Here is a 489785-nt window from a genome sequence, read left to right on the forward strand (position 1 = left end):
TCTTCTGTAAAATAGGGCCCATTAAGGGAGTAGGGGGAGGTAACTGTAAAAATCATGGAGGAAACCACTAGTGAAATGTCTGTCCCAGGATAGACACTTTTTTTTTTTTTAAAAAAAGGGAGTTACTGTTATTGGCCAAAGTCACTGGATTTGAACCCAATTTGGCTGGCTCCTGATCCAACCATTTACAGTCTCGTGTGCAAGCCTTGCTCATACGTGTGGGGAGGGGGACCACCAGGCTGGTGGTACTCTGGCTGTTCCTTTTTTAGGGGAAGGGGTGTCTCAGAGCCTCCTAAGAACCACCTAGTCCCTGTTCATTCAGCTCAGGGGTAACACTGGGAGAGAGGCAGTGAAAACGAGATTCTCGAAAGAGGCCTCAGTGGTGAGGTTGGGGTGGATGACAAACAGAGGGGCAGTGTCCTAGGAGAGGGTAGGGCCTGACATGTAGGGGCTTTCTGGCACCGCCCTGACCCCTGGCCTTTGGTCTTCCTCTGCCTGGGGGGTAGAGTAGATTTGGGAGTCAGAAAGGCCTGATTTGACTCTGACACTTACTATCTGTGCCATATGGGCAAGCTGGGCCCTTCCTGGGCCTTGATCACCTCATTTGAGAAGTGGAGGCAATAACAGATACCGTATTTTTCAGACTATAAGGCGCACTCTTCCCCCCCATTTGGGAGGAAAAGGGGGTGTATCTTATAGTCTGAATGTAGCTTACCTGGTTTGCTGTGGGGGTGAGGAGGGGTGGCGGCCTATGTTATTTATGTTATTAAATATTTTACCACAATTTTGCTTCAAAAATTTGTTTTCCTGTTTTCCTCCTCTAAAACCAAGGTGTGTATTATGGTCCGGTGTGTCTTATAGTCCGAAAAGTTCGGTACCTGAAAGTGGTTTTGTGAAGATAGTTAAGGATTCAGAGCGGAAGCTTTGAGTCAAATCAAATCCATGGGGATTCAAATCCTAGCTTTTACATTCACTGCATATCACTGCAACTCCCTGACTTTTAGTTTCATTTATGAATGGGGGTACCAATTATGAACTTGTAAGATTGTTCTAAGAATGAAAATGAGGTAATTCACTAAGTGCTCACTTCAACATCTGGCATGCAGCAATGGCTCAGTAAATGGTAGCTGCTAGTATTCAAAGAACTGGCCCAGGAAGCCCATGGGTGGGTCCTCCCGAGCAGGCCAGCCACTGGAACACGTGTCCAGGAAGACCTCTTGTTGTTCCAAGTATGTTTAGGTATCTCCTTGATGTCCCTCGGCTTATGTCTCCTATGCTATCTTCTACTCCTTACCCTTAGATACATTTGCTGGCCTTCAGCTCTGTTTCTCTTGGATATAGACAGAGCTTTCAGACTCAATTAAGCCAGGGGCATTGGTGTTTCTTGGGAAAAAGTCAGTTATGTTTTTAGATTGGGAACTGATCACAAAACAGCTGTTTTTTTAATACCTTGGAATTAAACAAGATGAGAAGATAATTCTGATTAGTCAATTATCTGCTGGACTTCCTCTTGTGTGGGCCTTTGCCTCTTGGTAATTTGATTTGAGTTCCACAAATAAAATGATGCCTGGCCTTGTTTTCCAGCCATTAGGAAATACATCTGTATAAACAATATAATTTGATCTGACCCTTCCTACCCCACAGTTGAACTCTCCTGCTGCCTGCTTTGGGTGTTGGACACTGTGGAACATAGGTGGAGTCCAGCTCTGGTTGTGGGGGGTGCTCCATTAGAGAGATGTGCTGTGGGAGCACTAGGAGACCGGCACATGAATAAATGATTAGGAAGCAGTATGATCGGCATAGGAAATATTCACTCACTAGGTGCTGAATGAATGACTAATGAGATGTGAGTAGGAGCTCTTGTATCAGAAATACAAGTGTGTGTCAGGCAGTGCAGATTTTGGAGTTAGAGCTGGTTTGCTCTGACACTCTCTGTGTCACTTCTTTTCTGAAAAACGAATGTGGACTAGCAGCAAATCACCCTGTGCCGCCATGAGGTAAGAGGCTTGAGGAGAGACGCTGCAAACTGAGAATTGCGGAGGGAAGGACAGATGGAGAATCTGGGCATTAGTGACATCGTGGGGCCGCTGCACCAGCCTACCTCTGGACACGTTTGTTTATTTTTAACTTAAATTTTTCCTTTTGTTTATTTCTATAATTTTTTTTTGCAAGAGAAGATATAATTTCTGGTTAGGTCACTTTCATAAAGCTTGTAACAGAATGCAAATCCTAATTAATATTGATAAGGATCTGAAAAACAAATACCATATGATCTCACTTATATGCAGAATCCTGTGAACAAAACAGAAACAGAGGAATGGATACATGGAACAGATTGACAGCTGTCAGAGGGGCTGGGAGGTCAGGATGACAGAAGGTGAAGGGATCAGCTGAAGAACATGTAAGCAGGACCCATAACACAGACAGCGGTGTGGGGATGGCCTGAGGGAGGGGGGAGGGCTGAATGGAGGAGAGCAAGGAGGGGAAAACGGGGACATCTGTGATAGTGTCAACAATAAAAGTAAGGTTAATAAATAAATAAGCACCCTTTTTCTATTTAAAAAATACCAACAAGGATCTAATTTTTTTCATATAAATAGCCAGTTCTTTAAGCATGGTTGGATATTTATTTATTTATTTATTTATAGCTTTAAAAATTTTAATATTTTCACAACTGTGGTAGATGAGAATATTGGAAATAAGTTTGTAAAACATCATTTTTTTAACACCTTAACTGGCCCTTTGATATTCAAACACCTAAGAAAATAAAAAGGATGTGACGCAACAGGCTACTGTGGCTATTACAGACGGTTGGAGATATATCCCGCTATATAAAGATGTTGACAAGCTGAGGGTTTTTTTTACAGAAAGATTAGGGACAGCGGACACAGAGATGAAGTTTATCTGCCACAGTTTGCTGGAAATGGAACCAAGGCACGCCAGCTGTGGCGGCAGCCTTCTCTCTGGCAGTTCACATTCTACGGCTCAGCAAGTCCAGGGACAGTGGCTGGATTATTGCGAAGTCCTCTGGCTTGTCTCGGGGCTTCTGCCTTGCCCAACATCTGTGTACTCTCCACACATTCCCTGTGATACATTTGCAAAAAGTCACTGGGCAGTATGTCTGGAGTAGCATCCCATCAGGGGCATTAGGAGCCATTCTGGAGTTTGGGAAGTCCAAGAGAGGGGTCCCAGCAAGGTAGGTCCCATCCTGAGGTCGCCTCTCTTGACTTCTGGGTGGCCACCATCTTATCTTGCTTTGTACGTAAGCACGGTTATTTAAATAGTCTATCCTTTCCTCACTGATTGATAGTGCATCCTCTAGTATATAACAAGTTTTCATATGTATATGAATCTGTTTCTAAATTCTACGTTCTGTTTTATTGGTCTTTGTATTTACCTCTGAGCCTATCTTATGGGCTAAAACTATTGTAGGCCTTAATATCTGATATGGTAAAACTTTCCTCCTTCTCTTATTGTCCTTCATCTTCTAAGTTGTCATTCATTTGTTCACAAGTGTTTTTGAGCACCTACTAGGTGCCAGGTACTGTTCTAGACTCTGGGATGTGGAATTAAACAAAAGAGATGAATGTCTCTGCTCTCACGGTCCTTATACCGCATTGGAAGTCTTGCCCTCAATCCTTCTGTGTGAGTCTTAGAAGCAGCTTGTCAAATTCTTTGACAACTTTTTTGAAAACAAAAAGTTTTATAAAATGTTTTATGGAATTGCATTGAATTGATTGAGTATTTAAGAAGTATTTCCAGTTCATGATTTTGAGACTTCCTACTCAAAAAGACGGCAAAGTTCTCTGTTTATTCGGTTCTTTGTGTTCTTCTGTAATGGTTTTTGTTGTCGTTGGAAATGGCTTTTTCTTTTCATTTTTAAATAATTATAAATTTACAAGAGGCTGCAAAGATATTACAGAGATGCCTACTGTACCCCCCACCCAAGTTCTCCCCATGATAGCATCTAACATAACTACAGTGCATTACCAAAATGAGAAAACTGACATTAGTACCTGGCAGTTAGACTGGTAAGGTCTGTACCTTACTTGGATTTCACCAGTGTTTGCATGCACTCATTTTTTATAAGTCTTCGTGTATAGTTCTATGATGTTTTATCATAGATACAAGTTTATATAAACACCACCACAATCAAAATACAGGACTATTCTATTGTCATAAAGGATCTCTCATAGAGAGATCCTTCATAGTCACTCCCTTCCCTGATTTCCCTGGTTTCCTTAGCAACCCCTGATCTGTTCTCCATCTCTAGATTTTTGACATTTGAGAATGTTATATAAATGGAATCATACAGTGGGTAACCATTTGAGGTTGCCTTTTTCACTCAGTATAAGTTCCTTAGGATCCATTCAAGTTGTTATATGTATCAATAGTTTGTTCATTTTTATTGCGGAGTATTATTCCATCAGATGGACATATCTCATTTTGCTTAACCACACACCCATGGAAGGGTATTGGGTAGTTTCCAGTTTGGGGAGATTACAAATAACGCTGCTATGAACATACACGTGCAAGTTTTTCTGTGAACTTGTTTTCATTTTTCTAGAATAAGTGCTCAGGAGTGTGATTATAGGTTCTATAGTAAGTGTATGTCTAACTTTTTAAGAAACTGCCATCTGCCCTGGCTCAGTTGGTTGGAGCATCATCCTGTGCACCAAAAAGTTTGCGGGTTTGACCCCCGGTCAAGGCACATACCTAGGTTGTGGGTTTGGGGCTCACATGGGAGGCAACCAATTGATGTTTCTTTCTCACATAGATGTTTTTTCTCTTTCTCCCTTCCTCTGTCTCTAAAATCAATAAATATATCTTTGGGTGAGGATTTAAAAAAAAGAAGCTGTCATCTGTTTTCTGGAGTGGCTATCCCACCAGCAGTGGTTGAGAGATCCAATTCTCTACACCCTTGCCAGCATTTGGTACTGTCATTCTTTTTTATTGTAGCCATTCTGATAGGCATGTGGAGGTATCTCATCATAGCTTTCATTTGCTTTTCCCTAGTGGCTAGGGATGTCGAACATTTTTTCATGTGCTTCTTTAAATTACATCCTTTATTGCAATGATAGACAACAGGATTGCTGAATTTTTGCATGTACTGATCTCTATTCAGCAACCATATTAAACTCTCTAATCAGATTTAATAGTTTATAGATGACCTTGAATCTGTTCAAAAAGTGGCAGTTTCGCCTCTTCATTTTTCGTGTGTGTTTTAGGTGCTTTTTAAAATCACTGCCTCTTCATTTTTGTGTGTGCCTCTCATTCCCTCCCATATCCAGTGGCTCCGAATGGACCTCTAGAATTATTGTTCTCAATTTTAAGGGGAATGTTTCCAGTATCTCACCATTTAGTGTGACATTGTGTTGACATAAAATATTTTGAAACTATTCATCTACTCCAATTTTACTAGTGGTTTTTAAGAAAACATGGTGAATTTATCCAGTGTCTTCTCTGTCTCTTAGAGGTGAGTGTGACTTCTCCACTTTCAGCTCCCCTAACACAGGTGAGTAGTAAACCATGCTTGCCATTTTGGTCTAATGCCAATTTGGTTGTGGTTTGTTTTTCTTTTAATGTGTTTCAGAAACCTATTTACTAAAATGTTAGGGATGTTTTATATTGACACTTCTAAATAAGCTTGGTCTGTTTTCCTTTCGCTGCACATTTTCATCAGGATGGCCAACAGTGTTATGATGACTCCACAAATAGGAGCTGGACGATTTACTTTCTGTGCACTCTGACAGTGTAAGTGGAACTGGGGTGATTCCTTTCCTTTGGGGTGCTAAGGGACTTAAGATAACTCCCTTAGCAATCACCTGCACCTGGGCTCCTGGGGGAGCTCCTGGCCCACCAGCCAGACAGGTCATGGCATTATCCTGTTTACAACTCTTCAATTGCTTCCCACTGCTCTTAGAATAAAATCTGACTCCTCACCATGGCCTTCAGGACCCCACATGACCTGCATAGGTTATTAACAACCTGCTCTCAGACAGCATCCCACCGTCCACAACACTCCAGCTGCACTGGCCCCCTTTTATTCCTGGAACGTACCAGGCTCCTTCCAGCCCCGGAACCTTGGGACCCGCTATTCCTCTGCCCAGAATGTTCTTCTTTCAGCTCTTTTATTGAATGGTTTATTCTCATCCTTCAAGTATTTCTTTTTTAAAGACATTTCTTAATACCACATCTTCAAGCAAGCCTCCCTCACCATCTCACCTGGTGTGAACTCCCTTTGTTCTCTTTCATCACTCTGTTTATTTCCCTGATGTCTCACTCACTCTGCTCTGCAATTATCTTTACTTTTGACTTGCTTACTGTTTAATACACCACCTTCTACCCTGCTGTTGACTGGGATCTCCTTTGAGTTCTCTAGGGCCTTGCCTGTCCTATCTGCTCTGTTTCCATTCCCTAGAACTGTGGCACATAGCACATAGACAAGATAAAATAAAATAAAATAAAATTGTGGAGTGAATGAATGAATCAATCAGAGGACCAGTGAAGAGAACACTGGGAAAACAGTAGTATCATTGTCAGAAAAAGAGATAAGTTAAATGGTAATGGAAAAAATAAGATAATAAAAAATAAGTAAAAACAAAAAAGATATAAGGACTCAGCTAGGGTGGAGTTCATGTTTGTACAGGTTTAGTTTTAGATAACAACTACATGAAAAGTTCTGATTGGCATTTGGAGATATAAGAATGGAGTAAATTGGAGAAGTTTATAAATGTAGATTTGAGAGTTATCCTTAATCATCTATTGGTGCACTTAATCACCCACCCATTCATCCATTAATCCATCTGTCTCTTCATTCATCTGTCTTTGCATCCACATTCATTCATGGATTCAGACCACAAACTTTGAGTAAGTCATGAACCAAGTATTGGAGATAGATTGACAGATAGACAGTCTTTGACTTCTAGAAGTATAAGTCTGGAGAGGATGGCAGAGTAGTGAGCATAAAGTTAGAATAGCAAGCACTTCTATGAGAAGGCCAAAAGTGCATTATACAAAGCATAGTTGAAAACATAAGAGGCAAAAGGAAGAATTTAGTCTTGAGAATATGCCAAAAATTAGGGAGCATTGAAGAAGAGGATCTGACAAGAGTTGACAAGCAAAGGAAGAGGTGGGTCTTGCACATAAAAGGAGAAATAAAAGAGAAATTACATCACAGTAGAACAAACCTGGGCTTAAGAATCAGAGCAACCACATTTTGAATTCCAGCCCTACTTCTTACCTGCTGGGTAACTTTGGAGAACAGTTACTGATGACAGTGGTAATGGTGGTGGTGCTGGTGATGATGGTGATGGTGGGATGGTGGTCATGATAGTGGTAGTGATGGTGGGTGGCAGTAGCAATGGTGATGGTGATAACATAGGTAATGGTCGTGGTGGTGATGCTGCTGCTGCTGATGATGATGACGGTTAAATGGTGGTGATGATGGTGGCGGTGATGGTGGTGGTGGTAGCAACAATGATGAAGATGGTGGTGACGGTAACTGGAAGACAATTTAGAGAAGTTACTCCTTGTTTGTTGAGCAGCATTTGGCTCGGATTTTTTGAGGGATGGCCCAGATGTGAGGATGCCACATGAAGTTAGGGGGGAGAACAGAAGAACGGGCCAGGTTGTGCTGCCTTTTTTTGCAAGATGATCACAATTTTGATGAGAACTGGGCACCAGCCATGTACCTTCTGAAAGGAAGATGCATTAGCCACAATCCATCGTACTGTTTGCTGACTTGAAATCTTTTATGATGAGCATTGAAATTAAGTGATTACATTTTTTTTTCTATTTTAAAAGATATGCCTTCCTGCTGGGCTTAAATAGTAGGGTCAAGTGCAATGGTCAGGGGAAATAGTTTTTGGTTAGAATCAATTTTCTCTTGATGAATATGAGGGACTGTGGCTTGAAATTTGGCCAAGAGAATCCACATTTTGCTTTTTGCACCTCCACAGAGTGGCAGAGCACTGGGGACACTGAGGGTCAGGAAGAGTGGGCAGAGCCTGTTGAGCAAAGAGAAATATTTCTCTCGGGCAGGACTTGGTGATAATGTCACCTGCTTAAAGCACCCAGCACGGTGACTGGCACATGTCAGCTATGAGGCCAATAGACATCTCGTTCCCTTTCTCACATAGGATTGTCGTCTCAGTGACCTGGTGGCACAGACTACCTAAAAAGGGAAGGAAGCCAGGACATGGTGGACCAAACTCATTGAGATCGTGGGTTCAGAAATGCCTGGCGGAAAGGAAACTATCCCTTTTTTTAATTGTCGTCCAAGTACAGTTGTCTGCATTCTCCCCTTCCTCTCCCACCCCCCCGCACCCCAGCCATCCCCACCTCCCTCCCCTGATTCCCACCCCCTTGGTTTTGTCCATGTGTCCTTTATAGTTGTTCCTGAAATCCCTTTCCCCACTGTCCCCTCCCACGTCCCCTCTGGTAACTGTCAGGTTGTTCTTAATTTCAATGTCTCTGGTTATATTTTGCTTTCTTATTTCTTTTGTTGATTAGGTTCCAATTAAAGGTGAGATCATATGGTAGGAAACTATCTGAAGTGATTGCAGATGGCCAAACATTGTGCTAGTGACTTCATATTTGGTCCTGACAATAGTCCATGAGTTGGTATTATTCACCTCATTTTGCAGACAAGGAAATCAGGACTCAGAGAGGGCAAGTGATTTCCCCCAAATCATGGAACTAATTCCAGGTTGAGCCAGCATATGAGTCCAGGCCTTTTAGAACCCTAAGTCTCTCCACTTTCCATTGCACAGACCTGTGAGCTGGATGCTGGGGACATGGGATACTGAAAATCAGACTGAGATGTGCGAGAGCCAACAGCTCTGATCTCTCTTCACTAATTCAGCTCAGAACCTTAAGTTCTTTGAGGAGCTGCACTTCAAGAGAGCTACACTGGCCCTGGCTGGGTAGCTCCATTGGTCGGAGTGTTGTCCCATACACCAAAATGTTGTGGGTTTGATTCCCGGTCAGGGCACATACCTAGGTTGAGGGTTTGATACTCATTTGGGGCATGTACAGGAAGCAACGGATCAATGTTTTTCTGTCATATTGATGTTTCTCTCTCTCTCTAAAATCAATAAGTATCCCCTTGGGTGAGGATTAAAAAGAGAGAGATAGGGAGAGCTACATTTGAGCCAGCAACCCATGGGGTGGGGGCAGGGTGGGTGAGAGATCAGCAGGAGGGTACAGATGAGGAGAGGAGATGCTTGGAATTTCCTGGATTTTCTCCCCACTCAGAGCTTCTTCCCCCTCGCTCTCACCCCCAGGCCCTCTAGCACAGCAGAGGTGACCTTGGTGCCATGTGAGAAGCTGGGAACCCTCCCGCCCCAACTGCCCAGCTTGGGTGTGAGCTCAGCCCTAAGCTCTCTGGGGCCCAGGCCTCTTCGCAGAGACCCACCAGCTTTTTCATAGTCTCACGCCCTCATGACTTGGGGACCATGAGCTTTTCAAGCACTTACGCAAATATTTAAGCCCTGAGAAGAAAAATATATCAGCTCCAAAATGTAATCAGAAAAAAAGCAACATCAAAACTAATTCTATGTTTAATTAAAATTCTACAAATGCAATATTATGCCAATTAGTCATGGGCAACCCAAACCAACTCTCATTTAGTTATAATAGATACAGTTCAAGTTATAAAACAAAAGGAATAATTTACTCTTTACAAAACTTGAAATTATAGAAATCCTTTTTCAGAACTTTTCCTGCAATAAACGGCATCTGATGTGAGAACAGCTTCATGTGTCCGTCATGATGAAATGTGTCTCCGGTCCATGAAGACCTTTGAAGGATTCTGCCGGCCTTTCGGTGCTGGGTCCCTTGTGGTCACAGCAGTGGCCACAGAGGACGGAAGCTGCAGCTGGTTTTTGGGTGGGACTGAGCATCACAATTCAGCAAGCAGGGGCGTGGCTGGGGCCGTGTGCCCTCAGCAGGTGTGGTCTCTTAGGAAATATTGGAGAAGGGCAAGGAGCAAGGCAGCTACTGAAAACCAAAACATTCATCCTTCATCTGCTCTGCCTGAGCCAGGAGACAAACATGTTCAGATGTGGGTTTTTGCAACTCTTTCTGGCTGCTGTGGTGTGGAGAAGTGCCTGGCTGGGGGCAGCCTGGAGGCAGAAGGACTGGCAGGGGGTGTGCAGGGCGAGGCTATTGCAGGTCCAGAGAAGAGCTGACAGCGGTCTGGCCTGCAGTGAAGACAGTGGACACAGAGGAAGGAACTTGGGATTTGGGGGATGTGTCTAAGAAATGACAGGACTCTCTAAATAACTGACTGTGGAGAGTGACAGGGAAGAGTCTTGGATGACCGCAGAGAGCTGGATTGGAGGGGGGCTGGGGGGCGCGGTGCCAATGGCAGCCAGGGAATGCAGGAGGAGCAAGTGTGCGGTAATAGGCTGATGTCAGTTTGGGAGACTGTAGGTTTGAAGTGTTCGTGGGATGCCCAAAGGAAACTGCCCAGGGCATAAAGTGACAAACTGGCTTCATAAGGTGGGCCAAGGTGAAGGCACAGATGAGGGCACCCACCAAGGTCGGAGACAGTTTATTTCACCGGAGGACCACAGGGCAGAGCCCTCGTCCGCAGTGGGCTCTCACCTTATACACCATTCATTCGCCCCACCCACGAAACCTCTAGTGGTGTTCAGCTGGGTGGGGAATGAGGTATGAATGGCGGTGGCTGCGCTGTGAAGTGGGAAGGATTCCATGTTTGAGAGCTGAGGGTCTCCACTCTTGCCTGGCGGGATGAGGTGGGGTCAGAGCAAGCCTCCTGGAGCAGGTGGTAATTGAATTGGGTCTGGGAGGGTTGGGTGGGGCATGTATGGGAGAGAGCCATTGTAGGCAGAGAGAGGAACAGGCTAACTCACCAAGCACAGATTATTGGCTAGCATTCTGCCATGGCTTTTTGGGGAGAGTAGGAAAGAAGAAAAGTTTAGAATCAAGATTTACCGAACTCCTACCAGGTGCTGTATTAGTTTCCTTTTGCTGCTGTAACAAATTACCACAAACTTAGTGTCTTAAACACACACACACACACACACACACACACACACACACACACACTTATTCTCTTACAGTTCTGGAAGTCAGAAGTCTGAAATTAGTTTCACTAGGCTAAAGTCAGGGTATTGGCAAGGCTGTGTCCTTCTGGCGGGTCTGAGGGCAGAATCTGCTATTTTGATTTTTTCAACTTCTAGTGCTTTGTCCATGTTCCTTGGCGTGTGGCCCCTTCCTCGGTGTTCAAGTTCATCACTCCAGTCTCCGCTTCCATTTACTTCTCCTGCGACTATGACCACCCTGCATTCCTCATAAGGATGAATGTGGTTATAGAGAGCTCACCTGCATAAAACAGAATGATCCAGGATAATCTCACACCCCTGAATTTAATCGCATCTGCAAAGCCCCTTTGACCCTATAAGGTGGGATTCACAGGTTTTGGAGGTGAGGATGAGGTCATCTTTGAGGGGCCATTATTCAGCCTACCCAGGACATTCACCGTCAGCAGAGCATGGGGGGCCGCACTCAGCCCCGAGGAGCCTGTCGGTCCAAGACTCAGGCTCAAAATTCTCCATCCTGACCAGGCCGGAAAAGACTTAGCTCTTCTCTAGCCAAAGCCACTAGAAATAGATCCTTTGGCTATCTATGTAAGTCCCCCTCACAGTTTTGCCTGTCATCCAGGCTTCTCTGGAGCCCTTTGCCAACCCTTCTCTGGAAAGAAAAGTTCATCCACCCGCAGCTCCTCAGAATGACCACCAGAGAGAGCACCTCACCGCTGGTGCCTGCTGGCTCTCTCCTCCCCTCATTCTCTTGCCCCTCTCCCTCCCTGTCCCCTTTCTGTGTCTTTCATCAAAACTCTCCTCTCAGCTTCTCAGTGCTATGCTCTATATCTCATACTGAGAACACAGGATGCCTAAGGTTGAAGATTTTATGCACTGTTCAAGAAAGGAAACCATCAGGAGGTAGAGAGATTGAGCAAAATGGGAAAAGGACTCATGGACATGGACAACAGTGTGGTGATTGCAGGGGGAGGAGGTTTAATCAGGAAATGCAAGTCAAGACAACAACAAGATATCACTTTATACCCTAGCAAAAAACAAGTCAGACCATACCAAGGGTCAAGAGGATATGCATCTGTGAGTTCTCTCCGACATTGCTGGTGGGAGTGCAAATTGGTGCTACTCTCTCAGAACACAGCTGGGCACTGCTCCAACGCCAGAGCATCCACACACTCTGCCCTGTTGTGCTGAGACTGTGGAAGATAGATCGGGCACAGCGACAGACCAGTTAGATAGCTGGTGGCAGAGAGGCTGGTGGTAGGAGCGGAAACAGCTTTTCGATGCAAGAGATATTGAAATCAACAAAAGACTAGAATGAGAGCTTCACAGGAAATATCTAAGTGGCCAATAAACATATTAAAGTGTGCTCGCCTTCTTAGGAAAATAATTAGGAAAACAATGATATACTATAACTACAAAGAAGTACCTCTACACAGCCACTAAGATGGCTAACATGTGGAGGAGGGTGTGGGGCAACCAGAATTCTCACATAGGGCTTGTGTTCATGCAAATTTCTGTGACTGCTTTAGAAAACTATATAGCTTTATACCAGGGTACCCAACAATTGTATTCCCAGGCACACACTCAACAGAAATGCAGACACTGTGCACCAGAAGACACGTACAGACCACCCATGCTGCTGTGTGAGGTATACAGGAAAGTCGATAAGAGAGTAGATCATGCATTCTCAACACAAAGAAACTATTTTTCTTTTCTTTTTATGGTATATCCACGAGATGATGAATTTTTTCAGTATATTTATTGATTATGCTATTATAGTTTTCCCATTCTCCCCCCTTTATTCCCCCTTTGCCCTGCACCCCCGCCAACTCCCCGGCATTTCCCCCCCCCCCCACAACTTAGTTCATGTGCATGGGTCATACATACATGTTCTTTGAGTTCTCTGTTTCCCATACCATTTTTGACCTCATCCTATTTTATGTCTACCAATTATGCTTCATCTTCCCTGTACCTTTTCCCCCCATTCCTCCCCTCCCCATCCCCACTGAAAACCCTCCATATGATCTCCATTTCTCTGATTCTGTTCCTGTTCTAGTTGTTTGCTTAGTTTTTGTTCTTGTTGTTTTTCTTTCTTTTAGGTTCAGTTGTTGATAGCTGTGAGTTAGTTGACACTTTACTGTTCATAGTTTTGATGTTCTTCTTTTTCTTAAATAGGTCCCTTTAACATTTCATATAATAAGAGCTTGGTGATGAGGAACTCCTTTAACTTGACCTTATCTGGGAAGCACTTTATTTGCCCTTCCATTCTAAATGATAGCTTTGTGGGATAGAGTAATCTTGGATGTAGGTCCTTGACTTTCATGACTTGGAATACTTTCCAGACCCTTCTTGCCTGTAAGGTTTCTTTTGAGAAATCAGCTGACCATCTGATGGGAACTCCTTTGTAGATAACTGTCTCCTTATCTCTTGCTGCTTTTAGGATTTTCTCTTTGTCTTTAATCTTGGGTAACTTACTCATGATGTGCCTTGGTGTGTTCCTCTTTGGGTTGGCTATCTCCTCATCGCTTAGCTCTCTTTCTGAAGTTTTGCTCTGTTCTTTCATTTGGGCCCTATTTGTTTGTCTGGGTGCACCTGTTAAGTTGTAAGGGGGCGGGGCCTTAGGTATTCACCAGGGCAGAGCAACCCTCTTTGCTGTGGTTGGCGCTGCCTGTGGGGGAGGTGCCAGAGAGGGGACAGTGTGGCTCACCTGCTGGTCTCTAGCCCCACTTTCTAACAAACTCCTGTGTGAGGCTGGGAGTGTCTCCCACCGTGGCAACCGCCATAGCCCACAGTCAGCTCGGAGTCTATTTCCTGTTCAGCCAGCCCCGGCCTCACAGCCTGTCGCCTTGTCTTGGGTTCTCTCTGTCCACCTGTCTTACTGGTCTGGTTGTTGCGGTCCACTATTTCTTTAATTCCTTGATTGTCAGAATTCCATGCAGTTTGATTTTCTGGCACTTCTGGGTGTTTATGGATTTTAGAGTGGTTGTTGTCCTCCTTTTGGTTGTACGAAGAAGTGAAGGGTTTCTACCTACACCTCCATCTTGGCCAGAACTCAGCTCAATGTAATGAAACACGAGTATTAAATAAACTTGTTATGTAACCATTTCACAACATATACATATACAAAAGCAGAGATGAGGATGCCGTGCCAATTATTTCTTAATAAAACTAGGGGTGAGGAAAAGAGTACCCGCAGCAGCACAATTCACACTGACCAGAAACAGGCAACAAACCCAAACGCTTCTGAGCAGTAAAATGAATAAATTGTGGCATAGTTACACAATGAAATCAGGATATGAATGAGAACAAAGTTACTACAAATAAACAGAATTTGGATGATTCTCAAAAGTACAATTCTGAGCCACAGAAATCAGCCCCTAAAGAGTATATAGTGTAAGACTGACTTTTTCTAAACTTGAAAAGCAGAGATGAGGACGGCAGTGCCCTGTAGGGAGGAGAGGTGTGACTGCAAGGCACAGGGTGGCTGGGCACCTCCAGTTGGTCACTGAGCATGGCAATTAAGTGAGTGTGTTCACTTTGTGAAAATGCACCACTCTGTACACTTAGGATTTGTGCACTTCACTATATGTTTGATATACTTCAAAGTGTCCATCTACAAGGGGAGATTTAGGAGAACCAACTGATAGATGTGAGTGAAGAGGGACAGCCTGGCGTGATCTTTAGGTTTTGGCCGATGGAGTTGCGCTTGACTGAGATGGCTGACTGATCTGGTTGGTTCACGAGGTCCCCTGGTGCTAGGAAAGCTCGTTCCTGGGAAGTCTCAGTGCCGGCTGCCTTGCTGAGCAACGGACCCCTGGGGATGGGGCAAGACCATAATCTTGGATGGAAGTTCAAGGCCAAATTTTTCTTAAAAGTGAGAAGTAGATAAATGGGAGGCAGCCATGTCTTTGGGACTTTATTAAGAAAGCCACTCTGGGTCATTTCTAGCCTGTGAACTATCACAGGCTCCAGGCTTTGTTGCCTGTCTCATTGTGTAACGCTTTGCATCTAGTACAGCATTTACGGACAGTGTGAGGGCGCACCATGTGCCTTTTTGGTTTTCACAAGATGACTGTGAGGTGAGTTTCTGTTCACTATGGCTCATCTGCTTCTCACGGGAAGTGCTCAGGTGCTGTTTCTAATCTGATTCCCACTAGTTGTGCAATTGGAAGCTATGATCTTAAGTTTCAATCAGGGCCAAGGCTGTAAAAATATAATGCTGTAAGTTATAATTATCAAGTGCTGTTTCAGAGGCCAAGAGGACAGCCAGAGTCTCTTGAGTAAATGTCCTGTGTCTCAGCAGCATCTGTAGAGGGCCATGTTTTTATAGTCGTTTTGGCTTCTTTCTGAGTTAGTGTAGTTAGTTGTCTCTGCTGGGCTCGGGAGTAAGCATCTCCCCACAGCTGGGTCCTAGTGCTTATACATAGAACTCCTTCCTTCGTGTTTCTTTTCCACACCACCTTTCTACCACTTCCCCTGTTCTGTCTTTTTAAAGTTCATTTAGAAGTAACCCCCTTAATAGGATAAACTACTTTCCTTTAACTTTAAAATATATATATACACACACATCACTTTCTTTCCTTTTGTAATAGCATTTCTTCTAAATTTCAGAAGAGAAACCATAAAAAGAGTGTCATTGATAATACAAAAGTTATCTTGCACACCATCAGCAATTATTAACAGTTGGGCTATATAAGGTCTGAGAAAAGCCTGCAGAACAAGTAAAATTGTTATTATTAATGTTAGCAGACAGGTGGAGACAATCAGACAAATAACGTTCAACACCAGTTTGCAGGTAAAAGGCCTGGTCGATGCCCCGGGACAGTTTGTATCTCCGATGTCTCCTGTACCTTACCCTCAAGAAGCCGTTGGTTTCCACTGGAGTTAAGTGTCAGGGACAGGGGCAGATGTCTATTTGTGGTTAGACACCTAATAATGTCCCTTCCAACAATGTTCGGAAGAGAGTCTTCAATTACTGTCTTTTCCAGTGGACAAAAATCTCCTGGTTGTAAGCTGTGGTCTGTGAAGTCTTTGTCACCTGAGAGCACCCTGTGAAATGACTGTTACTAATTTATCGGTCTCTATAAGCTGGTTAATGTGCCCTTGAAAATAATGCAGAATGTCTCCTTTTATTTTTTTTAAGGTTTTATTTATTTATTTTTAGAGGGAGGGGAAGGAAGGGAGAAAGAGAGGGAAAGAAACATTAATGTGTGAGAGATACATTGATAGGTTGCCTCTCACACTCACCTGACTGGGGACCTGGCCTGCAACCCAGGCATACAGCCTGCCTGGTATTCGAACCGGCAACCCTTTGATCCGCAGGCTGACACTCAGTCCAATGAGGCACACCAGCCAGGGCCAGAATGTCTGCTTTTAGTAAAACTAATTCATGTGTCCCTTCATCGTAGGACAGCTACTGACTCTTTCACAGGGAGGAAGGCAATGTTTACCATAGAGTTCAAGTTGAGGAGTACTCTAAGGGGAGCTTTTGGCTGAGGGAGACTAAGAGTTTCTGAAAATTTACCTAGTTGAGTTTTAATTGTACAATTTGTATGTTCTGCCAGTCCAGCAACTGGGGGTGATGGGCACAATAAAAATACTATAGAATAGGCCAAATATTACAGATGGATGGTGCTATTTGTCTGGTGAAGCGAGTCACTGTAACTGAGAAGGAATTCCCCAACCGGGAATTTCTTTCCTAATAATTTACCTGCTGTCAAGGCTGTTGCTCTCCTGCAAGGGATGCCTCAACCCCAACAAAACTAGAGCTAACAGGTTTGCATCTTGAGAGGGCAGTGTTGGCTAAAATCCAATCACCACACCTCGAGTGGATCTAAAGAAAGTGGGAAATGTCCCTGGGACCCATGGAATGATTTTCCAGGGTTATATTTGGACCAATAAAACATCTGCCGTATACTATATGCGCTATAGTACTAGTAATATTGTTTACTTCGTGAAGTCATCTTTTAGGACTTCAATGTTTTAGCTTTTTAAAAAATATATTTTATTGATTATGCTATTACAGTTGTCCCATTTCCCCCCTTCATTCCCCTCCACCCTGCACATCCCCTCCCACCTGCATTCCCCACTACGCCCCATTAGTTCATGTCTGTGGGTCTTAAACATGAGTTATTTGGCTTCTCCATTTACTATACTGTGCTTAGCCTCCTCCTGTCTATTTTGTACTGACCATTTATGCCTCTTATTCCCTGTACCTGTCCCCCCATTCCTCCCTCCCCTTCCCCACTGATAACCTTCCATGTGATCTTAATGTCTTAGCTTCTGTACATGTTAAAGTATAGGTAATTGAGCCCCAATAGGTAAGATTGATTTCTGATTGGGTCTGAGCCATGTCCCTTTGCCTGGAACAAAGTTTCCCCCTTTCTTTGCCATATCCTCTTTTCCTATGCAGCCATCCATTGGAACTATGAAAGAGAGTCTTGTATACATGTAATAGGAAGCAAGGAGCATTCTCAGGTCTGGAAAATTTGGCTGTTTAACGCTGCCTGTCTAGCTGCAGCATCGGCAAAATAATTTCCTCTTGCTTCCATGGTGACCACTCTAGAAAGCCCTGGGATTTTGATCATTGCCCATTGTTTCCATTTCTGCAGGACATCTAATAATTTTGCAACCTACTTTCCTTTCTTTATAGGCGGCCCTGAGAAAATTAAGAGGCCTTGCTGCTTCAACAGAATTCTGAAGCTGTGAACTATACCAGAGGCAGAGCTTTATCAGTGTGCATGTTGGCTATTTGATCTTTGGCCAATTGACAAGTCCAAGTTAGAAAAGTAATTAGGCTGGTTCAGCAGATCTTATTCAGGTAAAGGAGGACTTTCGATCATGTCCACCATGGAAGTTGTTGCATATCCACCTCAGTAACATTCCTGTTTATCTTTCAAAGACCCATCTGTAAACCAAATTAAGTCAGCGTGAGCAAGGGGCTTTCTATAAACCACTCCTACCAACAAGAAGGCAGTCAGTAAATAAAATGCAGTCCTGGAGGTCTTCATCCTGCAAAGAAGGTAGCAAAGTTGCTGGGTTAAGCCTGTTATATTGAGTTCAAGTAAAATTAGGTGTAGAAGGCAAGAGCCAGTCGACTGACAGAGGTGTCAAATGTGATGAAAATTCAGTGGAGATTCAACAGAATGAGGGACATAAACAAAGGAGATCCTGTCGAGATCTTTTCTGTTTGCTTATACAACTTGTCTGCGGCAGAGAAGGCTGTCATGGAGAGAGGGGGCCTTTGGCCACTGAGTCTGGTTGCCGACTGTACTAGGTCTGTGGTGATCACCCTGAGTTAAAATTTCTAAAAGTAGTTTCTTTATTTTCATGCATAAAAAGCTAGAAAGTTTATAATTAAGGTATCCCCAAAGGAAAAAATAAAGTGGGAACCTAATTTTTTTTATTATTGTTCTTTTTAAAATATATTTTATTGATTATGCTATTACAGTTGTCCCAATTTTCCCCCTTAGCCCACTTCCACCTGGTACCCACCTTCCCTCCAGCAATTGCCCCCCCTTAGTTTATGACCATGGGTCATGCATACAGGTTCTTTGACATCTCCATTTCCTACTCCTAACACCCCTCTGTCTATTTTGTACCTACCAATGATGCTTCTTAATTCCTGCACCTTTTCTCCCATTCTCCCCTTCCCCCTTCCAGCTGATACCCCTCCAAATGATCTCCATATCTATGATTTGTTCCTGTTGTAGTTGCTTGCTTAGTTTGTTTTTTTAGATTCAGTTCTTGATAGCTGTGCATTTATTGCCATTTTAATGTTCAGCTGAAAAAATCAGCTGACAGACTTATGGGAACTCCTTTGTAGGTAACTCTCTGTTTTTCTCTTGCTGCTTTTAAGATTCTCTCTTTATCTGTAACCTTTGGCATTTTAATTATGATGTGTCTTGATGTGGTCCTCTTTGGGTGCAATTTGTTGGGGACTCTCTGGGCTCCCTGGACTTGTGTGTCTATTTCCTTCCCCAAGTTAGGGAAGTTTTTCATTATTTTTTTCAAATAAGTTTTCAATTTCTTGTTCTTCCTCTTCTTCTGACACCCCTATGATTCAGATGTTGGTACATTTGGAGATGTCCCAGAGACACCTTATATTGTCCTCATTTTTTTAAAAAATTTTTTCTTATTATTGTTCTTGTTGAATGCTTATCTCTTCCTTATGTTCCAAATTGTTGATTTGAATCCCTGATTCATCCCCTCTATGGTTGGATCCCTGTAGAATTTTCTTTATTTCACTTAATATAATCTTCATTTCTGCCTGAGTCTTTTTTATGCTGTTGCCTTACTCAATGAGTTCTCTGAGCATCCTGATCACCTGAACTCTGCATCTGATAGGTTGGTTATCTCCATTTTTTTTAGTTCTTTTTCTGGGGTTTTGTTCTGTTCTTTCATTTGGGCCATATTTCTTTGTCTCCTAATTTTGGCAGCCTCCCTATGTGTGTTTCTGTGTATCAGGTAGAGCTGCTTTGACTCCCTGTCCTGGTAGTGTGGCCTATTGTACAAAAGGCACCTGTAAATTGTGTGGGACGGAGCCTTAGGTAATCACCAAGGTTGGCCAACCTGCTGCACTTCTTTGTGACTCTGTGTGGGGGGAGGGCTTGGAGAAGGGACAGTGCCACTGTCTGGCTTCTGGAGGTTTGCCCAGCACTTGCCCTGTGAGACTGGCACTCTTTCAGCTGTTGCTCAGGGACTAAATCCCAGAGGGAATAGGTCTGAGTATGTTTTAGATCCATGTGTGACCTTTAAGCAGAGTCTCCCAAAAACCCAGCAGTTTCTTCTGACACCCCAACTCCCACTGGTTTTACAGGCAGAAGTTATGGGACTTACCTTCCTGGCACTGGAACCCTGGGCTGTGTGGTCTGGCCTGGGGTTGGGATTACTCGCTCCCAAGTTGTCCCTCCCAATTTTTACCCACCACACGTGAATGTGGGACCGCCCATTCTGCTGCTGCAGCCTCTCCACGCCACACGACAGCTCCACACCTCTCTGTCTGTCTCTGCACCTCCACCCCTCCTACCGGTCTGGATGAAGGTGGCTTCTTTAAATCCTCAGTTGTCAGAATTCCATATGGCTCTCTTTTCTGACAGTTCTGGGTGTTAATTGTTTTGAGATATAGTTGTAATTCTTTCTGTGGTTGTGCGAGGAGGTGAAGTGTGTTTACCTAGGCCTCCATCTTGACTAGAAGTCTGTTATTATTTCTTTTAAGTAATTCAAAAGCATACCTGTATCTCAAAACCAAAACTCCTTTATTGGCTTGGTGGTAATCTTTCCTCTTCTGTGCCTCCTTTGTGCCCCTATGATAATTTTTAGGACATTTTACCTTCCTTGGGAAACTGCTCTAAGTGTGGGGTGGGGGTGAGACTGGCATACAATGACTGAGTAGGGGAGCGGCAGGGGTGTTGGGGAGCAGCTTGCAGGCCCTCACCAAATCACAGGAGCCTGCCTGCTGCTTCAGGGGCCCCTTATGCACCAGGCAATGTTCTAGATCCTGAAGATACAGCAGGAAGCAAGACAGACAGAAATCTCCATCCTCATGAGACTTGCATAGAGATCATTGGTTTATTATAAAAGGATGTAGCTCAGGAAGAGCCAGATGGAAGAGATGCACAGGGTGAGATGTGGGAAAAGGGCTGGGAGCTTCCGTGCTCCCTGCCCTGCTCTCACCGACCCGGAAGCTCCCCAGAGGAGGGGCTTTAAATAATTCTTTAGAGATTTTACAGCTTGTTTCCCTTCTGGGTCTCACTGAATTGACTCAGTGATTTCAATTTGATTTTAATAAGACATATAGAGGCTGGGCCCTTAATAAAAAATTTGGAATCCAATTGCGACAATTTCCAGTCTAACAACAGGAATCCTTGAAGCTGTTTTTTGCTTTTGGGAGAGGAAAAGATAGGATTCCTCTGAGTTTTTCAGGGTTCACTAGTAGCCTACATTTGGATATTAGACAACCAAAGTGTTTTACCCAGGGTAGACAGAAGGAGAGCCTATCCCTTGGTGTCCTATGTCCCTTTATAGTGAGCTGTTGTAATAGGTAAGTTGTGTCCTTTGGGGAGTCTAGTAATTTCCTAGAGCATAAACTAAATTATCTACATATTGGATTAGAGTGGAATCTCTAGGGAATGTAATATCACTTAAACCAGCTTTTAATATCTAAGATAATAGGTGGGACTCTCCATAGATCCCTGAGGCATTACTGTTCACGTAAACTTGTAATCTTCCTGGGCAAAAGCAAAGACATATTTCTGTCTGATGCTACTGGAATACTGGGAAAGGCAGTGCATACATTCATTACTGAAAAACATCGGCAGCTCACAGGAAGAGCAGATAACAGCAGGTTATGTGGATGTGGAACCATGGGATATCTGGGAATAACTGTTCTGTTTGTGGTTGTGAGATTCTGCCCAAATGTCCATTCTTTTCCATTGGGTTTCTTTACTGGGAGGATAGGAGAATGACAGGGGCTCGTGTATGGAATTCTAATCCCCCTTTTATGTAGCCTTGCATAGTGGCCTCAGGTCCAGCCTGTGCACACAGGGCACTGCCCGGGACCGGGAAAAGGCCTGAAGTTGCATTGGAATCTTCTGTGACAAACATTCAGTCTCGAGATTATTTTCCTCTTGTGGAATTTGCTTTAGAATCATTATTTTCCTAATTGGTCCACTATCTAATTTATGTATTTCTAAATGCATTACACCCTCCTGGAAAAAGGATATGTGGGTGTCATTGGTTTCAATAAAATCTCACCCTGTCAGGTGATTTGATTAGCAAAAATATATATTGCTCCATAACATTCCCTAGTTGGGAGAGAGCAATTCTGCTTTCAAAGCAGACATGGGCTGATTAGATATCTTTACCATCTGCACAGAAGCTGTACTTTGAGCTAAGAGGCAACCTAGGTAATTAAGGACAGATAAAGAAGCCCCAGTATTTACAAGGGCCTTAGTAATTTTCCCTTTTTATGATCATTTTAATTTCTCCTAAACTACTAGTAAGGAGAAGGGGAAACGCCTTTTCATAGTCTTCAGAGCACCCTGTGCTCACTTCTGTTTCTTTTCTCTTTCTAAATCCCATTTCATGTTCCTATAATCCTTCTTAAAGTGAACTGAATCCTCCATAGGAGTTTTTCTGTGAACCCTGTTTAGTAATTCTGTCGCTTTAGCTCCCAGTAACCAGTCGGTATACTATTAAGTAGAAGAGGTCCAAATAGCCAGGATCACATATTCTAACAGTTAAGTTAAATTCCTTTGTGAACCCATCAACATCCCAGAGAAAATTGGGGAAATTTTTAGGTAGGTTGCTTAATTCTGTCCTGGTGCAAGAATCGTATACAATTGCTGGTTCTCCTCTGTCTGAGACCAGCTTTTCTCCAAAGGGAGCGCCTGGAATTCCTGAATTATCCTTGTTTGAATTCCTATTCTCATTTCCCCAGGCTGGTAGGGAGTGGTAGGGAGTGGTGGAGAAGATACAAGGGGAAGGAGGCAGGCCTGGGGAGGGCAAGTCTGGGTGAGGAAGCTCAGAGAGCAAATGTAGCGGAGGAGCTGTGGAAAGGGAAGGCACAAGGAGCTGGTATTTATAAGCTTCAGAAGCATCCTTTAGTTCAGAGAAAGTCTCTAAATTTTCACTTTTACCTTTTTATTAAAGAATTTATCTGTGCTCCTCCTAGAAGCTTTTAATTTCCAAATCAATATATGCTTCCCATTCAGTTTAGTTTTAGAACTGGCATTTTCTTATGCTGGGATCTGTAGAGACTGCACCCATTGCTAGAGATACTGTGTGGTGGGTCCGAGGGTGCTGCTTAGGGGTTGAGCTCCATGAGGCTCTCATTCATGGAGACCCCTCAGCCCTCTTATACTCCTTGGTTTCTCTCCCTGGCTGTCTTAACACAGCTGTGAGGGCTCAGAGCACTAGGTAAACAGCCTTTATATGCACACCCGGACTAGTCCATTGTTTAACCACAGTTGAGTTGCAGTACCCTGTGGGGCTCCTGCACATCATGCGGGATGCCCCCTGACACCTCCACAAAGATTCTTAGTCACCTAAGAATACCTGAGGTTTGAGTTGGATGGAGAAAGTGCCCCTTGTCTTCGGAAGGTTTTTGTTCAGACTCTCCGAAAGCAATTCCAATTGAAAAGCCCAAGTTAAAAACCAGCCATTCATTTCCCCCCCAGTCCTGCCTTAGCCTGGGTTCTCTCTCAACATTTAACTTCTAGTTCCACCTCGAAGATTTTAAAGAGACAGCTCAGCCCTGGCCAGGTGGTTCAGTTTATTGAAGCATTGCCCTGAACCACCAAAACATTGTGGGATCCATCCCTCCTCAGGGCACATACCTAGGAGGTGTGTTTCGTCCTGGGTCAGGGTGGGAACAGAAGGCAACCAATCAGTGTTTCTCTGTCACATCAATGTCTCTTTCTCGCTCTCTCCCCCTCTGCTTTCCTCTCTAAAATCAATAAAAATATCTTTGAATGAGGAGTTCAGAAAATTAAAAAAAAAAAAGACAGCTCAAATAAAATCAGAGCCTCTTAGTTTCAAACAGGGAGGCCCAGAATTCCAATGGAAACTCACCCAAGTTCACCCTTTGCACAACAAGGAGTCGGTGAAGCATGGGGGTGGGGGACTCTGTGGTACTGAAACCAGAAAAGACGGGCGTTCAGGCTGCCTGTCACTACCAGTAAGCAATGACAGCAATTGAATCTTTATGGGCACTTAATTCAGATGGCCGGGGATCTGAGAAGATGGTGGGTTCATACCCTAACAGACCATCTTGTCTCTTTCCAGGCCAGACCTTTTATAACGGGAGAATAAACAAGGTGCGGTGAGGGCTTTGAGATTCAGAAGCTGCAACATTCCTGTCCTGGGCAGTTAGCTGTTCCCAGGGGTAGTGGTCATCTCTTTCTCTCTCTGGAACACAAAGGCCTGGATGCCTCTACTTGTCCCCAGGTGGTGGTCTTTAGCAGTGCCCCAGGAGGTCGGCTGTTTTCCCAGGAGCCAGAATGGGCCTTATCTGTAGTTTCTGAAGCAAAAGCTTTAACATACACATTACTCGCTAGACATTACTTTAGACAAAAGCTTTAACATACACATTACTCGCTACACATTAATAACTTTTTACCTTAAACTGAAATTTTCCAAGTCTTGAGTCCTCTATCAGTACCGAGCATGGGTCTCGGGTCTGCAAGGTGGCCCTGGGTGGGCTTCCTGGGAACCCTGCCAATGGTAATGTCAGTGTAAGAAATGTCCAAACCTGTAAGAATTTTTATGAGTTTATTTGAGCAAAACATCAATGGATTGAGAAAATGTTCTGGAAAATGGCAGTTTTATACATTACAAGCAAAACAGAAGACATAAGTGGGTTATGTGAAATCTGCTGGTGAGAGATTAGGGCGATGGGAAAAAGTAAAGTGGGGGAACCTCTGGGATTGGATAAAAAGTAAAATGATAAAGACACATATTTCTTCCTTGTGGGTGGGTACGGGATAGTTAGTAGTCAACAATGAACATATAACAACAACAATGGACTTGTGGTCTCCCCCTGTGCTTGGCGCGGGTGGGGGAGGAAATCTGGCATTCTCCAAGCATGTTACGGTAGATGCAGAGACAAGAGACAGGCTCAATTAAGGTAAAGAACGACTTTTGTCAGGGAGGATTCTAGCCTCTGACAGGACTGCCTGCCAGGACCTGCTTTTAGTTCGAAAGTTTTAATTCAGACCATCCTCTGTGGTTACTCGAGGTCTCTGAGATTGTGAGGCTGGTCACGCAGGCCTCCCCTGAGCTTGTCAGGTTTCTGTGTGGCCCCTTTCCATCCACAGAGGCCACTGGTGAACTCGTTAAGGGCGGTTCTGTGGAATAGTGGTTTTTGAGGTACAGGGTAACCGAGGACAGAATCGAAGGTGAGGGCGTGGGATGCAAGCAGCACACCCAAGAGTTTTGTTGTGAAATGAGGCAGGAGGTAAACTAGCTGCCGGGGCGGGGGTTGGGCGGGGGGCGGATTTTTAGCTGGGAGCTATTACTCCGTATTTGGCATGGTAGGAGAGAGAGGAAACAATTATTGGGTGGGCAGGAAGAGGACAGGATTCAATTCTATTTGGAGCTTCAGCAGGTAAATAAAAAGAAAGATTCTGGGGATCAGAAAGTCGTGATCCTGTAGATAAGGTATTGCCTAAGGAGGCAACTAACCACTCTGGATAAAGGCTGTACACTTCCTGCTCTCCCTCCCCCTTTCAGCTGAGCCCAGGGCTGGAGGATTCAAAGGTTTCTCTTAGGAAGCTGGTCCCTGCGGGGTGGGGGCAGGGAGGCCTTGCGGTAGGGTTGGGTGGGGCAGCCTCCTCTCTCACAAATGCTTACACAACGTCTGCCAGCAACAAAAACCTTTGGGTGCCTCAGGTCGCAGCGGTGCTCAGTGCTCGGAGAAACCTCCAGAGCCCACAGAGGAGCCAGCATGGTGAAGTTCGCGCCCTTGTTCGTGCCGTGGGAGCGCAGGCTGCAGACCCTGGCGGTCCTGCAGTGGATCTTCAGCTTCTTGATCTTGAGTAAGGCTGGTTGCACTTGGGGACTGGGGAGGCCTGGGCACCGGCTACTTGAGGTGTACAGATGCACGGATGGTGGAAGGACATCAGTACTAAAGGGGGCTTTGCCGTGCTCAGAGTCCCTGAGAGAGCTTGGGGGGGCGTGGTCGGGTGTGAGGGTAGGGAGGGTAGGAGCTATGGCCTGTGCCTTTGGGCAGGTAACTTAGCTATGCTGGTATGTGGGCTCCACTTCAGTACTAGGACAGAGCATGGACCTCAGACTCAGGGGCCTCAGACTGCCTGTGGTGTGGGAAGAATCTAAGCAATTGTGGGGGGGTGGGAGAAGGGAGGAGGCTCCTAGGTGCTCAGACAGATGGATTTTCTTCCTTTCAGAGAGGAGGAAACTGAGGGGGTGGGGGTTGGGGAAAGAAAGGGGAGCTGGGAAAGAACAGAACGGGGAGAGAAAGTGCAGGCTGAATGTGGACTAGGGAGTGAGTGGGGCACCAGGCAAACCTGGGTCACACTCCAGCTGGGCAACTGACCAGTTGTGTGACCTGGTGGCCCCATGCCTGACCTCTCCAGGCCTCTATTTCATTCATCATCTGCATCATGGGAATGACAGCACTGACCTCGCAGGGCTGCTGTGGGGTGGAATGAAGAGATGTGCTCGCTCTGCCCAGCACAGACCTGGCCTGGCTCCTGGGCCAGAGCCACACCAGAGGGACCCTTACCTGCCCCACCCCCACAGTGCACACCTCTGTTGTGGCTGGGAGGCCATGCTTGCCCGAACTTCAGCTCTGCTGAAGGGAACGTGTTTTGAGGAGGGCCCAGGACTAAGGGCTGGGAAAAGAGAGAGACCAGGAGTCTGTGGACTCTTTGTTCACCTGCCGGCAACAGGCTGGGTGGAAACCACTACCCCAGGGCTGGTGCGCAGCATGTACACAGACACCACTCTCCTGATGCTGAAATACGGGCATACTCCGTGTGGCTTGGTCAACAGCAGTGGTACACACACACACACACTCGCTCAGATACTACCGCCACCCCCAGGTGCTTTCTGAGAACCTCCTCACAGTTCTGCAGCTAAAGGATTGACCCCTAGCAAAGCAGGCACTTCAGCCCCTCGCCCCCAGCATCCTTTATGTTGATCTGTGTCTTCCATCCTAATGGGTGTTGAACATTTTAAATATCCGTGGTTGCCCCCATTACACAGATGAGCAAAGAAGCTAAGTGCCTTGAATGCCCAAGGTTGCAGAGTCCTAAGTGCCTTATGTGTCAAAGGTTGCAGAGTCCCAGGCTCTTCCTACTGACACTGGGAGAGAGGGAAGAGGGCAGAGGGAGGGGAGAGGGCAGAGAGTGTGAGAAGGGGTATAGGCTGGGAGGCTGTGGGGGACGCCTGGCGGGGAAGGTCTGTGCCCAGGATAGACTCTAAGCGTTAGTTCCTGGACAAAGGGCACGGGCGTGGGGCAGAACCGGCCCGGCTGTGGCCTAGAGATCACAAGGGATAAGGGACCTCATACTGGGCTTGTCTCCGATGAGCTTTGTGAGCAGAACTGTGTCTTACTGGCCATGCCCATCCCCAGCCCTGCAGACTCGCAGCCTGGGAGCCTGGGAATGTCAGGCGCCACACAGAGGTCAAAGCCACCCTGGGCCTGGAGGACTAGAGGGGGGACAGCTGAGAAAAGGATCCGGGCCCACTGGTGCCAGGATTAGGAGGTTTTACCTTATCCCTTATCCTGGGGGCAAAGGGGAGCCCCAGGAGGGCTTCGGGTAGGGGAGTGACAAGGTCCAATGTGTGTGTGCAAGGGCCCTGTGGCTGCAGGGGAAGCATCTACTGTGTCTGGGTGTGGGGAACAGACCAATGGCAGGGACCAGGCACTGTCTAGATCGGGGGTTACCCAGTTATGGCCCATGGGCCAAATCCAGCCCACTGATTGTTTTCGTATGTGCACAGCCCATGAGATAAGAGTGGTTTTTACATGTTTAAATGATTGCATTTTAAATGGCTATGTGCCTGTGTAATATCCTCCAGGTTGCGTCTTGAGCTGCAAAGTCTAAAATATTTACAGTCTGGCCCTTTAAGAAAAAGATTGACAACCGTGGTCTAGGGAGACCAGCAGTGGGTGGAAGGAAGTGGCCCTTAAGTCAAGACCTATTTAGGAGATGGGGTCCAGAGGGCAGGATTTAAAGGCTGGCAGGAGAGTAAGGGCTTCCAGCTGGTTCACTCGGGAGTAACAGGAGGCATTTGGGGGAGTGGTGAAAAATAGCCAGGAGTCAGCGAGGACCTGTCAGCCAGGACTCAGGCCCTGGAGTCAAATACCTGCCCAGTGGGCTGCTCTTTTGCTGTCTGTTTCCCTTCCTCTCCTCTGTAGCTCACCCAAGACGCCCACAGTGTGTTGCGCTCTCCGCTGCCTCTCCAGCTCTTGGAATAGTTGCAGTCGGTAGATATTTGTTGAATGTGCAATAAATGGGAGCACGATGTAGCCAAAATAATAGAATTGAATCCCAGGTCCCATTTTACTGGCTTGCTGTGGGACCTTGGCCAATTTGCATACCTTCTCCCGGCCTTTGTAAAGTGACATTTAAAAATTTTCCCTTTCAGAGTTGTAAGGATTCAGTGAAAGAGTCCCCCTTCCTAAGGCACCGCAGCCTGGGTTTTGCTGCTCTCAGGAGGGTGAACCCAGGGTGAGGGGCTGGTCCAGCCAGGGAAGGCCTTTCTGGTTAAACTCTCATGACCTGTGTTTCTCCCTAACCTTTTTTTCCTGACTGCAAAACTGATACAGGCCACTGTAAAACCTACAAACAAAATGTGCACCCTGAAAGTGAAAGACTTCCCCAAACTCACCCTCCACGGAGCTACTTTTAACAGTTTGTCGTGCCCTGGCTGACGTAGCTCAGTGGATTGAGCGTGGGCTGCGAACCAAAGTGTCACAGATTCGATTCCCAGTCAGGGCACAGGCCTGGGTTGCAGGCCACAGCCCCCAGTAACCGCACATTGATGCTTCTGTCTCTCTCTTTCTCCCTCCCTTCCCTCTCTAAGAATGGATAAAATAAAATCTTTTTAAAAAACCAACAATTTGTCGTGTTCTCTAGAGCTGATTTCTTCCAAGTGGGAGTCACCCACACAGACTTTTCATTTTGCCCAAGGGGAGGGAGCCCTAACTGGGGTTCTTTATTATTTTTTCACATTAAATTTCTTAAATGTGAAAAATAGATGAAATTTAAACCGCTCTCCCTGCCATCCTCGTCCCTGGCATCCTGTCTCCTTCCTCTGGATCCGCAGGAGCCCTTCCACTCTGCACATGCACAACCACACTTGTGCAACCACGCATGTGCAATTGTTCTTTCCCAAGGTCCTGAGACCTTGCTGAATTCACGAAATCTCTGGCAGCTTCTGGAAGTTTTCAGGACGGTCTACGTACTGAACTGTGTGTCTGTGAACAGGCAGAGCGCTTCTTCCTTTCCCGTCTCCGTGCTCTGTCCATTCGTTTCCTTTCCCTGGGGCGATGGCCAGGACCTCCAGGACTCGTTGAAGGGAAGTGGGCAGGAAAGAGCAGTGTGGGCAGAGCACGCACACCACAAAGCCAAGAGATAGAAAGATCTCAGGGAGCCGCAGGAACACCTGGCAGTTCTGCATGGCCAGAGCACTGGCTGTGCCCGTGAGCAAGGAGAGGCTGCAGCAGGAGTGGGGGCTGGGCCAGCCACAGGGGCTTGAATGCCAGACCCAGCTGTGTGGGTCGTGCCTTGAAGCTATAGGAAAACCATGGGAAGCTTTCATTAGAAGGGGGACCTGGCTGGGCTGATCTTTGAAAAGATGGCATAGAGAATGAACAGACAGAGGGCTGGGCAGAAAGAGTGCCTCTCTTCTTTGAGGTCCCAAAATATGGAAACTAAAAGCAGGTCATGAAATCAGTTGTCCACCAGGTATTTACTGGGTGCGTGGTGACTATAGTTGGCCTTTGAATAACACAGGGGTTGGGGCGCATAGTTGAAAATCCACATGCAACTTTTGACTCCCCCAAACTTAATTACTAATAGCCTGCTGTTGGCCAGAAGCCTTATAAATAACGCCAACGGTCAATACGTATTCTGTATGTTGTGTGTATTATGTACTGTATTCTCATAATAAAGCAAGCTAGTGAAAATGTAATTAAGAAGACTGCAAGGAAGAGAAAGCACATGTAGAGTGCTGTACTGTACTTACTGAAAAAGATCCCCATATAAATGGGCTGATGACAGGGCATCAATTTCACTTCCACCATGGGCCACAGCAGCCTCAGGTTGCCTTCAAAGGGCCGAATGTAATTCTAGGACTATGCAAATGTAACTACTCCTTAACTAGGAGCAAGGAGCTCGGAGATGCCGCCGGGCAAAAATAAGGCTCTGGGTGGGATAAAACAAGGTGGAGGGCTGGCTTTGGTGCCCCCTGGGCCTGGCGTTTACCACCTGTGGCCTATCAAATTCGAACACTGTGACCCAGCTGTTCAAGGGTTGGCTGTACCCTATTGTAGGGAGGGAAGGGGGATGGGGAAGACCGAAGTGCAGGAGGGGGCCCGGTGCAGTGGGGAAGACATGAGCCTGGAGGGTTAGGCCCACCTCGGTTCAAATCACTGCTCCCAGTGTGACGCTGGGCGGGCTGTGTTCTCTCCTCGAAGGCGGGGGAAGCTGATCCCTCCTTCCTGGGCATGTGGGCTGGTCCTCTAGGGAGAGTCCGTCTGGGCATTCTCATCTCCGTCCCCTCACACCTCTCACCTGCTTTCCTCCCCAGGTCAGATCTGCATCGTCGTCTTCATAGGCCTCCTGTTCACAAGATTCTGGTTGGTCAGTGTCCTGTACGCAGCCTGGTGGTACCTGGATGGAGACAAGCCATGGACGGGTGGCCGGCGCTTCTCACCCATAAGAAAGTGGGTGGTGTGGAGTTACATGAAGGACTACTTCCCTGCCTCAGTGAGTATTGGGGCTGGCTGAGGTGCGGCCAGGGCCATGTTGTATCCCATGTCCCCATGGGGAAAGTGGGGCCCTGTGTGAAGTGAGATGAGGTGGACCGGGGCAGGAGCTGGGGCCGCCACCACCACCACGTGGCCTGGGGAAGAGTCCAGCTCCTCTCTAGTGAGGTTTCTCGGATGTGGGGACGTGGGGCCAGTATGAGGGCTGATGAGTGCATAGGGTCTGAAGGATGCGTGGGCATCCTGTGTGGCACACACGTGTGTCTTACAGGTGTGAACCTCTCAGCAGCCCAGATCCGTTTTTGGAGGGGGGGATAATAAACTCAAGGTCCTAAGAGACCATCTTGCTCCATGTTTCATCAGATGAGGACACTGGCACTCAGAGGGACAAAGCTATGACCAAGGTCACATAACAAGTTTTTGTTGTTGTTGTTTTTAACAGGTTTTAAAGTCCGTGCATGAACTATGGGTAAAGGGGAAGGGGAGAGAACTCTGAACTGGTTCTCAGGTTCTCTCCTACTCCTAACACTGGTATGCTATGTGTCCTTGGGTAAAGCCTTGCCCATTCTGAACCTCATTTTCTCCTTGTTATCCACTAAGCAGACTCACCTCTCCTACTCTGAGAGCCTTTGAATCTCTGAATCTCTGACTCTCTGACTCAGGGCAACTCATGGCCACTGCAAACAACTGACCCTGGACCTAAAGATCAGTTCTGAGTGAAGCAGATCCCTAGATTTGAGTGCAGAGTCCCTTCAGCTCCTTTCCTGAACCCCGAACAGACTATGCCCTGGATGTCAGCAGCTGGGCAGGGATGGCGTGTTGGCCGGATGGGATAGGATGGGGAAGGCAGAAGGACACAGAGAGGTGTCAGGCTGGACAGTTGGCTCTTCACTGGAAATGGAAAGATAGAAAGGTATAGAATGTGGCCTCTGGAACTAGAAAGACCAGGTTCTGATACCAGTTCTGCCATACACCCGCTGTGTGACCTTGGGTGAGTTACATAGTCTCTCTGAGCCTCATTTTCCACACCAGTGAAGTGGAGATGACGCCACATACATCATCATGGGCTGTGTGGATTCAATGAAATGGGGGCAAAGCACCTTGCAGGATCTCAGTAATCGATTAGCTAGGGTTATTGTACTGAGTCAGTGGGGATCCTGGGAGCCTTGGGTGCGGCTGTGGGGCTGGTAGGCCACAGTCCTGCTGCTCTGACCTCCACACCTGCAGGGCTCCTCCTATTCTGCCCAGAGCTCCACCTCTTCCTGTCCCTCCAGGAGTCACGTCCCCAGCTGGCAAAGGGGAAAGGAGTGGAGGAAACAGGCTCACAGAGGTTCAACAACTCACCCAAGTCATGGGCGCTCAGGGGCAGTCAGCACTCCTGCACTGCTCCCTCCTAAGAGTCCTGTGGCCCAGTGAGGACTAGCAAAGACTGGGCAACAACCGGGTGCAGGAGCCCCTGACACTCCAGTGAGCATGTCCTTCTGGGCAAAGGACAAGGGTGGGACTAGGCAGGGCAGGGCAGGCCGGCAGGGCAGGGGCTGGGCAGAGGGCAGGAAGTTGGCTGGTGGAGACTTCTGAGCTCATGTTGTAAGGCGCAGTGAGCGGGCAGTGCTGAGCTAACCTGAGGGGTCCAGGTGGGGGGTGGCCCTCCTCACCCCCTATATCTGCACTCTATATCTGCATCCTCTGCAGTGTGCCCTTCCAGGACATTGTCATAAAAGGCAAGCAGGGCTTGCTGGGTTCTAAAAGGACCCATGGGCATGTCATGGCCAGAGTCCCTTCTCCCCACCCAGGACTTCTGAGCTTGAGATTCTGAATTCCCTTCCCTCTTTCTTCTCTTCCCAGGCCAGGGCTTGCTCTCCTGTTCTAGGAAGGTGAGCATTTCCATGGGAACCTGGGAGTGTGTGTGGACATCACCTTCCAAGCCAGAGAAAGCTTAAGCTGGTTCTGGCCTCTAATAGAGCTTTGTGGATGCTCACTCTGTGGTCTGACCACCCACTGTGAGCTGAGTCCTGAGTTCCCGGGGAAAGAAAAGGACCAGCACAAGCACAGGCCCAGAAGCTTGCCACAGTGTGGCTTTGAGCCATAAGCCTAATACTGTTCAGTGTGACTGTAAAGTAGAAGGTCCAGGTGGGGATGAGGCTAAAGAGTTTTTCAGGGACAAAGTAACAGAAGCCACTGAAGGCCGTTTTATAGAACTGGGACTCGTCCACTGAAAGTTCTTTAGGGGGCTGTCATCCAGAGGCCTGTCATCCGGGGGCCTGCAAAGGGTGGCGTCTGGCTGTCGGCACCTGGAGCTGCTGCCCGTTGCAGGTCTAGCCGAAAAATGATGCTAAGGTGGCACTGTGCATATCCTCTCCGCTGCCTTTCTTGTCCTCCCCCAGCCAGGTAGCTCTCAAGGAGGATTTCTCTATCTTGGCACTATTGACACTGGTGGTATAGGAGACTTGCTTTGCAGAAATTGTAGTGTTTTAGGATTGGTGCGCTCTACAGGCCTGTTGCATGGCCACGGGCAGAGGGCATGCAGTACCACCAAGTGACCAGCAGAGGGCGAGATGACACACACTTTGACTTTGCCTGTCCTACGCTGGGAGCCTGCAGGTTTCCTTTCTCACAGGCTCCCAGGAGACCCTCCAACTCTCCCAGAAGGCCCTATAAAGACCTTGGGGTGGGCCGGAGGGAGGGAGTCCCAGCTGTGCTGGAGCTTCCCTGCATTCACAAGCCTCTGCATTCCCATCAAATACCGGTGGATTTCTGAGCGCTTATCAGTTCCTACTGTGATTTTGTGAACTAGTGTCTAGTGGTGGGATTTCAAGAAAAATTAAGAAACCATTCCTGGGCCCTGGAGTTTTCTAAATGGACCCTGTAGGCTTCCGAAAGAGCTAATGTTGGAGAGCCAGGTAATGTTTGGTGTAGGAGGGGCTGTCTCCACCCCATAATGAAGACCAGCCTGGGAGCTGGGTTTCCCTTGTGAGGAGTTCATCATCCGGGAGCAAACCCTGTCCACACAGGCCGAGGCCTGAGGGGGGTCAGATCTGCAGGAGTCCGGGAGACAGACCTCCGTGGCCAGGGCTGTGGCCCCGTGTGTCGGGAAATGCGTGTGTCGGGAAATGCGGCAGTGCTGGCCACCTTCCTGACCCCTCCAACCCCCACCTGGCCTGATCCCTTAATTCCTCTGAAGCCCTGAAGTCTTCTCTAGGGACTTCCTGCCCCACCTCCCCCCAGCCCCTCCCAGCACACAGGGAGATGGGACCCTCCCAGGAGTCTCACCAAACCAGCACAGAGCACAGCTGTCCCCTCAGCCCTTCGGAATGGGGCCTCCATTCTCCCTGACGAGGCTGCCTTTGCCGCCACTCCCTCTTCCAGCCAGTTAGCTCTCCAGGAGGCCATCTCAGCACCATTGACGTTTCGGGCCAAATGATTCTTTGTCATGTGTGCATGGGGAGGGGGGGAGGGCTTCTGACTTCATCCCTGGCCCCTACCCACTAGATGCCAGTCACGCTCCCCTCTACCAGTAGCGGCAGCCAAAAATGTCTGCAAACATTACCAAATGCCCTTTCTGTGGGGGTTTGTGGGGTAGGGGGGAGGGGTGACACACAGACCTTGTTGAGAGTTGCTGCTCTGCAGCCTGGGCCACGGTGTCCCCCAGCCACCTCCAGGTCTGACTCTTCTCTATTACCAACTAAGTCCTGACCATACTTCCTCTTTATCTGCACCCCACTTCTGCCAGTGCTCCCCATACTCCATGCTCCACTCACCAGCCAGAACAATCCTCATAAAATATTGAAACCCATTTTTCTCACAGTCTGCAGACTCCTGCACTCTGGACCCCTGCTCCCTCCTCACCTGCCTCTCCCTCTGCCTTTGCCACCCCAGTTCTCCAGGTGCAGGCTGTGGCAATGGTGCAGGTGTCCTTGCTTGCAGTGCACTCCTTCGCCCCATTAACCCCCTCCACATTTCCCTCGGGGGCCCCTACTGGGTGGCAGAGCCCACTGGTCACACACACGGAGCCGGTCTGCCTGTGTGAAAATCCTGCCTCTGCTGCTTCGTTAGCTATGTGACCAGAGCAGATGAACTAACCTGGTGCCTTGGCTTCCGCATCTGTAAAATGGGGGCATTGGTGCCGACACTCCCCTCATGGTGCTAACAGAGGAGGAAGCTTGGCGGTGTAGTGGGCGCCTGGCACACTTCTCCAACTCTAAGACATCCTCGGTGGTAAAACACACCAGCACTTTAGGTGCCACTAAGAAAAAATCTCCTAATCAGAATTGTTGGTGCATCTTTATAACAACATGTTAAGATGTGAAAAAAGGTGCATCTTAGAATTGAGGAAACAGGTTTGCAGTTGCTAGTGAGTGTCTGTTAACTGAGTGGGAACCTATGGCTGGGAGGGGGGTGTGAGGTGAGAGGACAGAGCCGAGAACTTATTGATGGAGCAGCCTGGGGAGGCCGAAGCCTGGCCTGAGCCGCACTTGGCCACTGCCAGGGACAGGGACAATACCCAAGCCTTCCCTTCCATCCGGCTGTGACCGGGGAGACAGGGAAGGATGCCAGTCCCTGCATGCACACACACACAGCCATCTGCCTGAACCCAGAAGGGGACTCCTGGGATTTAGAGTGGTGATTCATAGACATAGGAACCCCTGGGAAATGTGTCACAAGTCAGATGCCCAAAGCCAGAAACAGAACTTCTGAGTCAGACTCGCTTGCCCTGAGTTCATGCCCTGTTGAGTTATCAAGGTGCACTAACACCAGGAACAGGTGCTTCAGGGCCCAGTTGCTGCTGCAGGAGCTGCATCCTGGAGAGGACGCCTGCGTGCCCTGGACCTTCCAAGTGTGTGCATAAAGGAGAAGGCCCCCCGCTGGTGCCAGGTCTCAGGCTGGCTCCCTGGGTCTAGGGCAAAGGTTTCCTGGCTCTCCCCGATGCTCTCCACAGGAGACGGCAGAGCTCAGGCCCCTCTGTGTGGCTGTGGGCAGGCCGTTGAGCCCTGCGCATCGCAGTTTGCTTTACTGTTCCCTGATGGCTCCCACACTGCAGCCAGCCTCTGGGGGGCGTGGTTGAGCACACTGGTGGAGTGGGTGCTTTGTGACCCATGAAGGAGCCATCGGGACAGTGGGCTCTTGAAGCGTTTGGGTCGCCCCATGGGTGTGACAGGGCACTAGGACATTTGTCAAGAGACAGGAGGGGGCCGACATGATAGAGCTACGGCCCCTCACTGCCACCCACAGTCCGGTTGTCCTCGTCTGGGGGGCCTGAGCAGGGGGTACTAGGCAAAGGTCTTGGAACTCAAAGTGGGAACACCCCTGGGAGGACTAAAAACACATTTGTGCACTGTGTTCGTGGTCACTTTATCGGTGATGGCTGACGAGCGTGAAACGGACAAAGGAAATGCGGAGTAGTGTTCGGTCACAAACAGGAACAAAGTGCCAACACGGGCTTCGACATCGATGAACCTTGAAAACCCTTCTGCAAAGTAAAAGAACACAGACACGGAAGGCCACATGCTGCATAATTCCACTTATATGGGACGTCCAGAAGGGGCAAATCCACATGGACAAACACGGGCGGTGGCTGCCAGGGCTGGGGGTGGGGCAGAGGCGAGACTGCTCTGGGTTTCTTCCTGGGGCGTTGAAAATGCTCTAGAATCAGGTAGTGGTGATGGTCGCACACCTTTTAAACATATTAAATCACTGAATCGCACACTTTAAAAAGGTAAATATGATGGTATATGAACTATATAAATAAAAAAAGCAATACCCAGAGCCTAGCAACCTGGCCATCCCCTTCCCCGGCTGCCACTGCCTAGTGCTAAGCCCTGCCTGCGAGGACAGAAGACGAGCACCGAAGGGGTCTTCCCTGGTCATCCCCCTGTGCTTAGTCATGCTCCCCGCCCCAAAGAGAACTGCGGGAGCGAGGCAGAGGACACAGCACTGTGCAAGCCTCCCCCTCTGTGTTCACCGCACCTCAACCCAGTCACAGCATTGCCAGAAAGGCATTATCACTGTCCTCCTGGGACAGAGGGGAAACTGAGGCATGGAGAGAGCAGGGGCTGGGCAAAGGTCATGTGATGGGCCGGGGGCAGAACCTGGGTCTCGTGACTGCCAGCTCAGTGGAACCCAGGGGACACGTCAGGACAGGGACAAGCGTGGGCTGCATCAGCCTCATTTGTCCATGGACTCATTCCCTCCTTCCCTCGTTTCAGGCTCTCGGGGAGTACCTCCTCTGTTTTGGGCCTGCACTGGGGACCCGGAGGTGCCTCTGATGGGTGCTCTCTAGTCTCAGGACCCTCACTGTGATGGAGGGATACCATGTGGGCACAGGGGGCAGGCAGAAGAGGCTGGCCCAGAAAGTGAGCAGGAGAGGCGCAGGCCAGGCCTCAGTGGCACAGCAATGGCCGCATCAGCACACACACTTGGATGCACACATGGAGATGCGTGAGCAAATACAGGCACACTTGCCTAGACAAGGCCCTCCTGCTCGCCAGGATGGCCCTCCATACACACAAAGGCTTACTCATGAAGGGGATAATCCTTCCTTTATTTGTTCATTCATGTTATTCATTATTCACTTATTGTTCATTTAAAATGGGTACTACATTCTTGTTCAAACTTTGAAAGGGACAGAAGGGTATGTGGTGGAAAGGTCTGTCCCTCCTCACATTTCAACAGCCCAGTTCTTTACCCAGAGGCAGCCACAACAGCCTGTGCTCGGTGCATCCGCACACGAGCACCTGGGGTGGCAGTCCGCAAGCTCAGCTTGCCCCCTGCCGTTCCATCTGATGGGCAGGTGGGTGGGCGGGCGATGGTGGGAATCTCCCCCTGGCAGGACAGGGAGAGCTTTGCTGTGGCTGTGGAGTGATCCATCATGGGAATTGTTCCTGATTTGTCTAAACAGGCCGTTGATGGACATTTGGGTAGAGGCCAAGTTTTTGCTATTACCACACAAAAAATGATGCTTCAGTTAATAATCTTGTTCAGATGTCATTTGCACAAGTGTGAGAAATTCTCTAGCTAAATTCCTCAGCGTGGAGTTGCTGGGTTGAAAGGTCAGTTACATTTTTTGGTTGCAATAGATATGGCCAAATTGCCTTTAGGGGATTGTACAAAATTACCTTCCCTCTAGCTGAGAAAGAATATTTAGAAGCAAGTGCTTTAGTGCGAGGAGCCAGGTGTGTCTTTAAAGAAAGAGCACCAGATGTTCCTGAGGAGGCATGTTTCCCAATGGGGTGGTGGGAAATCTCTGGTTATATGTCTTTATTTTGATGTCCAGTAAATCCCCACTGCATGAGTGGAAGAGTTTTGTCCTTGTCTGGAAGGCAATGGCCTCTGCAGCCTTTTTGCAAAGGGTCAATGGTTAACCAAAGGGCCTGTGTGTGTGTGTGTGTGTGTGTGTGTGTGTGCGCGCGCGCGCACGCACGCGCTGAGACCAAGTCCAGGTCAAGGACAGGAGAAGCATGATGGAGCAGGGAGGCTCAGACCCCCATCGCTGTCCTCCAGATCCCTCCAGGCTGCTGTGAGGGTGGGCGGCCTGGCTTCTGGGGCCCCCAAGACAGCAACGGGAGTCCTCAGGGAGCCACCACTTGGGGCCTCGGGGCCTTCCAACTCTGATGGCTGTGACTCCCAGAGGGCAGGGACCTGTAAAGGGGGGCCCCACGGTTCCTGGCAGGGTGAGGAGAGGATCGGTCCCCCGCCACACACACATATGCAGTCACAGCCCACAGCGGACGTCTTTGCAGGCCCAGCCACGTTGCACCCTGTTTAGTAACTGGCCAGGAGCAACATTTGCTAATTCAGTTCTTGCCCCCTCCCCTCTCCCCACTTCACCTGGAAACTGCTAATGACAAACGGCTCTCCTTTCCCACTCAATCTATGGCATCTGGTGGTGCCTGCTACACCCTGCATGCTGCAGGCCTGACCTACCCTGGCAAGTTTCTGTGTCAGCAGAGCTGCCCATGTCTGGGGCAAGAGTGGGCAGAGGGGAACAGAGAGCCACGGGTGAGACAGGAGGGGTAAATCGGACTAGAGCTGGCCTCCTGGTCTGCAACCTATATCTCTCTGCATACATCTTGCAGATGCTTTCTGGTTTTAAAAGCCAATTTTTCTTATATTGAGTCGTAAAATAGGGCTTTTCCAGCATAGTGGCGCCCCCGTGTGGCCATTCTGTGCCTTCAAATTATATCCTGTAATGCAGCAGTCAGTAATTCCAGGGCACCCTCAGCCCCGAGCTCCTCAGCAGTCCTGGGAGGCAGGTGGGACAGGGCCAAATGCCCCTATTTTGCAAATGAAAAGCCTGAGAGGGAAGCAATCTGTCCAAAGCCAGCTGCGAGTCCGAGATGCAGCCAGCACTGGCGATATACCAGGTGCGTTCACACACCATTTCTCGACCTTCGTGAGAACCAGAGGTTCAGAGACCCGGAGCGAGCTGCCCGAGACCACTCTGGAGGGTGTCGGTATCAGAGTGGGGATGCAGGTCCAGCCCTAGCTCACTAGGTGATTGTCCCTGCAGCTGGTCAAGACTGCCGAGCTGGACCCCTCCCGGAACTACCTCGCCGGCATGCACCCCCACGGGGTCCTGGGCGCCGGACTCTTCCTCAGCCTGTGCACTGAGAGCACGGGCTTCTCTAAGATCTTCCCTGGCATCCAACCCCACCTAATGATGCTGAGCCTGTGGTTCCGGTACCCCTTCTTCAGGGATTACATCATGGCAGGGGGTGAGTCTTCCCCACCTGGGTAGCCTAGGTCAATGAGGCTGCAGGCATGGGAGGAGAGGATCTTAGGAAGGGCTACCAACAGTTATGTACCTCTTCTGAGAGCATATGCAGTGGAAGAAGGAGGGTAGACCCAAGGAAACACTTCCCACAGCACTGAGCAGGGCAGTGAGTTCAGCAAGGGGGTTAGGAATGAGGGAGAAGACTGGGTCCCGGTCCTCAGGGAACTCCCACCTGGAGTGGGTGGGGCAAGGGGACCCAGGCCTCTGTAGGCACTTCTGATGATCTCTTTCTTGGGCTATGGCCACCCCCACAGTCCCTGCCCCCTCATCCCACATCTGACCACCTTCTTCTCTCCCCAGGGCTGGTCACATCAGACAAGGAGAGTGCTGCTCACATTCTGAGCAGGAAGGGCGGCGGCAATCTGCTGGGCATCGTTGTCGGGGGTGCCCAGGAGGCACTGAACGCCAGGCCCGGGTCCTATAAATTGTTGCTGCGGAACCGCAAGGGCTTCGTCAGGATTGCCCTGATGCACGGGTATCTGGGAAGAGGGCCCTCGGTTGAGTTGAAGATTGGCAAGGATTTTATTTTGGCAGGAAGACGGCAGAGACTAATGGAGTTTCTATTTTGTCAGGGAGATCTCTCAGTCCATTTGCAATACAGATGATGTTTCCGTGAGACCTGCACTGTCTCATGCCCAAATACTTTCAGAAAAGCTTCCAGAGTGGAGACTTTGTGACCCAAGGGCCTCGGTGGGAAGGGACAAGTTGCCCAAAGCCAGCACTAGATCTGAGGCCTGTGGGATCTGGGAGGACGCATAACGCAGGGCTGTTCTCTTAGCACGAAGCATCTGTGAAGAGCCCAAGCTAGCTGGGACAGGGGAGTTTTCTACAAAGTTGGCAGGCATTTTCCATCTGGGAGGACTTGGAAGCATTCTGATCCGTCTGTCATGGTGCAGCGGGGAGGCCGTGGCTCTGAGAGGGGCCAGGGACTGCCCCGGGTCAGAAAGCAAGGCTCCAACGGGTCTGGGAGGTGATCTATACGCTCACTTCCAGCCCAGGGCTCTGTCCTCTGCTCCAGTTCCTGGTCGCTGGGTCCCTGCATCCCTGCGGGAAGCTAGGTGGCCAGCTGGGGTCTTCTTTGGAGCCTCCAGAATGCCTTCTCTCCCCTGTCTCCTTCCAGGGCAGCGCTGGTGCCAGTCTTCTCCTTTGGAGAGAATGACTTATTTGACCAAGTTGAGAACTCTCCTGGCTCCTGGCTGCGCTGGACCCAGAACCGGCTGCAGAAGATCATGGGTATTTCCCTCCCGCTCTTCCATGGCCGCGGCATCTTCCAGTACAGCTTTGGTTTCCTGCCCTACCGCCGGCCCATCACCACTGTGGGTAAGCCGAGCCCCAGGCTGGGCGGGGGTGGGCTACAGGAAAAGGGGCCTGGGCTGTGAGCTGCAAGGGGACCCGGGGACGGGCCACACACATCCCAGCCCTCACGGAGCCCACATTCCAGGCTGGGAAGAAGACACACATAACCCCAATGTGAGGCAGTCTGGGATGAGCACTGTAACAAAGACGCAAAAAACAACGGTCTATGCCCCTCACTGAAAACCTATTATGTGCCAGGCACTGCACCGGCTTCCTCACATGCCGTGGTCCTGTTTATCATGACAACCTGCCAGGCAGAGACTCTTATCCCCATTTCATTGAAGCTCAGAGAAGTAACTTCCAAAAAGTCACACTGCCTTTGGTAACAAAGGTGAGGTTTGAATCAGGACCTGTTTGACTTTGTATTATGCCACAGAAAGAAGGGTTACTTCTGACCCAGAGGATCAGTAAGGCTTATTGGAAAAGGTGGGTACAAGGGAAGAGAACCCCAAGTCTGTCAGAACTGTGTGTGAAGTAGCAATCAACAGGCCTGGAGTAGAGCTGGGGGATTTTCCTGTAAATAGTGGACATGAGCTTTAGTGCGTGGACTTAACAGCATGTTTCCCAGCTATTTGGACACCTTATTTGCTTGCTCCTTGGATGCCAACTAGGTTCCTCTGACAAAGCCTGCAGAGAGAGGTCCATTCATCCCCACCCACCCACTCGTTTGTTAGTTGAGCACAGACTCTGTGAACTCCCTGGACCGGGACGCGCCCCGGGTTGTGTGGCAATATTTTCATGAACATAGATACGGCTGCTGCCTCCAAAGGCTATCACCGAGAGGAGAAGTCAGGGGAGCTGCCTTCTCAGCCAGGCAGAACTGGAGGGAGGAGATTAGTCGGGGCCTTCCTGATTCCTCCCTACAATGAAGGGGGCACTGCCGCCAGCATGGAGGGAGGGGAAGGAGGAGCAGCCACCTGAGCTGCAGGTCCACCTCACCCCAGAAATGCAGGCCCTTCTCAGCACCGCACATGAGACCCCGGAACCATATGGCCTGGAGGTTAGGAGCAAATCCCCAGGGTTTAAAACCTGGCACTGGTTCTTCCTGGCTCTGTGGACCTGCACAAGTTACTTAACCTCTCTGAGCCTCATGGGCCCCCCATCAGTGGGAATAATAACAGATTCTATCCCCTTTAATGAGGATTAAAGGGATAATGCATGTGAAGCACCTAGCACATTTCTAGGCACTTGCAACACCAGCTGGCGGTGTTATTATATCTGAACCTCAGAGTGGCTCTAATGTCTTAGAATTCACCAGTCAAAATAGGGTTGGAGGGGATGGCAATAAGGGTGCTTTCCTGCAAGGATGACCACTGCAGTGGGCACCTGCCCCAAGGGCCCCTGTCCTGGGCCACTGCCCACCTCTGTGTTTTGCAGTGGGGAAGCCCATCGAGGTGCAGCAGGTAAAGCAGCCCTCTCAGGAGCAGGTGGATGAGCTGCACCAGCACTACATCGATGAGCTTTGCAACCTCTTTGAAGCCCACAAGCTCAAGTACAACGTCCCCGAGGACCAACACTTGGAGTTCTGCTGAGTGCCTCCCCAGAGGAGGGGCTGCCCCGAAGGGCAGGGCTGGCATTAGGGAGCCCCGTGGGAGGTGCGTGAACTGAGAAGGCTTCCTGGAAGCGTTTGGTGAACACTTCTCCAGAGTCTTCCAAGACTCCTGCAAATCCAACCCCAAGCTGGCAACGTGGGAGGGACGGCTGGACTCTGGCACTGGTGGCTTGCGCTCCTGCTGAGAAACCTCTACAAGCCCCCCTCTCCTCGGTCTGCTCATCTGTGGAATGGGAGAGGTGGCGGGAAGAGAACGAGGTTTTCTGTCCTCTGTGGTGACGTCACTCAGTGGGCAGAGAAAAGAGAGAGCACCTGATTATCAGGTTTTCTTCCTCCACCTTGAGTGACAGCACCAAAGAAGCCACCAGCTCCAGTCCCTTCTAATAGCTCCCTCATCCTGAACACTAGATGTCCCAGCTCCTTCCTCCCGGGCTGGGTAAGGAGAACTGCACTCTGTCACTGACTGTATGTCTGTGTGTTTGTCACTCTCCCTCTGAGCCTCAGTCTCCCTGACTGGCTAAGATGACGTCTGAGTCTCAGCTGTGACATCACACAGGCCAAGAGCTCCACGAGGCACTTCTTACTCATCCTTTGTAACTTCAGCCCCTTACCTTACAGCAAAAGGGGGCTCCATAAACTGTATTCCAATAAATGAAAGGATTCTATTTTAGCCTTCTTCTTTTCTTTCACACCCACAACTAAGAGAGATCGGCCTCTTCTCCCTGCACCGGCCAGACCCTGTGGCCCTGTCTCATTGTCCTGAGAGATGGGCCGGAGAAGGGCTGTTGACCCTTCCTTCCTGATGTGTCAGCCCCAGGCGTGCCCCCCAGCCCTGTTCTGTTGGGAGAGAGGGGGAAGGTGTGTTAAGATGCAGGGCAGACCAAGACAGAGGATGAAGGCAAGACGTGAGGAGTGGATGTTTGTATGTGTCTACAGGTGGGTGACACGGCGACAAGTGTCCTGACAAAAAGAGTTCTGGATCCCTGGGTTTGCAACAGGCTTAAAGGGACGGGACGGCTGGGTGAGACCAGTTCTGGTGAATCCCCCTCATCCTCCAGCAGGCGACCGGGGTCCTTTCCCTCCAGGAGGAGGCCGTGCCAACAACCACAACGTGGGGGCATTTTGAGAAGTGTAAACTTGGGTTCAAATCCTGCCCCCCGCAATTTTTGAGTAAGTCTGGGCCAATCACCTCCAAGCCTCGATTTTGTCTTTCAAAAAATAAGGATTATAATTCTACCTCCAGTGCTGTGAGCATAAGATACTGCGTTGGGATCATAAGCCACATCACGTCCTGTCTGGAATGACACAGAGTGGTGTAAGTTAGGAGTCAGGTGATGGGTCCACAGTGTCTCAGGGAGGTGCCTGTTACCCTGTAAGGCAGCGTGCTACGCGGGTCCATTGGAAGCACGTCCACAGGAAGCAGGAGTAGAGCAGTGAGGTGTGGGGGAGGGAGGGACCGTCTCCAGCCAGGGGAAGTCTCAGAGGAAGTGGCGGGTGGGCAGGGCCCAGAAAGAAGAACAAGACTTGAGAAAGAGAGACGCACATGCCCGTTGTAGCGATCTGTTGCCATGTGAGGAGTCACCCCAAAACCTAACAGCTGCATGTGGCAAGCACCTACTATTTCCCCCAAGTCTGTGGGCTGGCCATGGCTCTTCTGGGTCTTGCTGGGGCTTTCATGCGGCTGCATTCAGCGGTGGGTTGGCTGGTGCTGGGACAGCTGGGGGGCTAAACCCGCTGGGCCCCTCTGTGCAGGCAGGCCCTGGGCCCCTCTCTATACTGACCCGTCTTTAGGTACTCAGTGGTGGCTGGAGTTTGAAAGAATGAACGAGGTTGCAAGGTCTTTTAAATCCCAGGCTATGCAACTTGCAGAGCGTCACTTCCACTGCATTCTGTCAGCCAGAACAAGTCTCACGGCTGCTCTTACGGGAGGGGCAGCACTGTCATCACAAGAAAGGCTGGGGGCGCATGCTGGGTTCTTGTGGCCGTCCTTGCGAATAACCTACCAAAAAGTTATCAGTGAAAACTTGCATCAGAACCACCCCTCCCCACACACCCAGGAATGTTGTGTAACCATGGCAAAAGCCAGACTTTACCCAGAGGGCCCCAGCTCAGCCGCACATCGCCGCCCGTCCCGAGCCCATCCGCCAAGCACCGCCACAGTGAGCCGTCTGAAACTCGAATCCGACTGCGTCACCCCTGCTCGGAATCCTTCAGTGGTTCTCCGAGGCTCCCAGGGTCTGCACAGTATCAGCCTGGATCCCAGCAAGGACCAGATGCCATGCTGAAATGAGGGCAATTAAAAAAAAATACCCTCACCCAAGGATATGTTTTTATTGGTTTTAGAGAGAAAAAAGAGAAAGAGGGAGAGACATCGATGTGGGAGAGAAACATCAGTCAGTTGCCCCCCATATGCCGTCAGACTGGGGATCAAACCTGCAACCTGGGTATGTGCCCTGACTGGGAATTGAACCCACATCCTTTTGGTGTAGGAATGAGCCACCTAACTAACTAACTAATGAGCCTCCAACTAACTGAGCCACCCAGCCAGGGCTGAACTGAGGATACTTCGAGGAGAGCTGAATGGAAGAACAGGTTTTGGGGGTGTATCTGGGGTAGGGGAAAGCATGCAGGCTGGGGGGCTAAGCCAGGGCCGGGCTGGGCAGCGGGGGAGAGTCCTGCTTCTGCCCTGAGGCCCAGAAGGATAAGTGAAGGCAGCAGTTACCTGAGTCAGGAAAGTCATGGTCAGGAGTCATCACTGCAGGAAAGGAGTCAGGCAAGTGTCCCCACCTCACTCTCCTCCCTCCCCCTCCTGCCAAGACTCCCTATTGCCCCAACCCAAATGGAAGCCAGAGAGCCCGAGGGCCTGTGGCAGCTGTCCACGTAGGTAGGTCTCCCAGGAAGGAGCAGGGTGGACAGCACTAGAGAGTGGATCTGGAGGGGTCCACAGAAGACAGAAGATGTCCCCCTCAAAGCCAGGCTCCTCAGCCTGCCCTTCGCCACTCTCCACCACCTGGCCCGGTCCTCCCCTTCCTCATCTCTCCTCTTCCCGCAGCGTATGCTCCCTCTCGACAGATGGAACCGCCTGCATGTCCACGTATCAGCCACGCTCTCTCTCTCATCTCTGGGCTCTGCCTGGAATGTCATCTCCTCCATTCCAACTCCCCCCTTTTCTGGGTAATTCCTACTCATCCTTTGATGCCGGTTTCATCTTCTCAGGGAAGCTTTCTTTCCCTAATGCCTGTGGTTGAGCTAGGGGTCCCCCAGACTGCCCCTCCCTCTGCCACAGCACGCAGCACCCTGGGTGGGCACTGGGTGGACCTTGTGCAGGGCACTCCTGTCTCCACTGCTCTCCTCCAGCTGACCCACATGTGGCACCTTCGTCCTCTCTCCCCAGCAAAACCCAAGTCCCCAAACTGGCCTCCAATGCCTCCAGAGAGGTCTAGAGGCCTCCTCAGCCTGGAATTTGAGGCCCTTCTCATGCTCCCCCTTGATCTAAACTCACCAGCTTCACCTCCTAGACCTTCTGCCCTGCACCTCATCGCCCCCTGCGCCCTTCAATGCTCGCTGAGTGTGCTCTGTTCTCCGACCTGCTGTGCCAGGGGCATGCTAGTCCCTGGTCAACATCACTCCCCCCCAGGCCGGCTAGGAGGCCTAGGAGTTGTGCCATGAACCCCCTACCCCCACCTCTGTGAATTGGGCACAGAGCGCAGGCACAGAGAGTGTCCGTGGCAACCGGCAGCCTGCTCATGGCCTCTGTGCCCTACGCCCCGCACACCGGCCCTGACCTGACCTCAGTGCAGCGGAAGCTCAAGGAGAAACGTGAATGGGAGAAACGTGAACAGAAAACGGCATTGGAACGGTGGCGATCAGCAATTTTGCACAGGGAGTTTTGGGAGATGTTTATTGCAGTCTTCCTGGAATTGGGCAACATTGAACAAACAAGATGAGCTTGGTGCTTTGGCAAATGTGAAAGCCGCTGGTGAACCCTATTCCCTCTATCAGGAGCAGTAACTGAAAATAACGGAGCTCTTGCAGAAAATCTGGGACTTGTCCACAAGTCTTGTTGTGAGGGTGGGTGGCTGATAAGGATGCAGACCCTGCAGAACCAGGCCAGCTGACGAGTGAGGGAGCGGACGGGGAACGCAGCAAGTCCGCTGAGCAGTGGAAACAGAGCCCCCTCGCTGAGGGAGCACGGAAAAACTTGATCTAGAATAATTGTGTTAAGTGGTGGACGTAAGATTTAAAATAGCAACTTTTAGTAATATCAGTGGAAAAGGAAATGAAAACAATGCTATTGGAAGGAAATACCCCTTCACTTTTTAATGGCTGCTGATAAACGTAATATGGTACCCTATGATTTTTATCTAGGCTACAGTTACAATATTCAGAATTCCTGAAGTTATCTGTGGTAAAATATAATTATAAAAATTACGTAATTCAAAGATAACATTGTTATCTTAAGTCTTCTATGATCTTATTGTAACCTACTTACATTCATCTCTGGATTCGGGTCAAAATACTTAATGATCTTTCCATCGGAAAGAGCTAGCAGCGGAGCAAAGTTTTCGTTGGTCGTTAGTGTCAGGTGACAAAAATACTACCTTGATTTTGCAACACGCTGAGTTTGCTGATGCTATTTCTACACAGTGAGGCAAGCAGCCTGAGGGAAAACAAGAAAGTTTAATAATAAACCCTTCAACTTCATTTAAAAAAATATTCACTTGCCCCCGAAGGTCATCCATCGCCTTTGTCAAACTTTGGCACACCCCACCTACCCTCCAACCCTGCTCTCCCACAGCACTGTCCTAAATCAGAGTCAGGTACCCCTCTTTCAGGCTACCTGAGGGGTGAAAAGGGCACAGTCACTGGTGGGTCAGTGGACTCCTCCGCCTCCCAGGGGCCTGGGAGCCTTGAGGACCCAGACGGCACACTTGCAGCCCGCAGCCCCGCCCCGGCTCTCAGCACCAGACCCGCTGCAGCTCCACAGCACAGGGAGTGTGCACAGGCAGGGTGAATGAGCCCTCACACGGTGCCTCCTCTGGGGCATGCTGGGCCTGGGGCGGGACTGAGGGGAGGAGACCACCCTGCCTCTAGAAGTTAATGCTGCACAGCAGATACTCCAAACCTCATCTGCTTTAAACAACAAACCTTTATTGTCTCACAACTTCTGAGGGTCAGGGATTTGAAGGGTTCTGGCACAGGTCTCTCGTGAGGTTGCAGCTGAGCTGTGGGCCAGGGCCACAGTCTCTGAAGACTCGAATGGGGCTACAGGGTCCACTCCCAAGGTCCCCCATGTGGCTGTTAGCAGGAGGCTTCTGTCCCTTGATGGGTGGGCCTCTCCATGGAGCTGCCAGTGATGGAGCTTTTCCCACAGCAAGTAAGTCAAGAGAGCCCGCACTGCCATTTATGATCCGGCCTCTGTGTTGAACACCATCGATTCTGCCTTGTTCTCTTGGTTAGACGTGAGTCACCAAGGCCAGCCCACACTCCATACGAGGGTGCAGATCCCAGGAGGGGAGGTCATTGGGGGCCAGCTGGGAGGGCAGAAGCTGAGCTGGCTGAGTTGAGGGTCCTCAAATAGGTGGGGAAATGGTTTGAGCAAAGTCAGATGGAAAAGATGGCTGTGACCCCCTGACCTGGCTGGGATGGAGTCTGGAGAGACCATTTGACTTGAGGGTACCAGGATGGGAGATGGGCGATGGGGAGAGACTTGAGAGGCCAGAGGGAAGTGGAATCTTCCTCTTTCACAGCAATTTCAGGGACCCCATGCTGAAGACACCAGCGGCACTGATCTCGGGGGAGGGCTGCCAAGGCGGCTGCCAAGGCACCTGCCCAAATAGGAATATCTGTCTGGGACTGGGTATGAGCAGAACATGTCCTTTTCTGTATTAAGTCCCTGAAATTTGTATTTGTTATAGCAGGTGGCCTCCCCTGCTAACACAGTGGGCCAGGAGTTGCACATACAAGGATTCAGTTATTAAATCAATGCCTTCTAACTGATACCTCCTCAGAGCCCCCAGAGCCTGCCTGAGGGGCCTCACCATTGTGTGGGAAGATGAGTTCCCTCACCCCAGCACAGACACAGATTCAGACCACCAGAGTACGGCAGGATTCTTCAGGCGTGGTAGAGAGGCAGAGGTCCCCGGAGCCTGCTTGAGGCCTCAAGTGACGGAGAAAGCCGGAGTCTCCTCAAGAAATCAGGCTGCCCTTTGACCTGGGTAGAAGTTCTCAGACATCATTACCCACAGGGGACAAAGGGCCTGCTGGGGCCCAGCCTGTCTGACACTGCTTTATGGTGACAGGGATCAGCCAGTACAGCACTGCTAGCAGCCACGTGGCAGGTGCCACGGCTCAAACCACAGGGCACTATGCTTTGCTAAGGTTCAGAAGGCGGCAGAGGAGGGAGGAGGGAGGCTGCTGAGCCAGGAAAGGCAGACAGCAGGGAAAGTACAGGGCACACACTGATGGTTGCTGCCGGTGTGGTTCGGGATGTAAGAGCGAGGTTTAAGGTACGGGAGCCTAGAGGTTCAGCAAGTTTTTACTGAGAGAGAGTGGTGAACAAGGCTGACAAGCTCCCTGACTTTGACTTTGCCCTGCCTGCTGGCTGGTGAAACCCGAACGTCCAGGCAAGGAATCAGGAATTTATCTCCGAAGTAAGGAAGACCCCAGGGAGGGCTTTGCCCTGGACTGAGTCAGGGCCAGAGGGCCAGGTCGTGCCTTCGGCTCACCTGGGCATCTGTCTTAATAATCCCACGGAAAGGCAGAGTCAGCACGCCTAGCTACCTACTGAGAGCCTGCGTGCTGAGTTCCAGGTGGGGTGCTTTTCGTGCATTATCTCAATGACACACACACACAGTGACCTCTTTGTAATAAGTGAGGCTTGTTCGTCAGAGAAATCAAAGGACTTTCTAAAATCCTGCTCCCAGTGTGAGGCCTGCCTGCCCAGGCAGCAGGCCCATGCTGCTCCCCCCTCGCCCAGCTCCGGCCTCAAACAGGCCGAATGGCATGCTGGGAATGGCAGGGGCCTGACACACAGGTACCTGCTCTCCCACCTGCTTGGCTGGGTGACCCCAAGCAAGTCACATCCCCTTGTTGCACCTCAGTCTCCTCACTTGTAAATGGTTCATCCTTAAGGGAGTGTTTGATAAATGCTAGTTCTCCCTCACCTCTCCCCTTTGGGAGCGCCAGGCAATGGTCCTTGAAAGACCCATGGGGGTTTGTGCCTATCACCAACCAGGTTTGGGCTTTTCTTAGATTCTGTATCTTCCCCTCACTCCCTGCCAGAAAACTAGGTGTTTCTCTTTCTAACAGCTGAGTGGTGCCATGCGCATCCAGTTATGCGCTTAGTGAGAGAGCGAATCTACCGAGAGGAGCCAGCAGCCCCTTTCAAAGCAACACTTAAAAGAAAGACCCAGCGACAAACCCCAGCACTCTCAATAAGATGTCAATGATGAAGAATCAAGAGGGGTCTCCCTCCCCACCAAAAACGTAAAAATTGTCAGAAGCCTGTGTTTGGGGATGCCCTTGGTCAACGCTTCCCAAAACATCTGTGGTGAAAGACCAGATTCTTGTGAGGTTTTCCAAATCCATCAGGGACCTATCCATTTGTAAAGTACAATATAAATTACTAGAAAAGTGAAATAAGAAAAAGACTAACATACCATAAGCCAAACTTTTTATTATTTTTTAATAGACATGAAATCACTCTGCCACATTGTGCTAAGGCAGTGATTTTAACTGGTGTTCCTCAAGAATTTTAAAATGCACAATACCTGCCTATTTAGTCAGGGGCACTCACCTCTTTTCCCTTAGACTGTCAAATAAAAAAATGACAACAGCCAACACAATAGCCATCTGGTGTGTGAATGAATCAAAATAGTAGCTATTTTTTGGTCAGATCAGCAAAAAATATATTTTTTGGTGTGCCACACAGAATTTTAGTGATGAAAAGTTTGAAAATTGCTGCTCTAACATTCCTCAATAGTTACTCTCAAATTCCGTACTTCCTTTGTCTGAAGCCAGTAACAAGCAGCTCACGGGTGAGTTCCGGTCCTCGGCCCTCACTGGGACAGCACTGCCCTAGAACCCACTGGGTGACTGCCTCCTGGCATCTCAAGGTCGTTGAGCATTAAAGTTCACAGGACTACCTGGTGAACTGCAACGTGCTGGACACAGACTGGTTGGAGCCGTCATCTTCGTGACTTATACCTGGGTAAGCTCAGGGGGCTCTGGGAAGGGAAGGTCTTGCCTGAAGTAGCACAGCAGGGAAGTAGCCGAGGCAGGATGGTCTTCAGCTCTCAGCCGGTGCTCTCTCCACGCTGCCGTGTGTGGTGGGTACTGGGATGTGCCACCCACATGCACTTCTGAAGAAGGACACTTCGCTCCAGTCGCAGAGAGCTGCCTCTGCAGGGACAGCGGTTGCAGTGACTGGTCCCGATGGGATGTAAAGAGGTGGCCACTTCAGCCCAAATCAGGACAACTCCGCTGGCCGCTCAGCCCGACCGCTCCCTCTACCCAGTTCGGCTGCCTTCCCTTCCTGTGAAGGCATTAACCTCAAGGCCTCTTTCTCGTAAACATCCTGCAGGCTGAATACCATCCCAGAACCCGCTTCCCGGGCTCCCCAGCCTGTGACATCATGAATATATGAAGAGTTCATTCCCAATGTGAGGCTTGGAGAGGCTAACTAACTTGTCCAAAGTCACAGTTTTTAAGTGGTTTTTATGTTTTTGGACACAGGATTTGAACTCAGATCTGATGGCAAAGTGTGTGCGCTTCACCTTGTGAGTGTGACCTCCTGACTACGAGCTTGGGAAACGAAAGAAAAGAGCAGAAAAGTTGGATTTAAACTGAGAAATGTAAAGTAAGTAATTTATTCAAATGGTACACCATTTTGGAAAACCTTTTGGCAGTTTTTTATAAAGTTAAACATAGGCTTGCTATACAACACAACCATCATAATCCTAGGTGTTTAGCCAACTAATTTGAAAACTCACCCACACAAAAACCTGCACAGAGATATTTAAAGCAGCTTCGATCGTAATCACCAAAAACCGGAAACAACTCAGATGTCCTTCGGGAGGCAAATGGATAAACTGACTACGGCACATCCAGGCTATGAAATACTCCCCAGAAATAAAAGGAAGTGAGCTATTAATTCATAAAACAACGTGGATAGATCGTAATTCTGGCCAGAGCAAAACGGCTACGCCCTACTTGATTCTATTCAGGTGACATTCTGGAAAAGAATAAAATTTAGAAATGGAAAGCAGACCAGCATTGTGAGGGATTTGGGAGGGGGAGCCTTTGACTAGGAAAGCACAGGAACTTCTTCCGGGTGGTGGGTGAATCTGTGTGGTACTGCTGGCATATACGTGACACCAGGCACTTGTCACAGCCCACAAGGACTTAAAGTATAGAAATTCACCTTTAAAAGTCAGCCAAGAATTTGGGGAATCCCCAGATGGAGTGCAGACTGTGACGGAAGATTCTTAACTGTGTTACAAACGTACGGGGAAGCCTCACTGAAGGGAGTTGCAGGGAAGGCACTGTCTAAGTAATGTAGGAGAACAGGGTTCTGAACTTGGAACTGTAAGACCAATGTTAGAATAAAACAGGCATTAACACCACCCCATAGCTGGTAAAGTTGAGTTTCTCGGGGGTCCAGGTTGACAATTCAGAAACTGCGTGCTTGTGTACTGAGATTGCCACGGAAGTGGGTGCGTGCTGGGAGCCAGGGTTCTCACAGGTTCCAGGGAAGCAGGGAGGAAAGGCTAGAGTGATCCGTGCACTGAGAGATCAGAGTGGGAGACAGCAGTGTGGATTCATGTTAGTTTACTATAGATACAGATGGATAGACACAGAAATAATTATAAAATGTACATATGCAAGAGTTAGTACACAGACATATTTTTCTTGGCTTTGCCTTGCATTTAGAGCCTCTCCAGATTATTCAAGATTATCTTCCCATTTAAAAATCTTTAATTTAATCATATTGGCAAAGACTTTTTTTTTTCCCTTACAAGGTAACATTCACAGGTTCTAGGAACTATGATGTGAATATCTTTTGAGGAACTACGTTTTCAGCCTACTACATATGCCAAGCAAGTTACTCATTCTCTCTGAGCCTCAGTTTCTTCATCTGGAAGTTATATATGCAAATGAATGTAAATGGGAGGCCTGATCTGCCACCACTGGACTGCTAGGTGGGGACGCCAGGAGCCTAAAGAGTGTTTTGTCTGAGCAGTGAGTCCTGACACTGCTCCTTCTCCGTGTGCTGCCCGCCCCCCCCCCATACCAAATTAGCAGGAGTCTGTGGCAGGGACATGGTGGTAGGGAAAGGAACCCCAGCAGGGAACCCTGAGACATGGGTTCAAATCCCCGCTCTGTCAGCGACTTACAGTGTGATTGCAAGCAAGTCGCTTTCCATATCTGGGATATAGTACAATTCCAAGAAACACATGTATGTTCGTTACTCCTGTTCTGGGAGAGGACCAGAGACGGGATTATTGCCCTGAGATGTTATAATTACAGATGTTCCTATTTTGGTGTCTTCCTATTGGCTAGAGGGTCTCAGTGTCTCCTAGTGACGGGCGTGCATTTTGACTGGGGCCCCCTGGGAGCAGTGGCCTCTCTTGAAGGACTGGCAGCAATGGCAGAGGTGAAGCAGAGAGAGGACACCTCCTCTGTTTCTCTTGCTTCTCCTGGGCCCCCCTTGCCTAGGCCAGGGTTCAGCTTGTGTTTGAATAACCTGTGAACTAACAATGATTTTTATGGATGAACATTTGCAGTCCATGTGATAGCAGGGAACGGCAGCTTTGAGTCCCAGTTAGGTGAAATGTTATCCTCCAAAAAATCCCAGTCTTCTCCTTAGTCGACCTGTACTACCATTTGGCATTCAATGATTTATTTTGAATTTTGTCCATTAAAATTTTGTGGAAATTTGTGTTATCTCTTCTTATATAAACACCTACCTAATAGCCTCAGTTTGCCTCTTGGTCTGCAAAGCCCCCGCCAGCTGCTTCTTAATCAGGGGCCCTGTGTCCCACCTCAAATCTGTCTTAAGCCACCCCCAGTTCCCCACTGCACTTTGGAGCCAGAAGGATCTCCCCTGTGTAGATCTTACAAAATCATGCCTCTGACAAAAACCCAGGGGTTTCTCAGTGCTCTCTGGCTGCCTCTAGCCACCTGGCTGGCTCACAGCCCTTCGCAGGGTGACTCTGCCTTCCTTCTGTGCTACTCCTTCTCCCTCCAGCCTTCACAACTTCTTCGGGTTCCCTAGGACACCTTGCTTCCCCCAGAGCCAACATTTTATACAAGCTATTACTTCTGGCTAAAACGCCTTTTACTCCATTCCCTTCCACTCAAATCCAATTCCTTTTTACAAGCCATTTCAGATATCACCTTCTCCAGAAAGCTTTCCCTGACCCTACAACCCTGCTCCAGGCCCTTAGGGGCCTCCTCTGAGCTTCCATAGTCTTCTGCTTCCTGTAGCCCAGCACTGATCACACTTTTTATTTTAAAATTTTTATTTATTTATTCTAGAGGAAAGAAACATCCATTTGTTGTTCCACTTATTTCTGCACTCATTGGTGGCTTCTTCTTGTATGTGCCCTGCCTGGGGCTCAGACCCACACCCTGGGAGAACCCGGACGATGCTCTAACCAGCTGAGCTTCCAGGCCAGGGCTTGAGCACACATTTGAAATGTCTGTGACCACTGTCAGCCTGGGGGCCCCACAGGAGCTCCAGCCCCCCAAACTGAGGTCAGTTCGACTCTGCACTGATGTCCCTTGCTTCCCAATGACAACGCTTCCACTGGCCCCTGTCATTTGGAAAGGAAGCAGGCTGCCAGCCAGGGGTCAGGGCTGCCCGTCAGGAGCCCCAGTTCATTTCCTCCCCTGGACTGCAGATCCTCGCTTATACAGTGGAGCCAGGGAGCTCGTGGCCCGCTGATGATCTAAGCCTGGGTCAAAGGTGGGAGTGGAACCTTGGGTGACGTGGAGAGGGTAGAGGAGGTGGCAGCTGAGTTCCCAGACAGACACAAGCCCGGGCTCTGGGACTGCGTGATCTGGGCCATCCTGGCCAAAGGTCAGTCCTCAGTGAGCTGCAACTGGCCCAACCCTGGACCCTGCCTTCCCATCCCCCTATTTGCCCCTCCCCCGAGCAGGAATAAAAACAGCCTTAGCTGGCCATGCTTTTGGAATGAGCTTAGGAACATGCGTGTGCAAGTGAGCGTGCATGTCTGTGGATTTATTTCTTCAAGAGTATCCATGTGTGATTATGGACTTGTATAAAAGTGTGTACATGCCTGTGCATGAGCCTGTGTGTACACATCCATGTGCACACATATTCACAAAAGGAAGCTCCTGTGCCCCAGGTGTCCAAGTGTGCATGGCTGTGTGTGTGACTGTGCGAGTATAAAGGCAGGAGTTGAGAGGGTGGAGGAGAGTCAAGCCCCTCAGACCTGCCACACCTTTGGGTTTGGGGCTCCCCTCATGCTGTACCCCCCTTTCTTATTCCTGAGCTCCCCCAGGCTTCAGGATCCCAGCCTATCAGTATCCTCGCCCCTTCTGTCGTTGACCCAGTGCTGCTGGGAAAGACCTAGAATCCTGAAATATTAGTATGAATCCTCAGGGTGGTGCTGCGGACACCAGTACTCCACCAGATTCCCTTCAGTCACTGATGTGGACCCCATTCTGTACTTCTGTTGATTTTCTTTCAAACCGCCTGCCCTTGCAACTCTCCTGGGCTTGCCTGGGGCCACCGAAGACACTTTTCACCAAGTGCAGAGTACAGTACACACCTGGGGGTGTGTACTTCCCCTCCCACCCTGTCCCATCCCAGGGGACCTTAGCCAGGGCAAACTGGTGAGAGCCAGCTGCCTGCTCGAAGCTGGAACAAATTCCAGGCATTATTCTCGCTCCAGGGCTCACCTGAGGGATCTGGCTGAGGCTGTTCCTCATTCAGAATCACGCCCTGCTTGGTTCCTTCCCCTTCCTTTTCCGGCTGCCCCAGCTCCCCCTCCAGTTTCTCCCGCAGGCGTTTCCTCAATGAACCGGTCTCACAGGTCTCCTCAGCACGTGGTCTGCTTCTCAGAAACCTGACCCAGGACCCGGAGATGGGCTTAGAAACTACCTCCCCAGAACCCCGCTGAACAAAGAGGATGTTGACACCCAGACAGGGGGCATGAGTCTCCAGAGGCTTACCCCTTTGGCAAGCTGTACTCCTACCCTTGGTCTCTGTAGCCCCACTGGCCACCATACTCCGTACCTGCCCTGCAGGCCCAAGGCCATCTCTGCAACGCCCCCAACAGACCTGGGTTAGAAAGGTTTCTTAAACCTGCTTGGGTCCCCTTCTGGGGGTGTCTCCTTAAACCATCATCTCTCCTTGGAGAATGAAGCTATCGGGTCAGAAAGCAGGGAAAGAGGAATATTTCAAGAGGGGTCAGGGAGACAAGAACTGCTCTGCCAATACCCCTCACCACACTGCCTTCAAAGGTGCACGGCTAGGAGGCAGATGGTGCTCTGCTTGACAGTCTAGGCCTTCTCTTTCTCTGATGAGGCCTCTTATGGTAGAAAAGGTGCTATTCTGGACCTGGCCAGGTGGCTCAGTTGGTTGTCCCACACACCAAAAATGTCGCTGGTTTGATCCCTGGGCAGGGCACATACCTAGGTTGCAGGTTTGGTCCCTGGACGGGGCACCTATGGGAGGCAACCAATGGATGATTCTCGCATCGATGTTTCTGTCTCTCCCTCTCTCTCTCCCCCCTCCCTTCCCCTCGCTCTAAAAATCAATAAGCATGTCCTAAGCTGAGGATTAAAAAAAACGACACCATTCTGGGAACTGGGAGACCTGGATCCCCACAGCAACTCCACCATCGCCTGGCTGAGTAACGTTAAGGGAGTCCAGAGACACTCCGAGGGACTCAGTTTCCCCATCCGTGGAAGGCCCGCGATGGGGCTCTGCAAAGTCTGGTGTTTGGAGCACAAGATTCAATCCTCAAATGCACTTAAAAATTTTTTTTATTTGTATTTACAGGGAGGGGAAGGGAGAGAGAAAGAGGAGAGAAACACTGATCGGTTGCCTCTTGTGTGCACCCAATCAGGGACCTGACCCGCGCAACCCAGGCCTGTGTCCTGACTGGGAATCCAACTGACAACCTTTTGGTTCACAGGAGATGCACAACCCACTGAGCTACACCAGTCAGGGCTCAAATCCACTTTTCATGACGTAGCACTCACTGAATGAATGAACTGGCTGCTTTCCTGTCTGCGTCTTCTTTTCCTCATTTGTCAAAGCTGATGACCGAGGACTGACCTCAAGGCTTGTTGGGAGATTAAATGGAATAACGCACGCAGAGCACTTGGCAGGTCCCCGGCACACGGCGAACTCTGGGAAGCAGGTGATTATTTTTGCTCATGTTATGTACCATCCACGGTTATGTAACTGGCTGGGTCCTGTGGCCTTGCTGACGTGACACCACCCCCAGGCTTCGTAAAAGCCAGAGGACATGCATGAAGGAGACACTGTCTGACAGAGGGAGAGTTTAAAGGGCTTCCCTTCTCCCTATCCCACCTGCCCTGCCTCTAAGCCTTCTCTGGTTTCAGAAAGAAAAACAGCTTCCCCAGGAGCTTGAGGTCTGGGCGGGTGCCCAGAGGACAGGTGGGCCACCCCAGGAGGGAATGGGTGGGCACTCGTGTGTCCAACAACATCTGCTGGAGGGCACAGCCGGACGGCTCCCCTCACTTCTGGTGAAGTGGGTAGAAGTACTGCAGGTTTAACCCGGTTAGAAAATGCACTGATTGTGTCATATTTCTTTTCAAATTTTAAAAATTCTGGTAAAATATAAGTACCATAAAGTTTACCATCTTGACCATGGTGAAGTGCACGCTTCGGTGGCATTCACATTGTCATGACCGCCACCACTGTCTGTCCCCAGAACCCCGAATCCTGCAGGCTGAAACTCTGGACCCATCGAACAGCGAGAGCCCAGTCCCTCTACGCTCTTGTTTTTTCTTTTTTTAATCTGTGCAAAAATTGGGTTTGGTGGTGTGATCCCTTTAGTAAATGTTTACTAATGGTTTCCTAGGTGCCTGGCACCATGCTATGCTTAAAACACAGGAGGAGCTCAAGGCTCCGCTCTGGCTCTGAAGGTTTAGGATTCATAAGCCTGAACAACAGAAGAGAATTTGTTTTCATCTTGTTATTCAACAAAACTCTCCTGATCCTGTCAAGCCCATGGGGCCAGGAAGCAACCATGGAGTCACCCTCCTCAGTGCACACTGATCCCACCCCCCCCCCCCCCGCCCCCACTGCGGTGCTTGCTTTTGCTGCACTGCTCCAACCACCAGCCATCCAGGCTTCCCCCACCCAGGCCTCTGCCTTGCCAAATCCTACCCCCAATCTCCCTACACCCCCCCACCCCTCAGAGGAAGGCACGAGATGCTGCAAAAATGTAGGAGAGCAGTCCCTGCCCGGAGTTCTGGGGAAGAGCGTTGCATCCTGGGTTCCAGGTTAGCTCAACCCTGATCTCACTGGGTGACCCTGGCCTAATCTCCTCCCCTTTCAGGACCTTTTAGGATCTCACTCTGCTCACTGGACCAACATACGCCTGGCACACACACCCCAGGAGGCCCTCGTCACTGCCAAATGAGGCCACGAACAGGAGTGAACTTTGACTATTAAAGTGCTCTGTGAGAGTGGGGACCCCCAAAGCTTTAGAAGGGGGAACCACCACCCAACTTTAGCAGAGAACCACCACCTGGCTTTAGCAGAGATCCCGGCGACACAGCTGATGGTGCCTGGAAGCGAGGGAGGCCTCCTAGCCGAGACAGATTACTGGGAAGAACCAGGGGCTGCCTGAGCCACGGGCTTCTATTTCTTTTCCTGAGATACGGTACCCCAGACTGGGCAAAGCGGGGAAGGAAGGACTGTGTGTGTTTGTGGGTGTTTTAAGGGACTTTGGGAGTTTGATGAAGACATTAGGTCACTACTTTAAGTCTATATAGCATTAAATAAACATTTCCTTTCCTTTTCATGAGAAAACAAAAACAAACAAACAAACAAACAAATAAAGTGTTCTGTGAACACCTTAAAAGATAACTGACTGTCCAAAGCAGAAATAGTAGCAATATATCATAGAGTTTATAACAGCTGCAGATAAAAAAGGTGTCATATAGCCACAATGGCACAAAGGACAGGGGTAAGGAAATGGAAGAATACTTTTTATAAGGTTCTTATACTGTATGTGAAATGGTACATTATTCAAAGGTAGAATCTGATAACTTTAAAATGTATTGTAAACCACTAGATAAACCACTAAAAAGTTTTAATAGAGGTATAGTCAATAACCAAATAGTAGAATAAAATGAAATCATAATAAAACATTAAATTAATCCCAAAAGGCATGAAGAGAAGAAAAGAGGTATATAAGATCAGACAGTAAAAAGCAGAAAATAACTAGCAAGGTGGTAGATTTAAATTCTGCAATATCAATAATTAATAGTGAAAAAGATCTAAACACCTGATTAAAAGACAGAGAATGTTGAACTGGATTTTTTTTTAAAGACTCAATTATATGCTATCTAAAAGAACCTCATTTTAAATGTAAAAACATAGCCCTGGCTGGTGTGGCTCTGTTGGTTGGAGCATTGTCCTATACATCAAAAGGTTGTGGGTTCAATCCCCAGTTGGGGCACATGCGAGAAGGTAACCAACAATGTTTCACTCTCACATTGATGTTTCTCTCCCTCTTTCCTTCTCTTCTTCTCTCTCTAAAGGCAATTTAAAAAATGTCCTCCAGTGAAGATAAAATTTTTTAATAAATATAAAAACAAAGGTTAAAAGGGATGAAAAAAGTTACATCATGCAAACACTAATCAAACACTAATAGAGAGAAGTTTAGGGTGGCTGTACTAATATCAGACAGTGGATTTCAGAACAAGTATTACAGGAATATAGGACGGATTTATGCAATGGTAATGGGGCCACTTCACAAAGAAGACACAATAATCCTAAATACACAGAGCCAAAAGACAGATATTTCAAATACATAAAGCAAAACCCGATAGAACTGAAAGAAAAAAATAGACAAATCCAGAGTATGGTTGGGGACTTCCAGTTTCTCTCTTCAGAGGGTAATGGATAGAACGAAAGTAGACAAAATCACAAGGAGACAGAAGACCAAAACAGCAAAACCTCACACAACTCGACCTATCTGATATTTACAAAACACTCCACAGAACCTCAGCAGAATGAACACTCTTTTCAAATGCATCTTAAAGACTTGGGGAAAAAAGATTTTCCAAGACAGACCATATTATCATATTCTGACCGTGAAACAAATCTTAACCAATTTAAAAGAATTGAAATTACATAAAATATGTTTTCTAGTTTAAATGGAATCAAACTAGAACAAAATCAATAATAAAAAAGGTCCCCAAGTAGTTGGAAGCAATATACTTTTAAATAAATAAGGAATCAATGAAAAAATTTACAAAGGAAATTAAAATAGTTTGAACTGAATGAAATGAAACCATACTAAAACTTATGTGATGTGGCTAGACAAGTTTGTAGAGCTAAATTTATAGCATTAAATGCTTATGTTAGAAAATAAGAAAAACTTAGAACCAGTCATTCAAACTCAAGAAAATCAAATTATATCTGAATTAAGCCAAAGGAAGGAAATAATAAAGATAAGAACAGAACTAAATAAAATTTAAGACAGGAAATCATTGAAATCAAAGATTATTGAAAAAAATAAATCGATAGTCTGGCTGGTGGGAATCAGTTGGTGGGAGCGACATCCTGCCAACTTGCTACAGAACAGAACAAGGGGTGCCTGGGACAATATACTATTATTGAAAGAAGGCCCCGGGTCTGTTATGTCCGCCGCCAGAGGAAAGACGTCTCTCAATGCCAGAGATTCGTGAAAAGGAAAGGAAATGTTTATTTAATGCTATACAGACTTCAAGTAGTGACCTAATGTCTTTATCAAAAATCCTAAAGTCCCTTAAAACACCCGCAAACAGACACAGTCCTTCCTTCCCCCTTTTTCCAGTCCAGAGTACCGTATCTCAGGGAAGGAAATAGAAGTCCATGGCTCAGACAGTCCTCTGGTTCTTAGTTAGTCCTCCATCTCGACTGGGAGACCTCCCTGGGTTCCCGGCAGCCTCGGCTGAGTCGCCGGGATCTCTGCTAAAACCAGGTGGTGGTTCCCCTTCTAAAGCTGTGGGGGTCTCCACTCTGTCCAGGCCTCGTGGTTCTCCCTCTCAGGGCTGCGGGAAGGGGAGAGTCCCCACTTTGCCAAAGCCGCGTGGTTCTCTCTCCTAAAGCAGCACGGTTCTCTCTCTCTCAGGACTGTGCATGGCTCTCCTTCTCAGGGCTGCGCATGGCTCTCCTTCTCAAAGCAGCATGGTTCTCTCTGGGATGCAGGAGTCTCCACTCCGTCAAAGCCGCATGATTCTCTCCTCAATGGCCGCCACGTCTGGGTTTTAAATCCCTGAGGCCAATCTTCCTCTGCAGCCTCATTTCCAACTCCTCCCACACTCGGCTTCACATGCCAGAACTCATATCCTTCCAGCTTTACTGGGCTGCCATCTTGAGTCTGGGCAGGCATGGCCCCATGTCCTGGAGCCAGTCTTCTCCGAGCTCCCACGCAGGCGCTGTAGCTTGGGGGGATCTGCCCCAGTCACGTGTTGGTGGGGAAGTTATGAGGCAGGAGGTAGTCAGGAAGGAAGCTCCCGAGGGCCCCGCGAGGGCTGAGGGTAGAAAACACCTATACATGACAAAGACCCCCTAAGACGGGTTGTTCCTGTTTTCTGGGACAACTCTGAATCATAGAATGCGCCTGCGCACTACTCCCTGATTCATTATAATATCATTATAATGAAATAACATTGTGGGACTCCCTTCTCCAGTAGCCAATCAAGAAAGTCATGGGAAACCACGCATGCGCAGTAGCTTTGAAATCCAACTCCTTGTACCTGCGCAGGAAAAGCCCGCCAAAGACTAGCAGGGGGCTTCTGCCTCTATAAGAATAGAATCCCCCAGCCCACGTGCCCCTTTTTTTCCTCTGCTCAGAGCTGGCTCACTCCCGTGTCCTGTGGTGTGTACTATCACTTAATAAGCCTCTCCTCTTTCTTTATGCTATAAACTTTGTGTGTTCGGTTCAATTCTTTGTTCTCGATCACTGAGAACCTGGTTACCTGTGCACACCTGTGCACACCTGTGACAGTTACTTCCATTCTCCTGGCTCAGAGATGATCACAGCTATTTAACATATCTAAGCGACCAGCCAAAGGCTATAGATATGTTAAATGACCACACCAGAGGGTAGCTGCAAGGCTGTTGCTATGCTCCATTTGTCCCTTCCCCCAACCCACACTGTTGAGGGGGGGGGACATCTTAAAATCTCCTGGACACCTTGAGTTCTGGACCCCATTTCAAATGCCCACTTGGGGTCCCCCCTCTTGGTTGCACCCTGTAACAAACTGACATGTCACAGGTTCAATTCCAGTCAGGGCACACGCCCGGGTTGCATGTAACCAATCAATATTTCGCTCTCACATCAATGTTTCTCTCCCTCTCCCTCCCTCCCTTCCCTTCTCTCTAGAATCAATAAGCATGTCCTTGGGTAAGGATTAAAAATAAATAAATAAAAATAACTTGGTAAACCTCTAGTGAGACTGGTCAAGAGAAAAAGGATAAAGACACAAATTACCAATATCAGGACTAAAAAGAGACCTCACTACAGAGAGGAAAAGGACAATGAGTGAGTATTGTAACCCACTTCACGCTGATGTGTTTGATATCTTAGTTGGAATGTACTGAAGGGGGACTCTCCGGGCGACCAGGCCATCCCTTCGCTCTCTGTGCCTGCTATAATACTGGGGTTGGGGACAGACGAGAGGGGAACTGAGGGTGGCAGAGCATCCAACTCTAGGTCCGAGGGGGTTGGGCTGGCAGAGCCCACACTGGACTAGCCGCCAGGTTCAAATTCCCTCAAGCTTATCTCAGATCTAAGCCTCTACCTATCTCAACATTGGGTACACTAAGAGACAAGTATGACTTAATTCCGGGGATTGCCCAATGACGGAGTTGGAAAATTTCCAGATTTAGGCTATGCTTCCTGCCCAAGTCACCTCCACAGCACCATAACATGGACTGAGAAGGTGTTAAAAAGCTGGATTCAGGTTCTCTCCCCACCCCACCTCTTTCTCCCTCACTCCACCCAGGAGTGAGGCCCAGGCGAATTAGAACAAGCAAGGACTCTGGCATCTGACCAACCAAGTTTCTAGTCCCAGCTCTTTCTCCAACTAGCTATCACCTTTCTAAGCCCCAATTTTTTTAATATTTATTTTAATGTAGTTGTGAACTTACACCTCCAGGGTTGTAAAAGTTAAATAACAGGAGGTATCTACAATGCTATGTGCAAGGTCAGGGCTAAACCACATCAGTCTCTGGTCTTTTCCCTAAAGGACCCTTTCCCTGAAAACTCCAGTGAGGACTATATTCCATCTTCTCAATTTGATCTTGAACTTCAAAAGCTCCCGGAGGGCAAGGATTGGGTCTCTTTTCTCCTCTTGTGAGGACTGGGTAGGCTCACACAGGCCAGAGCCTAGCATGGAGCAGAATGCTTGGTAAACGTCTGTTTTTGCCTGTCACCCTGTGCCTCTCTTGGGGCAAGCGTCCTCCCTGCCTTGCAGGCTGGACACTTACCCTTATCTGTGCAACAGAGAGAGGAGGAGCTAAGGATGCAGTTACCCTAAGGAGTGTCAGAGGGGCAAGTATCCAACTCCTCATAAGCTCCAAAGTCATACCCCTAATTCCTAATGGCAGAACAACACTGCTGACTGAAGGGGCATAGTGGGAAGTGCCACCCATAGTGAGAAGCACCCCCCTCCTTCTCCAATCACGCTCTGCTTGGTAGCTTGACTTCTCTATCTATGGGTTGGCCAAAGCATCTGTGGGTGAGGTCGGGAGATGATGAAGGAAAGGTAACCCAGGTCCAGGAGAGGTCCCGTTCACACACTGGCAGAAAGCAGGGCAGGCAATTACAGACAGGAATGTAGGGATGGTGGACTATGTGGGGAGGGGCCAGGGCAAGTCAGTGCCTCGTGTCAGGGGCCCCCATGCTCACCTCACGCAGGGGAGAACAGTCCCAGAACCCGGAAAGCTTCCAAGAAATGTCCTCTCTGGGCTACTCAAATTCTAGAACTCATTTTCCATCCAAAGCCAATCTGGACCAACTGCTGAAGCAGTAGCCATGGGCTTAGCAGCTGCAGCCAACAGGAGGGAACTGTCACTCTGTGAAGTGGTCCAGAAGCAAGTGATGGCCCCCTCAGTCCTCGGACTGGCCTCTTGCACCTTTGGGGGATTCTCCCTCATGTGTGTACAGAGCCTAAACTGGGCAAGGTTCCCCCCGCCCCCGCCGCCCCCTCCCCCCCCCCCTGTTCCCTGTGCCCGCCCACACTCTAAACCGTCAAACCACCTGATCTTTCTAACCTCCCAGTCTAATCAAGGTACTCTTCTGTTCACACCCCTCCTTTGTTCGACCCCCACCGAATAAAGCCCCAGCTTCTTGGCTAGATTACAAGGCCCTTCAGGTCTGGTCCCTGCTGACCTCTCCAGCTGCATCTCCTGCCCCTCCCCTGCCTTATCCCTCTTCCAGCCCCACCAGGGTGCACATGGTTCCCACATCCAGGCCTCTGCCTGAACACCCTTCTCCTTCCTCTCTGCCAGGCACAGTCGTCTTCATCATCTCAGGTCCAGCAGCAATGTCACCTCCTCTTAAACTTCCTAACTTACCGGCCCTCCTCGGCGCTCCTGTGGCACTTTGTCCCTGACTCTGTCGTACTCCTTCATCAGTCAGTGCACCGCTGACTGAGCCACTCTGCTGAGCCAGGCCCACACAGGGGCACAGGACGATGAGGCTCCTGCCTCGGGAAAGCTCCGGCCCAAGGGAGAGGCAAACAGTACAGACAGACGATGTCAGCACAGGAGGGAAGGGCTGAACTCAGCACAGCCTCCCATGATCCCCTGCAGCACAGCCTCGCTGGCTGGCTGCAGGCACTGGCTTTGGGACACCATCTCTTGGTTGGGTCTCCTTGAAGGCAAAAACTATGTCTGGTTACCTTCTACGTCCCAAGGAAAGCCAGGCCCAGGAAGGTGCACATGGAAAACACACTGAAGTGGATGAACTTGGGATCTAAATGTTTCAGAGAGGACTTGAATACCCAAAATCTTGCCATTTAAGATAATATCTTACTTTCCATAGCACAGTGGTAACACCCTTGTACATGTTATGATTTCATTTGATCCTCAGATATTGAAATGAAGTCAGCAAGAGAGAAACTGTCACCTCCATTTCATGAGGCAGAAACTGACCCCTAGACTGGGGCAGAAACTTGCCCAAGGACACTTGGCAAGTGAGTGGCAAAGAACAGGCCAGAATCCAGGCCTCCTGCCTCCCAGCCCAGCTCTGCCCCTTAGATCACACTATCATGCGAGTGAGTGGGCTACGGGCTCCAGCCCACACCTCCTCTACAGGAGACCCTTCTGAAAGAGGTGCATCCACACACTGTGGTCCTTCCAGGCCTGCAGGAGTCTTTCCTCCATGAGGACCCCAAAACACCTTTGGGGAGAGGATGCAGGAACCCAGTGGCATCTTCGGCATCCACCAGACTGTACTCCTCTTTACCCAGGAATACACCACACCTGTTCCTACCTCCCTGTCTTTGCACATTCCAGCCCCATGACCTGCACATCTGCTATGCTGCTAGCCTTCCCTCAGTTTCCTTAAAGGCACCAAATGCTTTTCAGCCTCAGAGCCTTACCACATGTTGTACCCAGATGGTTTTTATTCTCCTCCTCGTCAACTTATGCCTCAGAGTTCAATAATGTTTTCTCAAAGTGGTTTACTCCTATGGCCCTGAGAGGGTTGTACAAATAGAAGTGTTTCTAGGTCCCATCAGTGGCATTTGCCACATGCTGCCTTGGCACTGTGGCTTTTGTCACACTCCTCCCCCTGAGGGGGTAAAGACCTCAACAGTGGAGACTCCCTCTCCTCGCAGGCGGTTACCCCACAACTGGCTTGCTCAAACTGTGCCCAAGAAATCTATCTTTTCACTGACATGCTTGTTGCCCCCACCCCTCCCCTCACCCCTAACATCCAATGTCATTTCACCACAGTCGCATCGAGCTCACGGCCTCCTGCGCTTGTCTCTAGACCAGGCCTTTCCCTCGGTTCCCTCCACCACTGCCCCAGCTCGGGCCTCAGCCCCTCTGACCTGGGGCTCTGCCACATGCAGCTCCCCACTGCCCTCTCAGCCTCCAGCCTCTCCCAGCCACTCCCACTACGGTTGCAGGGCTCTAAAACACTCATCTGACCACCTGTCATTTCCCTACTCAAAGCCATTCCCAAAACTCCACCCCCACCCCAACATCCCAAGAGTGGCACTTGAGAACTTTCATAAGATCAAGCCCAGCCTCCTGTCCCACTGCTGCCTGAGCTCCGGCCACTCCAGGTGCCCTAGCCCTGCCCCCAATACGCTGGCTGTTCTAACTGTATCGTGCTTGTCCTTCCTCCACCTTCCATCTACAAAACTACTCATCGGCGTACGATGAAAATAATTTTGGAACACTTTCTGTGTGCCTGGCATTATGTTAGGCCTTTTTCATACCTAACGTCATCTAGTTCTCAAAACACCTCACAAAAATAATTGTTATTATTCCCATTTGACAGATATGGAAACTGAGGTTTGAGAAAGGTAGGGTCAGAACTGGACTCCAGGTTTATCTGATTCCGAAGCTGCTGCGCACTAACCTCTCTGGGAAGTGCAACTAGGCCCAAGGCAGGGACTTCTCTCTTTCCCCAGAGCTTCCGCCAGCATGTTTGTGCAGCCAACACCGCCCCACCCACCACCGTCATCGCCAACGTGAGCATCCCAAGTGTAGGGCCTGGGCTGGCTGGGCTGGATCCACAGCACTCAGCAGCGCATAGGTAGATGCTCTGTGCAGTTCCTTAACAAACAGGTGGAAAGTTAGAGGCAGCTTGGGTAGTTTAGGAGCCTAACCCTAACCTACCTAATCCTTGACACCGTCAAGAGGCGGGGCCATGGCATCTGTAGCCAAGGAAAGGCTTTGTCCAAAGACTTAAAACACAACACCCGGGTCACACGCCCTTGGCTTGCCCCCTGCACGGGCTCGGTTCCCACCTGCCAGTTTACTTACGCCTAGCAGCCAGGCCGTACCAATCTCCTCCAGAGAGCGGCAGAGGAGCGGATACAGGGCGCAGCAGGAATAACCAGGTGCTCCTCTTGCAATGATTCGACCTCCACGCCTCGCCCGCCTGCCGGCTCATCTGCGCAAAGCTGGGGGTCCAGCGGAGCAGAGCCCCAGGCACGCTCCCCGGAGGAAGTGGCGCGTGCCGGGGTTGGAACGCTGGCCCCAGCCCCGCCCCCGCCCTCATCGGGCCCCGCCCCGTTGTGAGGTTATAAAATGCAGTGCTTCGAGTCGCGAGCGCAGGGGCTACGGCTAGGGCTTCGCGTTAGGCTGCTTCTCCCACTGCCAAGGGCCGCCCGCCCCCAGCTCCGGTGCCGTATCAGCGCCGGCGTCAGCGCCGTTCCCGGCTCCCGTGCTCGGCGCGAAGCCCTGGCCCCGGCGGCCGGGGCATGGGCCAGGGGCGCAGGGTAAGGCGGCTTCCCGCACGGCCGTTACCTACACCGGCTTCAGCATGAAGACCCTCATAGCCGCGTACTCCGGGGTCCTGCGAGGTGAGCACCCCGCCAGAGCTGCCCTAGTGAGAGCTGTAATGGAAGGGTCTGTGCTGTCACGTGAGGTGTCTGGGCGACGGGGTGAGAGTGTGGGGGATGTAAATTGTCACCACCAAGGGGTCTGCACGGCCTTCCGGGCTTTCTCGTCCGGGCTTATGAAGCTGCAAGGTTTTCAGGAAAAGCTGTAATGAAGGGCTGTAATGGCCAGCAGGAGTGTGTTCTTATAATGAGGGTATGCTGCTGAAGGACTGGCCACTGCGCAGGTTAAGGTCTCAACCCCTTTTCTTTTGGGAAAACTTGTCGTTCCCCTCCCTGTCCCTTCTCCGCAGTTCATCTGGGTCTCGGATGAAGGAAGAATAATGGTTACCTGGACTGATCCAGGCAGCTTGGCGTGGTAGTCACGTCTGGGTTCAATCTCCACTGTAGCACGCATCAATATTTGCATCTGCTGTTACATCACTTGCCCCAGCTTGTTTTTCTCATCTGTGAAATAGGGGTGATATCTGACAACTCTCCAGCCCCCAGCATTGTTGGTGGCTCCTAGCAGTTACCCCCCTCCCCTCTGTCCTCACCTGAGGGAGCAAAGGGGAGAGACTGGATGGGGCAGAGTCACAAGGCTTCTGCACTCCCCTGAAACAGCCACCAGACAGAGATGTGTCTGACGGGACAGGTGTGCCCACCACACTGTCCTCTATCCAAGGCCCATCCTCCAGCCCGGGCTCTGGAGCCCCGTCAGAAGCAACTGTGAGCCTGGCATACTTAGAAAGCGGGCAGAGGACCCTGGGTGCCCTCCAGCGTAGCCCCTGCCCCTGGAGCTGAGGCCCTCAGTGAATGGGACAGAGCTGAGATCAAACTCTAGAGCTTTACCCCCGGAGGAAGATCATCCCTTCCACCTCCCACACCCCACCCCCACATGTGCGGCTGGAGAAACTAAGGTTGGAGAAGTGCATGACTTGCCCAAGGTTTCCTTAGCAAATGCCTTAGGGAGGGGATTAAACACAAGTCCAGGAGACTCTGGGAAGTCAACATAGCTGTCCTGGTCTGAGTGTCTGTCTTGCTTGATCCCTCGCTCCTTGCTTCCCTCCCTCCTCCTAAGTCTTTATTCCGCTTGCTGAACCTGTCCTACTTAGGATTTTTCTTTAGTAACTAACAATTGCCTACCCCACGCAGCTTCATTATAAAAATAAAGCATGATAATTGTTGGGATTTTGAAAAGCATAGAAAAACAGGATGAAAATTAAAATTGCTGGTATCAACTATCCAAAGATAGCTTTCTATTGCCATTTTTAGTACATTCTTTATAATTTTATTTGTACATATTATATAGGTAAAGTTGAAGGCATGCTATAGATAGAGTTCTGAAACCTGTTTTCTCCCTCTTGATGTTATATCATGAGTATTTCCTTCTGTTACTCAAAACCACGTACAATATTCTGGTGGCTGCATGACTGTGGAGCAGTGTCACAGTTAAACCGTGTCTTGGGCGTTGTTGTTCCCTGTGTGACTGTTGCTATGATTGTTTGCCCTCTTGGTCTGGGTGCTGCTTGCTCTTGGAGAGGCACTGCACTGCTGTCGCTGTCTGGTGGGGCAAGCAGCTTGAGGTGCCCCGTGCACCCGGCCCAATAGCCTCTGACAGCCCGTTCTCTCACTTAAGAGTGCTGGTCTGTTCACTGCGCCCTTTGAGGGACAATAAGAAGGGAAGGGAGGGACTTACTCATATTCAGGCTTTAAAAAATGCGTTTGGCTTCAGGGAATGGGCCAGGGATGCTCTCTGTGCTAGTCCTTCCTGGTGGTTCCCTTCCCTCACCTCTGCTTCCCACAGGCTGGAAACTGTGTCTTCCAGGAGCCAGGGACCCTGACTCCCATGCTTTTGACCTAGAGTTTGTTATTTAGGAGGACTTTTAGGGCATGATTTTGACCAAGTGACTTAATATCATATCAGGAGCATTTTCCCCATGTTGTTATCAGATCTTGAAAACAGGGTTTTTTGGTTTTTTGTTTTTTAATTGTCTGTGAAGAATTCCATCATGGCATGTAGCAGGGCTGGTATGAAATACAAACCAATCAATTTAGCTCTCTGGGATCTGCTTTGATGAAAGACTGGGTGGAGTAGGGGAGGGTGCTGCATCAAATTCTGTGTTATCTAGACATCTCCATTAGACCTGCTTTCTACCTCCTTGGTCTTTGACAACACTCTCCGGTGTCCCGATTTGCCTCTGTAGATAAGGTGCCACAGTTGTGAGGTGGTGAACACCCTGTTAGTGGCGGTATTCAAGGAGAGACCATGGATTCTGTGAAGGGAAGTCCTGCATTGGGTGAGAGATTGAATAGACACCTTGGTGCCTGATTTCTTGACCACAAGAAAAGGCCAGCTCTGGGAGCATGGGTGGGTGGGTGGGTGGGTGTCTGTCCGGACGGAGGCGGAAGTCTGCGTTGATAATTTTTAATCTCTGAAGGACTATCCCATGTTGGGGTGGAGGCTGCAGAGTTAGGCACATTTGCATACCTGCCCTCGCCCCTGGACAGGAGGCTTTTCCCGTCAGAGCCCTCTGATGCCTGCCTCTGTCCCTAGGGTTCAACCCATGGCCCAGCGTGAGATGGTGGCAGCCCCAATGACGTTCTGAGCTGATTTGTTGTGTATGGCTTCAAACAGCAAGGCCTGGCACAGGGGTGGGTTTATGGGCACATAATGGTTTTGCTGTAATGGAGGAATTCTTTCTAACAGCTCATAAGGACTGCAGCAGGCTCAGCGTGGGTGCGGGTGAAACTCCCCATCACTGGGGGGTTGCAGGCAGGCACTTGGTGGGGAGGTGAAACTAAGAGGCTAGATTGTTGGGGGGTAGCTCTGGAACCTAACTCAGTCCTAAACTGTAGGATGAGAACATCATTCTGATGTTCTCTTCTTCCCTAATTTGCTGTAGCTTTCTCCTTCCCCTGTCCCACTTCCTTACTGCACAGAGGCCACTTTTGGGTTATCTGTGATGCCAGTGGCTCATCTGGGCTGGGAAAGAAGGGCCAAGAGTAATATTTACTAGCAGTCTGGGTGAGTCAGTAGCCAGTGTGGAAATCTTGCCCCACGCCCCTCCTCCCACCTCCAAATACAGCAGCAATACTTGAGTCATAAAAGCATAACTATCTGTTAACACGGATCTGGCCCAGACCTTAAGTTACAGACGGGACACTGAGTGCCCAGAGAGAAGGCTCTGGTCCGGAGTTATCAGAGTCAGGGTTAGAACCCAGGCCCATCTCCTGTCTGTGACTTGCCCCCTTAAACCAAGAGGGAAGTGTGGTGAGGCAGCAAAGGGCTGAGCACAGGGCTCTGGCCATTGTAGGTGCTCAGCTGCTTCTAGTTTTCATGATGTGGGTGATAGGCCAACCCTCCCAGGCTTTTTGGGGAAGCCCTCCGCTGCAGCTTGCCCTGATGGATGGAGCCTCCACGAGCCCTGAGAGCATGGACGCCAGGCAGACTGCCAGGTGTCCCTCATCCCACTTTAAACCTCCCAGACTCCTCCCTGTGGCCATGAAGCCTCATGCGAGCAGCTCCACTGCTTCATGGCCTCATCTCCTCCCACGTTGTGCTCGGAACAGCTGGCGGTCTTCCTGTCCTTGCAGCTTTCCCGCCCGTTCAGCCCTGCCTCGCTCAGGGGCTGTGTGTGTGCTGCCCTTCTGCCTGCATTGTTGCACGGCTGGCTTCTGACTGTTCAGTCCCCCTCATAGGCCTTTTCGGACCGTGCATCTAGAGAGCGGCCCCCTAGTCACTTTCCTTGTTTTATTTTTTTTGATAGTCCTTATCATTACGTAAATTATTATGTGGATTTATCTGTTTAGGTCATTGTCTCTCCATGAGAATGTCAGCCTCTTGGGAGCAGGGACCTTGTCTGTCTGTCTCAGTGCTGTATCCTTGGGCCTGCAGTACAGTGCCTGGAATGCAGTAGGTGACCAGCAAATATTTGTTGAATGAATGAAGCATTAATGGGTCCTCATCCCTCCTGAGAGCTGCCCTGTCCCTCTTGGCAGGAAGCTCTGTGTGATTCCTCTTTCTTCCTCAGGCCTCCTCTGGGTCTGCCTGTGCTGGGGCTGCAGCTGTCCCCTGCCCTGGAGACACCCACAGTCTCAGCTGAAGCTGGCTCTGGGGCTGAGTGCAAAGTGGGCAGAGCCTGGCTCTACAGGGTCCCTGTCATTGCTTCCAGGGCTTAGAAGCCAGAGAGCTAGAATTCCAGCCCCGGCTTCCCTCTGGGACCTGATGGGCAGCTCACTTCCCTTCTGGGGATCTCATTCCCCCTGTAATATAGGCTCAGAAATCTCAAACCTTCAAGAAAGTGAGCGTGAATGGAAAGTGCTTTGTAAACCAGCCTGTGGCACTCCAGGTAGTCCCTCTCGTCTATCCTGTGTGGTGCTGCACAACAGGCTCCCAGCACTGTGGAGAGTGGCGGGCCCTGCTCTGGGGCATCTGAGAAGCTTCAGCATGGCGGGGACCCTTTGGCTTGTTGACGGAGCACCTCCTGTGAGTTAGACCCTGGGCTTCGCACAGGGTGGTTGGCCCTGGGCCCTGCCTTTGAGGAAGTGGGCCTGGGGGTATACACAACACTGCCTTACGCAGTGACCCACACAGTGTCAGAGAACGAAGCAAGAGGAACTGTGGAGGCCTGGAGGTGAGGGTGGGACAGTTAATCATCTGGGGGTCAGGGAAGGCTTTCTGAAAGAGGTGACATTCAGCCTGGATACTGAAAGATGAATAGGCATTAGCAAGGCAGGAAGAAACTTTCAGGCACAGGGAATGGCATAAACCGAGGCATGAGATTGGATGGGAGGGGCAGGCTGACTGCAGGGCCTCCCAGTCACCAGTCTGGCCTGGAGTCCTGGTATGTGCGCTAAGGAGCAGAGACAGGCTGCCATATCTGGGCCCGGTGGCTCACCTACGCCCGCCCGGGGAGAAAAGGAACCTGGTGCACTTGGTTTCTTGGCCTCTACCACTTCTGGGGACTCCTGCTATGGAGCTGCTGCTAGTAGATTTGAGGTGCTGGGGCTAGGAGTCAGACCCGAGGTCTGTTCAGCCCCTACTCAGCCCCTGAACTGCTGTGAAGCCTCAGCAAGTCAGGACCCCTTCCTGATCCCTAGTCTCCTCATCTGTCAAATGGGCAAAAGTGTCGTAAGAGTATCTGCCCGGGTTATGCTGCAGACCCAAGGAAGCTGAACCTACAAACCATTCGGGCAAATCAGCAGAAGTAGAAAATGTGAATTCCTTTCACATTTTATACCCTTAAATTAGAGTATATTTAACAGCCCTGCGCAAAGGGCCGGGAGCCTCACTCTGCATCTGCTTCCTGTGTGAACTTGGGCAGACCCTGCCCCGTTAGCACCTTGACCTCCTCACCTGTGCAGTGAGGAGGGCTGGCTGGGATGGGCTTCCTCAGGCTCATTCCAGATCTGCTGCAGAAATTGTTCCAATCCTGCGCCTGACTGCTGCGGGGCCATGGGGGGTCAACCTCCTCCTCATTCTTGTTCTCAATTTGTCCTTGTGAAAAAGGGCTCATGTCCTGCTTGGGGCCCAAGAAGTGCCCCAGAAGAACTTAGCTCCCCGCACTTGCTCATACCTTGTGATAGGGACCTATTTTGAGAACTCCTTGGTGACGTAGGTACAGGCGGATGGTGTTGCCATGGCAACCCCTCCCACTTCAGTAGCTATTTTTTAATGTGTCAGAAGGTGGGGGTGGGGAAAGCGGGCCAGTGGGGTCCTCAGCAATCACCTTGATGGTCCTGGTTGCCGTTCCAAAGTGTTGGGAACACGGAACCCTGAGAGCCCACTTCCTTGACCTCTTCTCCCAGGACTTTCCCTACTTCGGGGAAAGCAAGCACTTGAAAATTCAGGTCTCTGGAGTAGCCCAAAGAGGGGCTTTTAGTCTCTTTAGGGGGATCTCTTGCTGATAAAAATTCGCTAGTACATTCTAGCAGAGCACAGAAGGCCCAGGTTGTCAGGACTTCAGATTCCACCTGATCTCACACAGTCTTCTAATTTAGTGCCAGTGGGGAGAGTGAGAGCTAGAAAAGCTGGAGGAGGCCCAGGGTCCCCGCGTGTCTGTGGTGCCCACCATGCCTGGCTGCCTGCCTGTGTCCTACACAGGAGACTCCGAGGATCCACAAGCAGGGAGCCACTGGGCCCAGGCAGGGTCCTGAGGCTGAGCCAGGCCTTCCAGCCAGCACGCCCCCACAGCTGCACGCTGGCTTCCTCTTGGGCCAGACATCCCAATGGGCTCTGCTGTAAGGACCCCTGATTTGCAAAACAGAACCCTTAAAGTGGGAATTCTTCGTCCTGCCAGAAAAGAACTCACCAATGTGTCTGCACCAGGTAAACAGCTGGCTTGTGGCCTTGGGGCCCTTAGGCACCAGCTGCAGTTGGTGTAAAGAACTGGGGTGGGGGGCGGGGGAGGGGGGCATTGTGGACGACAATCTTCCAGGCCTCCAGAATGGCAGAGCTCACAACTTCTGGCCTGGCATTCTTGGTCCTGACTGCATGGCTCCCTGTTCACATTCTCACCTCGACTCACACACGCTCACCGTCTCCTTGCTCCAGCCTGGCTGAGCTAAGCACAGTTAACTTCTCAAACTTGTGCTCTCTCCTTTCCAGGCCTTTGCAAATAACCTTTGCAGGACTCCGGTGCCTGGGGTCCTGACCGTGCACCGGCCTCCTGTCAGCCTGGCACACTCGTACCATCCTTGACATCTCGCCTGACCTGTTACCTCCTCGAGGAAGGCTCCCAGAGAACATTCTCCTGCTGGATCGGGGGCCTCCTCTAGATTCCCTGGCTCTGACCTAGCCCTTTGTGCCTAATTGTTCACAGCCCTGTCTCCTGGGGCTGTCATAGCTCAGGTAGGTGGCCCTGGGGCAGAACTCAGCCTCCAGTAGCGGCCCCAGAGCAGAGGCAGGGTCTGGCAGCACCCTGCTGCAGCCCCTGGCCTGGAAAGGGTACATAGAAAGCAGTAATAAATGCATGTTAGTGTTGGGACCTGGTCCTTTACTCCCTCCCTCTAGAGCCTTCTGCCTTTGCCTTTCACACACCCCCTCCAGCTGAAGGACACCTTTCCCTTCTGATTCCCCAGAAAGTTCCATTTGACCCTCTGTCATAGCCCAGGCCAGCCAGCTGCAGACAGGGCGTACCTCCGTTCTGGTCCAGGCCCTGTTTGCTGGTCTCTATCCCCTTGAGCATCCAGGCATTCAGCCAACATTGATTGAGCTCCTGCTGTGCACCTGGCCCTGTGCTGGGCCCAGGGGCCCAGGTGAAGAAGACATGGTCCCTGCAAACAGATGCACCCTTATTCTCACAGTGAGAACAGGCTGAGTAGAGGGAGGGCTGAGGTGGGGGCACGTGGGGTGAGCAGACAGACGAAGGCTTCCCCCAGGAAGGGTCAGCCCCGAATGGCAAGGAAGGTGTCCAAGGGGCCAGCCCTCAGTGCCAGGCTGGTGCTGAGCCAGTGGCCAGACTGGACTTGCAGGTGCAGAACTCTACCTGCGGGGAATGCAGGCAGGGCCATGAGTGAGGGAAGACTTCAGGGAGGGAAGGAATGTCTGCCTGAACATGTGGTAAGATGCAGAATGGGGACAGGCTCGTGGGCAGGTCTTGCGGGAGCCCAGCCCTGGACTCGGACTCTAGAATAACAGGCATGACCCTCCAGAGCCATGACCGACCCTCTCATCATCACCTGTGTGGAGTCCCACTGACAGCCACCTGAGGGCCTGGAAGAGAACTTGCCTCTCCCCTTGAAGATGTGGCACCTCTTTGGCACTTGGCCTAGCTTCCTGGGCCTCCCTGGGACTAGAAGGGCCAGTCAGGATGTCAGTATGTCCACCCTCTGCCTCCGTACAGACTTGCACCCAGTTCTTTAGAGTAGCTTGAGGCGACTTCCTCACTGCCTACTTAGCAGCTGGCGGCCCAGGGCAGGTGGGCCCATGGGCACGTCCCCTGAGGATGTGAGCATGTGAGCAGGTTGACGTCCCCACTCACAGAGGCCGTTCACATGTCTGTGACCTCACTGGCATCTTTCTGGGTCTGTAGCAGAAGCACCAGACACTGTTTGGGCCTTTTCCATAAGTCGTTCAGATTCTTCACAACAATCCTGGGTCGTAACTAAGGACAACACTGAGTCTCAGACAGGGGTAGGGATTTGTAGGGTCTCATGGCAGGAAAGAGGTCGGAGCCAGAGTGTGAATCCCTGGTCTGCTGATGCCTGCACTTCTACTCCGAGGCAGGACGAGGGTTGCTGTACCCATTAGACAGGAGGGGACACCAAGGCTCACTTGATAATTACCTGGCATCCACACAGGTCTTTCCTTTTTATGGCGCTCTTGCCTATGCATTATCATTTAGTCCTCACAGCAGCCTGCCGAGGTAGGTATTAGCCCCAGTGTACAGATGAGGAAACTGAGACTTACACCGGAAGTGACTCACTGAGGCTATGCTTCTTGCAAGTTAGGGGCCAGATCCTCCTGCCGCCTGGCTTCCGGTCCTTTGCATCGTCCCCAGGTTGGCAACCCCCCTCAGCCCCCCACCCAGATGTCAGCATCCACGGTGGAGGAAGCAGTGTGGGCCGTCCACAGACACGACCCTTGTGCTCCTGCTCCCCCCAGTGCTGGCCGTGCTCAGCGCCTCCTCTCCACCGGTCCCTGAGTATTCTTGCCCCTCTCTCTAGCCCACTACCCCAGAATGATTTTTCTTCAAAGCTCTCATCGCCGCCAGACACTACATCAGCGCTTTCTCACTCCCTTAGCAGAACCTAGGGCCCCGACGACTTCCTGTGCAGTGTTCGCTGCTCTTTCCCCAGGGACTAGAACAGTACTTCCCACCTCCTAAGGGCTCCCCACTTCAGTCGTATCTGTGGCCCCATCCGCCTTCTCGGGAAGCCATGCCTGACTACTGTAGCCCTTTCTGACTCCTCTGTTGTCCACCTCACTGGGGTTATCCGTGAACCCCGTTCCTGGGTCCTAGAACGTTCTCTTCAGGCCTGCCTCTTTGCAGCTCCCTCTGAGTCTCTCTGGCAGTCACTCCTCACCACAGTGCCCACTTTCCTCCTCTTTGCCTCCCAGACCTTGTCTGCCCGGCCCTGCCAAGGCCTCATGCCCCCCTTGGAGCCACCCCTGTCACCGCGCTCACTCTGTTCCCTCTTCTCGTAACACACAACCACCCTGTGTGTTATGCCCCTCACCATCAATGCCCCTCCCCGCTCTGGTCAGTGACAGAAGCAATGACGGTAGCTATCACGTAATGGCTGGACAGATGCCAGCTGTACCTTCCGTGCATTTCCTTCATTCAGTCTGCCCAGCAGTGCTGTGAGTTGGGATCATTGTCCTCATTTAGCCAATGACAAAACTGAAGCTGAGAGGGGCTCAGCGTCATGCCCAAGGTCACAGAGCCATGCAGGGGCTGAGCTGACCCAGCCCTCTTTTTCAGATTATGGGGATTACAGGTCAGACCCTGCCCCTCAGGCTTGTTGGAGAGGAAACCCTGTTTTTGTCAGCCCTGGGTGGCCTCCCTGGTCACTCTGCTATCAGATGTTGGGCAAGGAGGTGTTTGGACACACCCGTACCATCCCCAAGCCGAGCCAGGCTGAGGAGTGTGTGGCCTCACTGCAGTGAGCAGCTCTGGCTCAGCCCTTGCAGCAGGAGCTCGGTTCGTGGGCACACGTGGGTGGGGTGAGGTCCACATTCCTCGCACAGCCAGTCTACAGGAGAGTGTCCCCACCAGACTGGGGTGTGAAGTGGGGCACAGCAGGCAGCCCTCCCTCAGCTGGGGGTGTGTCCCCAGAGTCTGGGTGTGGACTGGCTTGGTTTGGGGACCAGCCCTCAACAGCGTGGCATCATGGAAATGAGGGACTCAGAGCTCAAATACCTGCCTTGAGTCCTGGTTCCCCTATATCCTGACCTCAAGCAAATGACCTAACCTCTTTTGGCTTCACCTTACCTCAGTTTCCTTCTCTGTGAAATGGGGTTGCATGTTACTGCCTTGTACACCTTCCTGGGGAGTGCTGTGGACTGTGAAGCCCCGTATAGACTTGAGGGGAGGGGATTCCTTTCTGCAAGAGAGCTGCGTGGGGGCCGCTGGCAGCTCCACCCCCTCCGCCCTCCCAAATCTAGGACTGAATGAGCTGTGTAAAGTAAGCGGGACCTGGGAGCAGCCATTAGAATTGGCTATTGGGAACTTTTCTCTAGAGCACTAGGCAGCCCACTCTATGGCCTGTCTTGTCTCCCTCCACGAAAAAAGACACTCTGTAGGTAGGGGTTCTGTTCCCCTCACAGGTGGGGAAACTCATGCTTGGGGAAGGTGAGGGCAGATCCCCCTGCCCCCTCCACCCCAGCTCCAGCGTCCTCAGCGATGGGGCGGGGGCCCTCCTGGCAGGCAGTACAGTCTAACGTGGGCATGCAAGCCTTCATCCGCCCCAGGGCCTGTGTGTTTGTTCACTCATGTAGTAAACCTCTGTGAGCTCCTCTATCACAGGCCCTGTACGGGGCTCTGGCTGCACAGATGAAGCAGGCCCAGCCCTGGCACCCAGGAGACACTGGCACAGAAGGAAGGCCGGGTGAACAGACACTGGCTGCGGTGGGACTGGTGCTGAGAGTGTGCGGAGAGGGAGGCGTACCGAGGGAGGCCGGGGATGGACGGCAAGGAGCAGATTGGAGCTGGAACTTAGCTGGATGCTGAGGCTCCCTGCTGGCCCTACCTGGGACTGGGTATGAAGGTGGCAGTGGTGGCATCTGACTGTAGCTTTGGCATTCAACGAGCTTCTGTTGGACCCCTCCCAGCCACAGCCAGGGCAGAGGGGTGCTGACTGCTGAGCCGTGAGGGCTGGCGGAGGCCGGGAGGTGCCCAGGAAACCCTTGCCTCCCACCTGCCAGGCAACCATACCAGGGCTGTTGTCACAAGGTGGCAAGCCTCTAGGTGGTGTCCTCAGGAGGGAGCACAGCAGAGTGCAAGCAGTCGAGAAGATTGTAGAGTCCATCCTCCCTACCCCCATTGTACAGATGGGGAAACCGAAGCCCAGAGAAGTGAGGTGACTCGGCCAACCTAACACCTCGATGCCCCAGGCCCTGCTGCCACTTAGCCTGCTGCACAAGGTGCCTGCTCCTGGACTGCCCCTGAAGGAAGACAGGTCATCTGTCCTGCACCCCCATCCCACCATCCCCTCCCAGTCTTCCCCCGCTTTGTTGTGGGGAGAAGGAACAGGGGACCTGCAGCGTAGCGACAAGATGCAGTCCTGGAAGTCGGAGCTGAATTGAGCCCAACCCTGACACCCTCTAACCTAGTGACCTTGGCCATGTCACTGCCTCGAGCCATTTTTATCACCATCAAAATGGGGCAGGCCAGCTCCTGGGACCCAGCTCTGTGGTCAGCCAGGCCAGAATCTTGCGGCCAGGAGCCAGCTGAGCGGTCCCAGGCCAGAAGAGCACAGTGGTTGCCCCCTCCTGGGCTCCCACAGGGGTGCCTGCCACTCCTCAGTGGACTGTGCATTTCCCACTTCGTGGCAGAGCTGGCTGTGGGCCGTGGTGGGGACCAGGCTGGGTGAGAACAGTCCGGGTGGTGTGGGAGAAGCCTGGCTCTGGCCGGCATGCTGTGGGGCTTGCGGGGGTCCCTCACGCCCTCTTCTTTCTGCCTGGGTGAGAGTTGGACAAGGGGGCCTGCAGTTCCTGCACTTGGCCCTTACCTCGTTGTGAGAGACCTCTGCTGAGCTTAGCAGACCCAGGTCTTTACAGTTGTTCGGGTGGAGGATATGATACCAGAGTGGAATCACTGTGTTCCCCGCCCCCCACCCCAAGCAGGAGCGCTCCACACAGTGGTGATGAGTTCAGCCAGCCGACTGGCCCTGACACCAAGGCAGGGGCTTGCCCCCAGCCCTTTCTTTAAGCTCTCCTCAGGCTGTTGGCCTTGAGGTCTTGTTTGCAGTAGGAGGTAGGCAAATACGACAGTGTCTGACGTCCTTCCCTCCGGTGCCTTCTTTCCCCTGAACAGCGGAGGTGGAGGCCCCCAGCTCCTCCCTCCAGCCCTGCCCCCATCCCAGTCTTACTCGGCCTGAGACTTTGGACTGAGGAGCTTGTTAAAATGCAGGTTCTGATTCAGCAGTTCCAGGCTGAGGCTCCAGATCCTGCATTTTTAAACAGTTCAAGAGACCACACTTTGCGTAGAAAGGTGCTAGAGTCCATTCTACCTTCTTTCCAGCCAGGGCACCCAGCCTGCCCCAGACCCAGACCCAGAGCAGGGACTCGCCTTCCCCTTAGCTTACTCTTAGCTGCCCTGGCCCCTGCTCCAGACCTTGGATCAGGAGTGTAGGACTGCTGGGGCCTCACTTCCCTCCCTCATGTTCCTCCCCAGGCCACTCCCCACTGTTGGATGGGTTTACCAGGTCCTGAGCACAGCCCACCGTTGGGCCGAGGTGTCCCATGGGTGCTTGGCACCTGCTGTGAGGGAATAGGAGGTGCCCTGGGTGGGGGGGCAGGAATCCTGGATTCTGGCCAGGCTGCCTGGACAACCCAGTGCCAGTCAGTACCCTTCTCCTCAGTCTCCCTGATGGTCCAACCGGGCAATTCTCGGTCGCTCCAGAGGGCCCTCGGTCCCCAGGGTGGGTTGTCAGGAAAGTGTGGGGGTGGGAAGGACCTGTGACGTAAGGTTTTTATAGAGAGAGGGTGGAAGAGCAGTTTTGGGTGAAACCTCTGGAATGCCTCTGTGGCCCAGCCTCTTCCAGTGCTTTTGTGAGCCACATACTGCTACCTCATAGGGGCTGCTGAGCACCCAATATGCACCACACTCTGGGGACATGTCAGGGAGCCCTCCTGGTCTTGCCTGGGGTTACAGTAGTGGTCAGACTGGTGTCTGAGTCCTGCTGTCCCAGGGTCCCTCCTGCTGACCCATCAGACCAGGTAAAGAGGACAGGACTGTCTGCCTTGACTTGTCTGTGTTCCGCCTAAGAGTCAGAGTGGTTGTTGACTTCCAGCTGATAAGAGTTCTGTCTCTTTCTAAACTCTGCTGTGACCTTGTTGCTCCACAGATTTTGAAGAAATGCAAAGGCTTGACTGTGAGCCCCTAAACCCCTCTCCCTCCCACTCCCAGAGGTAGGTCAGGATGAAAGGTCATGGACCCTTCAGGACAAGATTATGACTTAGTGCGGAGGGCCTTGCAGAGTGGGTGTGTGGAGGAATGTTTAACTAGAACACAGCAAGCACTCGGTGAAGATGTATTGAGCGAGCGGTGTGCAGTTGGGGTTCAGCAGATGTGGGGTTTGAAGTGGCCCCTCCTTTGGCCCAGCTTCTGGAAGGAGTGGGGTATGAATTAGGACCCTCAGCCATGCTCACTTCCAGTGCTGCCTTTCTTGCTGTCACCAGGCTTTCTGGTCCCACTGTCCCTCGGTCACTGAAGTTTAGGGCGTCATCCTCAGGGCACAGCCACAGAGCTAATTAAGTGAACACATCTTGTCCTAACTTCCAGGCTCTGCACTTGCTCAGTAGTGAACGTGGCAGCAGCCCTCGGTGTCCCAGGCTGCCTGAAGCTCCACACCCAGCAGGTCCTTTGCAGAAGCAAAGCTCTGGCCTGATTCCTCTCTGAGCCCCGAGCTGAGGGCTCTGAGACGGAGCTGAAAGTGTAAATCCCTCTGGAGGTGCTAGTGGCTGCGGGCTTGGTGGTGTTGGGGTTTTGGGCAACAGTGCTCAGAGCCTTCAAAAGGGTGTCACCCCCTAAGGGTAAGGGGGATAGGGTGGGGACTTGGGGCGCTCAAAGTACAGTTGGAGAAAAAAACATTGCAAATTGGATGTTGAAACTCTGTCCTTGGCCTCGCAGACACAAATATCAAAGGTTAAATATTTGTACTAGATCCAGATAAAGGATAGGGATAGGTGTTCGGTAGGGGTGGCAGGAAGGAAGAGAGCTGGCAACTATGGAGAGCCTCCCCCAGTCTCTTTGGCTACCTCACTTGGTCTACAAAATGATCCTATGAGGGTACACCATTCCCACTGGGTAGGTATAAAAACCGGGGCACAGGGAGGCACATAACAGCCCAGAAATTGTAGCTACTGGGTGGCAGGGCTAGGATTTGAACCCTCGTCTGTCCAATTTTGTGGTCCATGCTCTTCACATCTGGGAAGGTACTTGTGGGAGGTGGGTTGGTGGTGGGGACTCTGAGTCTGGAGGGAAGGGGTCAGTGGGCTGACGTCTCCCCTCCGCTGCAGGCACTGGCTCCAGCATCCTCTCCGCCCTCCAGGACCTCTTCTCCATCACCTGGCTCAACAGGTCCAAAGTGGAAAAGCAGCTGCAGGTCATCTCGGTGCTACAATGGGTCCTGTCCTTCCTCGTGCTGGGTAAGCTGGGCAGGCAGGGGCCACCTCCTCAACAGAGGTTAGAGCAGGAGCTCAGGGGCGAGGGCTAAGAGCATCTTCCCACTTACCGCCTTTTGGGCCCCAGTCCAGTGTTCTACCCCTAGGCATGCACGAGGGCTCAGTGAGTTTCATAAATATAGGAGGTGGTGATATGGTTCCCCTTGTGCAGGTGAGAAGTCCAAGTCTCAGAGAAGGTAAGTAATTTGTCCAAAGTCACACAGATGTGAATCCAGGTCTGCGGGGCCCTGAAGCCTCTGTTTTCCCCACGGGCCACCCTGCCTACCGACATACGTTTTCTGGCAGGTGCATTGCTTCGCCTCAGGGTGCTGTGATGCTGGGTTTGAGTCTTGACTCTACCGATAACAAGCTCTGTGCCCTTACACAGGTGTCTGAAAGTTAGTTCCCTCATTTGGAAGGTGAGGAAAATGCCGCCTAATTCACATGGCTTTTGTGGAGATTCGAGATAAGGAATGAGAGCAGGTAGCACAGGGCACTGCCACCCTCCTCCTGCTGAACACACGCCCTGGCTGCCTCCCACAGCCCATCTACTGCCGCTCCCTACCCTCTCAGCACCTTCCACACCTGTGCTTCTGCAGGTCCAGGTTGGGGCCCTCACTCCCCGGGTTGCTGTCCCGACCAGGGTCAGGACATCACGGGCCGTGTGGGAGGAGGAGAGGGCCTAGGCCCGGGCTGGGCCCTGCTCTCCCAGCAGCCTCTTCTCCTTCCCCAGCCCCTGTGTCTCCAGCGTAATAAGTGGCTTTCCCAGCGCGCAGGCAGACAAACCTGCTGCGGAGGAGCATAGAGTACATTCCAGGGCACATGGGCGAGTCCCTGCGGGGGGGCCCCCCTTCAGGACTGTCCCGTCTGATGGGACTATCAGGAGTTACCCTGTCAGTGAGGAGCAGCCGTCCTTCCAGGATGCACGGGGGCTTCTGAGACTGCGTTTCCCAGGGCGGCAGTGTGCAGCCCCTTCCTCCCTGTGCAGGGCAGAGGGATGGGGCACGGGCGCTCTTATCAAGCCCCCGACAGTGTACCTGACACTTACTGAGTTTTTCCTTGACTTCCTGCTTCTCAGGTGAGGAAATAAAAGCTCACAGAGGTTCCATGGGGCTGTGCAGTGAGACCCTAAAACAGCTGGTCTTCACCTTTAGGCCCCAGAGGGGACTTTAGGGTGTCCATGAACCCCTAACCTTAAGTGCAAAATTATATGTGAGAATATATGCACCCTTTTCTGGGGTCAAAGGCAATTACTGTCCTCATATTCTTTTATTTTAATTTTTATTTATTGATTTTAGAGAGAGAAATTGAGAGAGAGAGAAACATCAATCTGTTGTTCCATTTACTGAGGTGTTCATTAGCTGCTTCTTGTATGTGCCCTGACGGGGGATCACACCCACAATCATGGCGTATTGAGACAGCACTACAACCCGGCCACAGCTGTCCTCAGATTCTTACAGGGACATGTGGCCGCAAAGAGATAAAGAAACACTGGTCTGGGGAATATAGCAAGTCAAACTGGTTCCCTCAGGGCTCAAACCCCCATCTTGACCTGCATTCGGCTACTTATTTAGAATCTTGGAGTACAGAGCACAGCATAACCCCTCCATTTTCAGATAGGAACCAGGAGTACAGTAGAGCCTTGCCCAGAATCTCATGGGAAGGAAGTAGTGGGACCAAGAAAAGACCCCACAGAGTCCAGTCACCCAGCCCCCTGTCCCATCTCATGCAGCAGCTCCCATAGTCCTCATTTGCATGGAGAAGCTGCCACTTTCCCATCCTAGTGGGTCAGAGCGTGGCTGATGGGGCACTCAGCAGCTGGTGGAACCACAGCCCATGCAGCACTGACAGACCTGGCCCTGAGCGGTAGGTTAACAATCCATCAAATCCGACCACAGCCCAGAAACTGGCCCAGCACCTTCCCAACGCCCTCGTGTAGGTGGGAGCCCAGCCTGGTTGGATGGGCAGGTCTGCTGAGCTGCTGCTAATTATTGCCCTGAGCAGCCCAGTCTCTCCCTCCCACTGCCGCCCGGATCTGCTGGCAGAGGCTCTCCTAGTGCTGCAAAGGCTGCTGTGGCCCCAGCAGCCTCCCACTGGAACAGCGAGACTTTTCCCCATTTTTCTGCCATAGACTCCTCTGGCATGCTGATAAAGGCTATAAACTTTTCCCAATGCTTTCAAGGGTGTAATACAAAGTACATTGGATTTCAGAGGTGGCCACTGATACTAAAAACCGATGAAATTTAAATATAATTATGCACACGTTAAGAAATCAAATTAGCCCTGGCCAGGTTGCTCAGTTGGTTGGAGTATCATCCTATACACCAAAAGGTTGTGGGTTTGATCGCTGGTCAGGGCACACACCTAGGTTGTGGGTTCGATCCCCAGTCAGGGTGAATACAGGAGTCAACCAGTCGATGCTTCTCTCACATTGATTTCCTCTCCCTCCCTGTCTCTCCCCTTCCCTCGTCCTTCCTCTCTCTCTCTAAAATCAATGAACACATCCTCAGGTGAGAATTTAAAAAAAGAAGAAATCAAATTAGACATATAGTAATCCATGTGCTTTTTAAAAAAAGATTTCAGTTATTTATTTTTAGAGAGAGAGGCAAGGTGGGAGAAAGAGAGGGAGAGAAACGTCCATCAATGTGAGAGAGAAATATCCATTGGTTGCCTCTCACAGTACCCCAACCAGGTGTCTAGCCCACAACCTAGGCATATGCCCTGACCAAGAACTGAACCAGCAACCCTTTGGTCCACAGGCCAGTGCTCAATCTACTGAGCCACACCAGCCAGGGCTGCTTTTTATTATTACAGTAAATAAAAAACTCTAGCAGCAGGAGTAATTGTTATTCTAATTCTTAAGTAGTGATGAGAATAAATGTTTTCAAAGTATCTGCAATTGCTACAAATGTGATATAAAAACACCTTTGTTTTCTTCTTTTTAATAGACATTATTTTACTTTTTTATGTATTGATTCAAGAGAGAGAAGCATTGATTTGTTGTTCCACTTATTTACACACTCATTGGTTGATTCTTGTATGTGCCCTGACCAGGAATCAAACCCACAACCTTGGCACATCAGGGCGATGCTTTAACCAACTGAGCTATCTGGCCTGGGCCAATACCTTTGTTTTCCATTGGTGTCACTGACAACAGAGCTGCCAATACTACTGTGGTCTGTTACATTAGTAAATGAAGGAAATACTAAATTTCCATCAGAGATGGGTAAAAATTAAGATGTCATTTTTTTTTTCTATCCAAGTCCATGGATCTTTGGATCAGACACTTAACTGTGTGTTAAGTCCTCTTGACACATCATCTCATGTGATCTTCCCAACCCCCTGTAAGGCGATTGAGGGTCGGGGCGGGCTGTAACCAGTGGGCGGAAGGGCCGGGGCTTCATGGAAGAGCATGTCCATGCCCTTCACGGGGCTCTCTGCTGCCTCTCGGCCCTGCTCACGGGCCTCGGGGTCCTGAGCCCTCCACACGTGAAGCCAGCGGGGCCTTTGGGCAGTGGTTACATCTCACGGACCCCACAGCCCTCACGGACTCTGCAGTGCTGGCTCCTGTACAGCCCCGTGACCTACAGGGTGGAGCAGGGAGCAGAAACCAGGATTGTCTCTGAGAAAGGAAGGTCGATCAGGGTTTAGTTCATTTTTTGCTCAGTAAACCTTTCCTGCGTTGGTTGCTGGGGCTAGTGAGGTTAATCTGACCCCATTGCAGCTCCCAAGGAGCCCAGGGTCTGCTGGAAGGAGTCCGATGGGGGAGGCAGGTGATGAGTGCGGTGAGAGAGGATATGGACACACAGGGATTAAGGGGAGTGGGACCCCCAACCACCCGGCTGAGAAAGTCCTGGACTAGAATGCAGTCTCCAGACTCTCCATCTGTTCTATGTTGCTCCGTCCAGACTTAGCACCAGAGCGAGGATAATAGGTAGGGATTCCCACCTGCCTCTGCAGAGAGCCCAGACTTCTAGGGAGGGCCCGGGGCTCAGCCTCTCCAGTCCAGCTGCCCCCCGGGAGAATTAGGGGTGTGATGGCCGCTAGGTTTCCAGGCTGCTCAGCCCCTCACCTGAACCTCACGGCCCTGCCCAGGCCCGCCTGGCTTCTTTAGGAGCTTGAATACCTGCCGGCTCTTTCCCAGGCCTAAGAAAGAGGACCAGTGGCAAACTGATGGACAATGTGAGTGACTCTGTAGATGGCCTTAACTTAGACATGAGCATTCACCAATGGCCTCAAGTGCCTCACAGTTTGCCTTTGACAGGGTTTCATAGACTGCTCATGCTTCCCTGGAGACTCGTCTTCCCTGTTTGTGACGTCACAGCCCCGAGCTGGTCCTGCCCAACTGGATGCCTGGCCACTCAATGCTCAATGCCCCTCCCCAGACAGTTGTACCGTTTTAGCTACCTTGGGGAGAGGCTAGCTCAGGGGTCTAGAACAGGACTGGATTGTGGATGACAGGGGACTTCCCTTAGATCCATGGAGAGTGCCTGTCTGGCCCTTCCCTCTCCCTTGGAAAACCAAAGGAGGTTTGGCAGGGTGGGCAGAAGAGAGTATGAAGTCTAGAGCCAGGTAGCTTTAGAGCACCCCTGACCAGCACAGTGTCCAGCTGAGGGTGGGCATACCACAAGGGTTGGCTTCCCTCCTTGGGCAGTGGACAGGGTGCTGGACAGAGGCCCACAACTACTGAGCATGAGTACCTGCTGCCCCTGGCACTGTGCTGAGTGCCGGGGGCAGAGCAGATGTGGCCCCGAGGGCAGAGAACTCAGAGGGGAGACGTCCGTGTGGGAGGGCAGCGTCACACAGGAGAGCAGAGCTTCTGAAGGCTGGGGAGAAACTGGAATGGGAGAAGCCTGCGGAGGCTTCTAGGGGCCAGCTATGAGGTAAGCCAGGCCTGGCATGGACCTTCCTTCCTCTCTGGGCCGGCTTATTCATCCTTATGGCCAGCAGGCCCAGAACAAAGTGACCACATGGAATTTGACCCCAGGGAGTCTTCTAAGTATCCTGCTGGGTTTGTTCTTTTTTTTTTTGGCGGGATGCTGATGGGCTCTGGGCTTTGGCATGGGGCCCTGGCTCTCCTTGTGTTGGAAGCAGCCAGCCCTCCCCCCGGGCAGGAACCCTTCCCTCTCAGGTCCCTCCAGTGGCAGTCTGCAGCTTCTAGCTTTTGGTGCATTACTAAAGCCTGCTGCAGATTATGGTTTGAATTCTGGCTCTGCCACTATCTTGCAGGGTGACCTTGGGCAAGTTACCCCCTCCCAGAGCGGCAGTGTTCTTGTCTCTAAACTATTGTAAAGGTAACCCCGCCTCATGCTGAGGCAGTGGCTCAGCCCGTGTCCTGGGATGTGGAGGCACTTGGTAGGTCCCTCCCCTCATCCACAGTGTCTGTGCTGGGCACTGCGGGGGAGAGGACAGGCAAGGAGGGGACGGAATAACAGCTTAAAGGACAGCTTCACAAGAAGCTGAAGTCTGCCTTCTCCGACGCCATTGCCCAGACAACATGGAGCCCGCGTGCCCCTTAGTGCCAGCCCACAGAGCCTCAGAGATGAGGCTCATCTCTGCGAGTCTGCGCCTGACCTGTGGCCTTTTGCCGCCCACCAGGAGTGGCCTGTACCGTCATCCTCATGTACACGTTCTGCACCGATTGCTGGCTTATCGCTGTGCTCTACTTCACCTGGCTGGCGTTTGACTGGAACACGCCCAAGAAAGGTAAGGGCATGGGTCTCCCTGCCCCACTGCCTCGCCCTGGGAACCTTCCCTCTTACACAAACTGAGGTTCCTTATCGCGAATGTTGCCTCCTTTTACTTAATACCTATTATGCGAAACACTTCGGGCTAGACCAGGGAGTGGTTGGGGTAGGGGATCTAAAACCACTGCTAGGGGCACCGTCCTGGTCCTCACCGGAGCTCACCCTCAGCCAAGGGTTTGTCTAACGTGAGGGAACGAACGTGGGCAGGGGCCCAGTGGGAAGGAGGAGAAGATGCTGCCTGGGGAGACAGTCACCCACCTCAGGGTTCCATGCTGCCTCTGTCTTGTCTTCGTACCCAAACGTCACCCTCCCCCATTCCCACTCCTTCCCAACACTGTATTTTGTTCTCTGGAAGGTGGCAGGAGATCAGAGTGGGTCCGAAACTGGGCTGTGTGGCGCTACTTTCGAGACTACTTTCCCATTCAGGTAAAGCTTTGTGGGTATTATCTTGGGAGGGTGGGAATGGCTGGGAGATCCGAATTCGAGCTTAACCTGCCCAACCACAGTGACCACCCATGCTGAGTTGAACCATGTGGCGTCTTCCACTCTGAGCATCTGTTTATACTTTCCCAGTTTATGCAGGATTTGAGCAATTTATGGCACATATCATGCCATACCAAGCAAACAGAAAAATCAGACTTGGGGGGAAACACACTAGTATTTCAGCCATAAGGGTTAACACAAAGTGTGGTGGTTGAGTTTCATCATTAGTTCTGAGCTTCCTGGCAGCCAAGGCAAAAGGGGAAACATGATAGTTGCTGGTTCTTGTTTTGGGAAAGGAAGAAGCAAGAAGCTTACTATCTCCTTGGGGAAATAAGACTTCATCTAGCATTTGAATCTAAACGATGTTTCAGACACTGAGGTCCTGAGCGATCCGAGGAGTGGGTGCAGCAGCAGATGTTTTGGCCGCTGTGTGTCTGCCTTTCAGTGAATGTTAAAGGCAGAACTTAAAATGTGAGGGCATTTATCAAGAGAAATACTTAATTAAGTAGCCTCAGTTCATCTGGCCTGAACCCAGAATTTCACTGAACCAAGTATAACAGTCAGTGTGAGGGGCTTCCTTTCCTTCGGAAGCTCTTACAGAAATAACACCACTCTCCACCAGTTGCAGGTGGGTCACTGGTGGTCATGGCCGTGGGAATTAAGGCTCAGGAAATTTGATGTGCAGCAAAAGAAGGGTGGGACCTTAGTTGCTGAAGTGCTTGGGGAAGGCGTCTGGAGGAGGTGCTCCTGGAACTCCACCCTCAAGACGGCAGCACCGAAGAGGCAGGGAAGCAGTGGGAGCACAGGCACCTGAGTGTGCGGAGAAGCCTCTGGACAGGGAGGGTCTCCGTTTATTGGGAGACTGCTAGGAGCCAGCAGTTTCCGCAAGGAGTCTCCTGTAAGGGGTACTAACTTTACCCCGTTTGTTTGTTTTTTCCCCCAATGATAAGACAAAGTTTATTTAGAAAGTTATAGAGGTAGTAGAAATGAACCAGTGGGGCTGCCGAGGCTCAGAAAACAAGTTTCAGAGGCAGAAGAAGGGCCTTTGGGGTTTAGGGGAGAGAAAGGCAAAGGTGATGCACCTGGTGGGAAGAGGAGCAGGAGGGGCGAACACAGGTGTGTTCCCCAGAGGGAGAGCGCCAACTGTATCCCTTTCGGACAAAAGAGGAAAGGGCAGGTCAGACTGGCAGAGCTGACTGAGGCTAGTGGTGGGTAGATTCCAAATGCTGTCTGGCCTCAAAGCCTGGGCCCTTCCCACCACAGGGCTCTGCCTCTCCGTGCAGCAGAGCCTTGGGAAATAAGCTTGGACAGGCACTCAGGCTTCCTGCTGCTGACTTGGAGGATGGAGGCAGGAAGAGCCCGGCCTGCCCCTGGGTGAGGCACCGTCCCTTCCAGGGTTCAGTCTCCTTGTATGCAACAAGTTTAGACCAAGCTGGTCTCTGGGTTTCCATTCTGATGCACCATCAGCCGCTCAGGGACCTACACACCGGTCTTCTGAGTGCCCACCATCCCTTTTCTCTGGGCCAACCTCCAAGTCCTGATGGAATAAATGGTGGCATGATCTGGCTTTAGTCTCATCTCTATCCCCCTGCCTGTGGTCTGCAAGCTAGCTTGGCAAGGCAGAGGCATCTGGATCCCTGTACATTTGGGTGACACTTGTGGATTGTGGATAATTCTGTCAGAATCCTGCAGGGGAAAGACCTGTCTGGCCAGCTCAGCCAGCACCCCAGCCCCGGCACACCCTAGCTGCTGAGGGAACCCAGCAGAAAGCAGTGGGGTTTCAGAGTGGTGGCAGCCTGTGAGTGTGAAAGTGTGCATGACACAGGGTGGTGTATGTTTGCTGTTCTGAGTCAGTGACTGAGACATCCTGGCGTGCTGCCTGGGGGAGGTGGCTGGGTGACCCCCCCATTCCTTCACTGCACCCAGTATAGTGGAGCGCCCACAGAGCCAGCTTCTTCTGCCCACCCCAGCCTGAGACCATGTTTTCCAGAACCTTCAGGGTCAGGGTTCTCACTCCTCCCTTCTGCTGACCCCATCTCTCCCTCTGGAGGAATTCAGGGCTGTTGTTGCGGGGAGGATGTTGCATCATAGGACCCAACCCTCTCATTCTGGAGGTGAGGAAACCGTCCCAAAGAAGGGCAGGGACCAATACAGGTTGCACAGTGAGTCCGTGCCAGCGCTGGTACTGGAATCCAGGCTCGAGGTTCTTTCCCCCTGAATTCCTATCGCCCATTTCTCTGGGGGAGGCTCAGTCCCAGGTTTCCCCATCAGACTGAGCCCCGCCTCTCTCTGCTGTGCTGTTGGAGACCTGGCTTGAGTTCTTGCTCTGTCACTCTGTTCCCTGAGCATCAGTCACTGCTCCCTGTGCAGGGCTGGACATGGGGACACAGGACAGTCAGCCCTGGTTGCTGCCCTCACAGGAGCTCACTATCTAATGGATCCTGCTAGACTCTGTCACTCTCTGCCCATGGGACCACAGGTGCACTTTATCAGGCTCTCCGAACCCTGTTAGTCTCATGTGCAAAGTGGAGCTGTGCCTATGATAGAAAGTGGTGAACCATGGTTCATTGTCAGGAACTGTGGACTCTGTTCCCTCTACTGGGGCCCTCTCCTCAGGGGCCAGGCCCCAGTGCTCAGAGTGGCCTACCCCACAGGGGCCTCCTCAAGTCCGACAGCCCCCTTATCCCAGAAGACAGTGAGCCGGTGGCTGCGGTCAGACTGGAACAGGCAGAGGTCCTGCCTCACTGATCTTTGCCCATCTGTAAGAACCAAAGCAAAATGCAGTGTCCCTTATCACACCTCTGTTCCAAACAGTCAGCTGGAAGTTAGAAACGAGACAGGTTTGGGTTGGCTCTGGGAGGCCCCTGGGCATGAGGACCGAAGCCACACCGGGCTTCCAGTGGGCTAGAACACTGAGTCTCAACCTGGCCTTTGCTCTTGCCTGCTGGTGACCTTGTCCAGGCTCCTCTTCTGCCATGAGGGCTGACGCTCTGTGGAGAGCTGTGTTTGACCCTCCTGTCTCACCCCCTGTTCCCAGCCTCTTGCCAGTGGTTGTGTAATGATCCTTAGCTGTACCCACAACCCGCAGCTGCCTGCCCCTGTGTTAGCAGCAACCACCTGGACTGCTGGCCTTCCCCAGCAGTGTCTGGGTCTAGGAAGGATTTTTGGAGAGGACACTATGAAAGACTCTGAGCTTAGAGTCCTTTGTTTGTCTGTCTGCATCAATTCATGACAGGCCTACTGAGGCCCAGAGCAAAGGGGCTGCCCCAAGTTCACAAAGCCAGTCAGTGTCAGGGCTGGCACAGGAACCCAGGCTGTTCGCTTCAGGACACCCCCGCATCCCTGCCACCGGGCCCTGCTGTGTGAGCCCTGCGAGTCTCTGCTCTGCTTCGGAGTTTCCCTCTCTGTGGTGCCAGGGTGGCGCACGCCTATCTGAGTACCTTCCCTGTCCTGAGAGGCAGAGTGTGAGGAGTGACTTGCCAGGAATGTGTCCCAGGCTCACATGAGCCAGTAGGCCTGGCCTGGCCACCCCTTTGGACTGAGACTTCATTCTGGGAAACCCGGCTCACAAGCGCAGGCTTGTCAACAGAGCCTTTATTAGAGGCGTCCTTCCTCCTCTCTCCAGGTTGGACACTCGGTCCAGCCCTGAGGGGAGAAGAGTGTGGGACAAAGACAGGTTACATCTGTGTCAGACGCCTGCATGCTTCTTGGCACCACACCGACACCAAGGGCCGTCAGTTTGCACCATGTGCCAAGGCACCTCATTTAACCAAATGTCCCACCAGACAGAGGCTCGGAGGAGGGGAGAAGTGATTTAAAGAGCCAGCAGGGCTTCCACTAGATGACACATGGACAACCCAGGCCCTGGGAAAAGTGCAGCTGGGTGTCCTCACGAGGGGTGGAGAGTGTTTCCCTGGGCTCCCCACGAAAGCAGCAGCTCTGTCCTCTGGGCCTCAGTGTCCACCTCGTCATGGAAGGAACGGCCTGGAGAAGGGTGCCTCCAGTCCACTCTGTGCTTCGGGCTCCCTGGCCCAGCCACATGATCAGGATCAAGTTTCCAGCACAGTACTGGCTGCTTGAGCTCTTACCTCAGTGCCTGCCTTTTCCGTGGAAACTGGCACAGGTGCTTTTTCCTTTCTGGCTCTGCTGAGCATTAACATGGTGGGCAGCCCTGCTCTTCAGGGGGCAAAGTCTCAGAACGACCACCTTGCAAAGCTCAACAAGCTGGGGTCCCGTGGGACCCTCCCACTGCCCCCACCCCATGAGCCACAGATCAAGCTGCTGCCGCTCCCCATTTACATAGCTGTCTGCTAAGAGTTGGTTTGGTTTTTGAGCAGCTGTAATCTGCCTGCCAAAGACAAAGTGGGAGAAAGAGTGAGAATATCTCCAGCAACAGAGAGTGGTGCTCAGCAGGGCTCGCTCACCCTTGCACATGCCAGCAGTCACAGAGCGGCCCCTGCTTCTATCACCTCCGGCTTCCGTGGGGTCGCAGTGTCCCCAGGCCATCCCCCACCACCCCTCACCCCCAGCTGAGCACAGTGTCCTTCCCTCAGCCAGGCGGTTCCCACGCCTGGGCTCACCGAGAACTCGGGCTCTTCAGGTCATGCCGATGGCCAGTGGTTCTGGCACCAGTGTGTGGAAGTGGGCACTTTCAAATTCTGCAGGCAGCTGCACCGACAGCTCCTCTTTAGAGAGTCAGAGAAGCCCACAGGACCAAACTATTCACATCCCTGGACCTAGGAACTGTATTTCTAGAAGTTCGTCTCAAGAAAATAATCAGTTACATGGACAAAACAAAGTGTTCATGGAGGCATTATTTCTGAGGGAAATTTTGGAAGCTTCTTGAAGGTCCAGCAGTCAGGATTTGATTACAGCTCCATTACCTGTAGCACAGCCGTGTGAGAGAATGACACAGCCATGAGAAGACATGTGGCCAAGGACTTCGATAAGGAAAAATAGATAGGATATGATAATGCTTGGTAGGAAATTACATAGAAATGGTGTCACCCACATGACCTCTATTTTGTGTGTGTATTTGAATAGAAAAAGGACTCAGTACATAGGAGGGTTTAGCTGGATGATGGTATGATAGGTGCTTTTGACTTCCTTATCTTTTTCTTTTCTTTTTTTTTTGAATTTTCTGTATTTTGAAAATTCTCTGTGATTATTCATTATTTTTCTAATCAGAAAAAAACGTGATGTTTTTCTGAACAAAATACCGGCACTCTCCACCCCTCTCAGCACTCTCGCTCTGTCCTGTATGTTGCGATGTGCAGCAGGTGCCTCTTGGGCTCAGGGTTCAGGGAAGGAAACTTTGTACCAGCCACCCACCCTCTAACCCTAACACCAGGACGGGGATGGGCTCCAAGGGAGCCAATCATTCTTCAGAGCGTTCCCGGACAGCTTAGTTGAAAGTACCACAGGTCAGCTGCCCAGTTGCACAGCTGACTCCCTCCCCCGTCACTGGCACCAGGGCTGTTGCTTGCCCTTGTCCTTCCTGTATCAGAGCCTGAGCTGAACCTGGCTGCCTGGAAGGAAGTTTCCATTCCAGCTAGCTGCACCATCCCTTCTCTGGCCAGACTAAGGGACTTGGACTCAATCCCAATGGGAACTAGAGAGTTACGGGGATGGCACTGGGTTTTAGAATAGTCACTCCGGCTGCAGTGAGGAGGACAGGCCCAGAGCGGGAGAAGACAGGAGGCTGGCAGAGTGCAAATAAGAGGACCTGGTGTGTTTGGCTGAAGACATAGGGGGTCAAGGGAGAAAGTTTCCCACCCCCTTCCCAGGGACGCGCAGTCCAGATGGCAACTGGCGAGCAGGCAGCGCTGTGGCCCCAGTGATGAAAGTCTGAGGTCAGGTGTGGAGAGTCGCTCCAGCCTTGAGGCCCGGAGTCCCAGGGGGTATGGCCAACCCAGCCTCTCCACCGTCTGGGTGTGCCCCAGACCCCTCTCCTAGCCAATTTCTTCTCAACTGAGTGTTCTCCTTGCAGCTGGTGAAGACTCACAACCTGCTGACCACCAGGAACTACATCCTGGGATACCATCCCCATGGCATCATGGGCCTGGGTGCCTTCTGCAACTTCAGCACAGAGGCCACGGAAGTGAGCAAGAAGTTCCCTGGCATAAGGCCCTACCTGGCCACGCTGGCCGGCAACTTCCGGATGCCAGTGCTGAGGGAGTACCTGATGTCTGGAGGTGAGAATCCATCTCTGCTTATCCTCACTGGGCTCCACGGCCAAGGCCCGGGCCTCCCCACTGAGCAAGGTGACAGACTCACCTGGAAACCAGTGCACCACACCGTTCTTGCGCCGAGAGGGGCTCTTGCTGTAGGCGCGGGGTCAGGGCGGAGCAGGAGAGCTGTTCATGAGGTCTTTGGGAATCACCTTGGATAGCATCTTCCCCAGGAAGCCTTCTCTGGCTCCTTTTCTGGGTGCCCCAGCCCCTGTACTGTCCTCTGAACAACCCGATCGTTGTCTATGGCTCTGTCATTATCCCCCGGCCTGTGACCCCCAGCAGCCTGATTCACGGGGCTTCCCAGCACCTGGCGCCAGCCTGGCAGAGTCAAGACCTCAGACAGTATTTGCCAAATGACTAAGTTACCCAAACAGCTTTGTGTCATTATCCCCATTTTTCAGATAAGTAAGCCGAGGCTCGGAAAGAGGACAGATTATGTAGGGCCATGCAACTTCTAAGTGGCTGGGTTAGTCTGGGGCCCAAGTCCAGGGCTCTCTGTGTGTCTTCGTGGCTGTGCAGGGTAGGCCATGCTCGCACGGGCGGCCTTGACTGTGTGTCCCCTCCACCCCCCAGGCATCTGCCCTGTGAACCGGGACACCATAGACTACTTGCTGTCAAAGAATGGGACTGGCAATGCCGTCATCATCGTCGTGGGGGGTGCAGCCGAGTCCCTGAGCTCCAGGCCAGGCAAGAATGCCGTCACCCTGCGCAGCCGCAAGGGCTTTGTGAAACTGGCGCTGCGACACGGGTAGGTACCTCCCCGCACGCACACATGTGCACACACACACACACTCGCCTGAGGCCTTGCCCGGAGGCAGGGCCCAGACCCCAGGAAGGCACAGACGAGAGTTCACCGTCCTGCGTGGGGCAGGGGAGGTTGGAAAGCCAAGTTTGGTGCCCGATTGGGACAAAGGAGCAGCCTGTGTGCCCTGAGCCCTCACAGGTGGGCTGCGAGGCCGGGCTCAGATGTGGGACAGTGCCCTGGGGCCAGAAACGTGTCATGCTGCCAGGAGAACAAGAGACCAGAAGTGAGGCTGGCATGCCCGGAAACCTCAGGGAAGTCTTCCTGGAGGGCCAGTACTAAGGACAGGTGGGGAAGAGCTGGGCAGCTTGGATTTCCTAGAAAACCAGAGGCACATTCTGTGCTGCCACCTGTTCAGCCCATTCCAAATGGCAAAGCAATGCGTGCACTTCTAAGTCCCCCTTGATTCCCAGCAGTCCTGCAGGTGCCAACAGCCCTGTTTCCCACGGGGGAAAACCGAGTGGGGCTGAGTGGCTCAGGAGGGGTCACACTGTAAAAGGAAGAGCAAGCTTTTTGGACCCCAGGTCCAGTGTTTTCTTTCCATATCCGGGCTCCAGGCCACCCCCAAAGGACAGCCTTGGGGTGACAGACCTCCAGCAACAAGAACATGCTGAAGTGGGAGAGGCAGCTGCCTGCAGTCATACACAAGTTGGGATGGCACTAGCCATGTAGGTCCCGCCCAGCCCTCCTCTCTGCCTCCTCAGAACCTCCTCTCAGGCTCCAGAAGAGGCTGCTCTTCAGGGCCCAGCCCTGTGCCAGGCACTGGGGACACAGTCAGACCCCGTTCTTGCATTCAGGGTAGGGGGAAGTGGGGAGGGACGGACAGAGACAACCCAGCACGCTGAAGGCTGTGGCGTGGGACTGAGAGAGGCCTGGGTTGGAGGTGGGGTGGGGAGAGCTCCCCAGCAGAGGCAGGCCCTGCAGGGTGAGAGAGAGCAGGCGTTCAGGGGCAGGGCTTCACCCTCCCCCTTGCCTAGTGGTCCCAGAGCCCTGACATGCTCCCCAGTCACTAACTGGGGGCAGGGGACCCTTCTAAACCTGAGAGTGAGGGGACACATGGTGTGGGGCCCCCGGGGGTGTTCCGCTACAGCCCTGAGGGAGGGGATCTTGGCTGGGGCTCAGGCCTCTAGGGCTGACAGGAGGAACTGAAGCCAGCGACTGGGGTATGACAGACCTCGGCCTGTTCCTTCCAGAGCTGACCTGGTCCCTACCTACTCCTTCGGAGAGAATGAGGTCTACAAGCAGGTGATCTTTGAGGAGGGCTCCTGGGGCCACTGGGTCCAGAAGAAGTTCCAGAAGTACATTGGCTTCGCCCCGTGCATCTTCCATGGCCGAGGCCTCTTCTCCTCTGACACCTGGGGACTGGTGCCCTACTCCAAGCCCATCACCACCGTCGGTGAGCCTCCCTCCCTGAAGACCCTGAACTTGGGGTGCCACAGCTGGTTAGTGGTAGGGTTAGGATTCCAGTCCAGGCCCCCTGGCTCTAATGTCCGTGCTGTAGACCACGAGGGCGTGCTGGGTGCTGCCGTGTGGGAGCTGGTGGCGAAGGGGCGGGCAGGGTAACGGGGTGTGTGGTTTCATCACTGTGAGCCAAGCTGAGCTGGGTGAGAAAACAAGACCCAACAAACAGTCCTGCGTTTGCAGCGCCCAGGAGTCTGTCAGGAAGATCCTGTTACAGCAAAGGTCAATGGGGGTATGAGCAGGATGTGGGGGATGCTCTGGGGGGTCACAGAGGACCCCAGGGAGGAGGTGACTCATACTGTTAGCTAAATAGGAATTATCCAGCAAAAGAGGTGGAGAGGGGTAGAGTGTCAGAAACAATGGCCTAAGTGAAGTTCCTACTACAGCGAGACTGTAGATTTTTGAGGAACAGAAAGAAAAAAATCAATGTGACTGGTGCATAGTCCTGTGAAAAGTGTAGCAAAAATGCTGCATTTAGCCTCAGTGTTGTTGTTTTGGGTTTATCTGGGACCATCTAGAGGATTCCAAAGAATCATCTCTTGTAGGGGTGTGTGTGTGTGTGCGTGTGTGCACGCGCTAATGGTTCACAAGCTGGAGACCACACCAGAGCAAGTGGGCCACAAGCCGTGGACTTCAGGGGCAAAGCTAACGTAGATACTTTGAATTTCAGAGCCAGGTGTTCTGTTTGGTACTTTACAGAAGGAACGACTTCCTGCATCTTAGGTCTCATGACCCAGAGTCACCCTGGACTCTCCTTATCCACAAATCCCATACCAGGCCTGGTCTCTGTGCGGCAGCAGATGTGTTTGGGCCCAGGGACTGCCGGGCAGGGGAAGGGCCTGTGGGCATTGTAGAAGGATGGGCTCTTCCCCTTCAGAATGGAAGGCTGCTTGAGGGTTTGGAGAGGGAAGGTTCAGATTTGTATTTCAAAGTGGTCCTTGTGGATTAGGAAGGGCAACAGTGGAAGCCCCAAGACAGGTCCAGAGGCTTTTGCGGTAGCTGGTGGCTGGAATCAAGAGAAGGGCCATGGAGATGGAAGGAGAACTTGAGAGAAACTTCAGGAATGTCTCTGACAGGACGTGGTGATGAGCTGGGCGTGGAGAGGAAACAGCATTAGGAAATGAAACAGTGCGCAGATGTCTGAATGTTGGTTTCCTCCTCCCTCTTCTGCCCTTGTCACACTTCTCAAAGCAAATCACGATTTTACAGAATCCATAGCAAAGGCCCCTGAGGAAGGATCCCCTGTGATAGGTGAGGAAACTGAGGCTCAGAGAAGCAAGGAGACTTGCCCAGGGCAGGGCAGAAGCAGAGCCATTCCCTGGTCCCCCAGCTCTCGAAGGAGCTCCCAGCTGGGTGCAGTGGGTGCAGCCAGGGTTCATCCCACTCCCTGCCTAGTGGCTCTGTGGCCTTGGGCAGGTCCCTTGCCGTGCCACTGGGCCTCAGTCTTATCATCTGTAGAAGGGACAACACGAGGCAGAACATGTTCAGCACAGTTACAGTCCTGGGCACGTGGTCGGCACCTCGCACTGGGCTGCTGCCGTCCACATCCTGGTAAATACCCGGGGAGGGTGGGCCGAGTGGCACCGACTAACCGGAGGCCTCTGCTCCATCCCTGCAGTGGGCGAGCCCATCACCATTCCCAAGCTGGAGCACCCCACCCAGCAGGACATCGACCTGTACCACGCCATGTACATGGAGGCCCTGGTGAAGCTCTTCGACAAGCACAAGACCAGCTTTGGCCTCCCGGAGACCGAGGTCCTGGAGGTGAACTGAGCCAGCCCGCGGGCCAGCGGCCGAGGAGCCGGCTGCACCTCGCATTCTACCAAGTTCTCCAGTGCTTTTTGTTCTGTAAATTTGGAAGTGTCATGGGTGTCTGTGGGTTATTTAAAAGAAATTATAATAATTTTGTTAAACCATTACATACTAGGTCTTTTTTAAGAAGGAAAAAGTGACTGTTTCAAGCTCTTTCACTTCCATTTGGTCCTGTTTTAGGTGGTGGCTAAGACCTCTTGGCCTCTAGGGTTTCTCAACCACCCCCTCTATGCCCTTCCCTGAAATTACAGAGAAAGCTCAGTCCTGCTAGACTGGGGAGGAAGGACAGCCCTTAGAGACTCAGGCCAGTGCGATCATTTGCTCGTTGCCATGGGAGGACGAGGAGCGGAAGCCGCTTGGAACACAAACACCTCTGTTCCAAGCTACCTTGACTCGACTGCAGGGCTAGTCCCTCTTGCCGCAGGGGAGCCTCAAAGGGCACAATTGTCCCTTTCTGGAAGAGTGCATTGATGAGCATCTGGACTGTTGCAGCCTGACCCTCCTTTCTGCCACTTCCCACACCCCCAGTCTTTCGCAGCTGAGCCTGGACTGGCCTTCGGGGAGATGACGGGGGTGGTGATGATCCTGTGTTGGGGAACAGTGCTGTTCCAGACACACTGTCTCTTGGATTATCCAGCTACCATGTCCTGGTTGGAGTGATTGCTTTTCCACAGGGGGCTGATGACGTGGACCCAGCACAGAGCCAGCCTTGGCCTGAATCCTGTACTTTGCAGCGGCCTCCATTTGCTTAACCCACACCTCCGAGAGTGGGTGTGAGGAAGGGGTCCCTCTTCCTGTTCACAGAGGAGCCAGGACCTCTGAGCATCAGACTGGTTTCAGGATAGAAGGCCCCCAAACCCAAGCCTCACATCTATGTGCCTTTTTGAGAGGAGGGAGGAAACTCAGCCCCTTCTGTATGTGTTCTGTGTTCTCTTGATGAGATCATTGTACCATGTCAGACTTTTGTATATTCCTAAACAAATAAATAAAAATGAGTGTCCTCTGAGTTCTTGCTGGGGCTACATCTGCATCTTGCCACTGACACTTGGGGAGACCACGGCCCCCAGTCAGGCTACCTGCCAAGCCTTCTCCCCCTTCCTCCTTTGGCTGACGTGGCCCTGTGTGGGGTATTATCTATTGCTGTGTAACAAATTATTCCAACACTTAGTGGTTTCAAACAACACTGTTCACAACTTCTGAGAATGTGTAGTCGAGGTCTGGCTTAGCTGGGCCCTCTGCTTTGAGGGTCTCGCACAAGGCTGCAGCCTCTCGAGGCTTAACTGGGGGAGGATCCACTTGAAGGTCATTCATGCACTCACAGGCAGGATTCACTTCCTCACTGGCTGGTGACCAAGGCCACTCTCAGTTCCTTGCCATGTGGGCCTTTCCACGGAACATCTCACAGCACAGCAGCTGGCTCATCAAGGACAGGAAACAAGATGAGCCAAAAAACAGTATAGACAGAAGTCACAGTCTTTTATGACCTAATTTGGAAGTGATCACCTGTCACCTTTGCCATATTCTCTTCATCAGGTACAGACCATCAGGTCCAGGTCACACTCAAGAGAATTACAGGTGGAATGACTACCAGGAGGCAGGGGTCCTTGGAGCCCCTTGCAGCCGCCTACCACATGTGCAAAAGGGCTGCTGTCCAGCTGTAAGGTCCTGGAGAGGCTGAGCTGGAAAGTTCCTTGTGGATCACTCAAACCGTGTTCCTTGTGCCTGGCCTAAGTTATACCATGAAGAGGGGACCTGGCCTGCTGTCCCTGTAGTGCTTTCGTACCACACCTACGTCCTACAGCTCTGTTCTGATTCCATTCAGTTCAATGACTACTAAGCACCTGGGAACCCTTCCCAGCTGAGCCTAAGGGACCTCATTCCAACTTTCCCACTGTATAAAGGCCTATCCTTGCCATTCATCTACTGCAGGGACTGCTGTTCTGTTTTAGAAGCTGTGAGTGGGCTCCTGAGGAGCTGAAACAAACATTGGAAACTACTGTGGGTAGGGTGGTCAGACCTGTGACAGAGATGCCCCTAGCCCAACCTGGGGGGCCTCATTGAACTGGAACCCTGATACCTGAGCTGGGACACAAAAGGTGACTGGAAATTTGCCAGGAAGGAGCTGAAGAAGGGTAGAGCAGAAAGTGCAGGTGGAGGAGATAGTGCTGCTGATTTGAACGGCAGAGGTGGCAGTAGAGAGGTGTGCAGAGGTCTGCAGTGAGGTTTCGCTGGGAGGGGTGGGAGCTGGCTCTTCCTGAGGCCCTCCAGGGCAGGAGGGCAGGGCAGGGAAAGGAGATGCCTTGAAGGGGCCCATAGAGGCTGAATTCTGTAGCACCATGCCGGCCTCAGGCCCCAGAGCTCCGGTCAGAGGACAGAAGATTGAACAGTTGTGCACTTGGGAAGTCCAACCATCTCCGCCTAAGGAAACGACAATAACCAGGTCCCAAATGTGGGAGGAGTCACCTCACCTAGCGTGTGATGTATGTCTAGCAGCAACCTGTGCAGACCAGAGGCCAGCTCTGCTCTAAGTTATGTGTGGAGAAATCTAGGTAAATTCTGTGAACTTTGCCTTGGGTTGGGAGTTGTTACCTTGGGAGAGAGAACTGGGATTTCTTTTCCAGAAGACCTGCCTTTGAACAGTGAGAGTGCGGCTGCCTTCTCAGCCTGAAGGTTAGTTCCATGATTCTGTTTGTGGTTCCCAGTTATGGCCACTAGGGGGAAGTAAAGATGGTTTTGAGGCAAATCCCACACAGCCTCCTAAGCTTTCTGTTCACATTTTGACACTTACTCAGTTCGTACCCTGAGCTAGAAGCTAGAGATAATAAAATCACAGACTCACAGGAGCTCAGAGCTAGACAGGAATTTAGCAACTAGAGCAATTTAGAATCTAGAGCAACTTCTCTTCATCTGGGAAACTTGACACAGAAAGGCAAGCAACTTGCCTCTAATCACACAGCAAATCAACCTTTACCGCAGGCCTCCTCTTGACAGGGAGTGAGGGGCTTCCACATTGAAGGTCCCTGTTCTCAGGTGTTTGTAGTGTAATAAGGGGGGCAGTAAGGTAAAGCACCCATCTTCCTAAAAACCATTGCCTTTTTAAATATTCCTTACCTAGGTTCTCAATGTCACTACTACCCACCCTTCAGCAAAACCTAGTCTTTTTATTTATTGATTTATTTTTAATTTTATTTTTTAATTATAATTTACATTCAATATTGTTTTGTATTAGTTTCAGGAGTAGAGCACAGTGGTATTACAATCATATACTTACAAAGTGTTTCCCCCAATAGTTCTAGTACCCACCTGGCACCATAGTTACTGCAATATTATTAACTGTATTTCCTATGCTGCACTTTACATCCCCATGACTATTCTGTGACTGCTGATTAGCACTTCTTTTTTGTTTTGTTTTGTTTTCTTTTTATTTTTTAAAATGTTTATTTTTTGAGAGAGAAGAGGGAAACAAGAGGAGAAAGAGGGAGAGAAACATCAATGTGTGGTTGCCTCTCATGCATCCCCTACTGGGGACCTAGACCACAACACAGGCATATGCCCTGACTGGGAATCAAACCAGCAACCCTTTGGTTCACAGGCCAGCTCTCAATCCACTGAGCCACACCAGCCAGGGCTCTGATTAGCACTTCTTAATTCCTTCACCTTTTCTGCCCAGTCCCCCAAGCCCTCATCCCTCTGGCAGCCATCAGTCCATTTTCTGTATGTATGAACCTGTTTCTATTTTGTTCATTTGCTTTGTTCCTTAGACACCACACAGAAGTGAAATAATGTATTTGTCTTTCTTTTCTGACTTATTTCACTACATCCATCCATGTGGTTGCGGATAGTCAGATTTCATTCTTTTTTTCTCCAGCCATTCAGTATTGATAGACTCCTCCTCTTCTTTCCTTCCCCCACTGCCTGCTGATGCTACAATTGGAATTTTTGTCTCAGACCATTCCCTCCTTTCTCATCCCTTATAATACATACTTATGACTGTGGGGTCCAGCCTGTGCCACTGCCATTACGAGCTGCGTTAATATGTCACTTAACCTCTCTGAGCCTCAGCTTCCTCATCTATACAATGGGAATAACCTATATTCCTGAATAAATAGGAGAATATGTATCTAAAAATATGACTTATTTATAAATGAGTAGTTTTCATCCCAGGGCTTGGCCTCTAATCTCTCAACAGGACATGGAGATGTGCTGTCACCATCGTCATTATCACACCGTAATTGGGTCTCCCTGACCTAGTGCACTGAGCTCCCTGTTTCCAGGCTGCTCGCCAGCTCACTGCTCCTGCAGCAGAGTGGCCAGCCTGCCTTCTGTTTCCAACATAGAAGTTTTATTGAGATATACCTCACATATCATACAGTATACTCTTTTTAAATGGGTAATTCAGTAGGTTGTAACATATTTACAAGGTTGTGCATCCATCACCCATCTCTACTTCCAGAACAATTTTATTATCCCCAAAGGAAACCCCATGCCCATTAGCAGTTGCTCTTTATTACCGCTGCCCCCTCCGCTACTCATTTCATATAAATGAAATTATACAACATGTGGACTTCCGTGTCTGGCTTTTTTCACTTAGCATGTTTTTGAGGTTCATCCACGGTGTGGCATGGATCATGAGTCAAATGTATCATTGGTTCTTTGAAGCACAGACTTTTTTAATTTTGATGTAATCAAGTTATCTAGTTTTTTCTTTTTTTTTATAGTGTGTGTGTGTTGTATCTAAGAAGCCATAGCCTAATCCAAAGTCACAAAGAATTGCTCCTATGTTTTCTTCTAAATGGATTGAGAGTTTTCAGCTGTTACATTGGGATCTCTGGACTCTTCTGAGTCAATTGTTGTATATGGTGGAGGATTGGAACTTTGTGTTTTTTTTGCATGTGGGTATCCAGTTATCTCAGCACCATTCATTAAAAAGGGTATACTTTCTTCATTGGATTGTCTTGGTACTTTATCAAAAATCAACTGACCATCAATTTAAGTGTTTATTTCTGGATTCTCAGTTTTATTCCACTGATTTATATTTCTATACAACACTTTACTCCAGTACCACACTTCCTTGGTTAGCCTTGAAATTAATTTAGGAATTGAGAAGAGTGAGTCATAACTTTATTCTTTTTTGAAATTGTTTTTGTTATTCTGTGTCCCTTGCATTTATATATGAATTTTAGGATCCACTTAATACCTGCAAAATAAATGGCAGCTGGGATTTTAATAGGGATTGCGTTTGAATCTAAAGATCAATTTGGTGACTATTGTCTTTCCATTTGTTGGGGTTTTCTTTCATTTCTTTCAACAGTGTTTTGTAGTTTTCAATGTACAAGTTTGCACTTCTGTTTGTTTTTTTCTAAGCATTTTATTCTTTTTAATGTTATTGTAAATGGAATCATTTCTTAATTTCATTTTCAGATTGCCATGTTAGTAGATAGAAATACAGTCAGTTTTTGCATACTGACTGATCTTGCATCTTGCAGGCTCGTGGAACTAGTTGATTCATTCTAATTGTCTCTTTGTGGATTATGTAGTGCTTTCTGTATACGAAAGCATGTCATGTGTACATCTAAATAGTCCTGCTTCTTCCCATCTATATGACTTTGCTTCTTTTTATTGCCTAATTGCCCCGGGTTGAACTTCCAGTACGATGTTGAACAGAACAGGTGAAGGCACACATCCTTGTCTTGTTACTGATCTTAAGTGGGGAAAGCTTTCTGGCTGCCACCATTCACTGTGTTAGCTGTGGGGGTTTGGTCAACCTTTATTAGGTTGGGGACATTTTCTTGCATTCTTAGTTCTTTAAGCATTCTTACCATGAAGCGCTGTTAGATTAGATTTTGTCAGATATTTTTTCTGCATCTACTGAGATAGTCATGTTTTCTGTTCCTTATTCTATTAATACGGTGTATTATGTTAACGAATTTGTGTATGCTAAACCAACCCTGCATTCTTAGTAAAATCTCATGCTGTATAATCCTTTTCATATATTTGGATTGGCTCACTAGTATTTTGTTTTTAATTTTTTTATATCTATTCACAATGGGTAAGGGATATTGGTCTGTAGTTTTCCTGTCTTTCCCTGGTTTTGGTATCAGGGTCATGTCATACAATGATTTGGGAAGCCTTTCTTTACATTCTTGGAAGAGCTTTCCTTATCTCTTGTGAGAGATTGGCGTTAATAGTTCTTTAAATATTTGGTGGAATCAACTGTGAAATTATCTGGGCCTAGGCTTTTATTTGTGAAAAGTTTTGACTACTAATTCAGACCCTGCTTGTTATAGGTCTATTTAGATTTTCTATTTATTCTTGAATGAGGTTTGGTAGTTTTGTGTTTCTAGGAATTTTTCCATTTCAGTTGATAATCTAATTTTTGGGTACATAGTTCTCCCTTTGGTTCATAATATTCCCTTATTATCTTCTGTATTTCTGAAAGAAAGTCTGGTAGTGATGTCCTTGTTTTCAGTCCTAATTTTAGTAATTTGAAGCTTCTTCCTTTTTTCTTGATCAACTAAAGATTTGTCAATTTAATTGAGCTTTTTAAATAAATAACTTTGGTTTCCTTAATTTTGCCTATTACTTTAAAAAATGATTTTATAGAGAGAGAGGAGGGGAGGGGAAGAGCGAAAGAAAGAGAGAGGGAAATATCTGTTGTTCCACTCATTCATGCACTCGTTGGTTGTTTCTTGCATGTGCCCTGACCGAGATGGAACCCGCAACCTTGACACATCGGGAAGATGCTCTAACCAACTGATCTATCCAGCCTGTTACTTTTCCATTCTCTATACCCTTTATTTGTTCTTTAGTCTTTACTATCTCTATCCTTGCTTTGGGTTAGTTTGTTCTTCTTTTAAAAAATGGAAGTTTAGAGAGGATCCAAGATGGAAGCATAGGTGGTCGCACTGTACCTCCTCGTGCAACCAAAGCTAAGGACAATAAGAATTTACAAACAAAAAACAACCAGAACAGAGAGAAATGAACCGAATGGAAGTCTGAATACCAAACATCCAGTCTGGTAAGAAGGGGCGGAATCGGAGGCCTACGGAGAGGGGTCAAGGGTCCCGGCAGGAAAAATCGGTGGCTGGCAGATGTGTGCGCAGGTTGCAGACTGCAGTTGGCAGACCCTTGAAGCGCAGGGGCAGCTGATGGGCCAGTAGTAGACCCTGGGCGCGGGAGGCAACGAGCAGACCCAGTGAGATGCGCCAGCACACAGACAAACTAAGTGAAAACAGGCAGCACAACACAGACCGCACAACCCAGGGACCCAGCACCAGGAAACAAAGCCTGAAGGCACCGATTGAAAATACCTGTGGAAGTTGAGGCGGGGAGATTCTCTCAGCCTCACAGGAGTCTCCTTGGAGAAACCCACAGAGTCCGAGAGAGTGCACAGGCCCACCCGCCCGGGAGCCAGCACCAGAGGGGACTGATTTGCTTGTGGGAGGTGGCAGGGGGGACTGGAGTCCTGGTGAGAGTGGAGCAGGCACTATTGTTCCCTCTCGGACCCTGCCCCCACATACAATGTCACAACCTAGTGACTGAGGTGCCCCGCCCTGGTGAACACCTAAGGCTCCTCCTCTCATACGTAACAGGTGCAACCAGACCAAAGGAAAAAAATGAAATAAAATTAAAAAGATGGCTCAAACAGAGTTAAAAGCCCCAGAGCCAATTTTTTTAAGCGACCAAGAAATAGCCAACTTCTCAGATGCACAGTTCAAAGCACTGGTGATGAGGATGCTCACAGAATTGGTGGACTTAGGTGAAAAAATGCAGATTACAATAAGTGAAATGAAGAAAAATGCACACAGAACCAATAGTGATGGAAAAAAAACTGGGTTTCAAATCAATGGAAGGGACCAGAAGGAGGAAAGGAACAACCAAACAGAAAAGAAAGAAGAAACAAGAATTCAAAAAAATGAGGAGAGGCTTAGGGACCTCCAGGACACCTTTAAATGTTCCAATATCCGAATTAAAGGGGTACCAGAAGGGGAAGAGGAAACACAACAAGTGGAAAACTTATTTGAACAAATAATAAAGGAGAACTTCCCCAGTCTGGCAAGGGAAATAGACTTCCAGAAAGTCCAGGAAGCTCAGAGAATCCCAAAGAGGTTGGACCCAAGGAGGAACACACCAAGGCACATCATAATTACATTATCCAAGATAAAAATGAAGGAGAGAATTCTAGAAGCAGCAAGAGATAAGGGGACAGTTACCTACAAAGGAGTTCCCATCAGAATGTCAGCTGATTTCTCAAAAAGAGACCTTGCAGGCAAGAAGGGGCTGGAAAGAAGTATTCCAAGTCATGAAAGGCAAGGACCTACATCCAAGAATACTCTATCCAGCAAAGCTTTCATTTAGAATGGAAGGGGAGATAAAGTGCTTCTCAGATAAGGCCAAGTTAAAGGAGTTCATCATCACCAAGCCCTTATTATATGAAATGTTAAAGGAAGATAAGAAAAAGAAGATAAAAAATATGAACAGTAAAAAAAGACATCAAACTCACGGTTAGTAACAACCACACTGAAAACAAAAGCAAACTAAGCAAACAAAGAGAACAGGAACAGAACCACAGAAATGGAGATCACATGGAGGGTTAGCAACAGGGAAGTGGGAGGAGGAGAGAGAGGGGAAAAGATATAGAGAATAAGTAGCATAGACAATAGGTAGAAAATAGACAGGGGAGGGCAGGAATGGTGTGGGAAATGTAGAAACAAAAGGACTTATGACACATGGACATGAACTAAAGGGGGGGAATGTGGGTGGGAGAGGGTGGGGAGGGGGGAGGGGAGTGAAGGGGAAAATAGGACAACTGTAATAGCATAATCAGTAAAATATATATAAAATGGAAGTTTAGATTATTAATTTGAGCTCTTTTTTCTTTTTTAATGTAGGAATTTACATCTAGAAGATTCCCTCCATGAACTGCTTTAGCTGCATCCCGTAGCTTATGGTGTGTTGTGTTGTGTTTTGTTTCATTCACTTCAAATATATTCTAATTTCTCTTCATTTCTTCATTGGTTATTTAAGAGTATATTACTTAATTTCCACATATTTGCTATTTTACCACATTTTCTTTTGTCATTTATTTCTAATTTTATTTCATTGTGGTTACAGAACATACTTTGTATGATTTCAATCTTTTTAATTTATTGAGGCTTCTTTTATGACCTAATCTGTGGTCTATCTTAGAGAATGGTCCATGTGCACTTGAGAAAACTGTATTCTGCCCTTGTTGTTGGACTAGTGTATAGATGTAGGTGTCTCTTAGGTCAAGCTGGTTTATAGAGTTGTTCAGGTCTTCTGTTTCCTTGTTGCTTTCTGCATAGTCATCTATCCATTGTCGAAAGTAGGGTATTGAAGTCTCCAACAATTGTTGATGAATTACTTTTTCTTTTCTTTAAAAAAAATATTTACTTTGGGCGGGGGAGGCGGGGAGAGAGAGAGATCGATCAAACCCACAACCTTGGCCTATCAGGACAATGTATTAGCCAACTGAGCTACCTGGCGAGGGCTACTTTTTCTTTTAAGTTTTGCTTCATATATTTTTGGACTCTGTTATTATGTGCATATATGTTTATAATGTATATCTTCCTGATGGAGTTACCCTTTTATTATTATAAAACATCCTTCTTTATTTCTAGTAGTAACTTTTGTCTTAATATCTATTTTGCATGACCTATATTAGTATAGCCACCCCAGTTCTCTTTTGGTTACTAGTTACATGGAGTATCTTCTTCTGTCTTTTTCCTTTCAACCTATTTGTGTCTTTGAATATGAAGTATGTCTCTTGTAGTGTTGGATTTTGTAAAATTCATACTTCTACTTTCTGTCTTCTAATTGAAGTGTTGTCTATTTGCATTTAACATAATTACTGATAAAGTAGAATTGAAATTGGCCATTTTTCTATTTGTTTTCTGTGTCTAGTATCTTCTTTTTATTCCTCTCTTCCTCCATTCCTACCTTCTTTTGTGTTAAACATTTATTTTCTAATAAACTATTTTAATTCTTTTATTGTTTCATTTACAGTATATTTTTTAGTTATGTTTGTAGTGGTTATCCTGGAGGTTACAATTAACATCTTAATTTAAAACAATCTAGTTCAGATTAATACCAACTTAATTTCTCCTTCTTTTAGGCAGGCTGGCCTGGGAGAAGAGAGGGACAGGCCACACACAAGAATGATGTAGTAGGTTGAATAGTGGCCCATGAAATGCTTTGCACACGTCCCAATCCCTGGAACCTGCGACTGAGCATAGGAAAAAGGGTCTTTGCTGGTGTAATTAAGTATTCAAGATGAGGTATCCCAGATTGTCTAGGTGGACCCTAAATCCAAAGGCAAGTGCCCTCATAAGAGAAAGAGGAGAAGACACATGGAAAGAGGAGCAGGCCATGTGAAGCTGGCAGAGATGAGGGTCACACACGCTGTCGCAAACCAACAAGCACTGGAGCCACCAGAAGCTGGCGGAGACAAGGAGGGTTTCCTCCCAGAGCCCTTGAGGGAAGCTCCTCCAACACCTTGATCTTGGACTTCTGGCATCCAGAACTGTGAGAGGATACATTTATGTTGTTTTCAACCAACCATTTTATGGCTTAAAGTAACACAAACAGTGACCTTCAGTATATCGATGTTCTAACAGAGGAGCTGTGCAGAGGATGGCAGAGTCTGGTCCTCTCATCAGCAAAGTTCCTCACATGTCTTTATACGAGGTGGGCTCCAAGTTTGGAAGGTGCTTTTCCCCAATACTTCTGAGACAGTGGAAGAAATCCCCATTTAATGGGTTAGAATGGGATCACTAGGAGGAGAAAAACAGGAATTCCCCTCACCCTTTGGCTTCAACCACAGTAATTATAACAAAACCTCTGTTTCATATCTCTTCCAAACTTCCTTTTTATAATGCTGTTTCCCTTTCTTGTAAACACTTTTCCAAGTTATTTTTCACCACTTACTGCTGAGGGAGTTTCAGTTTGTATACTTTCATCTAATATTTTTATCAGGCACACACACAGTTTTATCAGCCACTTTTTTTTACATCACATTAAATCACACTTGCACATGTTTAAAAAGTTTCTTTTCACAGTTCTAAAATTCCAAACAACTTTTGAGGACTAATTACTTTTGATGAAAACTGATTTTTCCTATAATTAAAGCTGAATGATATATATTTTAAATTTAATGTGTAAAGATATAAAATGTCTTCAGAAAATAAATATGACTTCACTGCATACATGAAATTTAAAATCTATGCTGTAATACTCTGATTAGCGGCCGCAAAGTGTAGGATCATTAACGCTGGAGTCAGAATGCTTTCAAATCCCAGCTCAGTACAAATGTGTGACCTTGGGCAGCTGACAGCACTCTTTCTTTATGTCCTAATCATGTAGCTGTGTTGTGAGGACGCACGGGCTTGTTACCACAATGCCTGGAGCATACCAAGCACTCCTTTTATTTAAAGAAGTTCCTCAGTGTCTCCTGGACTATCAGGACCTTGACAATCTTAAAGATTATGGGCCAGGTGTTCTGTGGAACACCATGTAGTTTTGTTGTCTCATCTTTCCTCAGGATTGATTCAGATTCTCCACCTTTAGCAGAAATACCACACAAGTAATAATGGACTCTTGCTTCTCACCACACCCTAGCAGGTGGTGCTCGATTTCGGTTGTCCTGCGGTGGATGTTCACTCTGCTTAGTGGATTAAGGTCATGCTGTAAAGTTGCTCTTTTTCCATACTGGGAGACTATGTAATATTTTTTCTTATAAAACACTTTATTATTGATTTAAATTAATACTCATGGATCTCTATTTTATTTAATGGACTATAAGCTGTTCTGTCATTATTTATTTCAATCCTCAATCTGCCCCAGACGATGTCCTAGGATCATGTACTTTTTGTGGCCCAATCCTAAGACTCAGATACTTCTTCAAAGAATCTTGGTTCCTCTCAGTAGAACCAAGTGTATCTCTTGTGGACAAAGTAGTGTTAGATTTTTCGTGGAAGTTGATATCTAGAAACCAAGATCTGGGTAATTTTAGTCTATCACCACAGGGTTCTTTCAAATTCTCTCTCTCCCTGTATTTGTAATGCCTTTTTTTCTGATAGAGAGAAAACTGGCTCCCATCATCCTGTTAAAAAAAAAAAAAAGAAGACAACGGGACTGAAATGGAGTCACTTATGCTAAACCCCACATCACCAAACTGAGGCTTAACAATTTCAGTCTGCCCGGGAAACGGAATCTTAAACCAGTCATCGGGAATCACCTGGTCAACATTAGTGAGGTAATCTGCCTGATGGGCCCCTGTCATCACCTAAAAGAAAGTGACCTTGCTACAATCCACCTGCTTTTTGTTAGCATAACTTCCTTGTTCCCATTCCCTTCTGTCTATAAATGTCTTTGATTTTGTATAGCTTCTCGGAGCTCCTTTCTGTCTGATAAATGGGATGCTATTTGATCCATGAGTCATTGAATAAAGCCAAGAAGATATTTATTTCATTTCATTTTATTAATTGATTGATTTTAAAGAGAAAGATGGGTGAGGTGAAGGTGGGGAGAGATTGAGAAACTTCAATTTGTTGTTCCATGTATGTATGCATTCATCGGTTGATTCTTGTATGTGCCATGACTGGGGATGGAACCTGAAACCTTGGTTTATCCAGATGACTTTCTAACCAACTGAGCTACCAGGCCAGGGCAAAAGCCATAAGACCTTTAAAATTTGTTCAGTTGCATGAAAAAATTTATTTTTCTATCCTCAATGGAGGATTTTTTTTTCATTGCTTTTAGAGAGTGAGGAAGGGGGAGAGAGAAACTTCTATGTGCGAGGGAAGCATTGACTGGTTGCCTCCCATTCACACCCAGACCCAGGATCACGTGTGCATGGACTGGGTATTGAACTGCAACCCAGGTATGTACCCTGGCCAGGGATCAAACCCTCAACCTTTCAGTCACAGGATGATGATCCAACCCACTGAGCTGCACTGGCCAGGGCTGCATTTTTTCCCTTTTCCCTACAACCCTTATTATATTTATTTGACCAATCCCTGTTGCCATTGTCCTCCATCCCCATCTGCCGTATTGATACTCTCCTCACAGGGCTGTCTTCATGGATTTGACCTATGCAGTTGCTCTGGGCCCAGTGCTTAGAAGGGCCCATGTTGCCTTGGAATTCTTATTTTTTGAACAAGCAACTTTACATTCCACTTTATATTGGGTGTCACAAATCATGGACCAGTCCTCGTCTCATCTGGCTTAGACTCTAACAGCTTGCCCCAGGCTGCTCTCCACATGGATTTACTATTTACCTACTCCTCTGGTTCTCAACCTTGTGCCGGGATCTCCCCTCCACTCATTCTGGCCATGTGTGGGCATCCTTCTCACTTTGCTTTGGTTTGGACCCCCTGCTCTGGGCCAGTCTGTCACCCCCCATCCTGTGCTGACCGAGACCTTGTTCTCAGCCCTACCCTAAGGGCTTTTGAACTAAATTATTCAGAAAGAGAAAGAAGAAGAACTGGGTAGACAGTTTTATCATTTGGATTTTTTGTATACACTTTGCTGTTGATGGGAGTAAGATTCTCATCCTTTTGGTAAAGTTCAGGTTTCTAAATGGTATATTCTAATTAACACAGGAAGTATGGTCTGGCGGATGGAGCCCTGGCCCAGGAGAAGAGACCTGGGTTCACAGGCCAATCTGCCACTCAGAACCCTGTGACTTTGGGTAGCTCATTTCCATTTCTGGAGCCTCTTTTTAGGCTGCTGTAAAACTGAGGCAAGAATACCTACTGTAAAGGATCCTGTGGGGATTGACCATAGTAACATATGTAAAATACTTTGTAGAAGTGAGTTCTCTCTAGCCCTCACGAAAACCTGTAGACTCAGAAAAGGAAATCAATTTGCCTAAAATCATCAGCTAATAAGCTGTAGGCCCAGAAAGATCTTATGTTTTCTGCCCTGTGGCTTAGAGCTCTTTCGGTCACACCGCTTTACATCCAGGATGCTTATTCTCTGGAACCCTGTGAAACCACGCCTGCCAGCGTGGGTGAGCAAGGGAGTGAATCAGTCATCCTTTGAGCCCCTTCATTCCCAGGAACTCAGCCATATTCCTTCGTTCTAATGGCCCTCTAACTCAGTGAAGAAAAGCCAATTTATTGTTACTACTTTCACTAGCCCTCCAATCCTTGAATCTGCTCTTGACACAGCAGCTTAAGTGGCATTTCCAAAACATAAATCAGATCATGTCACTCCCCTGCTTAGACTGTTCAGTGGGGCAAGGACCTTACCTCACAGTCAAACTCAACTGGGGCTGCAACACCTGGCAGGACCTGGCTTCTGCCAGAATCTCCAACTTCATTCTGGGCCACCAGGGCTGGATTAAAACTTCAGAAACTCTAAGCATTGGAAAGACAATGCTGCTTCTGCCCTACAAAATTATAAATAAAAGCAATACTAAAATAAATTGGAGGTCTTTGATTTTATCTTTGAAATGTTTTTTCTTTTTTTTTGTTTTAGATATTTTTTAATTTTTTTATTTATTCGAGAGAGAGAGAGAGGGAGGGAGGGAGGGAGGGAGAGAGAGAGAAAGGGAGAGAGAGGGAGAGAGAAACATCAATGTGCGGTTGCTGGGAGTTATGGCCTGCAACCCAAGCATGTACCCTGGCTGGGAATGGAACCTGCGACACTTTGGTTTGCAGCCTGCGCTCAATCCACTGAGCTACGCCAGCCAGGGCGAAATGTTGTTTTTTCTTCTTTTTCTCCTCCTCTTCCTCCGCACTGGCTGCCTCTCTCTGCCTACCCCTGACCGGCCTTCTCTTTCAGTTCCTTCGGGGCTCCATGCTCCTTCTTCAGGCTGCACCATTGGCCCCAATTGCACCTCTTGCCCTCTCACTAGTCTTTGTTGTCTTTAACACCTGCTCACCCCTCAGCATCACTGTAAAAGCCTGACGTTCCCACAGACAGCTTTCTCCAGGTGATTCTGACCAAATGAGATCCCTGGTTTAGACGTGTTTGTATTTGATGTGTGTCTTCCAGCTGGCCCATAAACTCACAAGCTTGTATACTCACATTGGCACATTCATGGTCCATGACAGTGTGGAAAACACTGAAATTGAGGAAGATGTGCTGGTTTAGGGGCACGGAGCCCAAGTCTTTACCTCAGCTTTGCTACAAACTTTGTGTGACTTAGAGCGAGCTAATTTTCTGTCTTTGGGGCTATGTCCAGTGTCATCAGACATTCACTCCCTGGAGCATTCATCCATCCATTCACTGATAGTATTCATTCAATCAGTCAGTCATTTCTCATTGGGGCTACTAAAGCCTGTCCTCCAGGTCAGGATGCCAGGGAACCAGAACAAAATCAAAAGCAGGAATTCGTGGTGGGGTGTGCAAGACAAATATACAACACAGTATATAAAACTAGGCACACGGATACATGTACATGGATACATGTACTAACGAGAGGTCAGGCAGCTGCTGTAGGAGGCCAGAGGAGGTAGCAATTAGCTCAGATCTAGGGTTGCTTTTTTTAAAAAGTGACCTTGAAGGGATGTGAAAGGTGAAGGAGAAATGCTGCCCAGAGACCTGCCTTTCAGGTTTGTGGGGTATGTGCAGGCTCTTTGGGGGATGGACTCTTTGTTTTACAATTTTCACCCAGCTTTCTGCAAGTCTTGCTCTTGTTGTCCTCCCCTTTCAAAGCTGCCTCTCCAGGGCTGCCTCAGGATCTTTCTAAATGACTTCTTGTTGCCCAAGATTAAGCCCAAGTTCTTTAGCCTGGTAGTAAGTTTCCTCTCACCAGGCCCCGTCTTCCTCTTCCAGCCTCTTTGCCTGTTGCTCCCCACACAACCTTCGTTTCAACTGGGTTAAAGTATACAAATGCCATGGCCTGTGCCTCAGTGCCTTTGCTCATGCATTCCTTCTGCCTCGAATAGTCTTTCTCCTCTAGAAAGCCTTCTGCAGTTAGCAATTTCCTTTCCTATGCTTCTATAATACTTCATATATCATTTTAATGATTGTACTTACTGCTTTGCACTGAAAAGACCTACCAACTCCTCAAAGGCAGGGATTCTATAGGCATGATTTCTGTAAACGTAGTGCCCAGGTGAGGTACCTGGTAAAGGTCTGATGGATGTTTGACTCCATAAGTGAGTGGAGGAAAGAGGACTCTTGAAAGAAAGGAGACAGATTTTAACTTAATTAAGTTTGAGACATCAAAAGACCAATTATCCCTATCTTGCTCTTATTTACAAGGAAGAAAAGGAAGCAAAATGGACTGGGGTAGGTTTAGATTTTCGGCTGTGCAAACAGAATGTTTGATTTCAGTACCCGACATGGTACTATAGGTAGCTGTTGAAACACCAGCTATCTCTGAGCTAAACAGATCTAACCTCTCATTGTTTACCTATCAAACCCCTAATCATCATCCTTCACCACATTTGTGAAGCCTACTTTGACCTTGCCCACCAGGCCCAGTGGCTTGGGTCACTTTGTTACCCCTCCCCTGTGATCCTTCTTCTGATACATCTTCTGGATGTATATTGTATTTGGCCACCTTAGAATCCATGCTCCTTAAACATGGATACATTTTTCTGTAAGGGATACATAGCACTGTATAGATATTACAACAATTTAATCCTAAGTGATGAAAATATTTTTCTGTTGAAACATACAGCTTTATTATGGAATAGGATCTAAACTAATATAAGAATTTTCAGAATGAAGTAGAACATATGGAAATGATAGGTAGCTTTTACTGAACACTATATCCAAGTCACTGTGCTAAACACTTAAATGCATTACTTTGAATATTTTGCCAACAGCTGGCTATTTCAGTTCACTGCCATGTCCCTCATGGTAAGAGTTCCAGCTCTTCTAGTGCTTGTGGTACGTGAGTGGAGAAGTTTAAAAAAGGTTGTTTATGTGAGGCCTGTATTTCCAGTGCCCAATAATCAATCTGCTGCAGAGTTGTACCTCAGTAAAGGTTTGTGGAAGAATGGATCCTGTTCCCCCTGCTGGAACATTCTTCTCTCCCTACCTGCCTGGTGAATTCTCATTGGTCCTTCAGTACCTAGTTTAAATGTTCCCTCTACTGTGAAATCTGTTTTCTCTGGCTCCTATAGGCCCTGGACTTTCCATAGACCCAGCACTCAGCAACTGCATTACCACTCTTTGTTTACTATTGGACTTCCCTGTAATGAGGGCAGCTCCTCTGGGGAGGAGTCCAAGTCTAATTTCCCAGCACCTAGGAAAGGGCTTGACACAGGAAAGCCCTCAATGAGCATTTGTTGAACGAAGGAAATAATAAAGTTAACTAATATTCAGAGCTGACTCCAAAAAGAAGTGATTCTGGGTCTTGTCTCTACAGGCCCACTTTATAAACTTGTGCAGTGGGTTAAATGATGCTCCCCTCCCACTCTGCCCAAATGAGTCCATACTCACAATGGAGGAGTGGCTGGGGGTGGAGGGGTAAAGGCAGATCAATGTCCTGTAGAACGACTCAATGCTGTTTATTATAGACACAATTGCTATAGACGCTATCACTGTGATCAAGGAAGTCTTCATGGAAGAGGTGGCATTTGAGGTGGCCTTCACTTCAAAAACGAAAACATCTAGATTATCCGTCGGCCACTGGGAATCCAGAGGTGAACCACAAGGTCCTTCTTGAGGAATTCAGTATATGTGTGTGTGTGGGTCTACACGTGGGTATTGCACACGTTAAGAGACAATGCAATAGAATGAGGAATATGCTAGAGGCAAGGTTCCTAATCAGGATGCCAGAATGAATCAGAGAAGCCTTTTGGAAGAAGGGATCCCAGCACCAGATGAGATTTGATGGGTAAGCATTAGCAGAAAAGTCGCAAAGACTTTCTAGGGACAGCATAAGCAACCCCCTGGTAGAGAAGAAACAGAGCCCTGGGTGCGTAGCACACCCCGTAGGTCAGCAAGTAGTGAATGGCGTGGGAGGGGATGGACCTGTGGGTTAGAATTGGTCATGATAGAGCTGGTGGGACTGCCTGACAAGTTTTGAGTCTTACTGCATCCTGCTTAGTGCCTTTCAGCCAAACCACGAAGTATTTCCTTTCCATCCCCGCACGCTGACCGCAGCATTTCAGGAAAACAGTGTTTAGCGAGCCTGCGACTAACTGCAGACTGGTCAGCGTGATCCAGCTGGCACCGAGGGTCCCAGCCCTCTCCGCCGGTTACTATGGGAACTAGGTTAGGGCGGAAGCAGCTCCGAGGACTGTCTCTCACGAATCAGGTGACTCGCTCGCCTCCCTGCACGTGACAGCGAAGCTTGGGCGCACTCCCTACCTAATCAGACCCCGCCCTTGTTTCCCTTTCCTGACAACTGACAGCGACCTAGAGCAATGGCCTTTGCGGCTCCCCAGGAGACCCCGCCCTATGGCAGTGAAAAAACCAATTAGATTTGGAAAAAGAAAGCAACGCCCCAGGTTTACCCCTGTTTGACAGACGCAATTTAGGCCATCCTCGGGTCCCTCCGCCCCCATTCCATTCGGCCAGAGACAGACAGACCTTCTGCCGAATAGCGCATCTCCTCTCTGTGGTTGGGTCCCGCCCCTGTGGGAGCTGAACCAATGAGCAAGCCAGGTCTCGGCGGGTGGCGGGGGGGGGGTTGCACTGCGGTAATATGGCTCTTCCTTAGCCCGCGGCGGCGGCGGCGGCGGCGGCGGCGGCGGCGCCCGGAGGTGGGGTAGAGCAGTTCTGCCCCTCAGGTGGCGGGTGCTTGGGCTGCAGGGGTTTTGCAGGTTGTGGCTGAGCAATAGTTGCGGATGCCGGAGGAGCACTGGCCTTGCCGCTTGGCGGCCCCTGGGTCAAGATGAGCGCCTTGGTGTCGATCGGGGGCCCGGTTCCCCCGCCGCCCCCAGGCCCGGCCGCCGCGCTGCCTCCAGGTTCTGCAGCGCGGGCCCTGCATGTGGAGCTGCCGTCTCAGCAGGTAACCCCACGGGCTCGCGGCGCTCGGGAGGGGCCGGGAGGAAGCCCGTGAGGGAATCCCGTGGGCGGCGAGCTGCCCCCGTGCCAGCGGGAGACCCCGAGAAGTGGCCGGGAGAACTCGGAGGACTGACGAGGGCGGTCTGCAGGTCTTGTAAGGGAAAGGATCCAGTGATGGCCGAACCTCTGGGAGATCCCGTAGTCCTAAGAGAAATCCCATTTCTGGAGTTGGACTGTGAAGAGACCCAGTGAAACTCCCTGGGGGCCCGGCCTGATGCTGCCTCTCCCCACCGTTAGGCAGCTGGGGATTCCCTTTCGGAGACCCTCCCCCTTATCCCTCTTCCGTAGAGACTGGGGGAAGCTCAGATGCCCTGCGAGAGGCAGGGACAGTGCTTTTTCCTTCGCAGCCCATTTGCTGAGAATCCATTTGCTACTTTTCCTACTGGAGAAGCGAGGAGTCTTTAAGATTTCTAGCTTTTACTTTTGATCTCTCCTAGTTATGAACTGCGCCTTTCAGCTTCTCAAGAGAAATTCTATGGGACTTTGGGTTTTCCTTCCTATTCTCTGACCCTCAAGGAACACATTTTGGTAATTTAAGGGGCTCTTTCCTACCGCATTTCTTCAAATGAGTATATGCGGAAGGAGTATTTGATGTATATGTATATCCATGTCCCCATCCTTTTGCGAGAGCCTGATGGCTTCTTGGACCCACGTTGAAGGGGGCATAATAAAGAGCACTGAGTTTGGGGATGTGAAAAAATCCTCGGTATCACACACGTATCCGTAGAGTACTTCTTCCCTTCTTTCCCTTGCTCTACTTCTATCCCTCAAGAGGAGACTTTGCAGGAATATTAGCACTAAAGAGACTTAAAGAAAGAACCTTTCATCCTGTCCATTCCTCACAACTCTTATGAAATAGCTATTTTTATCAACCCCATCTTGTACTTCGGGAAACTGAGGCTTAAAGATGCAAAATAACTAATTCAAAGCCTTGCAGTTATTAAGTGATGGTGCTGGGTTTCAGAGTCCAGCGTCTGACTCTGTAGCCCATGCACCTGTCTGTATACTTGAGATTTGAGCAGCTACCTTCACACAGGACAGAGCATGTTCCTTCATACCCTTTCTCCAGCTTTGGATTTGACAGAGTACCCGGGAGAAGGGAAAGTTTCATAAAGAGGAAAGCAGACGTTCTGGGCAGAGGGTAGGTGGGCAGTGGGGTGGATTTAATGCAGTAAAGTGTGTGTGGGGTGTTGCTAAAGGGAAGAGGGGTAATAGTTACAGTGGTGGCCAATGAGCTCAATTATTTGCAGAAGCAAGGTGTTTGTGTGTGAGTCTGGGAAGAGGATTTAAAAGACTGGGATAGTGTGTGCTCTGGTTTTGTGGTGCTGTGGGAAGCGAATTTGTGGAGAATATTAGGAGGTTGTGGGAGTGGGGTTTGGCTTGTATTGGTGAGGTGCTGGTAAAGAGTAAAAGTCCTGGGGAGAGGGGAGCCTGATCTCTGGAATGAGCATGAATGTGAATTATTATTTTGTGTGTGTATGGGGGAGGTGGATTGTGAGAGTGGACACTGGGAGAGTCAATGGTGGGTACTATTATAAGCAGCCTGGAGAAATCCTTAGGAGTTGAGGGCCTGGAGGGGGTTTGTTTGGGTGAGCGTTGGGGAAATGTGGGACTAGGAAAGAAAGCATCATTTGTTTCTTAGAGCCTGTTCTCCGATGACAGTTAACAGCTGAGCATTGGAGGAAATAATCCAAACATACTGTCCATGGAATAAATTCAACTGCACTTCAAAGTGTTTGTCACATTTTGGGATTTGGGATGAGCGATCTATAATGAGTTAAGTCCACAGTGAATGCTGCCCGAGTGCTGAGTTTGGTATTTATAGCTTTCTGGGGGTGTCATCCTTGAATTCTTGGAAGGCAGCCTATAGTGTAACAAAACACTTTCACTTTGCACTTGATGCTAATTTAGCTTTCTGGTCTAAATGCTCAACTTTTTAGGATATATATACATAAAACATTAAAAAATATTTTAGTTAGTTATCTTTATATAGTAAACTGCACTGATTATTGGTACACAGCCTGATGAATTGTCACAAAGTGAATGCAATTATATAATTACTACCTAGATTAAGAAATACATCCCAGAAATCCCTCTATGTTGTCTCCTATTCCTCCTCTCCTTTTTCTCTGAAGGAATCACTTTTGGTTTCAAACACAAGAGATCAATTTTTACCTGCTCTTGAACTGTGTACAAATGGAATCATGCAAAACATATGACTGTGACTGGTTTCTTTTGCTCAGTATTGTTTGTGAGAGTCATAGGGTATGTGTGTGTATGAAACTTTTATTAGCATTAATTTATCTTTTTTTTTTTTTGCCTATGGCTTTTGCAAAATTTCACAGGTTTAGATAAATTGGAAATCCAGTTCATTTTCTTTCAAATAACACTTTTTAAAAACCATGTCACTTTAATAAGTGCTATTTAATGTGGTGTCAATATTTCTAAACAAGCAAACTCTATTGATTTAGGATTTCTGTGTGTGGGGGGCTCCGCCCACAGGGCCCCCCCTGACCTCCATGGGTGAGAATAAGTCTATCAAGACATGATCTGCTTGGGGAGGAAAGGTGGCCGATCTCTCAAAGGAGAAGGGCCAGGAGCCTGTTCCTCAATGGGGCTTTTATTGGGTTCAACTTCCATAGGAATACAGGGCCTATCTGTAAAGCTCATCAATCATTGCCAGGCAGTAAGGATCAAACAATAGATAACATTCAGAGAACTAGGAGGGATTATTTAAAGTCGGGGTCAGATAGCTGAAGGGCTGTAAAATTTTGGGGAAGAAACTCATTTCATGCTTGGACCCTTATTATTTAAATTGAGGGTATTAGCAAAGTAGGTTTCATAGGATTTTATGCATTCTTTCTTATGCCTGATCCCCCAGGGAACCCTCCCTTTCCAGCACAGGGCCACACCCACCTCCAGCATTGTTTCACGCTTAAGTCAGGCAGGGGAAGTAAGGCAACCAAGAGATTAGGAGACTTCTTGCAGACAAAATGAGGACTCAGGCTATGTCAAAGCTGAAGGGTGAGTGTCCATCATCCCCTTTTTCTATAGCCCCCCCCCCCCACCCCAAGTCCTTCCCTTAGGGCCCCTTCACAACCATGCCTGTCTTAGGTCATCCCTCCCTTGAGGAGTCTTACCTGTCATTGGCTAACTAGTCATCCACCTGGGGCCAAGCAGGGTGAAGTAAAAGCGGGCAGAGGCGGCACCTCTACAAGGAAGATAAGCTTTGTCTCTTTAGTGGTTTATAGTCCCAAGGTCGTTTTACTTAGCCTTTGCCATGAGGGATTACAGCTTCTGAAACCAGGCAGGGCAGTTCCCAACAGATTTCTACTAAAGGTGACTATCTCACAGCATAGATTCAGTGGTTTCCTAGCCTACTGCTAAGGCAGTGTTTTTCCACTTTGGCACTGTTGGCATTTTGGTGGGTAGATGGATGGGGCTAAAAATCTTACAGCTCCGTCCATGGCTTCTATCCACAATATACCAGTAGCACCTGCCCAGTCCTTGCAATCAAAAATGTATTCAGAGGTTGCCAGATGTTCCTTAAGGGGCAAAATTACTTTCTTCTTAAGATAGAGAGTATCCCTGTGATTACTACTTATTTATTCCAGTCTTCTAAAAATCCCATTGATTCTAATGGCTGTAATGTTTAAAATAGTAATTTATAATAGATTAGTACCAGAAGTATTGCACCACCCCCATCTGCCTTCAGAAAAAGATTTATTTTGTTTTTGCTTATAAAAGTTCACAAAACTATGTATATAACCTAACTTATTTCTGTCTAATTTTAATCTACTTGTCTTTAAAAAATCAGTTAAGACTGCATGCATGCCTCCTGAACTTTTATTACATGTATGGGTACTAACTACAGTCCATAATAGCTATTTGACTCTGTCAAATGGAACTACTACTTAGTCTTTGCCTCTTTCTGCTTCTGTATGGTCTCACTTTAACTGTAACTTCAGTATGAACTAGTCACACATTTTGAAGACTTGTTTTTGCTCTGTAATTTTTGGTTGAGGTTTGTAATTACATAGTGACTATGAGTTCATCTGAAGAATAACTTCCTTCACACCCTTAGATGTAAGAGTCTTGAAATAAAAAGTGTACTTTGTGATAGTGACATTTAATTTTCCTTCAAAGTTTAATTGAAAGCATTTCCTCCCACAGACTTCCTCACTTGAGTATAATTTAACTGTGTTTCTCAGATATTCGGAGTGGGTGTGGTGGGGGGCTTTTTAGTGGTTTTTCAGTCACCTTTTTTGGGGAATGTCACATACTTATTTACGATTTGGTAAAAGCTGTAGACTCTACACTTACATACATAAACACAGTTTTGTGTGCAGGTTTGGTTTCCTCGAAGTATAAATAGAAGAGCTCAGATTAAGTTGCCCTAACCCAGTTTAATCCTTTTCTTTTTCAAATTTAAAAAATTTTGCAATTTGATATTGTGCTTCTTAGTTGTCCACATCTGCATACATATACCTACCACATTTTGCATAATTATGTTTGGTTATGTTTAACTAACCTGCCATTGGTAGATGTTTAGACTTGGTCCAGTTTTTCTGTATTACTTTGTTGCAATGAGGATTTGTATATCATTTCTGTAGGATAAACTTTGAGTAGTGAAATAATTCAGTTAAAGGAGGTGTATGTATTATTGCTATTTTATTATTATATAATTACTTTAGCTTTAGAAAGTGTTAGCAAAGTGTTTACCAAAAAGGACATGCCTGTTACATTGCTACTAAATTATGACAGGACCCATATCTCCACTTTTTGTCACATTTGGGGATCCTAAGTTTTCTCAGTGTTCTTCAATCTGATTTTATGTATACAACTTTTGTATATATATATTTGACCTACATATTCATATACATACACACACAGGGATGGGCAAATGTAGGTTTACAGTTGTGTAGAAAATAATACAGTAATTAGCCCTGGCTGGTGTAGCTCAGTGGATTGAGCACAGGCCTGTGAACCAAAGGGTCACTGATTCGCTCCACAGTCAGGGCACATGCCGGGGTTTCGGGCCAGGTCCCCTGTAGAGGGTATGCATGAGGCAACCACACATTGATGTTTCTCTCCCTCTCTTTCTCCCTCCCTTCCTCTCTCTAAAAATAAATAAATAAAATCTTTAAAAAAAGAAAGTAATACAGTAGTTAATAAATAATATAAAAATAAGCTTTTGTGTATTCACAAATGTAAATATACTTTTACCCACCCTTTTATTGTTTTTTAAATGAGCATTTCCTTAATTACTAGTTATACTTTAATAGTTTTATTTTTGTATAGCAAATGCTATGTTAATTACATGATCTAATCCTTACAGAACCCTGTGAATTTTAGTATCTTTACAAAAATTTGTGCAGTATTCCTTTTATGAATTGCTTGTTTATATCTTTGGCATTGATTTTTCTGATGGCTTACTTATGTTTTTCATTGATTGAAGAGCATTTCTTCTTGTCCTTTTTTTGGAAGGGAGTGGGGTATATTTGTGCTATGAGCCTTTATCTTCCTTGAGTTTTTTTGGAAGTAAGTATCTTTATTGTTATTATTGTCTTTGTCTGTCATCTCTCCTGCACCTACTTTGATAACTTTAACCTACTACCTCACCCATTCTTTGGGAAATTGCTTTCCCTTCTCCATGTGTGTGTTTTTTTTTTTTAATTGAGATATAATTGACATTAACTTCAGGTATACAATGTAATGATTTGATGTTTTATGCAAGTTTTAAATAGACTTTATTTTTTAGAACAGTTTTAGGTTTTTGGAAAAATTGAGCAGAAAGATCCCATACATCCTACACCCAGTTTCCTTGATTTTTAATATTTTTCATTGGTATGGTACATTTTTTACAATTGATAAACCAATATTAGTATATTATTATTATTCAGATTTCCTTAATTTAAATAATGTTGATAATGCATATAACACAAACTTCGCTATTTTAATTATTTAAAGCGTACAAGTCAGTGACATTAAGTACATTCTCAATGTTGTGCAACCATCACCACGCGCCACTTTCAGAATTTTTCATCATTCCAAACAAACTGGACCTGTTAAATGACTCCCCATTCTTCTCTCCATTCAGTCCCTGGTAAATTCTGTTTTTTGTCTCTGAATTTACTTGTTCTGAATACTTCACATAAGCAGAATCATACAGTATTTGTTTTTTGTGTCTGGCTTATTTTATTCAGTATAGTGTTTTCAATGTTCATTCATGTTATAGCATGTATCAGAATTTCATTTCTTTTGCAGTAATAGTTTGGTTTGTACATATGCTACATTCTGTTTAAACATTTGTCTGTTGATGGATTTTTAGTGTTTGCCTAAGGCACTTGCTCTGAAATACATATAATGTATTTTTTATCTCCTTAGCCCCCTCTTGTTTGTGACAGCTCCTCACACTTTGTTTTTCATGACTTTGCCAGTTTTGAGCACTAGTCAAGTATTTTGTAGAATACCCCCTTTATTGGAATTAGTCTTTGTTTTCCTTCATAATCAGACTGGAGTTATGGGGTTTTGGGAGGAAGGCCAGAGAGGTAAAGTGCTATTTTCATCATATCCTTCATGTCAATTTGTACATACTATTAACATGACTTATCACTGTTGATATTAATCATCTTCATCCCTGGCTGAAATGGTGTTTGTAAGGCTTCTCTGTTTTACGGTTACTCTCTCCTGATCACCTGTCCACATTGTCCTCTTTGGAAGTATCAATCGAAGGTAGTAGGTGCCAGTTCAATGCCAACAGGAATTCCCAGTTTGGGGTGCAGTGAAGAAGGAAAGTTGATTTAATGCAAAGCAGTTCAATCATGATACAGCTTGGCTGTGAAAACAGCACAGCTTTGAGGCAGCCCTAGGGTGAAATGGCCCTGGGCCAGGAGGGCCTGGGTCCAGACTCCTCTCAGGCTAGACAGCTGTGTTCTTTGCTTGTCTGTTCTGCCTTGCGCTGGTCTCTTTTGCTCTGCCCTGGCCTTTCTGCCATCTTATGGTGTCTGTCTTATGGTGTCTAATGGTATGGTATGGTATGGTATGGTACGGTATGATCTGCTCCAGTGAAAGACATCTTAGGTGTTTCAGCTGTAACCCAGCCTGGGAAATGGCAGTCTGCTGGTAAGGCAAAGTGTACTCCTAAGTGCCTCGGGGCAGCTGGCTTATATAGACAGAAATCCCCACCCCGGTCTGTGATTGGTCTGGCCTCATGCAAATGAGGACTGAAAATTCTTAAAATTTGATTGGTCCAAAAGGCACTGTCCTGATTGGTTGGTGAAGCAGCTGATTGGAGGGGGGGGAATATAGCTGTGTAGTTATGATTGGATGGAGAAAGCCTGGGTCCTACTGGTTGATGTAGGATTCCAGAAACTCCTTTATAAGGGCAGGTTCAGATGGCAGAAGCATCAGAAACACAGTGTGGGCAGGCAGTTCAGTACAGAGGCAGATAGTTCAGTGAAGGCTTGTCTTTGAAGTACAGTTTGCTTGAGGGGCCCCTGTGTAGAAATGGCTGGGCTCTGTTTTTGTTTATTTTTATTTCAGCCCAGTTAGCCACCTGGAGCCCTTCTTAGCAGGTATCTTCTTTTTCATGGTCACAGAGAAGGAAGTCACTATGTGCAGTGGAAAGTTATGTTCCCTTCCTTGAGGGCAGAGTATATACATAAATTACTTGGCATTCTTCTGCATGGGAAATTTGTATCAGTAGCCACTTCCTTTTACAGATGAGAGATCTAAGGTCTAGGTACTTTTCTTAGAGTCACACAGTGCCAACATTGGGATGTGCTCTAGGTCTTTGATAGCCAGTTGCTGTAGGCACCCACTCTTTGCAGGGGTGTGGCGAGCAACAAGGTTTGGGGCCGTCATGCTTTATATTTTATTTCTTATAGCACTGTGCTGATTGTGTAGTAGGAATTCAGTATATTTTTATTATTTTGTTTTATTTATATATGGGTCATTCCTTTGAATAACTTGACAGCCTAAGGAGGAAAAAAATGGAATGAAACATATGAGAAAAAAGATAGCACAAAGACTTTATAAAGCTTAATTTAGTTGTACATGATATATATTTTCAGCTTACATATTTATGTTTATCAGAGATTTTACTTTTGTCCATCTAATATAATCATCCTTTTTGGTTTTACTTTGTTTTTAAAAGACCCGTTTTGTTGCTAAGGCCACTGAAGGTGGAGGGGAAACCATTGTATTGGGAACGTATATCCCATGCAGCTCAGTGGCATGCTGTGCACATTAATTCCTCCACAAATATTTATTGAGCCCCTTCCTTGTGACTGAAATAAAAAAATAATTTGTAGTTGTGTATCTATAAAATAAAATGATGGCAATTTTTGAACTGCTTTGAATCTTGTAAACAAAATTATATGAGGAACCTTCAGAAACTCAAAGAAAACATCAGCATCCTAAAATCACTATTTTTATGTGACAAGAAGCCATCAAGAATTTTAAGTTTTCTGTGTGTGTTTTTTCCTGTGAAAAAGTTTATTTTCCTTTGAAAGGAAAAACTTTGTTCTTATTTAGTATTTACTTCACAGGGTTACAGTTCTTAACTTTGTGGCAGAAAATTCAGAAGTGAAACTGACTGGAAATAGAGCAGGAGCAGAATTGAAAGTGTATGGTAAAATGAAGAATTGGGTCTTTATAGTTTCCAAATGTGTACTTTGATAATATGTGTATTTTTACTTGTCAGACATATTACTGCTGGGGGGGAGGGGAGTTGGCAGAAAGAAATATTTGTCATTTTTAATGTATTCTCATATTTGTGCAGCTACTAACTAGGGGCGTTTTAGGAAAATTAAAGACATTATGTTAAGAAGGGACATTTTAGCTTTTATACCTACTTTACTTTTGGTTTAATGACATCAGTCATGTTGAGAGCAGAGTTACATCTTTTTAGTGCCTTGTATTTTAGCAGCTGCATCCTTAGATTATCCAGGCAGAGGAGCACATGGAGATTGGAAAACTTGACATTGGAACTTTTTAAAAACACAATTTATAGTATATCTTCTTGGTTCAGTATTATATAACCTTGTTTTCCATCTTTAGGATGGAAACATGAATTTTGAATTGTTGCATTTTATAGGTACAGAATCCAAAGCCCTCAGGTGAAACTCCTTCCCTGGCCATAGCCTTGGTCCACCTGTTTATTCGGGCCCTCAAGGAGTTAATGAAGAGTATTCCTTTAACGGATCTGATCTGGGTGAACTGCTGCTCCTGTTTGCAGCAGAGACCTGACCAGACCCGGGGTCTCTCTTGAGCGGTTCCACTGTGCTTGGCTGGGTATTTTGAGAACTTGTTTCTTAAAGTTATCTCTGTGCTTTGACGCATATGCCCACAGCTTCGGGAATTTTAAGCTAGAAGTAAAATGGGAGGAAGGCTGCATTTTAAACTTCTCTTTGCAGGCGGAACACTTGGACTCCCCTCCAGCCCTCCCCTTTTCTGTCCCTCCCCCATCACTCTCTCAAGTGGTAAATTGGAGTGAAACTTTGGAATGTCCCTCTGTAGTTTACGTGATCAGTCTTCCTGTTTTGTTCCTGGGTACTTACCATGCCTATCCGGTTTTGAATATTCCATTTAAGAAGTCCCGTTTCTTCAACTCTTTACATTTGTGAAACAGAAATTTAAATCACCATCTGGTGATTGTGGGTTTTTTGACGTCAGGAATTTTATTCTGTGTAATATTTGATGCTGATTGCCATTGACTTCATTTACTGTAATGTTGTTAGGCATTGAAAACTCCAGTTGAGTGTGTTTGTTGGTTAAGAATCTGGGATGGATAGTGCCAAAGCTAAAAGCATTGGCACCCAGCACTTGGAGTCTTGGTCTGTTTCTTTGTCCATTGCAATACCTGGCATTTTTTCCCACCATGGTTTGTAGAATGTTGTAAAAGATGCAGTCAGACTTTTTTTGAAAATAATGAGGAAAATCAGAAGGTTGAAACTGGCTGTTATCTTTGGCTTTTGTCGTCAGAGTCCTGAGTAAGAAAAAAGATACAAAGGAGTAAAAATGGAAGTCAGACCTTTGTGCTCCATTATTTCCAGGAAAAATTTGGTGTTCTTTAATATGACTTTCATTTTTTGACCTGTAAGTAATATGTCTGTGTTAGCTTAAAACAGATTTTGAGTCCAGAAGTAGAAGAAATTGATGGAGTCAACATATACTCACCAGATATCTGTGAAGTACCTTCTTTGAATTATGTAAGGCCCAGGATTAGAAACTGTATGTCCTGTTTCCTCCAATCTGCTTATGTCTTTCAGAGGTTATGAATTATTTCCTGTCACAATTGCAGTCATTTTTTGTGTAATACAGGAAAACTGACCTTTTAAAAATACAAAATGAAAATAACTTTAACATTAAGAAAAAAAATTTTTTTAAACTCTGTCTACCTTAATGAATAGAGTGTCATTGAGAAAATTGGTACTGCTGTTAGAAGTCCCAAGTTCATGTGCCCAATGCTTTGAAAGGCTAAAACTCAAAACTTAGAATTTGAAATAAGGAAAGGTTTATTAATTGAGAAGGCACAAACTGAAAAGATGGGAGACCTAATTCTCAAATGCATCTCTGGAAAGTACAGAGTTCAGGCTTCTTTTATGCCGAGGGAAGGGGAAATGGGAGGGGCGAGAGGTGATTGACCACTGCACAAGTTGGGGGTGGGGGTGGAGAGGGTGGGGAGCCAGCAGGGGTTGAAGGAAGATTATGCTAGTTGCAGTGAGTCTAGGTATGAGATCCCTACAAATCTTTGATAAGCAATACATAGTTTCCTTATCATATCAAGCCACAACTAGAATTTCTCTAATGATTAACGAGTCTGTATGCAAGACTAAGCAGAAGCTATTAGCCTGAAGGCCTTGGGAACAAAGCAGGCTTGAACAAGATGGAGTCCAAGAGACTGAGCATTTTACTGTCCCACTGCTTTCCTCCACTAAAATGTTAATGTCTAGGTATATATGAGAAACAGCAATATGAAGAAGACTCTCTCAAAGTCTTCTGAAAATAGATCACAAATGCAAGGTAGGCAGGTGGACTTCGGGGTGGGGTGCCCGTTACAAGTCTAGGGTATTTTACAGGACTATACTCATTACAGGATGGAATTGGTCGCATTATAGAATTGTATATATAGCCCTGGCTGGTGCGGCTCAGTGGATTGAGAGCTGGCCTGTGAACCAAACAGTTGCCAGTTTGATTCCCAGTCTAGGGCACATACCTGGGTTGCAGGCCAGGTCCCCAGTAGAGGGCATGCGAGACACAACCACACATTGATGTTTCTTTCCCTTTCTTTCTCCCTTACTTCCCCTCTCTAAAAATAAAATAAATAAAATTTAAAAGAAAATATATAAAAATTAGATTATAAAAAAGAATAAAAATTAAAAATATACCTTGTATATCATAGGTATTTCAGGTTCATTTTCATAAATTGACTTGATGCAATTTATTCTATGTGGAAGATATTTAAGACATACATAAAAATGTAGAACAGATGTCCAGGTGCTCTGGAGTGACTGTTTTACTTTGGATATTTATATCTTTCTATAAGAAGCCAACAGGCTAATTATTAGATGGGACAATAAAATTGCAGAATTTCTTAATTGCACATTAGTTGCATTTTTGATGTTAAATGAACTCAGCTATCTGAAGATCATCTTGGTGTGGCATAGTGGATGGGCAGGATGGTCAGGAATTTGTCTCCAAAAGTGGAGATTATGAAGCTGAGTAACGAGGAAGGATTAGGTGTTTGTGTACTTAATTGTACGCATTCGTTTTACTCCAACTTTGTGGTTACTATTTGCTGCCAGGTTTTCCTTCAGACAAAATTGATGCTTCATTGTCACACACCGTTACAGAAATATCCTTTAAAAATTATTTATGAACAAATTTCCACTTTTACCTTTTTATCTTTTGCTAAAATACTTTTGTTTTATCTTTTGCCTGGTGTCTTTTTAAAATTATATTTTATTGTTTATGCTATTACAGCTGTCCCAATTTCCCCCCCTTTGTTCCTTTCCACCCAGCCTGCAACTCCGTCAGGCAGTCCCCACATTGTTGTCCATGTCCATGGGTCCCGTGTATATGTACTTTGGCTACTCTATTCCCTATGCTGTACTTTACATCCCCATGGCTATTCTGTAACTACCTATTTGTACTTCTTAATCCCTTCACCTTTTTACCCATCCCCTAACCACCCTCCCATCTGGCAACCGTCAAAATGTTTTGAGATGTATCTGTGATTCTGTTTCTGTTCTGCTTGTTTGTTATTTTGTATTTTAGATTCAGTTATTGTAGTAGGTTTTTATTACCATTTTATTGTTCAGAATTTTGATCTTAAAGAAGACCCTTTAACATTTTATATAATACTGGTTTGGTGGTGATGAACTCCTTTAGCTTTTTCTTTATCTGCCCTTTGATTCTAAATGACAGCTTTGCTGGGTAGAGTAATCTAGGTTGTATAGGTCCTTGCTTTTCATTACTTTGAATATTTCTTGCCAATCTCTTCTAGCCTGCAAATTCTCTGTTGAGAAATCAGCCCCCGGTCTTAGGGGAACTTCCTTGTGGGTAACTAACTGCTTTTCTCTTGCTGCTTTTAAGATTCTCTTTTTGTATTTAACCTTTAGCATTTTAATTGTGATGTGTATTGGTATGGATTTCTTTGGGTCCATCTTGTTTGGGACTCTGTGCTTCCTGGACTTGTATGTCTGTTTCTTTCACCAAGTTAGGGAAGTTTTCTTTCATTATTTTTTCAAATAGGTTTGCAATTTCTTGCTCTTTCTCTTTTAGTTCAGGTACTTCTATGATATGAATGCTGGTGTACTTGAAGTTGTCCCAGAGGCTGCTTTCACTATCCTCATTTTTTTAGATCTTTTTTCTCCTTTTGTTCTGATGGGTTGTTTTTTTTGCTTCTTTATGTCCCAAATGATTGATTTGATTCCCAGCTTCATCCACTCTACTGTTTTCCTGTAAGCTGTTCTTTATTTCAGTTAGTGTATCTATTGTTTCTGACAGGTTCGTTTTGATGCTGTTGAGGTCCTCACTAAGTTCTTTGATCATCTTTAGAGCCAGTGTTTTGAACTCTGTATCTGATGGATGGCTTATCTCCATTTTGTTTAGTTCTTTTTCTGATGTTTTGATCTGTTCTTTCATTTGGGCCATGTTTCTTTATCTCCTCATTTTGGCAGCCTCTCTGTGTTGGTTTCTATGTACCAGGTAGAGCTACCATGTCTCCCAGGCTTGATAGAGTGTCTTAACATAGTAGGTGTCCTGTAGGGTCCAGTGGCACAGCTGCCTGTATTACCCCAGCTGGGTACTCTAGGTGAGCCCACTGTGTGGGGTGTGTACACTCTCCTTTTGTAGCTGAACCTTGATTGCTGTTGGCATGTCCAAGGTCATCCAGTGCCTGTGTCTGTCCAGGGTCACACTGCATTAGCTACAAAGTGATCTGCAGATGGCTGTTACTTGTACTGGGCTTAGAGGTGCCTAGGCAAGGCCAAGCTGTGAATTGTGGTCGGCTGCTACCTGGGGTAACTTAGTGAGCGGTACAGGGCTCACTGAACCAGGTGCTGCTTATTTGAGAGAATTTAGGAAAATCTGAAGCATGGGCCAAGACAAACCATTCATATTGAAAAGCAACTGGAAACAGCTTGGGTGGCCCTGAAAGTTGGGTATGGCAGGGCCTCAGGGGATCATGGGGCAAACAGTGTGAACCAGGTTGATGGAGACTCAGATAGGGCACTGTCTGCTGGCTCTTTTGGGAGTAGGCTCAGAAAAGGAACACTGGCCTCTGCCAGAACTTCTGTCTGGTAGAAAGCTGCCTTCCAGCTCTTGCCTGATGCTGGACAATTCACTTCCTCCCCGTATGTCTCTGATACCTTTCAACTTGTGGCCCTGGTGTTGGAGCTCAGTCAGTGAGTCCCAGTAAATCTTTGCATGGGCCTGTTAAGAGGAAGTGCCTGGGATTCCAACAGTTTTTATCTCCCACAGCCTCAATCTCTGCTGGTTTTTACAGCCAGAAGTTAGCGGGATTTATCTTCCTTGCACTGGAACCCTGGGCTGGGGGGTCTGGTGTGGGGCTGGAACCTCTCCTGAGATATCCCATGCAAATTTTTATCTACCACACGTGGGTGTGGGACCAACCTATTCTGCTTCTCCACCCCTCCTACCACTCCTGACACAGTCCTTCTTTAATTCCAGTTGTAGGACTTCCATTCAGCTCAATTTCTGATGGTTCTGAATGATAGTTGTTTTGTGGGTTAGTTGTAATTTGATGTGATTTTGGGAAGAGGTGAGCTGTTTTTACCTATGCCACCACCTTGACTGAAGTCCTGCCTTGTGTTTTTGTAGGTAATCTCTTTAAAACCGTTCCGATAGTATTTTTTGCCACAGCCATTAGAATCTTCGCCCCCATGCCACAGGTGAGAAAGTCAAGGGCCAGAAAGGAACATGGACTTCATATCCAACTATTTTGGTTCTAAATTCAGAGCTTTTCCTACTGTCTTACTCTGTTTGCTTGTTGGCTTAAATATAGTTTTCCAGTTTCATCTTTGCCTCTAACTTCACAAACCTGTGTAGCTCAAGTTAGGTAGATAGATTTTGAAGCTACACGAAGCTAAACTGACACGAAGACTGAGGAAACTTGAATGTGATCAATAATAATGGTACTGTTATTGAACTCACATATGTGCCAGCACTGTGTCTGAGCACTCTGCGGTTACTTCATTTACTCCTCATCACCACTCTATGAGGTAGAAACTGTTATTAGCTCCATTCTACAGATGAGGTACCTGAAACGTGGAGTGGTTAAATACATTCCCAATTGAAGTAGCAGAGCTAGAACTCAGTGTTTGGGTAACTGGAATAAATACCTGATTTTGAACTGAAGCACCCTTCATTTTTCAGGTTGATTTAATTGAACTCAGTTTGTACAAGGCAGTTTCTAGAACTGTTTACCCTTGTGCTGTAGTGGGCAGACCGTTGCACAGGAGTTAGTGTTCGTGCGGTGGGTGGCTTGTTCTGTCTGCTCATCTATTCCTCTTGTGTCTGAGCATCTATGAAAGTCTTCCCTTATTATTTGCTCTTATAAACGTCAACGCTTCTTGGTTCAGAAGTGGAAATGGGGCAGAGGCCAGGACTTTTACTTTTATTTAATTTATGTGGAAAGATAGTCAAAGGCATTTAGACTTCTGTTTTATTGCATAGTTCCTGGCACACCATGGGTACTAAAGAAATACTGAATTACCTTGGTTTGTTAGGGTACAGTGTAGAGGAGAGAATTACGAAGTTTTGAGAATGTTTGTGAATGCTGACAGCTTATTGGAACAGATTGGGATAAAAGATCATATTGGAAAGTGTAGTTTAGGGCCTTTGGATTTATTTAGTAAAGCTTGGTTATAAAGGGAGGACCTTATTGGATAAAGGCAACATAGCTTAGTTCTAAGGCAAAGAGAAGGAAATAATGGGAAAGAAATAATGAAAGTGAAGACATCAAGATTCTGGGTGAGATTTACCAAGTTATAGTTTGCTAGTGTTGGTGGGTTTCAAACGTAGATTCTGCCTGAAATCAGTAGGTTAACATTTAATGTCTTAAGGTGTTGTTTGCAGAAAAGAGCGTTGATACATCCATAAGAGAAGGGAGCTGGTTTTCATAGTACGAAGAGCAGTAGCTTTAGGGCAATGAATGAAGGATGTGGAAAAGAGGAAACCTGCCCGAAATATTGTGAAGAAAGAATTAATGAGCTGGATGGCTGATTAGGAAAGGAGGTGGGGATGTGGACATCTGCCAGGCCAAGGTGTCTCAAAGGTTTTGAAACAAGGTAACTGGGGAGCAAAAACCTAATGTACATACACATCCCAGGAGAGGGAGCCTGGGTCCAAATCTTGATTTTGCTACATATTAACAGTGTGAACATGGATAAATCCCTTTATTTAGGGTCTCAACTTTAGTATCTTAAAAATGAGTAAAATGCCTTAGCTTATTAAATTAAAAATGTACATGCAAATTACCCAGGGATATTCTTAAAATATAGATTCTGATTCAGTAGATCTGTGGTGGGAACTGAGATTAAAGTCCTTTACAATTTTTAAGAAAGATTTTATTTATTTATTTTTAGACAGAGGGGAAGGGTATGGGAAAGAGAGAGAGAGAAACATCAATGTGTGGTTGCCTCTCGCATGCCCTCTACTGGGGACCTGGCCTGCAACCCAGGCATGTGCCCTAGACTGGGAATCGAACTGGCGACTGTTTGGTTCTCAGGCAGCTCTCACCTCACTGAGCCACACCAGCCGGGGCTAAAGTCCTTTACAATTTTTCAGACAGCTTTTTTATAATCATTTTATGTTGTTATTCTGTTATAGTTGTCCCAATTTTTCCCTCTTTGCCTTTCTCTACCCACCCCACCCCCACTCGCACAGTCAATTTCCACACTGTTGTCCATGTCTATGGGTCATTCATACATGTTCTTTGACTAGTCCCTTTCTCTTCTTTCCACTATTATTCCCCTTTCGTCTCCTCTCTGGTCATTTTCAGTCTGTTCCATGTTTCCATGCCTGTGGTTCTATTTTGTTTGTTAGTTTATTTTGTTCATTAGATTCTTCTTACAGGTAGGATCGTATGGTATATGTCTTGCACCAATTGGTTTATTTCACTTAACATAATATTTTCCAGTTCTATCCATGCTGCCACGGATGGTAGGAGTTCCTTCTTTCTCTCTGCTGCACAGTATTCCATTGTATAAATGTACCACAGTTTTTTGATCCATTCATTTACCAATGGGCACTTAGGCTGTTTCCAACACTTGGCTATTGTAAAGAGCAATGCTAGGAACATAAGCATGCATAGGTTCTTTGGAATTGTTGATTCAGGGTACTTAGGGTATATCCCCAGCAGTGGAATCATTGGGTCAATAGACAGTTCCATTTTTATTTATTTTTTTTTTTTGAGGAAATTTTATACTGTTTTCCACAGTGGGTGCCCCAGTCTGCATTCCCACCAACTATGCACTAGGGTTCCCTTTTCTCTGCTTCCTCGCTAGCACTTGTTGTTTGTGGATTTGTTTATGATGGCCATTCTAACAAGTGCAAGGTAGTATCTCACTGTGGTTTTAATTTGCATCTCTATGAGGCTAGTGATGTGGAACACCTTTTCATTTGTCTATGGGCCGTCTGTATGTCCTCCTTGGAGAAGTGTCTTTTCAGGTCCTTTGCCCATTTTTTAATTGTATTGTTTGTCTTCCTGGCATTGAGTTGTATGAGTTCTTTACATATTTTGGAGATTAAACCCTTGTCCAAGGTATCATTGGCAAATATGTTCTCCCATATGGTCGGTTTCCTTTTCATTTTGATGATGGCTTCATTAGCCATGAAGAAGCTTTTTAATGTGATGTAGTCCCATTTTTTTCCCTTTATTTCCTTTACCCTAGAGATATATTGGCAAAAATATTGCTACGTGGGATATCTGAAATTTTTCTGCCCATGTTTTTCAATATGACTTTTATGGTGTCATGACTTATATTTAAGTCTTTTATTCATTTTGAGTTTGTTTTGTTGTTTGCTCTAAGTTGGTAGTCTAGTTTCATGTTTTTGCATGTACCAGTCCGGTTCTCCCAACACCAGTTATTGAAGAGGCTATTTTTACTCCATTGTATACTCATGCCCCCTTTGTCAAATAGTAATTGACTACAGAGACTTGGGCTTATTTCTGGATTCTCTATTCTGTTTCATTGATCTCTGTGTCTGGTATTCTGTGCCAGTACCAGACTGTTTTGATTACAGGGGCCTTGTAGTATAGTTTGATATTGGCTATTGTGATCCCTCCTACTTTGTTCTTCTTTCTCAAGATTGCTGAGGCTATATGGGGTCTTTTTTGGTTCCATATAAAATTTTGAAATATTTGTTACAGATGTGTGAAATATTTGCCATTGGTATTTTAATAGGAAATGCATTGAATCATTGAATCAGTAGATTGCTTTGGGTAGTATGGATATTTTAATGATGTTAATTCTTCCAATCCATGAACACGGTATATGCTCCCATTTATTTGTATCTTCCTTAATTTCTCTCTTCAGTGTTCTGTAGTTTTCTGTAGTCTTTTACCTCCCTGGTTAAATTTATTCCTAGCTACTTTATTTTTCTTGTTGTTATAGTAAATGGAATGTTTTTCCTAGTTTCTCTTTCTGATATTTCATTGTTGGTGTACAAAAATGCCATTGATTTCTGAATAGTGACTTTGTATCCCACTCTTTTGCCAAATTCACTTATTAGGTTGAGTCTTTTTTTGGTGGAGACTATAGGGTCTTCTATGTACATTATCATGCCTTCTGAGAATAATGACAGTTTTACTTCCTCCTTTCCAATGTGGATGCCTTTTATTTCTTTTTCTTGTCTGATTGCTGTGGCTAGAACTTCCAGTACTGTGTTGAATAAGAGTGGTGAAAGCAGACACATTTGTCTTGTTCCTGAACTTACGAAGAAAGCTTTTATTTTTTGCCTATTGAGTATAATATTGGCTGTAGGTTTTTTATGTATGGCTTTTTATGTTGAGGTATGCTCCCTCTAATCTCACTTTGCTGAGTATTTTTATCATAAATGGGTTTGAATTTTATAAAATGCTTTTTCAGCATCTATTGATATGATCATGTGATTTTTGTCCTTAATTTTGTATTGTGTTTATTGATTTGTGAATATTGTACCATCCTTTCATACCTGGGATGAATCCTACTTGATCATGGTGTATGATATTTTTAATGTATTGCTGGATGTGTTTTGCCAATATTTTGTTGAGGATTTTAGCATCTGTGTTCATCAAAGATACTGACCAGGCATTTGAAAAGAATGTATATTTTGCTTCTTTGGGATGACAGGTTTATTATATATCTATTAAGTCCATTTGATCTAGAATGTTGTTCAGTGCCACAATATCCTTGTTGATTCTTTGGTTAGAAGATCTATTCAATGTTGACAGTGGGTGTTAAAATCCCCTAGGATGACTGTGTTGTTGTCAGTATGTTTCTTGAAGTACTGTAAGATTTTCTTTATATATTTAGGTGTTCCTGTGTTGGGTACATACATGTTTACAAGGGTTATATCCTTCTGTTGGACTCCTCCCTTAAATATTCTGTAGTAATTCTTTGTCCCTTTTTATGGCCTTTGTTTTGAAGTCAATTTTGTCTGATATAAGTATTGATATCACAGTTTCCTTTTCATGTCCATTTGCTTGGAATATTTTTTTCCACCCCTTCACTTTCAATCTGTGTAGATCTTTTGTTCTGAGGTGGGTCTCATGTAGACAGCATATATGTGGGTCATGTTTTCTTACCCATTCAGCTACTCTGTTTTTTGATTGGAGCATTTCCTCCATTTAACGTTTAAGGTTATTATTGATAGGTACTTATTCATTCCCATTTTTCTGTACCTGTGTCTCTCTTGTATTTCTTTTCCTTTTATAGCAGTCCCTTTTGCATTTCTTGCAGTGCTGGCTTGGTGGAGATACACTTTTTAAGCCTTTTTTTTGTCTGGGAAGCTCTTTATTTTTGCCTTCCATTTTAAATGAGAGCCTTGCTGGATAGAGTAGTCTTGGTTGTAGGTCCTCGCTTTTCATTACCTGAAATATTTTGTTTCATTCCCTTCTGGCTATAGTGTTTCTGTTGAGAAATCAGCTGATGACCTTATTGGAGCTCCCTTGTATGTTTTTCCCTTGCTGCCTTTAGATTCTCTCTTTGTCTTTAAAATTTGCCATCTTAATTATGATGTGTCTTGGAGTAGGCCTCTTTGGGTTCATCTATTTGGGATCCTCTGTGCTTTCTGAACTTGTGTGACTTTTTCCCTCTCCTAGTTACGGAAGTTTTCTGTCATTATTTTTTCAAAGAGGTTTTCTATCCCTTTCTTCTTTTCTCCTCCTCCTGATATTCTTACGATGTGAATGTTGTTATATTTCATATTGTCCTGAAGCTCCCTTAAACTATTCTCTTTCTTTTTGGAGTCTTTTCTCATTTTGTTGCTCTGACTGGGTATTTCTTTCTATCTTGTCTTCCAGCTCATTGATTCAGTCCTCTGTTTCATCTGGCCTGCTGTTAATTCCTTCTAGTATATTTTTCATTTCAGATATTATATTCTTCATTTCTTCCTGGTTTCTATTCATAGTTTGTATTTCCTATTTCATTCTGCTGTAGTTCCTTGTAGCTCCCATAAAGTTCCATGTAGTTCTCACTGAGTTCCTTGAGCATTCTTATAACCACTATTTTGAATTCTGTGTCTGACAGATTGCTTACCTCAATTTCATTTAGCTCTTTTTCTGGGGATTCCTTCTTTCCTTTTGATTTGGGGTTATTTCTTTGTCTCCCCATTTTATGCGACTCTTGTTGTTTGTTTCTGCATCTCAGGTTGCTCTGCTTTCCCTGCCTCTCTTTGTGGGTTGGACTTCTATGGTAGCAGTTCTGTGAGGCTCAGTGGTGCAGTCTCTTCAGTCTCCTGATCTGGATGCTCTAGGGTTGCTCTTTATTCAGTTTATGTGGACTCTTTGGTTGTACTTGGGCTTTGATTATTGATGGCTTATTCACTGGTGGGTTCTCCCATCCATATGGCTGACTAGGAGTCACAGCCCCCACATTTTGTACATGCCCATTTTGAAGTGTCTTCTGTACTCCCTGGCTTCCAAACTTCATATCAGCTAAGATTATGTTGAATATTCCATTTATTTGTTAGAAGATCAGCTTAGTATCTGAATTGGGGGCAAGAGCAAGTGGACTTGGCTTTCACCTATCTGGCTGCCATCTTCTCTCTCAGACAGCTTTTATATCCATTATTTCATTTGATCCTTAAAATAACCCACAGAGGTAGGCATGTAGGAAATATGCAGGAAACATCTCCATTTTATGGAAAGGGAAACAGGCTCAGAGAGAGTTAAGTGATTTGCCCTCTAGTGATAGAACCACCCTAGAGTTCAGGGTATTGACAGTAGGTTGAAGTCTTACCACTGTGTCACACTGCTGCTAGTAGCAGCCGTCACAGGTACTCGTGCTATGGTTGGTTGCTATCTGCTTTTTAAAAATGTACATTTAGCCCTGGCTGGTGTGGCTCAGTGGATTGAGCACCGGCCTGAGAGTGGAAAGGTTGCTGGTTTGATTCCCGGTCAGGGCACATGCTTGGGTTGCAGGCCAGTTTCAGGGCCTGCAAGACACAACCCATGGATGTTTCTTTCCCTCTTTCCTTTCTCTCTAAAAATAAATAAATAAAATATTTTAAAAAATGTACATTTAGTTTTATTTAAGAAAAATAATGTATTAATGTGGAACATTTTCAATAGGTGTACAAAGGGATATGGTGAAGGGTCTCCACACCACTCTGTGCTCCAAATACCCATATTCCATTTCCTGGGGAAACCAGTATTGTTAATTATATTTTATGCATCTCCAATAATTACATAATTATATTCTTTTTCCCTTATGAAACACAAATGATAACATGTTAAACATGTTTTTTCTGTCTTCCAATTTATCCTCCAGGTTATCCTGTGTAATTCTGTGTCTTTCTTCTTTGGCCTTATATTTCTAAGGTAACGGTGCTCTAATAATTGCTCATCAAAAGTATACTGCTGGATTTTTTTTTTAACCTCAAATTGGCCTTTTTGTGTGCACAAACTCTAGTGCTTTCATAAGATTTTATATTCCAAGAGTAGGGAATGCCATGTTTGTATCCTCACCATTCCTAATGTAGCCTGTGAAGGAAATACCAGCTGGATAGAACAGAAAAGAACAGGAAACAAGAGAGGAGGGATGAGAGGCACGCAGAGGAAGGTATCATATCAAGGAAACATGGAGGAAAAAAGGCAGGCTTGCATCTTCCAGAGATTGCAGTCAATAGGGTGGAGATTAAAAAAAAAAATCCCAGATCCAAAATGTATAAGTAGAAAGTTAAGAGGTAAATTTTTGAAAAGCCTGTTGTTTTATAATTTAGAGGTACTTAGTCAATGACAACTAAATTCTAGGACTGATTTGAACTTTGGTGAGAACAGAATTAATGTCAAAATAAAGGCTTTAGTTCCAAATTACTTTTTTAGTTTGTGTCAGAGAAAGTTCTCAATTTGGGATGGGATTATAAAGTATTCTGTGATAGGTTAGAGTTGATGAATTGTTTGTTTAAATTTGTAACATTGGCTGTTGACACAATTTGCTTATAACCAGTAGCACCAAGCACGAAGAGCAAAGCATTTTTGTGTTCAATACTTTTCCCAGTGAGCCCCAGATGCTATCAAACAATAAGGAAAAAATAGGTGATTTGATAGTGCTATAATATAGAAGGGGCTTTTGTAGTTTTTTATAAAAACTTACCTAATTTATCAAGTTTAAATTCTTTCTAAAAAAATATTTTATTTATTTATTTTTAGAGAGAGAGGAAGGGAGAGAGAAAGACAAGGAAAGAAACATCAATGTGGAAACATCGATTGGTTACCTCTCATAAGTGCCCTGACTGGGGACTGAACTCGCAACCCAGGTCTGTGCCCTGACCGGGAATCAAACCGGCGAACTTCGCTTTGTGGGATGATGCCCAACCAACTGAGCCACACTGGTCAGGGCCAAGCTTAAATTCTTGATTCAGTAATTCAACATTTTCACCTTCTGTGAAAATGCGGAAAACTAATTTTCTCTCAGGTTTGCTTTTGTTTCCCCTCAAACAAGTATATTAAAGCAGCAGTACTCTTAGTTTACTGTAAATATCTTGGGCCTTAATTCTTCCATGCCATTTAGCTTCATCCCACGCTGAGGATACACAAATGCCTGACCTGAAATGAGTTGAGAATAGGAAAGGGGGGAGGTGTCCAGAAGAAGTTTGACTACATTTCCAAACTTAGTGTTACTTCAAAAAATTATCTTGGAAATCTGTGATTACCTACATTAGAGGTCAGCAAACTGGGCCACAATCGCTGGCTTTCGTAACAATTGATGAGCTAAGAAAGATTTTTACATTGTTAAAGTATTGTAAACAAACACATAAAACAAGCAAAGAATGTGCAGACAGGATGTGCCCAGAAAAGGCTAATGTATTTACTCTGACACTTTATGGGCGAAGTTAGCCAACTCTTGTTCTGTATCATTCAGGATATATAATATTCTCCTTTCCATGAACATTTAAAATTCCTTGCTCTTTTCTTTGTGTTCTGTATGGGCACTTTTATTGGTACTTTGTTTTTAATTGTTATATAGTTGTCCCTTGTACAAGTGTACCATAATTTAAGAGTGGCTGTGTAGTTTTTGCTTTTATACCTAATATTGGAATAAGCATATTTACACACATTTTTTTGTGACTTGGGAGAATTGCTTGGTCAAATATTATATGCAATTTAAAGTTTGATAATTATTGCTGAATTGCCCTCCCTTCGAATTTAACCATTTTATATTTCTCCCAGCATTGTTTCCCTCACTCATATCAACCCTGTCAGAGATAAAATAGTTTGACTCTTCAATCAAATAGGTCTCTTCATTTTCTGTTGCTGAGTAACAAACAAAAAATTCAGTGGCTTTAAACAACATTATTTATTTTGCTCATAAATACTCAGTTTGTCTTGGGCCTGGTGGGAACAACTTTTCTGTGCTTTACTTGATGCCATTTCTGGTGTCTCAAACGCAGGGGACTGGAATGGTCATATGTCTGGCTTTAGCGGGGATCTCAGCTAGGGCTATGGAGAATGCCTACAGAATCCCTTCTATTTGACTGGTTGGCATCCCCACAGTAGGGCTAAGGTGACTGAATTCCAAAGAAGAGCATCCTGTGAGAGGACTAGGTGATTTTATGGTTTATCCTCAGAAGCCACATAGTATCATTTCTGCCATAATCACAGGCCTGCCCAAATTTAAGAGGGAGAGAACAGGGACCTCACTTTGTAATGAAGGAGTGGCAACATCACAGTGTAAGAGAGCAAGCGTGTGGGTTGGGGAGTATTGGTGCATTCTTTGGAAACCTCAGTCTGCCAGAAGGTCGAATGTTTTGGTGTGCATCTCTGTAATTATGTGTGTAATTATACAGTTGACCTTGGAACAGTATGGGTTTGAATTGTGCAGGTGACCTTAGTGTGCATTCTCTTTTCAATGAATATAGTGGAAGTTTTTTTTGAGATTTTTTCTTTATTGCTGTGAAACAGTCATATTGATTATACTTGGCTGCTATAATGCAATCGTATTGCTGCCTCCTCATTACCACTGAATGAATCGATATACTTGTAAATAAATGTGAAATTCTTTTTCACATCACCTTTTCATTTTTGATGTTTAGTGTAATATGTTTAACATCTACAGTGTTTTGTAGCATATAAGACCATATTGATGTAGGTACTGATGATTTATCTAGTAAAAAGATGTCATAAACTTATGGTATTGATAACTACAGTACAGTGCTGTAAATGCATTTTCTCTATGATTTCCTTAACATTTTGTTTTCTTTAGCTTACGTTATTGTAAGAATACAGTATATAATACTTACTCAAAATATGTGTTCATCTACTGTTCACGTTATTAGTAAGGCTTTTGTCTAGTCAGCAGTAGGCTATTAGTATATGAATAGTTTTGTTGGAGTCGAGAGTTACTCATGGGTTCTGACCAGTGTGGCTCTGTCGGTTGGGTTTCGTTCTGCGAAGTGAAGGGTCACTGGTTCCATTCCTGGTCAGGGTTCATTCCTGGGTTGCAGGTTTGTTCCCGTCGGAGTGCATTCAAGAGGCTACCAGTTGATGTTTCTCTCCCTTTCTTTCTCCCTCTCTTCCCCCCTCTCTGAAAATAAATAAACAAAAGTTTTTTAAAGGAAAGCGAAACCATCGATTTTAGGTTCTTTAGAGGCACTAGTTTACAATCAGACTAATGAGTGATTCACATTTTTTTAACCAAAGCAAGTGTTTCAGGTCTACAGTGCATGCCACTTAAGTCTTGTTTGAGAAATTATTTTGGAAAGATCTGTTAAAACGTTAAGCAATTTAGAGTCATACTGGTCCTTTGCCCACTTCTAACATTTCAGTAGCAGAGTTGTGTTTTAATTATATCCTTCAATCCTCCAAACCAAAGGTGAATGGGAAGGTTTTTCTTTTTAATATAGGATTTTTTTGGTATGACTTTATTTTTGAGAGAGAAGGGAAGGGAGGGAGAAAGAGAGGGAGAAAAACATTGATTGGTTGTCCCTCCTACATGCCCTGACCAGGGATTGAACCCACAGCCTAGGCAGGCACTGCTACCAGAATCGAGCCCACAACCTTCTCTTCACAGGATGATGCCCAACCAACTGAGCCACATTAGTCAGTGCAGGAGGTTTTAATTTTATATGTTTGTGAATGTTTTTAACCTCTGTATAGAATATTTTATAGGTAGTGTTTCAAAGATTTTAAAGTTAGGTTAATTCCAACTTAAAAATTAAAATCTATTGAGGTTTTAGATTTGGGGATGGGTGTTATTAGTGCACAACTTGGCTTCCTAAGACTATTGCTGTCAAGTGAAATGCCAAGATCATTTTATAACTGAAAGCATGGAGCACTGGAGAAAGTTTAGAGATTGCTGGTAAAGAAAACTGCATGGAATGCTATTTTAAAGAGTATTCCCAAAGTCTGTGTAATTTAATTACTCAATATTTTTACTTTCCTGAGATATTTGAGCCAATTTAGCTCATAAAAACATTTCATTTTAAATATCTTTAGATGGCCCTAGCTGGTGTGGCTCAGTGGATTGAGTGCCGACCTGCGAATCAAACAAAGGGTTGCCGGTTTGATTCCCAGTCAGGGCACATGCCTGGGCTGCAGGCCAGGTCCCAGTAGTGGGGCACGTGAGAGGCAACTGCACATTGATGTTTCTTTCTCCCTTTCTTTCTCCCTCCCTTCCCCTCTCTAAAAATAAATAAATAAAATCTTAAAACATATATATCTTTAAACGGGCCATTTAAAGAGATAATCTGGTATTTAATTCTACTTGGGCAAGGTCTGAGGCATCGGATTTGTGCTAGGTGGTGCCACGAGGCCATGCGGTACTAGACTGTGTAGTAAGTACCCTGGGGGAGGTGAGTCTTGAGGATTTGTTGTAGTCCAGAAGCAGTGTGAGACTTCATCTCACTCTTAGTTTTTAGGTCCATTTTTAGGTTTGATGTGCTCTGTTTTCTCCCACTGTGTGGTGAGTGGGTCTCAGAATTTGCTGCGGGTTCCAGGCCACTCAGGACCATTGCAAGGCCTGGGTCATACAAGGAGCTTCTTGACTGGGCTAACTCACTGGAGATTTATTAATTCAGTCAAACATTTATTGCGTGCCAGCTATTTGCTAGGTACTCCTCAGGATGTTAGAGATACAGCTATAAATACAGTGGAGTCTCTTCCCAGAGGTTGAGGAAGGCAGACAAATCTCTGGAACTGCCTGTGTTCTATGTAGATGTAATTAGCTGCCGTTTTGCTCAGGTCTAGATCTTACGGGGAACTGAGAGCCAGAGAGAATCCTTTGGGTCACCTCGATTTCTTTAACACTTCCCTTGATCATACGGTAGTAATTTGGGCAAAGGTGGATGATATATTCTACAATTGGTGGTAATCTTTGGAATTGCTGTTTTATTTTGGACTAGGTTTAGTTGCTTTAAACTCTTTCTTATTTTTTATTTTTTGAGTATGTGAAACAGATGGTACAGAAGTCAAAACCACGTAAACAAGTACCAGGGAAATCCTGCTTTTATCTCTGTTCCCTCCAACCTGGTCTCACCCCACAGGCCATTATTTTCTTGAGTTTCTGGGTTAACCCTCCCACGTTTCTTTTTAATCGCATTGAACCTTGGGGAAGGGGACGGAGGAAGAAGGTGGGAAACTGAAGGAAAGGGGTGAATGGGCGGGGAGGAGAAGAATTCTGTTTAAGTAATGCTTGTGAAATGTTTTACTGGCAGTCTTTTTGTTCCACGGCCACTCCTGTTAACTCTGAAAAAGGCAGTAACTTTTAAAAAATAAACTTTTTATTTTGGTATACTTTTAGATTTGCAGAAAATTAGCATTAAATTAGTATTTTAACTAATCATGCTAATACCCTAGTACTTTTGAAATAAATAAATAAGGGAGAAGTCAAAAAGTCATACAACTCAAGGTCAGTGCTTTAAGTATGGTTGGCTAATTTGTAGAGTATTTTATTTTATTTTTTTGTAAACCTTCCTTATAAAATGCCCTGATATGGTCAGTTCTATTTTATCCACGTCAGTGGAGGGAAAGCATAGAAAAAGTGATACATTGCTCATCCACCCAGATGAGTGTTGGTACACTCCATTGCTGATTTTAGAATCCTAGAGCTTGGAGTTGGAAAGTGGCTTGGAGGTGAATGTGCCAACTTTCTGCAGAATACAGGAGATGTCTTCAGCAAATCTGCATCCATTACAGATTCAGCCTCTGTCAAGCTCTGCATACTGCTTTGTAAGGCAGTCAGTTCCGAATTTGTCATAAAATTATTCTCTTGAGTTGAAGGATGCCCTGCCCCCTGTAGCAGTAGAGTCTGGAGACCAAATTATATCTGATAGGTATACATACATATAGGGTATACCTATACATATATGTATAACCTCTTTGCTTTCTTTCTTCATTGTTTCCTTCTTTTGAGATATCCTTCTCCTCAAATGCTGTTTTATTTCTTTGTTTATATTTGGTTACTTACAAATGTTGGGGTAAAGAGAGGGATAATGATCATGAGTAACCCTAACCTCACGGGGCTGTTATGAGGATTACATAAGATCACATCTGTAGAGGGCTCAGCATGGCGCATGGCACACAGTAAGCATTTCATAAGTGCTAACGGTATAGTGGTGGTAATGGTCTCTGTCATCCAGTCTTTTCTTCCTAGACTAATAGGGAAAATAGCGGTAGGCGACTACCTGTAATACAAGGCTGGATGAAAGTATGTGGTACAGTGGAGACAGAAGCAAAGTTCTAACTCTAAGAAAGGAGCAGTTACTTCCAGTTAGAGATCAAGAAGAAGGAATCTTATCTCTGTAACTTTGAAGTGGAAATAGAATCTCTTTAAAGAGAATGATATTCTAGATTATTTCTAGCAAAAGCATGGAGCCAGGAAGGTGCACAGAACCTTAAGATGTCCTGAGTGACAGAGGGGTTAGGAAACCTGTCTGGAGAGTCTGGTGAGAAGTAATGACAGGATGTGGAGAGGTCGGACTGTGCTGTGAGAACAGTAATGGGAAGTTTGTATTTTGTGCTGGAGGCTTTGGGTAATATTTGCAAGTCTTTGAGTAGAGGATGAGATTGCAGTCTTACAGCTAAATAAATGTAATTATTGTGTATAGGCAGTTAGTGGTTCCTGCCAATTTACAATCCTAAGTGAGGGCTCATGATAAATATATAGTAGGAGGAAATTGTTGCTGTAATCCATGGTGTGGAATGGAAACCGTTGGCAGATTGTGGAAACTGAGTGTTTTAGAGTAAGCCCTAGGAACTTCTCTATAAATACATTTCTGGCTTTTTATACTTAGAGGATTAAACAAATTATTGGACAATAACTGTCTCTCCCAAAGAATCTTAATTTCTGGATTTGGAGAAAGGATTACATATAAAGAAGGAACTGTGCTGTTCTGGTCGACTGCGCATGTAATTAAAGACGGACTTACCTCAGTAGGATAAATAGGCTGTCTTTTAGCCCGCAGGGAGAGCTTTAAGCATATTTTAAAACTGAACACTTGCTTCTATTTTTAAGTCTCCAGAAATGATTATTTGACACAGGGAACCAGCCTTTGGGAATGAAACCGCGTGCTCAGATTTCAGCATTGCCAGCATTTTTTCTTTGTGATATGAGATGACTTGGCTGTCCCTTAAGTTATCTTGCATTTTTGTTGATTTCTACTGTTGCTTAAGGAACTTTTGCCTTTCTAACACACTTAGGACTCCAAATAATTCATGCCTCCTAGTTTGAGAAATTGTTGGGAAGGAAGCCTGATTAGGAAATAGAGATTGGCTGGCTGCTGGTCAAGTGAGAATTTAAGCTCACTTTTGAGTTATTGGCTGGATGGAGCAACCAGTGAGTTATTGCTTTATTTTTTGGTCTTGGTCTCTTTTAATGGTTGTACAGATAGAGGGATGTTCTGGCATCTAGACTGAGCTAGCCATAGAACTATATGTATGCACTAATAGCTGCTGATTTTCTGTTGGTATGAGATGGACTTTGCATGTCTACCTGCATCCTTCTGAAGGGAAAAAAGCAAATTATTACTTAGTCTATGTCCCAGGAAATACTAATGCTATTCTGCAGGTATATAGCACTTAGATAACATTTATGCTTTTCAAAACTATTTCATATTGTTGTCATTTCATGCTTACAACGTGAAAGCGACATGTTGTAACCTTGTAAATAAAATGTGGCAGGTATAACTCCCATTTGACAAAGGGGGTGCCGAGATATAAGTTAGGGGCTAGGTTAAGGTTGCTGGCTCAACAATAAATGATATCTCACTGTCTTTTATTTTTGAATTATAACTTTCATAAAATTTTATGGGAGGAAAAAACTGAACAGCCTTCTTTTTGTGGTTACTTTTTAGCGTCGTCTTAGACATCTTCGGAACATTGCTGCCCGGAACATTGTGAATAGAAATGGCCATCAACTCCTTGATACCTACTTCACACTTCACCTGTGTAACACTGAAAAGGTACACAAAGGTAAGGAAGGGATCCTGTGAACTTGCTACCCACAGATCATTACATCTCATTTTTATTCTTTTGTGACATAAGTGCCCCTTGCTATTACTGGTTACCCAAAAGCTAAATTGTCATGCTGTGACAATATTTCGTGAGCAGTTACATATATTAAAGAAACATGACATTTGTACAAAGTCAATATCCAGAAATTAAAGGAATTTCTGTACAACAACAATGAAACAGCAGAAGTAGAGATCAAGGAAAAAATCCCATTTGAAATAGCAAAAAGAAAAATAAAATATCTAGGAATAAACCTAACCAAAGAGGTAAAAGACCTGTATTCAGAAAAACTACACAACACTGAAGAAAGAAATCAAGGAAGACACAAACAAATGGAAACATATACCGTGTTCATGGATTGGAAGAATTAATATCATCAAAATGTCCATACTACCCAAAGCAATTTACACATTCAATGCAATTCCTATTAAAGTACCAATGGCATATTTCATAGACATAGAACAAACACTTCAAAAATTTATATGGAATTATAAACGACCCCAAATAGCTGCTGCAATTTTGAGAAAGAAGAGTAAAGTAGGAGGGATCACAATACCTGACACTAAACTATACTACAAGGCCACTGTAATTAAAACAGCCTGGTACTGGCATAAAACAGGCACATAGACCAATGGAACAGAACAGAGAGCCCAGAAATAAGCCCAAGTCTCTATGGTCAATTAATATTTGACAAAGGAGGAGGCAACATAAAATGGAGTAAAAATAGCCTCTTCAACAAATGGTGTTGGGAGAACTGGACAGCCACGTGCAAAAAAATGAAACTTGAGCACCAACTTACACCATATACAAAAAATAAATTCAAGGTGGATAAAAGACTTAAATATAAAATGTGACACCATTAAAGTCCTAGAGGAGAACATAGGTAGGAAAATCTCAGATATTTCACGAAGAAACTTTTTTACTGACTTGTCCCCTAGAGCAAGGGACATAACGGAAAGAATAAACAAATGGGACCTCATCAAAATTAAAAGCTTCTGCACAGCTAAAGAAAACCTTATCAAAATTAAAAGAACCAACTGTATGGGAAAACATATTTGCCCATGACACCTCAGACAAGGGTTTAATCTCCAAAATATATAAAGAACTTACAAGACTGCACTCTAAGAAGACAAGGAATCCAATTAAAAAGTGGGCAAAGGACTTGAACAGACACTTCTCCAAGGAGGACATACAGAAAATCCAAAGACACATGAAATGATGTTCAATATCGCTAGCTATCAGAGAGATGCAAATTAAAACCACAATGAGATACCACTTCACACCAGACAGAATGGCCATCATAAACAAAGCAACAAACAACAAGTGTTGGAGAGGTTGTGGAAAAAAGGGATCCCTAGTGCACTGCTGGTGGGACTGCAGACTGGTACAACCACTATGGAAAGCCGTATGGAACTTCCTCAGAAAACTAAAAATGGATCTGCCTTTTGACCCTGCAATTCCACTGCTGGGACTCTATCCTAAGAATACTAAAACACCAATTCAAAAGAACCTATGCACCCCAATGTTCATAGCAGCACAATTTACAATAGCTAGATGCTGGAAGCAACCAAGATGCCCATCAGTAAATGAATGGATCAAAAAACTATGGTACATTTACACAATGGAATTCTATGCAGCAGAAAGAAAGAAGGAGCTCCTACTCTTTGCAACAGCGTGGATGGAGCTGGAAAACATTATGCTAAGCGAAACAAGCCAGGCAGTGAAAGACAAATACCATATGATCTCACCTTTAACAGGAACCTAAATAACAAAACAAAGAAACAAGCAAAATATAACCAAAGACACTGAAATAGAGGCCAGGCTGACAGTGCCCACAGAAGAGAGTAGAGGGAATTTAAGGGGACAGTGGGAAGGGTTCACGGGAACAAACTTAAAGGACACATGGTCATAAACTAAGGGGAAGGTGGTAATGGGAGGGAAGTGGGGAGGGGTGGGAGGGGGGGCTGGATTGGGAGTAAAAAGGAGAAAACTGTATTTGAACAATGATTAAAATAAAATAAAAAAAAAGAAACATGACATTTGGATATTTCTTCCAGCTAACTGAATTTTACATTGATAAGTTTATTATTCCTTTATGAATGTTAGCGATTAATGTCTTTATTCCAGTAGCTATTATTTAAAATAGATTATATGAGTCTAGTATCCAGTACTAATTTGCTTCTCTTTAACACATAATTGGTTTCTTTAATATTATGATAAAACTGAGTCCTATTTCTTCTCATGTCTGTAATTCCTTGTGTATATTGAGTCATTTTCTAGAAGAATTGGCATTGTTTCTTTGAATTCAGCTTTATGTATTGAAATGTTGATTCTTCCACAAGTGACAGTTCTAAAAGTAGACCACATATTTGATTCCAAACCACAAGCATCTTTTGAATGCTTACTTGCTGGATGAAAGGCACTTTGGTACAGTCATTCGACCTTGTGTCGCTGGAGTAAGAGAGGAGGCAGGGGGCACTGGGCTAGGACTGAAAGCATCCATACCCGTTGTAGCTCAGCTGTTTAGTGTTTAGCTGTGTGACTTTGGGCAAAGATCATGGCTTTTTGAACCTCATTTTTCCCATTTGTGAAGTAGAGATAATGAGTCTTATGAAGCCAGCAAGACAGATTGTTATGAGGATCTACTGAGATAAGGTGATCACACTTGGCATGATGTTATTGAAGGTCTTCTTGTATTAATGAAAGGTGGCATTATGTGCTTTAATAAAAGTTACTAAGGGCTTGAAGTTTGTCCTGTGGCAAAAATGAAATATTTCAATGACATACATTTTTTGGTTTTAATTACTTTAAAAAACCATTGTTGAAGCAGTAGTTGTTTTAACAACTTTTTTCCTTTTTCAGTTTTAATATCAGCATATGCTCATTAAAAATTCAATCTGGAATTATATAGAGTAGAACTTCCCCCAAAGTAAATAGCATTAAAATAATTTTTAAGGATGAAAAAAGGACTCTAAAATCTACCATTTTCACATAATTTTATTCTTGTTTTCTATTCTGATCATTGCGCATTTTTAAAACAATTGTTGCAATCTGAAGATGAGTGCTAGCTACTGTGACAAATACCACCAGTCTCAGTGGCTAAACATGATACGTTTTCACTCTGTGTCCGGGGCAGGTGTTCTTCCTTGGGTGCTGTCCTGGCAGCTGCCGTCTGGGCCATGACACAGGTGTCCAGGCCCCCTGTTTGGGGGTGCTGCTGCCATCAACCCCCGACCTCTGGCTTGGCAAGAAAGGAGTTAGTTGAGGGAGGTTAAAATCTTTGATGGAAGAGGCCCAGCTCAGTTCTGTTACGTTCTGTTGGCCATAGATCTGCGTTGTTTCTTTTAGATGAAAAGGGGCCTGGGCAGTGTCTTCCTGTGTGTCCAGAAGGAAAACAGTTTGGTTGCTATTTGTCCCAAAGGTGTAAGCATTTTTGCAGATCTTAATACATTTGACCTACTGCTCACTAATTGCTTTTACCATTAGCAATGTCTGATGGAGCCAGAGTATTTTAAATGTTTGATATGTTTCTGTATAACCTATTCTTGGTTATCTTCATAGAACTTTTATGTCCTTGCTCCAGTTACTATGCTAATTACTACTAATTACCTCTGATAATAGTTATTAACATAGTACTTAGCACATCTTAGGTATTTGGTAAATGATAGCAGCTGCTATTAGAATTGTAATGTTAACAATCATAATAGTAGTTTCTAAAAAGAGCTGTTATGGAACTGGTTGATGACCTTGATGTAAAAACTTGCCTAAGAGATATGAGAAAAGTGATTTTTTTGTTCTTGTTTTTATATTTTGTACTAGCTCAAATCCTGATCTTAGAAATTATCATGGACTCTTTGTTGAGGTTATCTCAATAAAGTGATCATTAACACAATTAGGGAACAGCTGGTGACAGGCCACAGGGAAGCCCAGTGTCTGGTGGTGGTTTCGAGTCTGTCACTACCTGGCAAGCCCTTGGGTAGGGTGTTCAGTTAGTTTATCTCTAAGATGAGAAGACTGGTGATTTTCTGTTCCAGAAAATGTCATGGATGAACAGAGTCTGTTCATGGTGGTTTTATTGGACCCATGTCCTGGGTTCTGTAACTCTTATTTATTGTAGGAGCCAGGGAGCTCTTTCCTTACTAAACCAAGTTCATACCGCTTTCTCTTACTGGACTTGTGATGCCAAACACAGGTCTAATTATCCATCTCACGATTATCACATGGCCCTTGGTGTAGGATGAACATTGTAGAAAGCCAGTGGGCTCTTCGCAAAAAACCACATGCACCACCTGCTTAGTGGCATCATTTGTTAGTTTTAAAAGGAAGTTTTTTTTTTAATTGGAAGAATATCTGAAATGCTGATTTTAAGTTATCCTTTTATGTCAGCTGAATTCACAGCAGATCCTAAGAAGTTATACATGAGATTAAAAAAAATGGCATCTTTTAGCACTCATAGGAGACTATTTGCCTTTTAGGTAGTTTAATGCCAACACTAGTTATCACATCTCCAGAGCACAGTCTTGTGTTATGGGTGAGGACCTAGGTTTTAATCTTGGTTTCCTCTTAAACTTGAAATTTTTATAAAGTCAGTATTGTTCTCAAGCCATAATTATTTTCTCACCATGAAATGTGAGTGCCTGTCCTCTCCTGGAATGTCAGCCAGCTCTCTTGAATTCATCAGAAGACAAACTCTATATAATCCAATTTGGTGATCTCATTCAAGTCTCATAGTTTCAAATACTATTCATCGCTAACAGCTTGCAGGTTTATATTCTTAGCTTGGACCTCCCCTCTGGACTCATACTCCTATATTCAGTCGTCTGCATCTCTATTTGGAGTGTATCATAGATACTTAAACTAAGTTTCTGGAATTCCTGCTCTGAGTCACCTCCTGTATTCTTTCTTCTCTCAGAAAATAACAACTCCATCCTTTCCTTGGCTAAAAACCTTGGAATCATTCTGGATTGTCTTCTTTTATATCCCACATCCAGTCGTTCAGCAAATCCTTTTGGCTCTTCCTATCAAACTATATCCATAATCTAATCACCCTTTACTATCTCCAAACCACTGTCCTCTTTTGCTCAAATTGTTGAAGTAGACTTCTAGCAGGTCTGCCTCCTCATGTACTTCCGTCAGTATGTTCTCAACCGAGATCTTGTTGACATGGAAGTGAGATCATGTTATTCCTCTCCCTAAAACCCTCCTGTGCCTTCCCATCCTACTCAGTAAAAACCAAAATCCTTGTGGTTTTCTAGAAGGCCTTTTGTGATTTGACCCTCTGTGACCTCTCTGAATTCAGTTCCTTCTATTCTAGTTCTCTGTTCCAGCCACACTGATCTTCTTGCTTCTTGCTGTTCCTTGAGTATATCAAATTTGCTTCAGTTTAACTCTGCACTTGCTGTGTCTCTGGCCTGGGCACACTTTCCTCCTGATACTGACGAGCTCCCGCACCTCCTTTCTGGTCTTTACCCTGAGTGTTTGCTGAGAGGAACTCTCCTGATCACTGACTAAACCCTTTTCAAAATTGTGACTATTCTCCTCATGTCTTTTGTGCTTTATTTTTCTCCAAAATACTTAATATCATTTGACATACTATATGTTTAATTATTTGGTTAATGGATATCTCTCTCCACTAGCATGTAAACTCCATGTAAATTTGTAGGTCACTTTTGTTCTCACTGAACTATCTCCAATACTTGGAACAATGCTTGGCATATACTAAATTCTTACATATATTTTTTTTTCATTAATTTTTTGAATATCTAATGCAGTTCATGGTTCAGAGTATTTATAACATGCAGTTCTTGGCTCTCGTGTGTGTGTGTGTGTGTGTGTGTGTGTGTGTGTGTGTGTACATATACAGGTCTGTATCGAAGTCTTCCTCTCACCTGCTCTCTCTCCCTGGTTGTCCACCCCACCCTTCTGACCACTGTTACTCATTTCGTATTTATCTTTGCTGAGTCTCTTTATACAAATACAAATAAAATCAGTACCACACTATATGTATTTCTGTGCCTTGAAATTTTCACTTAATATGTCTTAAATGTTTTTCCACATTTAAAATGTTTTTCCATGTACTGATTGTTTTTTCACGTTGGTTTATAGAGAGCTTCCCTAATTTTCTGCATAGTTTTGCATTGACTAGATGTACCTTAAGTTATTTGGCTGTCTTCTGTTGGTAGACATTTATAGGTGGCCCCAGTCTTTTGCTGTATACCCAGTACTGTGTTGAATAACTTTATAAGCATGTTATTTTGTATATTCCAAGAAGCAGAAGTATAAAGAGAGTGCATATTCACAGTTTTGGTAGATACTAGAAAATTATCCCCGTTTGCATTCCCACTTGCTACATCTTTACCCCCAGAGCCTCACCAGCAGGCTGTACAATCAAGCTTTAGAATATTTGCCAATCTGATAGGTGAAAACAGTTTTATAGTGTAGTTTAGGATTGTGTTTCTTCTATTGTGAGTGACGTCATGGTACTAAAAAGGCATCTGTTGAGTGAGTGGAATGCTGCCTAACAGCCAGAACATGCCGCCGGAACCAGGCCCTGCAGCCTCCGATTGCCTTGCTTCTTAGGCCTGGGCATGGGTGGGAAAATGTTTGTATCTAATGGTTCCTTTCATATAGAAATAGATATCGGATAATCTTTTTTTGCTCAAATTGAATGAATAAAAATTAATAGATTGTATTAATAAAAATAATTTAAAATTCATTATATCATTTGAGCCTCACGAGAACCCTGTTATTTTTCAGGTGTCCCTCTCCTTTGAAAGGCAGAGACACTGGCCCCAAAAGCTTGACTTGTCCGGAGTCCAGCTGACATGCGGTCTGTGTGGGACTGGGCCTGTTTTGTGACTCTGAGTCCACTGTTCTGTTTTTCCCCGTGCCCTGTGCTGCTCACTTTATTGACAATGTTTTAGATGTAACAATGATAGTGTAGGCCCCTGGTCAGCATGTTAGCAATTACCTCAGAGTCCATGATTTCTTTCCAAATTGTGTGACTTTGTTGACCTCTCTGCATTTAAATTAGCCATTTAGCACGTCCATTTTGAGGGTCTCATGAAGGAGGAAAATTGCTTAGTTTAATTTACACAAACAGCAAAATTTTGAAAGAAATAATGATACTGTTAATCTTCTAGGAGCTAGAGATATTTTAAGGAACTATTTAATAGTTTAATTTAACTTTGCAGATTAAGCTGAGGAATTCTCTCAAAGAAAAAAGAGTATTTTAATTTGTTTACCACAGATTTTAAAAGTAATACATATTGTAACAAATTCAAATAATAAAAAATGTAAAACTATAAAGTGAAAGTACTCTGTTATAAAAATACCTTTTTAGTTCTTTTAGTCTTTTTTTTTCTAAAAATATGTATGGTGTATGTAAATTAGAATCTGTATATATACAAATACCTCATACATATGTATCTATAGTTAATTCATGGTTGGAATAATTAGCCATTTGGGGAAAAATTAAAAAGAATAATACTTATGGTTGCCCAGTCTAGCAGACACAGGTATTTTCGCAAGTGGGATTATAAATTGGTACAATAGTTTTAGAGAATAATTTGGCAATATTTATCAAATTCATGTTTTTCTTTTTGTCTTACAATTTCACTTCTAAAAGTTTATCCTATAGAATTAAATGTCTTAGTATATATGTCTTTAAAAGGTTGTTTATTTATAACATTACTTGAAATATCTAAAAAATAGCAGTAACCTAAATGTTCATCAGTAGGAGATATTTATTTTTTCATCCTCATCTGAGGATGTACTTACTGATTTTAGAGAGAGAGGAAGGGGGAGAGAGAGACAGACAGAGACAGAGAAAGACAGAGAGAGAGAGAAACATTGATGTGAGAGAGATACATTGATTGGTTGCCTCCTGTATATGCCCCTACCAGGGATCGGACCCACAACCTAGGTATGTGCCATTTCCGGGGGTTGAACTCACAACCTTTTGGTGTATGGGGTGACACTCCAACCAACTGAGCCACATGGCCAGGCCAGTAGGAGATTCTTTTTAAAGATAATTAGAATTATCCCTTTCTTTATTTCAAATAATAGTTCAAGATAGAAAAATTAGAAAACTTCCAAGCAAAAACTAAAAGTAAGCAACTTTTACCATCTGAGATAAACAGTGTTAATATAATTATAAAAATTTGGATCCTGTAGTAAATTCTTAGAATGTATTTTTTTTCACTTAATACATTGTGACGATCTTTCCACAAAATAGTTTTATCCTGTCTGTTCTTTAAAACGAAGACCAGCGTGGACTAATGTGGGTGATGTGTGTGTCAGGAAGTGCGTTCACCGGAAGAGGTTGCCTGAGAGCGTGGCGCGGTGCGACTGCTCTGTGCTCACTGCCAGCCAGTTCCCAAGCTGCAGCTGTTGTTAGTGAGATGCCTTGACAAGTTGCACCACTTTTGAGTTTTACCTATACTGTCGCAGGCTTAATCTATTTTTTAAAGTTCATTATTTTTAAACTTCTGTCTAAGAGTAATATGTGAAATTGTTGATTCAAAAAAGTGAAGAGGTCTACCCTGTACCAGGGCAACTTGCCTTGACAAGTTGCACCACTTTTGAGTTTTACCTATACTGTCGCAGGCTTCATCTGTTTTTTAAAGTTCATTATTTTTAAACTTATGTCTGAGAGTAATATGTGAAATTGTTGATTCAAAAAAGTGAAGAGGTCTACCCTGTACCAGGAACGGTTTCACGGGCTGAGGAGACAGCGGTTGTACAAACCAAACATGGCTCCTTTGTGGAGCTTACAGTGAGGGGTTTAATGTATGAGTCGGAAGTTTCAGTATGTTAGAAACAATAGCTATCTATGTATCACTTAAAGTCACCCCAAGTGCCAGCGGTATGTGTGCACATAGCACTTGAGAAACAGTCCCCTTCAGCAACCTCAGGATACAAAGGTCATTGTAAGCTCTTCAGAGACAGCATCGGGGAGGTGACTTTGGCAGGGTCAACAGGGACTGTTGGAGGGTGGCCGGAACCTCTACCCGAACCTCTGTCACGTTTCTCTCTTTTGTGTCTTTAAGTTTTGTAACATTTACGACATACTTGAAGGTTTGTAGAATCATGAAATTTTAATGCTTATAGAGGACCTTTGGTTATTAGTCTAATTCTCTAAGTTGTCTAATGAAAAGTGGTCCCAAAGAAAGTTAAAGGGACAGAATATTAATGATAGGTGGAACTAGATGTAAGGTTATTTGGTTGCTAGATCAGTACTCATTCCATAATACCACTGTGCATGATCACAACAGATGTTTGAGAAGACGGAGCATGTGGAATCAGCTGTAGAGAATGGCAGTCGGTAGGGGAGAAGAAAGTCTTAGCATTAAGGACACAGATTTGAATCTAGGGAAATAGGAGCCAGTAAAGTAAAAATCACTAGCTTAAATCTCAGTTGGTTTTGACTTTTCTTTACTAATGTTTTTCCCTTTAAAATACTTTAATTTAATCTTTATTTCTATTTTATTTTTTACAGATAAAGATATAGAGAGGATCCATACCTTGAAAATGTTTTAAGAGTTACACTGAAACCTGTTAAACGATTTACCAGACTGAGAGTTAATGAGCTTATTTTCTTCCAAGTCACTTATTGTTTTTTTTTCTTTTTTTTCCAGAATTTTATAGAAGTGAAGTGATTAAGAATTCCTTGGTAAGTTTGACTTCTGACAGGTACATATGTCCAAACCTACAATTCCTGTCTCAGCAAATGCTGAGACATAAAATAAGGTCAAGTTCAGTTCTGGTACTGTGATCCTTCTGTAGTTAAATCTTCTGCTTATTTACACTTCAGTCTTCATCGATTTGCGTGTTGCTGTATCTCTAGTGCTTAGAGCTTGCCTGGCACACAGCAGGTGCTGGAAAAATATTTGCTAAATGAACTGGTATTTTTTTCTTTTAAAAAATCGGTGTTTTTTTTTTCAACTCAGATTTTATAATTCTATCACTTCTATTTACTATAGAGATTTTTTACTTACCATCATTGTAATACATGAAATCTTCGTTTAGATTTAGTTCTTAAAAATTTTGTGTCCAGGGCCATTGTCTAGGATCCTCCTACTTGTTTATGGCAATGCCATCACTCAGTTGGAAATTTGGATGTGTCCTACTTTTGATACTCTGTTCACTTGATATTTGCATACATGGCTTAATTTATTGGGCCATGTTCATAAAAAGAAGAGCTTTATGGTAATGATAATATCCCTTTAATGGTCCAAGACCATACTGGAATTGGCTACTGTCCACATTTTTAAACCTCACCTTCTAATACCTTTTCTCACTCACTGTCTCCCAGGCGTACCTCAGTTTTTTTTAGTGCGTCGAACATGCCAAGCTTATTTGTTCCTTATGCTCTGCTGGAACAACTTGTTTTTCCAGCTGTTCGTGTGGCTGAAGAATTCTTTGAGGTCTCATCTCTGTCATTCCAGCTAGGCCTTCTATGACTATTCCATCTGAAGTAGTTCTCTTTCCCCTATTCACTGTTTTTCCCATCACCTGTTTCATTTTCTTCAAGCGTTCATCACTATTGGAAACTCTCATTCACTAATTTGTTCATAGGTGTTTATTTACTATCTGTCTCCTATGTGTGAGACCGTTCGCCCGTGAGAGTGAGGACCGTGGCAGCCGTGTTCACCTGTGCGATCCTGCGGTGTAGAGTAGTATGGATGCTCAGTGATGAGTATTTGTTAGATGAATAGGTGGATATCAGTGATGTGTTGTATTTGCAGAAGCCTTGTACATATGTTATCCCATTTTGATCCTTAGAAAAACATGTAGATAGGGTAGGTCTTAAGAAACTGACACACAGGGGGGCCCAACAACTCCTGCAGTTGTGCAACTGCGAGACTAGAACCTCAGTTTCTAGACCTTCCGGCTTAAAGTTTCTACTACTCTCTCCTCTTAATCCAATAGTCTTCCAAATATCTCAAATATCGTAATAGATCCTAGGCCAACCAGCTTCCTTAAGTCCGTCTCTGAGTAGCTCCAGTCATCAGTAAACGTCCTCATACATTACATGATTCATGATAAATGACTAGCACCATCCCTGACACATAGTAGCTACTGAGTAAATATTAATTTTTCCTTTTCTTCTGGCTTAGGTGGAAATAGGAATGGCCCATAGACAAGTGAGAGCAGGGGAAGGGAGCAGAAAGAGTAGATGTCACTTGGATTTATCTACTCCCCTTTCCATAGTCAAAACTCCAGTTGGAGATGGTTTTACATCTCATTGCGTTTTCTCTGGATTTGTATCATAATGGACACTATGCTATAGTGGTACCTTAGTGTATTACTCTGCATTATTAGTATTGTATTTACTTGATATTCAGTTGACTTCCACATCCATATTTCTGAACATCCTCTCTCTGAATGTTCACTCCTATCTTCAACTCCTTTCGACTCTTGTCTTCTGACCCGTTGATGAATTGTGGTGTCTTCATCCCTGGTGTACTTAGGCTAAATAGTGTTTTGTAAACTGGATTCCAGATGAGCAAGAGGGTTGGACAAAAAGACTCCCAAGGTCCTTTCAACTTACAGTTTTCTACAGTGGTGGTTTCCTGAGTGTATCACTGATCAACATTTGCCTGCATTGTACTTATTCATGAGCATCTCCCCTCCTAAAGTAGAGGAGGTTGGAGACTGCCCGAATACCTTCATGTCTCCTTAGCTCCCACTGCATTCTGTTGGGTAGTCGTTTGTGAAATGTTGATTCATTGGTATTTCCTTTTCAGGATATTCTTTAAGATTATGATGTTTTTGGGAAGGATTGTAAGTTTGGTAAACTTCAATTCATTTTTTTTCTTTTGAAAGGAGTCTTAGCTTTTTGCTAAATCATTGCGACTGGTTCAGATTAATAGGCATTTAGCATCACAGGAGTCAGTGACCCCCTGGGAATGTGCTGGGGATGTCACGGTGTCACCTCCCTTCTTGCTGTCTCTGAAGAACCACAGATGAGCAGAATTTGTTGATTTTTTTCCCTGCTCAGGAGTTTAATTCTGAAACTAGTTGATATATGCTGAATAGAATTAGTGATTGAAATGATTTTATTCCTCCTGGTTGCCACTGTGCTTGGCATATAGAAGTTGCTCAGCAAATGTTTCTTAATCAATGGATTCATCCACAAATATTTTATTGACTGATGTCTAATTAGCTACTGAAGGATTAGGCAAAGTAATACTTTTTTGCTGAGCTTTCAGTAAATTTTCACTTGGGTAAACTAGGATGGGCTCTGAGCTTGTGAATAATCTTTTTCACTCACATAACTTTAAGGATTTGACTGTTTTCCCTAGGTTTATATTCTGAGCTTGGTCCTTAGACCAGAGTGGCCTGGTTTTGCCATTCTTTTTTTTTTTTTTAAGTTTTAAAAAGGATTTATTTATTTATTTATTTATTTATTTATTTATTTATTTATTTATTTATAGAGAGGGAAAAGGAGGGAGAAAGAAAGGGAGAGAAACATAGATGTGAGAGAGAAACATTGGTTGGTTGCCTCTTGTGCTCCCAACTGGGCGCCTGGCCCGCAACCCTGGCCCTGACTGGGAATGGGACCAGCAACCTTTCGGTTCACAGGCCAGTGCTCAGTGCACTGAGCCACCTCAGCCAGGACAGTTTTTTTCAAAAAATTTTATTTATTTATTTAAAAAAATTTATTTTTAGAGAGGGGAAGGGAAGGAGAGAGGGAGAGAAACATCAATGTGTGGTTGCCTCTCACATACCCCCTACTGTGGGACCTGGCCCGCAACCCAGGCTTGTGTCCTAGACTGGAAATCCAGCTGGAGACCCGTTGGTTCGCAGGCCAGCAGTCAATCCACTGAACCACACCAGCCAGAGCTTTTTTTTACTCTATGTTTTTCCATCACTATTTCCGCCTCCCATACTCTCTTACACCTCTACCCTCTCCTTCCCACCCTGCAGTTTTGCCATTCCAATGTCAAAGGCAACATGGAAAAATGGACACAAGATTAAAAAGAGTGTTTTCTCTAAAGGTTAGGTAAACTGTCCTTACGTTCCTATCCTGTGCCTCTCACTCCTGAACACTCCAAATTAGTGCTGTCCAATCACCTTTATGCGCTGATGGCAGTGTTCTGTCACTGTCCCGTACAGCCACCACTAGCTACATGTGGCTGTTGAGCACTTGAAATGTGGTTAAGTGTTACTGAGGAACTGAATCTTTAGTTTTATTTAATTTTACTTTAAATAGCCACGGTAGCTAATGGATGTAGTATTAAACAGTGCAGTTGTAGACGCTTCTGAAAAGCTTTCTTACAATCTGTAATATAGCAGGAAGAAATTTCTTTTTTTATGTGTGCTTTAAAAAACATACACTTTGTACTTACACTGCTAGTACTGTTCTAAGTCAGTATAATAGCTGCTCATAGGGCGCTGTAGGTCCTTTAATGTGCAAGATGACCTCATGAAGGCAGGGGCTCGGTGTGCATCAGCCTCGCATCTTCCATGGGCATTGTGTTGTGCTGGGCTTGTTCTTGGCAAACAAGTGAGGAGAAACCAATTTATAGTGTGTGTGTGTGTGTGTGTGTGTGTGTGTGTGTATATGTATATCTCCTAATCCGACTTGTCAGTTGTAAGACTCAGCAGCATCTTATGTTCACCAAGAAAAAATAAACACTTGTGTTTGAACTGAAACACAGGGCCTTGGCAATAGTCCAGTGTGAATTGTGATTCAATCTTAGGAATCTTTTATTACTTTGAAATTTGTTTCGCCCATTTTAAGGGAGTATTTATGTAGCGGTTTTTTTTCCTTCAGGTTCATTGCTTGACCTGTGATAGGGAATCTTTTCTATGTACTTCAGCAGTAAAATATAAATCTGCTTCCTTAATTTGTGGGAATTTTCTTTTCTTCAGTCCCATAAAGAAGATGGGTGAGGTTCTTTCTTCATTGACAGATATTTGTTTCTCTAATACCAAGTTCATGCCGTGTTGCTCTTTTTCCGGGCCTTCTTGCCTCCATAAAAATGTAATACTTTTTATTGAATTTTAACATACAGATGACTTTACAGATCTTAAATATATATCTTGGTCATTATTTTCAAATCGAATACACCCACGTAACAACTAGTGTCTACGTGAAGAAGCAGATTTTCAGTGCCCTAGAAGGCCCCTTGCCCCTCTGCAGTTTCTGCTACTCTCTCGACTTCTAACATCGTAAGTTAATTTCACCCGTTTCTGAACTTTATGGAGATGAGACCGTATGTTGTGCACTCTGTCATGTCTGACTTCCGCGTCTTAACTTTCTATTTGAAGAGTCACCATTATTATTGCCAGGATGTATTTGTAGTTTGTTTTGTAGTATTCCATTCTGTGAATATACCAGAATGTGTCCAGTCTTCTACTGATGGTTAGTTTCTAGTTTTGAGCTAAGGTGAGTAGTGTTGCTATGAACTTTCTTATATACATCTTTTGGATGTATGAATGCCTTTCTGTTGGGTATATATGTAGGAGTGGACTTGGCTTGGAATATGCATGGGACCAGCTTTGGTACACAGTACCAAACAGTTTTCCAAATTTATTGTTTCATTTACACTCTCACTAGCAGTCTGTGAGAGTTCTGGTTACTTGTGAGCACTTTGTTATTTCTTTACTATTAAATTTAAATTTTTGATAGATATTATACACAAGACTCCTTTTGTTTAAATCTAAATCAACAAGGGTATTTTATTTTATTTTTTTATTTTTTAAAGATTTTATTTGTTTAGTTTTAGAGGGGAAGGGAGGGAGATAGACAGAGAGAGAGAGAAACATCGATGTGTGGTTGCTGGGGGTTATGGCCTGCAACCCAGACATGTGCCCTGACTGGGAATCGAACCTGGGACACTTTGGTTCCCAGTCCGCGCTCAATCCACTGAGCTACGCCAGCCAGGGCTACAACAAGGGTATTTTAAATGTCAGTTAAACTCAGCACACTTAGTGCCAACACTGTGCCTAACTTAGAACAGTTGACACTAACAACTGCCACTTTTAAGGTTGTGGCCACTTTTAAGGTTGTGCCTGTGGAAGCAGTAGATGACTGCCACCTGGTGGTCAAATATTATAGGACTGTATTGTTTTCACGTTTCTAAAGTCAGAATTCATCTTATAAAGTGAAGAAAAGTACATACTAGAATTGTTAAATTGGTATATGTTAAGTGGCAGTAAACATAGTGGAGTAAAGTAAAGCAGCAAAAAGGAGTATTTGGCAGGGGTGCTCGCCTGTGTTTCTATGGTAATCCTATAGAAGAGGATCATTTGAGCAGACACCTGAAAGATCTAAGGGAACAAACTGTGCGTCTGTGGGGGAAGACTGTTCCAGGCCAAGAAACAGGAAAGTACAAAGGCAGGAGAGCACTTGAGGTTTTTACGACATGGCTAAGAAGTTAGCATGGCTGAAGTGGAGTGAGCAGGCCAGGTTTTGCCAGGCAAATGTGACAAAGGGGGGGCCAAGGAACTGAGCACCTGGCAGCAGGGGAATGACCTAGAGAGACAGATGATAGCAAAAGGCTGGATGGCGTAAGAGTAAGATTTTGGAAGGGATAAAGTTACAGGTCATGCACAATTAGGAGCATCTGGTGGACAGGCATCCTCGGCTTACTCATTTTCCTATATTCTAATGTCCTGGCACAATGCTTTACCCAGAAAAGGCCAATAAATGTTTACCGCATTGAGTAACAAGAATTATCCACCTTTGACAGGTTAGATGGTGGAGATGTGCCTGCAAGTTATACATCAGAGTGATGGTTTCTTCTAAGATATATTTAGCATAAAATAATTACTGGTGAAATGTATTATTCAGCTTTAATGTCTCTGGCTTCAGCTAGCCACGCCCTCCAAACTGTTTGTTAACTCTTGGGAACTTTGTTATTTTTGGTTCAGGAGGAGGTTATAGCCTTAACATGATTGAAGGGTCATTGGTAATAACTAAAATGATAGAAGTAGTAAGAATGGAAGGAACCGAATTCTCTAAAGTGGATTTTGTACATGCACAAGGGACAAATTGTAGTGAACCCATTTGTATCCATCTTTAATGATTACAAAATTAATTATTAGATAAACTTTTAAAGGGGAGTTTTATAACTTTTATTAAAAAATTTAAAATCTCATGGTGGGAGTAAGAACAGTGATAGCTAATTCATGTGTGCTTTTTAATACATAAAGGGTATTAATTATTAAGCACTCATTTGTAATTCAAGTAGGGTGCTGGCTGCAATATATGTATTGTTTCTTATTCTGATAACAGTGCTACAGGGTAAGCGATATGCTTGTTTTATTAAGGAAACTGAGGTTCAGGCTGAGGAACTTGCTCTGGACTGTAAAGCTAGTGGTGACTCATAAAACTGCTGTCCCAGAGCCCTGCTCTTTTGCAGCATCCTGTCGCTTCCCTGTACCACACTCCTTCAACTGATGAAATGTCTCCTAGAGTTAGACTAGCCGAAGTCAGTGATGGGCCTCACAATTGAGTAAACAAAGTTCTAGGGCATATGTTTTTTAGGGAAAGCATGTAACAATTTATCAGAACCATAAATTTATGTTGGAATTGAGACTGCCTGAGCTCTTCTTTAATAAAAAAAAAAAGATTTTATTGATTTATTTTTAGAGAGAGGGGAAGGGAAGGAGAAAGAGAGGAAGGAAAACATCAATGTGTGGTTGCCTGTCACGTACCCTCTACTGGGGACCTGGCTGGCAACCCAGGCATGTGCCCTCACTGGGAATTGAACCAGCGACCCTTTGGTTCACAGGCCGGCACTCAACCCACTGAGCCACACCAGCCAGGGCTGCCTGAGCTCTTTTTAAATCTTTGGGGAAAAACTGACATGAACAGCACAAATAGTCATTTATGAGATACTGGCCTGAATGACTCTCAAAGTTTATGTTTCTGTTCAATTGTCACTGAATGAACTAGCTTTTCATCTTTGCAGGTGTGAGTCTGTGACTAGGGAGTTGGCTTCTCTTGATGATGCCAAATTATGTTACTCCATGTTACAGTACATTGTGTTTAGGGTTTTCCGACTTTGTTCTGGTCAACTACATGATTTGGAGGGAGACTGATATAATTGACACATGCAATTATTTTACCAGGGAAGAAGAGGATACTATGAAAATATGTAGAAGTATTATTTATCTCAGTTTGGGATAGGGTGGTTAGTAAAGGTTTCTACCAATAAGTAATTCCTGAGTCAAGACATGAAGATGAATAGAGGTGAATGAAATGGGAAAGAAGAGTTTATTGGGCTGAGGAATAAATACCGCTTACAAATTCAGTACGCAGTTCCTAAGAGAGTGAGCTGTCTTGTATGTTTTGAGAAAGTTGGAACGTCTTTTATGAAGCTTTAGCTGTGTTTCTTGTGACCACACATTTGTTATTGAGTATTAAGAACAGTGATAGCCTAGTTTGTGTGTTTTGAAAATTTTCTATTTTTGTGTATCTCTTCAATTAAATAGGTATGAATTGAGCTGTTAATGATCATTGTTGTAAAGAAATTGTTCTGGTAATAAATAATAATTTTACATTCACTGTGGGTAGTTAATGGGCTGTGAATTTTTAACGATATGTATATCCTGACATTCTGCCACTGTGAATTAGTGATTAATATGGTTTAGGTCCCTAAATGATGTAGGTACTTGAATAATTTGTTCTTTCTAGAAAGCAGGCTGGTGTGTTTAGATAAATATAAATAAAAATCATTTTATGGGTTGTTTACAATAACATTATTGAGCAATAAATCTTTGAATGTGTGGCAGACTGTATCTGCCAGCATCTGAATGCACCAACTCGGGCCTTATTGCTCATTGCCTGGCAGCTATTTTATAAAAGTATAAAGGAAGGCCACTGTAAGTAGACTGACAATAGCTCTATTATAGTCATAGAGCTGTATTATTGTATTGACTTAGGAGAGAAACCCCAGTCTCCAGCCACATGAAATAACTTCAAAAGACTACTGTTCACTCCAAAGGTTTTTAATTTATTTTAGAATGAAGTATTTAGGAATATTTAATACAGCTACTACCTCCAAAATCTTATCCCTCCTGTAATACAGCTCTCAGATATATTCACCAAGTCTTTCTTTTTTTCTACTTTGGAGAGCAGTGGATATTTCATGCATTTTCTGGGGCTTATCATTGACAGTGAGGTTTTGAGGTTATTTTGTATTCTAGAGCACACGTACTCCGTCAGAGGGGAACACACAGGCCAGTGAATGGCTGCCTTTTCAGGTGGTGTAATTTGAAGGACAGGAAGGTCCTCCCGCTCCTGTTACTGAGGCTTTAGGGCTTAAAATTACCTTCATTTCATTTGTGAGATGCTGTATTTTCCCCATTATTGGGTCTTTTAAAAATTAGTTTTATTACTTTTTGTTGAGATACAGCACGTTAAAGGGCACAAATAATCGCCTGATGACTTTTCAAAGGGATCAGTGTAACCAGATTAAGAAATGCAGCATCAGCACCTCTTGTGTTTTCCCTCTAGTTACCACCCCCTCCAAAGGAGAACTGTTGTCCTGACTGTTAGCACCAGAGGTTAGTTCTGGTAGTTTTTGAACTGGCAGGTTTTGAAAATATGGCATATATTCTTTGCTGAATATAGTATTTGTGAGGTTCATCCATGTTGTTGCATGTGGTAGTTCATTAACCCTAAAACCTTTCAGTGGCCCCACACCTTATACACAGTAGAGGACAGCTGCTTCAGCAAGGCACAGAGGTCACCCCCCTGGTCCCGTCTCCCCCCCACCTTGTCTCCTGTCGCTCCTGTGTGTGTGCTCCAGCAAACAGAAGTTGGAATCTAGTGGGCTCAAGGTGCTTTGAGGACATTGTTTCTGTGTTGGTTCTTGATAAGTGTGCCTTAATTGTTGAATAAAGAAATAGATTATCAGATGATTAAGGATATATGCCCCTTTTAATGACTACAATAAGCAGAGCTGTTTTAAAATACCATTATTACCCACCCCTGTTGTGTTAATTGGAGTGTCTTCTTGGTTGACTTAAGTTTGTAATTTAATACACTCATGAAGTCTTTGGTTTTCAAAAACAAAATGATCTACAATCTAATTGAAAGAACTGTAAACAAGTTAGGGTCCTCCTAAAGCATGCTTTTGTTTCCATCAACAGAATCCAACGTGGCGGAGTCTGGATTTTGGAATAATGCCGGACCGTCTTGATACGTCTGTGTCCTGTTTCATGGTGAAGATATGGGGTGGGAAGGAGGATGCCTACCAGCTGCTGATCGAGTGGAAAGTTTGCTTGGACGGACTCAAGTACTTGGGTCAGCAGGTAATGTTGAGGCTGCCTTCCAGATAGTTGTCTTCTCTATATTAACCTCTTCTTCGGACCCACGTTTTATGATTGTTTACATAATTATAGAAATTTGGATCAAGTATAAGAAAAAGCTTGAATTGAAAAGCTTATGAAGAAGGACCCTAATCTGCTAATTTAAAAGGGATTTTTTTTTTGTAGGAAAGAATATGCTTTTTCATAGCACCAGGCTTCTTCTGTCTTAATGGAGCTCTTCCCCCCAGAATCTGAAAATTAAGTTGAAAATAAGGAACAAGGAACATACTATTAATATTAAACACCTTTTGTGACCAGCAGCACTGGGGTGTTTTAGGAATAAGAAGAGCTAGTTACTGCTTTTGGGGCACAGGGATGACACATGCCTGGCTTGCAAACTGCTACCCATTCCCCGTGAGGGATGTGGCCAGGTGATCACAGTGCTCTTCCAGCTGAGCTCAGGAGTAGCGCCATGGTCCTTTCTAACACAGTGTTCCAGGATGCAACCAGCAGTGCATTAGGACTGCATGTGAAATGAAATCTATTTGCCATTCCTAGACATAGCTTATTATAGTTAACGTTAATGGCAACCTTGTGAAGGTTGATATTAATTGCTGTTATTTCCCAGATAGGAAAATTGGGCCTCAGGGAATTTAAGAAACTGCTTAAGATCACACAGCTAGCTGGAGCTAAGATTTAAATCCAGATCGGGCTAAGTTAAAAATTCACTGTCTTTGTGCTGCAGCACACTGGTGTATGCTGTTCCCCCCCCCCCGCTTTACCTCGGAGTGCATGCTATTTTGGTTTTCTGGTGCCCGTAGGACTACTGTTAAAGGTAACCCTAAAATGTTAGTCATACCTACAAACATCCCTGTTGTTTCTTAATATTTTATTTAATAATACATAAGTTGTGTATATTTCTTTTTTAAAATTGTTTTCAATTATATTTTATTGATTATGCAATTATAGTTGTCCCAATTTCTCCCCCTTTGCCCCCTCCACCCAGCACCCCCCACTCCCTCAGGCAATTCCCACACCATTGTTCATGTCCATGGGTCATGTGTATAAGTTTCTCAGCTACTCCATTTCCTGTACTGTGCTGTACATCCCCATGGCTATTCTGCAACTACCTATTTGTATTTCTTAATCCCTTCACCTCTCTACCATTCCCCTACACCTCACTCCCATCAGGCAACCATCAAAATGCTCTCCCTATCCATGATTCTGTCTCTCTTCTTCTTGTTTGCTTAGTTTTTTTTATTCAACTGTTGATAGATATGTATATATTGACATTTTATTGTTAATAGCTTTGATCTTCATTTTCTTAAATAAGTCTGATGTGGTCTGTACCTGTCCACTGGGTGCACAGGCCCTGGGGTTTCCCAGGTGGTGCAGGCCAAGGTCAGCCCCCATCTGTGTTCTGCCCAGGCCACCCTGCCTGAGCTATAAAGCTATCTGAGATGGTGCTACTTGTGCTGGGCTTGGAGATTCCCAGACGAAGCTAAGCTGTGAATCTAGGCTGACTGCTGCTAGTGCTGGGCCTGGGGCCTCTTAGCAAGAGGTACAGGGATGGGGGCTTACTGAGGCCAGCTGTTGCTTGTTTGATAGGATTTAGGAAGTTGTGAAGCCGGAGACAAGAACAGCCATTCATATGGAAAAGTTATGTTTAACAGTTTGGTATACCCAAGTTGGGTGGGACAGAGTCTCAGGGGATCTCCAGGGTGGGGCAAATAGTATTAGCCAGGTTGATGGAGTCTCAGATGTGGCACCTGCCTGCCAGCTGTGTGGCTCTATGGTTCTGTGGGGGAGGGCTCAGATAAGGGACAGTGGTCTTTGCCCATCTTTCTGTCTGGGAGGAAGCTGTCTCCCAGCTCCTGCCCTGGTGCCAGACCCTTCACGTCCTCCCTGCATGCCACTGGTGCCTTTCAAGCTGCTACCCTGGCACTGGAGCCCACAGGGAGTGAGTCTGAGTAAGTCCGTGTGTGGGTTCTTTAAGGGGAACTGCTTGGGACTCTAGAAGTCCCTTCCACCAACTCAATCACTGCTGGTTTTTGCAGCCAGAAGTTATGGGGATTTGTCTTCCTGGCGACTGGAACCCTGGGCTGTGGGGCCTGCTGTGGGGCTGGGATTCCTTGCTCCCAAGATTTCCCTCCTGAAATTTTATCCACCACATGTGGGTGTGGGGCCAGGCTGTTCCATGACTCTGCCTCTCCTACCAGTTGGATGGATGTGGTTTCTTTAATTCCTTACTTGTCAGACTTCAATTCACCTCGATTTTAGATGGTTCTGAGTGAGAGTTCTATATTTTAGTTGTAATTTGGATGTGGTTGTGCAAGGAGGCGAGCTTTGTTTCCTTATGCTGCCATCTTTGATGTGTGTTTCTTTTAAACATATTTTCAGATTAAAAGTATTTCTGCCCTCATTTGCTTACCATACTTCATTTTGTGTCCTCTTAATAGTGACCAGAACAATGCATGTAATAGATGTTTTCCTTAACTAAATTCTAACCTGCTATAAGTTCTTAATCTTTTTTATTTTTGTATTTTTTTCCTCTGTTTTACATCTGGTCTTAATTAAAAATGGTAAGATAATGACTTAGGCTCAGGGCCTTTCTCCTGTTTGAGTACCAGAAACTTGTTGCATTTAGGCTGGCCAGCCAGGGCCCAGAGCAGAACCACCTACCCTTTCTTCCCTCAGGCCGTAGTAGGCTCTCTGTGGGCAGGCTGTGATATTAAGCACCTGTTTACTGTTCTTCTGAGAGCATCTGTATTTTGTGGAGGATAGTGCTCTTAACATGAGAGTGTGGGTCTGCAGGCGATAGAGTTGTGGTGGTTTGGCCGGAGAAGATGGCCTTCCTCATACTTTTCAACTCGCACGTTCCTGAAGTTGTCGTTTGATTAAAATACCTGACTTTGCTTGTGTCTCACCTGCCTTAACTTCAGAGTGTCAGCATCCAGGTGTCATCATACAAAGCTGGCTATGTTGGTAGAACAGAGAACAAAAGAAAAACAACATGTTTTTTAAGCCAATTAGAAACAATATTATTGTAGAAATGAAAAACTTACCTATGAAATAGGTGTAACAACTTAAAGGCTACTAGAAAATCAGATAAAATAGAATTAATTGCAAGTTTTTAGAGGAAAGTAAGACTAAAATATATGAGGACAATAACTGGTTTCACTCAGATTCATTGGTCTGCTTTCTGCCAGGCATTGGTCTTAGTGTTAAGGATCCAAAGATAAGAGGAGATTGTTAGACCCCCTTAAACCACAGGTGGCAAACACAAGGCCCTCGGGCCGAATACAGCCCTCCACCTTGGTTTATCTGGCCTGGCACCTGGTTTCTACCCAGCAGCAGTGCCAAGCTCCTTGCCCCTAATTAAGGAGTAGTTACATTTATACAGTCCTAAAATTACAGTTAGCCCTTTGAAGGCAACTGTGAGGCTGATGTGGCCCCCGGTGAAAATGAGTTTGACACCCTACCATAAACTGAGAACATGAATTGCTATGTAGAAAGCTGTAGGAGTACATGAAAGAGGTATTTAGACAAGCCTGGGTAGAGTCAGGGAGGCTGACTGTGGAATGAAATTTTTGTTTTTTTATGAATTAGGTTTGTTGAGGTGTAATTTACATATATTTCAGTGAATTTGAAAAATGTATAAAATTGATCAACTACCACTACAGTGAATAATGTCTATATGGATATTTAAATAGAGGTGTTTTTGTTGATATATGCTGTCATTTTCCTTGAGTAAATACCTGGGAATGAAATTTATTGTCCTAATGGTAAGTGTATGTTGAAATTTATAAATTGCTGTACTGATTTCCAAAGTGACTACCGTTCTGCTTTCTCATCAGCATAGTATAATAGTTCCATGTCTATGTATGCACTTGTTATTGTCAGTCTTTTAAATTTTAGCCATTCTAATAGGTTTGAAGTGGTAGATATCACTTGTCTGTGGTTGTGTTTGTGATCAATTGTGATTTTAATTTTAACTTTCCTAATGATGAAAGGATGTTGAGCATTAAAAAAAAAAGTGTATTTGCCATCAATTTCTCTCTTGTATGCCCATGCTCTTTCTTTTTTTCTTGTTTGCAAAATGTTTGTTCAGGTCTTTTGCCCATTTTTAATTTACTTAGAATTCTCATTATGATTTTTAAATTTTGCGTGTATTCTGGGTATGAGTAACTCCTGTATAAGATATGTATTTCTGGATATTTTCTGCCTGTTTGTAGCTTGGTCTTTTCATTTTTAAAAGTGTCACTAAAAAACCAGAAGGTTTTAAATGTTGATACAGTCCACTGTATCAGTTTTTCATTTTATGTTTCATTCTTTTTATGTCTTCTCTAAGACATCTTTGCCTAACCCAAGGTCATGAAGATTTTCTCCTAAGCAGTTCTTCTTCTAGAAATTTTATAGTTTTATGTTTTACATTTATGTCTATTATCAATTGTGAATTAACTTTTGTATAAAGTGCAAGATTCATTGCTTATCATTTGGATGGATGAACATTTGTTCCTGTGTTCTTCATTGTAAAGACTTCATTTCTCCATTGGTTTCCCTTGTCATCTGTGTTGAAAATCAATTGTTGAGAATTATTTGTGTGGGTCTATTTCTAGTCTCTTCACTGATCAATATGTCTGCCCCTATGCCAATACCATGTTATCTTTTTAAAAAAGATTTTATATACCATGTTTTTCAGACCATAAGACATGCCTAGGTTTTAGAGGAGGAAAATAGGAAAAAAATTTTGAAGAAAAAAATGTGGTAAAATATTTAATAACATAAATAACATAATATTTCACCAATGTAAATGTAAACAGAACTCAACAGCAGTATTAACAAACATTATTCCTCCCCAATTTGGGGGGGGGCAGGAGAGAGAGAGGGAGAGATCGAGCGTGTCTTATAGTCTGAAAAATACGTTGTTGTTTTTTTTAGACACAGGGGAAGGGATGGAGAAAAAGAGGGAGAGAAACATCAATGTGTGGTTTCCTCTCACATACACCACCTTCCCGCCGCCCCACTGGGGACCTGGCCTGCAACCCAGGCACATGCCCTGACTGGGAATCAAACCAGCGACCCTTTGGTTTGCAGGCCAGTGCTCAATCCACTGGGCCACACCAGCCAGGGCTTTTTTTTTTTTTAATATACATATATTTTTGTAGTTTTTTTTCATTGCCACTTATCCCCCTTGTAACCTCTTCTACCTCCACCCGCCCAACCATATTATCTTGGTTATTGAAATTTCAGTGGTCTTGAATGGAGATAATATGAATCCTCCAACTTTGTTCTCTTTTCAAAGTTGTTCTGGTTCTGTTGCCTTTATATATACACTTTAAAGTTAGCTTGTCAGTTTCTACCAAAAATTTTGCCGAGATTTTGATAGGTGCTGAATCTAAGAAAATATGGGGAGAATTGACATCTTTAAAATATTGAATATTTAATCTTACAGATATGATATATCTCTCCATGTGTAAAAATCTTCTTTGATTTCACTTAACAGTTTTCTTTTGTAGCATATAGCATTCAGATCTTGCACATGTTTTGTTAGATTTGTGCCTATGGATTCCATGTTTATTGATGCTATTTTAAATGGTATTCCTTTTAGAAATATTCTCGTTTCCAATTTTTGTTTCTATTGTATGGAAACATTTCTGTGTTGATCTTTTATTCTATGACCTTACTAACTCACTTGCTAGATTTGGCAGTTTCTTTTCTCTGTGGATTCCTTTTGTAGATTGCTGTGTAGTCAGTCATGTTGTCTGTGAACACAGATGGTTTGATTTCTTCCTTTCTAGTCTTGATGTCTTTTTTTTATTTCACTGGTTAAGATCTCAGTACTGTGTTAAAAAGGTAGAAGTGTAGTGTGGGCATCCTTGTTTTGTTCCTGATCTTGGGGGAAAGTATTCAGTCTTTCACTATTAAGTGTATTAGCTATACATTTTTGTAGAGACTTTTATCAAGTTGAGGAAGTTTCTTTTCAATTGGAGTGGATTTGATTCATTAACATTTGACTAAGGCTTTTTCTCACCTAATTCCTTGGAGGATATCGGTGTGCACTTTCTTGAAATGTCCTTGTCTGCTTTAGTATCAGAGTAATGCTGATCTCATAAAACGGATTGGGAAGTGTTTACTCTTCTATTTTTGGGAGGAATTTCTGTAGAGTTGTTATTTATTTTGCAAATGTTTGATAGAAATCTTTAGTGAAGCCATGTGGGTGTTAAGATTTCTTTATGGGAAAGTTTAGAACGATGACTTCAATTACTTTATTAGGTCAGAGGCTCTTCAGGTTATCTGTGTCTTCTTAAGTGGACTTTGATGGGTTGTCTTCCAAAGAATTTTTTTTAATATATTTTATTGATTATGCTATTACAGTTGTCCCATTTCCCCCTTCACTCCCCTCCACCCTGTACATCCTCTCCCACCCACATTCCCCCCCACTTTAGTTCATGTCCATGTGTCATACTTATGAGTTCTTTAGCTTCTACATTTCCCATACTATTCTTACCCTCCCCCTATCTATTTTCAACCTACATTCTATGCTCCTTATTCTCTATACCTTTTCCCCCTCTCTCCTCCTTCCACCCCTCTGTTGCTAACCCTCCATGTGACCACCATTTCTGTGGTTCTGTTCCTGTTCTAGTTGTTTGCTTAGTTTCTTTTGGTTTTGCTTTAGGTGTGGTTGTTAATAATTGTGAGTTTGCCGTCCTTTTATTATACATTTTTTTTCTTTATCTTCTTTTCTTAGATAAGTCCCTTTAGCATTTCATAAAATAAGGGCTTGGTGATGATGAACTCCTTTAACTTGACCTTATTTGAGAAGCACTTTATCTGCCCTTCCATTCTAAATGAGAGCTTTGCTGGATAGAGCAATCTGGGATGTAGGTCCTTGTCTTTCATGACTTGGAATATTTCTTTCCAGCCCCTTCTTGCCTGTAAGGTCTCTTTGGAGAAATCAGCTGACAGTCTGATGGGAACTCCTTTGTAGGTTACTGTCCCCTTATCTCTTGCTGCTTCTAGGATTCTCTCCTTCGTTTTTACCTTGGCTAATGTAATTATGATGTGCCTTGGTGTGTTTCTTCTTTGGTCCAACTTCTTTGGGGCTCTCTGAGCTTCCTGGATTTCTTGGAAGACTATTTCCTTTGCCAGAATGGGGAAGTTCTCCTTTATTATTTGTTCAAATACGTGCTCAATCTGTTGCTTTTCCCCTTCCCCTTCTGGTACCCCTATAATTTGGATGTTGGAACGTTTAAAGATGTCCTGGATGCTCCTAATCTTCTCCTTGTTTTTTTGAATTATTATTTCTTCATGCTTTCCTGCTTGGTTGTTTCTGTCTTCCTTCTGGTCCACTGTATTGTTTTGAGACCCAGTTTCCTTCCCTTCACTATTGGCTCTCCTCCATGTATCTTCCTTCATCTCTTTTATGGTAACCTGCATTTTTTTCATCTAATTTGCGCCCAAAATTAACCAATTCCGTGAGCTTTCTGATCACCAGTGTTTTAAACTGTGCATCTGATAGATTGGCTATTTCTTGGTCGCTCAAAAGGATGAGTCCTGGGGAACTGATCTGTTCTTCTGTTGGAAACATGTCTCTCCCTGTCTCTCCTTTTTTTCCCTTTTTTTTCCGGTCTGGTCGCTCTTGTTACAGTGAGGGGTGGAGCCCTAGGTGTTCACCGGGGCTGGGCATCCCAGTCGCTAGATTGTGACGTTATATGTGGGGGCGGGAGTGGGGATGGGAGGGAACAATGGCAGTAGTTCCGCTCTCCTGGGATCTCAGTCCCCTCTCTGGGATCCTGGGTTGCGAGCTCTGCCCTGGTCCACAATCGCTGCCTCACTGGGTCCGCCAGCTGCTGCTTGTGTACTCAGGGTCCACCACTTCGTTCTTGCGCGCCCCGGGTGGCTCACACGCCGAGTTTGCGCCAAGTTCTCCCCGACCTCCGCACGCGCGTGCGCCACAACCCGCACCCGCCTGGCTCGTTCTCTCCGCCCCTCTTACCGGTCTGGATGAACGGGTCTACTTCAACCTCCTGGCTGTCCGACTTCTATTCAGATAAATCCTCTATCAGTTCTGGGTGTTATTCTGGCTCTAAATTGTTGTTCTAATCTTGGTTGTGTGTGGAGGTATGGTGTGTCCACCTATTCCTCCATCTTGCCGGAAGTCCTCAAGAATTTGTTGATTTTACCTGAGATTTCAAGTTTATTGCTATAAAAATTGCCACAATATTACTGTATCCATTTCATGTATGTAGGACATGGTGATGCTTTCCTTTTTTTATTGTTGCTTTTCATGGTTTCTCTCTTAAAATCATTAGGAGTAGAGATTTACCAATTTTACTATTTTTTCAAAAAATTGTGTCTTGTCTCATTGAATATCTTTATTGTTATTGTTTTCAGTCCCACTGATTTCTGCTTTTGTCCTTATTAATTTTTTGCTTTTGCTTGCTTTGGGTTTAATTTATTGTTCTTTGCTAGTTTTTTAAGGCAGCATCCTAGATTACTGATTTGAAACTTCTCTTGTCTAAAAGAAGCATTCAGTAAATTTTTCTCTAAGCATTGCTTTAGCTGTGACCCACAAATTTCGATATTTTATTTTGATTTTATTTAATTAAGAATATTTAAAAATTTCCCTTTTATTTCTTCTTGACCTAAGGGTTATTTAGATGTATGTTGTTTAATTTTCAAACATTTGTAGATTTTCCAGACATCCTTGTTTTGTTGATTTGTACTTCAGTTCTGTTGAGTTTAGAGAAAATAGTTTGTACGATAGCAGTCCTTTGAACTTTTTTGAGATTTATTTTATCCCAGAAGATATTATCTATCTTGGTGAATGAATGTTTCACGTACATGTGATGTGTATTCTGCCGTCATTGAATGGAATGTTTTACAAATGTTAAGTGGACTAACTTGGTCGATAGTCCTAATGAATTTTGAATGATGTATTGGAATTAGCCAAAAGAGAAAAGGTGTGGATAGGCACATAAGTAAGATCATAATCCAGTTCATTCATTTTTAGTTGAGGGAACTAGGCCGAGAATGATGATGCGACTTGTCCAAAGTCACAGACTGCTTTGTGCCAGAGCTGTAGCTGTAACCCATTTCCTGACTAGTCTTTAGAGGAAATGGAGTGAATCAGGATGTTTTACCCAGAAGTCATGAACTAAATTGGTCTTGGCTTGGATTTTGATGACAAAGAGACAAAGGAGTTTGAAAATAGATCTGTTCAAGGTGGAAATTTGGAGCGTTTGTTGAACTACTTACTGGGCCTTTTGTAATTGTGGGCTTCTTGTGCTTAGTTTAAGTGGCTAGAACTTTGTATCGATAGCAATAGTAATTGTATACCTTTTAATGGTTTGGGTATCTTTTTATATTTATACAACCCTTTTACATGCACACAATGACCTGAGCCCTTTGTGAGCAAGTTTTGTTATTTTACTCAAAGTGAGAACACAGAAGCCTAGAGAGATTAAGTGATTTGCTAAAGGTCACAGAGTTTGGGGGGCATAGGCTATTGCTGAATCATTGCTCAGACCATGTTTATTATTCATTTCATTAGCTCTAGTCAGTTGTCTTTTCATAAAGAGATCCAAGTATTAGGTTGTGTTTAGATTAATAGAGCTCTGTATTCTGTAATCTCTGTATTAATATTCTAACACAATTGTTGGGTCACTGACCTATAATTAATGATTAAAGGATCATACTCATATACTATCATTTAGTGTAGTATATCTATATTTCTTAGTAACATAATTTAACAGTGCTGAAGTTTACATAGCCGTGTGGAATTTTGTGCAGCCTGTTTATTAAGCATTCTTTTCTTTTTATTAGTTCAAGAACAAAGGGATCTTTTTGAGCTTTATGATTGCCTGATTTTGATACATTATTAGATTTTCTCTCCCAACATTATTCATGTCTAACTTCTGAAAAGTACTTTCATTTTTAATGATCTCTTTTAATGTTTAGGACAGCTCCATAATATGCAGCGAGGAGCATTTTCTGCCGTTGGCTGATAAGGAATTAAAGAATACACCACTAACACTGATTAACTACTAGAAGTCGGGTAGAGTGCTGGGCACTAGGACTATAAAGATAAATAAATCAGAGTTGAAGTTGGAAATAGAACCCAGATCACTTGATTTTTAAAAAATTAATGCCCTGGCTGGTATGGCTCAGTGGCTTGAACTCCGGACTGGGAAGCAAAGGGTCACGAGTTCAATTCCCAGTCAGGGTACATGCCTGGGTTGCCGGCCAGGTCTCCATTGGGGGGACATGTGAGGGGCAACCACACATTGATGTTTCTCTCTCTCTTTCTCTTTTTCTCTCTCTCTTCCCCTCTCTCTAAAAAAAATAAACAAATAAAATCTTTAAAAAATTATTTATATCCTTACCCAAGGACATGCTTATTGATTTTAGAGAGAGGGGAAGGGAGGGAGAGAAACATCAATCTGCTGCCTTTCATGTGCACCCCGACCAGACCAAATAAGCAGCCCAGGCCTGTGCTGTGCCCAAGAATCAAACCAGCGAACTTTGGGTTTGTGGGATGATGCCTAACCACCTGAGCCACACCAGCCAGGGTGATTTTTTTTTTTAAGCCCACTATCTTTTCAAGTACTAGAACCAAGTCGTCCCTTATTTTTCAGCAAGCTAATTCCATACCGTCTTCATGAAGCTTATGTCATGAGAACTTGACCTTCATATTAAATTTGCCCTTGCTGTTAGGTTCCCGCCCCCTGGCTCCCTCCAACTGGTCTATTTTCTTACAATTTTAAAAGTAATACATGTTCTGTGTGGACACTTTGGAAATTTTTGAAAAGCACCGAGAAGAGAATAAAAAATTATGTATTATCCTTCTGCTCAGCTACAACCATTGTTAACATTTAGATTCATATGATTTTAATCTTCTATCCCCTTAGCTGTATATGCGTATACAATATTTTATGCTTGTAAAATTTCAAGTCCCTTCTAATCTTTCTAATACTTTCTCTTTTCTCTCATAACATGAAATACTTCTTGAGATAGGTTTATAGTTTTATTATACATTTATTATTATAGACTAATCTTTTGGTGGTGGTGTATTTAGTTAAGTAAATCATGTGGGTAAACAGGGAACGTGTGATTAACTTGCTTTAGTAATAGAGGTAGGAGATGTAGAGGTTCGCTAAATGTTCACAGGAATTTTCTGCTGCTGACTTTGGCTACTCCATCTGTAGCTAGAGGAAGAAGAGATTGAATATTCTATTCTGGTAATTCTTTTTGTCTTTCCCTCCTTGAACCCTGGGTTAACGCTTCACTGCCAAAGCAATTAAAAATTGTTTTTAGCCACAGCTTTTCCTGATCAAGTAACTAAATCTATTTTCATGTTTCCCAATTGGATATTTTATACTGTTTTGAGTTAGTTTTTATCTTAGTTCTTCAGTTTAAACTTTTAATCTTCTTACTTCTCAGGTGAAGTTTAATTTGAGCTGGCCCTGACTGAAACGCAAACCAGTTGCATGTGGAAGGGAATGGCATGCGGACAAAAATTAAGCAGACATTTAAAGATTTTAGGGATTAGATATTATCTTTAAACTGTCTCTTTGAAAATAAAAAATATTAGTCTTATTTTTTTCCCTAGGGATTCATGTTTTTTAAGGTATTCTTATAGACTAACTGGATTGTGTTTTCTTTGGGATAAGAGAAAGCTTCCAAATCCTTGTGCTTTGGGAGTAGTCTTTCCATAACAACCTCAAGAAGTGTTTGTGGAAAATGCATGTGAATGGTGGTGCCTGTGATCTCATGTGAAGGTTTTGTGAGGCCTTTGACTACAGCAGGATGTTCTTAGTTGGTTACCTGGTCCGATGATAGTGATTAGTCTTCTGCTGGCTTGTTAGGTACAGCCAGCCTGGTTCTCAGCACCGGAGTACCCTGTTGCAGCTGTCATTCTCTGATCTTACTGAAACTTGGTTAGAATGAGAAGAACTAATAGTATGTTTTCCTCCTCTCTTAGATTCATGCCCGCAACCAAAATGAAATAATTTTTGGGCTGAATGATGGCTACTATGGTGCTCCATCTGAACATAAGGTAAGAGGACCTTCCCAGTGCTAGGAGTTTTGTGTAGCATGGGTATGCCGTGACTTACAGGGCAAAATGCTCTGTGTAAACAGGACCATGTTTTAAGTATTATTGCAAACTTGTTGCTTAGTGTGGCTTAGGGTTAATGCCTGAAAAATGAAAACTTAGTTTGTAACCACTCCAGTTTGTCTTTTCTAAATCTAAATTATCTTCATTTTCCTCAAAGAAAATCTGAACTGCTCTTTCTTATTCTACATAATTCTTTGGGGATTAAGAAAGAATGGTGAATTTTGATTAAATGCAATGCAATAGTATTAAATGTTTCAGATATCTTTTACAACTTCCAGTAAAACTAAGAAATGAGGTGTCAACTTATATTACAGTTAATGCGATCTTTATTTCTAAAGGTGATGAGAAAAAGGAGAGGGAAGAGAATCTATATTTACTGAGTACCTGCTATTGATGGTGCAATGCCAGGTGATTCATGCTCTGTATTCCGCTTAATAGTAATCTCAGACCAATGCCGTATGTTCTCTACATCATTTGCTCTTCGTGATCATGCTGTTCCACAGTTCTGGTTGTCTGAGATCCCTTTATTAGAATGCTCCATTGTTGTGACAACTGTTTATTGAGCACCTGCTGAATGTCAACCACTGTGTTGTAAGTGCTGAGGGTAAAATGGTGAGCAAATGTATATTTTCCTGTTATGGAGTGTGTGGAAGAGGGAAACGTTCATGAAGGAACCTAACAATAAATATATAAACTCAAACGATTGTCAGTGCTATAAAAGCGTGTCATGATGACCTTATTACCTACTCTAGTGGCTCAAGAAAGGTCTCCTTGGGGTCTTGGCATTTAAGGTTACAGTTCCGAGGATCAGGGGAAGTGAACCACGTGGAGGGAATGAGAGATCACTGCAGGCAGAGGAGGGTAACGTGCTGGAGGGCCCTGTCGTAGAAGGGAGCATCGTGTGCTGTAGGGACTGAAAGAAGGTTAGAGTGGTGAAGGAGAATGATCTAGGTGAGGCTGGGGAGGTAGGTATGGACTCCGTCATACAGAACCTTTTATAGGATTATGTCCTAATAGTGGAGTGTGCTGAAGGATTTTTAGCCTGACAGTGGTACAGATTTGTGTTTTCATAATTTCGCTCTGGCTGCAGTAAGGTGTTACTGTAACGGAGACAAGAATATGTGTGGGAAGACAGTAAGGGGGATCTTGCAGTGTATCAGGTAAGAGGTGCTGATACTTCAGAACAGTAGGGTTATGGTAGAATAGAGAGAGGATGGATTAAGGACAATTTAGGGGGTACAGCTATTAGGACTTGGTATAGTTTGAATTTAGGGTATAAGGGAAAAGGAGGTGTTAAGGATGACTTGGTTTTCTGGCTTGGGTGAAATAACTGAATGGATAAAGGTGCCAGATACCGAGAGACCAAGGGACATTGGAGGAAGACTAGGTTTGGTGGAGGCAGATCATGAATTGAGATTTGATTATACAGGCTTTGAATGACTTTAAGACATCCATATGTAGATGTTAAGGATACATTTGGATATATGAGTCTGGAGTTCAGAGAAGATAAGTGAATTAGAGATATGAGTATGGGGGCCAATGGCAAATAGTCACTGAAGTCATGAGTACAGATAGGGCAGACCAAGGACAGGGGCCTAGTAACCACGCCTCGGTGACCTCTAACTTTTAAAGGCCGAGTGGAGCGGGAGGCACTGGAAAAGGTGACTGAGAAGCAGTGGTGATAAATATAGAAAAGCGAGTGAGGCCTCTCATAGACTCTCAGGCCAAAGAAGGAGAGGTTTGTAGTTGTTTGCTTGTTTTTGTTTGTTTTTTGTTGTTTCAGTGGGAGGGAGTAGTCTAATTAGGATGAGAATTGAAAATTGCTCATTGGGTTTGGCATAATGGAAGCTATTCCCAGTGACTTCTTAAAAACTCAGTTCAAGCTGTGACAGACACCCTTTTCTTCATTTTTCCACCCTCCTCATCTTCTGAGATCCTATTGTATTTCAACACCTTATGTATACCTTTGACATAAAGTATACCACTTTACAACTCTTCCTTTCTAGTCTGGAAGCATCTTATGGACAGATTTCTGTGTGTAATTTTGATCTCCAAGTACCTATCATAGTGCTTGGGACTGGGTATTTGCTTCGTAAAAGTGTTTGAGTTACTGAGAGGGTGTGGAACTGCTGCTGGTGTTGTCTGTGGTGTCCCTTCTACAGGGTCAGGCACCTTGACCCTGTTGAGGGATCGGGTTTCTCCTGCCACTGGTAACTGACTCCCCATCTAGCACAATGACCGCACCCATTGAATGTTACTGCGTGTCAAACACTGGTTTAGACCCTTATGTCTGTCACTGTGTTGGATCTCCCCAGGAGCCCTGTAGTAGAGGGAATGGCAGTTGAGGTTGTGGGTAGGCCAACAACTTACCACTTTGTTTTCTTCCTTGTTTGGAACAAATGGGCTTTATTGCTGATAAAACTAATTGGCAAATGTGGCTAACCCGTATTTTGCCGTGTATAATGCGCTCTTATGTGTAATGCACACCAGTGTTTTGAGCCCAGACTTTTAGGGAAAAAAAATCTTCCGCTTTAATTTTTAAATTCGGTTATTTATTTATTTATATTTAGAAACAAAACTGATTATCCTATTCCAGGGTATTATTTTGTATACAGATATCATTATTGCTTTCTAGAGTTACACTTTTAACACACAAGTATAAATAAAAGATTTAAAAACGTTTATATAGATATGGAATTAGTACTACCTGAAAGGTTTCTTAGGCTCCTCCAAGGAATAAATGCCAATCAGCCACAAAGTTAGACAGTATAGAGTTTATTGGGGTTTGCGCGCCCCGCTCTCGGTCTGCACGATGGGGCCGAGAAAGCCGCGCCGTGCAGGGATTAAGGCGGGGTTTTATCTTGGTTGGCTCTCTTTGTGGGGGCTGGGGATTGGTCCCCTTTGAACAAAGCGGCAATATATCATTGGTGGTTCTCCTCGAGCCCTGGTTTGACATCAGCCATCTTTTCCAGGTTAGAGTTTAGCCGCCATGTTTGTCCTGCCCTGCTCATCCTGAGACTACCCATCTATGATGTGCATCTTTATTTTTCCCTAAAAAATGTGGGCAAAAAGTGTGCATTATGCACAGCAAAATATGGTAAATTCCTCGACTAAAGAACTTGTATATACTTCCTTCCAAATTGAACCTCCCCCCACAAAAATAAAATAAAACAAGCAAAACTGGTATCTTCCCCTTATACGGACAAAGCCTGATCTTCCGTGCCCAAAGCAGACTTTCCCTGTGCTTTAGACAGGCTGCTCCTGATGGGAGGAGAGTGGCAGAAAGAGCTGAGGCAGCCGAGCCTCAGGTTCCTCTCCCTAGCCCAACAGTCAGGCAGGTTGTCTGCCCACATGGGGAGGAGTGCCTGAAGGATTCAGAGAAACGGGGAGTGTTCTTTGGACACTCGGTCTATGACCGTCTTCCTTAGGAGACGGAGTGGGAGGTTCTCTTTTCTGTGGACACTGGGAGTGCAGAGTGTTTCCCCCAGCGATCATAACAGTGGCTAATTTTAGTGAGCACTATGTGCCAGGCACTATGCTAAGTGCTTCGTGTGTTTTACCTTATTTAAACTTCAGAATTGTCCTGGTACAGAAGAGGAAGCTGCCACAGAGAAGTTAAGTCACTTTCCCAAGGTTACACAGCTACTAAAGTAGCAGAGCTGAGATTCCAGACCAAATGGTCGAAAGACGTTTATTGAATATATGATTGTCATATTGGTACCTTTTATTCTAAAGTCCTTCAGTTAAGGAGTTTTATAAATTTGTAAGTCCTACTTGTCTTGCCCCTGCACCAGCTTTCAGATGAACATCTGACGTGGAGGCAGAATCTTAAAAAGGCATTTTTTTTCTTTATTAAGAAAGCAGGGTTTCCAGTCAGGATGGCAGCATAAGTGCATACTTTAAGACCCTCTGCTACTCCAAACAAAAAGCAATGATTGGTGAAATCGGAGAAATTTAAAGAGGACCTACCTTGCTAAAACAGAAAAAAAAGCAAGATACTAAACATCCTTGAAACAGAAATGGAAAGATGGACTCCTCTGGGCAAAATTAACCCAAACGAGCACTAAAACTGAGCGAGGGTTCTCCCGGAGATGCCTCAGAGAGATACTGCCGCTCTTTAAGGATAATTTAGAGGGAATATCTTATAAGCTAGCAGAGAAAAAGGGAACACTACATGAATTAGGGCAACAGCCAACTTCTCAGCAACAGTAGATGCCAGAAGGAATGTATCTTCAAAGTTCTGTTAACTGATAATATATAATTCTATTTCTAATGGACTTTCAGTCGAGAGTGCAGGTGACAGAGAGACAGTTTTAAAGGCACATAGGTTGAGAGTTTACCACCCACAGACCCTTTGTCTGCAGTGTACTGAATAATGTGGATGGGGAAGTGGTTCCAAGGGGAAGGTGTGGCTAGTAACAGCGAGTTACAGCAAGGCGCATAAAAATGTTTAAAATGTTGGTGAATGTAATTAAGTGCTGTCTGTAAAGAACAAGCAAATGAAGACTAATATATAGTTAGCATATGTCTTTTAAGGTAAGACAGACTAGACCATTGTTATTCAAAACGGAGCCTGTGGACCAGAGCTACTCCAAGAACAGGCTGCTACCAGTTTGTGGTACGGCAAGTATAAAACGTGAGAGTGGGTGTTTCAAAAATTCTGTGGCGATTTGACATTATTACATTTGACATTATTTGACATGATGACTTTTTATTGTATTTTACAAAAGTATCAGTTCACAAGGGATTAAAGAAAAAGCAACTGGTACTTCCCACTGAGTTTGGGAAGCACCGCTCTAGACAAGCATTATAAGGTGAGGGAGGGGTTTAAAGAATTGAGACTGACTGCAGCCGCTGGTTAGTGTGGGAGGAGTGGGGGTGGGGGGGAGATGCTCAACCACTTCAGAATTTCTTAGGAAGCTCAGTGGTCAAGTGCGCCTGTTAAAAATGTAAAGATACCTACTGGTGGCTGGAAACAGAGAATACAGATTTTTAATTAGTGGAGGAAGAAAAGGGAATATAAAGAGTTGAAAATTTTGTCAACTTGATAGTAGACAGAAAAGGAAAACAAATGGAAAGTAAATTATAAACAGGAACATGTAGTACAGTGGTAGAAATAAGTCCAGAACTGCTTATAATCACAGCAATTGCAAATGGGTATCATGTCTGTGTGGGAAATACTTCATGAAGGATTTAAAAAAGACTGAAGCAACAAGACTTCGAGAACAGGATTGTATTTTAAGGACGTGTATTCTATGCAGAAGAGGGAAGAGTTACATTTGCGAAGCAATAAGGAAGTGTGTTTTAAAGCAACTTTTAAAATAGTGACTAAAATTTTTGTTGACTTGTTCTTCAGCATTCTTGTTCTTTAACTTAGCTGTAACCAGAAACATTTACTGTTACTCTACGATGGTTATGTTGCTGTCAATCCTCCTTCTGTTTGTATTACTTAAAGTGCCTTTAGCTACCATGGGTCTAAAAGCTGAAATTATTTACTTGCTCAAACTTTTGTGTCTTTTTAAAATTTGTTTCCCAAGAAGGCTCTGCTCACTTCAGAAAACTGCTGAGTTTTTAGGAACCTAGTGAATGTGTCCGCTGTAACAGACGAGGACTTCAGGCTCACTACTGCTTGAGCTGCAGGTCTGAGCCCTTTGTTCAGCGACCTCTGCTGGGGAGAGCAATGTGTTCTTGTTAATTTTGTGTTGTAAAATTTCATTTATTTGACAATCAGATGGGGAACTCTTGAATATTTAACAGGCACAAGGAGATGATTGAATAAATGATTATGAAAATCATTTCACTTTTCAGTTATAAAAGTGAATCATAATTTTATGTCAATAATATTAAATACCTACTATGTGCCCTTTATTTAGCGAGGTACTGAAAGGGAAAAACAATGCAGTCTTTCCCTCCTGTTGTAGGGAAAGTCCAACTCTTCCCTACTGTGTTCTCATCCCTCTGTGTCTCCTTTACTACTTGCACTTCACTTCTGACACTTGGAGGTTTTTTCCTACACCAACAGGTCATTCTCTGAGACACCACCTGCGTGTCCCACAATTTAACTCAATTCTAACACAGCTACCTGGAGATAGGGTCACATGCGACAGAGCAAGGGCTCAGTCCCTAAGACTGTCCCATCTACTCCCGCTTCAGATGCCAGCCACAATCCCAGGTAATCAGCTGTGCCTCTGACCAACCAGCTCTAGATACAGGGTTCCAATGACCCCTTTTCGGGTTCAATTAATTTGCTAGAGTGGCTCACAGAATTCATGGAAACACAATTACAATCACCAGTTTATTAAAGAATCTGATAAAGGATACAGATTAACACAACCAGGTAGAAGAGATGCATAGGGCAAGGTCTGGGAGGGCCCTGACTGCAGGAGCTTCTGTCCCTGCGGAGCTGGGGTACGTCACCCTCCTAGTGTGTATGTGTAGGCCAACTTGAACTCCACACTTTTGGGGTATTATGGAGGCTTCATCACGTAGGCATGATCGATCATGAACTCCATTCTCAGCCCTCCAGAACCTTCTTAAGAGAATGCAGGGCAGGGCTGAAAATTCCAAGCTTCTGATCATGGCTTGGCCTTTTAGGTGACCAGCCCTCATTCATTGTTTCCTCATTAGAACAAAGGGCACTCCTTTCACCTAGGAATGGAGAAAGGATTTTAGGAGCCCTGTGTTGGGAGGCCAAATATTGCCATAAAAGATGCTTTGTAGACTCATCACTTAGGAGAATTACAAGGGTTTTAGGAGCTCTGTGCCAGGAACTGGGGCCAGAGACCAATTTATATATATTTTATTATCTCACAGGTGTTGTGGGGTACAAATATATTAGACACATATTCACAAACACATATTCTTCTAGTTGAGGAGATAAAACCACATATATTCCAGAAGAGCACTAGTTTACAAATAGTTTTAGTTTGAAAATTGTTTTGGATATCAACTACTTGGGATATATATCTGATATTACAGATAATGCAGGTGAATCATAGCAGAACCTTAAATAATTTGAAGAGCACTTTAGGAAGAGGTGCTTTCTCAGACATTTGGGGACTATAAAAGGGACACTTGTGACTTGAAGTTGGGGTGGATGGTGGCTGGTGCATAGGCCAGGTGGCCAGGTGCGATGTTTTCTGGGTGGATTTAACTGCAGGGTGGCGGTGGTGTGTGTGGGAGGGGCAGGGTGTGTGGATTGAGAGGCTGGTGGGTCAGCTCTGTATCCAGTAAGCTGGAACCCTTTGAGACCCAAGTTCAAGAGTTATGCCCTTAATGTAGATGTGTAAGATGATCTTTGCCTGAATTTCCTTTTGGCAACTACTCTTTCTAGGAGGATGCTGTCAGCCACCTGGGTGAATGCACACTCCTAGTGGTTAAGAATATGGGTTTCAGAGTCAGATCGATGTAAGTTTAATTTCAGGCACTACTGCTCTTTACCTGTGAGAGAGATTGGGGACAAACTGAGTGATGTCTGTGTTTGTCTCTTCAACTGTAAATGGAGATGATTTCTACCTCATCATAAATTATTTCTGAGGATTAAAGATGATAACGTATGTCGTCAGCCTGGCATGTGAATGGTGTTCAATTATAAATGGAAACTGCTGCTTGTGAGTCTCTAAACCTTAGGACAAGAGGGATTACGTCCTTAATGCTTATCTTTCTGTCAACATTGTGTTCCTTCTATCTGGCTGGTAGTGGGTGCACAATAAATATTTGTTAATGAATGCAGGTGCATGCTTGCTATATTTAAGACTATCATAGCAATAATTTTGAGATTAAAAACCTTGAGGGGATGCTATTTCTCTCTCCCACCTTGCTTTACCTCCAGCCCAATTTTTTAAAATTGTATTTTTATCTAACTCATATTGTTATACTTAACTGTTGGGTTATATTGGGAAGAAGTCTTTTGTCAAACTAGAAACTATAGCAGCAATGTCTTCACAGTCCAGTAGATGGCAATGCTTTCTCATTTTAATGGAAAAGAATTAGATCAGGAATTAAAGGAGTAGAATCCAAGTAAAAAGGATCAAGTCATTTGGAATGAAATTTAGGAGATTGAAATAGCAATTTGGTGATTAATTTCACAAATGCAGCCCCATAGCTTGATGATCTCAAGTACATAGTCAGGCTGAGATTGAAGATTTAAGGACACAGCAGGTTTCATGGTTTGAGAGCCTGTACAAATGAAAATTTCTTATTTTATATTTTTCAAGACATGATACTTTTGAAAAGCAGAAAACTGGAATTCTAATCCCAGTTTTGTTCTGGTACTGACTGTCTTTCTGGAGCAAATCACTTAACCTCTCTTAGTTTTAGGTCTCTCATCTCAGAAGTAAGAATATCTTGATAAACGCTGGAGGGAATACTAAAGTTATCTAGCTCAACACCCTTATTTCATGAATGAAGAAACTGAGGCTCAGGAAACCTCATAATCTCTTGGACCTGACATGGCAAGTTAGTTTCATGCTAGAGAAGATCACTTAGGCATAGCTGTTATACTATCATATGTATGTAATATATGATAGCATAAAATCACTACATACTTTCATAGCTCTTTCATCTTTAAGAATTTGCCTATAAAGTATTTCACTCCATTGTTACAATAGCCTGTTAGGAAGGTAGAGCATCTGTTATTTGTAGTTTTAGTAGTATTAGTAGCAGGAATCTTATGGTGCATCACCATAAGCATTTGGGAAAGTAAATGAATGGACAAGATAGCAAGGAACAGAACACATCTCTCTATTTCTAGATAATGTACTTTCTTTGTCATACCATGTCTCCTGTGTAAAAGTGATGGCTAGTTGATTTTCATCATTTAATTTCTTTTTGAGGTTTCTTTCACCATTTAACTTGATTAACTATGATTGTGATTATATGCCGTTAGAGATATCTTCTTTAACTTCCAGCAACTCAGGTGGGCAAGTATTAGTATTTTCATTTTTAGGATAAAGATGCTGAAACCTAGAAAAATTAAAGAGATTTCCATTTAGTTAACCTTATGGGACTGTGAAATTTAAAAGTGGCTATTTCCTCTTGTTAGTCAAATTAATGGATGCTAACTTGTTTCCAAAGCACGCTCCACACAGTACACAAGTAGAACATTCAGAAACAGGGATTAAGTGTCTCAAGCAGCCTGTGTTTTAACAACAGAGAACGAGCTATGGTATAATTTCTGTACAGGTTTGAAGCAAAAGTTAGAAAAATGATAAAAATACCTCATTCCTACGCATATCCTATTCAGTTTTCCTTGTAACCCCCTTGCTCCTATTACAAAGTATACGAAACGAAGACTAGACAAATCTTCAGGGGCAGTTTCTAATAGCTGCCTGCTTTGTTATAAAATGTCTAGGTACATGTGAGCTCAGTTTAAGTCCAGGGTAAAACTTAGTTTCTGAATTATTTGAGTTGATTCGATATCCTAGTCACAGTACTACCCCAGGTAGCTAGAAAGCTATTGCTAGTTTTATTTGCTGAGTGCCTATTTTGTATCAGATACTGTACCAGCTACTTCACCTATTCCTATTTAGCCTGTGTGACAACTCCACAAGGCAGTTAGAGCCTCATTTTACAGATAGAACACCCTGGAAGAGAACATTAAACTACTGATCCAAGATTGCATAGCTGGCAAGGTAGCAGGTCTGTGATTCAAACCCAGGTCTGATGCATTCAAAGGCCTTTTCTGTTAACCACTATGCTATGAGGCCTCTCCACATTTCTTCCGAATTCAAATAGCATTTCACAGTATCAATTCTCTACCTTTACATTTAACCAGAGATATCCACTATGCGCATTGTGAGAATGATATGAGAGAGTCCATGAAAATGTGCTTTGAATGGTATAAATTGCACAGACTTTTGGTATTTATTGCAGAGTGGGCATGCAATGCCCATGAGGCCGTCAACCCACTGAAGTCCACATAAGTTCCATGCATTAGTCACTATATTTGGCTTCCCTCTGAGTCTTTTTTTCCCCTTTCTCTTGGATCAAATTAACTTCTGACAGATGTTTGGAAAATCATCTTATCCTGTAATTCATATTTATAAATCCTGCTGCTGCAGTGTGGTCCCCATTCTCTTTCTTCATTGAAGCCAGAGAATAATCTGGGAAAATGCCACATTTCCTGTTATGAATTTGGAGGCTCTTGTCTTCTTAGCACAATTTTTGAACTTTTCAGATTTTTAATACTGGAAAACTCAAAGCCAAGCATGGTTCTTCATATAGATAGTTCAGATTCTTGAAAAGTAAATAGAAACAGCTTGACTTGTCCTCACTAGGGGATTCAGAGAGTTTAAATTTTTGTTTAGTTTAAAATTTTGAAAACTAGTTTTTACTCTTCTCTCTTAGATTTGTGATGAGGGCATTCTTGACCATTTTCCTTTCTTCTGATAGTTTTGGTTTAAACTATTCTACAAAGCTAGGAATCCTCTTCTTTCATTTAAAAGTCTCTCCACCACGCCAGTTAACATGATGTCCCTCTTGCCTTCTCTTCCCCTCTCACTTCACTCTGTTTTAGAACTGAGGTTGTGCCTGACTTTTGTAGTCCCAGGATTTAGCATAGACTTAGTAAAGATTTCTACATGAGTTGCTGAAGTCTCCTATCTCTACCTAAAATATACTTTTCATTTAAAGCACGGCTGCTTTAGCAGGGTTGCTTTCAGTCCTCTTGCCAGGGAGTGGTGTTGGTGACCATCAGCCCACTTCCTACTTGTAGTTTGTGACTATGATTGTGTTTCTTTTTTGAGGGTTGTTTTAAACACTGGTGTATGATCAAGAATCTATTTATCTCTGTTGATTGGAATTAAAAATTAAAAGAAATTGGTTTTGTTTTCAGGATCTATATACCTTTGCTTCTCATTATTCTAACACTGTTCTTCTAACACTGTTCTTCTCATTGTTTCTCACTGTATTGAGGGAGAGGAAAACATCTTCTGTTGTCTCAAGCCTTGACCAAATCAGGGGGAATGTACATTTTTAGCTCCAGTGCAGCGTCTGAGAAGAGGTCTTGCCTCTCCTCCTTAACAGCTCAGCATCTGGGCTTCGTCACAGAGCAGAGGCAGAGGGTGTCCAAGGCTGGAAGGTGCTCGACAGAGATACTTGCACAATTTTCCTCAGTTTTAACTTGGCTGACACTTAAAAGTCTATTAATGTTCAGATAAACATATACACATAGGAACACAGGCTGTCTATTGATTCATCAGGTAGCTATTTTAGGACTAGTTGTACAAATAAATACTATGCTTTAAAAAAGTATATGCGTTGCATTTGAAAATGTGTTCAAGTAGTAGAATGAGCCATTGTTTTTTTCTTGCCTATCGTAATTTCTGAGTCTACTTAAGTTAGTAGAAGGACTGTTTACAAAGCTTACTTACAGTTTTAAGAATAACATATAGAAGACTGACAGGTCTGCTAGGGGAGGCTTTCAGTGGAGCCCTTAAATGACTGTCCTTAGGCTTCCACTTGGGCCTTTTGTCTTATCATTAGTGTTGTATCTGGATGATTCAGGCTCCTCCCGGTCTGCAATCTGCGGTCTGTGTTTCCGTATGTCCAGACTTGTGTCAAAATGCTGGGATGTTTCAGAGTCACAATACTCTGTAGCTCCCAGACTGAGCTCAATTCCCCTCCCTTTCAAAAACCCCTCTTTCTGTTGTGTTCCTTAATTCAGTGAACGGTACTGCTATCCATCCACTTTCTCAAGTGAGAACAGGAAGTCGTCCTGCACCCCTCCCTCTTTTTAACAACCACTTCTTCATGGGCGAGCGGCTAGGTACACGCCCCCCCCTCCCCCCACCGTACCCCGTGAGGTGGAGGAATTCAGCAAAAAAAATTTTTAAATAAAGAAAAAACTCTCGGACACAGGCAAGAGTGGTGATTGCTGGGAGGAAGCAGGTTGGAGAAGTGAAGTAGGGGATGGGCTATTGAATGGTGATGGGCGGAGACTTGACTTGGGGTGGTGAACACACAACACAGTGTACAATGATGTGTGGTAGAACTGTGCACCGGAAACCTGTGTAATTCTGTTTACCAGTGTCACCCCAATAAACTCAACAAAAAGGAAAAATAATCCCTTCTTTGAATCACTTCTGATGATGCTTGGTAAATATTACTTCTTTCCTGGTTCTTGATAGCCAGGTTTATCTTTCTAAAATGCTGGTCCTGTACCTTTATTCAGATCATTTCTGAGTAATTAAGGAATGGCTGATAAGGTCTTGCTGGTGTGATCTGGTGCCTGATTTCTAAGTACCCCACCCACAATATTTCCTTATGCTAAAACTGACCCATCTCAGTTTTAGCTTAGATCCTATTTCCGTAGAGTGGCTTTCTGAGAATACCCCCTAAGTCCAGTTTGGATACCCCTCTCGCTCTTCACAGCGCTTTGCATTTCATTTTCCTCATGACTGACTGTTATCCTATTACATTCTGACCGCCCATCTGCTCATCTCTCTTTTTTATTAGAATGTAAACTGTGTAGTTTATCCCTAGTGCTTAGTACTGTGCCTAGCATATGGTAATGATTTAATAACTATTTGGTGGATGAAGCTTCTGTAGCAGCAGATCATTAAAAATTCTATTGGGATATGTTACTGGGTTGTCATTAGTTGTATGGCTTGTTACTCAAAATTCTAGTTCTCTTTTTGAAAGTTGTTTTGACCATTTCTGCATAGACACCTGTCATTTGTAAATTATTATACTTAAAATGGAACTCTATTTTTCTCTCCAGGTTTGCTTTCCCTTCCAATTTTCCACATCTTTATGAACTGTTTTCCCATTTATCCAGGTCTCAAATCTTATAGTTAGATTTGATTGATTTCTTTTATCCACTCGATTCAGTCACTCGACTCTTTTGAGTCCTTTTTTGAAATAACTTATATCCGTGGCCACTTTTCCATCTCCACTGCCATAATCCAAGCTCAGACCGGCATCCCTAGAGGGCCGATTACCGCATTAGTTTCCTGGCTGGCCCATGGACTCCGGTCTCTTTGTATCCACTCTGCCATACTCACCACTGCCTAATCAGTCTTCCTAAAGCACACTTTCATTTTGGTTGTCTGGAGTAACTTCTCATTGTCTGCTCGATGTGTACAAGTCTCTGACCTGATCTCCTTCTCTCCGGCAGCCTAAGTTCAGTTGGTGACTGGTGGTGCAGTTCTTGTGGTTCTAGCTCTGTTTCCATCTTCACTCCCTCTCTCTGTTTTCATAGTTGGAGCTTACATTACCCCTAGTTAGTGTGGATTTTTAGAATAGCCTCCTAACTGGTCTTTGGGCATTCTGCCTTCTCCAATTTATATTTGTTATTACCAGAGTAACCTTCCTTAAATGTAGGTCTGATCATTAACACTGTCAGAAAACTTTCATGAGTCCTTATTCACCAAAGGTTGTCTTGGGTTTTTAGCATGGTACCCAAGGGTTTCTGAGCCTGGTCCTCGCAACCTAATTGTTTTTATTTATTGATTTTTGAGAGAGAGAGAGAGAATGAGGAGGGGGGGAGAATTTGTTATTCCATTTGTCCCTGCATTCCTTGTTGCTTCTTATATGTGCCCTGACCAGGGCTTGAACCTGCAACCTTGGTGTATTGAGATGATGCTCTAACCTACTGAGGTACATGGCCAAAGCTTAACCTAATTTTTCAGTTCTATCTCTCACAGTTTCCCTCTTCAGGGTTCCAGGTAATTTTCATATCACTGATGTTGAACAAATTGCACCACTATTTAATTTTCTTTAAATACAGTTTGTGTTTTCCTATTGTCATGCTTTGGCCAAAGGTATTCGGTCTTTGTGGGACTTTAATTCACTGTCCTTCAGCTCATTAGCATGTCTCAGTCTATCCCAAATACTTCCACTGGTTGTGATCTTTGTTGTTCTTGCTTCTACTAGATGGAATCGTTACCATATTAGGACTCCTGTAGCTTTTATTTTTACTCTTTCTTATGGCACCTTTGCATTTTTACTACACTTGGAAACTTAACAGGGCTGTGTACTTTATAGTATACGGGCTTGTATACTTTTATACTAGCTTATAATACACAGAGTATACTAATATAAGACAGAGTATACTAATATACTCTGTGTATTAGGTGTTTAGTAAACACTAAAATGTTTTAATACTGTTTGCTTATATATATGTTATACATATATATAAATGTATAACACTGTTTGCTTTATCCTGTCAACTGGATTACTTCAGTATAATTTTTATAGTTTTAATAAAATTAAGAACAGTCTTATGACTTCCATAGCAATTAAAAACTCAAAATGCACAGTAACACCTTTTCAAAGGTGCCCTGGTTGCTTTGCTCAGTTGGTTGGAGCACTGTTCTGTGGACAGAAGGGTTCGATTCCTGGTCAGGGCACATGCCTAGGTTGTGGGTTCAGTCCCCTGTTGGGGCGTGTATGGGAGGCAACTGGTCAATGTTTCTCATATCAATGTTTCTCTCTCTCCCTTCCTCTCTGTCTTTAAAATCAATAAATAAATTTTGAAAAAAGATGTCTCATTTAGTAATTTAGTATAGGGGTAAGCAAACTACAGGCCATATGTTTTTGTCTGGCCAGCAAGCTAAGAATGGTTTTTATGTTTGTAAAGAAGTCAGAGGGGAACACAAAGAGTATGTGACAGAGATGACATGTGGCTCGCAAAGCCTAAAATATTCACTACCTGGCCATGGCCTGGGAAAGTTTGTTGACTGCTGACACAGAAACACATGTGATCGTCTGCCTAGAATTGCTCCTGCTCACTGGATATGTGAACGTCTGGTTCCTCGAACGGTTTCATAGGCACGCACTCAGACCTGCTGTGAAAAAGAATGGGTAGGCCTGGCTTCAGAAGAACTCTGAGTGACATGTAAATCTGCTCTGGGCTCTTTGGCACTTGGCAGTATCTCACACAGATAACCAGATACAAATGAGCCGTGTCTTTCCATTACAGCCCTTCATCAGGGTCTGTGGGGGCTGCACATCTGGTGGAGCCAGAAGCCATTCAGAGCAAGGCGCTTAGCGCATTTCAAGAATGATAATTGCTAAGTGGCGGCTGAAGCAGAAGGGTTTAATAATGTCCTTAAGTTGCCTTAAATGTACATGGACCCAGAATTTTAGAACCGGGAAAGGTCTTGGAGATCAAGTACAGCGTGGTCATTAAGAACATGGGCTGTGGAGCCAGACTGCACGGCTCTTCTGCTTAATCCTCTTCGTGGCTCAGTTTCCTCACCTTTAAAGTGGGGATAATAATAGCATCTATTTCACATCGTAATGTGACTATTAAGTATGTTAACCTTCAACATATTAGCATTTAAGTATTAAAATTAACATGGAAAACAACACTTGCCTTGCATACTGTAAATGCTCATAAATGTTTCCCTTGTATCTGTTACTGTCATTTTAATATTATTTTTTATTAGTAGTAGTCTCATCTCATTTTATAGTGAAACTGAAGCCTAGAGGAGTTAAATGGTTTTTTTCACTTCCATGACAGGCAGAGTGGAGTAAAACCTTTCATTTGAGCTCTCTTTCCCTGCTGTAATGTATTGCTTTTAGTTGTGTGTTATGGATGTAGATGAGTTTTTGATGGGAAAAAATGTTTGGCAGCTTTTTGCATAAAATAAAAGTTAAGTAGGATGTCATTAATCATTTCTCCTGAGAATCTTAAATCTACTTGTAGTGTCTTTTATTATTTTGGATTTTGTAGCTGGTTCATAGGACTAATCTGTCTCTTGTCTCTGTTCTGTTTCTCTGCATCTGCCCTCACACTGTGTGCATTATTTCATAGCCATCTTTCTTTATTAAAACAAATTTAGGTGAAATTCGCATAACATAAAGTTAACCATTTTAAAGTGTACAATTTAGTTACATTGGTATGTTCATAATGTTATGCAACCACTACCTGTCAAGTTGCATAGTGTTTTTATCACCCCAAAAGAAATGCCCATACCCATTAAATATTCACTGTCCGTTTTGCCCTCCCTAGCCCTTGGCAAACACACCTCTGCTTCTGTTTCTGCAGATTTACCTGTTCTGAATATTGCATATGAACGGAATCATACAATATGTAACCTTTTGCGTTGGGCTCCTTTTACTTAGCAGAATGTTTTTGAGGTGCATCCACTTGTACCATGTCAATACTTGTTTCCTTTTTATGGCTGAGTAATATCTCATTGTATGAATATGCCACATTTTATTTATCCATTCATCAACTGATGAATATTTGGGTTGTTTTTACCTTTTGGCTATTTTGAATGGTGCAGCTCTGTACATTTGTGTACAAATATTTAAGTACCTGTTTTCAATTTTTTGGGGTATATACCTAGGAGTGGAATTGCTGGGCCATATAGTAATCTTGTTCACTTTTTTTGAGGAATTGCCAAACATTTTTTCTACAGAGGCTGACCATTTTACATCCCCAGCAATGAACAATGTACAATACTGGTTCTAATCCTTGCCAACAGTTATTTTGTTTTTTTTCATAATTTAAAAATTCTATCCATCCACCCCCCACCATGCCCCCATTCTAGTGAGTGTAAAGTAGTGTGTGGTTTTGATTTGCATTTCCCCAGTGACGTTGGATATCTTTTCATGTGCTTTTTGACTATTTGTGTATGTTTTTTTGAGAGATGTCTCTAAGTCCTTCCCCCCTTTTGTGTTTTTAATCCTCACCTGAGGACATGCTTATTGATTTTAGAGAGAGAGAGAGAGAAGGGAGGGGGAGAGAGGGAGAAAAACAACGATGTGAAAGAGAAACCTGATTGGGGGACTGAACACACAGCCATGTACCCTGACCAGGAACTGAACCTGCGACCTTTTGGTCTATGGGACTGCGCTCCAACCACCTGAGCCACACTGGCCACGGCCTTTGCCCCTTTTTACATTGGGTTGTTTGTTGTATTGGTGTTGAGTTTTCAGAGTTCTTTATGTGTTCTGGATATTAGACTTCTATCAGATACATGATTTGCAAACATTTTCTCCCAAATGTGGGTTGTTTTTGCACTTTCTTTATAGTGTTCTTTACATAAAAAGTTTTTAATTTTGATGTTCAATTATCTGTCATTTCTTTGGTTGCTCATGCTTTTGGTGTTATATCTAAGAATCCACGGACAAACTCCAGATTATGTAGACGTACTCCTATGTTTTCTTCTAATTATTTTATGTTTTTAGCTCTTACAATTAGCCTTTGATTTATTTTTAGGTAGTTTTTGTATGCAGTGTTAAGGGTGAACTCACCACATACTCTTTTGCAAATGGCTATCCAGTTGTTTCAGCATCATTGTTGAAAATATTCTTTCCCCACTGAATAGTCTTGGTACCTTTGTTGAAAATAATTGAGTATAGATGTATGAGTTAATTTCTGAATTCTCAATTCTATTCCAGTTATCTTTGCGTCTGTCTTTATGTCAGTGCCACACTTTTGATCACTGTTATTTTGTAATAAGTCTTGAAATAGGGAAGCAAGAATCCTCCAGGTGGTGTATTACATTGATTAATTGTTGTTTATTGAACCACTCTTACATACCTTGGATAAATTCCACTTGTTCCTGGTGTATAACCCTTTAAAAAATTATTTTTAAAGCATTTAAAAAAGATTTTATTTATTTATTTTTAGACAGTGGAGAAGGGAGGGAGAAAGAGAGGGACAGAAACATCAATGTGTGGTTGCCTCACATGCCCCCTACTGGAGACCTGCTGGCCTGCAACCCAGGCATGTGCCCTGACTGGGAATTGAACCAGCAACCTTTTGGTTCATAGGCTGGTGCTCAATCCACTGAGCCACACCAGTCAGGGCAAAAAATTATTTTTAATTGTGGCAAAATGTACATACTGTATAATATTTACCATCCTAACCATTTTAAGTGTACCGTTTAGTGGCATTAAGTATGTTCACATTGTTGTGCAAGCATCACCACCATCCATCTCCAGAACTCTTATCATCTTATAAAACTAAAACTCTCTACCCATTAAACTCTGGGTTCCCATCTTCCCCTTCCCCAACCCCCTGGCACTCACCTTTCTACTGTTTCTGTGAATTTGCCTCCACCAGGTACTTATATAAGTGGAATCACAAAGTAGTTTGCTTTCTGTCACTGGCTTCCTTTACTTAACATAATGTCCCCAGGAGTCATCCATAGAATTTTCTTCTTTTGTAAGGCTAAAGAATATTCTATTGTATGAATATACCCATTTTATCTATCAATTCCTCTGTTGATGGGCACTTGGGTTGCCTCTAGCCCCTTGACTAGTGTGAATAATGTTGCTATAAACATGTATGAAAAAATATCTCTTGGAATCTTTGCATTGTTCTGGTATAAACCCAGAAGTAGAATTGCTGGACCAAATGTTACATACCTTTTAATATTCTGTTCAATTATCTTTGCTAGTATTTTCTTGAAGATTTTTGCATCTACATTCATAAGAGATATTGGTCTATAATTTTCTTGTAATATTGTCTGGCTTTGGTATTAGGGTAATACTGGTCTCACAGAATGAAATAAAAAGTATTTCTCTTCCATTTTAGGGCAGACTTTGAGAAGGACTGGTGTTACTATTTTTTAAATATGATTGGTAGAAGTCACCAGTCAAATCATATGGGTTCTGGTCTTTTCTCTGCTGGGATTTTTATGATTACAGAGTCAACCTGTTTAACTTGTATTATGACTTTGTTAAATTAACATTTGTTGAGTGAAGCACAGGGCGCCAGATGGTGAGCCATGGTGCAACAACAGGCTACAAGAGAAACTGAAATGGGGAAGTTTATTAAAGCCACAGGTCCTAGAAGAATTACAGGACATGCCTCAAAGAGCCACATGGGGAAGTCGAGGCAGGAGGCAGAGGCAGCCCCTTGTTGCATACCTTTATTAGGGTCTGTGGGTGGAGTGCACTCACTTCATTTGTGATTCTTGGGTTAGGGCCGGGTTGGTCAATTCAAACCAAAAGAGCAGGGTTTTGGATAGTCTCCTTGGGGATTTTTATTTAAGGGGCACATAAGGCGTGCAGGTGCTGGTAGCAGGGGATACTGTTTGGTCACTTACATTTGCTCCTAATTCTGTGGATTTCTATCAATGGATGTCCTTCCCCAAGGGGACTACTGTCAGTTTAAGGTCCTTGCAGGCTGCTGGCCCAAGCCAAATCCACTCTGAGGCAGCAGTACCATGGAGTAGCTTAGCTAAACTCAAAAGATGGTTTGTAGGCCTGCCAAGACTCTGTTTCTTCTTGAGCCATTTTGGTATTCCTAGGAGTTTCCATTTTATTTAGGTTGTCTGATTTGTTAGGCATACAATTGGACATAAGGCTCTTATGTAATACTTTTTATTTCTGTAAGGTTGGTGATAATGTTGCCATTTTCACTCCTGATTTTAGTGATTTGAATCTTCTCTCTTTTTTCCTTGGTCAGACTAGCTTAAAGTTTGTCCATTCTGTTGATCTTTCCAAAGAACTAACTTTTGGTTTTGTTGATTTTCTCTGTTGTTTTTGTATTTTCTATTTCATGGATCTCTGCCCTATATATCCTTCTTTCTTGTTTTAGGTTTAGTTTATTCTTTTTCTAGTTCCTTAAGATAGAAGGTTAGGTTATTGATTTCAGCTCTTTCTTTTTTTTTATGTAGATATTTGCAGCTATAAATTTTACTCAGAACATTTTATACTGCACTCCATATGTTTTGACATACTGTGTTTTCATTCTTATTCATCTCAAAGTATTTAATAGTTTACCCTGTGATTTGTTTTTTGACCCACTGGTTGTTTAATAGTGTGTTGTTTACTTTGCAGTTGGTGGTTTTTTCTAAACTGTTCTGTTACTGATTTCCAGTTTTCATTCCACTGTGGTCAGAGAAGATATGTTGTATGATTTCAATGTTTAAAAATTTATGGAAATGTGTGTTGTGGCTGAACAGATGGTTTATCCTGGAGAATGTTCGATTTGCACTTGAGAAGAATGTGTATATGGCTGTCGTTGGATAGAACGTTTCATGTGTGTCTCTTGGGTCTAGTTGATTTATAGTATTGTTCGTGTCTTCTGTTTCCTTGTGTGTCTCTGTATGGCTGTGCTTCCCACTGTTGAAAGTGGGATTTTGATATCTTCAAGTATTTCCCACTTTAGTTTTGACAGTTTTTGCTTTAAATATATTTTGTTATATTTTAGGTGCATATATATTTATAATCATTTATACCTTCTTGAGGCTTTTAAAAAATTATATAATGTTCTTTTTGTGTCTTATAACATTTTATCTTAAAGTATTTGTTTGATATTAGTATAGCTGCTCTAGCTCTCTTTTGGTTAGTGCTTACACTGAATATTTCTTTATTCTTTAATTTTCAGCCTATTTGTATTTTTGGTTCTACAGTGCATCTCTTGTAGATAGCATATAATGGACCACTTTAAAAAATTCATTCTGCCAACCTCTGCCTTTTAAATGGAGTGTCTAATCCACTTACACTTAATGCAATTGCAGATACGGAAGTTCTGCCACTTTTCTGTTTCTCATTTTCGACATCACTACCCTTTTTTGTGTTACACATTTTCTCATGTAACATTTTGATTCCTTTCTTATTTCCTTTACTGTGCATTTTTTTGTTATTTTCTTAGTGGTTGTCCTAGAGATTACACGAATATCTTATGATATAGCAATCTAGTTCAAATTAATATCAACTTAGTTTTAATATTATATAAAACCTTTTCTTCTATGTAGCTCTGTTCCCCTTTGTGGCACTGTTGTCACAGATTACATCTTCATAATTATGTGGTCATCAAGATAAATTTATAATGATTGTTTCATATGTTTATTGAATTGATTTTTAAATGCTAAACCAACTTTACATTTCTAGAATAAATTCAGTCAATAATGATATGTTACTATTTTATTCTTAGAATATATTGGTGGTTCAATTTGCTAATATTTTGCCAAGGATTTTTGTGTCTCTGTTCATGAGGGATATTGGTCTGTAATTGTGTGTTTGAGAGAGACAGAGAGAGAAATCTTTGGCAAGTTTTAGTATCAATAATGCCAGTCTTATGAGTTGAAAATTGTTCCCTTTCCTCTATTTTATGAACGAGTTTGTATTAAATTGGTATTATTTCTTAATGCTTGGTAGAATTTGTCAGTGAAACCATCTGGACCTAGACTTTTTTGTAGGTAGCTCTTCAAATTATTCACTTAACAATGGATATAGGGTTATTCAGATATTGTTTCATTATCAATTTTGGCATGTTGTATTTTTCTTTTTATTAATTTATATTTTTATTGATTGATTTTAGAGGGAGGGAGGGAGGGGTTTGTTGTTCCATTTATTTGTGCATTCACGGGTTGCTTCTTGCATGTGCCCTGACTAGATATCAAATTTGCAGCCTTGGCGTATTGGGGCGACCCTCTAACCCCTGAGCAATCCTACCAGGGCTGTACTTTTTCTCAAGCAGTTGTCTAATTCACCTCAGTTGTCAAACTTGATAGCATAAGGTTGTTCATCATATTCTCCTAATTATCTTTTTTTGAGGTAATGTGGGTTAATAACATTTTAATGTCAGTAGTAATATAATTTTAAAAAATTCTTATACTAGCATTATAGCCAACATTTACATAATGCTTATTACATATCTTTTACTTTTCAAATGTAAACATTTAGCTTATTAGTCTTTTGATTCCCACACCCATTTGTGAAGTAGATAATATCCTCTCCATAGTACAGATGAGGAGGTCAAGGTTAAACTAAGAATGCCTTGATGCCTTGCTCAAGGCTACAGAGCCTTGAGCTCTGAGTCTTGAGCTTGGTGTATTAAGGGCTTACATTGTAATCAGGTGGTCTACGTCCAGAGTCCTTTTTTTTTAAACTACTATTTACTTTGTCTATGGCAGATACCTGTTCTATTATTCTTATGGATTGTGCCAAGTTCTCTCTAGAAATACCCTTGCTCTCACCATCCTTGTACTACTAAGTGGAAATGTTTGTTTCTGGTGTTCTTAATTGGAACTTGGAATGCCCTGTCCCCACAAAATCATTACATGTGATGGCTGGGCCTACTTGAAATATAATTATTAATACTCTTCTTCAGTCACGTGTTAAGAAGATTTATGGGGCTTCTGTGGGAAGTTCACTACAAAATGTGAAACATTGTTTCTGTGGGAAAATACTAGAGGAAATTTATTTTGAGTTCACTTGACTAAGATGTTAAACTTTAGCTATATGGAAGTTGTATTTTTTAATCTCTTAGCAATTTGAATTTACTGAAGTGTTTTATAAATCATAATTTTAAAAAGACAATTGTGCACCTATTTTATTCTTTTTCAGTTTGATTAATTTGTTAATTAATTTTTTAGGGTTATTCAAGCGCTCAGAAGAATGTGCTTCTTCAGGTGGATCAGAACTGTGTGCGCAATTCTTACGATGTTTTCTCTTTGTTGCGGTAAGAAACTTTTTAGAGTCCTCCTGCATCTTCTAAAGAATCTTCCTCATTTTGAGTTTGTGACATTTCAGTGTGAGGAAATGTATGGGAGCTTTAGACGCTGTTATTCAGGCTTAGCATTTTTTAGTGAGAGCTTCATAAATTTTGTAGCTACAGTGATTTAAGTGTATCTCTTTCACAAAGCCTTTGGAAAGTCATTTCCTTTCTTTGGACAGTGGGAGAGAGTGATCTTAAAACAGGGACACAAGCCGTTTCCGGTGTTCTACACTATAAAGCGCAGCCAGCAGAGGTACAAAACTTAGACTTATCGGAACTTTAACAACTACAGCATTATTAGAAAAGCCCCCCGATACCCCAGACATGGCTTAGAGTTTTGACCTGCTGTTCATCTTTTAAAAGAATCATGTTTGGGAAGGCAAAGGAGCTTTGCACGAATCTCATGCTCAGAGGCTTAACTGCGTCAGCTCTGTATTTTAATAATGTCTGGGCTTAATTTTGAGAGATTTTAAAATTTGGTTTTAATTTTCAGTGTGGTAGATCATCTCAGACATTTTCCCAAGAGGAAGGTTACCAAAATAAATGCAATTCAAAATAAAGTTAACAGTGACACTCAACCTATGTTCACCCTCCTCACACAGATGGTTCATTGAAATTTGATTTTGGCAGTATTTTTCTAATGTTTACATAACACATCATAAATTTCAGACCATTAGACAGCCTTTATGTATCTACTAGAGGAAGAGTCCAGAAGGACGCCTGGCCTCTTCTCCAATTGGATGGTGATTTGTTTTATAAACATTATGAAATGGCCTTTCCTTTGCAAATCTTGAATTTTATTATACATGATGATAGAGAGTTTGGTCACATGGACTGTATAAATTGCTCTTAAGAGACAAGGATTTCAACTAAAATAGCCATACACATTTGATGACTTTTGAGTCTTATCTGAGAGGTATTTTCACTTTGAATTCTTAGGCTATGTAACATAGTGAACAGGATTAGTAATCGATGGTAGAGAAAACAGAATATGTCAAAATATATAACTTATATTTTTGGGACTACATTAAGTTTTAAGTATGGGAAGGAAGAGTGTACAGAAATAGTTTGAAATATGAGTAAGCCACTAATATTCTTGACTTATTTTCATGGTAAAATGAGAGTATAAATACTATTATTTTAAAGATATTTTTCAGGTATGAGATTCTGCAATCTTATTAGAGAAATCATTAGAATTCAAAGAGAAAGGAATCAAGGTCAGTGAGCAGAGGAGTTGGGAAAGGCAGCACCATGAAAAACTAGGGGAAGAGAGATTCAGGGCGTACCGGCAGCTCTGCCGTGACACGGGAGCCTGGGAGCCGAAGAGGAGTGTGGGTATCCGGGCAGCAACAGGGGAGAACAGAGAATGCTTTGATTAACCTGACCCTGCCTTTAGTTATCCCAGATTTATCCAATTCATTTAACCTCTTTGATTCTTCTAAAAGGTGGAAGCAGTGAAGTTAAAAATATATGTAATTTACAAGCATTTTCACATTTATAATCTCATTCTCTTAGAAACTTTTTGTGTTTACACATGAGTGTAGAAGCTGAACAAGAGGTGTTAAGTGATTTATTTATCTGAGGGCACACAGCAAGTAGTAGCCAGGCTGGAGGTTGGTATTAAGACAAGCTTCTTTTGTAGATCCTTTTCACAGAGTAACTTACTTTCCTAGGTTGGTGGTTATGATGCACATAGCATGATGACAGAGAAAATTTTCTGAAAATTGTAAGAGCCCTTCCAAAATGCAAAATCATCAGGTTAATTTGGTGGCTGTTCAGTTATGTACCATTGATCTTGCAATGATATGTCTCTTAGGGGTTTCATTTCTAGGGGGCCTTTTGGTTTCCTCAGACATGCCAACAGTTTGAAGTGCCCTGTTAACAGTGGCCTTCTCTTCACCATTGTGTGAATCATTTATAGCTGCTAACGCAGGTATACTTTTCTGAACCAGATCAAGTTTGTCAACCAAATTACCAGAACCCAGAGAGTTACTCTGAAACTAGAAAGTTCAGATTGTGCTTGTCCAAGTTAATGAGTAAAATGCAACTTTCTCTGAAAATTCTCTCAGGCATTAATAAAGAGTAACCATCATTTTCTGCTCAATCAAAAGCTCTTCTTTTCCCACAGTTCTTGCCGATATATGTAAAGTGCTTTCTGGGAAACAGTTTCATGCCCATCAGATTTGTTCATAGTTTTCCCCTCTTTAAATCAGGCAGCTCTGTTCCTGGATGAGAATAATGTTAAAAACACTTCTTTTCCTGATCCTTTCCTTGGTTTGTGAAATTGTTGTTTCTTGATCTGTAATTTTATGTGAAAACATACAGAGTCAGAGTCAGAATTCTTTAATATTACTTTTAACTCCACAAAATTCTAGGTGCCCTTTGGAGTCAGGATTAGATTCCAGGTTGCTTGATTCTGTTTTTCAAGTGTGTGTTCTAGTTAATAACTTTCACTTAAAACATTTTTAAAACATTTTTATTGATTTTTTTTGAGAGCTAGAGAAAGGAGGGGAGAGACAGAAAAAAATATAAATTTGTTGTTCCACTTATTTATGCATTTATTGGTTGCTTCCTGTATGTGCCCTGACCTGGGATCGAACCTGCAACCTTAGCATATTGGGACAATGCTCTAATCAACTGGACCACCTGGCCATGGTGAAAATAGGGAATCTTGACTAAGGCAAGAGTTTTGGAGCACCTAAGACCAGGGCATTAAAACTCCTTCAGATGGATCTGTTGTACCATTTTCTAGGAAAACAGTGACTTCATGTTTTATTCATGTTTTTCACCAATAGTTAAGAATTTAAGCTAATTTTAGTTGTCAAAGTAATAGCAGCTCTTTCTAAGTTTGCTTTCAGTGTATATGATGATAATTAAAATTTTGCTTCTTTAACCCTTAGAAATTGCTGGATTAAGGGTTAGTTTTCATGTGAGCAGGCATTTAATTAAGAGCCGCTTTATCTTCACCACAAGGTGTCGATGTTGCCCTTTAACTGGCATTTGAAATTTATTTTCATAGTTTTGAGGTGAGAACTTTTTCTATTATTCCTTCTACAATAGGTTAATGAGTTTCTAGGTTTATTAAATAGCTTTTACCTTTTGGTTCTGTTGATTTTTTTTTTATCCTGTCAGTGATAGAGAGTTATTGAAAGATTTAAGGGGGGGCAGGATGACATGGTCAGGTGTGCAGTTTAGAATTCCAACCTCGAAGCAGTGGGGGATAGACCCGGGGGATGGCTGATAGCAGGGAGGTGTCTGTAACCCTGCCTGTTCTCTGAGACTGAAAGAGTAGTTTTGATGTTTAAAAACCCATTTTTTTCCTTTCCTGCTTCCTCAAAAGGTAGCCCTATTGTATGAAATAAGAACAGTTCTGCTTTTCTTCTGGTGTAATTTTTATTATTTCCACCCCCTTTTGACTCATCCTACTTTAGTTAGTTTTAGTAAGTGAAAGTATGGTGGGGAAGTTATGGGCCCTCCGCTGAGGACCCAGCTGTAAAATTGTCATGTGCCCATAACTAGATGCAAGACCTTGGGCAAAGAACTTAACTTTGGTACGCCTCAAACTGCTCTTGTGAAATGAGGATAATGTTTGTCTCAGGGGAACTTTATGACAATTATATGTAGCAAAATACTTGAAAGATCCTACTCCAGTTACTGGCATATAGTTAACATTCAATAAATAATAGTTTTCCCCTTCCCCTTCGCTCCCCCATCTTAGAATGGCCTTTCTCCTTTGTGCCGGTGTTCCTTTTTATGTCACCACCGGCTTTTCCTGCGTTCACGATTTTTCTTTCCTGCCCTTCTAATATCTACTACCTCTGCTTTTAGAGTTGCTTTTATTAATCCTCAACAGTCACGATAAAAGCTGTTTAATGTGTGTGTGTTCTTTCTGCCTAATGACATTGAAAACTTCTTGAAAGAGGGGGTTATTTCATATGGGTATATTCTCCCCCTTCTTTCTATCTTACCAACAGCCCTCAGTTTTGTCGGAGTTCCTGTGGAGCCTACTGTGGTCCCAGAGCCCTCGTCTGTGGGTCCGAGGACTCTTCTGTGTCCCTTTCCCCGAGTGCTTGCTTCCATGGCCACAGCTTCAACTAGCGCATCCCATGTTAATGACCCTCAGATCCGTGTCTCTGGTTCCTATCTCTTTTTTGGATTTTTGATGTCCCCCCCACCCAATGACCATTAGACATTTATATTGGTGCTTTCATGCTCTGTGGGATCCTCAGCCTTAACAGGCTGAGAGCTATGCTTATTTGCTTAATTTTCCTCTTCCTTGCCCCCACCCCCGCTCCGCTGTTGTATTGTATTTGTCTAGTGGTATTATCAGCATTTCAGGCACCCCAAGTGAGCGCACTTGTATTTGTTCTCATCTCTATTTTCCTGGGCTATTTCCTGACCTCCTAACTAATCTCCCTACTACCAGTTTTTCTTCCATGCAATTAATGGCTATTTTTTATTGAGTATTTACTTTGTGCCAGGAATTATTCTAAGTGCTTTACATTAATTAAGCCTCTTAATTCTCACTACAACCCTGTGTGGTAAAAACTATCCCTGTTCCTATTTACAGATGAAGAAATTGAGGCAGAAAGCAATTCAGTTGCTTATTCAAGGTCACACAACTAGTATTAGCCTGTATTCAAACCCAGACAGTCTAGCTCTGGAGCCCATGTTCTCAACCAGTACCTCTTACTGCTTTATAATTTTTTACACTGTGTGTCCTTACATCAAGTCCTCCTACACCACCTGTGCAATTAATAACGAGTATGTATTGAGCTCTTCCACTGTTATGATTAGTTCTTCATTGTCCAATTCTCTTTTCTCCTTTAGGCTAGAATTCTTATGTTATCAGTCATCATATTCACCCATCACAATGTATATCATATGTATTAAGTATTTATTATCTGCAAATTGAACTGTTTTTCAGGTTACAGAGAACCATCCAGGGTTTTGATGCTCTGACTTTTGGTTTACATCTGGCAAAATGAGAGTTGTGAAAAAGTTTTTTAAAAATATATGTTATTGATTGTGCTGTTACAGTTGTTCCAATTTTTTCCCCTTAGTCCACCTCTGCCTGGTACCCACCTTCCCTCCAGCAATCACCCCCCTTAGTTCATGTCCATGGGTCGTGTGTACAGGTTCTTTGGCTTCTCCATTTCCTATACTATTCTTAACCTCCCCCTATCTATTTTGTACCTACCATTTATGCTTCTTAATCCCTGCACCTTTTCCCCCATTCTCTCCTTCCCCCCTCCAGCTGATACTTCTCCAGATGCTCTCCATGTCTGTGATTCTGTTCCTGTTCTGCTTGTTTACTTTGGTTTTTTTTTAGACTCATTTGTTGATACTTGTGCATTTGTTGCCATTTTAATGTTCATAGTTTTGATATTCTTCTTTTTTTTCTTAAGTAAGTCCCTTTAACATTTCATGTAATAATGGCTTGGTGACAATGAACTCTTTTAGATTTACCTTGTTTGGGAAGCACTCTATCTGCCCTTCCATTCTAAATGATAGCTTCTCTGGATAGAGTATTTCTAGGACGTAGGTGCTTGCTTTTCATGACTTTGAATAATTCTTGTCAGTCCCTTCTTGCCTGCAAAGTTTCCTTCGAGAAATCAGCTGACAGTCTTATGAGAACTCATTTGTAGGTAACTTTACTTTTCTCTTGCTGCTTTTAAGACTCTCTTTATCTTTAACCTTTGTCATTTTAATTATGATGTGTCTTGGCATGGTTCTCTTTGGGTCCGACTTGTTTGGGACTCTTTGTGATTCTTGGACTTAAATGTCTGTTTCTTTCATCAAACTAGGGAAGTTTTCTTTCATTATTTTTTCAAACACAGTAAGTTTTCAATTCCTTGTTTTTCTTCTCCTTCTATGATTCAGATGTTGGTACGCTTGGAGATGTCCCGGAGGCACCTTATACTATCTTTGTTTTTTAAAATTCTTTTCTCTTCTTGCTGTTCTTGTTGAATGTTTATTTCTTCCTTATGTTCCCAATCATCTGTTTGAATCCTGGCTTCATTCCCTGTACTGTTGGTTCCCTGTAGATTTTTAAAATTTTATTTAGTGTAATTTTCTTTTTTCCTGGGTCTTTTTTATTTTGTTGCTGCACTCAAGTGAGTTCTTTGAGCATCCTGATCACCAGTGTTTTGAACTCTGCATTTTATTATAGGTTGGTTATCTCCATTTCATTTAGTTCTTTTTCTGGGGGTTTGTTCTATTCTTTCATTTAGCTCTTTTTTTTTTTTGTCTCAACTTGGCAGCCTCCCTGTGTTTGTTTCTGTGTATCAGGTAGAGCTGCTTTGACTCCCTGTTTTAGTAGCATGGCCTATTGTAGAAAAGGCACCTGTAAATTGTCTGGGGCAGAGCCTTAGCTAAATGCCAGGGCAGGGCAACCTGCTTACCACTTTGTGGCTCTGTGTGAGGGTAGGGCTTGGGGAGAGGACAGTGCCACTACCTGACTTCTGGAGGTTTGCCTGGCATTTGCCCTGTTAATTGACACCCTTCCAGATGCTGCCCTGGTGCTAAATCCTAGAGGCTCGGGTCTGTGCAGGCCCATTAAGCGTAGTCTTCTGAAAATATGACAGTTCCTTCCTGGCGCTGGAACCCTGGGCTGTGTGATCTGACCTGGAGCTGGGATTACTCACTCCCAAGTGTCCCTCCTGATTTTTACCCACGATGAGTGGACATGGGTTCCACTGCTGCCACCTCTCTGTGCCACGCCATGTCCCTGTGCCTCTCTGCTGGCCTCTGCCCCTCCTACCCATCTGGATGAGTATGGCTTCTTTAAACCCTTGGTTGTTGGACTTTCATACAGCTTGATTTTTTTATGGTTCTGGGTGTTATTTGTTTTGAGGTGTAGTTTTAAGTCTTTCTGTGGTTGTGCGAGAAGGTGAAGTGTTTTTACCTAGGCCTCCATCTTGACCGGAGTTGTAAAAAAATTTTAGGCCATCATCTAAAAAGTGTTAAAAATGCAATCAGATTTGTGAACCTTTAGCTGCCTCTTCTCTTTTCTGCCACTGCCTTCCATGTAACATCTGATGAGATTTCAGGATTTTGTGACTTTATTCCTGATACAGATTTTTCTGGTCTGGCTGTCTGGAAGAAAATTGCTTCCCCCACTTTGATAGAAAATACTTTCTGCTATAAAATTTTAATTTTAAAAGGGAATGCTTATGTCAGATAAAGTATTCTTAGGATGATATTAGAAAACAGATGAGATTAGATATATAAGGGTGTAACTGTCTACAACCTTTAAATTTTGGATGTGATAACTAACTTCTGGGTGTGGGGAGAGTTATCTCCCCTCCTAATGATCTCTCCCGAAGTAGCAACTGCAGTTACACAGAATATAGCTAAGTACCCAGCTGGAAGCAGAATATGTCGCAACATTTATGTACTAAAACGCATGCACTCCTCTGCTCGTAGTAGAGACTAGGCTCTTAAACCAGTGTCTGGGTGCTCATTGTTAACACATTGTTTGTGGGTAGTTTTTATTGCGCACTCTACTACCAGTCAACGTAAAATGTATAAATACGTTTCCCGCATACAATGTGTTAATAAATTAGAAGGGGAATTAAAAGGATTACTGGTAAGGTAGATACGTTGACAGCAAGAAGAAGTGAAAGCTGATCGTTTGCTCTGTTTGTGATTTACTCTTTGATTCTAGAATATAACTGTGTGGTAAATCATATTAGCTACTGTCCTACCTTTGCAGTTGCTGTTTGAATTTGCAAGCAGCCCTCTCTCACTACTTCACATAAAAGGAGGGTGGGGAGAAATATTCCAGCTGTAAAGAGAGACTGATTAAGTTAGAAAGCACAGCCAGCTTACCTCTTCTGTGTATAAACAGTTACTCCTTTACCCAACCGTGTATCCATGTTACAGTTCCTGAAGTTAATAATGAGAATTGTTTTTATTGAGCACACTGTGTTAGTTTTCACTAATGCTATTTCCATATAACAGATGAGGAGACTGAGGCTTGGAAAGGCGAGAGGACTTGCCTGGCACCATCAGATGAATAAGTGGTAAAGCTGGTTGCACAAAGGCCTGCCATGCAGTACACCTGCTTTTTCCCATTGTACCGTATTGGTGTCAAATTATGAGTAAAACACAAAGTTTGTGATTACTAGAGCTTATGTAAGAAAGCAGGGATAAGTTTTAGAAGTGTGATAAGTTTTAGAAAGGTTTTCAATCAAAATTTAAAATGAAAAATTTTGGGTATTTAAGTTTGGTGTAATAAAATTCGATGTTTATGTGTAATAACATATTTTATTATTCTTCTTTTTTGCTCTCTCTACATACATACATAAGGACATGCACATTTACACATACACCTTACAGAAACAGTATTTTAACAAAGCACTGGAGTAATTTTAGGTGCGTCCCGCCACCCCCTACTTCTACTTTTTGGTTTGTCTTCTTCCTTTAACCAGTTCCACCACCACCCTGCCAACAAAGCCACCAGCTACAGACTGAATGGTTGTGTCCTCTCAAAAGCCATATGCAGAAACCTCTTCCCTGGTGTGACAGTGTTTGGAGATGGGCCTTTGGGATATCATTAGGACATGGGGGCAGAGCCGTCATTATAAAAGGGGCCCAGGGAGATCTCTGTTACTCTGCCACGTGAGGTTAGAGGGAAAAGACAACTGTCTGTGTACCAGGAAGCAGGCTCTGGTCCGACACCAACCATGTAGTACCTGGATCATAGACTTCCCAGCCTCCAGAACTGTGAGAACTAAATTTCTGTTTCTGAGCCCCCCGGTCTGTGGCATTTTATTACAGCAGCCAGAATTAACTGAGATACCTCCCAGTTACAGAACACATGTCCACGTGACTCCCGCTCACTCATTCACTCACGCATGTCTGTCTGTATTTTTTCCCATGGTCTCTATGGATATGCCATAGATACCATTATATACACATATATTATATGTATATATGTGAAGAATTTTGTTTTACAAATTGGAGTGGATGTTACATAAATGACTCTACATCTTTTTTTGTTTGTTTCAACACTGCATGTGCAAATCTCTTTTAATGATGTTATAATAGTCCATAGTGGGGTGTTATTTTTTTAACCATTACTCTATTGATAGGTATTTATATTTACTCTGGTTTGGGTTTTTTATTTGTTTGTTTTGCCACTATGCACAGTATTGTAGTATATATCTGTACATGTGCATATTCTTATATTTATGATGTTTTAATTTATATGAAATAAATTCCTAGGAGTGTGATTTCTGAGTCAAAGGGTATGTAATATTTTATTTTATATTTTCCATTTTTAAATCATTTTCCAGTTACAGTTGACATTCATTATTATATTAGTTTCAGGTGTATAGTGATTAGACATTACATAACTTAGTGATCATCCTGATAAATCTCACACCCACCTGACACCATACATAGTTATTGGAATATTATTGACTGTATTCCCTATGCTGCATTTTACATCCCTGTGACTGTTCTGTAACTGCCAATCTGTACTTCTGGATCCCTTCACTGGATTCACTGAGGGATCCCATCCCTCAACCCCTCTCCCATCTGGCAACTGTCAAAATGTTCTCTTCAGCTATGAGACTGTTTCTGTTCTTCTTGTTTGTTTATTTTATTTTTTAGATTTGACTGTTGATATATATGTATTTATTGCCATATTTTTAATCTTTTTTGTCTTCTTACATTTCATATACTGTATTTTGCTCTGTATAATGTGCACTTTTTTGCCCAAAATTTTTAGGGAAATTAGGGATGAGCATTATATACATGGGTGTAGTGATTATATAATATGGGCATGATAATCCCATGTATAATGCACATAGGATGTAGAAGTGCATTATATGTTGCAAAATATGGTAATATCGGTTGGTGTAATTCACCTGAGCAGTTCTTTATTGGTCCTTCAATTCTAAATGATAGCTTTGTGTGTATATTTATAGAGCAATCTTGGTTATAGGTCCTTGCTTTTTATCACTTTGACTACTTATTGCCAGTCCCTTTTGGCCTGCAAAGTTTCTGTTGCGCAATCAGCTTATAGTCTTATGGGAGCTCCCTTGTAGGTAACTAACTGCTTTCTTCTTGCTGCTTTTAATGTTCTCTCTTTGTCTTTAATCTTTTGCATTTTAATTATGATGTGTGTTGGTGTGGGCCTTTATGGGTTCATCTTGTTTGGGACTCTGCATTTCCTGGACTTGTATTTCTGTTTCCTTCACAAAGTTAGGGAAATTTTCTGTCATCCTTTTTTTCAAGTAGTTTTTCAATTTCTTGTTCTCTCTCCTCTCTTTCTGGTACCCCTGTGTTGAGAACATTGGAACACTGGATGTTGTCTCAGAGGCTTCTTACACTATCCTTGTTTTTTTGGATTCTTTTAAAAATTTTATTGCTGAAACTACACACAGTTTTATTTTATAATTCTCTTAACCTTTTCAGTAATGTACATCATATTTTCTAATTGAACTCAAAACCATTCTAGTATTTCATTTATAGAAATACTATGTAATGAACCCTTATTGGACAGGATGCTTTCTGATGTTGAAATTGTAATACTTTGTATGAGCTAAAATAAAGTATTTCAGTTTCTCAGAATGAGAATGGAGAACATAAACTATATAAATCTAGGGAATTTGTTTCTCTAGTTTACAAATTTGTTCTCAGCATGTACCACCGACTTGGCTCAGCAGATATCCAGTAAATGTTTGTTAAATGAATAAATCATTAAGCTAATAAATGAGTGGGTGAAGTACAATCTGGTTGGATAAGAACTGAATAACAAGTAGGTTTTAGGAGAGATTTTTTAAATGGTAGATCTTTAATCATCTTTCCGAAGATAATATTAACCTTGGATATATTCTCCCACATTTGTAGTATATTTTTAATATATAAAATATGAGTATTTAATTTATAGCCCTTGCTATATGAAAGTAGTGCAAAGGCATTGTGTGGTAAGTTAATTGTAATTTATTAAATAGTTAACCAGTAGTCATGACTTACTGATAGATTTCATAGCGATTAATTAGGGTCTTTTATTGGCTGTTCATGCTGGTAAGTCTCCCTCTCTGGGGTACTGAATGTGTACAGGGAGTGGGACATAGTGAGTAAATTAAATGAGCCCTTCCCAAAACAGTGTTCAGAACTCCTGGCTCGGAGCAATAGTTAATTTTCACATGTTGTTGGAATAGTGACACAACAACATATAAAATCCCTGTGAAGAGGTAAAGAGCATCCTTTGAAGGTAGTTAAGTGTATGGGTGTCTTCTGCCCAAGAAGTGTTCTCTGTCTCTGCCCCTGTCCTTCAGTTCTAACTTGAATATACAGGATTGCTTTGCTAAGACCGCTTTGCCGAAGATGCCACTGCAAATTAAGGCTTTGCCATCACACCCCTCATAGCCGCCTTGTAACTTCTCCATTCTCACTGGTGCCAGGCATGTTCCAGGGCAGCTTTCCAAGGCTTAGTGATTTCACCCTGATGTCTGTGCCAATAAAAATAACCCGTTACATTAAATAGTTGCCCCACCCCTAACTTGATTTTTACATACTGTTTTATAAAGGGGACTTATCAGAGAGATTTTAGAATTAATATACTCATCAGGATATCACCTAGTCCTTGAAATAACCTTTATTATAAAAGTAGTTATTTTACCTTTGAAGAATGTCTGACATTCAACCTGTTTAATCTGTTGAGGAGAGTGGACATTGTAACAACCTCATTCCTATAGTTGATTCTGTATGACTGGAAGTACTCTATTAACATGAGACGCCAGATTCTTACTTTGGAGACTTATATTCTAACAGGACAGACTAACAGATACAACAAGAAGTTAATCATTTCTAATTTTTTTTTGCATTTGTATAGTCAGAATCCCATCCTTTCTATGCCTACATGGGTGATAGGGGAGGAAAATAATATTTGAGTATCTCACATATGAAAGGCACTTAAAGACTAATCACTTAACATACATATTTTTATAATATTCACAATAGCCATGCTACTTACAGTTGTGTTTTATTGGTAAGCAAACTGTAGCTTGTAAAAGTTCAGCTAGTATACTATTCAGAGTCCAAATATGTCCGATGGCAAAGGCCTTTCCTGGCACAGATGCTGTCTCCTGGGTTCCGCGGTGTTATGGATGAGACACTAGACAAATTCACATGGACTGCCGAATCCTTTGGAGGAAAAGGGACGGCTCGGCTTCTCTCTCAAGAGGAGAAAAGCCTCAGAGCGCCTCGGCCACTCTCTCAAGAGGAGAGCGCCTTGACTCTTGCCTTGACAGGCTTTTATTGGGTTCAATTTGCACAGGAATACAGGGTGTATATGTAAAGCTCATCCTTCATTGTCAGGCAGAAATGATTAAACAGTAGATGACATTTAAAGATCTCTTAGGGCTTATTCTGAGTCAGGGTCAGATAGTTAAAAGGCTGTAAAACTCTGGCGAACAAACTCACTTCCTGCTTGGACCCTGATCATTTAAATTGAGGGTATTAGCAAAGTAGGTTTCATAGGATTTTATGCATTCTTTCTTTGGCCTGATTGCCCTAGGGAACCCGCCTTTTCCAGTGCCTACCTCCAGCATTGTTTCAGGCTTAAGTCAGGCAGGGGAAGTAAGGCAGCCAAGAGATCAGGAGACTTCTTGCAGACAGAATGAGGACTCAGGCTATGTCAAAGCTAAGGGGTGAAGGTCTATCACCCCCTTTTTCAATAGCCCCCCAAGTCCTTCCCTGAGGGCCCCTTTGCAACTGTGCCTGTCTTAGGTCATCCCTCTTTTGAGGAATCTTACTCATCATTGGTAACCAGTCATCCACCCAGGGCCAAACAGGGTGAAATAAAAGCGGGCAGAGGTGGTGCCTCTATAAGGAAGATAAGCTTTTTCTCCTAAGTGGCTTATGGTCCCAAGGTCCTTTATTCAGCCTTCGCCTTGAGGGATTACAGCTTCTGAAACCAGGCAGGGCACTTCCCCACATTTTCCAATATATTTCTCTATCTGATGTGGAAGAATTCCCTATGACGTCTCCTACTCTTCTTCAGACTGCCTAATACCATCCATACCCTTCCAATAAAATTTCTTAGGTGGTGCACCTGAGACTAAAATGGGCTCAGAATTTCTCAGTCTTGTGGCGCTTGCACAATGGAGGCTTCCATCATAGGCTTTCCTAGAATCATCCAAAGCATGCCTAACATGCCCCTGACCTCTGCACCTCCCCATGCTGGAGGTGTTAAGTAAAGCCTGTAGGTCTGCCATTGAGGAGCATCTCCATAACTCTGTGGCCACAGGTTCCTTTTGTGTTTATTCCATCAGTCTGGTAAGTGTGAAGTGTTTGGACACAAGGACTTTTTCTTAGCTGGCATCTCTCTCTAGTTTGAAGTTCCCATCTTGTAAATCCTGACTCTGCAAGAAGTACAGTGATGCTGTGCAGGCAAAATGGCTTTTCCATTCACAGTAGCACTGATTTTTCTATCTTGAGATTCTTTAATTCTAGTGATGGAGTCTGCTGTGAACTTTGGAGTAGAACTGATGTTAAACAGTTTATGGGGAGAACATCTGGAGATTAAAATTTAAGAAAAATTCAGTGTAAGCCAAGAAATGAACTCTGCAGCTTTCAAAGAGGAGCTAAGATTATCTTGTTTCACTAATTAACATACAATGTCCAGATCAAAGGACGTAACATTGTTCCTGGACTTTGTGTTCATTAGATAATATTTGGAATATTTTGATTTAAAACAGTCATTAAAAACTACTTAGGAATAGAGGATATTTAGCTCAGAGAAGACAGGAGTATGGGAATAGAGCCGCTATCATTAAAATAAAGTTATTTAATAATTTGGCAAACAGTTATTTGGGTAATAGTAAAATGCACTGTTTGTCTGGTAAATCTTCTCCATGCTCCATCTCATTTAGTCCTCAAAGAAAATCTGTGACGTTGGTGCTCCTCTTTGTTATCCCTATTTCTCTAATGTGAAAACAGATCCAGAAAGGGGAATCGACTTGCCCAAGGCAGCACGGTGACAGAGCCAGCTAGGCAGATATTCTGACTCCATTCTCTTCCCTCTAGCCCATGGGGCTACGCATGCTCAGTAGAATTTGGGCTCTTTCTGAAGTGATGTAATTTGGAAGAGAAAAAGTATGTAGGTACATTGTATATTGTTCCTGTGGGTAGAGTAACGATAGTGCTAAGTGGAATAGTGAGTACTGAGGATGGCAGGGTGAGTTATTTTTGATAGGGTGGTCAGGGAAGACCTCACTGAGAAGAAAATATTTGAGCAAAGACTTGAGAAAGATAAGGCAGCACATGTCGTGTGGGTATTTGTAGGAAGAACACCCCAGAGATTACAAACAGCCAGTGTACAAGCCCTGAAGTGGAGGTGAACTTGGTTTGTTGCAAGAACTAAGAAGTCCTGACTGGTGTGGCTCAGTGGACTGGGTGCTGTCCTGCAAACTGAAAGTTCACCAGTTCGATTCCCAGTCAGAGCACATTCCTGGGTTGCAGGCCAGGTCCCTAGTTGGGGACATGTGAGAGGCAACGAACTGATGTTTCCCTCCCTCTCTTTTTCCCTCCCTTCCCCCCTCACTAAAAGTGAGTACAATCTTTAAAAAAATAAAAGAACAGCTAAGAAGTTAGTCTAGTTTGAGCATAGTGGCAAAGCTGGCAGAGGCCAGATTGTGTTGCAGGGGTGTCCAACCCGTGGCCCGCATGCAGCCCAGGATGGCTATGAATGCAACACAAAATTGTAAATGTACTTAAAGCATTATGAGATTTTTTTTTTTGTGATTATGTGTCAGAATGTATTTAATGTGTGGCCCAAGACAATTCTTCTTCCACTGTGGGGAGAGATGCCAGAAAGTTGGACACCCCCAGTAGAGTTTTAGACTGTTTCTAAGTGTGATGGGAACACTTGAGCAAGGGAGTGGTGCAATCTGGTTTTTATTTAAAGAAGATAACTCCGGCGTGGAGACTACACTGGGGAGAGGGAGAAAGGCAACAGAGAGATTACTTAAGACATTATTGCAGTTTTCAGGTAGAGATGAGAGTGACCTAGGCTGTAGCAGTTGAGATAAATGAAGAGAAGCAGTTAGATTCCTGATATATTTTGAAGATAGAGCTAACCAAACTTCCCAGTGGATTAGATATGTCACGTGAAAGAAATTGGATTTAAGGGTAACTCGTAGATATAAATATCTGAGCAGCTAAGGAAACCGTGGCAGTATTTATGAAAGTAACTGGTGTGAGATTCCTGGAGGGAAGGAGGAGCAGGTAATGAGGAATCAGTAATATATTTGGGATGTGTTAGGTTTGAGATAATGAATTAGTTACAAAGATAAAAAGTACCAAGAAGGCAGTTGGGTATACAGTTTTAATTTCAGGGATCAACTGGTGCCAGAGATAGGAATTTGGGAATTGTAACAGCCACTGTCACTGTGTAAAACACACCACTCTAGATATTCTCATCAGAAAGAGACTTAATACAGAGAATTGGGTGTTTATAGAATCATTAGAGGGCGGAAGGAGTAGAAGTTGGAAAGCTGCTTCTAGGCTTCAGGGACGCACTACCACTAGGCTGCAGGGTCAAGCCACCGCACCTGTGACCCAGTGACCACAAAACTGGTAAAACAGCCATCCCATACCACCAGACAGGTACAGATGGGGAAACTGCTTCCTGCAAAACGCACAAAGGAGAGAGCCTGTCACTCCTACAGGAAGAATGGCTTCTACCGCTTCCATCTTCCAGATTTTGCTCCGACATTGAAGAAGAACTGGATATAGCAGCGAAGAGGGGCAGCTAAAGCTGCTGGGGGGAATGTAGGGCATCTTGGTGTTCCAGAGCCCAAGCGAATAAGGATGTTCAAGGGGCTGATCAACTGAATGGAACGCTTGTTGATTGGTTGAGTAAGGTGAGGACTGAGAATTGAATACTGAATGTAGCAACTTGGAGGAACTGGTGACATTTGTAAGAGCAGTTTTGGTGGTGCTGTAGGAATAGGGTAAGGGGAGATGGGGAGTGAGGAAGTGAAGGCAGGCGGTACAGACTACTCTTGAGAAGTTTTCCTGTAAGGAGGAGCAGGGAAATGGTACTGAAGCTGGCGGGGAGTGAGGAGGTAAGTGAAGTGTTCTTTTGTTTTGAGATGGGAGGTATTTAGCATATTTATGTCCTGAAGGAAAATTTGTGGGTGCACAAGAAAGAGAGGGGAAAATATCAGGCAGAGAAACCTTTGATAAGTGAAAGACAATGGAATTCTGTGTGTAAGTGGATGGCTTGGCTTTAGGGGGAGGGGCTGTACATCTGGAGGAGGCAGAGTTTATGGGTACAGACAGAGAACTGCTAGTAAATCTGGTGATGGGAGAGTGAATACGTTGTCCTCTGATTGCTTCTGGTTTTTGGTAGTCATCAGGAAGATGTCAGGAAGGTATAAGAAATGCATAAAGTTTGAAAAGAAAAGAGAAGGTTTAAAATAGCCCTCTTGGAGAGTAAGAGAGTGAATTATTAATCCAGAGAATTAGGCCCAGTAGTTTTAAATTTTTTCCTGCATAGGAATCAGCTGGAGGGCCTGGTATAACACTGACTGCTGTGCCCTACCCCAAAGCTCCTGATTCATTAGGTCTGGAGCCTTGGAATTTGCATTTGTAACCCTCTCAGGTGAACCTGGTACTTCTGGTCTTGAGACAGTAGACTTTGGTTATAAACTTAAGGGGAGACCATTCTGCATACTGCGTGTATTTTTCCCGCTTTATTTAGCTATTTGTGTCCAAAGGTGGAAAAGGCAATGAGTTGAATATAATCAGATTAGGGTTTTGCCAGGTGAGTTCATAGGGGAGAAGAGAAGGCTATGAGAGTGATGTGTAATGATTGCACCACAGAATCTGAGCAGGTGAGGAGAGAGGTGAGAACATGCAGGAAGTGACGGTCAGTGAAAAAGTGGTGGGCCCTTGGACTGGCAGTTCTGATGGTGAGGAAGAACTGGAGTGAAGTGATCTGGAAGTACGGAGAGTACTGGCCAGAGGCTGGGATGCTTGAAATTGGAGTTTTGAAGCTGCTGTAATTGTTAATTATGATTTAAAGTAAGAGAATAAGTAGCTAAAGTGGTCTAGAACTGAGGGGCTGAGTACTGGATGGACCTTTTATGTGGATGTAGAAGTCAGCAAGAACGACGGCAGGAGATGGTGAGTTAGGTGCCGAGATCTTCAGTTTTAAGCTGGAATGGAAAACTGTGGGTCACAGTAGCTTGAAGGGAAAGTGGAATAATCCGCATGTGCATTAAAGGGACAGGAAGTGTTAGGAAATGGAGGAGGGCAGCGGCCTGGAAAGCAGCAGTGAGTTGCAAGGAGCACACCTGCTTCATTCTCCAAGTCAGTGTTATGCAGGGTATACGAGAAAACACTTGAACCTCACTTGTCATGTGTAATCTTACTTACTTTTCACAACAGCGCTGTAACAGTAGGTATTATTGTGCCCGTTTTTCCAGAGGAAGGAACCGAGGCTTAAAATAACTGGCGTGGGAGTTACAGCTTGTAAATACTGGGGGTGGTATCATGTGAGTCCAGTGAATGCCAGAGGAAGGCAGACGTTGACTCAGTGTAAGAAGGTACATGTTTGCAATTAGAGGTGTGCACCAGTGGAAGTGTTCCTTTGGAGGAGAGGGTGGCTTTCTTATCACCAGAGTGTGCCTACCTGCAGCCAGCAGCACTGCAAACTAATTTAATCACATAATGATAGAAGGAGAAAACCACTATAGATAAGTAAGCTCTCAATGTGGGCAATAAGTTCCACCCCTTTCAGTGAAACAACATGCAACATGGAACAAAACCAATTCTACCATCGGCTAATAGATATAAACAGGAGTTAAATTCCTGTGGCATCTCATTACCGTTATAATGAAATGATGTTGAAATAAATTATTTTGGGAACCTGTTGTACGTAGTAAAGGAAGAAGGGAATTGCTATTTACTAGCTATTTGGAGGAGGGGACAGGGAGGGAAATAGTTGAACTTAATTATCTCAAGATAAGAATCTATGATTACGTGGTAGTTGCACAACACTGGGAATGCACTAAATGCTGTTGAATTGTACACTAAAGATAGTTGTATGTTATGTGAATTTTACCTCAATTTAAAACCTCTTTGATTAAACTGGCTATTTCTGTTGCATTCTGCTGGCATTTCCTCATTCTACAGAATTCCACATGAGGCACCTCGGGTACAAAAAAATAGAAAGGCAGTTACATGGAACTTAGAGTTCGGGTAAGTGTGGACATGTGTGTGTGTGTGGAGAGAACTGATCACGCAAGGCGGTCCATCTTAAGTGCCAGAATAATAGTGTAAGTGCATTTCTGGGAAGCTTCTGGGGAGGAAGAGCTCACTTGGGTTCCACCGTCTGTTCTTACCTCAGTGTACTTGGCACAAATCTACCTTTTCTCAGTGTTTGAGATAGCCCACTTAATTTTCAAGATCTTTAAGCTTGAACTGTGACATCAGTTCAGAAATTTGTGGGGGGTTCAGTTGATGTTTTAAAAGAGCATCATGTCAACTAAATCCCCAGGGAAAGGACTCAGTGGCAGAAATACAGAGTTGTTGATCTTGCAGGGTATGATTGTGTTTTTGTTAGGCTTGATTACAATCTGGCAGAGTTTTTTTGAAAATATATTCTTCGTTTAAATAACAAGGACTATTTGTTCAGGTTTTGTTGCTAATTTTTATTGAGTGTTTTAGGTATTATTGATTTTTCACAATGGTGTTATAAACATCCTGAATCTGATGTTATGACAGATCAATTGATTTTGTTTTCATTTTGGAAAAATATCTGTTCTTGTTTCACAAAACATTTTGCAGAAACATTGCAAGGGAGCACTGAGGGTTCCCGTATACTCGCGCTTCGCCTCCCTGTTCACAACACCTTTCATGAGCATGGGGGAGTGGCACTTCTCCTCCACTCTCACGGTTTGCATGCTCATAGTACCGTGCCATCAGATGTGTGCGTTCTTTCCCCATACCCAGGAATTCTGTGACACCGGCTGGAAGTCCTACCATTTAGCTCAGTTCTCACATTATCCGCCTGGAGGTAGTGTCAGAGCTCACAGGTTAAGGGCTCAGTCCCGTGAGACTGCTTCCCACTTCAGACCCCAGTCTCAAGTCCAGAAGTCCAGGTTGTCAACTGGCTGTGGTTCTGACCAACTGGCTGTAAATCAGAGGTTTCCACAACCCCCTCGGGTTCAGTCAGTTTGCTGGAGTCACTCACCAAACTCAGGGAAACAGTTTACTTACTGTTTACTAGTTTATTATAAAAGGATATGAAAAAGGATACAGATGAATATCCAGATGGAATACATGTGTAAAGCCAGCTATGTGGGAGGGGGTATGAAGCTTCCATGTCCCCTCCTGGCATGCCGTTCTCCCAGCACCTCCACACAGTCAGCAACCCAGAAGCTCTCCAGGCTGCCTATTATTGGGATTTTTATGGAGGCTTCATCACATAGGCATAATTAATTATTAACTCTATTTCCAACCCTTCTCCTCTGTCTGGAGAATAGGGGGTAGGGTTGAAAATTCAAGCTTGTAATCATGGCCTGTTCTTTCTGGTGACCGGCCGTCACCCAGGAGCCTACCCAGAGTCACCTCAGTACAGCAAGACACTGCTGTCATCTAGCAGATTCCCAGGGATTTCAGAGTACTGTGTCAGGAACCAGGGTCAAAGACCAGCTCTTAGGACAAAAGATGCTCCTAGTGCTTTTACTATTTAGGGAATTACAAAGTTTTAGGAGCTCTGTGCCAGAAACCAGGGGCCGAGAGCACTGATATATGTGTTTTCTATGATCTCACATAGGTGCATTTATTATAATGAGTGAAGCAATACTGATGCATTATTACTAACTGAAGCCCATACTTAGCTGTCTTCTTCCAGGATCCCACTCTGGATACTCTATTACAGTTAGCCGTCGTGTGCCCCTGAGGTTCCACTCTGTTGTCAGTTTCTCCGACTTTCTTTGTTGATGATGACCTTGATTGTGTTGAGGATCACTGGTCAGGTATTTTGTGGAACGTCTTTCTGCTGAGATGTCAGATGTTTTTTACGTTACTAGTTTGGGTTTTCTGGTACTTTTGATTAGCAGACAGTTAGGATTATATGATGGCGAGAATGTGTATGGGAACTTAGAATCGAGAAGTTTTACTACATGTTGTCCATATGAACCATGGAGCATGCTGTGTGACAGATAAACTTTGCAGTTGAGAATTTTTAAATGAATTAGGTACAGGGTTTAGTAATCCACTCATACTAGGAAAAGAATGCTGGTCAATAATGTAAAACAAAATGTCAGTAGCAACAAATCTTTATTGAGCTCCTGCTGTTAGCAGGGCCCTGTGCCGCTCTGTGAGCCGCCCTCCCTCCCTGTTAGTTCCCATGGGCACTCCGCGTGGTGGACTGGAAACCAGAGTGCAGTCCGGGCAGCTCTCTGGGAAAAGGCTGAGTTGGTGCAGGAAGTATAGGCCTCAGGGTGCCTCCCACCTGACTCTAAATCTCACTGTTGGCCTTAGCATGCTCAGTCATGTCTTTATTTTGGGGTGGGTGTTGGTGGAGGAGAGAAAGGAAGCACCTTGCTATCTTTTATAAAACTTTGCGTGGTGATGTAGTTGCCTGGTGATAACTCTGTTTCCCCCAACAGAGTGTAACCTTTTGGGGACAGGGAGTCTGGTTTATCTTGCTCTATTGTAGCCTCTGGTGCTGAGCCTGTTCCCTAGCACATGGTAGGTGTGAGATTAATAAAGAATAAGTGGGAGTTTGTCAGGCAGCACAACAAACAGAAGATTATACCAGGTATGAGCATGTAGAAAGGTAGGGAATGCTTGCCTGACATGTTAAATAAATTCTTCCAGATGTAGGTCACATTCCTTTGCTCTAGGAAGCCTTCTTGGGCCTCGCTTCATTTCCTGCCCCCTTACTGCACTTAACAAGCATTCTGTATCCTGAACTCTTAGCTTTATTAACCGTGCATTATTTCTTTTTATATAGATGCCTTCTTATATTCTCAGTGCTAGCTTTTTTTTTGAATGTCCGTTATGTGCAAACATTGTGCTGTGTTGTACATATGTTATTATCCTATTTTATCCTTTCAACAATGTGGCACAATAAGCAAATGAGGAAATTGAGGCTTAGGAGGTTTAATGACTCGCCCGATGTCGTGCAGCCCTTTCTCGGCGCTCTCCAGAAGCTTGAGGCCTCTTCTACTGCTCTGTGCTGTTTTGAACAGCTTGCATTGCTTCAGTAAGGTTTATATGCTTAACGAAGGTCTTTTATACTCTTCAAACCTCATCGCAATTCCATTCCCTTCCTTTAAAAAAATTTTTGATCAAAGGACCATGTAATCCCAACACTTCTTCAGACTTTGGAGCTGAACAAAGTTTTGGAGCAAAACTGGTAAAATAACTAACTTCAAATGTTGCCTTTTCAAGGCTAAAAATGAATGTCTAACTTAGTGATTCCTTATATGATAAACTATTATTATAGAACTGTTTTTACATAGAACAGACAGGAAAAGAACGTTTTATAATAGCTCAGAGAAAAAAATATACTTATTCGAAGTGTGTTAGTCATTCCAGTTTTGATGCGTCAACGTTAAGCTGTCCCCGTAGTCTTGGAAACCACGGCTTCTCAGTGCTTGTTTTTAAACTGCAGTTTTCTTTTTAATGTAAGTAGATTCTGATGGTAGAAAAAAGTTGTCATGTGAAATTACTCTGTGGAGCCACTTGAATAGACTTGAAACATTGTTTATATATAAATAAATTCACTACTCTGAAAAATATTCTGAACAGGCGTAGTATGTGCTGGCATCTGCAAAAGTCAGCCCATACTCGATACCAGTTTAGACTAGTCACAGGAGGTGGCGAAAGGGGCCCCTGATAGAAAGCAAATGGAAAAGGCAAGGTGTTGGTTTCCCCCACCCCCCTCGTTTGCTTTTTAAATTTCTTCTTCTTTTCCCTGAGAATTCATCAAAAGTTTCTTTTTAAAATGAGATGCAGTTACCATGACACAACCATAAATGTCAACATTCATTTTATAATTTTTTGAGTGTTTTGTTTTCCTTTCTGTGTTGCTGTTTTTCACATGAAAAATTGGCGTTAGCAGCCTTATTCGCTGTGACCGTTATTCGTGCGTTGTCCATCCACTCAGCAGCCATTTTACTGCTCCTCTCGTCACGGCTCTGTGCTGGGGGTGCGGTGTCAGTAAGAGAGGGCCCCAGCCTTCCAGCACATCTGGAGCTATGGGTTAGTCAGACAACTAAGCTCAGAAATACAGTACCTTGAAATGAGTGCTCCGAGCGTGCCCCACGGTTTCTTCTCTGGGAGCACAGAAAAAAGAGGCCCCAGCATGGTCATGGGAAACTTCCTGGAGGGAATGATACCTTTGTTCCTTTTCTTTTCTTCACCCCTTCCTCTGTGCTGTTGAAAAAATTTACGTGAAACCTGCATTCTATATATTTTTTAAAAACCAAACTCTAAAAAAAAAGTAAAAATTTCTGTTATATCCTCCCTAGCCCTGCCCCGTTTTGAAATAATACAGATTATTTCTGTTATTTGATAAATAAACTTGATACAGTGATTCTTGGCTTTGGACAATGAAAGAAGAGGAATTTAGCAGTTTTATTGTACCTGCCACCTTCTCTCTCTCCCTTCACCTCTGTGTTTTTGTTACTGATCTTATTCTTACATTATCAAAATTTTTTATTAAAGAAATAACATCTGCTATGTTATTATAATGAACTGTCCTGTGCTTTGTTTGTAGGATAACTTAAACAACTGAGCTACAAAGAAACACCCTTCATCATATTACTATAGATCCAAGAATCATTAACATGCATAGTATAGTATAGTATATAGTAATACACATACTATTACTATAGATACAAATGTAATTGGTCACATAGCTAAGGACTATACTTTTATGTTGCTGACCTAACATTAGAATAATTTCCCAAGAGTCAGGGTCCAATGAATGGACTTGTGGTGGCTCCTCCTCCTTTACCCCTTTTCCTTCCTTCCCCCTTCCCCTCTGCCTCTTCCTTCATCCCCCCCCCCTTTTTGTTAAACACAAAGTCTTATTTTCTGTGATTGGGTATGTGAATTCCAACCTTCTTTCTGGAAAAAAAATTAATGTCTTGCTTTAAAATTGAAATAAAGTAGTACCTTATTTATTTGGCAGTATCAATTTATAACCCCCAGGCAATAATCTAAATGGTAACATATATCTGCTAAGCTGCAAAAATATCTCATACCTACAGTGTTCTACATTTTATGCATAGTAAAAATCCATATGTGTTGTTCAGAAACTGTTTACTATTATTTTGTGTGCCATTTTATAGACCACGATGCTCAAATTACCAAGTCCATAGTAGAATAAGTGCTATAATTTGGTGATGCTACTGTCAGGAACATTGGAAACCCTGAGAAGTGTTATATGAAAGCCTTATAAAAAGAAGAAAGTCAGAAAAAGTGTTGCGAGGTAGGACTGTATGATACAGGATAGTTCTATAAATCTCAGCATCTAGCTGATGTTTGAAATGTTCCTCAATCTTGAAGAAAATGTTGTTATTTTCATCATACACATAGTCACAAACCAGAGAAGTGAGTAGTAACATATTGAGGATATATACCTATCCAAAGTAATTACATTAAAAATTTTTGATAAACAGACTTCTGGCCAAGATGGAGGTGTAGGTAGATACACTGTGCCTCCTCACACAACCAAAAGAAGGACAACAAGAAATTTAAAAACAAAAATAACTAGAACTGCTCTAAAATCAAACTGTATGGAAGCTTGACAGCCAAGGAGTTAAAAAAGAAATATTCATTCCCAGTGGTAGGAGAGACAGAGATGGGCAGCCAGGGGTGGAGAGTTTTCGTGCAAGGGAGAGGCTAGAAGACTGGGGTGGGTGAGGCAGTGCCTGGCAGACTGGGTGGACCCACATTTGCATGTGGATAAACCGGGAGGAACAATTGGGAAGTGAGACAGACCATGCAACCCAGGGTTCCAGTGCAGGGAAATAAAGCCTCAAAACCTCTGGCAGTAAAAACCTGTAGGGGTTGAGGCGGTAGGAGAAACTCCCAGACTCACAGGAGAGTTCATTGGAGAGACCCACAGTGTCCTAGAACATACACAAGCCCACCTACCTGGAAATCAGCACCAGAAAGGCCCAGTTTGATTATGGGTAGTGGGGGAAGTGACTGAAATGCAGCAGAGAGCAGAGCAAGCAACATTGTTCCCTCTTGGATCCCTCCCCCACATAGAGTGTCACATTGCAGCAATGTGGGTTGCCCTGCCCTGGTGAACACCTAAGGCTCTGCCCCTTAACTACATAACAGGTGCACTGAGACAAAGAAATATGGCCCAAATGAAAGAACAGATCAAAGCTCCAGAAAAAATACAACTAAGCAATGAGGACATAGTCAACCTATCCAATGCACAGTTCAAAACATGTAATCAGGATGCTCACAAAAATGATTTAGTATGGTCACAAAATGGAGGAAAAATGAAGGCTATGCAAAGTGAAATGAAGAGAAATGTACAGGGAGCCAACAGTAAAGGGAGGAAAACTGAGATTCAAATCAACAATTTGGAGAAGGAAGAAATAAATATTTAGCCAGAAAAGAATGAAGAAACAAGAATTCAAAAAAATGAGGAGAGGCTTAGGAACCTCCGGGACAACTTTGAACATTCCAACATCCAAATCATAAGGGTGCCAGAAGGAGAAGAGGAAGCGCAAGAAATTGAAAACTTATTTGAAAACATGATGAAGGATAACTTCCCCAATCTGGCAAAGAAAAATAGATTTCTAGGAAGTTGAGGAAGCTCAGAGAGTCCCAAAGAAGTTGGACCCAAGGAAGCACACATCAAAGTACATCATAATTTACATTACCCAAGATGAAAGATAAGGAGAGGATCTTAAAAGCAGCAAGAGAAAAGGAGAGAGTTACCTACAAAGGAGTTCCCATAAGACTCTAAGCTGATTTTTCAAAAGAAACTATGCAGGCAAGAAGGGCTGGAGAGAAGTATTTGAGGTCATGAAAGGCAAGGACCTATATCCAAAATTACTCTATCCAGCAAAGCTATCATTTAGAATGGGAGGGCAGATAAAATGCTTCCCAGATAAGGTCAAGTTAAAGGAGTTCATCATCACCAAGCCCCTATTCTGTGAAAGTTAAAGGCAGTTATCTAAGAGAAAGAGGATGATCAAAACTACTAACAGCAAAATGACAACACACTCACAGGTATCAACAACTGAACCTAAAAACAAAAACAAAAACAAACTAAGCAAACAACTAGAACAGGAACAGAATCACAGAAATGGAGATCACATGGAGGATTATCAACAGGGAGGGTGAGGGGAGGGGACGAATGAGGGAGAAGGTACAGGGAATGAGAAGCATAAATGGTAGGTACAAAATAGACAGGGGGAGGTTAAGAATAGTACAGGAAATGGAGAAGCTGAAGAACTTATATGTAGGATCCATGGACATGAACTAAGGTGGGGGAATGCTGGAGGGATGGTGGGTGCAGGGCAGAGGTGAATAAAGAGGAGGGAAAAAATGGGACAATTATAATAGCATAATCAATAAAATATATTTAAAAATTGTTTTTGGCTATTAAAAACAATAAGCATATGATATAGTTAAGAAGGTTAATTTGCATGAGAGGTTTTCTCCGAGCTCAGCCAAATTGTATAGTTGTTCTGCATAGTATATTTGTAATATTGATGGGAATGTTTGTCAAGTCATTTAAAACTCAGTCTCAAGAATTTAGCTTCTTTGCGGTTTTTACTGTGAGACAGATGTTGACCTTATTGTGAAATATGTCAGTTGGGAAAAGAGGGCAGTTTTTTCCCCCTCCTTTGTTTTTGTCATGAATACGTGGATTAAACACTATGTCAATACCACTGCACTGACCTTTATTTCTACAGAACGAGAGACTGGGCCAATTGCCTTGTGAAAGGGTCTTGATTTGCGATACTTCTACTTTCTTCCAGGAAAGAGCTTTCCCCTTTTTGCCATCTGAGAGTAAATTACAAAGATGATTCCTTATCACTCCTTAATAAATTATTGCAGATTTTCTACAAATAAGAGCATTCTCCTTTAGAACCATAGCACAACTGTCAAAGTCAGAAAGTTAACATCGACACATTCCTGACATCTAATTCACACACCACATTTGAGTTTCTACAACTGCTGCCATGTCCTTTATAACAAAAGGGTTCTACCCAGAATCACACATTGTATTTAGTGGCCCTTTCTCTTCATTCTCTGTCAGTGTGAAAAATTCCTCAGTATTTCCTTGACTTTTATGACCTTGGCATTTCAAATGATTTTAGACCATTAATTTGGGTAATGTTCCTCACTTTTGGTTTGTTGGATATTTCCTCATGAAGAGATTCAGTTTATATATTTTTGGAAGGGAAGTTATACAAGTGACGTTGGTTCTTCCATCCCACCAAGTGGTACTCAATTCTGATTCGTACTGTTACTAGTGATGCTAACTGTGACTGCTGTAGATTAGAGCAGTGTCTGCCCAGTTTTTCCTCTGTAAAGTTACTCTTTTTAACTTTGCAATCTGTATTTTATGAGGAGGTGTTTTTAGATTATGTAAATATTTCTTATCAAATTTCTACCCACTAGTTTTAAAGTACATTGATATTTCCTGACTGAATTAATTATTAAAACGATGGTTGTCAGATGGTTATTTTCTAATTCTGTCATCTCTTTTATGCTTGCCAGTTGACATTCTTTAAGGAAAAGCTTCCTTTTCCTCATTTATTTTATCAGTCTACATTCATGGATTCCTGTTTTACTGGTAGGTGGTATAATCTGTTACTATATTTATTTTGATATTCAAATTATTCCAGGTTTGGCATAGGAACCATTTCAAGTTAGCTTCTGTTTTCTCCTAACCTATTTTCATCACTCTTGGAGTACTTCCTTACTTTCCAGAACAACATGTTCCATATATTTTCTTTGTCCGTGCATTAGAATTAGTCATTCCTCTAAGGAGTTTTGGCTTCTTTTAGTAAAGAACAGTTTTATAGAAACCAAAATCTGGGTCTATATGTGTTCTTTGCAACTCGGGTGTTACTGCTCCCAGGCCCTCAGCAGAGAGAGCTGTGAAATCTGTGCAAGTATGCACGGCTATACACATACACACTTGTCTGTATGTTTATATCATCCAGCTGTCTACTTACCTCTCTACCCATCTACTTACCCACACACCTATCTATGTCAAAACCATGAGTTCACAGAGATAGCTTCAATTTCAGTTTAATGCCACAGGTTCATTTTCACTTTCATTCTGTATTTGTGACTCCCTTTTCCAAAAGTGAGGAACCCAGCTTCCCATAATCTTCAGTATATTTACTTTCTAGATCAATTCCTTCTGTAGGTAATAATCTCCTGTTGCTGCTGCTGCTGCTGTCCCATTGCCACCATGGAAATGCCATCCTTTCCCCACTGAGGTTCCACACCCTGCAGTGAGTCATCATCCTCCTACCTTCATTCGGACTCCCCTGTGTCCTGGCTCAGGCTCACACACTCTGGGTCAGGCATCCACCCTTTCCCTGGTGTCTCCCGTACTACATTTTTGGGGGCTTTTTTAATTTAAAGCAGATTATTTTTATTGTATAGTCCCAGACAGGAGGTAGGTGTGATAGGTAAAACAGCCTACTTGGATAGAGATGGTGGCTAACGTGGGGTTGTAACTGTACTAAATGCTGCTTTATTGTTATCTAGTCTTTTCATCAAAACTATTACAAATATTGATCATTTTATTAGGAGTATTAATGTGATTTTTAAGGACATGTGCTCAGTTCATGGGTGATACAACTGTATAATGGTGAAAGACATGCTGCCGTAAGCTGCCTCTCTAAAAATACATGGGTAAATGGTAAAACTCCTACCTCATGTGTTCATAATGCACATAGTAGTAATGCTGACGTTTCCTACTAGCCTAGTGATCAAATATCTTTAAAATATAGAGCAAAATGTTGCAGCAGTTTTGTAGAGACATATGCATGAGGTCTGCCCAGAAAGTATCCATCCATGTAATATGAGAAACAGAGACATTTATTGAAGAAGACACAAGATACAAGAAACATTGTACATAGGACAATGACACCTCAGTCCCCTTCAAAGTAGGCACCTTGGGACATCTCACAGTTCTTTCTCTCAATGCCCATCACCTGCCCCTGTTGTATTTTTCTGAATATCATTGACAGTCTGAAATCTCTTCCTATTCAAAGGTGAATTTAGTTTTGGGAAAAGCCAGAAGTCACAGAGTGCTCAATCTGGGCTGTAGGGGGACTGAGTCACCTGGGTGATTTGATGTTTCATCAAAAAAGTCTGCAGGAGATGTGCAGCATGAGTGGGTGTGTTGTCATGGTGAAGCTGCCAATCACCAGTTGCCTTAGCTGTGGACTTCTGAATCATCTGAATAGTTTCCTTGTCGGAATGTTCCAAGCTTAAGGCAAAATCTGATGCAGATTCCTTACTCTACTTGCTTAGTCAATTTGAATGTGACAGCCACAGGGTACACATGCTCAGTCAATGGCATCTACTGTCCCCACTGACTTGTACAGTGAAGTTGTCATTGTTCACACATGTGCCTTCCAGTTCATTCTCTTTGGCTGCCAGGTTACACTGATGTTGTATAAACCATTCTTGTTATATTAGCAATGGCTGGACTTTTTCTGTTCCTCTGTGTATGTACATATCTATAAATGAGGGGCCAGAAACTGAGAAAGGCCATTGTTTCCTATTGCCAGTAACATTTAATTAAATATTTTAAAAGAGATTGTTGGAAAATATCAGATATAATTCTTCTTTGCACCACCCTTAGCATTTAGCTCAGCACTGTTCAGTATTTAGGTTCTGAGTGTATATTGATTGAAATAATTAATGGAATATTTGAGGGTGTTTAGTGAATATTTGGTGATTTTTATTTTTACTGTAGTTTTTAGGCAAATACCATGATGTCTGTATCTACAGGGCTAGTGGTATACTGCTGTAAGAATTAACGGAGATGAAGAGTCTTCAATTCTGGTGCTAAGGATTAAAAAAAATAACAGCTTTATTAACATGTAGTTGACATAATACACTTCACATAATTAAGGTGTACAATTTGGTAAGTTTTGATAAACAAACATCCATGAAATGGTCCCCATAATTAAGACAATGAACATATTCAACAGCTCTAAAAGTGTATTCGTGCCCTTGGTAATCCCTTCTTCCCACTCATTCTTTCTCCACCTCTGTGCTTTTTTCACCATAGATTAGTTTGAATTTTCTAAGCTGAGTCATATAGCATGTTTTTTTGGTCTGCCTTCTATATCTCTAAATAATTATTTTGAGATTTGTCATGTTACTGTGTTCAAAATACTGTGTTTAAGTGGAACCATGCAGTTCAAACCTGTATGGTTCAAGGGCCAACTGTAGTTTATTTCTTTTTGTTATTAAGTTGAATTTCATTCTGTGGATATTCCAAAATACTTATACCTGTCGTATGACCCAGCCATTCTACTCCTGGATATATGTCCAAGAGAAATGAAAGCATATGTCCAAATAAAGATTTGTATACAGATGTTTATAAGATCTTTTTTTCTATTAATCAAAAATGGGAAAAAATCCTATGTCCATCAACAGTTGATTCCTCTGTAAGGGACCATAGAATGAATTGAGAAATATTCCCACTTCAATTTTATGGGAGGGATTGCATTGAGTTGGTATTCTTTGTTCTTTACATGTTTGGTAGAACTCACAGTGAAGTCATTTGGGCCAGAAATTTTCTTTGTAGGAAGATTTTCATGAAAATTACATTTCTTAGATATAGGACTATTCAGGCACCTGTGTCTTCCTTTGGTAGTTTGTCTCTTTTAAGGAATTTGTCCATTTTGCCCGTATGGTAAAATTTCATGTCTGTAGAATTTGGAAAGTTGTAATTTTTATTCCTGCCAGGGATAATTTGGGTTATTTTGTCCTGGTTAGTCTAGCTTAAGGTTTACCAATATTATTAATCTCAAACAAATAGCTTTTGGTATCGTTGATTATTCTGTATTGCTTTTGTTTTCTCTTTCATTGATCTCAGTTCCTATATCTATTATTTACTTTTCTTATGCCAGCTTTGAGTTTAATTTGCACTTCTTAGTCTAGCTTTTTTATGGTGAAAGCCGAGATTATTGTTTGATGCTTTTCTAGTTTTCTAATACATAGTTTTAGTACTATAATTTCTCTCGACGTTAGCTGCATTTTGTGCATTTTGGTGTGTAGTGTTTTCATTTTCATTCATTTTAAAATACTTCCTAATTTTCCTTCTGATTTGATTCATGGGTCATTTAGAACTTCGTTACTTGGTTTTCACATATTTATGTATTTTGTTAGAATTTTGTTATTTGTTTTTCACATATTTATATATATTTTCCAGATTTAAAAAATTGATTTCTAGTTAACTTTTATTGGGATGAGAGAAATTAACATCATATGGCTTGAATTCTTTTACATTTATTGATACTTGCGGTTCAGAATATGTTTTCTAATGTTACACATGTCATGTGCATTTGAAAAGAATGTTGATTGGAGTCTTCTATAAATGTTGATCAGGTTAGATGTGTTGTTCAAGTGTTCTTTATCCTGACTTATTTTCTGTGTGCTGTTTTTTGGTCATTGTTATTTATTCAGAGAGGGCTGTTAAAATCTCTTACAGTTGTGGATTTGCCTGTGTCATTTTACAGCTCTGTCACATCACATTTTATTTCATGTATTTTCAAGCTATTGCTAGGTTCATAAGCATTTAGAATTATGTCATCTTTTCTTAAATTTTTATTTTATTTTGATTTTAGAGAGAGGGGAAAGGAGGGAGAAAGAGAGGGAGAGGAACATCAATGAGAGAGAGAAATACCAATTGGTTGCTTTTCATACATGCCCAGACTTGGGACCAAACTTGCAACCCAGGCATGTGCCCCAACTGGGAATTGAACCAATGACTTTTCTCTTTGCAGGATGACACCCAACCAACTGAGCCAACCAGCCAGGGCTAGAACTAAGTCCTCTTAACAAATCGAGTTCTTTACATATGAAATTGCCTTCTTTTAAAAAATTTATTAAATTTAGCAGGGTGAGATTGGTTAATAAAATTACATAGGTTTCAAGTGTACAATTCTATAATACATCATTTGTATATCGCATTGTGTGTTTACCACCCAAAGTCAAGTCTCCTTGCATCACCACATGGTGATGCCCTACCCCTTTTTCTGCCTCCCTCACCCTTCTTTCCATCTGGTAACCACCATACTGTATGTAGTCTGTGTATCTGAGTTTTTGTTTTTCTGTCTTCTTTGTTTGTTACTTTCGGTTTTATATTCGACATATGAGTGAAATCATATGAGTTTTTTTTTTCCTGACTTATTTCACTTAGCCTGATATTCTCAGATCCATCCACAGTGTTACAAATGACCATATTTCATCTTATGGCTGAGTAGTAGTATTCTCTTGTGTGTATGTACCACATCTTTATGTAGTCATCAAAAGAAGGGCACTTTGACTATTCCCATGTCTTGATTGCAGTATGCACGTAGCAGTAGATATATGTTTACAAATAAATGTTTTAAAATTTTTCAGTTAGATATCCAGAAGAGGGATTGCTGGGTCATATGCTAACTCTATTGTTAATTTTTGAGGAACCACCAAACTATTTTCTATAATAGCTCTACTAGGTTACATTCCCACCAGCAGTGTATGGGGGCTTTTTTTTTTTCCTCCACAATTTCTCCAACTCTTGTTATTAATTGTCTTTTTGATATAGCCATTCTAAAGTGTGAGGTTGTAGCTCATTGTGGTTTGATTGACATTTCCCTAATGCTAGTGAAGTTGAGCATCTTTTCATGTATCTGTGGGCTATTTGTATGTCTTCTTGGGGTAAGTGTTCAGGTCCTCTGCCCATTTTTTAATTGGATTGTTTTGTTGTTCAGTTGTATGAGTTCTTAATATACAGGGTCCAGCACAAATAACGCCTCTTTTTTTATTACAAAATATTTTATTACAAAATCATAAGCCTGTAATTCTGTAACATGACAATGTCGCACTCCAGCACACCATATAACATTTTAGGTGAAATGTTCAAATTAAAACTATAAATTATTATACCCATATTATTACCCTACCAACCACACTCAAGCAGGCCTTACTTCTGCTGGACCCTGTAGTTTGGATGTTGACCCTTTATGGGAGGTGTTGTTTTCAAATACCCTCTCCCATGTGGTTGGTTGCTTTTTTGTTTTGTTGATGGTTTCTTTTGCTGTGCAGGAGCTTTTTAGTTTGATATAGTCCCATTCATTTATTTTTGCCTTTACTTCCCTTGCCTTTAAGGTCAGATTCATAAAATCTCAAAGATTTTTGAGAAAACACAGGTACCAAATCATGTATCTTCTTCAAATTTTATTGTTTCATGTGTTATATTTAGGTCTTTGATCCATTTTGAGTTAATTTTCCTGTATGGTGGCAAATAGTAGTCTAGTTTCATTCTTTTGCATGTGGCTTTCCAATTTTCCCAGCATCTTTTCTTAAAGAGTCTTTCTTTTCTTCATTGTATGGTTTTGGCTCCTTTGTCAAAAATTATATGCCCATGTAAATGCAGGTTTATTTATGGGCTCTCATTCTGTTCTATGGTCTGTGTGTCTGTTTTTCTGCCAATACCATGCTGTTTTGATTATTGTTGCTTTGTAGTGTAATTGAAGGGAATATGATGTCTCCAGCTTTGTTCTTTTTTTCTCAGGATTGCTTTGGTTCTTCAGGTTTTTTGTGGTTTCATGCAAATCTGATGATGTTTTGTTCTATTTCTTTTATTCTTTTTTTTTTTTTTTAACAATGCCATTGGGATTTTGATGGGGATTCTGTTATATCTGTGTATTGCTTTGGGTAAAATGGCCATTTTAACTATGTTGATTCTTCCAACCCATGAATACAGAGTATCTTTACATTTCTTTGTGTCTTGTTCAGCTTCTTTTAATAATGTTTTGTACTTTTTACTGTATAGGTCCTTCAAATCCTTTGTTAATTTTTTCCCTAGGTTACTTTATTTATTGCAACAGCAAAAGGAATTATTTTTTATTTCTTTTTCTGAAATTTTATTATTAGTATATACAAATGCAGTGGATTTTTGTACATTGACAAGGTATCCTGCAACTTTACTGTATTTGTTTGGTTGTTTATTGTATGGTTATTATCTATTCTGGTTTTTAATCTCTTGTTGAGACAACATGACAATGTTTAGTATTTTTAGAAAATCATTTTCTTTTCATGGGTTTTTTTAGTTTATTGGCATAAAGTTGTATGTAATATTTTTTTAAATTTTTAACATCTTGCCCATATCATAGTTTGTTCCCTTTCTTATTTCTAATTCTGAAGTACTTTTGTATGTAATGTACTTCTATAAGTATGTTTATTATACAATGAATATATTTTAAATTAAACTTGCATTTTAGCACATGGATAGTATTATGAAAATGTCTGGAAAGGATTTGGCCTGCTCTTATGCCAAATGTGGTTCCTCTTGCCTGAAATGAGTTATATGAGATGTAAATTGGAACTCTGAAGAGTTGATTATTGTGTAACTGTTACTTCATCAGTGTTATTTGCTAATTTTGGGGGGCACATGTTGGTTAGGCCAGACACCCTTATTGTCCCATGCTTTTATACCAGCTACCATCTCCTCAATATAACTTTCCCACACACAATGTTACCATTTACTTTTCCACGAGAGTATGTTAATTTCATAAGTAGTGTTCTGTTTTATTTGATTCTATTATCATGAGACTGTGTGTTCTTCTCAACTATGTTCATGGTCTAGACAGAGGAATGTAGAAGCAGGCTTTAGGGTAGACTTCTGGTGTTTTGGGAAACTATCGTATTTAATAAACCCATCAACAAGTATGTGAGTGATTCCCATGTGTCCAAGACTGCTGTAGGTGATATGGACATGAAAAAGATTTCTCAAGCATTAAAAAAAACACAGCAACTTGACTCTGACCGACATTCCCAGACTGCCTCTCATGACATTGCTCTCATGCACCTTTTGCTTTGGAACACCATCTACTTCTTGCTCTGAGCCTGCAATGCACTCTGTTTCTTCAGCGACTTTGAAAATCTATTCCCAGTGCCCTAAATGGCTGTCCTCTTTGTACAGCCCTCAGAGTCTTCCCTACCCTTTCTTCAAATTGAAACTTAAATCCTTTCCCCTTTAGTGAGCTATTCCCAAGAACAACTTATCTCAGGCTAAAGTCTCCATTTTGAAAGTATAATTAGATTTGTAGATCCAAATAATAACTCTAGGTAAGGTGTTTGACAAGCAATGTAGTGAAAACTTTGGGAGCAAAATAAGCTAGATGATAGTAAAGATAGGAAGATTTATAATTGCTTAATGACTTATTATCAACCTACACAGTTATTTCAGGGTCATTTGTTGACATAGCTTTTCTTTCCCTAATCAGAAAATAAGTTGATTATACAAAGTATGGCCAAAGTAGATTTAGAGTTGTGAGAACACAGAACACAGTTTATGCTTGTATTATTATATACTAATTATTGTATTACTTTCCATATGAACAACTGTAAACCTACTTTCCCCCCACCCTGCATTTGAATAGGTCTGTCTTTATAAACTGAATTGTTTTCATCTGTTTGTTTAGCTTTATGTAACTACAGCTGCTTTCCAGACCATAGCGTTGTGGTCAGTCATGGTATCTGGTATCGTAGCCCTCCAGCTTTGCTCTTCTTCAACATTTGCTTGGCTATTCTAGGACTTTTTCATTTTCATATCAACTTTAGAATTAGCTTGTCAATTAAAAAGAAAAGAGTGCTAGGGTTTTGATTGGGATTGCATTGATTATAGAGATAAATTTAAGGGAGACCTTGGCTTCTTTTTATTTCTTTTTAAAAACAAAAAAAAATTCTTCCAGTTGCAGTTGACATAGGTATACAACAGAGTGATTAGACAACACAGTGATTAAACATTTATGTAACTTATGAAGTAAGTAACCCTGATAGAGACTTGTCTTGGTAACAATACTGAGTCTCTCAACCTGTGAAATAGAATGTCTTCATTTACTTAGGTGTTTTTAAATTTCTTTCAGTAGTGTTTTTTAGTTTATGTTTTAGTGTATAGGTCTTTCATATTTTTCACTAGAATTCTTTCTAATTCTTTGTTGGTACTAGGTAAAAATACCAGTCAACTTTTGTATTTTAATTTGGAATCTTGCAATCTTGCTAAGTTTATTTATTTGATTATAGATTGTTTTTTTATTTTTTCATGTTCATAGTCATAGCTTCTGTAAATTGATGTTTTTGCTTCTTCCTTTTCAATATTTGTGAGTTCTTTTTATTTCCTTATTACAATGGTTTGGACCTTGAATACAACGTTGAATAGAATGGTGAAAATAGACATCTTTACTTATTTTTGATCTTGAGTATAACATTAGCTATAGATTTCTTTGTATAAATCCTTTATCAGATTGAGGAAGCTTAATTTGTTTAGGGTTTTTTGTTTTAATCATTTTATCTAATTTTTTGCAGGGGGACATCTTTTGAAATAATTGTATAATTTTTCTCCTTCATTCTCTTATGAATTTGTATTCATTTGTGATATTCATATATAATTTTCTTTTCTTGTCACATTGTTGTCATATTTTGGTATCAGTGTTATACTGGACTCATAAAATCGCTGAAAAGTGTTCCCTTTTCTTTGAAAGATTTTGTTAGGACTAGTGTTTCACCAGTGAAGCCATTGGAATCTAGAGTTTTCTATGTAAGAAAGTTTTTAACTACAAATGTAGTTCTTTTAACTGATAACAGCTATTACGTTAGCTTTAGAAACTTGCAGCTTTTACAGTTTGGCTATTTCATCTAAGTTGTTGAACTTATTGGCACATTGTTCATACTTTTCCCTTGATTCCCTTTAAATGTCTATGGAATCTGTAGTGATATCTCCTCTTTGCATTTTTGATATTGGTAGTTTATTTTTAGGCATGTCTTTTTTAAAAAAATTCATTTACATCTACACTGTCCCCCCTGTTACTAGTTTAATTTAGGACAATGCCTAATGTTTGCTAAGACTGTTGCAGTAACCTCACACTAGCCTTTCTGTTTACAATCGTCGTGTTTCCCAGTGTCCCAGTCACCTTGTTACAGGAAGAAAGATCTTTTTAAAGTGTAAATGCAATTAAATTTTTCCCAGCCTAAAACTTTTTTAATGATTATTGAATACCTTCAGAATAAAAATCTAGGCTTTTTCATAAGGAATACAGAGTCATTAATAATAAAGCCTTTATTTTTCTCAATAGGCTCCTATACATCACTGCCTTTGTATGTGTTCCAGTTTTCCTCTTAAAATTGAATGCAGCACTTCAGATGTGATAAGATCAACACTAAATAGACAAAAATTTTAATTTCTCTTTTACTGAGATTATTGTTAATATCTCATTGGTATTGTCTTAGTGTTTCTTAATATTTATTTGATATAATACCTTTTATTCAATGTATCTTTACAGTCACACCAATACCTAACTGCAAAGCATTATTTTTTAGCCCAGTTTCAATTGTACTGTTATCTCAAATCATATTAAGTAACAGGGATGCTCTAATCAGAATACCTATCAAATAGCTACTTGGTCCCTCCTTCCCACACCAGTGATGATGAGTTTTATTTCAGCTTCAGGGTGTTAGTGTTGTAACTGACCGGTCACCCAGATGACTAGGGATAATATATTTCTTGCTGTACAGTATCATTTCATAGTCTGCAAAATTAAGAAACATTCCTCTGAAACTGGCTAGCTGGTTTGGAGGTAAAGCAGTTGTTTCTTTGCTTGTTAATTTTTCACCTCCTCAGGCTCAGGGGAATCAGGATGTCCCATGTTATGCCTAAACGCCTAAAGACTTCAAACTTTTATTCTGCTGTTGGGTTTGAAAGGGGGACGTTATTAGCTCTGTCTTGATGTAGCAGGGGCTCTGGAAGTCTATTTGGATAACACTGAAGATTGGAGGAAATGTGACTCTGTCTGTGTGTTTTAAGCCCCTAAGGTAAGATCAGAAAGCGTCTGGGGCAGTGAGAGCCAAATAGTTGAAGTCATACATTAATTATGGTCATGAATCATTTTTATTTTTAAAGTCTTTACCATTTGACAAGGTTGTTTGCATAGTACCAGTGAGTTTTAGGCAGCATTTTCCCTCTTTTAAAGTAACAGGGTATTTTGTTGATTTCTGTTCTAGGTTGATAATGCCTATCGTTGTTGAATTATGATAATGTTTTTAGTAAAAATAGTATTTCCCTACCCAAATGAGTGGTCTTTAATTTGTGTGCTCTTTGTTTTGAATATATTATTTTGAAATTATAAATATAGAAAACTATCATGTTAATCTTTCAGTCTCCCACTGTTCGTTAAAAAATAATTAAATCTTGAGACTGTGTTTTTATAATAAGGCATTAGTCGACATGCAGTCAGCAAAAACTTTTTGAGTGCCTACTTTGTGCCCTGTTCTGTGCTATGTGCTGGGAATGTACATGAAAAAAAAATTTTTTTCTCGGAGAGGAAATAGACAAGGAAATAAATAGCTGCTCTTAAGTGCGGTTCTGTAATCTTTGTTAGCGACACTGTATACATGATGCCATGGAATTCCAGGAGAAGGAGTGCCTCCACATGTCTGGAATAGTCTGTAAAGGCCTTTGAAAAAGAGGTTATGCTTGAGCTGCCTCTTAATGGATCATGAGTGTACTTATCTGTTTAACAGCCAGGGGAAGCCTGGAGGGAGATAGGACAGCTCGCTCGAAGGGTGCAGGAGCAAGGAATGGCGTGATGTGTGGGGGGAGCTGTCAGTACTCCAGTACTGCTGGAGTGCAGTGGGCAAGATAAGGGCATCGAGAAAAAGGGCTGCAGTGTGCTGGGAGCACATCGCAAAGGGCTTTTCCTTGCTTTTAAATTTCTTTAGAGCCACCTTTCTAAGAGAGTATTACTCTCAAAAGTGTGCATATACACACCCAGAGCAAGAGGTAGTGGGATGATTCTATTGGATTCCTTAGGAGCCTTGAGGAAGTCGCTGAATAACTCATCTCATGAGCGAATTAGCTATAATGAGAGCTGCTCCCTTTGAGATGACCTAAGAAATCCTTAATAACTGCCAGCAACTTCCAAAAGTGCATAATATATCATGAATATTTTTCATGTATAGTGTAGTAGTAATAATAATAATAATAATAATAATAATGTTGGCAGAGGTATCGATGCCATCAAATCCCTAGTAACATTAACCTCCTCATATATTGGATAACTTTCAGGTTAGAATTGTTGACCAGTTTTTAAAAACTGAGGTGAAATTTACATATAGTGGAAGGAGTAGCTCTTAAGTTTAAATTCCATGTAGACCTATGGACCCCTTGCCCTGGTCAAGATGCAGAATGTGTCCCTCACCTCAGATCATCCCTTCGCTCTGCCTGCCCTTCGCTGGTCGCTCCCACCCCACACGGGCAGCCAGCAGCTCTTGGTTTCTGTCCCCCGAGATCGCTTTTACCTGTTCATGAACTGTGTGTGCATGGAATCATACAGTATGTGCTTTTTTGTTTCTGGCTCTTTTCACTCAACATAATGTTTTTGAGATTCATTTATATTGTTGTGTCAGTGGTGTGTTCTTTTATTGCTGAGTAGAATTTCATTATATATCACAATTTGTTTATTAATTCTCCTGTTCGCTGGGCATTTGGGTTGTTCTCTATGAACATTCTTACACTAACCCTCCTGTGGACATATGTTTTTATATGTCTTGAATGAATACTTAAGAGTAGAAATTCTGGGTCATATGTTAGATGTATGTTTAATTCTCTAAGGAACAGTTTTCAAAATGATAGTGCTGCATACAAGTCCCAGTTCATCCCTGTCCTTGCTCCCATGGAGTGTTGTCATTTTAATTTTAGCTGTCCTAACAGGTGTGAAATGGTATTTCATTATGATTTTAGTTTGCATTTCCATGGTGACTAAGATGTTGAACATCTTTTCCTATGTTTATTTGCCATTCTTATATCTTCTTTTGTTAAGTATTTCATACTTTTGCTCCTTTTTAGTTAGGTTGTCTTTTTGTTACTGGTTTGTAAGAGTTCTTTAAATACTCCAAAGACAGTTCTTTGTCAGTCGATGTTTTGCAAATACTTTCTTCCAGTCTTTGGGCTGCTTTTACATTTACTTAATGGCATCTTGAAATGAACAGACATTTTTTTTTTATTTTGATAAAGTCCAATTTATCCATTGAAAATTTTATGGTTAGTGCTTTTCGTGTCTTCTCTAAGAAATTTTTGCCTGACCCAAGGTTTCAAGAGATTTTCCCATGTATTCTTCTGGAAGTTTTATGATTTTTAGCTTTTATGTTTACTATGATCTTTTTCGATTAATTGTTTTGTGTATGTTGTGAGGTAGGGAATGAGATTCATTTTTCTCAATGTTTATCCAGTGTCCCAGCATCATTTATGTTAAAAACTTTACATTCTCTGTTAATTTGCCCAGGTCCTTTGTGTAAAATCAGTCAGTCATCTATGTGTAGGTGTCTATACATATACTCTTTATTCTGTTCCGTTGATCTATTTTTTTATCTTTATGCCAGTACCATATTGTTTTGATTATGTAGCTTTATAAAAACGAAAGCCGTGAGCCCTGGCCAGTGTGGCTCGGTTGGCCTATCATCTTGTATACTAAAAGGCTGAAGGTTCGATTCTTGGTCAGGGCACATAGCTAGGTTGTGTTTTAGATCCCCAGCCGGGGTGCATACGGGAGGCAACCAGCTGATTTTTTTCCTCTCGCATCAATGTTTGTTTCTCTTTCTCTCTCTCCCCACTCCTTCCTTTCTCTCTAAAATCAATAAATATATATTTTAAAATAAGCCTTGAAATCTGGCAGATTACAAGATTGGTTTATCTCTTTTAGATACGTTTTTCCTGTATGAATTATTATATCAGCTTCTTCTTTATTTCCATCCAAAAGGATTGTGATTGTGGCTGCAAAATCGCTGGCCCGTACACCAAAATACCCTGAAGTTCGTGTGTTCACCTGTGTCCTCTGACTTTTAGTCATAGTAGTCGTTTTGTAGGTTCCCAGTGATTTCCTACATGAAAATCATGTCATCTGCAAATAAAGACAGTTTGACCATTTTTAATATGTAAGTGTATAAGAAACACACACACACACTATATTGGAGGACAGAGACCAAGAAAAACACAAACCTATAATTAAACCAAAAAAGAAAATAGCTCAATCGTTTTTAATGCCGCTTGTTTCATCCTGGCTGGTGCTTTAAATCAGTCTTCTTAATTGAGATTATTAAATTTTTATCAATACTCATAAGTAATATTAAGTCTTGATAGCATTCATGTTCTCTTGGCGATTTTAGCAATCCATTTAACTTCTCTTGGGCCTTAGTTTCTGCATCTGTAAAATGATAGGATTTGACTAGATGATTTTCTGATGTCTCTTCCAGGCTCCTATGAGTTCTTCATTTTAGCTCTCAATGTGTCAGAGGCAGTCAGGCAGGTGTAGAACGGGCGCTTTCAGAGCATATTGTGTTTCATTGTAAATATGCTAGAAAATTGTGAAACAATCAATTTGGGTTCATTATTAATTCTGTTTATCCTGGAAGATTTGTCCTCCAGTTATATCTGTGCTTCAGTGTTGAAAGTTAATTACTTAAATTTTTCTACATCTTTTATTTCTAGGCTTCATAGAGCCCAGTGTGCAATTAAACAGACTCAGGTAACTGTTCAGAAAATTGGAAAGGAAATTGAAGAAAAACTAAGACTCACATCTACAAGCAATGAGCTGGTAGGTTCTTATATATTATCTGTATAAACTCCTTGATTTCTAATATAATCATCATACTCTTCTTATATTAATTTCTTACCCCCCAAAAAAAACACTTTAGGTAGTTTTCTTGTTTTTTTTTTTCTTAATGCTTCACTGAGACTTCTGTTGGCATTTAAGTGTTGGAAATAAACTTTCACATCTGCTACTAATGTAATGTACAAAGTGCCTGCCTCTTTCTGCTAGATGACACTTTAGATTACATAGAATTACTTAGAAGATAATTAAAAGCTATTTTATTAATGTCTTATAAATGTGAACTCTACACATGAACTGTACAGTGAATGAAAAATAGCTGCCAGAAGAAGGAAAAATCTTTAGGGACTTACCTACTATTAAAAGATGAATTTAAAATTATTTGGATTGAATTTATTAAGCTGGTTTATAGACAATTCTCTTTTGAGAGATTCTTTTAATGAGGTATTTCCAAAGAAATAGAAATTCCATTCCAAATAAACAGATTTAAGACATTAGTATAATTTTTGGTTATTCTTTCTAGTGGAGAAAAACAGTATTTCTTTTGGAATGAAGATTCTGTCTTTGTAAGTAGGATAGTGGTTATAACTAATACATTGAGCCACATAGCTATGAATAGCTTTTGATGAAATTAGTGCTCGAATTATAATACTTAAAATAAAATTTAAATCTTAAATGAAGCCCTAACTAAAAATTTTTAGAAGTTATTTGTTTGCACAAACTCATTATTATAGATAGGCAGTATCTTCCAGTTGTCATTTTTAGCACTGCCAACTTGGCAGAGGGCCATATGTCATTACCCAAGCAGAAATTTCATGTTACCTTGAAGTTTTGCCCAAGATAATAATTTAGATGAGCTATAGAACTGCAGCAACGTAATTAACCTGTACAGACTTCTCTCTCATGGAATTTGAAATTAATAAATGAAAACCTATTTAAACTATATATAATTGCTGATACTGACCTATAAATGACAGTTTCATATAGTTCAGCCTAATACATAAAATATCTTGTTCTGTACCTGGCACATAGCAGGCATACAAAATATTGTAGCTGCAATAGCTATAGTAGTAATACTTATTATTTATATGACTTTTCTTGCCTATGGCAAATCTTTTATTTTGGAGACGCTATTAAACCACCTCTTGTTGTAACTTAGGCCCAATAAAGGAAGAGATTCCAGACCACAAATATATTGGAGGGGGAGGAAAAACAGCTAATTTTCATTCTTTCTATATCATGCAAAAATGCCACATTTTTAGAACCTTTGTCTGGGGAGAAATTGCTAGGTTTTATTTTTCTTATTTTCTTCCCCCAAGGCAAGACTGGGAAATTACTTATTTCATTAAATAACCGCATATGCTTTGTCTCAGTATGGAAAAATGTATGTTTAATCCTATTTTTCTAGAATATAAGTGGTGACATACAGAACAAGGTGATAGAATATGTGAGTTTAAAGAGGTCAAGTTCAGAGGTTCACTGTGTGTTTTTATGCTGCTAATCAGCCTAGAAGGAAATCGTTGGCTGTTTGAACTGAAAGTGAACCTAGAAATCATCTAGTCCCCTTACAAGCCCACTTAAAACCACACCCCTCTCAGTACATTCTGCCTGCCTCTCTGCTTTATTTATCTCCATAGTATTTATTCTCTTTAAACATGCTGTATATCTTACATATATTTTGTCTGTAAACTGTGAAGGGAGGGAGTTTTGTTTGTTTTTTTCTTTCCCCACTGGTGTATTCCCCGGTGTCTAAAAAAGTGTCTGATGCATAGTAGGTGCTCAATAAATACTTGTTGCATTTTGTTCTCTTACAGAAGGATAGGAAAAATGAGACCTGGAGAAAAATAATTTTCCCATAATATTTTGGTTTACATGTCTCCTTTCAAGGAGTGATGCCATGTACTTGTTAAGGATCTACTTAAAGATTTGCCGGTAGCAAATCAGAAACTTTCAGTATTATCTTTTATTTCCTCATTTCCTTTCCAAATTGGCCCAAGGTCATCATACTCCATTCCAAGCATTTTCAATGTATAAGTGCTAATTTTAATTTAGCATAAGTCAATACAGTTAGAAGGCATATATGATGCTGAAAGAAATCAGATCTCTAAGAAATTGGGTTCGTACTTGAAGATAGCTTTCAAAGACTCTGCATCTTCTCACATTCCATCAATATCCAACATTTTGAGGGGGCATTTAATTATGTTTCTTATGCAATTTCTGCTGTTGTCATTTTGAAATTTTGCATATATATTTTGGATTTTGTAATGTATCTTCCCTGTATCTGTTGAGATATTGTGTGTATATGTTCTTTTTTAAAATCTTTGGTCTTTGAAGGTTAATCCATCTTCACATTCTTGGGGAAAGCCCCTCTTGATGAATTATTCTTTTTACATATATTACTAGATTTAATTTGCTAAAAACTTTTTAAGAGATTTTTACGTCTAGTATATTCATGAGGAATATTGGTCTGTCATTTTGCTTTCTTGTAATCTCTGTCTGCTTTTGTTGTCAGGATAATCTTGGCCACATCTAGTAGTTGGGAAAGATTCCCTCTTCTATTTTCTGGAAGAATATGTACAAAATTAGAATTATTATTAAATATTTGGTGGAATTTACCAAAATCCATCTGTTTCTGGAGTTGTTGTCATGGATTTTGAAGTAGGTATTCAGTTCTATACTAGCAGGGTTATTGAAGTAATCTTCTTCTTGAGCGAACCTTGGTAGTTTACTGGTATGCCTTTCAAGGATTTGTCTGTTTCATGTAAGAGGTCAGTCTTTTCAATTTTAAATGGGTATGCAGTGTTTTCTTAGTTTTGTTTATAATTACATTGCTATGATGAACACTTCTCATATCTTTATTCGTAGGTTTAAGTATTTTAATTTAATAATAAAATTATTTTTGCCTATTAAAAACTAAACTCTTTATTTAGATTTACAGAAAACTTGCAAAGAGAGTTGGGCACTCCCATGTACCTTTTATCCAGTTTCCCCTAATGCGAGCCTCTTACCTGTGATGTGGCACATGTGACATGTACATCGTTACATTAAGAAGTCAACATGGACACATTTTTAACTACAGGCTTTTTTCAGGTCTCCCCAATGTGTCCACTAATGTCTTTTTAAAAATATATATATTTTTTTTATTTTCTAATAGTTTTAGATATAGAATTATTACAAAGATAGTACAGAGAGTTACCCCATATACCCCATACCCAATTTCTCTGTTATTAACATCTTACGTGGTATATTTTTCCACAGTTAATGAAGCTGTATTGATAAGTTATTACCATATTTTTAGGACTACAAGACGCACCTGACCATAAGGTGCACCTAGGTTTTAGAGAAGGAAAATAGGAGAAAAACGTTTTGAAGCAAAAAATGTGGTAAAATATTTAATAACCTGTGACCCTGCTCCCCCCCCCAACCCCCGCCCCGAGAGCCAGGCACACTACATTGGGGCTACAAGACGCATGCCCTTTCCTCCCAGATTTGGGGGGTTGTGTTTTATAGTCTGAAAAATACAGTAACTAAGGTTCATCCTTTATTCAGATTTCCTTAACTTTTACCTAATATTCCTTTTCTCTTCTAGGATGCCATGCAGGAAACCACACTACAGTTAGGGCCATGCTTCCTTAGACTCTCCTTGGTAGTGAAAACTTCTTTCTTTGTTTTCAGTGACTTTGATAGTTTTGAGGATTACTTGTCTGGTGTCTCATAGGATATCCTGCCGTTGGGTTTTGTCTGATGTTTTGTCATGGTTAGACTAGGTTCTAATGTCCTTTTTTTGTTCCACTCCAGGATACCACACTGGATTTGGACATCATGTCTTCCTAGGCTTTTGAGATCTACGAAAGCTTCTCATTCTTTCCTTTTATTAAATTACCATGACAAATCACTGTTTATATTAGCCTGATCTCTTGGTTAGCATAGTGTCTTTCAGGTTACTACTATAAAATTCCCTTCCCATACTCAGTTTTTTGAAAGCAGGATGCTAAGTCCACCCTATACTCAAGAAGAGGGGACTTAAGCTCCTGGATCTATATTTTTTAAGTTCTTTGTGAGGAAGATTTGCCTTTTCTCCCCTTCTCCTGCCTTTTATCTATTCAATCATTTGTTTATCAGTGTGGACTTGTGTATATTTATTTTCTACTTCAGTTTATAATCCAGTACTGTGTTTTTTCTTTTCTTGCTCAACTCATGCCATTGAGAGCTCTTTCAAGTTGATTTCTGTGTCCTTTTGACATGCTTTCATCCCTTTTTTGTTTGTTTTTTTAAAGCACTTCCTTAACTTCGGGCATTATGTGATCTAGGCTCTTCTGGTGTTTTTCCCATCAGCCCTAGAATTGGCCTTTTCTTCTAGCAGTCCTGTCCCTTTCACTGGAAAACAGTCTTTAGAGACGAGGCCTGGGGACTGGGTGTGCTTGTTGCTACTGGGTCGTAACTGCTTCTGGGCTCTCTGATATGGAGAAGTATCTATATATATTAAAATAAACATGAGTTCATATGAATTTATTCAACTTTAAAACCACAGGGTTCATTCTAGCCTCCGCATTCACTTTATTTGTAGTATCTTTTTCTGATAGTGAGAAACTGGGCTCCCATTATCTGTAATTTATTTACAAGTAATTTTTTTCACTCCTCCATACTTGTAGGTGCATACCTTCCTCCCGCTCATTTGTGAGTGGGATTTTTGTATTTTTATGTTGGGTGTGGTGGGGTGGGGGGAGAGGAAGAGATGAGGGTAGAGAATATGAGCTTTTCCATTTTCCTAGGCACAAATCTTTCTTCGGATATGTGTATTGGGAATATTTTCTTCCAGCCTGTGGCTTGCCTTTTTAATGATGTTTTCTAAAGAGCAGAAGTTTTATGTTTAATGAAATCCAGTGTATTTTTTTATGGTTAGGGCTCTTTGTGTTTTTGTTTTGTTTTTTTTAATCTTTGCCTAACTTCAAGTCACGTAAATTTTCTCCTGTGTTTTATTCTAGAAGTTTTATAGTTCTGGTTCTACATTTAGATCTCTGATCCATCTCAAGTTCGTCTTTCTGTATGAGTTAAGCATGGTAATTTTTTTCTGTATCCAGTTGATTCAGCATCATTTGTTGACCAGTCTTTTCTTTTCCTATGTAACTGTTTTGTAGTGTTGTCTAAAATCAGTTGATAATGTGTGTGTACCTATTTCTGGATTCTCTGTTTTGCCCCATTAGTCTGTATGCCTGTCCCTCACCAATACCATACTCTCTTATTATTATAGACTCATTGTCTTAAAACCAGACAGGGTGAGTCCTTTAACTTTGTTCTTCTTTTAAAAAACTCCTATATGTTTTCTAGTTTCTTTGCATTTCCAAGTGAATTTGAGAATCAACTTGTCAGTTTCTAGCAAAAAAATTTTAAAGAGCCTGCTGGGATTTTGATATGGATTTGTAGATCAATTTGTAGAGAATCGCATCTTAACTCTCAAAGTCTGCAATCCATGAACATGGCATATATCTCCTTTATTTAGATTATTTTTAATTATCTCAATGATATTTTGTATACTTCACTGTAGTGATTTTGGACATATTTTGTTACTATTTTATGGAAAGGTTTTTGGGCATGATTACAAATGGGATTGTTTTTGAATTTTTGTTTCTCATTTGTTGCTACTGTGTAAGAATAAAATTTATTAAACTCATCTTGCAATGTTGTTATTAACTTTTTAGTTCTGGTTGTTATTTTGTGGATTTCTTGGGATTTACATTGGACCTACAAACATGGACTGCTTTATGTGCTTCATTGAATATTTCTGCCTTGTTCCAATAGCTAAGACATATAGGTGCAGTATTGAATGAAAGTGATAAAGGTGGAAATTTTTTCCTTGTTCTTGTTTATAGGGGAAAATGATCCATCCTTTCTCCAGTAAATACCTACAATATTAGCAATGCCTTTTATTGGTTTTAGGAAGTTCCCTTGTATTCCTAATTCCTGAGAGTTTTTATCGTGAATGGATGTTGAATTTTATCAGGTGCTTTTCATGCACCTGTGGAAATGCTCATGTGATTTTCTCCATGATTCTGTTGTTATGGTGAACTACACTGATCTAATTTTAAATGTTTAACTGGCATCGCACTTCTGGAATAAACCTGAATTCATTATGAAACAATAATCTTTTTTGTATCTTGTTGGATTTGATCTGGTAATAATTTAAGGATTTTTGTGCCTATACTTATTAGGGATATTGGGATGCATTATTTTAAGTTACTTTATCAGATTGGTGTTAGGATTGTGGTGGACTGACAAAATTACCTGGGCAGTATTCCCGTTTCCTAGTCCATCTTGACCAGAAGCAGAAGGCTCCTGGATTTTTAATATTTTTTAGTACTCTGCTGAGGTTTTCGATCTTTTTTTTTTTTTAAGATTTTATTTATGTTTAGAGAGGGGTAGGGAGGGAGAAAGAGAGGGAGAGAAGTGTTCATTGTATACATGCCGCAACCCAGCATGTGCCCTGACCAGGAATTGAACCAGGAACCTTTCACTTTGTGGGAGGACACCTAACCAACTCAGCCACACCAGTCAGAGTGATATTAATTCTCTTTTTATGCATTATGAGAATGCATAATGCTTTTTATGCATTATGCACTTATTCTTACTCAGCACATTTAAATAGTGGCTTTCGAGTTTCTGTCTAATATTACGAACATCTGGACCATCTCGAAGTTGGCCTATGTTGGTTGTCTTTTCTCTAGAGAGTAAGGCACATTTTCCTGGCTCTTCATATATTGGGTAATAATGTATGGTATCTGGGACATCGCATATATAATTGTGCAGAATCTCTGGATTTTCTTCCTTCACTCTAAAGAATGGAGAAGTTTTTATTTCAGCAGGTAGTTACTGTATTTTGCCATGTATAATAAACATCCACATTTTTGGCCCAAACTTTCAGGAAAAAATGTTTTGTTTTAACTTTTAATTCAATATTTTATTTGTATATAAAACTGATGATCATATTCCAGGGTATTATTTTGCATATGGATATCATTGGTTTCTAGAGTTATACTTTTAATGCATAAGAATAAAAGAGTGAAAAACATTTACATAGGTACAGAATTAGCACTACCCATTTATAATGTGCATCCTTTTTTCCCTGAAAAATTTGGGGGAAAAGGTGCACATTATATGTGGCAAAATATGGTAACTTGGTTAGGCTCAGATTTTAGTTCAGTCCTTTTACCCTGAAGCCCAGAAAGCATGGGAACTTGCCACACATATGTGCATGTGTGTATTGCTGAGGGTTCAGTCAGGGGCTCCATGGTATTTAAACAGAACAGGGACCTGGTCCCTGGAGTCCTGCATTCTGGTGCCCTTGGTGCCTCGCCTCTCCTCCTGATGATGCCTCTGGCCGGAGAGCAGAAAGCCATTTTTCTGCTGGTGTTCCACTGTAGCCACCTGCAGGGCAAAGCCACAGAAAAGGGGGAGCTGGCTCTGTGTTTTGATTGCCTACCCTAGGTTCTGAGTCTCTCTGATCTCTCCAGAAGCCTCAAGTAGTAGCTGTTAGTATTTTATCTAGAGTTTATAGGAATTACTTGTGGGGAGCCAGTTTGTCAGGGGCTCATTCTCTTATACCAGAAGCAGAACTCCTGTGCATTTTATTATGATACACAGTTTGCTCCCTAGCTGGACCTGCGTTCTAGCTGAGAGTGCCATGGAATTTATGAAATTAATGGATTGGATTAAATATTTTCTAAGGAAATTTTTCCCTTTCTTAGTGGTCAAGTAGGTGCAGGTGCAATAGAAACAACTTATACATGACATTTAAAAGCATATTTGTTGACTTATAGGGCAACTGCCAATTTTTTTCAGATTGTTAATTATTTTCAGTTTTGGTGGGGAAACTAATGTGGATGAGTATGCCCCACACTTTTTGGTCTGAAGACCTCTTTACACTCTTAAAAATTGTAAAGACCTCATAGAACTTAGGATTTATCTATTGATAATGTCTAGGTTAATAAAAGACCAATGAATTTTCACATTTACTTCTGCACTCAATCTACTGTGATATCACAAATCTTGTAGACTCTGTAAAACTGTACTATACAGTTAGGAGAAAATGAGAGTGGAAAGGGAGATAATGGCCTAGTATTATTATGAAATATTTTCGATGCCACAGACTATGAAGCAGTCTCAGGAACCCTCATGGTTTTCTGGACCAAGCTCTGAGAACTTTTGCTTAAGGCTTTTTAGCTCCAATGTGATCTGTGAGAACAAAATTGTTTCCTTTATTATATCATGTCATTCTGAAATGAATCTTTAACATTACTCATCACTGCCCCTGTAAATACCCATGAATAGGAGTGTGTGCGCTTGCGAATAGATGAATGTATCAGTGATTTTCAGATAAGAGAGTGTTGTATAAAAATCCCTAAAATCCAAGTAAAAGTGATTCATCGGAGGTAACGCATGTGACATTAACTATACTTAGAGTGAATAGCCAAATAGAACCCAGAAACCCATTAGAAGATACTTAATGGGAGACTAGGATATTGGAGCACTTGCCTTAGATGCATTGGAAAGGACCAGAACCAGATCCCCTGGGCAGGGTGTGTTTACTCTCCTTGTCAGAAATCGGAGCCAACAATGTTCGTTTTGAATGACTTGATGTGTTTCTGTAAATGGGCCAGTTTCTGCACATGGACCATAACACAAACACACTACACACATGCCTTCCTGTGTTAGTTTAGTATTTAGATTAACTTGTATCCTTCGTTCTTTGATTTTAGAAAACATATTCTTATTTGGGCAGTACCCTGGAGTAGAGCAGATTGGTGTGTCTCTGTGTTCTCTGAAGAGGGGTTTTTAAATTATTATTATAATTTTATTTTTTCCACTGCCCAGGTAGAATTCAGTTTATATATTCTGTGCAAAAGTTCAAGTTAAGGATATTGAATCCTTATCTCTTTGTTGAAAATGTTGCTTCCTAAGATTTTACATATTCTTTCCTCAGTGTTGTAAAAATACCCTAGGGCTTCCTGATCACACTGTTGGCAGGAAAGCAGATTTCTCCTTGGTTCTTTTTTCTGTAAACTCGTGGACTTTAGTCTCTGTTTGTACAGTGGGTTGGCAGGGGGAAATGGCTTTTGTCTCCATTAGATCCAAGCTATTAGACAGCAGAGACCACTCCTCATTCATCCAGAAGCACATAGTAGGCTCTTCATTAAATATTTGTTTTGTTCAGAAATTGATTAGCAACATTTCATATTTCATTGAGTTTTCCAGTCAAATATAATGATGATTGGAAATAAGCTTTTCTGCTTGTTTTCTTGGCTTGAATGTCTTTAACAGATCATGCCATCTGTTTAGAATCAGTATTTCAGAGATGAGGAAAAAACCATTTGGGTGAGAAATGATAGCTATAAAGTACTTTCCACACAACTGCCACAAGTCATTTTCCATGCCGATTCCTTCAACAAGGTCACATCTCACTGAGAGTCTGTGTTTCCTCATTCTCTGTGAATCAAATAGAGATGCTGACTCTTTCCTTTTAAAGGTTTCTATCAGCTTATGTGGGATAAGTAACCTATTCAGTTTACTTAATGAATGGATTTTTTTGTTACAGTTTTAATTAGTATATATCTGAGGACAGAGGCAAGAGTTTACTGGGCTTGTTCTTTCGTTAAGATTTATGTTATGGAAAATCAAGGAAAGTATTTATTGGCACTGTTGACAACCACCAGGAAAGAAGGGCACATGCATTTATAATGCAGTAATTGTGTATGAACGTAACAGGGAATATTGAGGTCCCCAAAATGAAAAGTCCTCCACTAACCTGGCTGGGGGGAGGGGTAGCTGAGCAGGGCCCTTAGGGGTTACTTTGCATATCTAAAGAACTTGGCCAGTGTTTTAGTAATGCTGATAGCTGTGCCTGCCTCTCTCAGAGCCAGAGCGATGGGTGTGACTCTGACTCACAGGGCTGCTGAAGGTGGTCCCTTGGTTATTGCCCTGCTCCCTCAGCTTGAAGGTAGTTCCTACGTCATTGGATCCAGCCTGCTGGGACTAACAGTGGCAGCTGAGAAAGGGAGAAGAAACGGGAGTACTGGCTGGTGTAAGGAGTTAGTGGGAGGAGTTGGAAATGGGGTTATGGAGGAACCTCTGTCCCAGGAAGATTTAAACTCAAGAGCAGGGCAGCTGTGCTCTCTTAACCGTGTGGCCTGGGAAGGAGAAATACTCTTGACCATGTGGCTTGGAATCTGTCTTGGCCATGGATTTGAAAGGATGCGGAAGGACCCTCACTGGCCCACCATCCAGAGGGGCCAGGTGATTTTGGGTTAAGAGCAGGAGCCTAGCTGAACATGGACAACTGGAAGGAGCTGGAACATTAAAAAGGGAATCTGCCTAGCTAAGCTACAGACTTCTATTTCTATTCCTGAGAGATGGTACCTCTGAGTGGCCTGATTTGGCAAGGAGAGGCAGGACTGTGTGTGTGTGTTTGTGGTTGTTTCTTTTGTTCTTAAGGGAGTGGGATTTAATGGAAAAATTCTGTCATTATTTTAATCCTCTATAACTTTTGAATGAATAGTTCCTTTCCTTTCATAAGACTTTGGCATTGGACGTCATGGTTTTTGTTTATTTTGCCCCCCCCCCCAGCGGTGGGTGATAGAACCCAGAGTGGTTCTGTTTAATGAATGCAAACATGTGTAGGCACATATATGTTCGTTCTGGGGGTAGGTTTTCAGATTTTATCTGGAGGCAAATTCTGGCAAGGTATTTGAATTAAAAGGGAGTCTGAATAAAATTCAAACCATGGTTTCATAGGTTTAAGTGGAAAATATTTTTATGGAACGATGAGTTAAAAAACTTATTTAACAAAATTGATTGTATCTCTGGTAGAATGTGTCCAAGATTTGTTTTATTAAATGAACATCCAATAAAGTCAACTTTTTGGGAAGTATAAAAATAAATTTTATTATTTAGAGTAGTTTTAGGTTTACAGAAATACTGTGCATAAAATGCATAAAGTTCCCACTTCTCTTCTGCCCCCCAATTTTGTTGTTGTTCCCGTCTTACATCAGAGTGGCGCATTTGTTATAGTTGTTTAGTGAGTATTAATACAGTATTACTAACTAAAGTCCATCGTTTCCATTAGGTTCACTCTATGAGTTGTACGGTCTGTGGGTTTTGACAGTTGCACAATGTTGTGTATCTACCAGTGTCATCCAAAATATTTTCGCTGGTCTGAAAGTACTTTGTTCCATCTATTCATCTTTTACCCCCTCTGTTGGAGTCCCTGGCAACCACTGATCTTTTTACTGTTTCCATAATTTTGCCTTTTCCAGAATGTCATATCATTGGAATTACACACATAGTATATAGCTCTTTCAGATTGGCTTCTTTTATTTAGCAATATGCAATTAAATTTCCTTCTTATCTTCCATCACTCATCCTTTTTATTGAGAACACTGAAAAAGACTACGTTGTTCAGGTACAACGCAGTTGACCTGTTGACCTATTGAAGTACATCTTGGTTGCTTCCAAATTTTGGCAATTATGAATAAAGCTGCTGTAGAGGTTCATGTGTAGGTTTTGTGTGGACATAAGTTTTAACTCATCTGGGTAAATATCTAGAGGGCAATTGTTGGATCATATAGTAAGCCTATGTTTTAGTTTAACAACAAACTGTCGGATGGTCTTCTAAATTGACTGAACACATTTTGAATTGCTGCTAACAATGAATGAAAATTTCTTTTGCTCCATATCCTTGCCAGCGCTTGGTATTGTTAGTGTTTGGAATTTTTAGTAATTTAATAGGTGTGTAGTAATATCTAATTGTTGTTTTAATTTGTAATTCCCTGATGACATATGTTGAGCATCTTTGCATATGCTTATTTGCCATCTGTATATTTGTTTTGGTGAGGTGACAGTTTATAACTTTTGCCCATTTTTTATTTGGGCTGTTCATTTTATTGTCGAGTTTTTAGAGTTCTTTATATATTTTGGGATCCTACTTCTTTATCAGATAAGTGGTTTTCAATTTTTTTTTCCCAGCTGTGGCTTGTCTTTATTCTCTTGATAGTGATTTTTGTAGTGCATAAGTTTTTAAAAAAATTCCATCCTTTTTAAAATTATAGTATTTTATCTGAAGGTACACTAAAATTAACCATTTGCTTTTATTATGTGATTGTGAAATATCAACTGTACTGCATCCAAGAAAGAACCAATAATTAGTTTTATAACATTAAGATAAAGTCATTTATAAAGACAGTATCAATTAAGGCTTCCTTACACTTAGGACTAATCCATTGTATACTAGATCTTAAAAGCACAATTCCAGAATAAGTGCAGGCTGTGTATAGATTTTAAAAAGTACAAGGAGTTCATTGGCTATGCTATACCAAATGGATAAAAACTAAAATAGATTTTATACTGTGTCTCTATAAATAGATAAATAAATAAATAAATAAATAAATCCTATCTTTTACCCTGCATATGTGCTTAGATTCCTTGTACATATAACAGAACACTCCATTCCATTCACTGGATGAACTCTTTTGAAAAAGATTGAAAAGATTTGATAGTCAACTCCCAAATGTTATGCTTATTTTTTCAGTCAATTTAGACATTGAATACTAAAGTAAAAAGTCAAGAAAGGATACAAAGTCTTGAAGAACTCTGGCAAATTGCATACATCCCAGTTGCTTTTGGTTTCCCATCTCTGCTTTACATCCCTATGCAAATCTCATCTTTTTTGGAGCAGTCTGAACTTTCAGCTTCCCTTTTGGCTTTTATGAAGTTATGGCAGGCGATTGCTTTGGCAGTTTTTATACCAGTCTTTTGGATAGGTAGCTGGTTGCTGAGTTCTTTAGCCTTCTCAGTGTTCCACTCTTCCACAGCCAGGTCTGTGCTTCTCGTTTGTTGTTTTCTCTTCTTTTTAACAGGGGCTTCAAACCGTCATTGACTCTAAAATGCGAAGTAAGTTCCATCCACTGGGTTTTCCTTGAGGACTATGAGTTTCTTCTTCATTCTTCAGTTTACCTTTTCTGGAGCATTTTCTTTTCCCTTCTGAATTTTGAAGTTGAGGTTTTCTGTTCGGGGTATTTTTATACAATTGTTGAAATTTATTCCACGTATGTAAGGGCATTCCAGAAGGACACTTTTCATGTGCATTTACTTTTTCCTCTGCTTCAGTGTTTGGTCCATCTCTAGGGAAATCTGAGATCTCTGTTTTTGTAATGGTCCCATCTTCTTGATCTTCCTGTAAATTAAGTCCAGAGTTCTCTAATGTGTCTTCATCTTCAGAATGAAACTCAACTTACCTTTCATTTAGGCCAGGAGGTAGCAGCCCACTCCTTTCTTTCCTTTGGTCAGGAGCCGCTGCCTAGCAGCCATCTTCAGTGTAGACAGGACGTAAGTTTTAACTTTAATGAAGTCCAACGTATCAGTTTCTTCTTTTATGGATCACACCTTTGGTGGTGTATATAAAAAGTCTTCTCCAAGCCCAGCTCACCTAGAGTTTCTCTAATGTTATCTTCCAGAAGTTTTATAATATGTTTTTAGTTCACATTTTAGGTCTGTGATCCATTTTGAGGTAATTTTTATGAAAGGTGAAAGGTCTATATCTAAATTTTTTGTTTTGCTTTGCATGTGGCTGTCCAGTGGTTCTAGCACCATTGGGTGAAAAGCCTGTCTTTTCTCCATTGAATTGCTTTTGTTCTTTTGTCAAAGATTAGTTGACTATATTTTATGTGTATGTATTTCTGGACTCTATTTTGTTTCATTGACTTATTTTTGTACATACCACATTGTCTTGATTACTGTAGTTTTATAATAAGTCTTGACATTGGATGGTGACAGTCTTCTCATTTTATTCTTTTCCTTCGGTATTGAGTTGGCTGTTCTGAGTTTTTTGTTTTTTATTTTGTTTTGTTTTTTGCCTTACTCTATAAATTTAGGATTAATTTCTTGATATCCACAAATAATTTGTTGGTTTTTCACTGAATCTTTAGATCAAGTTGGGAAAATTTGACATCTTAATAATATTGTTTTGTATTCATGAACGTAGGCAATCTCTCTGTTCGTTTGAATCTCCTTTGATTTCTTTTATCAGAGCTTTGTAGTTTTCCTCATATAACTCTTATACATATTTTTTAGGTTTATAACAAAGTATTTCATTTTTTTATGCAATGTAACTGATGTTGTGTTTTTAATTTCAAATTTCAGTTTCTTACTGTTGCATAAGAAAGCAATTAAAAAAAGAAAGGAAGAAAGAAATTGACTTTTGTATATTAACCTTGTGTCATGCAAACTTGCCATAATCTCTTACTAGTTCCAGGAGGTTTTTCTCTTCCCCTCCCCCTCCCTTTTCTCTTCCTCCTTTTCATTTGCTGAGAGTTTTTAATTTTTAATCATAAATGGGTGTTGAATTTTGTCAAAACTGTTTCAGCATCTGTTGATATAATCATATGGTTTTTCTTCTGTAGCCAGGTTCATGTGGTGAATTTAATTAATTGATTATTGAATGTCAAACTTACCTTGCATATCTGCATAAATTTCATTTGGACATGGTATATGATTCTTACACATTGTTGGATTTGATTTGCTAATATTTTCTTGAAGAATTTGCTTCTATGTTCATGTGAGATATTGGTCTATAATTTTCCTATCTAATTATGCCTTTTTCTTGTTTTGGTGTTAGGGTGATGCTGGCCTCATACAATGAGTCAGGAAGTTCTTCCATATTTTGGAAGAGATTTTATTGAACTAGCATTATTTCTTTTTTTTAAATATATTTTATTGATTATGGTATTACAACTATCTCAAATTTCCCTTTTGTCCCCCTCTGCTTGGTTCCCCCCTTCCCTCCAGCGATCCCCACCTTAGGTCTTGTCCATGGGTTGTGCATATAAGTTCTTTGGCTTCTCCATTACCTATACTGTTCTTAACATCCCTGTATCTATTATGTACCTACTCAGTTATGCTTCTAAATCCCTATGCCTTTTCCCATTTTCCCCCTTTTCTTTCCCAGCTGATAACTCTCCAAATGGTCTCCATATGTCTGATTGTATTCCTGTTCTAGTTTGGATAGTTTTTGTTTTTTAGATTCAATTTGTTGATAGTTGTGAGTTTGTTGTCATTTTAATGTTCATAGTTTTGATTTTTTTCCTAAATAAGTCCCGTTAATGTTTCATATAATAAGGGCTTAGTGATGATGAACTCCTTTTGCTTTACCTTATCTGGGAAGCACTTAATCTGCTCTTCACTTCTAAACAATGATTTTAGTGGATAGAGTAATCTAGGCTGTAGGTAGGTCCTTGCTTTTCATCACTTTGAATGCTTCTTGCCATTCCTTTCTTGCCTGCAAAGTTTCTTTTGAGAAGTCAGTAGATAGTCTTATGGGAACTCCTTTGAAGATAACTCTCTGCCTTTCTATTGTTGCTTTTAAGATCTTCTCTCTATCTTTAATCTTTTGTATTTTAATTATGATATATCTCAGTGTGGTTGTCTTTGGATCCAACTTGTTTGGGACTCTCTGTGCTTCCTGGACTTGTATGTCTAATTCCTTTGCCAAATTAGGGAAGGTTTTTTTCATTATTTTTTCAAATACATTTGCAATTTCTTGTTCTTTCTCTTATCCTTCTGGCACCCCTATGATTCCAATGTTGGCCCTTTTGGAGATGTTCCAGAGTCTTCTTAAATTCTCTTTGTCCTTTTAAAATTCTTCTCCCTTCATTTTTCTCTGGTTGAATGTTACTTCTTTCTTAAATTCCAAATCATTGCTTTGAATCTCAGCTTCCTTCCCTTCACTGTTGGATTTCTGTGGATTTTTCTTTATTTCCCTTAGGAGGGCCTTCATTTCTTCTGCCATATTCAATGAGATCTTTGAGCATTCTGACCATCAGTGTTTTGAACTCTGCATCTGATAGGTTGGCTATCTCTGCATCGCTTAGTTCTTTTCCTGGGGCCCTGTTTCTTCATTTGGGCCATATTTTTTTGTCTCCTGATTTTGGCTGCCTCCCTGTGTCTGTGTACTAGGTAGAGTTCCTTTGGTTGTTTTAGGGTACCTGTTAAGTAGTGTGGGGTGGACCCCTGGATATTCACCTAGGCGGAGCAACCGTGGCTCTGTGTGTTTGAGAGGGGTCAAAGAGGGGACAGTGCTTCTGCTGGCTGACTTCTGGGGACTTGCCTGGCCCTCGCCCCATTTCTAGTCACTTCACCCACTTCCTGCATGTGACTGATGCCCCTCTAGCTGCTGTTGTGGTTGTAGTTCCCAGGGTGGGTGGGCAGGTTTGCATGCTTTTTTATTTTCTTTTAGATTTTATTTATTAATTTTTAGAGAGGGGGAGGGAGGGAGGAAAAGAGGGAGAAAGACATTATTGTGTAGTTGTCTCTCACATGCCTCTTACTGGGAACCTGGCCCGCAACCCTGGCTTGTGCCCTAGACTAGGAATGAAACCATCGACCCTTTGGTTCTCAGGCTGACACTCCACTGAACCACAGCAGCCAAGGAGGGTTTGTGTGTGTTTTGGGCTCTCCTGAGACATCGGCAGTTTCTTCCACTGCCCCAACCCTCACTGGGTTTACAGCCAGGATTTAATGAGACTTTCTTTTTCCCCTGGCGCTGGGCAGTTGGCCTGGGGCTGAGCTGGCTTGCTCACAGGGTGATTTTTATCCACCACACGTGAATGTGGGGCTGCCCGTCCTGCAGGCCGCCACCGCCTCACAGCCTCTCCACCCTTGCTTCCCAACACACCGAGTCCTCTTTTCCCGGATACTCTGCCTCAGCCCTCCCTACCCCTCTGGATGAATATAGCTTCTTTAAATCCTTGGTTGTCAGACTTCCATACAGTTCTGGGTGATTTTCTGGGAATTGTGGGTGTTTTTCATTTTTAGTTGTGTTCCTTCTTATGGTTGTACAGTGAGGGTGAATAGTGTCTACTTATGCCTCCATCTTGACCAGAAACTCCTAAAGAACTAGCATTATTTCTTATTTAAATGTTTGCTAAAATTCACTTGTGAAACTTTCTGGGCCTGGTGCTTTCTGTTTGGGAAGATTATTAAATAAATAAATAGTATGTGTATATATATATATATTTACACATTTATTTCTCTCCCCCCCCAGATTATCTGTTTTACCTAGAGTTAGTTTTGTTAGATTGTCCTTAAAGCAGTCCATTTAATCTAAGTTATCAGATTTGTGGGCATAGAATTATTTATAATATTCTTTATTCTTTTAAGGTCCATGGGATCCATTGTAATAGTCCCTTTTCATTCCTTATGTTAGTAACTCATGTCTTCTCTTTTTTTTACTTGGTGATCCTGGCTAGAGTTTCATCAGTTTTATTGGCCTTTTCAAAAAACAAACAAACAAACAAACAAACCACCCAGCTTTTATTTATTTTGTTGTTTATTTTTGTTATTTTCTCCACTGAATTTACTCTGTTCAGAGTTCACTAACTTCTTGAATCTTTAAGATTTATTTCTTTTGCCTAATTTGGGAGGCTTTAACCATTACTTTAATGAGTGCTTTTTCATTCCTGCCTTCTCTCTCTTTCCTCCCAGTACTTGATGATATAAGTGATAGATCTTTTGGTGTAGTTCCACAGATCCCTGAGGCTCTGTTCATTTTTTACAGTCTATTTTCTCTGTTGTTTACACCAAAATTAGACAGTTTCTATTCTATCTTTCAGCTTAAAGATTCTTTTTTTCTATTTCCTACATTCTGCTCTTGAGCTCATCCACTGAGTTTTTTATTACAGCTATTGTTTGTTCTACACTTTCTCTTTGGTTCTTTTTTTAGGTCTTATCTTTCTTTCTTTTTTTACTGACACTTTCTATTTCTTGGCCAAGATGTTCTATTTTTCCAGTTTTTTCAAGCATGTTCTTAATTGCTGTTGAAGCATTTTTATGATGGCTGCTTTCAGGTCCTTGTCAGAAAATTTTAACAATCTGTCATCTCATTGTTGGCATCTGTTCATTATCCTTTTGCATTTATTTGATGTCTTTCTGGTTTTTGGTATAAGTAATTTTTTATTGAAACCTATATATTTTGGGTATTATATTATGAGTCTCTGGATTTTATTTAAACCTTCTGTTTTACCTGGCTTCCTCTGACACCTCTCTCTGTCCCTGGTAGGGGAAGGGAAAGGTGGCATCTCATTACCGCCAGGTCGGTGTAGAAGCTCAGGTTCTCATACTGCTTCCATTGATGCTCATTGCTGCTGGTTAGCAGTGGGAGTTTCAGCTGTCCACTAGACCTCACTGGTACTTACCTGTGGGAGGCGTTGGAGTGCCTTGATACTGCCTGCTATGGCTTCCACTGGTATCATGAGGGATAGAGTGGCCTATTAGTGTTCCTCAGTAGTAAGATTTTTGACTGACTACTAGGCCTTCTCTGATATCACCCAGCAGGGAGGGTGAGGGTTCTCCTGTGATTGCTGCAAGTCTAGGCTCCGCCTGTGGTGTCTGCTACCACCATGCGGTCTTAGTTGCTTACCACGTGACAGGGATGAAAGCTCAGGTCTCTACTTGGCCTTCTCTGGAATCTGCGAGATACTAGAGCATCTTGGTTCAATAATTTGACAGGGATGGAAAAGAAATCTACCCTTTGTTACTGTGGATTTGCCTATTCTGGACATTATTTCATATAAATGGAATCTGTAACCTTCTTAAACTGGCTTTTTTCAGTTAACATAATGTTTTCAATGTTGTGGCATATGTCAATACTTCATTTCTTTTTATTGCCAAATAATATTCCATTGCATAGATATGGCACATTTTATTTCTCTGTCAGATGATGGACATCTGGATTGATTCCACTGTTTGGCTGTTATGAGTAATGCTGCTGTGAACATTAATATTCAGGTTTTTGTGTAGACATGTTTCTGATTTTCTTTCTTTTCTTTTTAAGATTTTTAAATTTATTTATTTTTAGAGAGAGGAAGGGAGGGAGAGAGAGAGAGAGAAACATCAGTGTGTGGTTGCCTCTCACGTGGCCTCCATTAGGGACGTGGCCTGCAACCCAGGCATGTGCCCTGACTGGGAATCGAACCTGCAATGCTTTGGTTCACAGCCCGCACTCAATCCACTGAGCTACGCCAGCCAGGGCGTTTCTGATTTTCTTGGGTATACACACCTAGAAGTGGGATTGTTGGCTTCTATGGTAAACTCTTTTCTTAACATTTGAGAACTCCATTTTTTTTCTGTTATTCTTTTTTATCTTATTGTATTGTGAAGTTAGGAAAGAGGCCTAAGATACCATGTGGTCTCTTTTGGGTTCTTAGAAACAACTGTCTCCAGGCTTTAGATTTATTTTTTCTCTTATTCTTTGCTTCCATCTGTACTCTTACCACTGAAATTATAGGTACTGATAGTTAAGTTACTCAATAGATGTTTAAGTTAGATGAGTATCAAAGTGCTTTAAACCATTATGCATGCATAATTATTCATAGTCATGATGTTTATATTCATAAATTTACCTGTGCCTTTAATTACTTAGAAAAAAGAAAGTGAATGCCTGCAATTAAAAATTTTGGTGCTTCGGAATGAACTGGAAAGACAAAAGAAAGCTTTGGGACGGGAGGTGGCGTTACTGCATAAGCAGCAAATTGCACTGCAGGACAAAGGTAAGTAAGAACACCTTACAGAGAGTCTAACCTCCACGTTTACATTTTCCTTCCTTCTTCCTAGGCTCAAATAGTCATCTTTGTATAAATGTGCTGGTGTAACTTAAAAACTTTTGAGGTATTTTGAAGTTGATTCACCCAGAAAAATGTACGAATATATGCACACACACTATATTTCAGAATCTTGATCAAGAAACAGAGCATTACAAGGACCCCAGAATCTCAGAAACTTCCTCATAATCCCATCCATTCTGTACATCTCCAGCTGGACTAACTGCTGCCTTATTTACTATACCAAAGATTGTTGGGTTGTTGTCTTTTTTTAAAGATTTTATTTATTTCTTTTTAGAGAGGGTGGGGGAGGGAAGAAATATTGATGCACGAGAGAAACATTGATCTGCTGCCTCTTGCAAGCCACCAACTGGGGGCCTGACCTGAAACCCAGGCATGTGCCTTGACCAGAATTGAACCAGCAACTCCCCGGTTTTCAGGAAGACGTCCAGTCCCCTGAGCCACACCAGTCAGGGCCAAAGATTGGTTTTGCCTAATTCTGAGCTTTGTACAAATAGAATCCTATAATATATACATTTTATGTGCTGGTTTTAGTTTAACATTTGTTTGTAAAATTCATCCCTACCTGCATGTAATGTAGTTTTAGTTTATTCTTACTGCCAATAGTATTCCACTGTATGAATATGAATTTATTCTTGCTTTTGGCATTTCAGTAATTTCTAGTTTAGGACTAGTACAGATAATACTTCATGAATGTTATAGTACATGTTTATTAATGAAGATGTTTTTCTTTTTTTTTTTCTTTTGCATTTCTGTTGGTTATAAATCTAGGAGCAGAATTACACAGTCATGGCATATGCATATCTTTAGTTTTTGCAAGTTGTGTCCAAAGCTTTCCAAAGTGGTTTTGCCAATTTACCTCCTTTCCATCCAGCAGTGTATCGGGTCTTTTGTCTTCCTTGTCAGTGTCTGGTACTTCCTGACTTTTGTGTTTTAGCCTTTCTGTTAAGTATGTTGTATCACCTTGCAGTTTTAATTTTGATTTCCCTGAAGACTAATGAAGTTGAATACTATTTCATATGTTTCTTGTTGATGGGGATCTACTCCTCTGTGAAGTACCTACTGAGGTCTTTTCCCCATATTTTTATTGGCTTGACAGGTTTTTTAATAGGAGTTCTTCATATATAATGGATATGTGTTCTTTGAATATGCATTAAACATATATTCTCCCATTCTGTTGCTTGCTAGTTCATTCTTTAATGATACCTTTACATGAGCTGAAGTTCCATTATATCAGGGTTTTTAAAAAAATATTTAAGGCTTTTTGTGACCACTTTAGGAAAGCATTGCCTATTTTAATGTCATGAAGATGTTCCTCTGTGGTTTCTCTTAAGTGCTTTACTATTGTACTTCTTACATTTATGTTTATAATTTATCAGGGATTGATTTTGTGTGTGTGATATAAAGTAAGAGTCAAGATTCATTTTTTTCATATAGACAGTCAGTTGACCCAGCACTGTTTATTAAAGACTTCCTTTTTCCACTGCACTGCAGGTTCACTTTTGTCATAAGTCAGGTGACCATATACTTGCGTGTCTGTTACAGGACCCTCTCTTCTGGTCCATCGACCCATTTTTCTATTCTTTTGCCGTTATCTCAGTGTTTTAATTTTTCTCATGTTATAATTGGCCTTGCTATCAAAGTTCTGCTTACTTTTTCTTCAAGATCACCTTCATTATTTTTGTGCTATTGCATTTCCATATGAATTTTCTTGCTGAAAGGAAAATCTTGCTAAGATTTTCAGTGGGACTACATTTACTATGTTTATCAATACAGTTGGGGGATAATAGATGTCTGCAACGTGTCTTCTAAAAGCAGGGAATGGTATATGCCTTTATTAGATCTTTGCAAAACACTATTGAAATTAACTAGTATATGGATGTTTCTCATGATTTATTGAATTTCTTTTGATGTTTTATGATACTACGATAAACATCTTTAGATTTTACTTTCTACTTGTTTATATTTAGAAATACATTTTTTTTCAGTAGTATTGATTTTCATTATATGTGCAAAGACAAATTAGCAGTTGCTAATATTAGAGTCAAATTAGCAGTTGCTAATATTAGGGTTATGGCCCTGTAGCTTCAGCTCTAGCTCTGGTTATTTATTTACTTACATTGTAAGTCAATTATATTTATAAATACATCTAATATTTAATGAATCTTGAGCTAAGTTAAAGTATTTTAAAAGCACGTGAGTCCCTGGTATTGGTACATTGAAGGAGAAAAGTGCATTTTTCACTTTGCAGCTTTGATGTAGTGTGTATGCTAGCCCATGGTGAAATGATTTGCTAATGTGAATATTGCTAGTGACTTCTTACATATTAAGACTTTTCTTTGGCACTTGGTTCTTAGCTCAAGAGTTCAATTAAGATACAAAGTCAGTAATATGTGATATTTAATCTTTGCTACTGATTTTCCTGAATGACCATAAAGGAACTACTTAGCTTCTGCATCTTTTTTACACATCTGTGCAGTAAGGATAGCTAGCAGCTCATAATATTGCCATAGGGATTAATTTGTGTAAACATTTGGGAAGAAACCAGGTGCCTGTTATATATTTTATATTTTTTGTTTATAAAAATTATTGCAGTGGGATGATTTATTTGAAAAAGCAAAAAAGATCATTTTTATCCATGCTGCTGAGTGGCCACATAACTCTGAGGGCCTCATTAGTCCATAACCATTAAGTTTCCCATTCCCATCCCCCAGAGGCACTGGTTCTCAGCTTGTGGTCTACAGCAACTTCCAGCTGGGTCATGAGCTGATATTTTCAGTATTAATGTTTATTAATGTATATATTTTCATTTCTGGTGGATATTAGTAGTTTAACTTATGATATTTAATAAAAAACAGATTTCCCCTCATTAGTGTCTTAAGCTGGATAACCTTTCTATTGAATAATTATATGTTGGTTTACAGGATCTTCTGCCCTAACTTCACCCCGCAATCTTTGAGAAGCAGCAACACTCTATCTAAATTAGTTTGCTTGAAATTTGGTTTAGAAAATGGTATGAAACATTGATCCTGAGGAAATATGTTTAGTAGAACCTAAATAAATTTTATAAATGTTGATAAAATTTAAGAACAACTCAGTGGTGCCTGCAGAGTGATACTAACTTTATAAAAACAGAATTCCTGAACCTTTGTAGGAAGAAGCTGCTTTTTAATGCAGTTAGTGTCTTCATAGTGACAATAACATATGTAGTACTTTATAGTTAGAAAGTGCTTACACACAGATTATCATAGTTGATCATTAAAGCTTTCCTGAAAGCTAAGTATGGCAAATATGTTACCTTCATTTCACATATGAGATGCTGAGGAGGTAAGTGGCCAGCCTCAGACAGACAGAGACACAGTTGAGGTACAGACCCAGACTTTTTGTCTCCAAGTTCTATGCTTTTCTCACTGTTCCATACTATTAAAAACTTTGCAAAATACATTTATTTGGATCTTGCATAAATCCTGTGAAGCAGATAACTTATCGAGATCCTGTCATATGCCAGATATTTCACTTAAGGTATACCATTTAATTCTTAAGACAGTCTTTGAGATAATAACTTTTACCTCCTTTTTCTTGGAGTAAAAGAACTGGGACTCAGACACTTCTCAGTGTCGCACGAATAAGTAACAGATCCAAATTCAGGTTCAGGTTTCTTTGATTCCAAAGCCTGTCTTGTTTCTACCAAATAAAATGTCACTATTCTTTTCTCTAGTATGTGTCCAACACATAAACTGATGGCTCGTGAATTTTCCATGTGGTCTGCGGGCTTACAGATGGAGGACTGTGTTCCGTTCTGTTTTTATTAAGAGGAGGGGTGAAATGGATTTGCTTCAGTCATTTCTTTGATTAGGTTTCATCTTAGTTAAGAAATTAGAATTGAAGATATGCCATCCCCTCAGTCTGCCCTTAAACAAGTCGCTCAGCTTTTTTGGACATAGTTCCTCTTCACAAGCCAAGCCAAAGTTTGAGTTTTATAGTCAAGATTTCCTACAGCTCTTTTGGTTTTAGTTGTCTCAGGAGGATACGGGCAGAAAGATGAGGATCAGTTCACCTTTTTTATGAATCTCTTTATTTCTCAAAGTTTCATGACAATGATCTACTTCCCATCAATGAAAGAAAATTCTTTGACCCAAGTGTGTCTATAAATGCCATTTGTTAACTGAAAACTCATTTGATGGGATCCACCTCTTGGGATTCTGTAACTAGCTTTATTCAGTTCCTGTTTTACAAATTTTTTAATTTGTTTTAGTAAACAGGTGCAAGAACAAGTACATTGGTTTAGTGACATTGTGTGTAAAAGATGTAAGCTTTCATCGCTCAGATTTGGAGAAAGAAATTCCTCTTGGTAATTCCAGTGAATGAAAGTTTTGATTTTTTTATTGCCAAAATAACAAATGTTTTATAAGATGTTCCCAACAGTTATGATTTCTTTTTGTCATTTTATAATAAAGTTTAATAATCAAGGTCAACTATGTATCTAGTTTGTTCTATTTGATTAGCTTCCGTCTTGGTCAATAAATTACTGTGTTCTTTTAGCCTGCATCTCAAATAAAAGATGAATCACATAGTACATTTACATTGGTACTTAAAGTTCCTGTCAAAAGTTCCAGATTTTTATTTGAAGTTATAAAGATATTTTATTTACTATTATGTAATAACTTTCTCCTTTTAGGTCCTAAGGTCACAAATTGAAAAAATTACATCTCACAGATTTTATACTTCAAGATATACTTACTTGAAATGATGGTAAAATTTAAATTTTATTAGTCTGTGTGTGTGTTCTGCTTTTTTATAACCATCTGACAGCAGTTCCTAAACAGACTTTCTTCGAAATTGTTACTATTTGCCTTTCAAATGTTTTTTGTGCCTGAGGACAATTTTCCCCTGGAATTCACGCTGTTAAAGTCTCCTTACTTTCAGCTGTTGACATTGTGTGCAGCTTGTGACAGGCAGTGCACGCCAGACAACTCGGTGGTTGTGAGAGTAAATTTGGGTCCTAAGTAAGCTTCAGGTTTTCTTCTCAGAATGATTCATCTTTTATATATTTGTAATGATTTATTCCAGTAGAATCTCAATTGGATTGTAGTAAAGTCAAACTATCATATTTTAATCTCCTTCTTTTGCAATGGAAGATATAAATAAGACACTTAACAGAATTTTACTTCAATTTGTTAGCATTTTTTTCTCTTCTTACTCCCCCAAAATATTTTAAGTGACATTTGCAAAAAGCGCATTTACAATCAGGTGGTTCAACATAGGAGTAAAAAGAGATCATTGGGCATGTAAAGGAAGTGAGAAGAGCATCTCTCATGTGCGTGTGTGTGTGTGTGCGTGCGCGTGCGTGCATGTGCATGTGCGTGCACAAGTGTGTGCATGCCTTCATCAGCCCTTTCATTCATCATTTATGGAACACCTACAAACAACCGGGCACTGTGTAAGCAGTTAGAAACAGAATGACAGGTGTGATAACTATAGGATGGAGACATGTAGAGGGTGCTGTGGGAACACAGGAGATGAGCATCTGAAAATCAGAATACTCAAAGGAGGTGACAGGCTGAGTCTAGAAGAATATGTAGTAGATGGCTAGGTGGGAGGTAGGACTTTCCAGGTAAAGGGAACAGTTTATTAGGAGACATGGAAGTAAATTACAGAATTGCAGGTAATTTCAGTAAAAGTTCAACTAAGAAGACATTTGAGTCAAGGCCATAGGAGTCTAGAGAGTTAAGAATTACCTAATTATAAAGGAAGTTTATGTTGAAGTATTTGAATATCTGTTTAAATAAGCAAGTTTTTCAAAGACAAAAAAATAGGTAGGACTGTTTTCATGACTACAGTATAAAATGGAGATCAACCCTGGCTGGGTAGCTCAGTTGGTTAGAGCGTTGTCCCAATACACCAAGTTTGTGGGTTTAATCCCTGGTCAGGGCACATACAAAAATCAACCAATGAATGCAAGAATAAGTGAAACAACAAATCGATGTTTCTCTCTCAAATCAATAAAGCTAAAAAATAAATAACATGTACATTAGATGTACATTTTAGAAAATTATCTTTGAAGAGTTGAAGATAGAGAATTTTCATTTAGGGAGTTATTACAGTAATCTAAAAAACACACAATTAAAATCTAAATAGAACAGGAATGTAAAGGGAGGAGGGAGTGTATATGGATACAAAAGGCATTTAGATAATAGACTGTGGGAGACCATTTTTACAGAGACTGCTCAGAAAAGGTTTGCTTGAGGAGCTCAGTCTTGTAAGATAAGAATTTCTGGAGTACCACCTGCGGGAAACAGTAGTAAAAAGGCTTGAACACAGGAAGAACCTGGACTGTAGAATAGGAAAGAGGCCACTGTCCCTGGAACATAATTTGTTAGGAAGAAAGTATTATGAGGTGGGGTTGGGATGAGAAGGAATTCAGAATATAAATGAATATAGTTGCTTTATCCATGGACCAGGAGGAGAAGGCTGAGAAAATGTCATAGGTACAGGTGAGTTTACATATCAGGTAGTGAGGAGAACTATGAAAAAATCCCATTGTTTCAGGGTAGTATGAGCTAAGGTAATTATGTATTGGATTTAGGGGAGGTTTAAGGATTTGGGGTAATATATGGCATAGTACTCTCTAAGAGTGGGAAAACAAACTAAGGAGGAAATTGTAGAATTGCTGGATAGTGTGCTTATCTGTGCTTTGTGGTTATTTTAAAGCAAAATCAGTCATGTCAGTTACATAATTTTCTCCACCCACTTGGAGCTTCATGGGGGTAGGGTGAGAGGCAAACATTGAATAACAGTGAAATTATCCCTGTTTTACAGATGAGGAAAATGAAATTCAGAGAAGTTGAGACTGGTCTAGAGCCCTAATAGTAGCATTGGTAGGATTTTAACCCAAATCTTTCTGATTTCCTAAGTTGATGGGCTTTTCAGTACAGTGCACTGCATCCCATAGGCTCTGCGTGCTATATGTAAGCACTGAAATTAGATCTGACCTTTATAGCTGTCAGGCCAATTGTGCAGAGTTATGCTAAGTATCATTTGCTTCTCATTCCTGTTATAAGGAAGTGCATATATCAGTTCTTTAGGGAGAAAAAAAATCTTCTCTTGGCACTGAATTCTGAGAGGAATTTAGCATGCAGTTTCTTATGTGCTAGATATTAAATATCATTGTGAAGTAGAGTCAATTGCAATTTTGCAAAAGTTACAAGAAATATCTATTAACCCTTGAGAAAGGTGACTTCATAAATCGTAGAACAGAAAAGACTTTTCTGCACAGAGGAAAACTAAAGTAGTCAAAGTATATTGCTTTTTGGTCATCTGACTTGATGTAGAAAATGCAGAAGAAGGACAGTTTACTGGTTTTAACTGTAATTTTTGACTGGGACTGGCCACTGGCCAGTCTGAGACCAAACTCTCTGGTGAGAGAGAGGCTATAGAAACTGTATTTTGTTTTGTTGATGGAAGCAAAATTCATATTTCCTAGCTTTAGATGTACAGAAGACAGCACTGATGTTGGTTATTAATATTAAAGTGCCTGACTTCAGTTCTTTCTGAACAAAGAAGCCATCTTAACAGAGTGGAGCGTTGGTGTGTGCAGGGCCAGGCATTTCAGAGAGCAGTTTTGGAATATTGTACAAGAAGACATGCATTTTCTTTCCCTCTCCCAACGACCCATTGACGTGATAGTAAAGAAACGTGCATAAAGAATAAATCTATGGGGATAGTGAGAATAAAAGAAATTGTCATCAGGATAGCAAAGATTTTTGACTCAGGCCTCGATGACCCAGAGTGGACAGGGTTGTACTGATGAACAAGCTGGAGCAGAGCAAAGCCGCGCCTGGAACACGCAAGGGGAAGGCCACAGCGGGGCTTCCCAGTAGGGCTCTCAGGGGCCTCAGCTGGAAATTGAGGAGGAATGGTGGAGCAATAACTAGAGAAGCAGGACTTACTGCCTCATTCTCTTTCCTCTAGGAATTTAGAGTAACTTCCTGTAACATCTGCTCCTATTGCTTTCTAAACCTGATGGATTCTTGACCTGGCGTGGTCCTGTGGTATGAGCGTTTGGCGTGGAAAGGTGGAGCAGAGCCTGACTGTAGATGTTTATAGCCCACCCAGAGGGAAAGCATGAAAGGCAGCTCTACTGAAGAGTGAAATAACCTAAATTTATACAATCCCAAAGTAAAGTTCTCTTATTTGACAGTCGTGATGATTTAAAGTAAAGGTACTACATTCTCTCAACATACATACTCTGAAGGAAAGCCTAATTGTTAGCAGGATCTGCCCACTTACACTAAGCTGGCACTCAGGAGTGAAGCCTTCTACATAAATCTTCATAGTGACAAAGGAAAGCTGCATTACCTATGCTATTCAATCTAATAATGTGTTAATGGGTTTGAAGAGAAAAACAAGGGTTATCATATGTTTGACGGAAACAGTATGAATGAGAACAAACTGAACAAACAAAAACGCTGACCCAAAACGAAATACAGAGATCAGAGAACAGTTTTAAAACCCTCAAATTAATATCCTTAGATTTGATTTCCAGCATCTGCCTAGGATGTAGAAAGGTATAAGGAGCTTCACTTCCACCCTAATAACAGGAGAAGACTGCATGATGTACAAAATCCTAACTCTTCTTGAATCTGTCAGAGAAGTAAGATTGCTGGGCAACCAAGTTATGGTACCTGATAGGTAAGAGAAGATAGGCATCTCCAAGTAGAGGCAGGATGTGAGGACTGATTCACCAGTGTTAGAGCATGGGGAGAAATTGGGGACACTGTGTAAAAGATAGAATGATTCAGCTATAGTTTTTAACAAATTGCTGGTCACTATTGTGGGCTGCTCTGAGACCGTAGCAGGTAAAAGGCAGTTCACACCTGCTCTCAGTTTATTCTTCATGGACCTAAGTCACATGTTCACAACAAAAACTGGAGGCAGGGCAGAAAATTGTGTATAGTCTCCCTTGGTGGTGTAGGTCTAGAGGAGAGAAGCGGATGCTGTTGCAAGAAAGTCATACCCTTCTTCCCTAAGAACAAAAGCACTAAGCCTCTGGGGAAGAGCCTGCAAACCCTGCAGTCCCCAGGGCATAGGTGAAAACTTTTTGTGACTACCAGAAGAAAAAGTAAAAAACCACTGAACTTGGGGATGGGACAGAAAGTGTGTTAGACCTAGACTATTAGAAATCTTCTATCCTTAGGGGAAGAAGAGTATTACTGAGAAAGTGTTACCTTGATAGACAGGGACACAGGGTAAGCCTGGCTCAACTGGGACACCAGATATACTCCCCAACCAGGGTAGAAAGCACAAAATAACAAGCCACAGTAGTTAACCACTAGAGGAGAGGCAAGAGCATGGTGAGACAGCCTTACTTAGGTACAGGTTCACAGGGAGTACCTAAACTGGAGCATAGAACAGCATCATTGAAAAAAAAGAAAGCCTCCAGCAAACCATTTCTACCACCACCACTGCAACAAAAAAGAAAAGTCAGAGGAAACTCAAAGGTTGTGGTACACTCAAAGTAACCATGGCAGCAGCAAAACCCAAATACAGCTCAGTTCCCGACTTTATGGACTCAACCCCTAAATTAAAAGTAGAAGAAAAAGTATACCCTTTTCTTTGTTGCCCTGAGAATGCTGTTCAGGATTCAATCAAAAGTTTTGAGACAAAATAAGCAAAACAAACAACTATCACTACCACCTTTACCTTTTCTACCACCAACCAACAACAAAATGTTGTCAAGAGAAGTTACCAGAAAAAGACTCAGAAATGACTCAGATATTGGGACTATCAGAGAGGGAATTTAAAATAACTATGATTAATGTGCTTCAGGTATTTGTGAAAATGTTGCTAGCTTACACAAACATATGGTCAGTTTCAGCTGAGAGATGAAAACTATAAGAAACAGTCTATTGGACATACTATAAATAATAAACCACCATACCAGGGATAAAGAATACTTTTGACAGATTCATCAGTAGATTTGACACAACTGTGGAAAGAATCATTGAACTTGAAGACGGGTCACAGAACTTACCTGAACTGAAGCTCAAAGTGACTCTTTCAGATAAAACTAAGATAAATTCATTGTCAACACTCCTGCACCTCAAGAAATGTGAAAGGAAACTCTCCAGCAGAAGGAATGTGATACCAGACAGAAACATGGCTCCACACACACAAAAGGAGATTCCTGGAAATGGTTGAAATAAAGGTGTTATAAAGCCATTTTTCCTTATTTTTGCTGTTCTAAAAGACAATTGGCTTTTTAATATACAAATAGCAATGTTTTGGGGCTAATAGCATGCAAAAAGTAATATATGTGAAGAATTTTAAGAGTGGAGAAGGGAAGAATTGTGGCACTATTTTCATGTTTTTACACTCTACATGAATTGTATATTATTTGAAGGTAGACTTTATTTATTTTTTTAAAGATTTCATTTATTTATTTTAGAGAGGGGAAGGAAGGAGAAAGCAAGGGAGAGAAACATCAGTGTGCAGTTGCCTTTCATGCACCCTTTGTTGGGGACCTGGCCCACAACCCAGGCATGTGCCCCGACTGGGAATCAAACCAGTGACCCTTTGGTTCGCAGGCCGGCACTCAGTCCACTGAGCCTCACCAGCCAGGGCGAAGGTAGACTTTATTAATTAAAGTTATATACTCTAAATTCTGGGGCAACTACTGAAAAATTTAAAATGGAGTTAAGAATAAGCCAATAAGAAGGAAGAGGGAATCATAAAAAAGAAAATCCAAAACGTAAAAAGAGGGACAAAGGAACAATGAATAGGTGGAACATGTAGACAACAACCAGCAAAATGGCAGGCTTTAATCTAAAGCTATCGATGATTATATTAAGTGTAAATGGTTTAAATACTTTGAATAAAAAATAGAGATTGTTCAGATTTTATATGAAAAAAGGCCTAACTAAATGCTATCAATAAGAAACCCACTTTTAATATATAAAGACTTTGGTAGATTAAAGGTAACAGAATGGAAAAAGTACAGAGTGCCAATACTAAGCAAAAGGAGGCTGGAGTGGCTATATACAGGGAGGGGCAAATGTAGGTTTACAGTTTTGAATATGCACAACACAGTTTATTCTTGTATTATTTATTTATTATTGTATTATTTGTCATGTGAACAACTGTAAACCTACTTTTGCCCCAACCTGTAAATATCAAGCATAATAGCCTTCTGAATAGAGTATTACCTACAATAAAGATGGATATCACAATATCATGAAGAGATCAGTTCATGAAAAGACATAACAATTCTAAATGCATATGAATATAACAGTAGCATAGACATGTATATATATGCATATGGGCATATACATATATATACATATATCAAACACTAATAGAACTGAAAGGAGAAATAGCCAAATCCACAAGCACAGTTGAAGCACAGCATTCATCTCAGTAATACATAGAATCAGTAGAGAGAGAATCAGTAAGGATAGAAGACCTTTACAGCACTATCAGCTAACTTGGCCTAATTGGCAGTATACCACTCCACTGAACACTAGCAGAATATACATTTTTTAAAAGGTTTTATTTATTTATTTTTAGACAGAGGGGAAGAGAAGGAGAAAGTGAGGGAGAGAAACATCTGTGTGGTTGCCTTCTGTGCTTCCCCACTGGGGACCTGACCCGCAACCCAGGCATGTGCCCTGACTGGGAATTGAACCAGAGACTCTCTGGTTCACAGGCCCATGCTCAATCCACTGAGCCACACCAGCCAGGGCTTAGAATATACATTTTTTAAGTACATGGGAACATTCAGTTAGGTAATTTTTGGTATAATAAAACAAATACAGAAGAATCAGAATAATACAAAGTATTGTCCCTCACCAAAACAAAAATAGACTAGAAATCACTTCACAGAAAAATAACTGAAAAATTCCAAGTATTTGGAAATTTACAACAAACACATCTGTAGAAATCATGGGTCAAAGAAGAAATAACAAGGAAACTTGGGAAATCTTTTGAACTGAATGAAAATGAAAACATAACATCGACATTTGAAGGGATGCAAACTTAGGGAGAAGTTTATATTATTTGATGCTTACAGTAGAAAAAGAAGAAAGGTCTTCAATCAATCATCTAACTGTGTATTTGAACAACTAGAAAAGGAGAGCAAAGTAAATCCAAATCAAACAGGAAGAAAATAATCAAGGGCAGAAATCATTGAAATCACAAACAAACAAACAAAAAAAAGAGCAGACTATCAATGAAACCAAAAGATGTTCATCGAAAAGATCAATAAAATTGACAAGTCCTTTAGCCAGCCTGACCAAATAAAAAGAGAAAGCACAAATTACCAATTTCAGGAGTGAGAGGAACAGCACTACAGATCCTACAGAAATTAAAATGATAAATACTATTTTGAATAACACGTGGTAGCATGTCAGAAGGACACTGGAGCAAGGCTGGTGAGAGTTCTACTGACCAAGTCTACGACCACCTGAACACCAAAGTAATTCTATAAAGTAATGAATTATAAATCATTGAAAATTAAAATAGAATGTATGGTTCTGCATTGATAATAGATTGCTAATGGAGAAGGGAGGTCTCTTGCTTAGAGAAGAATGCTGAGTGGTGACTGTAAATATGGAGGGAACACTGGAGTTGGAACGTTATTACTTTGCAACCATAGTAAAGGTTGATTCAAAGAGAGGACACCAATCGATGTTAAATTTGGGTAGACATTTAGATGAAAAGCAGGACATGTACATGGTCTTCAAGATGGACATCAGTGATACGTGATGTCCTTAGAAGTACACAACACCAATCAGGGAGTATTCAGGCTGGTGATGTAACCTGAACAAAGTCTAAGGAGACTGAGTATACCATTGCCTCATTGTGATGGTCATTCTCCTTACGATGTGACTTTCAGAATTTAGGTTAAGTTCTCTGAGGTATCTTCAAATACTTAGCTCTTCTCTGTCTGAGTCCAGCTAAACCAAGCTCACTCAGTTTTGTTCCAGAGCCCACCTGTAACCAATGAGGTGTATTATTACCTTTTGACAGAAATGAACCTCATGTGTCTTGGAGAGATGGTGCCAATGTGCACCCTAAAGCCTGTGGTAAACCATGGCCTCTCAGGTGATACTGCTTTCTGGGTTTGGATCTGCTCTTTAACTTTCTGTTTAGAAGTCATCTTAGACTTAGAGAAAAGTTATAACAATAAGAAGAATACAGTGATCACCTATGTTCTTCATCCAGATTTACCTACTGTTGATATTTTACCTTGTATGTTAGCTGGCTAATACATTTTTAAAATTAAATTTTTCTTTCTTCACTCTACAAGGGTATTCCCCCCATCTCCACCGCCACTTCTTAGTTATGTGATACATTCTAGAGAGTCTTCAAAACTGTGGAGGGTGTATATATTTTCATTTCGAAGCCCAGATCCGTCTTGCCTCCTGTGTGTGGTTTCACCAGCAGTGTTATAATCAAGGCAGCCTCTAATGTATCTGTGAATGATAATACTGAGAATTTCTGTAGTGGTGGAAGAATTTATGTGCATTCTGGTAAAAAGTACTTGTTGTTGGGGGAGGGTGGAAGTTGTCGACTTAAATGTCTTCTGAATTCATTGGGGGTGAAGATTGGGGAGGAATTATATTGGGGCTAAAGAAGATAAGTGGTGTTCCTTTATTAAGTTTTATTTTAGAGACAGGGCTGTCATTTCAGTATAGTTGAGAAAAAAGATCAGGGTGCTTAGAACTATGTTGATAAAATTACTCAAGTTGGTAAACTTAGTGCTGACACACAAACTCCTTTGGTCAATTAACCTACTTGCTCCTCCCTGTAGGAGATGTGCAGTAGAGTTTAGGGCACCTTTTCTATTGGGTCCCAGTTCATGAAACTTAACACCTTTGTAGGATCTAGAACTTGGTGTATCAGGGTCCAAGACTGCTTCTCTGTGCTTCAGGGCTGCTGGATTATCAGGCCTGGAGCTTCAAGAATGTAAGACTCTCTCACTTTCTTAGAGTAGAAAGTTGTAAAAGGATTTTATGACCACATAAATAGAAATGGAAGTTCCAAAACTTGATATAAGTACAAAAATCAGGCCTATTAACACAAATATTAATCATTGCAGTGCTAAAGCAAACACTTAAAGGAAATTAAATGTCCTGTACTGGGATTAAGTTCTGGCGTATCAGAATGTGGAATAGTCATATAATTCACATCCATGGAGTTGAATTTTATACAACCATTAAACATTATAACTCAGACTACCTGTCAACATGTGAAAATGCTTGTGACATAATGTGGAAAAACCAGAATATACATTTCTTGTACACTGGGATTGTAACTAAAACTACTTGTACTTACGAATAAGGTACATAAAAAACTATTTATATTTATGAACTATATTGTAGTAGTCAAATACAAGTAATTTTTCCTGCTCTGCTTTTTGTATTTTTAGTAATGTTGCACTATAGCTTTTTTGGTTGAACAGAAATTGACCCTTTTTAAAAAGATGAACTTTATCTGTTCAAGCAGTTTTAGATTCACAGCAAAACTGGCCCCAACACATGCACAGCCTCCCCAGTGTCAGCATCCCCCACTGGAGAGGTACATTTGTTATAACTGATGAGCCTTTGGTGAATCGTTATCATCATCCAGAGTCCATAGCCAGTGTTTTAAAAAATGAAGTTGTTTGAATTATGAAATCTCACCACAGTTTATTGGTCAGCAATCCAGAACTCTGTAGGCAGGGAATCTTAGACTCTTACTCTCTAACACCTGCTAGAGGCTAGACTTTTGTAAAAATTGAACCAATAGGTAAATTTATTCTAGTTAATCTCCCTGGAAGACCTCTGTACCCAAGCCCCTTTGCCTTTTAGCTCTTTATTTCCCTTTCATAGCCAAAGCCCTGGGCTGTGCCTGTTGGTGGTGATTGAGCATCTCTCTCTGCACTATTACATCAGAAATTGTCTTCTTCCATCCCTCTCTAGGAAGTACATTTTCAGCTGAGCACCTTAAGCTTCAACTCCAGAAGGAATCCTTAAATGAGTTGAGGAAGGACTGTACTGCAAAAAGGTAAATGAAACTCAGAATAATTGTTGTGAGTGTCGAGTTTACTTTGAGGATAGGGTTTGGAGAAGTAAGACTCTTTGAAAGTCACTGTCACTAATTTATAATCCACACAGCTCAATGCCATATTCATTTTTTCAACAAATATTTATTAAGCACTTACTATGTGTCATGCACTGCGCTAGACGTAGTTTTTAGAGCTCCTGGTATATACTATAGTCAGAAAGGAGAACACTATTCTAGTTTCCAAGGCCAAGCACCATGACGTGATGTCTTAATTTTCTCCTCTTCTTGTCTTCCAAATGTAGTGTAGTTTACCCTTTTTTCATCAATAATTTCTTTAGATTTACTCCTCTTTAGTGTAGGCTCCTTTGAATTACCGCAACAGCTCCTAGATTATCTCTGTGACTCATTCTCTCATTCTTTCCATTTTATCCTCTGTGTTGCTCTCAGATGTCTCCTCTTAAAACCCTATTGTTACTGTATTTTTTTTCTCTTCTTAAGAGCCCATGGTGTTGTTTTGCTTAACTTTCAAAGAACCTTCAATGATCTGCCACTATACAGCTGTAGCCAATTTCAGTTACTCCACAACATTCACTTAACAAATGCTAATGGTTTTTCTGCTTATTTTTTCCAGCACATGCTTAATTTCTTGCCTGCTCTGGTCTATTGCTCATCCTTACTCATTTTTTTGTTCCAGGGAAGTCATTTCATCCTACATTTTCTTTCAAAAAAACCTTAGCAATTGAGGATTCAAAAACATTAGACCTTAGAAAGGACCTTGGATTTCATCTAGTCCAATCCTCTCACTCTGCAGATAGGAAAGCAAGGCTTGGGAAGTCACTCTTTGTCCAGCCCACTAGGAAAGCAGGAGTGGATCCCTGAATATCTTTGGTGCCATTTGCATTATATCACACAATTATGTTTCTGTTCCGTTTTGACCTATAGCTTCTCCTAAATTTCTTTTTTTTTTTTTCTTAAAATTGTTAACACAGTTGAGCAGATAATTTGTTCTGTAGGTATTTTGTCTGTTGTTTATGTTTCTTAAGGGGTTCAAAAAGTGATTCATCTCATGCCACAGGTTTTTGCTTGTTTGCTCTTTTCTTTTGTTAGTTTTCTAACATGGCAGCAGGTTTTCTTGAGGTAGTTACAGCTGTACGTGTAATTAAAAAATAAGATACTTTTTCTGAAATCAAATGGCATCAGATTAAGTGAGGCATTGGTTAGCTTACTGATCTTCTTTAAATCTTGTTTTCTTGTTTGTAAAATAGATATAATAATATCAACCTAATAGTCTTGTTATAATAATTAAGCAAAGCCATTTGTAAAGTTTCCAGATATAGTACAATAGTAGGTGCTCAGTCAGTAATGATTTGTACCCTTTACATCTCTTATCCTGGTGCTGGGCCCACACACAATAGGCCTTAGCATGTATCTAGTTAGCTCCATTGATAGTATTTAGAGATAGGTCAGGACTCAGGTTAGATACTATTCCTGCCGCTACTTCTAAGTTTCTGTGCCCTGCTGCAGACCATGTGATCTTTTTTCCATGTCAATTACGTGGAAATAAACATTTGAAAGTATGTAAGCATATTCTTTAATAAATGAATGTTTTTCTCTTCTCCTTAGAGAACTCTTTCTGAAGACTAATGCTCAGTTGACAATTCGCTGCAGGCAGTTACTGTCTGAACTTTCCTACATTTACCCCATTGATTTGGTAAGTTTCACATTTTCTGGGGAAAAAAAGCTTTTTGAAAAAGGTGATTTATATTTGAAATTTTGTCTCAGTGAAAAAACTTATTGCTCTAGTCTTAGTTCTATGCCCTGTCATAGTTTCATTCGGGAGCTAATACCTGCTTTAAAAGTAGATTTAGACTTAGTTGATATTAGGTTCCACCATTTGAATTTTTATACCAATTTGTTGAAGGGATACACTCCTTTTCATCTGAAAGAATACCAAATTATTTTGGGTTTCTTTAGGATCTTTCCAGTCAACCACATTATCAACTACAATCATTTCTGATGCATAAATGCTGATACATGTGCTCTGCTTTAAAAATATAACTGCTGATTAATATATATTTATTAGTATTACTTCAGATATTGCTGTCAGGATGTTAAGTTTTTTAATCTAGTTTCTTTGAGTAAGTGCAAAAAGTAAAACTTTAATAAAGCTGATTAGACTGTTTCTTAGAGAACCAGATCTGCTAAATTTGATGTTTTTTTTTAAATGAAGACACAAATTTTTAGTTTAAAAGACTAATTTTCTCAGAGGAAAGTTAATAGGATTTTAGATTACTCATAGAATCTTGTTAATTCTATTTAAAATTTTTATTTATAGGTATCAATTGGTGAAAGGATATTTTTATGATAAAAGTTTTACATGGCTTATTGTTTAGATATGATATATGATAGAAATTTCAAGTATAGTATAGAAAATTATAGAAAAATTCAAGAATATGTAAATGTACAGATAGTAGCATAATAAATCATCATGGACTCATCATCCAGCTTCAACAGTTATGGAAATATTTTAAGTCTAAGACAGTATTATCTTTGAGTTAACAATGACCTGCTGAATTCTTTGAGATCTGACTTAGTGTTTCTTTGCTTTACACATTAAAAGAATTAATTGCATTTTTTGGTCATCTTCACAGAATGAACATAAGGATTATTTTGTATGTGGTGTCAAGTTGCCCAATTCTGAGGACTTCCAAGGTATTTTATTTCTTTTTACTTCTGAAGATTTGGTGCCTATAGTAAGTATATGGGCATGTGGCAGGGAAAAGAGAGATACCTTGAAATGTTGGTTGCCCAGCACTTTCCCTAGAAGGGTGTTTGGCCCCTCTGTCCCTTCACAGTTGTAAGTATGTAGAATCAGTTTCCCTGATAGGAGACTTAAAGGAATATTTGGTCTAATCCTGGAAAAAAATTATTGAACTTCATATTTGAAATTTAAAAGAAAATAGTTTTTAAAGGGGCTTTAAGAAAATTAGACAGCGGGGTTCTTAAGAATACTAATAACCTCCCTATCCTTTGGTTAGATTTTCATGAAAAATATGTGTGTGGTTGGAAGCAGAACAACACACACTAATCTGTTCTGTTGTTATTTAGAAAATCATATTTCCACTAATGTGAAATATATTTGAAAAATCTATTTAATTTTGTGACATTCCCACTACAACTGATTAAACTTGTTATTCTATTATTTTTGTTCTCCTTTAATTAAAAAATTACATTAAAGATAGACTATGATTCATAGTAATTGCTAAGTTTAAAACATTTTAATTTTCCTAGTCTCTTTACCAGGATGCCAAAGAAAACAACTTATTTTACTTGTCAATAAAAGTTTGGTTTTTTGTTTGTTTGTTTGTTTTTACGTTTTGCAAAGTGAGTTTTTCCCTCCTTAGTCTAAACAAGGCTTTGAGGCCTGTTAAATAGCTATATAGATTATTTTCAAAGCTAGCATGTTATCTATTTGGACAGAAGTTATTCAAGAATAGAACATTACCAATTTTCCTATTTTGATTGGGACTTTCTTCCAATTCCCTGTAAAGAAAGTGTTATTTATGGTCCTTTAACATTTAAGGCTGTTTTAACTTACTGCCTCTACTGGCCTGTACAACAACCCTTACAACAAGTACCTGGGGCACAAAAAAAAAGATGAAACAGGAATGGGAAAACCCGCATTCACTCCTGGTTCACCGTCTAAAAACCATGTAATTTGGAGCAAGCCATCTAAACTTTGAGTTGTTTTGCTAATTAGTAGTATGAACGTATTAATTCATGTCCTGTGCATTTTACATGACTGCTGTGAAGATTACATCTATAAAGCATGACATTTTGTCTTATCTTTAATCCTCACAAAAACAAACAAAGGAAACGCAGAAGGAAAATGGTATAATCTCATTTTACAATGTGTAAATGAGCTATTTAGTGATTTGCCAGAGACCACAAAGCTAGGTAATGATCTAGCTGGGATTTGTCTGGTTTTCATTGTACAGCGTTCCTTCCCATCTCTGTAAGTCGTGCAGATGTGCTTTAGTGTTGACTTTAGGTAAAGTTATGGTGTCTTAAAGCCCACAACACATCTCGGTCCTCATTCATCTATTTAACAAAGCTACTGAGTACCTCGAGCCCTGTGCCAGGTGCCAGGGATACAGAACATTCATTCATTGAAAAAAATATTGAGCCAAGCACTGGCTCAAGATATGATGATGGTGATGGAAAAAACAGCACCATCATAGATATGAGTTTTGAAGATATAATGATGGAAAAAACAAATATGTTCTCTCCTTTCATGGAGCATACACAGCCTGTTGAGCCAATAATGAATAAATAAGTATTTAAGAAGAAAATATGCAATCATAGACAATAGGGGAACCTACTTTAGATAAAGCAGAGAACCGTCTGTGGAGAAACATTTGACAGAAAATTTGAAGGCTGGAAGGAAATAACTATACCACAGTTGTGGGGGAGCATTACTTAGAAGAGGGAACAGCAAGTAAAAAGGTCAGGTTGGAGGAATGGGCTTGACGTATCTTTAAAAAACTCACGGTGTTGGGGCCATGGGAGGAAAGCCCTATATTTCGGGCAGTCATGTAATCTCTCAGCTTAATTTCTTCACCTGTAAAACAAGGTAATATCTACATCTCCAACTCATTGTGATGATTGAATGAGATAACATTTGAAAATGCTTTTCATATAAAAGGCGCTCATAACCATAACAATGCAATTGAAATTAGTTGCAAGAGAGAGGAAGGGAAAGGACAGAAAAGAGCAGGCCAGGCCTGTGTTTGTCCGGGGCACGGTGAGGCAGGGGAAGGGTTGCATCGAGGAGGTACGAGAGGTCAGCCAAGGCTGTGAGGCCGCTGTCCGAGTTTACATTTTATTCTCAGTCGAGTGGGAAACTCCTGAAAGACTCCAAGATGGGGGATGATGTGAGCTGACTGATGTTTTTAAGTTACTCTGGCTGCTAAATACAGAAGGCTTTGAAGGGAGACCGGGAGGGAAGCAGGGATATCAGTCCCAGTGAACTGTCACCTCAGCCACTCTGGATGTTTCTTGATTCTGGTTTTTTTTCTTTGAAGTTGTTTGTTTCCTAGTTTTTTATAGCTTTTATCAGCTATCTGTGCTTTGTGTATACTTAGCGAGCTGAATAAAGTCTTCCTACTCTTTAAGAAGTAGGGTTTGCTTTTTAATGCAGTTGCTGAAAAGGGAAATGGGAGATGAAATGAAACAAATGTTTACTTTTACTCTAGGCCCTGTTCCCCATGACTCCTAGGAACCAGAAATTTTAAGTAGCACCTAGGGTAGCACTGGACTTGAAAATGTTGCATTAGCAATTGGCAAGGCCTTCCGCACACTAAGTTTGCCGAGTGTCCCGTGTGTGTCACCTCCCGTGCGGGGGGCACAGGGCCCACAAAGATGATTAGGACCCTGATCCTGCCCAGTGAGGTTTCAGTCCCCTGAGGCCATCAAACCTGTAATGGAGCCAACACAAAATACTGATTGAATTCATACTCTGCATCAGGCACTTAGATGTTTATACCAGGTAAGGGGGCTCAGAGAAGTGGGAGCAATCCGTTCTAGAAGGAGGGACTCGGCAAAGCCTTGCCAGCAGAGATGATGGTTGAGGTGTCTTAAAAATGAAGCATTATTTCCCTGCTGAGAGAAGGGAAGGAGGACATTTTTAGATTGGGTGAGTAGAAATACGGTAACACGAAATATCATGCACGGTGCTGTCTTGTTTATTAATTCTTCTGTGAGGCAAAGAATGCACTCCACTTTTTTTCTAAAGACAAGCAAATCGAGGCTTAGCGAGATCAGTTCATTTTTCCAAAGATTCATACCAACCAGTGTCCGAACTCGAGTCGTCCCTGGTCAGCCCGACGTGAAGGTCCGAGTTATTCCCGTCGGTCATGATGCAGTTTTCCCCTTGTTCTGTGTCATTGCCTCGTCTGGACTCCTGACGGCTTTTCGGCGTTCTGTAGCAGACGCACTCTTGGTGTGCCTCTAGTGAAGGAATTCCAAACCGGTTACTCTGTGGTGCTAACGAGACCATGCTGGGGTATACTTTACATCGCATCGGGTAACAATACTGTTTGGGGAACTTCTCCATAGTGGCCCAAAATTTACTGCACTCTTCTAACTGGGGGAGTTACTGTAAGAGTATGTCAGAGAGACCTGGACACAACCAGAGTAAGTTGTCTGATGAAGGGTATTCATCTGAGTTCCTTTGACAGAGACATTTCTTGGGGGGAAAAAAAAATGTTTGTGTGTGTTTTTAAGTAATCCATAACACCAGAGCCTTTTGTGTTAATGAGACCCAGATTTCCTTCTGTGTCTGTATCCCTTTATGCAGGCATAATTTCTTGGAGAGTCCATATGTCAAACAGTGTCTCATTGAGAACATGGAATGATTCCATAGATGCTGTGGCAATGATTAGAGTCTTAAATATTTTATCCTGTCTGGATCAGTGGGTGCTTGGTTCCTTAACAAATCAGCTGCCTCAGGGATTGGGAAGGCAGGATGGTAAGAGCTTTCAGATCACTTATTGTACTTGGATGCATTTGAATATTAATAGTTTGTCCAGCATAAAAGTCAAAGGGATGTTTGAATTAATTTATAATGTTGTCACGGAGATTGTGTGTTTGTGGAATTTATTATCGAAAAAGTTACACAAAACCTGCAGCACTGAGTACCAGCACTTAAAAAACAAGTCAGAAATATTTATCATAAGGAAACTGGAGATTTTTTGTTTTGTTTGAAGCCACTTAAAACATTGTTTTAATCAGGGTTGGGTTTTTTTTTTTTTTAACATACCTGAGTCTTAACAGTTTATTCCTGTTCCTCTCTGAAACCTTTCACTTGGCCTCCACCTTCTCACCAACAAAACCCTCACCTGTGACCTTTCTAACCCCAGAACAACGTAAGGAACACAAACCTCTGCTCCGCATTAGGTGTTGGGGACGTCATTAATGCTTACTGGAAAAGTACACCCCAGAGAGCAGGGTTTTGGCTTTGGCAGGTAAAAAATCTTTTAGATCTTGGAATGCTGGAAACCTTAAACCTTTTGGTTTTTTAGCTAAAGTGATTGGCAACAGAATGTGACATCTGAGGTTTTGTGGCCAGCAATAGCCATAATTAACCACATGAGCTCACATTTTCCCACTGGAGGTTCAGTGGTCTTGGGGTGATGAAAGTGACTTCCCTACCAGGAGGTGGTTTTCCTTTTGAGGATATTGGAATACCCTTGGGCCCTGTAATGCCTCACCCGTGGTCCCTTTAAAATGTTTTTTAATATAAAGCTTCAATATTGGAAATCCAACACCACGGTGTTTAACAGCGAGGCTGTGACTGAGCACTACGGCCTAGAAGGGGAATCAACCTGGGGTTTTAATAGGTGGAACCAGGGGTCTTGTGGTGGAAACGATGATGAGTGTGAATAACTGGAATCAAAGCCGATTTCCAGTGTTATCCAGTTTCCAATTCTTGCCATTTCATTTTGGTTTTTGATGTACATGTATAGGCTTCTCAGAGATACCTTTTCATCATTAAATATGAGCAAAATTGTTTTGAGCGTTGAAAAGAGGTGATGTTATAAGACCAGCTTTTGTTCTTTCAGCAGATAGGTGGATGTAGGCTCAAAATATGCAAATGTAGTTCTTTAGTATTACCCCTTTAGTAATATGGAAAAATGTAGGTGCTTAAGTGTTTAGCATTGCATAGATTTTTTAAAAAAACATTTATAGTTTGCATTTGACCTATTTGGGAGACTAATTAGGAGCCCTTCTCTTGCCTCTGTCAGGTCATGTAGGACAGGAAAAGCTTAGTGTGAAGCACATACAGGAAAGTCCAAACCCAGAGTGTTACTATCCTTCATTACCGTAAGTCCTCTTTATCTTCTTTCCTTTCTAAAGCAGGTTCTTAAAGACGGAGTCCTTAGGGTATTTTAAACTTGATAAACCTTCCTCTTCACAGAAAGTAGGAGGCTAGATTCAGCCACCTTTGTTCCAGCTGTGACCCCAGGGATAGGTATTTTCGGGGCCAGGGTATAGACGCACTTCTGCCTCCTGTTCCATCACTCATGGTTTTTACCTATATGGCTCTGACCAAGTCACTTTTATTGCCTAGGTCTCTCTTTTTTTTTTTTTTTTGGTCTCTGAATGGATAGCATTAGAATCAGTGATTTAAGGCTTCTCCTAGTTCTAATATTATATGATGATTAAATTGTAATGTGATCAATTTACAGTGTAATGTAATTTTAGTCTCTAAGGTGGTGTGATATACAGATTTCAATAGAAATAAAGTGTAGTATTGAAGGTACTTGGGTGGGACTGGAGCAAGAGGACAGGGTCTCTAAAAACAGGATTCAAAGATAGTTAGATTCTAGTCAGTCAGGGCATGACTCAGTACTGTAATTTGAAATGAGTGCTGTTAGATTTTTTTCATCAGTTTGATTTGAGAGAACATCAGACATTAGTTGAGAAGCTCGTTCTCTGCCTGGCACTACACAAGTTGCTGAGGCCTCACAGAATGTGTTCTTTGCCATTACTAGAAAAGAGTGAAGAAACTAAGGTAGCATGTGTGCGTCGTACGCTTGGTATGCTCTCGGCTTCCAAAAAAAGAAAGTTACCCATTCTGCAGCGAAGTTCTCAGACAGTATGGTGGAGTGCCCGAAGGACAGAGGCAGTGCCAGGCCAAGCAGTATACTTGCTGGATTCCTTGGACAGGTGTCCTAACTTCTTTGCATCTTAGTTTCTTTATTTGTAAAATGGATGAAATAGCATATAAAAGATGCCCAATTTAGTAATGAATGAAGGACTTTTGTAAATAAAGAACTGTGGCCAATTCCTGGTGGAAGAAAAATAGCTAATAAAGGTTACCTGTTTTTATAATATGATCAGAGAGAAATGGAGAGTCTGCTATGGTATCACGAGTGGAGAGTTCACCAAGAACTAGGTGGCTCTAACGGCATCCTTGCAATTGGACAGTAAAGTTAGATAACTAACTATAACTATAAAAGAAGAATGTGAAAAATATTACTAGTAGTTAAAGTTCAAGGTACCCTTAGAAATCAGGAAATACAAGCCAAGGTCGTCGCAATCATTTCAGCCTTTCTTTAGTTAGAGGTGCTCCTGATGATGTACTAAATCTTCTAGTGTATATACACACCTGTGTGTGTTTGTATGTGGACTATTTAAAGCATTTTAGGAATATTTATACCAAACAATTACTTTTTCCTTCCTCCTGGGTCAAGCTTAAATTTTTTGTTATATTACTCTTAGTTTTGCATACCTGAATGGTTATTTTTCACGTGGTAGGCAGTAGCAGAAATCTGGGTGGTGAGTTAAAAATGTAATTTTCCATGGCTTCTTAAAAAACACTTGTTTACATTTGACTGTAAGATACATGCATGTTTTTGACAGTTGCTTCCTCCTAAATTGCATAAGCAGGATATATTAACACTGCAGTTTTTTACTTTTTTGCTTTCACGGTTTAAAATGGTTTTCCTCCTTATTGTGTTTCAAACTTCACAAACTTATCTATGCAGCACTATCTTTATTAATATTGAGAACATACCTACCCCATAAAGGACTATGCTATTTTACTTCACCTTAGAATTGATAATGTTGTACAGTAGTATAGCGATACAACTGTATTGCTTATAAGTTGTTAATGAATAAATGTGCAGTGCTTATATAGTGTGTTATGTTTAAACCTCTGTAACTAATTTTCACATTATGTAATAGACTCAAGTATTATTTCTGCCTTTAAAAATGCTGGGAAAGAAAGTAATGGATATTTGAGTGTACTAAAAATTCTTTCTTTAGATATATATAAAATGTTCATCTCACCACATTAATTATTGGGAAATAGTTTTAAATGTAGTAAATGAAGTTTAAGTCTATTAATGTGTTTAGATTTATATAAAATTCATATAATTGAAGTACGTTTATAATATAAATAATTGATTTTAAAATTATAAATGTAAACTATGTGATTTAGATAAGATTAATATTTTATTTACCAGTTATTTCTTAATAAAATCTCCTTTGAAATTGATTTATTATGATCTCACCACTACATTTGTAAGGTAAATAGTTGCTTTCTTCTGCTTTTAATTTACAGCCAAAGATGATGGAAGCATCGCCGTTGCCCTTGGTTACACCGCACATTTGGTCTCCATGATTTCCTTTTTCCTGCAAGTGCCCCTCAGATACCCTGTCATTCACAAGGGGTCTAGGTCAACAATCAAAGACAATATCAATGACAAGCTGACAGAAAAGGAAAGAGAGTGAGTATCTTTTTAAAATATACTTTTAGCATCAAGCTACTGTGAAACATGGAATAGATTAAAAATATAAAATGTGACCTAGAGTGTGGAAATTTTTATATATCCTTTGTAAAGCTCTGTTTCTTTTAAATAGAGTGTAGCCATTTGTTTAGATGATAATGGATCAACTCCTGTACTTGTTAAAATTGCTAATGATAGCAAAGTTGACTCATTTAAATTTAATTCATTTTTGTGAGGACAATTATAATAACTGCAAATATTCGTGTAGTACCTGTTTCCTATTAGTCACCAAATAAAAGAAGTAGAAGATTTGTCAAAAAGACAACCAGGAGAAGGACAAGAGACTTAACATGAGATTGTACATATCTGAGTAATGGGTTAAAAAAAAGCAAAAGAGATGAATTGTATAGAAAAGTGCCAGATGTGAAAGACACAACCAAAAGGACTAATACACGAGACAAATAATTAGAGTCACAGAGAAGGAGAGTAGAGCATGTAGGGTAAACAATATTTTAAGAGTTAATGACAGAATTTTTCAAATTGATTAAAAACATCAAACTACAGATTCAAGGAGCATTAAATACAATAGAAAATAAGTATAAAGCCAAAATACTAAGGGAAATTACTGTGAAATAGCTGCACACCAAATACAAAGTGAGAATATTTAAAATACCTAGAGAAAAAAGACAGATAAAGCATCTAAAGAGCAATAATAAGACTAAAAGCTAATTTCTCAATAGAAACATTGGGAGCCAGAAGGTAATGCAGTGATATTTTAAAAGTACTGTAAAACAATATTCCCAATTTAGTATTTGATATTCACTGAATAGATCCTGCAAAATGCAAAATAAAAGCATTTCAAACTGTCAGAACTGAGAAAAATGCACATCGGCAGATCAATGCTCAGGGAAGTTATCTAAAGGCAAAATAAAAATAATCTTGCACAGACATTTGGAATGAAAGAAGAAACAGAGAATATCTAAGTTAGTTTTGACTAAAAACAAATAGTAATATCTCATTAAATATAACATACATATGCATAAAATGCATTCAGAATTGTAATGCATAACTAACAAAGTTTAGAAGTGGAAATGGTAAAACTGATGGAGGCATAGGTGGACGCACTGTACCTCCACGCACAACCAAGGTTAGAACAACAATTTAGAGGCAAAATAACACCCAGAACTGATAGAGAATTTATCTGAATGGAAGTCGGACAGCCAAGAAGTTGAAGTAGACCTGTTCATCCAGACCGGTAGGAGGGGCGGAGATGAGCTCGGGTCGCAACGCGTGGAATGCGGGGAGAGCTGGGCACCTAAGGCAACTGGGAGCACGTAAGCCATCCGGGGCATGCAGCGGGTGGACCCTGAGTACGCAAGCGGCAACTGGTGGACCCAGTGAGGCTGCGATTGTGGACCAGGGCAAAGCGCGCAGCCCAGGATCCCAGGGAAGGGACTGAGATTCCAGGAGAGTGGGGCTGCCACCCCTGCCCCCGCCCCCACAGACAACGTCACAATCTAGCGACTGGGGTGCCCAGCCCCAGTGAACACCTAAGACTCCACCCCTCACCGTAACAGGGGCAACTAGACCAAAAAAAAGAGAGAGAGGGAGAGGGAGACATGTCTCAAACAGAAGAACAGATCAATGCCCCAGGACTCAACCTTTTGAGCGACCGAGAGATAGCCAATCTATCAGATGCACAGTTCAAAACACTGGTGATCAGGAAGCTCACAGAATTGGTTGATTGTGGGCGCAAATTAGATGAAAAAATGCAGGTTACCATAAAAGAGATGAAGGAAGATGCACAGAGAACCAACAGTGATGGGAAGGAAACGGACTCAAAACAATAGAGTGGACCAGAAGGAAGTAAAAAAAAACAAACAGGAGACAATGAAGAAATAAGAATTCAAAAAAACGAGGAGAAGCTTAGGAACCTCCAGAACATCTTTAAATGTTTCAACATTCAAATTATAGGGGTACCAGAAGGGGAAGAGGAAAAGCAACAGATTGAGCACGTATTTGAACAAATAATAAAGGAGAACTTCCCCATTCTGGCAAAGGAAATAGACTTCCAGGAAATCCCGGAAGCTCAGAGAGCCCCAAAGAAGTTGGACCAAAGAAGAAACACACCAAGGCACATCATAATTACATTAGCCAAGGTAAAAATGAAGGAGAGCATCCTAGAAGCAGCAAGAGATAAGGGGACAGTCACCTACAAAGGAGTTCCCATCAGACTGTCAGCTGATTTCTCAAAAGAGACCTTACAGGCAAGAAGGGGCTGGAAAAAAATATTCCAAGTCATGGAAGACAAGGACCTATATCCCAGATTACTCTATCCGGCAAAGCTTTCATTTAGAATGAAAGGGCACAGAAAGTGCTTCTCAGATAAGGTCAAGTTAAAGGAATTCATCATCACCAAGCCCTTATTTTATGAAATGTTAAAGGGACTTAGAAAAGAAAATAAAGAAAAAACTAGTAAAAGGACAGCAAACTCACAATTATTAACAACCACACCTAAAGCAAAACCAAAAGAAACTAAGCAAACAACTAGAACAGGAACAGAACCACAGAAATGGAGATCACATGGAGGGTTAGCAACAGGGGAGTGGGAGGAGGACAGAGGGGGAAAAGGTACAGAGAATAAGTAACATAGATTGTAGGTTGAAAATAGATAGAAGGAGGGTAAGAACAGTATGGGAAATGTAGAAGCTAAAGAACTTACAAGTATGACACATGGACATGAACTAAAGGGGGGATATGGGTGGGAGAGGGTGTACAGGGTGGAGAGGAGTGAAGGGGGGAAAATGGGACAACTGTAATAGCATAATCAATAAAATATATTTAAAAAAAGTGGTAAAACCCTAATTTATACTAGACTCTAATAGATCAAGAATACATGTTATTATCTCATAACCACTGAAAGTTATTTTGTCCAAGCAATAATATTAATAGAGGAGATAAATGGAGAAGTATTTAAATACTTGATTAATCCAAAAGAAGGCAAGAAAAGAAAGGAAAATGTACATTAATTTCAAACCAAAAACAAATAGTAAATTTGTAGATGTGAACCCAAACTTATCCTATAATTACATTAAGTATAAATGTTATTAATAAATATTGTCAGGCTGAATAAAGAAACTACATTTATTCTGCTTTCAAGAGATACCTCAAATATAAGGACACAGCAATATTGAAAATAAAAAAGTGACTAAAGACATATTATACAAATATTACCCAAATGAGAGTGGTAGAACTACGCCATATCAGATAAAGGGAAACTTAAGGCAATTTAAGTAAAGTGGGTCACTTTATGATAATACAGTCAATTCTAAATACATATATGCCTAAAACTATAATTTCAAATGTATAGACCAAAGTTAACAGAACTACAAGGAAATCGATAGTCATAGCAGAGGACTTTACATTTTCTTTCTTAAACTAGAATTAACTACCAGAAAGTAGAAAGACAAAAAATAAAACCCCAGAATCTAAAAGACCTGAGCAGTACAATCAATAAACTTGATCTAAGTTATAGATAAAGAATATTGCACCAGAGTTTCAGGATGTACATTCTTTTCAGGTACCCATGGAACATTCAAAAAGATTAAAATAATTCACTTTATGTTTACTGACCACAGTGGAATTTACCAAAAATCAATAATAAAATCCCCAAATATATGGATGGTAAACAGTATCAAAGGAGAAGTTATAAAGGCAGTTTGAAATTATTTTGAACTAAATGATAACAAGAATATACCATGTGAAACCTTGTACAGTGCAGCTAAATCTGCGCTCAGGGGGTCATTTATACCCTCAAATGCATATATTAGAAAAAAATGATTTAAAAATTAATCATCTAAGTCTCCTTCTGAAACAGCTAGAAAAGGAAAAGTTAGTTAACCTCTAGGAAAATAGAATGAAGGAAATAATAAAAGCAGATATTAAATCCATAGTTGTATGTTGGAAAAAATTATATAGGCCAAAGTTCTATTCTGAAATAACTAGAACTTGATAAGCCTTTAGAAAAACTATTTAGAAAGAGAAGAGAGGCAAGATAGCTAATGTAAGTGAAGAAAAAGAGATGGTATTACAGATATACAGACATTAAAAAATAAGGTCTTATGATCAATTTTATATAAATAAGTTTGAAATTCAAATGAAATGAATAAATTTCTAGAAAAACACAACTTCCCACAACTGGAATGTGAATGATGGGAGTCCAGAAAGCCTTACACTTGGCTAGAGGGAAGCGATACAAAATATTCAGGGTAAGTTATTCTCAGTCCTGGCTGCACATCAGTGTCATCCGGAGAGTTTTGAAAATGAGCTTCTGACTGCCAGGTTCTTGGCCTCTCCCCCAGAAATTCTAATTTAGTTGATGGGACCCAGGTATGAGTTAACTTTTTTAAAGTTCCTGGAAGTGATTCTTATGTGCAATAGAGTTGAGATCCACTGTTGTAGAGTAAGAGATTGTCGTGTTCGTGGGCATGAAGAAATGGAAGTCCCCCAGTATATTTAACAAACTGCAAGAGGAAAGGCAGAAGAGGCAGGCCCCAGTGGGATGATTTAGCAGTATCTGTGGTGAGACTATGACTCAGCGTGGCAGTGGGGGGTGGGGAAGCACATTATGGTATAAACCAGTGCCTTTTTAAAGATACTGATTTATCAGTTTAGAGCCCAAGTATTCTTTTTAATGTTAAAAACATTCAGAGAGAGCCTGAAATGTATATGTTTGACAGAAGGAGACATGAGTATTTTTTCTCTTTTTAAAAAATTGAGGGTAAATTCACATAAAATTGATGTTTTTAGTGTACAGTTCAATGGCACTTAGTATACTCACAGTGGTATGCAACTACCAACTCTCTCTAGTTCCAAAACAGTTCATCACCCCCACAGAAAACCTGCCCCCATTACACAGTTACAGCCGGGTCCCTCGCCCAGCACCTCAGCTCCTTGGCCCCTGACAGCTGTGGTCTGCTTTCCGTCACTGGATTTACTGATTATGGATGTTTCATACACTATGTGACCTTTTGGTTAAGGTTTCTTTCACTTAATCTAATATTTTCAAGGTGTATCCACATTGTAGCATAATTAGTACTTTATTACCTTTTGTGGCTGAATAATATTCCATTGAATGTACATAACACGTTTTGTTTAAACATTCATCTGTTGATGGACATTGGGATTATGTCCACCTTTTGGCTAGTGAACAGTGCTGCTATAAACATTCAGTTAGAAGTATTTGTTTGAACATCCACTTTCAGTTGTTTTGTGTGTGTACCTTAGAGTGGAACTGCTGGGTCCAACAGTGATTCTGTTTAACTTTTTGAGGAACCACGAAACTTTCCCACAGCAGCTACACCAGTTTACATTCCCTGGTGTGAGGTGGCGTATCATTGTGATTTTGATTTGTACTTCCTTAATGTCTAATGAATGTTGAGCGCATTTTCGTGCGCTTGCTGGCCATTTATACATCTTCTTTGGAGAAATGTCTATCCAAGTCCTTTGCCCATTTTTTAATTGGGTCATTCATCTTTTTTGTTAAGTCGTAAGCTCTTTATGCATTCTGTATACTAGACCCTTATTAGATATATCATTTGCAACTATTTTCTCCCATTCTCTAGGTTGTTACAGTGTAAGGCCTAAAATTAAGGTCAACTTATCTGCTGCCTTGATTATCTGGTGAAACCACGAGGGCCTTGAGTAGTCCCACCCCACTCTGCTCCTGTGGACAAGTTCCGTCCCCACCAATAAGCAGGTGTAGTTCCTGCTGATTCCCGAGTTGTGAATTTCAGTTCCTTTTCGTCTAGGAAATTATGGAGACAAACCAATCACATTCTCCCACAGGAACCAGCCATCACCACATCCTTTTGGTACTACAAAACCTGCCTCACATAGCCCCTGGTTGTTCAGTAATGTCAACCTTAAATAGATACTTCTCCAGCTAAGTGAATTTATTTGAGTACAACAAAGAACCGCAATTTAGGACGCGTGGTGTAATGTTGAACCATGTGCAAGTGCAGAGAAACAAAAAGGAGAGGAACTCTGTTTAATGGGCCTGGGAGGGTCTGATGTAAATGCAGAGTCCCTTGGAAGAAATTGGAAGGTTGAAGTATAGTGATTTTTTTCATTGGCTCAGTTAGGGCAGCTTTCCCCTGGCTGAGCTGTTACTGGACTATGAGGACTCTTTTCTCCCTTCCGCTGAGGTAGTCATGTAGTAACGCTCCCTGTCGGAGATGCCAGGAACTTCTGCTCCTGTTGGGGCAGCAGTGTGTGTCGAATAACACATGCATGAGAGCTCTCTCTTAGCCTTCCAACTCTGTTCTAAATGAAATTTCTGTTTATTAATTTTCATGTTTTATTCCCATTCGTAACCCCCATGTGACACTGCATGGTATGTGGTGTCCTCCTCCCCTGGGCTGTGAGTATATGGGACTGATAAAGTGCTCTCAATTTCACCTGTCCTATGTCAGATACCCAGTGTTCAACCATCCCCATAACCCTGGCAGTAATCCCTCTCTTGTCAATGAAGTAGATAAGAAGCAATTAAAAGAGTTGTCTCTTTGTAGTGTCTTTCGATGCACAGAAGTTTTAAATTTTGACTAGATGTATTTGGTCTCTTTTGTTTGAAGTGCATTTGGTTTCATATTTAAGTCCATTGTCAAATCCAAGGTCGTGAAAGAGTTACCCCAATTCCCATGTATAATATGAATTAGTACTAACCATGTATAATGCACATCCTTATTTTTCCCTCAAAAGTTTGGGCAAAACAGTGCACATTACACACAGCAAAATATGGTATTTATACTTACTATAACTATTGGTATGAAAGGACTCATACCATTTGCTATTTGTTTTTCATATTTATTATACCCTTTTTTGTATGAGATAATGTTTTCTGCTCTGCTTCTTCATTTCCTTCTTTACTGACTTTTTTTTCTTAATTGATTTTTTTGTAGTGTACCATTTTGATTTCCTTATTGTATCCTTTTCAGTATATTTTTGAGATATTTTCTTATTGATAACTCTGGAAATTATAATTAACATCCTATATTCATATCAATTCTAGTTTGAATTGATACCAGCTTAGCTCCAATAGCATATACAGACTGCTCCTCTCTTCTTGTCCTCCCATCTTTATGTCACTGTTATTGTGACAGATTACATCTTTATACATTATAGGCCCATAGTATTCTGTGTAGTTACTTTTACTGGAGATCTTTGTTTCTTTGTACAGCTTTGTTATTATGACAAGTTATACCTTTATACAATACATTATGAGCCTATAGTACTCTATGTAGTTACTTCTATTGGAAATCATTATTTCTTTGTATACTTTTGTGTAACTATGTCATTTTTCCTTTTCATTTCATTTCAACCTTGAGGCCTTAACCTTCAGTGCTTGCTTGCAGCTAGACTGGCTGTCAGCCAGAGGTGAAAGCCCAGGATCTTCTCAGGTCTTTTCTGAGCATGCATCATGTTTTGCACATGTGAGTAACGTCTGTGTTCCTCAGTGTATACGGGCACTTGTGAATACACTAACTTCTCAGAGAAACTCTCCCCAGCTTTTCCACCCAGGCCTTAGACAGCCTGTTGTATTTCTCCACCCTGGTCTTCTGCACAACAAGGCTGTTGGTTGGTTGGTTGCCGTGCTTCTTGAACAGCGCTCTGCTTTCTCCTCTGAGCAGTTCTGACTGGGCAAAACAAAGGCCACCACTGTGCACTGGTTCTCCAGGTGGCCCCCAGACAAGTCAGAACAGACAAACACATTTTTTTTTTAAATAAGAAAGAACATGGATCAGGGCCCCTTGTAGGCTGCTGTCTTCAAGACTACTGCAGGCTCAAGAGGGGTTGGCAGCAAGATAAGTAAAAATGCTCTGTAACTTTCCTCCGGATTTTGAGTTTCCTTCTTCTTGATTCAGTGAGTTCACCTGGTTGTTGTCAACCTTTGACAGCCTACTTTCTGGAGTTTTGGCAAAGTTGATGCTGACCGTTTTTGCTTGATTTTTTTTTTTAAATATTATCTCTGGAAGGACAAGTCCTTAGATCTGCCTAGTTCCTCATTTTCACTGACTTCAATCCATTTGTTTGTTTAATTATGAAAAAACTTTACTTATGAAGGATAAAGGAAACTCTAGATGATTTTAAATAGGAGAGCACCATGACCAGATATGTCTCTGACAAAGAGCACCTTGTGGGCGTGTGAAGAACGCTCACCCCTGCCAACCTTCCTGAGGTTCCATATTAATAGAATTATCTCTCCAGGTTTTAATCATATTTTTGCATGATGATCTGACTTAAAATATTGGCTATGTAGGAAAATCCCTTTGGGAGTTTGAAGGAAGGGAGTCCCTCAAAATGATAAATACTCTTTCTTCTGCACTCTTTAACTTGTGAAGGAGCAGCTTCACCTGTGCACAGCTCCAAGCAGAGTGCCCAGTGTGAGTAGTAGTGGTGATTTGTTTATTGATTGATTGATTTTCCTAAGCACTCTGGGAAGGCCAGCTAGATTTAGGTGATTATGTTACCCATTTTTCTTTGGCAGCCAGTAGAACTGCAGGAATTGCACTTTTGTGAAATAATTTTATATTCTACCTCCGTCTTCCCCCTTCTACAGAAACATGTTATACTTTATTGATTCTATTATACATATTTTGACATTTTAATATTGCTAAAAATGAAATGCAGCGTGCAATTAATGGCATGTCATGTTCTGATGTATAGCATTTATCTTACTGGTGTGTCAGCTTAATGATGCATTTCACAGTTGACGTTGTCTTAGGTGTTACGGACTGTCTGTTTTTTGGCTGGTTTTATGCACTTTAGTAAAACACTTCAAAGCCTTTTTGGAACAACATAGATGTATACATAAATATATAAATAAAAATATATTTATTGATCATGCTCATTGACTGAATCAACCTTGTTTTTAGCCTGGATCACTGAAAGAGCTTAGACATGGTTTCTTTTTCTCCTGAGAGTGTCAGTTTTGATGTAAATGTTTCCAGGTTATTACGTGGAATCAGGTCTTCATGGGAGATGGAAAATAGGAATTGAATGACTCATTGGATAAATTATACTTAGTGTAATAGACCTAGGAATCCTCAGCCTCTGCCCTCTCTGATTACCTTCCTCATTTGGCTATTGGCACGTGAAATGTTGGAGTTCAAAGCCCTGTTTAGCTAGTTTTGCTGGGGGCTGGGGGACTCGTTTTTTCCTTTGTCTGGCCTGTTTGGAACACAGTCTGGACCGCTGCCTTGTGTAAGCCATTTCTCGTGCACCTGCACGCTGTAAAGGGAAGCTCTGAAACTTTTGCTGTGTTTCATTTTAAGGCTCAGACCACAAAACACGAAGGAATGTAACCAGAGTCCAGCTGCAAGGTTTTTTCCCCCATTATTTCTTTTCACTGAGGACCGAAAAGTAGGTTTTAAAGTGATGTTTTAAATGAAATATATTAGTCATTGCTATTGTGCTGCTTAACTGTTCGTTAGATAATACATTCAGAGTGGACTAGTAAAACAGTCATTGAACTAGGATGGAGCTGGTCAGAGCATATGGCTTTTTCAGGCCCTCAAAAGATGTCTGAAATGTTTTGTTTTATTCTCAGGAATATACCACTCAGGGGGTGGTATAATTGGCAGGCACCTTTGAAACTTCCTGGCCTGTCCAATGCACAGCTTCTACAAATCGCTAAAAAATGGTCAGCTCTTCTTCTGTAGTGGAATTATTGGAACCTAAGGAAATGTCAATGCTGCTTGCCCATTTTCTTGATTTTTTTTTTTGTATTTGTTTATGCCGATGGATGATCTTGACAAAAAAAAAAAAACAACCCTTTTTTACCTGATTGATTCTAATTTTTATAAGAGACAGAAACTGTGGAGTACAAAAAGAAATTATGATGCGTCCAAAATCAGGTAATGTTGGGTCCGGGTCACAGCCGTTGTGAGTGGATGCTATGCCAGCGGGCGAAGGGACGGGTGTTGTGAAGGTCGGGGAGTCATGCGCACTTGTATATAAAGGGGCTGGCCAGGCAGCTAGATCCCTAAGCTACTGGCTTGAGTCTTTTATTATTTTTCTTTTCTTTTTTTTTTTTTTTTTTGCAGCCACTTTGGCATATCTGAGTGTTTGTGGAGCTTTGCCTTCAGCATAGCTAGGTTGCATTTTGCCAGGAATGAAGACACAAAGGAATATGCCAAGTGGCAGTGAGCAGACTGATCCCTGTCTGTGTTCCTTCAGCCTGCCTCTCTGGCCTGGCAATATTGCCTTCTTGAATAAATGAATGAGAATTTTTTGTAATGGTGTCCTCTTGAAGTAGTTAGAATACCTTGAACGTTATTTGTATAAGAAGTGAATTCTCTGTAGAAATAGTGACTGGCACCTGGGATTTTGTTGGCATAAGGCTTATATCGAAAACATAAATGTTTGCAGGCTGCTGTAATTCTGACTCCTCATTTATGTTACTACCTGCTTAAGGCATACTTAAAGCCTGCTGACAGCATCTTATATTTAGAATTACACATTTTTTTTCCTATAAAAAGTCTCAGCTTCTGTTTGTTAATCAAGCTGTGAGCTCAGAAATAGTTCCTGTTTTCCCTAAATTAGCATCTGTTTGCTTTCATGGCGTCCAATTAAATCTGATGACTTCCTTCCAGGAGTGGGAGATTTTCATTGTGCTTAGACTTAGATTTTCCATTCTTCTACTGTTTGTCCTGTAAATCTGAACATTTCTTACAACCTTTCATCTTCATGTTATTGTAGCTCTTTGCCCAGACGCGGGCATTTAGAGCACCAGAAACCCAGCCCAACCTCACACCTTTAAACTCAACAGTGAATGGAATAGTTTGAGGTGGTGGGTAGACCCTATGAATGCTTTGGTGGTTTGCTTTTCCTTGCTGTGCAGTTTAAAAGTATAATCAAAGTAGTATTTTTCAGGGTGAGTGATTAATATTACTGAAATCAATGAAAGTATTAGTTTTTTCAGATTTTCCATTTGATTACAGGAATGTGACCTAATTGAAAAACCAATCTTTGTGGGAAAACCCCCAAAAGGTTGTAGTCCAGCTCCATTATAACTACCTAAGGGTACACTGTCAGGCAGAAATAAAGATGAAAAATAATTTATATTCATGCAGAATTGTAGACTTACTGTGTTTTAGAACCGGACAGGACATTATTAGGTCATAGGAGGATTGATTTTTCATTTCACAAATGGGGAGAAAGCAGGTTGAAAGATGAAGGGAGGTTATATAACAAGTTAACTAAGCATTCACTTTTATATGGCCCACTGAGCAAGGCAAGCCCAGAAGATGGTGTGCTTATTGTGAGTGTGGTACTTTTAAGCAAGCATTTAGGAGGTAGAAGAAATGTGCTTATCAAAATGGGTCTGAATATGTGTCTGAAATAATCCTTTTTATGATTCAGGGAAAGCTCCCCAGTGAAAAATGACATGACGTGTGTCCCCCTGTGTTAAGCAGAGTCACTATGTTAAGTTCTCCTTGAAGATGTTAATTACTTAAATCTCATTTATCAGTTGGTTCACTTGACAGTGTTTTTCTTCTCTAAAAGGTACAATGTAAAATGCCTCTCCTTTCTTGCATCCATTTATTTAAAATTGGTGGAGGTTTTTTTGTTTTTGTTTCTGAGTCATTTTTATTTATGTATTTTTGTTTATTTTTTTATTGTTGTTCAAGTACAGTTGTCTCCATTTTCCCTCCACCACTTCCCCGCCCCGCCCCCCCCCCACCTCACACTTGAACTCCTTTCCCCCTTTCGCTTTGTCCATGGGTCCTTTATACCTGTTCCTTGACAGCCCTTCCCATCTTTCCCTCCCCTCTGGTTACTGTCAGTGTGTTCTTTATTTCAATATCTTTAGTTATATTTTGCTTGCTTGTCTGTTTTGTTGATTAGATTTTACTTATAAGGGAGATCATATGGTATTTGTCTTTCACTGCCTGGCTTATTTCACTTGGTGGAGTTTGTTTCCTATTTTTAATTATTTAAGATTTTGGAATTATGTTGGCTTTAACTCTTATTACCGAGTGACTGTAGAAGTGTCCTCCCTGAGTCTTGGTTTACCTAGTATAATACCCTTTCCACTACATCAGTATGAGGATGAAATGAAGCTCAGTGCTTGGCTTATAGAAGATGCTCGATAAAATTTTGCAACTATTATGTGTGTACATTAAGTTTTGCAACAGGATTCCTGGCAGCCATGTCACCTTTTACTATTTCTAGGTGCTTAAAGGAAAGATAGGCCTAAGGAAAGGTTAAGGAAAACTTTAAACGCAACCCAGTGGCATAGTACTAGGTTTCCTTTTGTAGTAATGCCATGAGATACATCAACTTTCAGTCAGTGGTAATACAGAGAACTAATGAAGTTTCCCAGAGATCAAGGGATAGAAGCTTTTGCAGGTCTGAAGGCTTGTCTCTGTCACTGCAGCCACTCTGGCTGGTCACTGCCTTACTGTCTGTGTCTCCGATGTTATCACGTAGTGAATGCTGAAGCCCTTAGTCCTAAAAGGAACGTAGCGCATGTTCCAACTAAGTAGTTCCCAGCTTGGCCTGCTGCTTACTTTTTTTTGTCCTGTCCTAGTTTTCTCCCAGTTCATAACCTAAGCTCAGTCACACTTTTTTTCCCGAACACATTACATCATTTCCCACTTTGATGATACTCTTTGTCCATGCTATTCTGCTTCTCTGCAATGCCTTCCCTAGGATCAAAATATTGTTTGAACATAAAACCCTTCCCTTGTGATCTAAACTTGATTTCCCATAGTTTGGTGTACTCCTATGGCCTTCTGTAATTCTATCAAAAATTCTCTCCATGTAGTATCTCAGAAAAGAGGTGCATTTATATATATACTAATTTCATTTTAACAACAACCTAGTGATACAAGTGGTATATTCAATTTATTTGTCTTATTCTTGTCTGAAATATTTTCAGTATAGAAACTACATCTTATTTGGCATTTATTTATGCCACTGCCTTGCAGAGAGCCTAGTATTGTGTAGATACTCAATAAAAAATTTCTTGAATTGAAACAGGAGAACAAAAGGGACGTTCAGCTTTTGCAAATGCTATTAGGTAATCTGATGCTCCATACTGTAGCTCATAGTTTTAACTCTAGATGCTCTGTCCAATCATTATTTCATATAGTCTCTTAGGACCATGGCAAGCTATTAATTTCTTCGCCTGTTGTAATCCAAGGCACAGGCAACAGTGCTGATGGGGTTGTGTTCAGGAGGGAGAGCAAAGAGCATGTTTTAAAATGAGGAATCCCTATGGAAATTTAGGCAGGAGAGATCAACAAAATAAAACTGCAGAAGGGGGTTGCTGGGTGAGACAGGAAATGAACACCTTGTGAAGATTAGGCATTCCACTGAGAGAGAGGGAATGTGGAAAATGAGTCACAAGTAATTGTGCAGCTATTTCATCGCTGACACTTGGAAGCATATTGTTGTGCGTGTTGTTTTTTAATGAAGTGTGCTTTTACGGTGCTGATGTTATTATCTGGAGGAGGAAGTCTTCCCTAGTATTATTGTCATCTCAGCTTTCTGCAACCAACTAAATTAAAATACAGTAATGTGATGGGACAGTGGGGCAAAAAAGAAAACCAGATGACTCTGACACATGACCCCAGTTTGAACTTAACTGCTTTTCTGGTTTGCAGTATACTCAAATCAGAAGAGAGGTTCAGTGTAATGCTTGAGGGTTGGAGGGGCAGAGGAATAATATACAGGGATGGGCAAAAGTATGTTTCCACTTGTGAGTACATGAAATGCAGCTTGTTCTTGTCTTATCGTTTATTAATCATTGTATTATTTTCCATACGAACCACTATAAGCCTACTTTTGCCCATGCCTCTACTTAGTTAGCAGTGGGCTATGTTGTGGGTTAAAGATTGTTGCATTATTAGAATATGTGAGATCCATGTTTTTCAACAGGAGTCCCCCAGAGCATCAGGGAGCTCTCCCAGTGGCCCACGGGCTGGCTCTTTGCAGTCTGCTAATGTGTATCATGTGGCAGCATAGACGCTTTGGGTCCTGATAGGAAATAATCATTTACTTTAATAAGTAAGATTTAAGTTTGTTGATGTCACATTGAAAGTAGCACCATTCTTTCCTTTAATTCTTACATGTTTGGTTTTTTTGGTAGGCAACAGTGAGGGATGTGAGAATAATTATATCCAGCCAGACAGTATGGAATAGGTGATTTGTGGAATCATTTGGTTTTCTAAAGATATACATGGATGGGAAGAGTAAGAACATTATTTTTAGGTAGATGTGAAGTTAACTTTCCAAAGTACCTTATAATAGTTCTCTAGACAATTTTCTAGGGATGACATTTATTCTGAGATTATTATGAAACAAATTATGTCAGATAGTTAACCAGATACTCTATTCCTTTTAACCAGATAGTTAAAATATGGCAGATACTCACTGCCGTATTTTTACATCTCTCCCTATTATAACATCTGATTAATAAGATCACCAAATTTACTGTCTTCTGAGTCCGACTAAATCATCAATTGGTTTTTGTAGGGTTTTTCTCCTCCAATTCCTTGACATGAAAAATTGGTATGAGAATTAATTCATATATCATTAAATCACAAGAGATTTAAACAACAAAAGGGTTACATCATGACAAAGTCAAACTGTGTATTGAGGACTCACACATACAGTCACTGCACAGGATGCTGGCATCAGATAGAATTACTCATCTGCTGAAGTGCAGCCAGAGTGGACAGCAAGGCAGCAGACAGTCACACTTGGCATTTTAAGGGCCACGTTCAAGATCATTATGGGGTTGAGTTGAGGGTTGCCTACAAATGCCTGTTCCGGAAGATGGTCCCTAAATATCTGAGCTGGTGATGTGGAAGATTAGGAGCTGTCCCAGCCAAGGCTAGATGCCACAGGACTGGTGAAAATCAGGTATTGTACTTTTCTATCAACCAAAGCCTCTAGTTTCTCCCTTTGCCTGGTAAGAGACCTCACCTTAAGTTGCTCAGTGATTTTGTTTTAGGCATAGATAGAAGAAGGATACATTTATAATTTAATTTTTTAAAAGTTATTCTCAAAGATGATTAGCTTTAAGTAGTTAATATTCACACACATTTATTCATTTATTCAAAGCATAGTAACATATCTTTATAAAGTGTTTTAGATCACAGAATGGTTATAATAAACATTTGACTTAAACATATATTTGCTTCCATATATAAGTAGCTAACAGGGCTAAATCATATTTGCATTGAAACAATAAAAATTGCATGTCCTCAACTTAGGGAAGGAGACACGGTGGCTTTCCCGTTTACTCTGCTGAAAGAAATTCAGCGTCAAACACGCCGTGAGCCAGTTAGTCTCGCTCACTGGCTACTCTGCACTAACCTGAGACAAAGATAATGACTTTAGAGAAATGTGAAGGCTAAATGATAACTTACATAAAATTATTGTGTATAATATTCACTCAGGAATACCTGTACATAAAACAAATACACATATGAACCATAATATTAATTTCTTTCTCTTCTGCCTATACTTTTTGATTTTCTTTCATTCCAGTGGAAATGATAGAAGGGTTTTTAGATTTGGAAAACTCCATGGCTTTCCATTAAGAAAGGATCTTTTTAATAATCACAAAAATGCACAGGCCATAATATGAGAAAAGTTTCATAAATTTGATTTCATTAAAGAAAACTGGTTTATAACAAAACAAGTAAATGAAAAGGCAAGCCACAGGTCAGAAGATATTTATAGTACATAGATTAACCAAGGGTCAGTATCCAGAACTTACCAGGAAAACCTTTATATATCATAAGACAAGGAACAATCAACCCAATAGAAGTATGGGCATAGTGTATAAAGCTGTTACAGAAGCACAAACACTAAATGTCTAATAACATTACCCCCCCCCCCCCAGAAAAAAACTAAGCCTCACTAGTAATCAGGAAAGTGCAAATTAACACCGAGGAGATAACATTTTATGTTCATTACTCTGGTTTAAAAAAAAAATAGGATGCCTGTTTAAGTATCAAATTTGGTGAGCATAGAGTGGAAAAAGAATTCTCATCATGAGACTTTTGATTAGTTCATCTATTTCAGAGCAATTTGAAAATACAGTAAAATCTTCACAAACCTTTCTCAACCTAACTACCTCTCTTCTGGTTATATGCTAGACTCTTGAGTAGCTTTTACATATACATAGTCTACAAATATCTATTGTGTCTGTATCATATAGATAATTAAACATTATCTCTTTGGGTGCCTTTATTATTCTGTATTGGAATTATTCCCAATTATATTGCTAGTGTTAAGTTTTGAAAAGTACCTCTATCCTTTTGCACTAGTATTTCTGTCTGAGTCCCCATTCCTGCAAAACATTTTCTTTAGAGCTACTTCCTTTAGGGCTAGAATATATGTTCCTTGGTATGCAGCTTTCTCCTTTATTAACACAGAGTTGATGTGGATGATTACTTTTTCTCATAATTCATATAATTTTTATATACCAGCTATTGCTTCTTGATTGGTTTTAAATTTATAGTAGTTCTCTATATTTCCTTTTGAGCAAATATTGATGTTAATAATGCTTTCAGTTTTGAGTGCTAGTCATTTATATTATTGGAAACCTTTTAAAAAGACTTACAAAAGAATTAATTTTTCCCATGCTGCTTGTTAGTAACTCCTGTTAATATAAAAGATGGCTCCCAAGTTCATGGTGTGGAGAGTCTAGTGATGAAATACAAGAAGTGTTAACTGTGGTTAGTTATAGGAATTTACTGCTCAAGTTAATTAAACACACCAATAAGCAACTGGAGCATTTTATTATTTTAATTTGTATAAATATAAGGTTGGTAAGGTAATGAGGAATGACAGGTCTCTTGGAGTTTGATTGACATCTATACTAAAACACTTTTAAATGTGTAGATGATGAATGAATTTATTGAGACAACTTCTGTTGTAAGATATTCCATACAGGGAATATTTATTTTTGAGTGTGCAGTAGCATAAATTTGTCATTTCCGGCTTTAAAAATTACTTATTAGAGGAAAAACTTCTTAGAAGCCACCTCCTAGTATTGGATTTGCTGAACAGTGTTCCATGGAAGGAATATAAGAATTTCTTTTATTATTTTTTGGATTCTGTATTATTTGTGGTTTTGCATAAATCATAAAATGGGAGATTCATAAGTTGGTTGAAAAGGAATTGAGTAAATAGCATGTTGTTTTTGCTCAGAGATTTCCAGGGGAATGTTTGATCTATTTCATCCTAAGAGGACACAGGTTGGTCACGTGTAATTGAAGGAAGTTTCCCTTCCCATTTTTATCAATTTCATGGGGAGAACCTACCTGTTTTTATTTTAGTATAAAATTTGGAATAGACACTTAACTCAGTTTTGTATTATTAAATGCTAATTTAAAATCAAGGTTATGGTGTCAGAATTATAAATGCATACACGAACCTGCTAAACTATTCAGCAATTTGTCAGATATTCAGTAAGTGTGTACTATGTGACGGACATTGTTCTAGAGCTTTAGAATATAGTAATGACCAACATCAATAAGTAAAACAATCTTTTTTCTCTTCAAAATTAATAATTAGTTTAAAATAACTCCTGTGATTGGTACTGAGTGTCTACCTTATCAATAGACTTTATGCTAGATGTTTTTAGAACAGGCAGAAACCGAAAAAGTTAGCATATTACCTGAGCTTACTGTCTCATTTGAGAGGTAACAAAAATTACCTTGTATCATTCCTTTTACTCAGTAGCACTCCTTTTCTGCCTGGCATGCCCCTGTCTTGTGAACACGTCAGAAGATTTATTAGATATCCCCCTGGGAGAGCAAGAAGGACAATCTGAGCTTGAACAGAGAAAGATTGGTTGATAGGTGGTTTGGGACCAGTCTTAACAGTTGTTTTGCTATTAAGAATAAAGGCCTGATAATTGACTGAAAAGTAGACATGTTAGACATGTTTACTGACATGTTAGATTTTTTGGACCAACTTAAAAGTTACTTTGCTCAGAATATTTATGAGAAGCATAAATAGTAGGTACAAAATAGAAAGGGGGAGGTTAAGAATAGTTTGGGAAATGGAAAAGCCAATGAACCCATGTAGGACCCATGAACATGAACTAAGGTGGGGAAATGATGGTGAGAGAGGGGTACAGGGCATACAGGGTACAGGATACACAATACTAAGGTTAGTATTTTAGCTCTTCAAGTGAAAATAACATTATTAAATTTGAATGACCCCACGCTCGTTCCCTGAAAAAAAAAATATGCTAACATCAGGACCTATTTGTTTGACAAGATTAATTTGGAGGAACAATAAATAGTGTTTATTCATTCAAAACCAGCCAATAAAACGGATACTAAATTAGAAATACCACGCACGGCTCATTGTCATGAATGTCACATGTAGGCATGCCTGAGTGCGTGCACACATGCACATAGAGCAGTATCAGATCATGTTAGAAAAACGTAGGGTTTTCAGGACTCAGTCAATCATTATGTTCACCAGATGTCTTTGGAGTAAAATATCCTTCTTTCCTCAGTGGTGTTCCAGATGCCTTAACTCCCATAAGATACTAACAGACACTTTGACTATAGATACACTTAAGGATTGCCCAGTTTATGATCTCCATCTAGGAGTCATAAACTTACAGAAGGCTGAATTGTTTATGGCTCCTTCCCTTGACTCTTTTCCACTTTAATCTTTTTATAAACCATCTTGGGATAGAAAATTTCGAAGTGGAAATCTAAGGACAAGGTGGGGGAAACAAAATAATAGGAGAATATACACCTAAGGAAATTGAAATAATAATCTAAAGAAAGACTTTTAGGTATATTAAGAATTCTCAAAGATAAAGAAGGAAATTATAAAACAAAAATGGGAGTTTACAAAACAGAATTGGGCAGTTGTAACTCAAAAAAAAGTAGTTACTTAAAAAATTTTAAATGGTAAAGGAAAATTATTTATTAAAAACTGATAAGATACATAGTAGAGTGGCCACACTTAAAGACAGAATTTGTGAAGAGTAAAATAGAAATGAAAACATCACCCAGAATGCAGCATAGAGGATGGACTGAAAGGTGTTAACACATATCTAATAGGAATTCTAGGAATAGAAATGAGAAGGAAAGGAAGAAATTTTTTTTAATGACTAAGTAAAACATGCAGTGAGGAAATTTATGACAACAATAACAACAAAAAAGAAGATACTTAGAGATTGAAAAATCCTGAGAACATAGTGTATGCTCCCACTTATTTTGTCTTCTTCCATTTCTTTCTTCAGTGGCTTATAATGTTCTTTTTTAAAAATATATTTTATTGATTATACTATTACAGTTGTCCCATTTTTTTCTCCCCTTTATTCCCCTCTGCCCTGTACACCCCTCCCACCATCATTCCCCAACCTTAGTTCATGCCCATGGCTCCTGCATATAAGTTCTTTGGCTTTTCCATTTCCCATACTATTCTTAACATCCTCCTACCATTGGTAGATATTTTCTACCTACCATTTATGTTTTTCATTCCCTGTACCTTTTCCCTCATTCGTCCCCTGACCCCCTCCCTGCTGATAACCCTCCATCTGATCTCCATTTCTGTGATTCTGCTCCTGCCCTAGTTGTTTGCTTAGTTCGTTTTTGTTTTTATTTATTTATATTTTTAGGTTCAGTTGTTGATAGTTATGAGTTTGTTGTCATTTTACTGTTCCTAGTTTTCGTCATCTTTTTTTTTTCTAAATAATTCCCTTTAATATTTCATAAAATAAGGGCTTGGTGATGATGAACTCCTTTAACTTGACCTTATCTGGGAAGCATTTTATCTGTCCTCCCATTCTAAATGATGGCTTTGCTGGGTAGAGCAATCTTGGATGTAGTCCCTTGCCTTTCATGACCTGGAATACTTCTTTCCAGACCCTTCTTACCTATAAGTTTGTTTGTTTGTTTTTTTTTTGAGAAATCAGCTGATAGTCTTATGGGAACTTTTTTTGTAGATAACTGTCTCCTTTTCTCTTGCTGCTTTTAAGATTCTCTCCTTATCTTTCATCTTGGGTACTGTAATTATGATGTGTTTTGGTGTGTGCTTCCTTGGATCCAACTTCTTTGAGACTCTCTGAGTTTCCTGGGCTTCATGGAAGTCAGTTTCCTTTGCCAGATTAGGGAAGTTCTCCTTCATTATTTTTTCAAATAAGCTTTCAATTTCTTCCTCTTCCTCTTCTCTTCCTGGCACCTCTACGATTCAGATGTTGGGATATTTAAAGTTGCCCCGGAGGTTCCTAAAGCCTCTCCTCATTTTTTTGAATTCTTGTTTCTTCACTCTGTTCTGGTTGAATGTTTATTTCTTCTTTCTGCTCCAAATCATTGATTTGAGTCCCAGTTTCTTTCCCTTCACTGTTGGTTCCCTGTACATTTCCCTTTGCATGGCCTTCACTTTTCCTCCATTTTGTGACCATACTCAATCATTTCTGTGAGCATCCTGACTACTAGTGTTTTGAACTCTGCATCTGATAGGTTGGCTATCTCTTCATCACTTAGTTGTATTTTTTTCTGGAGCTTTGATCTGTTCTTTCATTTGGGCCATATTTTTTTTTTGTCTCAGCACACCTGCTATGTTGTAAGGGATGGAGCCTTAGGTATTAGCCAGGATGGGGCTACCCATGTCACTGTGTTGCGGTGCTGTATGTGGGAGAGGGGTCTGAGAGGGAACAATGCCACTTGCTCAGCTGTCTGCTGGCTTTCAGTCACTTCCCCAGCTACCCACAAACAAATTGGGCTCTTCTGGTGCTGATTCCCAGGTGGGTGGTTTAGTGTACATTCTAGGACCCTGTAGGTCTCTCCAACGAACTCTCCTGTGAGGCTGGGAGTTTCTCCTGCCGCTGCAACCCCTATAGGTTTTTACCACCAGAGGTTTTGAGCCTTATTTCCCTGTGTGGTCTGTCTCACGTCCCAGTTGTTTATATACATGCAAATGTGGGGCCACCTGGTCTGCCAGCTGCCACCTCACCAGCCCAATCCTCCAGCCACCACCTTGCCATGGGTCCTCTCCATTCTGGCTTCCTTCTATGCCCCTCCTGCCAGTTTGAGTGAATGTTTCTTCTTTAACTCCTTGGTTGTTGGACTTCCGTACAGTTTGATATTCTGGTAGTTCTGGTTGTTTGTTTTGTTTTTTTTTTAATTTACTGTTGTCCTTGTTTTGGTTGTGCAAGGAGGCAAAGTTTATCTACTTACGCCTCCATCTTGGCCAGAAGTTCTCTCTAATTTTCTAAGTACAGATCTTTCACATCCATGGTTAGATTTATTTCTGAGTATTGTATTATATTTGAAGCAATCATAAATGGGATTCTTTTCTCAATTTCCCTTTCTGATAGGTCATTATCAGCCTGTAAAAATGTAGCTGATTTTTGGATATTAATTTTGTATTCTGCTACTTTGCTAAATTCATGTACCAGTTCTTATAATTTCTTAGTGGTATCTTTAGGGTTCTCTACATACATTATCATGTCATCTGTAAATAAGGACAGTTTTACTCCTTCCTTTCCAATTTGGATGCCTTTTATATCTTCTTCTCTGATTGCTATGATTTCCAGTACCATGTTGAATAAAAGAGGTGAAAGTGGACATCCCTGTCTTATTACTGATCTTAAGGGGAACGCATATAGTTTGCCCCTAGAGTATGATGTTGGCAGTGGATTTGAAGAAATAACATCATTAAAATGTCCATGCTACCCAAAGTTATCTATAGATTCAACACAATTCCTGTCAAGATTCCAATGATGTGTTTTACAGAACTAGGACAAATATTTCAAAAATTTGCATGGAACCAAAAAAAAAAGCCCTGCATAGCAACAGTGTTCCTGAGAAAGAAGAACAGAGTTGGAGGAATCATGGAACCTAATATGAAACTATGCTATAAGGCCATATTCATCAAAACAGCATGGCACTGGTATGAAAACAGACACATAGATCAGTGGAACAAAATAGGAGCCCAGAAATATACCTATACCTTTATAGTCAATTAATATTCAGCAGAGGAAGCAAGCACATATAATGGGCTAAAAATAGTTTATCCAATATACAGTGTTGGGAAAGTTGGACAGATACGTGCAGGAAAATGAAAATAGACCACCTTCTTATACCACTAGAATACATTAAAAATAGATTAAAGATCTAAATGTTAATCCCTAAACCATAAAAATCCTAGAAGAAAACATTGGCAGTGAAATCTTGGACATTGCTCATAGCAATATTTTATCCAATGTATCTCCTCAGGCAAGGAAAACAAAAGAAAAATAAACAAATGGGACTACCTCAAACTAAAAAGTTTTTGCACAGCAAAAGAAACCATCAACAAAATAAAAAGACAACCTACAGAATGGGAAAACATATTTTCCAATACATCTGATAAGGGGTTAATTTCCAAAATATATAAAGACCTTATAAAACTCAACACCAAAAAAAACACAAACAATCCAATTAAAAAATGGGCAAAAGACCTGAATAGACACTTATCCACAGAGGACATACAGGTGGCTAATAGACGTATGAACAGATGTTCAACGTCACTAGTCATTAGAGAAGGGCAAATTGAAACCACAATGAGATTTCACTTCTCACCGGGCAGAATAACTATCATCAATAACCAACAAACAGAAAATGCTGGTGAGAACATGGAGAAAGGCCCTTTTGCATTGTTGATGGGAATGCAGATTGATGCAGGCAATGTGGAAAGCCGTATGGAGATAAAAAATAAAAAATGGAAGTGTCTTTTGACCCATAGATCCCACTTCTGGGAATATATCTGAAGAAACCCAAAACACTAATTCGAAAGAACATAAGCACCCCTGTGTTCATTGCATCGTTATTTACAATCGCCAAGTGATGGAACAGCCCAGGTGTCCATAAGAGGATGAGTGGATGAGACAACTATGGAACATTTACATAATGAAATACTACTTGACCATAAAAAAGGAAACTTTACCCTTTGTGACAGCATGAATAGACCTCAAGAACATTATGCTAAGTGAAATAAGCCAGTCAGATAAAGACAAATACCTTATGATTTTACTTGCATGTTCAATCTAATGAGCAAATTGAACTAACAAGCAAAATAGAGATAAACTTATAGACAGAGAGAAGGATGACAGCTATAGGGGGCTAGAGGGTGGGGGGATCAAGCAAAAAGGGAAAAGAATTCATGGACATGGACAACAGTGTGGTGTTTGTGGAGGAAGGCGGGTAAATGGTAATGGGAAAATATAGTATAAAATGAATTAATTAAAATAACAAAATGCTAGGTTACAAGAAGGAAAGAAAGAAAAGAAAAATCCTGAGAACATACTGTGAACAAATTTCTAAAGTCAAGAACAGAAGGGAATTTCCTTAACAAGCTAGAGAATGGTTATTAATGGTTATATCAAGCCTTAGGCTTAATGGTGAAATTATTCCCATTGGAATCAGAAAGCAGATAAGGATGTCAGTTATTATGTTTATAATAAAACATTGTACTTGAGGTCTTGGTCTGCATAATTATATGGAGAAAAAAGATGAGGTATAAATATTTGAAATAAAGGGACAAAATTGTCTTTTGTAGATATGAAAGTTATAATGTGAGGGAATCTACAAACTATCATAACTAGAAAATTTAGCACATTTGTTGGCTATAAGATCCACATGAAAATCAAGTAGATTCTGTATACCAACATAACCAAATAGGCAATAAGCACAATATAAGTACCTAGTCATAAAGTTAATAAAAACTATAAAAGACCTTAATCAATGGAAAATATAAAACATTGTAAAATGATAATGAAGGACATAAAAGATCTAAATAAATGGATGTACACACATATCTGGTTTAACTATGCTTTGTACTACTCTTGATTTGTTGTAACACTATTTGTAATGTTTTTCTTTAAATTTGGTTTGAACTTGAAATAATCTCTTATAGTATATTATAAATCTGTTTTCTCCCATGCACTGCTATCAGATGCTCTCTGCCAATAACCTTACAGGAAGTTTTGGCCCATAGTGGCTAACTCAAAGTGTGCAAGTGACAAAGTTAGATCTGCAGCAAAGAAATAGAAGTGTATACAGGACTCATGGGCGTGGACCTCAGGGTGGTGATTGCTGGGTGGAGGGGGTTGTAAGGGGACTAAATGGTAGTAAAAAATATAGTAAAGATTATATATTAAAAATGAAAGTGCAGTGTTAAAATTGAAATAGCGAGGAAACAGAACAACGATCAGTAGGTAACTAGGGACTGATGGAAGTTATTTGACATTGAGGAGATCATAAACATTAGTGCAACTATAGAAAGATTAATCAATTTTATGAAAGCATAGGAGAAATTAGTTGGGCTAAAAATAAATAAGATACCCAAATGACTTTTGGAGATTTTGTTTTTTGTCCAGAAAATCAGAATAATACACGTTCTTTCTGCCAGGATTCAGTAAAGTTATCTTTTATAACTTAGTTTAAACTTTAGCACATAAATAGCAAAATAAAGAAAGAGAGGGAGGGAGGGAGGATAGGAGAAAGGAAGGAATCCCAACAATGCAGAGAATCTTGTGGTTTAGTAGCTATAAGAAACAGCTCAATTGAAAAATTATGAAAGGATATTACCTCAGTTAGATTTCAGCCAGGAAAGTGCTCTAAAGGGTTTATTATAGGACTAGGTTACCACCCAATTGTTAGAGGAGCTGGAGAAGAGTCACCAACCAGCCCTCCAGAAGCTCACTGCAGGTGGACCACTGTGGCTTGCAAGTAGGAAGCAAGGTCTATCCAGCTGCTGAGCGGAACCCCAAAGGGGAGCAGGTGGAGATGTCTGTGGAAGACGGATGCCATTGCATCTGGTAGTGGGCCTGGAGCCACTCTTTGTCAGCAGGGCCAGCAGTTGGGAACAAGAGCTAGCTGCAGAACAGGAGCACAAAGACCAAATGGAGTGTACAGGCAGCCTATGTGTCTGTCTCTTACTGTGATGACCACCATTGCTTCAGAGTGTAGTGGCTGCTGTTCCACTTCTGTCTCCCACATCTTGTGCAAATTTACTTTCATTCAGCTCTAGCCTCTATCTATATAGGCAATGGTATTCTGGGAAATAGTTTCAGCTTAGCCTATTGAACAGAGTAAAAACCCACAATAGATATGAGTATGCCCTGTACTCTATTTTAGGAATATAAAAATTAATAATTCTAACCACTAAGGAAATTATAGTTGCTCTATCTATGATTCAGGTACTGTTGTAAATTATTTATCACAAAAGTAGCATGAGATCAATGCTGTTGTCGTTTCCCTCCTATTGCTGTGTAAACTGAGTCAAGGAGAGGTCAAGAAATTTACTTCCAAGGCTAGACATTGTTCTGTAGGGCTAGCCACAACAACATTTTGGCAGAATCTAGTAAAATGAGGACATACTTAGAAACTTACATACATACTAGAGAAACTTGCTCCAAGGGCTTATAAAGATTTTAAATACATCATTATTTGTATTAGTGAAAAAATAAACACATTAGTCCTGGCCAGGTGGCTCATTTGGCTGGAGCAATGACTCTGCACCAAAAGGTTGTAGGTTCAATTCCTGGTTAGGGTACATACCTAAGTTGTGGGTTTAATTCCCAGTCTGGGTATGTACAGGGGGCTGCTGATCAATGTTTCTCTCTCACATAGACGTTTCTCTCACTTTCTCTCCTCCTTCCTCTGTCTCTAAAATCTGTAACCATATCCTCAAGTGAGGATGTTAAAAATACAGAAAAAATTAGGAACAGCCCAAATTTCAGTCAGTAAAGGAGTGAAGAAATATGAAATAACTGTGAAACAGAATACTAATTAGGAGCTCAAAAGAATGCATCAGATATGTGTATCAGCAAAAAATAGCTCTCAAAAAACAGTATCCAGGGGAAAGTGAGTTGGAGAATGATGTGCATGGTCCATTACTATTTATGTAAACATTTGTATTTTAAAAGTGTAAAGAATGACACACACAGATGTTCGCCAGATACACAGAGCTAGTGGCCTGTGGGAGAGGCTATGGCAGATGCAGTCGGTTGTCTGCCCACAGCCGTTCTTAGCTGCCCTTCTATCAGCAGAGCTCTGATTTGTTAACTGTCCTTTCTCACCTCTTGCTATGTGGAAGGTGGGCCCTAGTCCCAGCCCCAGGGAATAAACTACAACTGTTTTTTTAGCAATCATGGTAATCCTGTTCCACGTTCCACTCACCAGTGATTGGTTTAGGCATAAACTCTGGCACAGTTCTGGCTAGTTCTACAGTGTGTTTCTGGGAATGGTTTTTATGCACTGAGACAGACATGGCTGGGGTGCTACTAAGTAATATTCTGTTTCTTGATCTGAAATTCTGTTCCATGGGAATGTTCTGTGAAAATTCAGTGGGTTTACACTTATCTGTATGTTATACTTTAATAAAAAGTTTATATGCGAGACACACAGGAGAAAGTCTGCCATCTTCTACTAGTGTAGCAACCATTGTATGACCATGAATGGGCCTAAAACAGTTCTTTAAGGATGGCAGGTGGAAAGACGGCAAAACCCACGTCTTGAGAAGATCCTTAAGCTCCTGAGTTAGCCAATTCTGGAACTAGTTTATCTTCATTCTTTTTCTCATTTAAATCAGTTGATTTGGGCTGTCTGTCACTCAAGGTTGAAAGCATGGCCGCGATAAGGAGGTAGTGTGGAGGTGGGGAACAAAGGAGACTCTCTTTAAAGAATCTGCAATGTTTTATTTTAAACTAAAAATGCAAAATAATATCAAGTGTTGGTAGTGGTTATAGAGTTATTTGCTCATTCTTTGATTTAAAAATATCTTTAAAAATAAAGAGGAAAACGGATGCCAGATGAGTTGTGTAAACATCAAGAACAAAGATGTGGGAATGATTATTTTAAGTTGAGGGCAACTGAGAAATATTTCTAAGCAAATGAATCAAGAACCAATTTGTATTCATTCAATAGACACGTACTGGGATTTCACTGTGTGGAAGCCAGTGTGATGTTCAGTTGGGGCTTACTTTTGAAATTACTTCCTGTATGTCTGAGTTAAAGTCGACATTTAAAAGTAGATCACCTCCAGCACTGTATCCAGATTTGGTGGAAATCTTTTATAACCACTTTTACGTGATTCAAAAACATGTTTGTTCCCATCATTTAGCTAAGTAAAATTCATAAAATAAATAATTCTTGCCTCTGGTGGAAGAGTGAGCAGAACTCTGGCTCCTAAATTTTTATTATTTTTTTCTTGGGGTAGTAATCATACCCAACCCTCAAATTACGACGTACATGTATATGTGGTTCTAAGATCTGATCATTTTCAGAAAGCCTGTGGTCAAAAATACGGACTTCGGTGTAAGACCTGAGTTAGCTATCCTCCTACTCTCCCTAACCTTGGGCAAGTCACTTTCTAAGCTCCAATTTGGTGAAATAGTATCAGTTTGGAGTTTTCCTGTAGAAACAAATTGACAATGACTTAAACTAGTAAAATTTTATTTTCACACATAAAAATCCAGGGATCAGTATTTCAATTGTAGTTCCATAAATGCTTCAGAAAACCCAGCTTCCTTCAAGCTCTCTGCTCTGCCATCTCTAGGGTGTGGTCCCCATCTCCAAGGTGGTTGTTAGGGTGTCAGTCATTATTCATCTAGAAGGAAAACAGGCATTCTTTCCTCTAATGAAAACTTCTCTACTCTCCAGCCTCCACAAGAGACTGAGAAATGTGTTCTCCTGAGTAGACTACTAAACTTTAGGGGCTCTGTCAACCACAGAGAAAGAGAATGGGTATTGGGTAGCAATCAGCAGTCTCTGCCAAAGAGTTATTTTAAAAATTAAATAATAAAGCACGGCACAAGATCCAGGAACAAAGAAAAGCAAAAGGTGCTATTTTAACCATAATTAAGGGACTGCAGACTTCTGTGTGAACAAATATACTTATCTTTTTTCTCCTACATGACAACTCAAATAAAAGTACAGGGATTGAAATTTAAAAAACATAAACCAATAGTGACAAACAATATAAGAAGCAACCTCCAGTGAAGAGATGGCAACAAAATGGTGAAAACAGGAAAACAGATGGAGGAGTAGCAGCTGGCTTAGCCAACTAGACAAACTAAAATCTGAGAGCCTGCAAGGGGGGGAAGCTTTAAGAGGCAAGCTGATTTGTACTGTAAAAATTCAGAAAAGCTCAGAACTGGGGGCTAGGTATCTTTGCAGATGAGGCAGGCATGGCTGGAGGTTTGTGTCAGAAGTCCGTGTGCCCTGGCAACTCCTCATGCCGCTGCTTCTCCCTGCAACAGCGGAAACCTTGAGGTTTGTTTACTCTGAAGAGGTTGAACCAGACTAACCCTGGTTTCAGAGACTGCCAGCAAAACCGAAGGCAGAGGTGCCAGCCAAAGAGAAATTAGGTAGATGCCTACATACTGAAAGACAACATTGATAAGAATGTGGAAAATCGATTGATCTAAGAGATAACACAACTTTCACAGTTGTACTTCCCCCAGGGAAACTGCAGTCCTATTGCGCAGCTTTCAGTTATCTCTTTTGTGCCTCAGTTTTAGGAATGGTCAGCCAAGGAGTATCAGATATTTGGGGAGAACTCTCATGAAATATAGAAGCCAAAATAAATGATCAAATAAGAAATGTGGGGGGAAGAAAGAATGTAGGGATCAATAAAAAACAAAAATTAAAAAAAAAGATTTTTTATATACTCTAAGAGACAAGAGAAAGTACTATATCCAAGAACAAAAACAAGATATTAAATATGAGCATTCATTAGAGGACAAACAAAGCCTGGAAATAAAAATGATGAAATATTAAAAATTGGACAGAAAGATGGAAGGTAAAGTTGAGGAAAGCTAGGGGGGAAAGGCTGAAAGGCAGAGACGGAAAATAAAAAGATAAGAAACGAGAGGCTTTCCTCAAATACCTGATGATCCAACATCCAAATAAGAGTGAGCACAGAAAAAGAACAGAGAAAACAGGGTAGGAAATCCAAGAAATAATATAAGAAAATTCTAATAATTGAAAGACTTGATTTCGGATTGAAAGAACCAGTGATATTTTGAAATACCAGAGATAAAAGACTGTGAAAGCTTGCAGAGGGAGAAAACTACATGGAAAGGAATAGGAGTCAGGATATCTGACTGTTCAGAGGCAACCCCGAAAGCTAGAAAGTCAATGGAACAATGCCTTCCAATACTTTGGAAATTCTAGGGTTATTTCCATCAAACTATCAAATATAGGGAAAGAAAAAGACTTTTTAGACATGAAAGTCCTAAAAAAAAATCTACCTATGCACCTGTCCTAGGAAGCTCTTGGAAGATGTGCTCTATTAATACAAGGGAATAAACCAAGGAAGAGGAAAACATCATTTAAGGAAAAGAAGGGACCTCAGGATGACGATGAAGGGAAATAAATCATAGAAGGCCAATTTTTAACTGACCTAAACAGTAGGATGATGAAGGACTCTTAGAAAGAGCAAAATGGATAGGCTATCTTACGCGTGTAATTGTATTAGGAGGTAATTTTTATTGCTTTCAGGAAATCAGGGAATGAATTTAGAGCTACATCAATAAATTAAGCAAATGAAGAAACTAGATAGTTATTACTCCAGGAAGAACCAACTTTAAAAGAAAAAATGTATAAATATTACACATTATATTGCTCAGCTCAAAATAATTATTACATGGTTATATTGTAATGTTGCATCTTTTTAATCATTTTTTATTTTTTAATTAGTTTACGTACATTATTGTATTAGTTTCAGATGTACACCCCAGTGATTAGATACCACACAACTTACTGATCATCCCAATAAATCTCATACCCATCTGACACCATACATAGTTATTAGGTAATTATCAGTTATATTCCCTATGCTGTACTCTATATCCCCATGATTGTTCTGTAACAACCAATTTGTACTTCTTGATCCTTTCACCTTTATCACCCATCCTTCCAAACTCCTGCCTCTTCCATTTGGCAACTATCAAAATGTTCTCTGTATCTATGAGTTTGTTTGGCTTATTCATTTTTTATTTTAGATTCAATTGTTGGTATCTATTGTACATTTTTAAATTTTGTTTCCTTCTTAAAGAAGACCTTTTAACATTTCATAGATACTAGTTATGGGAATGATGAACTTACTAGCTTTTTCTTCTCTGGAAAGCTCTTTATCTGTCCTTCAATTTTAAATGACAGCTTTGCTCAGTAGAGTAGTCTTAGTTGTAGTCCCTGCTTTTCATCACTTTGAATATTTCTTGCCAGTCCCTTCTGCCCTACAAAGTTTCTGTTGAGAAATCAATTCCCAGTCTTACAGGAATTCCCTTGTAGATAAACTAGCCACTTTTCTCTTGCTGCTTTTAAGATTCTCTCTTTGTCTTTTACTTTTGGCATTTTAATTATGATGTGTCTTTGTGTGGGCCTCTTTGGGTTCATCGTGTTTGGGACCCTCTGTGCTTCCTGGACTTATATGTCTGTTTCCTTGACCAAGTTAAGGAAGTTTTCTTTCACTATTTTTTCAAATAGGTTTTCAATTTCTTGCAACTCTTCTCCTTCTGGACCCCCAATGATGCAAATGTTGACATGCATGAAGTTGTCCCAGAGGCTCCTTACATTATCCATTTTTTTTTCTCTCCTTGGATTCCTTTTCTTCTTGCTGATCTGACTGGGTGTCTTTTGCTTCCTTATAGTCCAAATTGCTGATTTGATTTCTAGCTCCATCTAGTCTACTGCTGATTCCCCATAAATTTTTCTTCATTTCAGTTGGTGTATCCTTCATTTCTGACTGGTTCTTCTTTATACTGTTGAAGTTTTCACTAAGTTCATTAAACATCCTTATAACCAGTGTTTTGAACTCTGCATCTAATAGGTCACTTATCTCCATTTTGTTTAGCTCTTTTTCTGGAGTTTTGATCTTTCTTTCATTTGGGCCATGTTTCTTTGTCTTTCATTTAGGCAGCCTCCTTGTGTTTCTTTCTGTGTATTAGGTAGAGCTACCATGTCTCCCAAGCTTGGTAGAATGGCCCAATAAAGTAGGTGTTCTGTAATGTTCAATAGCACAGCCTGTCTGATACCTAAGCTGGCACTTGAGGTGTGCTCATTGTGTGGGCTCTGTACACTCTTCTCTTGTAGTTGATCCTTGATTGCTGTTGGCATGTCAATAGGAAGGATTTACCTCCAGGCTGATCAGCTACAAGGACTGGCTGTGACCACCCACCACTGTGTAGGATCAGGGGCGCAGGGGCCCACCCCACAGAGAAAGACTTACTTCAGCACAGCCGTGGTGCCCACTGAGTCTGCCCCTTGAGTGTGTTGCTCATGGAGGTGGTTGGGTGGTGGTGCTTCAGCGTGGTCTGACGCTATCCACTGGGTGTGCTGACTCCAGGCCTCCTAGGAGGTGCAGACTAAGGTCAGCCATTGTGTGTGCTCTGCCCAGGGCCACACTGGCATGAGCTACAAAACAGTCTGCACCTGGCTGGTGTAGCTCAGTGGACTGAGCATGAACCAAAGAGTCGCCATTTAGATTCCCAGTCAGGGCGCTTGCATGGGTTGCGGGCCAGGTGCTCAGTACGGGGCGTGTAAAGGGCAACCACACATTGATGTTTCCCTCTCTTTCTCCTTTTCTTCCCCTCTCTCTAAAAACGAACAAATAAAATCTTTAAAATAAAAAAAAAAAAACAACAATCTGCAGATGGCTACTACTTGTGTTGGACTTGGAAGTGCCCAGGCAAGGCCAATCTGTGAACCGAGGCTGGCTGCTAGTAGTGCTGGGCCTGGGGCCATTTATAGAGAGGTATAGGACAGGCTGAGGCTAGGTGCTGCCTGTTTGAGAGATTTTAGAATAATCTGAAGCATGAACTAAGACAGATCATTTGTATGGAAAAGCCGCTGGAAACAGCTTGGGTGGGCCCAAAAGTTGGCCTCAGGAAATCACCAAAGCCGAAAACAGCATGAGCCAGGTTCATGGAGTCAGATGTGATGCCCACCTACTGGCTCTGTGATGTGGAGGACTCCTCAAAGGAACAGTGGCCTCTGTCTAAGAGAAAGCTTCCTTCTCAGCTCTTGCCCCAATGCTGGACAAATCAGTTCTTCCCCATATGCCTCTGGTGCCTTTGGAGCTGCTGCCCCCAGCACTGGAGCTAAGAGAGAGTGAGTCCCAATAAGTTCTTGTGCGAGCCCTTTTAAGCGGAACTCCTGCGGACCCCAGAAGCCCTCCATCTCCCTCATTCTCAATCCCGCTGATTTTTGCAGCCTAAAGTTGTGGGGACTTTTCTTCCTGACACTGTAACCCTGGGCTGGCCAGCCTGGTATGGGACTGGGACCCCTGGCTCCTCAGGGGGGACCTCTACAGCCAAGATATCTCTCCAATATCTACCCACCACACATGGGTATGGAACCAGCCTGTTCTGTGTCTTTGCCCTTCTTACCAGTCTCAGTGTGGCTGTTTATTTAATTCCCTGTTGGAGGACTTCCATTCAGCCAGATTTCAGGCAGTTCTGAATGATGGTGGTTCTGTTGGTTAGTTGTAATTTTGACATGGTTGTGAAAGGAGGTCAGTAAGGCATTTACCTATACCACCATCTCAACTGGATGTCCCTGTTCCATACTGATTTAACTAGAAACTGCAGTGTTGACCTTACTGAGAGAACGGGAGGAAGGGGAAGCGCAGATGCTTTGGGACGAGATGGAGAAGCAGTGTGTGAGAGAGATAAATCCTCATTCTCCCCAGTAGGTTGTCAATAGATTATTTTAAAAACCATAGTATTTAGAAACAGGAATATAAGATATTGTTAGCGATATGGAGGGTCAATGGCAAGAAAAAAGCAGCTTAAAGTGTTGAAAATAATTGGCTCTGGGGTGAGGAATTGAGGTAGAAGGTATTAGCTAATAAACATGTAAACTGACTTTTTAAACCTGTACATATATTATTCTGATTAAAAATAACTACTAATTTTTAAGTGTGCTTAATTTTTACAAAACCTTTTTATTTATAAACCAATTTAATACAACTCAGTGGACATTTATACAATGGTGGTTGTGTTAGATCACTGTACGGGAGAGATGTGTAAACACACCATTGTGAAACAAAGCCTCAGGTGATTACATGCTTCTAGATGATGGAAAAATACTGATAAATCTTATGGAAGCACCATCATTTCTGATTCGGGAACTCTGCAGAATGGACAGCGTATTTGCATTGGGTCTCAAAGGACGAGAGGAATTTGAATGGGAGATTAAATGCCAGCTGTGGCCAGTGTTGTCCCGCCACGACTGGAAAAGTCAGTGTGTGCAGGAAAGAAGCCAGGGGAGCTGTGGGAGGCTGTGTTGACTTCTCTGCCTTCCCTAGACATTCTGTGAGTCATCGTTTCCCTGGGATTTACTCCTCCCTGCCCTATCACTCAGACACTCCTAAATTTAGTATCGACATTACCATGCTGGGTTAGGTTGTGCTCTCTCTGCTGGCATCCTGACTCTTAAGCTTTTGGTGTAATTTAGAGAAGGATAAGGGAAGGGGAAAGAAAATCAGGGTTTTACATGGCCAAATGTAGATTCCTGAATATAAAGATAAAAACTCTCTTTCCTGACCTCATAGGCAGCTAGATATGGCTGTTACCTTTTTTTTTTGAGATCCGGAGATTAAACACTCATTTTTGCAGTGTGAATATAATTCTCAGAACCCTCGAGAGTTATGTAGGACACATCTAATTGTTTGCAAAGAAATACAATAATTTCATAACTGTAAAACAATTCATTCCTGTTACTTATTAAAAGTGGTTTTGAGAAGTAATTGGGCAAGTAAGTGGTGTGTGTGTGTGTGTAACATCCTCCAAATTTGGGTTTTTGTGCTTTGAATTTGTTTTCTTTTATATTGTTGGGTCCATAAGAAGAAAGGCTGGCTTAGAACTACATAGCAGAGCTAAACCATATGTTTTATACCAAATTAGAAACAGGTGAAGGTTTTAAGATCCAGCAAGAGCTTACAAAAGCCTTAGACTCAAGTTTGTATTAAAGGCAGGTGCTTATATGTACAATAAAAGCAGTCACCAGCACACCAGCTTATTGATACATATGTGATTGATCTTTTTGGATAAAAACAAGGAGGAGTTAATAAATCACTGCACATAACTATAAAGATGTTTCGGCTTGAAAGCCTGGCCTGTAAGAGCAAATGTGGACTCTGAAGGAAATTTATGAAGCATAGATCCTTTTAGCTTTACTTAACAGCTAACATCTGACTGACCCAGGGGGACCATGGAAATTTATTGCTGGGCCATTCAAATATTTAAGCTGTTGTGTGATGTAGAACAGGTAAAGATTAGCCCAATAACAAATATGAGGCTATAAAATAAAATGAGATTTCGATGACTTGTAAGTACTTGTCAGAGGTCAGCTCTAGTGACTGGTCAGAAATGGGAAAAACTTGTTGATAATTAGAGGAGATTGATTATGACAGCCGAGATGTTAGCATTGCTTTCTGTCAGGTCAGTGATCCTTGGAGATTCTTCTTCCTGTGAAGTCCGTACATAAACAGAGTAACTTTAGGGACCTCTTAAGTTGTCTTTTTCTGCTCGGAAATTGGGTAAAATGATGAGTTGAGATGATTCCTCTTGCAATTTCATAATTGAAATACATCTTTCTCATATATATTCTGAATATGTGGAATTCCTAGACAGTACATTAATTCCAGAAAACTTATGTATGTGATTTTGAGCTTTGACATCTAGAAAGCAGGTAGGAAGTTTTTAGGCTTTCTGGTGATGATCTAAAATTAACCTACAAGGCTTATGCAGTTAGATTTATACACATAGTTATTGAAAAATCAATTTATTAACATTAAGTGGATATTTCAGAAACTTGTGGATTTATTTCCGAATCTTTTGTCCACTTTTGTTTATATAAGTTGCAAGAGTAATAAAAGTGTATGATACTGTTGCTAGGATTTTAGAAGTTACATTTTGGGCTTTAATGAGATCTATAGTTACTGGTGTCAACAGTATTGGCCTTTTTGCTTAGTGCTAAACCCAAAATGCTGTCATATAAAAGCCACATTTGGTGGTTTTTAAAGTACCAGCTTATCAAATCAGTTGACAAAAATGGTAATAATTTGGTTTGTGAATGTCTGATTTGTAGGATGAAGAAATCCCATAAATCTTTTATAGAAGTCTTGAATAAGTGGGGTTTACAAAATAATCCAAACTTACAAAATGGGATTATTATAGTGTAGAATTAAGCATAGGATTAGGTGTCAAACAGGCATGGGTTGGAATCCTAGCTTTACCACTCTATACGTTTATTACTGTCTCCATTCTAGAAATAAATATGTTCTAGACATTGTGCTCTAGGAACTAGAGTACAGTATTAATAAGATACAGGCTCATAGTTTTCATTCTTGTAGAAGATACTACAAAGGAATAAACAAGCAATTTCAACACAGGGTAAAAGGTACCGTGTCAGTGATTGTGAAGGGCTCTGAGAGAACACACAGGAGAGGAGCAACAAATCCAGACTCAGCGCAGGGCTGAGGTGGAGGGTGCTGGGGTGGGATTGGTCAAGGTTGAGTGTTAGGAAAGACTGTGTGACCATGGCCACCTCAAGAATAGTGCCGAAAGGGTAGTTGCTAGTGTCGTATAGATGTGTGTGCTGATAGTAATACCTAATGCACAGATGTTCAGTAAATACAATGTCCAGCATCAGTGTCATTGTCGCTGCTGTTGTTTTGGCTCTACTCACTGACTCTTTTACTCCAGTGCTAGAGGGTGCTATCTCCTATTAATTCACAGCAAATAGCTTTCTGTAACTTGAAATTTTCTCCCCACCAAAGAATTTGTCTTTTGTTAAAAAAAAAAAAAGGAAAACTTAAAACAAAAAGAATTGATCCTTTGAGCAAAACTCAAAAGCTCTTCTAAAAATAAAAGATGAATGTCTAGGCATATTAAAGTTAAGAAAGAAAGAATGATGAAAATGTTTGTGAATCTTAACATTTATTATTATTTTTTAATTTACAGGGCTATATATCACTTTAACAATTTCACATTTGTTAAATGTGAAATTATTTTTTCAATTACTCTTTTTTAAAATATATTTTATTGATTATGCTATTACAGTTGTCCCATTTTCCCCCTTCACTCCCCTCCCCCTGCACACCCTCTCCCACCCACATTCCCCCCCTTTAGTTCATGTCCATGGGTCATAAGTTCTTTAGCTTCTATATTTCCCATACTACTCTTACCCTCCCCCTGTCTATTTTCTACCTAACATCTATGCTACTTATTCTCTGTATCTTTTCCCCCTCTGTCCCCCACACTCCCCTGTTGATAACCCTCCATGTGATCTCCATTTCTGTGGTTCTGCTCCTATTCTATTTGTTTGCCTAGTTTGTTTTTGTTTTAGGTGTGGTTGTTAATAACAGTGAGTTTGCTGTCTCTTTACTGTCCATATTTTTAAACTTCTTTTTCTTAGATAAGTCCCTTTAACATTTCATATAATAAGGGCTTGGTGATGATGAACTCCTTGAACTTGACCTTATCTGAGAAGCGTTTTATCTGCCCTTCCATTCTAAATGATTGATTTGCTGGATAGAGCAATCTTGGATGTAGGTCCTTGCCTTTCATGACTTGGAATACTTCTTTCCAGCCCCTTCTTGCCTGTAAGGTGTCTTTTGAGAAATCAGCTGACAGTCTGGTGGGAATTCCTTTGTGGGTTGACTGTCCCCTTATCTCTTGCTGCTTCTAGGATTCTGTCCTTCATTTAAATCTTGGCTAATGTAATTTTGATGTGCCTTGGTGTGTTCTTCCTTGGGTCCAACCTCTTTGGGACTCTCTGAGCTTCTTGGACTTCCTGGAAGTCTATTTCCTTTGCCAGATTGGGGAAGTTGTCCTTTATTATTTGTTCAAATAAGTTTTCTACTTGTTGCTCTTCCTCTTCCCCTTCTGATACCCCTATAATTTGGATATTGGAACATTTCAAGATGTCCTGGAGGTTCCTAAGCCTCTCCTCATTTTTTGAATTCTTGTTTCTTCATTCTTTTCTGATTTTATGTTTTTTTCTTCCTTCTGGTCCACTCCATTGATGTGAGACCCAGTTTTCTTCCCATCAGTATTGGTTTCCTATGCATTTTTCTTCATTTCACTTAGTGTAGCCTTTATTTTTTCATCTAATTTGTGACCAAAATCAACCAATTCTGTGAGCAATCCTGATCACCTGTGCTTTGAACTGTGCATCTGATAGGTTGGCTATCTCTTGGTTGCTTTGATTTGTTCTTCCATTTGAGCCTTTTTATTTCTTATTTTTTACCTTTTGGTCTGGTTGTGCCTGTTACATGTGAGGGGCAGAGCCTTAGGTGTTCACCCGGGCAGGACACCCCAGTCGCTGGGTTGTGACGCTGTATGTGGGGGCAGGGTCAGAAAGGGAACAATGGTGCTTGCTCCACTTTGTCAGATTTCAGTCCCCTCTGCCACTTCCCACAAGCAAATTGGGTCCTTCTGGTGCTGGTTCCCAGGTGGGTGGGCTTGTTTACGGTCTAGATCCCTGTGGGTCTCTCCAACGAACTCTCCTGTGAGGCTGGGAGTCTCTCCTGGCACCTCAACCTCCACAAGTGTTTTCAGTCAGTGCTTTTAGGCTTCATTTCCCAGTGCTGGGTCCCTGGGTTGCTCGGTCTGTCTCGCTGCCCATTTTTACCTGGTTTATCTGCATGAGAATGTGTGACTGTGGACAGCCAGCTGCTTTGCACACCTCAGTGGGTCTGCTCGTTACCTCGCTGGGTCTGCTCATTGCCTGCCTGAGCCTGCGCCCGGGGTCTGCCACCAGGGTCTGCTAGCCTCCGCCTGCGCCCTGCGTGCCCAGATCTGCCAGCCACCAGCCACCGCTTTTTCCTGCTGAGATCCCTCTCCCCTGGCCACCGACTCTGCCCCTCTTACCAGTCTGGATGAATGGTGGTTGTGACTCCCATACAGTTCAATTTTCTTCTGGTCCTTTGGTGCTGGGTGCTGGTTGTTTTTTTGTTTCTAAATTTTTGCTGTCCTTAACTTTGGTTGTGTGAGGAGGCACAGTGTGTCCACCTACGCCTCCATCTTGGCCAGCTCAGTTATTCTTTAATTCAATTTATTCGTTTATTTGCAGAAATTTGTTGACTACCTGCTCTGAGCTTAACGCCCATGTCCTCAGGGAGCTTACATTCTAATAGAGGAAATAAGACGTTTGTGTAGACAATTAAAATAGAGGGTAGAAAGTAAAAGGCACGTAAGAATGCTTTATAATTTCAGGAGGCAGCAAAATAAATAAAAAATGGTATTTCCCCTTGTGCAACTTAAAGATAGGTATGGGGGGGTGGGATAAGGCATAGTAATGTGGACAATGGCCTACTTTAATGTATCTGTGCTGTGCCTTAGATTATTTTGCTTAATTTAATTTTCACAGCAGTCCTGAAAGATTGGTGTTATTAAACCCATTTTAAAGATGCGGAAACAGGTACACATTATAAGTTTACTTTATAAGTAAGTAGGAAAGCTGAGGTTTGAGCCTATACCTCTCTGACCTCAGAGCCTTACTTTTTGCATGTGAATCTCCTTTCTACTTTCCTCTTCCTCTCCCTCAGAAATTGGTATTGTAATTAAGTAAATAATTTTGTATTAAGGACTGAGCACCTCTTACGTTCCCAGCACTGATAAGGAAGTGATTTAGAGAGAATATTAGGTGCACTGATATGTTTAAGCAAACCTATATTATATGCACAGTTGGTGAAGTTATCTTTAAAATTTAGAATGGTGGATGGTTTTTCTTCCTGATTCCTGTTCTAGATGGAAACACTTCTGGCATTTCCAGACATGGTGGGTTTGTGCACCTTGCATGCTTAATTGTAGGGATTCAGGGGTTTTTAGTGTTTGCAGACTCTTGTGGGAAATGGGTGCTGTCAGCCTGGGCAAACAGGACAGCCGTTGGTGTGTGCCACGCGGTTTTGCTTTACTCAGCAGAACTGTGTTCAAAATGGATTGTGAAAAAAGACATGGTTTCCATCCTTTGATTTTACCCTGTTCGCTGAAAGTAGCCTGTAGACTATTTTTCAGCAGTTACCAAAACAATATGGAAAAACTGGAAGGTTTCTGTAAGGAAATTGATACTGAATTCTTTAACAATTTCCACAACCCGCCACCTTACCAATTTAAAAAAAAAGGGAATTATTTTTAACTTCCTTACTGAAATTACTTGGAATTTTATTTCCTTGAAATTCCATTCTCTTTTTAGTACAGTTCTCTCTAAAGAACTATATTTAATATTGACAAAGTGAATAATCTGATGTAAATCTTCCCATATGATATCTCCTTTAACAACTTGTGATGGCATCTTATTATCTGTCATATAAAACTTAATCTCTTTTGGCTAGCATATATAATATCCTATTATATACTCTCTCTGTTTTTCATTCTTCTTTTTTCAATGAATACGTTTTATCATTTATTTATAGAATACTTTTATCATTTATAGATCTGGGCCTCCGGCACACCCGCTGGCCGGGTGGGCGTGGCCTGTGGTCCTGAGAGCAGCAGAGGGTGCGCTCTGGCTGTTTTCTCTATTCTTATTCTCCTGAGAAGACTTCTGTCACCCTCTCTCCATGAATTCTTTCCACATTGTTATTTTTTGTTTGTTGCTTCTCTTCCGATCTGTCATTTCTATTCTTCCTTCCCTACTCTATCATTCCTCTGTGCTTTCTGAACCCCCTTTCAGTAATCATGCACATCCTTAACCTCTTTGCTAGACAACAGTGGATACAACAGTAGGATAGACTAGATGGAGGTAAACTAACTGGCTCACCTAACAGTATCACAGTATCACTTACCCTGGAGCCTTCCCAAGGAAAGACTGTTTCTTGTCTTAACCTCCCATACCTCTCTGGGTCCACACCTCTGGGTCTAGAGCAGGTAATACCCTCTGTGTTTCCCACCATCTATTCAAAGTCCTTTCTCGGTGACTTGTACCTAGTGTTTTTGGCATTTGGAATGGATTTTTTTTCAAGATTTAATTTATTTTTATTTTTAGAGAGATGGGAAAGGAGAGAGAAAGAGAGGGAGAAAAACATCAGTGTGTAGTTTCCTCCCACATGCACTATACTGGGAACCTGGCCCACAACCCAAGCATGTGCCCTAACAGGGAATCAAACCCTTTGGTGCACAGGCTGGTGCTCAATTCACTGAGCCACACCAGTCAGGGTGGAGTGGATCATTTTTAACATCACTTTCTCTGTATGATAAAATTATTTTCAGTAATGATTATGAAATAAAACAATAATCACCAAAAAAGAAAAACAGAAAAATTTCTTTTATTGAAAAAATGTATATATTTACTTTTTTATTGAATACAATTTGTGTGCTCATCTGCAAGGAACAATTTTAAGGGTTTGTATTTCACTGTACCTTGTTCAAGGCTGGTTTCAAATATTTTTGTATCTGAATAACTTTATCTAAAACCCTAATCCAGAAAGGAATTTAACTCAAAAAAGTGAAATTGCACATTGCTATTATTGTTTATTTTGAATCTACTGCTTAAACACAGCATTATGTAGTACCAGCCACTTTGGAGACACAAACTGTGCCCAAAGCCAACTTGGAAGATTCCAAACCATCGGAAACTTAGTAGAAACTGAAGTGTGTAGTTTAGTTCACTTTGTTGGCTGTTCCCAACAAACTGGGATTTCTGTAAACTATCTTCCATGTAGATAAAATGCTTATTAGAGTATATATATATGAAAATACCCTAATTAGAAGTTTACGTGTGTATTGAAATTAAATAGTCACCGTGGCGATTCTTTAGAACTTAGCCCAACAAAAGATTTTTTTCTGGGAGGAATATTTTATCACTGGCATTATTTAGATTGATTGAGTCACAGTGATAATTTTTTAAAAAGACCTATTTTTGCCCTGACCAGTGTGGCTCCGTGGGCTGGGCGTTGTCCCACAAGCCGTAAGGTCACTGGTTTGATTCCTGATCGAGGCTCATGGCTGAGTCATGGGCCAGTGGGGGCACTGGGGCCATGCAAGAGGCAACCAATCAATGTTTTGCTCCCTTTCTCTCTCTCTTCCCCCTCTCTAAAAATAAATCTTTATTTTTAAAAAGACCAATTTTTAATCCGAAGATTTTTATTTAAATCTCTACAGATAATATACCCTGTTATAAGACTGCCACCATTATTCTGCCTTCGGTAGGCCACTGTCATTGCTGTCCTACCCTAGTAGCTTCACTTACAGGCTCTCTCCTGTCAGTGTTCTGAACACCCTCATCCCATCATTCTTACCTCTGCCCCACTCATTTACTGGAAAAACCCAAACAGTTGGAAAGATGGTAGCACTGTAAATTCATAGTCCTCTGTTTCAGTTGGACTGATAGATCCTGGAGAGCTGGATCTCCTGCCACATGCCCACCTCAAACATTTTCTATTTTTTTCCACACCCAGAGTGAAAGGGGAAAACTTCATTCATAAATCACCTCATTTCTGACTGCATAGAGAAATCAGATATCAGATAGGAATACCTCAACCTTCTGTCAAGTACCTCAAAACCTTTTATAATTATCTTCATTGCCTTCAAAATGCCCTCTGCTGCCTTAACACTGACCCAGGCCACCAGTCTTTCAGCTGAGTCCCCTGAAAGTGCACCGGCATCGCCAGTAACTCTTGTATATCTTCGGGCTCTTCTCAGCAAGGTCAGCTTACCTCATGACCTATTTGAACCTGAATTTTCCATTAGGACCCCATTTCCCTGAAGCCTTACCATTGGCAGCTGTTAATTTTCTTATATGTTAGGTGTTCAGATTCAGAAGTTGAGTTTGTGGTTTTCTTGCTCCTTATTTTTTTCTAGATTCTTCTCTTCTCTGTTGGTAAAACAAACATACAAAAACCTTATTCATTTGAGACATACGCCCTTCAACTATACCACTCTTTCACCTACCAGTCTTTCAGTTACAACTCTCTTACTCATCATGTGTTTTGGAAACAGAGACACAGAAGGAACAGCATGCGGGACAAACGAGTAGTTTTTCTCCCTAAGTCAATTCTTGTTATTATGGATAACATTAACACACAAGTGGATGATTCGTCCGACTCCCTGGCCCCTTGTTTTCTTGATCTTTGTCACCAGCGACCCCTTGCCTTCTATCATGTTTATTCACTCCCACCACTGTGCTCTTGAATCACATCACCATCTCAGTCCACATTCAAAACTCGATTCTGGCACTTTACTCTGCCTCTCCTCGTTCAGCTTGTTTGTTTAGTCATCAGTGTATGTTCCTCTTGGTGACCTTCAGACCCTGGCCACTTTATCCAGTTCACATTTTATTATGGCTCATTGCCCACTGTTGCAACTTCGTGTTACCCTTTATAGCCCTGCCGTTTATTTTCCCTCTACCTGCTGCACCCAAGCAAACGTCACACAACAGCATCTTTATAAATGCATGGTTAATGACCACTGCTGGGCTCAGCAGCTGTATTACACTTCTTTGTTCAAACTGCTCCACCATTTGATCGAACCTCTATCTCATTGGGCAAAACAAAACCTTGAGTCACTCATGATCCTCTCCATCATCTTTCACTTCCAGCCTGTAACCAAATGTTACGATGTTATCTCCTAAAAGTCTTCCAGGTTGGTCTCCCTTTTCCCACTCATTGCGCCATCACCTTGTCCATGCCACTGCAGATTACTGCAACAAGCTGCTCTCGCCTTCTCTAAACTGTTCTCCACTGTAATGAGCCCAATTTTTTTCAAAATGCAAATCAGTCATTGCCAGGAAAGTTGAAAGAGAAAGGATTAGTTTAAGAAAGAAGGTATCAAATGCAAATCTGAGCAAGTTATACTTTGGTTTTAAGTCCTTCCATTTTTTTCTCCTAGTGGGAAAAAACAGACTATGAGTTGATGAGGTCCAGAAGGCCCTGCATAATCTACCTTTCTGTCAGCATCATCTCTCGTCACGAGTCCCTTCAGTCCAACTGTACTGTTCTTTCCATTCCTTGGAGCACTGCACTTCCTCCTGCCAGGGCCTTCCCGCGCTGCTTCCTTTCATGGGAGCCTCCCTCCCTGAGCCCCTGCCCGCCTCTGAAACCTCAGCTGATGTGTCACTTTCTGTCGGAAGTCTTCCCTGGTTCTCAGTCTTTTGTCTGCCTCTTTTCTGGAATGGTGTTCTCTTCCTTCAGAGTACTTAATTTATAAATTCTATGTTTGTTAGTGTGACTCTGTGAGCAATGTATGTCTACTCCACTGGACTTCAAGTTCCATTCTCTGTGTTTGCCCACCTTTATATCTCTACCACCTAGCACTGTACCTGGCACATATGTGGAAATTTGTTGAATAAATAAACTCTGTCCACAGTGATCATTTTCTTTCATCCTTCCTGTGGTAGCAGGAGAGTTGTCCCACCCGCCACCTAAGGCAAATCCTTGTCCTGTGCTCTCCCTGCAGGATGGCGAGTCTCTCCCCTCCGACCTCCTCAGGGCGTTCTTTCTGCTGTGCCTCACCGGGCTCTCCAGCCCTGAGCTCCTCTCTGCGCCAGACTTCTCGTCATCTCCATTTCCTCACTGCCAGTCACTCCTGAACTCACACCAGGCTTCCTCCATCTCCCACTACTTCGTTTAAACTTGTGTTTACCGTATTACCAAAGCTACCTACCAGTGAACTCATGTCATTGTAGCCAGTAGACATGTTTTCATGTCTGTTTTGCTTGACCTGTCAGCAGCATTTGACTACTGATGATATCTTCCTCCTTAAATTAGCACTTTCTCTGAGCTCTTCTAGTGAAACACTCAGTTTTCCTCGAGTCTTTCTGACCAGTCCTTTTGTGGACCCTTCCCATTCCCCTGCCCCTTGTGCATATTCTCATGGCCCTCTTCTCTGTGGTTTCTTTAGGCCCCTCACGCCTACCTATGGCTTCAGCTTCCATCTAAATTTTCATACTTCCTTAAAAAGGAGTTGATACTTCCACCCCAAATTCCTTACTAATGTTACATGCAATAAAGTTGTACACAATAAGCATATACATGTATGATATATATACCTGCTGCTCCCCCAGTATTCCCTGTCTCAGTTCGTAGATTCTACCATCTGCCTAGTCACTCTGTCGAGAAACCAGAGGGTCATATTTGACTCCTCTCTCTTTACCACTATCAGAACTAATGTATCTCAAACTCCTTTCACTTCTACTCACAAATTGTAGCTCATATCTATTCATATGTGTCCCTCTTCATTGCTGCCATCCTAATCAAAACCATCACTGTTCTGGCCTGGATTAGTGAAACACCCTCCTAACCAGGCCTTGTTCCCCTTTATTTACTACTGGTTTTTAAGAAATAAACCCCAATCCTGGCACTGCCATGCTTAAAAAATCTTTAATTATTCTCTCATTGTCCTTCAGGATATATTCTAGATAGCTGTCACACGGTGCATAGGACCTTGCTCAGTCTGATGCCTGTTGACCTCTCCAGCCTAATCTTTTAGCACTGAGCCTCATACTGCCCTCCTCACCCCCACCCCTAGCTGTCTATTCTAATGCCACCTGTACTTTTATCACAGTTAAGATGACAACTCCATTCTGTCAGCTGCCAGAAAACTTTGAAGTTATCCTTGACTCCTCCACCTCTCACACCTCATACGAGATCTGTCAACAGCTCACATTGGCTCTATCCTCAGAATATGAGAATTCAGCCACTCCTCACCACTCCACAGCTGCCATCCTGGTTCACACTACCCTCTTCTCTTACCTGGGTTTTTGTAGTGGCCTCTCCATGTTTTCTTTCTTGCTTCCCTGAAGTTTCTTCTCAGAGAGTAGCCAAAGTGTCTATGTCTCTCCTCTTTACAGAATCCTCCAGAGCTTCCCCTCTTACAGAGTATAAGCGAGGTCCTTGCTGTGACCTACAAGGCCCTGCATGATCTGGACCCACCACCTCAGACTGTCCCTCCTTTTCCTTGTCCCTCACTCTGCTCCAGCCATTTTCCATGTTGTAAGCCTGTGACCTGCCTTATGCCTTATCGCCAACTTGCAATGAGTTAGAGATAAAGCTTTAGTGATATGCAACTTAGTAGAAAATGTGAGTTTTTTTTCTTTAGACATGATGATGTGAAACGTAGTACCTTTTACTCTGCCAGGCCGAAGGAAAGAGAGATGGGCATTTCTAGGAATTGAGCAAAGGCAGACAGAGCTGAATTTGGTGTGTCTGTGACACTGAGGAAATCTCTTGAGCATAATAAGGTCGCAGATAAATGAGGCAGACAGGTTGGATCAGTTAGGCCTTGATAGCTAGGCAGAGAGGTTAAAATTTAAGACAATGACTGATTAGGAAACAGGGCTGAGAAGTGATATGGTTTAAAAAAGTTTTCAATAATAATACTGTATTTTAGTGAGCAGAGGACAGGAATGCTGCTAAACATCCTACGGCACATAGAACAACAAAGAATTTTCCAGAGTGGCAGTGGGAACAGAGAGATAAGACTATTTCACAGGAAAAATAATTTGTTGACTTGGTGAATCACTGCACACGTAAAAGGCAAAGAAAGTGAGTAAAAAGGGAGGTCACTCTAAGCCTGAGTCGCGGTTGGAAACTAACCTGGACTGGAAAAGTAAGTTTGAAGTTCGAGTCATGGCCTCACGACATACCGACCGTGTGTGGTCACACTGTCTTGCTGCTGTGGGCAGGAGCGCTCGGAGTGCGCACGGCCAGAGTTCGGACCCAACTGCCACCACATCCTCATCCCCAGCGGTGCCCTCAGAGAACCAGACCTGGATGTGGGGCTTTGAAGATGAGAGCAAGAAACTGTCACCAAGTTGTAGTCCTTCATAAAACAGCCAGATTTTACCATGTAAGGGCAGGTAGCACTTATAATAATTGTATCTTTTTAAGAAAGGATGATCCAAGATCAGTTTCTTTTACAGTTTCCCCCCAAACTGGGATGTATCTTCATGTACACACACATAAAATAATTGTTATACATATACGTATATACACACATACACATCAAAATTTAATTTAAAACACTTTCTACTTGGAGACCAGGAATCTTTTCTTGCATACCATTTACTTCAGTAGGCCAGTTTTGCAGCCTTGGCAGATGTCTATCATTATAGTCTTGTGCTGTCTTCATGGTTTAGTTTTGCATTTCGAGAATTATAGAATCTCGGAGACGGAGGAGATATTACGCCTCGCCTAGTCTCCTGGCTCACCCAGGGTTTGGTTCCCCTGAGTTAGTTTCTAGGGCTGCTGCAGCAAACTGCAGTTGACATGGTGGCCCGCAGCAGCTGTTGATTCCTTTGCAGCTCTGGAGGCTGGAAGTCTGCAGTCAAGGTGTCAGCAGGGCCACACTCCCCCTACAAAGCACAAGGGGAAAAACCTGCCTCGTCCTTTCCAGCTTCTGGTAGCTCAAGCCCCCCTGCGCTTGTGGCTGTGTAACTCTTGTCTCTGCCTCTCGCTGCATATGACCTCCTCTTTCCTGTGTCCCTCCCCCGCGTGTCCCTTATAAGGATGTACTTGCTGGATGTAGAGCCTACCTGGATAATCAAGGATGATCTCATCTCAAAATCCTTAACTTAATTGCAGACCCTTTTTCCCAAACAAGTCATATCCGCAGGTTCCAAGGATTGGGATGTGGACATATCTTTTGGGGGCCACCATTCAGCCCATTAAACCCCTGAGGACATGTCCGTTGTTTGTTGGTCAGTCTCTGATTGGCTTTCTCTACCCAAGAGCTTTTGGATCTGCACTAACTCTGTGGTGTAATCAGTTTTCCTGTAACTTTTACCTCTAACTTTGATTCTCTCTGCTTGAAGCCATGAGAATAAAACCAACCTCTTTTTCTCTCTGAAAGCTCTTTACTTGCTGTCCCTGAGACTTCCGTGCTGCAGGCTAAACTCCTCTGGTTCCTTCCATGATTTCTCTCAGAGCTGGGTCTCCAGATGTCGTAGAGGCAATAGACATAATACTGAGTTTATAATTGAACACCTGATACTGAGGTCATATTTCTTCTACTAAGTAGATGACCACGGCCAGGCATTTTCTTTTAAATACCAAAACACTGGACCACTTCTCTGCACCACATTCTTTCTGTAGTCAAATGAGATGATTGCAAAACCTGTAAGAAACATAAGCTGTAAGAAAGGTTCCAATTATTTATCTGTATACTTGTAAAAAAAAATGAACAGAACTGAACACAGATCTCTCAGTGTAGTGGGACCCAGCACACAGTAGTTGGCACTAGCACGTCCCCCATTGCTGTTCTGTTCCTCTGAATGTAGACTGGGATCGTACTAGGTTTCTGGTGGTTATGACATAATTCTTTATTTCATACTCAGATTACTTTGTACCAAAGAGCTTTAAATCATCTTCACACATAATCTCTTCATTACTAATTTATTGATTTTTACCATGTAGAGTCTGAATTTTTTTAAACAGTTTGGAAATATAATTTAATTTGAAAAATAATTAATATTGCTCATTTTAGTTGCCTTTTCCATAAGAGCGTCATAACAGGAAATGTATAGTTCCTTCCTCCAGTTATTTAATGTAGCACTCCCCTTTAATGAATTCTGTTTGCAGCGCTGAGGGCATTTTGCGGGTTGTACTTGAAGGATCACATGCTTATCTCCACTATCTATGGTTTGCTAATGTGGTTCTCTATCTGTATTGAGTTAAGGTGCTTTTGATTTTTGTCTTAGTCTTGATGGTAACAGGTTTTACCTTTTAAAATAGATTTCCTTTTTTAAGATTGCTTAATAAACATACAAATCCATGCACTTTTGCAAAGCGTGATGAATATGTAATAGTTGTAGATATTATACTGTTCAACTTGAAGTGACCACTTAAAAATTTCAAAGCAATGTAAGATGTGAACTCTGTCCTAATATTTGATCTGATTTAAAATTGCCCTATCTGAACCTTCAGCTCTAATTACTCTAGATTTGTTTCAATGTTACATACATTCTTTGTGGCTCTTTCTATAAAGAAGTCCCAATAAAGTAAAAATAAAAAAAAAATGTTGTGAAATCAGTGTTTCAGAAATACAGAGAGGCCTGGCCCTCAGTGCATGCTTACATCAGTTTACTCTTCCAACATTTTTGATACAGTGTCTGTATTTATAATTTGGAAGTGGAGACAAGTGTGGATTTGGAGAGCTATGCACTGTCCACATGTGATGGTTTATAGAATAACAACTATAAAGTACAGAGCCTAGTAGATTTCTTCCAAAGCAGCCCCTTGTTGTTAGGTCCTTCCAAATAGGTAGTTTCTCTGCAAGCTACCCAACACAAATATGATGCATTCTCAGATGCCCCGGAAAAGCCTGGTGTTCTCCCTCATTTATCCTGAATTTGCTTTACTGTCATTTTTATGCATCTCAGTTTAGGACCAAACCATATATCATAATTATTTTCTACTGCTTTAAGTAAGCATAAAGCTATATCTTCTTGATGGGTATGTGAAGTATTTGATGTTCCTTTAGTAGGGAATAAAAACAGTTCATGACCTTGCTCACTCCCCAGTCCTGTGAACTTACAGCACAACAGATTTACCTGTTGGACACTATGTAATCAGCAACTTTCGAGAACTTAATCTAAGTCTCTTAAATTCTCTTCTGTTTTCCCTAAAAAACAATATCCTCCAGGCCATATGGGATGTGTCTTTTCCTCAGGCAAATGAAATTAAGGATATGTAGTAGTTATCACCTACCATTTATTTCAGTAAGATAATTTTATTCTTGAGAATAATTGTATATTGCAAAACTAAGGAAGGTGGAGTTTTCCCCTTGACCCTATCTGTTCATAGAGAAATTAATTTGAGAGGATAAGATGTATGCTTGCTTGGTCATAAGAATTGGGAAAATATGACTAAATAGGTATACTATAACCTTTTCTTCATTTGCAAGAGTAAGAAAAGGGAAATAGTGAGGGAAACTTATTCCCTAAAATAACTCATTATCTTTATAAAGATCCACAGATCTCTTGCCTTTGTTGCTTCTGTGAGTCAGGTTAAAATGGAAAGTCTTATGAGAGCTCTGTGGCATGAGTACATTACCTTGGAGACATAACATCCAAATAGCCACCACTGCGAATATGAATGGATTTTTTATGAATTTTTACTCATATTAATGCTGTTGATTTGACTGACCACCTTAAATGAAACAGAAATTGTGCATATTGCTCTCATGCCTGATTTTTTTCTTACTCTTTCTTTCCCATTTAGTAGAACTTGAGATGCTGGGTCCAAGGTATTAGAGGAAAAATTTTCTAGAATCTTAATCTTAGTGTGGTATGGTTATGATGTGTAAACATGAAACACAGTGGCTTTAACTTCTGGGGGCTAGTGGGTCTTTTATTAATTTAATTTTATTTTTTATTTTTTCTCATCACTGTTTATCCTCCCATACCTTCTTCCACCTCCACCAGCCTTCCTCCCACAGTCACCACACTGTCATCTGTGTCCATGAGTTCTCTCTCCTTCTCTCTCTTTTTCTCCCACCCCACCACCCCCTTTTTTTCTCAATCCCTCTACCACCACCACCCCCTGGCACCCTCCCTGGGGTCACTCTCTAATATAGCAATCCCATGTTGCATGACCTACTCAGTTGTTTCTTTGGAACACAGTAGCCATTGTTCTAATTTGACTAACGTAATGAAGATGCTAAGATAATAGGTTGCAGTGAGTATAACGGACTTAGTGCAGGTCTGCAGATGTTCATACTGTATCCAAGAAACTTCCACCCTTTTCAACAATTTTGAGGTTGTTTCACCCAAATGTTGGAAAACTTCTAATCCTACTTTACTTTTTTTAGGTTTCCATTATACCCAAAAGGAGGGGAGAAGTTGCAATTTGATTACGGTGTCTATCTTCTGAACAAAAACATAGCACAGGTAAGTAGTTCCTCTTTCACCTACTTCCCACATAAACTACAGTTGACTGTTTTATTTAACCAGTTACAGTGTTAATACAAAGTCCTTTTTTGGCCTTTGCCATTATAAATACTACCAAGAAGCAATGGGCACAAACTGGAATCCTCCTACTAAACTCAGAAGCCCATTACTGGGTTGCCACTTGCTAGTAGACTATACTTGAATGTGGGCTTTATAACCTTTTGCCTCTGCAGCTCGACCAATAATAGCTCTCTTCACACATAGCTCGCTCTCCCAGACCACTTGTAGAGGGGCTGGTTTTGCGTCGGGAGTTGTTTAAGGAGTGCAAGTTTAGGGACTTTGACAAGTCCTTGACGGTCTTCTCATCATATGACCCAGGGCCAAAAAAAAAAGACCAATCCCGTGGGCCTTCCAACCCATATTGGATTTTTGTGGTACTCTCAACATCGTGCCAGTCTGTATCTCATTTAAGTGGTGTCTTTTTACATGCCATGGAAAGACTTAAAGGATGTTGGCTTGGGTTTGCATTTTCCTGAAAGAAACATGCAGCATTTCTTTAGCATACTTGACTCTATTTCAAGAGGTAGACATTCCATAACTTTTCTAGTTGTAAAGGAAGTTCGGCTTCAGTGCTTTGTTTTTTATGTGGAAACCCTTCCAATTGGAAGAGTACGTGGAGGCGTATCCAGAGTTTGGCTGTTGCTTAAAGACATTATCACCTGTATTCCCAGAGCTGTCCATTGTATAGAAACAGTAAGGTTCATGATTCTTTTGTTTATATGAGCCCAAATTGCCCTTTATTTGTATGAATCTGAAGATTCACTGAACTCCCTTATTCATCCTTGGTCGACATAGAGTTACTCCTTGATGTGGTGCCATCTTTACCTTTTTGCACGTCATCCAAACTCAATCTAATAGTTCACTTTTTACTTTGGTTCTTATTAAGATCCTTATCCTTTTCTGCCATTGGATCCAATTTCTGGTTTGCAGTCCTCATTTAGTCTCTTGCTTTATAACCTTGCACTCTCAGCTGTGCTGCTTTTCTTGTTGCCACCACACCAGCTCCTGTCTGCACTCCAGGCGAGTGCCCTGCTCACAGTCCCTGGCCCGTGACTCATCTTTTCGTGTGCCATTCTTCCCGCAGCTGGCGCTTTCCCTCCCTCCATTTTTGGCAGAAAAGTATCTCAGTCTAAAAAATGGGACATTAATTTCAAGGCTGCCAGGCTCATACCACAGTCATTTTACCATGGAAAAGGCAATGCTTAGAACTGGTCAAGACCCAGCCAGACTAAGAGTACATTAAGGAAGAAAGGGTCTAAGTAAATTAGGGCGCATCTCCATGTGAAGTCAGCCAACGTCTAAGAGAGGACGTGAATACTGGGGTCCAGAGCCTGCGAGTCAGGCTGTCAGTAACACTGGCCTCATTTAGTACAACTGAGTTCTGATCTAAGTTCAGAGTTCTTCTCTTCTTGCCCTATTTTCTTTCTTTCTTCCTTTCTTTTCTTTCCTTCTTTCCTTCTTTCCCTTTTTTTCCCTCTTTCCCTCTTTCCTTCTTTTCTTTTTCTAAGCGCCTACACCCTAGGTCAGAAATCTGTTGGAAGACTCCTGGTGAAACCTACTCCTGATTCAGGCTAGGACTGAAATGCCTGGATCTCCTCATAAAACCAAGCTTCACACACACATATGCACACTTAGTTCTTTCTTCTTAGGGCCCAATAGGAATGCCACAAGTTGGTGTAAAGAGGTGCTAAGAATAGCCCAGCTTGCTCTGAAAACAGGACAAAGGTGGAGGCTGACTGTGTGCAGTGGGAAATTTGAAGTCAGCCTTCCACACCAGACTCTTAGTTTCAGCATCTGCTTGGTCCTCACTTTGGAGCACTTCTCAGGTAGCCTCTGACTTTATTCTTAACGGTACCAAGGCCACAAGTATGTTGAACTACTTTTATTTATCTGTTTAAAAAGTGGATTGCTTCTAGTAATTTTTTATCATCTGTAACTTGTACTTTTTTTGAAAATGAGAGATTACACTTGTGTGTGTGTTTAAGATCCGTAGGTTAACCACTGTAAATCCAGAGAAAGCAAGTATCATGCTGAGTTAAAAAAAAAAAATTATAACTTGTGGCAGTTTAAAAAGGAGAGGATAATAAACTTCTTATAAACAGACTTCCTTAGGTTTCAGAGTTCATTCAGGAAGCCCGTTTTCTACCATTTAGGAAGAAACTTGTAGCAAATTTGTGACCTTTAACCTCTCTTTGCTTCAACTCTTTTCCACATCTTACCATTTCTTGGGTATGTTTCATTTTGTCTTGGGCCTTTCTACCATCACTTTATTACATTTCCACTTATAACAAATCAAAAAACCATTAATTATCATGGTTCCTAACCAGGTAATGTATCAATAAGCTATGTCTAACTTTCAAAGGTTTATTTTTCTCTACATATAGACCAGTACATGTTGTTAAATGGAGTTTGTCTTCTCAGCCAGCCTCACTTATCCCCCGTCTCGAGGGACGTGGACCGACCGCACCGTTAAAATGGCCGCGCCTCGGTGATCTGCGAGCCGTGTTAGTGGAGGTGGATGAAAGCACTGGCGTGTGTTAAAGTGCCAGAGAAAATGCAGTGAAGTCATTGAATACTGCATCCATAACTTGGTTAAGGGTTTGAATGAATAGTCAATAGGACCTTTCATCACAACCAGAAGTAGTAGTAAAATCACTTTTTTGGTAGAGGAAATGACAGAATTTAGTAATATTTGTTACTTCAGTATTTGGGATCAGTCCAGCCCAGGGTTTGAAAGCACAAGCTTAGAAAGACAGGCCTTCAAGCAGAAATCCTCAAGTGTTGTGTGAGGAGCTGAGAGGATCAGCAGGGTCTGCTCGCCCTCTTCCTGTCATTGCTGTCTGACGGCGTGTGTGTGCCGGCATGGTGGTGACAGTGAATAAAGCAAAATGGCTTGTTTTTAGCACCATTTACTAATACGTTTCAAGTGTCAGCCCCTTTGTCTGGAAATAGCATTCTTTGTTGGTCAGCATTTACCGCTATAGAAATGAGCCTGGCAAAACTCAGGCACAGTATAATTAACACTGATTTTAAAAACAAGGTCCCGCCTTAATTGTCAGTAAGTTTATCAGTATATTAAAATTTCCCTTTAGCATAGTATTTTGCTTTTAGTTCCCAAAGCATAAAATGTAATAAATCAAAAAGTATAATACTTTTACCTTACATTTACAGTTTGTAATGTACACAGATATATTTGTGTGACTCTCCTCACCAGCCACACAGTGAGAAGAGCAGCTAACAAACGAATTTGAAGACAGCATGGCTTTCGACATCTGTCACTCCAGTGTAGTATCGTGTGATCCAACAGGCTCACTTCCATATATGTCCTTGTCTTTATATTTCCATCCTAAGTGCACACAGAATCAAAGGAGACATTTCCAAATAGAAAAGGAACTGAATGTTTCTTAAGAGCAGAGACAATAACTATTTTGCATATTATATTTTCATGAGTAAGCACAATGTCTAAAACTACAAATTCTCTAAAGATGTTTAATAAAGGGATGAATTGTGACACAGCACCATCACACAGCTATAAAACTGAGATCCAGAAAAGTTGTAACTTCCTTAAAATTGATGAATTAGTTGATTCAACAAATATTTATTGAGCATCTATGTTGTGCTATAAACAAGACAGGGCAAAAGTGGGTTTGAAGTTGTGAGTACAAGAAAAACAATTTATTTTTGTATTATTATTTATTAATTATTATATTACTTTCCATATGAACAACTGTAAGGCAAGTTCCTAGATACAGGAAGTAGATTAGAGGTTAGTAAGGACTGGGGAAAGAGGAAAATCGGAGACTTATTAATTAATGGTGACAGTTTCTATTTGGATGATTAAAAATATTGGAAATAGCAGTGATACTTGCACAACATTGTGAATTAATGTCACTGAATTATATACTTAAAATGGTTAAAATGACAAATTTTATGTTATATATTTGACCACAATTAAAAAATAATTTAATAAACCAAAAGCCATTGCATTATACACTTGAAATGGGTGAATTGTATGGTATATGACTTTATTTCAGTAAAGCTTTTTTAAAAAAAAAAAAGATCCCTGCCTCATTAAGTTTATAATCTAATTCTAATGGAAAGAATTAGACAATAAACAGAATAATTTTAGACAGTGATAAGTGCTGTGATGGAAATTAATTAGGTGATATAATAGTAAATAACTAGAGAGGGACCTACTTTAGATAAAGTTGTCAAACCTCATTAAGACGTGATACTGAGCTAAGACATGGAGATGACGAGAAAGCAGCCATGCAGAGCTAGGAAACAGTAAGGTCCGTAAGGGCATGGGGACAGTCAGTGCAAAGGCCCAGAGGCAGGAAAGAACTTGGTGTCAGTAACAGGCTAATGTGGTAGGAGCATAGTGATTAAGGGAAGAGGTAGGCAGGGAGTGTATCTGAGGCCTTAGAGATTATAGTAAAGAGTTTGAATTTTATTCTGAAAATGAAGGGAAGCCAATGAATGATTTCAGCAAGAAAATAGTGTGATTTGATTTATTTTTTCAAGTGTGACTCTTGCTGCTCTAATGGATAATAGGGATAGAGATGGAGAGAAGTAAACAGGTTTAAAATATATTATGGGTGCTAAACATCACTAATCACTAATCTTCAGGAAAATGCAAATCAGAACAACAATGAGCTATCACACTTTTAGAATAGTTACTATGAAAAAGACAAGAACTAACCAATGTTGGCAGAGATGTGGAGAAAAGGAAACCTTGTGCACTGTTGGTGGGAGTATAAATTGGTGCAGCCACTGTGGAAAACAGTATGGAAATTCCTCAAAAATTTAAAAAAGAACCACCATATGATCCAGCAGTTCTACTTCTGGGTATTTATCCACAGAAAATGAAAACACTAACTTGTAAAGACATACGAACCCTCACCCATGTTTATAGTGTCACTATTTACAATGGTCAAGACATGGAAGCAACATAAGTATCCATCAGTGGATGAATGAATAAAGAAAATGTGACATATGTATTTCCATTGTATATACAATATGTATATACAGCCATAAAAATGAATGAAATCTTGCCATTTGCAACAACGTAGATAGACCTTGAAGGCATTATGCTAAGTAAAATAAGTTAGGCAAAGAAAGACAAATACTATATGATCTCACTTATATGTGGAATCTTAAAACAATAACTGAACTCAGATACAGAGAACATGATTGGTGGTTGCCAGAGGCAGGGGCTTAAGGGGTGACCAAAATGGGTGAAGGTAATCAACTGATGATAAAATTTAAGATTTTGAATGAAAATTGGTATTTCTGAAAATTTGTTTGCCTCCATAAATGGACAACTTCCCATTCCTTAAAGATGTTTATGATGAAGTTGGTAGTGATATTTAACAACTGTGATTTTAATGAATGTGTCAACATAGTCAAGATTTTCGAAGTGACCAGTGAATGATACTATGAAATCATGTACAGGTAAAGATCTCTTCAAAATGCCAAAAACCAAGGGATTTTAATATAACAGATATAAAAGGAATATTCTGTTTTCAGATTTACCTTGCTACTAACTTTTAAGATACTACTACTTGATGAGCTAGGGGTACCAGAGAAGAATAGCCACAATTATCTGAAGAGGCTATATTAAATACTCATTTTCTAGCTGCATATTTCTATGAGGCAGGGTTTTCTTATGAAACAATATCCAGGAATGAAGTGAACGCAGAAGAGTTTATGAGAATACAACTGTCTTCTCTTAAGGCAGAAGTACAAAAAAAAAGACTTGCAAAAATAGAAAACAAATATCTTTCATCTTTCTAAGGTTCTGTTTTAGAAAATATGCATGTTTTCCATTAAAATAATATTTACACTAACAAGTAATAGACTTTTATTGTTTTATTAAAATGAATTAATGAATATTTTAAACTTTTCTTTTTTTATCTTCTAATGCATGATATATATGGCCCACATAAACAAAAGCTCTTTTGGGTCCTCAATAATTTTAAGAGTGTAAAGGGATCTTGAGACACCAAAAAGTTTGAGAAGCACTGTCCTAGAAAGTGTGGCCATCTAGATTTCCTGTGAAACACTTCAGTTGCTCAAGTCTGATCAACCAAGGCACTTGTGCCAGTTCACCAGATGTGGACACAGATGTGGATGTTGTCTAAGAGACTTGCCAATTTTAATTCTGGTAATGCTGTGCAGTACAAGTCATAAGGCCATCAGTGGTTTCTTTCCTATTGCGTTTGGCTTTTCTTAAGCCAATCTTCTTTCTTGAAAGCTCAGGGACTTGAGAGCAATACTTTGAAGATGTAGTTTATAAATACTAATGATGATTTACGTTTGTATTGAATGTAATGGCTTTTGGTATATTTTTACTTCGATGTCTCATTTCATACCCTGTAAAGTATGTTGAACAGGTCTATCTTTAGAGATAAAAACTTGAGTTGCTGCTGTGCTTACTTCCCTGAGCATGACAAAGCTATTAATGGCAAACAGAATTTAAGACCAAATCTTCTGAGGTCAAATCCAGCTGTACCCCACTAACATTGTGGGACACAATGTTAGTATCCCACATCCTCCCCCCTTCCCCCCTTTCCCCTCCCCATTCCTCCCCTCCCTTTCCCCTCCCCTCCCCTCCCCTTCCTCTCCTCTCCCCTTCTCATTTGGGTCTTTTTACAATCCTGTGAGGTGGTTAGGGCACAGTCATCTGCCTTTTGCAGATGAGACTGAAGACCAAGAGTTAGATAGAAGAACTAGGATTAGAATCTGGGGGCTTCATGACCTCTCTTCCTTTCAGCCTGTTACCTCTTTCCCACGGAGTTATATGAAGACTTCTGGGAAGTAAAAGTAGCTTCTTCCAAAAACAGTTGGAAACCTCTGTTCTGCCAAGGACATGGCCTTTCTCTAAAACTTGACTACTCATGGGGCTTACAGTGCACAACTATTTAGAAGGGATCAATACCAGCTTACATTTAGCAGCTTAAATTCATATCTATTTCTTCAACTTGCAGTAGTGTCTATGACATATGGGGAGAAAATGCATATTTATTTTCTTAATCCTTGGAATCAAGAATAAAAATTCCAAGGATGTTTTAACAGTCAAAATGCCCCCCACTGCCTACAAAATTTGCCAGTAATATAGTAGAAACTATTTTTAAGTCCTATATCTATATTTTTTAAAAAACAACTTTACTGAGATACAATTTACATACCATATAATTTATCCATCTAAAATGTATATTCATGGAGCTGTACAACTATCAACACAGTCAATTTTAGAATATATTACCCCCAAAAGAAACCCTGTACCAATTAGCTTAAATCACTCCCCACTTCCCCCAGACCACCTTCCCTAGGTAGCAACCATTCTGCTTTCTGCTTCTATAGCTTTGCCTGTTCTGAACACTTCATATAAATGGAACCATAAAACATTTGTCCTTTGACTGGCTTCTTTCACTTACCAAGTTTCAGCGTTCATCCACGTTATAACTTGAATCAGTCATTTCTTTTTATTGCCAAATCATTTCACCACATTGAAGTTCTGTATGAATATATACCATATTTTATTCATTCATTCATCAGTTGATAGACATCTGTGTTTATACTTTTGGCTATTATAAATAATGCTGCTGTGAACACTTATGTACAAGTTTTTGTGGGGACATGTTTTCATTACTCTTAGGTATATACCTCACAGTGGAATTGCTCAGCTATGTGATAACTATGTTTGATATATTGAGGAATTGCCAGACTGTTTTCTAAAACAGTTACATCATTTTACATTTCTACCAACAATGTATAAAAGTTTCAATTTCTCTACATCCTTGCCAACACTTGTAATTTTCTGTTTTATTATTATTATTGTTATTATTATTATTATAGCCATCCTACTGAATGTAAAGTTGTATCTCATTGTGATTTTGATTTGAACTTCCCTAATGGCTAATCGTGTTGAGCTTCTTGTTATGTGCTTATTGGGCATTTGTATATATTCTTTAGAGAAATGTCTATTTGGACCCTTTGCCCATTTTTAAGTTGGGCATGTGTCTTTATTGTTGAGTTGTAAGAGATCTTTATATAACCTAGACATAGGTACCTTTTCAAATACGTGATTTGCAAATATTTTCTTCTATTCCACAGGTTGTCTTTTTTTTTTTTTTTCACTTTCTTGATAGTGTCCATTGAATCACAGGAGTTTTAGTTTTGATGAAGTCCAACATTATGTACTTTTCCTTTTCTTATTTATGCTTTTGGTGTCAGAGCTAAGGAAGGTTAGCCTAAGCACTTTTAGGTTTTCTTTGGTGTTTTAGCTTGTATGTTTAGGTCTGTGACCCATTTTGAATCTTTTTTTTTTTTTTGTATGGTATAAGGAAGGGGTCCAACTTCACTCTTTTGCATAAAAATATCCAGAAAAAAATAGTTGAAGACTACTCTTTATCCATTGAATTGTCTTAGTACTCTTGTTGAAAATTAACTGTACATATGAGGGTTTATTTCTGAGCCCTATCCTTAGGCTTAGTACCACCCTATATTATTTTTATTTAAAAGCTATGTTTAAATACAATAATATATGCCAATTGTAGAAATTTTTAAAAGTACAAAAAAGGTAGAGCAGGATTTTTTAAGTAGTATGCAATCCCACCATTCACATGCAGCTTCTGACCAAACCTTTTCATCTTTTTCTTATGTAGTTTAGATAGTGGATGGAGTTTTCTGTATCTTTTTCTTTTGCTTGAAAACAGGCATTTCCCAACCCATTAAAAAGTCTTAATCAATATTTTTATATATATTTTATTTGTGTGCATATGTCATCATTTATTTATTCATCTGATCTTGGATATTTGTTCTTCCAGGATTTTTTAAAAATAAGGTTTTAGTTACCATATTAGGTAGCATAAATATGCATTTTACATATACATATATTAATAAGTTTCTGCTTTCTAGAGTGACATTCAGATATACTGTTCAGTAAGGCAAATAAATATAACAGCAGTTTATAGGGGCAGAAATCCTGTCTCTTCAACTTTTTTGTGAATCCTACAGTGTTTCCACCAAATCAATTCAAACTTAAGCTTCATGCTGCTCTGGACAAGCAGATTTTCAGTCAAATCCTCACTTTGAAAGATGGTGATAATTAACTTAAAATTAATCCTTCATGTGATGTTTTCTTTTTAAGAGTAGAAAAATCACATTTGTGTGTGTGTATGGTATATATCTCAATCCACAAATGTCTCAGTGTTTGAGCCATGCAAGGCCTTGAGTGCACCCTCCTTATGCCTGTGCTTGAGGGAGGGCGATGAAAAGCATGCGTGACCTGCGTAGACAGCCGACAGTGCAGGGCATCATGCAGCCACCGCTGTCAAAGCAGAAGTTCCAGTCAAATGCAGCTTTGGGCCACAGCAAGGAGGGCTCTGTGGTAGTTTTTATATCGTTGCTATTGTTTTTTAAAAGATTTTGTTTGTTTGTTTGTTTGTTTGTTTCCTTAGAGAGAGGGGAAGGGAGGGAGAAAGAGGGAGAGAAACATCAGTTGGTTGCTTCTCTCACTGCCTGGCCTGCAACCCTAAAAGTTCAATGTGCCCTGGTGGGGAATCGAACCAGCAACCCTTTGTTTCACAGGTCGGCACGCAATCCAATGAGCCACACCGGCCAGGGTTGTATGGGCATTTAGAGTCCCACAGATCTGCATATGTGTCCCACTGACTGGATGAAGTTGGGAGTGTCTCTATGAAGATTGGATAATCTTCCTAAGATTGTTGTAGGTTTGAGAAATAACGAATGTCAAGTTTATAGCTCAGGATTTGTCCACAAGGTACTCAGGAAATGGCAGTTGCCATTTTTTGCTCTTAATTGGTTGTGATTATCATTTCTGTTAGACTGATACAGAGAAGAAATCCTTCAGTAGAAAGATCCAACACCTGAACTAGAAATTCAGGGGTAGGGAAATATCTGGCTAGTGAGAGAGGAGGGGGAGCTAAAGTGCAGAGGGAAGACCGCTTTAGATAGATCAACACCAGCCTGGCTGGAGCAGAGGTTACTTCAACAGTGTAGAGGGTAGAAGTGATTTTGGTCTGCTCTCATTGGCCCCAGCACCACACAGCTACTGGTTTTTATACTTGGACCTCTGTGTGGTCCATGTGAACTCCCTGCACATGTTTTGGGTATTCCATAAATATTTATTGAAAGAAAGGTCGTTGAATGAGTTAGCCAGGAGATTGTTCTTTCCTCCTTAGGTTGATGGTTAATCAACTTATTTCTATTTAAATATGTGTATATTTAAATTTATATCAACTGTCTATTTAAAAGACTTTAACTGAGGTAGGAAAATAATACAGTTGTTTTCAAAAGTTCCATGATAACATGTTACCTTTTTGTAGTTGCAAATAATTGGTTAGCTGTTCATTATTAATTTTTTTAAGAATCATGTCAGCTATTGCCCAGTTTATTAGACATTTTTAATGCTATATTATCTGTGATCACTGTACTCTTCAAATGCTGAGAGTGATAAATTGACAAGATAAAACAATTTATTTTTACCTCATTTGGACATTTTCCCCCACTTTAAACTGAAACTAGAAATCCAATGCCAAAAAATATCTTTCCAAATGAAAACTAAAATAATTATAACTTATATTTATATAGCTTATTTTAGGGTACAGCCATCTTTCACATGTAATCTATTTTATCCTTTGCAAAAGTCCTAAAAATCTTTCTATTCTTACCTCCATTTTACATTTAGATAAACTGAATCTCTGATGAACGGCCAAAGGAATTCAGATCCTAATCTTCTGACTCTGACTTCAGGGGACTACACTTGCTTGTTTCCTTTTTATCAGACAGAAAAAAACACATTAAGTCACAATTTTCCCTTTTATCTCTATCTAAGAACTAAGTATAAATTTGATAACTTACTTGGTCTTAGCATCTTTGATAACTTTTAGTTCTTCATTTATCCTAGTTGTTTTAAAAGATTCACTTTAGCCTTTTACTTTATACATTTTAATGCTTTAAGCTAACATACAATTTTCTTCAGTTTACAAAGTAAACTGCTTGTTCGTAATGGTGTTGGTCTTTTACAAAGCACCACTGTACATGGCTCTTTTACTGGGAGAAGATTATTTAAAGAATGCACCTCAACTGAAATGTAATGCACAGTGCTGAGTTTAGAGAAGATAGACTATAAATTCTAACTATATTTTTATGGTTTAAGCCTCATGAAATGAATTATGAGTAATAATATATATGACAAATGAATTTGGTTTGATTTTAGTTGGCACCAAAGTGACTGGCATAGTTTAGGTTTAAGCTACTTAAGGACATGAACTTCAAAAAGCTGTTTTATGTAAATTTTGGTACTTAGTAGAGAAAAGCACTTAAAATTGTGCAGACTTGGGTTACCAGGGAAAATAAAGTTAGTATCCTAGTTACTGTAAACTTACCAAGTGAAAGCCAAAATCCTAGAATAAAATGAACTAAAATAAATCCAGCATAACTGCACGGTTAAGAATGAGTACCGTGGATCTGGGCTACGAGGGATCTAATGGCAGTTCTGTCACTTCAGCTACACAGTTTTGGAGAAGTTACTCATCTTTCTGTACCTTAGTGTCCTCATCTGTGAAATGAGGATCATAGTAATACTTACAATTATAGGTATAATTCCTGTCTTTTATAAGGATTATTATTAGGATTAAATAATATTTGTAAAGCACTTAGAATAAGTGCCTGGAACAAAGTAGGCGCTAAATAAGTGTTTGCGAAATAAATAAAACCGAAGTGTAGTGTAATTATTGTTATAAAGAAACTCCATATTCAACAAATACAAAGTGAGGTGAAGATGTGTGGAGGGAATTTGCAAGTCACGTGCAAGTTACAAATAAGTAAAGAAGGGGAGGAGTTGCTGCCGAGTATAGATAAGAAGGAAAGGTGTTCAGACACCTAGTTTGCTGTCACTGATCCTTTAGTTTCAAGTTAAGGTAATATTTGTCCTTTTTTTCCCCCCTCAAATCAGGAATAACTTTTTATTGTATAAATGATCCAATTGCAGAATAAATTTGTTTCAAAGTACAGAAATGCATTAAGAAAAAAATTAAAACCACTTGGGTCTCTACTATCCTTAAACAACCATTGTGATATTTTAGTTAACATCTTTTTTAACATCTATGTAAATATACACACATAATTAAATAGACAAAATTTTACAGAAATGTTTTTATGCTGTGCTACTTTATTCATTTAACTATATTGTGAAAATCATTTCATATTGGTGATTATAGTTACATAAAATATTTTTGCACTGCGTTCTGTTGTATGCAGTCTGGGTATACTGTAATTAATAGTTTCCTTGTTGATGGACATTTAGATCATTTCCAAGGCTTCCCTGTTAATGAAAAACATTGTAATGAAAGGCATACTCCTATTTAGACATTTGTACATGTTTCTGGTTATTTCCTTAGAATAAATACCTAATTGCTAGGTCAAAAAATATATACATTTTACTTTGACCTATCTGTTTCTCTCTCCTCTTGCCAGTATTGTGTATCGTTAACCTTTTGTATATGAGAGAAGAAACGTTACATTGTCACATTTTTATTTATAGCTCTTTGATTATTAGTGAATCAGTTCACAAACTTTGCTATTTCAAATTCTTTTGTGAATAACTAATACACTTTTATGCCTTTTAAAAATATAAGTAGACTATAGAATCCACAAAATAATGTAAGATATAAGGAAGCAATGCATAGGCTTTACAACCAAGTGTGAAGAATTTGCTAAGTCGTGGACTGGTGTCAGTCTTTATTTCCCTGCTTTTCCCTCCTTTCTTCCTCAGTCCTCTCTAGGACAGTCAGTTCCTTTGCCACGTGTAATAGCAGCCCATAGCAGCACGGTAAAGACTGGGCTGAAGATAGCTTTTGGAAGAAGTTTCTAAACTCCCTTCTCCCACTGCCTGGCTCATTTCTTCATTCTTTTCCTCTGCTTGGCACTGTTCATCGGCTGTAAAATGTTTCTTTTCTTTCATCTGAGTCCTGTGACTGCTATGACCATTTTTCTTTACTCTCTTGATGTTTCTGTGCCTCCAAGTAGGGCTGATCAATCACTTTCTCTGTGTCAGGTGCTGGGCTGGACACAGGGGGACAGGGATGAAGAGGACTTGGTTCCTAAACTTGGTAGCTCGCCTTCCAGCAAGGGTGGCATTACAGGGTAGGGTAAGCTAATAATATGGACATGTGGAAACTTCATTGGGAAGTACTCCTAAAGGAAGTGTGCAAGCTGAGCCTCTAAAGTGTCACAGTTTGCTTTAGAAGAAATAGAGAGCAGAGGAGTTGGGGAGGAAGGTGAAGACGCCTTGGTAGAAACACTAGTGGGAGCAAAGCTCAGAGGTAACTTACACGTTGACATCCGGGTCTCTCCCTTGAGCTTCTTGATGACCTGACTTAGTTGTGTTCCTAGGCAATAAAATCCTACTCTCACTGTCATCTCTTCTGCATTTATAGGCTGTGACATGTTACCCTTTTTGGGGGCATTACATTTTTAACCAGGTGGAATATTCCTAGATCACCCCCCAAAATTTAGCAGTATTCTTTGTTTTGCTATTAGTAAACTGATATTTTTGACTTATAGAATAAAGTGAGGTAATTTTATATTCATATAAATTTTTATTTATATTAAAAATGTGATACTATATATTCAGTATATTAATACAAAAATACTAGTCTCCTCCTACTCTGTTCCTTATGAAAACAGATACTGAGCCAGGTGTCGGCTCACCTGAATTAATTAAGCGTGGTAGATTGGGCTTTGAGAATTAAACTTTTCTCTCTTTTCTGTTAAATACTGTAATAGTTAAACAGATAATAATAATATTTATAGCCTGGCATTGTACAGGCCACAGGGCGCTTTTCCTTACAATCTCCCTTAACCCTGTGAGGCACAGAATTACTGTTGCCCTTTTCTGCTAACAGGGAAAGTGAGCTCTGAAGAAGCCAAGTGCACAGCCTCAGGTCACACAGATCTGTTAAGTGGTGGAGCCAGAACTGGAACCTAGGTGTTCTGATTCACAACTCACGATCTCTAGTCTTTAGGAAAGGAGAGCACAGTTGATTCGAAATTCTAGATTTCGCAGCTTCTAATGATAACTGTATTTGCTAATTCATCTTGTTAAAAAAGAGAGAAAAGGCAGTTATTCTCTCTAATAGGCCCACAGTTATCTGCGGATAGACCCAAATTATGGTCCCATATTTCCAACAATAGCTTTGGAGATACTTTTTTTTAAGTTGTCAGTTTAAAAGATGTATAGATTATAAACTCCAATGAGCATTTTACATTTAAATAACTTGGGTGGATAGAATGGAAGGAATGAAATTTTGTCACCTATGAACTCCAGAAATGTTTAATGGAGAGAACATAACACCACACCAAACTTTGGTGTTCTAGTGCATCTCTTTTAGCTTGCTGATGCCTTGGGCAAGCGGTTTCTCTCTACCGGGCCTAGCCTTTCTCATCTAAAGAATAAAGGGGTTGAACTTCATGTATTCTGAGGCCCATACCAGGCCTAATCTTTAAATCTGTGTTTCTTGGGTTTACCATTCATATCTCATTCTGTTCATTGATTTTTTAAAAAATCATCACCTTCAAGTTTTGTTTTGTTTTTTTACTTAACCACAGCATCGTCAAAGAGTTTTTAAGATTCTCTTAGATACTATTTGCAAACAGTATGTTTTATGTTGGTGGTTTTGTTTATAGAAAATAAGTAGAGGCTTATGGAGCACCATGCCAGGTAAATAACAGCTCAGTAGGAGTCCAGCACTGACATGGACTGATGTGAAATGATGATAACAACTCCATGCGTGTATGTAGTACCTTAGAGTTTTTAAAGTGCTTTCACACAAAAAGCTCATACACTGATTTTCACAATTTCTTCTCAGAAGTAGATTTCATAAGAATTTTCCCCTTTGATTTAGTAATTCTTCTTAGGAACTCTATCAGAGGAATTAATTCTAACTTCCTGAGGATAGGTAAGACACCTTTAGCATGACTGAAAATCACTGTTACCCAGGGGCAGGTTAAATAAACTAAGGAACATCCACAGGCACTAAAATTTTTATGACGATTAAGTAATAGCATAGAAATATGTCTGGTATTAGTGGAGAAAGAAAATTATGATTAGTTTTGTGAGAGTTTGGGTAATCTTTCTACTTATTTTTTTGTTTCTGATTTTTTATTGAGTATATATTGCTTTTATAATAAAACATACATGCATATATAATCTTCTTTCAGGTACATATGAGGTTTAGTGAGGTTTCTCGACATTCTCAAAATGGCACAAATGCTTCATCATTAACCCAGGACTAGAGACCAGTCCTGTTAGTGTTTGTCTTACAAATTATACAGTATGCCAGCAGAACAGAGATTCCAACTTTAAAGAGGTTGCCTAGTTACATTTTTTCCTTAGTAGTGTGTAGTTCTCCTTTGATATTCACTAGTTCTTAATAAAATTAACAAAATCAAGGTTTCTTCCCCGCAGCCATGGGTGGGTTTCAGGACAGTGTGATGAGGTTGGGAGCACAGGTGCAGACGGACTTGGTTCAGCCCCTGGTTCGGTGCTGCCACTTGACAGCTGTGGCGTCGCACAGGAAACGTCTGGGCCCGAGTGCTCCTACTTGTGTAATCGGGCTCACAGATCTCTATCCGACAGCACAGTGTTCTTGTGGGCTTTCTAAACTACTCGAAACATTGCTGTTTTCGTCCTCCTTGTGTTCACGTTTATAGATAATAGTTGTATCTTATTGCTTCCAGACTGTGTTGCAGCTTAGTTTCCTAGAAAGCCCAAGATTGTGTTCTAGCTTCAGTTGCCTTGGTTTGGTTCTCTAGTTCAATGTGCCTCTTACCCACTGTGACATTATGCAGGTCTCTTTATCTTTCTAAGCCCTGGATCCTTCTTCTTTAAAAAAAAAAATTCTATTGTTCTTCAAGTACAGTTGTCTGCATTTAACCCTCATCACTCCCCGCCACCCCAGCCATCCTCACTCCCTCCCCTGATGCCACCCTCCTTGGTTTTGTCCATGTGTCCTTTATAGTTGTTCCCTAGATCCTTCTTCTAAAGTAAGGAAGTTAAGTAGCAGACTGACAGCTCTGGGTTGGATGGGGGGTGGGTGTTGGGGGCTTGAGGGATGGAGCAAAAAAGAAAAAGGACGCATGGACACAGACAAAAGTGTGGTGATTTGGGGAGGAAGAGGGTGAAGGTAGAAGAGGGTATAGGGGGATAAATGGTAATGGAAAAATGCAATAAAACATAAGCTATTATTTAAAAAAATAAAGTAAATAACCTTTTCTTCTAGCAGTAATCTATGGTTCTTTCCCATCTTGTTTGAGCACATATATAGTTTTAAAAAACGATAGATTACTCTTACAGTAGAGGTGATAGAAATGTAAATTGGTAAAATCATTTTAGTGAAGTTTGGCATTATCCAGTGAACTTGAAGATATGCATATGAAAATGTTTATGGCAGTGCTATTTATAATAGCCAGACTGGAAAACAGCTTAAAATCTGTCAGCAATATGTTTATCATTAATCACGAAATGTAATCCATGATTATGTAATGGAATATTGTGCAGCCATGAAACCAGAGCTCTATGCAATAATAAGGACAAATTTCATAAACATCATGTGGAGTAAAAGAAACCAAACAAAAGAGGATCTCCACAATGTTACTTCATTTTTGTGTAGATCAAAAATAGGCAGGATTAAACTTATTTTACGAATGAAACTGTACAGAAGACAAGGATAGTGCTGCCTGTGGGAGAGAGAAGGGGTTACAGTGAGAAAGGGGCTCACAGGGAGCTCCTGGGGTCCTGGGACCGTTGAGATTTTTGACTGAGTGCCAGTCACACAGGGGTTTGCTTTATAACGATAACAATGCATTTACACATTTTCAGCTTTTGCCTATCTGTATGCTATGTCTTGACATTAAAAATTGCAGGATAACAACATTTAAAAAGTACATGTAACACTATTCCATTGAATTCTTGTAGTTTCTGAGAAATATGTGTCATTACTAAGGACTTGATATTTTGCTGTCATATACCAGAGGAAAAAGAATTGGAAGTTGCTTTATCTTAGCTTCACAAGTACAAACATCTGCTTTTATTGATTATCTATATGCAAAACACTTTTTATTCTTTATCCCTAATCTTCACAATAACTCTTTCAGGCTTAGGGTAATTAAATAACTCCTTGGTGGGGAAGGAGTTTTAAATAAATCACCAAAACCAATCTGTATGGAGTATTTTTTATATTTTTTGGAAACAACTTTTGGGACTATTTTAAATACATGTAATATAGAAATAAGCTCTGAATAAATGAATAGACTAAGTTTTGGATAGATATCTTTTCTTAAAATATGCCTAAAAGAACAAATGGTTTCTCAGATGCCTAGCAGTGAGTGAGTGAGTGTGTGCGTGTCTGGGCATTCACCACTTACAGGTCAAGCCCTTGCAGTAAGTGTCGAAACTGAACCTGATTAGAAGAGGAAGTAAGAGAGATGATGTCTGTATTTTTGATACACTAATTGTGGTCACTTAATCCAAAGTTTGCTGAACTGTAACCACTAAACTAACCATGCAAAGGAAATTATTTTGTATAGGCAAACCAAAAAAAAAGTTTGTTTTTAGATTTAGTTTGTAATGTCACTTAGGATTCTTCTTAAAGGCTTGTGAACCTTCACCTTCTTTTAATAAGCCTCCGTAATGATGAGGTCCCCTGAGAATGAAGTCATCTTAGTGAATTGTGCCTGCATCTTAAAATCTGATAAGCATCACTTCATGGTATTTAGGAGATTAAAAGAGACTTATAACACATAAATGTTACTTTCAGGTTATTATAGCCAAGGAAGCCTGTGGCCCAGCTATTAAAACAGCTTAGCTTCAGCAAGTTCCAAGCAGTGGGCTTAGCCAAATTGGTTAGCCCTGCTTAAAGATTGACTGCACTGTCTTCTGAGTTGACCTTTAACTTGTGATATAAAATATAATTGTTTCATCTCTGAGGCACATTTATGTGTCCCTTTGCCCCAACACTAATTCATCATTTGCTTTATAGTAATTCTACTCAGACATCACCATCAAGCCCCATTAAAGGCTTCTAACAGATGTGAGTAGATATATTTCCTAATCGGTGACATTAGTTTATATCTCCTTATTAAGATACCCATTAAATTCATATTTAGGAGAGATAACACGAACACTAATGCACTTTACTTCTTCCATCAGTGCTTTTTTATTTATTTCTGTAAAGGAGTTATTAATATCTGAATTTAAGAGTCCAAGAGAACGCAAAGCTCTTAGCAGTGGTGTAAGATCTTTCATTCTGGTACTTGGAAGATGTGAAAAGTAAAGACATTCATTACTATGTTGTCATTTTTATTTTCTTTCTCTCCCTAAAATATAGCCATTAAAGTATACATACTATAATTTATTCTAAAGGTTAATTAACATCTTACTTTTGTATACTCTCTTTTTCTAAACAAAATGCATTATCCTGGTTCCCGGCACTTTATCTTTGTAAGTTATCTTGGTTTTCTAATTTTAATCTGAAACTCAGAATATATACAGAGTTGTGTGTGCCTTTTGGATACACCAGCCAAAAAGTATTCACTGAATGTAGTAAACTAGGCTCTGGGGGGTTCAGGAGTAAAAGAAGTTGCCCTCTATGACAAAGAGTTCACAAATATATAAAATCTAATTATTCTCTTGGATTTCCCACCACATCGCCTTCATGAGAATAGATATTCAGTAAATCTCTCTCAGTTCCACTCCTTATATCCATTTGAGACATTTGGCAGAGTTGCTAATGTGACTTTCCATTTGAGGCATCCATAAATTACTGCCTACAGGGGCTATGATGGCACCTTGGCAGCACGGCACCCTTTTGTTTTGCTTTTTGCTATTACTGCTTTTTCAAAACCGGCAACATGAAGTTAATGATATCAGGAAGTGGTAGTTTTGCAGATCAACATCATTGCTTGCCACTTGTAGACCTCGCTCTTAGTGTGTTATCCCAGGTGGAGGAGGAGAAGTTTAGGCAGTGGCAGCCTTTTTCATTTGCTCCTTGTAGCAAACCTCCTTTACTGTGAATAAAATGCAATGTCTTAGACTCACTGTAGTGAATTCTGTACTAACATTCCCTTTCCTCCAAATAATCACATGGTTCAATATCAGTACCCACACTTACAAGCTACATTAGTTTGGATTCAACAAGAAGACTTCAGGAGGGGATTAGATGTACAAAAGATTTGTTGGAGGAGGAAGCTAACAGTGTGAAGAGCCTTTAGTCTATAATGCATGTATGATGTCTGTAAAAGGGGAGAAGGAGGGAGGAAGGACTGAATAGGAAGAGGCTTGGAGTGCAACTCACTTCTAAGAAAGGTTCATCCACGTTGATCGGAAGTCCTCAAACCAAAGTTGCCTGTTGGAGGAGTCCCATGTGTCATCCAGATGGGCCTGCCTTCACACCACTGCTGTGTACCATCATTGGCTGGGAGCAGCCGGCTGGAAGGATGGCGCAAACGCAGTGAGGATCCAGAGGTGCAGTAGCTGAAACCATCAGTCCATTATGCTCCCTGCTGCAGGAGACCAAAGGCGCATTTCATGGCTTCTATATCTACACCAGTTGCATGACTTTAAATAAGTTTAGCATCTCTCTGAACCTTACTTCAGAAGGGCAATACTGACAGCACAGGGTTATTATGAAGATTAAATAAAATAATATATGTAAAAACCTTGAAATAATACTGATACTTAATAAATATTAATTCCCTTTATGACCCCCAGCTTCTACTAGCATGTGATTATTTTCTAACTCATTTTCCTTTGAAATACATCATTAGGGTGTCCATTGCGTCTGTTCCAGTGCTGCTCAAAGTGTGGTCCCCAGATCAAAAGACAGTGCGTAGAGCTGCTTGTCACCTGTTGCAGCAAGATAAGGAGCGCATATCAGTGTGAATCAACTGTATCAGGAAACACACTGCTTAGTTGTGATTTTTGTTTTCTTATCAAGGCACTTTCAGTGAAGGAAGGAGTGCATTTATTTGTATTCTGACACATGCTCCTTATTTGTTGCATACTGGTACTTTGAATAGTATTGGAGTTTAGTCGATTATAAAAAGCAAAACAATATCCTTTAAAATTTTTTCCTTTTCACTGTATATGGGGCTCTTATCATAATGCCTTTCTGCTTCTCTGCCACAGAAGAAACCACCCCAAGCAGGGCATTGGTGGTTCATGTTACTTATGTCAGAGGCACTTTTAGCCTTTGTCAGCTTCAGGGCCTGTGATCAAATGTCAAAGCAGGCAGGTTTGTCATTGTGTATTTCCAGGTCCTTTTCCCAATTTACATATCAGCATTTGTTTGTTGAGCTCATGCTGCCTGCCAGATACCACCTTTCCACTGGTGCCTGGGGCTCTCACGCTACTCTTAGAGCTTCCTGAGCCCCAAGTTGTGGCACCCCACCAAAATCCTCTGTCCCTCTCTGTCCTCAGTGCTCGGTCCCATTCCCTTCATAAGCAGAGAGTTGACTGATTAAGAGGAAGGTAGTCTGATTTAAGTAAGTGATACAAAGGTGACTTACGTCCTAGTTCTGTATTTGTAATTTAAACTTTGAACTTAATGAAACTGTATGGCATATTTTTGAACTGCACATGTCCTGGCTTAATCCATGAACTAGAATCTTTCTTTAGTTCTTTTCACCATGTAGTCTGGAAATAGTTGTCATCGCACTTCTTTAAAGCTGCTGACTTTTGCCCTAACGTGGGTGTTGGCTTTTCTCACAGTTTTTCACTTTGTTTGGTAACCTTTTCCTGTGGAATAACCTTGGGCGGGAGACATGAATCCAGGAAGCCGGTCAGACCTGTGTCCTGTGTGTTTTAAGGATTTAAAATATAGGTTATTTATTGTTAATGATTTCAGGTATTCTTTCATATTTGAAACTAATTAGATGGAGATTTCGTATATATTTTCTTATTTGGTATATAGTTCCTATTCCCAGATCTGGCTGGCTTGTTAACATGATCTAGTAGACTAGGAATATCTAGGTTTGCTTTCATACTTTTAGAAACTAAAGTGCATGTTTCATAAAATTAAAGCATCCCAAGAGTCAGTTAATATAAAGTAATACTTTACCAAGGTCATAAGTGATTTAATATGAAAGATTATATTTTATCGTAACCATAACAGACTTAGCAAAAGCTAGGCAGACAAATTGCTAGTTTAGAAATGATATGAACTTATTTCCCCCCCAAAACAAAACCCACGAGATTGTGTACACATGGCAGCAGGCCTTATTTCATTGATCCCCCAGGTTGTGGATCCAGCAGCGGCTATTACAACATGCTTTGTTTTTATTATTGCACTGTTTCGTTAGTCATCCAAATTCTAGCCATTTGTGTTTATAGTGAGAAACAGTATCCCGGTCCAAGCAGCCCAGCGAGTCATACCTTTTTATTGATGTAATTTGACTTATTTTGGTTCCTTTCCTAGTGTCTAACATTTTGTGAAACCCTCACATAAATTATTGGCTTGTATAATCCACTGCATCACCCTCACCCAGAGATTTGCTGCCTGTGCAGTTCCTTAATTTTCAAGTGTGAGAGATTTATTTTTCCTCAGTGAGTCCTAATGTTTCTGCATGCGCACGCACACGCGTGCGTGTGCTTGGGAATGTGTGTGGGTACACAGGAATGCCAGTGAGAAAGACATGTTCTTGGTTAAGTCCTGCACGAGATTCTGGAGAAATCTTTACGCTTATAGGTACTGGCTGCTGTTTCCTTATGTTGACCTGATCATGAGTAGTGTGATAGTAGCCTTAAATTTTTATCTAGTTTTGCTTGTTTTTCCTGTAAGTTCTGACTAATCAGGACTTTGCATACTCCATGTACTCTGTGAATACCTGTCGACTGCATAATTGATCAATTGCTGTTCCATAAGTCAGTGTAAACAACTCAGATACTAGCATAAATGTTGTTGTCAGACAAAGCACCTGATAAGGTATATGGAATTATCCCCACTTTACAAATGAGGACTTTGGAAGCTCAGAAAAGGTGAACAGCTTGTCTAAAGTCATGCAGCTTATAAATGAAGGATGAAGATACTTTACCAAAAGATTTTTATGTACATTATTTTATCTGATCCTTAGAACATTCCTTAAGGTAGACAGGATAAATTCTTTTCTATTCCCACTTTAGAATGGAGTAAAGAAGTTTAGCAACTTACCCACGGTCACTACAGTGAGGCTGGTTCAGTCCGGCAGGACCGTCCTCGGAATTCTGATACTACTTGACACTTGTAAAAGTTTATAGGCCAGTAATGGCGTTGGTCACACCATCACAGTGCCCTTGTGGTTTCTCTTTGTTTGATGTTTGTTAAGAGGTTCTTTACTGCCTCCAAGGTAGAGTCCCTGCTCAAACACTTGGCATTTAAGTAAGTGCTCCTATAATGAGCAAAAACAGTGGGGTTGGGGGGACCTTGCTCCTACCTTCCCACAACCCTGCCCCCTCAAGGAAAAGCATGGCAGAGGCTTCACATGATCTATCTTCTTCCTCCCTTTTCAGCCTCTCCTCCTGCTGTCATTAACCCCAAACCCCTGCCACTGGCCCTTTATGCCAGGAGAGCTGAGCTACTTCATTGAGGGGGGGCCCACCTGCTTTCGCTCTTATGCTTCCTTTGCCTGAAATCTCCCCCTATCATCCAGTACTAGACTCCTGTTTGTCCCCCACTATCTAGCTAGGCCATCTTCTCTTCTGTGGAGTCTTTCTGTACCCTACTGAACAAAGTTATCATTCATCTTGTGTTCTTCCTGCTGAACAGTTTTTAAAACAATTGATCAAACATACCAATATTCTTATATTTCTGTTATTTGTTGTGTGGGTATGTCTTTCTTATGAGACAAATAAGCTCTTTAAGGGCCAGAGATGGGAGCTTACTTATCTCTTCATCCTAACACAGTGCTAGCACATAAAATGGACTCAGAAAAGGTTTGTGTGTGGTAGGTGGAATGAGTCCATCACCTTCCTACTTGGACTAAGGACAGGAATTCAACACTGAAAGGGATAGCCTGCCATTTGAAAAAAAGAGGAGGAGTGTGCATTTGTATCATATGAAATTACTGCCTTCACTTATAAATGTGCTTGGCTTTGTGTGTGTCTACATAGATAATGCAGGGCTTTGAGAAGTGGGTTGAGATTTTACACAGTGAGTGAGCATTTTTCCCAAAACAAATGCCCTTGGTAATAAGTTGTTATAGGATCTCAAGTTCCTGTTTTTCTTCTACTCAACAGGGAGCTGACAAATGTTGTCAAAATGTCACCAGCATTTTCTAGTAGTTTCTCTTTCACTGACAATTTTATTTCATTATTTCAGATGCATTGGCAAACTGCTGCCCTCGTGTGTAATTAAACTGGTGTATTTATAACGGTGGTATAGGACAGGTTGTGACCAGTTCACCAAAGATGCATGACATGATGCCATTCGAAGGCCTAAAAATGGAGGGGAAGGGGTTCTGTCTTTAGATAACCCTACAGCTCTGGCCTGTTAACACCTTTTTTTGTTTTTAGTTTTATAAAAATTATATATACTATTAGTTTAAAGATTCAGATAGTTCCTTAAGGCTTACTGTGAAAAATAATATTCTTCTTGTTCCCCAAAGGCAACCATTTTCAACAATTTAAACAGATTCTCTTAGTATTTGCCTCAGATTACTAAATAACCTGATAATATTGCTACCAGTTGGGTTTTGTTTTAGGCTATCACTTATTCCCTCAGTGGAAGATGGGCATTTAGTCTCCTTTTGCCACCTTTGTACTATGTTCACATTACCTTTCTGTTCTCCCACTGTACCGATATAGGTTATTGGTAACCTATATTGTAACCTAACAATACAGGTCAGCATTTCAATTACTACATCTGGGGAGGACTGAAGTCAAGATGGTGGCATAGGTAAACACGGCTCGCCTCCTCACGGCCACATCAAAAGTACAACTGAATTACAGAACAACTGTCACTAAGAACCGTCAGAAATCACCATCAGAAATCAACTTGAATGGAAGTCTGACAAGTAAGGAATTAAAGAAACCACATCCATCCAACTGGTAGGAGGGGCAGAGACAGGCTGGCCCCACACCCCCGTGTGGTGGATAAAATTTCGGGAGGGAAATCTCGGGAGTGAGGAGTCCCAGATCCACAGCAGGCCCCACAGCCCAGGGTTCCAGTCTCCAGGCAGACAAATCCTCGTAACTTCTGGCTGCAAAAACCAGCAGTGATTGAGTTGTTGGAAAAAACTTCTCTCCTAAGCAGTTCCCCTTAAAGAACCCACACACGGACTTACTCAGACATACTCCCTCTGAACTACAACACTGGGGTAGCATCTTGAAAGGCACCAGTGGCATACAGGGAGGAACTGAAGTGTCTGGCATCAAGGCAAGAGCTGGGGTACAGCTTTCTCCCAGACAGAAAGGTGGGCAGAGGCCATTATTCTTTCCTGAGCCCTCCCCACACAGAGCCAGAGCTCTAGCAGGCAGGTGCCATATCTGAGATTCCATCAACCTGGCTAACACTGTTTACCCTGCCCTAGAGATCCCCTGAGGCTTCATCCCACCCAACTTACAGCTCTTAACAAGGCTTTTCCATACGAGTGGCTGATCTTGGCCCATGCTTCACAATTTCCTAAATTCAATGAAACAAGCAACAACGAGCTTCAGTTAGCCCCTAACCCCTGTACCTCTTGCTGTGTGGCCCCAGGCCCAGCACTAGCAGTAGCCAGCCTACATTCACCGCTTAGCTTTACCTAGGAATTTCCAAGCCCAGCACAAGTAGCAGCCATCTCAGATTTCTTTATAGATCATGCAGTATGGCCTGGGCAAAACACAGATGGTGGCTGACCTTGACCTGTACCACCTGGGAATCCCCAGGGGCCTGTGCACCCAGTGGACAGTTACAGACCACATCAGAGCACCATCACCCTGCCCTGCTTAGCAGATCCTCCATGGAAGTCAGAGGTTAGTGGTCAGTGGTTACAGCCAATCCTTGCAGTTACTGGCTTGGGTAAATCCCTCCCGTTGACCTACCAACAGCAACCAACACTCAACTTTAAGAGAAGGTTGTACCCAGCCCACATGAAGGGCATACCTTGAGTACCCAGCTTGGGTGATAGGGGAGGCCATGCTGGACCCTACAGGACACCTACGTTAGGCCACACTACCAAGACAGGGAGTCATAGCAGCTCTCCCTGATACATAGAAACAAACACAGGGAGGCTGCCAAAATGAGGGGACAAAGAAACATGGCCCAAGTGAAAGAACAGATCAAAACTCCAGAAAAAAAGAACCAAACAAAATGGAGGTAAGCAATCCATCAGATGGCAGAGTTCAAAACACTGGTTATAAGGATGCTCAAGGAACTTAGTGAGGACCTCAACAGTGTAAAAAAGATCCGGTGAGAAACAATACAATCATCGAAATAAAGAACAATTACAGGGGAACAACAGTAGAGTAGATGAAGCCAAGATTCAAATCAATGATTTGGAACATAAGGAAGCTAAAAACAACCAATCGGAACAAGAAGAAAAAAATCCAAAACAATGAGGATAGTGTATATAAGCAGCCTCTGCAACAACTTCAAGAGGTCCAACATTCACATCATAGGAGTACCAGAAGGAGAAGAGAAAGAGCAAGGAATTGGAAATCTATTTGAAAAAATAATGAAAGAAAATTTCCCTAATTTGGTGAGGGCAATAGACATGCAAGCCCAGGAAGCACAGAGAGTCTCAAACAAGATGAATTCAAAAAGGCCCACTCCAAGACACATCAGGATTAAAATGCCAAAAGTTAAAGATAAAGAGAGAACCTTAAAAGCAGCAAGAGAAAAGCAGAGAGTTACCTACAGGGGAGTTCCCATAAGACTGTCAGCTGATTTCTCCAAAGATACTTTGCAGGCTAGAAGGGGTTGGCATGAAATAGTCAAAGTCATGAAAAGCTGGGACCTATTGGCAAGATTGCTCTTCCCAGCAAAGCTATTACTTAGAATAGAAGGGCAGATAAAGAGATTCTCAGACAAGTAAAAACTAAAGGAGTTCATCATCACCAAACCATTATTATATGAAATGTTAAAGGGACTTATTTAAGGAAAATATCAAAACTATCAACAATAAAATGGCAATAAATATATATATGTATCAACAATTAATCTAAAAAATAAACTAAGCAAACAAGAAGAACAGAGACAGAATCATGGATACAAAGAGCATTTTGATGGTTGCCAGATGGGTGGGGAGTGTAGGGGAATGGGTGAAGAAGTAAGGAGTTTAAGAAGTATAAACAGGTAGTTACAGAATAGCCTATTTATATGAGGATTTAGAATACAGTATAGGAAATAAAGTAACCAAAGAACTTATATGCATGACCCATGCACATGAACAATAGTGTGGGGATTGCCTGAGGGAGTGGGAGGTACTTGGTGGAGAGGGGCAAAGGGAAAAAAATCAGGACAACTCTAATAGCAAATCGATAAAATATAATTTTAAAAAGGAATGTAAAATCCAATTTTCTTTAAAAAAAAATTACTACCTCTTTGGAAATTCTACTTCTAGATAAGCCAGGCAGCTTATTATGATTACTTTTTTCCTACCTAGTATTTTTTGTTTCCTTTGGAATTTATAATTCTCTTTTAATTCGGTTAGTTTTCATAACTAATTTCACCCCAAACTCTACCAGTTATGTCAGTCTCTTAAGATGTTCCAATATGTCAGATATCCAATCAGTTACAAGTTAAGTATTCAGTCTGTTTGATTTTGGGAAGCAGTCTCTCTGGAGCCTTCTGACCTGCTCCAATCTGCCTGATTGCCCTTGATGCTTTCATCACAGTCCCAGGGACTCTCATCGTTTCTCTTCTGTCGAAGTCAGTTTCCTGGACCCCAGATCTTCCTCTTTCTTAGTTCACTCTCTTACTGGAGTACGTCTTCCTGTAGCTTGTTGAGAGAGGCTATATGGAGGTAAATTTCAGTGACTTTGTGAATCTGAAAATATTACATTTTTTCTTTGGCTGGATATGAAATTTTAAGCTAGAAATATAATTTTCTTTTTTTAAATATATTTTATTGATTATGCTATTACAGTTGTCCCAGTTCCCCCCTTCACTCCCCTCTACCCTGTACACCCTCTCCCACCCACTTCCCCCCCTTTAGTTCATGTCCATGTGTCATACTTATAAGTTCTTTAGCTTCTACATTTCTCATACTATTCTTACCCTCCCCCTGTCTATTTCCTACCTACAGTCTATGCTACTTATTCTCTGTACCTTTTCCCCCTCTGTCCTCCTCCCACTCCCCTGTTGCTAACCCTCCATGTGGTATCCATTTCTGTGGTTCTGTTCCTGTTCTAGTTGCTTTGCTTAGTTTCTTTTGGTTTTGCTTTAGGTGTGGTTGTTAATAGCTGTGAGTTTGCTGTCCTTTTACTATACATGTTTTTTCTGTATCTTCTTTTCTTAGATAAGTCCCTTTAACATTTCATAAAATAAGGGCTTGGTGATGATGAACTCCTTTAACTTGACTTTATCTGAGAAGCACTTTATCTGCCCATCCATTCTAAATGAAAGCTTTGCTGGATAGAGTAATCTGGGATATAGGTCCTTGTCTTTCATGACTTGGAATACTTCTTTCCAGCCCTTTCTTGCCTGTAAGGTTTCTTTTGAGAAATCAGCTGACAGTCTGATGGGAACTCCTTTGTAGGTCACTGTCCCTCCATCTCTTGCTGCTTCTAGGATTCTCTCCTTCGTTTTTACCTTGGCTAATGTAATGATGTGCCTTGGTGTGTTTCTTCTTTGGTCCAACTTCTTTGGGACTCTCTGAGCTTCCTGGACTTCCTGGAAGTCTATTTCCTTTGCCAGATTGGGGAAGTTCTCCTTTATTATTTGTTCAAATACATTTTCAATCTGTTGCTCTACATCTTCCCCTTCTGTTACCCCTATAATTAGGATGTTGGAATGTTTAAAGATGTCCTGGAGGTTCCTAAGCTTCTCCTCATTTTTTTGAATTCTTATTTCTCCATTCTTTCCTATTTGGTTGTTTCTTTCTTCCTTCTGGTCCACTGTATTGTTTTGAGTCCCAGTTTCCTTCCCATCACTATTGGTTCCCTGTGCATTTTCCTTCATTTCTTTTATGGTAACCTGCATTTTTTTCATCTAATTTGCAACCAAAATCTACCAGTTCTGTGAGCTTTCTGATCACCAGTGTTTTGAACTGTGCATCTGATAGGTTAGCTATCTCTTGGTCGTTCAAAAGGATGAGTTCTGGGGTACTGATATGTGCTTCTGTTTGAGCCATCTCTCTCTCTCTCTCTCTCTCTCTCTCTCTCTCTCTCTCTCTCTCTCTCTCTCTCTCTCTCTCTCTCTCTCTCTTTTTGGTCTGGTCACTTCTGTTATGGTGAGGGGTGGAGCCTTAGGTGTTCACCAGGGCTGGGCACCCCAGTCACTAGATTGTAATGTTGTATGTGAGGGCAGGGTTGAGAGGGAACAATGGCAGTAGCTCTGTTCTCCTTGGGACCTCAGTCCCTTCCCTGGGATCCTGGGTTGCGCGCTCTGCCCTGCTCCACAATCGCCGTCTCACTGGGTCTGCCAGCTGCCGCTTTCTTACTAAGGGTCCACCTGCTGCGATCTTGCGCGCCCCAGATGCCTTACGCACCCCTGGTTACCTTATGCGCCCAACTCTCCCTGTTCGCCGGGCCAGGCTGCTTGTCTCCGCCCCTCCTACCAGTCTGGATGAACGGGTCTATTTCAATTTCTTGGCCGTCCAGCTTCCATTCAGATAAATTTTCTGTCAGTTCTGGGTGTTATTCTGCCTCTAAATGGTTGTTGTTCCAATCTTGGTTGTGCATGGAGGTAACGGTGCGTCCACCTATGCCTCCATCTTGCCAGAAGTCCTGGAAATATAATTTTCCTTAAGAATTTTAGTATCATTGCTCAATGATATTTTAGCATCCAATGTGACTTTGGAGAAACCTAAAAACATTTGATGCCCCCTTTTTTTGTTATGTAATTTATTTATATACTTATTTTGTTGGCTTTGTTTTGTTTTCTTTCTGGAAATTTGTAGGAACTACTCTCGCCCCTGTGTTTTTGAAATTTCAGACTAATAGCCCATGAGTATAAGGTTAGTTTTATTTATTGTGCTAGGTACCCAGTGGATCCTTTCATCTGAAAATAAAGGTAATTGGGTTCTGGAGATTCTTTCTGAATGATTTCATTGATTTTTCTCTTATCTTTTTTTCTGGACTCCCATTATGTAGATGTTTGATTTCCTGCACTTGTCTTCTAATGTTCTTATTTCTTCCCCTGTTTTTCATCTTTTTCTTTTCATTCTGCCTCATGGGGGATTCCTTTAACTTCATCTTCTTGCCCTTTTGTTTTTCATTTTCCATATTCTGCTTTCATATTTTAAATTTCTAATAGCTCTTTTTCTCTAAATAGCATCTGTTTCATGTATGTAGTAGCATTTTTATCTATCTGAGCATATTAGTGATTTTTAAATTTTTTATTGCTTTTGATATGTGCATTAGAGGCTTTTCTTAGAAATGTGCTGATACTTGATTGCACGTTTATTTTTAAGAGGAGAAGACTAGAAAGCGTCAGAAGCTCTTCGTGTGTGGACAGCAGCTGTCAACTACAGGACTCACCGTAGGGGCCTTTGGCTGGGCCCTTTTCGTTAGGGAACACGTAATGTCATTCTTCATAGGTCTTTTCCTCAGGATCTTTCCGTTACCTGCCTGTGTGATATCTGTCTACATTCTGGAAAGAGAGTGGAAGGAGAGGACTGGAGGTCTCAGCATTAATATGCATATGTTTGCTTAGCCACCTGTTTTCAGTACATCGCCTTTGCTCTGAGTGGTGCCGATGGTTATCTCTCAAAGAATAAAAGTCTAGTTTATTTGCCAAGTGTTAGAGGGCTTGTGGCCTGGTTCTGTAGAGTTGGGGGAGGATCTAGAAATAGAATTGTCTTGCAGATTTTCAGCTCATCTGCCTGTTCCAAACTCAACTTTACTGCTACTTCAAGAAGTACAAGGAGCCACCAGTTCCTGAGCTTTAACTGGTTATTGAGAGATGGTTCAGATTGCTTCTCAACTCCCCTCTTCCGCCTTAGATCTCAACCTTTTTAAGTCTGCTAAGTTCGTGACCACTTATCCAATTGCTTTTCATTTCCAATATTTTGTTGCTATTACATCGTCCTCAATTTTAAAACATTACCATCTTCTCGTTAGAAACAATGGAAACGTGCAGATAGAAAATCCCATTACTGATGCGTTACTGGATTTTCAGGGGGTTGCAAAAGTTGGTATACATGTTTAATCTGCCACCCAAACCAACAAGTCCCCAAAATAAGTTTTTAAATACAGGAAGATTTTAAAATGTGTGAGAAGACAGTGAACTTTAAAATATTTTCTTTTTTTTTTTTAACCAAATTCAGCCTGATTTTATTGCATTTCCAACAGTAGAAGAATGAGGTCCAAATACAACTAGTGACTGTCCCAAAGCCAGAGTCAGGCTTTTCTGAATATTTATCTTTTTCCTGCTCAAGAATTGAAGTCCACAGAGTTCTGGAATTTGAAGATCAGAGACATCTCTAATTTCCACCACTTCCTATAGTATTCCTAAGAGATATTCATTGTGCTTCTTCTTGGAACTAATTGATGAGGAATGTTTTACCTTCTGAAACAGTCCATACTTTTAGATTGTGAAGGGAGGAAGGTTGGGTATGTCTCCCTGCAATGTTTATCCACAATGTCCATGCCGTAATGAAGGTAGACAGTATCACAGGAGCAGCAGCATCTGATATTCATGGACTTTAAATCAGATGCCCAGAGTTGTCTGTTTTATGTTAGTAGTATAACCTTTAGAAATTACTTGACCCTCTGAACCTGTATCTTCATTTGTGAAGCAAAGATAATAATTCTCTGAGAATTTATAAACTTTAAACAACATTGAAGAACCTGGCAAAGGGCATCATTAAGTGATATCAATTCTTCTTCTTCCTGGTTCAGCCAGGGAAGGCTTTTCAGTGTGGAACCTGAGACCCAGCCTGAAGGAAGGTCCTGTCTTACTAGAGAAAGCCAGAAATGGGAAGCACTAGGGTGGGTGTTCCAGACCGGAGGAAGAGCATGGCAGTGGCAGAGCTGCATCAAAGAATCAAAGCATGAATAAGGCTTGTTTAAGGAATGTCAGGTATTTCCAGGTGTTTGCATGGTAGAGCACCTTAATCAAAAAAAGAAGAAGAAGCCCTGGCTGGCATAGCTCAGTGGATTGAGTGCAGGCTGCGAACCAAAGTGTCACAGGTTTGATTCCCAGTCAGGGCACATGCCTGGGTTGCAAGCCACGGCCCCCAGCAACCTCACATTGACGTTTCCCTCTCTCTCTCTCTCTCTCTCTTTCTCTTTCTCCCTCCCTTCCCTCTCTAAAAATAAATAAAATCTTAAAAAAATAACAATAAAATTATTTTTTAAAAAAAGAAAAGAAGAAAAAGAAGTTGGCATTCTCACGTCTTGCAGCACTGAGTGAGACACAGACAAAACAAAGGCCTGTTGGGGAGTCGAGGTCCCTTCGCTGCCGAAGCTTTTTGAATGACTTGGTCTGATAGAAATCAGAATTGTAATGGGAGGTACTGATAAAACTGAAAAAATGTATGTTAAATATATAGCTATTCTCGACAAGGAAAAACATAAGAAAAGAAATACAGCCAAGGGAAGGAGATAACTGTCTTCCTATTTGAAAGGCTATCAGGGGAAAGAAAGAGTAAAAAAACTTAAACCTTACCGATGGATTAAATTAATAAAAATCAGAAAGAGGAAACTTTTAGTTCGCAGGAGAAATAGTATGTTTTCACATGTATAACTGCCCAACGAGGGAATAGGGCGCCTGGGGGTGAAGGAGGTGCCGGGCCACCAGAGGTGTACATACTAAAGCTGTGTGATCGTCGAGGACACTGTGGAGAATGGCTCTGTTCTGTGAAAAGGCGACACGAAGCGCCTTTGGAGTTACACTTTATTTATTCTGTATGGCGCTGTGCCTAACCAGGGCTCTCACTGCCATCTAAGTGGAAACCTTACACACAGAACATCCTGTTCTGCCAACTAGGACCTTAATGAATGTTACAAGCACCCTGAGGCCGTCCCTTCTCTGAGTGAATGGAATCCTAGCCAGAGCCTCCAGACAACCTGATGGAAGGCTTGCTGGGCCCTTGCAAGCCCCTAGTAGCCATAGAACTCTCTCTGGCTCTTTATTTTAACTGCAACCTGTGACCTTTTTCGTTGGAGACTAGTTTTCTGTCTACTGAGCAAGAAGACGAAGGTATAGGGAAGGCTGGGTAGTTCGTCCATTTCTCCAGATCATTATTTTTCCCTTTTTGTAGAAGCATCATCCTCCTTTGAGGCCATTTAACTGTTAAACTCTCCATCACACCTAGTCACTGTCATCTGCCTTTCTGGTTACTTTGGAGCACTCAGAATTGGGAACTTCGCCTAAGGTTTTCTTATCCAGGCTGCGCACTCCCGTGGTTGCCCTGCATTGCTCTAGTCTCATCCCTTGCCTTTCCCAGTGCACGCTGCTTGCTGTTTCCACGACCTCTCTTGCTTCTGGGCTTTTACACATGCAGTTTCTTCCCTTTGGAAAACCTTGCCCACCCTTTGACCTAGTAGAGTCGAACTTGTACTGTGTGGCTCGAATAGGCTGTCACTTCCTTTTCTAGTGTCCCTGTCCTACCTGGACTTGGTAGCTGTCCCTCTTCTGTGTTCCTGTCATTTCCTCTAATGTGATACTCATTATACTTTAATATAATTATATTTCTCATTTTTTAATCTTTTTCCTTATATTAGAATTACTTTCAATGCAGAAACTGTTTCTTCTCCATTTGGTAACTTCAGTCTGTGACCTGGCACATATAAGGTGTTCAGTGGCTGTTGCCGGAATGAAGAGCTGATTACAGCCGCCTGTCTCCTTTGTACCTGCATAAGGCTGAAGGGGGAACAACAGGAGATGGACTTGGCGTTGTTACCATAGCTAGTTACACAGTTAGCTCAAATGTATCGTGCTTTCTCAGTTTGGTAAACAAGTTCACTTAATGCTGTGTGTTTTGCTTTAACAACCAAAGATTTTGTCCTATTTTTAACTAGTTATTTATGAGTTTTTTTAGTTTTTCAGTTCGTCTTCCATAAACTTGAACAAATTTAGCTCTTATCCTGACAAGATCTTGCCAAATATTTTAGAAAACCATAATTTCTAGAAAACAAAACCTCAGTCTCTCAAAAATAGATACAGTTGGGATGATTGTTCAGTCACCCTAATTCCTTTCCCTGAACACTCAGGTTAGTCAGTGGAGAAGTAGGTCCCCTCATGTGTTTAATGTTCAAAATATTATTTGCCAACTAAAAACCTCCGTGCCCCTGTGTAGAGCTACCCCATTGTACCTGACATGTAACACAAATGTTATCAGTCCCTCCAGGAACTGCGCAGGCCGCATTTCCCCAGGAATTCACTCCAGATATCTTCAGGTAGGAGGTAGAAGTAATCTTTTCCACCTGCACTAGTTTTCTGTTGCTTCATAACAAATGACTATAAGTTCAGCAGCTACAAGAGCATCCATTTTTACCCTGTAGTTCTGCAGGTCAGAACTCTGGGTGGGCTCATCTGGTTTCTCTGCTTCCAGGTCACACAAGGCCAAAATCAAGGTGTTGGTCAGGCAAGGCTCTTATCTGGAGGCTCTTGGGAATAATTGACTTCTAAGGTCATTTAAATTGTTGGCAGAATCCAGCTCTTTGCCGCTGTAGGTCTTAGGTCCCCGCTTTCTTACTGGCTTGCAGCCAGGGGCCACTCTTTGCTCCTGGAAGCCCCCTGCATTCCTTCTCACAGGTCACATCTCTCTGAACTTTCTCCTCTGCCACCAACCACAGAAGACTCTGTTTTTAAAGGGCTCGTGTGATTAGATTAGGCCCACCCAGATATTCTGACTTAGCTGTAAACATAAAATACTGAGGGAGAAACACCAGAGACAAGGTTATGAGAGCCATCTTAAAATTCTGCCTACTAACCCCACCCCTCAGACTCTCACTGAAGGTTGTACTGCCCCTCTGGGTTTGCCTAGTTATCATTCATCGACGAGGTGGACTCCGAAAGGGTGGCATTCGTGGCTGGGTCACTTTGGCATACCCAGTCACACCTTGCATACCTTGTTGTAGACATTCGGCACATATCTAATTTGCTTTTTTAAAAAATGAATTGTGAGATTAACAGATGGGTAAAATTATTCCAGACAAAATTGTAAGAGTGTCTGTCCAGTTGGAGGGGAACCATGCGCTCAGCAGTTCATTGCTGTTGGCGGGAGTGGGGGGCTGTTTTTGTTTTTCTTGTTTTGAAGCTACGTTTCCGTGTGGTCAGCCAGAGAGACTGCTGTGGGCACGTGGGCTTGGACTCTAGTCTAATTCAAGTGAAGTCAGAAGAATTTTCACCAAAAAACTTAAAAGGCATGAAGTTGAAGTATAGTAGAATTGATATTTTAAGGAAAAAATCATTAGAGAGGAAAGAGCATTCTGGAAGACTGTGTTCCATTCAGGGCACCTCATTACCAGATTCTGTAAGGGAAGCTGGAGGGAGTTCAGAGACACAAAGAGTGATGAAGAGGCTGTGGGGACTAACTTAGAAGCAGAGATTTAAAAAAGATTAAATACACATAAAGCTCAGCTGAACAACAACTGAGTGGAGATGTAACTATTGGCAGATGTCTGATAGCAAGAGAGTGTGTTTCTCTCAAGAGCTGAGGGCCTCTTTCTAAGTACTAGAATTAAATGAGGAATGAGAAAACAATCTTTTCTAACCAGCTTGCAAGTAATGTTTAGACTGTGTGCTGGGATGTAAAGTGTCAGACTTGAATTCAGATCTCATCCTTGACTTGTTCCCTGTGAAATTTCAAGCAACTCCTTTATACTTTAAAATTTGGTCAAGGGCATAGTGAGAATTACAAGATCTGCCTTGTGGGGTTGTTATGAAGATTAAATGAAATGACATAAATGAACAGTCAATTCCGTGCCTGACACAGACCGCAGGGTGAGAAGAACAGCAGCTTCTACTGACATTCCCATCATCATTGTCATTTTTAAGTGGTCAAGAGTTTAAAGTGCTGGAGTCAGACTATCTAGGGTTATAGGTTCAAGCTCTACATGCATTGACTCTAAGTCCCAATTTCTTCAACTATAATAGAGTTATAGTGAGGACTGAATGAAATAATATGATGTGGAATGATCAGCGTAATGCCTGGGACATAATTAAACTACTCAGTAAACATATTAGCAGCTATAGCATTATTTTGATCATTAACACAAGTACCACTGCACCGTAGAACCCGGCTGAAGGCCTAGCTATATCCAAACTATTTCCCAATTTCCCTTGTTACAAACAACATGATGTACATACCTACATGTTCACCATTACCACTACCACCACACACATAACACACACAAGCTCTTCAGCAATCATTTGCTGAACTGAATTAAGTCATTTCTTCCAGTGATCATGTCAGGTATTTGTGGTCACTGTTCATTCCTCAGGGAATGCGGGGATGGGCTTCTGTGTTCCTTGTGTAATCAAATTTATAATGACAGATTTAAGTGCATTTTTAGTCCAGTAAAACTGACACTGAGATTTGCCTGAATTTCTATAAAGAATCTCTGCACTTAGAACAGCATCTTCATTTGTGTCTTTTACAAGCCCAAGAATTCCCTGTGGCTCCTCATTACAAATAGGATTGTGTCCTTCTGTAAACAGAATTGACTCTAGTAGATTAAACAGAAGTGATAGTAATTAGAGGGTTACTAATTAGAAGGTATTAAGATTAATCAGAAGTTATAAATCAGATGTATTAGGTATTCATAAGAGGTAGTTTCACAGAAACTGCAGGAGGGCCAGAAGAACAGACAGATGGTGAAAAAAAAGTACACAAAAAGATGCTTAGTATCTGTCATTAGGGAAATGCAAATCAAAACTATAATGAGTACTACTGCATACTTAATAGGATGACTAAAATTTTTAAAACTGACGGTATGAAGTCCTAATGTCAGTGATGCAGAGAACAACTGAAACACACATCACTGGGGCAGGGGGTGGGGGCGGGATGCAAAATTGTATAGCCGCTTTGGAAGCAGTTTCGCATTCTAAAAAACAAAGTTAAACATACATTTACCATTCAATCTAGAAATTCCACTCCTAGGTATTGCTCCAGGAAGAATAAAAATACAAGTCTAAACAAAAGCCTGAGTTATAACACAGGTGTAAAACCAAACGTTATAGCATCTTAATTCATAATAGCCAAATCTTGAAACAACCCAAGTGTTGATTAACTGGCATATAGATAACCAATTGGTGGTGTAGCCACACCATGGAATACTACTCAGCAATGAAAAGGAATGGACTGCTTATGCGTGCAACAACAAGGATGAATCTCAAACATGTAAATGAAAGAAGGCAGACCCAAGAGACTAAATATTCTATGATTCCGTTTATAAGCATTCTAAAAAACTGTCCCTGCCCTATTAGACTGGGATCTTCTTGATCTAATATAGTCCTTTACCTCAAGTTTGCATCAAAGTGAATTGGAAACAAATGCTGAGTTTGGTCAGTTTGGAAAGCAGAGTTTACCTACCAAGAAAATCAGGCATCCAGGTTGGGTCAAAAGGCCAGTACAAGGTAGTTTGGGGTAAATCAGCATACACAGAGCTAATACCATGAGGGCAGGGAGCCACGATTGAGCTTGCTAAACCTGACAGCATGAATATCTGCTCTGATGGCTTCTACTACACGAGTTTGTCCACTCACATAGCCTTTAGCCTAAAGGAAAAATAACCTTCATTTTTTGAAGCTGATTCTAGTTGCTATCAAGGGTATGATTCACCTACCTTTAACAGATTTTCAGTTCCGATTTGCTTATCCTTTTGCAGTATGCTTTACTGACCCTCTTCCGCAACTCAACAACAGTTGGTAGTGACAGAGACCATACTCCAGATCATGCTGACCCTGGAGTTGCATCAGTTCAATAGTGCTTCTGGTTGCTTTCTGGCAAAAAGATTCTGAAGCAAAGGACCATCTTAACTGTTTTTAATACAACAGATCGTATAATGATAAGTTTGACTCAAATATAACCTGTGCCTCATAAATACAACTTGTGATATAAAGAAAGGAGTTTGTAGTTAGAACTCAGCAGACTTAATTCTCGTTCCTAGGTTCAACCTGTTCAGCCTCAGGCGGGCCATTTCATCTCCCACTTACCTTATAAGGTAAATGAAGCGGGTGGGCTGGTGCTCTGAAAGGTGCCATTCAGCTCTAGTATGAATCCCCAATTCTAAGAATAGTCGATCATGTGATTGGGAGGAGGACTGGAAGAAACTTCTCCATTTCTTAGCCCTAAGAGCTTTTAGACTTGACTTTTAGGCTTTTCCGACCTCGTTCTGGCAGGTCTTGCCCGTGTCCAGTGCTCAGCACATCACATCTTTTTGGAAAAGAACTGGCATGGCTCGTCGATGGGGCTGGAAAAGTACTTAGGTTGCTCTTGCAACCAGAGGCTCATAATCAGGTTCTTATACTTTTCCTTGGAGGTACATATTGCACAGGCTCACTGTAAGAAACAGTATTACTGCTTATATTAAATATTCCTTAAGTAGCTTTTCCACATCTTTGAATGAGTTGTATTTTCTTCTAGGAAGGCAGGTTTTACTTTTGACATGGTGTGGCCTGTTTTTTGAGCTCTTAATCTAGTTCTTGGTATGTCAGCGGAAGCTTAGCATCTGAAAATGAATTGAAATATTGGTAACAACTCCTACAGAGAGTCTTGACTACATAAGCCAAAACTGTAAAGTTAAGTCTTTGATGCATATGTGCGTTTTTAATTTCTTATTTTTTGAGTTTCTCTAGACCAGTTCTCTTTGTTGTCAAATTCATTGTAATCCCATCACGAAAGTGTTGATCTTTTAGTAACCTTTATTGAAGCGTTGTATTAATCCACATTCCCTCACGGTAACAGACGGTTTGTATCAAACATATCGTGCAGCTTAGCTCAAGCCCCATATGGAACTAATAAGCCACGCAATAAGTGGCCTTGTGTAGCTTGGGTTTGGGTGTGCGTGTGTGTGTGTGCGTTTTGTCTAAACTGAATTTCTCCTGCCAAAACCTAAATGACAAAATGATTCCTGAACCCCCAGAGTCTTTCCTGCCTGGAAAAATTGTGTGTTTATAAAATAAAGATAAAATTGAGCACTTTGATATTAAATTAGGCCTCTTAGCTCAATAGGAGGATGCTCACTGAGTGTAAGAATTCTGCATTTGTTTCTCGGAAGTACAGTCACACTAAATATCTGCAAATCTGCAAATGGTCGTACCTAGTTATCAGGCTGGGTAAGGCTGGGTAAGCTCGTTATCAGGCTGGGTAAGCTCCTTAATTTGAACTACAAGAGCTTCACCATCAAAGGTGATACGTCTTGCTTGGTGAAACAGTGCATGTATAGTGATTTGGGATGAAACCAGCAGGAGGCTTTGGAAAAATGCTGCATGTTTATACAGAAAGGTGGTGTGGGAGAGGAGGTCATTGGGGAGGATAGTTACTGTTACTTACATAGCTACAGTTGTCTGTTGCAGTCTTAGTGTATTCTTTGCTCTCGTTTTCTTTCTCTTTGCTTGTTCCAGTAACTGTAAAGCCAGATCTTCCTGGTTACTTCCTGGTTATAGGGATTTTCTTTTGTAAGTAGACAATAGCATTTGTTCATTTTTCCAAGGAAGCCACTGAATATTGCTTCTCCCTACTTCTCATCTCATCTATCATCTATGTGTAGTTTTCACCTAGTAGCCTACCATAGAGTTGCACAAAAATTTAATTGCTCCCATGGAGTTCTAACCCAATCAGAGTAAAGCTGAAATTCAAACTAATTGAAACCAAAATTCCACTTAAAAACTGCTCAGACTCTTTGGGTGGTGGTGCAATAGGAAGTTGTTACAAAAGGTGTTTATTTCAGAGACTAATTTGCAGCAGTTAGACAGACCCAAAGTAACATTTTATTTGCCTGGGTTTCTTGGCATCTGTTCTCCCCAGTCAGGAGTGGGAGCACCGAGAGCTGCGCTGAGGGAAGTGTGCTGCTGATAGCGGTCGGCGAGGGCAGCTTGGGTGGGATGCGCAATAAGCTTCTTAAATTTCTTAGGTCAGGCTTGTACCCCATCCTTCACAGTTGCCTCTGGAGTTGTTTTCCTTCACTCTCCTGCTTCAAACCCTGTAGTCAGTTCTTACTGCTGACAAGGAAGGTGAAGTTCCTATTCAAGCTTGGCTCTCTAGGCCCTCAACAGTTCTAAGGAATACCCTCTAAAAATCTGAGGAGTTTCCATTTTCTGTAAAAATGCAAGTTGAACTCCTTTAACAATCTACGAGATGAATATTGTTGGTCCTGTTTTATAGACAAGGCACAGATTCGTTGTGACTCGCTCAAGGTTATGTACATTCTGTGGTGAGAACGGAGTGTGAGTCCAGGGCCGCCTTTCCAAACACGGGGAACTGATCCACGGTGCTTAGCCTCGTGGACACTGGGAACTTAGGAAATGTGATGCTCCTTTCTCCCCTTCCCTTCTTATCCTTGTTCTTTCTTTCTTGACCTTGTTTCTTCTTTTCCTTCCTTTTTTTTTAACTGATACCTCATCAGAGAGTTAATTTGTTGAAGAATTACTTAATAAAAATTTAGATTTGTTCCTCTCCTGAAGAAACATTTTTTTAAAGATTTTTATTTCTTTATTTTTAGAGAGAGGGGAAGGGAGAAAGAGAGAGAGGGGAACATCAATGTGTGGTTGCCTCTTGTGTGCCCCCCACTGCAGACCTGGCCTGCAACCCAGACATGTGCCCTGACTGAGAATTGAACCAGCGACCATTTGGTTCACAGGCCAGTGGTCAATTCACTGACCTACACCAGCCAAGGCTGAAAGACCATTTTTAACAATGGGTCAGCTTTACTTGACATACAGTAGAAAAAGGGACCCCATCCTACCCCTTCTATTTTTATAAACTTTCCCTGAGGTATCCAGAGTTGTATGTTCTGTGGACTCTTCCATCAGACCTACCTCTTCAGTGACTATGTAAAGATTGGACCCTTTTAGCCAAGTTTGACTTCTGATATCATCAGAAGTGGGCAAACCAGAAATGGGGCCACAGGAGCTGATGTTCCTTCCTCACTCACACTGTGAATGTGCACTACCTTAACCATCTTTTTGTGTTGAAATGCATGGTTCACATCTGTGATGTTTAGAGCAGTTAGAGTGCCTGACAGGCCTTTGAAAGGCTCTCACAGATGATGGAGCCATGGGAAAGCCTACATGGGCTTTTACTGTCTCCACTGCCACTTCCTACAGTTAGAGCAGTTCCTGTTTGTTTCAGAGCCTGGGCTTCTGCGTGCATTTCATCTGAACAAGGGATTCCAGGGCTACCCAAAATGTTTGAAAAGCCTTTGACCAGCCCAAGCAGGGCAGGGACTGCTTGTGGCCGTAGAGCAGAGCTGGGTCCGTCATCCCAGCCCCCCAACCACTCACGGCATGTTATAGTCTCTCCACCTCACTGTGTAGTTCTGTGTAGTTATTTTAAAGATACTACATGTATGTGTATTTATTGCTGCCTCTCTGGTGTGCTTGTGATCAGAAGCTTAGTAAATTAGTTTTGAAAATAGCGTTTTGGAGAGGTGGACAGTGTACTGAAGATTTTTTTGCCTTTGATTTGAACTCTTTTTTGCTTTACTGGTTCTCATTCTAATGAGTTAAGTGATGAGCCATTTTTAGATCCCAGCTTTCTGCCCTGCCTAGTGGCGGATGCTGTGGTGATGATAATATAGAGTGTGTATGTACTATAATGATAATAGGTACAGTTTATTGCACTCTTACCGTGTACCAGATATTGTTTTGGGTGCTCTATATACTTGATCTTATTTAAACTTTACAATAGCTCTGCAGGAATAACATCCCCATTCACAAGTAAGGAGACTAAAACTCGGAGAAGTGAAGTGACTTACTCGAAGTCAAACAGCTAATAAGGACAGCACGGTACTCAAACCAAGGTCTTCTGCATCTAAGCTCATTCCAGTTATGTCATGATGCCTCTTAATTCCCTCCCAGGCTGCAACAATTTAACTTATTAATTAATAAATATTCATCAAGTACCTATTAATTTAGTTACAACTTTCCAAAGACAGCAAGTAAGAAGGGATTTGGGAAGAGGAGTAAATGCCCCTTACCCTAGATTAATCAGAGAGAGCTTCCTGCAGGGAATGGAACTTGTGTCGGCTCTTTGAGAATGGACAGGATATGACCAGATATAGAAAATAAGACCAGATCTAGAGAGAGAGACTCAGAGACAGGGAAGGTAGCTCTCTGACAGAGGGGTGAGTACTGTGTAAAAGGCTGTAAGGAGGAGTGTTAGCCAATATTGAAAACCTGTTTTATACAATATATATGGGGAACTTCATGGTAAACAAATTGAATATATTTATTTTTATTTATTCCCTAATGAAACACAACTAATAAAGATAAAATGGAAACTATAAACTCCCAAGCATAAAAAGAACAAAAAAAAAAAAAAAAAAAAACAAGACCAAGTGATAAGAGCCAACAAAATTTTAGAAAATCACAAGCAAATAAATGAGTAATAAACACAATTGGCGGAATGGCAAAAAATAAAACCTAAAGCCTTCAAGAAGCAATGTAATTCAAGTCACAGAACTTCAGAAGGACTTAGGATTTGGACATACCAGTGAATTCATAGAGTGTAAGGGTAAGGATAAGTCTAAAAATAGGGTGAGGAAAACTAAGACTCCAGGTTACTTGCCCTGCCCTGCACAGCCAACCAGCTATTTCTGCACACACCCCAGTGGAGACTGGAGGTTTGATTTCTGAAAAAATTGAACCCAAGAACCTCTGAATTCTGAACTGCCTGTATCTGGAGCAAGAAGTAAGATACCTTACTAAAAATAAGGGGATTAAGTGAGAGTCTGGCATACCAGCACTGAATTCCCAAACCACTCTTTCCTACTGAACGCCCAAAATGGGATCTAGGTTATACCCCTACATAGAGATTGGAGGACTTCCTCCAGAAAAACCTGGGCCCCGCAATGAGACCTGGGTCTGACGTGTTCTCCACAGAGAGAGCGAGGTTTCCATCTACTCGGTCTAAAGTGAAATCCCCTAGTGCATTGTAAAGATGAATGACAACCAAAGATTACTAGACATTAAAGGAAAGGCCTCTGATATGATTTTTAAGTCTAAGATGAAAAAAGAAGACATTCAGAAGTACAAAAATGAAGGAGGAGGTAAAATTACTAATAATAATGATAATGATATTACAAGAACATAATCAGAATTAGGGGAATAAGAGTTTTCATATTGAAAAAAATTACTTAAGTACTCAGCACAACAAATGAAAAAGGACCCAAACAAGGCTAAACACTGAAATTTCAGAAAACTAGGTTAAAGAATAAAACCCTAAAAGCTTCCAGAGAGAAGGATGAGCTCACATATAAAGGATCAGGAATCAGAATGTTATTGGGTTTCTCAATTGTCATATGCAAAGTGAATGACAGTGAAACAATACTTTAGAAATTCGGAAGGAAATTATTCTTTCATAGCCTTGATTTCTATTCTCAGGGAAACTACCATTCAAGTGTGAGAATGAAATAAAGGTATTTTTCAATATCCAAGGTGTCAAAAATATACCGCCCATGCTCTCTTTCCCTGGAAATCTATGATAGGATGTGCTCCACCACGACAAGGCAGTGTAAGTCAAGAAGAGGGAGGTGGGCGATCCTGAGATCAGTGCAGAAGAGGTAAGCAAAATGTCCAAGGGATGGGGAAGGGAGGTTCTGGGAAGATAACAATGGAACTAGTCTAGGAAGCAGCCGGCTCACACTGGAGCAGGGGGAGGAATGCTTCAGGAAGGGTCTCCAAAGGGCAAAATGGACGTGCTAAGTTATGTGTAATCAGATTGAGGAAGATTTTATGGTTTTGTCCTAGTTTGAGGAAGATCTAAGGATAGGCACATAGGTACTCAACGAGTGGGAAGAAGAGGCAATTAGCACTTCAAGGAAAACAAAAAACTAACAAAAAAAAGGAATAGTATACTACATGGCTTAGCAGTGAACCGTATTTTTGTAGGTGTAGTAGGGTAAACACTAAATATTGACTTAACAAAAAATGTGATTTTGAATATCTTGAGAGGATGAGGAGAAGTATATTTGGGAGGTCAGAAAGTTAAACCCTCATAGTCTTAAATAAAAGGCAAGTAGGTAATGTGTGGGTAAGGGGATAAAGTGTTTGCCTAAGAGAATAATGTAGGAGAACTAACTTCTCATTTTTCATAGCAGAAACATCATAGATGATGCCTAAAACTGGGAGGGAAGGAATACGAAATATTAATATAAGTATATTAGTCAGAGATATAAAGGTAAAGAAGCAGCTAAAAGCAGTGGCTACTGAAGAGCAGAGAACTGTTGCTTTTTTATTATAAGCAGTATAATAGTGTAGACTTACTAAACAATACATGTACTTTACTTTAAATACTAAATTAATATATTTGTATTATGTGCAAATTTCTTTTTTAATCCTGTGTGTTGAAAATTAAAGGGATGACATAGTAAAAAGAATTTGGAGTTTTTATTAAGAGGTTGGTTCCAGCCTTGGCTTTGTTCCTTATCATCTCTGTGCCCTGGGGCAGACACTTGCTTTAGTGAGTCGTGTTTCTTCATTTATGAAAGGAAGGGGGTTGGAAAGGATGATCTCCAGGCTCTTTAAGCTATAATAGCCTACGATTCTATAACAAAAAATAACAGTGCTATGCAGCAAATGAAGAGTTAAGACCTGGGTAGAGGCTGGAAATGCCCACATTTTCCTTTTCTGGTTGAAATCAGACTTGCAGACAAATTTTCGTTGTGGTCTCTGAAAAGAATTCCACACCCGCCTCCCATCGTGGAGCCTGGGCAGGCGATTGCCTACACACTGGCTCAGGGACACAGCTCAGGGCTACTTCTGCACGCTTTTCTTGATATTTAATATCTTTCAGTATGAATCACAGGTGAAATTTCCATGCCATGTGTAAACAATTTCTCTTTTATTGAAACAATGAATTCAGGAATGTCATATTGGGATATCAGCCATTTTGCTTTTATCAATGTATGAAAAAAATACTTTAATATTAATATAAGAAATGATGTCATTTTGTGTGGAGTAGATCTTATAATTCAAGGTCAACAAATCTCAGGAGGTGACTTAGGTCAGCAAGCTGAGTTTTGGAAAAGGAAAAGAATAATTTCCCTTTGTCTTCTCAAGTGTTTGTACTAATTTTCCTCTCACTTTCGGGGAAATGGTGAATTTTCATAGTTGTGAAAAGGAGGCTCTGGCTAATAACATCTTTGCCATTGAAACGTGTGGTCCTGGAGAATTTACTTCCCCTTTCTGGGCTTCAGTTTCCCCATCCGCAAAAGGAAAGGATTGGCTTAAATAATATTCAAGATACTTTTTAGCTTTAACATTCTATGTTTCTACCACCTTACTTTATGTGAGTATTATTTTTAAATTTTATTTATTTATTTTTAGAGAGGGAAGGGAGGGAGAAAGAGAGAGAGAGAGAGACATCAATGTGCAGTTTCTGGGGGTCATGGCTTGCAATCCAGGCATGTGCCCTGACTGGGAATGGAACCTGCGACTCTTTGGTTCATACCCCATGCTCAATCCACTGAGCTATGCCAGCCAGGGCTTTTATGTGAGTATTTAAGAGACCTGATTAGGTTTGAGAGTTTTCCTTTAAAAGTTCAGTGTAGTGGGAATAAACTTCTCTGTTACATAAAAAAGCAATTGAGTATTAGCTAGAAACAAAAGAAAATTTAATTTTTTAATTAGTACTGGTTTTATATTTTAAGAGACAAAAACTTTGAAAGTTAGGTGCTAGAAAAGTAAAACTTCAAAAGTGACCACGCTTCTCATTTGTACACTACTATGCAGGTTACAGAGTATTTTTTTCATGTCATGTCATTTGAAAACCACATTTCTACAGGGTTATGTTGTACATTTACTGTATATTCAATATTATGCGTTTGAATATGCATATATTCAGATTTTATTATGGTCAGTTAGGGAAGGAAATGGTATTCAGAAACAGAATGAGAGGAGACCAGGAACAGATGAAAATCATTTAGCAAGTTACGCACGGAACATAGGATACTTAATTTTAGAAAGTAAGCCTCTAAAAATAAGTAACACTAAGAGCGGATCAAGCCCACAGGCCATAATTTCCTCATGCTAGCCCTACAACTCGGTGCTCTGATTCTGGCTGAAGAGGGAAATCACAGATGCAAGAGAAATACCGAGCACAGTCTCTGTCAGCAGTGACTTGCTATATACCTGTTGAATAAGCACTGACCGCGCACAGCGCTCCATCCAGCACTGCTGGGAATCGGACAAATACCACATGACTCTTGCCCTTGATGACACGGAGGGCAGGGTCAGTGCAAGAAGGGCTGAATATGCTCAGAGTATATAATACCAGCCTCTAGTACCCAGAGTGAAACACTGGTTTACAGTATGTAGCCCTGGAATTGATGTTAGTGAATCTTACAGGGGTCTTTGAAATACCTGATTCCATAGTCAGTCCGTCTTAGTCGTCTCTGACTCTAGGGACAAGGCAGCAAGAAATGAAGAAGCTACTTTTCAACATCATCCCAACAGTGTGGTTGGTGTTATTGGGATCATACATTCATATTTCTTCTTTTAGAGTTCAAACATAGGAAAAGACATGTCGGTAGGTTATATTTCTGAAGGCTTGCCTAATATCTGCCAGAATTTTTTTTAATTCTATTTTTCTTCTTTGGCAGCTAAGATATCAACATGGACTTGGGACTCCAGACTTGAGGCAAACGCTTCCTAACCTGAAAAACTTCATGGAACATGGACTACTGGTCAGGTGGTACGTACCTTCATTTCTGATGCTCAGAACTGTAATGTAGAAAATAATCCTGAGAAACTTCTATGACTTCCTCATTACTCCACACCTGCCTCCTGGGTTTTCTTCTGTAATGAGATACCTAAAGAAGAAAAGGAAAGGCAGCCGTCGTGGCAAAGGGCGAAGCACCCTCGGGAGGGCAGAGGGTGTGAGGAGGTACTGTTCGAGCATTGGGAGGCCGCCTGGGTGAGCGGTCCTTGAGCACATTGCTGAGGCAGAGACCAAGGGGCAGCCCTGTGATTCACGAAAAGGAGAGCCGTGGAGCCCCTGGGGCTTTTCTAAAGAACAAGCAGCGGTCATAAATACAGAATGAGCACCTGGGTCTGTGGCTGCGAGAATCAAGGGGAGAAAGCAGACAAGGAATAGGTCGGGTTTGTCAGGACCTAGTCTTGACACAAAGAGGCACATACTGGAATGTTCTTGTGTTTGATGTCAGTGCCTGTTGTACCATGAAAGCAAGTTGCTACTTAAAAGTGCTTTATCGGGACAGACGTGTCTCTTAAAAATTAAAGTGAGATGGAGATCCAAGGGGTGGCAGAGTAGGTAGAAGTTACACTCACCTCCTCCCAGGTCCAAACTGGAATTAAAGCTAAATTATAGAACAATGAATGAACTGGAATAACCAATTGAAGACTAGTTGAACAGAAGTCAGATAACCAAGGATTTCCAAAAGAAGCCACATCTAGCCTGGTATGAGGGCGGAGATGTGAAAAGGCCTGGCCCCACACCCACTTGGGACGGTTGATAATCCGGAGAGATATCTCAGTCTCAGAGGTCCCCCTGGGGTCTCAACCTCACACGGGGCTCCCCAGTTCTGAGCACCAGAGCCTAGAAGAGGGGCCCATATAACATCCTGCTGTGAAAATCAGCAGGGATTCAGTACCCAGGGAGAAATAGGAGTCTGCTAAAACTCAGGCACTCCCTTAAAGGGCCAGCACACTAAAGTCTCGTTCACGGCCACTTACCTGGGCTTTGGCAGAGGGAGTGTAGTTCAGAGAGAAGTGGAGTCGTGCAAGGACAGACTGGGTTATGTGACTCCAGGGAGAAAGCTGAAGGGACAGCTTCAAGGTCCCTCTGCTGGGTCCCTCTTCTACATGCCCTGGGTTGAATATTGCCCTCCATAGCATCAGCCTGGAGGAAAGCACAGACCCCACCCTCCTGATTACCTATCACCCTGCCCTGCCGAGCTCACGCCCTGCTGAGTTGTCAGCTGCCTTCGTCTAGATGGCAGAGACCAAGTTGTGTGACTCTGGGACAGGGACCCTTTCTCCCTGACCTTAAACTTATCCTTCCTGTGTAGAACCCTCTCCTCAGATGGCCAAATCTTGGTCTGTTTGGGCCTGATAAGCTCTTTTGGCCTTACCCTGACAACTCCCTGAGACCCCCAACACCACCACAAAGCTGTGTGAGCGCCCAGCAGGTAGCAGCTAATCTTGGTATACCCTGAGACCTTTGCTGAGTGGCCTCAGTCCCAGCACTGGCGCCGAGTTTAAACAACTATATTCCACCAAATTGGACAACCTAGAAGAAATGGCTAGATTCCTAGGAACATACAGTCTTCCAAAACTGAATTAAGAACAATCAAAGTCTGAATAGACCAATTACAACTAATGAAATTGAAGCAGTAATTTAAAAACTTCCAACAAACACACACCCTGGACTGGATGGCTTCACAGGTGAATTTTACCAAACATTCAGGGAAGAATTAACACCTGTTTTTCTTAAACTGTTCCACAAAATTCAAGAGGGAAGACTCCCAAGCTCATTTTACAAGGCCAGCATTGTCCTAATCACAAAACCAGACAAAGATACTACAGAGAAAGAAAATTATAGGCCCATATCCCTGATGAACACAGAGCAAAAATACTCAACAAAATATTAGCAAACCAAATCCAGCAACACATTAAAAAGATCATACACTGTGTTGAAGTGGGATTTATTCCTGGGACGCAAGAGCGCTACAACATCTGCAGATCAGTTAATGTGGTTCACCACAACATGAAGGATCAAAATCATATGATGACATCAATAGATGCAGAAAAGCACAAATTTCAGCACCCATTATGATAAAAACTCTCAGCAAAGTGGGAATAGAGGGATCATACTTCAATGTAACAAAGGCCCTATATGAGGAACCCACAGCTAATATCATACTCAATGGGGGAAAACTAAAAGCATTTGATTTAAGATCAAGAACAAGAAAGGGATGTCCACTTTCACCACTCAAAGTCAACATACTATTGGAAGCCCTGGCCACAGCACTTGGGCAAGAAGAAAAAATAAAAGGCATCCAAATTGGAAAGGAGGAGGTAAAACTGTCATTAATTTTTTTGCAGATGACATGATACTGCATATGGAGAACCCTACAGATCCCACAAAACAAAACAAACAAAAACTGTACAAGAACTGATAAATGAATTCAGTAAAGTAGCAGGGTACAAAATTAATATTCAGAAACCAGTTACATTTTTATACACCAATAGTGAACTGTGAGAAAGGGAGACTAAGGAAAGGATCTCATTTACAATTGCCTAAAAAAGAAAAGCTTGGAAAAAAATTAACTAATGAAGTAAAAGACCTTTCCTCGGAAATTATAAAATACCATAGGAAGAAACTGAAGAAGATAGAAATAAACGGAAGCATGCACTGTGCTCATGGACAGGAAGACTTAGCATCATTAAAATGTCCATACTACCCAAAGCAATCTATAGATTCAACACAATTCCTATCAAGATTCCAATGACATGTTTCACAGAACCAGAACAAATAATCCAAAAATTAATATGGAATGGAACCACAAAAGACCCTGAGTAGCCACAACAATCTTGAAAAAGAAAAAACAAACTCGGAGGTATCATGCTACCTGATATCAAACTATACTACAAAGCCAGAGTGATCAAAACAGCATGATACTGGCATAAAAACAGACATATGGATCAATAGAAGAGAATAGAGATCCCAGAAATAAACCCATGCCTTATGTTTTCAATTAATATTTGACAAAGGAGGTAAGGACATACAATGAGATAAATACAGTCTGTTCAATAAATGATGTGGGGGATATAGGACAGACATATGCAAAAAAAGTGAAACTAGCCCACCTTCTTACATCACACACAAGAATAAACACAGAATGAATTAAAAACTTAATGTAAGACTCGAAACCATAAAACTCCTAGAAGAAAACATAGGCAATAAAACCGTGGACATTTCTCTTAGTAATGTTTTTTTCTAATATATCTCTTTGGGCAAGGGAAACAAAAGGAAAAAAATAAACAAATAGGACTACCTCAAATTAAAAACTTTTTGCACAGCAAAAGAAGCCATCAACAAAAATGAAAAGACAATCCACTGAAGGGAAGAACATATTCACCAATGATACATCTGATAAAGTATTATTATTCAAAATTTATAAAGAGCTTGAACAACTGAACACCAAAAAAAACAATCCAATTACATGAGCAAAGGATCTGAATAGACACTTCTCCAAAGAGAACATACAGATGGCCAAGAGACATGAAAAGATGCTCAACATCACTAATCATCAGGGAAACACATATCCACAATGAGATTTCACCTCACACCTGTCAGAATGGTTATCATCAATAAACCAATAAACAACCAGTGTTGGTGATGATGTGGAGAAAAGAGAACTTTTGTGCACTACTGGTAGGAATGCAAGTTGGTGCAGCCACTGTGGAAAACAGTATGGAGGATTCTCAATAAATTAAAAATGGATCTGCCCTATGACCCAGCTATTTCACTCCTGGTAACATATCCAGAGAAACCCCAAACTCTAATTCGAAAGAATATACATACCCTTTTGTTGATTGTGGTGTTTTATGATAGCCAAGACATGGAACCAACCCAAGTGCCTGTCAGTGGACAAGTGTCACACACTCGTGTACACAATGGAATATTACCTGGCCACAAAAAAGAATGAAATCATACCATTCGTGACAGCATGCATGGACCTAGAGGGTATTATGCAAAGTGAAGTAAGTCAGTCAGAGAAAGACAAATACCATATGATTTTACGTACATGTGGAATCTAAAGAACAAAATAAACAAGCAAAATTGAAACAGACTCAGAGACACAGAGAACAGATGGGTGGTTGCCAGAAGGGAGGGGGTTTGGGGAACTGAGTGAAACAGGTGAAGGGATTAAGAAGTGTTGATTGGTATTACAGAACAGTCACGGGGATGTAAAGTCCAGAATAGATAATATAGTCAATAGTAGTGTAATAACTATGGTGCCAGGTGGGTACGAGAAATATCAGGGGGACACTTTGTAAAGTATGATTGTCTAACCACTGTGCTGTACACCTGAAACTAATACAAAATGATACGGACTATAAACTGTAATTACAAAAATAAAGTTTTAAAAATCAAATAAAAAGAGAAGTGGAGAGGTAAAGTCCTGTGCCAAGAAAACGTTAGGGTGATTCACTTCACTTAAATGAGTGGAAAGCTCTTAGCTGCAACCACACAGTAATTCTTGAAGTTTGAATCCTTGAACGATAGGCGTTAACTTAGGAAATCATGTGAATGGAAATTAGGCCTTTAGAAAGTCAGACCGCTGGAGCAGCACGGTTTCTTCTAAAGAGCACTGGCTTCTGACCGCCGATTTTTGTCTAGCCTGCTGTGTGAACTTAAGGTCCTGCCTCTCGGAAATGTAATTTTCTCAGCTGTAATCCCTGCCCTGCTCATCTCGCCAGTCTGTGGTAAGAACGAAATGCGATGTTAAAAAAGCTGTGTGTGAGGAGGAAGGTACAAGATTGGTTTCATTTTCTTCTGTGCTGTGAGGATAGATCTTGAAGAGAGTAAGAAAACAACACATATGATTAACCTTTCCTTTGACTTGCTTTATTTTTGTCTCCTGTGACCTTCCCAATGCAACTTCCAGATGTCTGGTTTTAGAGGACTCCTGTTAAGCAAATGCACAAATGTTTAAAGAATTCTAGTCAGAATAGCAAAATAATTATAAAAGCTTACTACTGATATATCCTAAGGAATGAGAGATAGGAATTGAGTTTTAATATAAAATAATGATCAAAAGAAGTAGGAGGAAGCTAGCAGGCATTTATTTAGTTAGCATCAAGTCTGCGTAAAGTCTGGAGGGGAACAAGAAGACTCAAGACCTGTCTTCGAGGAATTTGTGATCTGGTTGGAAACAGGTGTGTAATTCATGGAAGGTTTTATAACAGAAGTGGTAAATAACCTAAAATAATAAAGAGAGAGGGAGAGAGACAACCCACAGCAGTACATGATCAATCACTGAATGAGTCTTGCTCAGTGCAGACAGCGAATTGCCCCATTATCATGTACTGAAGAGCCTGTCCTTTGCCCACTGTTTGGTAATGCCGCCTCTTCCGTGTATCAGCTCCACTTACATACACGGATGTGTTTCCAGGCTCCCTGCTCTGCTTCATTGCTTTGTCTATCCATAGGCTAGTACCACATTTTGAATAGTTGCAAGATGTACTTTCTGTAAGTTTCATTGAGGTTCGAGGATGATCAATAACTAATAATAGCATCACTCTTCCCCCTGAGATTTGGTACAATAATAAGAAGAGTTCGCAAAAACTTCACTCAAAATTAAACTTACCCTCACAATCAGTGTGAACTGGAGGACCCTAGGCTTTCCCTGTGTAGGCAGGCTCTTAACTACACTGCAGAGAGCGGTCAGTTGGGGCTAAGCCAAGAATACTCAGGTTTTGTTTTTCTCTCTAAATTCACCAATCAGAAAAGGCCCTCCTCCTGTAAGAGCTGGGGAGTGAGAGGATAGAGAGAAGCCAGGACTGTTATTCCTAGGTCTTGTTGCTCAGAGTAGGGGGAAGGGAAGGTACCCCAACTTTCTTGATAATGTGGTTGGGCGAGGCTCCTATTTACGGCTCTTTTTCCGATTCTTTTGACTTTTCTTGACATATGAATTATATTTGAGTGATTTGAAAGCTTTATGATGTTGAGTCTTCTTAACTGTGAATATGGTGTCTGTGTTTTCTTGTCTCTTAAACACACCTCAGTGAGGTCTTCCAATTTTCTCCATAAAAGTCTTATAAATCTTTTATTAGATACTTAGTCCTAGATAGCTTACTATTTTGGTCGCTGTTACAAATTTTTCATTATAATCTCCAACTTTTGGGGGGCCAGTATATAGGAATACCACTGATTTTGGTATTTTTGGAGCGTGTCCAGCAATCTTGCTAACATTAAATCCAATAGGTTGTCTTAGGTTTTCCTGGATTTTCTGTGCATATGATTTTTTTATTAGTGAATAATGGTGTTGTTTCTTCCTTTCTGTTTTTACAACTTGTATTACTTTTCATTGTTTTATGTTTTATTACGGAAGAGGAACAGTGGTCATGGATATCCTTGTCTTACTCATGACTGTGAAGAGAATGCTTCTAACTATTCACCATTGAGGATTATATCTATTTGTTGAAGGCTTAAATAGATACTCTCTATTAGCAAAAGGGAGTTTCTTTCTATTTCCAACTAAGTTGTTTTTAAATCATGAATTTGCGTGTTTTGAATTTTATCAAACACTTATTCTGAGTCTGTTGCCATAACACCACACATGCTCTCCCTTACTATGTCAGTGTGCTAGTAACAATGTATTTTCTAAAGTTAAACCTTCTTTTACACCCGGAATAAACTCTGTCTAATCACAATATAGGTATTATTTTTTCTGACATTATTAGATTTCATTTGCTATTACTTTAAGACTATCTACACCTGCAAACTAGCCCATAATTTTTCTTTCTCATATAATAATTCCTGTCCGATTTTGGTAACAAGGTTGTGAGCCTCATAAGCTAAAGTGAGGACCTTCCCCTTCTTTTCTGTCCTCTGGAACAGTTTGTATACAATAGGAATTATCTACGCTATATGTTGAAGGTCTGATGGAAGTTAGCAAAAACCTAGTGTTTTTTGTTTGTTGAGGAAAGTATAGATGTTTAACTACTGATTTAACTTTTATAATGATTAGAGGTCTACTTATGTTCTTTCTGTTTTTCCAATTCCTAATTAACCCATTCCCAACTGATTTCCAGTTCTATCTGTATACCTAAATTCCTTTTCTCTTGGTAGGTGCCTGCTGCACTCTGTGTTGCCAAACCCAAAGGTCACTTTTCCATCCTTACTCCATTCCACATCTCAATAGCATCCCTGCCTTCTTGAAGCATCCTCCTTTTGTGGCTCCCACAACACTCTCCCCCCATGGATTGCCTCCTTTCAGCTGCTCTTCCTGTCTGTTTTCCATATTCCTCCTTACTCACATGATCATTAAATATGGAATTCTCTGCGGTCCCATCTTAGGTTCATTCTTTCTTTTTCTCTGCTGTCTTGTCATGCCATCTCATTCATCCCCTTAGATCTGAAAACCACCTATATTTTTGTGGCTCTCAAAGTTATGTTTTCAGTGTAAATCTCTCCTGTAAACTCTCTGTAGTCAAAGGCCTACTTGACATGCTGCCCCCTGGAATGTTACCTGTATCTCACAGACCTAAGGCCACCCTCCCACCAGCCCTCTCTCTCAGCAGACGGCCCTGTCTGCCCATTGCTTATGCTGGGGGACTGTCCTGGAGTCCCTTCTTTCCTTCACTCTTTCTAGATTCAGTCTAATCATCAGCAAACCCTGTCATCTCTACCTATAAAACATATATCGAATCTGATCACCTTCCACCATCTCTGCTACCATTACCCTGGTCCAAGTCGCCACTTTCTCTTACCCAGACACTGCTCTCGTCCAGATTTCCCTGAGTTTACTCTTTTCCCACCTTTGCTCATTCTCCACAGTGGCCAGAATGTCCTTTTCATTTTTCCAGTTATATCTTAATCTTATCTTCAGTAGCTAGAATAAAATCCAAGCTCTTATTCGTGGCCTTCCTGGCCCCTTCCTCTCTGCTTCATCTGACACCACTCTCCCCACCCTACCCCCACCCCCCACTCTCTCACATACGGTCACTCTGCTGACCTCCTCTTAGTTACACGAACAAGTTCTTTCCTGATTCAGAGTCATGGCACTCACTGTCCTTCTGTCTAGAACGTGCTCTCCCCCTTCCTTCTCGCCTACAGTGATCCTCACCCCGACCCCTCCTATAAGGGAACAGTTTTAGAAAAGGCACAGTAGCTTTATCAGCAAAGAATGACTACCTTGGCTAGAGTGCAGACTCATTTTAGGAACAGGGAATCTGGATGTTGTGATACTTAGAGCGCATACAGTTTAGGAACCCCTTTCAAGAAAACCCAAAACTGCAAATCCAAAATTAGGGGAAAAGAAGTACATATTTAAAATAAGAAATAAAGTCACAGCAAATTACTGAAACCTTAGAGATTAGATCCCTTTCTTCTGAAATCAGTTTAGACAGATTACCCGAAGTGCTTACGTGGAAACGCTTTATCATTGCAACTGACTGCCTTGCCTCTCCCAGAACACTGTAATTCCCAGCTACTTTCATTTCTAAGGTACAGAGAAATTAAATGACTTCCTAAGAATGGTTGACCCATGAACCTCTAGCAGTAAAACTGGAATCTAGGTCTCCTGGCACTGATGTTAAACACCCATTAAGCCACCAGTTCACACACTGGTGCAGCACCCCTCTGTGCCAGCTGTGCCGAGCACATTAACACTGAGTGGATAGCATGGTACCACTTGATGGTGCTCTGATGAAAAATGGGCTACTGAGGTAGATGTGAAGTCCCACAAAATACATGTTGCATAATGATCCCAAGTCAAGACCCCTGCAGGAAGCCAGGCTGGAGGCTACAAATCTAAACAGAACTGGAACAAGCACTTTTAGCCTCGGAGGAAATCTGAGAATTTCCGAGAGCAGCTACAGCTGAGGAGTTACCTCCCAAGCCTGTGCTCCTTAGGGCAAAGGGTAAAAAAACTCAAGCTCCTAAGAGAGCCTCTTACATCTTTTCTAAAAGAAAACAGCCATTTTCTGTGGGGTTGTTACCATTCACAGATTGGTCCCTGTGGAAGCGATTGCAGTATGTTCTTTTGGTGCCGAGGATTTCAGACTGGCTGAGGATCAGTGCAGTCACTGAATCCCTCCTTATGGTAAACTTGAAAGCCCATGACAGCTTGTTCTGTTTTTTAAAGAAGGGACAGTGCGATTAAAATTCCTTTTTTTTTTCTTTCACATCACAGAAGCCACATCTAATATCAAAAGCATCTACCTGATTAATCCTACAACAAACCCCTCTTCCTCATGAATACAGTTACATGGGCCTCAGTGCTTTATGCCAGCTCTTTCCAAAAGCACTCCCCTTTTTTCATCCTAGGATTACTAACCTCATTGTACCTTCCAAGCAACACAGTTTTTAAGAGCAGGATTTCAGAGATCGTACTCTTGAATATTTTGGTTAAAAGCCATCAGCACACCACTTAAACATCCCATTTTTCTTTTTTTTTTACTACCATCTATGAAGTGGTCCAAGATTCAAATTGACTTGCGCATGCACAGCTGATACTGGTGCTGAGTCAGGGTTGGGGGAGAATGTACACGCAAGCTGCGGCTCGGTGGCTGCCAGTGAGATGATGAGTATGAAACCGAGTTGAGATTGTGTGGCGGTGCCCCAGCACCCAGGTCCCAGGACAGTCCCTCGATTATGTCTCATCTGACCCCCCAGACATACCACACTCCTTTCTGACCACAGTTCTTTTCCCAGACAACTGCCTACTCCCCAGAGTAGCCTGTCCTTGCCTTTGCCCTACCCAAATGTGGCTCTCACGTCAAGATCCAGCTCACATCCTACCTCTTTATGCACTCACTCAACAGGCACAGGGACAAATAAATACAGAGGTAAATATGTATTCTCCCAGTTGCCAGCAAGTCTTACCCACTCAGCTTTTGAGCAGCTTGAGGCTGGGGACTGTCTCGCCCATCCTGGGGGAAGGAGGTGTTTATAAGTGATGAGCATGTGAATGCATCCTGCTACGTTCGTGGAACATGCTTCTGGAACTTGCATTCAAGCAGCTTCATGTCTAACTGAGGCAATGAAATAGGACAAATAATACGTAACAGAAAATAGAAAGTATGCAGTATTATAAGAAAGGTATGTAAGTTGTCTGGAACACTCAGAGGTCGTCACTCGCTTCCTGTGTGAGAGGTGTGGGTGAGAAGTGGATGAGCCTTTGTGAGGAGGGAGCATGCAAGTGGACCTGGAGCACAGGGAGGACTCAGGCATGTGAAGCCTGGGGGATAGGACCGAACAGGCTAAGGAAACAGTTGCCCAGGTGAAAAGAGCATGTACAGACTGCAGGTTTGAGTGCCACCTCCACCACTTACTGTGTCTGTGACCTCAGGCAACTTTAAGCTGTCAGCTACATTCACCTATAAAGTGAGATAATAGTGCCTACCTGATGGAATTTAATCATAAAGATTAAATACATAAATACCTAGCACACTGCCTGGTACATAGTAGTACTGAATACATAGTAGCTATCATTATAAATATGTAATGGATAAATGACTCATAGCTATTATCTGTTTCAAGAATTGAATCCATTCTTTGTTATAGGTATTTTGTTTTTCCTTTAAAATATACAGTCACCTCCTTTACAGATAAATATAGAATATGGCTCATGGTCACGTTTTTTAATAACCAAGAGCCATATTCTATGTCTGTCTGTAAGGAAATCACAGAACACTCGCCATCTCCCTCTTGCTTTCCCCTAGCCCTTTTAATACCCTTAGAAGCATAAGAGATAAGCCCCTATAAATCTGTTTGCCTGCCTACTCTGGGGGGCACCTACCTTAGGTAACTCTCACTGTAATTAGAAGTTAAGAATAATAAAAGCCTGTTATTTGCAAAACTTTCCATGTTTTTACTGAAGCATGCAACAACCCTGGGAGGGAGGACAAGGCCGATGACCACTGTTTCACGGATCAGGAAGCTGAGACTCAGAAATGTGGAATGACTTGCCACGGCCACCTGGTAGTGAGTGGCGGGACTGGGGCCAGAAACCCAGGTTATCGGACTCCTAGGCTCAGGTTCGTTTGACCATGCTGCGCTACGCCTTCTTAGTTAGCGACCAGTCTTTCTCCGCTCTCCCCTGCCCTCCTCTCTCTGTGCCCCTTAGTTGCTAACACCTGTTACCTTCCACAAGGAACGCCACCAAAGTCAGATCCAGAGTACTAGAAAAATACACGGCAAAATTAAGGCAGCAGTTCTGGTGAAAACAGTTTTGGTTGCGTATCCTACCCCATTTACCTCAGAGAGGTAGGAAGCTAAGAGTCATAAAGTTTGTGAAGAAGTTAAGAGCTTTAAGACCAAAAGAAACAAAAATAATTATATGTTTAACTCCATTGCTCGAGAAACAAGAAACCTAAAGAAGCATATTTGCCCTTAGTGGTGTCTTCCTTGAACTGCCTGTTCTTTTTTCAGACTACAACGTGATAAAAGCAGGATTTCAAAGCCACCTGTCCTGCTCTATACATAGAATTTTTTTATTCTAAGTTTAATTTTTGTCAACTATGAAGCTTAAACTACCTAGCAGCAAGGCACTGCAGTACAGTGGGAGGAGTTCTGGATTCTGGAATCTGAAAATACAGACTGCAACCTCAGCTCTGTCATTTAATTTTCACAAGTCATTGCAGGTGTCTATTTTTTGAATGGAGTTAGTAGCACCCGCCCTACTTCCCAAGCATAGTCATATGGTGCAAAGGAGATAAAGTCTGTCCAAGTGGCTTATACACTAAAAAGGACTACAGGAAGTCTTATTAAGTGTCATTCATGCACTCAATTCATTAAGTGTCCCCTTTGCATATAGCACTATTCAAGGGACAAAAGAAGATTCAAAAGTGTAAGATGTGCCCAGCCTTTGCCTAGGTGACAGTTGTTTAGTTTACAATCTAAATGAGTAAATAAGACAAATTAAATGTTTTGTAGGCTGTAACTTGTAAAAATCTCCCTGCGCATCGTTCACTCTTACAGTCACGTGGGATGCAGAGCCTGAGGCGGAGCTTTGGTGGAGAGTCTTGCAAGGATGGAGGTCAGCCTCTGCCTGACCTGTTTGATGTTTTAGGACCAGATGTGCTGTTTTTGTAGAGACTGCACCAACTGCAGTGGGCTTACTGAGGACAGAACACTTGAGAATATCCTTGGCTGTTCCTCAGCCCGCCAGACTGTACCTCCAGCTTCCTTCTAGAGTCTGACATGACTTTGGGAGAAGCAACCCGAGGCTTTGCGCCAGGTCATCTCGTTTCCGTGGTAAAGTCTCTGGGTAGTGCTCCTGCTGACCTAGTCTTCCATTCTTTATAAATATTGTAGAAGCGAACTCAACAGCATTTTTAAATAAGTGAGTAAGAACTTTGGCACATTTTAAGAAAAAAAATTTTTTTGAGTAAACTGAGAATGATGAAAACCTAGAGCAAGTGAGCCAATCTACACAGGGTAACAATATAGTGGTTCTGCTTTTAAGCTAAACCATTCACCTTTGACAGCAAGGCAGTATCCAGCATTAACGCTTTTTTAAAGCCTCACTTTTTAAAAGCAAATCTATCCCTCTTTCCTTCTCTCTGTCATGCTGATGCTGAATTCAGAACTAATTTCTGGCAGGTGACCCATGAGGGACTTAAAAAACATCTCATCTAGCTGATGTCGGTTTTTAAATTTAGATCAGATGACACCGGCTTTGAAATCTCAAGAGTCCTACTTAGGTAGCTGTACCAGATACACTTGCCTTTCAGAGTGCTGCTGGCAGGCTGGCACCCTTAGCAGGAAAAGCGTAGCCTGGTCGAAAATAAATGAAAAAGAAAGTTTTATTGGAGTTATTTACTCCAAGATAGCTATTTTAGAAAAAACCTTGACAAGTCATCTCGTTGCCTCGAGACAGGAACACACAAGGCATACGGGTATCTGCGGTATTTTAAAAGACCTTGGGGGACCGGGCTCCTTCCATAACTCATTCCAGAGTTTAAACACCCTCGCTCCAGGAAATTCTTCCCTATATTTAACTTGCAGGCCCCCTACTGCCGTTAACACCCATTTCCGCTTTCTCTGTCTCCAGTCAGGCTGAAGAACAGCTGGCTAACATCCTCTGTGGCCAGCCCTCCGCTGGTGACAGAAAGCCACTCGGGTGTCCCTGGGCTGCTTTTCTCAGCCTAGTCGGACTCTTGCTCTGCCGTCGGACTGCACACACACTATTTTATTCCCCCTTCAGTGCCCCTCTCTTCGTTTCTTACTCTACCGAGTATTTGCACCAAGTTGAGATCTTTTTCTCTTTGTTTTTCCTTGTGTCTTATTTATATCTTTTCACCCCTTTTAATTATAAAGTAATATGTGCTCAATGAATACAATTTGGAAGTTGTAAAAATATATAGAAGAGAGGAAATCACAGTCTGGGGGGGAAAGACAGTGTTAAGTTAGCTTTTTTATGTGTTTCTCATATAGCTGAGATTATATCATGTATATCAGTGCTGTTCGATAGAAACGTAGTCTGGGCCAATGTGTAAATTAAAGTTTCTGGCAGCCACATTGGAAAAAGGTAAAAAAGAATAGGTAAGTTAATTTGAGTAATATAATTCATTTAATCCCAATAACATGTCAACATGCAATCAGTATTTTTAAAATCATCAATAAAATGCTTCACAATCCTTTTTCATATTATGCTCTCTAACGCCAGTGCGTATTTTACACTCGACAGCACACCCCAGACCCAGCCAGCTGCACTGCGTGCTCGGCGGCCAGGGCAGCGACAGCGCAGCTCCGGCCGCTGCGTGTGCCGCCCTTCTGTGTGGCGCATCCTAGGCTTGTCCCTGTGCCATTAGAAACTTAGCATCGCTTTAATGGCTACATAATATTCCTTCATTTAGACTTACTGTATCATTACATAGTTTTGTTTTCCTGTTATAAGTGACCCTATGGTATTCTTTTTTACTTTTTTTCACCATTAACTGGATGTTTGTCCACACATTCTCAAAAGAAAAAAAATTATTCCCTTTGAGCACAACTTCAGTAAATCCATTTATTCATAAAACAAATATATGCACTTAGTATCTGCCCATGTGCTCTGTACTACATTAGATTAGAAAGTAGAAGTGTGGATTGCAAGAAATAGCAGAAGACCGGGTCCCTCCCATACAGTGTTTACAAGACTCACCTCCACCATTGGACTGCACACATACTGTATTTTATTCCTCCTTCAATACCCTTCTCTTCATTTCTTAGTCTGTGCCTCCTCCCAGCCCACCGTACTCCCCAAACACACACAGTCTGGTCAATCCCCCTGTCCTTCAAGACCCCAGTTAAACACAGCCTCCCCTGACGAGTCCTTCAGGAGACGACTGCCTCCCTTCTCCCTTACAGTAGGCAGAATATGTATTGTCTGTAAAGCACTGTGGTGTTCTGGTTAGTGATGAACTCTCTGGCTTCTCTACCATCAGTGGCAACTAATGGGAACTCCTTGACAACATGAACCTTATTTCATACACCTCTTTATTCCCACAGCCTAGCAGACTGCCAGGCAGTGAGTGGATAGGGATTTCAGTAATGTCTATTGGAATATGTGTACAAGATACAAGCGGTTATATTAAGCGTCAGTTGGACGGCATAATTTACAAATACTATAGCTGCTTTAGAGTTCAGAGAGCTCACTTCAGATTGGCATGTTTGAGGGCTAAATGAAGGAGGTCGGACTTGAATTTGGCTTTGGAAGATGGGCACACTTAAATGAATGGAGGGAAGGAATTAGCAGAAAAGCCACTTATCTATCCTGTACTAAGTGTTTTTCAGGAGGGATTCTTTAGCGTGCGTTAAGTATCAGCAGATAAGCATCCTTCTAGACCTAAAGCCTTGCTCTCTAAGTTTCAAGAAGGCTGTAGTGATACGGTCTTTGCTCTTCGAAAGCTGACAAGGGTTTGCAGCCTTAGAAATGACCACTGGCTGCTGTGTGTGACCTTAGAGTTAAGCTCAATTTAGATCTATTCCCTGTGGTTCAACTTTGGAGTTGTTAAAGATCATTTTATGTGCTTGTTCAATGATTCTTCTGTTTTGGATAACCGTGTATAATAAGTAATGTCAGTATAGCTAAATCAGATGACTGTTACTCTAAAGCAGACACTCTTCCAAAGCACTGTGAATATATCATTTAATATATTTAATCCTCATAACCACCCTGTGAATTAAGACAACTGAGACAATTAAGACCCATTATTCTCTGTCATTTTACAGTGAGGAAACAGACACAGAGAGGTTAAAGTCACTTAACAGGAGACACAGCCGTCAACTGGAGAGCTAACATTTGAGCCCAGGCTGGACAGTGATAGGCGCTTATTTCAGCTAGTACTCAGTACAGCCTCTTATAATTATGTTAAGATTAAAATGTTTTACACAAGGGATCATTTAGCATCTTGTGGTTCCAGAAAAAGAATCCTATTATTATAACCCTCTCCTAGTTTTCTTCATTCCTCGCTGACTGTTTCTTATCTGCAGACTCCTCTTTATCTGCTTCATCAGAAAGAACCAGAGCCCCTCGAAGCTCAGTTCTGGGCCCTCAGTTTGCTCTTCATCCTGAGGCGACAGCCATCATTTTCACAATCACCCACGCTGAGATGAAGCACGAGTGTACATCTTCAGCCTAGATCTCCTTTCTGACATCAGATCTCTGTTCGAATTGCCTCCTGGATGTTTTCACAGCACATTATTTCTGCCCATTTTTTTTTATCCCATCTTACAACCTCATCTCTGTTTTCAGCAAAGGAATCTCCATCTATTCTTCATACGGGCCAGGGAGCCAGACACAGTCCTCCCGTTCCCTCTCACCCTCATATCCAACCTTGGCAACCCCTGCTGATCTCCCCTAATATGTCCTTATCCGTGTCTGTACATTTCCATTCAGGTCCAAGCCAGAGTCTCACCCAAACTAGGGCATAGTCCATGGTGCCACAGCGTCCACTCTGGGCCTCCTCCAGTCTGTTCTCCAACTCCCACCAGAGCGTACTTTCCAAAATACAACTCAGTCAATTATTGAACCTCTCTTTCTCCCCCACCCCACACTAGCCTCAAACACATAGTGACTTAAATAGGGAGAAAAGTCTAAGCATGGCCTGTGGGCTTCTGCATGGTCCAGACCTCGTTTTCCTCTCCAGCTGTATTTTCTTCCAGGTTCTTCTTCCCTTGGTGACTTTTCGGGTCTTTACATATTGTCTGTCTGTGACATAGGGTCTTGCCATATGCTGTTCCTTTTGCCTGGAAGATTCTCACCCACCAACCCTCTCTTCACCTGGTGAAGAATTCTGCTAGCCCTTCGGATCACAGCCTTTCTGGGTCAGTCCTGTTACAGGCTTTCTTAGCCCAGGTCCTCTCCTGCATGGCATGTGCCAGAGGCTGTCATTTTACACTTATGTTTGTGATTTTGTTGACAAATGTCTGTCCTCTCCCACTATGGTGTAAGCTCCATAAAAGCAGGAAGCATAGCTTTTTTCTCAGTCATTATTGTGTCCCCATATACAATAATGTCTAGATACGACCCCCAGGTACAATAATGTCCAGTACCCAGTGCCTTAATGCATAGTACACAATCAATGTTTGAATAAGAAAGCAAATCACTTAATTTGTTAATGTGTTCCATTAACATGCGCATGGTTTTACACTGCACCTCACTTCGCCTCTCAGCAGTTACAGAGGACTGCGTAAGAGAAGGCTCTGAAGACGTCATCCCTGCAGTCCCACGGCCGCCTGCTAGGTCATGATAGAATGACGGCTAGGGTAGTTCCAGCACTTCTGCGAGTTCTGCTGGAAAATGACAGCAGAGCTGCCCATTTTTCCTGGAAGGTAAACTAAAGACGCATGGCTCGGTCCACGGCGCAGCTCACGGAAACGTGGTAGTGGCTCGCCTTCCGCAGTGTCCCTCACGGACTTCGTTCCACCGTTCTGTCATTGGCCTCTGGAGTCGGAAGCTTCCTTTAGCTCTCTTTGCAAATCAACTTTTTCAATGCTGAAAGCATTCTCTGACTGAGGTTTTAATTTCCCTATAGAGTTCCTTCTGGGGCTGGGCTCTGTGAGAGTACTATTCCTCTAGTTTCCCTGGCAAAGTTGGGGTTATTTTTTTTTCTAGTTTTTAGCATAAACGCTTTGTTACTCCCATGCCTTAAGTGCTGTCCAGACACTCCAAGGGGTCCCCAGGTATCATCCCTGGCATCTCTTTCTGTGTAAAAAATACTGTTTTACAGTCCTCAGATTGTTTGTTGCCTGACTGTATGTCACTAGATTAATTTGTATAATGATTTCTTAAAGTGAAAGCTAATGGGTGGCATGGTTGACTTGACTACCGACCTGGGACCACTCTGTCTTCAGAGGGTTATTTTCTGTTCCCTCATCCCAAGAAGCTCAGCCTTGACACTGAGCTGGCTTCCAGACGGGCCTCCTGGCTGTGGGCAACGCTCGGCCTCGGTCTCTGGCTTGTCCTGGGGTCCCTCTTTTCCACACTGGGCCCCATTGCCCAGGGCCAGGGAGGCCTGACGGTCAGGCCCTCGTGTTGCATAGTCTGGGGAAGTGGGTTTCTTCAGCCCGCTTGTTGTATCCTTTGCCTGTGGAACTTTGTCTTTCTGTCAGTGCTTGGTTTAAAGAAAATCTAAAGGCCCCCTTGTTCATTTATACCTTTTTAAACTCTCTGTTTTTATTTAGTCAGACTTTGGCAGGAAACCTTTCAAGCTGAGCCCAGGGGAAAAGTGACCATTGGCACGGATTTCAGCCAATGCTTTTGGCCCAAGATTATTTCTATTTTTATTTTGTTTCTTGTTTTTGTTAGCATCCAGAGCAAAGATTAAGCACTTTCACTTATCTGGTAATGGCGAGAGGCCTTTAGGTGGCTTGCCTGTGGCCGGGGACTGCTGCTTACAACTGCTCACCCGCAGCTGCCCCCGGGGAGACGAGGCCGAGCCGGCAAAGGCGGCCTTCCCAGGGAGGCTCTGCGCTTCTCCTCAATCTGAGCGAGAGAGAGAAAAAGATAAATCCTAACCTTTGCTGGATTTTGAAAAAGGATAGTAGCCTAATTTATGGAGGTTGTTTTTTGAAAAAACTAACTTTATGTCATAATTTCTTAGCTGCCAAAAGACGTAATTCTACCTCAGCTTTGCCTTGGCAATCTGCTCCTGGCACTCCGTGCAACCCTGTCGTTGCTCTGCATTATTTAAGCAGTAATCTTTAAGAAGGTGAGAAACTATTATTGCTTTTTAGCACAGTTGACATGATATTGGCGCAGAGCAGCACCTAGAGCTTCAAACATTCCTGATGGCGGTAAACCAATCCAAACACCTCCGTGTAGAGGCCTCGCTGCCATGAGGTCATCGCTTGCTGCAGGGAGAGAAAGAAGAAGATCAAATGTTGTTTAAAAGGATCTTTTTTTCTTTTTAAGCATTCTTATTCCACAGAGTTGTAGCTGTAGATCTTGGCCAGGATCCAGACAATCAAGATTTAGTATTTTGACCAGCTGTGATCTAGTAATGTTCCTCGGAGGAAACGCTTTGTAGGAGGGGAGACAGATCGGAGACTGGGAACTGCACTCTTTCCTGCACTTGACAGTGTGGGCCCTGGCTGCAGGTAGATGCGACTCTGAAAGAGAACAGGAAAGGTATTTTCAGATAGCTGAAAGTTCGCCCCAGCTTCAGGAACGTCCTTGATGTTAGTAAGTTTTTATTTTTCCTGTATTTTATTTTCCCCTAAGTCTCCACATTTATATCATTTCATTTCAGAATGTAGTTCTGTTCAAAATTGATGCTTAAACTACATCAGCATTCCTGTTAGCAGTGTAACAAGTCTTCGGAAGTCCAAATAGCCACACAAACTTAATATAATTAGGAAGAGAAGGAAAAGATACCAAGCCATTTGACCTGAAAATTATTGTGATTCTCACTCTTCCCTCAAACAGAAATAGAGATCAGATGTAGGTGTTTCGCTGGCAAGGCCTAGGGATTGGGAGAGACAGGGGAACTAATGTGTGTTTAGTCAGACTACCTTCGTTAAATTACCTCTGTGCCTCAGTTTCTTTGTTGCGAAATGAAGATGGTGTTCATATCAACAATAATTTATAGAAAGGTGAGGATTAAATGAGACATGTATAAAATTGTTAACAGAATGCCTTCTTACACCATAGTACTTCATAAATGTTAGTTGCTGTTGTTTTATTATTGACAATTTATGGAGCACCTACTCATTGTACTAAGAATTTTACTTGTATGTCTCATTTAATCCTGAGAATTAACAGCTACTAGGTGGATAATCCCACCTTACAGAAGAGGAAACACAGGTTCAGAGTGGTGGCGTGCTCGCTGGTGTCTGTGTTTTATAATGATGGAGTTGCACATGCAGTTATTACATACAGGAGATGTGGAAATGAGAGCCCATTTTGGACCAGTGCTTTCTTGCCTCGTTTTCTCTCTCCCAATCCCTTTTCTGTAAAAGGAGGCTATAGCTTCAGGCAATAAAACCAGCAAAAACAGAAAGAGGAGAAAGTTGTGGGGTCGAGGAGGGTGGAGTGGAGTGAATTGTGTCCCGTCATCTCCATGTCGGCTTCATGGCTGGATGTTCGTACGATGGTCACGAAAGCCCTGAACATGGCTCTCCTTGTACGTGCTGGGGTGGTGGAGAAACTCTGCCTCCCAAAGAAACTCTCCCCCGAAGTAAATTCATACAGAAAAAATGATGCATCAGGGGTTTGGGGACAATTGGAATGCACTGCAGAGGATTCTGGGAAGTTCTTACAGTCCCTAAACATTTGGTAGATCATGTAAACAGAGGCAGTTTGAGCATTTTTACTTTATTCCAAGCCTTCCCCACCCCAGATCCTCAAGAAAAAAAGAAAAAACCAGAATGAAGTTTCACATTGGGCAGAATAAATATTTTGATTGATTTAGTACTTTTTCTCCAAAACTTTTACACGAGCCTTAATTCACACAGAAGTGGAGAGGGTGTGGGTGGAAAGAGTTCTGTATGTCCCTGCTTTAAACAGTGTTCTGGGTAAGGGAACACCGTAGAAGGAAGGAAGGAGATGTAGCTTCTAGTCTTTCCTCTGCCACCTGTACCCTGTGTTCCTGCCCAAGACATTAATGTCATTGAGCCTCAGTTACCCCTTCTGCAAGATGAGGACAATGCTTGTGGAATCTGAAGCCCATGGAAGGTGATGATAATGACCACAACCACAGCTACAGCTACTGCTGCCGTCAGCATATATGCCAGGCGTTCTGCCAGGATTTGAAGCACATTGTTTTATTTACTCCTCAACACAGCCCAGCCATCTGTTTTACAAAGGAGAAACTGGAGCACAGAGAAGATACGTGACTGCCTGTGGTCACAGAGCTAGTAAGTGGCGAGTCTGCCCCTAAGTCATAGCTCCAACTAGAAGCATGGTGGCGGCAGAGCTGGGGGTGGAATCCAGGTCTCCAAGTGCCCTTTCTCCTCACCGCCCCTCTCTCCAGATACAGCTGAAGGGATAACAAAAGGTAACCACCTGTAATAAATGACGACTCATGGAATGAGAAAGAAATTAATCACCTTAATTTGCAGAAATCAGAGAAGATTTGATCCAAAGAAGCCAAATTTAAACCAGACTGTTCTCCTTGACTGCGGAACTCCAGACCGCTTGGCTTCCCCCTCATCATGCTATTGTTTGTGACCCTGGAGTATCCATTTTTACTTACAGCAAAAGGTTTATTATTAAGTAATTAAACAGGCTCGATATGGTTCAGTTATTCAACTGCCTGTGCTGTGTTTCAATAAACCATGGCCTAGTAAATTTGCAATCACGGTATCTTTGGGTTGTTGTTTTTAAATAAATTCCTTTTAATTGCAGCATTAAACCCCAGATGTCATGTTTCCAGGTTTCCATTTTGGACCTTAGCCAAGCTGGAAGAGACATCCACTCATGGCAAATGGCTCTGAGGAGAAGGTGTTCAGTGAGCTGAGGGCTCAGTTCAGTTGCGTAGGCCTTGGGCTTGGGCCGCCAAGTCTCTGGCCTGGGGCTGGAGCAGAAGATGGGACCCAGGACTGGGGCGGAAGACGGGGCCCAGCCCCCACATTTCCCGCTACGCCCGCTCCTCAGCAGACACCCGCATGGACTCTGGTTGTTTCTGAGAGTACAGATACCCTATAAGTTACTCATCACAACTTAAACGACATACTGATTTCATTTGATAAGTAAATTGTCAACAGCCTTTAAAAACTGGTCATATAGTTAGGAAATCTGTGCCTTTCACCCTCGTCTTCCATCTAGATGAAGTCATCGTGAAGCTGGCCTGTGATCAGACAGAAGGGGTTGTGAAACCCTCTGGGCCTTTTTTTTTATCTATTGTTTGCCTTTTTAACTTATACTTTTTACCTTTTTAGGCAATAGTAGAGAAAAAAACGCTCCTTTTTGTATATAAGAACTTAGCTTCTACTGAAATATGAAATGCAAGTTTCTCCTGGAAACCTTACATTAACCATGAAAATCAAATTTTATTAAAAATCTATGTGTTGTGTTTTTATACAGAGATGCTCACAGCAGTTTCTTAATAGTAAAATTTTAGAACTATCCCAAATCTACAAAACTAAGGGAATGTTTAAGCAAATTATGGTATTCTAGTCAATGGAGCAACAATTTAGAATTGTTTACCAGGAGGTTTTAATAACATCCAACAGCAGAGAACAGAGCTGTGTGTGCGTGTGTGTGTATCACAAACACACACTTGGTTTGTTTGATCTTTTAAACACACAAAAAATCAATGTCTGGAAGGAAAATATCCCCAATGAATAGTGGTCATTTGATGGGTAATAGCCTTGTGAGTGATTTTTATTTTTCATATGGTTTATATTTTTGAGTTTTCCAGAGAAAATTAATACAATAATTAAAAATGCATCTGTGTTTGTATGTATTTTAAGGTAATCATTCAACACTTCAGCTGTTTGGAGCTCAGCTATCTTAAAAAGCTGGAACATTGCTAAGATCCTGGAAGCAATAAAAAATTAATTCTGAGCATCCAAAACTAATGTTACAAAACTCATACTAAAGCATATTATGCCCAGGACATCTGCTGGCCTATCACTCAGGTCTTAGTTACTCTTACTTCGCACACAATTCTTAGGATGTCTACTTTACAAGAGCACAGAATAGAAGCAAACTTTAAAAAAAGAGAAGCCACCCCAGCCCCCCAACCAGTGTGGCTCAGTCGTTTGGGCGTTGTTCTGCAAAATAAAACGTTGCCAGTTCGATTCCCGGTCAGGGCACATACGTGGATTGTGGGTTGAGTCCTGGTTGGGATGCATGCAAGAGGCAGCCAATAGATGTTTCTCTTTTGTATCCATGTTTTTCTCCCTCTTCCTCCCTCCATTTCCCTCTCTCTAAAAATAAATAAATCTAAGAGAGAGAGAAGCCCCTGCAGACAAGAGTGTTGACACAACCACACTGACCTTGACCGTGAGAGAGGACACTGAAAAGCTTAAGCACAGACTTAACTCTCAGACTCGTGTCCTATGAAACACAGCACCGAACACCCTGTAGTCTCTCTACTGGGTCGTAGTTTAGTAATACATGTCCACAGTGGTGGCCCGGAGTCATGAAAATACCTTTTCTGTTCAGCTGACTCTTTCTGAGCTGTAAGAAAGACTGTAGTAACAATCTTTGGCAGGTTTCATTGCACGTGGCTAAAAATGGGGGAAAGACAAAACATGGTGATTGGAGGGTGAACGCCAACACACAGGCTTCTCTATTGCCTGTGCATCGTAACTCGGTTCCTTACCATCCTTAAGAGGAAGCATTTCACTGTTACAGGAGTTCTCCAAATTGTATCTCAAATTCTCATCACCTGGGTTCTCATAAACATACTAGTGAACTAAAGAAGAATGTCACCAAATCAGGATGTCAGAAGATACCAAAGTCTCTGAAAAGCCTAAGAATCCATCCTTTGAAACCGGAGCAATGCCCCCAAGCTCAGATGTAGGTTGGGCGACCTCCATGCAAAAGCCTGTACAAGAACACGCGGCTGAAGTCTGGCATGTCGGCGGCGCTTAGCAAATGTCGAATTTGAGTGTGATTTTCCCCACGTGGGATGCAACGCACTGCACGGGCCCTCGAGTCAGACCAAGCCTAGTTCAGATGTGGGCTCTGCAGCCTTAAACCACAGGACCCATGCACCTGCCAGCCTTTTCCACAGGTTGGTTGTGAGGGTTCAGCATTAGTGATGCTCGGGAATGCAGTAGTTCCTGCCGGTTGTAGTTACAGGGAGGGTTGTCACACTTTATTACTTTTCTGTTGTGCAGAGCTGAGGAGAGCTTTCAGGGAGTTTCAGAATCACAGAGAACTACACAAACCCCTCTTCTCTGTGTCATAAGCTCTGCTTGTTGTGCCCTGGCCGGTTTCTCACGCTGTCTTTTATCAGCCCAGTGGAGAAGCAGAGCCGGATGGGGTAGGCAGAGGGGAGGTGGTGGTGGCAGAGAAGGCTTCATGTCACTCGCCCCTCACAGCCAGGAGTGGTTAAGCACCTGGCGTCAAGTCACATCCCAGCACTGTCACTGTCACTGTTCCGGGCTGGTCCACCTGGTGCTTCCTGCCCCTCCTCGGCCGGGGTGGAAACTGCCCAGAATAGACTCTGTGAGTAGTGCTGATGCTCTGTTTTGGTTTGACTAGCTGGGCCCCCTGCAGAATCATTTAGAGAGGGATACCGTCAGCAAGTGGTAGAGTGAAAACAACAAGGCTCACAAAAATGTGTGGCATACCCAATTACCATGAGTTTTGACAACATACTAACTGAAAACCCAGATTAGGGCTAGCACATTTTGCTCTGTTTTGTTTTGCTTCTCTTGAGAACCAAAAACAGTAATTTACTGGTCTGCCTGCCTGGTTCTGTGCACCCCACTGACCACCCCTAATTATGAAATCTCTCCTGGCACCCAACACTTACAGCTGAGCGTGCTTGTCTGACAGGCCCACGGATTAGAAGACTTGTGGTTGCCTTTTCTCATGAAGAATAACCCTTGCTCAGGTCTCTGAGACCGCAGGGATAATCCCACATCAGAAAAAACCTGCGAGGAGAGGGCGTAGGGATCTGGCTTAAGAGCTTGTGGCTGTGGACACAGGTAAGGGAACCTGGATCCTTCCTGCTTTTTCTGGATACATCACAGCTGTGATTTGAAAGTGCATTATTTCGGTAATTTTGGGTGCCTTCCTCCAACAAGACTGGAAGCCCCTCGGAGGCGGAGGCGGGGCCCCCTCTGCCTTGCACTGGTTTCTCCTCCCCAGGCCTGGCCCCATGCAGTAGCTGTTTGTGCTCAGGGCTAGCTTCGGGTCGAGCCCCTGCGCAGGCCCAGTGGTTGCCCTTTTGCAACCGTGTTTCCTTCCCTGAAGAAACACTTGTGTCTCTACCGCCCTCTGTCTCTGGACCTAGTCTGGCCGCACGGTTCTGTTGCAGCTGGCTAGCTCCTTCCCAGTGCAGTGTCAGAGGTTGCGATGAGGACTGTATGGACGGTGGTACTGGCATGGCACAAAACGTGACCATTACCTGCAGGGCTTGGGTGCTCTCTTTTCATTAACATGTTGGCATTTCAGACTTAAGAGTAATGCATACTCTGCTTTCTTGACAGGGTTTTTGTGACAACCAAGTGAAATGATGTATATGAAACTACTTTAGAAACTAAAATTTGTATTGCTTAATAATGATTATTATTGCTGGCCCAAAGTGTCGTCCTGAGAAGTGCCTCAAGTTTGAAAGAAAGCACTGAAAACCAAACTTCCAAAATGTGTGTGACTAGCTTGGTAAAGGAGAAGTCATTGCCCAAATCAGTTTTTCTTTAAAAGTGTCCTTGACCCTCTCTCCATCAGTTAGTTCTCTCTCGTCTCAGGTGATTAGGGTTTGGGTGTTGGAAACGCCGCCAGTCATCACGTCAGGAGTCATGAGTCATGAGTTTTAGCCAGGCCTTGCTGCGGCCTCACCAAGGGGTCATGGGCAAGTCATTTAACTCCTCTCCCACATAAGGGTTCCTGCTATATTAAGATAAAATAAATGGAATGTGATAAATAAGAATATGGATAGTCTTTCAGATTATATAAAGTTTTTCCAGATCCAGTCCTTCCAGTTACTCTAGCTCTGCCCCGTGTGACACGGTCTCCATCCCCATTCCTACCCTGGGCATTCTGTCTTGCATGCTTCTTGAAGGGAGCTCGCAAAGTCGGACTCAGAATGCTTTTTGGGTTGCTTTGTCCATTCGGACACTACAATCATACTAAGATTGATTATTGTCAATTTTTATTATCTCAGGTCCTAAACATGCTATTTCCTGTGTCTGGATCCAGAAGGCTTAAACTGAGTTCTAAAGATGAAAGTTAACTTCTCGTTTTTTGTTTGTCTTCTAGCGACAGACATCACACCTCCAGTGCAATCCCTGTCCCGAAGAGACAAAGCTCCATATTTGGGAGTGCAGATGCAGGCTTCTCTGGGGGCATCCCATCACCGGACAAAGGACACCGAAAACGGGCCAGCTCAGAGAACGAGAGACTGCAGTACAGAACCCTTCCCCCCAGCTACAACTCAGCATTGGCACAGCCTGTGCCCGCCATCCCCTCCCTGGGAGAATCCGAGAGAAAGACAACATCCCTGTCCTCCTCCTTGGATACCTCCTTGGACTTCTCCAAAGAAAACCAGAAAAAAGGAGTAGATTTGGGTGACAGCTTAAATGGAGGCCACATGGGTGGAAAGACTAGCCAAGAACAAGGAGAAGCCCTCTCTGGGCATCCAGCCACAGTAAATGGCTCTCTCCTGCCCAGCGAGCAGGCCGGCTCTGCCAGTGTGCAGCTGCCGGGGGAATTCCACCCAGTCTCGGATGCTGAGCTCTGCTGTGCTGTGGAGCAAGCCGAAGAGATCATCGGGATGGAAGCCACGGGGTTCACCTCGAGTGACCAGCTGGAGGCATTTAACTGCATCCCAGTGGACAGTGCTGTGGCGGTGGAGTGCGACGAACAAGTTCTGGGAGAATTTGAAGAGTTCTCCCGAAGGATCTATGCACTGAATGAAAACGTGTCCAGCTTCCGCCGGCCACGCAGGAGTTCTGACAAGTGAGGTGAGCAGGCAGACCGTAAGACCAGGACAGGGTCACTGCCTGAAAGGAAGATAAAGCTGCACTGGTTACCCTTGGTAATAATTATGGCATAAAATAAATATTAATGGAGGATATTCCTCAGAAAAACAGACCTTGTGAATCTAGGAGGGACTCGAGATCATGTGTATCCATGGGCCAGACAAGTTAGATTTTGCTTGCAAGATGTGCTTTTCAGGCCTGACGATTGTTTTAAAGCAAAAGTCACTCTAGCTCGAGTCACCTTCGAGGTATTTGTCTGCTTTTTTATTTACACTTCTATGTTATCCTCAGAGGGAAGATGATAATATATAAATAATATAATGAACTCAACTTTAGTTTCTCAAGCATTTGCCCTCACTGCAGTTTATAAGACTTTGGGAAAAGGGAATATTTAGGAAAAGGTTTCTACCATTTACTGAAGGATCTCTGGCCATCCATTCAGCTGATGAATAAGAAGCACAACAGTCTCCTGAGACCCAGGCCCCTGCCCCCAGTCCCCACCAGCAACCTGTAGCCCCCACTGTTGCCCCATCTCACAGTGGGTGGGTCGTGCACCCTGAAACTCGAGGACGTCGGATTCACTGGTTCTTTAATGCAGTAGCTCTGACCTTCCACCTCTTTCAGTCAGCCACACCCTTGACGTCGCCCTCAAATTACATGAAAAAACCCTCACTTCTGGTGGATCCCAGGGAACCCTCCAGGACCCCAAGGTTGCAATAGTCAGATGGCATCCAATGCCCTTTGAGGGCCCAAGTTTTCACATGGGCACACGTTGGCATCAAAACTAGGCATGCTTTCTGGCAATGCACTCACCAGACAAAACCCCTATATGTAAATCTGTGTTAATTTAATTTATTAAATTTCAGTTGGAAAGGAAGACACTGTGTGTGATGAAATACCTGCAGAGTCGGGCTGTCTGGCGTGCAGAGTGCGCGGCAGCGGAGGCAGCTGAACTGAGACTGGATGAGGCGTGGAGCGCTGTCGGGGGGTGTGCGATTGCACACGTGTTAGTGTTCGAAGTCCGGTTGGCGTTCCTGAGCGCCAATTTCATTTGCTATTGCTTTATATTTTATATGCCCAAGGACATCGCCTCAGGGTTGCAAGCTCTTTAAGGAAAATTTATCCATATATATCTATGTATTGTATAGAAGAATAAAAATTGTGTGTACTTCACTTGATCTGATTTTTTTTTCAGCTTCGAATTCCTCTTGAAATTACATCTCCATGCGCTGCTGCATCACGACAGGACCAGCCCAAACAAACCCCTGGGCTGCGTCCCAGCCAACATTGCTGACTTCATTTGAATGCACATATTGTTAGAGCAACACAAGCCCCTTCACAGGTGCGTGCTGCAGTAGTGCATCACCCTGCATAACATCTTACCTCGTAGGTCTCATAATCATTTTCGTATTTTGCCCAGGCACTCCTGGGCTCAAGTTTAATTTATAGTGGAATATAACATTTGAAGTGGAATAGTTTATGTTGTTATTTCCCATGTAAAGAGAACTCACGGAATCGTTGCGTGATGGGATAGGTCCAGCCCGCGAGCAGTGAAAAGCTTTAACTTGGTCTGACGAGATCCATAAAAATTCCACGTAAAAGGTGGGACTACTCCAAAGCCGGAGCAGAAGCCGTCTGTGCGGGCACGGACGGTGTCTCCGCAGTGTGCTGTGGTTCACACAGGTCAGACGGGGGGCACACGCTCGGTCCGGGGTGCACGTCAGGCTGATCTGGGGGGTCCGCCAATGAAGTAGTATCTGCCTCCCCCCAGAAAAGGTATTTGAAGGACTGTGTGAGTACTGAACAGTGGGGGGTAAATCGCCTGTGATTGTGGTTTCCCAAGATGTGGGAGTGGACTTTAAACTTCATGCCAAACTCAAAGTCAAGGTGTATTCAAGCTGCAGGCCCTCCAGCCTGGCTCTGGGCGACACCGAGCAAAGGTAACCATTCAGACCACCTATGGTTACAGTGTTTGTCTCAGGTTCCACATGGCCAGATGGAGCTCTGGGATCCACAGCCTTTCACCCCCTAACACGGAGCCCTGCCATGAATGCGATGAGATTGCTCACAACTGATCAGTGGTTACCAACACATTTGCTCAGTCGGCAGTGTCCAGTGACGCTATGCCTCTAAACATCACTTAGGTATCGGTTCACTGAGTTTGGGTTTTGTGTTTTCACTGAATATTTTTGATGTCTGCAGTTTCTGCCATGACCCGGGTAGAACCTCCAGTATTACATGTCTCCAGAAATAACTGTTCAGCGTTTTCCAAAGCTGCAGAATTAGTTTTGCCTCTGTTTAAAGTGGCCGTGGCCAAAATATGGGGTGAGTTATTCTCTCCCACTGATCTTTTAATTCATCTTGTAAATCACTGAAAATATTCAAATTTGCTTTGAGGATATAAAACGAAATGAAAGCTCAGTACTATTCTCTCTGAACAACTAAGAACCCCTTCAGCTTTCATGCAGCTGAGACACTTTCAACAGCCAGCAAATGTTATCAGATGAATATTTGATTGTGTTTTCTCTCTCTACTTCCTCTTACCCACTTTAGAAATTCCAGAGATTATTTTCCCCCCTCAGAATATTAGTTTTGGAAGATTGCATCCAGCTATATTTTTTTAGCAGTCCTAATGGTGCCCATTTATCCTGACCTAACCAGTTATTTAAATAATTTTTTAAACCACCACCAATAATAAATGGCATGTGAAACTGATCTGTTGGTAATTGGAGGAAAACTCAGCATCTGTATTTATAAAATAAAATTGATTAGTATTTATTTTGAGAGTAAAAGTGTATGTTATTTCCCTGCTATATTTGAGTCCTGTCTTCTTCATTGTTTTGAATTTCATATTGAAGCTGAGTTAAGTATGAAAACCTTGTTCTCAGTCAGCCAGCCGTGCCACATTTACTGAACTAGCTCACTCTCATGAGCGCGTGCACGCGCTCTCTCTCTCTCTCTCTCTCTCTCTGGCTGAACAAGGTTAATACAAAGATTAATAATCCTTGACCTCTGCTGCAGTCTCCAGTGGAAGGGGAGGGGATAGGTATATTAACAATTACAATTCAGTGTGATTAATTATATGATGAAGGGATATATAGCCATCCTATGGAATGTAGAGAAAGCTGTCCTGACTCAAGGATCAGGAAAGGTTCATGGAGGGCAGTGCAGGTAAAGGCTATGGAAGATTTCACATTATGGACCGAGGGAACTCCATGGCAAAGGCCCAGAAGCAAGGCGGGGCCTCCCTGTCTGCAGAACAGCAAGGTTTTTGCTGTGCTTGGGGCCAGAGATGTGAATGGTGAGGAAAACTGAATTGCAGGCCAACGGGAAGGACTTCAGTGCCACGTCAAGAGATTTGCTTGCATGCAGTGGGCAACTCCTAGGTGCCCTCTCCAGGCTTTAAAGTGGAAAAGTAACTTGGTTAGATATGAATTATGACTAGCAGCCATGCCGAGGCTGGACTGTAGTGATTATTGTTTGAGTGCATTTAATCTTTCCTTTTTGTTTATAAAAAAAAATCTGTGTCTGAAAAGGAGGTACATCCTTGTGTCCCTAACATTTTCAGGGCAAACACTGAATAATAAACTGGGTTTTTACCGTGTGGTACGAACAGTGCAGCCAGCATCTACTCTTCAGAAGCCTCGTTCTGAAGGCCCCAGCTCAGCTACTTGGAAGCAATGACTTGGGTCGTGCCATTGTTCTTTGAAAAACCCCCATTTTTTCATCTATAGAAACTTGGATTCTGCCCTCGCTGTCCTGTTTGCATGGGGCCTCGCCATCTTGTTGGCTCCATTCAGGTCTGTGGGGGCCACTGCATAGGGACAGAGGGTCCCTGAGACTTGCTGCCGCCATTACTTTTTCCAGCGCTTGGGCACAGCCACCGACTCTACCTAAACCCCACTCCCAGGGTTGGACAGTGTTAGAGAAGCATTTCTGAGAAAGCACTGACTGCTCTCTGCGAGCACCGTGCACACTGGGGGGAGTCAGTCCTTCAACACGGATGTCTTGCATCATGTGTATCAGGCTTGGGTGGGGCAGCTGAAATACAGATACTCATTCTGTTCACACCGAAAGTGTGTCGGGACTGAAACTTTAAAAAAACTAAGTTCTAAACAAATGACAAGTGTTTCGAGGTGTTTGGTGGGTGACCTGGACACTAGAGACACAGCCAAGAAGCCTAATTAGCTTAATTTTCACGTTTCTTAACACCTGGCACATGACCTTATCTTGGCCCGCCTAGTCCAGAGACACCCCTGACACAGCTCCCAGCGGCCGCGCTGCGTGCTGAGTTGGTGCCCAGAGCTCTTGAAGTAGATAGAAGCTTTCTTTTTCTTTTTTTACTCTTAGTGCATCTAATTACAGTTTTGTAGGTAGACAGCTCAGCCTTGTGGATTTTAAATGAATAAAAAATACATGTCTATAAAATAATTTCACGCTTTTTAGAGGCTGGCAGTGTCAGCAATCCAGAAAAAGGACCGTGGTGAATCATGATGAAAATGAAAACTCCAGTCAGTTGTTACGTGGCTGTGGCCAGCCAAGCCCGGCACAGGGCTCCCAGCGGAGGGCTGCACGCTCGAAGGAGCCCTTAGGTTTTGTACGAAGCGCAGCTCTAACGAGCTCCTCTTAGTGCCCGGGACATCACATGCAGCCTGTTCCGAAGGAATGGAGGTGGGAGCGGACAGAATTAGCGGCAACCTGACCGTGAGAGGCCACCCGCACAGCCTGAAGGAAGCAGCCTGGGCAGCGTGAGTGAGGAGCCCTCCGCGGAGCCCAGCCCTGCCGCTCCCTGGCTGTGCCACCCAGGCAAGGGCTGGACCTCCCTGAGCCGTGTGCTCCTCCTCGGCCTGGGCTCAGAGTTTCCCGGGTCCTGGACAGAGGCCCCGCTTGCTCTGAGGGTCAATTCACAACCTGGCTCAGCCTGGCAGGAAAAGCGAGGACCCTCCCCTGTTGTGAAACTCAGGAAGAGCCCACTCAACAACCGCTGCTCTGGGCAGGGTTCTGTACGCGCTGCCGCGCTGCTGTCTGCTCCGATCCTTAACACAAGAGTTTAGCAATAAACAGCAAAACTTACTAAAAAGTTAACTTTAAAAGCCCGAATTTAGCTTGAATGTGACCTCCTGAGGATAGTCCTCACTTTCCCTCACTGGAAAAAGGATAAATTAATTGTAGTTCAATAGGAAATGCACTAAATATTTTAAGGTATATTATTCAAAATGGTTAGAATAAGTTTTGATGCTTTAAGGGATAAGCTTGTCTCTCAAAAATTACTTGTAAAATCTTTTGGTTTTCTAGTTAGCTTTTAAGGAACAGTTTATTCTTCAAAAAACCCAGCATCTCTTTGTATTCCCACAAATGCCTTGTTGTGTGGGTCACAGCCTGGCCACGCTTTGTTACTGTGATGTGAGGAGACCCCCAGGCTACCTCGCATGCAGAAAGCATGTGCCCTTTTGCTCATGCCACTGAGGTCTCTGCAGTCTCCCCGGCCTGGCCTTTGGCTCCCAGAAGCCTGTCGCTCACCTTGACTTCTCAGCCCCGACCATGCCCGGACCTTCGGGCCTACACGGTAGACACTCACGAAGTTGGGGCGAGTTGCCGAAGGAGGCAGAGCATGGACCCGAGGGTGTTGTACCCCCACTGTCTGCATCTTGGCTCCCTGAGAGCTCTGTGAGGGCCCAGCGTGCCAAAAGTTGGCGTCGAAATCATGCAGCCTTTAGAGGCAGAGCAGTGGGAGGATCCAGAGACTGGAGCTGAGTCTGGTAAACCGTAGAAAGAGGTGCACGTTTATCACAGACTCTCAGTGAACATCCCGGGTGGTAAACCCCGTGCTGCGGGCTGGGCCTCAGCGGCCCTCCCCTGCCCTGCAGACATCCACACTGGGGTGCCTGCTTTCTCTCTGTGGTGACACAGCGACCCCTCAAATATACTGTGTTTTCCTGCCCCAAAGTGGTGCCTTACGTGAGAGCATTTATGCCGAGGGTACCCTGGGAGGACGTGAGCAACGTGTCACCATCGCCACTCTCAGGGGGCCTGCAGGAGGCCCCTGAGGAAGGGTTCTGTGAGATTCTGCAAATTCTGAGACCGCAGTGGGGCCAGACCAGGCCCTGACCTCTCCCCAAGTCCTCTTCCACACCCCAAGGCTGTGAAGGCCCCGTCGCCTGCTCCCTCCCTGAGCGTCCCGCCAGCTGCAGGCAGTCCACCCTCACCCAGCGGCCTCTCACTAAGGAGGAACAAATCAAGAGGACATTCTTGCCCAGGAAGTAGAACAGCTGGGCAGCTCATGAGCATCACATAGGGAGATGTACTGCAGCTTTCCAGAGGGGTGGGGGGATGCATATTCACAACTGTCAGAAATGTGATGTCAAAAGTAAAAAAAAAAAAAAAAAAAAAAAGCTCTGGCTGGTGTGGTTCACAAGATTGAATACTGGCCTTAGAACCAAAAGGTCACGGGTTCGGTTCCCAGTCAGGGCACATGCCTGGATTGCAGGCCAGGTCCCTCCCTGGTAGGGGGCATGTGAGGCAACTGATCAATGTATCTCTCACACATCAATGTTTCTCGTCTCTCTAAAATGAATAAATTTTTTTAAAGTGCAGGAGGTCTGTGACTCACAGACATACAATACAGAGGAAGCCAGAAGGGCGGGGGGAGCTTCTTTGAGGACTCACCTTAGCTGTGTCTAACAGGTAGGTCAAGGGGATTCAGTGGAGGCAGGACCGCCCGCCAGAGCAAAAAGCCGAAGAGGAATCGCCGAGCACCTACGTGTAGTCACTCATTGAGCAACTGGATACTGACTGCGTCTGGCATGCACAGCACAGCGTGAGGAGTCAAGGGGACTGTGGGCAGGGAGAGTGGATGGTGAGGAAGTGGAGACGGCGAGTGGAGACAGCTCTTGCAAGAAGTTTACCTGCTAAGGAGATGGAGAAAAGTAGGATGGAAACTGGAGGGGGATGTGAGGCGGGCATTTTCATGTAGATGCTAATGGAAGGAGCCAGCAACAGGGAGAAAGTGAAGGTTCCCAGAAGAAATTTCCGGTAATAAAAGGAGCAAGACCTCAGAGAAAGTGTGAGGGGTGGGCGAGAGGGGAGACCCAGGTATGGCGAGGGCGTGACCTGGGTCAGAGGAGGGCAGGACTGGATGGAGCGGTCTGCGTAGGGTGGGAGGCACAGGTGCTCCCGCCAGGCCCTGGTGGGAGAGGGCCTGGGGTGGGGGCCTGGTGGGAGTGACCGTGCGGGCACAGGCCAGGGCTGAAAGGGTACCATGGGGATGGCGGGAGCTTCTCGGGCCTTTTGAAGGAGACTCCTGAGGTTCAGAGGAGTGGGCTGGCTGGCTGGCTGTCCAGGGGTTCACGGTGGCTGGGTTGCCACCTGGAGAGCAATCACTTCCTCCCCCAGCTCCCTTCAGCCACCTCTTACCCCCCAACCCCGTTCTGCACCCTGCAAACACAGTGACCTGTCCCGAACGCAGCTGGAACCCTCCAGGGACTGTTCAGTAAAAGATTGAACGTTGGCTCACCTCTGCCATCCGCACTGCACACACTAGTGAGCCAAGTGGTTGAGGAGCAGAAGTCTCCCTCACAGAAATATTCCCAGGGAAGAGATTCAGAAGGGACAGTAGAGTTAGACTGTCACGTCCTGCACCTTCTGTGAAGTCATGTCTCTAAGACAATGATCACTGACAGCTGCTGGTGTCCAAAAAGACAGCAAACCAGGCGTTTTATGCGTCCAGATGGAAGAACACGGCACCTATGAAGCATTCTGGAAAAAGCTTCACCCTAAAGATGATCACACCTCCATCCGTGACGTCCGATACAACAGACCTGAGCTCTGTGTGACCAGGGAGCGCTTGACAAGCGGCTAGGCCAAGTTAATGAGTGTGTACGCCTAAAACCCAAGGTGACTCTCAGAGACTTACTGCACAAATAGGGTGTAAACAACTTACTAATTTTCATACTGATTACACATTGGAATGTTAATATTTTGGGTATGTTGAATGAAGTAAAATGTAAAATAAATTTAAAATTATGAATGTCATCAGTTTCTTTTTACTTCTTAAAATGTGACTCCTGGGACATTTTAAATTACATGTGTGGCTGGCATCTGCGCTCACTTCACGCCGCACTTTCCACCAGCCCTTCGGGCGCCCTCTCCGGGTCCCCGTCTGTCACCTCCAGGAGGCTGCCAGCCCCAGCGGCAGGCGCCCTGTTTTAAGGCGCAGCCAGAGTCCGAGGGATCGTGTCCGTGTGCTGAGTGCCCTTTTCATAGAGGAAGCACCTGAAGCCCAGCAAACTCAGTGTCACAGCTAAGTGGCCCAGAGGAGTGAGTTCACAGAGCTGGAATGTGACAGTGCTAGGACATGAAACCAGAACCTTTGAGTCACGCTCATTCCATCCGAACAGGAGGCACCCTTCCCCACCCCGCCTCCCCCTGCCCCGCCGCCCCCCACGCCTTGGTCCGTTCACCCATTTAGCATTGCTTGGGCACCCCCTGTTGGTCTGGCCCTCCTGAGCAGGGGGCGGTGCTATGAAGAAAACCCACAGGCGACCATGAGACTGTGGCGTCGCAAACCCACTTTGCCCTGGGATCTCAGGCAAGCCTCCTATGGGGAAGTAAAATGTAAACATATCTGAAGCCAGAAAACCCGCTCCAGGCCTAGGGAACAGATGTTCAAAGCCATGGAGCAGAAAGGAGCGTGGCACATGGGAAGGACTCAAAGGCAGCCAAGGGGCTGGAGGGGAGCAGTGAGTGATGAGGCTGGAGACAGGACGATGACCAGGTTTCCTCAAGCTGGGGTTCGCAGACATCACCCCCGCCCCTGTCCAGTTCTCTAACAATGGTATCTTGCATTGCAGTATCGATTCAAAAAACAACACAGTGAAAGTGCATCCTGACCCCTCCAGCCGGCTCCTTAGGTCAATGCTGGCCCTGCACCTCTGGGAAACGACCATCCATTGGCAGGGGGACACTACCATCCATTGCAGGTGTGAATGGGCTGTCAGAACCCAGAGCTGCAGACATGGAACTTTATTCCCCTGTGGCAGCCCTCAAACAATGTCAGAGATTGTTGGCCCTCTTCAGCCAGTTGCAGAGAACTCTCACCCTCTTTGGGGTAAGTGTTCAAAGTCTCAAATCCTCCCCGACCCCACCCTTCAGCCACTCTGACCCCAGGTACGGGGCTTCCGACAAGTCCAGCCCCTGGTGTGGCTCGTTCAGTGTCCGGTGCTGGCCTCCACAGCTGAGGCCCTTCTGTGGTCTGGTCTCCATCTGAGGCGCCCCCCTGAGGACAGACTCAGGCCCCTCAGCCCACTTTCTCTCACCGCCCTGAGGCTGGCCCACCCAAGGAGGCCCGCCTGCCTGCTTGTCTCCCTGCGGAGTGTGGAGCTTGGATGAAGACTTGTCTAGACCATCCTGGCAGACCCGGGGCAGCCGGGCCCTTGTCTGCCACTGGTCCAAACCTAGGTCCTATTTCGACCCCAGATGGGGCAAGGACAGGGGAGGAACAGCCCCTCTCCTTGAGGAGTTTGGGGTCAGCCTTTTGAGTTTGGGGTCAAACAGCCCCCCTGCAGCTCTTCAAACTTTCACTTCCTTTTTCGGAGCTGGGACAACCCTCCTTCATCGTCACAGCCCTCGTGCTTCTCTCCTCTGTCGCTTCCCTTTTTAATGGCTGGACACTCACAGTTCTCGAGGCTCCAGCTGGGTCTGCTCAGAACCCACAAATCCTCCTCTTGCTCAGCAACACCTGCCCTCGCAACGAAAGCCCGGCCTCTGAGGCCCTCGGCCTTCTGTTCCCTTTGTTGTGTCCGACTGCACCCACGCTGCCCCGGCCCGAGATGGGGGGCAAGGGAACGGGGTCAATGGACCGACAAACACCGGCTCAGTGCCGCTCCTCCGCTCTCACCGCGGTCAAGCCGGGGCAGGGGGCCGCGGGACGAACAATGACACATTCCTGCGGAGTGACGCCCAAATGACGCCAGGGCCCAGGGCCCCGAGCAAAGGAACCCCAGAAATCCAGAGGGAAGGAAACGGTGGGAGATGCAAGTCGGTGCTGGTGTGGGGGCGTTCAGAAGGCTGCAGACCTTGCAGTGTGGCGGGTAGTGCTGGAGTCGGAGGCGCTTTGGTCTCAGGGAAACATCACCAGTTACATCAGGTTCATATTACAAAGATCTATCTCATTGGCTTTGTAGTTCTGTGTGGTTTTCATCTGTAAACTTGTTTTGGCTTTATGGTTGTAGGAGAAATAGAAATGTGAGTTTATATTTAATTTTTTTGCTTGTAAAAGATTCTTGGGAGTAAAAATGGAAGGGTGGAGCAGTCAATACTAAACAATTTTTCCTTGCAGAAAAATTGCAAAAAAAAAAAGGAGCCCAGAGGAAGTGTAAACGGCCTTAGCGTCAGGGCTGGACCCTACCTGCCCGTCCCTGAGGCGTGTGAGGGGCTGCAATCACCCACCCCCAACCTTGGCCTTTGCACTTGGCCTGTTGTTCTGTTCGAGGCCCTCTCCCTTCCCGATTATGTTCCCGGATGCCTTTAACTCCTGGGTTCCTTCCCCCTTTGGCTTACACAGTGCCTTCCCCTCACATCCCCTCTGGAGGGCCTGGGCAGAAGGCAGGGGCCTTGGATCCTGGTGGCAGAGCATCTGCCAGGCAGCCTGATCGTCTGCAGCACCCACTGGGGCCCCTCTTAGCACTGTTTTGCCAGAAAGGTTTCTGTCGCTCGCTTCACTTTGGCTGCCTTCCCACATTCACCCCCACCCCCACCCCATGTTCTGGCCTCAGTGGGGCCAGGGCCCAGGAAGGGGACGGAGAAGGGAAAGACCCTATGTTGGCACAGACTTGTTTAGGCAATATTATTTATAAGTAAAATGTCTTCAACTTTAGAGGGTCAGCAGGAACTTTTAGTCTTAGAAGTCTACCTATACACTTCTTGTTGTATGGTGTCACAGGTCTCACCAGGGATTTTGGACTTTAGTGCAGTGGGAGCTCTTCGAAAGGCCGTAAGTGTGGGGAGTGACGTGTTCCAGCAGTCTGACGAAGAATGCAGTGGGAGAAACTTCATGAAGCTTGCATGAACCTTTCTGCAGATAACAATTATGAAATTTGGATGCTGTTTTTTAAATAATTATTTAAAGGCTCTGGGAAGTGTCTCAAAACAAATAGAAGCTGAAGAAGAGTTTTTTTTACTCTTGAAAAACTGCAACCGAAAGAGGTAAGAACTCGGGTGGTGCTCCCGACCCCCAGTGCTATGGCGGGTGGAACACCACAGCCTCACCACCGTAGGCTGCAGAAAGGAGAGCTCAGAGGTATAAGGGTAGCTGGAAATTTAAGGTGAAAATTCTGGAAGTAAGAGAACTGCAGAAGGCCTAAGACCCAAAATCTGACCGTGAACTGTCCATATCTTTAGCCAAATGTTCGAGGACCTGGTGAAGAAATAGACAGGGACCAGAGAGGAAGCTGCCCCTGAAAGACAGAGCCACGCTAGCCTGGGGAGATCTGTGAGTATGCTGCCTCAGAAAGACCGGGCGGACCTCCCAGCCCATGCTCAGGGCACGCAGCAGAAAGCTAACATCCTGAGGGTATGAGGTGTCAGAGGACAGAGCCCGAGACTGACAGAACCCTCGGAAATTTAGGGGAGAATTCACAGAAACAAGGGAAGCACAGAAAAGTGAGCAGCGAACTCTGAATATAAACTGTCCAAATACTCAGAGGATTGCCACATTACAGAGGTGCAGGGAGACCTCCGGGAGCCAGGCTTTTAGAGAGCAGCAGCTAGGAGCTACAGGAGGAGATGGAGTTGGCAGTTTGAATCTAGGCAAATTAACTGCCCGCCAGAATGGATACCAACAGTCATCAAAAAGCACAATGGCTCCCAGAATCACTTCAGTGTCTAGTTTTTAGACTGCGAGGACACAGGACAACACCACCTGTGCTCGGGTGAGAGGAAGGTAAATGAGAAGCTGATGCTGAGCCGGGCGCAGATATAAGATTTAGTAAAGAAAGATCGTGAAACAGCTTTTATACAAACAATAAAAAACATGTTCAAAGATTTAAAGAAAAAAGTGGTCTTAATGAGTGAAGAGAAAGAGACTCTCAACAAAGAAACAGAAATATATATATATATATTTAGGTTTTTAATATATATTTTATATATTCAATGATGCGGACTCCATCCCGCGGGGTCCATATGCTGTGGATGAGACGAACGAATTCACACGGCCTGCAGAAGTCCTGTGGAGAAAAAGGGACGGCATGGCCACACTCTGAGAGAGAGGGCCCCAACCCCTACCTGGACAGGCTTTTATTGCTTTTCTGGGAGCATTACCTCAAGGAAGGTCTTCATTCATCATTGTCAGGCAGTAAGGATCAAACAATAGATAACATTCAAAGAACTATGAGGGTTTATTCTGAGTCAGGGTCAGTTAGCTAAAGAACCATAAAGCTTTGGGAAACAAACTCATTTCATGCTTGGACCCTTATCATTTAAATTGAGGGCATTCTTAGCAAAGCAGGTTTCACAGGATTTTATGCATTCTTTCTTAGGTATGATTGCCCTGGGGAACCCGCCCTTTCCTGCACAAGGCCTCACCGCCCCTGTCATTGTTTTAGGCTTAAGTCAGGCGGGGGAAGTAAGGCAGCCAAGAGACTAGGAGACTTCTTGCAGACAGAATGAGGACTCAGGCTATGTCAAAGCCGAGGGGCGAGGGTCCATCACCCCCTTTTGCTACAGACCCCCCCAAGTCCTTCCCTGAGGGCCCCTTCATGGCCGTGCCTGTCTTAGGTCATCCCTCCCTTGAGGAATCTTACTAATCATTGGCTACCCAGTCATCAGCCCGGGGCCAAGCAGGGTGGTGGCGCCCCTGCCAGGGAGATAAGCTTTGTCTCCTTAGTGGCTTAAGGTCCCAAGGTCTCTCACTTAGCCTTAGCCATGGGAGGTTACAATGTCTGAATCCAGGCAGGGCAGTTCCCAACAATTAATATGTATATATTTAACATATATATAGAGTGTGTGTGTGTGTGTATTTAAAAGGGATATCAAGAGGTCCACAGTGTGTGTAATTGAGTGCCATGAGAGGAGAGAGAGGTGAAAGGGCAGGAAAAGATACTTGAATACATACTGGGCAAAACTCTGCAGATTTGGTGAAAAGCTAACTTCAAGAGCTAAGAATCTCAACAAATCCCAAGCAGGAAAACACAAAGAAAACTATTTCTGGGCACTTAATAGTCAAATGATAAAAGTCAAAGAGAAAGAGAAAATCTTAAAAGCAGCTAGAAAAAAAGGGGAAAAAAGAAAAGAAAAAAGATACCTTGCATACAGAAGAACAGTGTACAATAGTTGATTTTTCTTTAGAAACAATGGAGGCCAGAAAATGAAGGTAAAATAAGACACTTTATAGTATAAATAAGGAGATAATTTATCACCAGAACACCTCATGACAAAAAAAAAAATGGCTAAAGGAAAACCTTCAAGCTGAAGGGAACTCAGATCTACAGTCTATATAATATATATAGACCCTGGAAGGTAGCTCAGTCAGTTAGTGTCATCTTGATACACCGAGGTTGCAGGTTCAATCTCTGGTCAGGGTACATACAAGCAACCAGTGAACACATAAATGAATGGAGCAACAAATCTCTCTCTCTCTCTCCCCGCACTTCTCTCTCTAAAATCAGTTTCTTAAAAAAGACTATACTGCCCTGCCAGGTAACTCAGTTATTTAGAAAATCATCCTGACACACCATGGTTTTGGGTTACCCCCAGTCAGGGCACCTACAAGAATCAACCAATGAATGCGTAAATAAGTGGAAAACCAAAATCAATATTTCTGTTTGTCTCTCTCTTTCTCTCCTCCTTCCTCTCTCTGAAACCAACAAATAAAAAATGTATATATGGAGTTATAAAATACGAGTATATATGTAATTGACAACAATATCATTGAGGAAAATGGGATAGGGGATAAGTGGAAATATATTTTGCAACAGTCTTAAATTTTACATAAAGTGATTCATTAGCTCTAAGTAGACTCTGATAAAGGCATGCATGTGTCAACCCATGGTCATGGGCGCCAATTCAATGCCAATAGGGTTCCCCAATTTAGGATATGGTTAAGAAAGAAACTTTATTCAGTGCAAAACAGCTTAATTGTAATACAGCACAGCTGTAAAACCTGCATGGCTATGAGGTGGCCCTAGGCAAGGCCCCTCTCCCACTAGACAGCTCTGCTGTGCTCCTCACTGCTTTGCTTTGACAGGAGAAACACAGTCTTTGGTGGAAAAGGAAGTTGTCCCCCTGGAGTCAGAGGGGAGCTGGCTTATCTGGATGGGAATCACCACCCTTGGTTTCCGATTGGTCCTTTCTCATGCAAATGAGGATTCCATATCCTCACTGTTTGATTGGTCCAAAAGGCACTGTCCTGATTGGTCAGAGTAGAGCTGCAATGATTGACTAGAGCTGTACAGCTCCAATGGGATGGGGAAAGCCTCAGTTCTGTCCGTTGAAATAGGATTCCAGGAACTGCTGTGTAAGGGCTGACTCAGGTGGCAGACACAGTGCAGGCAGGCAGTTCAGTGCGGGCTTCTCCATGGAGTGCAGTTTGTGTGAGAGGCCCCTGGCTGCTAGGCTGTTTTTTAACATTTGAGTCCAGTTAGCCACCAGGAGCCCTTCTTAATTTGTGCCTTTTCTCCCCCTCAGGTTTCACACATATCATATATATATAAATATAATAAAGATGTGTATTGTAATCTCTAGAGCAACCATTAAAAGTTATGCAAAGAGATATAGCTAGGAAGCCAGTAAGATAGAATACTAGAAAATATTTTATTAACAGAAAAGAAAGCCAGAAAGGAGGAACTAAGGGGGAAAAAAAGCTAAGACAAATAAAAAAACAAATAGCAAAGTTAAATAAATTAAAAATAAATAACACAAAACTATTTTAATAATTACAGTAAATGAAAATCCAATAAGTATTCCAATTAAAAGGCAGGGATTGTCAGACTGGATTTTAAAAGGCAAGAATAAATTTTATACTGCCTAAAGGACACATACTTTATATTTTTTATTGACTTTTTTAAGAAAGAGAAACATCGGTTTGTTGCTCCACTTATTTATGTGTTCATTGATTGATTCTTGTGTGTGCCTTGAGCGGGGATCGAACCTGCAACCTTGGTGCATCTGGACGATGCTTCAACCAACGGAGCTACCGGGCTAGGGCTGAAAGAGACAGACTTTAAATGCAAAGACACAGATTGAAAGTAAAAGGATGGAAGTGGAGACGGTGCAAACAGTAAGCATGAGGCAGCTGCGTGGCTATACTCATATTAGGCAGAGTAGACTTGAGAATGGGGCTATCACCAGGCATAAAGAAGAACAATTTATAACGACAGTAAAAAGCTCCGTACATGGACAAATATAAGAATTATAAAATTACCTTTTGTTATTTTTTAATTCTTTAATTTAATTTTATTTATTTTAGAGATCAAAGAAAAGTGAGTAACAAACTGGGGCTTCATCAAACACCGAACAGTACCGGGCAGATCAAAGTAGCCAATAATCAAGACATGTGTTCGGATTATATTGGCTTTAGAACTGAAAGTGCATTTTAAATGGGGACCATTTATTGTATGTAATTATACCTCAATAAGGTGGTGGTTTTTTTCTTTAAAAAAGGAAAGCCCAGTGGATGCGGAGGGGTAAAAGGGTAGCCCAAGCTGGAATTGATGCAGGACGGGGAATATAATGCAAAGAAGAGGAAAGGCGGGTTTGTTGGAAGAAATCTCTCTTCAGGTCAGACCGCTCGGTTTGAGAGGCCATCGGACTCCTGCAGGCGAGTGTCCGCGGGCTGCACGCGCAGACCAGAGGCACAGGCGTTCGCCAGAGACTGGGGAGCGGGGTGAGTGGGCTCAGAGCTGAGCCCTGGGGCTCATTTAGAGGTGGGAGAAGGAGGAGGAAAGGAGTCCTCGTGGGAGACTACGAAGAAAAGTGCGAGGGAACCACGGACTTTTTCAGAGGAAAGCGTGCTTTAATAAAAAGGCTGTGGCCAGCCACAGAAAACGTCGCTGAGATGTCAGGTCGGAATCTGGTGCTGTGGGGCGGCAGAGGGTGGGAGGCAGGTGTCTGCCCCCGGGGGCGATGGGGCACACCCACCCACGGAGAGCAAGTCCCTGTCCCCCTCCAAGAGCTTCCAGTCTGCAACATGCAGGTGGATAATTGCGCTGCCCTGTGCGGGGGCCCCTGGACTTTGGAAGTGAGATGGGGAGCAGGGAAAACCTACCTGGAAGAGAAGCAATGCTTGACTAGGGCCGTGAGGGATGGGTAGGAGTAAAGGGTTTCCAGATGGTGAAGGGGAAGTTGAGTTTGTTTTGCTGCTTGATCCAAGGGGTGGACCCAGGACCTGTGGGTGGGTGGAGGTCACAAGGAGGCAGATGTTCACCCTACACAAGGTTTCTCACAGGTGTGGCTGCTGGCCCAGGTGTGTGGGGCTTCCCGGAGAGGGGATGCGCACCTGTGGAGGTGTGGGAAGGTGTGCTAGCAGAAGCTGAGTGCCAGGAGGAGGAAGGCTGCAGGGGGTCTGACACAGGTACCCCAGCCCTGAGAGAGAGCTCACTGAGGTGCGGGCTTGCCAGACTCATTTCCTTTGCAGTCCGCCCTCCTGGGGCTTTTATCAGACACCTGCAGTCCAGCTGCAGAGGCCTGGCTGGGGTGGGGGCCCGGTATCTGCTTCTTCAGAGACCCTGGGCACCTGGCCCTGGGCTGACCACCACGTCACCCCCTGCAGAAGTGCACCTCGGACGGGGGAGGCCCGGGAAGGACAGGCTCTCGGCCTGTGAAGTGTATGGGGTTGGGAGAAACATGTAGACAGAGGTTCTAAGAAGACAGGTGAGGCCTTGGGGGTGCCTGGATCAGGGACCTCCTCTAGTTCTGGTCACAGAATTTATAGCCAGAGACAATGTAATGTAGAAGTTACGAGCGAGGCCTCTGAGACAAACCAGGGGCAGATCAAGTTCAAAGGCCTAAAGCTCTGCACCATGCGGGGAACCCTCGCTGAGAAACAAACTGTACCTGTCGTCTCACCCGGGCGGCAGGCAAGATGAACTGGGTGGGGTGTCCCCTGTGTGCGGTGCTCCTGTGGGTCTGCCGGGAACACAGGGCTCATGACCAACTTCATTTTGTGTGATTGTTGCAGAAAAGCAACAATGAATGCTGCCCTACTCGTCTCCCCCTGTGGGGACAGAATGTTCTCTTTAAGGATGCGCTGACGAGAATCAGAGTAGTTACATCCTGACACAATCCGAAGCATGGCCAGGTTTTCCACAGACCACCTTCTGGGTCCGTCCATTCGCACACTGCATCTCCCCCACTGCCCACGTGCTGCCAGCTCGAGGGTTTGTACGAGGACACGTGGATGTCACAACGTGGCACGTGACTCTGCAGCATGGTGGCACGTGACTCTGCAGCACGGCGGCACGACCGGGGGTGGGCCTGCACAGGGGCCAGGGGGGAGTGCTCCTGGAAGCTGCTCCGCCCCAGGAAGACCAGCACTGACAGCACGGTACAGGCGAGGGACTGTGCCCACTACACACACGCCCGATGCCCCAGTGAAACTGAGACCTCACTCGGTTTCCCCTTAGATTCCAGAAATGCCTGGAGCTGCCCCAGAAGAGGCTGGGCGGTAGGAGCAACATGGAGCCAAGGCCCTTACCAATTGGAGTTAAAATATTGTATTTTTGGAAACTTCACAAAAACACGTAATCACATGAACATGTGGCTAGCCCTCAACCCTACCTCTGGTCTTGGAGGATCTCAGGTGAGCGGGGGACCTGAAGCTCAAGCGTCATCAGCTTCTCAGGAACCGCACCTCGGGTTTCACATCCAGCTTGGTTCTACTCCATCTCTCCCTGCTCAACACCTGTCTGGGGCTCCCCACGACGCTCAGGGAACAGCTGGGTATTCGGGTCCCCAGGGGCTTCACTGGCTTCCCCTTATTCCCTGGGGGGTAAGCTTTGGGTGATACAGCAAAGGTAGGGGCCAATGGGTAAACTTCAAGGACACAAGGAAAGACAGGCCTTAGGGGGCAGTGACCCGTGGGTGCCTTGGGGAGAGGGCTGTGTCGATCTCCAAGCAAGCCGCTGGCCCCCACCTGAGAGACGAGGGCCCATGCGTTAGGGCAGCACCCATACTCCTCCTGACGTCAGGACCGTTCCCTGCTGAGCCACTGGGGCACCAGGGCAGAGCCCCATTCTCCTGTGGAATTCCTCTCCGAGCCACGGGGTGGGGGCCAGGGTGGGGAATGCGGGTGAGGTGGGAGAAAGGCAGTGGGAAGGACCCCTGACCTGAAATCCATTGACCTCAGTTCAAGAGCCTGCTCTGTCCTTCTTTGGCTGTGTGACCCTGGGCAAGTGACTGGACATTTCTGAACCACAGCACCCTTGTCTGTACATCGGGAAATACTTGTTTCATCCCACGGCTCCTGTGAGGAACCCATGAGACAAGCATCATGAAAGCCTCACCGCGCCCCGGCTGGCCGGGGACCCTGGACTCATTTGTCTGTCTTGATCCTGGGTGACCTCTGAACCTCCTCAGCAGGTTAAGCAATCATGTTAACTTTATTTATTAGCTTCACACACTCTTCTGATGTTACTTGGCCCCATCCCAAAACCCCACAAACTCCCCGGTTGCCAGCACTGGCTAACCCCGTACCCTTCTGCTGTGGGACCATCTGGTGTGGGGCGGGGGGTGCTGGGCAGTGGCCAAGGAGCCAAGGGGAGCTCTGCGCTGGGCCAGGCCTCAGTCTCCCGACCGAACCTCGAGGGGCCAGCAGGCTGGGGTGAGCCCAGAGCAGCCCCTCCCGTGGCCTCTGGTTCCCATTACCGTTCTCTCTCGTGCTCGTCCAGACCCGTCTCTTCCAAACCCCTTTCAGCACCGCTTCTGGTTCTTCTCTGGAGACGCCCTCCGCCCGCCCACCTCCCTGCACACCTCCAGCGCCTCGCCTGACCACCAGCCGGGCCGGTCGGGCTGCGAGGGTGGGAGTGTGATGATGAGTGGTCTGAGGCTGAGGGCTGTGAGTGCGCACAGGGCCCCCAAGGAGCTGGGACGCCGGCCCAGCTGGTGACTCCCTAACTTGGTGGGCCTCTGGGCCCCCTCCAAGTGGCCATGTGACTCTAGGTCTCTCCCTTTGCAGAGCCTAAGGGGTTCAATGCGTCTTCTGAGGAGCTCAGAGGAAAGGGCCCACCCCTGCTCTCAGGGAAGAGGCCCTGTGACCAGTGCCGATGAGGGACCGGCCCTCCCTCAGAAGGCACAGAGGCCCCCCCCGGCCCCCAGGGTGGGAGGACTGGTCCCGGGACCCAAACCGAGGCTGTCCCCCTCCAGCCTTATGGCACAGGAATGTCCTCCCCCACCACTGTGGGACCTGGGGTGGCCCCCCAGGCTCTTCCCTCACGCTGCGTTTGCATTTCGGGAAGCACTTTGCAGTTTGCGCCGGTGTGTTAGCATCTCCCCTCTCCTTTGATGCCGCACTGCATCCTTTCAGGTGCGCATCACCGCCCCCTTTACCAGATGAAGGTTCATGAAGGGCGGTGGTTGGGCCAAGGTTACCCAAGTAGCGAGGAGCAGAGTCCAGCCACCCTAAAACCGCAGCCTGGCCACCCCCCACTCCTCATGGGGTCTGGCGGGGGCCTGGGATCCGGCAGGAAACAGCCTTTGAGCTGGTGAGAGCGGGAATGAACGACCAGAGCCATTTTCAATTGCACGTGTTTGGCCCCAAACAGACGTGTGTTGTGGGGAGGAAAGGGCTGCGGTCCGGTCCGGAGTGGCTCAGGCCACAGAGGTGGAGACTGGGCTTGGTTTGTGGGAAGGGCTTCCCTCTACCACGGGCACAGGGGCGGGGCTCCAGCACAGTTGGGGGAGAGGGGCAGTGGCAGGCACAAGACAGAGGAGTGAGCCGGCTTCAAATGCTGGGGGAGGAGCTGGGCTTAGAGCCCCAGCAAGGAAGGACTTTAAGCAGGAGAGACGTGGGGGCTGGCCTCCAGGGCAGGCGTTCCCAAGGACACTGCCTGGGCAGAGGGCCTGGGGGCGGCTGTGCCCGCATCTCCGGCCACAGGCACACAGCAGGCTCAAGCCAGGCCTGGACAGGGCCCGGGTGGGAGCTAGACACCTGAGTTCTGGTGCTGGCTGGGCCTTCAGTCCCTGTGTTGACCTCCCTGGACCTGGGTGTCTCATCCACTGAGTAGGGTGACATTTCCTGCCCTGTTAGCATCTGGGCTGGGGGGAGGGGGTGCTTGGGGACAGAGGACATGGAAGCCTTGGGGGAGATGGCCAGGTGCCAAGCTCAGCCGGGCCTCTCCTAGTTTCCTCGCCTGCCACAGTGGGCACGGGACCTCTCTGTCCCTCCGCCCAGAGCTCGGGGAATGAACGCAGAGGCCCTTTGTAAACGGAGGGGTGGGACTCACAGGGTGACATGCTGGGCAGGGAGATAGAAACACATTTGCCTGAACCCAGTCTCCAGTCACCCTTGGGTGGTAGGCTCTCCAGATCCCAGTTGACTCTTGTTCAGTCACTCATCCGTCCGTCTTTCCATCCAGCAGCCACCAGCCCCTGCCTCAGAGCTGCAGCTAAAGCCTGGGCGGTGTGACCCAAGGCCAGCCTCGGGCCACCACCCGGCACTCCCGTACCCTTAGAGATGAGCTGGGGTTCCCCACTCTACTTCCCAAATGTGGAAACTGAGGTCCCAGGAGAGGCAGGAGGGAAGCCTAGAATGATCTGACCAACTCCAGACCTCAGCCTCAACTGTTCCTCCCCCTCTCCAGGCTCATTTCTGACCCCGCCCTGGGCCAGCTGGGGGTTTCTCGTGCTTGGAGACAGTCCAGTGGGACAGGCGCCAGGCCACCTCCCAGGCTGGGAGCAACACGGCCGGCCACTGCCCAAGAGCTTGAGCTCAGGCGCAGGCAGGGGTGCAGAGCCTGGGGGTTGGGGGTGGGGGTGGCTGGGGAGGCCCGGCCCCACTCCTCTGCAGCACACGATATTATCTCTGGCCTTGGCTCAGCCCTCAGAGCAGGATGCGGCTTTCAACACCTCTCTCCCCTCGGATGGGCTCGAGGCTTTTGGAGTTTCTCACGGCACGGATCAAGGGGCCAGCCGGCAGAGCAGGCCCCCAGCTAAGGCGGCCAGTCCTCAGACGGTCCCGCCCCCATGCGGGAGGGGGACGGGCCCTGGTGCGTGAGAGGGAGGGGGCGGCAGGAATGGTCCCCCCCCCAACGTCTCCCCTCCCCCCTCCCTTCTCAGGTTCCATAATCCAGGGCGCCTGTTCAAGGAATTCTCCACCCGTGTGTTAGTGATTTATTTAGACTCAGGCTCATCCCGCCCGCCTGGCGGTGACAGACCCCTCCCCACCCCCTGCTCCTCACCCTGTCCCCGGGGCTGTTTTCATCTCCAGCGCGGCAGGCCTGGCCCCGCTCCAGGCTGCTCCAGATGTCCGGGGCTCTGCTGGACATCGCGGGCTTCCAGGGCACCCCAGCATCTCATTTCTGGGGGTCCAGCCACCCCTCTGATATTCTGTGAACCCTGGTCCTCAGTCTTGCTGGGCCCCTCCTTCCCAGTGAGGAGGTGACAGATGGCCTTCAGAGCAATCTCCCCCTTGAACAGATGGACAGGTAGAGGCCAGGAGAGGGGAAGGCTGGGAGGCAGTGGGGAGGCCCCATCCTGTATCTGACAAAAAAGCCATTACAATGACTGGGGACCCCGCCACACACACACACACACACACACACACACACACACAAGATCTCATCTAACCCTCACCCAAACTCTCCCACCAACAAAGGGTTACTATCCTCTGAGGCAGAAAAGTGGCCACAAATCATCAGGCTGGACGGAGTGTAGCCCGAGTCTGTCTCTCTCTCTCTCTGTCTCCTTCCCACTGGGCTGCCAGCTCCCGGGCCTGCTCGATGCTGAGTGACCAGGGCTCTGTCTCAGCGGCAGGGCTCCCCACCCAGTAGAAGCTGGGTGTGTGCAGGTGTGTACCAGTGTGTCGTGAGCACTCACGCCACCCCTCGGGGGCGGACAAGGCACCCCGTTCCAGGGCCTCCTCAGCACGTTCATGAGTTCTGTGGGGTCGTGTACCCCACGCACCCCACCCCCGAGCCCCTCGGTGCCTCCACTAGTGCTGGTGTGCATGCGGAGGGAGCTGGCATGTCCTCCTCCACAGGCTGCAGCAAACAGCACCCTGGGGTGGCAGCCCTTCGTTCCACGGCCTGAGAGGCTGGCTCACCACCTGCTCCAGACCCTGGGACCCATGGCCCCAAAGCGGGGGGCAGGAGGAAGCCCCTGTGTTTCCTGCTCTTCTCAACAAGTTCCCCTCCTCGTCTCCCTCCCTCCGACCTCCTCAGAGTAGGCAGGGGACAGGAACCATGGTACAGAGAGGAAACCGAGGCTCCCGGGGATGCAGAGGCTGGCACCAGCTGCTACATGACCCTGGGTCAGTCACTCACCCTCTGTGGGTCAGTTTCTCCATCTCGCCCTGAGGGGACAGAAGATGAAGATACCTTCCAGGGCCCTCTCTTCTCAGGCAGCCACATGCCACCCGACCTTCTCCTCCCAGTGCCCAGCACGAGGCCAGGTGCCTGGTGACAGAACCCAGCCTGCACCTGCCCCTCATTGGGGGTGTGGGTGCCATGGATGTGCAACTGAGCCCCTGTTTTGTGCCAGGAGGTATGAATTAAGCCCCTCACAGACCTTCTCTTACTTAAGCCTCAAAGCCACTGGAAAGGTCTGTGTGAATACCCCTGTGTGATAGAATGAGGCTCAGAGAGGTTAAGTGACTTATCTGAAGCCACACAGCTTTATGGGGACACTAGTGTCCCACTCCCTCCTGCTTTGCTGGGAGGGGCTTCTGGTCAGTGTGGAGGGACAGTCTGGACCAGGGCAGGAGGCGGGCTGCCTGTCCTCTGAGTGTGGGGACTGGGCTAGTGGAGCAGTGCTCACCTGGGGGGTTGAGGCTTGGGTTTGTGCCCGCCTAATGCTGGCTGCTCTGAGCAGTCTCTGACTGGGGCTGGGAGCTTCTTCTCTCCTCCCACAGAGAATTCTTCCTGGTTGTGAACCAAGTGAGCCCCCTCTCAGGATGGCTGCTTCCCTTTGCCAGAGATCACACAGCCCCCAGGCTCTCTGTCCAGGGGCGTGAGGGGAGCGGGGGTGGGCGAGGGGAACCACTTGGCCACTGACCACTCTGTGCTCAGCATAGGCCCCGGGTAACTTTGGTGCAGGTCCCCACTCTGCCCTCGCCCTCTCTGCAGCCTGGGGGTCCCCTCCCCAACATGGGCCTACAGAGGCCGCAGAGCAGATTGGAGAGCGTCCGGGCCGGCCTCTCTGGGCTGGAGTCTGGGCAGGGACAGGTGTAACAGATTGAGCTCTGAGTGTCCCCACAGCCTGACCCAAGGCCCCGCACTCGAGTTTCAAGCTGTGTGGCTGTGGGCAGATCACTTCACCTCTCTGAACCTTGGCTCCTCTTCTGTGGAACGGGCTGTAATGGGGCCAAACTCACCAGTGTCCTGAGAGTTAAGTGAGTTAATAATGCAAAGCCCTTAACCTTGCCGACCGCACACCGAGCGCAGGCAATCTGTCAGCACTGGCTCCCGTCACTGCTCTGTCTGGTCACCGGCCGCTTGGGGCCATGCTTCCTCTGCACGGGGCTCACGGGGCTGCGGTGACCCGCCTCTGCAGCGAGGTCCCTGCAGGGTGCTCCTTCCACTCCGCTCTCCACAGCTGAGACATGGGGAGTAAAACCCTGCTCGCCCATTGTCTAAAGGGCTGTCACATGGGATGTGAAAGTGACGGGAGTGGAAAATGGCACCGTAATAGGCCCAGGTCATAATCTGTGTGCCTCTCCTCAGGTAAGGCCCAGAGAGGGATGGTGACTTGTTGGGTGTAGCTGCTGTCAGGGGACATCAAGGTCAGGGCTTCCAAGGTCAGATGTCACAAAAGCCAGGTAGAGGCCCGGTCTTGTGACTACAGGAACAGACCTGGGCCTGTGGATGGAGTCAAGTGACACTCGGTACTGGGGACCTCAGGCCAACTGACCCAAGCTGGTGCCCAGCTGCCCGTCCCCTGGGTGGCCCGAAACTGCCTACAACAAGCACTCGAGGGCCGATGACTTGCGCAATGGTGACTTCCTCTGGCTGGGTTTGGGAAGGGCAGGGAGGTGGCGAGGACACCAGGCACCTGTCTGCCACGCAGGCCTCTGCAGCCTGGGGTGTAGATGAGGCGGAACTGGGCTGCTGAGGAGGTGGAGGGAGCCTGGGAGAGCCTCTCTCTCCAACCGTCCCTCGGGGCTTCCTCGAGTATTAATATGTCAAACCAGGGGCTAACGAGGGAGTGAAAGTCACAGACTGGAAACACAGGCACGTGCCTGTTATTTCAGGTGTGCATGTTGGGGGTGGGGCTGGCAGACTGGCCCCTTGGAAGCTAAGCCATCCACTGGCAGCCTCAGCCACCAGACCTCTGTCGCCGTCCGTCTCCTCTCCCCTCCGGGCAGCTCAGGGAGCCGGCCTGAGGCCTCGGAGCAGGGAGATGTACTGGTGTCCCAGGCGGGCCACGCAGGCTTCCTGGAGGTGGGAAGGGCTCCCCCGGAGGGAGGGCACTTTGGGCAAAGGGTCCCGGGGCTGGCAGCTTGGCTCTTGTGCGGCCCCCACACCCACAGGCATTGGGTCTCTGTCCCCGGCACTTGGCAAGCCGGTGCCATCCCCAACAGGCCCCTCCCCCCCAGGGGATGTCCCGTGCTTCTCACACTTCACAGTCTCTCTGAGTCCGTCTGGATGTGGTGGGTTGGGGGAGGCTGGAGTCTTCCTCATATTTTCCAGAACCTTTTCAGACCTGCCCTGCCTGGGCTGGGTGCTGGGATCCCGAGGAGGGCTGACCCAGTCTGGGGTCAGAGAGCCCGGTGCTCCCAGTACCTGGTACATTCCTCTCAGGTCCCCAGAGCCTGACGAAGGGCTTGTTAAGGGAAAGAGTGACCCACTGAGGCAGAGCCTGCTCACTGCCCCTCCCCCCATGTGCTTAAGGCTCCTCCAATTGCAAACTGCTCTCCCGGAGCTCTGCCTACCTGCTGCGGGAGTCTGAGGCAGGAGCCCCGCACTCGTCCCGCAGCCCAGCTCTGCCTCTGCCGAGTGCGGGTGGGGGAGAGAAAGGCAGACCAGGGCGAAGGGAGCCCAGGAGGGGCACAGAGCAGGGGGTGTCCAGGCGCTATTCCCCCAAGCTGGGCCGCCTGCTGACAGGGCCTGTGGTTGCTGGGGTCGGGGGAGGGTGCCAGTACCCTAAAGTGGTCCAGGTGGTGAGAGACAGATTTCCCTAAATTCCTTTCCCAGAGTATCAAGACAACAAGTGGCCCACGCTTCAGGACACCTGCCCTCCACCTAGGTTATTAGAGCCAAAAGGAGGACAGAAAACCAGGGCCCTGGAGACGTGGCGGGACAATGCCCGCCGGCCCTGCCTCGCCTCCCTGCACACCTTCGCTGCCCTCGTCTTCACCCTGCTCAGCTGGTTTGCTCACGGAACGTGGTTGGGGCCAGAGGGCCAGCCAGGATCCGCTAGGCCCTGGTGTGAACCGACCAGAGCGCAGAATCCCAACGGATGACTGGGAACCTGCGCGCAAACCTCAGACCTGGGGTGGGGGGGCGGGGAGGGGGGAGCAGAGGGCGGGTCAGGTCGGCAGCCAGCAACCCTCCTGGTGTTTCTGAAACTTTAAAAATCATGCTCCCTTTTGGTAAATGGTATCACCTGGTGCCATTCTTTCATATTATTTGAAATTCAAAATGCATTCAGTCCCGTGACTAGATGTAAATGAGAGCACAGGGGCTCAGCTGCCCCCCTTCTCGGTAGGACCACTCTGCCCTCCCCTCTTTAGCAGTTCCCTGAAGCCTCCGACCTGCGACCTGCCCGGAACCAGGCTTTGAGCCCCTTCTTCTCACTGGGGAGGCGACCTGCAGGAGGCCGGCCCTCCTGGCCACACTGTCCTTGGACCGGTCAGCCCACTAGATTGTTCCTTAGGCTCCTCCCCAAACCCCCGAGGCCACCAACAGGCCCTTTACTTGTCAGCAGGCAGGCCAGCTTGGGGAAACGCGCCTGGACCCCTCCTTGCTCTGTGCCCCTCCCCGGCTCCCTTCTCCCTGGTCTGCCTTTCTCTCCCCCACCTGCACTCAGCAGAGCTGGGCTGCGGGATGGGTGCAGGGCTCCTGCCTCTGCCTCCCGCAGCAGGTGGGCAGAGCTCCGGGAGAGCGGTTTGCACTCGTTCAATCCAAACTCTCCTCTGTGGGGAAACCCACTCACTCCCAGGTTCGTGTGGAACAGCAGCACACGGGTGCCCGTCGTTACCTTCGTCTTGACGTCTTTGGTGGCTTTGTGTTTATGTATTTATGTTTTGGGAGGAAGAAGGGTGACTTGGAGGTCCCCAGAACGCCGAGGTTACAATCCTAGACGTGCGGGTGGACATCCTCCCAAAGTCAGGTCTGTAGTCCGAGCTCTCAAGTGTGACAGGGAGGGAGAATCCCCAGGGACCCTTGTTAAGGTACAGAGTCCAGTGCTGTCTCCACCCCACAGAATGAGCAGCCCTGTATTTTAACCAGGTCCTGACAGCTGTGTGCATGTGTGCGTGTGTGTGTTTGCACGTGTGCACTGTGCAGGGGCCTTTCAGCTCAGGCTTCACCTCTGCTGAGCGGTGTGAGCGCCTCACGCAGGGTCGGCATTCCCACGGCCGAGGTGACAACTCACAGAACTGCACGGCTTACACAGCGCCACTGTTTGAAACCCAGTTTGGGCATGTCTTCATTTCTTTTATAAACAGGGGTAGAGGAACACCACGGAAGATGCACTGACCCTCAAGACCCCTGAGAGGCCAGGCCACTGCCTCCCACCACCCAGTGCTTGGGAGCTGGCGGAGCTGTGCAGACTGCATGAATGAAGAAACCGGGGCGGGGGGGGGGGCGACGGGTGCCGGCTCCAGGCATGTGGCCCCCATGGGCTCCAGCTCCTAGCCCGCACCGCCCAATCACTGGCTGGGGCCCGCGTCCACCCCTGCCACCATGGGTTGGTGAGGCAGAAGCACAACCGGAGGCTTGGCTGTGGCTCTCCTTCCCGCCGGCCCCCGCCCGGTCAAGTCCACTGTGAAGAGACGAGGTGAGACGTCCGGCCCGCCCTGGGAACCCCACGGGAGCCCAATTATTTACTGGAAACAGTGAGAGATGAATTCTTGGCGGCTTCAGTCGGTGCAAATCAGAGACATGGCTGAGCTCAAGTCTGGTTTTGATCAATTTCAGCCAAACAGACGGCTCGTTAAATCTGAGCTGAAGAGGCCTTTCTGGACCCCCCCTCCCCAGCCCTCCCCTCCCCACCTCAGAGATGGAAGGCCTCTTGGAGAGCAGTGAGCTCAACCCACCCGTTTTACAGATGGGGAGATGGAGGCCTGGAGAAACCTTCCCAGGGCCGCTGTGGTTGCCGTGGATCTGGGAGAGCCATGCCAGGCGAGGGGGACTGTGGCTCTGGACTCTCCAAGCTGAACAGATCAAGGTCCAAGGGCACCTTTCCTGCTCCCGGCTTTCCAATACCTCTCCCCACCCAATCTGGACACTTCTGCCAAATTTCTCTGCATCCACTCTCTCCTTCCCGGTTGAGGATGTCGGGAAGCGGCAGGTGGAGACCCAGACGGAGGAGGTGGTGGTGTCCTCATGTACGAAATGCATGATCACGACTTGGGTACCCAGTTCAGTGATGAGGGCTTGGGCCCTGCCCAGTCCAGTCCTAGCAGGTGCTGTTGCTGCAGTGGAACCCGCCTCCCTGCAACCCCATCCCCAGGCATCTCGCTGCCCTACTTCCTTGACCAGCTGGGGTCAGCGAGGTCAGTGGGCCTGGCCCAGCTGTCGGCCTCCTCCTCAAGGCCCTTTGATCTGCTGTCAGCTCTGGTGGCTGGAGCCTGGGCTGGCGGGCCCTGGCAGTGATGGATGTGCCTGCCTAGGGTCCCGCTGGGAAGCACATGTCCCCTCATGCAGGTCCTGGGGCCTCCGCCTGGCATTGGAAGCATCCAGCCTCCATCCCAATGGCTCCTTTGCTCACACCCAGGCCTTTTGTCACATTAGTCCCTTTGTCTCCTGCCACCACCTCCTGTCTTCGCTCCCACTGTCTCCTCTTCCTGCAGAGCTGCCAAGCCAGAGTCAAGTTCATAGCCCCGGGCCTAGTTCACAATGGCTTTCATGCGCTGCCCCTCATTTTATCCGCACCACAACCATAGTGCGTGAGGCTGGGCCATTGCAGTGATCCCCACCTGACAGATGGGGCCCTACGGCTCTGGACGGCCAAGTCATTGGCTGTCGTTGATGAGGAGGGATCGAAGTCCTGGTGTGTCTGCTCACATGCTGTGAGGCTTGGCCCAGAGGATTCTGGAGACTCAAAGTCCTGGAGTAAGGGGGCTGGAAGGAGCCTGGGGACACAGTTGTGTTTAATCCAAACTTCAGAGGAATTCTCAACTTAGGGGGCCACTGACACTCAGAATCTCAGAACAGAGAAATGCTTTGGCTGGAAGGACTCTCGGGGTCACTGAGCCCACCCACAGCACCCCCCGGCAGCCTCTAACTCCTCCTTGAACACCCCCAGGGCCAAGAGCTCCCTCTCCAATTTGTGGCAGCCCCCACCCTTGGGAGATAGCTCTAACTAGAAGAATGTGTTTCCTCCCACTGAGCTGAGTACCCTGCACCTCCCTGTGGCCCCTTAGAGTCTGGAGATGGTGGTCAAGGCACCCTGGGTCCTCTTCCCCGCCGGCAGGGAGCACAGAGCAGGCGTGGGTGTGGGGCAGACATCTGGGGCCAGGTAGGGAGGGGAGAGGCCCAACTCAGGTCATGAGGGCTGGGCAGGAAGTCCAGCCCCAGCTGCCACCGATATGTGGCCCCCACTAAGTCCCTGCCCCTCTCTGAGCCCCGGTTCCCCATCTGGAAATGGGAGAAGGCAGCTGAGGGGCTGACAGGCGCCTGGCTCATTCCATGCGGCCACCGTGAGGGACTTTGGGAACCTCAGGTGACCTCTGGCTGCCCTCATCTCCCTGGGGGTTGCTTCACCAGCGGCTCCTTCCAAGCACTGATTAGCAGCTGGGGTGCACCTGGCGGGCAGATGTCGACTCCTCACCACCCCTGCTGATCCCGAGTGTGCACACGCACAAATGTGCATGGGTGTGTGTGTACACACAAATATGAGGGTGCATCAGGGAATGGGGGAAGCTCCAAATGGGGGTCCGGGGACAGTGCTGGCATTGCCAGGGCTTGTGGTGGGACCCCGGGAGGTCCCTGCCCAGCCTGCAGCGGGGGCCCCCATGGCCCTGAGCAGTGCACGTCAGAACAGGACTCAGTGAGGCTTGTGAGCAGTGGGGGTGCCTGAATGCATGCTCCCCCCACCCCCCGCCTGGGGGTAGGCCAGCGGAGAGCCAGAGTTCCGCAGACAGCTGACTCATGAGGCGGCGTGAAGCTGTCCTGAGAGGACGTGGGAATGAAGGGTGCTCATTGGAGGCTAAGGGAACCTGATGTCAGGGTTGGACAGAGGAGTGGGCAGGGTGTGCAGCGTGCTACCTGCGCTTGCCCACCTGTGCCCCAAGTCTGGTATGGCTCTGCTGGGCATCCCCACAGACCATCTCAATGCCCCTGGGAGTCAGGGCTGAACCCTTCTCGACAGAGGAAGAAACCAAGAACGGGGAACCTAGCCAAGGTCCCCGCTGGTGGGGCTGATTCCCGCACCAACACTCGCTCCACGTGGGGCCAGGGGCAGAAGTCTTCCCCGGGGCCCGACAGAGCAAGGGAGGGGCGCAGGCAGGGCCCTGCTGTCCTGCAGACTGCTGTCCCCACTCTGGCGGGGCTGGTGGCTGGCGTTTCCTCGTAGCCGCGGGCTGGGAGGAGGTCAGTCCGCAGGAGGGGATCTGGGAACGATTTGATAATTAGACGAGGGGCCTTGACAAGCAGCCTCTGTGGGGTCCATTAGGGGGCTCTGGGGGGCCTGCGGTGAGGCTGGCCACCTGCCAACCCTTACCCTCCTGGTCCCCCACGGCCCTCCTGCCCACCCGACACCCCTTGTAGCCCCTTTCTACGGGCCCCCACAGGCCCCCGCCAGTATCTCCGGGCCTCTGCTGTGCCCTCTTCCCCTTTTCTCCCTCCCACCCCAGTGCAGACGGCTCTGCCCGAACACGGGGCGGGAGGGGCCTGCACTGGTCTCCAGGCTCAGTCACCTCGGATGGACTCCTCCACAGCCCTGTGAGGCCAGTCCTCCCACCCACCAGAAGGGGCACCGACCTTGTCCGAGGCCATGCGATGAGGCAGTGAACAGCCTGCGCTGAGCCCAAGCAACTCCCCCCACAGCTAAGTGGGGGCCAAGCCCCACAAATTCGGAACAAGTAGGGCTCCTAGAAATGACAAGGTTCCCCTTCCACACCTAGCCCCATTCCACAGCCTCTCACCGGCCACACAGCCGGGCCTCCAGAGAGGTGAGGGCAGCGGGGTCCAGCCAGCTCTGCTCCTCGCTGGGAAACGGAGGGGCCTAACCAAAGCCAGACTACATAAGAAAGCCTGGGGACCCATGGCTAGGCAGAAGAGGCCATCCTGGGGTCAGCCTCTGTCACACAGTGGTCGTTGATGCCAACTCAGTGCCAACAGGAGTCCCCAGTATGGAGTGCGGCCAAGGTGAAACTGGTCAGTGCAGAACACCTGACTGTGTGACACAGCGCGGCTGCGAGAAGTGCGCGCCTGCGAGAAATGCGCGGCTGCGAGACGGCCCCGGGCCGGACCCTTCTCCCAAGAGACAGCTCTGCGCTGGGCTGGGCTGGGCTGGGCTGGGCTGGGCTGGGCTGGGCTGGGTTTCAGCTCAGCCAGGCCGAACTTGACCCTGATTTTTGGTGGGAAGGGAAAATGTGATCTGGAGCCCAGGGGAGCCGGCTTATATGAATAGGAGTCCCCACCCTGGTCCCTGGTTGGTCTGTTCTCAAGCAAATGAGGATTCCAAATCCTTGAAGTCTGATTGGTCCAAAAGAACAGTCTTGATTGGTCAGAATAGAGCTGCTCTGATTGGTGGGAGGTGCATAGCTCCCATTGGATGGGAAAGCCTCACTCCTATTGGTTGAAATAAGATTCCAGGAACTCCTCTATAAAGGCTGTTGCAGAAAGTCATCAGTTCAGGGCAGAGGCAGGCAGTTTAGTGCAGAAGTGTCTTGATGAAATGTTATTTGCATGAGAGCCTTTATGTAGAAATGGCTGCTATGCTCTGCTTTTTAACCCAGTTAGCCACCAGGAGCCCTTCTTAGTAGGTGTCATTTTATTTACCCTGTCAAGGTTCACATCTCTTACTGTCCTCAATTCTGGAAGGGAAGAGGATTTATATGGGGGCAGATATCCCCCTGTCCCCGAATTCTAGAATCTTTGAATGGCTCAGATTGGGCCAGGGACCTAGCCTCTTGAGGTTGGAAAAGGAAGCATAGGCTCATGATCTTCCCCTCCCAGTATCCAGGGAGGGTCGTTTTCCCCTGGTGCCCCACTCTGCTGGTGATGGCTGGCAGGGCCTTCAGCTGGAGGTGAAGGCCTTGCACTGGAGCAAGAGTTGTGGAATTACTGATGATCGCCAAGAGTGTTGCAAAGTCCTTCACTGAACCTTCACAAGTATGTACTCCTGTAATAACCCTGTGCGTCCTAATGAGATTAATAACAAGTACTTCATCTGGAAGTTGAGGCCCAGAGAGGTTTAGAAACTTACCCAGCAAGTCACTGAGTAGGTGGCAGAGCCAAATGGTCAGCAGAGCCAGGTGCTCAGCAGATCCCTCTGACCCCAGAATTCATGATTTCCCACTGTGCCTCCCACCCTCTGGCGTGAGCCTTGCGGAGCAGCCTCTGACTTGGAGATGAGGTGTGGAGTGGGCAGATGCCTAAGAACAAGTGAGGGGTTGGAGATGTGACCCAGACATGAAGGGTGGCAGGCTCTGGCAGGCAATAGTGGAAGGAAAGGCATGCCTGAACAAAGGTGTGGGAGCTTAGGGGTCCCAGGCATGCGTGGAAAACAAATGGGTGGCACATGGCAGGTGCGGGGAGGGGCACTGATGGGAAAGGACAGCTGGGCCCACTGCCAAAGCCTTGAATGCATGCAGAGAAGTGGGTTTTACTTGGAGACTAGCAGCTCCTTGAGGGCAAGGAGCTGTCCCAGCACAGCTCAGAGCCCTGCACTGGACAGAGGCTCTCCGAATCCCCAAGGTTGGTCAGACAAAGGTCACTTCTCCTCCAGGGGGCCGTGAGAAGCCTCAAGGCCTTCTCTATAAAGCCCCCAGCCCACTTCCCTGTAGAGAGCATTTATCAGATGGTTCCTGTGCAGGTTCACTGGTGGGGGTGGGGGGTGGGGGGTGGGGGAAGGCAGCCAGGTTTAGGGGGTGGGGGTGGTCTTCCCTCTTTCTCGCTCTGCCTCTGCCCCTGTGCTAGCTCCAGAGCAATCTCAGCCACCTGGGCACAACTGGGAGCTATCAGCAAAGTGGAGTGGAGAGGGGGTGACCCAGGGAGAAGGAGGCCCCCAGTAGGAAGCCAGGCCCTCCCCCTGTCCCCTGGAGCTTCTGGCCCTCTATGCCCTCCACGCCCTCCAGTGGAGGTCCAGTCTCACCCAGATCTTAGGACTGGAGTGTTTCCAACCCTTTGTCTGGTAGCCAGACCCTCCGGCCCTGTGGGGTCCTCCCTGTTCTCCTGAGCCCTTTCCCAGCTCGGGGCAGACACAGCTCCCCTGGTGTTGTGGGCCCTGCAGTGGGAGCCCTGGGCTGGGCAGCCAGCATCAGAGCCAAGAATCACAAGCCCAGCTGGAGTGCAGGGGCCTGGGAAGCGCTCACCCACAGAGGTGATGTGGAATCTGTCCGTGCCCCCCTCGTCGGGTGTCAGAGTGATTTATGCTCAGATGCTGAAAGGAGAGGCTGGAGGAAAATAAGCAGTCTCCGGGCGTGTTCCTCCCCACTCCTCACTGGCCACCACCCTGCTGCAGAGACAGGGAAAGGGGAAGGGCCTCTCTGCTGTGTGACCTTGGGCAGGTCCCTTCTGTCTCTGGGCCTCCGATGCCGTTGAAGTGGTCTGAAAACCAGTCTCAAATCACAGAATTGCCAGAAGGACCGACTGAGAAATTGGATGGCAAGCTCCCAGCTCTGAGCCTGGCAGGCCCCATCGCACCCTTGCTCCTGAGCTTGCTGTGGCTCCCCTGTTCCTCCGTCTGATCCTGCTGGTTTCTGGCTTCATCTCCCACCGCTCCTCCCGCCCTCACTCCACTGCAACCCCTCTGGCCCCAGGGCTCCGCCACCATGACCATATAGCTGGCTTCCTCACCCCCGCCTGGACCATGGAAGTGAAATAGAGTCCCTCCCCACTACAGTGTCCCCTCCTCTCACCAGCACTCCCTTCCCCCTTCAGGCTGTTGGGGGGATATAGGCCCCCCTGGAATATAGGCCACCACCTGGAAAAAAATGTTTCTCTTTGTTTGTCATTCTCCCCAACAAGAATGTCAGTTCCATGAAGGCAGAGGTGTTGTTTCTTGTTTCCTGAGAACTCCCTAGTAACAGTGCATGGGACAAAGTAGGTGCTCAGTAAATATGGAGGCACGGAAGGTGGGAGGGAGAGCAGTAGGACTTTGAGGAAGGGAAGACGTGGGCTCACAAGCCAGGGAATCGGCCTGGGGGACGTGGAGCTGAGCTGGGCCTGGAATGGGGGCTTGGCACTTGCCAGATGGCAGGGGAAGGCACGCCGGTCTGGGGCACCACTGAACACCTGGAGACGGGCGCTAACATAAACATAACGTGACGGCGGCAAAGCGAGGAGGCTGGGGGCTGGAGAGGAGACAAGGGCCGGCAGCAGGAGGGACAGGGCAGGCGGGCCTCACAGAGGAGAGCTGCTACGTAGGCCAGGCAGGACTGAGAAGTAGCCATGTGTTCCCCACATACGGAAATCTTTTAGAGATTAGGGGTAGTTTAAACGAAAGGATGCAATAGAGGCCTTAACTAAAATCCCTTAGACAGTAGGAAGTAAACTTATCAACCTCCCAGTAACCTATGTAATCACTATGATTAAGATAAAGTTTAGCCCTGAACTTCCTGTTCACCACAGTATAAAGGAAATAACCATGAGTTAAATACTTCTCATCGTCTGACCAAAGAAATCGCAGCCCTTTAAGGAAGACTTAGTTCTAAGAGTCATTAATCACATGGTGGAGGAAGGCGCAGAGGAGCCCAGGAGAGTCAGGTGCTGTGATTCACCCGTCACATTTTACACTCGGTGACGGGGCCTGTGTCATCACGTACATTTCGGCAATACTGGGGAAAACCAGGGCTCTGACTGAGATGATAAGTCACTGGCCAAGGTCACCTGGAGCTGCTGTGATTCTAGCTAAGGACCATCCAGCTTTGAAGGCCGAGGGCTGAGGGAGCTGGGGTGGGCGGCCACTCAGGACCGAGGGTAGGAGGCGTGAGGGGGGAGGCAGACAGCAGTCTGCAGCAGGAGAAGCACACTCGCTGGCCTAGGAGGCTTCCAGTGGCAGCTGTGCTGCTCCCAGGCAGCGGCAGCAGCTCCTAGGGACCTCTGGAGCCACGGCACAGCCATGGGCACCAAACTGGGGCCCTCTCCGCCTGGAGAAGCCAGGGAAGAATTCCCAGACATAGAGGACATTGCAGGATCAAAGAAGTGTCCAGGCTGCTTAGGGACAAGCAGGAGGGATGGTGTGGGCACAGGCCTGAGACGTGAGAGGAGATGGCACCACGTGTGGGATGCATGGTGTCCGGAAGGGTGAGAGGGGTCGCAGGGGCTTGTGTGCCCATGGGTATGGAGAGGAGCAGGCTGGGAGAGGGGGCTGGCTGGGTAGGGGCCAGATCAGAGGGCCCTTGTGCAAGGCTGAGCAGCTAGGAGCTACCCTGCAAGCCACGGGGAGCCTCGGAGGGCGTCCAACAGGCGTGAACGGTGGGGGTGGGGGGTGTGTGTGTGCTGCAGCCGTGGCTCTCGGCCTCGGGCACCAGAATCGCCCAGGCCCTTGCTGAACACCCCTTGCTGGGTGCCACCCCAGAGTGTCCGATCCTGCGGAGGTCAGGTGATTTGCACTTTGAACACACGGAGTGGGGAACGAAGGAGGTAGGAACCCAGAGGAGCTCAGGAGTGGGGGTGATGAGGGGAGGGTAAGTCTGAGGCTCCCCGAGTCCCCTCGGGAACCCAGACCTGGGTGTCACACTGCAGCCAGAGACCTGAGTCCAGGAACAGGGGTCTGGCTGAGGGAAGGAAGGGAGGAAGAGCCTGGGGGACAATGGGTCCCCAACCTACCTCGGGGAGGCCTCGCCTTATAGGCCAGGCTGATCTGGGTCCTAGTTCTGCAGAGATGGCCCCCCAGACCGGGGACCAGGACTCTGTGCCCAGCCACCCACTACTCTCTGTGGCCTCAGAAAAGCAACAGCCCTCTGAGCCCAGGTTTCCCACCTCAAATGACAGCAGTAGGACAGGCCTGCAGAGCTGTTAGGAGGTGCCACCCGATATGGAAGCCACATATAAAGTGTATACCCGTGCGCATGAGCACTCGAGCTGCCGTTGTTATCACCACGACTCGTACTATCAGGGAGGGAGCTCGGCAGGAAGACACGACGCCCTAACCCAGAGGAATGACGAGTGCTGGCATTCCGGGCACCAGAGCACATCTGTATAAAAAATATCTGTGATGGGGCCATCGGACATGTCAGGGGGCGGCGGCAGGAGACTCACACCCTCTGTGATGTGGCTCCTGGCAGGGGGCCGTGGGAAGGGCCACCGGATGGGATCTGAACCCTGCTCCCTTCCACCCAGACTAAATATTTGGGCTTCTTCCCGGTCTGGCGGGACCCAGGATCCCCTCTGGTGTGGCCGCTCTGGCTTCTGGGGCTGTGGTGGGTGGAGACGACCCTGCCTGGTGGCAAGGCAGGCGGGTGGCTGAGACTGATCACAGCAGGCCCTGCTCAGCCCCACACCCGCCAGCCCCTCAAAGGTCATAACGCCGCCAGGGATGCTGCCTCTGACACAGTGGGACCTGGCGAGGTCCTGCTCCACTGGGCCTCAGTTTCCCCATCTATGGAAAGGGGTCAGGTGTGACAGGCTACAGGAGGGTTGGACAGGCTGACTTCCAGGGCTCCTCCAGTCTCTCTGGTGAACGTGGCCTCTCTGAACCCCTCCCCTGCCCCATGGGGCGCCTGCCACACGGCAGCCCTCAGTGAGCGGGGGCGAAGGGAGCCTGCACAGGAGGACAGCCCCTCTGGGCAGGGAGTCGGAAGGAAGGCTTCAGAGGGACCCTATCTACCAGGGTGGCATTCAAGAGGAGGGTCGGGCTTACGTGAAAACATCTCCAAATGCCACCATATTCTCCCTCCTTCCCCAAGTCATAATCACTGGCCGTCTGGAAGCACCTGCTCTGCGCTCTGAGGCAAGGGCTGAGCAGGTGGCTGAGCCTTGAGCTCTGCAGGGAGCGGGGGAAGCCCGAGGACTTGGCCTGACGGGACCCACCTGGGCGTCTGATCCCAACACCGTGATCTCCATGGCAACATTGGCAAAGCTTCAGCTCTGCCGCAGGCTGTCTGGAGCCAGTGACCTCACCTATTTCTCACAACATCCCAAGAGAGAGGGACTATGATTATCTGCCTTTTACTGATGAAGGAACTGAGGCACCCAGAATGACACAGACCATTCAAGAATGACACTGTGTGGCTGAGCCTCGGCCTGGCTCTACAACCACCTCCAAGTACTGTCTCTCTGGTGATAATGGCCTGATCAACTCCTAGTGCCATGTGAGTGACAGAGCCATCAGGACACGTGGGCGTTGTAGTGCCCAGTGCATATGAGGGCTCATTCCAAGGCATGTGAGTCTGTGAATCTGATTCTAAATTGCCAGGCCTTCTGGCGGCGCCCCCTTTGGGAGATTTTTCCAGGGGAGAGGGGATATCCTGTCTGGAGCAGCCAGGCCCTGGCACGGGGGCCAGGTCTGTGGGAAGGGTGTGGGGTTCTGAGCTCTGCTACTTCAGCCTCAAACTCTCCAGGAGAGATGGGGTGCCCCCCCAACACACACACTGGGGTGGCCACTGCACAGAGTAGGTGCACACAAAACAGCAGCATGGGCGAGACGGGGCAGGGGAGCCCTTAGCACAGGCTGGGTGGACCACCGGGAGCCAGCTGTGAGGAACAGCCTTCTCCTTTCGGTTTTCTGATCTGTAAACGGGGTCTGACTCACAGGAGGGTGGGGGTCTGGCCGCCTCGCTGGGTGTCCCCCAGCCATCAGCTGAGCAGCATCCTCCAGTTCCCCTGTGCCAGGCGGGCACCATCCCCCTACAGCCTGCATCCCAACCCCATCCTTGGACCGTGAGGGGCCTCATGTTCCTGCTCCATCTCTGGGCCAGGCCTGTTTGGGGCTCTAGGGAAACAGTGAGAACAGGACAGCATCACCAGGAGCCCCAGGACCGCCTGTGGTACCAGTGGGGGTGCTGTGCAAAGCTGGGGTTGGGGATTGGATGGAGAAAGCCCCTCCTCAGGGGGCCCCGGCTTCCCTGGGAGAGGGCCAGTGGGGCCCACCTGCTCAGGGCTTCATCAGGAAGCCCAGCAAACTCTTCCTTTCTTCCCGGGCTCCACCCCAGCTGTCAGAGGAGCGGTGGTGAGGGCAGAGCCGGACTTTGCTGCTGTTCAACTGTCCCTCCCACAGCCTCTTGTGAGGCCCCCCACCCCTGCTGAGGGCCGGGCTTTTCTCTAAACCCCGAGGCCCTTGATGGGTGTTTGCCTCCCTGTCTCTGTGCCATGCTGTCCCTCAGCTGGGGTGTCCTCCAGTTCATCTGGGCACTGTTTCTTGTCCTTCCAGATCCAGCTGTAGGGCCAGAGGCCAAGGGGCCTCCTCTAGGAGGGCCAGCTGACTCACTACCCACCCCCCACCCGCCGGCCCCCCAGGCTCCCAGCCCACTTGGCTTCCCCCACGCTGTTGGTCTCAGCTCGGATCCCCGGTGCCCAGCAGAGTGGTACCGCGCTCCGTGGAGGCTAGGTGACTGCTCGAGGGACTGAACTCTGATTTGATGACAATGGCTGCAACTGAGTAACTCCGCTACCTGCCAAGTGCTTGACGTCCATTATCTAGCCTGAGCCTCACGACAACCTGAAGAGGTGGGGCTTGTTATTCGTGCTACTGTACAGACGAACAAACTGAGACTCAGAAGGGTTAAGTAGTTAGTCCCAGGTCACACAGCCAGCGAGGGCAGAGCCAGGAGTCAGGCAGGCCTGGGCCGCAGCAAAGCCATGCTCCTAGCCAGAGCAACGCTCCCAGCACCCTCCCTCTCGGAGGTTCCGCCACCCCGGGGGCTGGCTTTCCTGTGTCTCCAGCACACAGCGCAGGGCAGGGCACGGAGCCCAAACTCGGGGAAGTGGGGGAAGGAAGGACGGAGCGCAGTACAGGGGGTCCAGGCTGAGCTCCAGCTGGGTGATCCCACCCCGTGTGGTCCTTGAGAAGGCAGGAGAAGCCTGGCGCAGCCCCACCTGACAGCTGAGGGAACAGAGTTGTGGGAGCCAGAACTGGTCCAGGTCACTCAGCTCGGAAGGGCAGAGGCAGGGGAAAAGCCCTGGCTGTGTGGCTCTGACAGGGCCTGCCCCCACCTGTTCCACGAGGCAGCCACCCTGCATATTTGTGCGTTTCAGGGGTGTTCTGGAGAGAGACAGAGAGAGGGCAGTAGGGTGTCTCCGGGGTGTGGGAGGTAAGCTCTGTGTGTTCAGGAGGCATTGGGTATCTGTTTTTCTTTGCTCCAGAATGGGCTTTAGATCCAGCTGGGGCTTTGGCCTGGCCAGGGTGTGCCGAGGGCAGTTACCCTCGTCCCAGTCCCAAGGGTCCATGACCTCGTCACCAGGGGTGGCATTGGGGCCTCTGTTTGCAGGGAGAGGAGCCCTCAGGCAAGGAAGGCAGGAGGGGAGGATGGCAACTGCCAGGAGGGGAAGAGCCCCCTGAACTGACCTCTGAGGAGCAGGGGCGCTGCTAGTGGATGTCACCTGGAGCACCAAGGATAAGCCTGATCACAGACACACAGGGGGACCATCCCGATGAATGGCCTGTCCCCAGGAGGAGGCCTTGGATCAGAGGGTGCCCAGCGGGGGGCTGAGTGAACTGGCTGCTGGCCGGCCAGCCCCACCCTCTCTGGGGTCCGATGTGACTGGAAGTGAGCACAGTTCTCTTGGGGGGGGAGCGGAGCGGAGAAATGGGGGGTGGGAAGGGTGATGTAAACACCAGAGAAACCGCAATGACGTTCACACAGCAGGTGCAAGAAAGCAAAGGCATACACAGTTTGGAATTCTTCAGATTCTAGACACTGTGAGTGTCCTGCCACCCTGGAGTCCCAAACTCCCAGGACCTGCAACCTTTCGGGTGGAGGTTAAGAATCTAAGAAAAGCTGAATCAGAACCTTTAGTGATAAGGGGCGTTCAAGGGCTCAGCACCTAATGAGCTGCTGTCCCAGCACCTCCCAGAGAGCCCCCACCACAGATGGCACCCTTTTATGGATGTGAAGACGGTGACAACATAAAACAAACACTCGGGTTCTAGCTGCAGCCGTGCCCTGCCCAGCAGCCCTGGTGTCTGGGCCTTGTACAAGCCGTGTCCTCACCTGCTGGCCTGAGGTCAGGGCGCACCTTCCTGCCAGCCCACATGGGGCGTCTGGGATGGCCCTGTGATCTGCTGCCTCCTTCCCCCCTCCACTCCTACTCGAGCCCCTCAGCCGCTGGCTGGAGCCCCGTAAGTGAGGCAATGGGGACCAAGGGGCCGATAAGGAGAATGTCTTCAGCAGCCACAGGCCCGGGGAGCTGAGCGGATATTGATTTGGTCTACGGGAGCAAAGGGACCAGTTAAACTTCGGCTGTTAAATCACTCTGCCTAAAGCCAGCCATCTCTGCGGGTGGGCAGGGGACCTGGCGGGCAGGAGAGGGCTGGGGGTGGGGAGGACCAGTGGCGGCCAGTGCCCACTGGGGGTGTGCTTAGACACCCTGGCTCTGCAGCATCGGCCTGGGGCCCGGGGCCCGAGGCAGCCTGGCTGGGACCTCTGCGGCCCTGGTGCCCACAGGCCTAAGTCCGGCCACAGCCCACTTCTTGGCATCCTCTGAGCAAACCTGCTGCCAGGCCTTGCTCATGCGGACCCCTCCCCTTCACCCCCTTCTCCATACCTTAGAATCCCACTCAGTTTTCCAGACCCAGTGCAAACAGCATCTCCATGAAGTCTTCCAGATTTCCACTCCCTACTCCCAACATCCTGAGAGAACTGGGGTTTCCCTTCCCAAACTCCAGGACTCTGCCTGCCTTCTGACTTCAGCCATCTCTGCTGCACCAACCGGGAGCTGCGGGGCCACTGAAGGAGGACATGTGTGCCTTGCCCCTCAGCCTCCACATACAGTGAGTCCCGGGAGTCCAGACGCCCGCATGACCGTGAACTCTTCAGCTGGGGAAGACAGGGCGGGGAAGTGTTGTCTGAGCTATGGTCGGATGGCCATAGCCAGCGTGCGAATGGGCCACCTGCGCCTGCCCCGGACAACGGTCTCGGGTCCCTGTGGCAGTTGTCGAGAGCTGCTCAATCGTGAATTGTTTCCTCTCCCTCCTGTGTGACACCCTTCCTGCCATTCCATTGCCTCAGAGTCCAGCTACCCACTCAGGGGAGGGCCACCTGCCTCCCTGGGCCACCCGGCATGGACGTGGGGCCAGGCAGCCTGGGACTTGAACCTCTGCTCTGCCACCTACAGCTCTGCAGCCTGGGGCCAGTCCCTTCTCTCTCTAGGCCTCGGCAGAAAAACAGAGCCCGGGCCCTGCCCCTCGGAATGGTTGTGAGAATTAAACAACTACTGCAGAGGCCCAGAGAGGGCCAGTGGCTGCCTGGAGTCACACAGCAAGAGAGTGGAAAAGATACCGGGGTTCCTGTTTCCCAGCCCCAAACTCCGCCCTCCCCTCCAGCTTCTCTCAGGCCTGGGGTCCCGGGCGGGGGCCGGCCTGCATCCTGAGGGAGGCCTGGTCTGTGTAACCTGGCAGCTGGTCCCTGCGGCCTGAGGAACAACAGACCGTCGGCCTGCTTGGGGCGAGGCCGGGGCCCCCCTTGTTTGTTCCTCTGGCCTGACCTGGCCTCCCGAGGGGGCCTTATCTGCTTATTCTCTCCTTTCCCACCAAGCTAATCTCTCCCTCTTTTCAAGAGTTCCGGTTTCCTCTCTGCCGCCTTCTTGTCTCTCTCCCCGGCCCTGTTTCTCCCTCATCTCTGGCAGGCCTCCCCACTTGGTTCAGAAGCTTCCTCAGCACTGCTGGTACTGGCATCTTCAGGGAGTTGCCATTTCTCAAGGGCTTTCTGGGCCTCGCAGAGCCCGGTCTGAGACTGTGGGCCCTTCCCACGGAGGGCTCTGGAGCTTGCACGGCCTGGGTCAGGACCCCTGCTGGTGACAAGCCGCCTGACACCACAGATCAACCCCTGGGCCTTTTAAATTCTTTGGGTTGGCTATTGGACTCGATAGGACTTCTGATGCAATGGTTTGGGGATTTTACTCCAAAAATCCAAGGTACTGAGATTTTATGGTTCTAAGTCTCTGGCCACAGTAAGATCTGAGACACTAGAGCACCGAGGTCCTGGGAGTCACACCGGGGGAGGCCTCACCTGAGTGTGGACTCAGCCCAGCAACATGCTTGCAACCCCGGCCTGGCCTGGAGGGCCGGTCCGGGGACCGGCTCACCACCACGGCCCGGTTGCCCGGCCCCTGACCAGCCAGGAAGTCTCGGGGCTTCACTGCAGACCTGGGCACTGGCCAACAGCAGGGATATGAGATCCACTGAGTCAGGGGTCCAGCTAGGTATCCTGCCCTGAGTTGGAAATGGTCTTCTGCCTTTTATGCTGCTCAGCCCACGCCTCCCTGGAGGACGAGTGGGAAGGGCTTTGGTGTCAGACACACCTGGGCCCCTGGCCCTGCCCTGCTGTGAGCTTGCTGTGCGACTGGGCCAATCAGCCCCTCTCAGAGCCTCACCTGTTGGATGGTGAGAACCATACTCACCTGGGGCAATGCGATTGGCACAGCACACAGTAGGTACACCATAAAGGGTAACATTTATATTTTATGACTTCCCTTTCTGAGAGTCATTCTGGGTCCTTGGTCCGGCTTGCTGTCTTGGACACCCCCAAACCCAACATTTCTGAGGCACGCACTGGGCTGAGTGCACCGCCCTTCGCCTGGGAGGCACGGGGCACTGGGCTGGCCCCAGCTGGTGAGAAGGCTCACACTGGCTGGGGGAGGCAGACGCAGACACAGACACAGCACAGGCCTCTGTGACGCCTTGACTTGATGCAGCACCAGAGGGGAGAACGGAGGCTGTGGGGACCCAGAGGAGGCCATTGGCCCAGGCCGAGGATGGTCAGGGGAGGCTCTCTGGAGGAGGGAGCCATTTTCATGGGCCTCGAAGGAAGAGTGAGCACTGTGATCATGAGTGCCACAGCTGCTTTAAAGGCTCAAAGAGTTGCCCTGGCCAGGTGGCTCAATAGGTTGGAGCATCATCCCACACACCAAAAGGCTGTGGGTTCAATCCCTGGTCAGGGCACACACCTAGGTTTCAGGTTCGATCCCTGGTCGGGGCTTGTATGGGAGGCAACCAACTGGTGTTTCTCTCTCACATCAATGTTTCTCTCTCTCCCTTCTTCTCTCTCTAAAATCAACAAAGACAAATCCTCAGATGAGGGTGAAAAATAAAATAAATTAAAGGTTGAAGGGTTGTTGGGAGCCTGAGGGGACTGGGGAAGGCTTTCTGGGTGTGGCTGTGGAAGCTGAAGAATAGCAGATGCCCAGAGGCGGGCCAAGCAGAGGATGTGCCTGGGGAGTTGCTGGAAATGTGGCTGGAAGAGCCACCTGGGGCCTGAGGGGAGGGCCTCGAGCACCAGGGCAGGGAACTAGGCACTGGTTTTGTGGGCCCCTGGGAGCCAGTGAAGGCTGTGGAGCAGGGGCAGCCCCGGGCCAGCGAAAGCACACACTCCAAGGGCTTGTTTGGCGGAGGCTGAGTGGTTTCTGCGGAGATGCTGGTGGGAGCCCTGCCCTGGGCTGTCCTGCAACCCCACCTCAGCCTGCAGCCCTTACTGGCTCTGTGACCACAGGAAAGGCCCTTCCCTTCTAGGAATTTCCTCATCTGCAAAACAGATGCAGAAGGAACCAGAAGAGTTATCTTGGGGTTCCTTTTAGCTGGGATTCTGTCACTGTGGCTGCCCCCCTGCACACTTCCAGGCAGGGACTTGGAGGACAGCCCACCCCGTGATGGGTCCAGCCACTCGGGGTGTCCACGTCACCCGACCCCCAGGGCACCCGCTGGGCTTCACTGAGTCCTGCCCAGGCTGCCCTGTGCTCCAGCCACCGCAGGTTGCGTCTCCTCCCACACGCACAGAAACTCAGTTTGTAAAGCCTCCTTCCGTCCTGTGTCTCATGCGGTCACCCACAGCCAGACCGAGACACAGCAGACTAACAATTGCTTCTGCTTGGGGGCCTCCCGTGGGCGAGGCCCCAGGAGACCCTCCCCTTGTGCCGAGTGCCATCCCGGCGACAGGAAGTGAGGCTGATGCTCAGAGAGGGACAGCGTCGTGTCATCACAGGGCCAGCGCGAGGACCCCCAGGTTTCTCCCACTCCCTGGTCATTACTTCTCATTTCTGTGCTTTTCTTCTTCATCCCCCTGACCTCAGAGTGGGGGTGCCAGGCATGGGCCTTGGGACTCTGTGTCTTCCTGTCGTAGCCCTCAGTGCTGAGGCCTAAAGGTGCAGCTCACCACCAGCCTCTCCCCAGAACCCCACACCCGGACGTCTGCCCATCTACTCAGTGTTCCCCGAGGCACTGAAATCACCATCTCCACCTCCAAGGTTCCAGGTCTGAACCCGGTCCTCTCTCCGCCCCATCTGAGCACTCTCCCCAGCGCTTGGCCGAACCCCTGCGCCCTTCTCCATCCTCCTGGGCCTCTCACCCACAGCCACGAAGAGAACCAGTCCCGGTGGAAGCCCACAGGGACCCCACCACTCTCTCCACACCCACCACTGCCAGCCTTTCCCACCCACCAACCTTACTCTTCACCACCCCATTTTACAAATGGGGAAACTGAGGCCTCGAGAGGGGAAAAGCCTTCCCCACAGTCACACAGGAAAACCACAGGCTTCGCTGGAACCTGGGTCTACGTCCCCAGCGTCCCCTGGGTTGGGTTTTCCCTTGAAGCTGGCTCAGCAGGCCCGTTGACACAGCCATGCTGCGTGTGTCTGCGTGTGTGTGTCCCCGAGGAACGAAGAATCTGCCAGCTGGGTTTATGTTTCAAGACCTCTGTCCTTGCCCTTGACCAAGAGATCTTACAGGGAGACTAGGGCCAGAGCCCCAGGGCGGGCGGGGCGGGGGTGGGGAGGAACATCAATGAGAAGCCGCCTGGCCTGGAAACCGGAGAGCCCCCAGGCCAGCGCCAGGATCCCCTGAGCTCTCTTGAGGAGGCCGGCCAGAGAGACTGCAGGGGAGGGCTGAGGTTCTTTCAGCATTTATTTCATACAGCTGTTTAAAAAGCTTGTTTAAAATATAGATCATTATATATATATATTTATATATATAAAATATATAAAGAAGATTGAGGCAAGCCACCCCAAAAGAAAAGCTATGTTTTATAAATATTTCTGTAGCTCCCACATCCCAGAGGAAAAAACAAAACAAAACAAAAAAAAAACATTTACAACCCGAGCTAGTGGTTCCATGTGGTGGGCCCAGCAGGCTCGACCCTGGGGGGCCGGGGGGTCCCGAGGGCTGGGCCTGCAGAACACTCTCGCGAGGGCAGGCAGATCCCCCTTCCTTCCCGGGAGGCTGGTGATCTGGTCGTGAAAGGTCAAGTCCACACCAGTCTTGCCAAACCCATGCCCCTGGCTTCTCAGACCAGCCTGGAAGGCAGCACGTGGGTACTCCAGGGCCTCAGGCTGCCAGGTTATTTTTAATCTTGTTGGTTTCCTTTGATGTTCCGGCCCTTCTTCTGTTCCCGGTGGCTTCCAAGTGGAAGCACAAACCACCTCCAGTGCCTGGCATCTGGAATTCATAAGCAGAAATCTACGGGGTGTCTCCAGGCCCCTCTTGGGCCTCGGCGGCCCCTGGGACCCACCGTGGGCACAGGGCAGGCCTCACTTGCAGACGTAGCGCTCCACCGTGCGCTCGCACCTGCGGCAGGTGACGTAGCAGCACCAGTGGTACTTGCAGTGGCACCGCTCAACCACGCGGTCTGTGTAGGGGTTGTAGCCGCGTCCACAGCACATGAGGTCGCAGCTATCACTGCCGTGGGACGTCTTGTTGCATTGCCTGGTGGGGGAGGGGCGGTTGGTGAGTGCTCCCACCACCTCCCAGCAGCCCCCCCCCCCAGCCTGGCGGCCCGCAGCCCCCCACACCGCACCTCGGCCGCAGACTCAGTCCCCTGTGGAAGGGATCTCGGTCTTGGGGAGTTTTAAGTAACCCTCTTCCCTAAGGCTGCTTCTCACATTGCCTTCTGTTTCTAACAGGCATTTATCAAAATGATGGGGCTGTTTTATTTTGTGGAGGTATCTTTTTTCCCATTTCTTCCACTTCTAAATACTGGAAGGAGCCTTAAGTCACCCTAATCCTCTTATCTTCATATTTAGTCTTGCATGATATTGTGACGAACGTAAAGATTGCTCTTACTTTTAGAGTCCCAGGCTGAATTCTGAAACAGATAGCATGGCGCTGGGTGTGAGGCGCAGCGGGGCCGGCACCGGTCCCTGGGAGTGCGGGTCTGGCACCCACTGGTCCCCGCGCACCAGGTACCATTCTCCACTATTTTATCTCACTGCAGGTGCGCAGGGTCCCAGGGCCGGTGAAATTATCGTGCCCATTTTACAGCAGGAAACAGGCCCCGTGAACGAAGGGCAGAGGCCTGTGCAGGCCTCGCAGGAGTCTGTGGGTAAGCAGGCCCCTGGGCTCAGGGCTCCGGAAACTCAGCCCAGGGCGCGTTCCCCCAGCAGAGTCCAGGGTGCGTTTGCTGCGGAATCCGGCGTGTGGGAGGGGAAGGCATGGGGGGTCCCTGGAAAACCCACATATCCTGTTGCCACCAGTTCTGCTGTCGGGTGAAGGGACATCTGTGCAGGGTGGCCGTCCCTCTAGTGGGAACAGGGATGTCACCAGGGGACACAGCTGGGTCCCCACAGCCCTGTGGACCGAGGAGTCCCAGAATGTCCGAGATGGACAAGCCCTAGAGATGGCCAATCCAACCCTCATATTTCCTGGTGGGGAAACCAAGGCACGGCATGGGGGGAGGGGACTTGCCCAAGGTCACACGGCGGGGGGGAGCCTGGGGTCGGCGAGAGCTCAGGATGGCCACCCGAGGCAGAGCTGCCCAGGCCATCTGGTGAAAGAAGCACAGGAATCTAAGACGGAGAGGAGAGGAGAGGAGGGAAGGGGAGGGGAGGGGAGGGGGTGCTGGGTGCACGGAGAACCGACAGCCCCGACCCGCCCTGATCTAACCGGAGTGAGAGAGCCGACAGAAGGGGCCGGGCGGGAGGCAGGGAGGCCCGGGGGAAGGTGGGCAGCAGCTGCATGAGAGAGGCCAAGCCCTGAGCTGGGGAGGGACCATGGGGTGGGCAGGAGGGGAGCAGCTGTGGGGGAGAGTCAGGAGGTCATGGTGACCTGCATGGGGGGCTGCAAACTGTGCCAGGCAGGAAGCAGGAGAGGACAGCAGGAAGAATACGTGCCCCAGAGCCAGACAGACCTGGGTTCGAACCCCAGCTCTGCCCCTACTGGCTGTGTGACTGAAGGGGAGTCATTTAACCTTTTTGGGCTTTGTTTCGTCGTTCAACACCCTCAGTGCCCCTCAGCCTTATCCTGAAGGAAAGGTGGTGGGAAGGGGGCAGAGTTCCATTTTTACTCTGGGAACCTGACAGGCAGTGTCTGAAAACCTGGCCTCTAACCTTGGAGCCAGACAGAGCTTGAGGTGGTGACTGGGAAGGGGATGCAGGACCGGGGTGGCCTGGTCACAGCCCCTGGGAAGACTCCCGGGACACCTGGCTCCCAGGGAACAAGCAGTGCAGGCCATGAGAGGGGAGTTTTGGGGGGTGCAGGGGCCTTTGGAAGAAACACAACCCAGGGCTGGAGTTCAGAATACCAACTGCCACAGACACCTCAGTTCATCAGGGTGGGCTTGAGGGGGGTGTCTTCCCCAGCAAAGGGGCCAGCCTCTGTGCACACACGCCTTTGACAGTTAAAAAGGCTCATTTACATCTAACCCCCTGCACCCCCCAAATGTCCTAGCCTAGTAAAGCTTCCATTTTCCCTCCTCCAGGAAGCCTTCCTTGATGCTCAGACTGGGTCAGGGCCCCTCTGGGCTCCCCTCCGTCACAATCTGAACACTTGATGTCTCTCCACCTCCCCAGCGCTTGTCAGAGGCCCGGGTCATGTGTGTGGGCCGTGCCTGTGGTTGGAAGCTACTGAGAGAGCGAGGCTATGTGTTACTGCAGAGAACGCTGACCCATACAGATGTCTGCAAAGGCCCGCTCCCAAAAGAGTGGCTGAGAGCTGAGCACGGCAGGAAGCCTGGGTTGCGGGGAGCATTCTGAGAAAGCAAGGGAGGCAGCTGGTGCTGTGGGATGGGCCTCCCCATCAGTAGTGTGGGGGCAAATCCTGGGGGTGGAGTTGGGGGAGCTGGGAAAGAAGAGGCCTGGAACCCCAGGGTGGGGGCAGGAAGAGGGGAGGGGAGACTGCCACTAGTGAGCCCTTCCCTCGAGAGTGGCACTGCCTAGCACAGAGGAGCACTCCTTAAGTGCAGTAGAGCTCGCTCGCCACCCCTCCCAGGTGTGTGCTATCGACCCTATTGTTCAGAAGAGGGGGCAGAGCCTCAGATAAGCGGAGGGACTTGCCGGAGGTCCAACAGCTAGGAAACTGTGCAGTGGGGGTGCAAAGTGTCCTTTCCCAGCACCACACACAGCCCTGCATGGACCCAGGGAGAACCTCTCTTTGCTCTGGAGTCCTTGATGGTCTTCCCTTAGCCCCTCTGGGTTCTAGAATCCTCCTTCCCGCTCGTCCCCACCCCATCCTCCTCAGACCCTCCCTGACTGCCTCACTCCTTCCCGTCTCCCTGGCCTGACCCGGTTCCATCTTCACTCGGCCCGACCCCCTCAATCTGGCCTCCAGATGGGAGCGCGGGCCCCCTTGCAGGGCCTGCTGCCCTGGCCTGTGAAGACAGAGCCCCCCGAACCAGCCCCCCTCTCCTGGAGACAGGAACGTGGGCTGCGGAGGAAGCAGATGCTGGCCGGGCACCAACTATGTGCCAAACACATTCTCAGACACCCTCACTCTGGTTCAATATTCTTTTAACCCCGCAGAACACTCATTTTGTGGAATGCTATTAGGGGCTCCTTAATAAAAGAGTTCCACAGCCAAACACCTCTGGGAAACACAGCTTAGACAGGCCCTTTACTGTGGGATTCCTCCAAGCCTTTAATATGTTCTCGTCCTTGTGAGTCGCCAGCGAGTTTCCCAGATGAACATGACTGTGGAGCTGTCTCTATTGTAGCTTCTCAGGACTGGCTTCCCGCAGAATTAACGCTGGGCAATGCTGCTCCCTACTAGACCCGGCTGGCACACAGTAGGTCTGCAGTCATCACGGGCTCCCTCCCTCTCTCCTGTCCTGAGCCAGCCTCAGCAGCCAGGATGGGGCCAGTGGTAGGGACCCCAGGCCCAGCTCTGAAAGTGGGGACCCGGGGGTGGGTGCGGGCGTGTGGAGGAACGGGGGGCCACTATCTCCGTAAGGAATGCAGGCAGCCCTCGCTCTCCTGCTGCGCCTCAGGAAAGCGGCTGCCCCAGTTCTGGCTCCACTCTGGGCAGACTGCCCCTGTCGCCATGGGCTGGCCGCTGCCCCCACCGCCCCTTTGGTTCAGTGAGCGAGTTGTATGACATTTATCTCTCACGTGTTCATCTGGCAAACATTTACTGAGGCTAGTCCCGGTCTATGTCTCGTCCCATGTGTTTCCCAACTAGAAGGAAGGTGGGGTGGGGGATTCTCGCCAACCTCCATTCCCCAGGGGCCCCCGCCTTGGCGAGGTGCATGACAGCCGCCCCCAGAAGCTCTGCCAGGGGCCCCTTGGGCCTGACACCTCCGCTCACTGTTCTTGGGGCCACCTCTCCCAACCGGCCAGGCACAGCCTCCATTCCCCACATGCCAGCTAAGCCCTGACTCTGCGCCTGGCCCTGAGCCAGGACCGGGCACGAGCCGCGTAGCCGCCCCTTCCTGCCGGGGCAGCGGCAGGCTCTTACCTGTCTTGCGTCCCGTGGGAGCCCACCTTCTCGTTCTTCATGCAGAAGTCGGGCGAGCTCTGCAGATAGACGAGCTCCGAGTCCTTCACTGGCCGGATGTCCAAGTCCTTGGGCACCAAGTGCTTGCGGGTGCCCATGGGTCGGTGCACCACCTTGGTGGCCGACAGATAGCGGGTCTTCAGGTCACTGGCCACGTCCCGAAGCTCCTGCAGCCCCTTCCAGCAGGTGCGGATGGAGCAGGAGCCAGACACCCCGTGGCATTTACACTTCATTTCCAGAGAGGCACGCAAAGCCTGCGGACAGGGGACGGCGTCGGGCTGGGTGGCCAGGACCCCGCCCTGGCCTGCCTCGGGACTCTGCGCCCCACTCCTCCCACGCCCCGTGCTGGGTGCTCTCAGGGAGTCCTTGACTGTTCTGGGCCTCAAGTGACAGGGCTTTTTGCTCAAAATCTGGGGGGCGTTGTAGGTTTCCAGCTCCTCCTCCACACTGGGGGTCCACTGGGAGGTGCAAGAAGAGTGTGACACCGGCAGGACGATGGATGCCGTTCGCATACCCAAGGCGCACCCAGGGCTCTAACACGCAGCATGGCTTGATCACCTCCCAGCCCATCACGGGGGTCTTGTTACTTCCCCCAGTGTGCAAAGAGGACATGAAGGCTCAGTCTCAGGCATGAGGTTGCACAGCCAGGAAACCTGGAAGCTGGGATTTGAACCCAGGTCTGAGAGCGATCCCAAAAGCTGTGGCTTTCAATTGGTCTGCACTTTTTTGCTCACACAAAAAACTGGGATTCACTAAGTCTTCGCTGGGGGAAAGTCTGGGGGGAAGAGAAGGAAGGGAGGTGGGAGAGAGGGCTGAGGAAGGAGGGAGGGAGAGAGGGAGGCGGCAGGAGGTGGCCCATCCCTCCCTGGCCCAGCTGACCCTCCCTCCGCTGCCAGCACCCCTGCCACCGCAGCACCACTCAGCGCCTCTCTTCCTGTGTGTGGAGTCCACACGTAATCGGCACCTTGTATAGTCGTGAGAACTCAATGAAATGACATTTATGAAAGGGTTTTGTGAACTATAAAATTTAAATCCATATTGGTTTTGAAAAGTCAGTCTAAGTAATAATTTGGTGGAGGGAAGAGGCTTGGGCTTTGGGGCCCAGGGAGACTCCGGCCCTGGCTTCGGAAGTAAATCTTCCCCCTCACCTTCCCTGGGCCTCAGTTTCCCCACGTGTGCCTGAGGGGGGCGAATTAGATCCTTTCAGTTCTGCCTTTCCACCCCCACATCTTTGCACACGGGACTCGGCTCCACACGCCCAGGCCGGCACTCCTGCCTGCCCTGGGCAGACAGTCTCAAGACTTATGTGTCCCCTGGGCCTACTCCTTGCACCAGAAAGATGAAGAAACTGAGGCACAGAGAGGGCAGGGACTTGCCCAGAATCCCTCAGTGAGTTAGTGAGGGCACTGGTCAAGGTCCCAGCTTCTTCGCCCTCATGGGTGCAGGAAGCTGGGAATGGCGGAGCCCGTTCCGGTACAGAATCTGGAGCTGGCTCAGCGCAGCCTGTAGCGAGCTCAGGAATGCAGTGAACACCACTGCAGGGTGCGCTCAGCCCCCCAAGCGGGGGCGGTGCTTCCAAATCATGGAGGAGAGGTGAACTATGTCCAGCCCCTCAGCTCCGCTGTGTGGCAGCAATGAGCACGCTACGACCAAGATGCCATTTACCCCTCACAGGCCCTCGGCTGTGGGGAGGGGAGCCAGAGAGTCTGGCTCTGGGCATCAGGGCCCCAGGGATAAGTCCAGCATGCCCCTCGCTGAGAACCCTGCTTGGACTGTGAGGGGGAGGCCATGGCTGTGCCCCTGGTGGAGGCTTGGGCCTGGCCGTGGGTGGGAGCGGGGCTGGCTTCTTGGATTGGGGGTTGGGTGAAGGGCTCCCCCTGAGTTTCCAAGGATGGGGGTCTGGCCCCCAAGGTTGGGAGGCTGGAGTCCTGGGCCTCTGGCCAGGCTCTGCTACAGACCCACAGTGTGACTTGGCCTCAGTTTCCCCAAATGTCCCTTACACGAGGGAGACCAGTGAGAGAGGAAGGTGAGGACACGGAAACCTCTGGACTCGGAGTCCCACAGACCTGGGCTCCGCTGCACCCTGTGTCCTTGGCTGGGCCACCTCAGCCCTTTGTGCCTCCCTCGGCGCCTGTGCACGGGGCCTCGCCCAGGGCTGCGGGGAGGAGGCCACGAGATGCCCCCTGCAGCCAACACCCTGCCCCTCCAGGCCCCGTCCTCCATCTGTAAGAAGAGACAGCAGTACCTCCTCACAGGTGGTTTGTGGACCACAGGAGAGAAAACTCACCAGCACCCAACACAGGGCCTGGCGTACAGATTGGCGTGGAGTCATTTTTTAATTGTCAAAAAATACTCTTATTCATTCACTCACCCAACCTTTTGTGGAATGAGGTAAGGAATTAAGGAAAAATTGATAACAGATGTTGGGGGAAACTGTGTTTGGGAGGTTAGGGTGGGCTTTGGAGCCAGGAGGGAGTCCCCGTTAGGTCCCAGGAGACAATGCCTTAGGCTAAGGCGGGGCTGCCCCACAGCCCCCTCCGCGTCTCCACCCACACCCTGCCTTGGCCCGGAGCCCCAGAGGAAGGGCTTGAGGAACACGGCCAACAGGGACTCAGCACCGAGCTCTCCACTGACGATGGGAACAGCCGAGGCCAGAGACGTGCACACAGAGCCAGGGTGGGAACTCAGAGCTCCTGACTCCCAGCTAAGTGCTCCTTCTTCTCCGCCCACATTCTCCAACCCAAGTCCCAGTGGACCCCCTGGAGGAGGAGGAGCCAGGCAAGCCCCAAGCAGCTGGAGAGGGAAGAGCTGGGGGAGGCCGGGAGCACATCAGAGTGGGTATACCAGGGCCCACCTGCCCCCCCACCCACCACCCCCTCCATCCGGGCACACTGGGTAGCCTTTTCTGGCAGACTGGCACAAGCGCAACCATCTGGGGTGGGTGGGGTGGGTGGTTACCTGTCTCCCCACTTCACTGTTGTGTAGACGCATCAGTTTATTGGCTTGGGATCCTGTTTTTTTCACCTTCATAGGAGCATCGGAAAACTTGGCCCCCATGAGGAGCCCGTAGCTGAGGTTGTCCGCACATCCTCCCCAGCGGTTCCCGGGCCCGGGTGGCTCACCTGGGACGGGGCCGCAGGAGCAGCCGGGCAGGTCGCCGGAGGTGCAGGCCCGGGCGATGGCGTGGCTGATGGCGGCTGCCGACAGCGCATACACGAAGGCGGACTCCCGGGTGCCTGTGGGAAGGTGCAGGTCAGCCACCGGGGGGTGGCCTGGGCTAGCACCCAGCCCAGGCCTGAGGGCCCCCTCCTGGGCCCAGGAATCGGTCTCCCTCACGTTCTCCCACAAATACACGAGCTGACTTGCACCCCCCCCACCCCCGCACAGGCCTGCAGGCCCCCCCCACACACAGAGACACACCCTCACCCCACCCACTCATGACTCTGTACTTCCCCCGCCTGCTCTGTACTCAGTGCCAGTGGCTGGTGTGGAGAAAAGAAGGCCCAGTCCCTGAGCTCCGCCAAGAGTTCACGACCTGAAGGGCAAGGTGAGTGTGCAGAGAGCCTGCTGGGGATTGAAATGTGTCCCCCAAAAGACCTGCTCGACTTCTGACCCTTTATACCTGTGAATGAGACCTTATTTAGAAATAGGGCCTTTGCAGGTGTTACAGAGCTAAAATGATCACGGCAGGCCCGCATCCAATGCCTGGCACCCTTAGAGGGAGGGTGTCTGGGGGTCCGACACATAGAGGGGGAAGGCCGAGCGACGGGGACGGAGGCTGGGGAGACGCAGCTCCCAGCCCAGGAACAATGAGGACCCTCGGCCACCACTGCCTGAACCTAAGAGGACGCCGGGAAGATGTGCCCCCAGCACGCTGAGACAGAGCGCAGCCCTGCCTGCCCCGCGACTGCAGACTGCCGGCCTCCAGCACGGTGAGACCACACATTTCAGCCGCTGGAACCAGCCCCACCCTCTCATTTGCAGTTTTGTTACTGCAGCCCCAGCAATGGAGCCCGCTGTGCCTCAGCAGTGGGGTGTCTTGGCCTTGGGTCTGAGCCCTGGGTCCATCTGTTTACTAGAGAGTCACTGCCTCTTCTCCAGCTTCAGACTCCTCACCTGTAGGATGGCGGTGAGAATGCCTACCCTCCCAGGCTGACTCTAGAGTTCCGCTAATTCGGGAAGGAAGGAAGCTTTGTCGAGTGCCCCACAAACACTACTATTCCTGTGCAGAGCACAGATTAGGGCATTTCTGTGGATCAAAACCTCTCTGTTGAACCCACCATCCCCAAATCCACCCCAGACCTCCTCCAGGAAGTCTCCTCCACAGACGTTCTTTAGTCCGCACGTCCTTTTATGCATCTTGTGGCGACTGGTAGAATCATCTGTGCACACCAGCCTGCCCCGGGGGTGGGCGCCAACACCCTGTTCCGTCGTCCCCCCGCCCCCAAAGGGCTGCCCCGGGATCATCCAAACCTCATTCGTGCTGTGGAGTGCACGTGCCTCCGTGCTGCCGTTCGGGCTCCCCGCACCGCTGTATCCACTTGCTTTGTGTTTATTCATTCATCGATTCATGCCTCAATACCCAGGTCCGTGACGAATTCACCCACCCACCCATCCATCCACGCCTCTGACCTTCCGTGTTTCCGTCCGTCATCCATCCATTCACGCACCCGCCCGTCGCATATTCATCCATCCGTCCACCCGTGACTTCGCCCACCTATCTAAACACACATATTTATGCCCGAATCCACCCCCACCCGCAGCATTCCGCAGGCCCCAGCAGCCCCCTCTGGCTCCCTACCTCTCTCCAGGTCAAGCAGGTAGTTGGGGGCCAGCTCGATGGAGGAGCAGTTCCAGCGCATGTCGGCAAAGGCCCTGCGGCAGGCCTTCATGACCTCTCGGGCGGCGTGCACGATGGTGTGCATGAGCTCCAGGTTGCTGCGGCACAGCTGCACCTGTGCCGACACCAGGCCCTCCAGCTGCTTGCAGTGCTGTGTCTGGTTCAGCGCCAGGGCTGCCGGCGTCTTGGACAGCGCCCTATGCACCGCCCAAAGGCAACAACAATGAAAGGAAAGACACGGTGTGAGGGGCCACGTTGCCTCCACCCACCCTACTGGCCCCAGCCTCTCTCGGGAGCCTTTTCTAGAAGCAGCCAGGAAACCCAGAGACAAAGCACCGTCCCCGGCAGAAATACGGCTCCTCCCCACAGCCCACTGTGACCTTGGGTGCATCACTGTCCCTTTCTGGGCCTCAGGCTCTCGTTCATAATGTAGGTCATGACCTCCATCCTACCTAAGCTTTATCATAATTCCACTCACAATAGCTTCACAGCGTGAAAGGTGCTCACATCCACTGCCTTTACTCGGTGCTCCCATCTACGAATTATCCCTCCTTGCTAAACATCCACTCGACACCGAGCAGCTGCTATGCCCCAGACACCACGCTAAGTGCTAGATTTTCCTAATCATTGTCATCATAATACGTATTATTGATCAGACATTTACTAGGTGCACAACATGAGTTGGGAGCTTCGTACCATTGCTTCATTTAATTACTAAACTCATTAGGTAGGCTAGGAAGTCTGACACATGTGCAAGGGACTGTTGTTAAAGGGTTCAAGAGCCACTCATTTTGGGATAAAATGGACTTGGCCATTAGCTTGCTGTGCATCCTGCGATGAATCACTGTGTCTCTGGGCCTCAGTGTCTGTACCTGTAAACACACTTCCCAGAATGGGTTCCAGTCCAGTGAGACACTCTGAAAAAAGGGGACCAGTGGCCAAGCACATTTAGGAAATGTGGCATGCTGTGTCCCGGAGAAATGCTGCAGCAAGGCAATAGGCTTGGGTTTAACGCCCGTCTGCTGGGCACAGAGGCCCTCGAGGGGGGCTGACCTCTTCCTGGGACAGTGCTGGCCAAGGGGGGCTCTCTGAACCCTGGTGGTGCCAGAGACCTGAGGGCTTCCCAGGATCCTGGCCCTGGCACTGGGACTCCAAGACCCAGGGACCGTGGGCCCACGCTGGGTCTGCCTTTCTCTCGGGCCTTCCCTGAGGAGCAGACTGCCTCGGGCAGCACCTCCTCTCCGTGCAAGCGAGACAGACCCCCAGCCTTGGCAAAGGGTTTCATGTAGACTAGCCCCCTGCCTTCAGCACTGCAGCAGATACCCTAGAGGGACAGGCCCACCTCCCCAGCCACGCTCCAGCAGAGCAGCGCCCGCCTCCGCGCACAGAGCAGACCTCAGGCAGGTTTCCTGATGGCCACTGACCGTCTGTTCCCGCCTGAGCCGCGGGGGCCCACCCAAGCTGGTGCACCCGGGGAACCTGAGGTCTGAGTTCCCACAGCCCGGGCCCGGTGAGGTGTGAGCACACAGAGGCAGAGCCAGCCCCTTTCGCGGTGACCCCTCCACCCGCACCGATCAGCCGCTGTCTACGTGTGTAGCACCGGCTCGCACAGCCTCTCGTGTCCTGCCTCCTCCCGACTCACAACGCCCAGAGGAGGGGGCCTGGACGAGGTCGTTATTGTCCCTGTACAGAGGGGGACACTGAGGACACTCGGGGCCCATGTGCTCAGCCCTCTCCTGACACCATCCTCCTGCAGACCTGTCCCCCAGCCCCCTTCCTGGTCACCCCTTCTGCCGGGCTGGGGGCCGTGCCCACTCAGCTGTCCCGAGCTGCTCTGCCCCTCCCTCACCCAGCTTTCCTCTTTCCCCTCTGAGTCAGTTATCTGTTCCACAGCGGGCAAGATTACATGCGATACACCTGGAAACGCCCGTGCCGTACCCAGCACGCAGTGGGCGCTCAGGCTGCGTGGCCTGCCTCCCTCCCTGCAGGTCTGTTCCCTGCGTCCCCGTTCAGGCCGAGAAGTGGGGTAACAGGAGCCCAGCCTTTCCTGGGCTGCTCAGTCTAGGCAAGTCCTGCATGCCCGGGCTGTGGCTCCCAGGGGGGCGTGCTCTGTGCTCCTGGTGCCTGGGGACCCTGGGTCACCTGGCCTTGGCCCATTCACCTCTGAAGTCATCAAGCATCTGCCTTGGCAGCCAATGGTGGGAGAAGGTGCCCTGAGGGACGCCGCAGTGAGGACACTCCCACGCAAGGCTGACTGCCCAGGTGGGTGGTGGAAAAACAGGAGGCCCCTGGTGGGCACAGGATGGAGTCCGGGAGCTGCTGGAGAGAGTGGCTGGAATGGAGAGGGCCGGTGGAAGTGGGTGGGGGGGCGCTGGGGGGAGGACCGCCCACGGGAGCGTGCAGGCCGGGAGATCAGGAGGTGGGAGGCAGCAGATTCCACTCCTGAGGAGGGAGATTCGGTCATCTGGTAATTAGTGGTAATGACTGTATCTAACTAAGTCCCCCTTGGGGAGGTAATCAAGGATTAGGGCGGGAGGTGGGGGAGTTACCCGTCTGGACATCTCCACCGCGTGCCTCGCTGCAGCAGACCCCTAATTGAAAACATTTTGGTTTGTCTGGGGGTGGGGGCATGGGAGAGAGGGTGGAAGAGAGGACAGGAGGGAACAGAGAGTTCACAGGCGAGGCCGGTGCCAGGGGCACTGCTGGGGCGGCCGAGGTCTCGTCACTCGGGGGTTGGCGGTTCTCCTGAGAAAGTCTAGCAGGCAGTTTCAGTCCCAGCTCAGCTGCTCACCCAACTTGTCCCCATCCCATTGTGTAAGCAGGGACACTGAAGCCCAGAGAAGGGCAGGGCCTGCCCAGACCTGTACGCAGCCAGTCAGTGGCCGAGCCAGGCTAGAACCCAGGCCACCCGGCTCCCGGGCTGGGGCTCTCCCACGCCCACGTCAGAGACGAAACCAGCGCTCAGAGAGGCTGAGCGACTGGCTGGCCTGAGGCTCGGCTCCTGCCGTGAACGGGCAGAGCTCCGGCTGGGACCAGCCTCCCAGCTCTGCTCTGGGGCTCCGTCCACCTGCTCTGCAGCAGCTCTGTCCCTGCTGGAGACTCCGGGGCTCCTCTCGTGAGCGGCCCGGCCCCTGAGTGAGCAGCAGGCTTGAGGCTGCCCAGGCAAGGCACCCTGGGCCTTTTCCCTCACTGACAGCCCCAGGAGTTCATGGGAGGCTGGAACCGGGCTCCCCTTCCCCCCCTCAGGGCAGCCAGAGAAGGGGGTGGACAGCCCATCTGGGGTCCCCCACACTTGCTGGTCTGAGAACACCCCAGCAGCTGACTTGGGTGGGAGGTGAGGTCGTAGAGGGGCCCCCAAGTTGTTTCTGGTCAGCTGCTTCCATAAGCTGCCAGGCTCCACCCCCTCTCCCTTACCCTCCCTCCCATCAGGGAAGCCAGTCTATGTCTCAGGTGCCCAACAGGCGAGCGCTCCAGGTCCCTGTGCCACACCTGGCTACAGTTCCTGTGTCAAATGGCCCTTCCATCTTTGGCTCACTTTCCAAAACACAAGGTAGCAGCTCTCCCCCCCCACCCCCCTCCAGGGCAGACCCCAGAGAGCTGAGCCTTCCTGGAGGAGTCCCCAGCCTCCTCCGCCCAGTGGCTGCCTGGACGATCCACAGGCCACAGAGCCACAGCCTGACCCCCGCCTCTGCCGTGACAGACTGCCAGTCACAGACTCCCTGCGGCTCCATTTGCTCTTCTGTCGGATGGGGATTCGAACGAAGCCACACACACGGAACACTGAGATCACACCCAGCTTGCAGCAAGGTCGCACACAGGTGACCCTTCAACAGCCCAGGGGGTGGGGAGGGCAAATGCAGTCAAAAGTCTCCATGTAACTTTTGACTCGCCCAAAACTGAAGTTGTCTCTCAGTGTCTGTGGAGGACTGACTCCAGGCCCCCTGTGGACACCCCAGTCCGCAGACGCTCAAGTCCCCTGTGTGAAGTGGTGCAGGTCGACACATCCAGCCGGCCCTCCGCACCGCGGACTCGCAGCCGCAGGCAGGACACAGCACGGGGATTTGCTAAAAGAAATCCATGGATGCGTGGGCCTGTGCTGTTCAAACTTGTGTTGTTCGGGGGTCAACTGTGTACATGCACGTGTATGCACACGCACTATTATTATTCACTTTTTATATTGAGAGAGTGAGAAGAAAGCATCAATTCCCTGTTCCACTCGCTGACACACTCATTGGTTGAGTCTTGCATGTGCCCTGACCAGGGATCCAACCTGCAACCTCACATATTTAGACGACGTTCTAACCAGCTGAGCTACCGGCCAGGGCCCATGGTTGTTATTCTTAAATTCCACTCCTCCTGCTTCCCCCTCTAGTTTCAGCTCCAGCAAGAGTTTAATCACTATCAAGAGGTTTGGCTTCACGGAGACTGTCTGCTGGGGTCCCGGATCCCACAGCCACTATTAACTAGCTGTGTGACCTTGGATTGGTTACTTAACCTCTCTGTACCTTCACTTCCTCATTTGTAGAAGGGTAGTGATAAGAACATCACCTACCTCTTGACTAAAGCTCTTGGGACAGTGTCTGGGATTAACTAGTAGGCTCCTACAAACTCCTTCTCTCTCTGTTTCCCCACATCCACAGTCCCGCCTCTGCATTTTTGCTGCGGCTGTCCCTCCCGCCTCGGGTGCCTGCTTTGCATTCCATCCTCGGCCATCAAAGTCCCACCCTAGGTGGGATGACTGCACCTCCTCTGGGCTCCCACGCTCCCTCTCTGAGGACACAGCCCAAAGTCCACTTAGGGTTGTTTTTTTTCTTTTTCACATGTCACCTCCCCAAGAGGTTAGGAGGTCCTTTAAGGCAGAAACTGGGTTGTACCCATTTTTGCAGCAGCCTGAGCTATGCGGTGGGAATAGCATGGATGCTAGACTTAGCTAGCTACGCAGTCTAGGCTCTGCTCAGCCACATGCTAGCCCGGGCGCTGTGCAAGTCACACACTTCGCAGAGTCCTAGCAGCCCCACTGTAGCCCGGAATGATAGCTGTGTCCCTCACAGCACGATAGGAGCAAGCTCAGTTCAGCCTGTCGCTGCTCTGCTCCTTAGTAAATGATTTCCCTCTCTGGGACTCAGTTTCCGCCTCTGTAAAATGGTGGTGGTGGGTGAGAAGGGCTTGGAATCCCTGATCAGAAGTTCCCACCAGCTGGGACAGGGCCAGGGACTGGCGGCAGTAGAAGGAAGGTTGGTGATTTCTTACAAAACTAGTCAGGAGTGGCCGGAAGGCTGCTGAGCACAGGCTTCTTGCAAACAAGAAATGCAGGAAGATGGGGTTTCCCTCTTGAATTGCCAATTAATTGACAACTCAACTTCAAAAGGGGTAGGGCTGGTGACCTCAGGACTACTTGCTGGTCCTGGCTGGAATGGCTCCATGAGTTAGGCCCTGGCCTGTGAACCAAGAGGTCACCAGTTCAATTCCCAGTTGAGGCACATGCCTGGGGCAGCGGATGGATGTTTTCTTACACATTGGTATTTCTCTCTCTCTCTTTCTCCTTCCCCTCTCTCCAAAAAATAAATAAAACTCTAAAAAAAAGGACTATTTTGTGGTGGCCTGGCCACTATCATCCTGTCTCCCAGCTAATCCATGAGTCTTCCTCACAGCCCCTGCCCAGCCCCCATAATCTGTCCCTGCCTGCTTTATCTGTATTGCTCCCCACCCCCACCGCGACTCCAGACTGCGTGCGTCACGTTGTCCTGTCCTGGACTTTCCACTCAGGGAGTCCCTCCACTCTAAGTGCCGTCCTTCCCACTGTCCCTACCTGCCGCACTCCCAGAGCCTCCCTAGGGCCAGCCTAGGGTCACTGCCCCTGAAAAATCTTCCCAGGGTCTCAAGTGTGTGCCTCCCACCAGGTGGCCTCCCACCCCCGGCTGTGGGCTCTGGGCTCTGGGCTCTGAGCCCTGGGCCCCCACCACAGCACCCGGCTCTCTCCAAGGTACTTGCAGTTATTTACAGCCTGGGCTTATCTTTTCCAGTCCAGAGGGCAGCTCCTCCAGGAAGGGGCTGGGTTTGACTCCTCTCCCTCTCCACCCCTGCAGGGCCCACAGTGCTGCGCAGAGCAGGCACTCCCTTCTGCAGGATGGAAGGGCACCTCTCTCCCCCACCTACCCCTCCATTAATCATTTCTATCTAAGGGCTACCCTTCACATGTGCACAGCATCTGACAGTTTATGAAGCTCTTTCAAGAACTGTTTCTCATCTCATCTGAGTGAGGTACAGATGCTTACTCTCCTTCGACAGAGGAAGACTCTGAGGCTTTCAGAGGCTGTGTGACACTTGCCCCCTGTCACTCAGGTGGAAGGGCCAGGACTGTTTGAGGACCTCCAGCTGGGTCAGGAGACTGACATGGGAAGGCCCTGTGTGCAGGGCACAGATGGTGCCCACACAGTCTTTCTTCATCTGCCCCTGGGGAGGTCTTGCCAATCCTCAGCTGCCCAGGACAGGGTAATTCCGCCGCCCTCCAGCCCTGCCCTGCTCCTACTTCATAACCCTTGGGGAGGTAGGGACAATATTTTGCAGAGAAGGGAAAGGAGGCCTAAGAAGAGGGACTTGCTCATGACTCCAAGCCAACTTCTGCTCACAGGTCTGCTCCTTACCACTCCCCTCCACCCTTAGCCACCTATCCCGGAGCCTGTCTGCGTGGTCGCGAGGTCCCTACTTACAGCCACTTGATGCCATAGCACACGCCGGTCTGGAGCGCCAAGGCGAAGAGCAGCGCCTCGCAGACCTGCGGCCGCACCCTCATCGTCGCGCAGCGGGCGCGCCTGGGGTTGCACCCTGGAGGAGCCGTGCCGAAGCTGCACCGCGCCCGGGGCCACCGCAGCTGGTCCTGGCGCTGGCTGCCTGCAGTCGGGGAGAGCGGAGGTGGGGGCGGGGGGGCGGGTTAAGGCGGTGCTCAGGGCTGGGGCCGCAGCGGGGCGGAGGGGGGATGTTTTATTCAAATTACAAAGCGAGGGGGGGTCCGGGTAGGGGGGAGGCCGAGCGCAAGGCGGGCGTCACCTCCCGCCCCGCACAGACCCGGATTCGGCCAGAGTCTGGCTCGAATTAGGTGCCGAGGGCGTGTCCACCTAACTCGGCACCGACTGCTTCTTTGTGCCACTCGGGCTGGGACCCAGGCTGCGGGCAGGCAAGGAAGGGTAGGGCAGGACCGGAGGCACCGGAGAAGGAACCCAGTAGAAAGGGGCAAGGAGACAGCAAGAGGGGGAGACACACAGAGATCGAGGCTGAAAGACACTGAGCAGAGGGAAAAGCCGGAGTAGACACTTGGAGATGGGGAGGGACAGAAAGGAGAACGTGAGCGCGGTTGGGACGGAGGCCGCGGGCGGGCCAGGAAGGAGTAATTCGGCCCGGAAACTGGGTTCTTATCTCCGCAATAGTAATTATTGTATTATGACCCTGGTGATCTTCCTTTCCCACTGGGCCTCAATTGACCCTCTCTGTATGCTGGGGACACAATTATGATAACGTTCGTTCACCATAACAGTATTGCATTTGCTCCTCCCAGCAACCCTGTGAGATAGGTGCTCTCACCGCCCCCATCTCACAGATGAGAACACTAATGCCCAGAGACATGAAATGGGTTGTCCACGCCCAGCGTTCTCCTCCCAAGTCTACTTGGATGGCCGGTGAGATCACAGACTTTGAGAAGACAGGGACATGGAGGCTTGCTCTGGTCATCAGTTTCTCAGTCTGCAAAGGGGAGACTGAGAAATGGGATGGCAAAGGTCTTTGTACAGCGAGAGCTTTTCAGAATGCCGGGTCTCCAAGTCCCTCTCTGGCTGTCCCCCTTCGGAGGGACAGAGCCCAGGCAGGGCAGCCTAGCTTTGGCTAAGCAGGGAAGCGCACCAGGACGGCGCGATGCCGCCTCCCGCCGCCAGGCGGCGTCCCGGGGCCGCGGAGCAGCCCCTACTCCCTCGGCCCGCAGGCTGCAGAACCGCTTTCTCCAGCTCTTTTTCTTTTCCTTTTTCCTCTTCATTCTCTCATTAACTCCCTTCCCACTTTCTCCCAAATTTACCAGCACCTGGCGTTCTCTTGGACACATTCACAGTCCCAGCCACTTTCCCCTGGGGAGGAGCAGAGACAAAAGGGAAACCTTTCTGAAGGGTTTGGGGAGTTGGGAAAAGGAGGCGCCCTCTTAGTGGGCCAGCCAGAGCAGTGAGGAAGCACTCTCATTTAACTGTGTGAGCTTGGACAAGCCCTGCACTACCACAGCCTCAGTTTCCCCCTCTATAAAAACAAAGGACTGGCCTTCGGGCACATCTCCCGAAGCCTCTCCAGCCTCCCAGTGGTCTGCGTAACTGCTGGTCTGCGCACTCGTCTCTGCCTCGGCCTCCGCGCCCACTGCTCCGCATTCCTGCATAGTGTGTGCCTTAAACACACACACAGATTGGAAACCTCGCCGTTTTCAGGAGCCTTCCCTCATAATCCAGGAGAAGGCAGGGAGAAAACCCTGAATTAAATTTATTTCCTCCTTCGCAGAGTCTCTCGCTAGGCGCCCAATGTAGAGGAGCTAGCTACAAACAAGAGTCAAGGCTGGGGATCTCAGGGAAACTGAGCCCCCTCCTCCCACCCAGCCTGTATTGAAACCTTTTGTCTTCCTGGCCTTGAAAGTTTACCACGCTCCTGAGAATGAGAAAAGCGCCGACTGGGTATGGGAGGGAACGGAAAGGATCAAACCTCCAGTCACCGTCTCTCTGCGCCCCCACCCTTCCCAAAGTGTGGGCTTCCCTTCTGCGCCCCGCCTTGGCGCCCAGCATTCCTGGGTGGGCAAGGGGAAGGGGCTGCACGCGGAGGGAGGAGCGCGAAGACTCACAGCGGGGTAGTGTCCGGCCCCACTTGCTCAGAGAGAGGAGGGGCTGCCCAGGTCACACAGCACAAGGGGAACCAGACCTCCAGCTACTCCGGCACTTTCCGAGCTGCCCTGCTGCTCCCGGGCTTCTCCCTCCGCCTCCCCAGCGTGTCGCTGGGAGAGGCAGTGCCTGGCCCGGGCAGCCGGGTGCTGACGGGTTATTCCTGTCCCATATGAGAGAGTCCAGGACGGCCGCGCGCTGGCCGCTGGGTCACCCTCTCGGCCTGTGCCCGGCAGGTCAGGGCGAGCTCGCCTCCCGGTGCCCCCGGCCCGCCAGGGGGCGCTAAGTGCGGGTTCGAGGACTGGCGGCTGCCTCCGGCGCTCGCAGTGGGACAGCGGGCAAGTCCCCTGCTCTTCCTGGGCCCCGGGCCCCTGCCTGGGGACCGCGTGAGGTGCAGTGTAAGTGCCCTCCCCTCACAGCTCTGGTTGCCCTGTGAGGCATCCACTTACCGAGAGCAGCCCCCAACTACCTGACCCCTGGCTTCGGCCCGGTGCCAGGCCTCCCGTGGGGTCAGGCGGTGGTGGGCCCGCGTCTAAGCTCGGTGTCGTTGGACCCTCCCCACGCGGGATAAGGCCCAAGGTAGCCAGTTGCCTCGGGTGAGAGACGAGCCCGCCAGCACCGTAGCCGCACCCCCGCTCCAACTGCTTACTGAGGTTACAGGTGGCTCCACGGCTGGGGCTCTGGCAGTCCCTGGAAGCCCCGTCTCTCGGGCGGCCGTCCCTGTGAGCCGAGCGGGCGGGGATGTGCTGAGCCTCCTCCACTCGGGGGAGCCGGCTCCGGGTGGCGGGCCCGCACGGCGCGCCAGGGCGGGGTGTCCACGCAGCGCGTCGGGCCGGCGCCGGCCGGGCCCGAAGCCTAGGGCTGCGCGGCTCTGCGGGCGGACCCCGCGAGCCGAGGACACCGAGCGACAGCTTCAAGGTTACCCGCGATGCGTGGCGAGGCCGGGCCAGACCCTGCTTTGACCCGATCTGCTGTGGGTCGGCTTCGCTGCAGACGATGCACCGCGTTACGCACGAAACGGTTTTTTGTTTTTGGAAGTGCGAAGGGTGGGGTGGGGGAATTCGGGGCACCTCGGACTACGCCTCCGAGCCCGGCCCTGGGTGCCGAAGAGCCGGGAGGGGATGAAAGCACCTGGGCGGGCGCCCAGAGGTGGGAAGTGTGGGGCTCGTGCGCGAGCTCAGCCAGATGTGCCGGGGCTCCAGATGTGCCTCACGGCGGGACAGCACTCGCCTCCTCCCCACCCCCAGCCTGGAGCTCAGGTCCGTAAACAAACTCGGTTTTGCCCCCTCCCCGCAGCTTGTGGGACCGGGTCTCCAAGCCAGGCGTTCACCCGCACACCCCAGTTCGGTCGGAGCTGCCTTGGTTCTCTGCCTCTGCCACTCTCTCCCGCCCTGCCACACACCCTCTGCCGCGAGGTCCAAGTCCCCCAGCCCCGGGGTGGCTCGGGCGTGACCTCATCCGCAGCCGACCCGGAGGGAGGGGGTCAGGTGGGGGGACGCAGGGCCGGAAGGCTCGCGCGGGCCGCAGGAGCCGCACAGGCCACCTCCATCTCTCCGCCACGGACTGCCCGTGCCCCCGACCCCAGGGGCTGCTCTCCACAAGGGGAACGCCTCCCAGTGCCGCGGAGAAGTGGGGCAGAGGACGGCTCAGTTTCCTTACCAGGGAGTGGGTGCCCAGCGGGTCGGCTGTCCCCTCGGACTCCGATGCCTCCCACCTCAGTAGGTCCCTGCAGAGCGCCCTGCTCGCTGCCCAGCCACTGCTCACCTCCTGGGGCGCCCGTCGGCCGGTCGCGCCACGAGTGGCCGGCTGCTCTGGCCAGCCAAGGAGGGAGGAGAACGGCCCCCAGCAGACCCGAGCGCTCTCTGGGCTGGGTAGGCGGTGAGGGTGCCCTCTTGGCAAAGCCGCGGGAGAAGGCGCTCGGCCGGGATCCTGGCGAGTAGCGGGCGGCTCAGGTCCCGGGGAGACTGTGGCTCGCACTCTGGGCTTTTTTCCGATCCCAAGGCCTGAGCTCACCCGCGCGCCCCAGCTCTCCTGCTGGCCAGGCACGGTCTTCAGCGCGGGCCGCCCAAACTGCTTTATAAGGCGCGGGCAGACGCTTTGATCCGCCCACTCAGCACGGAAACCCCACCGGGTGGCTCTGGCTGCGTTTGCTGGGGGCGGGGTCCCCTCGGGTGCCACTGACCCGTGGCGCCAGAGGCGCAGAGGACTTCGCACCCTGTTCAGCTACAAAGAGGGGACTTGCTAACTATGGCTGGTATTTACCAGGCGTGCCTACTGCGAGCCTACTGCGTGCCTGTGGCGCGTGAGGCCCAGGTAAGGCAAGTTCCTAAAACTCTCAGCAAGCGAAGCAAAGAACCTCAGTCCATCTGGTTTGAGAGGAGGAAGCTCAGAGGAAAGGTCCACATAGGTCTCATCTGCAGCCCAGTGGCCATCGCGAGGTGTTCGAATCCTGCCGTTCGTTCGGTTACTATAGGTGAGGGGCTGTGTTGTCGCGTTCCAGTCCGTCCTTCCTGGGGCCAGTTCTCACACAGTTCTGGAAACGGGAGAGAGCAGGCACAAGAGCTCTGCACTGGGAAGCTCCCTGTAAACCTTAGGCACCAAGGAGGTAGATGCCTGAGCCTCTGGGATGACTGTTGGGGAGAGGCCTTCGGAGCACCTTGTCCCTGGTCCCCAGAGGACCACCAGCAAAACACTGATTTCAGAAGCTGAAAGAAACTACACAGCTACTTCCTGTGTGGTGTATACCTGGCCTGGCACTGTGTTTCTGGGGCAACTTCCCTGGGACTGGTTGGGTGAGTGCCCATCCTCCTAATCCCCACCTTGGCCTTCCAGGCTGAGGATTGCTGTCCCTCCCTCTTTTGCTGGGCCAAGTACAGAGGTTTCCATGGCTTCCATCTCCCCCACACCACAGGGACCTCCATCCCAAGGATGGTCTAGTTTATTAGGAGAAGATAAACATACACTTAGTGGAGAGGGGCTTGTCTCAGGTCTCCCAAACCTCCTGGTACTCTTCCCACTCTGTGCAGCTGCCCACAGGCTGCCCACAGGCACTCTTGGGTACTCTTTTCCCATTCTGTGCAGGCTGCCCACAGGCTGCCCCAACAGGGGCAGACACGTCCGGGTCCACAGCAAACACGTCCGGGTCCACAGAGCCCACTTCAAGCTTTCAGCCATATGAGTTCCCTCCATACATGGACAGCTGGTCCCCCTGCACACAGGGCTGGGACATATCACCCCACAAGTAGCTGCAAACACACTTAGCAGATACGTGCACACACCATAGGCCCACACACTCTCAACAGCACGTAAGAGTAAACTGCCACACACATCTTTGAGATGTAGCCAAACACATGACTGCTCCCAACCAGTTCACACACAAGCACATATGTGCTTCCATGCACACATAACTTCCACACGTGCAGCACCGAACACACATGTACTCCTGCACACAGTCACGGGAATGTCCTGTGAACACCTGCAGTCTGGTATGGGAGCACCCCGGAGCCCCTCTCTTCTCCCAGAGCACTGCGGTCAGTACGAGCTGTGGGAAGCCGAGAGTACAGAAGCCTCAGTAAGGTAGTGGGGCTGTGAGTAGGCCATCTAGGAAGGTGAGACAAGGTTGCTCCACCCAAGAGGCTGGGGGCAAAGGCCTCTAGGGGTTAAGAATGTCCTTAGCTCTTCTGCTGTAGGCACTCTGGCCATCACAGACAGGCATTCCGGGTGGCCTCTGTCAAGCTGGCATGCCCCCTCCTCTAGGTCTAGCTCTCTGCTCACTTGCAAAGCTAAAGCAGTTGCCTCGCACATTTGCATAAGCAGTCCTTCATTCTGAAATCCACTCTGGCTCCCAGCTACAGTGGGCACAGAAAGCAATTTGGAGTCACGTAGACTGGGGTTCCAATACTAGCTGCCCAACTTTATTTTTAGCTGTGTGATCTTGAGCAAGTTGGTTAAACTCCCTGAGGCCTTAGTTTCCTCAGCCACAAAATGGGATTAATACAATCTCATCAAATCCTTTATGTCCTCCAAGATGGGAATTAGCACCCCATGTCATAGATGTGGAAGCTGAGGCTAAAGGCAAGCTGGCTTTGAAGCTGGCAAGCATTGGAGCTGATATCTGAACCCAGATCTTTCAGGCTGCGAGTGCACTGCAGCTGGTGGTCCCGAAGGAAACAGATGGGAAAAGGATAGGGACTTTCTGTGGCCTAGAGAGCCCCCGCCCTGGGCCAGGACAGGGACAGGAGGATGTACTGGCCAATCCTTGGATGGATAGTCAGGGGAGACCTGGGCCAGGGCCCGCCCCTCCACGCACCACAACCCTCCCTTGTGTGAAGGAGTACTTGGCCACCTCAGACACCCTGGGATTCCCTGAGACACTTGTGAGAAGAGTTTTTTTTTCATCTTTAGAACCAACTGAGCTTCTGCCCCCTTCCCTGTTCCTCCCCCTTCCTCCTGTGCGGCACCTTCTCAAGGAGGAGGCCGTCAGGCCTGTGCTGTCCACCTGGACTGCAAGCTTCCCTCCCGAGGGCAGAGGCCCTGCCCTGGGCACGGCGGGCATGCTCGCGGTGGCTGCTGCTGTGGACGTCGATAAACTGTCCTTCTCTTCTGCTGCCCTGGGTGATTCTGGTTATTCGATCACCCAGACAGGCTGGAGACTTCCGGTCAGCAGGTTTCTCGGGCCCCACCTGACCTCCACTGGTTGAGGCACACACCTTTACACCCCCACCCCTGCACACAGCCCATCCAGGGGGCACCCAGGCTGAAAGGACACGGGGGTCGGGAAGCCACAGTTTCGTTCGCTGTGTTGACCCCTATTGACCCCTCCACCCACCTCAGCTTCACTGCCCGGGGACCAAGGCCCTGGTGGAGATGGGTGGGGGTGAGCTGGCTGTGTCCAGGAGCTCTGGATAGGGACACTGGAGACCTGGTTGTAGTCCTTAGCCCTATGAGTAGTTTGCTATGTGATAGTAGATAATTGTTTTGCCCTCTCCGAGCCCCAGCTCCCCCATCTGTAAGAAAGGGGGTTAAACTAGATAAAGGAACTTCTTGCTCTAGAATCCAGGCCTTGGGTCTCTTTGACCTTACCTGTGTCACAAGACAACATGAGCATGGTGGGCACAGTGAGTCTGGAGGGGGCTCTTTCCAGCATCAGAGTGCTTTTTAGAACAGCCTTCCTGGGAAGGCAGGTGAATGCGGGCCTGGGCAGAGCAGCCCAGCCCAGCGGCCCTCTGACCCAGGGGCTGTGTGCCAGTGAGGCCAGAGCTTCCAGGCAAGGGGGAGGGGGAGCAAAGAGCAGCAGGAATGTCATCAGAGCACCTGGGCCTGGGTCTCTGATTTTTCTTCACTTACACACTGCGTGACCCTGGGCAAGCCACCCCGCTTCTGTGATCCTTGGTTTCATCACCTGTGAAATGGGAAAACCACTAAACTGTCTTCTCCCAAAGCCACTAGGAGGTAACATTGAAGGGAAGAAATAACATTGTTGACCAAGCACCTACTGTGTGCCAGGCAGTTCTGTGTCCATGGGCAAGACAGGTCTTGCTCTGCAGATGAGCACGTGGAGCCCAGGCCTGTCTGGTCATTTCTGCGAGATCTCGTATCATAGGCGGTGACCGCTGGAGCCTGGCTGCAAACCCAGCACCGTGGGCTGCTGAGCCTCTGCCCACTGGGTCATGTTCTCTTCCTCTTCAGTTCCCTTGGGGAAGCAATTGTTGTTTTACAAGGCTCAGGGAGCAGGCTGGGCGGGCAGGGTCAGCCGGGAGGTTTCTGTCCATGTGCACAGAACAAAACACCACCCGTCATGTCTACTGAGGGCGTCTCTTCTGAAAGGCTGCTTTCAACTCCTGATTGTTTAATCGTGGTGGTAGCTGCTCAGGAGACAATGTTTGTGTTTCTCAGGACTCTTTCAACTCCAAGAGAGAAACCCAATGCCAAGTAGCTTAAACATAAGAGAACCAACGGGCTTGCACAGCTGGGGGAGAAACTGGCATGGCTGGTGACCTGAACAGAGAGTTGTACACGCCAGGGCTTGGGACTGGGGCTGAGGTTCTGGGGCCCCCAGGAGTGCGGTCTGAAACTCACTTCTGCTTCTTGCTGCTTTCCTTGAGCTGATGTGGGCCTCATTCCTTCCCCCGGTATGTAGCCATCAACAGCTGCAGTTCAGAATTCCAGGCAAATGAGAACTCCTGCCTCCCTGAGCCTCTGTGTGAGTCCCGGGAAAGGCGGCTGATTGACCTGCTTGAGTCACAAGCCCTTCCTTTGGTTGACAGCTGTTATTGCCATGAGGATGGAGCCCTGGGAATCACCAGGGACAGTGCCTGAAAGGGGTGAATGGGAAGCAGAGGGCCAATGGGTCACTCATGTGTAGGTTGGCAGTTCCTTCTAGGGTTGGGCTTCCACTTCTCTGATATGATACAGTCAGTGTTTCTGCACCTGAGGCTCAATCTGCACACACATAGGGCCAGGGTCCCACCATACCCAGTGCCACCATTGCACACAGAGAGAAACTGAGGCTGAGAGAAGGGAGCAATTTCTCACTGGTATGAACTCTTTCTGGAAAGGCCGGTGAGGTAGCTTTTCGATGACACCAATTCCTTGCATCCCAAGACATACACAACCCTTTGAAATGTGACTCCATTCAGAGGTGAAGTCTGTTTCCCCGCCCCTTGATCCGGGCTGGCCTCATGACATGCATGGACCAATGCATGTGACAGAAGGGAAGCTGTACATGTTCTGAAGCCCAGGCCTCAGGGGCCTGGTCGCTTCTGCTCTCACCCCCTTGGAGCCCAGCCAAGCTCAGGCCGGACTACTAAGCAATGAGAGGCCAGAGCAGACAGAGGCCTTGAGGCCAAGTCGAGAGCAGCCCAGCTGGCCCGCCCGTCCCAGCAGAACCCAGGGCTGCTGGCCCACCAGTCAACGTGACAGGCCCAGTGAGATCAGCAGGACTGTCCAGCGGGCCAGGACATTCTGACATGGTTTGTTGCATAGCCAGAGGTACCTGAAGTAGCCAGGCTTAACTACTTAAAAACCTGAAAATATGCATCATCTGCCTAAGGTCATTTCAGAATTTCAAGCTGAGGCCACTTACCCTGTAATGTCCCTAAAGTTCTGGCCACCAGAGCCCCTGCAAATGTCTCCACTGCCCTGGGCACAGCATGTGGTCAGCGATTGGCTCTATCTCACCCAAGCTGCACCCCTGATGCTCCATCAGGGCCAGCGAACAGTGGTTGCTCCAAAGTTGCCAAATGAGTGAGTGAAGGTCCTCACCTAGCCTCTGCTTGCATGCCCCCAGGGAAGGATGCTCCCTCCCTCCAGGACAGCCTCCTCCGTTATCAGACGGTGCTGCCCCGGAGTGGGTTCTCCTCCATCTAGAGCAGAGGCCTGCGACTTCCCCAGGACCCTGGCTCTCTTCTTGGGTCCTCTTTCTCTATATGGCAGCCTTGGGCACTTCACAATGGTCCCTGGCCTCTGCAAAGTAGCACCACCCTAATAGCAAGTCTGTGCACAGGAAATGCGGGCCACAGCCATAATCTTAAAGAAGTGTTTCATTAGAGCCTCAAACAAGCGCAGGTCCTGGGATCACGCAGTTTGGGGTTTCAGCCCCAACCCCACCTCTGTGTGGCCTTGGAAAAGACTTCCTGTCTCTGAGTCTCAGTCTTCTCATCTGGAAAATAGGAGTAGTGAAATTTACCACCCGGGGTTTGTTGTGGACTGAGAGAGACAGTCTATGTAAGACGCTCTGCACGCAATTAGCCCTAGGTAAAGGTGAGTTCCTTTTCTGTGGGTGCATAAACAGTTCCAGATGGGGAGTTCATTCGCACTTAGCATTTATGTCTATGTAGATCATGTGCAGGTGGGGGAGGGGCTGTCAGGTGGCTGGGGATGGGGGAGGCTGCTCCCAGCAGCAGGAATAGCTTAAGCAAAGACCAGAGGGACAAGTTTGGTTTTAGGGAAGGATAAGTGGGGGATTCGGTGCTGCTGGCATCAAGAGAGACAGGAGGGGGAGTGGCTGGGGAGGAGGACAGGTCCCTGCCTGGGAGGGCCCAGAGTGCTGGGCTAAGGAGCACAGGCTTTGCCAAAGGGGACATGGGGGAGGTCTGAAGCAGGAGGGATGGTTGGGTGTGGGGTTGAAGTCTGGGCATATGGGGGGTAGATTGGGAAGGGCAGGGAGAGAGGGTTCCTGGAAACCTGAGAGGGGATGTTGGGGTGGGAGCCGGAATGACTCAGGCCCAGCGTGGGGAGTGAGGGCCTGGCCACTCGGTGTGGGCACAGCCATTGGAGAAGCAGGGCCCTTGAGCCACTGGCTTAGCACCTCCACTCTGCATCTGTGGTCCAGGCCCTGTGTGAAGTGCACCCCTTCCACTTTTCAGTCTAAGAACAGGCTGTAGGGAGGCCAGAGAAGACCTAGGCCAGATCTGCAGTCTGAGTGGGGACACACATTATCCATCTATCTGCTGAGGACACAGAAAAGTTGCTTTCCAGGTCTGCTTGCTCCTTTTACAAACCATCCCGGCCCCTGGGCTGAGCTGTACAGGTCCCTGAGCTCTGCCACAGGCGTGGGCAACTGTGAGACTTGCAGCTGCCTTGGGAGGGAGGGAGGCCAGGCAGAGATGATTAGTCCTACTTTTAAGTTGGAGAAATGTAGGCCCAGAGAGAGGAAGAGATGTGCCTAAGGCCACACAGCAGATGCATGGCACAGCTGGGCTGGGGCCCTCACCTCCTGCCTCCCGTTTGCATCCTTGCCTCTTTCCGCAGTGCTGAGGGGCTGGGCAGAGAACTCTGGGTGAAGAGTGAGAGGGGAGCCTGAGAGAGGTCGACAGGCATCAGCAGACAACACTTAACCCAAACTGACAATTTAATTGTGAAAATGTGGACAAGGTACAGTTATGTGTAAGGAAATCCAGACGGTCTGGGCCCCTGGGGAGCCTCGACCAGCACCCCAGTTGCCGGGGAAACAGAAAGGGCTGGGATGATGTCACTGGACTATAAGGCAGAAGCATGGGGGATGGGCTATCCAGTCACCTTGTGGGGACCAGATGGGGCTGTGGGCCTGGGTACAAGCTGTCATCATCATGGTTAACTCTTTCCCTTACACATGGGGCAAAAGGGAGCTCCAGAGTTGGTGGTAGTTTGTCCAAGGTCACACAGGGGGTCAGTGACTGAGGTCCCCTCATTCAGGTGACAGACCATGTTCATCTAGCAGGCTGCAGACACCTTGAGCAGGGCCAGGTCAGAGTCATCTGTGAGTCCTGTGCCCAGCACAGGGCTCTGAGTTCGGTCATCGCCGAACTCAGAAAGAGCAGGTCACCAGGCCAAAGTCACCAGCAGTTTGGGGTGTTGCTGGATGGACCCTGAGTCATGCCCCAAAGATATGACAACTGACATAATCCTTATGCAGGGAGGAGTGGCCCCTCTCACTGCCACCCTGCAGCTCCAGGCCAGGGACCTGGGCTTTGGTAATGCCCCATTGCCTGGAACAAATTCTCAGGGTCCCCAGCTCCTGCCCTGAACATGACCTGCCCAAAGCACCAATAGCAGTGACAATGACCGCCCTTAGCACAGCCACTACTATGTCCTGGGCTCTGAGCTATCACTCTATGTTTCCTATCTCAAATATTTACAACTGGAATATGGACTGGCAGTCACAGCTCTCACTTTGCAGTCCAGAGAGCAGAGGCTTGGGGTGGGCCCACCTGCACACAATGAGAAAGAGAAAAGCTGGGACTCACACCATGGGTCACTATATATCTCTTTCTGGGCTCTTAGGCCATCCCTCAGTGGACCCCAGGTGAGAGGGCCCTCCTCAGTCTCCCTCCCGCTTCTGATGGCAAAGCACCTGCCCCTCCTATTGCCTCCATTTTCTGAGCTTCTGGTGAGGCTGCAGGTCTCAGAGCCCAGTCCCCTGCTGGAAGGGTACCTGGAGCCTCGTTTTCTCCTTGGTCATGCCTAAATCCCAGAGACGGTATAAGGCCCAAAACGAGAGGGAGAGAACAGAAGGGTGTGCTGGGGGGACGGGGGGGGTAAGGAGCATGAGCTGTGGCTAGGAGGCTGGAAAGGTCAGGGTGTGGTGTGGGGGGACAATGAGGAGCCTGTAGGACCGGGGGGTGGGGGGTGATGTTGAAAGGCTGCCTCACTTGTCCTTAGGTTGGTGAAAAACACAAACAACGCTGGTGCCTGTGTCACAGAAGATACCGTACCTCTCACACCCCCCTCAGGAGCCCCAGGGCAGAAGAGCCTAGCCTTGACTTCCAGCCACAGGGCTAGCAGGGAGCAGGCTACACACTGTCGTGATGCTGTTGGCTCCTCTCTAGTCTGGGTGTGGTGGCCTGAGGCGAGTGAGCAAGGTGGTTGGGGTCCAGTGGGAGCGCTTTTGTTTCTTGCTTTGTGGTTAAATGAGCAAATCATGTGGAAGGCCAGGGAGGAGACAGCGCAGCGGGAACGGAAGACCAACTGCCATTGGCTGAGCCGCTACTGTTTCCCAGAAGCACTTTATGAATTTCATTTCAGCCCACAACGTCCCAGAGAAACAGGAGTTAAGAGGATCATCCCATTTCATAGAGCCCAAAATTAGCTCAGAGAGGAGGACACATTTCCTACGATCACACAGCCACAGGTGACAGAGCTACATTTTGAATCCCGATCCATCTGTCCTAAAGCACCTGCTTGTCTCAGAGCACTGAGTTACCCTAAAGAGAAATGAGAAGGAGGGCAAGATGGAGAGAAACCCAGCAGAGGCGGAGAGTCACACAGGGAGGAAAATAAGGAGGCAAAAATAAAAAACAAGAGTGGAAAGAGACTGAGGCCACAGCTGAGTCCTGGAGCCCGTCCTTGGGGAGCAGACGAGGGTGGGGACGGCCGGAAACCGGCTCACCCAGCCTGGAGCCAAGAACCACGCTTGGCCTGAGACCTGGTAGAAAAGCTCTCACCTCGAGATGTTGAAGATGGGGAGCTGGCGTGGGGGTGGCAGGGTCTGCCTAGGATGAGGGGAGTGTACCTGACGACCAGAGGCTGCCAAGTAAGGCTCTTCCCCCATCATCCAGCTCAAGTAACCTCGGAGGCTGCTCAGGCTGGCCGGCCCTCGCTCCTGGATGTGCAGAGCAGCAGGCTCCAAGGCAGGGACAACGAGATGAGGCCCGGGTATTCCTGGAATGCCAATTGTTCTAGGACAAACACCCTAAGGTGGCCTGGGAGTAAGGTGGCTGTGTAGTTTGTTGTCAAACTGGGACACTAGAGAGTGAGTAGGGATGACAGGGGTAAGTATGTACGTCCCCAGCCTCTAAGGCCAGAACGGTGGGCCTGGCCTGTGTCAGCAGCGGTGGCAGCTGCCCAGCTCTCTGTGCTTCCCTCGTACTGGCCCTTCTCTGCACTCCCGCAGGGCCATCGCCAACACCTCTCCACACCCCTTCATTGTTCCCACTCCCTCTCAAGCCACACCACTGTTCTTGTTAAGCCATTCAAAACATTGTGTTCTTTTCCTACACTGCACGGACCACAACCACAGCAATAAAATTCTTAATTGTGTGTTTGTTTTAAAGTCTGTCTCCCTTCTTAAGGGGGGAGGGTAGGGCTGGGTCTACCTTCTTAAGGATAGGGCTGGGTCTGACTTGCCCACTATTGTATCCTGAACACCTAGCCAACGGCTCCAGTGCAGGAAGGAATCAATCAATTCCCAGGGCCCCCGCCATAGGGCTACATGGATGTGGGCTGCCCTTGTATTTTTTTTTCTTGGTTCCTTCCCATACAAGGAATAAAAGGAGCTAGTCATACAGAAAATAACCTCCTGGGTACAGCATGCACTTCTGATTTCTTCCTTGGAGAGACTCGGAGCTCCTGCAGGGAGAGACTGCATCTCCTCTTCCCTTCCCCAGTGTCTGTACTAGTCTGCTTTGCTCGCTGCTACACCCCAGCTCCTAGCCCAGTCTCTGTACTGGCGGTGGGCCTGAAGTCAGGCTTATCAATGAGTAGCTGCGCTGTGAAGGCCACTGTGCCAGGTCACAGAAAGTCCGAACTGGTAGGAACCTGAGAGATCATGAGATAGAGTATCAGTGCTGAGTCCAGGCCCTGGGTATGGTAGGCACAGACAATATCTGTGTTCCTTCTTTAAGAGGCTATCTTGTCCTACCAACCACCTTTTTGATACATTTTTTAAGTGTACCAATCAGTGAATTTTAGTATTTCACAAAACTGTGCAGCCATCACTGCTGTCTATTTCCAGAACATTTTTCATCATCCCCAAAAGAAAACCCATACCTAAGCAATCATGCCTCCTTTCCTCCTCCTTGCAGCCCCTAGCAACCACTGGCCATCTTATTTTAAAGACAGGGAAACTGCCCTGGCCAGTGTGGCTTGGTTTGTTGGGCATCCTATGGCAAAGTAGAAGGTTGCTGGTTTGATTCCCAGTCAGGATACACATGTTCAGTCCCTGGTTGGGATGCACAACAACTGACTGATGTCTCTTTCTCACATTGAGGTTTCTCTCCCTCTTTTTCTCCCAGCCTTCTCATGTCTCTAAAAAACAAATAAATACAATCTAAATACAATCTTTAAAACAAAAAAGACATGGAAACTGAGGCCCAGAGAAGGTGGTTGTCAGTGGCAGAGCCAGGACTTGAGCTCAGGCCTCCTGAGGCAGCAGGGCTGAGCCCGCGGGCGCCTGACGTGAACAAGCTGTTTAGCAAGGGTTCAAATGAGTCTAACAGGTAAGATGAGACTGTACCCTCAGTAGCTATGCACTTAACTATTTAACTGTTCAGAGCCTGCCCTTGCTCAGAATGTTGCTGAAGGCTTTCAAGGCACAGGAGACACACCTAAAAATCATTTCCAAATTGTACCTCATTTCCTGCCATAGCTAGCATCCTTTCATTGATAGAGCTGGGGATGCCCTTTCCCCACATGGCTGCATGGCCCCTCTCACCTCCTTCAGCAACCCCTACAGGCTCGCTCCTCCCAGAGGCCTTGCCCTGACCACCTTACTGAAAAGCACAAACAGGCCCCTCCCTGCCGGCACTCTGCCCTCCCTCCAGGTGGGCTTCCCCTCCCCCAGGTGGGATGACAGCACTCAGCCGTCGTCATGGGGTACTCCCTGTCCTCCACTTCTTTATCTGCTTCCTGTCTTCCCGACTACTGGGATGGTAGCTCCTTACTGGCAGGGACTGTGTCTGCTTTGGTCGATGAATGCATGACTAAATGAATGCTTACTGCATTTATTCCGATCAGCAGTGGATGGAGAGGGGTTTTATGACCATTTCATACATGTGTCTTAGTCCGTCCAGGCTGCTATGATAAAGTACCACAGACTGGGTGGCCTAAACAACAGACATTCACTTCCCACAGTTCTGAAGGCCATCACAATGGAAAGTAGGGCCTCAACAATATACACTTTGGGGAGACATGACAGGTGGTAAGCTGAAGTCCAGAGAGGTCATCTGGGAGCCAGAGGACGGTCATTATTGCCCCCTCCCCCAGACCTGCCGGGGGAGCCTGGAGTGGGGTCGGGATGGGCATGAGGAAGCAGGGGCCGGACCGCCTGGGTTTGCCATTGCTTTCAGAAGCCCTGAAAGCAGGTCAGCCTGGAAGCCCAGCCACTACTCCTTCCTGCAGTAATTCGGCAGCTTTCATATTCTATCCATGCCTCAGCCAAAATGGAAAAAGAAAGTAAAGAAAAAAGGAAGTACTATTTTTTAAAATGGCCTTAGCTCTGTGAGCTCCGACATGGAAATTGCTGTTCATGATGTCGTGGGCCCCAAGGCCCTCCGAGCGACTTACTGACACTTCACACAGTGGGCCGGGCCCAGGGCGCACACGCTTGCCAGAGCTAGGCAAGCCCGCAGGCGGGCGGAGGCTCCATCAGGGGCCTGGGCCAACCCCCCTGAGCTGGGATGGAGCCAGGCACCGGGCAGGCAGGGGGCACTCTCAGGCACTAGCCCAGCAGAGTGCCCCTCTCTGTCACCCAGAGGTTTTAAAGATCCACCTCCCACGGGACTTACAGCAGCCCTGAGACACACAGCAGGCGAATACTCTCATCTGTATCTTCGAGTGGAGGAGCAGAGAGCAGAGGGATATGGCACCCTTCCCAGGGACATGCAGGCCGGGAGTGACGGTCTTGGGGAGCTTGAACCCTGCCCCCCCTCTGATTCCAAATTCTATGGGCCACTGAAGAGGAGAAGGCAGGGTCCTTGCCCAAGAGAAGCCAACAGACTGACATGAGCTGTGGGGAAACCACTTGGTCGAGTCCAAGTCTTCATTTTACAGCAGAAGAAACTGAGAGGCAGGGACTGGCCTAAGGTCGCACAGCCGGTCCCCAGACCGGGCAGGGCTGGAGGGAGGCTCCAGACCCCGGGCCAAAAGAATGTGCTATTCTATCCTGCACTTAAACAGTTTCATTTGAGCGGAAGTTCTTCTGTTCCGGAAGAGACTCCAGGCCTTTCCAGAATCCGGTCTAAGGCTGTCTTCCAGGATCTGCTGTCAAGGCTCATTCCTCGGGGAGCAGCTGCTGGTGAAGGAGGTACGGTATTGATTATGGCCGAGGCCGGGGTGGGTGGGTGTGGGGGGGAGAAGGGATGGGAAAGGGCAGTGGAAGTTTCTCTGAGAAGAAAACCAAAGGTATATTTATTTTTGCTCTTGCTTATCTCTATTTTCTAATTTTTCTGCAGATATGTAGCTCATTTTTCACATTTGAAAGTGATAAACTATTTAGCTGGGACTTGTCTGGGAATCCAGATTGTCTCGGTCCTGACCGGCTGTTTGAACTTGGTCAGATTCCCACCTACCTCTCTCTGGGACCTCCTTAGAAACGCCAGTGATAAGGTTGCCCTGTGAGAAGTGAGTGAATTGAGAGGCTCCTCGGCTCACGACACAGTTCTCCAGCCTGGTCATCAGAGATGTAAACCACCCTAAGAAAGACACAGCAACCCTGGAGAGAGGCACCCAGGGAAAAGCCAGGGTTCAGAGAAGCCCACTTTGGCTTGTCCAGAAGGTAAAAATTTTTGTCAGAGGACACACCATCTCAGTCCCCACAGAGGGCCCCTCCGATCAGAGTGGAGGTGGTTTGTCAGGCTTCACCTTCCTCGTCCCTTTGCTCAGAGTCCAGGCCCACCAGGCACTAGCTTCCCAGAGACCCGGCTCCCAGGAGGAAAGGAGAGCAGGGACGGGGTGAGAGCCCTCCTGTCAGCAGAAAGGGACATTGTCTGGTGTCGGTTATAATAGCATTGGGAGGAGGCATTGATCTTGAGTGACAGGGCCAGCCTGCCTGACCTCTCCGGCTGTCTTGAGGAAGGTCAATGTCAGAACCAGCCAGATGAGGGCCAGACTGCAGGCTGGTCAATCGCCCACGACCTGCCAAAGGAATAAGAAGTCAATAAAACTCGCTAAGTGAGAGTCGGCTGTGGCCTACCCAGGCAGTAGGGTGGAGTGGTGGGTCCAGAAAGGAAAGGATGCTTTGATCGCAGCCATCCACCCAGCTGGGGCCCCAGTCTCTGGAAGGGACACTGTCTCTGCCACGTATGGTCACCGAGGGGATACCTAGGTGACTGTTCTGAAACTTGGTATCACTTTCTTGTCTTCCCCTCTCAGCTCTCCTCTGAGGTCCAGGTGTTATGGAGGGATCACAGCTCTCCATCCCTGAGTTGTTTCCCACCACCTATCACTCACCTCTCACCAACAACGGGCTCAACCTCAGAGGCAGGGAATTCTATGTCAGACTGGGGCCCAACAATTCTAGGTCGATGCTAGAAGGCCCTCAGAGGGAAGGAGACCCCCTCCCACCCTCCAGCTCCAGTTTGCATGGCCAAGGAGCCCGTGGCTGGGCCCAGAGCTGGCCCAGACCACGCACTTTCTCCCAGGCTCCTCTATTCTCCAGGGGTCCCCAGAGGCTGCTCCAGAGATTATGCTCCCCCACTTTTGTGGCCACACCTCACCTGGTCTTTGTTTGCTCCATCCTCTGTGGCTCTGGGATAATCAACAAGCAGGGTCAGCCCTTGGGGTACAGGCAGCTAATGTGCTTCAGATGTCCCGGCCAGCCTGCCGCGAGGCAGGCAGATGCTCAGACGCTCGCACTGATTACTGGCGCCTGGCCAGTGGCGGCGGCGGGGCGGTGCAGGGAGGACACCTTCCCTTCCCTTCCTTTTACAGGTTGCTGCACTCCCAACCTGGATGCAGCAGGTGCTGGTGCTTCACCCCAGAAACCCTGGTCAGGGAGGCTATTTCAAGGAAATATGGAAAAAAGTCAGGAAAAGCTAGAGGATACATCCATTTTGATCATTTGGGAACTTATTTCTTCTTCTTTCAAAACTTTTCTGGGTCTACAGCTGGTCTTTCCACTGGGGTCTCAGCAGGGAGGGGGAGAGAGAGGGGCGTGCCACTTGTTGATGGCGGGCTCCGTGCCTGCTCTGGGCTGGGCACGAATGTCATCTTCTCCAACCTTCCCGGGAACCATTCAAGGTTAAAACTGTTGGCATCCACTTTACAGAGAAGGAAAAAAGGTTCAGGGAGGTGAGGTGACTTGTCCAAGGTTGCAGAGCCCCTGAGCGGCTGTACTGGGGTCCAGCCCATCCTTGCCAGAGCTTACCCTCTACCCTACAGCGAACTGGGACATTTCCGGAAGACCAGATGGTTTATTGTCGTCTCAAAGCTGCATGGAATGTGAGGACCTGTGGGCTGCCCTGGGGCTTCAGACACTGAGGCTGCCTTTGCAGCTGACTCACTCCTCGATCTTGACAAAGTAATAGATCTCACATTTACAAAATGGGGATCATCATCTCAAATTCAGGTGAAGTAATTCCGTGATACTATCACATCCCCTGACGTGCCTGGAACACATTCCGGGAGCCAGACCCGCTGCTGGGGGCTTCCCGCTGGCTAGCTGTTAAGAGCCTGGATACTAGAGCTCTGCCGCTTGCTGGCTGGGGACCCTGGGCGAAGTCACTTTACCTCTGGCCTTCATTTCCTCATCTGTGAAACGATGGTTATGTTAGTTCCTGTCACACCAAGTTGTGAAGTTAAATCAGTCACATTGGTAAAGGGCCTAGAAGGGTGCCTGGCACGGGGTACGTGCCCAGTGATGTGTTCGCTGATACTGGGCTCAACCGTGTGAGAAGGGCGTTGTCATTTCCCCCAGGGTACAGATGTGGAAACTGAGATAACGCAGTGATTCTCAGACTTAGTGTGCTTCGGAATCACCAGGAGAGCTCATGAAAATATGGAGAGTTCATGAGTCTGGGCTCGGCCTGAGGATTTGCCGTTCTTGCTTATTCCCGGGTGAGGCTGCTGCTGCCAGTCCAGCGACCACACTCTGAGCAACTGTGCTCCAGCCGACCCGAGGGTGGCCCCTTTCTGCCAGGGCCAGCTGGAGGACCAGTTATAGCAGAGGCTCAGTACATCATTTGGTGTGTGAGTGAGTGAGTGATCACAGGGAGCAGAGAGGGTGTCAGACCAGAGGCCCTGGGGTTCTAGTCCTGTATTTGCTCCCAACTCTCCGTGGGACTGCACCAAATCATCTTTCTCTTGCAGCCTTGGTTTTCTCCTTCATAAAACAGGGGTGATAATAACCCTTCCTCACCACAGGGGTCTGTGAGGACGAAATGGCCTGGCACAGCTCCGGGGCCCACAGCGAGAGTGATGAGGGGAGGCTCCTGCTGAAAGGTGGCAGGCGCCGATTCTCACTACCATTCTTCACTGCTGTCTTTCCCTTCCAGCGCTGAGGGCCGAGCTCATTCCCTTCACTTATTTCTTGAACCTGAGTTAGGAAGATCAAGGCCACACTGACCCCCACACCCTGGTGGCACTGGGCAGAGGGCAGCGTGCTTGCTGTGGCCACAGGCTGCATAAAGGGGCCTGTGTTCCGGCTGCTCACCTCCCACTGTGTGCCCAGTGGTTTTCTATTTCAGTTGCTGTAAAAATATCACCTTTGATCTCAGCTTGTGGCTCTTAAAAAAAGAAGAAGCCACCAACAGGCTGGGTTTTCATTTTTCCCGCCCCTCCTCCCTCTCACCTCCAGCTCCCTGCTCTTCTCCCATCCTCTCCATTCTCTCCCGGCTCATCCTCTCCTCCCGGGGCACCAGCACCCTCGCTGGACAGAGCCCCTTAGGAATCAGTCTGCTGCTCTGCATGCCTCCCCCAGACTCCCCCACTAGGGCTGTCTGCTGAAGGGACAGGATGAATGAGAATGTGCATAAGGAGATTACCCTTTCCCCTCCTCCCTCTCTCCCTGTTCCTTCTCTTCTGCTCTCAGGGCCAAGAATCTCCGAGATTCCCTGCTTGGTCAGGTCCAGGCCACTTCTTCAGCCTCTGTCAAGCACATGGTATCAATCACAGCCCTGCATCAGTGCAGCCTTGGGTCTTCCCCAGAGTTAGAAGGAGAACAGCTAGTACAGCCTAAATATACCAGCCATCTTCTCAGAGAGCCCAGTCAGCTGCACAGATTTGCCTAGAGCAGTGGCCTTCAGGCCGGACAGGTCTGGTGTCCCATCCCCTGGCTCAGCAG

At 44.5% G+C, this 489785-nt stretch overlaps 4 protein-coding genes and 1 long non-coding RNA gene across 10 annotated transcripts; 3 read left to right on the forward strand and 2 right to left on the reverse strand.

The window, feature by feature from the left end:
* The first annotated feature begins 25407 nt into the window (after window positions 1–25407).
* MOGAT2 (monoacylglycerol O-acyltransferase 2) lies at window positions 25408–42871 on the forward strand. Its single transcript, XM_045818105.1, has 6 exons — window positions 25408–25606; window positions 30351–30529; window positions 39035–39239; window positions 39599–39773; window positions 40419–40618; window positions 42032–42871. The coding sequence occupies exons 1-6, from the start codon at window positions 25414–25416 to the stop codon at window positions 42184–42186; spliced, it is 1107 nt and encodes a 368-aa protein (XP_045674061.1). The 5' UTR covers window positions 25408–25413; the 3' UTR covers window positions 42187–42871.
* A 980-nt stretch (window positions 42872–43851) lies between these two features.
* Window positions 43852–66601, reverse strand: LOC123805536. Its single transcript, XR_006783317.1, has 3 exons — window positions 66436–66601; window positions 44300–44487; window positions 43852–44205 (listed from the first exon to the last, which is right to left on the reverse strand). It is a non-coding gene; the product is annotated as an uncharacterized LOC123805536 (long non-coding RNA).
* Window positions 66602–66719: 118 nt separating this feature from the next.
* DGAT2 (diacylglycerol O-acyltransferase 2) lies at window positions 66720–98868 on the forward strand. 2 transcript variants are annotated; one of them, XM_045818192.1, is made up of 9 exons: window positions 66951–66977; window positions 69200–69292; window positions 81181–81309; window positions 86923–87030; window positions 87427–87497; window positions 93544–93748; window positions 94361–94535; window positions 95783–95985; window positions 97669–98868. In XM_045818192.1, the coding sequence occupies exons 2-9, from the start codon at window positions 69262–69264 to the stop codon at window positions 97821–97823; spliced, it is 1077 nt and encodes a 358-aa protein (XP_045674148.1). In that variant the 5' UTR covers window positions 66951–66977; window positions 69200–69261; the 3' UTR covers window positions 97824–98868. The 2 variants fall into 2 exon arrangements, with proteins under 2 accessions (XP_045674147.1, XP_045674148.1); XM_045818191.1 differs by lacking the exon at window positions 69200–69292 and having other exon boundaries at window positions 66720–66977.
* Window positions 98869–116480: 17612 nt separating this feature from the next.
* On the forward strand, window positions 116481–409420 carry UVRAG (UV radiation resistance associated). 2 transcript variants are annotated; one of them, XM_045818150.1, is made up of 15 exons: window positions 116481–116802; window positions 146382–146499; window positions 156177–156211; window positions 165652–165813; window positions 177797–177871; window positions 200221–200306; window positions 241093–241198; window positions 260676–260802; window positions 275835–275919; window positions 277543–277630; window positions 278571–278631; window positions 286049–286214; window positions 336010–336088; window positions 382065–382156; window positions 407526–409420. In XM_045818150.1, the coding sequence occupies exons 1-15, from the start codon at window positions 116686–116688 to the stop codon at window positions 408226–408228; spliced, it is 2100 nt and encodes a 699-aa protein (XP_045674106.1). In that variant the 5' UTR covers window positions 116481–116685; the 3' UTR covers window positions 408229–409420. The 2 variants fall into 2 exon arrangements, with proteins under 2 accessions (XP_045674106.1, XP_045674107.1); XM_045818151.1 differs by lacking the exon at window positions 156177–156211 and having other exon boundaries at window positions 116670–116802.
* Window positions 409421–452767: 43347 nt separating this feature from the next.
* WNT11 (Wnt family member 11) lies at window positions 452768–473341 on the reverse strand. Of its 4 annotated transcripts, none has more exons than XM_045818085.1 (6): window positions 473075–473341; window positions 469124–469304; window positions 462375–462610; window positions 460532–460809; window positions 457535–457827; window positions 452768–453574 (listed from the first exon to the last, which is right to left on the reverse strand). In XM_045818085.1, the coding sequence occupies exons 2-6, from the start codon at window positions 469204–469206 to the stop codon at window positions 453400–453402; spliced, it is 1065 nt and encodes a 354-aa protein (XP_045674041.1). In that variant the 5' UTR covers window positions 469207–469304; window positions 473075–473341; the 3' UTR covers window positions 452768–453399. The 4 variants fall into 4 exon arrangements, with proteins under 4 accessions (XP_045674041.1, XP_045674040.1, XP_045674043.1 ...); XM_045818084.1 differs by having other exon boundaries at window positions 472970–473341; XM_045818087.1 differs by lacking the exon at window positions 473075–473341 and adding an exon at window positions 471960–472064.
* Window positions 473342–489785: the final 16444 nt, after the last annotated feature.

This window comes from Phyllostomus hastatus, unplaced genomic scaffold, assembly GCF_019186645.2.
Source record: "Phyllostomus hastatus isolate PE091 unplaced genomic scaffold, TTU_PhHast_1.1 phas_scaffold_317, whole genome shotgun sequence".
In the NCBI taxonomy this organism is placed as follows: Eukaryota; Metazoa; Chordata; class Mammalia; order Chiroptera; family Phyllostomidae; genus Phyllostomus; species Phyllostomus hastatus.

Coding starts and splice junctions, on each gene's coding strand:
- MOGAT2 (XM_045818105.1), top strand. CDS start 25,414: ATGCTTACACAACGTCTGCCAGCAACAAAAACCTTTGGGTGCCTCAGG. Junction 25,607..30,350: donor CTTCAGCTTCTTGATCTTGA/GTAAGGCTGGTT, acceptor TTTCCTCCCCAG/GTCAGATCTGCATCGTCGTC. Junction 39,240..39,598: donor GGATTACATCATGGCAGGGG/GTGAGTCTTCCC, acceptor TTCTCTCCCCAG/GGCTGGTCACATCAGACAAG.
- DGAT2 (XM_045818191.1), top strand. CDS start 66,938: ATGAAGACCCTCATAGCCGCGTACTCCGGGGTCCTGCGAG. Junction 94,536..95,782: donor AAACTGGCGCTGCGACACGG/GTAGGTACCTCC, acceptor TGTTCCTTCCAG/AGCTGACCTGGTCCCTACCT. Junction 95,986..97,668: donor CAAGCCCATCACCACCGTCG/GTGAGCCTCCCT, acceptor CCATCCCTGCAG/TGGGCGAGCCCATCACCATT.
- UVRAG (XM_045818150.1), top strand. CDS start 116,686: ATGAGCGCCTTGGTGTCGATCGGGGGCCCGGTTCCCCCGCCGCCCCCA. Junction 156,212..165,651: donor AAGTGATTAAGAATTCCTTG/GTAAGTTTGACT, acceptor TTCCATCAACAG/AATCCAACGTGGCGGAGTCT. Junction 260,803..275,834: donor AATTGCACTGCAGGACAAAG/GTAAGTAAGAAC, acceptor ATCCCTCTCTAG/GAAGTACATTTTCAGCTGAG.
- WNT11 (XM_045818085.1), bottom strand. CDS start 469,206: ATGAGGGTGCGGCCGCAGGTCTGCGAGGCGCTGCTCTTCGCCTTGGCG. Junction 462,611..469,123: donor TGCTATGGCATCAAGTGGCT/GTAAGTAGGGAC, acceptor GGCGGTGCATAG/GGCGCTGTCCAAGACGCCGG. Junction 460,810..462,374: donor CCTGCTTGACCTGGAGAGAG/GTAGGGAGCCAG, acceptor ACCTTCCCACAG/GCACCCGGGAGTCCGCCTTC.